Source organism: Caretta caretta, chromosome 3 (genome assembly GCF_965140235.1).
Source record: "Caretta caretta isolate rCarCar2 chromosome 3, rCarCar1.hap1, whole genome shotgun sequence".
Classification (NCBI taxonomy): Eukaryota; Metazoa; Chordata; order Testudines; family Cheloniidae; genus Caretta; species Caretta caretta.
In genome coordinates, this window is record NC_134208.1 from 31943655 (window position 1) to 32515576 (window position 571922).

General features: G+C 42.6%; 6 protein-coding genes and 2 long non-coding RNA genes across 15 annotated transcripts; 5 read left to right on the forward strand and 3 right to left on the reverse strand.

Moving 5' to 3' along the window:
• The first annotated feature begins 7302 nt into the window (after window positions 1-7302).
• Window positions 7303-54732, forward strand: YWHAQ (tyrosine 3-monooxygenase/tryptophan 5-monooxygenase activation protein theta). Of its 2 annotated transcripts, none has more exons than XM_048845472.1 (6): window positions 7303-7460; window positions 8940-9318; window positions 46350-46473; window positions 51955-52118; window positions 52550-52645; window positions 53640-54732. In XM_048845472.1, the coding sequence occupies exons 2-6, from the start codon at window positions 9025-9027 to the stop codon at window positions 53697-53699; spliced, it is 738 nt and encodes a 245-aa protein (XP_048701429.1). In that variant the 5' UTR covers window positions 7303-7460; window positions 8940-9024; the 3' UTR covers window positions 53700-54732. The 2 variants fall into 2 exon arrangements, with proteins under 2 accessions (XP_048701429.1, XP_048701430.1); XM_048845473.2 differs by having other exon boundaries at window positions 7309-7460; window positions 8968-9318.
• Window positions 54733-97634: 42902 nt separating this feature from the next.
• On the forward strand, window positions 97635-161218 carry ADAM17 (ADAM metallopeptidase domain 17). Its single transcript, XM_048845469.2, has 19 exons — window positions 97635-98127; window positions 121285-121417; window positions 122911-123044; window positions 123859-123947; window positions 127121-127289; window positions 128078-128208; window positions 136583-136672; window positions 138752-138865; window positions 140440-140584; window positions 141263-141351; window positions 147158-147310; window positions 148238-148437; window positions 149515-149618; window positions 150281-150415; window positions 151912-152042; window positions 153992-154070; window positions 155310-155398; window positions 156458-156514; window positions 159079-161218. The coding sequence occupies exons 1-19, from the start codon at window positions 97854-97856 to the stop codon at window positions 159427-159429; spliced, it is 2667 nt and encodes an 888-aa protein (XP_048701426.2). The 5' UTR covers window positions 97635-97853; the 3' UTR covers window positions 159430-161218.
• A 3038-nt stretch (window positions 161219-164256) lies between these two features.
• Window positions 164257-176688, reverse strand: IAH1 (isoamyl acetate hydrolyzing esterase 1 (putative)). Its single transcript, XM_048845470.1, has 6 exons — window positions 176551-176688; window positions 170993-171045; window positions 170353-170501; window positions 168627-168788; window positions 165517-165638; window positions 164257-164659 (listed from the first exon to the last, which is right to left on the reverse strand). Exons 1-6 carry the CDS (start codon window positions 176614-176616, stop codon window positions 164483-164485), a joined length of 729 nt encoding a protein of 242 aa, XP_048701427.1. The 5' UTR covers window positions 176617-176688; the 3' UTR covers window positions 164257-164482.
• Window positions 176689-180671: 3983 nt separating this feature from the next.
• CPSF3 (cleavage and polyadenylation specific factor 3) lies at window positions 180672-236671 on the reverse strand. Its single transcript, XM_048845462.2, has 18 exons — window positions 236518-236671; window positions 229973-230036; window positions 229174-229271; window positions 225971-226099; window positions 219136-219313; window positions 216869-216958; window positions 214940-215090; window positions 206014-206189; window positions 202675-202833; window positions 201726-201872; window positions 200470-200622; window positions 195910-196018; window positions 193823-193921; window positions 191367-191461; window positions 190272-190359; window positions 184069-184138; window positions 182400-182496; window positions 180672-180865 (listed from the first exon to the last, which is right to left on the reverse strand). The coding sequence occupies exons 1-18, from the start codon at window positions 236586-236588 to the stop codon at window positions 180764-180766; spliced, it is 2076 nt and encodes a 691-aa protein (XP_048701419.1). The 5' UTR covers window positions 236589-236671; the 3' UTR covers window positions 180672-180763.
• On the forward strand, window positions 207022-207780 carry LOC142071506 (uncharacterized). Its single transcript, XR_012667562.1, has 2 exons — window positions 207022-207175; window positions 207471-207780. It is a non-coding gene; the product is annotated as an uncharacterized LOC142071506 (long non-coding RNA).
• Window positions 236672-236749: 78 nt separating the features above from the next.
• On the forward strand, window positions 236750-256709 carry ITGB1BP1 (integrin subunit beta 1 binding protein 1). 6 transcript variants are annotated; one of them, XM_048845464.2, is made up of 8 exons: window positions 236750-236889; window positions 237188-237287; window positions 242214-242315; window positions 244681-244759; window positions 250480-250616; window positions 251657-251749; window positions 254620-254769; window positions 256223-256709. In XM_048845464.2, exons 3-8 carry the CDS (start codon window positions 242244-242246, stop codon window positions 256292-256294), a joined length of 603 nt encoding a protein of 200 aa, XP_048701421.1. In that variant the 5' UTR covers window positions 236750-236889; window positions 237188-237287; window positions 242214-242243; the 3' UTR covers window positions 256295-256709. The 6 variants fall into 6 exon arrangements, with proteins under 6 accessions (XP_048701421.1, XP_048701425.1, XP_048701424.1 ...); XM_048845468.2 differs by having other exon boundaries at window positions 237188-237278; XM_048845463.2 differs by having other exon boundaries at window positions 236751-236863.
• On the forward strand, window positions 246131-247925 carry LOC142071505 (uncharacterized). Its single transcript, XR_012667561.1, has 2 exons — window positions 246131-246438; window positions 247350-247925. It is a non-coding gene; the product is annotated as an uncharacterized LOC142071505 (long non-coding RNA).
• Window positions 256710-256966: 257 nt separating the features above from the next.
• Window positions 256967-425861, reverse strand: ASAP2 (ArfGAP with SH3 domain, ankyrin repeat and PH domain 2). Of its 2 annotated transcripts, XM_048845460.2 has the most exons (28): window positions 425532-425861; window positions 392334-392406; window positions 382853-382998; window positions 365785-365859; window positions 361534-361583; window positions 347203-347332; window positions 339725-339810; window positions 336031-336106; window positions 335425-335511; window positions 320477-320580; window positions 320296-320365; window positions 306844-306931; window positions 303157-303205; window positions 302879-303045; window positions 301276-301409; window positions 300506-300600; window positions 296669-296858; window positions 294548-294633; window positions 294230-294345; window positions 291175-291242; window positions 290512-290625; window positions 279082-279337; window positions 275442-275603; window positions 273851-274019; window positions 273032-273099; window positions 271250-271356; window positions 263041-263163; window positions 256967-259609 (listed from the first exon to the last, which is right to left on the reverse strand). In XM_048845460.2, the coding sequence occupies exons 1-28, from the start codon at window positions 425655-425657 to the stop codon at window positions 259535-259537; spliced, it is 3090 nt and encodes a 1029-aa protein (XP_048701417.1). In that variant the 5' UTR covers window positions 425658-425861; the 3' UTR covers window positions 256967-259534. The 2 variants fall into 2 exon arrangements, with proteins under 2 accessions (XP_048701417.1, XP_048701418.1); XM_048845461.2 differs by lacking the exon at window positions 275442-275603 and having other exon boundaries at window positions 425532-425859.
• Between the last annotated feature and the right edge of the window lie 146061 nt (window positions 425862-571922).

Here is a 571922-nt window from a genome sequence, read left to right on the forward strand (position 1 = left end):
ATCCCACCAAGTCTCTGTTATTCCAATCACATCATAATTCCTTGACTGTGCCAGGACTTCCAGTTCTCCCTGCTTGTTTCCCAGGCTTCTTGCATTTGTGTATAGGCACTTGAGATAACTCGCTGATCATCCCTCTTTCTCAGTATGAGGCAGGACCCCTGCCCTCTCTCGCGCTCCTGCTCATGCTTCCTCCCGGTATCCCACTTCCCCACATACTTCAGGGCTTTGGTCTCCTTCCCCCGGTGAACCTAGTTTAAAGCCCTCCTCACTAGGTTAGCCAGCCTGCTTGCGAAGATGCTCTTCCCTCTCCTCGTTAGGTGGAGCCCGTCTCTGCCTAGCACTCCTCTTTCTTGGAACACATCCCATGGTCAAAGAATCCAAAGCCTTCTCTCCAACACCACCTGAGTAGTCATTCGTTGACTTCCATGATTCGACGGTCTCTACCCAGGCCTTTTCCTTCCACGGGGAGGATGGACAAGAAGACCACCTGCGCCTCAAACTCCTTTATCCTTCTTCCCAGAGCCATGTAGTCTGCACTGATCCACTCAAGATTACCATACACACTGTAACGAGAGTGATCAGGTAAGGTGATTGCATTTGGAAAGGAAGATGATGTCTGTCTGTATCTGTACGAGTTTTTTCATTTAGTTGATAGATTTCTACTCCATACGGCTAAATTCAGTGCCTTGCATAATGACAGGTTTCAGAGTAGCAGCCGTGTTAGTCTGTATCTGCAAAAAGAAAAGGAGTACTTGTGGCACCAATTTATTTGCGCATAAGCTTTCATGAGCTACAGCTCACTTCATCGGATGCATTCAGTGGAAAATACAGTGGGGAGATTTATATACACAGGGAACATGAAACAATGGGTGTACCATACACACTGTAATGATAGAGATCAGGTAAGGTGAGCTATTACCAGCAGGAGAGTGGGGGCTTGGGGAGACCTTTTGTAGTGATAATCAAGGTGGGCCATTTCGAGCAGTTGACAAGAACGTCTGAGGTACACGGGGGGGGAGGGGGGATAAACATGGGGAAATACTTTTACTTTGTGTAATGACCCATGCACTCCCAGTCTTTATTCAAGCCTAAGTTAATTGTATCCAGTTTGCAAATTAATTCCAATTCAGCAGTCTCTCGTTGGAGTCTGTTTTTGAAACAGAAACAGATTGACAGAGCCAGAAGAGTACCCAGAAGTTATCTACTACACGACAGACCCAACAAAGAAAATAACAGAACGCCACTAGCCATCACCTTCAGCCCCCAACTAAAACCTCTCCAACGCATGATGAGGGATCTACAACCTATCCTGAAGGATGACCCATCACTCTCACAGATCTTGGGAGACAGGCCAGTCCTTGCTTACAGACAGCCCCCCAACCGGAAGCAAATACTCACCAGCAACCACACACCACACAACAAAACCACTAACCCAGGAACCTACCCTTGCAACAGAGACCATTGCCAATTGTGTCCACATATCTATTCAGGGAACACCATCATAGGGCCTAATCACATCAGCCACACTATCAGAGGCTCGTTCACCTGCACACCTACCAATGTGATATATGCCATCATGTGCCAGCAATGCCGCTCTGCCATGTACATTGGCCAAACTGGACAGTCTCTACGTAAAAGAATAAATGGACACAAATCAGACGTCAAGAATTATAACATTCAAAAACCAGTTGGAGAACACTTCAAACTCCTTGGTCACTCAATTACAGACCTAAAAGTGTCAATTCTTCAACCAAAAAGCTACAAAAACAGACTCCAACGAGAGACGGCTGAATTGGAATTAATTTGCAAACTGGATACAATTAACTTAGGCTTGAATAAAGACTGGGAGTGGATGAGTCATTACACAAAGTAAAACTATTTCCCCATGTTTATTCCCCCTCTTCCCCCCCATTCCTCAGACGTTCTTCTAAACTGCTGGAAATGGCCCACCTTGATTATCACTATAAAAGGTTCTCCCCGGCTCCCCCGCCGGTAATAGCTCACCTTACCTGATCACTCTCGTTACAGTGTGTATGGTAACACCCTTTGTTTCATGTTCTCTGTGTATATAAATCTCCCCACTGTATTTTCCAATGAATGCATCCGATGAAGTGAGCTGTAGCTCACGAAAGCTTATGCTCAAATAAATTTGTTCATCTCTAAGGTGCCACAAGTACTCCTTTTCTTTTTGTGGGAAGACAGGATTCTGGGATAGATGGACTATTGGTCTGACCCAGTATGGCGGTTCTTATGCTCTTAAAAGAGCATTATTAAGGTTGCAAAGTTAGGAAATGCCAGAATTAACATTGCTCATGTGACTTTAATTTAACCCCCTGGCGCATATGCACTATGAGACAGTTCTTAATTGTATGATCACGTACTATTTTGTCTACAGGACTCTTCTTTCATTCACTGCAAACGCTGGATCTGCTCTGGGAATTAATCATGGTTGTGTAGTGAATGAGGCTACTGACTTCACATAGGACTCTTGTTTCATTTGTTTCAGAAATTGGAACGAGTGTGCCTATTGTGGAACTGGGGGGGATGGTGGGCCTAAGCCTGCACATAGCTAAAGGCCTTCCCCCTCATCTGAGGGGAAAGGACCAGTGGACCTGGGCCACAAATGAACACTGGTGACAACAAATAAAAAAACAGGGGTGGGAGTACCTTATAGGATAAAAATCTGGTAACCAGAAGAGGATACTGAGTAGAGAGCCACCAACAGCACCCTCTGCTTCTCAAGGCATTGAGGAATTCAGTGAACACTGCTTGGGGAAAATCTGCTTGGAGGAGTGACTGTACAAGGAAACGGAAATAGGCCCTACAGTTGCAGAGCACCCCCATCCCACCTCGTCCAACTTCCTTTGGAAGATGTGTGGTGAATGAGGCAGAGAACTTCAGGAAGAGAAAGGAGGGTCTCAATGCCATCCTGAGAACTAGATCTCTGCTTCTGCCAGAGAGTTCTTATGTGATACTGAGAAATGACATGAACCAGAATGTTCATGGGTGGCCACTGTGCATTCTTCATTTTCTGGATGTTAATTTTGAGACAGCTGAGGTCTGATTTGCAGAAGTGTTGACCATTCACAATTGCAACTGAGAACAATGGGAGCTCTGCTCTGTACACAAAGTGCTATTTAATGCTAAGTACTCTGAAAAATTAGGACCTGCGTGTCTCAAATTGGGCACCCAAAATTGTTAACTTTTTTTTACTTTTATCTCCATGTCTCGTTTCCTCATCTGTAAAATGGGGACAATCAGTAAGAGCTCATGTCACAAGAGTGTTGTGAAGATAAATTCGTTAAAGTTTGTTAAGAACTAAGCTATGACAATGACAGCATCACAGAAAAGCCCATGAGGAAATAAACAATTCTTGTATTCAGTGCAGAGTTTGGGTGGCATACATTAAACAATGCATGGGACCACACACTGAATGATGGGGATAAAAAGAAATATTGAATAGCTACCCATTCTCTGAACACTGTCCCCCCAGTGCACCGAATAAGGTCAGGGTCCTGTGGAAAAACAGTATGTGATCATGTAATTAAGAAATGTACCATAATACATACACAGAAGAGGACCAAATTAAAGTTGCATGGGCAACCTTAATTCGGGCATTTCCTAACCTTTTTGAGTTGGGCCATTGAATAAAGATAGCTTGAATTAACCCAACTGTCATCATTCAAAATCCACTGAACTGCACTTTGCAGACACCATGGCTCATGTATTTGTCTGTCTCCTCCAGAGCCATGACACAAGAATTCAAAAAGCTTTTGTAGTGCACTTGGTCAGTTTCAGCCCATGACTTCTGTCACTGGTGTTCTAACAGTCTTCACTCTCACTTCATCTGTAAATCAAGGTGATCAGTGAGGACATAGCTGAAGACGAGGGCACTAGGGCCACCCCATCAATGACTGAAAATAGTAGATTAACGTAAATCCTACCAAGTCCCCAAGTCTGTTGATTTCAGAGTAGCAGCTGAGTTAAGTCTGTGTTCGCAAAAAGAAAAGGAGTACTTGTGGCACCTTAGAGACTAACAAATTTATCGATGAAGTGAGCTGTAGCTCACGAAAGCTTATGCTTAAATAAATTTGTTAGTCTGTAAGGTGCCACAAGTACGCCTTCTCTTTTTGCAAGTCTGTTGAATGTGTCATATCTTCCCTTTGGGCCTTCTGGAAGTTCCCATTCCATTAACTTTATAGAGGGTATTATCAACCAGTCCCTTGTGGAGAACAGATGCGTCCCAAACTCAAACCACAAGAGGTAGGTAATGATTAGGCAATGACAGAGATATTTGGATAATAAATATCCAAATGCCTAATCTCCAGTCCTAGCTACACACTAAATCAAGAATCTGAGCCAATAATTCCTTCATCTCCATGGTACCCATGAAATCCTGAGCTAATATAGAGAACTCATCATCTGAGTTGGATGTTTAAGTTCATAGGCGCCGACTTCTTCTGGCGCCGGTGGGTACTCAGCTCCCCAACCCCTTCCCCAAAGTCCCCACCTCAACTCCACCTCCTCCCTACCCCTATTCAACTCCTTCCCCAAATCCCCACCCCGGCCCCGCCTCCTCCCAACACTCTACATTCCCGCTCCTCCCCCCTCCCAGCACTTGCTACAGCGGTTTGGTGGCGGCAAGCGCTGGGAGGGAGGGAGGAAGGGAGGAGCGGGGACACAGCATGCTGGGAGGAGGCAAGGGTAGGGGCGGGGAGCTTGGCTGCCAGTTGGTGCAGAGCACCCACTAATTTTTCCCCATGCGTGCTCCTACAGAGTCGGTGCCTATGTTTAAGTTACTGAGTGTTGTCATCCTTGATGATTCCAAAACCACTGTGGTGAGAAACTGTATTAGCTCATGCAGGGACTTTGCAATGCAGCAGGATGATTTGCCCATTAGAGTAAGTCCCAGGACTCACACAAGAATGCATTTAATTCAGCTTTGAGGTAGGAGACCTCGTGTATTTCAGATTGACTGCAAAGAACACAACCACAGCATCTCTTCATCACTTCCTCTTAGGCTCATGCTGTACCCAATGCTTGTCTCGAATCAACTATACCAAAACTTGTCCAGCAGAATCATTCAATCAGCATTTAAGAAATGCATGCAAGACTGGTGGGGCAGGGGTCATCTTTAATTAAACCATGGACAGATGACAGTTTATTAACCACCAATCTTTATATATAACAGCATGTATGAGCATAAGATTGGAATATTTGTCCACTGATACCCCCAACCTCTAGATGAAACCAACGCAATAGAAACTAAACAATTCTTGTTTAAACTAGGATTTTTTCCTGCCTTGTCTCCCCAACCCATTACCACAGGGATCAAAGAACCATAAGTTTTATAACCAAGCCCCTCATTCCAAGCCTTTGTATCCAAAGTGCATAGCTCAGTTGTTCCACTTTCTTGGACACCCTGAAGGGACATGGATGCCAAAGCTGGTTGTCAGAATAAGGATCTCTAGGGCTGGCTGCAAAACCAATTTCTATTAATCCCCTATCTCCAGTCAGCAGAGAGAAAAAAATCCATACCTCCTTCCCTTTTTCTGCAGCTCTTTCCTTCACATTAAAGATTACCAAACATCTTCAAAATGCCATAATTAGATTAAGAAAACGGGGAGGAATTTATCCCGACCCTTTTCCTACCTTTTTTCTCCCTGGCCCCTCCTACCCCAGACCAACCCCTCCAAAAGGACACCATTATGAGTATCTAACTGTTGGCAAGAGAGGAGTTCTTGTCTGCATCATCAACCCCATGCTTCCGCCCCATGAGAGGTCAAAGATTGGTGACAAGGCCTAAAAATCAAGGAAAACTCAATCCACTATTTTTTATTTGTCCTATGGATCTTTCACTTCCACCTAAGAAAAAAGATAAACTTAACCACTCAAGTCTACACCCTTCTTGAAATACCCCCTCATCAACTATCCCCACCAAATCCACAAGAGAAAAAAAAAAAGCCTAAAAACATTGCTCAGTCACTTCTCCTGCTGATCATCATCAAAACCCAGGTCAGAAACAGACTATTGTTGAGGTGGAGGATAGAATAATTTTTGAATTTTTAAAGCTCCTTTCATTCCCTCACATCTCCCACCCATCTCCCAAACACATTCCAACCCCCATCTACCAACCAGCAGCACACACTCATTCTGCACACCTCCCACCAGCCATCTATTATTTCCCCAAGCACAACATCCCCACCAAATCTGTCTAGCATCACCCACCCATTTCCCTCACACTTACCTGTAGGGTAGACCCTATTGTCTAGCAATAACATCCACCACCCCATGCATCCCAGAAGCCACCAATGCCTACAACAACTCTTGTCTACCCCAGAACCCACCTCCAGCTGCTCACTGGCCCTTCAGTACCCATTGCCATATCCTCAGTAGCATTCTGAACCCCAGTACCTACTTCCACAGCACTCTAAACTTCCAACAGCACTGACACTTAACTAGCCTTCACATCCACCTCCCTACCCTCCAGTTCTCAGCACATTCCATCACTTCTACCCCCCACACCACCCATCCCAGCTCCCCCTCTATCCGTGCATGCTTCCCCGTCAGCACCCACCCCAGCTCCCCCTCTATCCGTGCATGCTTCCCCCCCAGCTCCCTTCAATCCGTGCATGCTTCCCCCTCAGCACCCACCCCAGCTCCCCCTCTATCCGTGCATGCTTCCCCCCCAGCTCCCTTCAATCCGTGCATGCTTCCCCCTCAGCACCCACCCCAGCTCCCCCTCTATCCGTGCATGCTTCCCCCCCAGCTCCCTTCAATCCGTGCATGCTTCCCCCTCAGCATCTACCCCCCAGCTCTCTTCAATCCGTGCACGCTTCCCCATGTAGCACCCACCCCCAGTTCCCCTCTATCAGTGTACCCTCCCCCCTCAGCAACCACCCAGTTCTCCTCTATGGGTGCACGCTCCCCAGTGCAACACCCATCCCCACGTTCCCACCCGCTCTCCGGCCTCCGAGTCTCCCTCTCCCCCTCCCAGCCGCAGCAGCACGAGCCGCCCCAGCCGCGCCTCCGCGCTGTCTCGTGCCGCGCCCAGACTTGGCTCCCAGTCCCAAGGCAAGGCGTGGGGGGGGGGGTTGTAGCAGCATCACCATGGTGACAGTGACGTTAGCTCACCCTGGATCTAATTGGAGGAAACCCCGTGGCCCCAGCCGCAGCCCACGGGCCAACCGAGCTTGCGCCCTGTCTGTGCCCGCCCCCGCGGCGGCGCGCTACGTCTGGATTGGCTAATCGCACGCGGTGGGTGGGCCCCGGTTTAGAGCAGGAGTTCGGATTGGCCGTGTGAGCGCGGGTCTGGCAGCGGGTAGGGTTGCCTGTGCCAACGCCCTTTAGCGCTGGCTCTCGCTTGAGACGGGAGCGGCTCTTTCTCCTCGCCTCAACCCCGAGCGGAGCGCACCCGATCCAGCGGCGCCAGCCGGCCCGGCCTAGCGGAGCGGACCCAGGTGAGCGGGGCCGAGGTCGGCCACGGCGATGAGAGCGGTCGCCGCGTCCTCCATTTTGTGAGAGCGGCGCGGAGTCCCCAGCCGCGTCGGGGCGCGGGAGATCCCGCCAGCGCCGCCGCCATTTCACGCCCGGCGGGACCGCGGGGACACCACGCTTTCCCCTTCGCCCGGGTCCCCGTGGGTGGCAGCTCTTCCCGCCTACCCGGGCAGGGGTCGCGCCCTGCCCCGGAAAGAGCTGCCGAGCCCCGTCCTACCCGGGAGACCGCCGGGCCGGGCCTAAGGCGTGGACGGAGTTGCCGCTCCCCCGCCCGCTTCGGCCTGAGCCTGCAGACCCCACCCACCCTGCCTGAGCGAGTCCTGCTCGCCGCGCCCCCTGGGGGATGGGACTCCCCCGTCCCCGCCCTCTCCCGAGGGACAGAGTGTCGGTGCCCCCCCCCCGGGGAGACTCGGATCGGGGCTTCCCCGCACGGGACGTGAAGCTCCCTGCTTCCCTTGCCTCGCGCTGGGGACGCGGATCCGCTTGCCGCTGTTCCGGCGCCTCATCCCCTTTCTTTGCTCAAGGGAAAGGCTCCCCGTGGTCTCCCGGCCTCGTCCCGCGCCCCCTCCTTCGCCAAGGGACAAAGGTTCCCTTATTCTGTCTTCTCATCTCAGGGGCACCCCTCCCCCCCCGTGTCTGCCCGATCCGCCCGCGACGGGCTCCCCTCCCAATGCTCCTGCTTGGCCTGTGGGAGCACGGATCGCTACCCTTATCCTCGGATTCTCTCTTTTCGGGGCTGTTGAGTCCTCAGGCACGCACTAGGTAACCGCCTTCTCCTCCCCGTGTCCTCTGGGCTTGTTCGTCCTCCTGTGTCTGCCCTGGGGCTGGTGGTTCTTTTACTGCCCCTCCCCATGGCTCCCACCTTCAAGGCAAACCACTCTGACCCCCACGCCTAGAGGGAAGGGTTTGGGCAAGGTTCCTGGGGGTGGCCCCGTTGGGTTAATGGCTTCCAGCCGTCTGTTTCTTTCCCTCCCTGCCTCTAATTTCTTGACTAACCACAGGCTGCAAGCCCTGCTAGTGCACACAGGGGTGAGAGGGAGGAAAGTGGAGGTGGAGCCAAAAGCCATGCTGAGGCGTCTGGAGTGCCTCTTTCCACCATCTGGTTTATAGATTGGTCCCCTGTGGGGAGAGATTGGGTTATGTTTTCTCCTGTCCTGGTGGTCTGGGTTATTAACCTTCCTTAGAGGCCCTGGAGATGGGTGCACTTCCCCTCTCCTGTAACCAGTTCCCTGTGAAATGGGCTGGTTGTATAGGCCTAGGGTTTTTCATTCCAGGATAGCTCTTGGGGTGGTGTAGTGGAGGAGACCCCTTTTGGCCTGTGATTCTTGGTTCCTGGGGAGATGGTTGGTTTGGTGTCTTCTGAGTTTTGGGGAGGGGCAGAGTGTGGTGTCTTGCAGCTCTTGGCTCCCAGAGACATGGCTAATCTGTTTCCTCCCTGGCAGGTTTTGAGGTGCCTTTTCCTCTTGACAGTGTGACAGCCACAGCCTCTCCTTCTGCCTTGCTGCGCTTTCCCCACTGCCAGCCACCATGGAGAAGACCGAGATGATCCAGAAAGCCAAGCTGGCTGAGCAGGCTGAGCGCTATGATGATATGGCCACCTGCATGAAGGCCGTAACCGAACAGGGTGCTGAGTTATCCAACGAGGAGCGCAACCTTCTCTCTGTGGCCTACAAGAACGTGGTGGGGGGGCGGCGCTCTGCCTGGAGGGTCATCTCTAGCATTGAGCAGAAAACAGACACCAACGACAAGAAGATGCAGCTTGTCAAGGACTATCGGGAGAAGGTGGAGTCTGAGCTCAGGTCCATCTGTACCACTGTGCTGGTGAGTTGGGGAACTGGGGATACATCTCACAACTCTCTGGAAGTGATGCACAAGATATCTATACATACGTCTGTGCTTGGGAGTGAGATCATAGGTTTGGGTGTGAGAGATCTGTGTGTGACACTATGCTGGGGTGTGGGGTAAGCCATTGCACTACTCGACTGAAGGATGCAGGGGTGTCATGGTGAAGTGTGGGAAAGAAGGATGAGGGCAAGATCAATATGCAGCACTGTCTTGTAGTTATGGGGTTATCAGAGGATTTGAGCTCAAGTCCATCTATACCATTATGCAAGTATGCTTATCTGTCTGCAGTAACTGGGTTGGAAGGGAAAACAAGAAAGCTTCTTTCTTCCTTTTGTGGTTCTTGATTAATAAAACAGTTGTAAGCATCCAGATTAACTGAGTGATATCTAAGAAGAAAAGGAGTACTTGTGGCACCTTAGAGACTAACAAATTTATTTGAGCATAAGCTTTTGTGAGCTACAGCTCACTTCATTGCATGAAGCTGTAGCTCACGAAAGCTTATGCTCAAATAAATTTGTTAGTCTGTAAAGTGCCACAAGTACTCCTTTTCTTTTTGCAAATACAGACTAACTCGGCTGCTACTCTGAAACCTGAGTGATATCTGAATTATCTGCTTTGGTGTCCTCAGTTGGGTGTTGGTCACAAACTTCTGTGTTACCTCAGATCAAGAGGAGACTTGTAAGAAGTTGAATAGTTTTAGAAGTGGTCTTAATATAAAATATACATTTTATTCATATAAAATATAAAGCCTTTTTCAGTGAAGGTGTAAATATTAAATCTGTAGAAAATTAGACTTCCTGCACTTGCAGATGTACTCTTCAGACTGCCTTGCATGGTAGAGATGCAGCCATTGTGGAATAATGCAAAACTACAAAGATTTAAGCTTGTAAGAGGTGCTGTAGATGAATACAAGAGTACAGAAATGCTGCTTTTTTTTAAGCCAGTGCCCTAGTCTTCTAGATGTTCGCAGTGGTGCAAATATGCTGCATTACAGTGGGGGCTGAATCTGTATCAGCAGTGCAGAAGGTGTAGCACCCTATTCCACGTGATCAGTGAAAGTTCTGGCTGCAGAAAGCTAGATAGATGTCTAATGCAGTTAGAAACATGTAGCAAATCTTGAATACTTTATTATCAATGTAATGATAAAATAACGTTTCAAGTGGTATCTAATATTTCAGGCATCTTAGGACAAGAAGAGGTGATAGCAAGTTCTTACAAATAAACTAGTATTGTACTCACTTGGATTAGGAGACTTGTGTTTATTGCTTTCTCTTTCAGTAGTCATTTAGAAGCAAAATCAAGCCAAGAATTCTAGCTTATCTGACAAGGGAGAACATTTTCCTGGGTTTCGTGGAAATACTTACACATTCCAATGTTTGCTGTCACCTAGAATTTTTTTTCTGAATTAAAAATATGGTCTAACAATTCTAAGCAGTTTTCTTATAAAGATTTATTTGAAGCTACGTGGTAAATCAGTCAAAACAATTACTACTTTTTCCTTAATACGCTTAAAGGGTATTTACTTTCTTTAAAAAAGTCTACTGTTTCAGGCATGGTTAAAACTTGCTAAAGCTTCATTTTTTTTAAAAAATAGTATGACTCATAAACCGCAGGTTTAGACTGATTCTTGTTTCCTGTGGCAGAATTCTAATTAGACTTACTGGTGTGCCATTATATTACAATGGGGCTCCCTCAAATCATCTCTCCTCTTCTGTGATCACTCTAGCCACCAGTGTGTTGGAATTCATACACCCAACCAGCCCTCCAGACTTTGAGACTTTTACCCCCTTGTCAAATTGAATTCTCAAGAGGTTTTGTGATTAAACCGTCTCATCCTGTTTGTTACTTCATCTTAATAGATGCTTCTCTAAGTGGTCTAGTGCAGTGCTACTCAAAGTGGTGGTCCGCGGACCGGTGCTGGTCCGTGAGCCATCGGCTGCCAGTCTGCACGCACATTGGAAAAAAAAAATTCCAGTCCCCCACATCAGATAGCTTGAGATGCACTGGTCTAGTGGCTCTGGAACTGAATGAGATGTGAGCTTTGAGCCCTTTTGGGTCTTGTCTATGCTGAAGTTACCCTAGTTTAGTCAGTTGGTCAGTAACTGGTGTAGTGGCACTAGTGCAAATGTGTAATGTTCACAAAGATGATATATATGCGTATCCCAGTAAACTTATCCTAGTTTCACTGAACATGCTCCCTCTACTCTCATCTGGGGCTTCACTGGCAACTTGCTGTTTTCATTTGCCCCTAAAGTCTGCAGGAAGTAGTGAAGACAGAAACCTACAAAGCCACATGCTTTTCCTGTTCCCTGGCATCAGCAGAAACAAAGATGCACATCTTCCTGTAGTGGGGGGAGGGAGGGGGGGAGAAGGGGGTTTATTATCAGTTTTCACTGCTAGCTATGATACTGCTGCTTTCCCTCCCAGCACCATCTTCAGTTTTATCCCATTTTCTTTTTCGTTACCTTCATTCTGCCACTACTCTGTTCCATGAGTCAGCAACTGAAAGATTGAAACTGCCTCTATAAAGAACAAATTTCCCAGTGATTGTATATGAATTAGAGAAGGAACAAAAAGTGCTCTAGTGAGCCCCCTTCAGCACATCATACCTTTTAATCAAATTTCAAAGTAACTTGAAGTTATTCCTGGTTTCCAGGAATATTAAGTTCCGACTCTGGTAAGCTACCTCTCAAAGGTTATCACTTTAGTACAAAACTTCTCTGTAGTCTAGGCTGTGGTAAATGCAATAACTGTTTGCAACCAATATGGAAGGGATCCTTGTCAGTCAGTAAACTGTTGCAATCTAAAAAGGGTGGATATTTTGGGTGCAGAAGGTGGCTGCTATTACTCAGTTATGTTACTAATAAAATATTTTGTCACTGTCTATACAGCTCAGCTTTCACAAATGTATATATGCTGTTCTAGTAATCTGCATATATAAATCTGCAGCATGTGAAATACTGCTAAGTAGAACTTCAGAGTTATGAATACCAGAGTTATGAAGTGACCAGTCAAACTGCACACATCATTTGGAATTGGAAGTATGCAGCCAGACAGCAGCAATGTGTTCCCCCCCCCCCCAAAAAGGGGGGGCAAATACAACACCATACTACAGTAACTCTTCACTTAAAGTTGTCCTGGTTAACTTTGTTATGTTGCTGATCAGTTAGGGAAGATGCTTGTTTAAAGTTGTGCAATGCTCCCTTATAATGTCGTTTGGCAGCTGCCTGCTTTGTCCACTGCTTGCAGGAAGAGCAGCCCATTGCAGCTAGCTGGTGGGGACTTAGAACCAGGGTGGACCGGCAGCCCCCCTGTCAGCTCCCCATTCCCCTAAGTTCCCCATGCGGCAGCTGCCCAGGAGGTTATCAATTGCCAGCAGTTCAGCTGTCCCTTCTCCCACTGCCATGTGCTGCTCCTACCCTCTGCCTTGGAGCTGCTCTCCAGAGCCTCCTGCTTGCTGGGGGGTGTGGGGGAGATGAAAAGGGTGGGGCTAATATCAAGATGTCCCCCTGCTCCTGCACCCCACTTACCCCATCTTCCATGGAGCGGGGGGGGGGGGGGGGGGAGAATACATGACAGGGCTCAGGACAGAGGGAGCTTCCTGGCAGCAGCTGTGTCTCAGCTTGCTGATTAACTTAAAAAGGCAGTGTACTTAAGAGTGGAGTCAGTGTACTTAAAGGAGCAATGCACATATCTCTTTCTTACACACAGGGTCTGTCTCTCTCTGTTTGCCATGCTGTCTCCCCTCCCTCCATTCGTGCTGCCTTGTAGAGTGTGAGGCTACATTAACAATGAGTTAACCCTTGAGGATTCAGCCAATTGCTAGTTCATCATTTAGCAGTAAGGCATCACCTGGGAAATATCCCACCTTCTGACTTCACCACTTCAACCAAGCTTCACAGTCATCATTTCTGTGTACCAGTATTGTTTGTTTAAAACTTATTGTGTGTGTGCGTGTGTATGTGTGTATGTATATTAGTCTTTTGTCTGGTGAAAAAAAAATTCCTTGGAACCTAACCCCCCCGTTTACATTAATTCTTATGGGGAAATTGAATTCGCTTAACATCTTTTCGCTTAAAGTCACATTTTTCAGGAACATAACTACAACCTTAAGCAAGGAGTTACTGTATGTTAGCCATAAACTACTTTAAAAAAAAAAAAGGGAAAGTTTAAAAAAGATTTGACATGGTAAGCAAACTGTTTCTCTGCTTATTTCATTTAAATTAAGATGGTTAAAAGCAGCATTTTTCTTCTGCATAGTAAAGTTTCAAAGCTGTATTTAGTCATTGTTCAGTAGTAGACATCTGAAAACAACAACAACATTTTGTTCAGAGTGACAAACAACCTCCATTCCTGAGGTGTTCATAACTGTGAGGTTCTACTGTCGTTAAATAACAAAAATGCTGTAACATTGAGCCTGACATTCCTTTTTTCCCTAAAGAGTGCTCCAGCTCTCCTGGTTTAATAATAATAATAAATCATAATTTTTAAAAAAAAATTACTATTCTTATCTCCACTGAAATACTTGTACTGCAGGCCGTTTAAAATTCTTAATTTGATTTTAAGTTACCTGCTCTCTTGCAAGCCATTCACATACAGCTCTCATCAGTGGACACAGTTGGTCACAACTGTGTGATAAGATGTTATTGGTGCTAATTGTGTCCCAAAAGCAGAAGATGGAACTTAAGATAATCTTGATGAAGTTTCACAAGTGACGGGGGATTTAATCCTTCAGGCAAGAGAATGGTCATTGAAACAAAAGCATAGCACGGTTACGGTATGGCTTTGGCAGAAAACTTGCAGTTTGAATGTCATTTGTTGCCCATATGCTGAGAAACTTTCAGTAAAGCTGGTTTAATTTCTTGATTGTTCTACTGGATACTATTGAATGACTAAAACTGTGGAATTTTCAAAAGTGCGTAAGTGATTTAGGAGCACAAGTCCCAAGTCACTGTGCTTTTGAAGATCTCACAATTCCCCACACTTGGTGGCATGGAATTTGATTTCTATATAACTGATTATAAATAACTGATTCCATATAACTGATGAATAAAGAATTTTAGAAAGATAAAGTAAACAATCCATAACTTCTACTTTTATGAGTGTGGTTAAATGTAGTGTTAAACTTGCCTGGCATGCTCAAAGCTTGAGCATATTAACATTGCTGCATTCGCAATCATCCAGTGCATCTTAATGGCTACAGCTTTCAGGTTTTTAAAAGATGGAATAGTTCGAAATGCATCATACTATCAAAAGCTGTGGTGCACCCTTCCTTTGAGAAGCAATTAAAGTGTGGTGTAGCAGAGTGTAAACAGTACAGTGGTGGCTGAGAACCTTTTGATTTGTGCAGGAAATGGCCCACCTTGATTATCATGCACATTGTGTAGAGAGTTGTCACTTTGGATGGGCTATTACCAGCAGGAGAGTGAGTTTGTGTGTGGGGGGGGGTGGAGGGTGAGAAAACCTGGATTTGTGCTGGAAATGGCCCAACTTGATGATCACTTTAGATAAGCTATTACCAGCAGGACTGTGAGGTGGGAGGAGGTATTGTTTTATGATCTCTGTGTGTATATAAAGTCTGCTGCAGTTTCCACGGTATGCATCTGATGAAGTGAGCTGTAGCTCACGAAAGCTCATGCTCAAAATAAATTGGTTAGTCTCTAAGGTGCCACAAGTACTCCTTTTCTTTTTGCGAATACAGACTAACATGGCTGTTACTCTGAAACCTGTTGTATGCTACTGATAGCAGTCTTGATTCCTAGCTTTGCTGCCTTTTGTGTGGAGAGAAGGGAATGGAGATTTTTCACAATATGGCAGGCTTCTGTGATACCGTGTACCAACTTCAAGGTCCTTAGTACTTCACCCTTCAAGGGACATAGCAGATTGCAAATGTTTCTCAAAGTTCATTATTTCATGTTTAATTTGTGTACTTTCTGTGTTAGATAACTTTGTATATCAGTTTCTATGTCCCTAGTTCGTTGGGGCTTTTAATACAACAAAGGGAAGAGATTTTTAAACTGAAAATAAATTGGTACGGTAATGTGCGGACAGTACTGAAACTAAATCTTAAAATTTAAGAATGGCTAACTTTCGAGATGCTGATGTTCCTTGTTTCATGCCTTTTCTATTTAAAAAAAAAAAAATCCCTCAAATTGTAGCCGCTTTGAGTCAATCATGCGGGTCAGGTACTTAATCAGGAAACAGCATAAAATACTGTCATCCCACCTCTCAAAGCTTGTTGTGTGATGGCTGATCAGACTTTCTTACCAGGCTAACATGGTGGCTACTAGTTTTTTAAAATGTATCAGAAATCAGTCATTTGATCAGTAAAATGATTCAAGAAGGATGTTGTTAAACTGGAGAGGGCTCTGAGGAGAGCCATGAGAGTGACAAAAGGATTAGGGAAAACATGCTGTATGTGATTTAGAGAGAGCTCCTTTTTAGCTTAAAGAGACTGTTTAAGGGGTGACTTGATCAGATTCTGTAAGTACATATATGGGGAACAAACTTGTTCTCTTCAATCTAGTATGCAAAGTTTTTAACAGGATCCAATGGCTGGAAATTGAAGCTAGACAAATTCAAACTGGAAATGAGGCATACATTTTTAAGTGAGTGTGATTTAACTATTGGAACAATTTTACCAACGTTCGTGGTAGATTCTTCATCACTTGCAGTTTTTTAAATCAACATAGGATGATTTTCTAAAAGATACTCTAGTTCATAAGAAATCATTGTGGGGAAATTCTATAGCCTGTGTTAAACAGGAGGGCAGATTAGATCAGTGGTGGGCAACCCGCGGGCTGCACATGCCCCATCAGGATAATCCGCTGGAGGGTTGCCAGACAGGTTGTTTACATTTGCACGGCCCCCCACTGCTCCCAGTGGCCGCAATTCGCCGTTCCTGGCCAATGGGAGCTGCAGGCAGTGGCAGCCAGCACGTCCCTGTGGCCCATGCCACTTCCCGCAGCTACCATTGGCCGGGAACAGTAAACCGCAGCCGCTGGGAGATGCGGGCGGCCATGCAAATGTAAACAACCTGTCTGGCGGCCCGCCAGCGGGTTACCCTGACGGGCCACAGGTTGCCCACCACTGGACTAGATGATCACAGTGTAGTCCCTTTTGGCCTTGGAATCTATTAATTTAGAAAGGCTATTGGTAACCTCACTTGAGTTGCTAACCGTAAATGCGCTGTGGCTGTTTTATTTTAGGGCAGTTTTATTTCACATTGAATAAAATGGCGTACACTACCAACTTTAGGGTTGGATCTATAGAACTACACTTTCTCCTGATGAGAGAATGCTTAGACATAATGGAACGTTAATATCAGATGACAGCTTTAATATTTGAAAGAAACTGTGCGCATTAGGACATCTTGCGTTTCCCTAAGCTGCCCAAAACATCATTAGCAAAGGCTAATGTAATAAGGAGTGCGAAGAAGCCTATTTGCAGCCTCTGCCAAGTATAGTTTACATAGGCATTGGAACTTGTGTTCACTTGATTTTTTTTTTTTTAATGTGAATGTTTCTTGTGGATACAAAACTGAACTGGTGGTTGCAGTGCTGATTAGCTCTTTAAATCCTGTTTCTCTATATTTTCCATTCTTTCCATGGGTGGGTTTTTGTAACAGTAGACTTCAAAAGTCAGATATGAGAATAGGGTTATTGTATAAACTCAATCTTGTATATTAAAACACTGAGGTTTTTGAATATACTTACATTTTCAAAAGAAGGTAATTAGCACTATTTAATAAAACTTGAGATGATTGATTGCTCTCTCAGATTCTGAGACATCTGCTGGAGCAGTTACATGGTTATCACAGACACAGAATAGGCTTTCAACCTAAGTCTCTTAGATTATGATGAAGTAAAAAAAACCAACTCCCAAATTGGCATTTTTTTATCTGAATTCTGCTGGAGAGACCCTTGTCTCTTACAAAGGCTTCAGAAATAAACTAAGGCTTTTATATTACTCATTTCACTAATTCAACAAACAGTGTTCATGTTTGATATTAACCTTGTTTTATGTTGCCCCTGGATCTTCAGTGAACTGTAAAATTTTGTACTGAAATGCATACAATTGTAAATGTAATCCATAGGGTGTGGCAGCTGAATAGAAGACAGTATGGTCTATTGACAGCTGGGATGATGTCAAAATCAGTTTGGTTGGAAAGAATAATCACATTAGCTGATTGTTGCCACTAATTTCATTGTTTATATCGGTAATGTTGATACTGAGTTTGAGTTAATTGCCTCAAAGACAACTGGGGCATATCTGAGGCAACCACTGCATGAGTTTACCCTTTGTTCACAATTTGAACCATAAAGAGTAGAAACAATTATGATAATTCAAAATTTTAGATTCTACAATGTGATTCTGTAGAGGAAGAATCATGGTGTGCATATAATGCAGAGTATTCCTATTCTCTGCTTTCAGTAAGAGGTTACTGTTTTGGAAAGTAGTATGAATGGGGTGGAAAGGATAGGCAATGCACCTTTAATATATATATGCATGTGTACAGTAGGAATCATGAAACTTCATCTTGAGAAATCTTTCCTACTTCAAATTGTACATACAGGTTTCTTACAGGGTGGATTGATTTAAATCATGATTTTAAATCAGCAAGCAGGAAACCTTGATTTAAATCTATTTTGCACTTGTACAATTTATTAAAGAGTGGCTGGTTCTCATGTCAATTTGCAACTACATTTGGTGCGTCTCTTTGCTAACCAGGAGTATCCCCTCTATGTATTCTCATTTATTTAAGAAGGTATATAGAATAACTTTTTAACTAGATTAATTTTTGGCTTGCAATTTGTGTCAAGCTCTATTTGGATGGAAATTCATAGTCAATTAGAAATGCACAAAAACAGCATTTTTATTATTTAATAGAACTACCTTTAGTGTCCTGGATACACAGTCTTTTTAATTTTTGCATTCAATGTTTTGCATATAAACCTTTTTTTAGTAAACACAGGCAGTATTATCTGTAGTTATTGAATTGAATTGATTGTATCTGATCGCTATGTCCTTCAAGACTTTAGAACTAGTAGATCTCATCCTCTCTGTTCTTCTGATTGGTAGAAGAAAACAAGCTTTCCTGCTTTTTCAACTCAGTTGGTTTCTTGACTGGTATGAGCTAGTAATTGAACTAAACTAGAGGAGTAGACTGTAACTAAGAAGGAGTCTCCATCTGCAGAAGGAAGCTACTGCTGTCAAAAGCTGGTTTAGCACTTCAGCAAATTCAGATTCCAGTTGATTAGCCAGTGACTTTTTTAAAACTCAGCAAGAACTGTGTACTTCTGAATAGTAATTATTTTTGTATTTAATTTAAATGACTTTAATAGATATCAGCTTAGTCCTCAACATAAGTTTTTTAAATTTCAAATTTAATTGTAATAAAAAAATTTAACAACTTTAGAATACTTTTAAAAAACGCCTGTATTTAATATCAATTTAAAAACATCTGATGCTTTTTTAAAAAGTCATTGATTTTAATCCACCTGATTTCTTATGGAATTCATTGAAATTTGAATCAGGAAGAACTGACTCTGGTGTTGCTCAAGATTCGATTTTTTTTTTCTCTCTTTCAATCTGACCTAATTGACATCTTATTGGTGTGATCCAATTTCAGAACATTTGAGTTCCGTGATGTCTGTTATATTAATATCTAGAGAATGTTGCCCGCTTCTTGTTTACAATGCCACCTGCAAGTGAGAACAGGTGTTCACATGGCTCTGCTGTAGCTGGTGTCGCAAGATATTTACGTGCCAGATGCACTAAAGATTAATATGTCTCTTCATGCTTCAACCATCATTCCAGAGCATGTGTGTCCATACTGATGACAGGTTCTGCTCGATAACTATCCAAAGCAATGCAGACCAACACATGTTCATTTTCATCATCTGAGTTAGATGCTACCAGCAGAAGGTTGATTTTTCTTTTTTGGTGATTCGGGTTTGTAGTTTCCATACCAGTGCGTTGCTCTTTTAAGACTTCTGAATGCACGCAGCACAACTCGTCCCTCTCAGATTTGGCAAGCCACTTCAAATTCTTAAACCTTGGGTCAAGTGGTGTAGCTGTCTTTAGAAATCTCACATTGGTACCTTCTTTGCATTTTGTCAAATCTGCGGTGAAATTGTTCTTAAAAATGAACAAAGTGCTGGGTCATCATCCAAGACTGCTATAACATGAAATATAGGGCAGAATGCAGGTAAAACAGAGCAGAAGATGTACAGTGTCTCCCCCCTGGTGCCGCCCACCCCCCTCCCCCCCGGAGTTCAGTCACAAAGGTAATTAACACATTTTTTAACGAGCGTCCTCAGTGTGGAAGCATGTCCTCTGGAATGGTGGCTGGAATGTAAGTAGGAAGCAGGCACCATTATCTCCTTTAAATGTAAACAAACTTGTTTGTCTTAGCAATTGGCTGAACAAGTAGTAGGACTGAGTGGATTTGTAGACTCTAGAGTTTTACATTTTGTTTTTGAGTGCAGTTGTGTAACAAATTATATTTGTAAGTAGCATTTTCACAATACGTATTGCACTACAGTACTTGTGTGAGGTGAATTGAAAAATACTATTTAATTTATCATTTTTACAGTGCAAATATTTGTAATACAAAGTGTACAGTGCTCACATTTTTTATTTTGTGTTGTAATTGATATCAATATATTTGAAAATGTAGAAAACATCCAAAATATTTAATAAATTTCAACTGGTATTCTTTTTAACAGTGCTATTAAAACTGCGATTAATTTTTTTAATCACAATTTTTTGAGTTAATTGCATGAGTTAACTGCGATTAATCAACAGCCCTAAAAAAACCCTCTCTAATTCTTGTGGAAATTTCTTGTTAAATTTCTGGTATAAGTACATGATTTTGGAAAGGCTACATTTAAAAAGTTAAAAGGATAAAATTTAATCCAACAAGCTATATAAAACTGAGAGATTTATGAATGTTGTTACCACTCCATAGTTGAGCTTGAGACTTCTTTGAAGTCTGCCTGTAATCCCTGACTCTAGAATCCTCTGTGGTTATTTTTTCCATTTCAGATTTTGTCACTAGATAATTTTGCCCAGATTATGATGGATTCAGCAGGCTGTCAGATACTGGATTCAGGGGAAAAGGAGGAACTGTGGTCCCATGTGTAAATGTGCATCCCATATGTATTTTTCTTCTTGGGGGAGAGAAGAAAGTAGGAGAGGTGTTTTAAAACAATCTGGATAGTGGGTTGCTGCTGTTTCGTTGAATTGAATATCTTCAGAGTATCTTCACCAATTGGCCGATAGACTTGGTGCTTTTTTTCTACAGTTGGCAACCATTCAGAAACCAGTCAAATTTCGCAGAGTTGATAATGCCAGAACCATAATTTAAAACTATATACTAATTAGGATTCTGGGTGAGATTCCAAATTGTTGAACACCAGAGCAGAAATGCAATTTACAGATGGAAGAAACTCCCCTACTAGGGGCTTCCACAATGTGGAATCAGTTCTGTCTAGCAGTCCTCAAACTAGATGGCCAAATTGAACAAGAGAAATCTTGGACTACAACATTCAGGACCCTAGAACTGAATGCTGTTTTGGAGGAGGTTGCAAAATCCACCCAGTGACATTATGTATCGTGTCATCTGGCAATTCAGCAGAGGTCGTACACTGGGGCAGATTCTTTCTGCACCCAGGAGGTGGCTATGTTATGAGAGGAATTAAGCTTAAGTACCTGTGGAATGTGTTAGGCGCTCACTCTATATGCGTTCTTAATCTTAATACTGAAACATAACCTGAAACTCATGATAAATATAAGTTGAGATCCTGAATTTATCAACTGTATGTAGGTAAAACATTGTGATCTTAGCAATGGCTAAGAAATGCAGCAACAGCTGTTCCTTTTTCAAAGGCTATTTGAGAAAGGTAAACTAATGTCCTGACTCCTGTGGAAATCTGAATTAATTTGGGGGTAAAGTTGGGAACAGAGCAAAGGGTTACTTGGTCATTGTGAAAAATAAGAAAGGAAACTAACTGACAGAGGGCAGTTGGCTCATCAACTCTTTGTGTTTAGGTAATGGCAACTAAAAGGACTACCTTTATTGTCTGGGTGACTCTTCATAGCTTCCATAGTCTTAAGGCTATTATGAACTGGTAAAACTAATTTATGAAGACTGTTGATGGGGAAAACAAGGTTCCAGCAACCAAAGTCTTGTGTACAAACATATTAAGTCAATGTTTCAAAAAAGTGATTAGTTAATCATACTCGTTTAAATCAGCATGTTGATAGACAAGGATCTTGCTGCTTAGCTATGACTCCTACCAGGTTAAACATCCTTGCATCTGACACCCTTTTGGGGGGAACTTCCTCTTATAATGTATGCATGCATAAAAATATAAGCTGCTTAGAACAACCTAAGGAAAGCAGTTTCTAGAAAGGGAAAACCTGAACCTTGCAATAATTGAAAAATTACATTTTATTAGGATTTCAGTGGGTCATTTCTTCTGCTTGCCGGACAATCATTTTATACAAGCATAAACCTCCGAAAGGAGCTGTTGGTAGATCAGATAGACTGGAGAGCTTAAGGGGACTGTCTGTGACTCTACAGTAATATTGTTACTATACAGTGATCTAGGAGTTGACATTTGTTACTGGCTTGGTGAAATGTAATTATAGAACAGACCACCAGTTTAGGTGTCTGCCCAGAGGTTGGCACTCATGGTCGAGAAACGCTCCAGACAGTGCTGAGAATATTACTAATATTAGTGAGAGTCATTCAAAAAAATGGAAATGAAAAAAGGTAACACTGTACAACAGTGTTTCCTCAACTGGGTTGTGACCACCACCACCACCACCCCCCCATGGATATTGTGAAAGGGTAAGTGGGAGTTGGGAGGGTTTGAGATGTCAAGCCAGGAGGGAGGAGGGTAAGGAGTAAGGTGTGGGAGGCCTTGGAGGGAGCACAGCTCACATCTGGATTCTGCTCTGCCTGCTTGGTGGTCCTGCTGGAACCCACAGCAGCTCCTCTCAGTGCAATAGGAAGTCCCAAGCCAGCAGGGAGGCATAAGGGGGGGGGAGGGGGAAGAGGTGCAGCATTGGCCAGGAATGCCATTTAGGAGTGCAGCTGTTCATGATTTCATCCCAGGGAAGGCATTAGAGGCACAGAGAGTTGGCTCTCAAGCGGCTGGTCCCTGGTAGCAGATTCCAAGGGTTGATGGTGCTGAGCCCCCCCAGCCTGGCAGGGAGGGGAAACCTGTGCTGCTGACACTGCTCAAGTAGGGATGCCCAGTCTGGATTGCAATGGCAACTCCCTCCTGCAGAAGGGGTTAGCAAGGCTGGATGTGGATTGGGGGATGTAGGGCTGGAAAACTTGCTCTCTTCCCTGAAATATGTGAATTGGCATCATTGCTGGCCCTGGAGGAGTCGCATTAAGAGGTGAGCCCAAAGGAGGACATGGGATGAAATTTTCGGGAGCCTAACCACTGCTCTAGAAGCTATGAAAACTGAAGATAATTAATTTGGAGTTCTGCACCAAGGCACTCATTTGGATCAATGTAAATCTTAAAATAGCATTGGTGAAACAGCAAAACGTTCCAGTTTCATACTGGATCGGAAGCTCACCTGGTCAGGTATCCTTTTTCCAATACAAGATTTTCAAATAAGGTAATAAAATCTACCATGGAAAATAGTCTATGGAACAATTCCTTCATGATCCCATGAGTGGTTAGCACATGCCCTGAAACATGAGGGTTTTATATATTTTAAACTCTATCCTGTCTATTGTAACTGCATGTTGTTTCTGCATTTGCGTTTCCTCCTTTTTGAATGTCCGCTAGGCTTTTTTCCATATACCTTTTGCTATTGCATGCATCCATCTCTGCTGAATTGTATCCAATATTTTTGTCTTTCCTAATATGGACGTTGTTCCATGTTTCTGAACGTTTCCTTCCTTCCTTTCTTCCTTCCTTCCTTTCACCTTGAGAAGGCATGATCAGAATAAAATGTTCCATTTTGGAGTATACTAATAACCTGAAATTATAATTTCAGTGAATCCTAATCCATTCTTTAGACATTTGAATGTTTGCTTTTCTGACTACCATATTCAGTGAGCAGGGGCTTTCATTAAGCTGTCAATAATGACATCAAATGGTCTACCTGAATTATTACTTATTTACTAACAATATCTGAGTTGTAAAAATTACTACTTTCTTTTTTCAATACTGAATTTCATATACCAGGGTGCTCTCCATTCACCTGTCTGTTAAGGCTCTTGAGTGCCTTGGGGCTTGTCTACATTTGAAATGCTACAGAGGTGCAGCTGTAATGCTTCATCTCCTTCAGAGGCGGTAGCTAGATCAACGGAAGAATTCTTTAGTCAACATAGCGCTGTGTATGCCGGGGGTTAGGTCAGCTTAACCTTGCCACTCAGAAGTGTGGAGTTTTCACACCCCTGACGATGTAGCTGGGCTACCTTAACTTTGAGTGTAAACCAGGCCTCAGTCTTTAGTTCTGACTTAAATTTTGTCATCTCATTCCCCCCATTTGTCCTTTCTAGGTCACTAGTGAATATTTCCAACCCTGATAATAGGAGACCACAGATAAAGTATCATGTCAAACTTACCATTTATTCTTATTTTGTCTCTTTGCCAGTTTCTGATCAATGACAGAAGTTTACCTCTGATCTAGTGATTATGTGGTTTCCTGAAGACTTTTGTATTGGCCTTTAGGGTTCTAAAGTGCCTTACAAACAATTCTGTCCATTTATAAATTGCCTATAATAATAAATCTCCATTTCAAGAATATTGTGCGTCTGTGACCATTGACTTCTGTAACTTTTTGCTACTTAATTCAGATGCCTATATTTAAACATATTGACTGGCACAAGCTTTTTTCCCTGCTAAGGGGCAGGCTATCCACTTGGTGAAGTGAAGAGCTCCTGTTTTGAGGCAACAAAAGTTCCATGGATTTAGGAAAAACTTAACTACAAGGATAGTTAAGGAGCCTAGAATAGGCTTCCAAAGAAGGTTGTGGAATCCCTGTCATTGGTAGGGTCCTACCAAATTCACGGCCATGAAAAACTCATCACAGACCCTGAAATCTGTGTGGTGTGGTGTTTTGTTTTTTTTTTAACCCTATACTGTACAGATTTCACTGGGAAGACCAGCATTTCAAATTGGGGGTCCTGACCCGAAAGGGAGTTGCAGGAGAATCAAAAGGTTATTTTCATGGAGGTCATGATATTGCCACCCTTACTTCTGTGCTGCCTTCAGAGCTGGGTGGCTGTTGGCCAGGCACCTATCTCTGACAGCAGCGCCCCGGAAGCAGCAGTGCAGAAGTAAGAGTAGCAATGCCATACCATGCCATCCTTACCTCTGCTGCTGCTAGAGGTAGCTCTGCCTTCAGAGCTGGGATCCCAGCCAGCAGCTGCTGTTCTCCAGCTGCCCAGCTCTGAAGGCAGCACAGAGGTAAGGGTAGCAGTATCGCAACCCCCTCTACAATAACCTTGTGGGAAACCACCCACCCACCCACCCCCCATCCAAAGAAACCCTCCTTTTTTGATCAGGACCCGTGCAATTACAACATTGTGAAATTTCAGATTTAGCTGACATCATGAAACTTATGATTTTTAAAATCCTGTGACCCTGAAATTGACCAAAATGGATCATGAATTTGGTAGGGCCCTAGTCATTGGGGGGTCTTTAAGAACAGTTAGACTAGGGATGGCCAACCTATGGCTCCGGAGCCACATGCGGCTCTTGAGAAGTTAATATGCAGCTCTATGTATAGGCACCAACTCCAGGGCTGGAGCTACAGGCGCCAACTTTCCAATGTGTCGGGGGTTGTTCACTGCTCCACCCCTGGCTCTGCCACAGGCCATGCCCCCACTCCACCCCTTCCCACCCCCTCCTCTGAGCCTTCCATGCCCTTGCTCCTTCCCCCTTCCCGAGCCTCCTGCATGCCACGAAACAGCTGATCTGGAGGTGCAGGGAGGTGCTGATTGGTGCGACTTGCCAGTGGGTGGGAGGTGGCGGGGGGCTGCTGATGTATTACTGTGGCTCTTTGGCAAATGTACAGTGGTAAATTCTGGCTCCTTCTCAGGCTCGGGTTGGCCATCTCTGGTTTAGACAAACACGTATCAGAGATGATCTTGGTGTACAGTTGTCCCAGTTAACAACATTGTTTCGTTGTTACATCGCTGATCTATTAGAGAACATACACATTTTAAAGTTGCGCAATGTTTGGCCTTGGGGGCTTGGAACCAGGGTGGGCCATCAGCCCCCAATCAGGTCCCTTCCACCACCCCCAGCACCTCCTGCTTGCCGTCAGCCCCACAGATCAGCAACTCCTTCCTCCCACCCCATTCCTCCCCGCGCCTCCTGCCTGCAGCAATCAGCTATTTAGCAGGGTTCAGGAGTTGGTGGGGGGAGGAGTGAGAACACAGCATGTAGCTTGTCCCTGCTCCCCCCAGAGCCTCCTGAATGCCCCGAAACAGCTGATTGCTGCAGATTGGAGGAGGGGGGAGGCTGCATGCTTCCTGAGCGCTGCAAAACAGCTGATTGCTGCGGGCGGGTGGGAAGCGCGGGGGGGGGGGGGGGGGGAGTGACGAGGTTGCTAGCCTCCTGCCTGCAGCAGTCAGCTGTTTTGCAGTGTTCAGGAGGCTGGGGGTGGGAGGAGCCTGGACGAAGCCTCTGCCCTCCCTCCACATGCCTCCTGTCCGCAGCAATCAGCTGCCCTCCGGCACTTTGGAAAGAACAACAGCCAGATGCTCCATCCTCTTTCACCCTCTGACTTCACCACTTCAACAAAGCTTCACAATCATCATTGCTGAGTACAGTATTACATTGTTTAAAATTTATGCCGTATATGTATATAATGTCTCTTGTCTGGAGAAAAAAATTTCCCTAGAAACTAATTCTCCCCCCCCCTTTACATTAATTCTTATGGGAAATTTGATTCGCTTAACATTTCGCTTAGTCGTGTTTTTCAAGAACATAACTACAGTGTTAAGTGAGGAGTTACTGCACTTGGTTTCAGGGTGGATAAAAATCAATGATTTTTCTGACAATCTAAAAGTACCTTTTTTAAAATTTAAAGCAGATTTTCTTAATTTAAATATTCCTTCTTTTAAAAAATCTGTTTGAAATCTGAATGTAATACAAAATGTGCAAAGGCCTAAATTTATAATCTCTTAAAACATTTAAATATAAATATGCTGAATCCTCGATCAAATCTTTAAAAAAAGAAAAGGAGTACTTGTGGCACCTCAGAGACTAACCAATTTATTTGAGCATGAGCTTTCGTGAGCTACAGCTCACAGCTGTAGCTCACGAAAGCTCATGCTCAAATAAATTGGTTAGTCTCTGAGGTGCCACAAGTACTCCTTTTCTTTTTGCGAATACAGACTAACACGGCTGTTCCTCTGAAACCGATCAAATCTTTGTTAGTCTGCTTTTCTATATATAGAGAGAATCGAGGGTGGAGGGGAAGGACATCTCACTTTTTTGAGCTTATGTTTTATAAATATGGCACAATAGATCTGAGTAAGTAACTCAGGAGACTCTTATTTTGCAGGAGACTTAGGCAAGTAGGAATTTAAGATCACTTTCACTTAAACATATTTGAAACTTTTCCCAGGCTGACCTGAACTAATTAGTTTAATTCACTAACTCTACAGTTCATCCCTCTGTTTAATAAATCATTTAGTTATAAATGTGAAACACGTCTTGATAAGAGAAGTTTGTGTATGCAAAATATTTTATTTAAATTACCAAGTGGAAAGCCTGGATTTAAACCAATTTTAATCAATATATTATTTAAATTAATCTACCCTGCTTGTTCCTCAGTGCATGGGCTGGACTAGATGACTTCCCTGAGGTCCCTTCCAGCTCTACATTTCTATGATTCCGTGACTTAGAACTATGCCATTAGCTATTAACACCATTTTAATCTACTTATTAAAAAACCTAACATCCTGCCTGATGTCACTGTATCTCCACTGCGATTAATTTTTATAAACTAAGATGGTGTCTTCCTGTGGACCTTTCCTATTATGGAAAAAAACACGGTTTCCTCAGGAGTTTCACTTGAATCACCACTTCTGCAAATGTCAGTGAGACCCTATTGTAGGATTCTTGTATACATAAAGAAATTAACTTAGTACTGGAGAAGTTAATATTGAAATGTGTGGAGGGGAGTCCAGTTAAGTGAACGCATGGCAACTCCTAGTAATTATGTAAATACAAATCATTGTTTCAGGTAGTTTGCAGACTGAAGTCATGACAAAATTATTTATAATTTCATAGATAACACCAAAACTCTATCTACCAAAACCAAGAGTTCCTGACATATTTATTTTTATAAAATACTGACTCAGTAATGTGCCAGTTTTTGAAAGACAGTTCAACAATATATTAGCATAATACCAAAATGACTCCTTCAAAACTATACCCAGCTCTACCCACTGCTCAAAGACAAAGGAAACAGGCCTTTGACTGTCCAGACTCTGCACTGTAGTGCTAATAGCAAGTCTCCTGCCATAACTTTCTTTTGATTTTTAAACCAGGGGGCTCCCAGTGCTTGCTGTTACATAAGATGCTTGTGAAAAATTGTAGGCCATAAAGTTGCCTGTTGGGACAGTAGTCTTTTGAGCTATAAACTTTCATCGTAACATCGGAAGTCTGTTTCTACAATTTCCTTTTGTCCTTATTTTGGTTAGTTACTAGTTGGCTCTTCTATTTATTTGTTCCTGTATCTAATACTAGATTGCTCACTATGCTAGTCCAGCCATTATTTTAGTGCTAACTGATGCAGGAGTTGTGTGGAAATCATCACACAAATAAAAATGCCGCATCAGAAATGCTGCACTCAACAAAATAATGAAAATGGGAGGCAGAGTTGGAAAGATTGCTTAGGTCTTGTGTAGACCAATTCAGTTTAAATTAGCTTTTAAACTGGTGCGAACCTTTGTGTAGACAGTTATTTTTTGCTTGAGTGTCTTAATTTGGTTTAATTTAAATTGATTGGGAATTGGCTTCAGTGGAAGTCTTCACAAAAATCTTTTGCACTAGTTTAACTAAATTGGCTTTAAACAACACCTTTAGTTAAACTGGTGCAACTTTCATGTTAATGGCTCATGTCCTTGCAAGACCCCAGGAGTTTAGGCCCCAGACGTATGTATATGGTTTAAACATGCCTTGGGATTACATCACAAAAGATATTAAATGGAAGGAGTTTTAAATGGCCAATATCTGAAGGGGGTTATTTACAACTTAATATGTAAATTGACTTTGATTACTGAAAAGGAACATGACACTTCAAGTATTTGAAGAATAGAAATACCATGAAGGGTGTGGCAAATGGTGATATAGGTAGAAGTGCTGGAATGAAGAGCAAGCTATGCTCAACATCAGGAAAACTTTCCTGAAAGATCTTCTTAACTACATGTTATAGCCTTTCAGTTGAAGTGGTGGAAGCCCGATCACTTAAGTTATCTAAAACTGGTATGAATATGTTTTAAGGAATCATTTCTGTATTTTACTGTTTAACTTGAGGCCTTTTCCATATAATTTCTATGGTTTGGTGCCTGCCAGTGCATGTTCAGTTTTTTTTCTGTGATAAATTTTGTTAGGGAGAGCTCCTACAGTAGAACCTCCGTTACAAACTGATCAGTCAACCACACACCTCATTTGGAACCAGAAGTATGCAATCAGCAGCAGCGTAGACAAAAAATAAATAATAAAAATATAGTACTGTGTTAAATGTAATCTACTAAAAAAAAGCAAAAGTTTAAAAAAATATTTGAAAAGGTAAAGAAACTGTTTTTCTGTGCTTATTTCATTGAAATGTTTAAAAGCAGCATTTTTCTTCTGCATAGTAAAGTTTCAAAGCTGTATTAAGTCAGTATTCAGTCTGTGAACTTTTGACAGAGCAACCATAACATTTTTGTTCAGTTATGAACATTTCAGAGGTACAAACAACCTTCATTCCTGAGGTATTCATAACTCTGAGGTTCTACGATATAACCAAGCAACACTAGTTTCTGGTTTACATGGATGTTCTGGAACCATAGAATTCTTTTACAAGTACAAGAAAAATTAGAAATGTAACCAGTAAATATTTAGCCTCATTAAGAATCATCTTGGCTAGCAGGAATAGTGTGGGCAGACACATTGCAACCAAAGCTTCTAGTGCATTTGCTTAAGTGCAGTTCCATATATTTAGTCCTTAGCCAATCCTAAGCATTGGCTGCCAGTTCTTAAAACTATGTAAGCAAGCATTCAGAATCAAAATGGAAAGGGCAGACTAGGTCATCTTATCCATTTCCATGCCATATAGGAGTGTCCCTGTGTTTTCTGCAGAACTTTGTCAGGTCATTTAAACTATTCTAATAAAGGCCATTCCACTATTATTGGAAAGGAATTAAATGGAAAATCACTTCACTTGATCCCTAAATTGCTTATGGAATCTGGTGATAAAAGCCTAATGTCTTAAATAGCTTGTCATCCAGCCCCTTCTTAATGTCTAAAAACGGTAAACTGATACACAAAGATTGGATCTGGAAGGATGGTCTTGCCTCTTTTGGAATTCTGTTATGAAAGGTAAAATACCCTTACTGACTAGGGCCGGGGAATTCTTTCTGCTTTACTGGAAAAGTCAGTGACCACTGAAATGCATCAGCCTGAAATAGGCAGTTGGTGTTCAGACATTTGGCAGGGGCACAGGAAAATGCAATCATCCGTGAATACAAGCATAACTACAAGTGTTCTAAATCCACACTGATCAGTGTGCTATGAAACTAAAGCAATTTAGCACCTTTTTAACTACTGTTGATAGTCATTTGAAGCTAATTTTGCGTGGGTGAGTTGGTCTAAGGCAGGGGTGGGCAAACTTCTTGCCCTGAGGGCCACATCAGGGTACAGAAATTGTATGGCCCACCGTCCATGCTCACAAAATTGGGGTTGGGGTGTGGGAGGGGCTGAGGGCTCTGGTTGAGGGTGCGGGCTCTGGGGTGGGGCTTGGAATGAGGAGTTTGGGTTGTGGGAGAGTGCTCTGGGCTGGAACTGAGGGTGCGGGAGGGGGATCAGCACTGGAGCAGGGGTTAGGGCATGGGGAGAGGTTCTGGGGTGCAGGTTCCAAGCAGCGCTTACCTCAAGAGGCTCCCAGAAGCAGTGGCATGTCCCTTCTCCAGCTCCTACGCATGGAGTGGACCCCGACCATTGGAGCGGGGCCATGCAGCTGCTTCTGGGAGCTGCATGGTGCGGCCCCCGACCCTGCGCCCCGTCTGGAGCGGGGCTTAGCCATGTGGTGCAGCCCCTGACCTAGTGCCCTAGCTGGAGCGCCGGAGCGGGGATTGGGAAACCTGCATCATGTGACCTTGTGCTTGCCCCATGAGGTATTGCAAACCGTTCCCAAAGCACCCTGTGGCCAGTTCCACAGTGGGATAGCTACCTCAATGCACTGCTGTCTTTGCCATTTCAAGAGCTGCTAATGTGGATGCGCTCCAGCATCACAAGGAGCACAGTGGACACGCAACAGCGGTTTAATTCCAGCATTTTAATAAAAGTGGTATAACTTGTGCTGCAGAAACTTGCCAGTGTCGACATACCCTAAGTAAACTACGTCAACAGCCCCTGTAGCTTCACTTTGTACTGCAAAAGGTGGAAAACCGTTCTCTGTTGTATATTTGTATATATTGTTGCTAACTACTGTTAAATACTTTCTCAGCACTATTTGTTCTGTCATAAGTGGCATCTTTTGATGACTGAATGGCAATGTTCTTAGGAACCTAGACATATTGAAATGTTCTGTATTTTTAAGTAGTTAGGAGAACATGCTGAAGAAAACAGTATTAAAACTGAAGCTACTATTTTAAGATCTGTGGGTGAAGCTGTAGAAATTAAGTTCATTTCTCCCATATACTGCAGAAAGATTAGCTTTCCTTCAAGAGTTGAATGTTGGCTCTTGTTCAGAAATCTAAGAACTTGGTTAAGTGAATGCTTGCTGGGGTTTGCAACTAAATTTGTCTTGGTTTTAACATAAGATCACTAAAATCTGTTACTTCTACTCAGGCTGGAAAAGATTGCAGAAATTGAGCTCTTGCCTTAATGCCGATACTGCTTAGACAACTGTGATCATTATCCTAATATTCTCTTGCTGACTAGGCTGATCCTGTTGAACTCTTTTTCTGAAGCTCAAATGATAAAAGACCTATCTTGTCTGCCTTGGTATAAAAAGTAGTGTTTGGGATTTACCGTATCATACTTACTGGATTTCAAGCTTTAGTAGCCTTGAAGTGCTTTCTACAAAATTTAATTGATACTGTTAAAATGCTTGTTAAGATGCTGTTCCTTACAAGTCAGTCAAACTTTGAGGAGTTGGTGGTAATGTCTGAGTCAGTGCAAGTAACTTAAATGGCACTTCAACTCAAGTGCTTAAGCAGTTTGACCTAAGAATCGAGTTTTAATATAACCTGAACTTCATTCAGTGAGTAACTTTTATTACAGCAGGAATTCTGAACACTAACACACTTATTGCTTGAAACGAAATACTGACTCAACCAGCTCATTTTTCCAAGTAGCTTTTTTTTTTTAACATGATGTTGCTTAACCATCTGTCCCTAGTTATAAAAGCAAGATTACTCAACATATTTTGGGTGGTGCAAAAATAACTTTCAGCCATTCTGAGTTGAGGAGGTAAATGCAAAATGTTAGTGTGTATCACCTAGCTTTTAACTACCTTGAAACCAAACAACTCAAGTGCTGGTAGTAGAATCCCTGTTTGGTTCAAGGTTCTACTATGTGCAATCTTCTGAAAGTTGCTGTAGCATCCAGAACTTTTCAAAATGAAACTACACTATGTGAAATTGAGATCTTCAAAGGGGCCTAAGGGAGTTAGGCACCTAATTCCCTTAGGCTGACTTGAAAATTGGAGGCTTAATGTTCTTAGATTAATGTGGTCAGCAAATAGTCAGCAAAGGTGACTTAGTTCATATTATTCCTCTTGTGGGACTCCTTGAATTAAAATAGTTTTGTTCTCAAACACTCAAAATTAGTGGCCAAGGTGAAAAGAGGGTAAACATAGAAGATGACATAGGTATACATTGAATTACTATTATAGTTGGAGAACTGCGCTTTCAGGTACAAGAATTTTGGTAGCAGAAAGCTTTACTAGACAGTTTGAGGGAGGGAAAATAAATTGCCAGAGTTTCACTATTGTATTTCTGCCTTTTGCTTACATTCTGTTCACCTAAACTCAATGTGAAGTATGAATGTGTAGTTAGTTCGTGCAGTGGTTCTCAACCAGGGGTACCTGTACTCCTGAAATACACAGAGGTGTTCCAGGGGACACATCAGTTCATCTAGATATTTGCCTAGTTTTACAACAGGCTACATAAAATGCACTAGCGAAGTCAGTACAAACTAAAATTTCATACAGACAAAATGAGAAAGTAAGCAATTTTTCAGTAATAGTGTGCTGTCACACTTCTGTATTTTTATGTCTGATTTTGTAAGCGAGTAGTTTTTAAGTGAGGTGAAACTTGGGGTACGCAAGACAAATCAGACTGCTGAAGGGGTTACAGTAGTCTGCAAAGGTTAAAAACTACTTAGCGTATGATCTGACAAAGGAGTAAAATTCAAGCATGCAGCTGTGTAGCCTTAAAATGAACTTGAGTAGTGAATGTTTTGTACAAAAAACTTTAGAAGAGGGGGCTGATTTGATCACAGTTGCTCTTACCACAGGTCCCTCAAAAGACAGATAAGTTCTTCTGCAATGACAGGGAAAGAATCCTAGAGGATAAGTCCCCAGACACACTTGGGCATGTGCAGAAACAATGAGGACAAGTAGACTTTTCAGTGGGGATGTGCTCTTTCGCAGTTGTGCTGTATAAACATAGCGTAGGTCCTCTCATCTAACCTCGACGATATTTTCTGCTTAACACTTCTAAAATGCAACTCATCCCATCTATCCACACAGCTGAAACTCTTGTCCTGTCTCTCCTATTGCATCTCGATCAACTGCAGCATCCTCTGTGACCTTGACAAATGCAACCTTGCTGTACTCATATCCATTCAAAATGCTACTGCTTAAAGTCATTTCCCTAGCCCGTTACTTTGACCACGTCATCCCTCTGTCTTCCCCTTTATGTCTCTTTGAACATAAGCTACTTGTCTTCACTTTGAAGACCCTTCAGAGCAGGGCTGGGCAAACTTCTTGGCCCGAGGGCCACATCGTGGTTGCAAAACTGTATGGAGGGCTGGGTAGGGAAGGCTGTGCCTCCCCAAACAGCCTGGCCACTGCCCCCCTCAGAAACCCTGACTCATCCAACCCCCCAATCCCCTCCCAGCTCCTTGTCCCCCTGACTGCCCCCCCCCCCCCCCGGGACCACTACCAACCATGCAAACCAGCATTCTCATTGTTTCCTTGTATACTGCCTGTCACAGCTTCCAGCTGATTGCCCCTTTGTGACCACTCACTAGGCTGCTATGAGGGAACCTAATGACTGGGTCCCTGGGTATTTTAAAGCTTCCGGAGCCTGAGGGCATACCTGCACTTATTATGCTGTAGCGGCGCAGTGGCTTGCTATAGTGCTTCAGTGAAGATGCCAGCTATTCTGACTGGAGATGTTCTCCTATCAGCGTAGGTAATCTACCTCTCTGAAAGGCAGTAGCTAGGTCAACAGGAGAATTCTCCCATCAACCTACCACTGTCTACACCAGGAGTTAGGTTGGTTTAACTGCATTGCTCAGGGTAGTGGATTTTTTCACACCCCTACGCGACGTAGTTATACCGGCCTAATTTCTTAGTGTAGACCAGCCCTGAATGAAGGCTAACCACTGCCTCAGTCATGGGATCCCTGGACACACTCTAGGCACGCACCCTCTTCTCTGTCTGCAACTGCCTCCTGAAAACTGGAACCTGCAACCTACTCTCCAGTTGCCTAGCCCATCAGCTCAGTGCTCAACCTTCAGATTTCCCCCAGAGCTTAAATACCCCCTCTCTCAGAACTCCACTTAAAGTTGTGAGCTTTCTGGGTTACCTCTTCAGGGGATGAAGTGGTAGGTGTAGACAATTAACACATACAGACCCTTCGCAAATATTCTGAGAACATTGTTCTTTGCTTTAATCATGTAAGGCACAAGAGTATGAATCCTCTAGAACACAACATCCTAACTGCAGTGCCCCTCACTAGCTCACCCTTCCCTTGAAAATCCTTGGAAATCACCTATATTCAGGAAGGTAGGCAGCACAATATGATCCTGGCCCATAATTAGGGGTCCTAGGCATTACAGTTGTCCTAATAAATCTGCATTCTGTGGAGTGGAACAAAGCTGTGCTGGGGTAACGACAGATACATGAAATGCTTTCCTATCTCCATGGCACGGCTGCTTTATATCCCCATTATTCATAGGCTTTAAGGTCAAAAGGGACTATCATGACCATCTATTCAATTCAGTATTTACATTAATTAGTTAACGGATAAGCCTGAGGAGGCAGTTGTCAGTGGCCTTGAGCTGAACAACATTCTGCTTTAAGATCTTGAATACATTGACATTGTCTTGTTGTCTCAGCTTGGTGAATTGCACTCACTGATGTTTTGAGCAAGAAGCAGTGCACGTTGGTTTGATTAGTCCAGATAAAACTAACTCCTTGGCCATTGCCATCAATTTGCATGCATCTCCAGATTACAACTGTCCTAGTATTACCATGTCAGGATGGGACGTTGAACAGATGTCATCTGCCAAATATTTGGGAAGCACTGTAAATGGTTCTGGAGGATACTCAAAAGATGTGGACACTTGTGTAGCAGCAGCTGCTGCTGCTACACTTTTTTGGGCTCTTTGGTGACCTCTATGAGGATGTTGTGACATGAAGCTCGCCACAACACTGTGGCTCTGTAGAACCAGAGTTGTACCAACCCTGTTGTATGGAAGTGAAATATGGGCGCTGAGAGAGGCTGAAACACACCAGGATTGATGTTTTCAATTCTCGTCTTCATCAGCTGCTCGTTATAAGGTGGCAGGATGAGATCAGAAATGAGGATATTTAAAGCTGAACCCAGCAATTGTCTCCATCAGCACTGGTTCAGTTTCGTTGGCTTTCTTGGTATGGACATATTGAAGACCGCAAATTCTAAAGTGTGTTTACCAAGGAATGCTGCTACACACTCAGCAATTACGTGGGTGCCAAAAGCTTCAGAGGCACAATACAATTGCCAGTGATGGACCTGATGTGAATATCCAGCCAGACTACCTTAAGGACCTAGCCAGAAATTTGATCCCGGTGGCACTTGATCTGCAAGGAGGCCACATCCCTTTGGAATTTGTCGTCATGACCATGATTCAATACAGTAAGGACCTATCTAAAGGGGAAGTAGGAAGTTCTTGGTTTGGAACGGAATATTTTTGCGCTTTAAGTTGACTCATTTTGGTGCCTTTATTGTTCTAGCACACTTGCTCCTATGTTGTTTGAGTATAGGTTTAGAAGTTGGAGACTATTCTTTCTTCTGACAGACTTCCTTGGTGATCTTGGCAAACTTCTCACTTTATAAAAATGAGACGTGTATCATGGAGGGGTATTAAAGTTTTGATTAAAACTTGTAAAGTGTGGAGGTCCTTGATAGAGCATTTGTTTTATGATTACATATTGGTGGTGATGGTAAACATGCTTTCCCACTCTTTAACTTAGTGTGTAAACTATTTCTCCTTGGCCAGTGTGTAGTCATGAATGGCATCAAATGTGTGTTTACATAAAATATTTTAACATAACACATTATACACACTGCAAATAAGTTTTCTGAACCTTTTGTCTTCATTACATAAAGTTAATTATAAATGTCACAAATTGTGATGGGAAGAGAAGGAATCTTTCATGCCACCTGTACTCTAGATTACTGCTCACTTCACAAGTGACTGTGTACATAAAATGAGTTATTTGTAAGACATTAAAGTTTTATGGAAAGGTAAGTATGTCCAAGTGGATGGAAAAGAATAGGTGTCAGACTTTTTTTCTGCTCTTGGCTCTCATCCTGACTTACTGTGTTTTTTGGAGCAAGTCACTGAACTCCTGTATCACCATCTCCACATCTGTGATCACTTCTGTATCACCATTGTGGGTGGGGAGGGGAGAGATGACACCCTTTTCTGTGAGTTGTATGGATGAAAAGTAACTATAACACCTCATATATCTTAGTTTATTTCAAATCTACAAGTCTTTCTATATTGTGTATAGTATATTAATACTAGCTAAGACCCACCATTTGTTCAACAGACCTATCTAAATTATTAGCATCAATCCATCTTCTGAGCATGCTTTAGAAAGATGCAATAAATAAATACCTTACCATATGTATTTAGTTTTGCAATGTGCCAAGAATGGTGGGGCGGGGAAATCACTTGTTGTTTGTGTAGTATTTTTAGACTAGCTAAATTCCCTAGAGGCTTCATTTACTTCATACAGTTTCAGTAGCTTCAGTGTTGCTGCTTTCTTGACACTCTTCAGTTTGCAAGTAGAATAATAGGTAAACTTCTGTCAGTGTTATGTGGTTTATCTTTCTCTTTTTGTAGATAGCTGTTCAAGTATTTCTGTAAGATTCTGTGGTACTAAAAGTTTCCAATAAATCTTCAGTTTACAGAAAGCATAAACCAGTTTAACTGATGAAATGAGGTCCTTCCCTAAACCCCTTCTACAAATATAGCTTTACTTGCTGAAATAACTAACACTTCCTAAAGTTGACATCAGTGATTTTGGAGGGGAGGGGGAATGGAAAGACTGCTATTGTTACAAACCAAAAAATGTCATGCTTTGGCAAATCTTTGGTTTTAAAGAACCTTCTGTGCGGGATTTTCACTTCTGGAGTGTTAGGTGGGATTAGACTGGCAGATCCCACCTACTTTTAAGGCTTTTTGGCAGAGGAGGGTATACCATGCAGGCCACATCCTTCCAAGCAAAATTTTTGTCCTCTGATTTGTTCTGATCAGTTCCTCCCTGACTGTTTGAAGGACCTTGGTAAAAGTTTGCATGTCAGTTGTTGGGATTCAGGAGAACTTAAGCTTCAATAGCTCATCTTGACACTACCTTCCAATCCAGTTGGTAGCTGTACTATATATACATTTCTGTAGTGTTCTGACTGCTGGTTTCCAGAGTGCTAATGGCTTTTATGCCCAGCATTGATCTGTCCTTGTCTCTTGATTTTTCTCTGCATCTTGATTCTCAGATGTTTATCTTACTACCATGTTTTGCTTTATAACCCAGTAGTATGTGTGAATAGTTCATATTCATTCCTGTGTGCATTATTTGGCACTTCTCAGGCTATGTCTACACTGCACTTTCATCAGTAACACTTTTGTCGCTCAGGGGTGTGAAAAAACACTCCCCTGACAGACAAAAGTTTTACTGATAAGAAGTGCTGTTGTGGAAAGCGCTTTTTCGGCAGGAGACGCTCTCCCACCAACAAAGCTACCACTCCTCGTTGGGGGGAGGGAGAGTGTTTTGTCGGCAGGAAAGCTCTTTCCTGCTGACAAAAAAACACTATATTGCGTGCCTTATAGCAGCAAGACTTAAGCAGCATGGCTGTGCCACTATAAACTGCACAGTATAGACATAGCCTCAATACAGAACTCAGTCTTCCATCATGCTATGCATTTGGCTACTGTGGCCTGGTCCCTGACCCTCTGAATTCCTCAGTCTTTAAATTTGAGGGTAAATCTTGTCACATTGAAATTTCGCTGCATCGCTCTGTTCTGCCTCTTTCAGATCAGGAACTGAATACAATCAATGTAGTCCTAATATGGAACCATGAGGTGCTCCACTGATAAGATTTTACTATACTGAAAATTTAACATTTTATTCCAGCTTGTTCTTGCCTCTCAGCCAGTTTCTAGTCCATTGCGGTATTTTCCCTTTTTGGTGAGAGGAAGTCCTAAGAGCTCCTGCTTTGTGGCATGTAGTAGTTTAGATTAGTGTCCTTTTTCTTTTGTAGAGAAGCAAAGTGTGTGTTTTGGTAAAGTCCAGCCACGAGGAAGTTTGTGTGGAAGGCTGTTTTTTTTATGAGAGTATCCAGTTTTGAGAGCTCATTCTAATCTTTCCCTGTTTGCTGAAGAGGATGTTGATCAGGTGGTTCCGCAGTTTCTTTGAGAGCGTGCGGCACAAGCTGTCAGCATAGTCTGTGTGGTATGTAGATTGTAATGGACATCATAATCAAAAAGGCTGACAAAGGAGGTGCTGTCGTCATCATGAATAGGTCGGAATATGAACAAGAGGTTGCTCGGCAGCTCTCCAACACCACTTTCTACAAGCCATTACCCTCTGATCCCACTGAGGGTTACCAAAAGAAACTACACCATTTGCTCAAGCAACTCCCTGAAAAAGCACAAGAACAAATCCACACAGACACACCCCTGGAACCCTGACCTGGGGTATATTTTCTGCTACCCAAGATCCATAAACCTTGAAATCCTGGACACCCCAACATCTCAGGCATTAGCACCCTGACAGCAGGATTGTCGGGCTATGTAGACTCCTGTTAGGGGGCTTATTCCTCCACCCACTTACTTCCCTGGTCCTTCTCGCATGAACAGAGAGCAACAATACCCGAAGTCCAAAGGTGCAAACAATTCGATGTTTATTGGGGTGAACTTCCAGCAAGCAGGATTCCAGTTTCCTTCCTTAGTATCCTCCTTCCCAGCTCTGACACCACAGAGCCTTACACCTGTGTCCCTGTTCCCATTCCTACCCTTAGCCAAACATGATTCCAACTTCCTTACTCCCATTCCCTGTTCCCATTTCCCCCTTTAGCAAAACATGATTCCAATTTTCTTACCCCCATTCCCTGTTCCCATCTCACACACCCACATGCCCACCCCCACCCACACCCAGTCACTTCCTCATTGACTACAGATTATGTAGTAAAACTTGAGTTCTGCTTAGCTATACCTTAACCAATCGTTTTCCTGAAATTTAACTAACCAATCCTAACATATTGTAACATGATTATGTAACCAATTATATCCCACCACCTTAATTAGTTTACACCCAGCAAAATTAATTATACAGCAGACAGGAACAATCACAGAACCAGACAGAGATTATACAGACAAACAACAGCAAAGTGGGAACTATAATGACAAGACATCACAGAAGTGAGGATTTCACATCCCAGCTATTGATAAGTGAGTTCTTGCCAGACAGGATGCTATCAAACTAAGTTTCCTTTTACATTTTCTAGGCACTTCCCTTTCTCTGGAGACGATAGGAACTATCAGGACAGGATTGTATTCCTAACAGCCGAATAGCACCTTATTTCAGTGTGACTAGTTTGGAATGTGAGGATGTGACTGTTTGCTTCCCAGCTTATGGCTGCCTCTGCTGCTTAGCCAAAGGCCTTAGCCTAAGAACAGGGCCTCAGACTGTCACAGTAAGAGAAGGCCCTTACACCAGCAGACAGTGATTTTGATTCTGTCTTTTATACCTCTATCACTAGCCAAGTGATAAGAATACACCTAAATTCTTAGAGTATAGGCCTTTACAGACAGGCCTGAATATCTATATCCTAACAACTCCCTCCTCAGGCCCTACGCTACCAGCACTCCCAGCTACCTTCGAGACACCACTGACTTCCTGAGGAAACTACAGTCCATCGGTGATCTTCTGAAAACACCATCCTGGCCACTATGGATGTAGAAGCCCTCTACACCAACATTCCACACAAAGATGGACTACAAGCCGTCAGGAACAGTATTCCCCATAATGTCACAGCAAACCTGGTGGCTGAACTTTGTGACTTTGTCCTCACCGATAACTATTTCACATTTGGGAACAATGTATACCTTCAAATCAGCGGCACTGCTGTGGGTACCCGCGTGGCCCCACAGTATACCAAAATTTTTATGGCTGACTTAGAACAACGCTTCCTCAGCTCTCGACCCCTAACGCCCCTACTCTACTTGCACTATATGGATGACATCATCATCTGGACCCATGGAAAAGAGGCCCTTGAGGAATTCCACCATGATTTCAACAATTTCCATCCCACCATCAACCTCAGCCTGGACCAATCCACACAAGAGATCCACTTCCTGGACACTACGGTGCTAATAAACGATGGTCACATAAACACCACCCTATACCGGAAACCTACTGACCATTATGCCTACCTACATGCCTCCAGCTTTCATCCAGACCACACCACACAATCCATTGTCTACAGCCAAGCTCTACGATACAACCGCATTTGCTCCAACCCCTCAGACAGAGACAAACACCTAAAAGATCTCTGTCAAGCGTTCTTACAATTACAATACCCACCTGCTGAAGTGAAGTAACAGATTGACAGAGCCAGAAGAGTACCCAGAAGTCACCTACTACAGGACAGGCCCAACAAAGAAAATAACAGAACGCCACTAGCCATCACCTTCAGCCCCCAACTAAAACCTCTCCAACGCATCATCAAGGATCTACAACCTATCCTGAAGGACGATCCATCACTCCCATACATCTTGGGAGACCGGCCAGTCCTTGCTTACAGACAGACAGCCCCCCAACCTGAAGCAAATACTCACCAGCAACCACATACCACACAACAGAACCACTAACCCAGGAACCTATCCTTGCAACAAAGCCTGTTGCCAACTGTGTCCACATCTATTCAGGGGACACCATCATAGAGCCTAATCACATCAGCCACACTATCAGAGGCTCGTTCACCTGCACATTTACCAATGTGTGATATATGCTATCATGTGCCAGCAATGCCCCTCTGCCATGTACATTGGTCAAACTGGACAGTCTCTACGTAAAAGAATAAATGGACACAAATCAGACGTCAAGAATTATAACATTCAAAAACCAGTCGGAGAACACTTCAATCTCTTTGGTCACTCAATTACAGACTTAAAAGTGGCAATTCTTCAACAAAAAAAACTTCAAAAACAGACTTCAACGAGAGACGGCTGAATTGGAATTAATTTGCAAACTGGATACAATTAACTAAGGCTTGAATACAGACTGGGAGTGGATGGGTCATTACACAAAACTATTTCCCCATGTTTATTCCCCCCCACACACACACACACTGTTCCTCAGACGTTCTTGTCAACTGCTGGAAATGGCCCACCTTGATTATCGCTACTAAAGGTTCCTCCCCCTCTCCCCACCGCCGCTCTCTGCTGGTAATCGCTCTCGTTACAGTGTGTATGGTAACATCCATTGTTTCATGTTCTCTATGTATATAAATCTCCCCACTGTGTTTTCCACTGAATGCATCCAATGAAGTGAGCAGTAGCTCACGAAAGCTTATGCTCAAATAAATTTGTTGGTCTCTAAGGTGCCACAAGTACTCCTTTTCTTTTTGCAAATACATACTAACACGGCTGCTACTCTGAAACCTGCTAAATCAGTAGTATCATTTGGGGAAGAATAACCGTATTTAATTCCACCACCATTTCTGCCCTTTAGCCATTACCTTTGCCAATTACTTAAGTTTAAATATTGCAATGAAGCATGTAAATTATTTCAGAAATAATTGAAAACTCTGTCTCTGATCTGAGTTTGTAGAGAAGGATGAAATAAAGACACCTATGATCCAGCTGCTTTGGGTGTGGTTCACAGAAAAATTCAGTGTTCATCACTGGAATGCTGTGCTGCTGTCATGTTGCTGGGGATGCTGGAATGGTGAGCCAATGGCATGGGTCTCTCTGGGGGTTGAAGGACTTTTCCAGAGTGGATTATGTATGAGGGATCTGTATGCTGCTGTGACTGGCCATAGATTCTGTGGTAAGGTCCCTAGTTTCTGCAGCCTCCAAAACAGCAGTGTCAGATCATGTAATATGTGTCAAGATAAATTATTTCAGGGGTCTTGAGTTTGGGGAACGTATGGTGGTGGTCTCGTGCAGCTAGCAATAAAGCATGAATTTCTAAAAATTATTGAAGTTTTTTCTAACACACAAGGTGCTGCACCCAATACAAGGTAAGAATATTGGAAAGGATAGTGGATCAGACCAATGGTCCATCTAGCCCGTTTTCCGATCTTCCAATAGTGGGCAATGCCAGATGCTTCAGAGGGAATAAACAGAACTGGATAATTGAGTGATCCATCCTCTGTTGTTCAGTAGCATCTGGCCGTCAGAGGCTGAGGGAAACTCAGAGCATGGGGTTGCATCCCTGACCATTTTGGCTAATAATTATTGTTGGACCTATCCTCCATTAATTTTTCTAATACTCAGTTATACTTTTGGCCTTTACAACATCCCTTAGCAATGAGGTCCACAGACTGACTGTATACTGTGTGAAGAAGTACCTCCTTCTGATGTTTTTAAACCTGCTGCCTATTAATTTCATTGGATGATCCCTGGTTCTTGTATTGTGAATGGGTAAATAACACTTCCTTATTTGCTTTTTCCACACCATTCATGATTTTATAGATCTCTATCATATTCCCCAAATTCGTATTTCAAATCACCATCACCATCCTAGTCAGGTGGTTGGTAACATATTCCTTCTGTTATGCTCTTATTATTCAAACATGAAATTTCTGTCCATTGAGATTTGATTCATTTGAGATTTTTACTATATTTGACTTTCTTTCATATATATAACAGGTAATAATTTTGGACAGTTTAAAGATTGATTAATCACTGGACTGGAAGTTTGTGGTTGTCTAGGGACTAGTGATTGTGACAGGAAAATTATGAGCAAAACGTACCGGAAGCAAAAATTTGGAAAGAAAACTGAATGAAAATTGGGAGTTCTTAAAGTTTAGTGTATGTCCAAAATGCCACAATCAAGAGAGGACAACTTGGCTTAAAAGTCCATCTGGGTTCAGTGGTAAAATGAAGGAAGCAATTAGAAATAAAAAAGCAATACCTAACACATGGAAACAGAATAGGTAACTATCGATTTATATCTCTTACTGTGAAGTGCAGAAAATTGCTTTAGCTTCCCTTCTCAATCACGGAAAATCCATGGCTGGCAGCCGTCGGGACAATAAAAAGAGTTTATGTACAGGACAAAAGACAATGGTATTGGCCAGATATTAGATCGGCGTTGGCAAACTTTTTGGCCCGAGGTCCACATCTGGGTATGGAAATTGGCGGGCCATGAATGCTCATGAAATTGGGATTGGGGGGGGGTTAGGGCTCCTGTTGGGGATGAGGGGTTTAGGGTGTAGGAGGGTGCTCCGGGCTGGGGCTATGGGGTTCGGAGGGCGGGAGAGGGATCAGGGCAGGGACGGGGGTGGGGTGAGGGCTCTAGCTGGGAGTCTGGGCTGGGGATGACGGATTTGGGGTACAGGAGGGTTCTCCGGGTTGGGACTGAGCGGTTCGGTGGGGGGTGGGAGGGTGGCTCGGGCGCCGCTCCGGGCAGCGCTTACCTCAAGCGGCTCCCGGAAGCAGTGGCATGTCCCCCCTCCGGCTCCTGCATGGCCAGGCAGCTCTGCTGCATGCTGCCCCATCCACAGATGCTGCCCCTGCAGCTCCCATTGGCCGCGGTTCCCAGCCAATGGGAGCTGCGGTGGCAGCGTGCGGAGTGGAGGCCCCTACGACTGCCCCTACGCATATGAGCTTGAAGGGGGACATGCTGCTGCTTTCTGGAGCCGCACGGAGTGGTCCCCAGCTGGAGCTTGAGGGTCGGATGCCCCCCACGGGCCTTAGTTTGCCCACCCCTGTACCAGATGGCAATAGTAAAATTATTAATAGTGATGCAGAAAAACAAGAGTTCAGTAAATAATTCTGTTCTGTATTTGGAAAGAATCAGGATGATGTATTCATATCAAGAGAATGAAGTAGTATCCAGTCTATTTGTAACAAAGGACGATGTTTAGACATCTACTAGGGATAAACATTTTAAAATCGGCAGGCTTGAATAACATTCACCCACAAGACCCAAAGGAGTTGGCTGAGGAGAATGAACAGCTTACTTTTAAATAAATCTTGGTATACCAGGGAAGTTCTAGAAGACTGGAAGAGTGCTAACGTTTCACTAATATTAAGAGGTTAAGCCAGATTACCTAGGAAGTATAAACTGGTTAACATGACATCAGTCCTGGGCAAAATAATGGGAAAGCTAATCAAGAGTTCAGATGATAGAGAATAGGAATATAATTCCAGTCAACAGAGTTTTATGGAAAATTGATTTTGTCAAATCTGATTTCATTCTTTGGAATTACAAGTTTGGTTGATTAGGCAAGTATGTAAATGTAATAAACTTAGTTTTTGTTGGTAAAGCATAACATTCTGATTTTAAAAATTAACACTATACAATGTCCGAGCACATCTTAAATGAATTAAGAGCCGGTAGCTGACAGACTTTAAAAAATAATAGGGAAATCATCAAATCAGTGAGGTTCAACAGTGCTATTCAAAATTTTCATTAGTGATCGGGAAGTAAATATGAAATCACCGTTGATCAAATTTGAGGATGACATGCAGATTTGAGTAGTAAGTGACAGTGCAAACACAGAGATCTGGATCACTTTGTAAACTGGCCTCCTACAAACTAAATGTTTTAATACAGCTAAATGTATTGGACAGACCACTCAACATGAACTCCCAATATAATGCTGTGGAAAAAAGGGCTAATATGGCCCTTGGATGTAGACAGGAGTAGTAAATAGGACTAGGGAAATGATTTTTACTTCTGTCTATGGCACTAGAGGGGCAGATATTGGAATACTGTGTACAGTGCTAGTGTCCACTTTTTTTTGTAAAAGGATTTTGGGAGCAGAAAGCCAGAAAAAAGGGTTTTGAGGGCTGGAGAAAATGCCTTCAGTTATCAAAAAGATTGAGGTGGCTTGATTATAGTGTACCTGGGGAGTGGGAAGGAGATGGGATATGGGTACTAAGGGGATCTTCAGTCTACCAGGGAAAGGTATAACAAGAACGAATGGCTGGAAGTTGAAGCTAGACCTAATGTGTGCATTGCTTTTAATTTTGACTTTAACAATGAGGGTGATTAGCCATTGGGATAGTAGTGGGTGTTCTCCATCTCTTAGTCTTCAGATCAAGACTGGATGCACTTGCTGGAAGATATGCTTTAGCCAACCATATGTTGTGTTCAGTATGGGATAGCTGGATGAAATTTATTGGCCCTTGCGTTCAAGAGGTCAGACAACCTTATGGTCCCTTCTGGCCTTAAATTATATGAATCAGTAAATACTGTCATCTACAAATGAAGTGTGCATGATGCACATGTACACTTGAATGTTTGGCCTGTAAATTGCCTCACTGTTTCCGTTAATCTCCTGTTGAGATTGCTTGGGTGGTTCATGTGTCTGAGCTGCTTCAGGTTTATACAGCATTCTCCAGGCTCAGACATATGTTCATATTTTAAGGTTATATTTATACCAATGAGGCCTAGAAACTGTTTTCTGTGGGATGCAAGCTTTCATTTGAATCTGGATGTCATGCTTGTTGGATAGCTACAACAAACTGGCAGACAAGTTTATATTCCACACCTAAGTGTTTAGTCATAATTGACTAATGAATATCACTTAAGAAAACAGTAAATAAAATCCTGCTCGCATGTCTTGGCCATAAAGTAGAAAATAAAAATTCCCTCTTTTTAAAGAGACTTGAATTTCTGATAGATTGTGTTGGTTTTTTTCCAGTGAAATGGACTGGTCTCAAACTAATCTTCAGTTGAAATTATTTTCTATTGGAATACATGGATTCTTCCTTCGTGCATAAACATATATTCAGGCTTGCCATTTGCTACTAGATTTTTTGCCCTTTTCTAACTTACTATCACTCTTTATTTCCACAATGTTTTAGACAGCTTACCGAACTGGAGACTTTAAAATGTTCTAGGCTTTAGTGTTTGTTACTGTGCAAGTAGTCTGATTCGGTAAGTGAATATACATTTGTCTAAAAGACATTGTTAAAAAAATTTCTAAATACTTTGCAGATTTTACTCTGAGCTGCTTCTTTGCATATGCGCAACGTGCTATGACCAGGATTACTTTATCTAGACCAGTATTTGGAGGGTCTTCCATTGCAGTGCATGCAACATGCTAATGTCTCCTATTCCTGCTTTAGGAGCTGCTGGACAAATTTTTAATAGCTAATGCAACTAATCCAGAGAGCAAGGTATTCTACCTGAAGATGAAGGGAGACTACTTCCGATACCTTGCTGAAGTTGCATGTGGAGATGACAGAAAACGTAAGCATATTGTGTTCAATCATGCTCAAATAGTTAACGCTTACTTCTGTTTTGAGGTGGTGGGGAGAGGAAAGAGGAGCTAGAATGCACTGCATGTGTCACTAACTTTCATAACTCCTATGCCACCCAATAAAATGGAGAGGAACTGCGTTTAGATCTGATCTCAGTGCCAATTTTCAAAATTTAGGTTGACTTTTATTGGACCTGAAGTGTTCTCTATTGAAAAACTTCAGTGTATGGTGGAATGGAATTTCGTGTAGTAGTCCCTTCCCCTACCTCCTCCCATGTGAATGGCTATTGAAGAAATGCTTACTTGAAACTTTCAAAATACTGTTTAGGTGAAAGGTCACCTAATGGCTTAAGAGATACTTAATACTATACTTGTATCTCCCCCCCCCGGGTAAGTAGGCTAGAGGTATTAGGGAAAGAGGAAGCTGCCTACAACTTTCTATCTGCATTGACCCTATCAACCCATAGTTTTAATTGGGCAAAACTTAACTGTCAAGCCATGACTCCTTGAGTCAGATGAGGCATGATGTACACTAGGAATTTACTTCAGTACAGCTATGTTTCCCAAGGGTGTAAAAATCCTTCTGTCAACGTAGCTACTCCCTCTCGGGGAGGTGGATTACCTATGCCAACGGGAGAATCCCTCCTGTCAGCGTAGGTAATGTCTACACTGAAGCGCTACAGCGGTGCAGATGTGCTGCTGTAGTGCTTTAAGTGTACACATACCCTGAATAAGATGATAAATGTAAATTACTAACTAGATGGACAAAGTGATATTAAAGTAACAGTAATCCGGTACCCTATCAAGAAACCATTTATGGTGAGCTCCAGTCTTAAGCTGTCTAATGCTGGTAGAGATAGTACACTCCTTTTGTGATTCTAGTCTGTTTACTGCTGCTGATCCTGAAGGACTGTAGTCCCTCAGAAACCTCAGCAGCCATTAGGACTTACTGCAGGAAGGGGGGAGAAACAGCCTGTTACTTGATACGGGGCCTTCTGACACTGCTAGCAGTCAACACCTGTTCTGTGGACCATAGAAAATTGTTCACCATAACAATTAAACTAGATGTTCAGAAGACACATTGGAACAAGTAAGAGAACTATCCTGTAAGGTACCCAGATGTCACAGCAAGGGCAATATAAAAGCTTGGGCAGGTATTAAGAATTAGTGATAACTTCACACAGCTCAAACCAAAAGGTAGTCCTGGAGTTCTGCCCTGATAGAGAAGGGAGTTTGCCAGTCCCTGAGGAGCTGAGCTGTCAATATTTCTGGCTGGCCATTGAACAGAATAGGTTGCTGAGAGGGTGTTAACCAGTTGCAGATGAATCCATTTAAACCAGATGTGAGCGAGGGGCATGGAGCTGATTTTTCACTTACACAAAGGCCTCATTACACTTTTTCTGGCAGTGTAAAGGGACCTCAAAATGGGTGCAAATGTAAAATGGTGTAAAGAGGCTTTGATGTAAATGAGAACTGAATCTAAAATTTTTGAATCCCTTGGCCCTAACAGGACTGTAGCAGAGTCTCAAAGCTGGTACCATAACATCAAGGGAAAAACTTCGTATAAGGCTATCATTGAATGTAATCAAGCTGTCAACACTATCTTTGTTCAGCTTCCATGATGATAGTCTTACCTCCATTTTAATCTCCAGTACCCAATATAACTCTAAGGGCTTGTCTAAGCACAGGTGTTGCAGTAATTAAAAGTTGGGTTTTAAAACCCATTTTTGTAAACTGATGCAAATCCCTGTGTGGATACTCTGTGGTATTGACATTCCCTGACATTTTCCATAATAAGACCCTGTTTTCAGTGGCTTATAACTTTGTCAAACCATTTGGGTTAAAATTTTCTGTCAGGTGTCTGCCTCAGGCTAAATTTGTTTAGAAATTTTCAGCCAAAATGGTTCAGTAGTTTCTGAAAACAACAGAGAAAAATGCTTTGCCCATGCAACAAAATTCTGATGACTTTTTCTTTGAAAAGCTTTGGCGCACACGTTTGAAATTTGGCAGGAGGTGGCTTTTGTGTCAGGGGTGTGCCTCTTCCATCCCTGTGAATATCTACCCAAATTTGGCTGTTATAAAGCCTCTGAAGAATTGTACTTCCCACATGTCCAATAGGGACTGCTTAATTTTTAACAGCTAACTTCCTTGAAGGTTCCATCTGCAATGAGTATGCTCCATCCCAGGGCTGAGCAAGACTTTACCTGTTACCGCAGCTCTGGACTGCTGCAAGCCAGCCTGGATTCACACACCTCAAATGAGAGCACTGAGACTTTGTCTCCTGTTCTCTCAGTGATCCCCCTGATGGGCCCAGGCAGCATGGAGGAGGAATCTGCCTGACTATAATGCAGATGAGACAAAAACCAGACCTTTGAGAGGAAGTAGATTGGGATGAGGAAACTGGGGCTAGAGACTGGTAGGAATTGGGGAGGGAGATTGGGACACAGAACAAGGATACAGACTGAGAGCCAGAGTTGGAGAGCAATGAGAAGCCTGAAGAATGTAGACTGAGACTGGGACAGGAGCCAGATGTGGGAAAGAGACAGGACAGGGTGAAGGAGGGTATGTGGAAAAAGGAGTTAAGTTTGGGGGGGGGGGGGGGAAGGTAGGCAGAAATGCCCATTAAGGCGCACACTTCTCCAAATTCTTGAGGGGACTAACAATATGAGCTATTCCATTGGCTCAAGTGGCAGAGGTGCATGGTGTATCTAACGGTTCCTGCTGATCTATGTGGATGTCAATATGATGCCACAGGGAAGAATTTGTTTTTAGTTTTTTAAAAAAACTAGGAAATTAAACACAAATTGTTTAAAATACAATTTTCAAGGTTGTAAAGTCAAGAACTCAAAAATTAAATACCAGAATTCAGGTTGCCTGTACATTTGCACTATAGAATCATAGAATGTTGGAAGGGACCTCAAGTGGTCATCAAATCCATCCCCCTTCACTGGGGTAGGGCCAAATAAACCTAGACCATCCCTAACAGGGGTTTGTCCAACCTGTTCTTAAAAAGCTCCAATGGAAGCCTATTCCAGAGCTTAACTATCCTTAGTTAGTTCTCCCCCCTAATATCCCACCTAAATTTCCTATACTGCAGGTTTAGCATATTACTACTTGTCCTACCTTCAATGGACATGGAGAACAATTGATCACTGTCCTCTTTATAAGAGCCCTTAACATACATTTGAAGACTTATCAGGTCCCCTCTGTCGTCGTCTTCTCAAGATTAAACATGCCCAGTTTTCAATCTCTTTTTATAGCTCAGGTTTTCTAAATCTTTTATCACTTTTTATTGCTCTCCTCGACTCTCTCCAATTTGTCCACATCTTTCCCAAAGTGTGGTGCCCAGCTGAGGCCTCACCAATGCCCAGTACAGCAAGACAACTACCTTCCATGTCTTACATACAACATTCCTCTTAATACACCTCAGAATATTAGCCTTTTTTGCAGCTGCATGTTTGTTGATTCATATTCAATTTGTGATCCACTATAGTCCCCAGATCCTTCAGCAGTACACCTGCATAGCCAGTTATTCCCCAATTTGTAGGTTTTTTTTTCCCTCCCTTCCTAAGTAAAGTCCTTTGCGCTGGTCTTTATTGGTTTTCACGTTGGGGGGTTTTTAGACTAATTTTCCAGTTTAAGGTCATTTTGAATGCTAATCCTGTCCTGTAAAGTTCTTGTAATCCCTCCCAGTTTAGTTCATCCACAGATTCTATTGGCATACTCTCTACTTCATTATCTAATTTGTTGATGAAAATATTGAATAGTACCAGACCCTGTGCAGGATCTCAATAGATATGCCCCTCCCAGTTTGACAACTACTCCTGCCCATCACAGGCCACAGAACCTCACCCGCCCACTCCTGCAGTAGGTCCATAACCTCTTGCTAAGTTACTGAAGTCCTCACATCTTGATTTAAAGACTTTCAAGTCAGAGAATTCACCATTACTTGAATTCAAATCTGTAAGTGACCCGTGCCCCATGCTCCAAGGGAAGGTATACTTTTTGAGTATGGCCTTTCAACCAGTTATGTATCCACCTTAGAGCAAATTTATCTAGACCACATTTCCCTAGTTTGCTTATGAGCATGTCATGTAGGACTGTCAAAAGCCTCATTAAAATCAAGATATCAGATCTCCCCCACATCCCCAACATTCACTAGGCCAGTAACCCTATCAAAAAACATTTTGTTTTTGGCATGATTTGTTTTTGATATATCTATGCTGGCTATTCCTTACTACCCTATTATCCTGTAGGAGGTGCTTACAGATTGTCTAATAAATTGTACCAGTATGATAGTCCTTATTTACATGATCACGTTATTTTTGCAATAGGACTTCTGCCTCATTCAGTGCATAGAATGAACTGTGCTCATTTAATGAGAAGTTGTTTAGTTTTCTCGTTGTTGCTCAGTGCATGGCCCCCTGTCTTTACTGCTTATAATTCAAGTGCTGCTCTATAGACAGTTATTTCCTTGTAGGCTTTTCTGTGGCAATCATCACAATAGTATATAGTAGAGTGCTTTACAAGTGTTACTGAATTTATTTTCACAATACGCCTGTGAGATGGGAAGAGTGGGCAAGTATTATCCCAATTTTAGAGATGGGGAACAGTCACAATGATATGGTCAAAAGTATTCACTAATTTCGTTGCCCAGTTAGATATGTCTAATACCCAATTGAGTTCTTCGTATTATATCCCACTTCATATGTTGAAAGCACAGCTCCCACTGATGTGAGTGCTCAGCAGTTTTTCAGATCAGATGCCAAGATCTCAATTTGGGCACCCAGAAAATGAGGAACACACAATTAGTGACTACCTGTGAAAAGTTTGGGCGTTTTTTTGTTTTTGTTTTTTTTAAAGTGACCTACCTACCATCATAGAAACTCTGTGGCAGGGATAGAATTCAAATTTCCAGGGCAGTATTAAATAGCCTTGACCATAAACACGTCTTTTTTTTTTTTTTGTTTCCTTCTTATCATTTGCCTCATTTACTATGTACACCTTCCAGCTTCTGCAACAAACAAAGCAGGAGTGCTATAGACACCAACTTCCTTTACTACATAACCCTGATGCATCCCTAGAGCAGCTCCACCCTGTCCATTAGGGTCCTGTGGAAAAATTGTATGTGATCATGTAATTAAAGACTCATACACGTAAGAGGGCTAAACAAAGGTTACATGGGCAACCATAGTTCTGGGATTTCCTGGGTCCTTTACTTTGCAATCTTAACATGTTTTTTTGTGTGTGTAATATCGGTTTAGTTTGAGCCTATAAATGTCAGTACACAGTTGCACCAATTTAAAAGTCCCACCCTTAATTAAGCCAATGCAATTGTTTATTTCAGCCTAAATAATGAGAGGCTAATCATTTCTCTGAGGAGGTATTTGAAGCTAGGGTGAGGGCCTCAGCTTTCACTTTTCTCTGTATCATCCCCCTTTTTGTGTTGAAATGTTCCTGTTTCTCAACAGAAACAATAGAAAATTCACAAGCAGCTTATCAGGAGGCGTTTGACATCAGCAAGAAAGAGATGCAACCTACACATCCAATTCGTTTGGGCCTAGCTCTTAACTTTTCTGTATTTTACTATGAGATCCTCAACAACCCTGAGCTTGCCTGCACGCTGGCTAAGACAGTAAGTTTCTGTATCTTTTTTGGAAGGAGGGTAATTCTAATTAATGGAAGCTAATCTGAATAATGTGAATTGATCAGTCTGTCTTGTACAATAAAATCCTATTTCATTTAATATATTTGATTTGCAGGTGTCCACTGTCAACTGACTTAAAGGGACACTGTCAACTTTAGTTTACAATATTTGTTACTGAAAGAATTTTAAACATACAAGATTTGTGCTGTTTTAAGCTATTTTTCCAATTTGGACAATGCAAATCAATGAAATTCTTTTCACTTTCTTCAATGCTGCATGCTTGTTTAATAAAGCTGTCTTCATGGAAAAAGGTTAAACTTAATTTTGAATTGTCCCTTTAATATCCACCCATAGTAACACTAATAGGAATATTCATAATCAGTACCTCAATGTAAATATGAAAAACTTAATTATTCTAGGCTTTTGATGAGGCTATCGCAGAACTTGATACGCTGAACGAAGACTCATACAAAGACAGTACTCTCATCATGCAGTTGCTTAGAGACAACCTAACAGTAAGTTGCCCTTTTGTGCTAATTGGTCCAATAGCTGTAATTGTATAATAGCTATATTTAGACCTCATTTGTGTTATAAAACCAAAACATGGTCTTTATCTAGCATGAGCATCTTGATATTTAGGCCTATTATGTATGTACTGTATTGAAGATTTACTTTCATAAGTAGGTTGATGTCTAATTTAAACTTTAGTGTGAAAAATTAATTGCATTAAACTAATCTGTGGCAGATTCAAACTTGGTTTGGACTAAAAAAATAGCATGAGTTAGTCCAGTTTCCGTTTTGCTAAATACAGCTTCACTTTCATCATAAAACTAGCAGGCTGACTTGACTTAGCAGATAGTACTATAAATCTGGTGGAAAAAATGATAATCCAGTCATTAAGACAAGAATGAAAAAAAGTTAACGGTCTTAAAGGTATTACTGGTTCCAGCAATATTCCCCGTACTTAACTGGAATGAATTTAAGGTGCACCAACTGTATACCATATTAACTGTCTAAGGGACAGCTAGCTACATACTCCCAGCAATATTCCTCACTGTAGGTTTCCATAACAATAGGAATTGTGACTTTGACTGGTGAGGTGAAAGTGCAACCAGAGAGGTTGACATTCCGGAGAACAATGTTCTTTTATGGGGGGGGGGGGGGGGGGACAGTCAAACAGACTTACGTATTTCTTAAGTGCCAATAGTATAATTGGGTACCATATATTAAACAGATGTGTATTTGTTTAGCATTATGTTCACTTTGGCTGGTTAAATCTTAAACAGTTATGTATATGGCTGTGCCCTATGGATGAGAGGGTGCTCACAGTAAGCCAGTGGAAACTCTGCAAATTAAAGCAACAGAGCTTTACACCTCCAAACCATAGCACTTAACAAATGTAGAACTCCTCCCATCTAGTCCTTGACTTTAGGAATAGGACAGTTGGTGCTAACCTGGAGGGTAGATGAGTAAGTTTTCAGGCTGATGTGGCTTTTTTCTTATTTCTAGTTATGGACATCAGACAATGCAGGAGAAGAATGTGATGCTGCAGAAGGTGCAGAAAACTAAACTGCACATGGGGTGTGTCATTCTCTCTTCCCTTCTCAAGAAACCTTTTTACACGTCTCCATTCCTTATAGCTCCACTTGGATTTCCTATAGCAAAGAGAACCCATCCATGTGTATGGAAATCAGTTTATAGTCTTTTCACACTGCAGCTTTGGGAAAACTCCATTCCTTGATTTGTGTTTGTCCTGGCCTTCCCTGTGTGCGGTTACTGCTGTAGAAAAGTATTAATAGCTTCATTTCATATAAACATAAGTAATTTCCAAACACTTATGTAGCGGACTAAAGTGTACCTGGTATTTAAAAACAAAAATCTGAACCAGTTCCTGCAAGTTGACTGTGTTTTGTATTACAGTAAAGATATTAAAATGTAGTTAATTGCAACTAAAGAGTGTTCAACATAGCTTTCTAATTCTCCACATTCCCTCTTATTCTGCAGGGTTTCCTTTCAGTAACTGATTTTCACATGCTACTGTGTATTCTTTTCATGAGGGTTATGAAAGTATTGGGCCAGATGGAAAGTTTTTGGCATTTTTAGATTGAAAATTACAAATTGAGTTGCCTTCTGTGTAATATACTGCAGGGGCTACTGTATGTGTGTGTGAAAATGAGGGTCTCTTCTTACTCAGTCTTCAGTTGCTGCTGTTTATAAGTTGATATCCCTTCCCAATAAAAGTCACTTACACTCCTGCCTTTGTAGTTTTGGTATTCACTTTACTATGTGCTAGAAGCAGCATGGAACTGCTGGAATACAGACAGTGCTTTTTGGCAGATTAAAGTGCATGTCATTTCTTAATACACTGGAATGGGAAAACCAATTCAAGTTCACATGTTCAAGTATAACATTTAGTACTTTTCCATGCAGATTTGTGCACATGTGAGAAGGTGTCAAGTTTGTCCAGTGATTGTTATTTAGAGAGTTGGACCACTATTGTGTGTTGCTAATCATTGATTGTAGTCCCAAAAAAGCCTTGTGAAAATGTTATGCCCTATGTAACAGCAAAGTAACATTAAATAAAATTACATTTTATAAACCACTTACTGTTTTTGTAACAATTCCATGCAATTACTTTAAGGGCTGAACTATAGCAAGTCATGCTAGGAGAAATGTCCTTCTCAAACATGTAACTCATTCTTAAAGTCAGTTGTTCAGGTGAATTCACTTTGTATTTACATATTAATGAATTGTATGAAAATACCTGAAAGTTATTCATATGAATAATTCATAGGCACAGATAATCCTCAAAGTTTAACCTGTGGTATGTGTCCTCCTTATTTAAGCTACTTGTACTGATAGAAATTGTTGTAAAAGACAGAAGCTAAGCAGTTAAATACCAACCAAGTAGTACTCCTTGCTCCTAAGAGTTGAAACAGCCTGATGTGTGTTCCATTGCTGCAAATCTGTTATCTCCTAATTCTTCAAGTGGCGTCCCTATGGATGCTCCAGTGTAGGTGTGCTTGCATCCCTGTGCTGCTAATCGGGTAACTTCTGTGGCTGTGTCCGTTAGGTCCTACACATTCACTGCCCCTCCTCATGCTACACCATGAGGCTAGCACGTGCAAGCTAACTCCGCTCAGTTTTTTTTCTCATCCACCCCAGCTAGTGACAGAGCTATTCACAGTACGTTAAGACTACATTACTTCAATTTGATTTCTATAGTTCTTAGTTCCCAGTTATAGTTATATTTTTTTCTTCTGAATTCATTTTTATTGAATGGATGCTGGAGTCTCATAATGACCAATTTAAGGCCATTGTCCAGGAGGGCCAGTTAGTGGTGAAGACATTGCTGCAATCTTTCCTCAGTGCAGCCGAAATGGTGACTAGGTCCATCTCCATGGTGGTGGTGATGTGACAGGTATCTTGGCTCCATCTCTCAAGCTTTCCCAGAGGAGGTACAGTCTACAGCTGAAAACCTCCCTTTTGAGGTCACGAAGCTCTTTGCGGAGAAGACTGATGCCTCCTTTCATATCCTGAAGGACTCTAGGGCCACTTGCCAGTTGCTGGGCATCAACACGCCAGGACAAAGACTGTTCAGTTCCCAATCCCAGCGTAGACCACACACGCCTCAATATATGGCTCAACACCACTATGAGCTGTAGAAAAAGGGCAAATTTCCCAAGAGCAAATCTGGCCTACAGTCTTCTTTATCCCAGCCCTCTACGTCCAAATACCAGTTTTGACAGATGGATGAAGCATGTTGTGCCATTCTCCTCCTTCCCCCTCCCCCTCTCACTGATATAGCTGACCATTGCTTTACACCCATTTGACCACCGATTAGCAGTGTTCCGCAGTGCTTGGGAATGCATAACATCGGACCAAAGAATCCTAGAGATTGTTCAAACTCTGTACTTGATCCACTGTACCTTCTTACCCCCTCCACAACACCCTTCCCCATCCTTCAGGGACCCTTCTCTCGAGAGTTTATTATGACAAAAGGTAGGTCGTCTCCTCCAGTTAGGAGCCATAGAACCAGTACCTCAAAATCTGAGGCAAAGGATTCTGTTCTATTTCCTAATATCGAAAAGAAAGGGTGTTTGGAGACCCATAGTGGACCTCAGAGCTCAAGTTTTTCATGGCTCAAAAGTTCAAGATGGTCATGTTATAAACAATCGTTTCAGCACTGGAACAGGGAGACTGGTTTTGGCCCTCGACTGTCAGGACGCCTACTTTAATGTCTCAGTCCTACCAACTCAGACAATTTCTCAGATTCACTCTGGGACAAGACCAATACAGGGTGCTCCCCTTTGGGCTATCATTGGCCCGGAGAGTGTTTTCCAAGATTCTCTCAATGGTGGCCACTCACGATCCCTTGGGAGTGTGATTTACCCGTATGTTGACAATTGGCTCCTCAGAGCCTGATCTCTCCAGGAGGCTCAAAACGTCACCAAAGCTGCAGTGCACTTATTTACAGAACGGGGCCTACAGATCAATACCAAGAAGTCAACCCTTGTCCCAGTGCAACACCTGGAATTCATAGGAGCTGATCTTGATTCATTACAGTCCAGAGCTCTGTTGCCTCAACACAGGTTTCTCTCCTTGGTCATGCTCGTGGAGTCTGTTCAGAGCAGCCCACAAATATCAGCCACACTTGGCCTCCAACTCTTGAGACATATGGCAATGGGCACAGCGGTAAGCCCACATGCCAGACTTTGCATGTGATCCTTTCAGAAGTGGTTTAGCTCAGTTTACAGACCAAGCAGCGACAGACTGGATAAACTTCTGTCACCAGCCACCACAAATTCCTTAGACTAATGGAAGGACCCAGCCAACATTTGGAAAGGAATCCCCTTCTCACAAAACCCTCCGTCACATTTATAGGGTGGGACACACATCTACATGGCCTCACAACACAAGGCAAATAGTCATCCATGAAGATATCCCTTCAAATCAATCTCCTTGAGCTAAGAGCAGTCAGAAACACCTGTGCTCATTTCCTCCTGCTGATCAAAGAGCCTAACAGACAACATAACCAGTATGTACAAAATCAGTCGTCATACGGGAGACAGGTCTCCCTCTCTCTGCATGGTGGTGACGAAGCTATGCAGTTGGTGCACACTGTTGATAGGGGACAGTCTAAATCACAAATTCCTGCATGACCATGAGTGGGGGAGAGACCTGACAGTACTCCATGACCTACCCAGACATTGGGGAACACCGTCCACAAATCTGTTTGCCACTCTCCTGACCAAGAAATGTCCCACCACTGCTCCAGAGCAGAGATGGGACAACACTCCTTGGGCAATGCTCCTCCTCCTCCTCCTCTAGGACAGGGACTATCTCTATGCCTTTCCTCCATTTCCCCTACTGTCAAAGGTCCTACTGAAAATAAAAAGGGACGGAGGTCATGTCATTCTGATTGCTCCTACTTGGCTGAGACAGATCTGGTAGCCTTACTTGTCACACCTTGTGACGTGCCCGTTGAACCTTTTCCTGCCCATTCCGCACAGTCTCTTGCAGAATGGAGGACCTCTCCTGCATCCCAACTTGGGGATTATCTACCTCAAGGCATGGTTCCTACTTGGTTCCAACATCTAAAAAAGCTACTGTTCAAGGGAGGTTCAAGAAGTTCTATTAAACAGTAGAAAATCCTTTACAAGATGTACTGGAGTGTAAAAATGGTCCAGGCTCCATATTTGGTGGATGTCCCAACAGCTCTCCCCAACAGCTGTGATTCTTCACATATCCTAGACTATGCATAGTACAGATCTCTTTAGGGATCCATCTCTAAGCTCTCTCAGGGTCCACCTAATGCTATAACAGCTTTCCGCCGACCTGTTGAGGGGTACACACCCAACTACTAACAGGTTCATCAAAGGTATAGTAAACTTCCCACAACCTCGACTTCCTACCCCCATGTGGGACCTAAATCTGGTACTGAAAAGACTGACACAGCCTCCTTTCGAACCCATGGCCACCTGTTCGCTGACATACCTATTAGTGAAAGCCTTCCTGGTAGCAGTTACCTCAGCCAGGAGAATAGGTGAGATAACCGCTCTGATGACTCATCCTCCCCCCACCCCGCTCCACAATAGTTTCCCCAGACAAGGTTACACTCGGGTTGCATCCAAAATTCATCCCTAAGGTAACCTGTTTCACATGGATTTAATTTATTTACCCCAAGCCTCACCAGGATAACAGGGAGGCTCTATTGAATACTCTAGGAGAGCCCTGGCCTTTTATCTGCTCAGGACAAAGGCCTTCAGGAAATCCCCCAGACTTTTCCTTTCTGTTGCAGACAGATTGAAGGGCTCAGCAATATCAGTCCAAAGGCTCTCCAAGTGGGTCTCAACTTGCATCAGTGTTACCAATCTTGCAACATGACCCCTCCAGACTCTATTTGTACACACTCCACTAGGTCACTTTTTTCAAGAATGTCCCTATCTCAGATCTGTAGAGCAGCAACATGGACATCCGTCCATGCTTTTGCAGAACATGGTATTGCTTGGGAGTCACCTACAGTGAGGCACCCTTAGGGACACTACTCGAAGTTACTCACCTTTGTGCAAGAACGATGATTCTTCAACATGAGTGCCCCTTTGGGTGCTCTACAACCCACCCTCCTCCCCTCTCCTTCAGAGTTTTTGTCAATGACTGCAGTAGAGAAGGAACTGAGGGGGATTAGCCCGCACGTACTGACTAGCTTCGTGGCGGGGCATGAGGAGGAACAGCAAATGTACGGGCCTAACAGACATTGCTACCGAAGTTCCCCAATCAGCAGCACAGGGACGCAAGCACACCTACAGTGGAGCACCTAGAGAGGGATACATCTCAAAGAACCATTGTTACTGCACAAGGTGAGTAACTTCATCTCAAACTATGCATGTATAATTAAAAAAAAGAAATCCCTAAAAAAATCCTCTAAATCCCTTGAATTCCTCTGATATCCCACCACAGTCTTTCAACTATGAGCACCATTTTATTGCAGTATTCCAGATGCACTCTGACCTGAGCCTCAGAGGAATAATTATTTTCCTGCTCTGGTTCACACAGACTGCAGCCTACAATTGTATTTGTCTTTTTGCTTCTCATGCTAAACTCGTCTAATTAGCCCTCTGCTATTTGACTTTTACCACTACTGCTTTACAGATTTCTTCATCCAATCTGTCTCTAGATTTTTCTCCTAATGCATTAGCTTGCATATTTTTCAAATACAGTCAAAGTTTTTTCTGTCTGTTTCTGAATTCTCTATTTCTCTCCTCCGTTTCTCTACTTCCCCATGTAGATTAACTTTTGAAATTCTTCAACTCTCTCTGCTAGATCACTGATCACAAACTGGACCTAACACCAATCCATGTGGTTATCCCATTGTCAGGTCTTTCCACACCCACTTACTTACATTGCTGATAACCATTACTGTTTTGTCTGAGCTTTCAACAGGTGTATTTGCAACTGTTTCTACCTTATCTGAATAGTCTTAACGAGCAAGAATTAATCATATTTAGTGCTTTACTGAAATCAAAGCTAACTACATCCATTTTGTTTCCTTAATGCGGTAACATTGTGATGCTGTCAAAAACCAAAAACAAACCCTGCAACTCACTAAATATTAAAAACAGTAAGGCATTGATTCAAACAGAGCCAACGATCCATTGTAATAAGAGCAAGAACAAAAGTGGTGTTGCGGTCAATGCTTATTAAATGTGCACACCACATCAGAGCAAACGGATTAACATGCAGATGGCGGCAACTTCGTATAATGCTGTGCAAACTGAACAGAAATCTCAAAATGCAAAGCACCATCTGAGGACCCGATATGTCTGGAGGAATCAGCTTTGCTAGTTATTACTTCCTGGGGGTAAAATGTGTGCAGTAACCTTTTTTCCTAAAGTGTCTCACGCCCCCACCGAGTACACTTTCTGCCCCCTTGGGGGGGCCCTGCCCACCAGTTGAGAACTCCATACTAGAGGTAGAAGTTAAACTTACACGATGGTAGCTGAGGCCATGTTTATGCTACAGCGACACAGCTACAACGCTGCAGCTGTGCCACTGTAGCACCATAGTATAGAGACTTGCTGCATCAACAGAAGGGGTTTTTGTCAATGTAGTTAATCCACCTATCTGAGCGACGGCAGCAGCTAGGTCGGCGGAGTAATTCTATCGACCTTGCCGCATCTACACCAGGGGCTAGGTCAACATAACTACTGTACTCAGGGCACACAGTTTTTCACAGCCCTGTGCAATGTAGCTGGATTGATCTAATTTTTAATTTATCTTATTCTAATGCCCCTGTCCCCAGGCTTCAAACCTTGTGGCAAGCCTATGCCAGTGAGCGACCCACACTCCAGTTGTCTGAAGTGTCTGGGAGAGGCTCACGTAAGAGCACTGTCAGATTTGTCAGGACTTTAAGCCTCGTACGAAGAAAGATGGAGAGGCTTGACTGAGGATTATCCTAATGGTAGCCACTCTTAGACCAGCATTGGAGCCAAGTTGCTCACATTCAGCACCAACCACTTTGGCCTTGGTGCAAAGTGCCCCTCCAGCACCGCACATTTCCCAGCACCGTTCTCCATCTCCACTGCCAGGGAAGAAACATAAAAACCAGCTGTCTGAGAGGGCGCTATCCAGTGCAGCAGAAAGGCAAAGAAGGGGAAGGGTAGTGGAGTGCGACCTGCATCAGGCCACTCCACCTCCAGTCTCATAGTGGCACCCTTGACTCTGCACAGAGGGATGTTGAGTGCAGGACCTGCCCTGACGCCAGAAAGTCATTGCAGCACCAGTGGAATCACACTGCCTTCTCCCCCAGAGGCCTTTGCAGTTGCCAGGGGCTTATCCATCCCGGTACCGTTGACCACAATGGGACAACCACCGGCTCTGATGAACATGAGCAGGAGAGAGCATGGTGCCCCAAACTCCTTCCTGGTACTGGGACTTTCAGTACCTTACAGGGGTAAGCCAACCCTGCTTTTTTTTCTGCAAGGTCATCCCCAGTTCAGCACCAGTCCCCGGATCTTTGGCACCCAACAGCAGAAGTGAGGGGTGCTGCTCCCCCATGATCACCTCAGGAGGACTCTCTTTGGAGTCTGAGGTGAGCCCTATGCCCATCCCAAGAACTGCCACCGGTATCCATCTCTCCCACTGGTACCTGGCCAGGTGGACAGTGGCTTATGCAATGGCCGTTCTGGAACACGTCGGGGTTTTCCCCAATACTGGGTCTGTCGTCCCACTGGTCATACTGGGTTGCTTCTGATAGGCAGGCTCCCACACCACTCTGTGCAGCACCAGACCCTGATTTCCAGTACGAGACTTCTATGGGACTTCTGCGTAACACCCTGAATCCACCTTGAGACTTTCCATCTTCCAGGAGTCCAGAATGCCCTGGCAGATCACCTCCGCAGATCTTTCTCCTCTCACCCTGAGTGGTCCCTTCACCCAGAGGTCACCAGGTTCATCTTCCAAAGGTGGGGATCTCCCCAGGTAAACCTGTTGACAACCAGGCAGAACAGGAAATGCCATCTGTTTTGCTCGCTGCACAGACACAGCCCAGTCTCTCTTTCAGATGCCTTCCTTTCAGAGGTCCTTCTGAAAATCAAACAGGACAAGGCAAGAGTTATTTTTATAGCTCTGGTATGGCGTGCCAACACTGGTTGGGACACTGCTAGACTTATCAGTAGTACCCCCACCCCCACTACAACTCCACCCAGACCTGATCTCATAATATCACGGATGTTTACTCCACCTGAATCTTGGGGCCCTTCACTTGACTGCATGGAAGCTCCATGGGTGAACCCGGAGGAGCAAGCCTGTTGGGAACAAGTTTGCCAGGTCTTGCTGGGTAGTAGGATGCAGTCTACTCGGGCTACCTACCTTGCCAAATGGAAGCATTTCTTAATATGGCCTTCCCAACAAGGTCTCTCTCCGACTCAGTCTTCAGTTTATACTGGATTACTTGCTCAGCCCAAAACAGCAAGGTCTGGCCCTCACATCTATCAAGGTACATCTAGCAGCAATTCCGGGTTTCTACCCGCCAGCGGGCAGTAGGTCAGTTTTCTCTCACATGATGTCCATCTGCTTTCTTAAAGGATTGGAGAGGCTTTACCCTGAGGTTCATGAACCGATTTCTCCATGGGATTTAAACCTGATCCTATCAAAACTTAGAGGCCCTCCTTTTGAGCCATTAGCATTGTACCATCTGCTGTTTCTCTCCTGCGATGTCTCCTTCCTGATAGCTATTACCTCAGCCAGAAGGGTCTGTGAAATCCAGGCCCTTATGTCAGAACCACTGTACATGGTGTTCTTCAAGGAACAGGGTTCAACTGTGCTCCCATCCGGCCTTCCTGCCAGAGGTGGTCTCGCAGTTCCATAGCAACCAAGCCATTTTCCTGACCATTTTCTTCTGGAACCAACACAAGAATTCAGAAGAGCAGCGGCTTCACTTATTGGATGTTAGGCGTGCCATTACCTTCTACACTCAGAGGACTAAACTGTTCTGCAGATATATGCAACTCTTTGTGGCAGTAGCAGAGAGGATGAAAGGCCTGCTGGTTTCAACCAAGCGAATCTCCTCCTGAATAACCTCTTGTATTGGGGCATGCTATGAGCAGGTGAACATTCCATCTCCAGCCATCTTGATCACTCATTCCACGAGAGCTCAGACCTCTTCAGAAGCATTTCTGGCCCAGGTCCCGATCCAAGATATCTGTGGGGCTGCACCCTGGTCGTCAGTGCATACCTTCTGGTCCCACTACACCATTACCCAATAGGCTCGAGATGACAGCAGGTTCAGGAGAGCAGTGTTGCAATTCGCATGTCCATGAACTCAGAGCCCACCTCCTTGGCTACTGCTTAAGAGCCGCCTAGTGTGGAATAGACATGAGCAAGCACTTGAATAACAGTTATGGAAAGGCTCGTAACTTTTTTCTTCTTCAGGGTGTATTCATAGAATCGTAGGACTGGAAGGAACCTCGAGAGGTCAGCTAGTCCAGTCCCCTGCACTCATGGCAGGACTAAGTATTATCTAGACCATTCCCGACAAGTGTTTGTCTAACCCGCTCTTAATCTCCAATGATGGAGATTCCACAACAGGGCAATTTCTCCCAGTGCTTAACCACCCTCACAGGAAGCTTTTCCTAATACTCGGCCTAAACCTCCCTTGCTGCAACTTAGGCCCATTGTTTCTTTTATCCTCAGAGGTTTAAAAGAACAATTCCTCCTCCTTGTAACAACCTTCTATATACCCTCTACCCCGATATAATGCGGTCCGATATAATGTGAATTTGGATATAATGCGGTAAAGCAGCACTCTGGGGGGCGGGGCTGCTTTACCTCATTATATCTGAATTAGTGTTACTACAAGCAGTTCCTCTGTGCACCTCACCCTTACTTGCTGCGGCCCCCCCCACCCCAGCTCACCTCCACCTCCTCCCACGAGCATGCCGCCACTCCACTTCTCCCCCCTCCCTCCCAGGCTTGCTGCGCCAAACAGCTGATTCACGGCAAGCCTTGGAGGGAGAGAGGGAGGGGGGAGAAGCAGAGCGGCGGCGGCATGCTCAGGGGAGGAGGCGGAGTGGAGGTGAGCTGGGGCGGGGGGGTGCAAGGAGGGCCGCAGCAAGTAACCAGGGAGGGGGAGCGTGCAGAGAGAACACCTCCGCTTCGCCTCCCCCCCCCTTCCTGCCTTTCTTCATTCCTTCCTTCACGTGCCAAACAGCTGATTAGCGTGGCAAGCCTGGAAGGGGTGTGGGGGGGGAAGCGGAGCAGCAGCAATGCGCTCAGAGGAGGAGGAGGAGGCAGAGCGGAGGTGAGCTGGGGCAGGGAGCAGTTCCTCTCCCTACCCCAATATAATGCAGTCTCACCTATAAGACGGTAAGATTTTTTGGTTCCTGAGGACTGTTATATCGGGGTAGAGGTGTACTTGAAAACTGTTATCATGTCCCCTCTGTCTTCTCTTTTCCAGACTAAACAAACCCAGTTTTTTTAATCTTCCCTCCATAGGTCATGTTTTCTAGTCCTTTAATCATTTTTGTTGCTCTTCTCTGGACTTTCTCCAATTTGTCCATATCTTTCCTGAAATGTGGCGCCCAGAATACTTCAGTTGAGGCCTAATTAGCACAGAGTAGAGCGGAAGAATTATTTCTTGTGTCTTGCTTATAACACTCCTGCTAATACATCCCAGAATGATGTTCACTTCTTTTGCAACAGTGTTACACTGTTGGCTCATATTTAGCTTGTGGTCCACTATGAACCCCCCTCTTGCTCCAATCTTTTTCCGCAGTACTCCTTCCTAGGCAGTTATTTCCCATTTTGTATGTGTGCAACTGATTGTTCCTTCCTAAGTGGAGTACTTTGCATTTGTCCTTATTTCATCCTATTTACTTCAGACCATTTCTCCAGTTTGTCCAGATCATTTTGAATTTTAATCTTATCCTCCAAAGCACTTGCAACCCCTCCCAGCTTGGTATCGTCCACAAACTTTTAGATAATGGCATAGAGTGTACACTTAATCACTGATGAAGCTATTGAACAGAACCAACCCAGAACTGATCCCTGCAGGACCCCACTCGTTATGCCCTTCCAGCATAATTGAACCACGGTTTTCCAATCAGTTTTGAACCCACCTTATAGTATAGTAGCTCCATCCAGGTTGCATTTCCCTAGTTTGTTTATGAGACTGTCATGTGAGACAGTAAGATATACCACATTTACCCCCATCCACAAGGCTTGTTGCCTGTCAAAGAAACCTATCAGGTTGGTTTGAAATTATTTGTTTTTGACAAATCTATGCTGACTGTTACTTATCACCTTATTATCTTCTAGATGTTTGCAAATTGCGTAATTATTTGCTCCATTATCTTTTTGGGTACAGAAGTTAAGCTGACTGGTCTGTAATTCTCCGGGTTGTCCTTATTTCCCTTTTTATAGATTGGCACTATATTTGCCCTTTTCTATTCCATATTTGCTCATGTCCATTCCATGATCCACTCTCCTCCCCTCTATTGGAGTTAACCATAAAGAAGGAACTTCGAGGATACAGGGCCAGCAGTGCTCCTTATACCGGTGCATAAGCATGTGGTACCAGGGGGTGCTATAGCCAGCTCGATGCATGCCACTGAGGGAAAAAATCTCTGGCAATGGTGCACATAGCATATGCACACCTAACGTGGAGTGGACATGAGCAACACATCTCGAAGAAGAATAGTTATGGAAAGGTTAGTAACAATTTTTCATGTGGTCAGTAATACGATTCAAAAACATCCTTTCTCAGTGAGTTCCCGTATAAGTGAGGGAGTATTCTTGAAACTTCATTATATAGATAGCCCAGCCCATGGGAAAAAAATGGAGTACACTAATTTTTGAGGCTTGATCTGCCCAAGTCATGTATATTATTCAAAATAATTATAGAAAGAAGATTTTGATCTATTGACTATAAAAAAGTGTGTTCTTGTATAGCAAATTCTGCATACTTAAGATGGATCTTGTATGGCATCCTGAACAGGTTTTGTCATAGCTTCCACATGAAATGCAGTGGTTCTGTTTTCACTTGTTGCTTAGTTTCTGCCGCAGTTAAGTATACTGTTGATGCGACAGGGCAAAAGTTTACTGATGTCTCATTTTGATGTAGCATTTTCAAGTAATAACTAGTATTCTGCTATCTTGGATTAATGGTGTAGTCTTGGAGGTATAAAAATGCAAGCAATGGCAACTGATCTAAATAGTTGAGTCACTTCAGTGAGATCAGGAGTGAACCATGGACTTCCAAAGCTTTGCAAATTATCTTCTAATGGGTTGCATATGAAGAGGTGACAGTTCTGCAAGTTACAGCTTAGACCTTAACTACCAACAAATAATTCAAGATTCCAGAAGGGAGTATAGCTACTATTAAGTTCATATTCGGTAGCTGTTAATACCTCCCCATAACTGTAAACAGATTAGAAGTAGGAAATATACTTCATTAAAAGCTGCAGAGCCAACAAACATGCTCCATTTCACCACACTCACTTGTAGACCATCCTTCCTCATTCATCTGAATGCTGTTTATTATATGACACTGTGCACTGATTCATAGTTTCAGAAATGGAAACAATTAGCTTTTCCTTAGGATTCTAAGAAACTTGAGCTCTTATTTTCTTACTTGGTTTTTGTGCCAAAGTAGTGACATGAGTACTATAAACAAAAGGTTAGAAAAGTTATTCTATTCTAAGCCACTGTTTTCCTCCTGGATCTATTTGGGTGTCTATTCTGTAACTCATTTCAGCAGAGAAATAAGGAAGCTTTCAATTTATTTCTTAGGAACTTGGTGAAGGAACTTTTTGTTAAAATTTAGTAACTTTTCAACAGCCACGTACTACTTTCTTTCAAAATCTTTCACTTCAAGCAAAATGTTTGCTATTCTTTTTAACTCCGTTTAATATTCCGTTCATTTTGCTGGCACGGTGGCTGGCTATTCATTACACAACCAGCTGTAGATAAAACAAGCAGGAAGCTTGCCATCTCAGAACCATCCTTTCCTTCATCAGTGTACAGTTGAAAGCAGCATATGCTGTCTAGAGCAAGCTTTGAATTAAGTGTTTATATTGACTTGTAGAAAGAAACTAAATGTAAATTAACAAAGAAATGGCTGAAACAGCCAAGAGTTCCAGGAGTACACTGAATGAATCTGCTGACTGCAACATAACACTAGTAATACCAGTACCTGAAATGGGGAAATAATAGCCATAGAAGGATCTAAAATGTTACTTGCAGGGTCCTAGACCCCACAAAATTCCTCTCCATCTAATAGACCCCTTTACTAAACCAAACCAATTTTAACAGCCCTATTTCTTGTGAGATGGAACATGAACAACTATATCTTGATTGGCAGCCAATGCTTTTCTACTGGCAAGTTTGCTAATATTTGGTGTTGGTGGAATTGGAACTTCAAGTTCATCAGTCTGCAAATGAAGTCCTAGACTTGCAACTTCAGAAATTACTTTTCCCCTCTTCCCCCCTTTGTGTGTGAATAGAAGATGTCATGATTGATGAAGGCTGCCACAATAACAGTTTGGGCTGCTGCTCAGATGAATAAGATGTCAGTGAGGGGAAGGGTGAGGTACAAGTGCCAGTTTTGGATTTTTGCCAAACTGTGTTCTACTGTGGAGACTCTAGCTTAGCAAAGATCGTCCTCCAAGGCTTTCAGTGGCAGAATCTTTAAATTGGTAACTACCAGTGTGCCTCCTCTAATCTTTGTCAGTTACAGGCAATGGTGATTAAGTATTTAAAGTTGAGGTTTCTGTACATGAAAACTTTCAGTTCTGTAAAAGAAACTCAACCAAATTGAGTTCTACTATAAATTCTGCAATTCCATGCAGATCAATGGAGGGATCAATCTGGATCAGCAGTTCTGAAAAATATGCTCCTTACAAAAAATTGTATTTTACTGACAAATACAAGTTACAGGTTTCGATCATCTCGTCTCCTTTTGCTCAGTCAATTCCTTATTGTTTTTGTTGCTCCCATGTTGAAGTCTCCGTCACAACCCTCAAACTTGTACTTTTGAGCCAAAGCTCAGTTCCCAAAACATTTGAAGCCCAGGCCTGAAAAACTATAGTCAGCTCACCGCTGCTGTGCTGGACCCTTTGGTATTATTACGAATCTGGGAGAAGCAATGAAGACAGCCTCTCATTGGGTTGTATTTGGGAAAAGTGTTTTAGCAGGGAAGCACTGCCCTACATAGCTATTTTTTCCTCTTGTTATGCACAAATGGCAATTTATCTTTAGTGTTGTCACTACTGTACACACTATGTCTATGTCTGACCCTTGCAGTGGCTGCGGCATTGGAGATGTACAAGCTGGGAAGTTTTGTCAAAACTTACAAATGTTTGGGCTGTTTGTCCCAGAAGTGCTGGTGGAGGAGGAAAAATCGAGTGTGGAAAGGGTGAATGAAAGCAGTCTCCACTGAACTGACTGCCAACGAGACCACACATGCATAACTGCGCATCTCTAGTACAATTGCTCAATTAGGAATTAAAATATTTGAAAAATCATTTTTATTTTACAAAATGTCAGTGACCTAATCTGCTGACTGTATATTCCAAGTTTATGTATTGGGAGACAATTATGGAGTTTTGGAACTCGGAAGGCTGCTTTCATCCAAGCTGTTTTATAATCCAGCTCAGTCAGGTTTGACCTGCTCTACTATCCCTTTTGAGTGTTTTTTGACTGGAACAAAACTATTCTGCTGCAATTGGGACCAATACCGACAGTCTCCAAATGTATGGTCTGAATAAATGCATTAAATTCACATTGGAGGATTTGATAGAATAGGCATTTTCAAATCTTAACAATTTTAGTACTCTATTCAAATATTTAATATTAAAGGTGTATTAAGTATGGGATATGATTCATCAGCTTAAATAGTGGACCTTATCCGTCTGACTTAATTTGTGTAGTTCAATCTGGATTTCAGTTTTGCAGGATTTTATGCTAGCGCATGAAGTAAGAAGTAATTTATTTTTAGATGAGCAATTACACATTTATATGCTTATTAGGCTTAATAGCAAACACTCTGATGTACAAGCTTTTAAAAAAGCTGAGAAAGAGTTAAGTTCCTAGTAAATACTGGTTTCAGAGTAGCAGCCGTGTTAGTCTGTATTCGCAAAAAGGAAAGGAGTACTAGTGGCACCTTAGAGACTAACAAATTTATTTGAGCATAAGCTTTTGTGAGCTACAGCTCACTTCATCGGATTTTCTAGTAAATACTATTCTTGGTGGGAGTCTGGCAGCTGATTGCCACAAATCATGCTGTGGCTAGTCAGTTTCATGCTAAGGGACAGCCCTACAGTGGCTGGGAGTGCAGTGTCAGTCAGTAGAAAGGAGTAAGGGCAGAGGGGATTCTCAGCTGATCTTTAGCATCATTAGGGTGGCTTGCAGAAGGTAATATATAGATGCTAACATAGCTCGCTCCACATCTAGAACATATTGCTGTTTTCTCCCATCCTTGTTCCCCTCCATATGTATTCCTGCTTGTGGTCTTTATTTTTCTCTCGTCCTCAGCATTACATGTATTTTAATTAATGCTGTCTCCAATAAGCCCCTACTCTCATCAGCTGAGTTCAAAATCTAGTGCTTTTTCCTCTCTACAAGCGTTCTGTCCCCATTACTCTCAGTGTTCTTGTATTCACCTTTCCCCAATCATTTTCCAGCTCTCCTTTAACCTTGCCTCCTTTTCCTCTCCACCTGTACTCTATCCTCCTGCCAGGGAGCTGGGATGGAGTCTCACAGCCCATGTAGACAAACTCACGCTAATAAGGCTTAAGCTAGCACACTGAAAACAGCAGTGTGGATATTGTGGCTTGGGCTGGAGCTCAGTGTTAACAGCCACAACACACACACACACACTGATTTGTTAACATGCTAGTTTGAGCCCCACTACCACAAGTCTGTGTACTCCGGTTGGGAGGCTCACTCCTAATTGCAGCGTAGACCAACCCTCGAAGGCCTGGACTTGCGGTTAAAGATTGTCCTGCTGGGCTGTGAGTGGGGAGAGATTGCTCATGGGCTACTGCAACTGTAATCTTTTGCATTCCCAGATGAGAGAAGGATGGTGTATAGGAAGCTGGAGAAGCCACTGAATGGTGGCTTTGAGAGACAGTGGGAAATTTCCTGCAGTTGCTAAAGTTCCTGATTTCAGTGTTAACATCCAGGATATTGGGGATTCTTCTCTCAGAAGTGGGACAATACGAGTAAAATGTATTGCCCTAAATCTGGCATGTAGAGTTGTCCTGATAAACATCTTCCTCCACAATCAGAATGTAAAAAGTCAAACAAGTGTAACTATCTTAATGTATAGCAATCCATTCTTCAAGCCTTAAAAATAAAATACTTCGCACTCTGCGGTTTATCAAGAGTGTCTCTCTCTCTGACAGCGTAGTTGATTGTGGTCCAAAAATACAGTACAGGAAGCAGCTCTGGTAAATAACACCTTTTAAAATTATTTAAACAAAGGTCATTGAAGTGGTTTCCTGGGGACCAGTCAGAAAGTACTAGAGAAGTGTCATACACACCTGAATGAAAAATGTTGCCCCTCACAAGAGCCAGAAGTGTTCCACAGGTGGGGGGGAATTAAGCCTGTCCACTGGCCTGAGCAATTTATAGGCCTGTCCCTGGTAAGCATTCTATTCTCAGGTTGGCTTGAGCAGAAAGGCATCTGTTTCCCATGAATCATTAGACTGAATGCATCCGATGAAGTGAGCTGTAGCTCACAAAAGCTTATGCTCAAATAAATTTGTTAGTCTCTAAGGTGCCACAAGTACTCCTTTTCTATTTGCGAATTCAGACTAACACGGCTGCTACTCTGAAACCTGTCATTAGACTAGAGGATTCCAGGCACCTTCTGTAGGTTCTGCAGTTCTCAAGAATGACAGGACTTGTGTATAGACTTGAGTATATTTACTTTTTCTAAAACAGTCCTAGGTTTTCATAGATGGGGCTTAATATTGCAAACCCTCTGCTTATCAACTCTTGCTGATTTCAGTGGGTGTTCTGTCTGCTGATGGCTTGCTGCATAGGTCTGTATTGTGTTGATTAGTGATTGTAGTCAACTTCGTTTTTGCAAAATCTTTACATTCAAGGAGGATGAATGAAAAGGGGGGAAAATCTTTTGTATTCTTACCGCGGTTGCCTGTTTGTTGTACCATGCATCAGTGTTGGATGGTAGATGTGATGCTCTGTAACAATGCTGTAGTTTAATCTTGCAAGGAAATTTAGCACCCATCACCGTTCTCCAGAAAAATTGGTGCCTTTTTCCTGTCTACACCCACATTTTATGTATCCTTGCAGAAGACTGCTCTGTATAAAGGTGGTCTCCTGCTTGTTGCACTGCCTTGGGAAGGGAGGAAGTTTGCTCTAGGAATTTCTTGCTTATTTGCTTCTGTCTGGGAAGGGGCCCCCTGCTGCAAAGATGGCCTCTCTTCAGTTGGGTTCCAAATAGATTAAAGTCAGCCATGCATATAAAAAATACTATACAAAAAACAACACTTGAATCCTAAAATGTAATGCAATACACAGTTTTTGAATGTAAATAAGAGAGTCTGTCAATATCCTGGACCTTGATACTCCATCATTAGCAGGTATTCTACATTCCAAACACTCACCTGAAGGGACAGCTGGGCATTATTAATTAGTAGACATTACAACCAATGAAAGAAATTAAATGACAAATTTAGAAATAAATCAAAATGAACACAGTGATTTCATATCAAGTGGTTTCACTAACCATCTTCTTCCATAAGTGTAAAGAAGAACCATAAGAGAAAAAACAGCATAATTTCATCACAAGCTATTTTTTTTCCCTGTACTAGTATTTGCCTTTGCCAGTGATGGCACCTATCTCTTTCCTTCCTTCTTTCCTTCCTGTGACTTGGCTATTAGAATTACTTCAAGAAAATCAGTTGACATTCTGTGATGGGAAGAGTATTTCCAAAGAGCTTACACTCTGAGGACCTGCTCCTACTCCCATTACTCGATGGAAAAATTTCCATTGACTTCTTTGGGAGTTGGACTGGACCACTCAGTCATGGCACAAAATATAAGATCTCGGTAATTTCATTTAAAACAATGTATAGTAGTATAATTTACAAAAAGGAGTTAAACTTTTAAGTTTATGCAGGTGCCAAGGGGGTTAAGTACTTTAATAAGAGCTATGCAATGATTTATTTGTCTGCAGAGAAGAGCCAAATTTAAATAGACTCCCATCTTGGGAATCTGAATCTATTCCACAGGAGACTGTCCTTCCCCCAGAGCCTTTGGAATCAACTGCTCCTTAACAGAAAGATTACTGTTCTACCCTGACTTCAGTGGAGTTACCCTGGAGTTGTGTAACTGAGAGCAAAATCTGATGCATAGTAGAAAATGGAACATATGAGTTGGTTCTGAGTTGTTTCTAGACCTTTCTTGAGGGAACAAATGAATTATATATTTCAGTTCCTCCTTTGTTCTATTTGCTTAGTCATTAAGGTGACTGGTGAGGGTATCCTGTCCAGTCATAACAAGAATTATATAGCCACATCTAAGAGGTGTCAGGGGGAAGCAAATTCTTTTTTCCATTAAACAGTGTAAGTGTAAACCTTATGGTCAGAATTTCAATAGGGGAAAGGTTTCTGAGTAGCAGCCGTGTTAGTCTGTATTCGCAAAAAGAAAAGGAGTACTTGTGGCACCTTAGAGACTAACAAATTTATTTGAGCATAAGCTTTCCTGAGCTACAGCTCACTTCATCGGAAAGAGTGCTCTACTCTCTCTATTGGTGAAAATAGAAAAGTGCTACCTTAGCTTCATTTGCACACACTAGTGTTAGGATATAGATATTTAGGCCTGTCTGCAAAGGCCTGTACTTTAAGAATTTAGGTGTATTCTTATCACTTGGCTAGTTCCAGAGGTATAAAAGAGAGAATCAAAACCACTGTCTGCCAGTGTAAGGGCCTTCTCTTACTGTGCCAGTTTGTGGCCCTGTGCTTAGGCTCAGGCCTTTGGCTAAGCAGCAGAGGCAGCCATAAGCTGGGAAGCGAACAGTCACATCCTCACATTCCAAACTAGTCACATTGAAATAAGGTGCTATTGGGCTGTTAGGCACTATCAGGACAGGATTGTATTCCTATCACCTCCAGAGAAAGGGAAGTGCCTAGAAAATGTAAAAGGAAACTTAGTTTGATAGCATCCTGTCTGGCAAGAACTCACTTATCAATAGCTGGGATGTGAAATCCTCACTTCTGTGTTGTCTTGTCAATGTAGTTCCCACTTTGCTGTTGTTTGTCTGTATAATCTCTGTCTGGTTCTGTGATTGTTCCTGTCTGCTGTATAATTAATTTTGCTGGGTGTAAACTAATTAAGGTGGTGGGATATAATTGGTTACATAATCATGTTACAATATGTTAGGATTGGTTAGTTAAATTTCAGGAAAATGATTGGTTAAGGTATAGCTAAGCAGGACTCAAGTTTTACTATATAATCTGTAGTCAATGAGGAAGTGGGTGGGGGTGGGCATGGGCATGTGGGTGTGGGAAATGGGAGCAGGGAATGGGGGTAAGAAAATTGGAATCATGTTTTGCTAAAGGGGGAGATGGGAACAGGGAATGGGAGTAAGGAAGTTGGAATCATGTTTGGCTAAGGGTAGGAATGGGAACAGGGACACAGGTGTAAGGCTCTGTGGTGTCAGAGCTGGGAAGGAGGATACTAAGGAAGGAAACTGGAATCCTGCTTGCTGGAAGTTCACCCCAATAAACATCGAATTGTTTGCATCTTTGGACTTCGGGTATTGTTGCTCTCTGTTCATGCGAGAAGGACCAGGGAAGGAAGTGGGTGAAGGAATAAGCCCCCTAACAACTACCTACCCACAATTCCTCTAGTGACCCCTTAGGAAGTCACCATAAGCAGACAGGAACTTGTATTTTGTAGGGAGAGGGGCAGTGGACTCCTTACAGGCTGAAAGCGGGGAAAGATTTCTGATCTTGTGGCACAAAGCTTTCATTTCTAGGCAGCTAGACTCTGCTCAAGGGTTCTAAGTGCTTTCAGTTTATTTCCTGTGAGGATTTTGCTGCAAGAGAGAGTACAGAGGACTTTGTGGCCAAGGATAACACAAACTAAGTATTTTGCAGTGAGAAATGATGGAGAGGGAGGACTTCATGCTGAAGGATGATGCAGAGGGCAATGGGAGAGCTGAGTGGACTCCAGTTAAGCCCTGCCTACTCAGAAACTTAACAAAACTGAATCACTAAGTTGGGTCAGGTTGTACCTCCACGTGAGACCAAGTAAGTGGCTCTCTTGGGACTGGTGACTGAGCTCCAAAGGGCCCCTGGGGCTGCTGCTATTTACTGACCCAACCCATGAGTGGGGTTTGGTGCACTGGTGAGATTGTCCCGCAGGCGATGGTGTGATTACGGACATTCTCACTGGTGGGTGAGAAGGGTGTTAAATGGGCTACTGTCAGTATTACTAGGAGGGGGTATTTTATTTTTTATTTGCATAGTTATGCTATTGTTGTGTTTTTTCTCAAGTTTGACTGTTCTTTCCACTAATAAAGTTTTCCTTGTTTGTACCTACTCTGAGTGGTTGTGAGAGGGAAAGCTCTGCCTGTTAGAGGCACGCAGGGAGAGAGAGAGAGAGAGTGTTGTTTTTTCCCAGTTTCTGGGTGGGGTTCAAGCCAGTTTAGTTATTTGTCAAGAGGAACATAAGCTATATTGACCTCAGCCCTTTTTTCCTGCTGTTAACCACCCTGGCAGAAGGGTTAAGCAAGCACTGAGTCTTCTGATGGGGACCTGCTAATAGCCTCACAAATGCTGGTGTCTTGCTGAACAGCATACTTACTTGCTGGGTGCTGTAGCAGGAAACCTATTGTTTGACTGGTAACACTGAGTCACAGAAACAATTTCCTGGCTCAGAGAGAGGCTGTGTCCCCCTGGTTTTCCTAAACACTGCACGAAAAAACACACACATCTCTTACTAACACAGAGTCCTGTTGCAACATTCCTCTGACCCAGGGAGGGTTAGGATTTTTTTCCTTCATGTATTTGAAATTTCAATTAGTTTTGAGGGTTTAGCTCTCTTTAAACTCTATTAACACTTTTATCAGAGTAACTTATTTGAAAAAAGTAGATGTTCTCCAAACTTCCAGTTCTGAAATTCAGTGAAAACCTGAACTTGCTTTCCATCTTGTAAAAGGCTGCTGGAAAGATAACTGAGTGGGGGAAGTGATCGACTTTAGGGAGCCTCTCATGAGTGGCACCAATCTCCTCCGGAGACCTCTGGAAAAGAGCCTATATAGGAATGTATGCACCACCTCCTTGGCAATACTGGGACCCTTAGGCAGCATATCCCCAGCCATTCTCTCTAGAGTCTCACCCACCACAGAGAGACAACCTTCTTCCCCCTCCCTCTCTAGGACACAGGAACTTCAGGAAAAAACTTTTGAGGAATAGGAGCTGAGGCTGATGAAGATGTCTCTTCACCACCCAACATCTGTTCTTCATTCCCAGATGAAGTGGTTTTACCACCTCTTCATCCCTGGCAGATGATTTCAAGCAGTTTCAGGACCTTATCAAGAGAACTGCAGATTCTTTGCAGATCCCTTTTGAGGAGGTCAAAGAATCACATTATAAGATGCTTGACATCCTTCATATGACTTCATCTGCATGCATTGCCTTGCCTGTTAATGAGGCCCTACTGGACCTTGCAAAGGTTATCCGGCAAACCCCATCCACATTTCCAACTACATGCAAGAGAGCAGATAAGAAATATTATGTTCTATCTAAGGACTCTAAGCCCTCTAGAACCTAGAGCCTACCTCCCAATGCACAGATTTGTGGCCCTCTCCAGAACAGTCAACATGATCCAGATCAGCCCTCAAACCCCAGTCAAGAACTATCTTCAGCTCTTGGGTCATATGGAAGCTGGTACTTTCATTATAGACTATGCAAGACTGCAAATGTGATGCCTTCAAGGGTTGCTCAGGACTATTTATTCACTGAATTGATAGTCTGTCTATGCTACTTTCCATACCCACCTTCATAAAGGAATCTCTCAACTGATGGAAATATCCTCACAAGGTTTGTGCAGGAGTCCCTTTCACCTGCCCTTCCACAGAGGTGGTTATAAGGACGGCTGCATCCCTGTTTGTGGGGGGAGCACATCTAGACACCCACATAGCCCAGGGCAGGTGGACATCTCAAGAAACCACTCTGCACATCAACCACCTGGAACTCAGGGCATCAGATACTACTTTCTTCAATTTCTACCACTTATTAGGGACAAACACATTAAGGTCATGACAGACATGTCCTGCATGGTGTATATGCAATCAAATTGTCATCACAGCAGCTGACCTTCCAGGAGTGCAGAATGTGACTGTGGACACACTCGGCAAACCCTTCTCTCAAGACCACAGGTGGGAAACAGATTCCATCATACTACACCACATATTTCGGTAATAGGGTACTCCTCAAATAGACCTGTTCACCTTGGTGACAAATAAGAAATGCACCCAACTCTGCTCCAGAGACAACCTGGGTCACTGATCTTTGGGAAATGCCTTTCACCTTCAGTGGTCATTGGGTCTACTCTGTGTTCCCCTGATTCCTCTCATATCCAAAGTTCTACTCAAAATAAAACAGGACAAAGCCAGAGCTTTTCTAATAGTCACCATCTGGACCAGACAAACATGGTTTCTTTACCTGATTCAGCTAGCTGTTTACTCACCAATCACTCTCCAGGCCCCTCCTAATCTCCTCTCCCAGGAAAGTAGGAAGATCATTCAGCCCAATCTTAGAATTCTTTGCCTTAAAGCATGGCTGGCTGATGGTTCACAGGATTAGAAATGACCTTTCAGAGGAAGTAAAAGCAGTGCTGTTACACAGCAGAAAATCATCTACTCATTACACTTACAAAAATGGACAAGATTAGACTGCTGATGTGACATCTTACACATTCCACCAACAACCTTATCACTGTCAGATATATTGGACTACATCCTAAAACTAAAAGACTTGGGGCTGTCACTGAGTTCCATTGGAATCCACTTGGCAGCCATCACGGCTTTCTGTTCTCCACTGGAATGCTATTTCCGTATTTGCCCATCCAACAACGATGTGGTTCTCCAGGGGGCTTGGGAATGTCTTTCTACCAATCAAGCCTTATTGAAATTCTGGGAGGCGGGCAGGCAGAAGCCTGCCCATGTCAAAAGGTCCCTCCCCCAGCCTTGAGGGAGGAACCGCTGGACCCAGGATCCAACTGAGTATGGGGACAACTAAGGAATAACAGGGACAGGAAGTCAAAGGTTCAAAACTAGGGTTCCAGAGGGCATCCTACTTCACTTTGGGCCCTCAATCTGGTTCTTAAACACCTTACAAGATCTCAGTTTGAACGAATGGGCCCTTATGGCATACCCCCCTTTCACAATATTTCTCAAAGACAAGGTCACACTGCGATCACACTCAAATTTTTACCAAAAATACCTTCCGAGTTCCATATTAACCAATCCCATTCACCTCCCAATCTTCCACTCTAAATCTCACCTGGAGAAAGAGGAGGTGCTGTTACACACCCTTGATGTCAGGAAAGCCGTGGCCTTCTGTGTTGACAGGAGTGAACCTTTCAGAAAGACTCCAAAATTATTTGTCTCTATTGCAAACAGATCGAAAATGTCTGCAGTCTCTAAACAAACACTTTCCAAGTGTATATCTAATTGCATTAGTTGTTGCTACCAATCTTGTAATCTCCAAGCACACTCGGACATACAAATTCATTCTACATGATCTATTTCTACTTCTGCAGCCTTTCTCAAAAATGTTCCTGTAACAAGGGGGGGCTTGGAGGGCCAGTCAGTCTAGTGGTTACAGTACCTGGCTTCCTGCTCCTGCTTCTGGGGTCAAGGTGCCCCAATATTTAGGGGAGGGGGAGTAGGGAGACCCAAGCCCTCCCATTCCACCAGATCCCAGCGTAAGTCACAACTGAGTAGGGGACCTCCTAGCAGAGAGTCTACATTCACTCCCCTGGACTACTTTCTACTGTTGCCCCTTTAGTTTGGGGCATGGTCCCTATAGTCCAAGTTCCTGTGGTGGCTTGCCTCTTAGTAGTGTCCTCTTGTGGACCCTGGGTAGCATCCTGCTGTGGTCCCAGTTTCCTCCAGTGGGGGCAGCTGTAAGTTTGGGTCAGAACTCCCACAAGATCTCCATGCTTCAGTCACCTGGTTTCCTCTCAGGCCAGGTGCTCCTAGGCCTCTTTCTTAGTCTCTTTTGACCAGGAAGACGCTACTTGGTCCCTGGGGGCTGCCTCAGCTGGCAGGATAGTGGTCCTTCCTTCAGGTAGGGAGGCAGCTAGCTCTTGCCTCTTTGCCAGTCAACCCTGAACAGAGGCAGGCTCCCTTATTTTTCTCTCCTTTATAGGCCTGCCATTGGCCATGGGTATAATGGGGTGGGACTAGCTAGGCCTAAAGGCTCTCCTGAGCCCCTTCTGTGCTGGTGGGTGGTTCCTCTGCTTTGCCACAGTCCCCATCACGTAGAGCTGCAACTTGGGCCTCTATACACACATTTGCTAAGCATTATGCAATAACTCACTACTCTGCTTCCAGTGCTGCATTCAACATGGCTACATTTTCTTCGAAACTGGACTCAACTTTGAAGCTCCCCCCCTCCCCTTCTTCCTTTGAGGGAACTGCTCAGTAGTCCTCTAGAGTGGAGCACACATAGGGCTACTACTCAAAATGGTTACTCACTCTGTACAGTAACTATGGTTCTTCGAGTTGTGTTCCTCTATGCATGATCCACTACTCGCTGTCCTTCCCCTCGGCTTTGGAGTTCTCTGCTATGGAGCTTTGTGGTAGAGAAGGAACTGAGCAGTTTGCCTGCACAGTGCTATATCATAGAATATCAGGGTTGGAAGGGACCTCAGGAGGTCATCTAGTCCAACCCCCTGCTCAAAGCAGGACCAATGCCCAACTAAATCATCCCAGGCAGGGATTTGTCAAGCCTGACCTTAAAAACCTCAAAGGAAGGAGATTCCACCACCTCCATAGGTAAAAGGGTATACAACAGCATGGAGCACAAGACTGAGTAACATGCATGCGCGGGTTGAATGGACACCACTATGAGAAATGTCTGATCAAAGGCACAGGAGGTGCAAGCACACCTAGAGTGGAGCACCCATGGGTGGGGGGGGAAATCTCAAAAAACCATTGTAATGGCATAGGATGAGTAACCAATTCTTCCTAAAACATACAAAATAAAACGTATAAAAAGAGATTGGATCAAAGTGATCTTCTTTATTGGATAAGAAAACCGCACTTATAGCCTTAGCAGAACCATCACTGTTGACTCTTAATGTGATCTTGAAGCCCAAAGATACTGTACTCAGGTGGTATTTCCACCCTGCTCCTCATACTGCACTCATATACTGCATATGATCCAAATTTACCTATTTTCTGGAGTTGGCTTTTATTGTTGATTTAAACAATGAGAAACATCATCCTCAGTCTAAGCTTTCCCCTGCACTTAGCTGTTTTAGGGCATTCCCCTGTAAGGCCTCTCTGTCCCTAATTCTCAGTGCCTCAGACACCTCAAATGCTTTTGTACTCTTAGGACTCACCTAGGCTGGTGCCTGTATAGCTCTGCATTTCTGGTAGGATCCTAGAACTTGATGACTCAGCAAGGTTCTTAGATCTGCCAGTGGAATTAAAAAAAGCTTGGACTAATGGATTAACAAAAAGACTGTAGTGGGAAAATGTAGGAGTAATAAGACAGATGAGGCCCATTGGTAGTTCAATTCTCGTCAGGTCTGACATACTCATTACATCTAAGACACTTGTCATAATCTGTATCTAAAAAGTGGCATGTAAGACATCTTTGGAAAACTAATAGCTCACTGGTCATTAATATTCTTGCATGATCTATGTATGGCGTTTTTGCGGAGTAATGGATATGTGCTTGAACTATGTTCTTAACATGTGTTTGGCAATCAGTCCATAAGCCCAGTCTGCCCTAGACAATGGAATGTGTATTTGCTTGGCTGGCCAGCCTGGTCATCTGGCAGAGAAAATGAAGGCTTTGTTTACCTTTTATGTAAACATGCCATCAATCTAGTAAATGGGGGGAGATTAGCCTCTTCTCTATAAAGAGAAGGAGTCTGACCCTGAAATGATAAGTAATCGAATCAACTGATTGTATACAGTATTATAAAAGAAAAGGAGTACTTGTGGCACCTCAGAGCCTAACCAATTTATTTGAGCATAAGCTTTCGTGAGCTACAGCTCACTTCATCGGATGCATACTGTGGAAAGTGTAGAAGATCTTTCTATATACACGCAAAGCATGAAAAAATACCTCCTCCCACCCCACTCTCCTGCTGGTAATAGCTTATCTAAAGTGATCACTCTCCTTACAATCTGTATGATAATCAAGTTGGGCCATTTCCAGCACAAATCCAGGTCCCTCCCCCCCCCTTCTCCCCCCCCCCCACACACACTCTCAAAGAAACTGCGGAATCACCTGATCAACATCCTCTACAGCAAACAGGGAAAGATTAAGAATGAGCTCTCAAAAATGGATACTCTCATAAAAAACCAACCTTCCACACAAACTTCCTCGTGGCTGGACTTTACTAAAACTAGACAAGCCATTTACAACACACACTTTACTTCTCTACAAAAGAAAAAGGACACTAAACTTTCTAAACTACTACATGCCACAAGGGGCCACAGTAATGGTTCCCTCAACCCACCCAGCAATATTGTTAACCTATCCAACTATACTCTCAGCCCAGCAGAAGCAGCTGTCCTATCTCAGAGCCTCTCCTTCTGCCCCTCCACCCCCACGAACATGATACAGTTCTGTGGTGACCTAGAATCCTATTTTCGACGTCTCCGACTCAAGGAATATTTCCAAAATACCTCTGAACAACATACTAATCCACAGAGACATCCCTACCGACACTACAAAAAGAAGGATTCTAGGTGGACTTCTCCTGAAGGTCGAAACAGCAGACTGGACTTCTACATAGAGTGCTTCTGCCGACGTGCACGGGCTGAAATTGTGGAAAAGCAGCATCACTTGCCCCATAACCTCAGCTGTGCGGAACACAATGCCATCCACAGCCTCAGAAACAACTCTGACATCATAATCAAAAAGGCTGACAAAGGAGGTGCTGTTGTCATCATGAATAGGTCGGAATATGAACAAGAGGCTGCTCGGCAGCTCTCCAACACCACTTTCTACAAGCCATTACCCTATGATCCCACTGAGAGTTACCAAAAGCAACTACAGCATTTGCTCAAGAAACTTCCTGAAAAAGCACAAGATCAAATCCGCACAGACACAACCCTGGAACCCTGACCGGGGATATTCTATCTACTACCCAAGATCCATAAACCTGGAAATCCTGGGCGCCCCATTATCTCAGGCATTGGCACCCTGACAGCAGGATTGTCTGGCTATGTAGACTCCTTCCTCAGGCCCTACGCTACCAGCACTCCCAGCTACCTTCGAGACACCACTGACTTCCTGAGGAAACTACAATCCATCGGTGATCTTCCTGATAACACCATCCTGGCCACTATGGATGTAGAAGCCCTCTACACCAACATTCCACACAAAGATGGACTACAAGCCGTCAAGAACACTATCCCCGATAATGTCACGGCTAACCTGGTGGCTGAACTTTGTGACTTTGTCCTTACCCATAACTATTTTACATTTGGGGACAATGTATACCTTCAGATCAGCGGCACTGCTATGGGTACCCGCATGGCCCCACAGTATGCCAACATTTTTATGGCTGACTTAGAACAACGCTTCCTCAGCTCTCGTCCCCTAACGCCCCTACTCTACTTGCGCTATATTGATGACATCTTCATCATCTGGACCCATGGAAAAGAAGCCCTTGAGGAATTCCACCATGATTTCAACAATTTCCACCCCACCATCAACCTCAGCCTGGTCCAGTCCACACAAGAGATCCACTTCCTGGACACTACAGTGCTAATAAACGATGGTCACATAAACACCACCCTATACCAGAAACCTACTGACTGCTATTCCTACCTACATGCCTCCAGCTTTCACCCTGACCACACCACACGATCCATCGTCTACAGCCAAGCTCTGCTATACAACCCCTCAGACAGAGACAAACACCTACAAGAGCTCTATCAAGCATTCTGACAACTACAATACCCACCTGCGGAAGTGAAGAAACTGATAGAGCCAGAAGAGTTCCCAAAAGTCACCTACTACAGGACAGGCCCAACAAAGAAAATGACAGAACACCACTAGCAGTCACCTTCAGCCCCCAACTAAAACCCCTTCTACGCATTATTAAGGATCTACAACCTATCCTGAAGGATGGCCCAACACTCTCACAAATCTTGGGAGACAGGCCAGTCCTTGCCTACAGACAGCCCCCCAACCTGAAGCAAATACTCACCAGCAAGCACATACCACACAACAGAACCACTAACGCAGGAACCTATCCTTGCAACAAAGCCCGTTGCCAACTGTGTCCACATATCTATTCAGGGGACACCATCACAGGGCCTAATAACATCAGCCACACTATCAGAGGCTCGTTCACCTGCACATCTACCAATGTGATATATGCCATCATGTGCCAGCAATGCCCCTCTGCCATGTACATTGGTCAAACTGGACAGTCTCTACGTAAAAGAATAAATGGACACAAATCAGATGTCAAGAATTATAACATTCATAAACCAGTCAGAGAACACTTCAATCTCTCTGGTCAAGCAATTACAGACATGAAAGTTGCTATATTACAACAAAAAAACTTCAAATCCAGACTCCAGCGAGAAACTGTTGAATTGGAATTCATTTGCAAATTGGATACAATTAATTTAGGCTTGAATAGAGACTGGGAGTGGCTAAGTCATTATGCAAGGTAACCTATTTCCCCTTGTTTCCCCCCCCCCACCCCCAGACGTTCTTGTTAAACCCTGGATTTGTGCTGGAAATGGCTCAACTTGATTATCATAGACATTGTAAGGAGAGCGATCACTTTACATAAGCTATTACCAGCAGGAGAGTGGGGTGGGAGGAGGTATTTTTTCATGCTTTGTGTGTATATAAAAAGATCATCTACACTTTCCACAGTATGCATCCGATGAAGTGAGCTGTAGCTCACGAAAGCTTATGCTCAGATAAATTGGTTAGTCTCTAAAGTGCCACAAGTACTCCTTTTCTTTTTGCGAATACAGACTAACACGGCTGTTATTCTGAAAACAGTATTATAAAAGTGTCAGTTAAGGTCTTTTATGAAAGCTAATGATGCACTGGTGATTAATATCACTGTAAAATGTATTTATTAAAACTGTGAGGCATTATGAATACTCATTGATATTATGCTTTAAAGTCAGTGACCAAACACAGGTTTTCACCCAGACAGGAAGGAAGGCAGTTATCTCCAATGAAATTAAGCAGGGTGTGACCAAAAACAATGGAAGCCTAATTGACATACAAATCAGCAGGGCATGGGAAGCCCACAAAAAGGGAAGAACAGCACACGATCACCCTGAATCTGGGGACAAAACAATGAGTTTGGGAAGATATAAGGAGAGAGAAGAAGCCATTTTGACATCCATCACTGGACAGACACAAGGGGCCAGAGCTCTTGCAAGCAGAAAAAGATGGGTTCTTCAGCTACAGGGTTTGAAGTCTCTGGGACCTGAATATATATGAGAAACCTGCTTTGACAAAGATTTTTTCACCTAGGAATACAAGGGAATCCTTACACTTGTACTTCTGTGGAAGGTCCTGACAGAGAGAGAGTCAGCCATAGCTGGAAAAGAAAAAGAGTGGTTAAAAAAAACCTAGCTTGAAGTAAGGCTGTTGCTTGTAAAGTTGGTCTTAGCCATTAGAAAGTGTATTTTACTTTTATTTGCTTGTGACCATTTTTGTCTTTATCCCTTGTGCTTGAACTCACTCACAACCTCTTTTTTTTGTTAGTAAACTTGTTTTACTTTAATTTAAACCACCCCAGTGCTGTGTTTGAATTGAAGTAATTGCTAACTCTAGGTAAAGCAACAAGCTGCTGTGCTTTTGTCTCTTTAAAAGAGCAACGGGCCTTATTACTCCTCTGAGTGCTCCAGGACAGGGCTGAACATTTCAGGGCAGACCATGTTGAAGAAATTCAGAAATAGGAGTGGATTGGGGTCACTACTGCAAGTAGTAACCAAGGCTGGTGGAAACTACGGCAGGCCTGTTACGTTGTAGGTAGGCTGACTGGGTGAGAGCACTGAACTCAGGCTGCATAGCACACGGACGCTTAGGGAACTGTATGCGTGTCCATGGCCTCTTGTTGTGTGGGCTGTGAGCTGCATCATCAGAGCATTTAAGCCACCCTGGGTTACAGAGCAGGCAGTGACACAGCCTCTCACTGGTCTGGGTTGAATCCCAGACTGTAACCCCACCCCTGCAAAATTAACTCATTAGAAGGAGTTTTAACTGACTACAAAAATAATAATAATCTAGAGGTAAGGCTCCTACTGACTTCACTGGGAACAGTGTTATTCCACCCCGAAGATATAATTAAAGGGATACAGCATGTTTGAGAGAAGCACCAATCAGTGCCAATTACAAGGGTGAATTGTTGGTGTGGGAGGTGGACCACGAGTCATTTCATTTTGGCTACCCAACAGTCAGCTGAGGGATTCAGCTACTTTCAGCTACTACTGAACTGGTTGGCTTCAAACCAGTAGTTTACAGGTGAAGGACCTCAGTCACCTGAGCCAGCCAATCCCCTGCAGGATTCAGATTTCTCTTTTTTTAAATAAAAAAAGAGAAATGTCTCTAGGACTCACTCACACATCAAATATGCCCCATAGCACAAGTAGAGCATCATTCAAAGCCACTTAGCAAAATAATCAATGGTCATGTTGCTTATAAAAATAAATTTATATATAAATACTTTAAAAATTGATACCTTAGAAACACATTAAAGCTCTTGAACTCCAAATTGTACCTTGTGGTAACTCAGAACATTTATGCTGGCTATGCTTTGTGAAATATCACTACACTTCATCCCGCTCTAGGTGGGCTCGTTTCTTGGGGTTTATGCTTTGAAGTAAATATTACTCTGATACCAATAAAGTCAAGTAATTTCTTGACAATTTTAAATGCTAAAGAGCCCTGCATTTATATCAGCTGAGGGTAATGACAGTATGTCTGATAACTATACACAGTGACTATCACATGGGGTTACTGGGTCCCCCACCTTAATTTTTTTAGTGAGGCTAGAGTTTGTGAAAGTTAAACCCTCTTTATTAGCAGAAAAGTCAGACCAAGTAAAGGGACAATGCATACTTCCTTCCACTGGCCCTACCAGTGTGCCTCCACCATGAGGCTTGGAAGGAACATCTCGATGAGTGAGAGGATAGTTTAATTTCCATGGGCCAAATTCTGCTGCCCTTATTAATTTCATTTTATGATACTACTATTAGAGTCAGGTACTACTCAACCTGTGTGTGACTAGCAGAATCTGGTCCCGTGGCCTTTCAGTGTTTCTGGTGAAGGAAGCCAATAAAAGAAAAGGAGTACTTGTGGCACCTTAGAGACTAACCAATTTATTTATTATATTATTTATTTATGAGTCTCTAAGGTGCCACAAGTACTCCTTTTCTTTTTGCGAATACAGACTAACACGGCTGTCACTCTGAAGCCAATAAAGGAGTCAATTAGTAAAGAGAATGGTGGTGGTTTTGTGACATAGACACCTGTTCACAAGAAGCTAGGCTGAGATCACCAACTCATATGCAAAAGATAAGCAAATGACCTTGGGATAGTGTCACAAAATTATCCCCCATGTCTGCTTTTTTCCTTAGTCAAATGACTCTTGGAAACTCTGAATATGCCTTTATTTCTAGTCCAGAATCTGCTGCAGGTGAAGGCTCTCTTGATTCTGTATAACTATTCTCCAGCCCCTCTTTCTGTCAGCTATGTTTGTGAGGCAGACAAATAAACCTAGTTTATGCTATACAAATAAGCCATTGTTAATAATGGGTGTCAGCAATGGGGGGATGGGTAGCTAAACCAGTGCTGAGCATAGTTTGATTACAAGTATAGACAAGGACAAACCATGTAAAAAAGTGGTTAACATGCTTGGTCTTTTTTAAGATCATAACCAGTCAAGAAGGTAAAAGGAGAAGGTTCCAGGGTGACAATAAGATTAAGAGGTTAGCTTAATAGGAAGTGACATGGCTTGACATTTTTTTTTTTTTTTTTTTTTTGTAACTGCCTTCCCTTCCTCCATAACATCCACTGTAGGAGATCCCTAAATCCTTCCATGCTCCTTCTCTACGGCAGAGCTGACCCAGGTGCCTCTGAGGCCACAAAAGAGGCAATCGGGGTTTACCCATATGGGGGTATTACTGGAGAATATCAGAAGTAACAATTGAAGATAAACAGCTGTAAAACTGGTATAAGGTCAGAATCAGGCCCCATGTTTTTGTCTAAATGTTATGAACTGAATGCAGAGACTTCTTTTGAACTTCAGTCTTGACTGCATTTGCCCCATATTTCCTCTGGAACTTCAAAAGAGTTTCTTGACTCCTTTGATTACAGCTCTGTCTGCTTAACCACAGTCTCAAATAACAGGCATTTTCTGAAAATATAAATTAAATTGAACATTACATTTTCTAAGGTAAAGCTTTTTAATTTGCTTTCAGCTAAACTAGTTTCCTGAGTCAGGCATAAGGTACTATTGTTCTGAGGTTTAGAGCCGTGACAAGAGTGCAGAAGTCCTACCCCAGATCCAATTGTTAACATCCTGCTCAAATTGCCTGTAATTCAGAGTCATCCTGAAAAGTAGGATTGTAAGAAATAAGGAAGAGTTTTTCCGGACTGGCCACTGGGGCCTTTGCAAAGTTCACACCTACAGGGTACATTTTTGGGACCCTATAAGTGTCTGTCTGTCTGTCAGTTATTTTCAGTGCAAAGGTAACCTACAAAATGAAAACATTACTAGCAGTGACATGTTGTCAATAGCTTTCAGAGTAGCAGCCGTGTTAGTCTGCATTCGCAAAAAGAAAAGGAGTACTAGTGGCACCTTAGAGACTAACCAATTTATTTGAGCGTAAGCTTTCGTGAGCCACAGCTCACTTCATCGGATGCCGATGAAGTGAGCTGTGGCTCACGAAAGCTTACGCTCAAATAAATTGGTTAGTCTCTAAGGTGTCATTAGTACTCCTTTTCTTTTTGTCAATAATTATTCAGGAACAGCACTGCAGCTACCCAGGACAGGCGTTTGAGACTTTTGAAGTCTGTAACAAAGACCTATTCTGTTCATTCTCTCTGGGGCACTTGGCATTGGCCACTGTGAGAAAACAGTATACTGGGCTAGATGGACCTTTGGTCTGACCCAGTGTGGCTGTTCTTATGTAGCGCTTTTCATCTGTAAATCTCAAAGCACTTTACAAAGGAGATCAGTATAATTATCCCCATTTCAAATATGGGGAAACTAAGGCACAGGAGGTGACTTATCTAAGGGCCATCTGATTTTCGGGCGGACCTATGCCTAGTTTGCAGTGGTGCTAGTCTGCTACCAGCAGTGTTAGAACCACCCCAACTTCCTTTTAGCTACCAGTTACCTGCAAAGCTGAGCTGGTTCATTTGCTGTGTGGCCAGTGTGGCTTCTGGCCTAAGTGCAGCCCAGTGAATGATCCAGCTCAGTTGCACGTTGCTGACACAATGGAGACATTAAAGAGGACCTAAATCTTGCACGCATACCCTCAGCTGACAAAGCAGTAGCCCTCCTGCGAGAGAAGGAAGTCAGGGAAATCCCAGTGAACAGAAAGGGAGACATCATGAGAGACCAAAGATTGAAAGGAAGCAAGGGGGAGTAGGAGAGGATGAAGAAGAGACCTGTGATGCTCCTCAGGGGCACCCAGGTTGTGAGGCTGTGACGGGTTGGATCACAGCAACCCCCTTGGGGTTGCCAACTGATGTGCCAAGACTACTTCTGCCCCTGCTTTCCCTGCCAGCTTGAGATTCCAGCACCCTGTCTTGTTGAGCCAGACACATCAATCTGCTCCAACACAGACCCAGGGTCTGAACCACAGGCCCCAAAGCTGCAGACTTAGCTGAAAGCAACTTAAGAAGTGTTCCTGCCTTTAACGCTCAGATGCCCAACTCCCAATGGGGTCCAAACCCCAAATAAATCCGTTTTACCCTGTATAAAGCTTATACCGGGTAAACTCATAAATTGTTTGCCCTCTATAACACTGATAGAGAAATATACACAACTGTTTGCCCCTCCAGGTTCTACTATATACTCTGGGTTAATTAATAAGTAAAAAGTGATTTTATTAAATACAGAAAGTAGGATTTAAATGGTTCTAAGTAGTAACAGACAGAACAAAGTGAATTACCAAGCAAAATAAAATAAAACATACAAGTCTGAGCCTAGTACAGTAATAAAATTGAATACAGATAAAATGTTTCAATAAGTTTCTTTCACAGACTGGACACCTTCCTAGTCTGGGCACAAACCTTTCCCCTGGTACAGCCCTTGTTCCAGCTCAGGTAGTAGCTAGGGGCTTTCTCATGATGGCTCCTCCTTTGTTCTGTTCCACCCATTTATATATCTTTTGCATAAGGCGGGAATTCTTTGTCCCTCTCTGGGTCCCCACCCCCCTTCTAAACGGAAAAGCACCAGGTTTAAGATGGATTTCAGTACCAGGTGACATGGTCACATGTCCTGTGAGACCCTCAAGCCTTCATTCCTTCTAGCTTGACTCACAGGAAGGTCTGCAAGCAAACAGCCATCCACAGTCAATTGTCCTGGCTGATGGGAGCCATCAAGATTCCAACCCACCATTAATGACCCACACTTTACATAATTACAATAGGCCCTCAGAGATATATTTCATATCTCTAGTTTCAGATACAAGAGTGATACATTTATGCAAATAGGATGACCACACTCAGTAGATTATAAGCTTTATAATGATACCTTACAAGAGACCTTTTGCATGAAACATTTTCCAGTTACGTTATATTCACACTCATTAGCATATTTTTATAAAATCATATAGAGTGCAACGTCACAGAGGCACCCCGTTACTACCTGCCCTTAGCATGAAGCAGCCTTGTCTGTGCCTACTGTGGATCAGCTTCCTGAAACCACCAGTCTTTGGCCCCACAGGCACTGACTTCTAGGTCTCTGCAGACCTCATCCTCTATGTGCAGACTACTGCTGGGTACGCACCAGCCACCAAGTCCTCACAGTGCTCCCTGCAGTACCTAGCCCTGTCAATGGACACTCAGTGTAATTCCCAGGTAGGCTGTCCCCAAAGAGACCGGGTACACACAGCTTGACTGGTGCAGCATAGGATCAGGTTCTTTATAACAACACAGCATTGAAATACATTTATAGTGCCAACTATCATAAGTTTATTAAGAAAGATTAAGAGATACTGACCAAGGATTATGAGTGGAAACAGAGCTGGTTATACATGTTAAAAAAAATAAACCCATAACACATAATCCTAGAATTACCCTTAGTAATGGTTACTGTCCCTATTTAATAAAGTAGATCTTCTCCCAAGCATTTAGTCTTTGATAGAACTGCTGGTTTTCAGTCAAAAGGAGGATCCACTTTTTCATGATTATCCCCAAGCCTTTCAGGGGTTTCCCCAGTAAATGGTTACCAAAATGGCTTTTTGCTTCACTTATATTTTCCAAAACTCATTGTTTTGACCCCAGAATCAGAAGGACAGCCCCCCGTCCCGTTGTTTGTTCCCGTCTGCTGGCTCCAGCTTGTCTTCACATCCTCCTGTTGACTTGAAATGCAATTGTAGCTCCCGTTGTGTTTGGCTTACAATGCTTAATCCTAGGCAGACTGTGAATAGACATCCCTTTGTTTGTCAAAAGTGGTTTTTCACCTCTGCTGGAGAGTAACAGCTTGATACAAACTATGGGGATATATTTTCAATATATTGTCATAATTTTTTTAATGTGATCAGTAGACACATTTCACACTGATATTAAGGATCATTATGATGCTGTCTTCCATTTAAGATCTTACACGACAGCTAGGTAAATCCTATGACAGCAAAATGTTAGGTGTAGCAAGTTTGTCAGGCCTGATAGGCATTGCTGTTACAGAACAGTGACCCTTTGCCAGTTGGCATAGAGGAGCTCTTAGGGTCACAAGGACAGACTTAAAGAGAGACTGGGTCCCCTGGAGCAAGGGGAATAGAGGGAGACCTGGGGAAGCAAGGAACCCTACAAATATATTTCACAAAAGTGATAAAGACAGAACATCAATAACTTTAGTGAAATAGATGTCTGAGTGGAGACTTTCTGCAGAAGGTTTACACCCAAGTTGGCCCCACTGAAGTCAAAATGGGAGTTTTGCCATTGACTTCCATAGGGTCAGGATATCACCCAAAACTATTGAGGAAGTCCTCAAAATGGACTATATCCTGTTTGCCTTACTCAGGTGCGACCCTCAATTGCAGTCCACAGGACTACTTGTGTAAGAAAGGCAAGTAGGATTTGGCCCTGAGTCCTGGTTCCCCACTTTGTGCAGTCATTTACACCATTTATTACCAGGCCAGAATAACTCTGGTTGACATTCACTTTGTTCAGATGTGAATGACTCCACAAGGTAGAAAACAGTGAAGAATCAAGGCCTCAGTGACAGATTCATCCCTGGGCCAACACAGGGTCAGAGGAGAAGTGGCTTGTGTTTCTCCAATTTTTAGGGCTACCAGGGTCTGGTTCCACCAATGCCCTGCTCCACTCCTTCCGCCCCCCTTGCCTGCTGGAGCCCTGAGTGTCCCCCCATGGCCAGAAGAGCCCTGGATGAACAGCCCCGAGCCCCAGGCTGCTGGCCAGCCTGCCCCAGCCACGTCAGCCAACCCAAGCACCAGCCCGCCCGTCTCAGCTGCCTTGGGACGCTGGCCAGGCCGTCCCAGCTGCGTCAGCCAGCCTGAGCACTGGCCCAAGCCACCCTGCCGGCCAGAGCTGCCAGCTGGCAGAGCCCCCAAGCTCCAGGCTGCCTGTTGGAGCTGAGCCCCCACCAGCTTCAGAGGAGAGGGGGAGTGAGGGTAGGGACTTGGCCCGAGCTGGGAAGGCTTAGCCTCTCCTGGACTATTATACTTGTTACCCATGTTGGATTGAGAGGCACAAATCCTACTGTGCAGCTAGCCTCTTGTGCAGGTGTATTCCCTGCAGCCTGTTCACACCAGCACAGCAGAATATTTTTTAAGCCCAAACTAAGGCCCCGATCCTGCACAGAACTCGGCACAGGTGGATCTCTTCAGCCGCTTCAAGTATACAGCATACATTTATGGAGAGACCACAGTCCATCCGAATGGAGCTGCTTGCAGGATTGGGGCATAAGTCCTTATTTAGGCAAACTCCCATGGATAGCAGTGTAAAAACTGAGGACACCATTCTGCAGTCCTTACGCTCAGTAGTTCTTTTTCACTTAAGTAGTCCTACTAATTGATAAGAACTCAGGTCTGAGCAGGGCATGCAGAATTGGGCCCTTAGCAAGGAGCATAAGGTTTTGGTTCTTGCTTCCTGCCCTACCTCAGCCAGTTAGTTGCATCTTATATCTTTCTTTTTCATATTAATTTATGTATTTCCTTCCATATTTTAAGCTTACTTTTCCCCCTTTTGTTCCCAGATTTGTTGTAATATGTTGTACTCACATTCTATTTGGTCCGTATTCCTTTTTATTTGTGTGTTCTTACAATCATTAAGAATTTATTTAACTTAAAAAGAAATCTACAACCATTAGAGTAGAATCTCAGTTATGTGGAAAAGGTAGCATGCTGACTAGCATCTTAAAACAATTGTTTTAAAGTTACTATTAAAGAATTTGTAATAGTATATTTGAGTTTACAAAATCTACTATAACTTTAACAAAGAATAACATAAAACACAGAAGTCTAAGACTGACAATCTATATTCCATATTGGAAATCTCTCCTCACTTCAGAGGTTTTTAATTCACAGCCTCAACAATTCTGGTATCTTTTCACTAGTATGTTATGAAACTTTAACATGACTCCATTCTGACAGAGCCCTTTTTTAGCTCACACTTTTCTTTTTCTTAGCAATCTAGGTTGCCTACCATTCAATAAATGATTTTTTCATGGCATTTTTAAGTCTCCATTTACACTTACATCCCATTTTGTCAGTGCATCCTGTTGGGAACAAAATTCAAGAGTTCAACCCTTCAACCCTACTCACGCAAATAAACCTCACTTCTGAAGTCTCGGGGAAGTCAATGATTAAAGATTTCAGGATTTGGCCTATAAGGTTGCATTTGCTGTTTATAAAGCTTCCATTATACTTTCAGTCATGTGCTGGAAACATAATAAATGGCAAAAACATGCTGTGTAGGGTAGATTCCTGAGCTCTTTTGATATCCTCATGTGAGCAAATCCATCGATTAAGTTCTTTGCTAATGCTTTTTGCAATTCAACAGTCCCATGTACTGATGCCTCGTTGACAGGTTTCATATGGATTGCTGGAGTGTAGTGGCTATCAGTTAATTCCCTCCTCTCCCCATACCTCAAAACAGCACAGCTGGAGCCTGGCCCACATATCTCTTTCCATAGCTCCTTGTTGGTCTTCATATCATCATCAACATCTTCTGAAGATACATTAGCCTGCTCAAAGGCTTTCATCCAGAAGAGGTATGTATGTCTTTCCTGATAATTAGATTCTGTTTCCTTCCACATTATCTCAGATGATAGGAATATTCTTCTTGCAGAGAAAATAGAACCAATCAAAACTCTGGTGATGTCACCTTGAAGGCAAGGGCATTGGTGCCAAGAGTGTAAACATTTTCCGGTGGCACTCATGTCTGTCCTAAGGGTAAAAGAAACCACTGGAATATATTCAAAAAATCATCAAAATAATTTTCAGTCCTTTTCTGTTTTAAAGCATTTGCAGCCACAAAAAGAATGACCACAAATTTGTGCTAGCAGAACCCCCCCAAAAAAACAGACAGATCCCTCTAACAGAGGAGGAAATGTTTTGGTTTACTATATTTTAATATATATAACATTTGACCTTAGGATAGTTGGAATAATAAAATTATAATTATCAGGTAAAACATGTATATTTCATCCTTGCATACTATCCCTGACCACAGAGCCTTCTAAGGCAATGTTTATTAAGGGCCCAATCCTGCTCCCATTGAAATCAATGGCGAAATGCCCTGTGGTGTTCATGACATCAGGATCAAGATCTAAACAAGGCTGGAAGGAGGACAGTCTAAACATGAACCATGTTCGAAGGGATGTCTGCAAAGAAGGTGTGAAAGGGAGTTCTAGGACAAATCTCAAGCTTTTTAAATTTACATCACTGCCAAACAGGAGAACAAGCCTGGAAAACTCAAGCCTGGACCAGTGGTGCTGGAACTAGGGGTGGTGGGGGTGCTGCTGCACCCCCTGATTTGAAGTAGTAATAACAAACACCAAATATATGACAGGTTTCAGAGTAATAGCCGTGTTAGTCTGTCTTTGCAAAAAGAAAAGGAGTACTTGTGGCACCTTAGAGACTAACCAATTTATTTGAGCATGAGCTTTCGTGAGCTACAGCTCACTTCATCGGATGCATCCGATGAAGTGAGCTGTAGCTCACGAAAGCTCATGCTCAAATAAATTGGTTAGTCTCTAAGGTGCCACAAGTACTCCTTTTCTTTTTGCCAAATATATGGTTTCCATCAGCAGCACCCCCGCTATAAAAATTGCTCCAGCACTCCTGGACTAGACCTGCCTTTAACCCCTAAATGGTAGATGTCTTTAATCCTTGATCGGCTCTAACAGCTTTGGGAAGTCAGGCTTTTTTAATAAATTCCCAGCAGCACAAAAGTCTATCGGACAGAGAGAGGCGTTGGTCCTTGCTAATTACTGTATATATTTATGGCCTTCTAAACAAAGGTGCAGTCATCTTTCTTTGGAGCAGGAAAGGAACAGACAGAATGATGGCAGCATTGTCTTCTGGTTGATGTGGAAAATAGGGACCTCCTTAGGACAACAAGTATGGACATTAAGAATTACTTTGTCCCTTGAAAAGATCCTAAGGGGACAACAACTTCACAGTAATGTACTTACTCTCCAGGCAGATTAATTCAGAAGACCTTTGAAGACGCTGTAGAGCATATGGCTATAGTTTCAGTCAAACTTCCCAGAAGCATCACTATATTTTCTTCAAGTCACAATTTCAGGCTGTTATTTTTAGTAGCCCTGTCACATCAGCCCACTTCTCTGTGCTCCTGCATGTATTATAGTAGTACTGGTGTTTCAGGCTTGCCTTGGTAGGCTAGGTAAGCCAGTTGCAATGCATCAACTTGGTCCTCGAAGATCATGGAAGTCCTCTGGGGTTAGAAAATAAGGAATAAGTAGATTTAATGGATTATGACCAAATTTCTGTCTTGCTGGTCAGAGAGGAGGAAACTGAGGGGAAAGGAGTATATATATCCTTATAGAAACAATACTACAGTAATTGCCCAAAATAGTGCAAAATCAACATTGTAAAATGTTGGACCACTTATAAAATTCAGGAAAACAGGATCGAGGGAAGTACTAGTTAACAAGAAGGTAACTCAAGTTTCCAGGTTTTACTATATCTTTGTAACTCCATTAGCTTTAGAGTCTTTACTTTCAGTAATAAGGAGAGCAGAAGAGGAAGCAGGAAAGAAACAAACACATTCTGGAAAACTTCCTTGTGTATCCTTTAGCAATTAGGGATTGCTAGTTTACAGAGACTCTAGATCTCATTAATCCATAGCAGGCCAAGTCCAGATCAATAAGAGAAGGATTGACCTTGTCTAATACAATCAAGAGATGTTGTCAAGATTCCTTCCCCAATCTGAACTCTAGGGTACAGATGTGGGGACCTGCATGAAAACTCCCTAAGCTTATTTTTACCAGCTTATGTTAAAACTTCCCCAAGGTACAAACTATTTTACCTTTTGCCCTTGGACTTTATTGCTGCCACCACCAAACATCTAACAAATATATAACAAGGAAAGAGCCCGCTTGGAAATGTCTTTCCCCCCAAAAGCCTCCCTAAACACCCCCTTCCCTGGGGAAGGCTTAATAAAAATCCTCACCAATTTGCATAGCTGAAAATAGACCCAAACCCTTGGATCTTAAGAACAATGAAGAAGCAATCAGGTTCTTAAAAGAAGAATTTTAATTGAAGAAAAAACAAAAGAATCACCTCTGTAAAGTCAGGATGGTAAATACCTTACAGGGTAATCAGATTCAAAACATAGAGAATCCCTCTAGGCAAAACCTTAAGTTACAAAAAGACATAAAAACAGGAATATCCATTCCATTCATCACAGCTTATTTTATCAGCTATTTAAACAAAACAGAATCTAATGCATATCTAGCTAGATTACTAAGTTCTAAGAATCCATTCTTTTTCTGTTCCCGGGAAAAGCATCACACAGACAGAGAGAACCTTTCTTTCTCCCCCCGTCCAGCTTTGAAAGTATCTTGTCTCCTCATTGGTCATTTTGGTCAGGTGCCAGCGAGGTTATCCTAGCATCTTAACCCTTTACCAGTAAAAGGGTATTTCCTCTGGTCAGGAGGGATTTTAAAGGTGTTTACCCTTCCCTTTATATTTATGACAGATGTGAATATACTGACCTGCTAATCTCATCATATATTTTAATTCTCTAAAATTGTTTTCAGTACTGTGTCCAATTTTCCCTTATGTTGTGCAAACGTGAAGCCTTCCCTATATGAATGATTTTGAGAAATTCCTAAATCAATGTAGGGGTAGAATACTTTGTAGAATATCACAGAAGTTAAAATGGGAAAGACCAGTGAGCAGGGGTCCTGGAACAATTTTTATAGTGGGGGTGCTGAGAGCCATTGAACCAAATTGTATACCCTGTAAATAACGGAAACCACTTCAACCCAGGGGCCCCAGCACTGCTAGTTCCAGCACCTATGCCAATGAGCTCATTCAGTACATCTTCCTGGGAGTGCGGGATTGTTCCTTACAGGACACTTCCTAATGCTTTGTCCAGTCTAGTTTCAGAAGTCATATACAATGGGAGTTCTACCACTTTCCCTTGAAGATTATTATGCAGCCTTGAGTTTTTTTACGTAGGAAAACAACTAATTTAATTGTGTTGTTTTTCCTACTATTCATCCTATATTTTCCCTTAGTTTCATTCCACTACTCCAATTTATACACTCATCATGTACTACTCAGGTACTCATGCCCTGGTCTACACTACAGAGATAGGTTGATGCAAGGGAGCTTATGACCTAACTCTGTAAGTGATTACACTAAAATGTTGCTCCCGCCGATGTAACATGCCTGCTATGCCAATTTAATAACTCCACCTCCAAGAAAGGCGTAGTGCTTAGGTCAACGCAGTGTCAGTGTAGACCCGGCATTACTTACATTGACTGTTGCTGGCTTTTGGAAGCCTTCCCACAATGCCCTACACTGGCAGTTCACTTGGTGCAAGTGCTCCTGGTGAGGACGCCAGCACAAGGAGTGTAATGTGGACATGCAGAACTGATTTAATTACTGTGGTGGCTGTACGTTGAGGTAACTTAGGTCGATATAATTTTGTAGTGTACACATGTCCTAAATCAGTGGTGGGCAACCTGCAGCCTGTCAGGGTAATCTGCTGGTGGGCCACGAGACAGTTTATTTACAATGACTGTCTGCAGGCACGGCCCCCCACAGCTCCGATTGGCTGGGAACAGCAAACTGCAGCCACTGAGAGCTGCAGGTGGCCATGCCTGCGGATAGTCAATGTAAACAGTCTCGTGGCCTGCCAGTGGATTATCCTGACGGGCCGCGTGCAAGCCGCAGGTTGCCCACCACTGCCCTAAATAATTCTTCCCTCTCTTCTATTTGCACCCTTTTAGCAAGGCAGGGCTTCTCCCCAGCTTGCTAAGGAGAGCCCACAGTCTCTTTTATTCAGTTTTATTGTCCAAACTTAGACCAAATCAATGTCCTATGATTCTACTCAGAGATTAATTACGAAGGTGATAGGAGACACACACACAAAGACTTCATGGGCACTGGGTGGGAAGCCCCCCTTCAAGGAGGCTAGCCTGCTGGCCCCGCCCCTTCTGCCTGAGGCTCCGGGCTGGCCCCCAGTGCTGGGCTGAGCTGGCCACTTCCAGGCCGCTGTCTCCCTCCCCAAGGTGAACTTGCCCCAGCGCTGCTTGCCCAATCCCATGCCCCAGCCAGCCCCAGCACCCGACCCTCCCTCACAGGGTGACCCGAGTGCCGCCCCAGCTGCCAGTGGGCCAGAACTCCAGGCCACTGGCTGGAGTCGAGTCCGCACGGCTTCAAGGCAGAGTGGGAGGGAGGTCCCAGAACGACGCGGAATCCATGACAGAATCATATCCTTAACTATCACCAATGGATCCTTCCTCATTGACTTCAGAAGTCTATCCCATGTTAGCATGACACCATGTCTTGGCTCCTGGAATGGCACGCTGTCATGTTGCCCTCCTGTCCCTTGGTTTTCATTTTTTACCCCACATCCCACCCTACTCATCACTGCTGGAGAGGTGGTACCAGACTAGCTGGACTGTTGTTCCCATCTAGTAGAGCAGGTCCTATGTCCCCAAATCCTGGTTGAGGCTTGCAGTGCAGATGACACCAACGTGTTTTAGCCACAATACTGTACCATAACTTGGGAAGAGACTTCACACATTATATATGGTTATTTATTTATATTGGGCAGCGCCTACAGGCCTCAGTCAGGGCCCCCTCGGGCTAGGCACTATATGCCCAGCAACACGCACCGCGACCCAGGCCCCGCAGAGGGCACGGCGCCGAGGCACTCGGGAGCACAACCACACTGTTGGGGTCCCTGAAACCGAGCCGCCCGCCGTGACGCCGGCAGCTCATTTTGTGCCCGGTCGGAGGTTCCCCCCCGAAAGGGGGGCGTCGGGGGCCAGCGCCCCGGCTCCGGCGCGCACGCCGAGGCACTCGGGGGTGAGGCTCCTCCCACGGGAGGAGGGACCGGATCCCCCTTGAGTCAGCCGCTCTCTCCGGGCTGGGGCCGGCAGCGGCCTGGCTCGCTCGCTGGCTGGCGGGGTGTCCCCTTCACGTCGGCGTCAGATTCCCCCGCGCGCGGCCCGGCCCTGGCCCTGGCGGGGGCTGCGACCCACTCCCCGCCCACGCCGGGCTCGCCCCGCGGCCCGACCCGGGGACAAGATGGCGGCGGCGCCGCCGCCCCCACAATGCTCCGCGAGCCGCTGGGTTTCCGGGTGTGGGCGCTGGGGGCGGCGGGTCGGGCGCACTGTAGCAGCCGGCGGAGAGCGGAGGGAGGCGCCTTGCGGCGGAGCCTGTCAGCGGGTGCAGAGGAGGCTTCCCGGACCGATGTGAGCGGGAGCCACGCTCGGACCATGAGGCTCCGGCTCTGTGCGCTGGTCCCTGCGCTCCTGCTGCTGCTGCTGCGGGCGCCCGCACTCGGGGCGCTCAGACACCCGCCGCGCCCCGCGGAGCAGCGCCTCGGTAAGGGGCGGGCAGGGCTTGGGGGAGGGGATTGACCGCTGGTTGGGGGGAGGGGAAAGTGAGGTGGGGAGACTTCTGTTGGGGGAGGGGGGAGAAGTTATCACTGCTGGGGGCGGGGGATGACGACAAGGGGAGGCGTGACCACCGCTGGGGGGGCGGGGAGAAAGGGAGGGGTGGTCACTGTATGGAGGGGGGAAGGAATGACCTAGCATGAGGGGTGGGTAAGGAGAGGAGTGATCAGTATGGGGGGGGGCGGGAGAGACCACTGCGGGGGGAGAGGGGAGGAATGGTCACACTGTGTGGGAGGGGAGACTACTGCTGGGGGAGAGGGGGAGGAGGAGTGACCATAGTTTGTGGGGAGTAAGGGGAGGAATGACCATTGTATGGGGACAGGTAAGGGGAGGAGTGACTGTAGTTTGGGGGGGAGATAAGGGGAGGAGTGATCACAGTGTGGGGTAGGGGAAGAGAAGAGTGATCACAGTGTGGGGCAGAGGATAGGAGAGATCATTGTTTGGGAGTGAGGGAGAGAAGGATTGCTCAAGAGACCACTGCTGGGGGGAAGGGGAGGAGTGATCGATGTATTTTGGGCTGGGGTGTGTGTGCTTGTGTACATATGTACGTAAACTCACCCTGTTGGGGACTGGGCAAGGAAGAACTGGACTGGTTCTCAGGATGTTTGGGGTCAGTTCCTGGCTCTGCCACAGACTTTGTGGTGTTATTAATCACGTTTATTATGGTAGCTTCGGTGGACTAGTGACGAACGCTACAATCAGAAAGCAAATTCCTGACTGTTGTTTTGATGGTGTCTCTATTCCAAATCAGATGTTTAAATTCAAAACTGAGTTTACTACATTTAAACAAAATATCAATTTTCCACCAAATTAGACATTGTGTTTGAACAAAACTTAACTTTGAGATCTATCTCCATAACACTGATTCTTTAACCAGTACTGTTAAATGGTCAGTGTTTGTAGGACTATCCATTCATAGCTGACAACTTAAGCTGCCAGGTGGGAAACTTCATCATTAATGAAACCTTCATGAAAGTGAATGTCTCCTCTGCACTGAGAGAAATCAATTCATGCATATCTCTTGCTATCACAATAGCCACTGTGCACGCTTCATATCTGTTACTAATGCCTACTTTAATGGGTGGGCACGCCATACAGAGGGTGTTTACATGGCTCTAATTGCCGTACATAAGAGCAGCCATACTGGGTCAAGACCAAAGATCCAGTATCCTGTCTTCCGACAGTGGCCAAAGCCAGGTGTCCCTGAGGGGAATGTACAGAACAGGTGGTAATAAAGTGATCCATCCCCTGTCTCCCATTCTCAGCTTCTGGCAAACGGAGGCTAGGGACACCATCCCCGCCCATCTTAACTAGTAACCATTGATGGACCTATCCTCCATGAATTTATGTGTTCTTTTCTGAACCCTGTTATAGTTTTGGCCTTCACAACATCCTCTTGCAAGGAATTCCACAGGTTGACTGTGCACTGTGTGAAAAAATACTTCCTTTTGTGTGTTTAAACCTGCTGCCTAGTAATTTTGTTTGGTGACCTTTAGTTCTTGTGTTATGAGAAGGAGTAAATAACACTTCCTTATTTACTTTCTCCACACCAGTCATTATTTTATAGACCTCTCATATCCCCCCTTAGTCGTCTCTTTTCCAAGCTGTAAAGTCCCAGTCTTATTAATCTCTCCTCATATGGCAGATGCTCAATACCTCTAATAATTTTTGTTGTCCCTTTCTGAACTTTTTCCAATTCCAGTATATCTTTTTTGAGATGGGGCGACCACATCTGCACGCAGTGTTCAAGATTTGGGTGTACCATGGATTTATATAGAGACCATATGATATTTTCTGTCTTATTATCTATCCCTTTCGTAATGATTCTCAACGTTCTGTTTCGCTTTGTAGCCTTTCAGCACCTCACAAGCAATAGTGAGTATTTCCTCACTACCCCATTGTGAGGCAGGGAAGAGCTACTATCGCCATTTTACAGAAATGCGGGGGGAACAGAAGTGCAGGGTAAATTACGTTATATGAGCAAGGCCACACACTCCTATGAAGAGAGATTGAAAAGTTGGGGATTGTTTACTGTAGAAAGGAGACCAGATAAAATTTAAAATAATGATTGGTACAGGAAAAGTAGATTAGGAATTCCTTTCTCATGATAGAATAACAAGTGGACATTCAATGAAATAAAAAGGTGGAAATTTCAAAACTGATACAAGGAAATACTTTTGCACACAACATGTGATTAGACTGCAGAACCTGTTACTACAGGAAGTCATTGTTAAGTTCTTCACTTCAGGTTGTAAAACATTTTGGATATTTGTATGAATTCAAGAATATTGAGAATTGTCTTAATTAATGACAACAGAATGTTCGTAAAGAATATTGTGCTTCAGGGCGTAAGCCAATTTCAAAGGCTATGTTTACGCTGCAGTAGATGTGCAATTGAAGCTGTGGTTGCAGCTCAGGTAGACATTACTGCACTTAATTTAGGTAGCATGGCTAAAGATATCAGTGAAGACAGGGCGGCACTGGCAGTAGTGTGGACTGTAGAAGACCACCTGGAACCCTGGGTACGTACGTACTCATGTTGGTAACCTGTCCAGTGTCGCCACATGTTCGTTACTATTTTAACTGTGCTAGCTAGAATACAGCTAATACGGGTATGCCTACCTGAGCTGTAGACATTGCCTAACTCACCAGTATGTGAGGGGCGGGGTATGTGTGGGGGGCAGTGGGGGAGAGCTTATCCCACAGCTACTCCTACTAGAGGGTTCTTACCCTACCTCTAATGCAGTGTTTCCCAAACTTGGGACGCTGTTTGTTCAGGGAAAGCCCCTGGCGGGCCGGGCCGGTTTGTTTACCTGCCGCGTCCGCAGGTTCTGCCGAACGCGGCTCCCACTGGCCGCGGTTCGCTGTGCCCGGCCAATGGGGGCTGCGGGAAGCAGTGGCCAGTACGTCCCTCGGCCTGCACCACTTCCCGCAGCCCCCATTGGCTGGACACAGTGAACTGCGGCCAGTGGGAGCCGCGATCGGCCGAACCTGCGGACGCGGCAGGTAAACAAATCGGCCCGGCCCGCCAGGGGCTTTCCCTGAACAAGCGGCTTCGGGAAACACTGCTCTAATGCATCTGGCACTGACCACTATGAGAGACAGGTTATTGGACTAGATGGGCCTTGGGTCTGATCCAAGGTGGCAATTCCTATGTTCCTATGAAAAAACTGCCTGGAAGGAGAACATTTAAAAGTCCTTTAACAAATCAGTACTCAAAAACCAGTAAACTGTTATCTAAAAACTGGCTTCATAAAAGTGTCATGGAGCAGCCAAATTCCACCTTCCTTGTGGGATTCTGAGAACATAGGGCTCATTCCTGCGACCCTTCCTCACAGAAGTAGTCCCAGTGACTTCGATGGCTCTACTTGTGTGGATAATTGTTTATGGGACTGAGACATAGTTTGTCAGTGACTGTCCTTACAGAGAACTGAAACTTTTCAAACATGTTACTCCTTCTGAGTTACCCGTCATTGTTTTTATTGCTTTGAACAGGCTCACTGATTCTGAATAATGCATACAATAGGAAGTAGTTACAAGTAGGTTTAATATTTTTCTTAAATTATATATGCTTTGTTAGTCATTACAAATTGCAAAAATCAGGCAGGTTAGCAGAAGAATAAGAGCAAGGTACTCATTCAAATTATTTTCATATGTAGCTTTTGCTTTCCTTAAGACCTGTCTGTCACCATGCCTATAAAAATAATTATGACCCGAGGAGAAGATGGTTTCATATTTGTCTGAATTTTTGTACCTATTGTTATTACAGATAGTAAGTATGAGATTGACTTAAGCTTTTTTTACAAAGGAAAGCTTTGTTTTGTTTTTTGGTATAACTTTAGTTTTTCTGACAAACTCTCTTGTGTGGACACAAGTTATTTTTTCAATTTATCTGACATATTATCCTATTTTAATTTGCTTTGGAAGTGATATAACTGTTATGAAATGAGTTACACCAGCATAAGGATTGTGTGTATGTATTTTGAGTGTACTATACTGTTTCAGGCAGTGCTCCTATTTATATCACACATTATATTGCTTCACACCTAGACCAGCTTGTCTGTTAACTGTGTGCCCTCCACTGCTCCAAGGTCATCTGGACTGGATAATGCCTCCTTATTTAAATGTTCCCCTTAGTGATTCCAGCTCATGACAAGTTCACATACCACAAGTCCATATAGCAACTATGTCCTGAGAGCTGTTGCTAGCCCAGTGAGGGCCCTAAAAAGGAATATTTTGGGGCTTCCCCTTGCTCCTCACTAAAATACAAATTGCGTTATTTCTACAAACAAACAAACACCAACACAACACATACTAATACACTTGTTAAAAGTCCATATTAAATAAGATGAATGGTATTTTGGGGGTAATACTAAAATACAAAAAACGGCACCTTGCTTTCATTGAAAGCTTTTTCTCCTACACTTTTTTGAGGCAAAGTCATTAGTTATGTCATGGTGTGTCTGGTCTCTTCCTAAATCATTATTCATGTTTATAATTGCCAATCCAGACAGACAATCCTGAGCCGTTGATGATCACAAGAATGTTTTTATCAGCTCTAACTTTGAAAAACTATTCTCAGAAGATGCTGCCATGGCTGCGAATCTTACATCAACTCTCAGTGTGATCCAAAGCTTAGGATATATCTCTTTAATTTGGCTTTCATGTATAAAGGAGAGAACTTCAAAAAGTGTCATTTTCTTTGGAAGCAAACGGCATGTTACAATTTCTTGAAAAAGAATCTGCAATCTAATTTATGAGCTCGAATTGTTGTGTAAGTTATTGCATCATTTGCTTAACAATTCCTTGGGCTTTTCAGTTGTCTATTTCAAATCCCAAAAAAGTCCAAACTCATCTTTCACACTTCTCATAGTTTGAAATATGTTTTCAACTGATGTGATGGCTGAATCCACTGCTCTGTTTAAAAAAAAATAAAAAATTGGCCTCACTGATTATGTCTTCATATAGTTTGTCAGGTGTTTCATAGGTAAAGTGGGGAGGTTTTGCAATTGTAAGATGTTTCTCTTTGAGATGTGCAGGTGTATTCATTTGCTCACAGATCTTCTTGGCTTTTATTTGAGCACCAGCAAATCCATTTTCCCTATAATACATCAGAAGTGCTTTCTAGCAAATTTGTAGCCAGATCAGTTTGCCCAGAAGAGGATTGTAGAAGCTTGCTGATATGATTGATGTTAATCAAAATGTCTTTCCACACAATTGAGCATATCAGTAAACGGTATGATCCAATTTGCTCAGCCAAGGCTCTGTTTTTGCCATGACCTCAGTACGTTTCTCTTACCTCCAACAGAGCCTCCTTGTGACTTCAGCAGCTTGTAATCTTACTGCGTTTTTAACTCTGCTTTCCCATTTTGTTTCACTTCAAGATTTCAACTTCACATTAACTTGATGGCACAAAACAGCCCAATGCTGCGTGGTAGCGGAAAATAATTGTAGAGTTTCTGAAGGTATCCCAGGAAACTAGCACCATCGTGTGATGATTTTTTAGCATCTACAATAACCAAATGCAATGTATGCGACCCACAAGGAACATAAACAGCTTGGGTATTCTTTTGTGTGTAGCAGTCAAGCTTGAATACCTTGCCTGTTTGCCCCATTATCATAGGAATGATCTCTGCAGTTGTCAAGCTTTTCTAAAATTGTGTTTGAGAAACTGAGACCAATTGTTTCATGCATGACCTAGGAATGGTTCTTTAATTTCTGGCTTTCTGTCAACTGCAACTGTTCTAATGATTACATACATTGGTTCCTGATGGATAACCTTGGGGTTGCAGTCTAAAATGATAGAGTAATATTTTGAATCCTTCACTTTACACTATTTTCTGGCGCAATTTCTTGCTGACTTATTCAATCAATTCATTCTAAATGTCTTTTCCCTAAATAGTGAGTCTGGGTCATACCCCTTTGAACTCATCCTACATGTTGTTCCATTACTTGATCCACTTCTTTCAAGAAGTTTCCACTGTTTGGCTTGTATAAATTCTCTGAGCCAGAAGAACAATGGAAAGTAAGATTTCTTTCTGCAAATGACTGATTGAAATCAGGTGCATCAAAACATTTCACCAGTACTTTTTTTAGTCTTCAGTAAGATACATTTCTGAAGGATCAATTGTTTTCCCTTTCATTAAACGAATTTCAAGCTCTTTCCAACTCTATATGTACTTTCATATGTTCTAGACTATTTTTATTACACTTCAGAAGTGCCGCAATGTTTGCCCAGTCAGAATCTTTCACGTATCAATTTCTGTTTCGTAGAAGAACTCATTTTTCAGCAGACACAAAAACAAATCTCTGTTAATGTTCCCAGTACATGTGGATAGAATGAGGAACTGGATTGGATTTTTGCAAGTAGGCTACTGTCGAATTCTGCTAAATTGTGGCAGTTTATAGGGCACCCAGCCAACTTCAGAACCCAGCAAGGAAGAGGTTCCTTCAGACAACCAAGATCTCTCTGGCATTCCTAACCCTGAGCTAGAGATTGACCCCAAGTAGAGACTGCATTGGAGATAGGCCCCGAGACCCAGGCAGGGAGCCCGCCTGATAGTATTGCAGAGGGGATCTCAGTTAGTTAGTATTATGTGTTGTATTGCAATACTGGTGAGTCACATCATATGCGCATTTAACTTACACGAATTCAACTATATGCGCTCGGCAAGAAAAATAACAAGATACCTGTAAATAGTGCGGGCGATTCTGTCCACCATTCCACTCAATGAGCGTATGCCCCGGAGTGAGCGTGAGATGGGAGATGTGAATCTGCTGTTCCCTCAGTCGGTCTCAGTTCCTGCGTATCTCTCATAGTGTAAGCATCTTGCCACGCTGAGTGTGATTCTAGTATTTAAAGATACGTTTTTTTCATACAACACGGCCCCTAAACGCAAACTAACTACTTCATCAGTACTCAACTGAAGGAACAGTGATCTATTCCAACGCTGGAGGAAAAACTGGCTGTGTTGGACTTACTGAGAGACGGTATGTCACGCGTAAATATGGCTGCAACAAATCTAGCATCCGTGCCATCAAAATTTGAGAGAGAGAAATTCGTCAAGCCTTGACATCAAGTGCTCCAATAACTGCTAAGGTGACGAGCCAGGTGCGTGATTAGACTGGTGAAGACTGAAAAGGCATTAAACTTATGGCTGGAAGACATGAACCATAAAGTCTGCCTATCGATGGCAACACGTTGCGAGAAAAGGCTCTTAGCCTCCTCACGCTGTTCAAACCTCCCGCCGAAGAGGGACAGCCTTCTGAGGAGGAAGAATTCAAAGCCAGCCAAGGTTGGCTTAACGGTTTTAGGAACCGCTTCAACCACAAAAACGTGCAGACTACTGGTGAAGCTGCATCTGCCAATGAAGAATGATTTAATTTCTGAATACGATCCCTCTATGGAATGAAGCCTCAAAATCACACGTAGTATTATGGGCAATTTGAGACTGTATCAAGAAATGTTTGAGCATCTCAAGAGACAACAGCGACAGTTGCCGATCACCATGTTTTTCAAGGAAAAACAACCAGCAGCAGATGAGCCTATGCAATCAACTTCTTGAGCTGAACCAGAGCCAACCACTTTGTCTACGACTCGCTCTCTGTCACCCAAGCTGTCCATCACCTCTGTCTCCTGGATCGACATCAAGCCCTGACGACCCTCTGTAATTACCCCCTATAATTAAAAATACAGTACTGTAAAATTATATTTTGCATATGTACTCTTTATTATATACTGTACATTATACATTTATACATTACTGTACAGGGTTGCATACACAAAACCATGTACAGTATACTTTATGGGCGATTTGAGGGATTTTCAAGGGTAATTTTGACTATTCTTGATTTTAGCCTTATGCGCTGACTTTAGAACCTAACCCCCGCCTAAGTTGCAAGTCCACTGTAAACTGTCCTGGTACTAGCTGAATACGGAAATGTAAACAACTTTGTTCTGGGTACTAGCTGGGCACTGCAACGCTGGGCAGATGTGAGCTATATATGAATGGACAGATGTGCCTTTCTGCCTACTTAGCTTTTATTGTCCCATCTTCCCCCCCCTCCCCCCCCACCTCCCGTGTGTTCAAAATAGCAACAGCCTCAGAAGTGCAAGAGTTTATTTCACTGAAATACCAAATCCCACAACCATGGACCAAACGTGCTTCTTCTCCCTCCCAGTCAACTTTGGGCCCCCCTCCCTGCTCAAGGTAGTGGCACCGCAGCAGTTAAAAAACCATACACATTTCATGGTAGGAACAGTGGCAACAGATACAGAAAGAGAAAAAACAATTAAAAAAAACAAAGTACTTTGGGTTACAGTTTGATCAGTGCCCTGAGCTGCTAGTCACCTTTACATTATCAAACACGCATTAGAATATGATGTGAATTGTCCAAATGAGGCTACATAATGTGCAGAGATAAGGCATTTGTGGATACACAAGTTACAGAAGATCATGGTTATTTTCAGTCAGCCCCTCAGCGCTGTTAACCCCTTTCCAGAAAAAAGGGTTCATACCCTTGACTGAAAAAAATCTTACAGTGTACTTTGTACTGATCGGCAAGCATTATAAAATAGAATTAAAGAGAGAGATCTTGCTCTGTGTTGAATACACGTTGCAAGGCAATGAAGCTTACTTGGGTGTCCCCTATAGATGGTGTTTTTCTTCTACCCCTGTTCCAGATGTGGGCATCATCCTTGTTAATAGAAGTGCTGCATATCTTTCAGGTTTGCCCATTGCTTTTTTGAACAGGACCCTCCTCTTGAGAACATGCCTTAGGGCAGGGGTAGTCAATTATTTTTTGTCAGGGTCCAAATTTCTTGGTCAAGGTATAGTCAAGATCCAGACTCCATAGAAAATAACACACATCAACTCCGTAGAAAACAAGAATGATAATAAGTAAATAAGATTTTGGGGGTCTGTTCAAAAGCATCTGGTGGTCCAGATTTGGCCTGCGGGCTGCCTGTTGACTACCCCAACCTTAGGATAACATCCTCCAATGTAAGGACAGCCTGGAGATGTGCACATAGAGTTAATAACCAGCCCTTTGGGACGCCCTCCTGCCAGTACTGGTCCTGTGTAAGGGAGAAATAAGGTGGAAAACATCTTGCCATCCCCAAAAGCACCCCAGACTAGTAAAAGTAGAAGAAGAGTATGCTAAAATTGAGGAGGGAAGAAAAGCCACATTTTATCACCATTGACATGAAACTAGTAATAGGACAATAAATACTTGCATGGTATTGTAGTGTGTGAATGTGAGGCACTCATCAGGTGCTAGACACTGTACATGTCAGAACCCTAATGGAGAGGGGCATTATCAGTGGCCGAAGGCTTGGCAGATGAGAAGGGAGAGAGGATGATGGAGGATATGTTTGCTGACCTCATGACAGCATCCGAGCAGAAGGGCATAAAGACAGAAAAACGGAGAGACTATTTCATGCTCTAGTATCGGAATGAGAGAGAACGTCAGTGAGCAGTCAAGGGAATACATTGACAGAGAAAGGGACCTTCGTGAAAAGATACTGGATGTGATACAGAAACAGACCAACTTTCTGGAGAATGGTGTTGCTCTTTCCCCATGCTCAGGACACCAACATAACCATGTCCTGCAACCTGTCAAAAACATAGGAGATTAGGACACCCTTTACTCCACCAAGTACACAAGAGAGGCCCTTCCCACAGTTCCGTTCCATTCCATGTGTACCCCAAAAAGCAAACACCCCCAAAACAAGGAGATCAGCTACACATTCACCTACATATTTTTGTTACCTCATCTGCACAATGATGTGTGCATCAGTATTTTGGGCCTGAGTGCCTCATTTCCATTAGCTTTAACTTTGTGCTATGTTGTTAAATCAAATGTTTTTTTATTAATTACAATTTTGCTGAAAGATTTTGTTGAGATACAGTTCCATAAAAGCGTCACACAAAGTGTATTCACTTTATTTATTTCCTTGGTTACATTACATTCCTTTTCCTCTACTGCATCCTGACATCAAAGTACGAGCACAGTGTTTCCCTGACGAGTTAGGTCATTTTGCAGATGCATCCTTTTTGGCTGTTTATAAAGTTCAGCAAGTCTCTTCACCTCTGCCTCTCAGACTTTGGTGTGAGACACTCTCCCTTGCTCCCACAGATGTTCTGCACAACAGCAAGCAGCTATAACATGAGGCAGGTGCTTCTCAGAATCATCTGGCCTTGTTATGAACCTCCTCCCCCTTCCCTTTAGTCATCCAAATGTGCACAATCCACTGTTCTGCAGCTATTCAGGATATAGTTAAACCACTTCTTTCTCCTATCCAACTGCCCAGTAAAGGGCTTCATAAGCCAGGGAAACAGAAAGTAAGCTGAGACTTCCAGAATGATAGGAGGAGTTGCAACACCATTCAAATCCACAGTGGTCTTGGGAGCAAAAGTTCCATTTTTTCATTGCATAAAATGAGTGAGTTTTTAAAGATCCTGGTGTCATCAAGCTTTCCAGATCACCCCCACATTAATGTTGGTGAACCTACCACAGTGATCAGCCAGACCTCGTAGCACTATGGAACAGCACTGTGGTTGATAAATTCTGAGGCCTGGTGCAGTGGGGGCAAATAATAGACATGGGTCCCATCAGTGGCCCTTTATATAATTCAGAAACCCCCAACATGCAAATCCATCCATAACCTCCTGTGTGTTGCCCAGCTTTATAACCCAACGCAGCAGCACCCTCTTAATAGCAGCACAAACCTCTGTGACAACAGCCCTGACAGCTGATCTACCACCATTAAACTGGTCAAGTGCTGACTGTTAGCAGTTGGGGATGGTGAGCTTCCAGATGGTTCCACATGCTTCTCCATGCTGAAGGGAACACTCATGTGGGTGTTCTGCCACTGAAGCTCTAGGGTGAGCTTTGCGTTGGTCTTGAGGAAAGCAGCCTTTTATATTCAGAAGTTGTCAGTACTGCTGGTCAGCCCATTTCTGTAGCACCTGTTCCATCAGTCGGTGCTGGCTGAACTTCACTGAGTGAAACTGCTTCAGGCAGAAGTAACTGTTTGACGACCTCCTCCTCTAGCAGTATCTGCACGGCATCATGGCAGCTGTGCTGATGGCTGTCTCCCAACTCAAACAAAGCCATCCATCCGCGTGATTGCGAATGCATCTGTGTCACCCTGTTCATATTAATTACTCTCAGGTTGTGGTACTAACCATGCTGCCTGACAGCAGTTTGAAAATGTCACTGAATCACTAAAACCAGATGAATTATCAGCCGTCATGGGAGTTTGTTAATATGACCCAAAGTCCCAGAATTCTACTATTCCAAAAATGTATCCACACAGCTCTGTGCTATGATTTGCATTGGAAGTAGCTTAATTTGACATAAGCCAAGTGGTGTGGATGCACTCTTTTGGTATAGGTCTAGCAGAAAAACATACTGAAAAACTTTCCCATGTAGGTAAGGTCTTAGTAATTCAATAACTTTGTGGATTTTGTTGTTGGTTGTTTGGTGTGTTTTACTGTTTGGCCAGATGTTTGTTTGTTTGACTGTGTGTCTCTCACAATGTTGGGTGGAAGGGATTTTCAAAAGTAAGTAAATGTTTGTAAAATCACAATAGTTGATTGAAAAAAGAAAAGGAGTACTTGTGGCACCTTAGAGACTAACCAATTTATTTGAGCATAAAATTGGTTAGTCTCTAAGGTGCCACAAGTACTCCTTTTCTCTTTGCGAATACAGACTAACACGGCTGTTACTCTGAAACCAATAGTTGATTGGGGACTCGGAGTCAGAGTACTTAAAATTACTTCTGACACTTAAAAAAAAAAAAGTTGATTAGGTTTCAAGTTGAGTGTGTTCCCCTATGGCAATACTTTCTTTCCTCTGTTACAACTCCAGCCTGAGTTGTGAGCAATCCAAAACAAATCTGAGATTTTATTCTCCATGATGGTTTGTTTCTCTCCTCTTTCCTGCTCCACTCCTCATACAGTAGTAGCAGCAGAGGACTGATGCTGCTGCTGCCGTTAATAGCTCACAGAAACGGCTTTACTTTGCTGCTGCTGTGGAATTTATCTTGTGTATGCAGGAAGCCCAACAAATATGACCCACCTTTGGGGGAAGGTTGGGATGGGTGGGGGTTAGACAAATGTAAACTTCTGTCCCAAATGTGAACCTCTATTAAACATTAAGATCCAGATTCATTCTTGGTGTAACTTTAATGCAGTTTATCAGGTATGACTGTGGCCCAAAGAACTTAACATCAAACATTTAATTTCAGTAGGATATTGATGTAAAGGAGTTGTATAGCCTTGGTTGTCTGGAAAAGTCTTTATTGATTTACAGATTGTGTATCTAAGTTTATCACAACTTTCTTTTTCAAGAAAGTCTTCGAAGCATCAACCAATGAAATCTCAAGGAACTCCTCTGTCATACAGAGCTTGGTTCTTGACTAACTTTTGACTTGGGGGTCCCACACCTTATTGCTTCTGTAAAACACACTCACTGCACACATCAGGGGTTCATTGTGTCCATCTCTTCAGTCTCCCCCACAACCTCCCTTTGGGCCTTTCCTATCCCCTTATGTTTCAGGGATTCCATTGCCCCTCCCAGCATGTTAGGAGTGATATGTGTTCCTCCATTGAACCCCCACCATTCTTATTCTCTCTCACCCCGTCCCCCCGTTTACAGGCTTCCGATGGCATAGTGTTGGTCAGGGATGTGAAGAGATGTGATCCCTGACCCACAAAACTGCTGATAGATGCCCCTAATGTTAATGTAGTTATACCAAAACTGAGATATTGCTATAGCTTATTTTGTTCCGGGGGGGAAGAGGGGCTGGAATAAAGTATACTGCCAAAAGCCCAGTTTTGCTGGTATAGTTACTCCTCACGTAAACATGACCTTTGTCTCATTCTCTTTCAGGTTGTCAGTGTTTTTAAACTGTATTGGAAAGATGGGTAGAGCTAAAACGAGGGGTATTATGCTGAAATATGTTAATGGCTGCTATCAACCATTTCTTTGATCTGTAGACAATTACTAAGGTGGCTAAAGCTGAGAGCTCTGCTCAGCAAATTCAAGGGTTTCTGTGTATCCACCATTTCTAACTATCACCTTTTTCACCAAATATCAATAGGGTTCTGTCCATTGATGCCTAGAACATTCCCTGAAATTTTGGAATTGACTGGATGCAGTGTTCAGAAATTACTGTGTTGTATCATAGCCTACTGATAACAGGCAGACTGATTTCTGACACCTACTGTATTAAACTGAATATACGTTGCTCAACAGTGCTGACTGTTTGGGACATTATTGGTGTTCTGAATGGGGGAGAAAAGTTGAAGGATGTTGTGAGTGAGGTAATACTTACACTTCTTACAAAACCTCTGAATGATTTCTGGCTATTTTTAATTAATTAAACTGCTACTGGGGAAGTTTATGCTTTCAGAGTAACATTCACAGTGTCCAGAGAGCAGACCAGTGTTTTCTGCAGTCTGTAGCAGGAACCCCATCAAGAAAAGATCCCTATAGTATTTCCTGTTAGCAAAATCAATAAAAATAACCTCCGGAGGTGGAATTTTATAGTAATGTGAAGCCCTGTCTACACTGGTCTGGGATCTAATTGAAAGTTTAGGAACTTTTGTTTGCGTCTTTGAGTGATTACACATGTGCATTCAACTCCAGGTGTGTGCATGCCTTGAGCACAGGTGCTGGAAATTTCCCACTGCATGCATCCGAGGAAGTGGGTTTTAGCCCACGAAAGCTTATGCCCAAATAAATTTGTTAGTCTCTAAAGTGCCACAAGTACTCCTTGTCCATTCTCCCCCTCCCCCCGCCCCGCCAGTGTTACCTGTCAGGTGGCTTGAGAGCCCTCTACTGCCCCAAGCCAACAGTGCTGGTATGAAGCGCCCAGCGGACCCCACAAACCCCTCAGTTCCTTCTTACAACCTGTGATGGTCACTGGAACTGCTATCCATGCTTTTGCAAGCTCTCTCTGGTTGTCATCTTCTTCTTTCTGTACATAGTTAGTTGTAGTCAGTTTTAGTTAATTGTAGTGAAGTTCTGTCACTTTATGTTTTAGGAGAGTTTTTGTCCATTCCCCGTGCCAAAGCATGCCTTGGTCACCAGGCTTTAAGCCCTGCGCCTCCTGCAACAAAGCTATGACTCTGAGCGACCCTTTGCTCTTTTTAGAACAGACTGATGCAAAGCTTCGTGGTCTAAAAGACTCCACGGCAACCCTTAAGTCCATTGGGTTGTACACACCAGCTCCTTCAAAGAAGCACTACAGACCTCAGCAGCCCATCTGATACTCTGCCCCAACTCCCCGTCAGGATCTGCAGAGAAAGAGCAGCAGGGGTTTTAGGCATAGGCCATCACTTCCTTCTATCTCAGCATCAATGCCTGCCCTACACAGACATCCAGGGGTTTCTATAAGCAGGCATTTTGATGGGACACTCGAGGACGCTATACCAATTCCTGTGATGCCAGACCCTGTGTCTCCTTTATTTGCAAACTGCCTTTCCCATTTCCTCAGTATTTGGTCCCATATCACTGTGGACAGATGGATATTGAGCATGATGGAAGTGGGATACACCCTCCAGTTTATTTCTTCCCCTCCTTCTGATCCTCCCTCTTCAGGGACCCATCTCATGAAGAACTTCTGCCCCAGGAGGTTCAATCTCTCCTTTGGTGGGAGCCATGGAAGAGGTTCTGCAGAATTTAAGAGGGAAGGGATTCTACTCATGTTATTTCATAATCCCCAAAGCCAAAGGAGGTCTCAGAACGATTTTAGAGCTGCGTCAGCTCAATAACTATCTCAACAAAATAAAGTTCAGCATGGTCACCCTGGCATCTATTATCCCCTCCCTGGATCCCATGGATTGGTACAATGGCCTCGATTTAAGAGATGTTGTTTTCATATATCACTATAAGGACACAGAAGGTTCTTCAGATTCATGGTGAACCACTTACACTGCCAATTCATGGACCTCCCATTTGGTCTGTCTGCAGCTCCACGGGTGTTCACAAAATGTATGGCAGTAGTTATAGCTTTCTTGAGGAGGTTCGGGGTGCAGGTCTACCCTTATCTAAATGACTGGCTAGTCAAGGGCTGGTCCAGGGCTCAGGTAGTGTCCAACATTCGACCTATCCAGTCGATGTTCAAGGCCCTAGGCCTTCTGATAAATGCAGAAAAGTCTACTTTTGCTCCAGTGCAGAGGATAGAGTTAATTGGAGTGATGTTTGACTTTACTAGGGCTAGGGCCTATCTCCCAGAGGTACAATTCCAGTCAGATGCCTGATAACATACCTCAGAGATCATCCAATTACAACAGCCTGAAATTATATGAGGCTTTTGGGTCACGTGGCGTTGTGCACATACACAGTACAACATACAAGGCTATACTTCAGACCCCTCCAGACGTGGTTAGCCTCATGTACTTGCCAAGCTGCCATCATCTGGGCTCCACAGGTTCTCATTGGCCTCAATTGGTGGTTGGATCTGCTCACTGTTTGTGTGGGCTTTCCCTTTATACGCCCTCAGCTGTCAATGACCCTGGTCTCAGACATATCAGCGCTAGGGTGGTGCCCCTCCAGACTCAAGGCCTTTTGTCTTTGGCAGAACTTTCACTCCATATCAACGTTAGGGAACTCAGAGCAGTTCGCCTGGCCTGTCTGGCCTTCCTGCCCCACATTTCAGGCAAAAATCTGTTCGTTCTCACAGACAATACTGCAGCCATGTTTTATCTCAACAGACAAGGAGGAGCTCACTCTTCCTCCTTTATCAAAAAGCAATACAGCTTTGGGAGTTTTGGATAGTTCACTCAATCAACCTTGAGGCCTCTTACCTTCCAGGAATGCAAAATGAGCTGGCAGATTGCCTCAGCAGGTCTTTCTCCAGTCACCACGAGTGGTCCCTTCATTCAGATGTGGTAAGAGACATTTTCCAGCAGTGGGGAGCTCCCTGGATAGACCTATTTGAGAACAGGTAGAAGAGAAAGTGTCACCAATTCTACTCCCTACGAGGCCACAGTCCAGGTATCACAGATGCCTTCCTACTACCTTTGATGGGATATCTTAATTATGCTTTTCCCCCCTTTTCTGCTCATGCACAGAGCAGTGCGAAAGATCAAGAGGGACCGGATTATTCTGATAGCTTGAGCATGGGCCCACCAAAAACTGGTTCTCCACTCTACTAGATCTCTGTGGCGACTGCAATCTTGCTGTGGTTGCACCCAGAGCTGATTTCCTGGGACCATGGTTGGCTGCTTTACCTGAACCTGAGCTCCCTTCATCTAGCAGCCTGGAAGCTCCATGGCTAACTGCCAGGGAACAGACTTGCTTAGCGCAAGTTCATTAGATCCTCCTAAGTTGTAGAAAGCCCTCCACTAGTGCTACTTACTTCTCAGAATGGAGGTGGGTTTTCTCTATGGGTGTCCCAACACGAAGTTTCGCCCATGCGTACATCCACACAAAACATACTTGAATATCTATTGCACTGAAACAAGAAGGCTTAGCAATCTCCTCTATCAAGTTTCAGAGTAGCAGCCGTGTTAGTCTGTATCCGTAAAAAGAAAAGGAGTACTTGTGGCACCTTAGAGACTAACAAATTTATTAGAGTATCAGCTTTCGTGAGCTACAGCTCACTTCATCGGATGGCTTACACTCTAATAAATTTGTTAGTCTCTAAGGTGCCACAAGTACTCCTTTCCTTTATCAAGGTTCGCTTTGCAGCAATATCAGCTTTCATTCTCTGGTGAAGAATTGGTCCATTTTTTCAAATGACATGTCTGTCCAATTCCTCAAAGGCCTAGAAAGGTTATAGCCTCAAGTAATAGAGTCTGTTCCCGCTGGGAACTGAAGTTGGTCTTTTCAAAAACTTATGGGACCAACATCTGAACTTTGGCAACTTGCTCCTTATTATACCCCTCTCAGAAAATGGTTTTCTTAGTGGCCATCACTTTGGCCAGAAGGATCTTCAAGCTCTGTGCCCTCACATCAGAGCCTCCTTTAAAGAGTTTTCTTTAAAGATAAGGTATATTTACATCCTCACCCCGGTTTCCTACCAAAAGTGGTTTTCTAATTTCATAGCAATCAGGCAATGTACCTACCTGTCTTCTACCTGAAGCCACACACAAATAGGAATGAATGTCTTCACTCATTGGATGTTAGGCAAGCCCTAGCTTTCTACATAGAGAAAACTAAATAATTCCAAAGGTCCACCCAACTGTTGTTAGCTGTATCTGACAGGATTAAGGGTCTCCCAGTCTCTTCACAAACAATTTCGTCCTGGATCACTTTATGTATTTTCATGTATACGGCCTTGTTATAATTAGGCATGTGTTTTGCCACCAGCTATCTTGACTGCTCATTGCACAAGGTCTCAAGCATCCTCAGCAGCATTAGTGCAGATCCCTGTTCTGGACATTTGTAAAGCAGTGACCTGGTCATTGATGCACATGTTCTCCTCCCATTACGCCATCATTCAGCATGCCACAGACGATGCAAATTTGGTCGAGCTGTTCTGCAGTCTGTATGTCTGTGAATACATCCAACCGAAACTGGCAACCCTAGATAAGACCATTGGTCTGTCTAGCCTGGTGTCCCCTTTCTAACAGAGGTCAGCACCAGATGTACCAGAGGAGGGCGCGAGAGCACCTGTAATGAACAATTATGAAACAACCCACAAGGGAGCTTTTTTTCCAAACCTGTTTAGGGTATGTCTACACTGCAGCTTGGAGGTGTGGTTCCCAGTGCACTATTTCAGCTTGAGCTAGCATACTAAAAATAGCGGTGTGGACATTGTGACCCTGGAGCTAGCCTGTGCTGTCGCCCGTGCTATAGTGTCTATACTGCTGTTTTTAGCACGATAGCTTAAGGGGACCTAGTGTGAGTCTGATAATCACACCTCTCAGCTGTGTTGTATGACTTATCCCTAGTTAATGGCTTTCTAATAACAGTATACTCTGTTATGAATGTTCATGAGTATGCTTCTCAAAGGCCTCGCTATGTTACCACCTCATCTGTGAAATCCATTTGTATATCTAACTGGACGACTTATTAATGGGTTGTTACCGTTCTCAATATAAGACCAGGTGAAGTGGTGTTGTGATGCAGTGCTGTTTTGTGTCACCTATACAGTCACTTAACTTGTATCAAAGACTTTCATTTGTGTTTCCTGGATTGGATTCAGATTTCAGATCATGAATTATATTTGGAATGAAATTAGGTCTTTTATCAAAACATTGCTACTGTTTAAAGGTGGAACTAAAGAGTATCTGGTGGTTTTTATCCTAGGAGAATATACTCAGGGTTCAGGTAGAATAATCAATTAAATTGAGGCACTGAAAAAATTAGAAATTATAGTAATTTAGTCCTAGAGGCTCTCATTTGATACTCTTGTGTGTTTAGGATTTTTCAAAAATTACTTGAAAGTACATATTTTAATACTGACAGACCTTGTGATTTGACTAGAGTTTATGTACTATTAGATAACCCTAGGCGGGATTTTAAAAATGTTAATTACATCTAGGTTAAAATTCTCTTTTTCAACAAGTTTGACCTTTATGTATAAGTGATAGAATTCAAAAGCATGTTTATAAAATGGCTGACATGATTTTTTTTTTTTTTTTTTGCTACATTTTATTTATTGCTTTCGGGGCTATAAATTGGATATGGGAACTTATTTTGTTAATCATAGAAATTAAGGGAGTTCAAAGATGTTAGTAGCACTAACTAGCTAACTAACTAACTAGCTTCACTAACTAGCTAGCTAACTAACTAGCTAACTAACTAGCTTCAGTTAGTAGCTGAACATTGGACATCCTTCTCTTTCCTAAAAATATATAGTTACCTCCACTTCTGATTAAGGATGTGTGGCCCCTGCAATAATAAAGACCATAGTTCTATGATCACATATTAGATCTGATGCAGTGCTTGTTAACATGTAACTTTTTTTAAAAAGAAAATGTTTGTCTGTGCTCAAGTGGGATCTGCAAAGTCTTAACCCCATTGAAATAAAAATATTTTAACCTGCCTAATGTCCCACATGGCGTGGATATTAAAGAGGAGAGAGAGGGCAGAATCAAAGGTGACTCGAAGTGATGAACATGGGAGACAAGTGTGGTGGTGGTTTCAGTTTTGGGGAGAGGGCCTTGGGGATTGTAGTCATCTTTGTGGCAGCAAAATATCAAAGGAAAGAGAGAGTGAGTTATAGATGTGGAACTATATAGAGGGAGAGAGTCTGGGGGTTGGAATATAGATTTGGGACTCATCAGTATAAATGTGTTCATAGCTGAAACCAGGGGAGTGTATGACACTTCCCAAGGAGAGATTACAGAGGAAGAATAGAAGAGGGCCGCGGATTGAGCCAAGCTGGACTCTGTCAGAAAGAGAAGGTAGAGCCTTGGAAAGAAACTACAAGGGAGCAGAAAGGGAAGATGCCAGCACAGTTCATGGAAGCCCAGAGGAGAGAAGCTGAGGATGGAGGAGTTGGAAGGGCTGACCGTGTCAAAGGCAGTGGAAGGCTAGTGGAGAATGAAGGCGGAAGAGATGGTTAAACTTGGCCAAAATACATTTGCTTACTGTGGCCTCAATCCTTTTATTGAGTTCTGTACAGTTGGACCCTGGTGCAGGATTTGAGTTTATTTTGTTGAACTGCTTACAGTTCATCTTTAACAAAGGTTGGATAAACAAGTAACTGGAGTTTCTCTTGTCTGTAGATTTTTAAACATATTTTACACATAAGGATTCTGGCACCAGTGTTTAGCAGATACTGTTGGATTCTTTTTTTCCCTTTTGATATCTGAGCTAATTGACTGAATAATACCTGGCAGCAGCATGTCTTGTATATTGCAAGAAATATATTTTTTTTATCCATTGTAAATGTGTTTGCATTTAAGTTAACAAATGCCTTCTTGTTCATGTAGTACTATAACTAGGAGTGTCAGAGTAGCAGGTTGTGTCATTTGTTACTTTACATATCTCTAAGTCTTATTATTCAACTACTATTTCAACTCTACAGTCCTAGTTTCTTTTCATATTTCCTTGTGTGTCAATAAGGTGACTCCAGAGATGCTACCAGAGAAGATGGGGGCTGGCCTCTTGAAGCCATTTGCCTAACAAAAGAGACTATTCTCCTTAGCTGAGATCATTGAAAGAGGCTGAGATTTACTGCACAGAATCTAGAGATGGAAAAGACTCATTGGGTGATCTAATTGCTCCCTCTGCTAGTTTTTAATTTTCCCCAAACTGCTGCATATGAGAAGCTGACATAGGGCAACGAGTGTCAAAAGGAAGGCAGAATCCCATACCTCTCAGCCTTCAGTGAGTTCAGTGTGTGACAGGAGCCATCTAGATGTGTGACAAATGACTGAATTGTGGAACACCTATGTTTTATTGCTTACTGCACCCTAAGCAACCGATTAAAATGGTTTTGAAGTATGAAATTTGACTTTAAGGATTTTTTTCTCATTGTGTGAATCAAACCAGTTTTGCATTTGGAAATAAGTTAACTATGGCCATGTGAATCACCTAAACCAGTTTTGCACAGGTGAGAAAACATCCTTAACAGGTTTTTCTACTTGAAAACCATTATAATCTGTTGTGGGTTCTTTAAATCTGCGAATCGCAAACAGTTGTTAGGAGGATGCAACCACATGGCCTTTCTCATATTGCTAAATGGGAACGTGGGATGGTGTTGGGGGTCTAAGTATGGAATTGCTTGAGAATCACTGATCTGTTCATGATGCAACAAAACACACGCATTCCATATTTCAGTTGGGTTTGAGGGTGGAGGTGTCTGTGCCCCTGCCAGGGTTTCTTGTGCAGTGCTGGAAGGGGGGAGTGGTCCCTGCCCTAATTTCCCCCATATTAGATTCCTGAAGCTCCCCCCGACCCAATACACACAGAGATTGGTTCACCCTGCTTGACAATTAAATCTGAGTGTCCCCCCTTCTTTCCAGTTACAAAGCTACAGTGTAGTTGTTGCTCTGCATCTGCGGCCCTGGGACATATGTTGATGGAGGGCAGGGGAGAAGACACTGAGGTTCAAGTGTGGTTCCTGAAGCTGCTCCTAATTCATTTTTTTCAAGCTGACATTCTTAACTGATTACCTAAGAGCTCAGGAAAAATCAGGTGGCTAGCAGTGTTGCCTGTTTAACTAACAGGCCTGTAAAATTAGAAATCTTAGGATCTTTAGATAAGCAATTTCTTAAGACTGTGGTTTTGTGGTTGGGCCATTAGTGTGGCTATCAGAGTTCTACTGTAAAATAAATAAATATTACAGTAGCACTTAGAGACTCCAGCTTGGGTGGGGGGAAGAGAAGGGGTCCCACTGTGCCTAGGCGTTGAACGTATCCATATTGAGGTATGTAGGAACTGCCACACTGGTTCAGACCCAAGGTCCATCTAGCCTGTCTCTGACAAGTACCAACACCAGGTGTTTGAGAGGAAGGTGTAAGAACACCAGGATAGTAGATGTCGGATAATCTACCCCCTGATGGGTCTCCTCCTGATCTCTGTTAGAGGTTAGGATAAGCCCTGAAGCATGGGGTTTAATATCCCTTCAAAATTATCATTAATTATAGCTCTGGATATTATTGATCTCTGTATAAATATCCAATCGCTTTTGAAATCTTAACTTCTTGATCTCAGCAACATTCTTTGGCAGTAAGTTCCACAACTTAATCAATCACGTGTTCTGTGAAAAAGTATTTCCTTTTATCGGTTTTGAATTTCCCATCTTTTAATTTCATTGAACATCCCCTTGTTCTGTGCTATGAGACAGGAAGAACAGAATTTCCTATTCTTCCTTCTCTAGATCATTATTTTATATACTTTTATTGTGTACCCTGTTGTTTGTCCACTTGAAGAGCTTATCGTATAAATAGAGAAATCAAAGGAAGTATTTTCTACATTTTGCATATGGGGAGCAGAGGTACAGAGAGACTAAAGCCACATTTCTAAAGGTACCTAGGCACCTGAAAATGCAGATAGAACCTAATGGGTTTTTCAAAAGCACCTAACTCCCAATGGGCCCTAAGTGATTTGCCCAAGGTTACACTGGAAGTCTGTGGCAGAGCTTGGATTTCCTCTCAAATTTCTGGAGTCCCAGTGCAGGGCCATCCATTCTCTAACTATTGCAGGAAGTTGTGGGGGGAAGGGGAATGCCTGAAGAAAACACATTCATTTGAGAAAATTTTCTCCCCTCTACCGAAAGGAGGAGGAGAACAGAAGACTGGTTGGCATGTATTAGATCAGTGGTTCTCAACCTTTCCAGACTACTGTACCCCTTTTAGGAGTCTGATTTGTCTTCCATACCCCAAGTTTCACCTCGCTTAAAAACTATTTGCTAACAAATCAGACATACAACTACAAAAGTGTCACAACCCACTATTACTGAAAAATTGCTTACTTTATCATTTTTACCATATAATTATAAATTAAATCAATTGGAATATAAATATTTTACTTACATTTCAGTGTGATACTTGAGCGTCTTTTTCACTTGTGAGGCTTGTCTGAAGCCGAAGCCTTGCCACCCCCTAATGCCGGCCGTGCACTTGCAACCCTGCCTAAACCCATCCTGTAAACACCCCCTCCACCCCCCCACTCACTGAGGGCTGCAGCTCCCAGGTTGAGAAACACTGATCTAGATGAGTACCCTCTGGAAGACTTGAGTACCACCAGGGGTACATGTACCCCTGGTTGATAACCACTGTATTAGATGACACAGGGACCTGATAAATTATTCTGGCCCACTCCAGAGAAGAGTAGAAGCTATTGAACTGATCCAATGGATGGGAGAGTGCATATGCAACGCAACAGCAATTTAAAAAATTATTGCTTGACACTAGCTGTGGGCTAAAAAGTTTCCCACTAGAACACATTTCATTAACTGAGAATTTATCTGTGCCTGTCACATACTGTAACATCTCACTGACTGTATAAAAACCACCTTTACAGGAATGCCCTATAATTATTCTAAAATTAAAGTGGATTGCAGAATTTGGAACATCTGTAATGTATGTTACAGCTGGATGCTATAATATTTGTTTAATTTTAATGTGTATTTTCCTCTTGAAACTCTTATAAACTGTCTCCATATCTATTTCAGAGAGGCTTGAATCCGTGCTCTCAGATTATGACATCCTCTCTCTGTCGAATATCCAGCAACACTCATTAAGGAAACGGGACCTCCAGCCAGAATCTCATATAGAGAGACTCTTAAGTTTTTCAGCCTTGCGAAGGTAATGAAATCATCACTGGCAAATACTGGTTTAATATTATTCTTCTATTCTATGTGATTTTTTTAAATCTTTTGAAATGAATACTGTATAAGTGCCAAAACAGAAATGCCTGTTGCATTTGCTGTCATGATTGGCTAATTCTTATGGGTCAGTGGTATGCATGGTTATGTGATTTGCTTCACAGAGACAAAGAGAATGGAAGACTGTCTAACTATATTGTATTTCTCTGTTGTTAAAGAAGCAGTGATTGAGATTGCCTTCATTTTATTGTTTACCTTAGTTTTTCATTAATTGGGTTGGATCCTGCTTTTTCTTCAAATTCTGGCTTGCCTCCCTTACATTTCTTGAAAGACTCCTTGTGTATTTTGGTCTGTGGCTACCATGTTGTGCTGCCTCAGAGTTGGTGTTTATGGGGACTTAGTCCACTTGCTCACATTGTGTGTAGACGTCCCCATTCCACAAAGCATTTCTCAGTTTGTTACAGAACTGTTGGGAAGACATTCTGGGCTCTGGTGGGGACTGGAGCTTGATCAAAAGATGGGGTGGAGAGAGGTGGCATGAGGCCAGGAACAAGGGTGCTGGGGACAGTAATTTGACCATCCGACGAAAAATCCCTCATAGCTTTCTAAACACTGAAATTCTGAACTTGAAATGCAGCGAGAATCATCTCCTGCTAAAATGTATAGACTGGTCATATTCAGTCAGGCAGTCTCATCTCACCTCTTTCCAAGTGCCTTTCCCTCCCCCAGCCCCTCCAGAAATAGAGAACTACTACTTATCATGATATAAAGCATCACATAAGTTGGTATGCATGTTTTTTACCTCCATCTGAGGTGGGAGGTACAGAACATGAATGAGAGCAAAATAATAGAATAAATAGATACAAATCTCCCATTTCCTGTTTTATATTGCTTGATACCTTGTCCCTTTTCCACTTCCATTGTAACAAACACTTCAAAATACTGCCAGTTCTATCCCAAGGATAATTGCTGATATGTGCCCCAAAATCTGTTACACCGGTGGCAGACAAGATAAGACTCCATGTGCTGTAGATTTTCCATTAAGGGCTACAGATGCCAAGTTTTGTCAAGGTTTTCTGGACATATTTCAGGAAATGAGATCATTGGGGTATATCTTATTACTTACCATTGACCTGTTTTGTTAAATCTTCTGGTCTGGCTTTTGCCAAAGTCCGGCAATGCAGAAGAAATTAGCCTTGTTTGAATACCTTTTGGCAAGATTAACTTTAAAAAAAAAAAAAGAAAAAGTTTTTTCATGTTACTAAACATTCTGACTACTTTACAAAGGTTATAAATGGCTTTTAAAAAGTACTGTCGTAAGTAATTCTGAGAAATAACACATATTTTTGTATCTTATTAATTGAAGAGTCATCCTCGTCTAACATAAAAGAGGTTTCAGTAGAACAAGAAGCTGATGTCTGTTTCCTTCTGTGTGGTTCACTTAAAACTAAACGGAAGTAAATTATTTTACAGGCACTTTAAATTATACCTAACGTCAACGGCTGAACACTTTTCTGAAAACTTTCAAGCACTAATAGTGGATGGTAAAGGCAAGGAAAAGGAGTATCATGTACAATGGCAAGAATTCTTCACTGGACATGTAGTTGGTTAGTATGGGCTAGACTACACATCATTGTTGGGGAGTAGCACAGCGTCAAAATCTGCTGGCCCATGGTGAATCGTGTGTCATTGCTTTTTCATTTTCCTCAAGCGTGGTCAGCATGGTAGATTTTGTTCCTGCGCTGGTCAATTTTCTCGACAATTTTGTGAGGCTGGTGCTGCATGTACTGAGATAAGTAAGGGTTTACAATCTGGCTTTGAAAATCATCAAGGTGTATTTTACAAAAATACACACTATGGCCACGGTGGCATCTGCTCTTTTAAAAATGAGTGTTGACTTTAATTCCCATTGAGATCCTGGATTTTACAGTACTAGGAACTGAAGTCCTCTTTACAAAACAGGAGCAGCCCAGCTAGTGGCAATGCAGCCTCGCTATTATGATAAAATGCCTCAAATCAGGTCTGGATAGACACCTCTTCTGGGTGAGAGTGTTGCCCAGTCTCCAAACCTTGGCACCTCCATTGAATATGGTGATTGATAATTGTTTATGTTGGTAAAAGGCTCCATATCCTATTACTAATCCCCTGGGCCAAGCTGGACCACCTTTGCAAAAAAATAAAAAAAAATAAATAGCATCCTAGTGCATATAACTTTTACACAATTGGAGACTGTGTTTTAACATGTCTCCCTGGAATTCCTGATAGCATAGCACAGGGAAATAGTCTGGCTTTAGAATGAAAACTACTCTCTGGTATTTACAGAGAAAGCAGTGTTGATTTAAGAAGAGGGGATGCCATTTGCTAAATGGATCAGTCAGTTGTCACATCAGTTAACTTACCTTTTCTTTTCTACGTTTAAAGGTGAACGTAATTCCAAGGTTATAGCGCATATAGCTGATGAAGACTTTACTGTAAGAATCAACACTGATGGCGAAGAATACAATGTAGAGGTACTGTTTGCTGTTGAAAACAAGATTGAGACAATAGGAACATCTTTGATGAAAAACAATACTATTTCCCTGTTGCCACCCCAGCCCCCTACACGTCTGTAGCTGAAAAAACATTTTTGGAGGGATTGGGTCTGACTGATTTTTGTAAGTGTTACTTTTCCACACAGTTGTATCGAAAACATGCATGGTTCTAAGCACTGGCAGAAGCAACAGATTGTTGTTCCATACTGAAAGCGGCATGTTTATGTAAATAAATGTACAGTGAGAAAAATTGCTTCTAGGAGAGCAGAATGTTCCTTATTAAAATTTGTGAGCCATTAAATGTGTAGACTACACCACAGGAATACTGAAAATATGGCAATACAGGCATCTTGGCAATCTGATGGTGTAACAAACAACTTGTCATTACAGTAGAACCTCAGAGTTATGAACACCTTAGGAATGGAGGTTGTTCGTAACTCTGAACAAAACGTTATGGTGGTTCTTTCAAAATTTTACAACTGAACACTGACTTAATACAGCTTTGAAACTTAACTATGATGAAGAAAAATGCTGCTTTCCTTTTCTTTTAGTAGTTTACATTTAACAGTATTATACTGTATTTGCATTATATTTTATTTTATTTTTTTTGGTCGCTGCTGCTGCTGCCTGATTGCGTACTTCCGGTTCCAAATGAGGAGTGTGGTTGACTGGTCAGTTTGTAACTCTGAGGTTCTACTGTACTTCAAACCACTTGAACATAGTTTGGAAGTAGGGAAAGAAAGAGAGGGTTTAAGTGCAGCCATTTAAGTGTCAGAGACAGAACAACTGTTGAGCTAAGTCTTAGCCTAATATCGCGAGACCTGTAGAAGCAGGGCTCACGTCAGAAGCGAGTGGGAAATAGCAGAATAGTCAGCGTGACCCAGCCTTGAGATAGCGATGTTTTGAGAATAAAAGTGAGAAAATACAGGAATGGGCAGGACATAACATAAACAAATTGCAGATGTTTTTAATTAATGCACGCCACTAAAATGTATAAATGCTTGTGCGATATTGCTTGTACTTCGAAGAAACTGAGGCAGAGATGTTCTCTGCCAGTTGTATTCTTCCCTTGCAATTGCTCGAATAAAGCTGTCTCTGATTTTGTTGCTTCCAACCTGAGAATGGAGTTCGTTTTCTTCCACAATAATCAATAAACCCTATCCTCAGTGGAATCCTTTGATGTGCATGAATTCCTTCTAGCTCTCTGTTTGCTCAGTGTGTGTAATGCTAGCACTTTAAAAGTGTGGGGTAGCTACAAGGTCCAGGGCATCTGGTAAAACCACTTTAGGAATTACTATCTTGGATTAATTTATGCAGAAGAGTGAGTACCTACTTTAAAGTTTTGTTTTTTGTATTGGGGAAGCATTTTTGAACAATGAATGTTTTCTAATATGCTGTTTGCTTTGTTCACTAATGCAGAAGTAGGAGGTGTCAAAATTAAGTACATTCTTTTTATACTCTTTATGCTCCTAGTGCCCTCTTAAGATATGTCAGTTAAAATGACATTTGTGTCAACCAAAGAAAAGTGATTGAAGAGCAGCAATGTAACCCGTCATCTATGTAATATGGACTGACTAAATTTACTTCAGAATACTAAATTTTAATTTTATTCTTTTAATATAAACTTATTCCTTATATAGACTTTTCTGCATCTATATATATTTCCGGTGTCATTCCAGTTACACCTTACAATAAAAGTTTGTCAGATTCTTAGAGATGAGCCTTGATAAGTTATTTCTGCATCTAAATGTAAAAGAACATTTGCTAAAGCTCTGAGGCTTTTCACCTCCATGGTAAAGATTTATATCTGACAAACAAACAAGAAAAAGCTTTTAAAAAGTAAGATGGGTAACATTTGTAACATTAGCGACATACCAATGTCTTCTAGAGTAACATACTGTGCCTGTCTCCTACATAAGAAGGAACTAGGGGAGCTTTTTACATTTTGGATTTGGCACTTCTTAAACTTTTTTTTTTTCCAGGGTTAGTTTGAAAACCTAGTATTTCATTCTTGTTGTTTATCATTCTTGTACTGTTTTGAGCGTCTGACAGAAAGCTGGCAATATCTATAAATATCTCACAAATAGACTATTAAATACTACCATAAAGAATTGTTTCTATGCAGTATATTTCCAGACAAAAACTATGTTAAGAGTGGAGGTTGACCATACATATTAGTAAATTGGGGTAAAACACATTCTAAGGATATTGCCGTTATCTCAAAACCAAGAGTTTATAAACCCATGAATTCACTGTTAAAGTTAAACTTGAAAGAAATCCTATCATGTTAAGGTAGAGAAGTGCACAGTTAGGGCAGCCAAACAACCTTAACATTGCCCTGCAGTGACACCATGTGATTATGATTAGGACATTTTAGTGTTTGTGGTCCCAAATTAGATTACTGATTTTTTAACACATTTTTCTTTTTTCCTCAATATGTCCTGTGAAAATTTGGGATTAATTTGGCTGAGTTATGAGGGTTTAAAAAACTATACTTTATGCAGGCTCAGTAATGTATTGTTACTAAAAGGGGTTTTAATAACTATCTCCCAGTGCGCTACTGGGAAGGGGGGCTGAACTTGCTCATGAAGTAGCTGCAGAGTCATGAAATATGCAAATATAAACTGATGTATTCCATATTATCTGTTATGGCTTGTACTGAATGAGGCAGGGTTCTAAGTAGTAAATTTCCTACCTGTACCCAACCCTGCACTTCTTAGGACCATCATGGGGGAAGAGACCTCTCAGCTTTCTTTTCTTCCAAATAAACTTTTTTGAAAGTGCTGTTTTAAGGCTTCAAAAGTAGCTGCGTAGTCCCACTCCTTTTGATGAAAATGTAGATGGCTGCTGCTGCTTTGCCCATGGAGCAGTTAAGGAGGTCTAAGAATTCTTGATGTCTATTTTATCTGTTGACCATTTCTCAATATAAGGGGTTGAATCCCGCTTGTTCTGTTCATGCAAATAGTCCTCCTGAAATCAGTAGAACTATTTGTGAGAGTAAAGTAGGTGGGATGTGTCCCTAAGTTCTATGTACACAGCTGTGGCTATTTTTAGTGGGACTTTTTGGCCATATTTATTAAATATGTATAATCCTAGAAGCCCTTGCATGCACACTATACCTAAATCACTTGCATTTCTTGTATTACTTTTAGCCACTTTGGAGGTATATAGAGAATACTCAAGACGAAAGACTGTTGGTCTACAAATCTGAAGATATTAAGGATTTCTCACGGTTACAGTCCCCCAAAGTATGTGGCTATTTAAAACATGAGGAGGAAGAATTACTGCCTGAAGGTCTAGAGGGCAGCCATTTAAATGAAGGTGAGCATCCTACTATTTAGAGTGAAATGTTTGAAACCTATTCATATAGCTACGTAGTAATGTAAGACTAGTATCTGGCCATGAGGCTTTCATGTCTGGAAAACTGTCTACTTTGCTGTCTCTCTCTTATCACTTTATAACTTTTAAAACTCATCGTGGCAGGGGAGGGCAAACACACCACCAAAGGTCTTTACCAATTTGGGGGAAGGAGGATGCTCAGAAAGGACATTGTGCTCCTCCAAAGCACAGAACTGACCAATACAAGTCCCTCACCTTTACAATGACTTAATAGTTAACCTGTTTTGCTTTAAAGGTGACCTGAAAATGGTTTTATGGGATTGTGCCTTGCTTTTGTCTCTCTATGATGTACAAAGAGAGGCTGTATGGCATCTAGTGCTCTTCTCTAGAGAGTCTTTTGAGCCATGATTGACTCTGTGTAGAGTTGGATCTAGCCCTTCTCTGTCAGAAGGGGGATTGGTAGAACACAGGGGATGTAGATGAGAGGTTTGGTTAAGGGGGAAGTGATGTGAAAGGCTTAGTTGACTGGCTGGAGAAATAAAGCTAGTTTTACTTGCTCTTTCCCTGTACAGTTTCACTGTTCTCCACTACTTTCCTAGAACAAATAGATTGGAGGAGTATTAGGAGGACTTTTTATGCTTTCAGAGGGGTTACTCAAAAAACCCCCCCGAAAACCTAATCACGTTATCAAATTGAAACTAAAGATGTTATAAATTGTCAAGGAATGTGTGTGTCTCATGTATTTGATTTCACTTAAACATTCAAATCAGTGAACATCCTTCGGGAGAAAAGAGCCATTGCAGACCATTCCAAGAACACATGCAAGATATTAGTGGTGGCAGATCATCGCTTCTTCAAATATATGGGCCGTGGGGAGGAAAGCACAACTATTAATTACCTAGTAAGTACATGACAGTCTGTTATTGTTTGCTAGAAGAAGTCACGCAAGCAGATGCACTGCAGCTGGAAGCTGGTGCTATAGTAGTTAGAAAGCTATCATGACCTATATGTTATCCAATGCTGTATTTAATGGTGAACTCTGAGTGCTGTTTACCTGAAGGGGTGTTAAATTAAGGTTTTTTTTAAAAGAAATTATTTTGCACTGGTGGCTAATGCTGCAATTAAATAAATCTTTGAGCAGAATATTTTTAATCAGCTCTTCTAACTTCTTTCATCCCCGTCCCCCCAATTAGGTTACATATTAAGATTTTCTCGAAGAATTGTCTTTTTTAACTTTAAGTTTCTAGAATCATATAGATACATTAATTTATGTTGTTGTTTGGCTTGTTTAGTGTGAAGCTCTTCATTTAAAATCTACTAACAGTGACTATTTGAGTACAGGATATTTTTCCAATTGTGTAACTTATCCAAAAGGATAAGTAGTTCACAGCCAGCCTACTGCATAGTTATTTATAGCAAATCTAGAACATCTCTCCCTTCTAACCAGCCAGAAATATCAGGAAGAACCCGATAAACTTCTGTGATAAGAAAAATGTGCAGTTCTTAAAGAAATATCAAAATAAGATCACCCACGTTCATTGTATGAATAAACATGAGTGCAACAGATGATTCTTCTTCGAGTAGTGTCGAGCTTGCGTCTCTGTGCTGTTGACCGGAGAACTTCGGTAGCAGTGTCTGTTAGACCCGCACGTGTGCTGTCTCCCTTCATGTCCTGTCACAAAGCTAGTGAATGTGCACTGGCTAACCCCCCTCAGTTCCTTCTCAACCGCCCCTGGCTAGAGACGGAGCTATTCGCAGTCTATTGGGACCATTACTTTCGATTTGCATCTCTGTAGTTAGCCCCCTAGTTCTGAGTTGTAGTTGTAGCCTTTTCCCTTTTTCTTATCTTTTTCCCCTGAAAATTTAAAAAATAAAATAAAAAAAGACTACCATATATATGCAATCATAAGCCAGTTCATTTATAAGCCGACCCCGCAAGATGGCTAAGTAAAAATGGTAAAAACTTTCATAAGCCGACCCTATATTTCAGGGGTTGGCAAACTTTGGCTTCCAGCCCCATCAAGGTAAGCCGCTGGCGGGTCGGGACGTTTTGTTTACCTGGAGCGTTCGCAGGCATGGAGCCCCTCAGCTCCCAGTGGCCATGGTTTGCCGTTCCCAGCCAATGGGAGCTGCGGGAAGTGGCGCCACTTCCTGCAGTTCCCATTGGCTGGGAACGGCAAACCGCAGGCAGAGGGAACTGAGGGGCTCCATGCCTGCAGAAGCTCCAGGTAAACAAAACGAAAATGTATTAGATATTCAATTCAATGAGTTCATTGAGTTTAAAATCATCAAATTTTGGTGTAGACCCGTTTGTAAGCCGACCCCCGCTCTTTGATGCGTCCATTTTTTTTACCAAAAATATTCGGCTTATGAAGGAGTATATATGGTATTTTTTTCCCCACTTTTCCCCCCCTCGTTGGGGACCCTTCCCCCAATGGGGTATGTCTGGTTCATCGGGCTTCAAGAAGTTCCTCTCTTGCAAAGAGGCTATCCCTGTCCCAGACAAGCACTGCCTGTGCATTTGCTGCCTTGGGGAAGGCCACATTCGACAAAAGTGTGATCTCTGCCAGCTTGTAGACCCTGGTCTCATAAAGACAGAGAGCTCAGACAGAAGATTATTTTCATGGAGGCGGCTCTCCAGACCCACACCACGAGTCACCTGGCAGACGTGAGTCTTCCACACAGCCCTCAATATCTAAAAGCTATGGGTTGAAGAAATAAGCCCCACTGACCCCTCTTACTTATCCTTGAAAAAGAGAGCGGGAAGTCCCTACATTGAGCCCCGAGATAGCCACAAACACTTTTCAGAGTGCTCTGTATCCTTGGTACTCTCTGCAAGACCTTCTCAGACCAGTACCCATGACTCATGAAAGTCCTCTGTGGCGTGTACTGTTGACAAGTCCATGTACCCAATGGGCATGGGCATCGAGTCAACGGCACCAAGGGATAAGGATAGGAGTAAGCACTCCTTTAAAAAGATACTGCCGGTATGCAATACTACATCAGTACCACCATCGATGCCTCGTTCAGCACGAGAGTGACTGATATGGACAAGATCTCCATTCCCCCCAGCATCAAGTCAGTTGGTACCGCCAGTATTCTGAGACTTTAGGGATCTCCATGTATCGGATGTACTGGAGTGCCATCTCATCAGTGCTGGAACCTCTGTAGCGAGTCTTCAACCGCCATGGGAGTCTTCCCCACTGCCCTGACATGCTCTCCCGCTCTTCGGTCAGGGCTTGCATAGCAAACCTGATGAGCTGGCACGACAGTACTCCCAGGCTCCTTTACAGTAGCTGGTAACAACAGGGTCCTTGAGCATACCCTCATGGCCTCACCACCCTTGGGAACTATCATTGACCTCTATGCCACCAGCACTCCAGTGACCATACTAGGACCCTTGGGCTGCATATTGCCACCATGCCTCTCAAGCTTCCAGTCCCATCCAAGAACCCTTGAGGCACATCCCTTCAGCCGCAGCTTCCAGAGCTTTGGAACCTCCGGAAGAAATCATGAAGGAACATAAGAGAACTGTTGAGCAAGAAGTGACCCCAAGGATCATATCCTCCTCTTCCCTGGATGAGGCCGTCATGCATTCTCCTCCATCTTTGGCAAATTACTTTTGCCTCTTCCAAGACCTGGCCAAAGAGTGGCAGACAATCTCCAGATATCACTAGAAGAAGTCAGGGACACCCACCATTGTCGTCTTGACACACTCCACTCATCCTTTTCCTCAGAGATCACCCTGTCCATTAACAAAGCCATTCTGGACCCAGCAAGAACCATCTGGCAGACCCCAACATCGGTGGCACTGACCTGCTGGTGAGCAGACAGAAAATATTATGTCCCAGCATGGGAGACTGAGTTCCTCTTCTCCCACCATCCACCCAACTTCATCGTGGTGGACGCTGTTAATTCCCACTGATGAGCGGGAATCCCCCACTCTCTACGATAGGGACTGGAAGTGTTTTGGACTTTTTTTGGGATGAAGATGTACTCCTCTGCCACACTTCAGTTTCAAATCACCAACTACCAAGTCCTGACAGCGAAATAAGACTACATAAATTATTTGAAACCAAACAATTTTATTGAGCAGCTGTGATCAATTCAAATCCGTTATTCAGGAGGGACAGTTAGTAGCAAAAACAATGCTACAATCTGCCCTCGATGCAGCCAACACAGTGGTGAGGTCCATCTCCATGGTAGTAATGATGCGACGTGCATCATGGCTCTGTCTCTTGGGCTTCCCGAAGGAGGTACAGTCAACCATCTAGTGCCTTCAAAGGGAAGGTCTTAACTCTTCGCGGAAAAGACTGATGCTTCTCTTCACATCCTGAAAGATTCTTGAGCCACTCTCCATTTGCTGGGCATCTACATGCCAGGGCAAAAGAGGAAGTTTAGTCCACTGCCCCAGCACAAACCACACACCTCCCAATATCTAGATCAATACTACTATGAGCTGTAGAAGAAAAAGGATACATTTTCGAGGTGTAAACTATTTGGCCCGCAACCTTCCTCATCCTAGCCATCTATGTCCAATAACAAATTTTACCATGTTGGTCGAGGCGTCAATAGACCACTTCCCACGACTGCTACAACCAACCACCGCGATCCATCCATTTGGCCACCAGTTGGCAGTGTTCAACAGCACCTGGAAACGTGCAACGTCGGACCAATGGGTCCTTGAGATCATTCACAAAGGGTACTCTATCCATTTTACCTCTTTGGCCCCTCCACAACAACCTTCCCTGTCCCGCTTCAGGAACCCTTCTCACAAGAGTTTACTACAACCAGAGGTAGATAGTCTCCTTCAGCTAGGAGCCGTAGAACTACGTCTACGGAGTAAAGAATTTTACTCTTGCTATTTCCCAATACCCAAGAGGAAAGGAGGTTGGAGACCTATACTAGACCTCAGAGCTCTCAATAAATTTGTCAAAGCTCAAAAATTCAAGATGGTCACTCTAGCAACGATCATTCCAGTGTTGGAACAGGGAGACTGGTTTTTGGCTCTTAACCTTCAGGACCCCTATTTTCATATTTCAATTCTACTGTCTCACAGATGATTTCTCAGATTCATTCTAGGACAAGACCATTACCAGTACAGAGTACTCCGCTTCAGTCTATTATCGGCCCTGAGAATATTTTCCAAGGTTCTCTCAGTAGTGGCTGCACACTTACACTCCCTATGGATCATAATTTACTTTTATCTGGGCAACTGCCTCCTCAGAGCCTGGTCTCTCCAAGAGGTTCACCAAATCACCAAACCTGTAAACAAATGCATTGTAGAACTGGGTTTACAGATCAATGCCCAAAAATCCAGTACAACACCTGGAATTCATAGGGGCTGACCTCAACTTGCTACAGACCAGAGCTGTCCTACCTCAAAACAGATTTCTCTCCCTGGCCACACTCGTAGAGACCATTCCAAACAGCCTACAAATATCAGCCAAACGCTGCCTCCAACTCCATGACTCTTCCTCATATCTTAGGCTATGCACTGACCCTAAAAAGATCAGGGCTCTGTGAGCGCACCTAGTGGCTATAACAGCCTTCAACCAACCAGTAGAGGGATATTCAGTGCAGTCACACCCAACCATCAAAAGATTCCTCAAGGGTATAGTTAACCTCATCCCCTAACCTCAACTTCCTACTCCCACATGGGACCTCAACCTGGTATTTGAAAGGACTGACTTCTAGGCCTCCCTTTGAACCCACGGCCACCTGTTCGCTTACATAGCTCTCAGTGAAAACAGCCTTCCTGATGGCAATCACCTCGGCTAGGAGAATTAGTGGCTCTGATGGCACATCCCCCCCACATGGTATTCTTTTGTGACAAGCTCGTATTCAGACCACACGTGAAATTCACTCCCAAGGTAACCTCCCTATTTCACATGAATCAATACTTTACCTTCCAGCCTTTTATCCCAAGCCTCACTGACACAACAGGGAGGCTATACTACATACTCTAGGTGTCAGGAGAGTCCGAGCCTTCTATCTGGACAGGATGAAGATTTTTCAGGAAGTCCCCAAGACTTTTCCTCTCTATTGCGGAAAGATTGAAGGGCTCAGCAGTATCAGCCCAAAGACTCTTCAAGTGGGTCTCCAGCTGCATCAGACAATGTTACCAAGTTAGCAGTATGACCCCTCCAGATACTATTTTTATACACTCCACAAGGTCGATCTCCTCATCCATTGCCTTTTCCAAGAATGTCCCTGTCTCCGAGATCTGTAGAGTGGTGACATGGGCGTCAGTCGACACTTTCACAGAACATTATGTGATCACTGGGGACTCCGCCTCCAGTGCCATCTTCGGCTCGACTGTGCTGTCATCTGTAACTGACCCGACTCCAAAGTCCCAGCTCTCCTGTGGGGATGCTGCTTGGGAGTCACCTGCAGTAGAGCACCCAGAAGGACACTACTTGAAGAAGTTACTCACCTTGTGTAGTAACAATGGGTCTTTGAGATGTGTGCCTCTATGGGTGCTCCACAACCCACCCACCTCCCCTCTACTTCGGAGTTCTTGTCAATGATTCTGCAGTAGAGAAGGAACTGAGGGGGGGTTAGCCAGTGCACATTGACTAGCCTCGTGGCGGGGCACAAGGGGAGACAGCGCATCTGCGAGCCTAATAGACATTGCAACCAAAGTTCTCTGAGCAGCAGTACAGGGACACAAGCCCACCTAGAGTGGAGCACCCATAGGGACACCCATCTCAAAGAACTATCATTACTGTACATCAACATCTGATGAAGTGAGCTGTAGCTCACGAAAGTTCATGCTCAAATAAATTGGTTAGTCTCTAAGGTGCCACAAGTACTCCTTTTCTTTTTACTGTACAAAGTGTGCAACTTCTAACATTTCTTACCTGCTTAACTGACTGGCTGGCTGGCTGCTAGTATATTACAGAATGTACCATATTCTCCCCTCAGTCTTAGTGCACAATTAGCACATTCTTTCAGATAATATCACAGTAGCTTAGTATGGAGTTGCCATTTGCGACTTTGTAGTTAAGGTAAGTAGAACAGACAAATGTCACTTTTAGGCTGAACTGTTGTAACTTGCTCTACCTGAGACTAACGATGCTGTGAGATGAGAGAGAACATGTTAGTGTCCAGGCTTTGCAACCTAGACTGGCTCCTTATTACTAACGGATCCACTCAAGTTCCATGTATTGACCTTCTGGACAGTCCTCACTGTTTTTACAATCCATGAATGGTGCCTAGATAAAATAATAGAAATGGGAGGGCCCTAAGGAACCTCGAGAGGTCATCTAATCCATTCTCCTGTGCTGAAGCAGCACCAAATGTACTTAGATCACCCCTGACAATTGCTTGTCTAACCTGTTGTTAAAAACTTCCAGTGACAGGAATTCCCCAATGCCCCTTGGAAGCCTATTCTAGTGCTTAACTATCCTTATTAGGAAAAGCTTGCTAACTATAATCTAACCTAAATCTTCCTTGCTGCACATTAAGCCTATTATTACTGGTCCTACCTTCAGTGGACATGAAGAGAAACTGATTACCATGCAAAACTCCTATTAATACACCCCCGAATTATATTAGCCTTTTTCACAATTGCATCACATTGTTGGCTCATATTTAATTTTCTGATCCACTGTAACATCCAGATCTGCAGTACTGCTCCCCATTTTGTTTAGTCTTTATTGATTTTTGTTGATTTTCAGGATGAAATAGAATCAAGTTTCTATTTCTCCAGTTTGTCAAGGTCATTTTGAATTCTAATCCTATCCTCCAAAGTTCTTGCCACCACATCTAGCTTGGTGTCATCCACAAATTTTATAAGCAAACTCTCCATTCCGTTACCCAAGTCATTAATGAAAATATTGAATAGTATGGAACCCAGTACAGCCCCCTGCAGAACTCCACTTGATATGTAATCCCAGTATGACAGTGAACCATGGATAATTACTCTCTGAGTAAAGTTTTTCAACTAGTTGTGCACCCACTTCATAGTAGTTTCATCTAGACCACGTTTTCCTAGTTTGCTTATGAGAGTGTCAAAAGCTTTACTGAAGATAAATCACATCTATGGCTTCCCCCTATCTGCTAGGCCAGTAACCCTGTCAGAGAAGGAAATGAGGTTGGTTTGACATGATTTGCTCTTGATAAATTCATGCTGGCCATTCCTTATAACTCTGCTCTCCTCTAAGTGCTTACAAATATTAGTTATGATATCTTTTCCAGTTAGGCTGACTGTTCTATAATTCCCCAGATCCTCTTTGTTCTTTTTAAAGATCGGTGCTGTAGAAATGCTTAGATAATGTGTGCAGGAGAAAAGGTCTGCTCCTGTTAGCTTCTTTGATTCCTTCTGTGGCCAAAATAAATGACACATGCGATTACAAATGGGCTGGCCTTATGTGTGGGGAAGGAGTCTATTTCTCTAGAAGAAACCCGGTTGGAACAGTCTCTGTGAATAGGGAAACATCTGCTTCTAATATGCCAGCAAAATTTGGTTAAATGGATCTTAAAGAATGACATTATAACTGTTTATAAACAAAATGCGTTAAAATCTAAACTCGGCTAGGAGGAAGAGAGGGACATTTCAAGTATCACTATCGCTAGGTGTTTCTTTTATCAGTTTTACTGTTAGAAGAACTTGAATCCCCCTTGATTCTATTCTTCCCCTACCCTCCTAATCCCAAAACCAGCCAACAACCCTACTATTCATCCTGAGTGAATTTGGAGGTGCTGTTCAATATAAACAGACATGCAAATTTCTGGATGGAGGATGTTGCTTGGAAGGGGTGGCCTGGGCTATAAAAAACAAAAGAGCCAGGAGAGAGAAGCAGATGCTCTGGAGCCCCAGCACCAAATGTAGTGAGGAGGACAGCAATAGCTTATTGGACAGCAGAGAGAGCCTGAACACCAGGATCGCTCAGTACTGTACTTACTAGTTTTTTTAAAAAGGCGATAGTGGAATGCTACCATATGCATAAAGTATTTACCAAGATGATTTATTCTTAACCTTTTTGTTGCTTTTCTACTGCACTGTACAAAATAATGGTAAATGGCAGAGTCTGCTATAGTTTGACGATGGAAAACTTTCAGGAAAACATTGTAAAACACCTTGTACCACACTGCTCTGATGTTTTTGGAACAATACATTTGTCCATTGTGTTTTGTGAGGTGCAGTTTTGACTTGAAATGAGTGTTCAGAGATACATATGCTACAACTTTTTTTTTTGGATATTTTGGACTATGTTACATGATAAGAATTTGGATCTAAATAATGGTTTATTTTCCCCTTCCATGCATAGATTGAATTAATAGACAGAGTGGATGACATCTATCGAAATACCTCTTGGGACAATGGAAACTTGAAAGGATACGGCATACAAATAGAGCAGGTATTCATGGATTCAATGCAAAGGGTTGTGAATCTTGGGCATTAGAGCATGTTCTGGATGTTATAAGTTCTGATTTTTTAAAAAAGACATATATAATACATTTGGAGGGTGGGGTCTGGAATCAGAATACAAATAATCAGAATACCAATAATCAAAACTTATTAAATTGTTTACTTCCATCATATAAGTAACCCCTTAAAAGCATCATGCTAGGGATTTTCATAGCTAGGTTTGTTTTGGCCCATCTTTTATCAGACACTTACAGCTGTTGGAGAAGATTTCAGGCTGAGACTTGGCACATTTGATCTCTGTTGGAGAACTTTTTTTTTTGTTTCTGCTAAATTTGAAAAATGTATGGTTCTTTCATAAACATACTATTGTGCAAATATTGTCACATATCCCAGTGGTGTTGGTGTTTATCTGACAGAGCCCAGTGTTCAAAGTGACCCACATTACAGATAAAAAGCCACAATTCCTCCTCTGAAGAGCAGCAATTAATTTCAGACATGATGTAATGAATGGTGCTGGGGGTAACAAGCAACTGTGGGGGTTGGAGGAGATGGGTGACATCAATAAGTTTATGTAGTAACTCTTGAAAATTAGAGCTCCGAGTGGTGGAATAATGTATTTAAAATAAATGGAAATCTTAGTGGGCTAATTTCTTGTAGGCATGATAAAAGTGGGTTTTACAGAGGGCATGCATGCTGTGTTGTGTACACTGAAGCAGAGGATTTTTCATAAGGAGTCATGACATCTGGCTCACTTTTTTTGACCTGGTTACTTGTGGTCTTGCCTAACTTAGACAAATCTGGTCTCAGAGTGCCGCTTTAAGCATAACCTAACTAGATGTTCAAACCTGGGGGGGGAAGGGCTGCTTTGACACAGTTCTCTGTTTGCTAATCTCAAAGTACCGGGCCTGAAATTTCAAAGCCTGAAAATGTCGGGTGTGGAAACGGGCCACAATTGGGAAGGTCAATGCAATCAGGTAGTCAGCACGTTGTTTCCTTCAGCCAACCAGGCAATGTTGTTTTAGGTGGCTGCAGTTTTCTCTAAGGGCGGAAACAGAGTTGGGGGGGTCCCCCATGTTTTCCCCCTTCCATGACTTTGTGGAAAATTACTTGTGACCTCAGCAGCCTTAGTAATCATGTGACAAAAGATGAGGCAAAAATGCTATAAAGTAGGTTTTGTGTTGTTGCTGGAACCTTAATTCTGAATTCCTGGAATCTTTTGGGACTTATCTCAAATGTAAAATGCATTTTTATTTGGAAAAGTGACTGTAAAAATGGTTCTCTGGGGCCCGGCTTTGTGTGTTGATGATTTCCATATCAAATGCAATTTACAAGCTATTTCCATCGACCAGCTCTTAAAGTTCATTTTGGGAGCTGAGAGTCAAGCTATGTTCTTTTCTTGTCGTCATCTTGAGAAATAAAAGTTCTGATGGCCATTATTTACAGCATAAACTCTAAAAGCCCAGTGTTACTCCCGTTTACTATAACATAACTAAACATATGCCACACTGCAAGCTAACTACCTCTTTAGTCAGAAAAGCCTAAATATGACAAATGTGCTTTTAGTCATAAAACTTGTCAGTTTTTCTTTTTTCGCATCGAGATTCCTAAAAGATAGGTATCCTTGTAAATTTGCTTTGGTTAAATAAAATCAGAGGTGCACTGGGGATCTTTTCTACCAGATTTGAACCCTGAATTTTTATGACTGAGTTATGAATATCTTAGTGGGAAACGAATATCTTAATGGAAAGTTGTGATGTGCAACTTAACATCCTTAAGTGTAAGGATGCTAGTATGTTTAGGTGTAATTATATTTGTATGGGTCAAAGTGTATGGCGTCATCTTAATTCAGAGGTCAAGAGTTCACCATTAAGAATTTGTAAGTTTAAATCTAAGAATAGGATGGCATTTTAATGAGGCGCTTTGGCCGTCGTTTAGGAGGGTGAAAAATTTCCATTGACTAAACATTTTAATTTAAAATTGCAGCACTTGGCGTTTCACTGCCTATTTCTTCAGCTTGTTGAATTGTTTACAGTTCCTTATTCTAATTATATTATACCCTTGAATATAGATTATTGTCCACAATGAATCAAGTCTTGTGAAGCCTGGGGAAAAACATTATAACATGGCAAAAAATCAGCCAAATGAAGAGAAGGATGCTTGGGAGGTGAAGACACTGCTGGAGGTAAAGCTGTGTTTCTCAAACAAAATGTCCCATCTAAAAAGAAAATACAAGAATTACTTATTTGCCATCCAAGATCAGTCTCTGATTGCAAATGAAACTGCTTTTCTTCCTCTTCACAATGTGTAGTTATCACAAGAATACAAAACTAGGATATTTCTACCCAGGCTCACGGCAAGAGGCTTCATTATAAAAAGTATCTACTTCCAGAATACAATTATTAAGTGCAAAACAAATAGAAATGATCGTATGTTTATTGAGATAGGAAGGCAGCCCTGTGATTAAAGCACTGGCATGAGACCCAGGAGGCCTGGGTTCATTCCTGGCTCTGCCACAGACTCCCTGCATGACCTGGCTCAAAACATTTGATCTTTGTGTCTCATTTTCTTACCTGTAAAATTGGGCTAACAATACTTTCCTACCTCACAACAAAGGAAAACTGATATTTGTGAAGTGCTCAGATACTAATTTAATGTGTGGCTGTATAGTTGAACTTGGTTCTTTCATACATGTTGAAATTCTCCATGCTATTTCATCTTCTAAGTTGCCATCCAGTTGACCAGATTTACCAAATGTCTTAGCCTTTCTGGATAGCATACAGGTTTTATTTGTTTTAGTAAAGTTAAAATGTGTAATATTTGGAGTTCCCCCAGAATGCACTAGTCATCTTGCAAAAGTATAAAGACCTGTCCCCTTCCCAGAAGATCACACAACTTTATTGACATGACTCCATCAGAAGGGGGTTATAAATGGGAAAGACGGGAGGTAGAGCAGGGCTAGCAGTAAGATTATGAAGCTACTTGTTAGGCATGTGCATTGTTGACTCATTCACATCCCTCTTAAAACCTGCTTCTGCAATGATGCTTACAAGGTTCTTCTAGGGGAAGAAAGAGAATCAACAGAAAACACCAACCATCGAGAAGTGGACATGCCTTACTGAGGATCCATGTGATCTTATCCTCACCTATCTGTTGTCCTCGTTGGTAGTGCCATTTCAACACAAGATTGTGCACTCCTCCCCATACTTGTTCTTCTGAAGTATAATCTAGCATGTTTTGGGACGCCAGAAAAATGATTCAATAAATTGCTGAAACACAAGTGAAAGTGTGCCCTGGGTCACCACCTACATTGAACAGAGAAGCTAAGGAGAACGTTGGAGTATGGATTCAGCTCTGCTCCTTTTCAGCAGCATGAATGGGAGCAGCAAATTCCTACTGTCATTAAAGGCATTCTGTAGTGAAATCTTGTAATGCTGGCTGTTACCAAGCATTTGCTGTTTTGAAAGGTGGGCCTTATAATAGTTTTTTCTTTCCTTGAGATGTTGCTGATGAATGAGAATCTTAACACTGTAGATTATACTCTGGCAGGAGGTGATATTTAAAACTAGGCCAGACTAAGTGCTAGAATATATGAAGGGACTGTCCTACTCTGATCTGGGGATGGAGCAGATTTCTTCATTTAGTGTAATAGAAACTGGAGCTGGAAAATACCTGGCTTGTTAAATGATTTTTTCATCTTTGAATTTTGTCACCGTACATATTACAGATTTTTCTAACACTTGCTTTTTTTCCTTTTAGCAATTTAGCTTTGATATAGCTGAGAAAGCAGCTCACGTGTGCCTTGCTCATCTCTTTACATACCAAGATTTCGATATGGGAACACTTGGACTAGCTTATGTTGGATCTCCCAGGCCTAACACCCATGGTGGCATTTGCCCAAAGGGTAAGATTCCCCCCCCCCCCCCCCCACACACACACTGTCTGACCTCTAGTTGTGGGTTGAATATCTGTTCTTTGTTACGAAAATTGTAGAAGGATTGAAGGGGGCACAGTGTGTGTCACTTAAATATTCCCTAGTGACTGAGTTAGGAATGGAACTGAAGGCTGCGTCCTAGGCTGCATACAAAAGAGGAATAGGATAGGGTAAAACAATTTGGTTTCTTGAATTCATAGGTTGAGTGAAAGCCATCATGGTCCCATTTGGAGCAGCAAAAATCTTCATGTGCTGCTCTGGAAAGATGCAGCTCTGAACAGGTGTGGCCTGCCAAGTTGGGCAATGGGAGGGGGAATCCAACATCTATCTCTTAAGTACTTATATGGTCCTCATTACTTGAGTATCTGAATGCCTCGCAGTCTTTAATGCATGCATTTATTTAAGTTCTGACTGCAGATTCCCCACTGCAAAAATTGGGGAAAGGGGACTCATTTATAAGCCTGTGAGTGCTGTAATGTTATAGTCCTTTATTTACAAGGTCAAAGAAAAAGACTGGGGAGAATCTTCAGTTTTCCTAAACATGGTTTTCTCTTTAAAAAAACAAACAAACAAAAGTCTGTAGAAAGCCCGGTTACTTTTCTTGTGCTATATGAGGAATTTCACTTTCTTTCATCTTCCTTTCTATAGCTTATTATAGTCAAGTTGCCAAAAAAAACATCTATTTGAACAGCGGCTTAACCAGCACAAAGAACTATGGCAAAACTATCCTCACAAAGGTACTGTAAGGTGAATGTGGATATACAGAACATATTTGTTAAACATGTACTTTGCTGTTAGTCTTCAGTGCGAAAACTACTGTGAGATGAATGGCTCTTAGATGCCTCTCTGAAAAGAACCGTTTGCTCTCAGTCCAGGTCCCTACAGACAGGTATCTGTGGTGCAAAAAATGCCATCGTAATTGTCATCCTTGTTGACAGAGAAAGCCAGGACTGAATGGCTCTGGAGATGGAGCTAATCAGACACACTGGTGGAGCAGTGAGAAGGAAACATTCTGCCTCTGATTGTGCTGACCTCTTCTATTGATAAATAAGACTATATGTCTCCAAAGATCTGAGCACTAAATTCGTACCAAATGTGTGCTTAGAACCACCCCCAAAATCAGAATAACCCTGAAGACTAAACTAATAGATTGGCAGTGGAATAAAGTTGAACTGCTGATTGTTGTAAGAAAAACTATGCATCTCTGGCCTTTTATACTTCTGCAACAGTGGTCTCCAACCTTTTTATGCCCAAAATCACTTTTTGAATTTAAGGGCAACCCAGGATCTACCCCGCCCCTTCCCTGAGGCCCCTCTCCTTCCCCGAAGTCCCACCCCACTCACTCCATTTCCCTCCCCCACCCTCACTCACTTTCACTTGGCTGGGGCAGGGGGTTGGGGCTCAGAAGGGGGTACAGGCTCTGGGCTGGGGCTGAGGGGTTCGGAGTGTGGGAGGGGGCTCCAGGCTGAGCCTGGGACAGGGGATGAGGGTGCAGGAGGGGGTGAGGAGTGTAAGCTCTGGGAGGGAGTTTGGGTGCAGAAGGGGGCTCCGGGCTGGGGCAGTGTTGGGGTGCAGAAGGAGGTACGGGATGCTGGCTCTGGGAGCGGGGGTCAGCTCTGGGGCAGGGGGTACATGGTGCAGGAGGAGGTATGGGGTGCTGGCTTTGAGGGGGGTCAGGGATGGTGTTTGGTGTGCAGGAGGGGTTATGGGGTGCAGGAGGGGTTATGGGGTGCGGGCTCCCGCCGGGTGGCACTTACCTCGAGTGGCTCCCGGTTGGTGGTGCAACAGGGCTAAGTCAGGTTGCCTGCCTGACCCAGCCCCATGCCTCTCCCAGAAGGCTCTGCGCGCTGCCCCTCTCTGTAGGCACTGCCCTCATAGCTCCCACTGGCCACAGTTCCTTGTTCCTGGCCAATGGGAGCTGGGGGGCGGTGCTTGCAGGCAGGAGCTGCGTGCAGACTGCCCCCTGCAGAGGCCTACTGGCTGGTTCTGGGAGCGGCGTGGGGCCAGGCAGGCAGGGAGCCTACCTCAGTGGTAGCCCCGCTACACCACCACAGATCGTGATTGACTGGGAGAGTCTCCAGGATCGACCACTGTTCTACAACGTGCTTCGTTTTGTGGCTTGAGCATCCCAAATCTATTTTTACCTGCAGGGCTACACAGTGCAGGCGTATCACCAGACTTGAGTTGGATCCTAAATCCAAGTCCCCTGTCTTGTTTTTGCTCTTCAGAAAATGGATGGGTACAGAATAGCTTCAAACTGCACTGGCATATGGGCCAATCATGCAAACAACTGAGTTTGGTGGCATTACATGAAGGAATAACTATTTGTAGAACTGGGCTGTTTAGTTGTTAGCCTTACCCTTAATGTAAGCTATCTGGGCTTTTTTCAGTCTTACATCTTTTGTTCATCATCTGTTTGGTGGTAAATATTGAGAGGCTCGGATGCAGAATTCATCAAATTTTGAAAGCATTAGGAGTTTGTCGGGGTGCTGGAACAATTTTTATAGTAGGGGTGCTGATGATGGAAACCATGTAGCTGGTGTTTGTTATTACAATACTACTTCAAGCCAGGGGGTGTGGCAGAACCCCCAACACCCCTAGTTCCAGCACCGCCAGTCTCAGTATTATAATGTGTATAGTAATGGCTAAACTTTTGCATTTGGATAAAAATATTTTCTTATGTTGACTTTAATACTGATTAGTTAAACCCTGATTTTAAAGGATGTTTATAATTGGTATCAGAATTACTCTGGGCTGAAACTTGACAGATGCTCTCAAGAAGAATTAAACTTCTAAGAGGTTAAAAAGAAAAGTAGTCATGGAACCTCTAACTTAGAGGAGTGCTTTAATAGGGCTTTAGCTGTCACTACTGTCTAGCGCATTAGCCTTTCGCCTCTGAATTAGAGTTCTGTCTTTGTTACAAGTGAAATTGAGTTTGGCCTCTTCCTATCTCAGTCACCAAACCACCAGACTGGTTGGCACAGTTCATGCAGATGAGTCCAGGGCTTGGCACAGCAGGACATTACAGATCAGCGTTATGTGGAGCATCTTGCACGGTGTCTGCTCAGACTATCCCTTGCTTCCAAGAGCACTAAAACTCACACAGTAAATACCACCAAGCACACAAATGGTCTCTAAGGAGTGCTCAGATCTTTCACTCCATATGTGCTGTAATGCATAGGCATGTGTGCCAGTGTTCCAGCTCCAGTTTGGCTTGTCATTGCACTGTTCAAAACTTCCTATGTCTGTGGAGTAGCACAAGTTAAGGCTATTCTGCCAAACTTCTCTCTCCTGCCCACTTCCTAGCTTCCCCTTCCCTGGCGTGCTGTGTCCAGCCCATCTTCCCTGCACTTAACTATTGTTTCTTTGTTGGTATCCTTGTCAGTCTGAGTTTCTGACTTGCCCTGCTGGTCAAGTGAGGGGAGGTCACATCGGAAGCACAGGCTGGGGGGAGGGAGGTGGAAAGGGAGGGTTTCCAGTAGCAGGTTTGGAGACTTATATTGAGTGAGTCCTGCCTTGCTTCTTGGCTTTTGGAAATCCACCCTATGTTAGGGCTGTGGATTAATTGCAGTTAACTTACGTGATTAACTGAAAAAAAGTAATCACAATTAAAAAAAATTAATCACAATTTTAATCACACAGTTAAACAAGAGAATACCAATTGAAATGTATTAAATATTTTTGGATGTTTTTCTTCATTTTCAAATATATGGATTTCAATTACAACACAGAATACAAAGAGTGCAGTGGGCACTTTATATTATTTTTTATTACCAATATTTGCACTGTAAAAATGATGAATAAAAGAAATAGCATTTTTCAATTCATGTCATACAAGTACTGTAATTCAGTCTCTATCATGAAAGTGCAACTCACAAATGTAGGTTTTTTTGTTACGTAACTGCACTAAAAAAAATAACAGCAACCCAATGTAAAACTTGAGCCTACAAGTCCACCCAGTCCTACTCTTGTTCAGCCAATCACTCAGACAAACAAGTCTGTTTATATTTTACGGGAGATAATGCTGCCCCACTTCTTATTTACAACATCACCTGAAAGTGAGAACAGGCATTTGCATGGCACTCTTATAGCAGCATTGCAAGGTATTTACGTGCCAGGTATGCTAAACATTCATATGCCCCTTCATGCTTCAGCCACCATTCCAGCTGACACGCGTTAAAAAAATAATGCATTAACTAAATTTGTGACTGAACTCCTTGGGGGAGAATTGTATGTCTCCTGCTCTGTTTTACCCGCATTCTGCCATATATTTCATGTTACACCAGTCTCGAATGACGACCTAGCACATGTTGTTCATTTCAAGAACACTTTCACTGCACATTTGACAAAATGCAAAGACGGTACCAATGTGAGATTTCTAAAGATAACTACAGCACTCGACCCAAGGTTTAAGAGTCTGAAGTGCCTTCCAAAGTCTGAGAGGGACGAGGTGTGGACAATGTTTTCAGAAGTCTTAAAAGAGCAAGACTCTGATACGGAAACTACAGAACCCAAACCATCAAAAAAGAGAACTGACCACCAGCCGATGGCATTTGACTCAGATGATAAAAATGAATTGGTGTCAGTCTGCACTGCTTTGGATCATTATCTAGCAGAACCTGTCATCAGCATGTCCTCTGGAATGGTGGTTGAAGCATGAAGGGACATGTGAATCTTTAGCGCATCTTGTGAGGCTAGCTACAGCAGTGCCATGTGAATGCCTGTTTTCACTTTCAGGTTACATTGTAAACAAGAAGCGGACAGCATTATCTCCTGTAAATGTAAACAAATTTGTTCAGTCAATCTGAGCGATTGGCTGAACAAGAGGTAGGACTGAGTGGACTTATAGGCTCTAAAGTTTTACATTGTTTTATTTTGGATGCAGTTTTTTATATACATAATTCTACATTTGTAAATTCAACTTTAATGATAAAGAGATTGCACTATAGTACTTGTAATGGGGAATTGAAAAATATTATTTCTTTTGTTTTTTACAATGCAAATATTTGTAATAAAAAGAAATATAAAGTGATCACTGTACACTTTCTATTCTGGGTTGTAATTGAAATCAATATATTTGAAAATGTAGAAAATATCCAAAAATATTTAAATGGTATTCTATTATTGTTTAACAGCGCAATTAATTGGGATTAATTATTTTAATCGCTTGACAGCCCTACCCTATATTATTTCTAGGCTTTTTTCTAGCACCAAACCAGTCGAATGTGAGTTTAGTTAATTAAGGCTCTTAATGGCTGCTGTCTATTCAATAAAAATAAGGCAAATTGCCAGGGGAATTAAATGAAAATGTGACACGCGTAATTTTTGTGGCATGAGGTTTCTTTAGAAAATATTTTGTTAATCTTAGACTTAAATGCCTTCACCGTGTCAAATGTTGAGCTCTTATATGCCCTTGTGTCATAAATATAAAGGGAAGGGTAAACCCCTTTAAAATCCCTCCTGGCCAGAGGAAAAATCCTCTCACCTGTAAAGGGTTAAGAAGCTAAAGGTAACCTCGCTGGCACCTGACCAAAATGACCAATGAGGAGACAAGATACTTTCAAAAGCTGGGAGGAGGGAGAGAAACAAAGGGTCTGTCTATACGCTGCTTTTGTCGGGGATAGACCAGGAATGGAGTCTTAGAACTTTTAGTAAGTAATCTAGCTAGTTATGTGTTAGATTATGATTTCTTTAAATGGCTGAGAAAAGAATTGTGCTGAATAGAATAACTATTTCTGTCTGTGTATCTTTTTTGTAACTTAAAGTTTTGCCTAGAGGGAGTCTCTGTGTTTTGAATCTAATTACCCTGTAAGGTATCTACCATCCTGATTTTACAGAGGGGATTTCTTTACTTCTATTTACTCCTATTTCTATTAAAAGTCTTCTTGTAAGAAAACTGAATGCTTTTTCATTGTTCTCAGATCCAAGGGTTTGGGTCTGTGGTCACCTATGCAAATTGGTGAGGCTTTTCATCCAACATTTCCCAGGAAAAGGGGGGGTGCAAGTGTTGGGAGGATTGTTCATTGTTCTTAAGATCCAAGGGTCTGGGTCTGTAGTCACCTAGGCAAATTGGTGAGGCTTTTTACCAAACCTTGTCCCGGAAGTGGGGTGCAAGGTTTTGGGAAGTATTTGGGGGGAAAGACGTTTCCAAACAGCTCTTCCCCAGTAACCAGTATTTGTTTGGTGGTGGTAGCGGCCAATCCAAGGACAAAGGGTGGAATATTTTGTACCTTGGGGAAGTTTTGACCTAAGCTGGTAAAGATAAGCTTAGGAGGTTTTTCATGCAGGTCCCCACATCTGTACCCTAGAGTTCAGAGTGGGGGAGGAACCTTGACACCTTGCAACATCTGAACCCTGCTCTAGCAGTTGCCTCTCAAGAGTTTGGCAATTTTACAGGCCCTGACTTCAGTTTAGCACTTATGTTTAACCAAAGAACTGTTTCCTAATTAAGGGTATCTCTAAAGATCTAATGATTTGGAATTACTTAGACCCCCACTGCATGTTGATATTGACTTTAGATGTGTTTTTTTGATATCGAACAAGGAAGCAGACTTGGTTACTACTCATGAACTGGGACACAACTTTGGAGCAGAGCATGATCCTGACAGTCTGCCGGAATGTGCCCCCACTGAAGACCAAGGAGGGAAATATGTTATGTATCCAATTGCTGTGAGTGGCGATCATGAAAACAATAAGGTAAATTTACTTTAACTTCCACTATCCCACCACAGACACCAGTACAATCAACAAAGACTGACCCAGAGCCTTCCACCCCAAAAGCACAAGTCCCTGTCTGCTTAGCTAAAGTGCACTGTATTTAATAGGTGGTTAATTGCTGGAACAGCCACTAGAGGGAGACATACTCATTAACTGTTATTAGTCCCAGTGTTAAATAAGTTCCTCCCAAATCCCTGAGATCTACAGGCATTCAAGCTGTACTAGGGTGATATTTTGTAACAGACTGTGGCTACCTACACTTACTGATATCGCTGTTGTCAGAAGGAATCCAATTTGGATCTTTAGCACCAGAACACAGGCTTCTAAATAGTAAGCTGTTCACTGCCGTCATGTCTCTCTCTAGTGGTTAGCCCAATCACTACGTTAATACATACTCATCTCCATTCATCTTATAAACGTCATAACACCCTTGAGGACTTGGTATTATCCCTATTTTACAGATGAAGAAACTGAGATATCAAGTGAATGATTAGCCTAAGGTTACTAGCAGCTCTGCAGAAGCTTACAACCAGGATCAGAAAAGTCTATCCCCATTTTTGCAACTTCATGACTATTTCTTGTGATGTATTGCTCCACCTGAACCCCCTATGCTGGCAGAAGGGTTGGGTTTGGGTTTGGCACCCCTCCCAAGAGTTGGTCATGCAGCGCTGTGCATATGTGTTCAGATATGTGTTAATAACAATGCAACAAAGCAGTTTTTCAACACAAGCTACTATTTTCTGTGTTACGTTTTCCCAAGATATCACAGTGGCATTGTAAATGGAATAAATGTTTCTTAAAACATCAGAATTGGGGGTTAGGTGGGTGGTGGTGTCAGTCTTGGATGTATTCTGGTGAATGATGCATTCCTTCTCAGTGCTGCACTTTCCGCTCATGATTCTTTAGATGTTCTCAAGTTGCAGTAAACAATCCATCTGTAAGACCATTCAGAGCAAGGCCCAGGAATGTTTCAAAGAGCGCAACAACCAAGTATGTGGGAACTCGAGAGTGGATGAAGGTGAGGAATGCGATCCTGGCCTTTTGCACAGGCATGCTGATCCCTGCTGCTCTGCTGACTGTAAACTGAAACAAAATGCCAGGTGCAGGTAAGAGATGTTAAAGCCACAGCCTTGGTTGGGAGGGGAAGGGAATATGGGGCTGGGTCAAAAACTTGTTTGCAGTGCAGCAAAATGCACTCTTCTGGACCCTGGCTTCAGTACTTTGAGACTTTCTCTACTGAGCACATGAGCCTTGGGAAAGTTAAGGACTCCAGGAAAGAGCTTTGGTGCATGCCATTATTTGGTAGTCTTGGTGTTAGTTCATGCAGTAGTGTTGAGACTACTTAGTTCCATTGCTTTGCTAGGAGCTGCACATCAATGCAGTGTAATGGTCAATTCTATACCAAAAAAAAGAAGTCAATTGCAGCACTCAAAAGTCAGAAAGTGCCAGTATTAAGGTTCCCTGTGCAACCTTAACACTGCCCCTTCTGCATGTGCATTGCAAGGCAGTCTAAATCCATGGTCATATGTTATCCAGGACCCTAGCAACACCTAGTGTGCAAGCTGGACAGTGACTGTGGTAACTGAGGTCTGTCTTTACTGTCCAATCTGCACACAGAGTCCAGATCTGCTCCCATTTATACTGGAGGAATTGTGCTTTAGTCATTTTTGGTTTTGGATGAGACATGAATATTTAGTCCTTTCCTAGCATGGAGTTACGAATGTGGATTTTTAAACATTTGCATTGCAGTAGTGCTTAGGGTGCCTTGTATTACATGCTGTACACACACCGTAAGAAATGGTCCTTGTCCTGAAAAGCATAGTCCATCTAGACAAGACTGACAAAGGGTGGGAAGGGAAACAGGCACAGAGAGATGTGAAGGGACTTGACCAGGGTCACCCAGCAAGTCAGTGGCAGAGGCAGGAAAAGAACCCATATGTCCTGAGTCTGTCCAATGCCTTGTCGAGGGGCCCACTCTCCCTCTCCATGTGTAATATAGTACATGTGCTTATGTAACCCATTCTTCAGCACACTTCAGAAAATGGGGGACAAGTATATCTGATAGGCAGAGCTCTATAGGAGAAGTATATGTGCTTCCATGGGTTTGCCACGCTCTTAATGTTTTCAGTCATTTATTTCTTGAGTAGCTTAATATTCATCCTCTCCCTCCACTCTTCTCACAGTGATCGGAACAGCCCCTGTTGTAAAGGTTGCCAGTTCGAAAGCGCTCAGAAGAAATGCCAGGAAGCCATAAATGCTACTTGCAAAGGAGAGTCCTATTGCACTGGTATGCCATTGTTACATTTCCCTTACATGTGCAACTGAATGCTGCAGAGTCAGGGTCCATTTTACTAGCTTTTGCTACCTTTTATGCAACTTGTATGTTCACTTTTAAAGTTCAATTAAAATTAAAAAAGAAAAGAAAAGAAAAAAGTGTCATTGTGAGGCATGAAGTGTGCTCCTGAATCTTGCTATGGCGGGGTGACTTTGCTTTAACCTTTGCTTCCCCACTAGCTGCTCGCTTCCCTTTTCTGCCTCTTCCAGCATCTGATAGCAACTCTGCTTCAAGATGAGGAATCAGCCCAGACAGTCGCCTTTCCTAGCTGAAGGCTGGCTAATCCTGACAAGGCTGCCCACCATTTTGTGCATTTTGTCTAATTAAGAATTATCGCAGTATCTGAATGCTGTGAGACAGTTCTTTCATTCCCCTTCCCTCTATGGTCCCCTTCCTTCTAGACATCTGCCAGATGTACTGCTGCTCCTCAGGGTGCTTGGCAGCAGCCCACTGAGGGTGACCAGAGTCTCGCTCCAAGAATCGGCTATTGGGAGTCACAATATAATGAGCATCTGTGGCTCAGTCTCCTCTCCAGCACAAGGAGAATGATGTGTGCCTTTACCAACCCTGTGTGTAGTAATACAGTCATCCTTTCTAAATGCCTGTGCCTGTAGGGAACAGCAGTGATTGTCCGCCCCCTGGGAATGCGCCAGATGACACAGTCTGCGTGGATTTGGGCAAGTGTAAAGATGGAGAATGTGTTCCATTCTGCATGAGGGAGAAGAGCCTGCAATCGTGTGCCTGTAACGGTGAGCAAAACGGGATTGCCAGCTTCCCCAAGCGACATCTCTTGTTAAGGCCCCGCTGATCACAGTTAGCACAGCTCTCCTCTAGGTTACAGGTTATCAGTGGATGGGTCCTTGGACCCCAGATCAGGATTTCAGACAAACAAACAAACACACACCTCAAAAAGTCACAGGCTGAAGTTTTTGTCTTTCAGCCCTTGATTTCGTTTCCTGTTTGGGGAGGGGCTGAGGAAGCTGCTCTGACATCTGTGCTGGAGCCATCAGAGCAGCAAACAGACAGGGTTATAGATAAAGCTGATACGCTGGGGCTCTCTGGGCGGTAGAAATGTCTACACTTCCTCTCGGCCTCAGCAAGGCAGGCTGGGGAAGGAAAGTCTGACAGGCAGCTGGGAGGCTGCTTCTCCAACTGCACTGAGAACAGAATTGCCAGTGCAGATCCAGCCAAGGGCTGTAGCAGAAGCCATATCCTGTGCCAGCTACACCAGTTGCCTACACAGAAAGAGCACTTGAGGAAAGTAACTAAGGGTATGTCTACACTGCAGTAAATGACCCCATGGCCCAGCAGTGGCTGGCCCAGGTCAGCTGACATGGGCTCGGTTGCGGGGCTATAAAATTACAGTATAGACATTCAGGCTAGGGCTGGAGTCTGAGCTCCCGTGAGAGGGGTGGGGTCTCAGATTCTGGGCTCCAGCCCAAGACTGGACATCTACACTGCTGTTTTAAACCCTGCAACCTGAATCTTGTGAGTTGACCTGGGCTCTGAGAATCAATGCTGCGGGGTTTTTTTGCAAGAAGGAAAGGTAGCACCATGTGACCAGCCAGCTCTTCCCAGCCCATCAGCAACTGCCACATGTGCCTCTGTTCTAGACAAAGGGGCTAGTGACAGGAGGAATTCCCTCATGCATGTGTCTGTTATAGACTCTTAGAAATACATTTCCCCCCCACACACCCACGCCCACTTTCTTCTCCCTCTTTCCAGGCTCTGTACAATCCAGGGGCAAAGATCAAAGAATCACTGTAGCTCAGACCCCTCCACCTCTTCCCTCATTGTTCAGGCTGTGGCTGCTCTTCCTATCTCCAGATGCCTGCTCAGAAGTTTGACAAGGCCAGTAGGAAGCTTTTAAAATGTCATTTGCACATCGATGTGAACCAGGGCTCAGATGCCTTTGAAACCCTTCACCTGCCCTTGACAGCTGAAGGCTGCAGTAATTTAACTTCCAGAGCTGAACAGAAAAAGGCTAGAGCTTCCTGTGTTTCCCCCACTCTGCTGCATGGAGCATCTTGCCAAGCTTCAGGCTATGTGTATTCTGAGCAGCTCAAGAAGCTTCTTTGTGTGGCTAGAGACTACACAATCCTCCATTGCACACAATGTTTGTTGGGAAGAGGCATGGTCAGCAAGGGGACCAGGAATCAATCCCCTCCGTGCTCAGAAATTCTTGTTATGGATTGAAAATAACCACAAGAGTCGGGGGGAAAATAGTTTGCTGCTTTTATTTTAGAAACGGACAATTCCTGCAAGGTTTGCTGCCGGGACGAGTATGGCAAGTGCAGTCCGTATGTTGATGCTACCCAGCAGTTCCTGTACTTAAGGAAAGGAAAGCCCTGCACTGTGGGATTCTGTGACATGAATGTGAGTGTTCCTGGGAGCCAGATGCCCCACGCGTTCTATTTACGGAATAGGCTTTCTAGCTAAAACACCAGGAGCCTTTCCCCTTCATATAACCATTTTCCTCTTGCTTGTTCATACATTAGAGTAGCCCTAGACCCGTTCTGCTGAACAGCCCTTTCGCCACTGAAATGAAATCTCATTTTTTCAGGGGCAGTGGAGGGGGAAATCCCTTGTACAGGGCACCATGCATCTCCATAAATGTCCTTCTTACTCGTACTGGATTGACTTTCTCTTGTGCACTGCTCTGATGTAATGGTGCCACTGACCGTGTAACACTACCAAAAGCCAGCCCTGGTTTTTCCCTAAGCATTGCATGTTGTGGGATTGATTCTGCAGATGTTGCACAAACTCCCCTGTGACATCCGTGAAAGCAGTCCCTGTGCAAGGGGTTTCTGCATTCTTGGACCCTGCCATATAGACGGGTAACACTGGAGTTTTGATTTTTATTTATTTATTTTTTAATTCGAAGCCCATTTTAATGACCCTTGTATTTCAAGAGCAGAGCTTCTTTATCAGTGGACGGGTTTCAGAGGAACAGCCGTGTTAGTCTGTATTCGCAAAAAGAAAAGGAGTACTTGTGGCACCTTAGAGACTAACCAATTTATTTGAGCATGAGCTTTCGTGAGCTACAGCTCACTTCATCAGATGAATTGAGCTGTAGCTCACGAAAGCTCATGCTCAAATAAATTGGTTAGTCTCTAAGGTGCCACAAGTACTCATTTTCTTTTATCAGTGGAGCTGATGAGATAAGATTCACCATGCCTGTGGTTTGAATAGAAAGAAAATAAGTGACTTTGTGAGTGAGCTCTGTGTGTAGAGGGGATCAGGGTTGGTAACACAGAAAAACTATGGAAAGCGAAGAAACCAACATAGGAGTAACAGTCAGGAGTAATATACAACACCTGAAGGGGCCCCAGGGAATCCCATTTAAAGTTTGTGAAGCAGTCGTTCAAAAAGTTAGTCATTGGACTTCTGGAGTACTTTTATTTGTTTTGTTTTTTTTTCAATATTTTGAAACTATTTTTTTGCTTAAGCTCCTGATCTGAAAAAAAAAAACAAAAAACAAAGCTGAGTGCCCTCATTTCCCGAGGGCATTAGGAAAGCTGGGTGCTCAGCATCAGGTCCCCCTTTTTTTTGTTTTGTTTTTGTTTTCTAAATAGTTTCACAAACATGCCCTAGCTTTTCCTCAAAAGACCAACAACATGAGTATTTCATTCCCCTCTAAGGATGGCAATGGCTTGATGCTTCAGTGGAGGGGATTGATAAACAGATGAGCAAACGATGAATTTGTCACCACCCATTTCCTCTCCCAAGTCAGTTGCAACAACAGAATAGCCCAAGACCTAACTTGCTGCTGAACAGTGAAATCTCCCTATACATATGTAGTAGCTGTTTTTGGAGAGGAAATGGGTGGAGATGCATATGATACAAAGATCTGAGTATATAAATACTACATATTGTTCTAGAATTCAAGGGGTAACGTTTTCCAAGGAGACTTAGGTGCCTAAGCTCCTTAGACCCATTGACTTTCAGTGAGAATTAGGCTGTCTAGTGCCAAAGTCACTTTTGAAAATTTAACCCTCCTAGGCCTCCTAAGCTTTGTACAGGCACTAACAAACCTCAATCAAACATTGCTCTGCTTTAATGGATTTAAGTTACAATTAGATTCTAAGAGCTCTTTTTAGACAAGCAAATCAAAACAGAGACTTTCCTCAGAGCAGTCACTGTAGCTAGTCAGAAATGGACCACGGTCATTGAAAAATGGTGTAAATACATGTCCATAAACTATGCAAAATACATTTTGACTGTGTAGTTGTTTCATATTACATCCTTTCCATGCCCTGCAACCAGGATGGTTAAGGCTTAAGTAATATAAGGTCATTCTTTGAAATAAATGTTTGCTTTTGCAGGGCAAATGTGAGAAGCAAGTGCAGGATGTGATTGAACGATTTTGGGATTTCATCGATCAGCTTAGCATCAATACTTTTGGTAAGTTAAGTAATCCAACTGTTTATTTTTAATTTGCTGAGGCACCTACATTCCCAGTTACTTCTACCCTGAAGGCACTGTGCAAAGAATCAGATTGGCGGCTGACTGTTCTTACTGTGTGCGGGCCAGGTAGGGACTCATAGATGGCTTGACCTCCCACAAATCACTGTTCATATCTCGGAAGGTGGGACTGGGTAGAAGTTGTCTTTCTAATGTAACTTAGTGCATCGTGTTAGAACTGAAAATATTGATGTCACCTTCTAAATCTTTAAAGCTACAGTTAGTATTCTTGCATTTCCTGCTCTATTGTTATTATTTGCTAGGCACTTTCCAAGCATTTAAGAAGGATGGTTCTGCTCCAAGAAGCCTTTAATTTAAAGACCAATCAGTAGACAGAAGTCAGAGGAAAAGGAGTAACAATAGGTGACTTGCTTTAGGCAGCACAGTTAAATGGATCTTTAAAGAGGGATTTCAAGGCAGACATGCGGAATTTTCAGTTAATAAATATCACAGTATAAAGTAATGCACTGCAAGGTGGGGGTAATACTGAATCCACACACTCCTCAGGTGGTTGAATGTATGTTGTTACTAATCTTGCACCTTACAACACAAAGCATGGAGTTATGTCCTGGTATAACAGCTCTCCTCACTGTGTTGTAACCATATCAAAAGATATCAATTACAGGATTCTGTAATGATAGGGTAACAGACAGTGTAAATTCAAAGTAAATGCCATATTATCTGCAGGGTAATTAAATGGCTTTCAGTCTTCTCGACTAAAGTCTTATGAGATCTAAGAACTGTGCAGTTTTCCAGATGATAATATTAAAACTACTTGGTAACTTCAAACAGAAGTATTGTGTGTCTCTTGATATTTGGGAGTAGGCATGTGAATTGTTGTTTGCCCCATGAGGTCAGAGTTGTGAATTGGCATGAGAGGGGGCTCACAGTAATGAAAGATTTGCCTTGGAGAACTAAGCGCACCTGGATCCCAGCCTGCTAATGTGAAATATTGTGCAACATCTAGTACTAAAGAGTTAAAGGAGGCAGAGAAAAGGATTTGTGACTTTAAGCATCTTTGAGATTTAAGTTTCTGAACAGATATTTTATATGGGCCCAATCCTTTAGTAGGGTTAGTCACGAGTAAAGATGGCAGAATCAGGACCTATATTTATGTACATAAGCAGGGTTTGTATGTTGTCTTTGGCATATAACTAATTGGTTTGGACTTGTTTACAGGGAAATTCCTTGCAGACAATATAGTGGGCTCCGTACTTGTGTTTTCCTTGCTATTTTGGATTCCTCTCAGTATTCTTGTCCATTTTGTGGTGAGTAAACCTGCTTTAAGGTGACTGAACAGTTTGATCATATTGTAGACAGAACTTATTCGTACATGTAATGGCAAAGATACAGGGGGTAAGTTTTTAGCAGATAAGAGCCCATGAAGGTAAAACTGTTACTATTTGGGACTTAACATCCCATGAACTTCTGTAGGGCCCTTTGTAATGAACCCTAATGTTACCAAAACACTTCCTATTAACATTAGAAGATTGCATCAGTGGATAAACGTTAATTTGGGGTTGTTTATTTTGGCTAGCTAGTGCTGCTTAGAATTACATAATAGATGATGATGATCCTGGCACTGTGCTTGGAGTCAGGCTCTATCCTCAGGAGAGAAGCGGAAGTTGCCTGTTGTAGCAAACAGAATAATTTAACCCTGAGTCTGTCAGATCACATCAGGTGTGGCAAAGTCTGCCCTCAGTCGCCAAAACAACGGTTTCCTAAGAATCCTTTAGCTTACATTAGAGAGCAGAACCGCTGAAAGTCAGCCCACTCTGGGAGAAATAACTTGGCCGTCAGCAGGGAATTAATTAAACAACCCCCAGAAATGGGCATTTGCACTTATTATGAGGAAGCAGCAGTGAATACTGTAGAAGTATATGTTCTGCTGCAAGCCTTTCTAGTATTTCAGATACATTTACAGGTTTAATTGACCACTCGAGGAACCAACAAAAATCAGTTGCTTAAACAGTACTGGGAACTCAACTCGGTCGTGTTGGGGAGGAGGAGGAGGATGATGATATTTGTATTCTTGTGGTGCCTAAGAGCCCTACTCATGGATACTTTGACACAGTCTCTCCAGGTGGGAGGTTCTCTAATAAGGATGGTTTCTTGTACAGGAGTCACTGCATGTGTTAATTGCAAAGGAGCCTCTCTCTACTACTTTTTCTCTTCCCTGCTGAGGTAATATTGGCTATCTAGGGAAGGGGACTCAACTGGCTGCAGTTCAAGGCTGGGAGTTTAATGGGCTGTGAGGGGAAAAGAATGTGTCTTCATCTGGTCCGCAAACAATATAGGACTGACTGTTCGGTTTGTTTCCTTTATAGGACAAGAAATTGGATAAGCAGTATGAAGAGAACACAAAATCTCTATTTTGTCCCAGTGTAAGTTTGCTGCTTTCAAGGAGCAGTAATTGTTTTAACTGTATGTTAGCAGCTTTGAAATGTAATGTTTATTAGAAAGAATGATCTTGATAGACATTTGTGGAATAATCCTCAAAGAAATGAAAGCCAGCCATGGTGTCTTCTGCACAGAAACTCTGCCAGATGAAACAGAAGTTGGGTGTTTTGTGGTTGAGTTTTTTTCTTCTAGAGGGAATGTTAGTTTTGCTTAAATGAAATATTGTGGCTTTTGCTTTTTGCGTCTGTGAGTGCTGACGTCTTTAACTCGCTGAAAGTGCACTTGCTCCCGAGCACTGGCCAGAGCATCTTATGCAGGAAGCTGCTTTGTTCTGCAAAGCTGTGTGTCCTGTGACAAGTGTCTGCATTCAAGTTCCTGTCTGGGTGTGTGCTCAGCAAGTTTCAACCACTGAACACTTGTCCCTAGGCCAAGTGATGCAAATAAAACTGATTTCAGAGTAACAGCCGTGTTAGTCTGTATTCGCAAAAAGAAAAGGAGTACTTGTGGCACCTTAGAGACTAACCAATTTATTTGAGCATGAGCTTTCGTGAGCTCATGAAAGCTTATGCTCAAATAAATTGGTTAGTCTCTAAGGTGCCACAAGTACTCCTTTTCTTTTTGCAAATAAAACTGAGTTTCCAGAGGCAGAAGTATTAATCTGATGACTTCAGCAGTAGCAGAAAAGTCTCTACCTAGTGAATTAGTTATTCCTTGCAAAGTGGCCTTTTAGTAACAGAATATCCTTTTAGCAGCTGGATATTCCAGCTGAAACTGTAGATTCTCACACTGTGATCCTTGGGCTGCTTCCAGTTGGTCACTGGAATTTCTGTCACAGGGCTGAAGGATCTGTCACTTTTCAGGCAGTGACACTTCCTGCTAGATCATACTGTGGTGAAGCAGGCCATATAAGTAACTATATAGTTGTAGCCCATTCCAAGACTCTTTCATTTTTATTTCAGTGTAATTAAATGTACATGTCCAGTGCTTTGGGCGTATGTACAATCTTCATTAATAAAATGAACAGACAACCTGATCTGTTAACATTAGAACCCTCCCAGATGCAACAAAAACCCTCCTCACCACTCATTTAACCTGCAGAAGAGGCCTTGAAGAATGATCCTGAGGGTGAATAAATGTGAGATCTTGTAAACCAGTGGGGGAAGCATATGGCAGAATCAAGGACTCCGTACTGAGGAATCCCTGCCTCCAGCCCCACTCATACGTAAACCAAGGTGCTATTAGCTTGAGCATCTCAACTGCCAAAGTATCATATAGTGAAAGCGGCAGGTCTCAGACAACGTGGCCAAAATCGTCTCATCTTTGTACCTTAACCTCTTTCTGGAGACACTTTAGAAGCTGGTACAATGGCATAGCAGAGGTGTAATGTGCCCCCTGCAAGAAACACTGCCTAACCAGTGATACATTCTGCAGCAGCTGCCATTGGAGTGGTCTTAACTTGCAGCCCCAGTAGCACACACATTGTGACCTTGCACTCTCAAGACTGCAAGGGCGCGATCTTCTGTCTAAACCAAAGTAAATCAAAAGCACTCATGGCCGGTGCATAGGGTACTGGACAAGGACTCGGATATCTGGGTTCTCTTCCTGACTCTACTGCTGATCTGCAGTGTGACCTTGGGCAAATCTCTTCACCTCTCTGTGCCCCCTCCCTCTTTATTAACCATTGGAACAGTTTACCAGGGGTTGTGATAGCGTCTCCGTAACTGGAAATCTTTAAATTAGGATTGCATATTTTTTCTAAAAGATATGCTGCTGTTCCTGCTACAGCTATTGGACTTGAAGCAGGATTTAATTCAGGGAGGTCCTGTGGCCTGTGTTATGCAGGAGGTCAATCTAGATAATCATAATGGTTCATTCTGGCCTTCAAAATCTATAAATCTACAGCCACAGCTCGCCCCTGGACACACCAGAACAGTTAAGATACAAAGATAACCCCCTAGATTGTAAACTTGACTAACAAAAGGTGGGGCATATTCTATCAACTGAGGGCATTTGGCATCACTTCTGTCAGTCTTTGTAGTTGCATCAATTGGCTCCAGTGAAATAGGCATAAACTGCATATTGGAGAGACACCAGCTCACACCACCGCCCTGAACTGCCTCACATTGAACAGGAGTGGCAGCAGACTAGAACCTGCACAAACCACGACACCCTAGCTGTAAGGATGTTTAACTTAGCCAGGCTTCTAAAAGTCAGTGCCAGCACATAATAATTCATACATACGAGAATGATCAGCTGAACTAGACAAAAGGCCAGCTGTTTGGGTTTAGACTTGACAAGTGTAAGGTCACATCAGAATGTCTTGCCTTGAACTTTAAAGCTTCTCTTCTTTCTGGAAGGCTCCCCAAAGCCATCAGGTGACAACTTTTATTTATGAATTACTGTAACTTTCTCCTCCCCAAGTAGCCAAACCCCAAAAGGAATGTGGTGTTTGGTCTACTCTCCTTGTGAAAGGACAGCGAACAAAAGTTGAATTCCAAATTAGAAAAAAATCCCCCCCCCCACCTGACTGAGCTGTTGTGTCTTGCAGAATGTTGAGATGCTCAGCAGTATGGACTCAGCGTCTGTTCGAATTGTCAAGCCCTTTCCAACCGCGCAGTCGACAAGCCGACACCAGCCCCTGCAGCCCACCACAGCAGTGCCCGTAGTAGCTGCAGCACCAAAACTGGACCACCAAAGGATGGACACTATTCAGGAGGACCCAAGTACTGACTCTCATGTTGATGAAGATTGTTTTGAGAAGGACCCTTTCCCAAATAGCAGTTCAGCTGCTAAATCTTTTGAGGATCTTACAGATCATCCTATCACTAGGAGTGAGAAAGCATCATCTTTTAAACTACAGCGCCAAAATCGAGTGGACAGCAAAGAAACCGAATGCTAGCATCTCGCTGCCTTCCAACCTCATGACTGTGTGCAAAATAAATGTTCATCGATTTGATCTAAAACCATTTTGTTTATATAAATACAGATAGATAGATAGAGATATATTTTGTGATGGGATGGGAGACTGGGGAAATAAGGAAGTGACCTACTGCAGATGCTGGTCATGTGTATGACCTTCCTTAGCTTGTTTGACAATTACATCTTTTTAAAACAAAGAAAAACATCCAGACTAAAACTAGCTTGTTTTGAAGCTTTTGGATTTGGTTTTTCTAGTTTCTTAACCTTTACTATTTCCTTCAACCTATGGTGTAAAGTGGTACATCCTGCTGAATATTAGGTTGTGTATATTAGCATTTTTATAACTCAACTTTTTGTAGTTGGAACAACACAGATAGACAAAATCATGGGTTTGGGTGTTTTTAAAAAAACAAACTAGTGAGTTTTCTGCATAGACTAGAGCATGTAGCAGTTTAGGTATCCTAAACAGTATAAAATTATTTTATTTGCAAACAAAGATCAGAGCAGTGAGATAGGTACAAATTGTATTTTAAACAGTCTGATAAATACAATGAAGTGATACGCGTTGAGAGTTACTCTGGGTTTCAGTTCTAAAACTTCCTTTAAAATCAATGGAAGCCACACCGTATAGTTCATTGAAAATGGTCCCCGATGCTGAGATCTGAATTTAATCGCACAATTATTTTTTTCCCTACATTTTATAACCCACATTGCTGAAAAATAGCTTTTGTATAAGTCTTCCCATTCTGAATGAAGCATTTCTTGAAAGAACACCTTATAATTACAGACCTCTGCCTGGGGGAGTGGAAAGAAAAGAACAGCTGCTTATGTTGAAAGGACACTCAGTTTAGATTTTGACCTAATTAGTTTAGGTTTTGACCTTTTACAATGGCTGTTTCAGTCTGAAGTGGTTTCTGTGATTCAACTTTTTTATATACATAACACTGTTGCCAAGAAATTTTAAAAAGAAAAGCCACTCATAGGACCACAACGTATAGTTTATGAGCTCTTGCTAGAGTAGCAGTTTGTGTGAAAAATACTACTCTGAGTTGCACAGATACCGATGAATAACCATGATTAATTTCAGCTCATTTCTAAATACTGATAAAAATCAAGGTTTGCCAAATATGAAAGGACAAAATTAATAAGGAAACCTTTTTAATTGTACGGTTTCCAAGAGGGTATTATAGTAGTGTAATATAAAAAGCCTATAACTTAATGGAGTGGTGCCCCTTTAAGTTGATAAGCTTATTTCCAAAGGCAGAGATGTGAATAGTGTAATCTGTTTGCTATGAGTGTTACATGAAAGTTATTTTCGTATGTATTAACAGATGGACTGTCACAGTAGAATCATAGGGCAACTATTTACTGCTTGGGTCCTATAGAAAGATCTTCGCTCTTCATCTATCTTACCCCATAATCATATCATAATGTAACTTTAATTTATATAAACTTTGTTTAGAATGGTTTTGCAGCTGTTTTAAATGTCCACTGGAAAGCAGATGTGTTCATCAGCCAGGAAAGCTTAACTATGGAAAACTTGTATTTTTAATATTTGATGGCAGTTAACCAAACCTGTGACAAAAGAATTGTGTGTTTCCCAGGATACTTGTTACACTAATACTTGAACTTGTGCCTTATGGTATTCAAATCTAACTAATCATTATTTTAGTTACACTGGTTTTTGGATTTGATTTGTGTAGCCATAAAATTTGTTTGAGTTAAATTTAACTTTCAGTACAACGGAATAATAAAAGCTTTTTATAGGATGATGACTGTTTCATTGAAACTAAGACTTGCCAGTTCTCACAGATAGGATTTTTACCTAAGACACTAGTCTCCTCGATCAAAATCTTTAGTAAGCAGCAAAATGTCATGCTCCAATCTTGATACACTTTGCTCCATTCCTTCAGCACAAAACCAGTGATCGTTCTTATTTTTGAGTATGTTTCTTACTACCTTCACTTGTGTGTGAAAAATTCCATAACTTCTGCGACTAATGCATTTGTGCTTATAAATAGCAGCAGGACTGAATCCCTGTGCATGTGGAAACTGAAGAAGTTTTTTTTGTTTTTTTTTAAATACTAATAGCAATGATGACAAACCCAAGGCTTGTTTAGGCCTCAGGTGTCTTCCAGATAGCAATCAGTTGCATTCTAGCCAAGCCCCTTTTGACCCAAAGGGAACAATAATTGAGGTATCTGATCTGAGTTGATAATGGAATGGATCTCTCAATTTTGCTGTGATTTTGGGGTTGTTGCTTGAATTCTAGAGACACATAAGCAAATAGAATATTTTCACCCTTGACTACGCAAATTAAAGCAGCTCATTTCCAGCAAGGAACTAGCTAGTTTGAGTAAGGGTTCTTGAGTGGGCATTTGTTCCTGTTTATCTAAACCCTCTAAGCCAGAGGTTCTCAAACTGTGGTTGGTGGACCACCACTGCTCCGTGAGCGCCATTCAAGTGGTCCACAGATAGTTCCTTCTAAGGTGCGCGCCTGGTCAGCTGCATGAGAGAATGAAGGGCCTCCCACCTAATTAGTGGAGCCACACAAGCATGGCTCAACTAATTAGGTGCCTGGACCCTGGAGAAGATGCATGTGTAAGGTGAGGTAGCCTTGCAGGGGAATAGGGGGTAGGTAGGAGGGGGCAGTGGGGTGAGAAAAGGGGGTGGGAGGAATTGGGATGTGCAGGGCTGCAGTGGCCAGAGAAAGAGGCAACTTTTCCCAACTCCAAGGCTGCAGCTGCCGGGGAGAGATGGTCCTGCTTCGCAGCCCCACTTCGGGGGCTACCACGGTGGGGGAGAGAGGGCACGTCCATCGCATTAGAGAGGTAAGACAACTGATATTAACATAGGAGTTGTGTGCTTTTATTTGTAGAATTTATCTATTTATTGTTTTTTTAATGTAGCGCTTTTATCCCAAGCGCTTTACAATAGTTAGCTAATGGTACAAACACCATTTGGAAAGATCATTAAGTGATCCGCTGAGACCCTCAGCAATTTTCAAGTGGTCCGCAAAAAAAAAAGTGAGAACCACTGCTCTATGCACTTCCAAGAGCAAGTCTTTAACCCCCGTTTTGTGTCTGCCATACCTCAGGGTGCATGACTGAAGGAATTACATTCTGACTAGGACAGGCTGGGCTACTTCTGGAGGATGCAGAGCTGACCATTCATTCAGTGATTACTGGTGGTTTTGAAATCCCTTCATTAGGATGTGGAATCACCTTAAGCCAGGAGTTCCTGGGCTGTGGCCCAAAAATGGGGTGTGACACAGTCCTGGGTGGTCTGCCATGGGCAGAGCTGAGGAGAGGGTATGGGGGAGGGGTTTGCCACCCCAAACTATGTTGGCAGACTGGCAGCCAGCAATGGCCCCCGCCGAGGGCCGGAGGAGCACAGTGCCCCTGGCGGGTGGCAGAGGGTGAAGCAGAGCTGCCAGGCAGTGGGTGAGGAGACAAGGCCAAGCCTAGAAGTGGCAGCTCCCAGGATGGCTGGAGGTTTCATGGCCATTCCCACTGCCTGCTGCTGCACCCCATGAGCCGTGGCTATTTGGGGGGGTGAGCCTGAGGCTGGAGCCCCTGGCTATCTTGGGGGGCCAAGGCTGCCAGCCTGGCAGGGAGGCACATGCAGCAGGGCTTTCCCCTGCGGAACTCACAGGTGCCCCCTAGGTTCCCCCCCTTCCCATAGAGGTGTATGGCCAAGGGGTGTCCCTAGACTGCAGTCTCACCCACTCTGAAAGCAGTGCCAACACCAGTAACAGCATAGAAGTAAGTGCGGCATATAAATACGTAGCATGCCATCCGTATTGCTGCGCTGCTGCCGTCAGCGGCACTGCCTTCAGCACTGGTGCCCATACAGCAGGCTCCACTCTCCGGACAAGGTGGTTAAGAGGCAAGGAGCGGGACGGGCCTGGGGTGCAAGGCCCTGGAAGGGAGCTCAGGGCAAAGGGGAGGAGAGACAGCAAGGTGCTTGGGCAATGGGGGGCAGCTAGGGATGGGCGATGGGTGGGGAGCCCAGGGAGGCAGCAGGGGGCCAGAGTGCCTATTGCAGCTACACAGGTGGGCCTCAAGGAAAAAAGTTTGGAAACCCTGCCTTAAGCAATGACAATCTTTTTTGTTGAGTAGTAGTTCAAGCAAGCAATTGTGATTAGGATCTAACATTAACTAACACTAGGGTGTACTGATTGATAGAACACCCAAGGTATAAAAAAGGATGCATAGAGCACAGGAAGTAATTTCTGACCTAAATCCCTTCAATTACACTGGAGGTCTAAAACAATCCTGCTAAAGAAGTAGCCAGGTAAAGTACTTTTTATGTTCAAACTACTGAAAGTGTGTCTTTGCTATGAGCCAAATCCTGAAGTCCTTAAGTTCCCATTACAGCTGTATTATTTTCAGCTTCCTAAATCCTGGCTTGCAGCACCACATGTTTAAAATTCTTTGACACTAGGAGCTGGGATTATTTTGTATTAATGACACACTTAGCCGTGCTGAATGCTGCTTAACTTCACAACCTCAATTAAGAAGTGACAGAGCTTGTGGAAAACTCTGGCAGGTAGTAGATGCTGGTGCTTTATGATTTGAAATATTTAGAATCTCTCATGACTGGGAGGTTCCTAACCAAGGGAACAAAGAATTCAAAATTTGAAATTTGCCCATTCAAAGCTGAGTGAGGTTTTTGACAGTCCTTGAGCACATGTCCTGTACTCCACATTAGTGAAAGTTTTAAAAACCTTTGTCAGTAATAATGACAATATTGAAGCCGCGTGTTGGTTTGTGTTGGCAAAGGTCAGAAATTTACACTTGAAATCAACTGTCCAACAGAGCTTTAATACGTTCAGTCATTGAGAAAATTGTATTAACCTATTTAAAACATACCATGGAATGTCTAAAGGTAACTTTATTTTTCCATAAACCATAACATTTGAGAGAGAACTTGCATCAATACTATCTTTTCTCTAAGAAAAACACTAGGAGTATTTTGCTGAATGCACATTTTCTCCTGTCCATCAACAGACTTGGTCAATATGTTACTGATCAGGATTTCCCACGAAGGCTAACTTCAGGATTCTGATTATCTACATCACGCCAGTAAGGAAACAGCATAGGTAATGTGGAAATCTTCTTTTCCAGCAGAGACCAAAGCTGAGCTGCTAAAAAATTATTTCCCACTACTGATAAATGAAGTCCATCCGATAGATAGGAAGAAAAGTCCTATGGGGGGAGGGGGGGAGTTAATTTAAATAAATCTTTAAGAAACAAAAAATATAAGATCATAACTAATTTCATAATACCATGCGATAAACTGTAGTCACAAAATGTAGTTTTTAATCAATCTCACTTCTAAGAAACTTTTCCAAGATTATGAAAGGATAGAAAGACAGGTAAATGTACTGTATTTCTTATGTCACTGATACCCATAAGAAAATTATCAATTGATGAACCGGGGCAACCAAAATATTGAATCTACTCTATTTGTCTCAAAAGATCCACTTTGCCAAACTTGAATTACCTGCTAGGGTCAAGTTTTTCAAAAGAGCTCAAATGTGATCAAAGTAAATGATCAGACTTTCAAAAAAGCTCAGCAGATGGAAAACTGAGTTCTTGAAAATCTGCCTCTAAGTGTCAGAATAAGAGCTGCTGGGTGCACTGCACTTCTGAAAATCTGGCCTAAATTCAGCTTCTGGTGATGGTCAGCCAGTTGCACTTCAGGAAGGCTACTTATGCAAATATTCTTACAAAGTATATTGCGATGCAACTGCTGACTGCCTTTAGAAAGGAAGTTCCAGCAAAGTGGGATACCACTTATATTTAGAGCAGTCATATATTATTGTCTGATAACCAAACACAATATTCAGTTGTATTTAAACAAATCACCTTAAGTGTTTTCCTAGCCCAGCATGAAGTATTCTGGATTCATGTTTCCTCCCAAATAGGGTAAACTATAACCCATGATTTCTTGTTTTATTTTTCAAGATTGACAATTCAGTTCCTCCCCAAGCTCTGTACTAACTATTGCTTTACACAAGACACTTCAGCATTTTCACAAACTTCTTTTCTGAACCTCATACCTGATTATTCTTTTGCATAAGTGTCCACAGATCAAGAGCCTCAGTCCCACAATCTCTAGCTACTTGAACACATGCCTTGGCATATTCTCCGGTGGTAGAATTGAAGCGGTTTAATTTGTCACCTATTGAAAGTTAAGAAAATACTAAATGAACTAGAACACAGGAATTAAATCAGACTATGTCACTATCTACTGTATGTGATTTTTATTTAATGTTAAACCATTTCAAACTAAAATTTGAATCTTGTAAATTTTAAAGCAAGTGGGAGCTAAATCCGTCTCCTTAAAAGCCTTCTGTTGTAGCCTGCTGTTTTTTGAGATTAATTTGAAAACAAACTTTGGTTCAGAAGAAGTGTGGCTGGTGAGAATTAAGAGGCAGTGGCAGAGCTGTGTAAGAACATAGCATAGCACCTCTGTTCTGTGTTAGGCTTGCCTTTAGCCATTGCTTTTTGTCCAACACCTATGTACATCTTATCCGCATAACTTATTTACAACCTCCAATGCTCCTATGCCCCCAGCAGATAGAAGAGAGTTAAGAGAGGTGATGTCTAATCACAAGCCTGTCCATCCGTGTTCTGGGTGATACGGGACTTCTCTTAGCCTTATTTTACAGAGGAGAAACTAAAGCAAACTACTTATCTGTCTAGGTAAAATGTTTTGAGATCCTGGGATAAGAGTAAAAAAAACCCGAGGAGTCCTTGTGGCACCTTAGAGACTAACAAATTTATTTGGGCATAAGTTTTCGTGGGCTAGAACCCACTTCATCAGATGTATGAAGTAAAAGATACAGGAGCAGGTACAAATACGTGAAAGGATGGGGGTTGCTTTATCAAGTGTTAGGTCAGTCTAACAAGATAAATCAATTAACAGACCTCAAAGTGGCAATTCTTCAACAAAAAAACTTCAAAAACAGACTTCAATGTGAAGCTGCAGAACTGGAATTAATTTGCAAACTAGATGCCATCAGATTAGGCCTGAATAAAGACTGGGAGTGGTTGGGTCACTACAAAACCTAAACTTAATTTCCCCAATACTAATTTCTCCCTACTGTTACTCACACCTTCTTGTCAACTGTCTGTAAAGGGCCACTCTCTTACCACTTCAAAAGTTATTTCTCCTCCCTTGGTATCCTGCTGTTAATTGATTTATCTCATTAGACCGATCTAACACTTGGTAAAGCAATCCATGTCCTTTCATGTATTTATACCTGCTTCTGTATTTTTTACTTCATACATCTGATGAAGTGGGTTCTAGTCCACGAAAGTTTATGCCCAAATAAATTTGTTAGCCTCTAAGGTGCCACAAGGACTCCTCGGTTTATTTTATTTTTTTGCTGATACAGACTAACACGGCTACCACTGAAACCTGGGATAAGAGTATATATAAAGTGCAAATTTATTAGAAATCAGTTGCCCCATGTCAGATGCAATTGTACAGAAACTGATGCTCCATGTGCCTTGAGCACCAATTAACCTATAGTCGAGCTCCTGTTTCAATGCAATGAAACTTCCCTCTAACAATCTAACCCCCAATTGCCCCCTGCATTTCAAGTGACCACCTCCAAGATGTTACCCCTTCCACTTAACAATCTGAATCAGTGAAATCTATCAGTTTAATGTGTGCCATGTCATTTTTTATCATTCTAGTTTTTTAACCAAAATGTCATGCAGTACTACGTCAAATGCCTTTCAGGTGTCTAAGTATATTATGTCATCACTATTACCTTTATCAACCAAACTATAATCTAATACCAAGTTAGTCTGACAGGATCTATTCTCCATAAACCCATTTGCATTAATTACATTACCCTCCTTTAATTCTTTATTGACTCCTATATCTGTTGCTCCACTATTTTGCTTGGTATCAATGTCGGGCTGACAGGCCTAAAATTACTTGGGTCATTCTATTTATTCTTTTTAAAAACTGGCACAACATTAGCTTTCTTCCCGTCTTCTGAAACTTCCCCATTGCTCCAAGACTTATTGAAAATCAATATTACTGGTCCACAACATTATTGGTCCTTAACTTGCATCCAAGAATTTTAAAAGAGCCAGCTATCTGGCCCTTCTAATTTAAAACTGTCTAACTTTAATGGATTCTAACATCTTCTAGAGACACTAGTGGACTGGAAAAAGTGTTATCACCCTATATGAGACTATATCATCTGTTTTTTTCCCAAATACAGAACAAATATTTATTGAACACTTCTGTCTTTTTTGCATTATGATGGATAATTCTACCATTGCCATCAAGGAATGGACTAATAACATTGTCAGGATTATTTTTGAAGTGCAAATACCTTGACACTGCACAGGCTGTCCAAACACATATGAGCACCTGGGGGCAGCCGTTCAGCTGGTGCAAACTGTAAAAGCTGATGTCAGTGAAGCTATGACAATTGACACCAGCTGAGGTCAGGAAGGCTCCCCACTAGGAACTAGGCAGGGTTACCTCTCCATTGTAAGAGTGACTTGAACAGTACAGGGAGAAGCTGATAAGGCATTAAACTTTTTTTTTTGTTTTTTCCTCAGACAGAGACACATTTTCTTGATCTCAGAACTGTACTTTTCAGAAATAAAGCATGAGGTGGGATATTGCTGCTTAACCTGATAAATGAGGAATATGTTGTAACAGCAAGAAAATGATCCCAGGTGTACCGTGCTGCATTGCTACCCACTTTGGAGGCAGCTTTGCAAAGGGTGTTAAGGCACAGCATGGTCAGACTACACCATCTATAATGTAATAATACAGGAGCCCAGAGCGTAAATATTATCCAGTCAACATCTTTTATATAAATAAAAAATGTTCTGAGACAAACCCTAAGTTTTTAAAGTGCAGCTTTTTCTACCAATTACATTAATGAATAGCCCAATGAAAACTGCAGTTTTAAAAGAATGTTATTAATTAGCTTTCGGCTTGTCCACATGGATATTCCACAGATGTTTAGCAGACCTACCAGCAGCCTCTTTCCATTGGCTCAGAGAATAAATGTGCAGTTTGGCACAAATACCGAGCAAATCCTTTGTCAGTCTGGAGGTCAGCAACTTGGACACCCACACTGACAACCTTTCTACTTGTTTTTAATCCCCAAACTGGGAGAATTCCTTTTACCTTTGGCAATGCACTCTTTTTCCCAAGCTGGTTCATAGAGAGGGGGTGGTGTTATCAAAATAATTTTGTCCTCAGTAATATCTATGGACTTCAGATATTGTATCATGCTTTTTAAATTATCAGCATATTCCTTCAGTGGAATGTGTTGGTCGGAATTCACATCTGTTTAGGGAAGAAACAATTGTTCATATAAAACCAAGATGCCCATTGTAAATTATACACAATACTTATTTACACAGCATACAAATGTGGATACTTTGCTTCTTTTCAATATAAAGTTCTACATGATTCATGAATTCATCAGATGTGGTGGGAAAATGATATACAGCAAAATCCAAGGTATAAGAGCCAGACAGAGGAAAAACTGCAAGTACTGTAAATAATTTCCTATCCACTTAAAATATATGAAGAGAAGGTGACTTGAACAGTACAGGGAGAAGCTGATAAGGCATTAAACTTTTTTTTTGTTTTTTCCTCAGACAGAGACACATTTTCTTGATCTCAGAACTGTACTTTTCAGAAATAAAGCATGAGGTGGGATATTGCTGCTTAACGTGATAAATGAGGAATATGTTGTAAAGAAAATGATCCAAGGTCACTAACAGATTAATTAATTCTTTTTTTTTTTTTTGTATACTTCCCTAATAGAAAATCAAATGATTACAAAGATTTAGCAGATTTATCTTCTTAGGGCTTGTCTACATGGTGCAGCAATGCACACAACAAGATGTGATTTGTAAAGTGGACAAATGTATTACACACCAATTTGTCCCTGTAGACCCTGTTGGTGTGCACTAAAAGTTCCCTAGTGTGTTTTAACATAATACTGTATAGTCCAATTAGTGCACAACACATTAGTGTGCTTTAGAAATCACATTCCCATAGCATGCATTTCTGCTCCATATAGACAAGCCCTGAGTGTAGCCTGAAAAAACAACGGATTTTTCAATATTAACAGAAAAAGACATCACAAAATATGTCCAAAAACATTTAAAACAAAAATTTCAAGTCATACACACAGTGCCAATTCAGTACAAGTAAACAAGAAATGTTGAGAAGTTTAGGACTGAGATTAACCACGCCCTATAAGTGTCATCATGGAACAATGGGTTACAAAATAAAGTAAGCAAACACACTAAAATTAGAGAGAAAACAGACGAATGCTATGTGTGGATAGAATACAATAGTCCACAATAATTTATTGCTGCAAAAAGTTCATGGACCCTACAGAGGGCTGGTCCCAACTGTTGACTTTATAATTATCCTCAGAATATTTATATTTGTTAGTATACATACCTTTAACAGAGGCTGAAAGGCATTCCGTTGTCTTTTCTCACATTCTGACTACAATTTCCATCAGCCAGTGGATTACAAGGCTATTTCCAAAGGCACAAATGGGAGTTAGGCACCTAACTCCACCTGAAAGTCCCAAGGGAGTTAGACACTTAGAGCCATTTGTGCCTTTTTGAAAATTTCCTCCATAGTCTCACACATGAATATTTGGCCAGAGAAAGAGCAACAAAAACCAAAAGTACACATGAGATTTAAATGATTAACGGTACAGTAATGTAGTACACTCATTTAAAAAAAAAAACTGATAGAGCAGGACCAGGAGAAATGTTAACCCTTTTGTGTTCCACTCTGTTTGGTAATCTCTGACATATTACACTTTTTAAAACTTGTTTTAAGAGAACAATTGAGAGAGAAAAAATGAAAATTAACCTACCTTTTAAAGTACTGTCATTAGCGCCAAAGAAGATGGTAATTGCGATAATATTTTCAACATTAGAACTTTTGCTGATCAATCTGGGAAGAACTATGTTAGCCCATCTGGTATTGTAACCTGACAGTCCTCGATTTAAAACATCACATTTTCTGAAAGAAACACATACAACAAGAAGAAAATCCCCCTTACAGAGCAAAATTTTAGAAATTTCAAAACATTCCATCTGGATACCTGCCTTAAGGCTCTCTACCCCTCTAAAATCAACTAGATTACACAGTAGACAAGTGGGATAATTAAATATATATGTAGTGTTTGTATAAAGTATATGTGTAGAGTTTGTCTAAATATATAGGTGCCAATCCTGCAATCTGATTCACATGGCCACAAAGATCCATATGCATGGCTCTGACTGCAGAATCAGAGAGTATTTACTCAACCTTTGCAATAGCCTTTAATAAGGATTTACAGAAATTGAAAGAAAAAGTACTGAGGCATTCCATATGATCCTTTTACAATTCCAAATATAAGTAAGTAAATGCTGATTTTTAAAAAAAACTAAAACAATTTACTACAGAAAAGCTGCTTGGCCTTCTTTCATCCTAAACATTACATTTAAAATACAAACTTCGACAAGTCTCACCTGACCAATTTCTGAGCAAGCAACACTCCCCAACCATTGTCCTGAAAGGAAAACTAAATGAAAGGGACACAGTTTAGATATTAACTAAAACATATCTAGGATTACAATTTAGCATGTCACTCTACTTCCTGCATTTTTTATTGTCCTTTCTCCTCACCCACCAAATTTAACGGCCCTTTATTTTTATGTGGCCTCTCTTGTCTTCTGAAAGGTAGGCCATTAATGTGTCCCTGAGGCTGCTGTTGGCCCTGCCCAATCCCCACACATTTTGTTACCGCATTAGGGAACAGTACAGGAGAAGTGCACATCGCACTGTCCTTCCACAGTCAAAACTATCACTGATTTCAGACTGTGGGCCAAAGAACTGTGTAGGATCAAGCCATACATAAGTAAATCAACTAGGTGTGTAACAAGTGACTGATGCCAAGGACTTTTTCTGATCGTTTCTAAATGTGGACCTGTAGCTTTAATTTCAGTTTGCAGAGCAGCTCGTATAAATGAACTATGCATCTGTTACCTCATACTTCAGGGGTGGCAGACCTAAGCAGGAGCCAAAATTTACCAATGTACATTGCCAAAGAGCCACGGTAATATGTAATGATTATATATGTGTGTGTGTGTGTGTGTATGTTTATATATATATATATGCACACACATAATCATTATATAAGTTGATAATGCATATTTATTATACATTTATAATGTATAGTTAACGATAATAACTTAATCTTTTACTTAGAGGGACTTCTGGCAATCTTTGCTTTCAACAATTCCCTTGAAGTTGGTTTGTGTTCAGTTGTGCTCACACATAACAATTCTCTTAAGTGGCTGTCTGTCAAAATGGATTGGTGCTTGGATTTCACATGTTTGAGTGTCGAGAAAACAGGCTCACAAAGATAGGTCAAGGCAAACATTGAGATTAATTTTAGGGCTGCACTTCTGATGTTGCGGTATTTATCCTTTGGTACAGATTTCCAGAAAGTAAGGGTCCCCTCTGTCTTCTGAACAGATTTTAATCTCTCATCTTCCAAAAGTTCTATTATTTCCATCTGGGATGTTGCTTCGTCAGTGACTAAAGGGGGGTTCAGACAATTGGCTTCAGCACTAAAAGGTTCAGTCAGAAATCTGATTTGAGGTCTTTTCTGCTGCAAATCTTGGAATCTTTCCTCAAAACTGTCCTTAATCTATATATCTAGTTGTGCTCCGTTTTAGGGGTTCTGCTGCATTCTCTTTTGATCTGGTTTGATGTTGTGACGTTGAGGGAAAGTGTGTCAGTTCTCCCTCAAGTGTTTGTCTGTGAAACAACTGCAGTACTGTACTGGTTCCAGGAGTTCGAAAAAATGGGAAATAACTTTACCTCTCAAGAGCCATCGAACTGTGCAGTGAAATGGGAAATTGGCAGGGGAGTCGTCTTCATCCAGTTCTTCAATTAGATTTTGAATCTGTCTGTGATTGAGTGCATTTGAGAGAATGAAATTCACAATATGCAAGACAGGTTTCATGATGTGATCAAATTTGAGATTTTTAGATACCAGTTGCTCCTGATGAATAATAAAGTGAAATGTCCAAAATTCGGGAAAGCTCTTGTCAATCTTACAGAGCCCTACTAATCCATTCACAGATCCCCACATGGATGGAGACCCATCTGTTGCAATGGCAGTGAGCTTCTGTAAAGGCAAATGGCTTTTCACAACTACCAACATCAACTACCAACCTCCTTTAGATCTCATCCATGAGTTCTGTCCTTTAGTGACATCATATCGAGGAGTTCTTCCCTTACAACACAGTCGTCAGACACAGTGCGGACAAATACCGATAACTGAGGTTTATCCTGTGTATGGAACGACTCATTGAGAGTGATAATCAAATACTCATACTGCTGAAGTTGCAAGTGCAGTTGCGATTTGATGTCACTGTTCAGGTTGGAGATTCTGCGTTCTATTGTGTGGCGTGAAAGCTGCAGGCCAGAAATTTTCTTCTGTAGATTCTCGTTCTCTGGTGACAGGATTGAAATCACATCAGTGAGGCAAGTTTTTACAACCTCGTCTTCAGAGTAGGGCTTTTTCGCCCAGGCTATGTGCCAGGCCACATAATAGGAGGCTAACATTACAGTCTGCGATTGGTTGGCAAATCTGGTGCAGAACTGGGCTTCTACATCTGTTTGTTTTTTCAAAGTTTTCAGTTTTAAAGTGCGGTGTTCAGCACCTTGTGGGACTTCTTGATCCATATGTGCATGGCTCGAAGCAAAATGACGCTGCAAGTTTGAAGATTTGAACTGAGAGATACATGTCTGGCAAAGAAGACACATGGCCTTACCATTATGTTCAACAAAAAAGTATTTATTCTCCCACTCCTCTTGGAAGCATCGATTTTCATCAGTGTATTTTCTTTTCTGTTTGCACTTGCCTTCCATTGTTAGATGGTGTAAGAAAAATTTTGATTAAAAATTTCCACACCAGCTAGTCACTGTGTGCTTTATTCAAGGAGACACTTGTGCCAGCCAGGGGGTGCTGGACCCCTGGCTCTGTCCCAGGCCCCGCCCCCTCACTCTACCCCTTTCCCCAGTCCCCGCCCCCCACTCCACCGCTTTCCCCAGTCCCCACCTCCACCCCACCTCTTCAGGTGCTGGGGGAGGGAGGGGTGAGGCTGCAAACCACATCCTCTCTCATCCCCTTCCAGCGCCGCCTCAATGCCGTGAAACAGCTGCTCGAAGTGGGCAGGAGACATGGGGGAGAGAGGAGGAGGTGCTGATTGCGGGGTTGCGAGCGGGCAGGAAGGAGGCACTGAGGGGAGAGGGGGGACTAATAGGGCTGCCAGTGGGTGCTGAGCATCCACCATTTTCCCCCCGAGTCGGCTCCTAGCAGGAGCCGCATATTATCTTCTGAAGACTCGCATGTGGCTCTGGAGCCACAGGTTGGCCACCCCTGCTCATAATTAAAGAGACACTCGCAACTGTTAACTGTATTTTTAAAAGATTCTTTAACTGCTCCCAAACCTCTATACCTTTTATTGATGACTTCTTAGATGATTAAAACCAAAAGAATCACCTTTAGTTTTTATTATTTGTCATTTGTTTACTTTTTACCGCTCAATTTGACAAGTGTTCACTGGCATTTCCGTTTATGGCCTTTCACTTTGATTCTCACATCATAGTTTGCCTTTCAAAATTTGCATGGAAATAAACAACAAACTTTAAATTTAAAAAAATGAAAACATCTCTTTGCATTAGGCTGTAAAATCCTTGTATATATTAATCTAATTTTAATTAGCTTTAATTTACAGCCAAACAGTAATTACCAGATGATAACACAGGCAAATTGGACACAAGTAGACAATCATTACTAATTAGGATAGTGATTCATTCATTATCAGTTTTGAGTACACAGTAGGTTGTTACATGTATGTTCGGTTCAGCTTATATGTAAGGAGCCAGGTTGCCACTTATGCCTTTATTGATCAGGCAGTTAGGTCAATTAGAATGTATTGTTTTGTGGCTCTCTTTCTGGTCCCAATCATATTTTTCCTGACTGCGACATTGTCAGTTAACTACTTCCAGCATGTGAACTTACAGAATTGCTGCAAGGCGGGACTAAATCCACTCATAATGTACCACCATGCATACAGATTCTAAAATGCTTTCTCTAATGAACAGAAACTCAATGGGTAGGTAAGGATCAGGAACTGAATTCTGACCTCAGATAAATGTACCCTCACCCTGTGTGAGGGTAGAAAGCAGCTGTGATTTCCTGTTTTTCCTGTTAGAACCTAGCTCTCGATATTGGTTTTAACTATGAAGCAGTGCTCATAACAGAATCCTGGATGGAAAGTTATATAATTGAAGACTGAACCAGAAATAAACACTGAGGACACACACCATCAATGGCCACATCTACTGCAGCCCCAACATGTGAACTATAGTGATTCTTACGGTAAAACAGAATTCTCCCTGCACATTCTACCAGCAGTTAAAATACTTTGCCCACGGCCCCCTAGAGGGCCATGTTCAGGGAGCCATAACTACAACTGTTCAGTAGCCAGGCTGATTTGTGATCAGAACATAACTCCCTCTCAATTACATATGTATAAATTTTTTTCTTTTAAAGTAAAAAATAACCTTAACCAATGGCAGGTGTTCAATCTAACACACAGCCCAGGCCAATGCTTCACTGAAAATTCCGACCCGAATGAAAACATATTCGCCTCGCACCTAGGTGAGAAGCAATTCTAATCTGACAAACCACTGACAGTAGCTACCAGTGATGCTGTGGATAAAATTACAGTTTTACATTGGCGCTACAAGTGCTTAATCTTGTGGTTAATATAGACAGAACCCAAAAGGCAAATAATTTGCTTGGTCTAGTCTATAGTGGTATTCAGTAATGCTGTATTTGCTAGTTAAGGCCAACAGCGATACAGAGAGCTTGTAGCCTCTGAAAATGCTACCAGGCAGCATGGACATGGGCACGAGCACATTGGTTATAGACTACATACTCAAGGCCAGGGGTGGCCAACCTGAGCCTGAGAAGGAACCAGAATTTACCAATGTACATTGCTGAAGAGCCACAGTAATACGTCAGCAGCCCCCTATCAGCTTCCTCCAACCCACCGGCAGCCCTCCCCACACCTCCTGATCAGCTGTTTTGCGGTGTGCAGGAGACTCGGGGAGGGGGCATGTGGGGTCCAAGGAAGCCTGGAGGGTTAGCAGGGCACCTGGCACTGGCAGGAGCAAGCAAGCTGGCCCCAGCCTGCCCTGCCTCTTCCTCCCCCTCACCCACTCCCCACCCACCCCTTTCCCCAAGCCCCTCTTTCCATCCCTGCTGTGCCCCCTCTCTGCACCCAGGCCACCCCTTCCCCCAAGCCCCTGCCCTGCCTCATTCCAGCTTCTGCCTCCCCCCTGCAATGATGCCAGGAGTCAGCGGGGTGGGATGGGCTGCTCACTGGTGCCAGCCCCCCCCCCCCCCCGGCCGTCCTGGACCCCACATCCCCCTAAAGCACAGCCACCCCCCCCCAAATCGTGGGGTGGTTGCCTGGTATGTCTGACGGCTGGGCTGGCTCTGCTGGACCCATTCTGGGCACCAACAAAAATAATACAAACCTGGCACCCATGGAGCCAGTAGGTGTATGGGGGCCAGGGTCATATTGTGTGTGTGGGGACATCTATGGGACACGAATATGAGGTGTATGGGCCATTAGATGTGTGTGTGGGGGGTGTATGGGACATGGACAAGAGGTGCACAGGTCCACTGGGTGGGTGGGGGGGTTGTATGGGACACGGGGCACCAGGTGTATGGGGCCATTGCGTGCGTGGGAGGGTGTATCGGGCCAGTGTGGGTGTGTGTGTGGGCGGTGTGGCCAAGGATGTGTAAAGGCGCGTACGGATTACAGGACACGGCCATGGGGCCACGGGCACAGGCTTCCTTGGGGCTGCGGCTGGTCAGTGCCACGGGGAACCCCACAGCGGAGCGGGCCCGGCAGCCTCCGAGCTCCGCCCTGCGCCAGGCCCGGCCCCCTCGCCCGGCGTGGCGGGAACGGGCGGGGGAGGCCGCCAGCCCTGGTACCTCGGTGATGGAGTCCCCGAAGAGCACGATGCGGGGCCAGGACACCAGCGGGCTGCGCAGCGCCATCCCCGCCGCCGACGCCTCGCCCCGGCCACAGGCGGGAGCCCGCCGGACTTCCGCCCCCGGGCCCGCCCTCCGCTGCGTCCCGCCGGCCCCTCACCGCCCTCCCAGGGCCGCGCCCGTCCCGCCCCAACCGCCCGCCTTGGCGGCACCCGTTCCTCTCACGGGGGGGACCCGCGAGGCGGCGCCACAGGGGTCAGCGTCCCGCTCCCCAAGGGGTAGCCGCTGTGGCGCGCAGCTAGGCCCGGGCCCCAGCCCCCCAGGTGAGCCCAGGCATCGCCCCTGCCTCCCCCTCCCAGGGCTGGGTGCATTGCCAGGGATTCCTGCTGCCAGCCGCCCCGTGCTTGGCGTTTGCACCCACAGGGGAAACAATGCTCATGAGCCCTTTTCACGGCCTATTGCACTGCCGATGGCTTCCCAGTCAAAGATGCTCTTTCTACCTGCGACAGGGTTGGGGGGGGGGGGGGTAGATTAGAAACCCTTCAGGGAAGAGTTTGCATTACACAGACTGACAGACATGTAGGATTGGAAGGGACCTTGCACGGTCATCCAGTCTAGCCCCCTGCACTGAAGGAGTACCACGTAAACCTAGACTAGGGTGAGCAGATGTCTCTGGCAGCTGTTCCTCTAACTTGTTCTTAAAAGTCCTCCAATAAAGGAGATTCCACAACCTCCCTTGGAAACCTATTGCAGAGCTTAACTACCCTTATAGTTAGCAAGTTTTTCCTAATAGCCCACCTAAATCTCTGTTCCTGTAGGTTAAGCCCCTTACTTCTTGTCCTACCTTCTGTAAGCATGGAGAACAACTGATCACTGGCCTCTTTATAACAGCCTTTAACATGCTTGAAGACACGGTGGTCCAGATGAGACCTCACCAGTGCTGCGTAGTGCAGGACAGTTACCTGCAGAATCTTACATACAACAATCCTATTAATGCACTCACCGCACATGGTATAGCCTTTTTTGCAACTTCATCATATTGTTGACTAGTGTTCAATTTGTGATCCACTATAACCCCCTCATCCTTTTCAACAGTACTGCTGCTTAGCCGGTTAGTCTCCATTTTTTAATGTGCATTTGATTTTTTCCCCCTAAATGTAGTACTTTGCACTTGTCTTTATTGAATTTCATCTTGTTGAATTCAGAGCAATTCTCTAATTTGTCAAAGTCTTTTGAATTCTAATCCTGTCCTGCAACATGCTTTCAACCCTTTCCAGCTTGGTGTCCTCTGCCACTTTTATAAGTATATTCACCACCCCATTATCAAAGTCATTAGTGAAAATATTGAACAGGACTTTGGGCATGCAGCCCAATTCTGATAGCAAAAATACACACATTAACACATTTTTGAATAGCAGTTACATTGAGGCCATGCAGCCACCCTGTGCCTCCTTATGCGTCCGTGCAAAGGCTCAGCCATGACCCTGCTTCAGTTCCTTATTAGTACCCATACCAGCAACATTGAATCTCGTACCTGTAGAATCAGCTATCTTTCTCTTGGCTGTAAACTCATCTTTTATAAACAGTTTGAGATATACTTCTTTGCTTTTACCCTTTTATCTTTGATTAATTCTGTAATTTGGCTGTTTCAGAAAAAAACCAGGAGATTCTCCACCCTGCACATCAGAGTGCGGCACCAGCCACCATTGCAGACTCTAAATCTGAAAGGTTTAAGCCCTGCGCAAGCTGTGATGGACTCATCCTCCAGCTGATAGCCGTCGCAGATACCTTTTCCTGCTGGGGGAGAACCACATCCCTGATGAGTGCTTGTGCAAATCCTTCTTGTTGAGGGCTCACAAATTTAGGGATGCACAGCTGAAACAACACGTACTCACCTATACAGAAGAGGTTCTTCATATTCAGATTCCAAGGCCTGAAGGGACAATTGTGATCATCTACTTTGATGTCCTGTATTATACAGGTTATAGAATGACCTCAGAATTTGCCAGATTCGTACAGTGACTCAAACTCAGGCAAAGTATCACTTAACCTTTCCCTGCCTACCACTAAAAATAACCTATTTAATGCAATGAGTTGGTAGGAAGTTGCTTAGTTACATCCCCAGACCATTTTGGATCTCAGCTGTTTATTTTTATTTAAAGTCCTTTGCTATGGGAGAGGAAATACAGCCTCTCTTCTCGGGAAATCCTAAGGGAGTCTTAGACATGACCACAATTTGCAGGAAATGTTACTGCTTGAAGATTGAGAAATGTTTTTCCAATGCGGCAGAAGCAACTGTGCTAAGCACCAGGAAGCATTCCATGAACCAGTTTGAAAACCAATATCCTGAAATACTTAAATGATTAAATACAAAAGGACAATTTCAGATTCTTTAGACCATTTTAATTTCTTTTGGTCATGAAAACAGCATTCTACTCAGAGATGATTCTCCTCTTTTCAACTGAATAAACTGTGATTTCCTCTTGAAGTTTTTATGAAACAAACCAGCATGACAAACTCTTGTATTTGCTGCTTAAGATAGAAGTGTTATTCATGCAGTCAACACAGCTCTTGGGAATAATTAACTTTTTCCTCACTTTGCAGTAGCCAAACAATATTAACACTGTCACAGAGGCTATATTAAAAAAAATTCTCTATGACTTTAATACTACAGTGATGGGCACCATAGAAAAATTATAGATAGTAAAAGAGAGTGTAAAAATAGATTAGAGGATATTTCCCACCAGATTATAAACATTTAATGCAAAACAGATGTTGCATCTGAAATCCTTGACAGTATCATTTTAAAAACAAGAACATTTCACAGAGAGGTTTTCTTTTTTGAAAAAAATGCTAACTGCATTTATCAGTATTTCTTTATGAATAGTTTTTTATCCTTACATAATTGGTTGGGGACAACCAATTATTTTGAGAGAGAGATGCTAACACATAAATGTTCTTCATTGATATTACTACTGAGAATTATCTGATGCCACTTTAACCAACTCTGGAAAAAAAAAAAGAAGCACATTTCTTGTGAATGATGCAAAGATACCTTTATATTCTTCTGTTAGGAACCCCACACTTTCCCTGAACATTTTTTAGTGTGATTTAAAAATGCAGACTTAAAAATCACATTTCTATAGAAATTTTGTTCCCCCACTTTAGGCCTCCAGTCCCACAACTCACTATGTGTAGCTGCCACTCTGCAACTACAGTTATATTGACTTGAATGGGGCTTTGTGCCGGCACACTGGTGTGCCTACATGCAGTGAACTGCAGAACTGGGCCAATATTAACACCTGAGACTATTGTAATGGATGGTGATAGGCTAAAATGATCTCTCTCATAGTTTATTTTGTGTATTTGACAGCCTGTTCCTTATGGTCAGTTTCATTGCTTCCACCATGTAGTCTTCTAGGCTTTAATTCTGCTAAGAACTTAAGCATGGACTTAACCCACTTATCTTCCCTCAGACTCAAGTGCTTTACTGAATTGGGGCCTAAAAGCCTGACTTGTAGAAGTTCCAGGTAACCACACAACTCCAGCTGAAATCAACAGGGGCTGTGGATGTTCAACACTTAGTTATCCTTGGTTTGTGTGGAATCTATTGTGATTTCTCATTTTAGTTGAAAAAGCCTTTACTATTCAGATCTTCACCTTACTTTCTCATTTTAAGGGTAAATGATAATTTAGTACAGATAACTGCAAGAGGTGTGTTTATTAGTCACTATACTATTACCATAAAAAACAGCAAGAAAAAATAAAAAGACAACTCTCTGTATAAAATATATAGGGGAGCAGAAAACCCTATATTATATATATATAGGGGAGCAGAAAACCCAACTCCTCCTCCAACAGGTCAGCACACCTTGAAAATATAAGATTCCTCCCATTTTTTATCATCATTTTAGGTTGTCTACTACAGCATATCAGGGTAAGAAATTTCTCCTCTTATGTGCGTAAGTCCTATTAATGGGTTCATTTGTACATATATTCACTCATTATGTACATTACACATAAATTGAGTTGCTATAACAGATTGTCTATCTGTTACTTGTAATGAGAACTAAGCAGTTTTGTGGTCAGGGAATAAGTACATATGGCTTACTAAAGGCAAGTTTTGTTTTGTTTTTTAATGAAAATTGAGAAATTGAATCAAGTATTAAAAAGATTGTTCTTGTGTTTCCTAGATATATACTGGTCAGTCAGGTCAATGTACTGGGCTGAGGGCATCATAGAGTCTCTGGGCAGCCAACTCCACCATTTCCCGAAGGGATTCATCATCTTCATTTCCTGGCTCACATTCAGCAGTCTGGAAGGAGAGATGTGTATAATCAAGGAGTCAGAATAAAAAAGCCCTGTAAATTTACCTTTTTTAAAAAAAATTGTAAGTAAAGTCAATTAGGAGAAGGCATAGTAGATAACAGTCTAAGCAGCAATAAAACATTTCCTACAGTGTAACCTTGAGCCAAAACCCATCAGCCGAGCAACATCCCTGTGCTCCACTAAGCCAAGATGCAAAAACCAAATGCTATGATTCATTGTGCACAAATCTGAACCAACCGTACTTAACATTTAGTGTGTTTTTTTAAAAAATCCCTGCTTTTTAAAATAGAACCTTTTGGCAATTATCCATTTCTTTATGGTTTCTTAGTGTCTTAGTGTTGATTAAGGTGAATTACTCAGGCACTTTTAGTTCAGGCACAAAGGAGAGACTATGGAGAGTATATAACTATACTGGCAAATCCTTCTAGTGTAGACGTAACTTATACATGCTTTTTAAGAGTGCTTTGGCTGGCATAGTTTATACTGGTTCAGTGCGTGAAATAAGATATACTGTCAAAAGCACTTTTTTGCCAACATAACTGTGTCAACACTAGGGCTTTTGACAGTATAGAAATGGGGAGGGAGGGAGGGAAATCACACCTCTCACCAACATTACTGTACTGGCACAAGTTTCCAGAGTACACCTGGCCTGATAACATGCCGCTGAAGTCAGTAGTGTGTACACCAGTATAAATGATATAAAATATAATACTAAAATATATTTTGATTAAGCAGTACAAGTTTCTCTTTAGGCTTCTGGTACTTTTCTCTCTTCTACATGGTCTAAATAATCTGGGGCAGGGACCATCTTTTTGTTCTGTGTTTGTACAGCATCTAGTACAATGGGGTCCTAATCCATGTCGGGGGACCACTAGATTAGAACACTGGAGGATATTAACCATTTATGTCATCACCGCATTGTTCTAATCATCAGACGTACATCATCTTCCTAAAACCAAGTTTCAATACATTTCAGCTTTACTCCTTAATCTAACTGATAGATAAGATACTTCACTCTCTCTGTGGGCATTGCAGATTTTGGATTGAGTTACTCAGGATCAAGATAGGCAAATCTGATTTGCTTGGCACATTTGCCTACTAGATGATTGTTTGCCTTTATTCAGACCTGTCTAAATTTTAAGAGTCTAAAATTTCTAAATCAGTAAGTTATATCAGTTATTCTATCTCTACCATCCCTACTCTGTTTTTATAAATTTTTATTTAATTGCAATTTTACTTATAGAAAGTACAGTTGCTACAAAGGAAAATATTGAAAGTTTCTCTTTCAAAAGCAGAAGAATCGATGTTAGTTTTTTCTCTGAAAGATTTCTGAATAGGATTAATCTGTTGTGATGCTGTGTACCAAAATATGTCCCCTAGCAAGTGATGCACAATATTCCAGGGATCATCACCATTATACATCAGACTTTAGAGCCCATGAGACAGATATTTTGTCTTATTTTGCCTATTTGCTCCTAGAGCACAATTCAAATAATATCAGTGAATTTAACTATACATACCCGTGTGTCCAATGAAATATTTGCAGTCTTTCCATCCACTGTGACACTTAGAACAAAGCCATCTTTTGCACTAACACAGTCCTCTCCAAACATGTCCCTAAAACAAAGGCCTATAATTGTAAAAACATAGCCAAATGGCAAACTAGTTTTTCTCTCTTTTTTTAAATTATCTTTGGATTCCAGACAGATTCTGTTAGCACAGTATCTGGTTTCAGTCACTGACTGGGTTAATTTAACTTTAAAATTATAGATGACAAATACTGACCTCAGTTATTATTAAAGTGGATTTTTAAACAACTTTAAGGATTTTACTGAAAAAAATCTGTTAGTAAGTCAGGGCCAAAAGTCACACTGACTTCAGCAACTGCAGCTTCCTTCCCCCCGCCCCAAGCTTCTATGGAACAGAGAGACCAAATGTCAAGGCAAGTCTACGAAAAATATAGATATTACAGGATTTCAAAATACAGTATGTTAGTAAGAAGTGATTGTGATGGATATTGCAATTCCATGCAATATCTTTGGGACCATATTGCATTAAGTTGATATATCACTGTGGGCCAAGTATTGTATGCAACTCCAGTGGGAGGGTTATCACAGCTCCTTCAGGAACCAAAACCAGTGGGGAGGGGTGGGGTTAAGGTGAATTACTCAGGTTGTAAATACCCCCCAAATCGACCCTCCCCCTGGGGAGTCTTGCATATACTGGTTCACAATGGGTTTCCCAGAGACCAACGGGCAAAGAAAGAGCTTTTCACAGAAAAAGGCTGCATTTAAAAACTGACCAAGGCGTTCTTTCTGATCCAGCAAACAGACAGGACCTTCTGTCCAAAGGGGTCCCAACCCTTGCAAAAGGGTTGGAAAGACCGATGGTTGACTTCTGGTAAGATTTTAGCCTGTGTATAGGAACTTTTATTGTTTTTATGTTTTCTCTGTAATGTTTTTAGCTTAAGAATAAACATGCTAACTCAGAAAGAACTGTGTATTACTTTGTAAATGCTGGCAATACACTGTTCATAGTCCTCAGAGAGGGAGCCCAGGAGCTAGCCTTTAGGCATACTGGCTTGCTGGGATATCAGTGTCAAGCAGAGCACTGTGCAGCCTTAAACCCCAGGCAGAAGGGAGTAGGACAAGTGTCCCCCTCCCCAGACACAGGCAACAGCGGGAGACCTGCCTGGGCAGTTCTGAAATGGACCACCGATGGGGAATACAGGGGGAATGCAGTTACCCTAAAACTGTGACAGTGATGGCTTGATTTTCAGGGGTGCTGAGTACCTACAGCTCTCATTGAAGTCAATGGGAAGTACAGATTCTCAGCATCTCTAGAACAAAAAAAATCACGCCCTTGGTTCAAAAAATTTAAATGATCAGAAAAAAATATCCTGAAACAGTCTCTCAAGATATTGCAGGATTTATTACCTTTTATCCTTTGGTTTACTTAATTACTGAGTTTCACAGAAATGAAACTGATATAAATCTCTGCAGCCTTTTCTGAATTACTATACATGCAAACAACGAAATGGGCAAAATGTAGGCGAGAACTGTGTTTCTTTATAGGCCATATATTTAGTGGCCATATAAATTATGCTAAAATCACCAAATTTGCATGACAAACAAATAATGTTTCTAACTGACCAGTTTTGCTTCTGAATAATATGACAAGCCAACTTACTGAAGCATGATCTCCATCCTTTTGCTAAATACATCCATATCTACTTTTTTTGAAATCTTATGCACTGCAGCTGAAAAAAATTAAGAAGTCAGCATTAGGTTTTCATTGACATTTGCTTGTGTTGTATTTTCCTCTTGCAAATGTTTACTATTACAATATAGTTAATTTACAAGTCATAGTTGCTAAAAGTCTGCATAGTTTTCTTTATGGAAATTTATAATTGAAAACAAAAATGTTTCATGAAATACTAAGAAAAAAGTTGCATTTTAAAGGAAGAGCTTAAAGACCATATTTGAAACAAGTTCCTTCACTTCTGTTACTAAATTCACCAGGCTATTCAAACAGGAAGAGTTTTACAAGTCTAATTTTTACTTATTTCTATTTATTTTTCACAATTTATGGTGTTTGTTTAATTTTTACATTTTATTCAGTTGGGTAATGACAACAGTTTCACTTCTGTTTATAATCTGCTTTGCTTTCTGGTTTCATAAATTCGGACAATACTTCACTCTCTTAAATGGCAAAAACTTCTTTAGCTCAGTTTAGATTGCCCTTCCAGTATCTTATTAAGCGCAACAAAACTGAAACTTTTTTTTTTCCTGTGAAAACCAGGAAATACAGAGTTAACCACTAGGAATTATCTGCATGTAATCTAGCTGCATTCACTGTGTTAGGTGTAGTTACATTGAATGAGAGAGGAATTAGTTGGAACAACTTGAAAAGAGTTGTGATTGTGGTCCTAAGCAATCTGTGGGACTGTGCCCTGCTGCGAGTATATATGAGCTCCTTTCTCTCCTTGACCCCTGTGTGTGTGTGTGATTAAAGGAAAGAAGTGAGTGTATCCCTGGACAGATCCAGTATGTATATTTCAGCAGTGTTGCGTAGGCTGTCACTACAAGGCACAGGAGTCTTCTTGCCATGGGGATTGTCAACAGTTAAGTGGGAGATGAGTGCTGTCTGTGAGTTTAATGAAGAGTAAGTGAAAGTGTAGTGTTAGATGACATTGGTGCATAAGGTGATAGGTTTGTAAAAGGAGCTGTAGGGTTTGTAAAAGTTAGCAGATGGGATTTCCTTTCTGGGGCGTAGGCTGCAGTGGGTGTAGGAAGCTCCTGTTCAGTACAGTGCAAATGCAGAGTGCAAGTATGTTTTAAGGTTGTACTGGGGCATTGCTCAAAGAGGGCAGTGTTAGGAGTGTGGGCTTTTAGTTTGTCTGTATTTCCTGGTTTTCACAAGTTTGGGTTTTGCTGAACTTGACGTTCTGGAAGACCCTGAGCTACCATGGGGCAACCTTCACTGTGCGCTGATGAAGCTTTTGAAAGTATCTTGTCTCCTCATTGGTCATTTTGGTCAGGTGCCAGCAAGGTTACCTTTAGGTTCTTAACCCTTTACAGGTGAGAGGATTTTTTCTCTGGCCAGGAGGGATTTTAAAGGGGTTTACCCTTCCCTTTATATTTATGACAAACAGAAAGAGAAATGTTGTTGGTAGGACTTAATGGTGATTTAGGCAGTTGTAATTATCATGGACATTTGCAGTTCAGAGGCTACTGGGGCCAGGAAATAATACCACCACCTAACTTTAATACAGCACTTTTCCTTGGTAGATTTTCAGAAGGGAAATATTATTATCTGCATTGTATGGATAGGGAAAGTGAGGCAAAGTGACTTGGCCAACGTAATCCCACAGGCCAATGGCAGAGCCAAAAACAGAGTCTAGGTTTTTTGAGTCCCAGTCCACTGTTGTTTCCACCAGGGTGCATGGTTGCTTTGTGATTCCTACATGTCCCTCCCCCTCCCCACTTTGTTGTAGTGGAATGGGGATAATGGTTGTTGAAATGTTGGGAGTGCGTAGTTGCTAGCACAGCTGGTGAGAGAAATCTCAGACATGGTCTATATCCCAAGTACTTGGCAGTTTTATTACATGGTGATTATAGGAACTTTAGCCATGTGAGGGAAGACTGGTGTGTGTGTGTGTGTGTGTGTGTGTCTCCTCTCACCCATAGTCCCCCGCAATATATAGCAAGTTCCCCACCTCCACCGTGTGTGTGTGTGTGTCTCCTCTCACCCATAATCCCCTGCAATATATAACAAGTTCCCCACCTCCACCATTTCCAGCTCACCCTCCCCTTCCTGTCTCTAGACTAACGTCTAGAGGTAGATCAGCAAGAAGGTGAGCAATGCCAGTCATAGCGTGGGAAGCGTCGTCCCCATGCCGGAGAGTAGCGCCGAGGAGACTGGGAGGAGGGTCTGGGTGATCGACAATGAGATTGGGACACCAACGGACGAGATTGGGACCTGCCTCGGGATCACTGTTTCTTGTCTGGTAACTGGTGGTGCTCCCCCGCCTCCTCAGGGGCCTAACGGCGGGCTTGCCCTCTTGGGGAGCCTTAGCTTGTTCCTGCGGCACCGAAGACATCATAGGGGCAGGTGAAGACATGCTCTCTCTGCGCCTGGGCTTGGGATGACAACGGTGCAGGCAGAGTTGCGGGCCCCAAACTGCTCCCTGGAATCAGTGGCGGACCTTTAAAGGGGCTAAGAGCCCCAGCCATGGAGGCATGCTTTTATAGCTCTGGCGAAAACTTGCAGGCAGGCACAGGTCCTTTGCTGGTTGACCCTGGGCCTTCTTGCTTGGTGCCAGAGAGTGCTTCTTAGCCCGCATTTTCGGTACCGGTGATGGTGAACTGTGTCGGGAAGAGGCTGGTGCCGGTGACGCACTGCGCACGGAGGCAGAGGTGCTCAGTGCAGCCTGCGTAGACGGCTCGGAAGCCAGGTGGAGGGCGGACGCCATCAGGAGAGCCCTGAGGTGAATATCCCTCTCCCTTTTGGGTACAGGGCCAAAAGTTCCTGCAGATCTGGCAACGCTCCTTAATGTGTGACTCCTCCAAGCACTTAAGGCAGCTGTTATGGCAGTCATTCACAGGCATAGGCCAGCTGCAGTCCGAGTAGGGCTTAAACCTGGGAGCCTGGGGCATGCCCTGCTCTGGGGCAAAGTCCCCACTGGGACCCTAACTATTAACTAACTAACTAACATTTAAGAACTACTTAACAACTTCTTAACACTATCAATCATGTACAAGAGGCTGAAAGGCACAAAGTCCAAGGGAAGAAAACTGCTAGCTCTTGTCAAGCAAGAGAGGCGCTCCGACTGACCACCCCGGGGGGTAAGAAGGAACTGAGGGGACATGGGCCAGCAGCGCCTGTTATACCCGGCATGAGCGTGGCACGCTAGAGGATGCCAGAGCCGGCCCTACGGGTACCGCTAAGACAAAAATCTCTGATGGCAGCGCCCGTGGGTGTGCGCACACCTAGAATGGAATCGATATGAACAAGCACTCAAAAAAAAACCTGGCCTTGCACATCCGAAAGTTCTGCAGTCACTGCTCATCATCCCAAGCCTGCATTAGGAGACAATCCCACCAGTCAGTGCTTGTTTCTTGGGCCCAGAAGTGGCATTTCACCATCTGCAGCTGCTTTACAAATGCCATCAACAACCTGGAATTGGTTCTTGCTATGTCCCACAGCAATCATCATCTTCCAGAAAATCATCATATTCCCGGGTGATACAGTTCTTATGGCTCTGCAATCATGCATCCTGTGCTTGCAATGCTCAGGACAATAGTGTAGAGCTGTGCAGGTTCCATGCTTCTGCCAGAGTAGGCAGACAGCAAAGACTGCATGGGTTTGTGGGATTTTTAAACAAGGCGATGAAATTATGGGATGGAGACACTTGAACTCTGGGAAGTTTCCCCCTTGCTCTTAGTCACCTCTGTGTGATTTGTTTCTGCCCCACCATGCATTGCCAAAACTTCCCAAAAGACAGTGCACTGGATGGTGGTGGGTTGCACAGTGGGATACCTATCCACTGGCACACAGCATCAACACAAGGAGCTAAGTGTGCACGTGCACAAGCAATATACTAACCACGGCAGCTTTCTGCAGACATAACTTGTGTCGACCAAAGCGTGTAGTGTAGATATGGCTTACAAGTGCTTGTGAATACCTAACTGGAGAACCAAACTCTTTGACTAATGAGGTTGTAATTTGAATTCCTCTAAGGGGCTAGTAGGTGGCATGCCCTCTGTTGAGGTAACTCTTAAGTGTCTGAGATCCCAGTGTGATGACTGCAACCCTACCTGTGCGAAAAAAAACACTGATAAGAAAAAAGAAAGCTCGTTTTAACCTTAACTAGACCAGTGCTGGCACCTCACTATAATAGGCTGCAAATACAGCAGGAAATGCTTGCGGTAAAACAGAATAGCATCTATTCATTTAAAAAACAAACCAAAAACCTACACATAGGAATGTTGTAAATATTACATTCTGTACATTTCCTCCTTCCCCAAGGACCAAAATTTTGGTCCGAATTACGTGACCATGTCCAAAATTGGGAACCAGATCCTGCTCTCAGATACACACACAGCTCTCATCAATTTTCATAGATGAGCAAAAGCATATGAAGGCAGAATTTGATTTGGCCCTTAACGTGAAGAAGACTGTATGTGTTCCAAGCATAAAGGTATGTATTGGCAAAGAGTATACGGTACAGACCACAGAGGATATGAGAACTTTTAGACTATTTTTGCCAATGTGCATTATTGTTATTTATCCACCTTTTAATTTCTACTGCCATCATGCTGCACAGTCTCCCTAAATGTTCATCCTCTTGGAGTGTCACACCATTCTTCATACTTTCTACTAACTGAAAACAACTTCACCAGTACATTTCAATCCATCATGCAGCCCCTGTTCCAGTTCATTAATACAGTAAAATACATGAATTAGTCATAAGACACCACCACTATTAGTCCCAGCAAAGTTGCTTTGTTACTTGAACTAGTCAGCAACTTCACATCCAGCATCTGATAAATAATTTTGTTATGACCTAGTAATGCTATTTGATTACTGATGTCAATGGGTATATATCTAAAACTCGGCAAAATACAAATATTGCATTATTAACATATGTAGATTTCTTCATATTGACAGAAAAATGCTACTCGTGATGCCGTCCACTTCTAAACAGGCCTTTCAAATGAGAGGCTAAAATAAATATTTAGATGTGGTATCGTGAATCACTTACAATGTAAAATTTTACTTTCTTTTAGCTTTGTAGGTGTGTCATAAATGTAAAGGGAAGGGTAAACCCCTTTAAAATCCTTCCTGGCCAGAGGAAAAATCCTCTCACCTGTAAAGGGTTAAGAAGCTAAAGGTAACCTCGCTGGCACCTGACCAAAATGACCAATGAGGAGACAAGATACTTTCAAAAGCTGGGAGGAGGGAGAGAAACAAAGGGTCTGTGTCTCTCTGTCGGTATGCTGCTTTGCCGGGGATAGAACAGGAATGGAGTCTTAGAACTTTTAGTAAGTAATCTAGCTAGGTATGCGTTAGATTATGATTTCTTTAAATGGCTGAGAAAAGAATTGTGCTGAATAGAATGACTATTTCTGTCTGTGTGTCTTTTTTGTAACTTAAGGCTTTGCCTAGAGGGATTCTCTATGTTTTGAATCTAATTACCCCGTAAGGTACCTACCATCCTGATTTTACAGGGGTGATTCCTTTACTCCTATTTACTTCTATTTCTATTAAAAGTCTTCTTGTAAGAAAACAATGTTTTTTCATTGTTCTCAGATCCAAGGGCTTGGGTCTGTGGTCACCTATGCAAATTGGTGAGGATTTTTACCAAACCTTTCCCAGGAAGTGGGGTGCAAGGGTTGGGAGGATTTTGTGGGGAAAGACGTGTCCAAACTACGTTTCCCAGTAAACCCAGTTAGAGTTTGGTGGTGGCAGTGGTTATTCCAAGGACAAAAGATAAAATTAATTTGTACCTTGGGGAAGTTTTAACCTAAGCTGGTAAAAGTAAGCTTAGGAGGTTTTCATGCAGGTCCCCACATCTGTACCCTAGAGTTCAGAGTGGGGGAGGAACCTTGACAACGTGTAAACCACTTCATCTGTTCTGTAATAATATGGCTGTAATTTTTCCATACATTAATGCACAAGTTGCCATTTACATATAAAAGAATCCAATTAACCAACAATACAAATCAAATCAGTTTTGTTTTTAAACAGCAAGTCTGTTTGCCCATTAATAAGCATTTTGCTTCATAATGAAAATAAATTTATCATAATGTAAAAAGTCTGCTAAGAGTCTCAACAGCAGAGATGCTAAGGAGTATGCTACAATTAAATATACAAATTAAATTTAATACCTTTCTGTATTTTGGGATTTGACTGAACTTCCAGGATCACTGTTGTTACAGTGTCTGCATACATATCATTAGCAGGATTTGCCACCCACTGAAAAAAAAATTAATAATAATACTCTGGCAACAGCATAATCTGGACCGAATGAATAATAGAACATAAAAATGTCATAACAGCCATGAAATTCTCTTGACTCTATACTCTGATTTGCGCTGAAGAGACTAACTTCAATAGCTTTGGATACATTTTGCACTATATTAATTTTAAAACAAATATGACTTTGTGAATTGAAAATGGAGTCACCTAGAAGTTCTCCATTCCCCACCATGACACATTCTCAGATTCCAGAGGCTTCTTCTCCTTTGTTTTTCATTCTCTTTGGACACACTAGAGGGATTACTATCAAACGATCTGAGACGCTTCTTCAGCAAATGAACATAGTCTTGGCATTATTTTCAACTACTATTTGCCAGGGAGAAAATGGCACAGGGCCTGAAATTTGGACCACTACAGAATTGCTCTATTACTTTTAAAGCATTTCTACAGTGCCAGTTAATGACTAGCACTGATAGGCAATTGCCTCCTCAGAAAGGTGTTAGTAAAGTTTCTCTCTAATACTAAAAAAGAAAAGGAGTACTAGTGGCACCTTAGAAAATAGAGTCCACTGAATGCATCCGATGAAGTGAGCTGTAGTTTACAAAAGCTTATGCTCAAATAAATTGGTTAGTCTCTAAGGTGCCACAAGTACTCCTTTTCTTTTTGCGAATACAGACTAACACGGCTGCTACTCTGAAACATCTCTAATACTAGTGGCATGAACAGTGATGCTTACACATCAAACCTCCTGGGGTATCTAACTGCAGTGAAGAAGTTTTAAAGAATGTTTTAAAATAAACATTTTAAAAGGTTAAATAAAATGACACATATCAGAGTAAGATGACCACTCAAGGAAACTTTACCAGTGACCTTACACCTTTAACTCGATACTCAGCATAAATAACTTAATGATCTCTCATTTAACTCAGCGCAAAAGCCACTGTCCATTACATTGGTTTCTACAAAACAAGGAATGGAATATTTCTCCCCATTTTCACACTTACCTCAAGTACCACCATGCCAGGTTCCTGGATCACAGTAATATTTTTGAAAACCTTCAAGGCTGGCTTTTGCTGGATTTCAATTTCCTCTACATCACCTACAATGTAGCAAAAATTGGTTAATGAGAGCAAATTACATAGCAAAAAAAATTATTATAAAACAGAATACCTATATTGGCACAGGAAAATATATCTGGTTTAAACAAACGCTGAAGGATTGAAAACCCTTTTATTTCAGTGGGGTTCTCTGTTTTAGAGTGTGTGGGCCATATATATGCAATCCATTTCTTTCCCCTCAAACATATACTCCTCCACATACTCAGTGACACTTTTTTGGCTTTTTAGTGTGTAACACTGGCCATATTAGCTGTTCTATTTGATATGTTTTAATAGTGCAGTGCATTAACTAAAGCACATCAGTAGAAAAAAGCAGCTTAGGGCTAAATTCACAAAGAAAGTAGGTATGGTGATGCCACCTCCCTCATAACTGGTTCAAAGTCCCTCCTTCACCTGAAGAGGAGAAGAGATTTGAACTCTGATCTCCCACCTCTCAGGTGTGTGCCCTATCCACTGGGCTACAGGATATTCTGATGTGGAGCTACCTCTCCCAGCACTCAAAAAAACCCCACCTCCACGAGGGGTGTAGCTATTACTAGGGAGGGAGCACTAGGGAGGGAGCACTATTACTTGTCTTATCCTCTAGGTCTGAACTAACTGATTGTTCAATAATTTCTTCCAGTATTTTTCCACGTATCAAAGCTAGGCTGACTGGTCTGTGATTCTCTGGGTCTTCCTTTTTCAATATAGCTACTGTTTTCTCCAGTCCTCTGAGACTTCACCCATCCTCCATGAGTTTTCAAAGAAAATCACTAATGGTTCTTAGATTGGGCTGGCTAGTTCTTCACTATTGGATGAATTTCATCAAGCCTTGCCAACCTGAATACATCTAACTTGTCTGAGTATTCTATAACCTGTTCTTTTCCTATTCTGGCCTGAGGCACTTCTCCCTTCTTATTAATATTAATTGTGTTAAGTATCTGGTCACAATTAACCTTGTTAGTGAAGACTGCTAGAAAGATGCCAGATTTCACAAATACCAAGTCTTATAACCTGTGTAGAAAACAACAAGTATGAATATTTTCTTGTGTAAAAAGTAATGTATGGAATTGTAAAGTAGCCAAGCAAATAGTAAAGTGGCCTCAGAATTCAATGAATGTAAATCATGCAGTGAGATACAACAAACAAAGGTTGAGATTGTCCAAGAAGTCTAGGAGATTTAGACACATCTTCCATGATTTTAACCCAAATATTTACAATTAAATGAACAACCTGCTTCTATCTTTGTCTTCTATAAAAAAAATTAGACTTGAAGGTTGACTGATTCTTTTTCAAGAGGAAACTAAGTAATTGGTGAAGTATACGACTATCATTTTTACCCTATCCCAGTGGATGAACAATACACTTACTAAGATACCCAGGAAGAAAATAATTTGATTTTCTTTGCTCTTGTTTTATACCCATTTCTTATTCTGGAGTAAGTGTCTCAGCAAACAGTGTCCAAAAGCAGGACTTCAAATTCGCTCACTATTTCACTGACAATTTGGGAAGGTGTGCTTCCAATCACTTCTTTCCCAAATACTTATGAACCCCCGGATCAAATTCCTTAAGCTTTTATATATATGTTGCCTACAAAGTTAAAGAAAAAAAGCACTAGAAATACAGACACACACATCAGAAGGAGGCTCCATACAGTAGGATGGTGGGTCAGTGCTTGTCTGAAGCCGGGAGAGGGAGAGTTGTGGCAACTGGGAGGCAGGGCAAGGTTGCCACCAGTTTCAGGCAGGTTTGTACTCAACATGGCTCAGTTGTGGTTCTGCTGCCGTTACCTGTGCCACTGTGGTTACATTACTATTTATACTCACTGCACACTAGTAGGGGATATCACACTACTGGGTTGCAGTGTAGAGACAGCCTCGGAGACAACTTCTAGCAGCGAGAGGAGAATACTTCAGTCAGCATGTCTAAGCCTCTGCTAAAACTACTAACGGGATGATAATTGTGGTGGCACTTTTTGCGACAGAGACATTTAACTACTAGAAAACAACTGAAGACCAGAATAATTTTAACACAGGTAACTGAATACCAGTTGGATATTTTTCAGTTACTGAAATATGGGATTTTGGGAATCCCATATTTTCCCATGCTCATTGTTTTACATTATATATACACAGGAGAATCCCACAAAGATCCCCCACTTGTGCTCCTATGGTAGCTCTGGCAAGGCCAGTGAGAATCTAATGAAACTTGTGAAAATTTGCAACAAATTATTAATAGCTTAGTTAGTAAAAGGGCAGCAGAATTTACCACTCAGATTTCCCCAAGGAATAGCATTAAAACAAAACAAAAACCCTTAAAGAAATGACAACAGATCTTGAACATCTCTTTTCAAATACACACACCTGTCAGTTTCTGTAGCTGGTAATAAAGCAGATTGAAAGGGCCAGAATACGGAATGGCTTGTGTCTGTGTTACAGTGCTCATAGCCAAATCAGTGTAATCTGAAGGAATTAAAAAAAGAAAAGGAAGTTAGTTCTTTTAAAGTTACTTTCTAAAAAAATAGATTTTTCAGTGCTGAGGAATGGTGGCTATTGTTGATTCCAAAAGTTTTCATACAGTTGGCAGAAAACAGAAAAACAAAACAAAAAACCCAGTTGCAGCTTACAAGAAGATTGGGTCTGTGATTAAGGCATGGGCAAGGCCCTGTATTTTATGTGGCACATTAGATGTAAATTATTCAGCAGGGACCCACTGTCTCCCACAAGTCCCCTTGTCTCATTGTCCCATTCAAGAAACATATTGTTCCTTGTATTATTTATTTTGAGAATAAATGTAATTCAAATCATGCTCCCTGCACATTTTAAGTTTTCAATTTGCTGCAGATTTTTGTACTGAAAACTAATAAATGCATTTTAGAAGCTGTCATGGGAAAGCTTGCTTCGACAACTGGCCAGGGCCCACCCCCACCCCATCTATGGTATTTTTGGCACCCATACAGGAATGGGAGGAGGTTTTGGTTTTTGATACCAGGGAGGGAATGCATTTTTTTCTCTCCCCCTTTTTGGGCCGGGACAGAGGAAGGGTTTCAATTCCTTGTTTCTTACCCCAGCAACCAACGTTAGGAATTAGTTGCCCAACTGCCCCACCTTAATATCTGCCTTCAAATCCAACAATGACAAGTAAGCATATTAGTTGGATGTTTCCGATAACGCGATCAGCTGTGAAATTGTTGAAGGTGACAGACTTCACCCACTGAACAGAGCAATTAGCTTCCTAGGTCTCAACCTTGTTTCAGACTTTCTGCTAATTCAGGTTTGAGAAGTTGTTCTGAAAGCTATTTATGCACCATTCCTTGCATCGTACCAAGCCCAAACTTCACAACATTGTCTAGTTATACACAATGAAAACACAGATGTGTAGCTTACCAAGTGATGCATAGGTTAAGGCCTTACAAAAAATAAATAAATGCTTGTCTTCAATACATAGATTCAGTCCAAGAGTTAAGGCAGAGGTGGCCAACCTGTGGCTCCGGAGCCACATGCGACTCGTCAGAAGTTAATATGCAGCTCCTTGTATAGGCACCGACTCCAGGGCTGGAGCTACAGGCGCCAACTTTCCAATGTGCTGGGGGTGCTCACTGCTCAACCCCTGGCTCTGCCACAGGCCCTGCCCCTACTCCACCCTTTCCTGCCCCCTTCCTTGAGCCTGCCATGCCCTTGCTCCTCTCCCTCCCCCCTCAGCCTCCTGCACACCATGAAACAACTGATCGCGATGTGTGGGGAGGGAGGGAGAGGCCTGGCTGGCAGGTCTGCCGGTGGGTGGGAGGCGCTGGGAGCGGGGTGGGGGCAAGCTGATGAGGGGCTGCTGATGTATTATTGTGGCTCCTTGGCAATGTATATTGGTAAATTCTGGTTTCAGAGTAACAGCCGTGTTAGTCTGTCTTTGCAAAAAGAAAAGGAGTACTTGTGGCACCTTAGAGACTAACCAATTTATTTGAGCATGAGCTTTCGTGAGCTAAAGTGAGCTGTAGCTCACGAAAGCTAGCTCACGAAAGCTCATGCTCAAATAAATTGGTTAGTCTCTAAGGTGCCACAAGTACTCCTTTTCTTATTGGTAAATTCTGGCTCCTTCTCAGGCTCAGATTGGCCACCCCTGGCTTAAGGTTACCATCTGCCATTGCAGGAGGGTGGCAGAAAGCTTGCAGATGTGTGTTCTTTACGCATAAGCCTTCTCTATCAGTTTGAATTGTCTCTGACAGGTATTTCATATTACAAACATTCCTGTACTGCTGTAATTAACCCATATCAAGCAACTTTTCCCCACATTAAGCCTAAATAAAAGTTTAAAAATCTATGTCAGCCAAGTACTGATCATACAGAAATTGTAGAAACATAATGCATCAAATATAAGGTCCTCTATATCTTTTGCCTTTAAACCAGGAAACTCAGAATAGTTACTGAGCACATGACAGTATGTCATCTTGACTTACTTGACAGGTCACATGGAGAAAGGATGTGATAGTTAAAGTTTCTTTTAACCAGGATCCCTGAAACGCGCTGTCCTTGCTCTGGCTTCTTATCTGCTAAAAACCCCATCACCTGTTGAAAAGAGAAAAATCAAAATTGTTACAGGGAAAGCTGAAGCTGTGGAGGATGGAGGTTAACTCTGCAGATTTGAAATGGAGGCTCTTTTTTAAACAACTGAAGATGATGTCACCACTGGAAGCTCACAACACGGCCAAAGGATACATATAGAGTAATCTTTGATAGCAAGCACATTTCAAAGGCACAACACAACAGAGAGATCTGGATGATAACAGAATGATATTCAAATCTTGTGACATAGATACTCAATGATATTCAAATCTTGTCTCCCTTCATTTGCAAGAGCTGTCATATAGAACATACGTGCATGGTCTACTTAACACAAAAGTGATGAGAAGTATATATATGGTCAACTGATCCCATACAGGTTTCAGAGTAACAGCCGTGTTAGTCTGTATTCGCAAAAAGAAAAGGAGTACTTGTGGCACCTTAGAGACTAACCAATTTAGTCCCAGACTGCTGCGCTGGGCATCACAAAATGGGGAAGAGATGGCCAGCCCTCTGTGGAGATAGAGGTGGTTAGGGACTATTTAGAAAAGCTGGATGTGCACAAGTCCATGGGGCCGGACGAGTTGCATCCGAGAGTGCTGAAGGAATTGGCGGCTGTGATTGCAGAGCCATTGGCCATTATCTTTGAAAACTCGTGGCGAACCGGGGAAGTCCCGGATGACTGGAAAAAGGCTAATGTAGTGCCAATCTTTAAAAAAGGGAAGAAGGAGGATCCTGGGAACTACAGGCCAGTCAGCCTCACCTCAGTCCCTGGAAAAATCATGGAGCAGGTCCTCAAAGAATCAATCCTGAAGCACTTGCATGAGAGGAAGGTGATCAGGAACAGCCAGCATGGATTCACCAAGGGAAGGTCATGCCTGACTAATCTAATCGCCTTTTACGATGAGATTACTGGTTCTGTGGATGAAGGGAAAGCAGTGGATGTATTGTTTCTTGACTTTAGCAAAGCTTTTGACACGGTCTCCCACAGTATTCTTGTCAGCAAGTTAAGGAAGTATGGGCTGGATGAATGCACTATAAGGTGGGTAGAAAGCTGGCTAGATTGTCGGGCTCAACGGGTAGTGATCAATGGCTCCATGTCTAGTTGGCAGCCGGTATCAAGTGGAGTGCCCCAAGGGTCGGTCCTGGGGCCGGTTTTGTTCAATATCTTCATAAATGATCTGGAGGATGGTGTGGATTGCACTCTCAGCAAATTTGCGGATGATACTAAACTGGGAGGAGTGGTAGATACGCTGGAGGGGAGGGATAGGATACAGAAGGACCTAGACAAATTGGAGGATTGGGCCAAAAGAAATCTGATGAGGTTCAATAAGGATAAGTGCAGGGTCCTGCACTTAGGACGGAAGAACCCAATGCACCGCTACAGACTAGGGACCGAATGGCTAGGCAGCAGTTCTGCGGAAAAGGACCTAGGGGTGACAGTGGACGAGAAGCTGGATATGAGTCAGCAGTGTGCCCTTGTTGCCAAGAAGGCCAATGGCATTTTGGGATGTATAAGTAGGGGCATAGCGAGCAGATCGAGGGACGTGATCGTTCCCCTCTATTCGACATTGGTGAGGCCTCATCTGGAGTACTGTGTCCAGTTTTGGGCCCCACACTACAAGAAGGATGTGGATAAATTGGAGAGAGTCCAGCGAAGGGCAACAAAAATGATTAGGGGTCTAGAACACATGAGTTATGAGGAGAGGCTGAGGGAGCTGGGATTGTTTAGCCTGCAGAAGAGAAGAATGAGGGGGGATTTGATAGCTGCTTTCAACTACCTGGAAGGGGGTTCCAAAGAGGATGGCTCTAGACTGTTCTCAATGGTAGCAGATGACAGAACGAGGAGTAATGGTCTCAAGTTGCAGTGGGGGAGGTTTAGATTGGATATTAGGAAAAACTTTTTCACTAAGAGGGTGGTGAAACACTGGAATGCGTTACCTAGGGAGGTGGTAGAATCTCCTTCCTTAGAGGTTTTTAAGGTCAGGCTTGACAAAGCCCTGCCTGGGATGATTTAACTGGGAATTGGTCCTACTTCGAGCAGGGGGTTGGACTAGATGACCTTCAGGGGTCCCTTCCAACCCTGATATTCTATGATTCTATGATTCAATTTATTTGAGCATAAGCTTTCGTGAGCTACAGCTCACTTCATCGGATGCATGCTGTGGAAACTGCAGAAGACATTATATACACAGAGACCATGAAACAATACCTCCTACCATCCCACTCTCCTGCTGGTAATAGCTTATCTAAAGTGATCACTCTCCTTACAATGTGTATGATAATCAAGTTGGGCCATTTCCAGCACAAATCCAGGTTTTCTCACCCTCCGTCGCGCCCCCCCTCCCCCACACACACACACAAACTCACTCTCCTGCTGGTAATAGGCTATTGGTATATGCTATATGCTATATGGTAATGGGCTATTACCAGCAGGAGAGTGAGTTTGGGGGCGGGGGGGTGAGAAAACCTGGATTTGTGCTGGAAATGGCCCAACTTGATTATCATACACATTTTAAGGAGAGTGATCACTTTAGATAAACTATTACCAGCAGGAGAGTGGGATGGGAGGAGGTATTGTTTCATGGTCTCTGTGTATGTAATGTCTTCTGCAGTTTCCACAGTATGCATCCGATGAAGTGAGCTGTAGCTCACGAAAGCTTATGCTCAAATAAATTGGTTAGTCTCTAAGGAGCCACAAGTACTCCTTTTCTTGATCCCATACAGAATCAGAGCTGCAGACTTTCTAGTTTCTCAGCCAAAGCAAGTGACATCATAAGTACTATCAACACATTTTTCATCTCCTCCGTTTATGGTGTTTGGTGTCACTAACCGGCAGAACAACAAGGAAGCCTGTGGATCAGATTTCTCAGGATCTGGCTATGGTATTTTTATTACAATTCAACACCAATTACATCTTAAACAGCAGCCATATATGCTTTTCCACTTCTGAATTCTTACAAAACAAGCTTCTTACTTTTAGCATAACCCTTGCAGGTAACTATTATGTCCTTCAAGAACTGCACAATGTATATTATGATGCAAGTTTTAGGACTGCACCTGCTAAAAAGGGATGCTGGGAATTCATAGATACAGAAGTCCAGAGATTACCTTCACTATTATAGATTCTCTGTACAAACTAAGGTACATTATATGTCATTACCTTCATTTTCTTTCTATATTTTCCTAATTTAGATTGCAAGCTCTTCAAAGACAAGGATCTCACCTTTCAAAAAAAAAACATCTCTAAAGTGCTGTGTGAGTGCAGAGGTTCTGTATAAATACCCACTACCAAAAAATAATAATATACCTAGAACGATACAGATAATCTTTAAGTAGACATACGCTATGGGGATTATTTCCAGATGAGCATGCATACAAAGAATGTAAGTATACATGTTGAGTATACGCTATATACTCCACCCACCTCTGAGTCTACAAATACTTGGTCAACCAGGCTGGAAGAGGTCAATTAGGGCTTGATCCTGCCCCATGGAAGTCTATGTGATTTTTGTCATTGATTTTGTTGGGAGTAGTATCAGATGATTAATGAATACCATTTACTCATTTTTCAAAAACTCCTTTAAATCTTGATGTAACATTTAAAAAAAATTAAAGGCTATATTCAGCAGAGAGAAAGTTGATTATATGACAATTTCGGACAAACTATCAAAACAGTGTCTAGAACAGATTTTTGGGGGGGAATAAATTAAAAATGCTGATTGATGAATACATTTTTCTATATGTACCACTGTAAGGTCACTTGTGCACAGTTGCTCTCAGCTAGTCCAACATTCACAGCTTTTATTGCAAGATTTAACATTGCATCAAATCAAGTTGTCTTTGTCATAACTCCCTTCATTCTGCAAGAGAGAGTCTGGAACACTGGAGATTCATTAACTGTCAAGAATACCTACTGTATCCAAATTTAAATCTTTGTTTTTAAAGAAAGATCTTTAGGTAAAATATATTATCTTTGGATTCCCTTTGTAGTTTCACTATCATGTTCCAAAAAGCAGAAAAAGTATCTGCTGGATAATCCCATTTTTATATTACACACACACAGTCTTTTTGAGGTGTGTGGGACTTACTAATGGTTTCCTAAATTGCAAATGAAATCTGTTACATCATTCCATAAACGTCAGTGACCTGACACTACAGAGATTAGTGTACTATTTCTTTGTTAAGAAATTATCTAGGGCTGCTGTCCTGGAACAAGTTCCATATAGAACGAGATCAAGAGACTGAAAGCATTGGCAGACTTGTCTGTATCAGCACAGACCTTGGCAGACTGAAAAAAAATAGTGTTTACATTATGTCCCTCTCATAGTATACTGAAGTTGTCCAGAAGCACAATCTGAAATTGATTAAAAGCAGGCATATTCTTGAAGGAAAAACATAACCCTCATCAAAGAGGAAAATGCTGTGCTATGGTTAAGAAAACATGAATGATACACCTTGGCAAGTTTTTCTCCTCTGAAGTTTAATGTCACAGCCTCAGTATTCCTAGGATTGTGCACTTCGATGTGAACTTCATCGTTATCCTCATATTCTCGTATTAATGCTGCTTTCAATCTGGCCATTTCATTCTGCTCACCATGCACTAAAATCTACAAGAAAGAGACAGTTTCACACTTAACACAGGGTATGTTCTCAAAACAGAGGTGCACTTTATTAAATAAATCACCCAAGAAAGTTGCTGCTTTCCTGTGCATCATATTTAAAATATATATAATTGTCTTGGGCCACCACTATAGGCAACGTCAACTATACTACACTGTGGTCAGTTCCACACTTGCCTGTGTAATCTATCCATTATAGTTTGCATTATAAAAGTGCTCAGATACCATGAGGAGTGTAGGTACAAAAATCTACATAGATTTTCACTTATTTTAATACATGGACTAACTGCTAGTATTTTGTTATGAAAAAGGAATTTATAAGTTCTTAAGTTTAACTAGAAAAGTCACAGTTAGCCATATGTTTTTATACGTTTGCATGCAACGGACATGTATGCATATATATTTGTGAACTGCTCATGTATTTAAACTTAAAACTTCATGAACATTAATAAGTTTATAAATATCTCTGCCAAGGTCAGCTTCCTTTTCCTCTGCTTCTCCCTTTCTCGAAAGGAGCTGCTGGCACAGATATTCCTTTTCTTCCTATTTTAGGTCCACATTCTACTTCTCACTTTCAAAGCAACCTATAACTCTGTCCCTGCTCTCATCTCCTCCTGCTCAAGCTTCTCCTCGACTGTTCCCCTTGTCTTCATTGGCATCTCTACACCTCCTTTTGCATTGCCCTGGTCACTTGGAACAAACTCCACTGCAAATAATTTTTACTAAATAACCTCCTCCTTATTCTTCCAAAATACCTGGAAACCCACCTATCCCATGATTCACTTGGAAACAGTAACCATATGCCACATTGTATTTGTTCTGTAGTATATTTTATAAGTACCCACATACATAGAACTTTACTGCCGCAACAGGGTACAGAGTAATCTCATCATAGGGAAGTCACCACAACACATCCACAGCAGTGCTGCAAATCAACCAGGTATTTAAATTTTGCTGGTGTAGCATGGTGAGGATTATTCTGCCTATCTTTGAAGCAGCAAGGACTGGGCACTGCCAGTGGCACTATACTGGATTGGATAAACCAATGACACAACCTATATTCCTAAGAAATAATTAACATGCATACTAACCACATGTGGAGGTTTGAGTGCCCTGATAAACTCGCTGGTTTGTTGGTAATCCGTGTGAGCAGAGAAAGAAATGTAGTCTACAGACATCTTCAGTGGGAGCTTCTGCCCTGACATAGTTGTGATCTCTTCAGGTTCAGACATTATGTGCTGTCACAGAAGAAAAGTACGTCTTTCAATAAACAAGGTATTTGAAAAATCTTCTGCAATATATCCAGTTTTTCACTTTTCAGAACCAGAAAAATAACTATCTGCAGTTGGTTTAAGTGATAAATATTTGAACAAATATACATTATAAAAATTAGAAACACCTGGGATCAGTCATAAAAAAATTAAACACATACTTGCATCCTGTCCCTTGCACGGAACACTTAGGACTTAACTCGGCCCTAATACATATGACCATAACTCTCACTGAAATCAATATAAAGGTGTGTGTATCTATCCCTGATTGCAGAATTGGATTCTGTGGTCCTTTCTTGATTGCAGAAATTTAGATAGTGTTCTACTATCTGCAACTTCCCAACTTCAAAGCAAGTGAAAGTGCTACATATCTCAGTCTGATCTCTGATGTAAGTGGGAGTTCAGTCATTGATTCCAGTGAGATCAAGATAAGGGCAAAAAAATTGAAAGGCCACGTGGGAGGAGTGAAGGGGGAGAAGAGAAGTATGTTAATCACACTTTCTTGGGACAAGCTACCTGCTAATTTTTTAATAGTATATAGAAAGATTTTTTCATTTAAGAATAGACTGTTACTGGAAATTGTCATCTGCAATTTTACTGGACATTTCATTTGTTTTTGCATGGTACAATTGGCTTTGGTTGTATTCAGTCATCCATACATGACAACAACCTTATTGTTTAACAACTTCAAATAAATAATCCAACCAGAGATTGCTCCTTTTAACGTAACATGTAAACTAAATATGGCAGTCAAATGGTAATAACTCACCTTGGCAAGTGTTCCTTCAACACAGTACCCTGCTATTATTACTCCATTTCTCTTATCAGTACACCAGCTCTCAAACAATTCTCTGGATAAGCCACTCTGCATCATACCTGGGGAAGCCATAACAACACTGGGGCCAATGTCATCAAAGTGATCCATACTCTATAAAACAAAAAGCAAGAACATCAGTTCGTACAGTTGGTTAAAATAAGTAGAGCCTGACTGCATCCCCTGGTCCGCAAAAGTGGACCTATGCGGGAAGATCACACTTCATCCTCATGGAAGTAAACTCTTTGGCAGCGTTTCTCCCACTTTTGCCCACGAAGGACATTTTGTGGATCTCTGGAAGAAGAAAGAATTAGGGAACGCTCCCCACCCCACCAAACCTAAGCATATGAGGTGGATAGATGAGATAGTCTCAGTATAACTACTGCTATAACTGTATGAAATAACTAATTTAAATACTGGACTACTTTAAATTACAGAAGTATGGTCAGCACTGCCTTATTTATTTATTTATTTATTTATGATATGCTCCAAAGAAAGCCTTATATTAGACAAGAGTATGATTTTGTGTTTGTACCAGAAACTAAAATTAAATCCTCCATAAACTTTCAGTTAAAGTACCTGTTCTAAGGTCAGACAAGTATAGCAGTGGCCCCAGCACCCAAATAGTAGTCCTGGGGGAATTCATGTCCCCCGCAGATTTCTTTGCTTCCCTGCAGAAAAATGACTTGCTGATGGGGAAGAAAAAGGAAGCCACAAGAGCACTCATGCAACCCTCCCCAGCAATATGTTTCAGGTGCCCAGGGCAGCCGTCAGAGAGGTAAACTACTGTGAGGCAAAGGACAGGACTAGGGAAGACCCGGCTGGTGGCTCCTACCCTGCACCACGCTCAGCTCTAGTCCTGGCTGGGCTCGGGAGAGTGGGACTTCCTCCTCTGTACAGCATCTGGGGCTGTATCAGACCCACCCCCACATTTCTCCCCTGGCTGTAGGAAGCTCTGCAAACTCAGCCCCCTCCCCCACCCTGTGCTTCCTGAACCCATTGCTCCTCAGCTGCCAGGGGAGGGATCACTGTACAGGGAGCTGCTCCCCCATCCACCCAACCCCCGTACATCCAGACCCACTGTGACGCATGGCCAGAAAGGGTTAAACATCATGCAAAATAAATGACTCAAATTCAATGCTTAAAGACGTGGGGAAATAATGTTTGTGTTTTTGTGTATTTACATATATATGGGTAATGGTCAACAATGTAATCAACAGTCCCTGTTTATGCTGTATTCTGATAATTCAGAGCTCAGAAGAATATCCTAGCATTTAAATTAACTGTAAACATGAGATATCTCTGTATTCATCTCTCTTTTAAATGTATAGCAAATCATTGGTGAATAGTGGAGGCATTTGTCTTAAGACAGGCAATTGTCTTATGTTAATTTGTATAGCTAAATACAGGTGATAGACTGCCTAATTGATAAATTGCCTTATGTTAATCTGTGTGAATAATTAACAAGGATGCTCAGGAAATAAGGGCCTATTGTTCCCCGAGGGACTCCAACATGTCAAAGACGACCTGAAATTGCATAAAAGATCCTTGGGTCCTGATCCTTTTTATCTCAGATCTGCTTAAGCTTCATCAGGGGAAGTTTGAGCCGCAGGATGAGATCCCAGTTAAGCTGGTACACCCTGGATATGATATTGAACATTGGACTATAACCTATGAACTGAATTCTAAAAGAACTCTTTGCAAATACAAAGCTCACAATCTCTGCTATGAATCTGAACCTCAAGAATTGAACTCATGTCTGTATGTATATTGATCTTTTAACCATTCTCTCTCTCTCTCTCTCTCTCTTGTTTTTTAATAAATTTTAATTTAGTTAATAAAAAATGGCTGTAGTGTGTATTTGGGTAAAACCTGAAATATTCATTAACCTGGAAAGTAATGTATCTGATCCTTTGGGATTGGTAGAACCTTTTATTTTATATGATGAAATAAGACTTTAGAAATCTTCATCATATTTGACTTGGGTACCTGGATGGAGGCCTGAGGCTGGGTTACTTCCAGGGAACTGTGTTGTTGGCTTCTGGGCTACCAATAAGGTAATAAAGAAGCTGTTTTATGCTGGCTTGGTAAATCTGAGTCTTGGAATATCCACCAGCTTTTGGGGGACTGTCTGCCCCATTCTTTGCAGTTCACCCTAATTGAGTGACCTCAGCTGGCTCCCACTGGGACCCCAGTCACACCCCTTTATACCCAGATCCTCCTGACAAGCCACACTCCACCTTCACCTGGACCACCCCGACTAGCCACACGCACCTGGATCCCAACCATACTGAGCCCCACTCCCCCAGCATCTGGACCCCACCACTGAGCCCCGCACAGACAGACCTCTCTAGTGAGCTCTATCCCCCCCCTACACCCAGACACCCCTCCTGCTGAGCCCCAACTACCCTCACTTGGACCCCCCTGCAGAGTCCCATTACTGTTGCACCCAAAACCCCAGAACAAGCCCCTGTGCATCCAGATTCCCCCACACACACCTGGATCCCCAACTGAGCTGCCTGCACCCAGATTGCCCCACCCATAACCCTCTCAACCTACACCTGGATACCCCCACACTAACCCCCTCCACACTTGGATCCTGCCTTGCTGAGCCTGCCTGCCCACACCAGGCGCACCTGGCATGGAGGGGCAGGGCCCTGGGGCGTTTCTGGGGCAGGCCCAGTCCTTGCACTGTGTAAGGATTGGGTGCAGCCTCACCACTGAGTCTGTGTCCTGGGGGGAAGCTGCACAGTGATCTACCACCTCTGTGCAGCTCTGTGCTCCAACGCCATGCTGAAGCCTCCACATTTATTTGACAAATAAAATTTGCAAAATTTTGCAGAATTTTAAAATATTATGAGCAGAATTTTTATTTTTTTGGCGCAGAATGTCCTCAGGAGTAAAATAGGAGGCAGAAACACACAAATATCCTTCTGTCCAAACTATAAAATGAAAGAGATCACAGTGAAATGTAATGTTAGGCAGTGGGTATGCACTCAAGCGGTTAGCCAGAAAACCCTATAGGGAAGCTATACTTGGGATTTCTGTGGAAATTAAGCAGCATAGATTGGATGTGCATAACCCATTCAGCATTACAGAATGGAGTTTAAAATAAAAAAGATATCATTACTAGGAGAGCAGATTTATACTGAAAGATTCAGTTATAAACCTCTAAATCAATCAATGGCTTAAATTTCTAGGATAGTACACTTACACACTAGTTAAACCTCATGTAAATGCAAAGTATTTGATACATCTTACTTCTGTCATGAAACACCCTTTATTTACACTCACCTTCAGATTACTAATGTGTTTGAAAACAAATGGATTGTTGATGTTGATTTGCTTGCGGATTTTGTCATTCATAGCATTAACATATGTCTGATACACGGCCATGCATTTCTTTGCCAAAGAGGAAGCATAGTATATTGGGATGTCATGGAGTTCAGGGTGATTCTGCCAGTATTCATCTAGAGGAACATTTTACAAGGCATAAATATATTAGCAGCTTCCAAACATGCATTTTTCAGAATCAACGTTGTTTTATAAAGCCAGGTTTAAAAACATTTTCACTGCCATTAGAGACAGGAAATCAAAGTAATAAAAAATGTCGACATGCCTCTTTTGACCTTGGATATGGGGGGGGGGGGGGGGGGGGGGGGGGGGAGGAAGGAACCTGAAAAAGAGTAAAGATAAAACAAATCACTAGACAAAAAAGTCAAATCTCAGTTTTTCTCAGTAGAAGACCAGTCAGACTCCATATAACCACCAATTTTCAACCATCGCCTGTAAATATGCATGCAGAATCACAGAGCACTCAATTCACTTTTATAACAACTCTGTTTACAGAGAAATTAGTTTTAGTGCATTACTGCTAATCAACAGGCTGACGTATCTATGTTAAATGTTAATTATAAAAAACTTACAGCTAGCAACAAAATCTGTAGAGTCTTGTTAGTGAGACATTAAAAGTTCTGCAAGCCAAATTCACAGATGCATAGAGTTTAAGGTCAGAAGGGACATTAGACCATCTAGCCTGACCTCCTGTATGCCACAGGCCATTAAAATGTCATCCACTTTCCCTGAGCCACAATTCTGCCCTCAGTTTCACCTGTGCAACTCTAATCCAAGAGCCTAAGAGGGAGATCTCTCTTTAAGAGATATATGGGGGGGAGGGAAGGGAAGGGGAGGGGGAGGAGTGGATAGGAGTGAGTTGTGTGTGGGTCACTATTGCTAGGCAGAGTTGCACTCCACATCCAGAAGTTTCTGGAATTGGGTGTGGTAGTTTCTGGGTATGCTCCAATATGTTCCCTGTTGCTGGGGTTAGACTTGATGAGGGCAAGCCGTCAGGGCTGCTGCTTTGCAAAAGGCCACGTGAACTGTGTGGGTTGGGAGAAGCTGAGCCCAGGAGCAGAAAACAGCCTGTTTTCCCTAACTCTGAAGCATTTTGCAGCAGGTTAGTGAGTGATATTGTTCCCCAACAGGGAACCATGGGCAGGGTTAATTATAGAAAGGGAAAATTGGGAGGAAAAATTAATTTATTTTAATTGTATACTTTGAATGTTGTTTGATTTTAACCAAACTGTTTTAGTTAAATTGTCTCAACTAGTCTGAGTCACCAACTTTTCTTTAAATGTGGGGAAAGAGTAATTTATACTTTGCTATTCTTAGTTTTACATTTTGTATAACAGTTTTTTCTTTTTTTTTTTTTAAATCTATACACTTAACTGCGTGACTGGTTAATGAGTTAGCTGACTGGCTAAAAGTGATTTCAGAAGAGGAAGAGTCTGCCTGGATTCCAAGTGAAATTCCTATAAGCAAGTGGAGGGAAGATGTTGCTTTGGACTCAGCAGACTATAGATTTGGTGATCAAAGCCTCTGAGACTCACGTGAACTCAACCTAAGCTTTTGGGAACTCCGAGTTCCTTCTCACTGTGTTTCTGTGGGGATTGACCTGTTTAGTTTTAATTTGTTTTCTTTATGTTTATGTATAACTGTGAAGATAATGTATGTGAATTCTATAATAGCAATGCTATGTAGTAAACATTAAGTTATTTATTATTAATTATGTTTCTTTAAATTAAGATTTATAAAGTTGGTACTTAATTATGTTAATCCCTTTTGTTCTTTTGGGGACTTGAATGTTGGGAGGTTGATCCTGGGCAATCCTTCCTGAAGCTCCTTAGAGACTGAATTCTGGGTCTCCAGCTGCTTTTCTATTGGAGTTGAGTTTTTTTAGGCACTGAAGAAGGGCAATGAAGTGAGCTCTAGCCCACACAAAGGTTACATAACTATTGCCTTCAATAGGTTTGAACAGGCATAAATATTGGAACTTATTGAACAGTTCTATTCGATGTACAATAGATTTCAGCTCACTATCTCTTAGCTGTTTCTTCTGGAAGACTAACAGAAGTAGTAAAAACCCAACCTACCAAAAAACAAAAAGACAATAAACGCCCACTCATTTGGTTACTTGATAGCAGCAGCCACGACCCCCGCAAAGACGTACAAGAAGCTGGTCTGTTGAGTAATAGGTGTCACTTAATCACTTTTAAGAGTGGAACCCTACTTTAAATGTTAGGATTCCAAGAAAAGCATTGATTGTAGTGTAGAACATTTTCTGCATAATTAGGCACCCCCTTGTGTGTCTAGTTTTAGTTGAAAGAAAAGGAGTACTTGTGGCACCTTAGAGACTAACCAATTTATTTGAGCATGAGCTTTCGTGAGCTACAGCTCACTTCAACATCTGATGAAGTGAGCTGTAGCTCACGAAAGCTCATGCTCAAATAAATTGGTTAGTCTCTAAGGTGCCACAAGTACTCCTTTTCTTTTTGCGAATACAGACTAACACGGCTGTTCCTCTGAAACCTAGTTTTAGTTGATGTATTTTCTTTTTTTCTTTCTCTCTTTTTTAAGAGGCATACTAATGTCGTGTCAGGTTACAGAGGGACCTGGACAAATTGGAGGATTGGGCCAAAAGAAATCTGATGAGGTTCAATAAGGATAAGTGCAGGGTCCTGCACTTAGGACGGAAGAACCCAGTGCACAGCTACAGACTAGGGACCGAATGGCTCGGCAGCAGTTCTGCGGAAAAGGACCTATGGGTGACAGTGGACGAGAAGCTGGATATGAGTCAGCAGTGTGCCCTTGTTGCCAAGAAGGCCAATGGCATTTTGGGATGTATAAGTAGGGGCATAGCGAGCAGATCGAGGGACATGATCGTCCCCCTCTATTCGACATTGGTGAGGCCTCATCTGGAGTACTGTGTCCAGTTTTGGGCCCCACACTACAAGAAGGATGTGGATAAATTGGAAAGAGTCCAACGAAGGGCAACAAAAATGATTAGGGGTCTGGAACACATGAGTTATGAGGAGAGGCTGAGGGAACTGGGATTGTTTAGTCTGCAGAAGAGAAGAATGAGGGGGGATTTGATAGCTGCTTTCAACTACCTGAGAGGTGGTTCCAGAGAGGATGGTTCTAGACTATTCTCAGTGGTAGAAGAGGACAGGACAAGGAGTAATGGTCTCAAGTTGCAGTGGGGGAGGTTTAGCTTGGATATTAGGAAAAACTTTTTCACTAGGAGGGTGATGAAACACTGGAATGCGTTGCCTAGGGAGGTGGTGGAATCTCCTTCCTTAGAAGTTTTTAAGGTCAGGCTTGACAAAGCCCTGGCTGGGATGATTTAATTGGGGATTGGTCCTGCTTTTGAGCAGGGGGTTGGACTAGATGACCTCCTGAGGTCCCTTCCAACCCTGATATTCTATGATTCTATGTATAGGAAATAGAGAACAAAGAACTACAAATTAATTATTACATTAGATTTTTAAAATTTATATTTTAAATATCCTTTGTTATAACTCCCCCCCCCGGACCCGTGACCAACTGTAACAAAATATTTAAATAATGGAATTGTAGAATATAGAAAACTATAACTCATACCTAATGTACACCCATAGGCCTGAACTTCCAGTCTGCACTTACGCAGATCAATAACTTATTCTGAGAATAAGCACCAGATTTAAATGCTGAGCTGAGTTAAAATGGAAACTGGAGAGAACTGTCAGTATTTCAAGAACATTCTTGTTTTGAAATCAGCATGCCTAAATACAAGTATTTGCCTTTGAAGGGTTTTGTGAGGGGACCCTCAGAAAAGTTTGTATGAGAGGCGAAAAAAAAAGTTGTCAAAAATCATTCACATAGTGCAAGTAAGGGCACAAAAGGAAATGAAAGAGCCCTGCAGTATTTTCCTTTATACTTAACTTAATGATTACAGTTTGATTAAATAAGTGTTTATGTTTACCACTGCTTTTAATTTTCATTTTAAAGGTGAACTGTAAAGGATTTATAACAATTGTGTTTTTGACAATTATTTAAGCTTCTTTATGATATGTAAAACAGGCCTGACACGTTTAAAAAAGGCAGAAAAAAATCTTAGTGATATCAGACGTCCAGTCTGGTCTTTCCAGTTTTCTCAGATGTATTTCTGAATTACTGAGCCTTAACTGAAGGGAAGAGGCACTGAATCTTTTCAACATGAACAACTTCCTTTTAGTTGCTTAGTTTTAAGTCACTTATAATTTCATAATTTTACTGTTCTCTTAATGCCAGTCTTCTCAAGTACAGAAGACCCCAATATCAAATTTAAACCACCTGCTCTCCAAAATCCCACCCCCACCCAAAACCACTTTTTTTGGGGGCGGGAGGGAGGTTGTTTTTTTTTTTTTTTTTTTACAGAGGGGGACAAAAATCTTCCAGGTATTCTTTTTACATCACTAAGCAGCAAAAAAAGGGCACAAGCTCAATTTTTTTTCTATTTTTCTGAAGGTAAAGGAATGTTGGGTTAAACAAACTCATTTTATGTGAACTTGGATAAAAATCATTTTTTAAAAAAATTAAAAAAACAGGTGTTTTTAATTTAAATCGGATTTTTCATTTTGTTATTAAAAGAATATTTTTCTTTTAAAAAATAAACCTGTTTAAAATTAAATCTGAATTTTATACAAAATATATTAAGGCCTAAATTTATAATCTCTTAAAACATTTAAATAAAAAAATAAACATGCTTAATCCATGAGGCTCTATCAAAATCTTTTGAGTTAAAAGCTGTTTATCTATGTAAAGAAAGGATCGGGGGGGAAATCTAACTTCTGAGGTCAATCTTTATAAAAGTGGCACAATAGGTGATGTACCATATTAAGGGCTTGATTCTGTGGGGGACTCAGGGGCTGTGCTACTGGGTGCAAGAAATTTGCAGTCATCACAGGTGTTGGGACCCAGCCTCTGACTCCAAGAGACACCATCACGTATATCAGCAGGATTATCCACTCGTCTTAGCGTATGCGCAATATGCCTCAGGTGGCACATGACCAGGATTCATCACTGAATTTGGTCCAGTGGTTGGGTCATTAGCTTTCCTGGCTTGGGCGAGGTACTGACGGGAAATGAGATGTGAACGTTGATCCATGCCTCCCCGAATCATCCACTATGTGAGCTCATACTCCTATTTTATAGCTTCTCCCTACGTGAGCTCTGACTGGCTCAGTTTGCAAATTATGAATATTTATGACTCCAGTCTCCATGGAAACTTACTCTCCTACTCATGCAAAATCACTGATCTGCCCAGTAACTACCAGCCCTTACTTCTGGACGGTTCTTGGCACTTTAACTAAATGGCCTTGCTGTCTCCTTGCATATGTACACAGACAGAGATACAAACAGAAATCAGTTAATGGCTGAACTGCCTCCCCCTCACTCTCTGAATAACTAAAACAGTGCAGTGCAAAAGGCATGTGGGTAACCTGACCAGAAGTCTTGGATTGTTGTTAGTGCTTTTGTTTTTCTGGGAATGGGTGGGAGAATTATGTAACAAGGGAGAAGGAGAAGAAAGTGCAACCAGAAAGGAGCAACACTGGTTTCAAAGCAGGTCTCTGAGAAGAAGGGGTAGTATTCTTCAGACTGTAGCCTCTAGTGTTTCAACATCTGAGAACTGGAGAAAAAAAAACTTGCCATGGTTGCAGGTTATAGAAGACTATTTGGGGATAGTTTCAAGAAATTCCTGTACCTCTAGGTAAAAAAGGACCACGTGCCAAATGGAAATAGCGTAACGAGGAGACGCAAGGCCTGGCTGTCAGAATGAAACATGAAAAATGCTCCTCAGAAGGCCATGACTTTGAAGATGATATGGACACGTCTGAACAATTTGGATCAACTGGTTATTAGACTTATTTTTGCACCATTCTTATGGATTGTATATCAAGTCTTACTATGTTAGCAACTGATGACAGATTATGATCATACATTTGTGTTTTGGTTGAATACCCTGACAAATTTCAAAATATTTCTGTTCAAAATATTAATTGGTATGTTATTTTGTTGTGGGTGCATTTATCAGTTACATTTTTACAGTTACGGCCAGTTTTCTGAAATGATTTTTTATTGCTTAATATCATCAAATCTCCTAGGTGAAGATTTCCTGATTAAAAGTGAAGTTTCATTATGCATTTAATGAATGTTAATATTTTAAAAAGTTTTTTTCAAGCTGTTTTGTATACTGTTAGATATAAGTGATTTATTTGGTATATTGCTAGATATAAGCGTTTAAACAGATTTAGATAATCCTTATAATTTATTAATTATATTCCCTATAAAACGGGGTTTAGAATAAATCATATAATTTAAATAGCGTGCAAACAGCTGCAGTAGAAGGACTCTTTCACTTAATCTCATATTCTTTAAAGCACTACACACTGAGTAAAGCTCAGTGAGAGAGACTTTTTTTACCATTTTGTTTCAGGCTGCAGCTTAGACATAAGGGGTTATGAACATCCATCATCTGCAATGTTCACTACTTCAGAGTCATGTGCTGCAACCACCAGCAGTGCCACAACTGAACATACTTCAGACAGTATTACCTGTATCAAAAGAAAGACTTTCCTCATCATCCAGCAAAACGATGGATGAGTTTGTAATCAGGACCAGCAGATTTCAGCAAGACTCCATCGATGAAAAGACTGCTCAGTTAATTTACTCAACAAATTCAACCTTTCATCTTGTTCAGAACAAATATTTCAGTTGCACGGTTCAATCATTATGATAGGCTACACTTCATCTGGCAGAGCAGACATCACTGGAAGGTTGCTGGATATAGTGTGTGAGAGGGAAACTGAATAATGTGCAAAAAACATTAGGGAAAAAATTCATTGTTTTTAGTCTTGATGGGTGAAGCAATGTATATAATGATCCAGTAGTATGTGCTTGTGTGACAACAGAAGGTGGAGCGGAATAAAAGAAGTCTGTCTTACAGAAACAACTGATACAAAAGGAAATGCCCATACAGGAGAATACATGCAAAGAAATAGCAGTAAAAGCTAAAACAAACTGAACAAAAATTCAGGTGTCAATAAATGTGTAGCTTTATCACTGCACATGTAGCAAAGATGAGAAGAAACCTAGAAGATAATGAAGGGAACATGAAATTTATAACATATGGTGCAGCGTTCATTTGACTCATCTTTTAGCCAAAGACTTAAGTACAACTCCAGGAATAAAGGAGAATGCTATTGAAATTGGAAAATACTTCCATAACAACCACTTTGCTTCAGCTTCACTAGGAGAACTGGAGGAGCCAAATTAATTGTCCCCCAAGATGTACAATGGAATTCAGTGGTTGACTGTTTTGAGCTATTTATTATGAACTGGCTTACTCTGATGATAATTTGTGAAGAATATTGTGACAGAATTGATGGAACAGCCAAGTAGTCACCATTGGACTAAAGAAAAATATGTTGAATATATGTAAACCGATTTCCATAGCCTTGGACAAATTGTAGAACGATTGCTAAAATATTGCCGACGCTGTTGAAATTTGGAAAGAACTTCAAGAGGCAATAAGGAAAGAAATACCAACCACAAAATTAAACTGCAGGCAGCAAAGAAGCAGATAGATCAAGCATTTACTCCTCATTTTCTTGCAAATATTCTCAACCCAGCGTACCACGGTATAAGATGTTGCTGCTATGACATGGGCATCTAATAATCAGCCATCAATCATGCCACCCATAATAAATTTCAGAACTGGAGGTGAATCATTCAAGCAGAAAATGTTTGCTGATGATGTTTGTAAGAAAGTCACAGCACTGAATTGGTGGAAGTCACTAGCTAAGCTCCTGGAACCAGAATTTGTTGAAGTGCTAAACCAGTTTTTGACAGCAGTAGTCGCTTCTGCAGGCACAAAAATAATATTTTCTTAATTTGAATTAATTCATTCAAAGTTGAGAAATTGATTGGGAGTTAAAAAAAGCAGGAAAAGTTGGCTCTCCCTTCTAGTCTATGAATACAAACAAGGGATAGGATGGGATGAGATCTACCAATTTTAAAAGTCTGAAGGAAAGCCTAAGTAACTTAGGAGACTTGTTTCATTTTTAAGAGACTTAGACGAGTAGGAAATTAAGCTCCAGCCACTTGCATTTAGGCATATTTGAAAAATTTCCCAGGCTGTTCTGAAATAATCAGTTTAGTTCATTGGCTATAGAATGCCTCTGTTTCTTAAATAAATCATTAGTTGTAAATGTGAAATGTATTTTGATAAGAGAAGTTTATGTATCCAAAACATTAAAGGTTGTTTTGTTTAATACAAATACATTTTATATGCTGTTTTGTGTGTTTAATTAAATTCTAATTACAATCCTAATGCAGTTTGACACAAATCATGACCAAAAGGCTAGTTATCTAGTAAATAAGCTATACATCATTCACAATTTTCTAACATACTAAAAATATACAATTAATAAGAATCGGAAAATATTAAACTATATATTTGCTTAAGTAATGATATAGTATACAGTCTTTTGTAGGAAAAAGATGTCCCAAATCTTGTGTAAAGGATCTATTTAGTTGTAAATTAACATGCTTTAATGGTTACGTCAACAAATGAGAATGCACCTTTCTTTAGACACTAACTGAAGTACAAATGGAAAAGTTGATTAAAATCAGTTATTTAAATCCAGGCTTTCCACTTGGTGATTTAAGTCATCTTGATTTAAATCAAGTCACCCTGGAATTTTTAAGTCATTAGCTCACTGCAAAGGTGGTGAAAGATTTGTTTAAATACATAAATAAATAAATAAATTAAATAAAAACTTATTGTACATAAAAGGACAGCCATTAAAAAATTTCCACTGTATTTTGCTCATTCAGTGTTAAATGATGTGAAGATACATACCTAAGATCAAAAGCAGCTCTTGAGCTCGACCCAAGGCAAAGACGGGAATAAGACCTCTACCTCCTCTGTTTACAATATCATGAACAGTGTTACAGAATCTTGCTTCTCGCTCTTCCCTTTTTTCATGAATATGGGTACCATAGGTGGATTCCTAAGTAGTAAAGTACATAAAGAGCTATTATTAAAACAATGGTATAGACCTTCATCCCAATTTTGTTATACCAGTGGTGGGCAACCTGTGGCCCATCAGGATAATCTGATTGTGGGCTGCGAGACATTTTGCTGATGTTGACCGTCTGCAGGCATGGCCCCCCACACCTCCCAGTGGCCACAGTTCGCCGTTCCTGGCCAATGGGAGCTGTGGGAAGCAGCGGCCAGCATATCCCTGTGAGTCAAAACTACAACAGCAGAAGAACCTGACTTGGTAGCCAGAGCTGTACTTTGGTGCACTGAGCTGTCCCACGCTCCCTCCCTTTCTTTAAAGCCTTGTCTGCATCGGAGATTTGCCCTTATTTCCGCCATTGGTGGCCAGCCACCAATGCAGCTTCACCAGTGCAAATCCCTAGTGTAGACAGGCAAAGCTGCTCTTTACCCTGCCCGAAACTAAGATAAGCTCCACCAGTACAAACTAGGGGTTGTAAGAGTGCAGCTATGCCAGTGGCTGAAATCAGGGCAAATCCATGGTCTAGAAAAGCTCTCAGTCTGGAGCCTTAAGGAATTTCTTTAGGAGAAAAGCAGCACAAAACACTATAAATAGGGCCCCTAACAAATCTGTGGTCCATTTTGATCAATTTCACAGCCAGAGGGTTTTAAAATTGGTCAATTTCACATTTTCAGCTGTTTACATCTGAAATTTCAGTGTTATAATTGTGAGGGTCCCAACCCAAAAGGTACCTGGAAGTGGGTCTGATCTTCCCCTTTCTTCTCTCCCCCCACCCCCCGCCCCCCCCCCCCCGAGCTGCCACGCAATTGAAGGACAAGTCCTGTCCCTCCCCAGCCCAGCAGGTACTCACAGCTAGTAGCCCTCTGGTTGGGGCGCTTCCAGGAGCAGGGGGAGATTGTACCCACCTCGACAAGCCTCCTCCAGCTGCAGGAACCTCCAGGGCTAGAGCTTCCTGCACAAAGGGGAGGCACTCCGACATGGGTCTGATCTCCCCAAGAGCAGGGGAAGGACAATCCCAAGTCCTCTCCCTCCCCTGCTCAGCTGGGACTTGCAGCTAGGAACCCGCTGGCTGGGGCGCTCCCAGCAGCAAGGGGGAGATCAGATTTCATGGGGAAGGGCATATTTCACAGTCCATGACACATTTTTCACGGCTGTGAAATTGGTAGGGCCTAACTATAAACTGTTCACAGAATCTAAAAGTAACCCCAAAGATGAAGTACCAGGTTCCACTCTTTTCTTTGAGTCAATACTGAACCAATGCTACATTATGCTGGTAGGAGGCACTATAATGCTGGAGATGCTCTCTTGCAGAGATGTAAAAACAAGGTCTTGACTCTGTGTATTTGCTAAAAGTCCCTCAACACTTCTTGCAAGAAAAGGGGCATTAACCTGTGTCCTGCCCATATTCCCTGATGTAGCTTCAACCATTGTGACTGGAATTACTTCCTTCTTGTCCTACTCCTGTTCTAGCAGGTTTCTGGACACACCTCTGGGACAAAATTGGGGCTTACACAGGTTAGAGAAGTGACATAGAGCTTTGGACAATGTTTTGAGACTGGCCTGAAACACACTATACAGAAGTTATTATATGCTAAATACTGTACTGATTTCCCCTTTAGCCTGGCTGTAAGGGACATAATGCACATTGCTAAAGTTACATGTCACCATCAAGCTTCTACCTTTATTCTGACACGCACTTCAGATCTTAGTAATTCCTTCTAGACACTCCCAACTACTAATTTAAAAAAAATCAGTGTGAAACTTACAATGATAAGAATATCAGGTTTAATATTAGGAATCTCAGCTGCCATCAAGTGTCTGTCTTCCTGTCTTGAGAAATCACCTGTATATAAAAGCTGTGATAGAGGAAGAAAAATATTTGACCTGTAATTAGACAGAATGACTAAGTCAGCAAAAAGATATTAACAACATGTTTTGTAGAGGAAAAGTTTAATATTTTAGCAAAGCTAATGTTCATGGATTTATAATAAAAGGTTCAAATGTACCTGTATTGAAGACTGCTTTGATAAATACATTGTGCTTATGTTTCATTAGGTTTCATTATGAATACAATAAACAAATCCTAATTGCAAGGACTGAAAGATTTCAAGCAGTATATATAAGCAGCTATAAACATAAGTATCAATATTTTTGTAGTTCCTCCTTTCTGTTACAAAAGTGACATTTTTAGAGTTTTGCACGAGTACACAAGCCATTAAGATCGTTTAAAAAAATACACTATTTGATGGATGCAAGAAAGTAAACTCAAGAGCTTCCATTTGAGAATATCAGCACAATGAACAACCATCAAATGGAACTATTTTAAATTAGATTATGTTGTACTAAAGACTCTGATATTTCCACATTATTACTTTAAACTGAGAAAACTGCACACTTATTTTTAAAGGAAAACCCATAATTTAAAATGCTTTCTGTAAGGTCTTTATCCTGCTTTCCAACACATTGGTCACTCTCAGATCAATTCTTAAGTGCATAGTGAAGGGCAAATTGAGCCCCAAACAGAGTGAATTACAGGATTTGCACTTCAAAATTTCAACATGCTGTATCCTACAATCACTCATTTGAAGAGAGTCTACATATAAATCATGCTCAAAATCTGAATAAGAACACAGATGACCAGCAGTGGAACAGATAAATGGTCTGTGTAGCTTGCTATCCTGTAGCCGATACCACATGCTTCAAGAGAAAGCACAGAACATAATGCACATAAAAAAATAATAATTTGAGCAATACACACAACAGAGAAGAAAGGCTGTTTCTTCCCACTACCAACTGATGATCAGCAAGAAGACCAATACCTGTTCTAATTTTTATTCTAGCTATTTAACTAGAGCAGTGGTTCGCAAACTTGTTCTGCCACTTGTGCAGGGAAAGCCCCGGCGGGCAGCACCTGTTTGTTTACCTGCTGCGTCCGCAGGTTCGGCCGATCACGGCTCCCAGTGGTCACGGTTCGCTGCTCCAGGCCAATGGGAGCTGCTGGAAGCGGCGGCGGCCCGTGCTGCTTCCAGCAGCTCCCATTGGCCTGGAGCAGTGAATGGCGGCCACTGGGAGCCGCGATCGGCCGAACCTGCAGACGCGGCAGGTAAACAAACAGGCGCTGCCCGCCAGGGGCTTTCCCTACACAAGCGGCGGAACAAGCTTGGGAACCACTGAACTAGAGACTTCTCAATATATGTTCTTAACCCTTTCTGAATCTTGCTAAGCCAGAGGTTTTCAAACTTTCATAATGTAAACGATATCTTAATAGAGAAATTATCTTGTGGATCACCACCTTCCCATTTGCAACTACACAAAACATTTTGTCTCCGATTTGTGATCACCTCTTAGTGTGCCTGTGGACATTTTAGAAATTGCTTATAGGGAGGAAGACTGGTTTTCCTGTCCAGGTACTGAACTGGAATTCACAAATCTGTGTCTGACACCTGATTCTTCCACAGACTTGTTGTATAAGCTTGGACAAATTATTAAATTTTTCTGTGCTTCAGCTCCCTGTACATAAAAATGGGAAAAAGAATATTTCCCTACCTCACAAGGGTGTTGTGAAGATTAATTAATTAATGTGAGGCACTATAATGATGGAGGCTAGTTAATTTCCTAGATAGACAGACAGACATAGGAAAGTAAAGTATTTATGGATTAAGTTGCCTTTTAATGCAATTTAACTACTGGATGCAAGGACAGCTAGCAACAGGTTACCAGCCAGCTCTCAGCAGACCACATTTTGGTAATCTCTGTGCTAAGTAATTCCAAGCTTAGATCATATACTTAAAATTCACCTCTTCCATAAAGCCCACATATACTATCTCACTTAAATAAAACTGCTGTCACTCACCCGCTATAACTGATTAAAAATAATATTTCAAGACAAAGCCTCCTACTGGGTCTTCCAGGGTGTTTGATTTGGGGTTCCTTGCCTGTTTTCAAATTTTCAGCTCTGAACACATTGCCAATGCTTAAAAACTAATAATAAATTTATTTGACAAGGTGTTACTGCTCTATACTAAAAAAATACCTTCACACCAGCTATTTCAATCATAAACATGGCTGCTCCCAGGACATGGCCCGCATGGTAACACCAGAACTTGATTCCTGCCACCTCTTTTACTTCATGAAAGTTGATGGTTTCAATTTTGTCCATGCTTTCTTCCAGATCTGTCTCCGTATACAGCATGTCATCTGCTGAAATATTGCTGTATAAAAATGAAATGGCTAAGTATCAGCGAGTTTCACTGGTTTATGTTACAGAATAATTACAGATGTGCTCCTTTGATAGATTTTGTAACTCCACCTAAGATCCCCGTTCAAAACTGCAGATTCCTTTCAAATTAAATATTGAACCAGCTAGAGCCATGGTTTCTAACACAATTTCCCTAACCAGTATGAACAGGTAATATTTTCAGAAAGGCCACCTTAGACTTTCTTTTTCATGCAAGGCAGTGTCTTGTACTACCAACACAATGGGTTCCCAATGGGCACTACTTTAATACAAATAATAAAAAAATAATTTATAGCCTGCTTTAGTAACCAGATCATAACACAGTTCTCACACAAAAAAGCCTGCCTATGCCTGTTAGCAAAAACTACACTTATTGATAGCTATATCTATCATACATCTGATCCCAGTGTGGAATCATAGAATCATAGAACCATAGAATATCAGGGTTGGAAGGGACCCCAGAAGGTCATCTAGTCCAACCCCCTGCTCAAAGCAGGACCAATTCCCAGCCCTGGAGAGGGATACCACATACTGATGAGCTATATCTATGTGGAGGATAGTTAGCATACGTTAATTATGACGTATTTCCCAGATTCAGATTCTGTCATTCATGTAAAAACAAATGTATACTATTACTCTTATGATTCATAATACACTGTATGCAACATAGTTGTAGCTGTGTCAGTCCCAGGATATTGGAGACCATGGGTGAGGAAATATCTTTTATTGGACCAACCTCTGTTGGAGAGGAAGACAAGCTTTTGAGCCACACAGAGCTCTTCATACAGGGCTAGAAAAGGTTCTCCAAGCTTCACAGCAAAATGCAAGGTGGAACCGATTGTTTAGCATCAGTGGTTAGTGTTTTAGGCTCTCTTCCTACTACAGTTAGCCTTAGAATGGTGCCTTGGAATGTGAGCTATGTCTGCCTTACCGCGGTAAGTCGACGGCAGAGAAACTCCCATCGACTTACCTTACTCTTCGTGTTGGGGTAGAGTACAGGGGTCGACTGGAGAGGTCTTTACTAGACCTGCGAAATGGACTGCCGGTGGATCGATCTCAGAGTGTCGATCCCGCTGTAGTGTAGACCTGCCCTAAGGTAGAGTGGCTCAAAGCTATTTTCGTTAGTACCCCTGCAGTCATAAGATAAAGAGGAAGGGACTAGTGGGTTACAGATTGTTGCAATAAGCCATAAATCCAGAGTCTCTATTCAGGCCATGATTTCTAGTGTCTAGCAGAGTTATGAATTTAAGCTCCCAGCCTAGTCTTCCGAAAGTGTTGTGCAGGTTTCCTTTGAGGATTAGGAGCGATAGAGACACTGTATCTGACCTCTCACCAACAGAAGATAAAAGATATTACCTCACACACCTTCTCTCTAATAATACACTGGTCCATTAACCTTTTTTCCTTTTAACTGACCTTTTGTGTTTTAAAATTAAACTATCTGGTGAAATTGTAAAATGTACAATTAATATTTGTGGAACTCCCAAATTATGCTCAGGGCTCAAACGTCGTACAAAAAGGATGGCCCCTCTCCCAAAATACAGAAGAATAATGAAGAAAGGAGGAACAAATATAGGCATGTAACCAAGCAGCCCAGTGTTCTCCCACAATCCTGGACATCAGGGCTGCTCTCCTCTGTCTGCAACTTCATGAAGGCAGACCAGCAGTTTGGCACCACGCTTTGGCCACACTCTCTTTGCTCTCACTTGCCACCAGTTTCTCTGCCTCTATGGCAGCAGACAGTAGTGATTGCTATTGCTCCCGCTCTTTTTCAATTTGAGCTGTTTCTGCTCAGTTTTTGAGCAGAGGGGAGCAATGTTTTCCCTCTCCGACATTGGTCCTCCTCTCTCAGGATTTAATTCTCTCTAAGCCTCTGCTGTGGCATTGCCCTGCTCAGCTCCTCTGCCCCTTGAAGGCATGGCAGAGCAGCTAAGAAAACACCAGATTAGATCCAAGCAGTGTTCTATTTGTGAATCTCCTAGTTTTGGCAGATAGTGAGTTGTGCACAACTTGCACACAGCCAACCAGTCCTGGGGCTGCAAGTCAAACAGGCAGGTGGGGTCCCCAACCCACCTAGGCAGTCGCAACTCCAATGGGGGAAGAATGGACCAGGAACCCCCGTGCAGAGGAGGGAGAGGCTTCAAAAACCGATGAGGACGTTGACAACTTGACTAAGGGAACCGAACTGTCTCGCTCTGAATGTGAACAGGATTGGTGGAAAATGCAGCCAAGTTTTTTCTCCCCTGAGAAATTTCAAGCTATGTGCAACAAGGTTGTTTCCATGATTCAAATCCAACCTGAGCAGGCTCTTGAGAGTAAACCTCAGAGTAAATAGGTTCCCACCAAATCCACTCCTGAGGTGGTGATACCCCTTCACTCCTCCTTCAAGAAAGTGATTAGGGATGAGTGGAAAAAGCCTTATAAGGCAAGCGCATTAACAAGAGCAACTTCAGGCTCCATAACATTCAAGAACCAAAAGGGATCTATTCCCGATACCAAACGCTGACCCGCCACAGGGTCCCTCACCAGGGACATGGTTATTCCCTAAGGGTACGTCTTCACTATCCTTCGGATCGGCGCGTAGTGATCGGTCTATCGGGGATTGATTTATCGCGTCTCATCTAGACACGGTAAATCAATCCCTGAATCGATACCTGTACTCCACCTTGGCAGAAGGACTAAGCAGAGTCGACGGGGGAGCCACTGAGGTCAATTCACCGCCGTGAGGACGGCCAGATACTTCCAGATACGAACTAAGATACTTCGACTTCAGCTACGCAAATAGGATAGCTGAAGTTGCGTATTTAGTTCGAAAACCCCACCCCCCACCCCAGTGTAGCCCAGGCCTTAGAGAGGGTGTTCTATACTAAGGACACCACAGACAGAAAGATGGAGGCTACTCTCAAAAATGACTTTGAGGACTCCCCCACCACCGTCCGAGTGTCTCTGGCAGTTCTCTGCTTTGTAGGAGCATCTCTTTCCTAGCTGGAAGATCTCAAAACACTTAAAGGAAGAGATCACCCTGACTTTGGTTCAATTTTAAAGAAAGTCTCCCTAGCAACAGCTTTTGTAGCTGATGCCTCAACAGATGCAATGAGGATCTCAGTCCGAGCCATGGCTTTCAGTGTATCTAGATGCCACCTAGGGCTCTGTGCCAGGAAGGTGGACACTCACTCTAGGCAGTTCTGTGCGTGGCCAAGTTGACAGACTCCCTCATTTTTGGAGAAAGGCTGGAGAAGGTGGTGGCTCACAGTGTGGCAAAATCTCACCCTGCCCCACTAAGTGCCCTAAGGAGAGAGTACATTAATTGGCTTTCAGACACATGCACTCCTTTTGCTCTTTGTAACAGTGAAGGGACAACCACACCAGTACCACCAAGGAGACAACAGATTCTCCAAGGGAAAAAAAGGAGAATTGAGATCCAGGGGGAAGCCCAGAGGGACCTTGGCCCCTCACCCATCCAACTTACTTTATGACCGAGATTGTGTAGGCCTCCGTCCAGAACTGAAGCTAGGGGACAGAATTTCACATTTCCTAGAGGAATGGCTCATCAACCACAGAAAAATGAGTGAGGAAGATAGTGAGCCAGGGATATTCCCTCAAACTGTGGGCTCCAGTCCAATGGTTCTTCATCCAATCACCTAATTCCAACAATGCAGTAAAACACAATCTGATCCAGAATGAAATGTCTCATCTTCTGGATATAGCCGTGTTAAAGGGGGTTTCCCAAAATAAATGTTCTTCTGGTTCTACTTGGGACATAGAGGCCCACCGGTGCCAACATACACCGCTCTTTATAAGCAACTCCCATCTCAGACCTAACAAACTCACTACACCTAACATATCATTTCCATGGTATTTATCTATGAAAAGTAGCATGTCAGATCTCTCCTAAAAGCCTGTAACTTATCAATTCTCATAATCACTGCAAAATTTGTGCAAGTGTAATATTTAAGGAATAATGTAACTATACTGAAAATTATACCTTATCATCTTGGAATAAAAGTTAGTCACCAGGAATCATATATCCCAGTGCTGGCCCATTCAAGTTTGAGGGAGTTTTCACCTCTCCCTGATCAGCTAGTGATGAACTACAAGGTTTAATTGTCTACCCTTACTGCATCTCAGAATACTCAATGGAAAACTATCAAAGACAACTTCAAACAATCAAAACCACTTGGAAGTAAAAAGGAACTTTATAAACAGCCAAGGGATCTCCCTGTCTGTGAATAAAGACTGTATATTCAGCTAATCAGGTCTCCTCCAGGTGCATGGCTTACTCATCAAGGCCAAGAAAAGTTCCCTAGTTCCGTCCACCAGAATAAACGACCTAGCAGCAGAAATAGCTACCTCGATAGCAAGAATCTACCCATCATTAGAAAGGTTTCAGGAAATCCAGGAATTATCATCTTCCTCCAGAGCCACAGGAGACCCACCATAGAATTATACTGCCAACTGCTAGGACTCTAGGTCTCGTGCATAGGGATCACTTCCTGGGCACAGTCACAGTTCAGACATCTTTTCAAGCCTTTATACTAAGGGTCTGGAACAAATGAAAGATCAAGTACAGGTACCGACACAGGTGTACAACGCCTTACACGGGTGGTGAGTCCAAGACGATATGTCCATCTGCTGTCCAGATCCTTCAGTCCTCACAACAGATGCCAGCCTGGAGGGCTTGGGAGCTCACCTAGAGACCCAACATCCAAGGGCCTTGGAAACCAGGAGGGAAAGGCTCATAGGTTAAACCTCCTAGAACTGAGAGTGGTCAGGCTAGCTCTGCGAAGGTTCCAGCTCACCCTAAGGGGGACCCAGGTCCTGGTTCAGTCAGATAGCCTGACAACAGACACATATCTAAAGGGGGAATCAGAATCCTTTCTAAGGTAAATTCCTCCTTCCACACTTTAAGAGCTCATACTTCCTTTGTTTCGTCCAAAACCAGAACAGCCAACTGAAAAGGCCTGGCACTCCTTATATGTTAGAAGACCATAGAAAAAAATCTCTCAAGCATATAGACTTTACAAGAAGATCAGGCTCCCTTTTCATGTCCTTCCACTCAAAGTGCTAGGGACTCAGAGCTTCCAAATCCTCCATCATTAGGTTGATTAGACTTTGTATTCTGGAAGCCTACAAATCATCAGAGGTTCCCACCCTGGAACAGATCAAGGAGCAGGCTACAAAACCCTTAGTGGCCTCTTCGGCAGAAGAAATTGTTACATACAGTAACTGTAGTTCTTTGAGATGTTGTGCAGACTTGTATTCCACTTCACTGTGCGTGCACCCAGGGTACTGGAGTCAGAGAATTTTACTTAGCAGTACCTGCAGGGGTGGCGTTCATGCCTTGTGGCCATAGCCCGTTCCCTGGCTACATGAAGTGGTGCCTGTCCTGACACCACCCCCACCCCTGAGTTCCTTTGTACTGAATATCCAGAGACTAAACTCCAGTGCAGAAGGGACAGAGGGTGGTTTTGTGGAATACATGTCAGCATCACCTCTCAAAGAACTACAGTTACAATAAATAGGAGTTTTGTCTTCGAGTCGATGCAGACATGTATTCCACTTAGGTGACTCACAAGCTGTACCTACAGGAGGTGGGGCTCAGAGTGTATTAGACAAGGATTGCAGGACCACTCTCCCAAAGTTTGTAACTCTTTCCCATCTTTTCTTGCCACCAAGAGATAAATCCAAATTTTTTAAAACTGCTATATTACCTCCTTCAGGCAAGAAGGTGCTTAAGGTTTTCTGCAAACAAATACTTTGCTTCCACAAACTCCCCTACTACATCCACTTAACATGTTTATGCATGCAAAGCATCCTAAAATTTTGCATACTGGTCGGGGACACAACCTCATCTCTATTAATGTTTACATTTGACATTATATAATAACTATTACAATAATGCAAACGGACAATTACTGTTTGACCTTTCAGGTAATGGATGCCTCTGGAAGAGAGCAAAAATAAACTATAGACTTACCTACTAATAAACTCACCCAACACACAGTTCAGGCAATATATGTTTGGGAAATGGGAGTTAGACCAAAAGGAACTATCCTATATACTTGAACACAGTACCAATATAGTTAACATTTGAAATATATAATTTAATATAATAAATATAATGCCATGCTCACTGTTAATCTCAAACCATGAAAGGAGCCTAAAGGTTCAAATTTGGACCAAAAAAAGTTGAGGTTCGATACAAACCATCTTATAAGACCAAAGGAAATGTTTCCAAAAACTTGTGTTTCCACAATTTGATCTTCCTGGGTTTTTAAAACAAAACAAACAAACAAAATTCCCAAAAAGTGAAATTGACCTGTCTACTTCCATTATCAGAGCTTCAGGAAAAGCAAAAAGTAAACATGACAAATGAAAGTAAATTAGATGTATTTTTCTTCATTTTTAATGCTCTAAATGAAATGTTATTAGTAACCTAAGTATGTGAACTTTTAAAGAAATTTACATATGATTGTTAAACTGACAGTGGTCTTTTAAAAATATAAGATATAAGAAAGTGCATTCAAAGCCCCCCAAGTCATTGCATCATTTCCCACACTCTTCCCCCACTGGACAGACAGGAGCAATAATTCAGGAGGGAGTTATAAAAACAATCAGTGTGTCAACTTACCTAACCTTGACGTAATCTGAAAGAAGCCACCTGTAAATAGCTTTTGTAGCATGAGTCATAAATGTTCTTCCTTTAAAACTGGTCTTCTGCAGAAACCATGGTAAAGCCCCACAGTGATCCAAATGGAAACTTAAAATAGACAAATGAATACAGTTAATACATTAATATCACATAATACAAATCATAGAACCATAGAAATGTAGGTTTGGGAGAGACCTTGGGAGGTCATCAAGTCCAGCCCCCTACACTGAGGCAGGACTAAGTAAAGCTAGACCATCCCTGAGAGTCGTTTGTCTAACCTGTTCTAAAAAGCCTCCAATAATGGGGATTCCACAACCTTACTTGGAAGCCTATTCCAGAATTTAACTACCCATACAGTTAGAATTTTTTCCCTACTATCTAACCTAACTCTCCCTTGATGCAGATTAAACTGGTTACTTTTTGTCCTACCTTCATAGGCATGGAGAACAATTGATCACATTTCTTTCTATAACAGCACTTAATATATTCGAAGACTATTATCAGATTCCCCCCTCCCACAGTCTTCTTTTCTCAAGACTACAGATGTCTGTTTTTTCCTCATATCTCAGGTTTGCTAAATTTTTTATCATTTTTGTTGCTCTCCTCTGGACTCTTTCCAGTTTGTCTACATCTTTCCTAAAGTATGATGTCAGGAATTGGACATAGTGCTCCAGCTGAGGCCTCACCAGTGCCTAGTACAGCAGGACAATTACCTTCCATCTCTAACATGCAACACTCCTATTAAATATACCCCATGAATAATATTAGTCTTTTTCATACTTGAATCACTCCTGTTAAATTTCTGATCCCCTGTAATCCCCAAGACCCTTTTCAGCAGTACTACTGCCTAGCCAGTTATTCCCAATTTGGGATTTTGCATTTGATTTTTCTTTCCTAAGTGTAGTACTTTGCACTTGTCTTTATTGAATTTCCATCTTGTTGCTTTCGGACCAATCCTCCATTTTGTCATGGTCGTTTTCAATTCTAATCCTGTCCTCCAGAGTGCTTGCGACCCCTCCCAGCTTGGTGTCATCTGCAAATTTTATAAGCATACTCTCCAATTCATTATCCAAGTCATGAGATATTGACTAGTACTGGACCCAGGACTGACCCCTGCAGGACCCCATTAGATGCAACATCTCAGTTTGACAGTGAACCATTGATACCTACTCTGAGTAGGATTTCAATAGTCTTTTTTAAATGCCAAACCATTCACTAATTTACCACATTAATGCTATGTTACAAAAAATCAGGAAATTAGGTTTTAATCATCAATGTTAACTGGGCTGAATTATGCATTCTGTATATTCCAAGATATTAAGATTGATATATTAAAATGGAATAGAGAAAAGTTAACTTTTGCATTTTAATGTCTGCATTTATTGATGAAATTTTATTATAGAACCTTACAATTACGGGTTTTTTGCATCTAAAGAAAAAGGACTGATAATGGCAGGTAAGAGAATGAATCTCTCTCTCTCTCTCTCTCTCTCACTCACACACACACACACACAACGGATGACAGAATAAAGCTAATAGCAGTAGCCCCAAAGTTGGCACAGGGGCCACCACAGATTAGACGTGAACCACTAAAATATGTTTTTAGTAGCATACTAGATAACAAATTGGTCACTCCTACTAATGATACTAATTTTAAAACAGTGGTTTTGAAATAAAGGTGCAACAAGTGAATCTTAATAACATAAAGTATCTGAGTGAATGCCTCTGTAACCCCTGTATCAGCATTTCTCAGACTCTGGTCTGTGGGGCACTGGTGGTCCATGGAGAACTAACTGGTCATACAGGGCTGGCTCTCCTTGTTTCCAGCTGCTAAGTCATATTATCAGCCCAATCCAAGACCCATTTAAGTCAACCGGTGCCTTTTCAACTCCTGATCCAACACCCATTAAAGACAGCTACAAATACAATAAATACTTTCCTAATATTTCTTTTCCACATAAACAATTGCTGAAGTTGACATTATGCATCTGATGAAGTGGGCTGTAGCCCACGAAAGCTTATGTTCTAATAAATTTGTTAGTCTCTAAGGTGCCACAAGTACTCCTGTTCTTTTTACAGTGATTTATGTGATCACAAAAGGAAGGGGGGTGTGGCCACGAGGTCAAAATGGGCATGGAGGAGGGCTATGACATTAAGAAATAGTTTTGTAGCCTATAGGTATTTGCTAGGTTAGCCACAGGTATAAATTAAGGCAATAAACCAATAAGCCTGCAGGCCTCAAGGCCTGTAAGACAAAAATTTAGCTAAATCAATTCAGGCATAAGGCCCAAAAGGCCTTAGCATAAGTAGCTAACCAAGAGTAACCCTAGATCATAAAATATCATAAGATGGAATGCTGTAATGACTAAACTGCTGATAGGTAATCACAAGATGCTAGTTTATACCAGCTTGGAATATTTTTAGTTGGGGACATCAGCAGATGTCTGATCACAAGAATGCCATGGTAACTAATTGACATATGCTAACAAGCTTGATGTAAAAAGATTAATAACCTATGAGAGAAGGGCACCCCAATATCAGTAGGGAGAGGAACTACAAATAAGGAAAAGGGACTGAAACCCCTATTGAACACGCATTAAGCATAGGGGTCTCAATAGAACATATTATAAAAGCTGTATCCTGGCTTCTGTACCTGGGGAGATGTCAGGATGGCAACCACTGACGATGGTGAGGGGAAAGATGAGAAAGATAACTAACACTTCAGGTTGTTTGCAAGAGATGGTGTAAGCCTATGGATGCTCAGCTCATTCTGTATTATCTCTAACTGCTTTGTTGGGTTGGAGTGTTTGTGAAGTTGCTAACTGTATTAATAAAACTATTATAAATATAGTGTGATTTCCTAAGTGAGAGTATTGCAACTGTGCATGTCAAGGCTCCCAACTGAACACTAATTCTGATAATACTGAGCCTGATTTTGGGACAAGAACCAGCCAAATTTCAGACTGCTAGTTGGGGAAACTAAATCAGTAATATAATCAATATGCAATCAACAGATTATGCAACAGTTCACACTACAAAAATATTGGGAACTACTGTCTTTTCATCACACCAATAGTATCTGGATGACATCTGCCCCCATCTTTTCTTAAAAGTTGGAAGTCAACACTGCTTAGAGCAAGAACTCAAAGCAAGCATTAATTCTTGTTCTAAATGCAACTTACTGACTGATTAAGAGGAGATCAATCTCAGCAGGATCTATCAAGTCAATGTAAGGAAGGGCATCCATTCCTTCTAGGCCAGGGTGAATTCCACAATCAAGCTGAAAAGTGATGAAAAACCATTAAAACTCCTACTAAAAACCTATAAAAAACCACACAAAAATTTATGGCACAGTTACAAGTCAGTGGGAAAAATTCATTTTGCTTATTCACAGTTTTTGACACACTGTGATATATTAGACTCCAAGCTAGCCTCTACGGTATCTGTGTAGGTGACTTATCTTCAGTGGAAAACTGAACGCCTTTTGAAAGCATATTTTTCAGACATAAGCCTTTGCATGTGCAATTTTGTACCTACACGAGCCTCCAGCCATACTTTTCCAATAGTAACAGTTGAGAGCCTGGGTAAACAGCCTTTCACGTGTGGATTCTGTCACCTGAGCACACAGGCATTAATGCTGGAAAAGCAAACAGAGCATCTGTGCATACACACACAACTGTGTGAACAAAGTAAAGGTTAGGCTTGGACACCACTGAAAAGTAGATTGTGAGCGTATCACCTACACTTACACATAAATAGATACCTGAATTTTCTCTCAGGATTTATATACATCTTTTGTTACTAAATTAAAATCTCATATAATAGCACATCCTCTAGGTAACATTGCTCTTGAGAACCAGAGACTTTGCCTGTTTAGGGAAAGACAGTCATTGATACCAGACTTTTGTGAGGAACTTGGATTTAACACACAATAGCTTTTTACAACAGATCCTGGTAATTCAGGTGTATACAAATAATTACCATTATTTTTCTTCCTTTAAACTCCAGAATAATGCATGATCTTCCTACTTCTTGCCCAGCACCTCTGTGAAAGGAAATCCATGACAAAGTTAGCAAAAACAAAAAACCACTCACCCTATCTAAATACAGTTAACTACAACCCTGTTTTAAATGCATTTAGATGCATTTATTTGCAGAACTCACCATTCTACTGTTTAACAATCCAAATGTAGAATGATAGGCCAATCGCTATTTAAACTGAACAGTGACATTTCATTCAATGAAACTGAGATCCTGTCCATGACTAAAGCACAGAAGACATAAATTTGGGAAAGGACTAGTATCTTTTCTCTAGGATGGCAAGTGAATGCTTGTTGCAGACATGGGCTAAAGCAATCTACATGCTTAAAGCAAACTGACCCCTGAAATATTTTGATAACTTGACAGTGCTTTCTATTTACAATATAACAACTGTTTCCTAGGTTGAATGAACTTAAGGTATCAGATACTATTAGTCCAGCACAGAATTATTTCAGAGTTAACAGGAAATGCCCGCAAGTTATTATACTGATTTTTTTTATTAGACACAAAATTTTCAGTGAAAGGAGAAAAAACACAAAAAGCAAAACCAATTCTCAAACCACCCTAAGGTACATTGTTTTCAAATAATTAAGCTCTTTTTGCTTTTCCTTTTACTATCTCTTTTCCGCACTGCCATTCAGTTTCTTCCCTACAGATAAGTAAGGTGCTTGTCCTCAGTAACTGCAATAGGTTTTTATGTCTGGGAAGGAAAGACAGGATTCCCCTAACATAAAAAAGCCAATGAACACTCATATGCATGGCCATTATTATAGAAACACGAGTCTCAGTGATCTGTATAAAAGAAAGGGGATAAAAATCAGAGGAAGGAGGAAAATGAATCCAGGGATTTAAACCATGTTTTAAAGCCACTCTCCCTTTCAGTGGAGTATCAGCCCTCATCTCCTTGCTTTTGGTATGCTGTTCTTCCCCACGCTCCCCCTTCAGATTCACATGTACAGGGAGATTTTCTGTTTCTGTCAGAAAAGTGAAGAACAGAGGTCGTATATTTGTTGATGACAAGCAACCTGAAAATTCTGAATAGGAAGCCAACCCAAAGACAGGAATTACAACAGCCCAAGCAGATTCACGTTTTGCATATTCACAGCAAGGAAAATAAGAAAGAACTTGTGCAATTATGCAAATACCAGTACTCTGATTGGCTAATGGTGGTCAGTCAAAGATTTTCATACTGTATGGGGAAGAAATAACCATTCAGTCATTCTACAAATCTCACACCCAAAACAAAATCTTGGCCTTAATATAGAGGTATCTGGCTAAAAATTAGTGATCTGTGATATCCAGGCCACACTAGATGATCTCCTCTGGCCTTAAACTCTATGAAACAACATAGTGCAGTGAACTGCATAATGTGGTGGGAATTAAACATTAAGTATCCACAGCTATACAGCCTCCCTGCATTCTGATGGGCTGAAACATTTCTATTTCAGTATAATTTGTACTAATATATCAGCCCTTGACACAGGCTTACTCTAGTAAAAAGCAATTTAAAATTTTGAAACGCTTGATATTGTGGCGAGAGGTGCCTTTGAAAATTCCAAGATAAAGGGCTCTGTGTGTTAGTAATACTTCCTCTTTTCCTGCACAGCTACGATTTTACTTCCCTAACGATGTGCAATGCTTTCATCTGTGACAAAAAAGGACTGGGCTGAGAACATCTGTTTTGAAAGCTAACTCATTTCCAAAAGATTTTGTTCACCACACTGGTAAACACACATGCTTTAATAATTCATATGCTTTGTTCTGATAAATGAGTAAATATAGTTTGGGTCATTTAGCAGTGACCTAACTTATCTACTCTCAAGTTCATCTTTGCAATTTGGTGGCATAGGTCAAGCCTCCAGAGCATAAAAATTGATAGATGCCAAGTAAGAAGAAAGAAACTGATAAAGAAAGATGTTAGCATCAAGCTTCTCAGAGGGTGATGCAACAGAGAGCACAGCTCCTTATGCTCCACTAAATTCAGTACAATCAGGTGACAACAGTACCATGTAGGGGTGAGGAACCTATCCCTCTGCTCCTTCTCTACTGTTACCTCAGCCCTAACTCCCTTACTACGAAAGGCCATTTAAATTACGGTATTTTGAAGCTTTCAGCATGCAATGCTAGGAGACAGAATAAAAGTTTTGAATTATTTATCTAACATTTTTTCTGTTTCTTCATTTATTACTAAAGAAACTAAAGTGTCAATATTAATGTAGTCATTACAAAGGGGGAGCCTAAACAAAGTATACACTGGTTTCCTGATGTATCTAAAGTCATCCAGTTACACCACTGTAGAAATCACTTATCCAAAGGCAAGATTAAAGGGATCAGATGTTTATATGGATAACAGGAATACCCAACTGGGAAGGGTTTGCAGTGCCTCATGGAGGCAGGTGCAGCATCACATGATAAGGGGTTTCACAATCCAATCGTTCCATGGGTATCCTACTAGATTGCTAGCTGCTTTTCAACTGCTCTGGTAACCTGCAACCCAGCCATCTCTGTCAGAAAGTACGGATCCTTCATTATGAAGACAAGGCTATAAGAGGAGCCCAATGGGGGTGCTATTTGGCTGAGGGATGCTTTGAAGCAGCATGTTAACACTAAGCTACAGTAATGTGTGTTGCTGCAGTGTGTTGAGCCTCACATTGTTTGTTTGCACCATGCTATGAACCTTTTAATGATTGCTGTGTGTGCCTGAAAAGTAACACATTTTAAACACTTATTAAAGTCGCACTTGGTAATATGACCAAAATGACATTGCTGAACACTAACACAAGCCCACAGAAGGTCGGGGGGGGGGGGAGAGTATGAGAGAGCAATAGACAGTCAGACAGAGTGTGTGTTAGGGGAGTGTGTCAGAGAGTGCATGGGGAGGAGTGTGTATATGTGAGAGAGACAGACTGTGCTGGGGAGAGTGAGTGTCTGCACGCTGACTCTAAAGCTATGTCAACACTACGCACCTTTTAGTGACACAGCTGTGCCGCTAAAAGGCATGCAGTGTAGCTGCTGTTTGTTGGCAAGAGAGAGCTCTCCCACCGACAAAAAACTTCCACCCCCAACGAGCGGCAGTAGCTTTGTCGGTAGTAGAGCTCTCCTGTGACAAAACACTGTTCACATCAGCGCTTTTCGTTGGCAAAACTTTTGTCGTTCAGGGGTGTGGTTTTTTTACACCTCTGAATGACAAAAGTTTTGTCATTCAGGTTCCAGTGTAGACAAAGCCCAAGTTCAGACAGCAACCAGAAGCAACCAGTCCTGAGGCAGAAGCTGGTGCACAGACAGCTGGCATCCCCCTATCTCCCCACCCCAGAGGAGAACAGTACACTGGTGGGGGGAGAGGGACACCCCAACATCAGCCCGCTTCTCCCTCCCCGACTCTCCACAGCACAGCAGTCTTTCCCCCATTGCCCCCTGCCTGCTGCTCTGGTTCTAGTCCTGGGGAGAGCAGGATTCTGCATTAATGTTTTGATTCTGTGACTTCCTCAGAGTTCTCCCACAGAGGAAGGAGATCCACCCCCACCCCTATAGTCCAAGCAGGAATGTGTTTGCTGTGGGAAGCCAGCAATGCTCAGCTGGGCAGTAGCTATGTGAGCTCTCCAGGCTGAGGAATTTCAAAACTTCCTAGGGCTTTGAAAGGGATGGGGCACATACGTGTGCAGCTGGATGCAGGGAAGCGAAGTTCAAAACAGTGCGCAGAGCGGTCACGGTGAGCATTGTGGGATATCTCCTGGAGGCCACTTAGGGCGACATAACAAATGCAGTGTCTACACTAATGCTCTGTTGCTCTAACTTTGCAGCAAAAAGCACTACACCTTTCATCGAGGTGGTTTTATTTTGTTGACAAAGCAGGAGAGTTTTGTCAGCAGGAGGAGCATTATAGCGTATACACCTCCACGGTTTTGTCGACAAAAACTGCCTTTTGTCAACAAAACTTTGTAGTGTAAAAAAGGCTTTAGAGTATACACAGTTGGTGTTCAATTGCCCATCTTCAAATATTCTGGCATTGCTCAAAGCAAAATGTATAAAGCATAAAGAAAGAAAGCTGTGCTTTATAAAAGTTTAAAAAAATACCTCACAAAGGGCTATATCAAATCTAATCCATACTTGAATCTTATTACAAATCCATTGCACAGACCTATTACACTTAAATGGACAAGAATCTCACCAAGCTGATATTGCAGCCTTTTCCTTTAGTTATATCATTTCTATTTTTATTCTCATATTTAATTTTATAATATATTGAAAACATTTTATTTGCATAATAAAAAATATTATACTGACTAAATTATATGCAGGGGATGTCTTCTAAGTCTAAGCAACCAGTGCAAAACCCTTAGGACTCCTTGCCACCAGTTTAAAATCCTGACACTATGCACACAAGTCTTTTATCTGAAACAGAAAGGATCCAATGTGAGGAAGACAATGGCACCTGAAGGTGCAAGAGTCTCCAAGGAAGCACTCAGGATCAGCCTCAAAAGTGAATCCCATACAAGTTCACAGACTCAGACCATAAGGCCAGAAGGGACCATCATGATCAGAAGTTAGTGTGTGGGCTTTTTACAGGAGACCTTAAAAACAGTGGTGCTGTCTCCTCTACATGGACTTTAAAAAGAGTCATGGATTCTTTAAACTTGTGTCTGATACAACAGTCTTACCTCAGTCTCTCTTTTCCCCAGTCCCCAACCGCTGGACAGCATGCTATTTGCGTAGCTGCTGCGCTCACACACCAGTGATAGTTAAGGCTATGTTTTAGTCATGAGTATTTTTAGTCAAAGTCATAGACAGCTCCCTACCCAGCTCTTAGCTCCACGTGCTGCCTCTGCTCCACCCCAAGCCCCAGTTCTGCAGCTCCCATTGGCTGGGAACTGCAGCCAATGGGAGCTGTGGGGGTGGTGCCTGCAGGCAGAGGCAGCACGCAGAGCTAGGAAGGGGTTCCTATCCCCCTTCCAGGGAGCACCCCCCAGATAAGCACCACCCCACACCCCAATCCCCAGCCCTGAGACCCCCCCACAGACACCCAAACTGCTGCTGCTGGGGGGGTGGGGTGACCCAAGACTGCCCCAGCAGCAGCTAGTGTGACAGGCCCAGGGGCTGCCTGAGCTGCTCAGGCAGCTCCTGGGCCAGCCGCACCAGGCTGCTGCAGAAGTCACAGAGGCCGTAGAATCTGTGACTTCCGTGACAAACACAGAGCCTTAGCGATGGTTACATTTCAGTGGATCTGTGCAGTGAAACACCTGGGAGTCTAGATTATGAAGGAGACACTGTGACACTGACAAACCAGGTGCCAGCTCATGCCAGAGCCCCAAGCCAATTCACTTGTGTATTAATATAGCTCAGAGTGATTTTGTTAAAGAATGTACTTGGTGTTTAAACTTCATAAAAACTAATGGAATGTTATGTGCGTTGTTTTCACTTAGCTGTATCATGCTATAGTGTAGTAGCAATCATTTACAGTGCGTATACCCCTGTAACTAAATAACCCATCAAACGAGAAAGAAGCCTTGTGGAACACAAATGAAGAATTTTATCAGAAAAGTGTTAATTTCAAAGCAAGTGGTCATTGTGTGTGATGACTGGAGCTTAAAGACCAAAACGCATTCCTTACTCTCTGTGATCAAAGGAAAAGCCCACGGGGGTAGTGACCTTGTCAGCTTGTTTTCTGTGAGAAGAAGCTTTAAGTATGTACTCAAGGAAAGAACCTATATCTCTGGACTGTCTGGACTCTTCCAGGGAAGTATACCAGACGCAAACCAGAGATCCCCAGAGACAATATGGGAACCCTGAAAAGACTTTTGGTAAACTGGCAGTTTATTACATCACTGCCACCATTTGGAATTACAAACTGTGACTCATCTGTTAATATATTTTACCTATTTTAACCTCTTAATAACTCTCATTTCCTTTTCTTAACTAATAAACCTTTAGTTAGTTCACTATAGAATGGGCTACCAACCTAGTCCTTTGTGTAAGGTCTAGGATACTAAGTGACCTGGAGGAAGTGACTGGTCTCTTGGGACTGGAAGCAACCGAGATGTGATGTGATGTTTGGCATAAGAAACCATTTTCTCACTAAGTCCAGTTTGTCTGGGTGGCAAGATAGACTGGAGAGTTTAAGGGGAATGTCTGTGATGCTACTACGGTAAGACCGGTAGAGTGATCCAGGACTTCACATTTGTCCCTGGCTTGGAGAAAACTAATTGGAGAACACACCGCCAATGGGGGCGGGGGGGGGGGGGGAGAGGAAGGGGTCTGCCCCCTTTTCTGACAGTCACTCCACACAGAGTGACAGACACATTAACGTGACACTAATGCGGTGCCACAAACTTAAGGCCTGCCACACCATCTTGGTGCAGGTTATGTGTGAAAGGACTTCAGTGCCCCAGCTTCCCACTGGCCCCCAAGCGCCCCAGCTCCCTCCTGCCGCTGCCCCTCCCCCGCCGGCCCCCCAGCCCCCTGCTGCTCCGCCGCCCGCCGTCACTCACAGGGGCCGGATGAGCAGCTGGTCGCTCTCCTCGGCCGGGATCATGGCCTCGGCTTTTCTCTTCGCCGACATCCCGGAAAGGGAGGAGCGAGCGCAGCGATGCCGAACAACCGGCGACTCCGGGGCTCCCTCGCCCCCCCCCCACCCGGCCTCGACTTCCGGTCCTCCCGCAAACACCTTCCTCCCTCCGCTTCCGGGGAGCCGGGCCGCGCACGCTCCCTGTCACGGCGCCTGCGCGCGGGCCGGGGCCGGCGGACGCGCGTTCCCGGGGCAGCGAGCGTTGGGGAGGCGGGCCGGGTGCGGGGCGGAAGGCGAGTCCCCGGCGGGTACCGAGCGCGGCCGCTGCGGTGAGGAGCGCGAGCCCTGCCTTCCGGTGCGGCCCCATCCTCGTTCCGGGTGGGGCCGGGGATGAGGGGACTTCAGCGCTGGGAGGCGTCTGGGGTGGAGGGGGCCGTGGCAGGCCGGGGGTAGGACGTATCTGGGGTGGAGGGGTCCAGGGGAGGGGAGATCCCAGCACTGGGAGGAGGGGTCCATGGCAGGACCGGGGTAGAGCTGGGAGCGGGGTGTGGGGCTGGGAGGGGGGAGAGAAGCCGAGAGCTGGGACGTGCCTGGGGTGGAGGGCTCCATGGCAGGATGGGGGTGTGAGTTCCCCATCTTTCTTGTTTCTTAAGGAGCCAGTCTGGAGTCAGATATCTTGGCGGTGCGCACCCTGAAAAATACCTAGACAGACAGAAGTGCCTGAAGCCCCGCATAGGCTCCCAGGTGCAGCTGGTAACCGCTTTTTGTGCTACTCATGAGCAGGGCCTGAGGTTTGGCCTCTTTGTGCCAAATTTCAGCCACTCATATCTAGGCTTGGCAAAATTAGATTTTTGTTTATAATTTAGAGGGATAGTGTTGATATTTATTGTGAGCATTTTAAAGATTTTTGTCAATTAAAATTTTTCACAAAATTGTATTTTTTGCTCCCCCCCCCCCCCGTATTTTTATTTGAATGTTCACATTTGGGGTGAAACCAGAGATGGGGGTCAGATAATAGAGGTGTCAGTCAGTAATTAATGACAGTAGACATTGAGATTTAGAAAGTTAAAGCTTTACAACTATTAATACAAATTGTTGGCATCACATGTCAAAATATACAAAGTAAATATCCTTAAATCAACCTGTAATAAATTCAAGTAGTATTTGTCTTACTTTGTAAATTTCAATTATTGATGGAAATATTTTTGTCCATTTCTGTGTGTGCATGGTGAAATTGACATTTATCAACATTTACCAGTAAAAATCTAATCTTTCCATGCCTACTCATATCCTTCACTGTGGCTAATAAAATATCACGTAAGCAGTGTTTTTGCCATTCCAGGAACTGCTGCATGAAGTTATTTATTTCAGTTCGTTTTAAGAGGTTCTCCTTTAAATTATATTTCTCACTGAAAAGGATACTCTATCATAATGTATCTACTGTAGAAGAAATTGGCAGAGTTTATTTTTTCCCCTTCAACTGACCTTATTAAACCTGTGGTAGAAAATATGTATATGAATAATTTTTCTTCTTCTATCACTCAGCTAATATCTATAGTGTTGAGAAGCACTCAAACTCGAATTCTGTTTTCAGGTGCCTAAAATTTTGAGAAAAACTCTTTGATTGAAATATCTCCTGCTTCTAAGCTAAAAGTGTATCTGTGTTTGTGGAGGCAGAAGGAGTGGGGCTTGATAAAATTTTATTCATTTTTAGATCAGTGCGAGGAACTGGATTACTGCTTAAGACCTATTTTTAGATGAAATTTTGCACTCTTACCCAAATGGCTGCTTCTTAAACTTTGGAATGGTCATAGACTTTGTCCTCATAGAGGAAAATGTGCCTTTGACAGGTCATCAATCAGTTTACAAGAACAAAAGACGTTCTGCATATAACAAACTGCATATAACAAATGAGTTTTTCACTGAAATTTTAACAATATGGCAAAAGACGATGTTGCTCTGAACTCTGGTGTACAATGTTAATAGACTAAGGCTTTGTCTACAATGGCAAGTGAATGACAAAACTTTTGTCGTTTAGAGGTGTTAACCCCCCCAAGATAAGTTTTGTCAAGGAAAAGCACTGGTGTGGACAGTGATTTGTTGACAGGACTGCTCTCCTGCCGACAACGCTACCACCACTCATTGTGGGTGGAAGTTTTTTGTCCGCAGGAGAGCTGTCTTCTGCTGACAAACAGTAGCTACACTGCACGCCTTTTAGCAGCACGGCTGTAGGGGCACAGCCATGTGTCGCTAAAAGCTGCGTAGTGTAGACATAGCCTAAAGATAGTTTAGTCTCAATCAGTCTAAATCCTTCTAAAACTCTATGCCCCTCTTTAACATTTTGGACTGTGATTGTGTGTTCATTGCAAATTGCACATGCTTTCAAGAGCATAGCACCAGAGTTCACTGAATCCTAAAGCGTAAGACACTCTGTGTGTGCTGAATTTGACTTTCCTGAGAAACAGTGTATTAGAGGGTGGAAGCTGGGTTATGGTATTCTGGAGGGACCTTGCACAGATACTGCCCCAAATGACACTACTTTCTAATTAAGTTGCCTCCTCCAGCATAAGGCTAAGGCCAGTTGTTTAGAATTTTAGTACAGGAATGTTTGTTCCTGCTGGTAAACTTTTCTTGCACTGTAAACTTTTAGATGGGCAGGGGGGAGAGATAGCTCAGTGGTTTGAGCATTGGCCTGCTAAACCCAGGGTTGTGAGTTCAATCCTTGAGGGGGCCATTTAGGGATCTGGGGCAAAAATTGGGGATTGGTCCTGCTTTGAGCAGGGGGTTGGACTAGATGACCTCCTGAGGTTCCTTCCAACCCTGATGTTATATGATCATCAAATTGGGTTGGATGTGCCAAGAACAAAAATGGTGCATGAGATGCAGAGCTTTCTCTTTCCTGAACACTATGGTTTTTCACTAAGTAAGGCCACTTAGATACATTTATAGTGAAAACAAGAATAAGTTTATTATCAAAGATCAGAGATTCAATGACAGTGAATAAGAATATTGGAAACAAATGGTTACATGTAAAAAAATCATAGTTAAGTTTAGTCTCCAGAAAACCTAACAAGTTAACCTCCTGTCTAAAGAAATTTCTCATACAGAGTTCTTTCCATTGTTTTCAGTCAAGCCTCATTGAGACCCCTCTTTCATGAAGTAAAATTCACTGTCCATTTACTTCCTAGGTGAAGGATGACAGGGTGTCTTCTTTGTCCCCCAAATATATTAGAGCAAACCTTTAATATGCACCTCAAGATAGGGTTCTTACCTCCTCTTTGCTTCTTCCTGTTACTTTTCTCTTTGAAGTTTTTACAGTCCTCATTAGCGTTCAGTTCAAACTGGTGAGAAGAGATCTATTGTCAATTATACAAAAGTAAATTTATATATAAGCAGCCAGCTAGATAAACATTTTTTGTCTAAGGCCAGGTTTACACTAAAAAGTTAAGTAGAACCTTACCTTGCTCAGGGGTGTGAAAAATGCATATCCTTTAACGATGTAGTTAAGCCATCCTAACATCTGGTGTAGACAGCACTAGATTTATGGAAAAATTGATCTGTTGATTTAGCTACTGCCCGTGGTCTGTAGCGAGTGGCTACACTGAGGCCTGGTCTACACTGGAAAATTACATTGGCATATCTATGGCTCTCAGAAGTATGAAAATTCCACACCCCTGAATGGCAGGGTTAAGCTGTCGTTAAGTTCCCATATAGACAGCACTAGGTCGATGGAAGAGTTCATCCATCAATCTACCTACTGCCTCTTGGGGAGGGGGACCACCTACACCCATGGAAGAATCCCTGTAATCAGCATCGGCAGTGTTTACAGTAAAGCGCTAAGCAGCGTAGATGTAGCCTTTCAACTGTAGACAGGCCATGGAGTGCTACAGCTGTGCAACTGTAGCAGGGGTGGCCAAACTTACTGACCCTCCAAGCTGCACATGACAATCTTCAGAAGTTCGAGATTTGGGGCTTTAGCCCCGTGCGAGGCGTCTGCTGGGGCTGAGGGCTTCAGCTCCACTGCTGCTGAAGCCCCAAGACCCCCCTCCCTGCTGGACAGAAGCCCCTACTGCACCACCTCTCTGCAAGGCAGAGGTCCCAAACTCTGCCCCCACCCCCCATCTGGTAGGTGGAGAACGGGGAGTGCGGGTCTCCACGAGCCACGCTTTAACTGTAAAAGAGCTGCATGTGGCTCGCAAGCCACAGTTTGTCCATTCCTGCACTATACGGTTTGAGGGTACACATAGCCTGAGAGAAAACCTGTTTTTCAGCTTTGTTGGTGGTCAGTCCCTAGCCATCTTGTAATTTTCAGTGTATATATAAAATTCCTTATGTAACATCCACACATGACTTTTGCAATATAGATGACTGTTGTGACACCACCTTGTATTTGAGACCTCACGTGATGCTCCTTGGTGAACTAGCATGTGTAAGCCAGACCCAGGAGATCCCTGTAACCCCTCTGCACCCCTTGTTTGTCCTTTGCCTGTTGGCACTAAGAGGTTCCCAGGTCACAGTCATTCTAAACTTACAATTTTAGCCTAGTGATTCAGTTAGTTACAATCACTAAAGGGCATGGACCTGTCATTTTTAGTTGTGGTAGAGTGCCCTGTTCCCTTCTCGTGCTATATAAATGATGACACTCGTGTGCTTATATTAGTAGGACTGCATCCAAGTTTTCACCTTTTTAAATTTTGTTGCTCACAAACAAAGTGCAGTACAGGCTCAATATCAAATATACTGGGCTGTTTATTTAGAGGCCCACTGGGAAATCAAATGGGGTTGCCTAAGCTTACTTAATGAAACCTAAAATTTATCTTCCCTGATGATGATTTTATTGGCAAACTGATTTTGATCTCTTTCCTACTCTTGATGACTTTGGAGAGGTCTAGTCCTCATCTGCCCGTTACTGCTTGCAAGTTCCTTCAATTTACCACAATAAAGCCTAATTATATAGCATGGGAAGTAGGCCGTTTTTCTGGTTCATGTAACGTGATGCTCTTTGGGGCCTATAATCAGTTCAGAGTGTGCTTTTCCCTAATTGTGTCCAAAGAAACAAGGTTTAACAACCCTGTACAGTACAGATTAACTTCTCCTGCCGCCCAGAATGAGATATAGTTGGTGTTAGGTCAGAGATAGACAACAGTTCTGCTTCATAAGTTCTTAGTCAGCCTCATGTCTCTTTATAAAGTAATTCCTTTGGTTCTCAAGCCTCAGGAGAAGCTTAAGTGGTTGAATATGAAAATATAATAGTGAAGACTGCCTCTGATTTTATGCTGCTCTATGGCTTCAGGCAAATCACTTAACCTCTCTTCATGAATTTCCGTAAGGATTTTAATTTTGCTACTTTACATGTTCTGTTAATTAGTTACCTCACAAGGCTGTTGTAAGAATCAATTTTCTAATGTGGGTAAAGTAGCAAAGTTAAAATCCTTCCTATTCTTATAGATAGGGAAATTCAGGAAGAGAGGTTAAGTGATTTGCCTGAAGCCATACACAAGTGGCACAGTCGTAAGAAATAGATTCATACTCCCAATCCCATGCTCAGAATCATTAGTCTAGTGGTCCCCCAACCATTTTCCACTTTGGACACAAAACCCACCATGGTTTTTTGCAGGAATTCCTCCTCTTAATGATGTAATATGACACAGATTTTTTTTTTAATTCTCCTTCCTTTAGCATTTTCTTTGATCCAATTATGGTGAAAAAATGTTCAGAAAAGGGAAAAAACGACACAGCAGCAGCAGCTCCCAAAGCAGTGAAATCAGTACTAAAAGCAAGGTAAGCTGAATTGGGGGTATAGTAAGTTTTTGGGACAGTTTCATTTGCTGTGAACTAATAGTTTGCAGAGAGCTTGGGAACTGGGACTCCTAGCGCTTCCAGTCTCCTTGGCAGCTAACCAGGCGTACAGGATTGTTTCTGGTGGAATGTTATCAAAATCAAACCATCTCCGTAAAATGTTTTAATTTCAATAAATTGACGAATTGACAAAAATTTACATTTTTCTGACCAGCTCTAATCAGAAACCCTTACTGGAACTAAAGCGTTATCAGGTACAGGTTACAGTACATTATTCCTTAAGAACTCAATCCCTCCCCTTTTTTTTTCTTCTGGCTTTCAAGAGGGACGTTTATACTCCTTAACAGAAACTAAATCCTACTATTCTTTAAAAGAAGAGATGCCAATGTAGAAATATTACTGTTTCAGAATTAGAATGGATCTGCACAAAGACAAATCATTGTTTTAATTAGAGATGACAGGTCAGTCAGCTGACTGATACAATATTTATACATGTTGAATTTATTTTGCCTTTTTAATAATAGTTGTAAATTTGGGCGATAGATTAAATTATCAGAGTCTTAGGGAGATTTGCATTCTAAAGAAGAAAAGTCACTTTGCTTGTCAGAGTTAATCTGAATTTCTTTTATGAAATATTTAACCTTTTTTGACCAATAAAGTAACATTTCAAGTCAAATGACTAATTAAGGGGTTTTAGATTGCAAGTCCCTCAGAGTTTGGACTGCATCTTTATTTGTCATGTAGCATCAAGCACACTGATGCTTAATAAATAGTAAATGTTGATAGTTGACTGCCTTGCTATTGGAGTCTTTAATATGATGATGATGATGTTTGCTGAAATAAACATCTTGTTTGCTTTTTTTTTTTTTTGGTCTGTGAAATCAAATAATATCAGAATTAGTTTTTGGTTGTAAGTAGCATGCTGTCCTTCCAACATACAAGCACAAATCCCATTGATGTTGTTAGGAGTCTACTTGGAGACTACTTCAACACCAACAGAACATGAGAGAGGATTTGTACAAAAAAAATATAACTTACTGCTTTTTGTAATGTTGAAGTATTAGTTACTTAGGTTCAGAGGAGAGCCATGAGAGTAACTAAGGATTGGAAAACATGTCATAGTGAAAGACTCAAGGAGCTCAGTCCAGTTAGCTAACAAAGAGAGAAAGTTAAGGGTTGATCTGATCACTGTTTGTATCTTTTGTTTTTGTGAACAAAAATTTGATAATGAGCTCTTTAATCTAGTATACCAAGATATAACAAGATACAGTGGCTGGAAGTTGAAACTAGATAAAGTCAGACTGGGAAAAATGTGCAAATTCTTAATAGTGAGGGTAATTAGCTATTGGAACAATTTACCAGGGTTGTTGTAGATTTTCAGGCACTGGCAGTTTTTAAATCAAGATTGGATATTTTTGTAAAAGAAACACTTTAGTTCTAACAGGAATTATTTGGGAGAATTTCCATAGCCTATGTTACACAGGTGGTCATTTTAGATGATCACAGTGGTTCCTTCTGGCCTTATAATCTATGAATCTTTCAAGAACCTCTAAAATAGCCGTTAAAAGTGAGAATGAGCTTGATTCTTCAGAAGAAGCTAGCCAAATCAAAAACCTTCTCTTTATTTTATACAACAATATTTCTAAAATATTTCTTTCCTATCTTAAAGCGTAAGTCCTCTGATAGCTAATAAATACATTCTGTCTGATAGCCAGTGAATGATGACGTAAATCTTGTAGGGTTTCTGACATGGTTGGCATTTTTTAATATAAATCTCATTGCTAAAGGTCAAGTTATATCAAATATTAGTGACAAACATGCACTTGTCAGTTTCTTAAAGGTTAAGATATTCAGTGTAAGGAAAGGTTTCAGAGTAGCAGCCGTGTTAGTCTGTATCCGCAAAAAGAAAAGGAGGACTTGTGGCACCTTAGAGACTAATACATTTATTTGAGTATAAGCTTTGGTGAGCTACAGCTCACTTCATCAGATGCATGAAAAGAAAGACCATGGACATGAACTTTAAAAAGTTCATTTTCTCTGCTCTTTCTTCCACCTCTCCTCCTTTCCCTGTTTCAAAAACATTTGAAAGCTTTTGAGAGATCCTTGTACAGTTTACATTGGTGTAAATAAGTCAGACTGATACTCTTTCAAGTTTTATTATATTAATCCTTTGGAGAAGTAGGACTTTTTTGGTCATGTTTCACTGTGTTGATTTAATTTCTTTTAAATAGCTCAAGACCATAAAAGTTAGAAGATTATAATGAAGAATGTAGGGGCAGAAAATCTGAAGATAAATTAACATTTTCAATAATTAATTGGCATTTTTATATTTTTTCCCTTTAACAAGTCTGTTGACTCCAGTCTTGGTGGACTTTCCAGATCTAGTACTGTGGCTAGTCTAGATACAGACTCCACTAAAAGTTCAGGTATGTAACCAGTGCTGAGACAGACATGCTTGAAGATGGATTAATTTTATAAAATGTGTGATTGTGTAAGAGTTGGGAGAAGGGAAGAGGTGAGAAAATGTAAATTCACATTGTGTGAATGATGCTTTACACATTTACATGTAGTCAGCTGAGGGCAAACCTATTGGATGGCCCACTTAGTAGCACATGAGCAGCTGCAGTCTAAAACAGAAAGTGATCTTTGGGACTAGAAATGCTGAGAAGGTATACGGAAGTTCAGCGGGAGGTGGAGCAGGACTGTGGAAGGCAAAGGAGGGGAAGAAAACAGGTGCAACAGTAGGGATTGGTTTGAAATAACGGGGTACTGTAGCAGAGCCTCGTGGTTCCTGCCTCTGTTCTGGTCTACAAAACTACTCAGAGACCCTTATGCTGGTCCAACACCTTGTGCAGTTTATTTATAAATGGAGTCCCACCATCTTCATAACATATACAGTTCCTATAACAAGCAGAGGAGAGCAATCTCTCTCTCCCCTTACCGCCTGTTTTCCCCCTTTCCATTTCTATCCTGTACCTATTTGTGGGCTCTGGCTAATGGCTTAATTAGCCTTTCTGCCCTTCCCCACCCACAAATAGAGACAGCTCTGTTTAGTCAGTTCCATTCTGCGTTGCTTGATTGGAGCTGCTGTGAACAAAGTGCTGACTCATCCTTTCTGGCCTAGCACTTTGTCACAGGTATGTATGCTACAGGGATGTGTTGCTGAGAGGAAAGAAGTTTCAGGCTTAGATCCAAAACCCTATGAGGTCTAAAGAGTATTTCTATAGACTTAAGCCTGGTCTACACTATGAATTTATGTTGGATTTAGCAGCGTTAAATCGAATTAACCCTGCACCCTTCCACACAACGAAGCCATTTTTTTCCGACATAAAGGGCTCTTAAAACCGATTTCTGTACTCCTCCCCAACGAGGGAATTAGTGCTGAAATCATCATCACCATTTTGAATTTGGGGTTAGTGTGGACGCAATTCAAAGGTATTGGCCTCCAGGAGCTATCCCACAGTGCACCATTGTGACTGCTCTGGACAGCACTTTGAACTTGGATGAACTGGCCAAGCGTACAGGAAAAGCCCTGGGAACTTTTGAATCTCATTTCCTGTTTGGTCAGGCGAGCTCATCAGCACAGGTGACCATGCAGTCCCCGAATTGAATAAGAGCTCCAGCATGGACCAGATGGGAGGTACTGGATCTGATCACTGTATGGGGAGAGGAATCTGTGCTATCAGAACTATGTTCCAAAAGACGAAATGCCAAAACATTTCAAAAAATCTCCAAGGCCATGAGGGACAGAGGCTACGACAGGGACGCAACACAGTGCCGCGTGAAACTTAAGGAGCTCAGACAAGCATACCAGAAAACCAAAGAATCAAACAGACACTCCGGGACAGAGCCCCAAACATGCTGCTTCTACACTGAGCTGCATGCAATTCTAGGGGGGGCCGCCACCACTACCCCACCCCTGTCCATGGACTCTGATGATGGGGTACTCTCCACCATGCCTGAGGATTTTGCGGACAGGGAAGATGAGGAGGAGGATGACGACAAGCTTGAGGAGAGCACACAGTTCTCCCCAACAGCCAGGATCTTTTTATCACACTGACTGAAATACCCTCCCAACCCAACCAAGCCGGAGAAGGGACCTCTGGTGAGTGTACATTTTTAAATATAATACATGTTTAAAAAACACTTGCTTTTATATGATTAAGTAGCCCTGAGGACTTAGGATGCATTCGTGGTCGGTACAGCTACTGGAAAAGTCTGTTAACATGTCTGGGGATGGAGCGGAAATCCTCCAGAGACATTTCCATGAAGGTCTCCTGGAGGTACTCTAAAAGCCTTTGCAGAAGGTTTCTGGGGAGAGCAGCCTTATTCCGTCCTCCATGGTAGGACACTTTACCACGCCATGCTAGTAGCAAGTAATCTGGTATCACTGCATGACAAAGCCTGGCAGTGTATGGTCCCAGTGTTTGCTGGCATTCAAGCAACATCCATTCTTTATCTCTGTGTTATCCTCAGGAGCGTGATATCGTTCATGGTAACCTGGTTGAAATAGGGGAATTTAATTAAGGGGACATCTAGAGGCGGCCGTTCCTACTGGGCTGTTTGCCTGTGGCTGAAAAGAAATCCTCCCTGCAGTTAGCCGGGCAGGGGGGGATTGGCGCTGAGCTGTTCACGTTTGGCTCGCAGGGATCTTCCCTGATACCAGCCATGCAGTAGGGGGAGGGGTAAAGCGATCATCCCAGAGAATTGGATAGAGGGGGGGTTAGTTTGGTTTCTGATGCTGCACGTTAAACAGGAACACTGCAGCACTAAATGGCCAACTCAACATGCTTTGGTTGGTATGGGAGAGGAGGGCGCTGCTGTTATGAAGGTTGGAGAAGCCGAAAGACTATGCCTTACCAAAGCCGCAGGCACTCAATATACGATGCAAAATGCGACCTTGTACCAAAATCACGTGCTATGTAATGTGAATAGTGTTGTTCACCATGAAAGAGTATAGCTATTGTTCTGTAAAATGTATCTTTTTAAATACTTCACTCCCTTTTTTTCCTCCAGCAGCTGCAAATGTTTCAAGCCTCCCTCCTCCGTCCCAGAGGCTATCTCAGATAAGGCAGCGAAAAAAAACGCACGTGCAATGAAATGTTCTCTGACCTCATGCAGTTGTCCAGCACTGACAGAGCTCAGCAGAATGCGTGGAGGGACACAATTGCAGAGTACAGGAAGGTGGCCAATGAATGTGAGGAGAGGTGGTGGCAGGAATATCAGAGGAGGCATGAGGCAACGCTGGGGCTACTGCGGGATCAAATGGATATGCTCTGGCGTCTGGTGGAGGTTCATGAACGGCAGCAGGATCAAAGACTGCCGCTGCAGCCCCTGTTTAACCGCCCTCCCTCCTCCCCAAGTTCTATCCTCTCCTCACCCAGATGCTCAAGAACGTGGGCGGGGGAGGCTCCAGGCACCCAACCACTCCACCCCAGTGGACAGCCCAAGCAACAGAAGGCTGTCATTCAACAAGTTTTAAAGTGGCCTTTTCCTTCCCTCCTACCCTCCTCCCACACCCCACCTAGGCTACCTTGTGAGTTATCTCCCTATTTTTATAATCAATTTAATAAACACATGTTTTTTAAACGATAGTGACTTTATTTCCTTTGTAAGCCACCCACCCTCCCCCCTTCGATCACAGCTTGCTTGCAGAGAATTTACAGGCAACCAAGGGGGTGGATTTTCATCAAGAAGAAACAAACACCCTGGCCAGTCATGAAACGGGTTTTCAAAGCTTCTCTGATGCGCCATGCTTCCTGCTGTGCTCTTCTAACTGCCCTTGTGTCTGGCTGCATGTATTCAGCAGCCAGGCAATTTGCCTCAAACTCCCACCACGCCATAAACGTCTTCCCCCTTACTCTCACAGAGATTGTGGAGCACACAGCAAGCAGCAATAACAATGGGAATATTGGTTTCGCTGAGGTCTGAGCGAGTCAGTTAACTGTGCCAGCAATCCTTTAAACATCCAAATGCACATTCTACTACCATTCTGCACTTGCTCAGCCTATAGTTGAACAGCTCCTTACTACTGTCCAAGGTGCCTGTGTACGGCTTCATGAGCCAGGGCATTCAGGCGTAGGCTGGGTTCCCAAGGATAACTATAGGCATTTCAAGATTCCCAATAGTTATTTTCTGGTCTGGGAAGTAAATCCCTTCCTGCAGCTGTTTAAACAGATGGGAGTTCTTGAAGACGCGAGCGTTATGAACCTTTCCCGGCCATCCCACGTTGACGTTGGTGAAATGTCCCTTGTGATCCACCAGTGCTTGCAGCACCTTGAAAAGTACCCCTTGTGGTTTATGTACTGGATGCCGTGGTGCTCCGGTGCCAAGATAGGGATATGCGTTCCATCTATAGCCCCACCACAGTTAGGGAATCACATTGCAGCAAAGTATGACCTGCACATTTCCCACTACCTTTGATAGCAGCAGCTCAATGATTGCGTTGGCTCCTTGTATCACAGCAAGGATGTGCCCAGTCCAAATTGATTCCCGACTGACCGGTAGCTGTCTGGTATTGCAAGCTTCCACAGGGCTATTGCCACATGCTTGTGAACTGTGAGGGCTGCTCATCTGATATTCTTGCACTTCAGGGCAGGGGAAAGCAAGTCACAAAGTTCCATGAAAGTGCCCTTACGCATGCAAAAGTTTCAGAGCCACTGGGAATCATCCCAAACCTGCAACACTATGCCGTCCCACCACTCTGTGCTTGTTTCCCGTGCCCAGAATTGCGTTCCACAGCATGAGCCTGCCGCAGTAACACCATGATCTCCAAATTGCCGGGGACCGTGGTTTTAGAGAAATCAGTGTTCCTGTCTTCATCACCGCGCTGCCGTCGCCTTCTCGCCTGCTTTTTCAGGTGGTGGTTCTGCATAAACTGCACGATAATGCAGGAGGTGTTTACAATCGTCATAACTGCTGCGGTGAGCTGAACGGGATCCTTGCTTGCCATGCTATGGCATCTGCTCGGGCAATCTAGGGAAAAGGGTGCAAAATGATTGTCTGCTGTTGCTTTCACGGAGGGAGGGAGGGTTGACTGACGACATTTACCCATAACCACCCAGGACAAATTTTTGGCCCCATCAGGCATTGGGAGCTCAGCCCAGAATTCCAATGGGCAGCGGGGACTGTGGGAACTGTGGAATAGCTACCCACAGTGCACTGCTCGGAATGTCGACGCTTGCCACGGTACTGTGGACGCACACCGCCGAATTAATGTGCTTAGTGTGGACGCATGCACTCGACTTTATACAATCTGTGCCCAAAAATCGACTTCTGTAAAATCAGAGTGTAGACATGGCCTTACTGGGCTTTGGATAAAGCCCTCAGCCCAGGGAACTGGCTTCTCATTGTGCTTCTTCATTAGATACATAATCACTGAAAGAGGAAATACTTAATGCTCGTATTCACAAAATGTTTAACAGGATACTACAATACCAAAAAGAACATTCACTTCTCTGAAGGCAAAACGATAGTTCAGTGTCAAATGTGTTCCCCAGAGTCTGTGTCTCTATATGCCACAGTAAAAAGCGGGCTGTGTCCACACTGCAGTGTGTAGCTCCATCTGTCAGAGAAAGGCTCTGGCAGAGAAGAGGTAGCAGGGAAAGGCTTCTGCAGCTCCCTGCTACCAGAGACTTTCACTGCAATTGGTTTCACTTTTCAGTTCTTATGTACCAGCTAAATGCTCCACTCTTGGGTCTCAACATGGCTGCGGGTGGGGAAGAGATGTATAAATCCAATTGAAAATTCTTGTTTTGTAAGCTATGGTTAGCTCTTGTACATTAAAAAAATAAATAAATCTTGGGTTTAAGTTACCCAACTTTTTTGTTCAAGTAGACCATACTTTATGGTAGACTCTCACGTCATCACATTTTGCTCTGTACCAAAGACCATTCTGTGATAGCACACTAAAGAATCAGCCCATCAGACAAAGACAAATAACACAAAAGCGTTAGGTGTCTTTGCTACCCTTCTTGTTTTATAAATTGTTTCAGTGGGGAGATCGAGTGTTTGAGCCAAGGGAGCAAAAGATTATTCAAAATTAATAGATTAAAAAAGACCAAAGGGACTTTCCATTATCAAAAGAACAATAGACGTTACTACTTAAGTAGAACAGTTCTTTGAATTTACAATTCTTTTCTTATAGGACAAAGCAACAGTAATTCAGATACCTGTGCAGAATTTAGAGTTAAATATGTTGGTGCCATTGAAAAACTGAAACTTGATGAGAGCAAGAGTCTGGAGGGGCCATTGGACTTGATAAATTACATAGATGTGGCACAGGTAAGAGAAAAAACATACAAATAAGTCAAAACATTTTAAACCAGTATGTTTCTTCCTACTGTGTATTTATCATATGATCAAATGTCCTTCTTCTGAAGTGCCTTGAACTGTACAAATAATTTACTGTATTAAAGCGTTCACCCTGCATGCTCAGAGTTCAACAACTGCCAAGCTACCTCCTGGTTAGTAGTTGAAGGGTATACCTCAGAAAAACAAATGGCTACTGCAGGAAGCAGTGTTGTTGACACAAAAGCCTGAGGCATGACTGAACAAATATCATCAGGGGTTTGCTGGTGGCAGAAAGCTACAGTTCCAAAGAGTCAGTCTCCAGCCCTTGTGGCAGTATCCATGAAAGAAGACTACTTATGCCAACCTTTCTCAACAGAGAGGAAATTTTCAGCTGAGGAATAAAAGCGAGAGCCTGACCACTCATGGCCATTTATAATTCCATTGTGTTAAGAGAGCTGTGATGATCTTTGTAGTGTCAAAAAGAATAAAAACAAGCTTTTATTTAAAAAAAAAATGGTCAGGGTTCCTTTACAAGGTCAATACTTGAATTCCTAAATGCCAGTTTATATTCTAGAAATTAGATATTGCAAGTATAGCATATGTGCTGGTAGCACTCAGCCATGTACAAAAGTGTTCCTAATGTTGCACAAGCTTTGCCAATATGAGCATCAGTGCACTAGGATGGAGCAACTATCAACATTCCTCTGCCTGCACTGTTTGTCCCTGAAACAGTACGCTGCTAGTGTAGCTGGGCCATAGAACAAACACAAAGGAAGGGACTGTAGAAAACCTCATTCTCCATAAAAAGTTCCCTTCTCAATCCTGAATAACTAAAAGAAACGTAGTGTTCTCCATCATATCCAGGAGTGTTTAAAGAGGAAAACCCTTTGTGGTGAACAGCCCCATTAATGGTAATATTCCAGTAGTCTGAAATATAATTAAAACAGAGAAAATGCAGGTTTTGTAATGAATATCTTCATTATTTATGTCCTTCTCTATACACTTAACACTTTTTTTGTTTCTCTCCAAAGCAAGATGGAAAGTTACCTTTTGTTCCAGTTGAAGAAGAGTTCATTATGGGAGTTTCTAAGTACGGTATTAAAGTCTCAACATCTGATCAGTATGTAAGTGTGTCTCTTCATAAAGGGCTTTATTTGGTGGAAGATGAATTGTGGGCAACTCTGGGAAAGGCAACTCTGGGAAAGACATTTATCAGTGCCCTGATGAGTTTGCAGTTAAAGGACACTGGATGACCCAGTAATTCTTTTCCATTTCAAAACTTCCGATTTTCTGATTTCAGAGTAAGACTCCAATTTTTGTTTTGAAGCTAAAACAGAGGGACAGGATATTCTTGCCTTTCTAGCAAAACTGCCTCAGATCTTCTCTTCAGAACATAGTCTGTACTCTCCTTCTCGTGCATGAGTGACTTGGGGTTCTTGGCTTCTCCTTCAGGGGCAAGTGAGAATTCCAAACAAAAAACAAAACAGTCTTTCACCCTCCCTGTTTTTAGTAATTTTTATCCTGCTGGTGGTTCTCTTGCCCTCCTTTGGTAAAAGTCTCTAACCATGATGACCAAGGCTGATCCAGCAGATTCAATATTTTCTGGGTTATAAGTTCAATTCCTTCCCTCCCCCCACACTAGGGTCTGTCTTGGTCTTTGCTGGATGAGGTGGTTATGGAAGGGGGTGGTCTTCCACCCTCATAAATCCCATCTTTCAGCCCCTAAACAAGAGCACATGTCCACTCCAGGCCTCAAGCCTCACACTGCCTCTTCATTGTCTCGATGTTCCTTATGCATGCTGTCTCCCCTCTTCTTGTTCTAGCCTTAGTCCCATCTGTACGAAGTCAGCTCTTTGAGTGCTTCTGTTCCATTCTAGTCTGTCTTGAAGCAATTCCTCAGAAACGCCACAGCTAACCCCATCCTTTTGTATGACATCCATCCATCTAGTTTTGGGTCTTCCAACCCTTCTCTTACCCTCCCCTTCTGAGTTTAATACCCTATTTCCTATATATTCTTCCCATCTTCTTTTCACATGCCCAAGCCATGTAAGCCTGGATTCCTTCAGTTTTTCTATCATTGATACCAACTTCGTACTTCCCCTAATGTGCTCTGTCCAAACATGGTCCACCCTTGCAATTCCAAGTCTCCATCTTCACATTTACATTTCCACTGTATTTAAGATCTGCTCCTGTTTCTTCCTCAGTGCCCAGTATTCAGAGCCATACAAAAGCACAGGCCTAATTACCATCTTGTAGCTTTTACTTTTCATTTTGATAGGCATTCTCCTATTGCAGATCACTCTGCTCACTTCTCTCTGTTTAGTCCATGCCTTTCCTGCTCTGTTTATAAGTTCATTGTTGAGTTCATCAATATCCTGTAGTATCAAACCTAGGTACGCTATAACTTTGGTAGTTCTGGCCCCCCAGACATAGTCTGTTTCTTCCTCCGAGATATCTTCAAATCTGCAGACCAAATGCGGTTTTATTTCTGCTGATTTTCATGCCATTTGTTTCAAATACGCATCTCCATCTCTCTAAATCTTCTTCCAATTCCTCTTGCTCTCCCCCATAAGCACATCATCTGCAAAACGCATGCACTAGGGTGTCACTCTCTGGATGGTTATTGTAAGTGCATTGAGCATTTGCTTGTTCCCCTACAGAGAGTACCCTTTAGTACTCACCATTTCTGCCAAAAAACCCAGACCCTTTTCCAGGGTTCTTCTGCTGCCCGCCTTTAGGTTTCCCCAGCTTCCCCAAAGTATCTCCCCAGATCCCTTCATGAAAGTTCCTACTCCAGGTCTTTTCTCAGCCTGGTCTCCTAACTGAGCATACCTTGCCGTATGCATAGTCCTAAATTCGAGTCACATGGTTCCCTTTAGGCTCCTCTGGGAACCACAGCCATTCTAAATGCCTGGCCTTAGAAGGTCAAGCCCTAATAACAATCACATTGGCAGGTAACAACCTTGTTACAAGAACAATAAGTATTACTGCTACAGTTAGCTACTTTTAAAGAAAACCAGAAAGCTTCCTTCACTCTTTTCAAAGAATCATTTGTTTCTGTTGTCTAGGCGGAAATGCAGTATTTGTGACCTAAACATATAATCTCACTGCAGTCATTCTACATTCATACCTCTCACTGAAGTCAGTAGGTATTTCACATGCAGGAGTATGTTTATTTGGTCACGTTTGTTGAAAGTACTTAGAGATAAGGATCTCTAACTTTAAAGCCTTTTATCCATCCCTCTGCTGGCTTCAGCCTGAAAGCATGAGACAAGATGACAGACATCCATGATTAAGCCAGCTTGCGCTGGCTCCTTTCTGTGATATTGCATTACATACTCTTTAGACAAATTCTGGCCCCTGAATGTCACCCATTGACATCAATTTGTATTTTATTTAGACCACTTAGCAGCTATCACTCCTTCATAAAGATCCAGCTACAATGTAGACTGTATTAATGCAGATATAGTTTGTAGAATAAATTAAGACTCTTTTATTTTAATAGTCTGAGTCTAAAGCTTCATCACGATTTATAGCAACCAAAAATGTTCTTAGATATGTAAGAATGGGATAGACAGGGACATGTTCCCTATCCTGAACAGCTTCAAATCTAATTAAAAATACTGACAAACAGCAGCGGGATAACAAGATATTTCCCCCCTCCCCCCAATGTATTTGGTCCTGCCAAATTTGTGTGTTGTATCTTGGTCGTGTGCTAAACTGCTACTAGTTTGGTTATTTGTTGTTTTTAAATCTTTTCCTATTGCCCTCATTTGAAGATTCAAAATGTTACGGGGGTAATCTAAGGAAATGTTACCAGGGACAGTGGGAGTGTTTGTCTTCTGTAAACAAGTGCACAGAGCGAGAGAGTATTCTTTAGAAAGAAATGTTCAAAGGATTTGGTAAAAAGCAGCTTATGCAGTAGTGAAAGCATGCAGAAAATTTCAGTGTCTGTGCACTGTTTTAGAATAACTAATTTGCCATATTGTTGTAGGATGTTTTACATAGACATGCTCTGTATTTAATTGTGCGGATGGTCTGCTACGATGATGGTCTGGGAGCAGGAAAGAGTTTATTGGCTTTGAAGACGACAGATGCAAGTTATGAAGAATACAGTCTCTGGGTGTATCAGTGTAATAGTTTGGTAAGAATTCATGTTTATGGTTCTTAATTTAGGTACCAATACATTTTGAGGTCTAACTTCATTACCTCCAAGCTTCATACTTAAAAATACCATGTTCTAACAGCACAGAAACCCAGTGGTAACATTCTGCTCTGTTGTATGGGACAGCCTAGATGTAGCTCCTCTTGCATAATCACAGCCTTCTGGCAGTTGAAGGGTTAACTGGTTTCACAGGGAATAAATGGCTCCACATTTAAGGAGAAAAATCATAGACTGCACTGGATTAACTTTGTTTGAGACTTACTACCTTTACTGCTCTAAAATTACAAAGGAATCATATGATCAGCCTTTTCCTTAGTTCTTTAGGTAGTATCCCTTGGAGTATGCTATTCTCCCATCCGTATGGCTAATAGTTGTACTCCCTAAAAATCAGTAAAAAAGGATGTATTGGCAACAAAGGGAGTTGTGTTCAGTTGTCTTCAACTGGTAAGATGTTGACTATAACATGAGAAACTTCTAGGCAAAAGCCTATTTAAATCAGTGAAGCAATTACAGCAATCTGGTGTGCATTGCCTGACCGCTGGTAAAGACTGTGGTTAGAGAGCACTTCAATTTGTATACATTCAAATACAACAGCCTCTTTCCCTCTTCATGTTAGCTCTGCTGGAGGAACACAGCAACCATTTCAGTGGCACTTTGCATTCAGTCCACAGTTAGGCATTATATTACCATAGGAGGAGTTTGGGCTCCTCCTTTGGTATATTAAGGAAAGCAGGAGATGAGATAGTGCCAGAGTATCATGGTAGTATATGCTTTCTAGTCTCCATGCAACCAACTCTTCAGATGGTTTGGCAAAGGCATAAGGAAGCAAGTGGAGTAGCTTTAGGACGATGGTTACATAAACATAGGGTATGTCTATACTACCCGCCGGCTTGGCGGGCAGCGATCGATTTATCGTGTCTAGTCTGGACATGATAAATCAACCCTTGAGCGCTCTCCCGTCGACTCCTGTAAGCCAGCGCTGCGAGAGGCGCAGGTGGAGTCGATGGGGCAGCAGCAGCAGTCGACTCACCGTAGTGAAGACACCGCGGTGAGTAGGTTCAAGTACGTCGACTTCAGCTACATTATTCACATAGCTGAAGTTGCTTAACTTCGATCAATTCCCCTAGACCAGGGCACAGATAAGACTAAAAATTGTCTTTCTTCACGCCAAAGTTAATTTAAAACAGATGTCTGCAGGCATAACTGCAAACAATAGAATTTCACACACAGCCCTCCTGTTTCATTCTGTATAAGCACTGAAAAATTTTTGTAGATCATATTCTGCTTGAAGTTTAACAGATGGGAGTTTTTGCTGAAGTACTACATCATGTAATAGGCAGAGCACTTAGGTAAATGCTAGTGAAAATGTAACTATCAATACTTTATGCTTTTGAGCACAATTAACTGATTTTTATTGTATTATACACTGTAGGAACAAGCACAAGCTATTTGCAAAGTGTTATCAACAGCCTTTGACTCAGTTTTAACCTCAGAGAAGTCTTGAATTTCTGCAGCTGTGTGTCATGGTACAGTACAAGAAGCCTTCATGCTGGGAGGAAGTTCTGCTCCCTTTTGGGACTATAAGCACTGACCAAGCATTTCAGAGTGGAATAGAGGTGAGCCTTTAACTGCCTGAAGAAGGATCATTAACACTGTGCAAAGGAGAACAGTAGAACTTTGTAAATAGGACAGAAGTTATTTTGATATGTGCCCTGGTGAGTGACAATTGGAAACCCACAGCCCAACTAAGATTTACCTGAAGAAGTCATTGCAGGGTATCGCTGATCTTACATTTCAGTTAATATAAAACCATGAACAGTTAATTTTATACTGCACATGAAGTTTGTACCGAATAGCGTTTTGTACATGAATGTAAATATTGCAGGACTGCAAAATAAAAGTTGGACACTTGCCTCAAATACAGTCTAGGAAACCGTCAAAGCATTGAGGGCATCTTTGTTTACATAGCATTGTTTAGAACACACAACAGCAGTAGTCAAATGGGAATTCATTTCACTTAAAGTCGGATTTTTCAGGAACATAACTACAACGTTAAACGAGGAGTTACTGTACAAAGAAACCTCAAATGAGCAAACAATTCTGGAGCTGCAATCTTTTACATTTTTGAAACACACATTCCTTAAATTGCACAAAATCAAGTAAGGAAAACAGTCCATTGATTTTAAAAGTAGTTTTATTTTTCCAGTCATTTGACTGGTTAACGAGAGTAAATTTATTAATCATGCTCTAATTATAAATCACTGCATCCAGGACATTGAAAATAAGCGTTGATTTAGGTTATACAATATATACAGTTGCTCTGCAACCAAACAAAATCAAACAACTGAATTGAATATTATACATCTCAAATACCATTCTAAGCTGCATTTTAAATGTCAACTGCTCCTTTTAAAAACAATTAACAGCAACCTACTAATCTGCCTAGTAACAGATTTTTGAATCACGATCTCTTGAAGTCAGCTTTGATGAAAAATGGCATGAAACATGCCAAAATCTTGGAGCTAAAAGTAAGTAACTTTTTAATTATAAATATATATCTACAGTCTGTTCAGAATCTCTTCTGCAATTTTCTTCTCCCAGAGGAGCAAATATTGAGAGAGCATACTGTTGAAACCTGGGGCAAATTTCTTCATTGGACAGTAAGATCTTAGTTACCAGCACCACAGTGCTATTAACTTGTATCTGAAAAATTACTTGTTTCCCATCAAATGTACCCATTAACATGATTAAGTTCTGAAAGTTTGCACACTTTCTAGTGTAGCTGAAGTTAAATTTGCATCAATGTTTATATATGAAGTAATTGATGTCAGATAATCAAGACTGATTGCAGGCTGTTATAGATGCTACAAGATTCTGTGTTTAAAAATACTGTACATAGAAGTGAACTGTGCAAAATAATATGCCCATTTACTGTCTAAACTCTACCAGGAATAGAAACATACAAAATAGTGTCTCAAAAAACAAACTGAACAGATCAGTAAGTGAATAAAACTGTAGTGCTAAACTATTACTAATATCACATATATTTTACTGGGAACTTTGAAAATGCAGACTAATTAGCTTCAAAACTTGCAACAAAGTATCCTGAAACATTCCAGTTTGTTCCATTTATAATGCAGCAACAGCTTCTTGAAGAAATGACAGGTTGTCTATCAACTGTACCATTCTAAGAAAGGTGAGATCAACAGCTTTACTGTTCCAGAATTAATGCCACATAATTTTTCTCAGTATAAACACTGCATTGGCCTTTTTCATTCCTGTTACAACACTGAGGCCAACAGACACCATTTGTGAGAAATTCAAAGTTCTCTTGATAAATCTAGAGATACAATCGTCACAAAACATGTGATCAAAGCCAATGTGACCTAGACATTGATTTCTAATCCTATGCTATCAGTTTTTTCCTGTAGCATAAACAAAAGAACCAGTACGATATCACAATATACAAACATCAAAATGGCGTTATATCTCTATTGATGTTTTGTAATATTCCATCAATCAACTGGGAATTATGAATGGTCTAGTCTTTTGTTCACAAAATAGTAAACAAGTTTAACAGTGTAGCTACCATAGGTGTGGGTATATTATATAAATACAGAGTGAGTTAGCAAACTAATATTTAATTATTTGCAAGGTAGTGGCACACTTTTTTAAAAAAATTTGTATGAAATAGGACATAACTGATGCATACTTGTGAGTTTTCAGATATTTATCCTTATCCAGTAATTTAAATGTTCCACTACAGATATTCTTTGTGTATGAACATGTCACTGTGATCAAGAAAATTCAAGAATACAAAAAGTCTAAACACCATAACGAAACAGTTTTAAGAAATGCTCTGCAATCCATCATCCTTACAGAGTTTTAAGTAAACTTCAGGAAGTGCAGTTTTCATATCCTTGAGTTAATTTAGTAACTCGGTAATATTGCTAGGAGGTTTAATTAACTAGCAGTAGTTACATTAAATATGACTGAAAATGGATGTAACATACAGAAATGACATTTCAAAACAAGTGACATATACATGTAGCATAAAAGAAAGTCTCAAACACAGAAGATTAGCTAGCCAATTTCAGACAGCTTTAAGCAAATATCTAAGATAAATTTGAAAGAAAGAAGTCTCCTTCAGTAGTGAACTGAAAAGCTTTTTAGCTTTACCTGTCAAGGCACCCAAGTTCAGAGGTCAAGATTTCTTCTGCTGCAAGTGTTGATGTCCTTGGTTAGAACCTGATATTGCAAAGTGCTGAATACTTGCAATTCAGAAGTACTCTGCTTGTAGGATTGGGCTCTAAAACTTAAAACAACAGAGGGAGATAGCAGAATTTGCTGCCTTTTTCTAAATGTTCGGGATTTCCTTGACTCTGGGGACATAGAATCCTTAACTATGCCAGGTTGAAAGAAGAGAACTGAATTTTCAACTAATTTATTGTAAGTTATTTGTAATATTTTAATGGGCACATTCACATAGTTTGACTCCTGGATTTTTTAATGCTTTTCACTTCACCTTGAAAAAGATAATATAATTGGAATGATATTTTTAAAACTAATTATTGATGAAGTGTTACACAGAAAAAAAATCTGTTTAAATTCCAAAGTGAGAACTGTGGCAAATAATAGGTCAGCTAAAGTACATAGGACTCAGGAAATGTTCTGGCTGGAACAAAGCAAAACAGATTTCTACAACAGCTGGAAATTAGAAATTTCTCCACTGGTCAGTAGCAATTTAGTCAACAATAAAGTGCACAAATGATACTGGGAAAGCTCCTTTACGATTAGGTTCCCCATCAATGTGGCCAATCTGGAAAAGACATGCAATAGGTTTTCTCAAGTTAATAAAAATAAGTTAAGTCTCAAAAGGGCATTACAGTATTCACATCAAAGTTACTCACTAGTAATAGTCATGTTCCTCTCTTCCCCAGTTTAAGCACTTACACTAGCAGGAAGAACCTATTTTCTAGTGGAAGGTGAATGCTGATGACTGCCGTGGTCTGGAGGACCCTATATATAGATCAGGACAAACCACTATATCCCTCAGTTCTGGAGCCTTCCATTTTATTTTGAATAAAGGAAAGAAAAGAAATAGTACAAATGGGTTTGTTGCCCTGAGACAGGAAAATTTTAATCACAGTTTTTCAGGTAAGTGTGTAAGGTTCCCAAATCTGGATGGTGTCACCACTGTATTAGACACTATACAAACATACACTTAGAGATGGGTGAATAATGAATATTTTTTTGATTGCTGGCAATTCTGAAAAATCAAAAATCTCAGGCTGAACTGAAAATGACATTTTTCAGCAAATCAGAAAGTTAGAAAACTTTCAGGCTGAGTCCAAACACAATGTTTAGTTTGAACCTGACTCAAATTATTTCATTTTGATTTCAGGCATTTTTACAAGAGCAAAGGCCTAGATTCACAAGACACTGAGTGGAGGGGGACAACACTCTCCATCAGGGGTCAGCAACCTTTGGCCGAGGGACATGCTAGCCACTGCTCCCCACAGCTCTCATTGGCCGGGAACAGAGAACTGTGGCCAGTGGGAGCTGCGGGGCTCCGTGCCTGCGGACGCTCCAGATAAACAAACTGGCCCAGCCCGCCAGCGGCTTTACTCTGACGTGCCAGGTGCCAAAGGTTGCTGACCCCTGCTCTCCATTATAACCCTGAGCCTAGCGGTTAGGGCACCCACCCAGAATGTGGGAGACCCAGGTTCAATTACCCCTCTGCATGATGTGGGGCAGTTATTTGAACAGGGGTCTCCCAAATTGCTGGAGACCCTAGCCACAAGGTTAGTTTATAGGATATTCTGGTGTGAGTGTTTTTCAGTCTGTCCTGTTTAAACTGTTCCACTGTGTATAAATAAACAGTCATTGGAGCAAGGACTTCAATGAGGGTCTCCCACCAACTAAGCGAGTGCCTTAATCACCAGACTAGAGAGTCATTCTCACTCTCCTATGCACTTGAAGTGCCTCACTGGGAGAACTTGTGAGAAATAAACAGGTGAAGAATCGAAAAGAAATAGCCTGTTCTTGAAAATTAGCACCCTTCTACTGAATGTGGTGCCCCCATGCTGCAGGAAGTGTTTTTGGGAATGTGAGGCCTCTGCTCTCCATATATTCAGTAGACTAGCTCTTCCTCAGACAATCAGAAAGGTGTAAGGAAGGACTGAGCATTCATAAAAACTGCATTTTGGTCTTACACGAGGCTTTTTGAGCGTACAGAGCATTACTATCAGTTTTGCTATGGAGATTTTGACATCTAACAATATAAATAGAAGTAAGGTGAATGCTTTCATGGGTAACTGTCCTATTTAAAAAAAAACTGACTTAGCTCAGCAGATTCTGGAAAATACATAGCTAAGATAGTTTTCTAGCTGATAGGACATACAAGCACTAGTTTTGAGAGGAAATCCAAAAATGGATGGAGTTATTTTAACTGCAGCTCTCAGTGGTGGAAGTGAACAGCGCAAGTTCTCCTAACCTTACTGATGTTAGTCACTCAGGAATAAAAGCAACCCAGAGCATTAAGGGGCTGTTTAATTTCGGTACAGACTTTTGAGGAAAGGGTAGCAGATGGCTCCAACCTGAACCCAAATGTCTACGCTGCAATTAAACAGTCCCTTAACCTGAGTCCTGCAAACCCAAGTCAGCTGACAAAGGCCAGCCAGGGTTCTTTAATTGTAGTGTAGACATGCCCTTGGGATCCGAAGCACAAGGTGTAGCAGAGTACCACTTGCTCTCTCCTTCACATCTTTTAGAAAATAATGAATGAGCAGATTTCCAAATACCTCCAACACTCCCTAGGATTAGCCAGATCCTAAACAGCACCTCCCCCTCACATCACATATTCTCAAACTGAAGCCGAGTCATCCAGAGTTTTTGGTCTGTGAGGGAGGCTAAAAACTAAGTTGGGGTAGAATTTGCCCTAGATTTATTTATTTATTTAAAGATACAGGATCCTCCAGAGTCAGGCCTAGCATGCATTTACTTGCCACCGGAAGAGAAGAGGTTGTTCCCCACCCGGACATGAGGAGAAATGAGAAGTACATATACGTTTGTTTACACATGTTCTTTCATCTCACTAACTAATGGAAGAATTGTTTTTCATAATCATTGTTAAACATACTTTTGTGATTAACAGGACCTAACGAAGAATAGTGCATTACAAACCTGGTTATAGGGGAGAATGATGCCACACTGGAGATGTGTTTGAACAGCCTCCAGAGCCTTGTAGGTAATGTAGTGCACTTGTGTTTAGTGAGAGATATAGACGAACAAATAGGTCTTTCAGTAATTTACACTGACATACTACTTGTAGCCTGTGAAGAGGTCATGTGCCCAGCCAGAGGATTAGTGTACTAATAGTGACTCTTTATGAGAAGAAAATTAGTTCAAGACTGTATGGAAACAGCATCCCCAGAATAAAAAGGGGATAGTGGAGAATAGTGAGATATTCAGAAAAGTCCATTAGATAATACAGGTAAAGAAAACTATATTTGAATGCCTGTAAAGGACAGAGGGAGTCCTCCAGGTTACATTCATTCTAAAAAGGACAGGTAGGTAGGTTATATAATCTTTCATATGCATGTATATCAAGTACAGATTTTATACACATGAAAGATGTTACATCAACTGATGGTACTTTTCAGAGACAGCCTTTCATGGCACCTTATAAAATACTCCATAACACTGTCCTCTTAGGTCAAACTGACAGGGAGGATCAAGAAACCCCTGTAGGATCAAATTGGCCATGCACCATGTTGGCTAAAGCATAGGCAATCCATGTCCGAAAAATGCAAATAGATCGCTATGAAAAAAGACACCCTCTTCCATTCTTTAAAAATACAGAGAACTTTTTAGGAGCTGTTGTCTTAGCCCTAGACCTTTTCCTCTCAATCAGATCAGTAGATCTGGAGGCAGAGGGAGGGGATGACAGAAGAAGTGGTGTATGTGTGTGTGCGGGTCATGTGGGGAGGGAGCAGTGTAATTCATCCAAGCGAGAAGTCTGTAAAACCAGACCTCACAAGATAGGCAACAAGCAGCTGGCCAGCCAAAAGATGGAAAACTATATGCCAACTTCTCTAGGGGATTCTTCACTCAGTCAGTCAGTCTGGGCAGAGCTGCGGGTATTTCAATTCCTACCAGCTCTATGTTATACTTGCATTTTCTGTCACTAATGTACTTTGAAAGTGTGGGCATACTTTGAATTCAAGATGCGTAAGTGAAAATACTCACCCACCACTCCTGATCTTCCTCCCCATCTACCACAATGATATCTCCCTCTGAAAAGGTTAGTTCATCTGGATTATCTGCTACACAGTTGTAAATGGCTTTTACTCTCTTGGGTTTAGTTTTTGACTGCAATACAAAAATATATATGTACAAGAAATGAAACATGGCAAAAGATAAGCAATGCAGTTGTAGCCATGTTGGTACCAGGATATGAGAGAGACAAAGTGTGTGAGGTAGTATATTTTATTGGACCAGCTTCTGTTGGTGACATACGCAGCTTTCGAGCCACACAGAGTTCTTCTTCAGGTCAGGTCTCCTAGACCTGAAGAAGAGCTCTGTCTGGCTCAAAAGCTTGTCTCTCTCACCAACAGAAGCTGGTTCAATAGAAGATATTACCGCACCAATCTTGTCTCTCTAAAAGATAAGCAACACCAACTGGGAACTATATTCATTCAGAGAGAAAAACTAAGTTACCGTTAATTGTTACCCTTTGCAAGAAGCAGCTCAGATAACCCCTTGCATTACATATACTCTTTCCTGGGTTAATACTCCACAATGCAGTTCAGAGCCATTATGCAATCTCACCATCAGGTGGCACACTCCTACACATTAGTGATACTTAGCAGCAGAGCTTAATTAATCCTTTATATCTTAAAAGCATTGTATAAACATGAAAACTAACTCTTCAACCTCCCAAGAGGCAAGGACATTTGTATTCTGGGGTGTGACCGGGGTCCTTGTGGGGAGCCAGCTGTGGTCACTCAATTAGGGTGAACTGCAAAGAACGGGGCAGCCAAACCCCTAAAAGCTGGTGGATATTCCAATACTTAGATTTATCAAGCCAGCATAAAACAGCTTACTGGTTACTTAGAAGTTCAAACAACGCAGTTCCCCTAAAGTGATCCAGCCTCAGGCCTCCTTCCTGGTACCCACGTAAAATACGATGATTTCTGAAAATCTCATTTCACCATATAAAAGAAAAATCCCAAAGGATCAGACACATTACCTCCCAGGTTAATGAATGTTTCACATCTTACCCAAGTACACATACAGCCAATTCTTACTAACTAAACTAAAATTTATTAAAAAACAAGAGAGAAAGTATGGTTAAAAGATCAATATATATACAGACTGGAGTTCAATCCATTGAGGTTCAGATTCACAGCAGAGATGGTGAGCTTTGTAGTTGCAAAGAGTTCCTTTAGCATTCAGTTCATTGGTCATAGTCCAACGTCCAAATTTCATATTCAGGGCGTACCAGCATAACTGGGACCTCAGTCTTGTGACTCAAACTTAGCCCTGATGAAGCTTAAGCAGATCTGAGATGACAGAATCAGGTCCCAAGGATCTTTTATACAATTTCATGTCCTCTTTGACAAGTCGGGACTTCCTCGCGGAACAAAAGGTAATTAGGATGACTTTGAAGGAGGTCCATCGCCAGTACTTAGCTATACGAATTAACATAAGGCCATTTGCTTGTTCCTCCACTATTCACAGTACATTTCAAAGAGAGATGAATACCGAGATATCCCGTGTTTACAATTCATTTAAAGGTTAGGCTGTTCTTTTGATCTCGGAATTATCAGAATACAGCATAGACAGGGACTGTTGATTACATTCCCCTACTCATACATATGTAAATACACAAAAAACACAAACATTATCTCCCCACGTGTCTTTTGCAGGTTATTTATTTTGCAGAATGTTTAACCCTTTCTAGCCATGCAACACATGGGGCAATCAAACCCAAGGTTAAAGTCCCGCCCTTTACAGTGACTCTGGCACTGCCAGAAAGAAAAGACTGGACACAGCCTGATGTCACTTCCTTGCTCATCCCACTAGACCAGGTCTCACTCTTTTTGGATCATGACCCATAAAATGTCTGAGAAGTCCCCTGCATGCCACCATAACCACAGAGGGAGACAAGGTGGGTGAGGTAGTAACTTTTACTGGTTCGACTTCTGCTGGTGGAAGGAACAAGCTTTTGATCTGCACAGAGCTTTTATTCTGGTCTGGGGAAGGTAACCAAAGTGTCTGAGCTAGTTGGGACAGATTGTTAAGCATATGGGGTTGACACAGGATACCACTTAAAATGAAAAAAGAAAAGGAGGACTTGTGGCACCTTAGAAACTAACCAATTTATTTGAGCATAAGCTTTCGTGAGCTACAGCTCACTTCATCGGAGTCTCTAAGGTGCCACAAGTACTCCTTTTCTTTTTGCGGATACAGACTAACAAGGCTGTTACTCTGAAACCTGTCACTTAAAATGAAGTTGTCAACAACAACACTGTAAACAACCATAAGCACAATGGTCTGAGGACTGTGGGATGTGGCTCATGGGATGGTTTATCAGGGCTTGGGAGCTGGGAAGGGAGCACCAGTGCTGCTTTGCCGTGGAGTTTTTCTGTGGAAAGTGCTTTTCCTCATCGGCAAAGCACCACTTTCCTGACTTGGACCTGAGCTCCTAGCAGGTGATGGAGAGCTCTGGGATTGAGTGCTTGATGGGAGGGGAAGAAGCAGGGAGATAGTAATATGAGGAGGAGAGGGAGGGAGCAGGCTGCAGTCCCCCCTACCTCTCCAAAGCTCTCCTTACATTCCAGAGACATGTATTTTGCTGCACTCCCAGCTGACAGGGTGAAAGCCAATGGGTACCCGCCTGTGATCCATTTCATACTCCTGGGGGGATTCTACACCAAAAATTTAAAAATTATGCAAAATTCTGTAAATTTTATTTGTCAAAATAATGCAATAAAACACACCAGTTTCAATTGCTTTGGTAAGTTATTTAAACTACAATAAAGAAAAAAAGTCACAATAACTATTCAGCATTTCCTAAACACATGTATGTTAAGTTACAAATACTTGGTAATTAAAACCCAGCATTTCCAGTTATAAATGATTACATTACAGAACACCAAACAGCCAAAAAACAAAAAGGGGGGAGGGGAAATGTAGGGCTGTCAAACGATTAAAAAATTTAATCACGATTAATCATGCAATTAATTGCACTGTTAATAATAGAATACCATTTATTTTTGGATTTTTTCTACATTTTAAAATATATTGTTTTCAATTACCAATATTTGCACTGTAAAAAAATACTTTCAGTTCACCTAATACAAGTACTGTAGTGAAATCTCTTTATCATGAAAGTTGAACTTACAATGTAGAATTATTTACAAAAAACGGTATTCAAAAAGCATGAATGTTTAGCAGATCTGACACGTAAATACCTTGCAATGCCGGCTACAAAAGTCCCATGCAAATGTGTTTTCTCACTTTCTGGTGACATTGTAAATAAAAAGGGGGCAGCATTATCTTCCATAAATGTAAACAAACTTGTGCAGCCAATCGCTAAGACAAACAAGAAGTAGGACTGAGTGGACTTGTAGGCTCTAAAGTTTTGCATTGTTTTGTTTTTGAGTTCAGTTATGTAAAAAAAATTTTTTTTTTAAATCTACATTTGTAAGTTGCACTTTCACGATAAAGAGATTGTACTACAGTACTTGTATGAGGTGACCTGAAAAATACTATTTCTTTTGTTTATCGTTTTTTACAGTGGAAATATTTGTAATAAAAATAATAATATAAAGTGAGAAGTGTACACTTTATATTCTGTGTTGTAACTGAAATCAATATATTTGAAAAGGTAGAAAAACATCCAAAAATATTAATACATTTCAATTGGCATTCTATTGTTTAACAGTGCAATTAAAACAGCGATTAATCACGATTAATTTTTTTTGAGTTAATCGCATTAGTTAACTGCGATTAATCGACAACCTTAGTAGAATGTCATTTTAAATTGCACACATGAAAGTCATACAGTTTTGCTAATCATTGTCCTGGACCTGACTGGGTATTTTGGGAAGTGCTTGGTTCTGATTGTCCTGACATTTTATTGACTGCTTGGTAAATGTTCTATTTGCCCTCAAAGTTTTTTTTTTTTAAATGGGTAACTAAAAATCTAACCCCCTTGTGCCACTTTGGTATAGAAAAAAAGTGAGAAAGCACATAGCTGATTTCCTTACGGTCATTTATAAGGCTTTACATCACTCTGGCAATGTAGGGGCCTTAAAACTTTTACAGCTTTTATGTTCCTCAGGGAATTGACTGAGAATGGGAACAGTTAACTAACAATAGGATCATTAACAATGTTACTTGGCAGACAGGCTGCTTCATTTCTGCCTCAGAGAATGAGATCAATTAACCATCAATCAGCAGCATTAACAAAATGGGGTGTTTTTTGTTTGTTTGTTTTACAAAAGCTATTTTCTTTAACTTAAAAAGAAACAATTTTCAGTAATGTGATACTAATATTTAATTAAGTGTTTTTTCAATTCTCAAGTAGTTATAGACATTTTACCAGGCCGGCAGGCTGCTACATTTCTCCCTCAGGGACAGAGCGTTCCCCCTGCATAAGAAAAAGACCTACCCTCCTCCAGGCCCCTCCAGCCGCAGTATCAAGCGAGAGGGACAGAATCTCTCTAGCTTGTTGGCCAGCCCCGCCCCCTGAAGGTAATGAACATCTCCCCCTCAGGCAAACATGCCTGCGCCCCCGCCCCCGCCCTTCCCCCACCCACAGTGATTTGCATCTCTGAGGCTGCTCCAGGCACACTGGAACAGACATGCTGCCTGGACTGCCAGGGAAGAGACACATGTCTCCCCCCACAGATTTCTTTTGCGTTTTTCTGTGTGGGGGCACTGAAATATGTGGGCCGTATGAATTCTGCATCCCAGGGGCGCAGAATTCTGTCAGGTGTAAAATTTCACAGTCACGCCTCACTCAATGAGCAGCATTTCTACAATGAATCTAGCCATATCACTCTGTTTGTTCTTTCCCAGCCAAATTAGTCATAAATACAATTATCCTCCATCTCAGAAAAGAGGATGAATGGGTGCATATATGCACTACCAGCAATATAATTACTACCTTCAGAGAACAGCAATTACAGGTATTTTCTTTTCTCTAAAAGGTAAATAGAATATAACAGATCCCCATTCCTGGCAAACTAAGAAACTTCAGGAAAAAGTTCATATACCTGAAGTAAATATACCTAAAGTATACTTTTAAGTGTATAAAACACATGTAGAAAAAAACGTTTAAAAAAAAAAAAAAAAAAAAAGCTTTCTACCCAAAATCAGAAAGTTATAGGACATAGAAATCTTTGGCTATTTGTGTGTACTCTAGAAGCTTGATTATCTAATCAGGAGAGGTGCCCCAAGCATGTGCCCTACCTGCTGGCTGATCTCCATGATCTTTTGGCAGGGAGGACACACAGCAGAGAAGGCTTGGGAGCAAAGGTGGATGGAGCGATTTAGGAAAAGTGCTTTAGCTAAACTGATCTCGCTAATGCTTCAATTAAGGTACTTTTAGCTCAATCAACTTAGCTAAAGCATGTTAGCAAAATCACTCCTTTCTCTGGGTCCCTTTCTATTGCCCAGTTTTCCCTTTCCACTCTGTCCTGGATCATCAGAGAAATACCCTGCCAGCTTCTCCAGGTATGCAAACTTCACTTTGCTGAAGTTATCTGGAAATTCTGATATTTTATTCAGATATGTACAATTAAAAATAAACCCTGGGTGCAAAACAGATTGTTCCCTAGTACCTACTTGGCTAAATAAATTAATTTATATTGAAAGTAATTATGTTTTATAACATAACAAGGAAGGAACAAGATAGAAGACTGCAACAACCTTATTTTACATGGAAAGCCCAGGGTAATCAGCTGTTTGAACATGACAAAAGAATGTTGAATTAATGGCACCAGTGGTTTCACACCTGAACCATACGTACACCTCACGGGCATGTTGTTATGGTCCAGCAGCTCAACAGAGCAAAGATTAGGAGAATGAAACCAATCAGAACAGTTATTCCATCTCAAATTACCCAGAAAAGTCCAAAATATCCAATATTATATATTCAGAGAGACAGTGTGGCCTAGTGAACAGAGCAATAGGCTGTGTATCCAGAGACTCACACATTCTATTCCTGGCTCTGCTATTGGCCTGTTGGGTGACCTTGGGCAAGTCACTTCACTTCTCTGTACCTCAGCTTCCCCATCTGCAAAGTGGGGCTAATGATACTGACCTTCTTTGTAAAGTGCTTTGAGACCCAATGATGGGCAACACTATCTCACAGCTAGGTATTGCTAATTTGTCAGACAGAAGGGATGGAAAGAGAAGAGGGACATTACAAATTGCGGTATGTGAAAAATACCAGAGGTCTCTATTATTGCAGCAGGCCTGCATGCTTGCCAGAGACAGAAAGATACAGATCCCACCCTAAAACTCCTCTCTAAGTCTGATTAAAATAGATTACATATATTTTTAACTTATTATTGCTGTTAGTTGTTTGTATTACAGGAGGGCCTAGGGGCCGTACCAGAGAGCAGGGTTCCCTTTTGTCAGGTGTGCTCTGCACACACATGCACAGGGTGAGAAACATCCCTTGCCTGGAGAGCTCACAATCTAAACAGACAAGACTGACAAAGGGTGGCAGGGGAAAGACAGGCACAGAGAGAGGATGCAGCTTGCCAAGGTCACACAGCAGGACAGTAGCCAAAATTAGGAACAGCCCAGGTCTCCTGACTCCCAGCCCAGTGTCCTATCCAATGGACCATGCTGTCTCCACAACTAAGGCCATGTCTACACTTACAAGCTTACAGCAGCACAGCTGTATAGATACAGTGCCGCTGTAAGAGCACTTGTGTAGCCGCATTATGCCATGGGAGAGAGCTCTACTGACATAATAAAAACAGCTCAACGAGTGGTGGTAACTATGTCAGTGGGAAAGCATCTCCCACTGACGGCGCTGTGCACATGAGCGCTTATGCCAGCAAAACTTATGTCAGTCAAGGTGTGTTTTTCCCCAAGGGACACAACTTTTGTTGATATAAGTGCTAGTGTAGACATGGCCTAAGTTTCAACAGAATTAAATGAGACACAGATCTAAATGTAAATGTTTCCATTTACTTCCCCCTTGGAGCCCCTATATTTTTTAGCTCAGCTAGAAGTATTGCTTTCTGAAAGGTACAGTCAGGGTAGTAGGTGTTGCTGATATAATGGAAGGTATAACAAGACATCTTTTACTAAATGATTCCAAATTATTCAAATGAGGATACTGATGAAGCAAAACCACCAAATCATTATGGCTTCTTCATGGTTTTCTTACTCAGCAAAAAAGAAACCTTCAACTTTTTCTATTCTTATACCCTGCACCTTACTACAGCATTAGTATTAGTCAAACCTGAGAAACAGAAAGAATGAAGAAAGAAAATCTTTGCTCATGATAATATCTCTAGCAATGCAGTCTGTCTATTTAGAGAATATACCGACAGTGGAAACTGTTGGTGACAATTATACAGCACATACTGATGAAATAGATTAATAGGTCAAAACTTCAACAATGGAGAATTCCAGACCCAGTCACACACATGAATAAGGACTCAAGAGTGGGGATCTTCTGTATAGTAATTTACTTACCTTTGAAGAGATATACAGTAACTGAGCAATGTGTGGGTTAAATAAGGTGATGTAACACTTTGTAAGTAAGGATCAATAGATATACAATTATGACAGTAGCTCAGCTGATCTGCAGAGGGAAGTACCACCCTTTTTATACCCATCCTAATATATGAATAAAATAAATCAACACTAATACATATGTTAAAATCAAATGTTCCAGGGCTGCAAAATGGTACCATTTGACTGACCTATGTCAGATGTTATTAATCTGCTTGCCAATGTAAAAAAAATGCAGCACCCATTTTTTGATGTTGCTTACTTCACTATCTACTTTATTGAGGATTAAGAACTTAATGATGTATGTGATAACAGTGATACTGCTGTTCAATTATCAGGCTCACCAACGTTTAAGTTATCAGTTCACTGTGCTTTATAGATTTTGCACGCATCATGTGTCAGATACTGGCAAATAATTTCTACTTCTGTGTCTGTGGTTATGCACTCATTCCTGTACAATTTCAGGAAATGCAGGGTATTTTAAAAGTCTCTATTACGAAATGTATGAGTGTTTAATAAAATACAATGGCCTAGTCTTATTCATGGTTCAGTTTTACACCTTGTTTTTTGACAAAATACTTGGGAGGGGGCGAGAAAGAACTGTTACACCAAACTATCACCACACTGTCAAATGCAATTTTTAAAATTATTTTTTTAAAAGACTCACCTAGATCTTTTTCCTACTTACCATTTGTGACTTCCTTGGCATTGGTGCTGGTGGTTGAATCTGTGCTGATGTGCTTGCTGTAGGACCAGTTTGTGTTACAGAAGCCTCAGATACAGAGGAGGATTCTCCTTTTGTTAAAAGTAAGTAAAACAATTTAAAGTGGGGACATGTTTTAAAAAAGTAAGTTATGAATATATGATGATAGCTATACACTTAAAACCAGTTCATTCTTGTTACTGCAGTATGCAAATTATACTTTTTCCTTCAGGTTTTCTACTCCTGATGGTTCTCCCTAAATTCCTAAACTGATTGTCTTTCTACTCTTCCCAACCACAAACAGCTCCCTAGTGTTGAAGACAGTTGTTTAAGAGCTTCAATACTCCCATGATGGAAACTAGAGAAAACCCTAAGACAGGGGAGAGAGATAATCGGGCTGAGCTAGATGCTTCTCCATTTCCTTACATTGAGTTATAGGACTGGAAGGGACCTCAATAGGTCAGCTAATCCAGTCCCCTGCACTCAAGACAGGACTACGTGACAACTAAACCATTCCTGACAGGTGTTTGTCTCACCCATTCTTAAAAACATCCAATGACGCAGATTTCACAGCCTTCTGAGGCAATTTGTTCCAGTGTTTAAACTATGCTGGAAGTTAGGAAGTTTTTCCTAATGCCCAACCTAAACCTCCCTTGCTGCAATTGAAGCCCATTGCTTCTTGTCCTATCCTCAGAGGTTAACAAGAACAATTTTTCACCCTCCTTGTAACAACCTTTATGTACTTGAAAACAGTTATCATGTCCCCCCTTCAGTCTTCTCTTCTCCAGACTAAACAAACCTGGAGAAGAGAAGACTAAGGGAGGGTGCATGGGTGGGTGGGGTAGCAGTGGCAACACACGGGGGGATGGACACAACAAGATAACAGTTTTCAAGTACATCACTCATTTCAGATTGTCATCTTGTTATAACTCTTCTACACCGGAAAAAAAAACCAACACATTAAAAAGTGTTCACTTCACTGGTTGCAAGCTTTAACCAGATGCTGCATCCCTTTATGTGACCAGGGACCAGACTCCAGACCTCAACATAGGGCCAAGAGAAGAACTCCTATGGCCTCCTGTGAGACACATGAATAGAGAGTAGAAGGCCATCAGAGAACTTTCCTTAGCTCTGCAGAGAGGTCAAGGACAAGTACAGAGTAGTCACAGTGAAAACCAATGCATGGACGTATAGATTTATAAAAATGATAGAAAGGGAAATTGAGAAGCGAGAAATTCCATGATTACCACACAAAGAAAATCATGCAAACTTTGGGGCATATTATTAACATACAACCGGGGAAATTGACAAAAGCCTTGATTCTGCAAGGTACCATGGAGGGACCCACCCCAGTAGAGCCTGACTTACATCAATAGGACCCAGAGATCTGTTCATGCACGGCAGCTCCCAGGATCAGAGGCTAAATGACTTTAAAAGGGAAACAGTAAAAATCCTCTTCCTTGGAGGAGGATTAAGTTACTGCAAACTAAGGCTACTTTACTCTTATGTGAGAGCATCTACACAGGGGTTAACATGCTTTAGCCTATGCACGTTGACATCATAACTTCAGATGATTTTACTTTCCGAGTGTCCCCCCCAGCTAGTGTTGTCAAATACGAACAGCAGCACCGAACTAAAAAAAACACTTTCTCCCAACTCTAACCTATTTCAGTTACAGTGATCTTAGAAGTTTTAACAGTAGGTTTACAAATAATTCAAAAATAAATGTAGCTTTTAAATCATGAGGCCTCTTTATACTATAATTACCAGACTGTTGCAGAGATCCTGGTCCTCTAGGCTGCCCTTTGTTAGTTATACCAGAAGATTTATCAATCCTGTTCAGAAGAATATTAAGATTCATCTATTTAGAAAATAAACCAGAACTTTCAAGTGTGCAGATATCTAATACAATAAATTTAAACTATTTTCAAAGGGTAGGTAACGTATAACTCTTACCAGGGCTTTAATGTGTTGGTAGAAATGCAACTACGTATATTGTTGTGAAAGCTACTTTACCTACTTATTTGCAAATAAGCGACTAACCCATTCCGATCCCATTTGATAAATAAACGTAGTGCAAAAGAGCAATACATATTTTGCTGTAATTTTTGTAAATGAGGTTATTGTCCTTTCATAAGTTCTGAGGTTTCCTCTAATGTTACTTTTAAAGTTCTTGGGCAACAAATTGCAAGAGATAACATTAGGGGAGCTATTTTTTTTTATTATTATTATTATATCAGAATTAGAACCAACTGGAACCTTGTTGCTTCCAACTGCCACCAAGACTAAACATTATGTAAATATCAAGTCTATCATATGAGTTGACTAAGTCTTGGTAATTAGAATTCCTACATTGTTTCAGTCTTGATGCTGACATTCTTGCTATCTGCTCCATAAATATTTCTTCTCATTTTAGTATCCTATAAGACAGTGAATGGCATTAAGTTCCTGCTGTCATTGGCAAAAAATGGGTCTGCCTGTTTTATAGCTTTCATGGTACATACAAGTGCAATTCCTTTAAAATCTAAGATCATTAAATAGGCTGAAGTGTTTTATGAATTCAATATGAAAAACAGCATCTATTACCCAGTAGCAGGCTTCTTTTGAGAGATTCTACTAGGAGGTTGTGGAGGCAGAGGAGGTGGTATAGGCTTAGATTGCGGAACAGCTGGTGGTTGTTTTGACTGCTGGTTTAAAGCTTCTATAATACTGGCTGTCTTTGCAACTGGAGGTGGCGGTGCTGGAAAGAGGATATCTACAAAAAAGGCAAAGAGAATGCAATGGAATTAAACTTTTACTGAATGTGTTATTCTTAGAATCTCATTCACCAATTTCTATGTTACATGATTTGTTTTCAAGGGGAAGAAAAATGCTTTACTAATTATAATTATAGTTTACTAATGGTAAAAATACTCCCTCTGCACCAAAATGAAAATGAAAACATCGGGGGGAGAGGGAGCGCACATGATGAGGGAGGGAGCACCACCTCCATCCCCGACTCACCTCAGTGGGCCATCCACCCTTGCACATGTATTTTTATGTCTGGGATGGGACGGGGGGGGGGGGGGGGGGAACGACACAACCAAAAATTGTAACTCAAGGGGGGTGGGGAGGACCTAACTTCAAAAAGTTTGAAAAACGCTGGTTTAAAGCGAACAGAAGGCAAACATTGACAGTGCCCCAGTCTTTTCTCAAAACTTTTGGTCTTTGGTGATCCCAATAAATGTTTTAGTTCTGGATTTTTCTTTGTCAAGCCCCACTTAGGCCCCAATTCAGCTAACCAATTAAGCACATGCAAAGGATGTGCTTAAGCCTCACTGAAGTCACTGAGTCTTAAATGTGCTTTGCTAGCTAGTGATGGATTTAAACATATGCTTAAATGCTTTGCTGAATCAGAGCTTTAGAATTAATGTTTTATGGAATTTTGTTGAGTAATATTTTGTGAGAAGTTCTATAAAGAGGAATTTCTCCTTGACTGGACATTAATCATGACTTTAGAAGAAATGTTTAGAATTAGGTAGGTAATTAAAAATCTTCCTCGTCAGAGAGACAAGATGGGTGAGGTAATATCTTTGGACCAGCTTCTGTTGGTGAGAGAGACAAGCTCTTCTTCAGCTCTGGCTAAGCTTGAAAGTTTGTCTCTCTCACCAACAGAAGCTGATCCAATAAAAGATATTACCTTATCCACCCTGTCTCTCTAATATACAGGGGCTGACACATCTACAACACTGCATTTTTCTCTTCAGGTCAGTTCAATCACAGCATGGCAGAGTATTACACCCTCAGACCTAAGTTTTCCAGTTGTCATTTGTATTCCTAAAGCTAGCAAAAATTAAGAACATCATGCAGGTAACACACTATAGGTACTGCCTTTGTGTAACACTTCTGTTATACAACTCATTAATATTAAAGAGAAATAAAATTAAAACCCTACATAAAAAAATTGAGAAATCTCTTAGACACCGATAATAGAAGGAATTCCCTGGTAAACCACACTACAGCAACCAATCCCCACTGATCTATTGGAGGAGACTATTCATACGAATCGCTGGAGGGGGGACAACAGGCCAAAACTACAATTGTCAAAAGAGGAAGCATGAGTTGTGAAAATGGAAAAATAAGACCAACCATGATTAGATGTAGCAGAAGAGAAAAACAGGGGAAAGTGAAAACATACTTGTAGATGTTACACGCAATGGCGGCACAGGGGGATGAATAGCTGGTGGATCTGATGAAGATCTCTGTCTGCTTATATTTTCCACTCCTAATGAATTTGTTTTCCACATTGTATTAAATGAAGAAGTTGTCTGAACACCACTCCCAAGAACTGAAGGCTGAACTAAAAAAACAGGAAAATACTGTATAAAAATTATTTGCTGACTATATGTATGGAAAAAGTGCTAACAGTCACACCTGTGTTATATTTTAAATGGTGTGCCTGTATACTGTATAAATTGAAAGAAACCACCATCATCTTGTAAGAGTACAAGAGAATAAATCATGTATTCTTAACATATCAGCTCCATAAGTGCTTGTCTCAGGTCAACATTTCAAAATGTGTCAGGTTTATAATCCATTTCACAGCTTATGAATTTGAGGCTGGTTAAGCCTTGGCAAAGGCAAAAACTTCGCAACAAGAAATTAAAAGGTGAGTCCTATGAAAAATCACTAACCCCTGACTGCTGCCTCCAGACACTACAAGAAAGGGACATAACGAACATGTAAGGGTCTGTGAACATGCTGACTCAACAGGTAATGTCAGTTCTGACCTGGAACTTCCACAAAACTGCATTTCAGGGCTTCATCCAAACTTAGACCAACAGCTGTAGCACTTACATGGCATTGCTTTTGTATTTATAAGTGGTTCCTAATTTACTCCATTATAAGGCTAAAATGCAGTCTCCCTGTTTCACCAGAGCACACTGTAAGCAATCCTTTACAGCAAACATTTTGCTAGTACCATATAATTATATGCCTACACAGAGAGCATGATCACCATATTAAGGAAAGATGAAAAACACAAAAAGAAAAGGCGTACTTGTGGCACCTTAGAGACTAACAAATTTATTAGAGCATAAGCTTTCATGAGCTACAGCTCACTTCATCGGATGAAACACACAGTTAATGTGAAATAGAAATAAGCATTAATTTGCATGGAGAGAAGATACAAAGGGATCAGAAGATTTAAAGAGCGTTCTAAAATTAAGAGGATAATAATAATAAAGGCAGCTAACAGGAGTAAGATCAGTGATGTCATCATAATGTTCAATTGGGAAAATGAAAGAGGCTAATGAAACAAACTGCTAGAGTAAAATATACCAACAAATAAATCTTTTTAAGCCAGGAGGCATATTTTCCTGGCATGAGCTGCACTGTATGGGTGCCAAGTTGTAAAGGGCGGGTGGGAGAACAACGATAAATGTGTGTTTTGGAAGTCTGCCATTTAATGAGAGGGCAATGGGTGAAATAGTACATTTGCTCAGGAGTAAAATTTAGTCAAAGGGCAAAACCACCATTTTAGTTATTCAGTCAAGGAGTAGAATAATATCCTCAGCTGGGTTCCGCCTTCCCAAAATGTCTTCACAGCCTTTTTAAAAAAAAACATATGAAATCACGCTAACCATTTTGTATTCTCACTTAATTTCCACCCAAAAATAATACTTTATGCACTTTTTATGCTTGCACCCATATCACGTGAGCTAGCTCATCATATTGTAGACTTGTGATTTGCCATCCAAAAACAGAAATGGTGCATCAAGTCCTATATCCTAACTTCAGCCATGATGTGATGCTTCCAAGGAGGATGAAAAAACCATTCACATATCTGGTCAGTTGTGCAATGCTGTACTTTATGCTGTCTTATTGTTCATTCAGTAGTCAATAAAAAGTCATACCTGAAGACGAGTATTCACTCTACACAAGGTGCGTGGACTATGTTACAGGGCAGGTAAGAAAGTCATGCATACACAAAGTCTGAGATATTTTAGTATAAAAGACCGTATGTATATGAATAATACTTTCTTGCATTACTATAGTTTTAAATACTTTTGGCATGCAGAAAAGATGCCAGACTGCTGAAGGCATTAGAGACTGAAATCCTTATCCAGGAAACTATCACAGTATAAGGACTGGCTGTGCAAGTTTCTCCATGCTTTTCCACCTGCTTGGCCTGGAGGGATTATATCTAGAGGTAAGAGTCTTGATTGTAATGGAAGTGAGCATTTTGTTATGTGAGCATTTGGCCCTTATGAACAGAAGTGAGACCTACTGATTTCATATAGGCCTTTGAACAGAGGATAATTAGCAGAGATCCTAGTTTTCCGTGATTTAAAAAAAAACAACATTTCTCCAATAAAAAACCCCATAAAAATCCACCTTTTTCCACAATTAAAATGAAATGCTGAACTTCAATTTCCCTAGCCACAATATATATAGATATCCATTAAACACAATGTTTTATTGATATATTTACAACTTTTAAGCAAGTTCGAAGCCTCCAGTGCCATCAATTATTACACTAAAATAAATAAATAGAATTGCAATTTGTATTGCTTACATATTCTAAATACTTCTATGTCTATATTCTAGATTTTCAGAAAATTGTGTGTGTTTTTTAATGCACAAGAATGCTGGAATGATCCAGTCACATTGCATTGTTTCTTTACTGTTATCGATGGCCCTGCTGTCTCAGTCTCATGTTTTTGTTTCTTTTCAGTCAGTTTATGTTTAGCGTTTTCTATGTGTTCTTCAACTGTTTGCCTCCAAATGTAATCTATAGCCTTGCTGCATACAGTACAGAATAGCACATTACCATCAATGTGAAATTTGTCCTTGCGAAACTCAGTGACACAGTCTTTAGAGGTGATTTTTAAAGTTTTCGGCATCTTTTCATAACTTTAATTACTCACATCTGGAGGCTGAAGTGAAATTTGAGATGCATTAAAACATGAACCTCTCCATATGCTACTGTGTAAACTCTATATGCCGGAAGCAGTTGATTGGAGTATGTTTAGGTATGTAAATTTAAAGCACATTCAAAAATCAACCACAAAAAGGGGAGGTTGTGCACACTGAATAAGTGACACTAGTACTATCAGTAAAATTTAATTAATAGTTAATATATGTTTTTATTTTTTCACAAAATGTAAAAACACAAATTCTGTGTTTTCCCATGGCAAACTGATTTCTAGGATCCCTGATAATGAGTAATGGGAGTTATGTTTTGGTCAGTTACCAATCCCATAAAACTCCTAGTTCTCCAAATTGTGTATGTATCTTATATTTCACTCTTTATTTCCACACTTTCTAGCACAGATTTAAGAAGAGTGTCTGTAATGTTATCGTTGCCTATCTTTCTTCATACTCTCTTTGGCCCCTTTTAAAGAGAAGCATTTCCACAACAGCTAGATGGTTATGGAAGTTCAGTACAAATCAGACTGAGACATCTTTAGGAAATAAAAGTTTTAAAAGTTGGAGCTCTAGCAAGAAGCAATTGATGAAGTCGATCATCTGGGCTGTTACTCATTTCTTATAACGAGCTTGAGCTTTATTGATTTTATTTATACATCTATTATTTTTACACAAATTGTATACCTGAAGTAGAATTCAGAATATATTTTCCTTCACTAGCCCATACAATGTAAATCAAATTCAGAATATGTTGTGCAGATTCACTTCAAGTTAAAAAAAAAAATCATCAGTAAATAGTTCCAATACCTACCTGTGCAAAGTAACTGTAAAACAAATCTTCAAAATGTAAGAAAAAAAATGTTATGATCCCATTTCTTCTAAAACACTATATTTTCCAGCGTTAGTACCTTTGCCAATATTCCTTGGAGGTAGGGGAGGTGCACTTGTAGTAACAGGTACTGCAGGTTGAATGGGAGGTGGACTGCCACTAAGTATTGCTCCATAGGTTTCATTCTGTAATATACTAGGCATAAAACTTCTTTGTTTATCCTTAGCAATATTTGCTGCATCTCTTGCCAAAGATGCTACATTAGGCTGAAGTTGGTTTGATCCCAGCTGATAGAAACTGACAGGCCTGTCCTCTCTCCGATTCGGACTGGGTTGCTAAAACCAAACCAAAACAAAAATACACATGGATATTACATTAGTTAGGTTAAGAAATTCAGCAAGGTTTGAAATATATACACAACACTCGCTAGCCAGAGGACTATGCCTACTAACTCTTCAAATGTATCAGACCTATGTTGCTGCCACTACCACTCCTGACCACACCTCCCCTTAAAGCCACATTTCCCTCATATACTTTAAAAGAAAAAAAAATGGTTGTGCACCATTTATTGGATATGTATTTAATTGTAACAAATGGTCTCAATCAATTTGCTGTTTTATTATATTTTTAGATGTAGCTTACTACTTCTCTCTTGCGCCTTCTTTCCTTTCTTGGCTTCAATAACTTTTTCCCCTCATTTCTATAATAGATCGTGGTGCATCTTTCACTATATTTTCCCTAGTGTCTATTCATTATCATCATAATCACCACCACCGCCACCACCTATGAGTTGTACTATTGCAGCACTGAGAGGTCCCAAATGAAAGTTGGGCCCCACTGTGCTAAGCACTACACAAATAAATAATAAAAGACAGTTCCTGTCCCAAAGCACTTACAATCTAAACAGACAAGACAAAGAAAGGATAGGGAGAGAAACCCACACATTGAGGGAAGAAAAGACTACCCAAGATCATACAGCAGGTTATTGTAGAGCCAGTAAAAAAAAAAAGTCTCCTAAGTTCCAGTCCAATGTCCTGACCGTGCCATGTCTAACGTTTCTTTCCCTTTTTTCATTCTTTCACCCTGCAGCCCCTTGTCGTCTCTCTTTCTTTCCCTACATTGTTCTCTCTAACCTCTTTCCTTTCTTCTCCCCACTTCTCCCACCAAAATCCTTCTCCCTTCCTCTCTCCCCTTCCCTCAATACCTTCTTGTCTTTTCTAATGTATTTCATCAATCTCTCTCTTGCCCAGATCCATCAACTCTCACATGTGGTTTAGAAATTTTACCCAACACCTAACAGCTACTTGCCAGAGACTGTTATGTTAGATGAGGGGCCTCACCGACCAGGGGCAACACCTAGATGAAAAGCTATCTCCTAACTCTATAAGCTGCTGGGATATGGGAGAGTGCTGGGATTCCTACCAGTGTGCTCTCCCTCTGCCCTATCTTTTATATCAGGCCTGTTGTATTAATTTAGATAGAATATATGGGCTAACGGTGTTACCATAATCCAGTTACTATACAACACTGAACAGTTTTAAACACAATCCACGGTTTGGTATATAGAAACCTCAGCCTACTTAGTACCATGTTAAACACACCATTAAAATCCTTTTAACCTTTCATTAAAGATACAGAAGGAAAAGAAAAAACAGTAAAACATTTTGAAACATAACGTATTAAATAAGGCTTTCATTTTAACAAAATCCCTTGTTCCCTTTCCCTTTAGCTGGTAAGAGTATTTAGAAGGGAAAAAACCCTCATTAGGATAGCATTAAAGATGGTCTTAACTGTCCTTTTGGGGAAAAGAGAAGAAGTTAGTAGAGATGGACTGGAGCTGTTGTCACTGTTGTTAAAGTCTGATCCTGTTTCCTAGAAGACCAAACAAAACGAATACCCATAAGAAGGGAGAGAAAAGAACAGCAAAGATAGAAAATGTCTCTCTGGGGTTGACTTTCATTTGCAGCCTCACTACTAGAAAGATACAGGCAGAGCCCACAGTTTTATCAGAAACTCCAAGACCTGGCAAACTTCTACCAACTTCTGGCTGTTTGGGACATTGTTTTTAGTTGCCTCTTTCTAGTCACAGGCTTACAGCAGTGTTGCAAAGTATTCAGTCTTGGCCAGCAAAGTCAGACACTTATTAGACAGAAAGAAAAGAGAAGAAATAAGGTAGGACAGGAAAAGGACACATTGGTGGGGTGGCTGGGTGGATAAAAGAGACAAAGTCTCACATCCCAGGTGGTGGTTGGGATTCAGACGGAGCTGGTGGAGATAGTGATGTTATCTGCCTCCCTCTCTGGTCAGGACAGCTTTCAGGATTGAGATGAAGCAGGTCTGGGATCCAAGGAGATGGTAGGGGAGGCAGCCATGATGGTGAAGCTTGCTCCAGTAGCCAATTTTTTCCTAAAGTATCTTTCCTTAAGGACCCCAAAAGGGAGTTATATGTGGAATAGCCCAATCCTCTTAATTATTTTATCCATCAATTAGGCCTCATTCCTGACACATCAGTTTCATTTCTGATTCCACACTTTTCTTGTTTACCAAATATGATCATAACACAGTACTTGATCTTGATCTTGGCTTTTTAATTTGGACTAATTCAGTCTCTTGGTCTCCCATATGTACCTTTTCCCACCAACATATGTTGTTATAGGTTACTGTGATCTTTTATAAACTTATACTCGCTTTTCACAGTTGAACTCACAATTAGAGTAAATTTGTAGGCCCAAATATCACCACAGGCCCATGTAGTAATTATCCAGTAAGTTTAATGCTCCCCAGCCCCTAAGGGCTACAGAAAAAGCAAAGGGACATTTTGTCTCCCGCTGTGAGGGTGCGAGAGGAGAAACTACCCTTCATCTAACCTTTGTTTTCAAGGCCTCCTTACCAGCGAACAGGTCCAGTATTTACCTCAGTTGCTATTCATTTTTACCCAGCATCTTCAGAGTAAAATTGAGCAGGATTCTGCATAGACACAGTGATATTTACAAGAGTTTGTAAACACTTTCCATTCTGCTACCTCTCAGGGAGAGCTATGAGGAGACTAAGTAGAAGCAATTAATTGGTCTGCTGCAGAATCAGTGAAAGTATTGCACTGGTTTACAGACTTTCCACATGTGGAAAGTTGTCTTTCCAATCGTACGAGCCAGAAAATTACCTTTTTAAAAAGAAAGCTTATATAATAGCTAATGATACTTCTTCAAGAAAACTAAGTACTCTCTCTGAGTGGATCTTTCAAGCCCTGCCTATCAGAACTTTTATTTAAAAAACCTCATTTCAATTCATAAGAATTCTGCCTGAAAACAGAAGTTGATTTCAGGCTGCTATAATTTATTTGTCACAATACAAGACAGCTGTGTATATCAAGTCTTAAATTTAAATAAAAGTTTATCATCATGCTAATGAACTTGCTAAAGGCCACAAAAGATTCTTGATTTGCAGATATTTGTACCTATGTGATCAAATGTTGTACTAGACATGATGGAATGTTCAGATGTCTATGCTGCTCTGGGACAACCACTATTCTAATAATTATAAGATATTGTTGTGAGCCGTTCGGACAAAAGACTAAAGATTTACAAACTGGAGCAGGGTAGTTCCTTACTTATGTTTACATGCACAAGGTTTCTTCCACTTCAAACAAAGGTGAAACTCAAAAGTTAGAAACTCCTTTGTTAAAAAATGCTTCTAGAATACAAATACTCTTTAAAAACTACTCCCCATATTCTTATGCAAAATATCACTCAGGCCTATGTAAAAACCTTACTTTACCTTTTAATCTTACAGTTATTAAAGATGAACAAGCATAACCACGACAGCATTAATAACCAAACTCTCAAAAAGGAAGAAAAATACTTCGCCCAATAGTCCATGAATGTACCTAGCAGGGTAACTCCCTTCAATAATACAAATCCTCCGATTTAGACCAGTAAAGCATTCTGGTCCATAAGAATATAGGATAACATTTTCAAAAGTGCCTAAATGACTTAGAACGCAAGTTCCATTTTCAGAAGTGCCTAAGTCCCATTGAAACTCAGTGAGACTTAGGCTCTTATGCAACTAACACACTTTTGAAAATGTTACCCATAAGCAAGAATGGCACAGGAGTCCAAGCCTCTCGCCAGCTCTCTTCAGCTTACTAAAGAGGAAGCAGGTCCAATTCATAGAAGATTCATTAAAGAGAGATGGGTGAGTTTGACAGGAGGGAGGGAGGGACTGCTGATCAGCCTGTGCACACTATCAATATGTGCCCTAATTAGTTCACTTTGAGTTTTGCCGCAAGTCATCTGTTTGCTATGTGTATTTCAGACTTATTTTTTCTGTTGTAACAGCAGTCATTGGTAATTACTGTTCTCTAATAATAACTGTAATAGACGGAGTCATGGGTTCATATGTTTAGCACAGGACTGAGTTGTAACATTCCAGAGATCAACAAGAGTATAAATATGCCTTTAAAAATAAGGTTAGATAAACACACAGCTGCATAGATTGTTGGAATAAATAAAATGAGCCATTTAGCAACTGCATTCAGGCCAAGTAGGTATTTATACCCACAGTCTAGTGAACACATATGCTATTGTCCCTATATCCATGATTCAAAGCACAGCATCCCAACTGGTTAAAAAAAATGTTATCAAAATGACATGAATGACAGCCAATTGTACTAATTCACACCTTCATTTAGAATATGAAAGCCTCTCCCCTTCTGTTACTTTAGAATCACTTGATATAACAAACTTCTAGCCTTCAAAATAATTAAGCAATCAATGGATGGACACAACAGACAAGAAGATCTAAAGTGTTTAACAACCATAATGGAGCTGGCTGAAAGAAAGGTTTATAGCAGGAAAAGGATATTCTACACAGCAATATGGCTATTATACCTAATGCCACATAATAAGGACAAAACCTTATCAGGATCCAATGAAGACTTGCAGCAAATGGCCTATGAACCCCAATCTATTGCAAAGGACTCCATCACTGAAGACAGTCAAGGAGAAACTGAAGGGAAGGAAGTAGCATTTATACTTTGCAGGAGCTGGCACACAACAGTCAGTAAGGGGCCTGGTTCATTCTTTATGACATTAATGTTGCTGTCAAAGGTCAAAAAAATCACAAGCACTAGAGAAGTTTCATCTCTCCTGCACCAAGGAGATAAGACCCAAGAATAAGAATTCTGCACAGACAGTATTCCCAACAGAAGTGATATTCCAGTGAAGGAGACATTTGTTTCAGAATGACAGGGCAAGAACTATTCAGCTAATCCAACAATCTGATTGCCGAGACATTCCTTAAAGGTGACCAGCAAAGGAAAACAATAGGCTTATACCCTTTTCCCTTTCTTTATGATGTATAAAGGTGGTGTGAAAAGTTTTGGTTTAGGGTTGTTTTTTAAATTTATTTTTAACTTTGGAAATATAGGTCCTATTTAAGCTGGAAGACTATACAATGACTGGAAAACTAATGAAATGGTGATACTGGAAGAGCTAAACTAATGAAAGTTTAGCTACCAAATTTCTAGTCAGGATTTCTAGTCAGAAACTTCTAAGGTAAAACATAGCAGGGAGAAAGAAAGAAAAAAAAAGAAAAAAGAATTTAAAAAGTTACCTAACTTAACAAAAGTTTTTCAACAAAATAACGAGGAATCCTTGTGGCACCTTAGAGACTAACACATTTATTTGGGCATAAACTTTCATGGGTTAGAACCCACTTCATCAGATGCATGGAGTGGAAAATACAGTAGCAGGTATATTTATACATAGTACATGAAAAGATGGGAATTGCCTTACCAGGTGGGAGGTCAGTCTAACGAGACAATTCAATTAACCGTAGAATATCAAGGGAGGAAAAATCACTTTTGTAGTGGTAATGACGGTGGCCCATTTCAAACAGTTGACAAGAAGGTGTGAGTAACAGTAGGGGGAAACTAGTATGGTAAAATTAGGTTTTGAAATGACTCATCCACTCCCAGTCTTTATTCAGGCTTAATTTGATGGTGTCAAGTTTGCAAATTAATTCCAGTTCTGTAGTTTCACATTGTAGTCTGTTTCTGAAGTTTTTTTGTTGAAGCATTGCCACTTTTAAGTCTGTTATTGAGTGACCAGGGAAGTTGAAGTGTTCTCCGATTGGTTTTTGAATGTTGTAAATCCTGATGATATCAGATTTGTGTCCATTAATTCTTTTGCATAGAGACTGTCCGGTTTAGCCAATGCACATGGCAAATGGGCACTGCTGGCACATGATAGCATATATCACATTGGTAGATGTGCAGGTGAACAAACCCCTGCTGGTGTGGCTGATGTGAATAGGCCCTATGATGGTGTCCCCTGAATAGATATGTGGACAGAGTTGGCGCCAGGGTTTGTTGCAGGGTTTGGTTCCTGGGTTAGTGTTTTTGTTGTGTGGTGTGTAGTTCCTGATGAGTATTTGCTTTAGGTTGGGTGACTGACTTTAAGTGAGGACTGGCCTGTCTCCCAAGATCTGTGAGATTAAGGGTTTCTCCTTCAGGATAGGTTGTAGATCCTTGATGACGCACTACAGAGGTTTTAGTTGGGGGCTGAAGGTGACGTTCTGTTACTTTCTTTGTTGAGGTGACGTTCTGTTACTAGTGGCGTTCTGTTACTTTCTTTGTTGAGCCTGTCCTGTAGTAGGTGACTTCTGGGTACTCTTCTGGCTCTGTCAGTCTGTTTCTTCACTTCACCAGGTGGGTATTGTAGTTGTAAGAATGCTTAATAGAGATCCTGCAAGTATTTGTTTCTGTCTGAGGGACTGGAGCAAATGCGGTTGTATCTTAGAGCTTGGCTGTAGACAACGGACCGTGTGATGTGGTCTGGATGAAAGCTGGAGGCATGCAGGTAAATATAGCGGTCAGTAGGTTTCTGGTATAGGGTGGTGTTTATGGGACCATCGCTTATAAGCACTGTAGTGTCTAGGAACTGGATCTCTTGTGTGGACTGGTCCAGGCTGAGGTTGATGGTGGGGTGGAAACTGTTGAAATCCTGGTGGAATTCCTCAAGGGCCTCCTTCCTATGGGTCCAGATGATGAAGATGTCATCAATGTAGCACAAGCAGAGTAAGGGTGTTAGGGGATGAGAGCTGAGGAAGCATTGTTCTAAGTCACGCATAAAAATGTTGGCATACTGTGGGGGCCATGCGGGTACTCATAGCAGTGCCGCTGATTTGAAGGTATACATTGTCCCCAAATGTGAAATAGTTATGGGTGAGGACAAAGTCACAAAGTTCAGCCACCAGGTTTGCTGTGACATTATTGAGGATACTGTTCCTGACGGCTTGTAGTCCATCTTTGTGTGGAATGTTGGTGTAGAGGGCTTCTACATCCATAGTGGCCAGGATGGTGTTTTCTGAAAGATCATCAAAAGGATTGTAGTTTCCTTAGGAAATCAGTGGTGTCTCGAAGATAGCTGGAAGTGCTGGTAGCATAGGGCCTAAGGAGGAGTCCACATAGCCAGACAATCCTGCTATCAGGGTGCCAGTGCCTGAGATGATGGGGCGTCCAGGATTCCCAGGTTTACGGATTTTGGGTAGCAGATAGAATAATCCTGGATGGGGCTCTAGAGGTGTTCAGTGTAGATTTGTTCCTGTCCATCTTTAGGGAGTTTCTTGAGCAGATGATGTAGTTTCTTTTGGTAATCCTCAGTGGGCTCAGAGGGTAATGGCCTGTAGAATGTGGTCACAGGCTGAAATTGTGGAAAAGCAGCATCACTTGCCCCATAACCTCGGCCGTGCAGAACACAATGCCATCCACAGCCTCAGAAACTCCTCTGACATCATAATAAAAAAGGATAACAAAGGAGGTGCTGTAGTTGTCATGAATAGGTCGGAATATGAACGAGAGGCTGCTAGACAACTCTCTGACCCCACATTCTACAGGCCACCCTCAATGACTTCTTGTCAACTGTTTGAAATGGGCCACACTCATTACCACTACAAAAGTGATTTTTCCTCCCCTGATATTCTACAGTTAATTTAATTGTCTTGTTAGACTGACCCCACACCTGGTAAGGTAACTCCCATCTTTTCATGTACTCTGTATAAATATACCTGCTACTGTATTTTCCACTCCATGCATCTGATGAAGTGGGTTCTAGACCACGAAAGCTTATGCCCAAATAAATGAGTTAGCCTCTAAGGTGCCACAAAGACTCCTCATTGTTTTTGCTGATACAGACTAACACGGCTACCACTCTGAAACCCAAAAGCCTTTCAGGCCTTCTTTATACAGCATAAAGAAGCAAAAGAGGGCATAAACCCATTTTTAAAAAATCCTTTGCAGATCACCTTTAATAGTTCTTAATTAATTTTTTTTTTAAATAAAATGAGGGTGGGCCACTCTTTTCAATGTTGTGGGTTGGATGCTAATTTTGGGGCAACTGCATGGGCCACATACAGAAATATAATTCCAGTTTCTAGAATCAGATCATTTATTTAGGTTTCAGATTTAGCCATTAAGACATTAATGGTGTTAAGTAGTAATAAAATTAAATACATGTCAGAGAATAGCTCACTCTTAGCGAAAACATTGAGGAAAATGTTTTTCTTGCACTAATGTCTCAATGTCAAGTCAGAAACAGCAGCAGAGGAAGTCGCTCTCCAGCTTGTTGCAGAGTTTTGATTTGACATTTCATTATTGAGAATGCCCTTTTGCAGATGTATGTGCTTCCAAACATTGAACACAACTTCAACACAAAGTCTAATTTTAACAGATTTTCCACCAAGTGCCTCGTGGTATATGATGCAGTGAAGAGTAAGTAAGACATTCAACTCCATTTTGTCTCAGCAAACCTACTAATCCACCTTTACTGATGGTCACTGCTTTGGCTCCATCTGTGACTATGCACAAGGACACTTGGGAACTGCCAATTTTCTCACAGCAGAAGCAAGTGCATTGTAAATATCCACCCCCTTTCTACTACACTTGAGTCAAACTAGTTCCAGTATCTTCTCATGCACAGAGAAATCCTCATCAATAGTTCAGATGAAAATTAATAGTGGGCTGAGGTCACTGGCATCAATGCTTCATCTAGAGCTAAGTACGTATATTTTGCAGCAACTGTCTTGAGTTTTGAGGACATATTATCGTTCAGGTCATTTATCCTCCTTGCTACAGTTTGGTGAGACAACAACACGCAAAATCCTTTCTATTTTTCCATCCTCAAATGCACGAGCCATCTGGATTGCACACCCTTTTTTAACCACATCACCATCCCTAAAAGGCTTTTTACATCTTACTAGCTCGAGGCAGACCTCATAAAATGTAGTCAGACTTGCAAGTCATGCAGTTGAAGATTTCATCAATGTGTGTCTCTGCTTTGAAGTTTTTTTTTTCCTCCAAGGCCTTAATAGGAGTGATACATGACTCTTCAGGGTACCTCTCGTATTTGGCTTTGTACAGCATGCTGTGATGTTGGCTGATATACTCCTTCCACACAACTATCACTAGCAAGTACACAAGGCACTGTGGTTATCCATTACTTTCAATGAACAAGTCATCATGTTGTTTCATCCACTTGGTGTGAAATGCTTTATTCTCTGCATCAACTCTTCTTTTCTTAATTGCAGCAATTGCCAGGGTGCCACCAGAGCTCTTTCAAATGGTTTGCACACCCCTCCCACTCCTGACTCAAGATGTGTGTCAGGGTGTTCTATGGCTGTGGGCACCTGAATCTAGCCATAGCTCAGGCAGGAGCAAAAACTCCACGTAGCCTGTGAGAGCATCCTAGCATCACCAGCCCTTGGCAGAGAAGGCCCTGTCTGTCCTTTCAAGGTTACACACACACACACACACACACCCTCCCTCCCCTTCCTATTCTCTCTCCCATTTCACCTTGCACATGACCTCTCAGGCTGGACAAACTTATGCTCAATGAGAGAGCTGGGAATTACTCAGGGCACATCAGGATCAGTCTGTTATGTAGCTCATTCAGCTGTTTCATTTGTGTCCATTGGGAAGGAAGAAACTCAAGAATATGGCAGCTGCAGTAGAGAGAAAAACCAAGCAGTCCACCACTGAGTGCTGTCAGATACACAGGACCCAGGGCTTTAAGTGTGGGGATTGGAGGAAGAGCAGAGTGCAGGGCTGGTTATGGTTGTTCTGGTTAATAAAGACTACTCCACCCCACACTGATTGCAAGAGATGGCACTGACCTTCAATGGCCTGCTACATTCCCTCTCTTGCAGTGACATGCTTGCACATGCCTGAGACCCACTCTACAAAATGGCATCCTCCATGCAGCATGACCTCACACTTATGGGCTGTGATGCGCAGAGGACACCATTTTGTAGAGCAGGTCTCAGGCATATGCAACATTTCACTGCAATGCTCTACATCTGTCACACATTCTAGGCAGCTGCTGCTGGGGGCTGCCAGACACATTTTGGGGGCTAGACTGAATAATCCCACAAGGCTGAATCCAGCTCACACGCTGCCATCTGGACCATCCATATAAGTGACTATGGCACTTTTGAAAATGTTACTCTAAGTGGCTTGAGAGCCTAAGTCTCATTTTCTAATGTGACAGATACTTTAGGAGCTTCAGTCCCAATAACTCCTAAGGGTCAGATTTGAAAAGGCATTTAGGCATCTAAAGCTGCAGATCAGAACTTAGAGGAATTTTCAAAAGCACATGGGTGCTTAACTCCCATTGAAATCAATGGATGCTAGGCACCTAGGTGCTTCTGAAACCAATGGATGTTTGGACTTGTTTTGAAAAATCTCATTAGGCAACAATCTGCATTTTTTAGCATCTAAATACCCTTAACATTTTGGCCCCAAGTTCCATTTTGAAATGAGACTTAGTCACTTCCCTTAGTCACTCAGATACTTCTGAAAATTTTACCCTAAAACCATCAATAACACCAGCTCAGAATATGGAAAGGAAAATATGCATTTTATGGAGAGGATTCAGAGCTAAGGCCCCAATCCTGCAAAAACCAATGGACATGCTTAACTTAATGCACAGGATTAATCACACTGAAGTGAAGCCCATGCGTAACTCTTTGCAAGACCAGAGCCACTGACCTCAGACATTTCACACATATGTGAAGATTCTATAATGAATCACTATCTTTTGAAAGCACCTTTCCTATCTTTGATGTTGGCTTCTGCTATGCGTCACATAAATACAAAAACTCTTGATTTACTGAAACAAATTGTATTGTATTCTGCACTAGCTGACTATCACTAAAATGCCAGCTTTGGGAAGAGGAGGAGTCACCACATGCCTCAATTTCCCTCCTTTACAACACAAAGGCACCATCTGATCATGACAGACTAAACTGTTTTGTAATTAAAACCAACAGGAAAAAGGCAGACAAACTATAATTCAGGAAATTATCTAGAAACAAAACCACTGATTTTCATTAAGAAATTTCATTTGCATTATTCTGCACCCTTACCTATAGAAACACTGTAACATTTTATCTAAAGCATACAAATATTTTTAAAAGATACGTTTGTAAAGTTAAATGTATAGTATCAGGCACAAACCTGCAGCTTTTCATCCACATCATCATCACTTTCATCCAGATCTTCATGGAGTAACCGCCATTCATATTCTACATGAACATGAGAATTAAATCTTCCAGATAATGCTTGAGTAAGCTAAGGAAACACAGTAGTCTGTTAGTAACAGTGCCATGTGCAGTAGTTATGAACAGTTAAAATATAACTTCCTTGAACAGACGTAAAAATCAGTATTTTTTTTCTTTTAAAGTGCAAATTATGTCTTTTAAAACAGAGAGTTTAGTGCTTCAGAAAGTTATTGGACAGGCAAGTCTGAAGACTAAAATCTTCTGTTTATCCACAGAGCAAATAAACCAGATGCAGCTTGGCCTTGCACTACCCAACAATGCTCCTTAATCATGTGTTGGAGTGAGAGGGTAACTCAGGTCTTATTTGCTTCAATTACTGGCTTCTCGGTTGAGACTGCCAAACAAAGAAGTTAACTATTATGGCAGTTTTTGATAGGTGGACACCAGTCAAGGAGATACTGGATTGATTTCATCAATTCATTTCTTACAGGACACTGAACAGATGCTGATGGTATTTCTGTGCTGCAAATACTCACTGAATACCCACTATGAACTACTAAATGTTCAGAAATAATTCTATTTATAAAAACAAAATGATAATGGAAGATGCAAAACTTACCAATTCTTCACAGTGTGTATGTTTTAAACGTTTAGCTATATCAAGCGGCGTCTCTCCAGCTTCATTGGCTACAATTCAGTGAGAAGAGAAAGTCACACTGCTATGTGTAATAGGTGACATGAGCACATTATTAAACATGAGGTAAACCTATAGTTATGTGATCACAGAATCATAGAAACGTAGGGCTGGAAGGGACCTCGAGGCAGGACCAAGTATACCTAGAATATCTCTGGCAGATGGTTTGTCTAACCTAGTCTTAAAAACCTCCAGTGATGGGGACTCCACAACCTCCCTGGAAGCCTATTCCAGTAATGTATTTAACAATCTTTATCATTAGAAAGATTTTCGTAGTATCTAACCTAAATCTTCCTTGATGCAGAGTAAGACCATTACGGCTTATCCTACCTTCAATGAAATGGACAGCAATTGATCTCTGTCCTCTCCATAATTGCCCTTAACATATTTGAACAGTATTATGAGGTCTCCCCCTCAGTCTTCTTTCCTCAAGGCTAACCATTTCCCAGTGTTTTTAACCTTTCCTCATAGGTCAGGTTTTCTAAACCTTTTATTGCTCTCCTCTGAACTCGCTCTAGTTTGTCCACATCTTTCTTAAAGTGTGGCACCCAGAACTGGACACAGTACTCCAGCTGCAGCCTCACTAGTGCCAAGCAGAGTAGGAAAATAAGCTCCTATATCTTACGTATGATGCTCCTGTTAATTGATCCCAGAACGATATTAGATTTTTTCACAAGAAATGAACCGAACTAAGTTGAGTAAGTGAGCCAAACTAAGTTATTCTAAAGCTGATCTTCTTCCCTCATGTTAAGTTCACCATCGCAGCATTTAGCTTGCTGCTGCTCATTGTGATAACTTACTGTGCTTCATATAGTAAGTTATTACAGCTCCCAGAAAACCCCACTATGTAGCCTGCTTACAGGCCAATTAAACAAAGAGATTTTTAGCTATATAGTGTGGTTTCAAAAATAGTTTAAAAACACTAGTTTATGCCCTTTGTTTCAGGGAGGATAAATTTTTTTAAATTAAAAATTGGATTTTTAAATTCAAATTGTATTTTTTAGTTCTGGTATTTAAATTATAATAAATGTACAGTAAACTTGTTTAAAATGAAATCTGCATTTTATACAAAATATGTTAAGGCCTAAATTTATTATAATTTAGTTATAAATGTGAAATGTGGTTTGATACAAGAAGTTTATGTATACAAAACATTTAAGGTTGTTTTAATACAAATATATTTTATATGCTTTTTTGTGTGTTTAATTAAATTCCAGTTACCATCCAAATGCAGCTTGACACCCATCATGAGCAAAAAGTTCATCTAGTAAATAAGCGATATTTCATTCACCATTTTCTAACATACTAAAAATGTACATTTAATAAGAATCTGAAATATTAAGCTATTATGACACAGAGGCCCAGTGATGGTTCACTACTCTGTCAACAGCTCGTCAGGCCTGACATACTCACTACACTTAACACATACTAAAAGGTAGCATGTAAGACATCGTTGGAAAACTAATAATTCACTCATCATTAATATTCCTGTATAATGTATGTATGGGGTGTGTTCAAAGAGTTATGGATAATGTGTCTGACAATCAGTGCATAAGCCCAGTCTGCCCTAGACAATGGAATGTGTATTTGTTTGGCTGGCCAGCCTGGTCAGCAGGCAGAGACAAGGAAGGTGCATTTACATAAAAAGTAAATAAAACTATCACGCTAAACCAGCGAGGTTATCCTGAGAGTGAACTCAACAGACAGAGAATTAACATGGCTCCTGCACCTCAGAAAGACACAGGAGACTAAATTCCCAGGAGGCCTTCCTGACTTGTAAGACAAAGAAAATTCCTTTGGGAATATAAGGGGGAGAGAGAGAGACTCCATCTTTATCCTACACCTAAGAAGACAAAGGAACCAAGCATTTTGTGCTCTGAATTGAGGCCTGGCCACTGGGTCTGGTCAGCCATGCTAGACAAAGAATGGTGAGAAAACTACATTGGGCAAAATCTATATTGTGTTAAGTTAGGTTTTAGCCATTAGAAAATGTATTTTTATTTTGGTTTGTTTGTAATCTGTTCAATCCTTTCTACTCGGCATCTCTTAACTTATTGTCCTTTTATTAATACTCTTGTTTTATTTTTACTATAATCCAATTCAGTGCTGTGTTTGAATAAAAAGGATTGTTGAAGTTAAAGTAATACGCTGTACTTTTGTCTCTTTAAAGGCGCAACAAACCTTATTACTTCCCTCAGTGTTCCAGGAGAGGGCTGGATACTTCATGACAGATGGTTTTGGGGAAATTTGGGACTGGCGTGCGTTGTGGTCACCCTGCAAGTATTACTACCAAGGCTGGTGGAGACCAGGGTAGAGCTGGAGTGTTTTAGAAAGGCTGCTGGGATTAGACCACTGAATCAAGGCTGCTCAGGACACAGACACTTAGAGAACTACATGCTTGTCGACTGGATGCTGGTGTCTGGGCTGTGAGCCGCAGCAGAGCATTTTAGGCACCCAGGGTTACAGGGCAGGTGGCAACACAACCTCTCACTGGTCTGGGTTGAACCTCAAAATGTTATAGCTGTACAATTGCTTAAATAAATATATATAGTTATAGTGTACCATCCTAGGTAGCAAAAAGGTGTACCAAAATTAGAGTAAAGGCTCTATTTAGTTGCAAAACAACATGTTTTAACGGTTATATCAGCCAGTGAGAATGCATCTTTCTTTAGATAATAATGGAAATAGAAATGGGAAAATTGATTAAAATCGATGCTCTACCTCAAGTATTTCCACTTGATGATTTAAATTGCTAATTTTAATCAATTCACCCTGCTTTGTTTAAACTTGAATTTAAAAAAAATATCAATATTTTAAACATTTCTTAAAAAATTGAGATATTATACAGTGGAACACGTTACACAACGGAAGGGGGAAATGCACACACATTACTAATCTTCGTTTATCATTGCTACACTTTTCTCAGACACCATTTGCAACGGTAGCAAATATTAAAATGAAGTACACATTATCCTTTTACCTATTTCAATAGAAGCCTTCCCTCTCAGCAGCAGTTTGAGGCACTCAACATTGTCAGTCCAACAGCAGTAATGCAAAGCTGTGCTACCCTTATATGTTTGCTTGTCAAGGTTGCCACTGTTGGGGGAAAAAGTTGGTTCAAATTAATTTCCTAGCCACATGCTAATAAAGTTCTCTTCCCACAAACACTTGGGGAACTAGATTTTCAAAAGACAGAATTAAAGTTTTTGCATCAAATTCACCCCCACTGTAACTCCATGTGGAGTACTATTTCATAGAGCTCAAACAGTTGCATTTTAATAATTAATTATACACTTACCTATTCTGCACTAAAAAGTCAACTATGTGAAGGGAAGTTCGATCAACTGATCTAACTGCAAGGTGAAGTGCTGTTTCGTCTTGCTCCTAAATTTAAAAAAACAAATGTTTCTTTTGACTATCTGCTAAGAATATTTAGAGAAAATGTCTCACATTTTACACTGTACACATTTTACACAGTAACAGTGCAACTCCTGAATATGATTTCTGCCTGCCTCATAAAGAAAAAAATAAATCACATTTTCCCTACAAGTCTGAACGTAATACTCTTCTCCGGACCTTTACAGTTTAGAATATCTCAGAAAATATTGGGCTCAATTCTCCTTTCACACCAGTTTTACACTGATGTAACTCCATAAGCATCAACAGAATTAGTCTTGGTTTATGCCTGGATCAGTGAGTTGGAAATCTGAACCATTGTCTCTAATTCCTGGTCTTGCTTACGAGTGCTTTTTTCTACAGCAAACTTTACAAGCAGTCCAAAATAGTACAAAGAATCCTTTTTCTTACATGTCTGGCTGATGCATCTTGCTCACATGCTCAGTGTTAAACTGACTGCCGAATTTTGGGCCAGGAAGGAATTTTCCCAAAGGTCACATTGACAGGGACCTTGGGAGGTTTTTTGCCTTCCTAGGCAGCCTGGATCACTTGCTAGGATCATCTGGGCATACCCCATCTAATCAATTCTCTGCCATTGCAGAAACCTTGGGCATTAGTAGCATCTTGGTCTCTCCTGTTCTCTGGCCATGACACATAACAGTTTAGTCTCCTGAAGACTGAAATGCTTTAGTCCAACTAAACTTACTGAGCTTAATAAAAAGAGTTATTGGAGTGAAATTTAATGCTCTGTGATATACAGAGGGTCAGACTAGATGATCTAATGGTACATTCTGGCATTCAAATTAAATCTATTAAAAGAATCTAAAATCAAGTGAAAATGGCAAAAGGCAGCATTTACTACTTCTGGCCTTCATACCACTGTGTATGTGTTTCTTTTAACTCTATAACCAGGCTTAGTTACACTACTCCAAGCTGCCAACTCCATAAACCTAAAAGAGTTAATGTACATACAGGAGAGCCAACCTGCCGTGGGAAAATCCAGCTGTAGTTTTAAAAGCTATGGCCCCCGTTCATCCACCCTCTCTTCAGCAAGGCACTTAAAGTCTCATTGAAGTTACTGGGACTTAAGAATGTGCATAAATGCTTTGCTGAATTGAGTCCTAAAGGGTGAATTAATTCTGGATATGGGCTTTTACAAAGGGGGATACTTGCTGTGTTTAATATCCAGAAAGGCTGTCCAGCTAACTGTTCAGATTTAAAACTTAACTAAAACAAAACTAAGAACACAAACAAACAAAAGTCCCTCACAGCTGTATAAAATACTTGGAGAGTTCTTTCTAGTAACAATAAAGGAATCTATTTTTGAGCCTGAAGTCTAGTTATCTCTTTCTTCTTATCAAACTGGAAAGCTCTGATTTAAACCCCCACCCCGCAACCAGAATTACAAATGTGTTTTGAGAAAAGCTTGAAGTTATCAAGCACAAAAAATGAGTTGTTTTTTTTTTTTTTAATGTTCCAATTCTTCTATGTGGCTTTTCAGTCAATTAATGTTGCTTTTAGCAACATTAGCACTACAGGCTACTTTCTGAACAGTCCAATTATCAGATCTCTTCCTAAGAAGATTACAAGAACAACAAATGTGGAAGACCAAATAATCCCAGAAAAACTGATTTTCAATTCTAATAATGAAACTCTACTAGCACGTCAGTCAGATGAATCCAAATGTTAAATTTTCAATATCCTTACACATGCTATATTGAAAGATATTCGTGTGTAGAAACTCCCCCTCCCGCCCCGCAAAAGACAAATAAAACTGGTTAAAATAAAACAGAAAACAGACTTGAGTTGTTTTTAAATAGTGTATTTTAAATCATGAAAATAAATTAAGAATGATTTCAATTTTGGTTAAATTCATTTGCTCTCTTCTTTTGCTATTACAAAACATCTTACAACAACAAGGACTTATGTGAGTTACTCAAAAATTATTTGTTGTCACTTTCGTTAATAAAAACATGCTGCATCTCTTACTAAAATGCTGGATAGGAAAATTTGCCACTCTTACATGTCCATTGGCAAGTGGAATTTTTTCAGTCAGATCCACACCATCAGCATATACTTGAACCAATCCAAAAATGTCTCTTGCTTTGACTGCTTCGCAGAGACTATGCAGTTTAGCTGCATTGTCAACATGTTTCTTCCTTGAATATTTTCTCTCAATATACTTGGCCGTAATATAATCTTTTCTTGCATTCCTGAAATTGAATATAATTTACTTTTAAAACTTTTAACAGGATCTCTACAGACACACATACATAAACAGGCAAAAATATTTTAAACACAATCTCTACTCTGGGGAAGGGTTGTTTCACATACATTGTGATACTTCCCTATTCTCACATACATATATATGACATGCAGTTTGTTTTATACGTCCAGTGTAAAATACAAATACAGTAGAACCTCAAAGATACGACCACCAGACTGACCGGTCAACCGGACACCATGTGAAACCGGAAGTAACCAATCAGGTAGCAGCAAAGACACCCCCCCCCTTGCAAAAAGCAAATATGATACTGTTCCTGTATTGCATCTTAAAGGTAGGCACATCTGGGCTGCCTGTCCCCACCCCAACAGCAGGGCAGCCCCTTACCGTTAGCTAGGGGGTGCAGAGCAGGAGACTGGGAGGGGGATGTGCTTTTACCCCCGGGAGGGGGACACACTATTTTCTCTCACACACACACACACACACCCCTCTGCCGGGAAGGGGACAAGTTTGCAAACTCATGCCAGTGCTGAGTAGGATGCTCAGCTGCTGCTGAAGCCTGGCCTGGAGTGTCAGCTGCTGGAGCCTGAACTGAGCTTTGTTCAGAGTTATGAATATTTCAGAGTTACAGACAACCTCCATTCCCGAAGAGTCCGTAACTCTGAGGTTCTACTGTATTAAAGCTATGATGAACTGAACATCTAATATCCTCAGTGATATAGAAAAACACTGACATTTGGCAACAATTTTGTCTCTTCTAAAACCCTGATGTGAAACTGCACTCATGATTATACCAGATTTATGCTTGAGAGTCACCTCAAAGCTTCATATTTTGGTTTGCTGACACTAACACTATGTAACATGCACCAAGCTAGCTTGTTTATACTAGTTGCTCGTGCAGGGGTACAAGAAACCTTCCTTACACCCCTGCACATACTACCCAGACCTTGGATCCAGATTCATAACAGTAAGCAGGTTCTGTATGCCCTCTACTTCCCTTATCCAGAACATATAGGCAGGGAATGGGTGGCGCCTTGGAGCTATTGGTATGCATGCTGACCAATATTGTCACACTGGTTACTTGTACTTCCCTAACTGTCACTTCTTGTCTTATACTTAGATTGTAAGCAGGGACCATCTTTTTGTTCTAGGTTTGTACGGAGCTTATGAACTAAACTAGTTACCTGTGTATACATAGGAAATAAGTAATTCTACTTCAAAGATACTGTTCTTCACCCAAGGAACTCTTGCTGTCAAGAGACTATCATAGCTTGCCAGAAAACTATAAAAACAACTCTTGGGACCCGATCCTTTCAACTCAGATCTGCTTAAGCTTTATCAGGGGAAGTTTGAGCCGAAAGACAGAGGTCTCCAGCTCCATTCTGGATCACCTTGATACTGCACGTTGGACTGAACCTATGGACTGATTCTGAAAGAACTCTCTGCAATGCTAAAGCTCACCATCTCTACTATGAAACTGACCTAAGAACTCCGAATATGTCTGTATGTATAATGATCTTTTAACCAATACTCTCTCTCTTTTATTTTTTAATAAATTTTAGTTTAGTTGATAAGAATTGGGTAAGATCTGAAATATTCATTAATACGGATGGTAATGTGTCTGATCCTTTGGGATTGATAAAATTATTTATATAATGAACCAGATTTCAGTAATCTTCATCATATTTGAGTTGGCTGTCTGGGAGGAAGCCCGTAGGCTGGGTTGCTTTAAGGGAACTGTGTTTTTGGCTTCTGGGTAACCAGTAAGGTATTGTGGAAGCTGTTTTGTTGCTGGCTTGGTGAATCTAAGTATTGGAAATAACCACCAGTTTTGGTGACTGTCTGTCCCACTCTTTGCAGTTTGCCCTAACTGAGCAATCTCAGCGTGGACCACCTGGGACCTTGGGCACATTGAATGAACTGTATCTCTTGGAGGTATAATTCCTTACCTGTTGTGGTCTTGAGGTGGTGCAGATATATACTACCCTATACACAGGGAGCTTGTGGCAAAGCCACAATTTAAGCCTTAGATAGTATACTAATGGGTGTATCAAAAATTGATAGATTAGACAAATCAGAGTAGATATACAGGATGGAGTCACTGAAAATGAAGGTAATTATTCTTTCAATGTTTGGAAACTGTCTACTCTTTCTTTTTCTTCCACTTTAAGTTAGTCTATGAATATATTGTATAAATTAAAATCTAAATGAAGCGGTCAGTATTACAACATTACCAGCTCCTGAGAAGACATCTAAAGAACAGGGAATGTGATATTCAAATACTTACTCAAATACAAATGAAAACTGCACCAAATGTAAGCACTTCTATGCTTTTACTCTATTGTTTTACATTATTAAGTTTGAATTGTTTTTAAAATCTGCTGTCATGAAACATTTAATATATGCTCTGTTACAGATTACTGAAAGAGCGATGGCAATCAGAGCAAGTATGCTTTGTTCAAAGCTTGTTCTCCTGGTTTTAATTTTTTCATTGTCTATCCGGCTGTCAAAGGAGCAGGAAGCTTGTATCCTTCAAAATCTTTAGGCCTTCTTAGACAGAATTTCATTTTGTTTAACCCTTCCCCTTTCTTTCACAGTGCTTAGCCTCTCCGATTCATTTTAAAGTTCCTCACAATGTTATTTTTAGTACAACTGTTGAATCCACATTCTTAACTGTTGGTGGGTAACAATTTCAATTAGAATTCACATGTAAAGTCAGATTCATATGAAGTGTTTTGTTAAAAGTTTCTTTTAATTCAACACATCTTTTTATTTGTGCCACCCATCTAAAAAGACTATGTGGTATTTTTGCAGACTGTTATTTTGTACATATCCCAGGAGATTTAGTTGGGCAGATGAGCTATATCACACAGATTTATTTCCTATCCTTTAAACAGATGACAGTGCAAATGATTTTCATAGCTATGAGTCATTAATATGAAAAAACAGCTTTGTTTTTGGATTTGTTTTCTGTTAAGTTGAACCTTCCTCACAGGACCAAACTAAAGAAATGGTGGGCAACAGAGAAGAGCCAGGTGGGTAGCACTCCCTGATATCATACTGCTGAGCCAGGGCAGTTTCTGACTCTCCGGGAGCTCACTTCACCTGGGGACCATTTTTCTCTCTCTGAGTTCATGCAGTAGGGAAGGGGATGGGGGAGCAGCTGGGACTTTAGGAGCCTGATTCTGCGAGGTACTGAGCCCTTCAGTTGAAGTGATTGGGTACTGAGGATGCTCAGTGACTCTCAGCAGGCTGTTCTTCATTTTAGTTTCTTTTTGTCTTTAACAGTGTAGGAGAGGACATGGACTTCAATCCTTGGTCTCCTACTATAGCCGTGCCCGGGGACTTCAACATCCACATCAGTCAGTGTGAGTTTGTCCATAACTCGTAAGGTAAAATGGAGGGACTTACTAACACATAACCTTCCCTACTGAAGAATCAGAGGTAGGGGGGAAATGACGTGAACATATACTTTACTTATCATTAAGGCACCAAAAAAAGGGTTTTGCACATTTATGATGAAAATCAAACAGTCACCCAACATGGAGTGGAGAAACACATTAAGCAGCAAAAAAGACATTTCTGATGCCAATTTAAATACTTCCTGTTTTCAACAAGTAATGGATCTATACTTACATATCACTGCTTGGATTAGGTTTGACTGTCTCATCGGCTGGCAGACAAAATTCCATAATTTCATTGAAACCAGCATTCCCAATATTCTTGGCAAGCTGTTAAAAATAAATACCTATGTTTCAAACAGATATGTTCAGTAGCTAGCCATAAGCACTGTGCAGTCAGGAACAAGATAAACGGAAATCAGGATTTTGGGGTTTTAGTCCTAGTTTTGTGACTGCCTATGTGACCTTGAACAAGTTACACAACATCTTTGGGTCTCATTTTACCCATCTCTAAAATTGAGACAATACCGTTCCTTCCCTCAAGAGCTGTCTTCACAATTAAGTTCCTGATCCAATGCCCACTGAAGTTAACTTCAATGGGTTTTCTTGAACTTTGAAAAACACTTTGAAATTCTCTGCTGAAAGATGTAACGTAAGGTAAGAGGTAAACAGTGAAGAAGTACTTGAATTCCTCACATGAAAGGCACTATTTAACCGCCATATAGTTGTATTCTTTTTAAAAGGAACTTACTGTAAAGACAACCCCCTTAAACACCAAATATAATCACTCTTATTAATACAAATTCTAATACCAGACAAACAGTTTCTTCAGTAATACAATGTTTTCCAGTGAACTTTAATTTGAGAAAGGAAGATTTCTTGCTTGTATTTATCCAGAGGTATTTTCAAAGCCTGAAAGAATATAATTCAAATGATGAAAATATGTATGGAGTGGAACTCGCTCACTATCTTCCTCAGATTTTATAAATTAATAAAAACATTTACCAAAAGTTCAGATGTTCCCAGCACATCTAACGTGAGTGACTGCATTCTGGAGTAGTGAACACCAAGTTCTCTATGGATTCCTGAACATTCAATACAAGTCAGAATTCCCAGATTTGTTGAAAGCCAGGTAGGATCTGAAGCAAAGAAAAAAAGCATAGAACTAAAGTTTTGTTAGGTAATGATTGCCCTGTAAAGATTAATAATATGGAAATGAAGTTCTACGAACATAAGATTCCTGTGTGTACATTTAAGGATTTCAATATTTATGCCTTTAAATTTAATCTGCTGGCAAATCTGAACCAGATCTTTTATGATGAAAGAAGTCAAAATGTGAGCTTTAGATGTTAAATTCCTTAGGAAGGGAACTCTGTCTATCTCTATGGCCCCTTAATGGGATGGCTCTTTTGTATACAGTTACTCATGTGCCTCAGTCTTTGCAGGATTGAGGACTGTATTTGTACAGTACCAATATTATGTAAGAAAACTCCAGATTAGGGCCTGTGGTTGTGTATAAATATAATATAAATATATTATAAATATATATATAAATAATAATGTTACCTATTTTTGTTTTCTGAGTATATATTTTAGTCTAAGGGCAACAGCAGTAACATGAAAAGTATATACTCCATCATGACACAAAGGATCCTCAAGAAAACATTTCAGAGATATTAAGGAGTCTCTCTCTACCTACTACTCATTATCTCTCCACAACATTCTCCCTTTCTTCTATTCCCCACCCTTCAAATGAAAATCATCCATTTTTAAGATCTAAACAGTTGTGTAACTTTTTAAAACAATGTTTGACCCCAGCTCCACTGAACTATTCCTTTCAGTAGGACTGACTCTTCTCATACCAGTTATACACCAAACTAACAAATTACTTAACCGAGTTACTACTGATTCAGAGCAGTGAAACCAAGAGAAAAACAAGGTCTAGTGTTTTCAGCTGAAGTGACAGCTCAGAAGCACTACTTCCTTTAGTGATTTTGTCATATAGGAGAAAGGATTTTGTCATATATTTTGTCATATAGGCAACAGCAGGAATTAAAAACTAATTTTAAAAGGATTAGAACAGAATTTCACTGATCAACAATACGAACCAAGAGTGAAAATTACACACTGCAAAGCACAGTCAAGCAGCTGCACTGTTTTCAAATGAGTGTATAGTATCAGAATCAGCCAGTTCTCAAAGTCAAGCAAAACAATTAAAAAATAAATAGTAACAAAAATTATTCACAGAACATTTGTAATATCCTAGTATGACTTCCACTTTTACTGAATTTACAGTAAAGTTTAAATTATATAATGGAGGGCTCAATGATAATATCTGATATTGCAATTACTGCATCAAAAGTAACATAAGCCTGGCTAATTACCAAAATCTGTAGGAGAAAGGCAAAAAGCTTACTGATACTTTTTTTTAAAATGGACAATAGGATATAGCAAATCTATCTTAATGAATTTCTGCAATCACGCTGTTAGCATATTCTGCTAGATAGTTAATTGCATTTAAGAGAAAAAGGAACAATATAAATCAACAGTTTAAACACTCTTAATAGAAATATAATTTTACCAATTAGAAATACTTTAATTTAGTCACCTTGCGCTCCACAGTCACAACACACATCATTTCCTGTCATCCTCTGAACCTCCGATATAATTTCTTTTGTCAGCTCTTGGACAATATTATTTTCTCCTGTGTTATCATCACCTTTGAATGCATTATTTAAAGCTTCTTCTTTGCTGTTCTGTAGCACAGATGTCCATCTAAAACCAATAGCAATATTTTGCTGTTTAAAATTTTATAAGCATCTAAAGTTTAACGAAAAGTAACAGTAGAATATCAACACCAGAAACAAAAGTAGTGAAGTAACTCACATTTGACACTCTTGTTCATCTTCTGCTTGAAAGTGATAGGTTCTGTCATCTGCATAACAATATAGATTGACCCAATATTGAATATTGAATATATAGATATGGTCTCAGAAATTGTATAATTTGCTTAGTAATTGACTATTAAACTCTCTTTTCTCACCGTTGGAAAGGCAGTAATTGGATGGGGGGAAAAAAATCACATTTAGGTGACATTCACCGCTGTGTGGAGGTCTTAAGTGGTTCAACAGACCTTCTAGATAGGGGTGAATTTCTCCCATATTATGTACATTACACATTTACATCTTTGTTTAGAAGCCATCCTCACTAAACCTTCATATTGCAGTTTTAAAAATAGCAGCTGTCTTTCTTTAGAAGCTGACTTCATTATTTAGTTGTGCCTTTACCATACAAGCCACAGGATAAAATAATAACTTTTTCAAAGATATATACACTACACGTCCTCAGGGAAGACAAGTCCAATCAATTTTTCCATGGGAAACAAATAAAAAAACAAATTTATGTTTTTGAGTCATCTGAGCACATAAAAAGGATCTGCAAATTTTATAAGTGAGTTCTCTTACCTTGGTAACTCAAAAATGGCCCAATGAACATTTATTAAAGTTTTCAGGCACACACACAAAAGTTTACCTCTGCTCTAAGAGCAAATATTAGGAATTTCAACCTAACGGCAAATATTTTTAAAAATCAGATATGAAGGACTTCCCTCTGCTTCAATAACTATAACATCGTTACCATAATTCTATAATAACAAATTTACAATAGATTAAGTCTCTGGAAAAGAAATACAAGTAATATAGAATTAATGCAAACAAAAAAAACAGCTAAAGGAGAAGACGAATTATGTAAAATAAAGCAAGAAACAGGAAAAAGAGGGTTTCATCTGTCATTTACATGAGTTGCAAAGTCATCAAGGCAGAGAGATAAGGAAAAAGCTGTTCCAGAGGAGAGAAACTGTAGAGAAGGCTCTCATGCCAAGAATGGAGAGATTGTGTGAAGGAACAGAAAGGAAGCCAGAACCTAGTGAGAAACAGGGTAGAAAGAGAGGTGCTAGATTTGAAAAGTAGGCTGGAGCAAGTCTGCAGAGGGTTTTAACAACAAAGAGGGCATTTTTTGTAACTGGATCCTAATATAAAAAGAAACAGTGGAATGACTGGAGGAAACTGTGAGGTGATTACTCTTCTCTGTACACGTGAGAAGGTCCGCAGCAATAGTCTGCATATGCTGAGAGCAGATGAAGTGGGACTTGAGAATCCCAGCGAAGGGAGTTGCAACAGATATGGTGAGAGGAGATTAAAATATAAATGATGACATCAATAGTTGAGTCGAGGCAGTGGCATGATTGGGCTGTGGTGAAGAAGTGGTGATACGCAGTTTTGCAAGCAAATGATATGGAGACAAAGTTCAGGGTCAAGGATGTTGCTAAAGTTATGGAGAGTGGATACCAAGTGAAGGAGGGAAAAAGGAGATGGAATCATGTTTGAGGCTATGCCTCTGCCCCAAGATAAGCACTTCGGCACATTTGGTTTTTTACTTAAAAAGCCAAATAAGAAAGATTGAATTTAAAATTCCAAATCTTTTGTGTGTGTGGTTTTTTTTTAAATTGAAAGAAAAGAAACCAAGCCAGTGCTATGTTCAGTAAGTGCTGTTGAAACCCACTGCCAACCAGCAAATACAGCTTTGGAAAGAGAGTGAAAAATAAAGAGACTCTAAAAGGCAGAGTAGAAGGAAAGAAAAGAGAAAGACATAGGAGCATAGGTGTAGAAGGGTGCAGTGTTTATTGAAGAGTGAAGCAAATTATCATTATAATTCATAAATTGTACATCAAAACAAATAACAGTACAAGGTAGAATTTTCTGAAGTCCTTGCATGATTTAGGAAATTAAGCCCCACTGAAAGTCAATGGGACTTAGGCTCCTATATGCTAAAGTCACTTTTGAAAGTGGGACTAGGCTGCAAAATCGCATAGGCACTTCTGGAAATTTTACCCACTGATGCCAGAATTTAGTTAAATATTAAGGTAAAAAAAAAAAGCGTGTGTGACTTTTTTGATAAAATTTTTAATGTTAGCAAACAAAGTCCCTTATCTTGCAATTAATTCTGTGTGAGCAGAACTCTGAGTGCCTGCAAAGCCCCACTGACTTGAAATCAATGGAGCTCTGCAGGGAAACAGGAATCTACTCACATGACTAAATTGCAGAATCAGACCCTACCCCATGTATGTAGCTACGTCTAGACTGATTATTTGTAAAGTAGTTAAACATGACTCTTTTATTCAAAATCTTAAAAATAGGAGTAGAGGACACACATTGGTGTAAAATAATCCACAGGTTTCCAAAAGCAAAAAATATAATTGCACGATTAGGGTTTCTAGCGGGTAACAACTGGGTTTAAAAATAAAATAAAAACACCTTATTTTTATTATTAAGTTATTAAGGTGCACCTACTTGTGGAGAGGTTAATAGCTTTTGTTACTGGTAGACAGGATAGTTATTCAAATAAACAAGACCCTGGCCTTGAATTATTCAAGTGTAACACCGTACAGATTACAGTATATTTTTATTTTGAGGAAGGCAACAGAGATACTGGCCTACAAGATTTAGTCTTAATATATCTGAAAAGTTACATCCATTCTAGGCATAAAAGTTGAAACTCTACAGTGGATCATTCCATTATGTCAGCCATTCCATTTGGAACATGTGCGTCTGTTTTAGGTTCCCCCTCCTTCCCGTCCTGGAAAAAGGTTTTACTATGTTATGGTTCGTTCTTTGTTATGTTTATATAAAAACAGAAAATGAACATTTCAATGGGATAAAGCTGAATATGAAAGCCATATTTTTGCTGGTGTAAATAGATACAGGTACATTGACTTCAATAGCATTTCACCCACTTAAACATGCAGAAAATTTGGTCCACTGTGTATATTTACGACATTAATGATAGGTAACAAAGGAAAAAATTATAAGTGTCTCCTGTTTATTTTATAGTGTACATGTACACATTCTTGTAATATGTACTGCATGCATTTATTAACTTTATAAAAACAATATAAAAATGTTCAGGACACTCAAATAAAAGAAAAAACTCCACTATTCAATTACATTTCATCCTAATAAAAGTTTTATAACACAAATCTTTAACGTTCATATTTTTTATCTTTAATTTGGGCATTTCACAATTAAGAAAATCAATCAAAATCAAATCAATTTTTAGAAAGTATTTTTCATTGCTTCCTCTGTGATTATTAAAGACACTAATACACTTGTAATTTAATAAAAAAAATTTCTGCACAGCTTTAAATCTTTTGTTTGAGTCTGTATGGAAGTAATTACTCTGCAATTAGGACATCATAACTGATCTTGGAAACACTGTAGTTGTTACTGCTTCAGCACTGTGACCCCACTGAAGGATGATGTAAGATCATGTGAAAGGAAGGAACAAGCCCATGTTTAAACATGAATAGTTTTGCGAATGAACAAGTTTGGTAAGAAACATTATGAGAAACAGATGAAAGGCAAAGAGTTTTAAAGAGGGAATGTCATAATGGTAACATATTGCACATATATTAAACTAATATTTTAAATCTGATTATTAATACATTTTCTGAAACAATCTTTGAACCTTGGACGTTTACTAGAGGTAAAGACCTAAGGAACTAAACAACAAACCTACGTGATATGAGGTCAAAACATTTTTTCTCCTCTGGGTTTGTTTTCACTTGGCAAGTTAACAGATTGAGTTTTGCAGGAGGTCGGTTAGCCTATTTAAAGATAAAAAACACACAAAGTAATATCCCTTAGTAAGGTGCATACTGATTAAGAATTTGCTTGTCTGTAGGTAGAATCTGACTGCAGCTAAGCATACTATTCTATTACAAAACATCTGAGTATGACCACAAAGTTTCCAAAACTGGCTAGCACCCATATTTTTTGGGTATCAGACAAGAGTAGGGCAAGCAATACTTTAATTTATACTTTTTCTGGTTCCCAAGTATGTAACCTAGACTCCCTTTCCTATTGACAGAATGGGAGTAATTAGGGTGAAAGTGAGGGGAGTCTAGTTGTAAAGGATGGGTCTAGTACCATTTTATAAATCACCTCTTTGGTTAACTTACCGTAATAATTGTCTGAAGGAAACAGATACAACGAAAGCAATAACTGCCTTGATCATTCAAATATTTCTAATCAAATGAAATCATTTCCATTCTAGTAATATTTCCATTACTACTTCTAGTAGGACAGGAGGGAGGGAAAGTGTGGCTCAATTATTATTACTATAGTTCCTTTTGAAAAACAAGTAATTGTCTCCTCTCCCATATATTATAGAGCCACACTGCTGGAGAACAAACAGTTCACTACAGAACTCTCTAAAAATAAGCATATACTTGGGGGAACGGGGACGCTGGGGAGAGGTAAAAATGAGCTACCAAAGACATCCTAAAAGCAAGGCAACCAACATACTATGTGCTCCCAAGGTTCAGCACTTTCAGACAGGGATCCTCTTTCCTACATCAATTTCTCTTTGAATAGAAATGGCATGTTTCATTAAAAGTAAAATCCAACAATAGGTCTTCCTAAAAAAAAAAAGTTAAAGGGCAATGGAGATGTTAAAAAATAAATATCTCAACTTTCTCCCTAAAATAGCTGCCCCTTCCTCCAGCATATGAGGACACCATCTTGGTGGCTGAAATCCAGGAATCACATACATCACTACAAACAAAAACTAGCTATACACTTTCCTAGAGCAATTAAATCAGAAACCAAATTAAATGAGGGCAGTTTTGCTTCTGTGGACAAAAATTAGTCACCTGTTTAAATAATCTGGTAAATAAAATAGCAAGGACAGAATAATGCATAACATAGATCAAAAAGAACTTAAGAGGTCACAACAATAAGCATGGTCATTAGTTTAACCTGCCAATCTGATAAAAGAAACTAAGGCTTTACAATATATTAACTGAAATTTTTGTAAAACCAAGCTAGTATGAGGACGTTATTTACTTGTAACTGGAGGTTCTTCAAGATGTGTGGTCCCTATCTGCATTCCACCATGGGTTATGCATGCATACAGCATCAGAGAAATATGCGAACAGAGCTGCTTTACAGATGTGTGGCTGCTTTACAGATGTCCAGGAGCAGTACCTCCTGAAGAGATGCCACAGTTGTTGCTTACACTCTCGTGGAATGAGCTCTTACCCCATGGGGGATAGTGGGGGTGAGGGAGGTTCGATAGCTGATAGAATAGAATGCAGCCAGAGATTCATTTGGAAATTCTCTGGGTGGAGATGACATGCCCTCTGACGCTGCTATAACAATGAATAGTCTCAGGGACTTCCCAACTGATTTTTTTCTCTGCAGGTAAAAAGAATGCAGTTTTGGGAAAAACACAGAAAAGTGAATCGATTGGTTAAGGTGAAATTCCGAAAAGACTCTGAGGTGAATTTGGGGGGTAGACGCAAAGAAACCATATTCTTATGGAATATAGCATACAGAGGATCTGCCATCATTGTTCCAAATTCACCAACCCTTCTAGCAACCCTTTCATGAAGAAAACCTTCATGAAAAGGAGACACATGAAGCAAGAAACTAAAGGTTCAAAGTGGGGACATGTGAGTACTGAAAGAACAGTGTTTAGTTCCCACTGGGGAGTAAGCTTCTGAATAGGTGGGAAAGTTCTTATTAATCTTTCCAGAATCTATTTGTCTGTGGATATGCGAAGATCGAGTAGTCCCAAGAAAATGGATGATATGCACTGATCGCAGCTCCTCGGAAGGAGCTAATGGACAAACCCGATGTCCTCAAAGATAGGATATAGTATAAGATGAGAGGAATACCTGCAATTTCTGGGAGAATGCCATTTTGATGGGCCCAAGAAGAAAAGTACTTTCATTTAATTAGGTTACATTTTCTAGTAGAGTCCTTTTTACTATTAGAGAGGATGTCTCGTATGGCTGTGGAGCATGAACGTTCTAAGAATGATGCCCATCCAAATGCCAAGACCCAAGGTGGAGTGGACGCGGATCGGGTTGCCTCATCTTGCCATTCCACTGGGTCAGGGGCTCGAGAAATGTCGGGAGGATGATTGGTGGTTGAGATGACATGCCTAGTAGGTTGGGAAACCAAAATTGTCTGAGCCAGAAGGGCCCAGGATCAGGATGACCCCTTCTCTGTCCTGACAGATTTTGCGTAGAACTCATGGCAGGAGCAGTAGGTAGAGCGAAAGCATAATTGAAGTGGTTTGACCAAGGAAGAAACAGAGCATCACCCTGGGAGTGGTGACCAAGGGCTCCTCCGGAGCAATATGTGGTGTATTTTCTGTTTTCTTGAGAGGCGAACAGATCCGTGGTTGGGGTTCCCCATAGAGTGAAAATATCGCACAGTACCAAGCCGTGGACCTCTCACTCATGGTTGACTGTAAAATGTCTGCTATGGGAATCTGCAAGCAGATTTTGCTTTCCCGGAAGGTAGGCTGCCGACAGGGTAATTTGATTGCTGATGCACCAATTCCAGAGGCTGACTGCTTCTGCACACAGGGTGGTGGATCTCACTCCACCCAGCTTGCTGATGTAGAAGACAATCATTATGTTGTCTGACATTTATAAGGACATGCTAAGTGTAGATGAATGGAAGAAAGGACTCACATGCCTTCTGGAGTGCACACAACTCCAGAATACTGATGTGCATCCTGAACTCTCGAAACATCCAGGTATCTTGTGCGGTTTGGCTGTTCATGTGGTCTCCCCAATCTCATAGGGATGCACCTGTAATAATGGTCCTGTCTGGAGAGGAAGGGTGAAAGGGGACACCCACGCATACCTGATAAGGATTTGTCAGCCACAGCAAAGGAGAAATGACTCTGACTACAGCCACGTCTGAAGGCAACAAAGGTGGAGTCTTGAAAATGGGGTGACGTAGGTGCAAGAGGCCATATGACCTAGGAGAGACAGACATGATTGACCTGTATTTCAGCGTTGTTTGTGATTTGTTCATGGCCTGGAACCTGTCCTGGGCAGGTACTCTCTTGCAGTGACAGAATTAAAGTTTTCCCTGATGAAATCCAAAGATTTGGCAGGGACGGAGGGGGACGACACATTTTTCTGTGTTTATGCTGACTCCCAGTGAGTTGATACACAGACTTCCTGGTGGGACTTGGTGCTAATTGCTGAGGCAGGGGAAGACAATGAGACCACGATGTCTCACATGGGCTGCTACTACCGAGAATATCTTGGTAAAGACTCTGGGGAGAGTCTATTCTGAAAAGGAGTACTCTGAACTGAAAATAGTCGGAACTCACCATGAACCTGAGGAAGCGTCTGTGGACAGGATGAATGTCTATGTGAAAGTAAGCGTCCTTCATATCAAGAGCTGTAAATCACATGCTCTTTCCTAAAGATGGGATTATAGCTGCCAATGTGACTATGCAAAATCTGAGTTTGTGAATGAAGTGGTTGAGATGGTGGAGGTCAAGGATTGGTCTCCAACCGCCCTTCTTTTTGGGTACTAGGAAGTAAATCAAGTAAAACCTTCTCCCTTGGTACTGAGGAGGGATGTATTCTATTGCTCCTCGCTGCAGTAAGGAGTTCACCTCTTGTTTGAAAATACTCTCATGACAGTGGTCCCTGAAGTGGGCAAAGAGGGTTTTTTTGGAGGAGGTAGGGATGCAAACTCCATCATATAGCCAGAATGAATGACATTCAGCACCCATTTGTCCATTGTTTTTCAACACCTGGAGTGCAATAAGAGGGCTAGCCAACCCACACATGTTGCGTGGGGTTCATGAAGTGTTAGGCTTAGTGTTTCGTGGCTCCTGAGTTCCCATAAAAAAAAATGTAGAGCCGGAGGCTGAGAATGATATGCAGAGCCTGTTGCAGAGAGTATAGGGAAGCAGGATTTTTGAACCCTCTGCGTCTTATGTAGTGGCCCATAGGGTCTCTGATAGAAAAACTGCTGAGCCATATGTCTAGATCTAGACCGACAGGCAGTGAAACTTCCTTTTATGGGGAAGTGTGTATATACCAAACAAATGGAAAGTAGCCCTGGAATCCTTCATGGTATGGAGGGACTCATCTGTCTTCTGGTTGAAGAGGTGTGATTCATCAAAGGGGAGGTCCTCAATGGTATTCTGGACCTCCTTAGGCAACCCTGATGCATGGAGCCGTGATTCCCTGTGGATAATGGCAGTAGATACAGCTCTAGAGGAAATATCAGCAGCATCAATTACAGATTGGGGAGTGGTGCTGGCTATGAGTTTGCCTTCATCTATCAGAAAACGAGCTCTGTCCTGCTGTGGAAGGCTGTCAAAAAACTTCTCAAACTTGGCATAGTTCAGGAAATTGTATTTAGCTATTAGCGCCTGGTAATTGGCTATCCTGAACTGGAGACTGGATGATGAGAAGACTTTTCTTTCCAGCAGATCCAGGAGTTTGCTCTCTTTATCAGCAGAAGTAGACCAAAGATGTTACTGTCTAGCTCTTTCAGAAGAGAACAGAACCACCAGTGAGTTGGGAGTGGGGTGAGAAAAAAAACGCAGATGTTTGCATGCCACGGGCACAGTTGCCAGCATTTTTCCCTTAGTGGTATCCATCAAATCGTGTCTAGCACCCCCAGGTGCCGCCTGCTCATAGCGCTGGTATAAGGGGCCCTGCCAAGCCAACACCTCTTCAGTTTCTTCTTACCATCATCATCTCTGGCTTGTTGGGAAATGGCATAGTGCACCGAGAATGTGTGCACGGAGGACCAGGTTGCTACCCTGTAGACATCCTAAATAGGAACTTGAGCAAGGAAAGCGGCCTAACAGGCCTGCGATCTTGTGGAGTGAGCAGTCAGGTTAGGTGGAAGAGGGACCCCTGCAAGATTGTAACATGCTGAGATACACAAAGTGATCCAAGACAAAATCCTCTGAGCAGAGATGGGGAGCCCCTTCATTCTCTCAGCTACTGCTATGAACAGCTGAGTCGATCTGCCAAATGATTTGGTCCTTCAGGGCCCTTCTAACATCCGTGCAAACATTGTTTTTCCCTATCTGCATGTGGCTTACGATAGAATACTGGTAGAAACATTGATTGGCTGCAGTGGAACTGTGAAACCACTTATGGGAGGAACTTTGGAATTGAGCGTAACTGCACTTTATCCTTGAAGAAGACTGTACATGGGGGTTCGAAGGTGAGGGCTCGGATCTCCAAAACTCTTCTAGCCAAAGTGATGGCCACTAAAAAGGCCACCTTCGGAAGAAGTGCAACAGTGAGCATGTTACTAGCAGCTCAAAGAGCAGGCCCATCAACTTTGACGGGACAAGGTTTAAGTCCCAAGGAGGAATTGGTTCCTTTATCTGAGGGAACTCCCTCTCCAGGCCTTTGAGGAAACGAATTTCCACTCTGTGCAAAATAATTGACCAGGCCGCCAGATGGACCTTGATTGAAGAATGGGCCAGACCTTGTTTCAAGAGTAGAAGGGACTCCAAAACAAGCTGCAATAAGGACTGTGTAGGCAGAACCCCACATTCGGAAGACCAGATGGAGAATCATTTCCAATTTGCCAGGTAAATTGCCCTGCTGGAGAATTTTCTATTGCCTGGTGGGGCTCTACTCTGCACAAGCTTGCTCTTCAGGATTCAGCCATGAAGGTTCTAGGCTGTCAGACAAAGAGAGCTGAGGTTCAGGTGCCGCAGCTGACCATGATCCTAAGTGATCAGGGCCAGGTGCAGTGCAAGTCTGATATGGGGCTCCAACGAAAGGCTTAAGAGAGTGGTGACCCAGTGCTGTCTGGGCCACGCCGGGGCTATAAGGATGACCCGTGCTCGGTCCTGTTTGATCTTCAACAGAACCTTGTGAATTAGTGGAATGAGGGGAAAGATGTAGTATATATAAGTTGTCCATGTCAACAGGAAGGCATCCGTAAGAGACTGGGGGCTGTGCCTCCTCAGAGAGCAAAACTGATGGCATTTCCTGTTGTCACGGGTAGCAAACGGGTCTATAAAGGGAGTCCCCCACCTCTGGAAGATGTCCCTTGTGATGTCCGGAATAAGGGACCACCCGTGGTGAGTGGAGAAGGACCTGCTGAGGTGATCCGCGAGCTATTCTGTTGAATCCATATGTGTGGAGGATGCCTAAGAGTTAGTGCTGAGAGTCCTGGATCTCCTCAAAAGGAATCTGAAGCTCTTCAGCAACTCTGTGGAGAAAGTCATGGAACTGCCTGAAGTCATTGGGGAGCTGAAGGGGGAAGGGACATAGGAATCACTGCTTCATCCAGAGCGGAATATTCCTCCTCCTCTGTTGGATCCAGGAGCAAATCTGACTCCCTAGAAGATCAGATTGACTCTTCAGGGGAGTACTGGTCCCAAGGCCCCCCAGTATGTCCTTTAGGAGGGTTAATAAGTCGACAGAGGGGCCCTCATAGCATGGGGTACCAGCAGCTTTCTTGTCGTGCCTCTGGGATTTAGGATGTCCTAAGTCCACATGGGCCAAGCTGATGGGCTTGCTTACAGCTGAATCCAACTTCTTTGAAGTGGATTTCCAGGAAGACTTAGTCTCATGCTTATGAGAGTGCTTCCCAATTTCCTGAAAAGACCGCACTGTGGGATCTGTGGGGGTAGATTCTCCTACAGCAGTCGGACTTCACAGCAGGAGGCGCACTCCTTGCAGAATCAGGCTGATGTCCTTGGGGGAGGGTGGTCCCCAGGCTGTGTCCGATTAAGGCCTCATGACCTTCTCCATGATGTATTTGTGGAGATGAAGTTCATGCCCTTCTTGGGTATGGCTGGGGAATGACTGGCAGATACCGCACCTTGCCATGATATGGGCTTCCCCAAAGCAGTAGAGACAGTGCTGGTGGTCATCGCTCACTGAGAAGGATCACAGACAGAAAACCCAGAGTTTGAAGCCCAGTGTCCTAAGCATAGCCCAGCATCCAAACAGGATACATATGGGGGGCGGAGCGGGGGGGAGGAGGAGGTTCCCTGTGGGAGTCTAATCTAACACAAATAGGTCTATAAAACACTAAACTGTAAAAACTATTAAAACTGTTATAACTATTTGCAAACTAGACCATTCTTATTTTATAGAATGAAGCCAAAGTTGTGGACACTGACGGTTCCAACCTGGACCATGTGGCAGTGAGAAAGAACTGGAGAGGCGGTCAGTACACCCACTCTTCATTCCCTTGGGCAGAATCACAAAGTGAGCCAGGGCACATGCGTGGACCAATGGACACTACTTTCAAATGCTTTGGCTCCAGATGCATGGTGCGCATGCATAACCCCCAGTGGAATACAACAGGGACTATCACGCAAAGGAGAAATAGCGTTAGGTTACTGGATTACATGAGAATCCCTAAAAAAGTAGACCTCACTTGACTTCTTGAAAACTGATTGGTGACAATAATACACTTAAACAAGGAGGAAGAACAAATCAATAGAGAAAGAGCATATACATTCTCTTGCAATAAAATAAATAAAATGATGGAGCTGGCAGAAAAGTGATACTGACATCATCGGAGCTGAGGAGGGATAAAAATAAAATAGTGAAAGGAGCACAAGAACAAGGAAAATAAGAGTTTTCAGAGAATTATTTTCTTTCCAGATTTAAGTTCCTCTACACAAGCCTGGTATCCATGAAGAGTACTATATATTAAAAAGAAGGGGTAGAATCTGCACTTTTCTATTCAATAAACCTGAGAGCCTCGCACAATGGAAAGTCGTATGTGTTTTGGGACAATGAAGCTACAGAATGCTTACAGGACCAAGTAAAGCAAACTGTACGCAGAGAAGTTTTGGATGCAAACAAATAAGCAGGCTGAATTCCCCTCATTTCTGAAGGGATTTTTGTTTGGAAGGCAATGAAAACTTATATATTACGCAGTGATTTCAATTTTCATTATTTTAGTTTACTAGAGACAAACATTCTTTCAAGCTAGAATTAAGCAACACAATAACTTCTTGCAAACATGAACTTGGGTCTATTTTCTTGGCACTCTCTCCATAATGTTCATAACATTAACATTTCTTGATTTTGGCTTGTTAAACATTTTGATGTAACAAACTCTCTCCCAACAAGATGACTAACTGGAATGGAAGCTTGAAATAGAGAAACTAGTTTGCTAAATGTTCTATGTTTTGATGTCTAAGTCACCAGCCAGAACTATTTTATACCATGCTAGTTATATAGCTTGCTATATTTACCAACAATTTAAAATTAAGAAGTACTTTAAAATATTCCAAAATGTGTTGGAATCACAAGATATGTATTGGACTCAGAGCATAAAGCATATTCAGGATTAATCTCATTTCCGGTGGGATGCGAAACCTGAAGTCGTAGATGTCTTCTGCACAGATTTTCCAACTTAGTTTGAAGATATCTGGGCCTGGCCTCTTCTGGTCTTTATACCCAGTTGGGAGTCCTCTCCCTATCCTTTCTATCAGCATTTGGGTATCTAGAAAAGTAGCTGCAACCACTTTTTAAACACTTCAAGATGCGAGCATCCTAATTTTGGAAACACTAACATCTCAAAGCATCTTTAAATTGAGATTAGTCCATTCCACTGAATAAATCAACATTAATATTGATACCAAAACCATATCATCATTTAAGTGCACACCCACCATTTCAGTGCCTAAAAGTGATTTCTAACCAATCTGATGCCTCATATCACGGACCTTTCACACCACAAAATGGTTTGTCTAAGTTTCTTACAGTTACTACCACCAGCTCACCTCCACCACTGCAACAATAATGGTAACTTTGGTTTAGACAAGATTCAACCACCTGTTGGTGTTTCAATCATGTTATCTAAATCTACTCTGAGGAGAGTTGGATGACATTCTGGTTAGAACACAAGTAGCTGCCTGGATTTCATGTGTAACTGTACAGTAATAGCACTAGTTTGGGATTTCGGAACCTCTTCATAGTATCATATTTTTTTAAGGTCAGGCTTGACAAAGCCCTGGCTGGGATGATTTAACTGGGAATTGGTCCTGCTTTGAGCAGGGGGTTGGACTAGATGACCTTCTGGGGTCCCTTCCAACCCTTATATTCTATGATTCTATGATCTGTTTCTCTCCTCAGATATTTTAAGGTGTCAGGTTTCCTTCCCCACTCTGAACTCTGGGGTACAGATGTGGGTACCTGCATGAAAGACCCCCTATGCTTATTTTTACCAGCTTAGGTTAAAAACTTTCCCAAGGCACAAATTCCGCCTTGTCCTTGAACAGTGTGCTGCCACCACCAAGTGATTTAGACAAAGATCCAGGGAAAGGACCACTCAGAGTCCTATTCCCCCAAGTCCTACACCCCCTTTCCTGGGGAAGGCTTGAGAATATATCCTCACCAATTGGTACAGATGAACACAAACCCAAACCCCTGGAACTTAAGAACAATGGAAAATCAATCAGGTTCTTAAAAGAAGAATTTTATTTAAAGAAAAGGTAAAAGAATCACCTCTGTAAAATCAGGATGGTAAATACTTTACAGGGTAATCAGATTCAAAACACAGAGGATTCCCCTGTAGGCAAAACTTTAAAGTTACAGAAAACTGGGATAAACCTCCCTCTAGCAAAGGGAAAATTCACAAGTTGAAAACAAAAGGTAATCTAACGTGCCTTGCCTTATTTACTTACTTTTTTTGTAGTATCAGAGACTTGTACAGGATGGTTTATAGGAGAAGGAGTTTTTTGACCCGATGCTTCTCTGCTTTCCCCAGAGAATGCACAAACAAAGTCCTCCCCCCCCAGATTTGAAAGTATCTTCTTTCCCCATTGGTCTTTTTGGACAGGTGCCAACCAGGTTATTTGAGCTTCTTAACCCCTTACAGATAAGGAAGAATTCTAGGCTACCCTTAGCTGTATGGTTATGACATAAGGTTACTATTGTACTCTCCTGACAGCTAATTAATCCAATCCAATTCATCATTCAATAAGATGAAAGTTGAAAACTCCCACTCCTTCAGCATTAATTAATGCTGCCACTTAGACAACTATAGCCTTCTCTCCCTATCCCTTAAAGGAATAAATTGTATTCACGACACTTTAACCCTTGGCAGACTCAGGCAGCAAAAAGGGTGATTTCTGGAATGAAACATCCAGATCTCTCACATAACACTGAACACTGAAGAATTCTAGGTTGGTTCATGTAGAAACTATGTAAATAATTTTTAAATGGGGCAAGAGCAGAAGGCCATTAACTAAGCTATCATTAATTAGCTGATTTTATCATTTAGTACATTGCTATAGCAATAAGAAGGGCCTGAGAGCCAAACTATTAAATCTTCTCTTCCACTTTAAGAGGCATGCTGTTAGGGACTGAAGGGATTTCTAGGTTCTAAGGGTAGAACTGGCAAATCTGGATGTCTGCTGGGATGACTTATTGCCATCTCAAACAGAAAGAAACAAAATCAGTTGTTAATCCTGAGTCAGCCATGGGAAACATGAACCCACTATCTCTTTTGGCTATTAACTGTGTTGCTAGAGAAGGCAAAGTTACTTTAACAATCTACAAAAATAAAGGAAGAAAGCATTCATTACTAAAGCATCTCTCTTTGTTTTCTTTTGCAAAAGTCTGGCAGGTTCCGGCTTAGGTTTTTTGTACACAAATCAACTTCAAGTTTCTTGAAAACAGAAAGGTCTCATTCATAACTCTTTGATCCAAGAACCACTCAAATTGCTAGGCTCAATCTGTTTCTGTCATTGGGTTTTTCATCCCTGCATGTTGCAATCAGGCAAACATTGCAATCAGGAAGGTGTCACCAGACAATCTCCAGTTGCTGATATAATACAAGAGAGATGTCTCTGTTCTTCTTCAGCACTGAATTAGTAAATCGTTATCTTGCAACCTGCCTGTATGATTGCTAATTTCCTGAGACTTCAGATTGTCCTAAATGTACTAGATTATTATCAATGAAAGTCTGTGCATATGTATCCGTGCGCATACACACACCCCATCACACAAGAAAATATTTACTCTTACAGGTAAATGATTGATAGAGCGAAAGATCCTCCATCACTGTCAGAGAACACCTGACAAGCAATAACGTATAAAGTATACAGAGTCATATCATGGCATCAGCTACTGCCTCAAGATGGTTGCTTCTGAAACTGAGAAAAGCTTAGAAAGCACGCCCCACTTAAATCCATGAGAGGCCACATGACTAAAAAGAATGGAGATCCCTGAACAATGGAATCATAGGGTTAGAAGGGACCACAAGTGTCATCTAGTCTAACCCCTTGCCAAAATGCAGGATTTGTCATGTCTAAACCATTCAAGACAGAGGCTACACAGGCTCCTGTTGAAAACCTCCAGTGAAGAAGCTTCACAACCTCCCGAGGCAGCTGTTCCATTGTCCAACTGTTCTTACAATTAAGAAGTTTTTCCTGAGATTTAATCTAAATCTGTTATGCTGTAGTTTGAACCCACTGCCTTTTATCCTGCCCTTTGTGACAAAAAAGAGAACAACTTTTCTCCATCTTTTTTATGGTTACCTTTCATTATCTGAAGACTGCTACCAATCTCCTCTTTTCCAAACTAAACATACCCAGTTCCTTCAGCCTTTGCTCAGATGGCTTGCATTCCATCCCATTGATCATCTGTCACTTACCTCTGGATCCTTTCCAGTTTCTCTACATCCTTTCTATACACTGGTGACCAAAACTGGACACAGTACTTCAGCTGAACCCTAACCAGCGCCAAGTAGAGTGGTACTATCACCTCCCGAGACTTGCATGCTATGCCTCTATTAATGCAACCTAAAATTGCTTTTCCTTTTTTTTTTTTTTGGCCACAACAGAATTGCATTGCTGGCTCATGTTGAGGTTGTGATCTATCACAACTCCCAGATCCTTCTCAGCAGTACTGCCTCCAAGCCAGTTTTCCCCCATTCTGTATTTGTTTTGGTTTTTCTTCGCTAAGTGTAGCACCTTATATTTTTCTTTGCTGAACTTCATTTTGTTGTCTATAGCCAGGTTCTCCAATTTATCAAAATCCCTCTGAATTTTAGCTCTATCCTCCAAAATATTGGCAAGTCCCCCTAGCTTTGCGTATTCTGCAAACTCGATCAGTATGCTCTCTGTACCTACATCCAAGTCATAACAGCGGATCCCCACTTGAGACCTCCCTCTAATCCAACATCATTCCATTTATAGTTACTCTTTGTTTATGGTTGTTCAATCAATTATGTACCCACTTAACGATAGTTCTATGGAGCCCATGCTTCTCCAGCTTACTTAGCAGAATGTCATGTTGGACTGTGTCAAAAGCCTTGCTGAAGTCCAGGTATATTATGTCCACCACCACATTCCCCCTATCCACCAAATCAGCTACCCTGTCAAAGAAGGAAATCAAGCTGGTTTGGCATGATTTGTTCTTGGTAAATCCATGCTGGCTGCTAGTGATTATCCCTTCAGCCTCCAGGTATTCGCAAATTCAATGTTTTATACATTGTTCTAGTAGTTTTCCAGGTATCAAAGTCAGGCTGACTGGTATTGTTCTCCGGCTCCTCCTTTCCCCACCTTTTTAAAGACAGGCACTACGTTATCCCTTCTCCAGGCTTCCGAGACCTCTCCTGTCATCCACAAGTTTGTAGCTATTATTGAACATTATTATAGGAGAAAAAGTACTTACAACTTGCATATTTAATAAAGACAAGCATATCTAAGAGCTAAATTTTCTGGGAGATGGTTCATTTTTATGAATAGCTAGAAATTGAGATCATAATCAAATTTGAAACAAAGATACATCAACCCTAAGAAGCATTTATCCTTTCAAAACAACAATATTGATTATAAGAGATATACTGGATAATCTAAAAAGTGATCCTCAATATGCCTTTTCACTGTATATTTACAGCACCCTTGCAAAATTCTACTTGCCCATTTACCCAAGAACAAAAAAACAGGAAAGTAAAATACATGTTGTTTCATTATCAGCAATCAGCATAATAAAGGGTAAATGATAAGAGTTTGTAGTTGGGTTCTTAAATTCTCATGGCAATTTTGCAAGGCTGCCATAAAAAGATAGGGCCATCTAATTCAAGACGCTGCATGAGGAATCTAACAAATTCCAAACTATAACTATACAACAACATAGTTTGTCTTGTATTAGCAACCAAATACATGCATAAAATACTGTAAACAAATACTTACTGTACCATGGGAAATTGTAAGGAAACCATTTTTAACTGAGCATTTCCTTTTCTGCCATACTTTTCTGATTCTGGTTTTAAAAAAAAAACAAAGTGACTCAAGTTTATGTATAATTAGTATTAAAATTACATAGGATCACAGGACTGCAGTTTTTTTCCAGTAATTGTCTAATGGTACATACCCATCACTTTTCTTATATAGACTACCATTTCTTTCAGTGCCATGCTCTTTGTTTCCCTGAGGCTGATGTAAACTGTAAGCTGTACTCTGACGGATTTGAGAATCCTAAAGGACAGGAAAAAAAGCATGAAAGTTTGCTAATCGAAGACAGTCCAAATGAAGTAAATACTTTTGCCCAAATTAGAGAACAGCATGAGAGGGTTCATTTTTCCTGCCAGATGGAACAAAGGGAGTTTAAAAAGCAGCCAGTATCACTACCCATTTCTGCCACAGCGCAGAAGGGATTCCACTGAAAAAAGAATGCAGCCTTAGCCTCAGGCTTCAGCTGCATTAACTTTTCAGTGGATTCCCTACCAGATTGGTAAGGCAACAGCATGTGTTGCACAACCCCAGGCTGTCAATGTGCACATTCCCAACTCCGTAGAAAGCTCTCTGCAGGTGACTTCTTACTTATTTTTTATTTGGCTTCAGCACCACCACTTAGGTTCCTTTTAATCTAAATCATAATCAAACAACAGGCTTTCCAACCTATGCAAAAATTCTTGTGTGTAAACCATCAAAGAACACGGTTATCTGTAGGCCCAACTGCACCTTCTCATGGAAAAGCTCATAGGAGAAAAACGGTTCCCCCGTGGAGTCTGTTCCACATTGCCCAGCTTGGGTGCCCAGACAGCACAGATCCACAGAAACCTTGACATTCCACTGGAAACGTGTTTCAAGAGGCTTCCCCCCCAACTACTGTTAGAGCTCAGAAGGGACTCCACTGGGGGTGTGGCCCTTTCACAAATCAGGAACTTCTGGACTTAAAAAGCACAACCTGCATGATTCCAAAGAGGCACTGCTTTTTAGAAGTTTCAGTAGCAACTCAATTTCAGTAGCACCAGGGCATGTATCCCAATTAGTAGAAATATGCAAAACTAATTCTTAAAATAATTGTTTTAACCAAACCACAGTGAATTTTTAGTTGATTCTGGACCTTCGGCCCTGAACGAAGTAGAATCCTGGCATTGTAAATGGCAAGGAGCATACTTTTTTTTTTTTAAATCCCCTTAGGAAAAAATATGTGGCAATGAGGTTGGCTCATGCCATATCAACAATAGTCCTACAGCATGGATTTGCCTATCCATTAAAAAAAGCCCTCCTGTTTACCATTACAGTAATCAATACACACCCAGTTATATATGGTAGAGGATTAAAGCATGGGGGGGAAAATAGAGAAGTGAAGCTCACCTAAATCAATCTCTGAGAATACTTAAGCATAAACCTGTTAAAAAGAATAAACTGAACATCTAAGAAATAAGCCTGTTAATTTAATAAACCCCTCATTTGCCAAAGAGGTGACATAGCATGTCTCAAATGTATTAAATGTGTATTACATTAAATACAGTGCTCCAAAGATTATGAATTTAGGAGGAGATCACAGTTTAATTCTTTTTAATTAGGACTATTTTTGTATAGATGGGTTTATGTCAGACTATTTTATGCAGGGAACTATTTGTCTTGGCATATCCAACTGCCAAGCATAAAAGTGGAGCAGGGTTATGGGTTTTTCCCACACCTATAATTTTTTTTTCCACCAGTGATCAAAGACTAGTATACATATCTAGCTATATCTAGCTACCCAGGTATCCCAGCTGTCAAATGACGGCAGACGTGTCTGTCCCTGTGTGTCTCTGAGCTATCTGAGCTGTACCTTAGACATTAGCTCTTCAGTCTGGCACTGCTTTTTTGATACTTGACCAGGAACAAATACATCAACTGTCAGACTTATCGGCAATTTTTTTTAAAGGATCTCTTGTGTATTTTAAAAATAATAATCCAAAGTCATCCACGTACTGGTATTTATCTTTAGATGTTTAACACTGAATGTGCCATAATGCACTCTGAGTGGTGGCGTTAATATATCCCATGCTACTTCTCTTAAACTAAGAATCTATTATTTAAGTGTCATCTTTGTACTCAACTATTGTATATAAAAAGAGAAAGGCACTGACTTTAACCAGCTCTGTGGGCAGCTCTACATTCTTTGCCTTGCTCAGGACTCATTCATTGTTCCTCCTACCTGTCTTGCAACTTCCCTCCCATCGCTCTGCCCCGTCCTGAGTGTGGAAATGCTACTCCTGAAAAGTTTAGAGGCACTGAAGGAGCTTAGAGTAGCAGCCGTGTTAGTCTGTATTCGCAAAAAGGAGTACTTGTGGCACCTTGGAGACTAACAAATTTATCTGAGCATAAGCTTTCGTGAGCTACAGCTCACTTCATCGGACAGATGCATTCAGTGGAAAATACAGTGGGGAGATTTATATATACAGAGAACATGAAACAATGGGTGTTACCATACACACTGTAACGAGAGTGATCACTTAAGGTAAGATATTACGAGCAGGAGAGTGGGGGGGGGGGGGAGAGGGACGACCTTTTGTAGTGATAATCAAGGTGGGCCATTTCCAGCAGTTGACAAGAACGTCTGAGGAACAGTGGGGGGGGGTGGAATAAACAGGGGGAAATTGTTTTCCTTTGTAATGACCCATCCACTCCCAGTCTCTATTCAAGCCTAAGTTAATTGTATCCTGTTTGCAAATTAATTCCAATTCAGCAGTCTCTCACTGGAGTCTGTTTTTGAAGTCTTTTTGTTGAAGAATTGCAACTTTTTGGTCTGTAATCAAGTGACCAAAGTGACTGAAGTGTTCTCTGACTGGTTTTTTAATGTTATAATTCTTGACGTCTGATTTGGGTCCATTTATTCTTTTGCTCAGAGCCTGTCCGGATTGGCCAATGTACTTGGCAGAGGGACATTGCTGGCACATGATGGCATATATCACATTGATAGATGTGCAGGTGAACGAGCCTCTGATAGTGTGGCTGATGTAATTAGGCCCTATTACATCAGCCACACTGATGGGACTTAGGTGTCCCCTGAATAGATATGTGGACACAGTTGGCAATAGGCTTTGTTACAAGGATAGGTTCCTGGGTTAGTGGTTCTGTTGTGTGGTTGCTGGTGAGTATTTGCTTCAGGTTGGGGGGCTGTCTGTAAGCAAGGACTGGCCTGTCTCCCAAGACGTGTGAGAGTGATGGGTCATCCTTCAGGATAGGTTGTAGATCCTTGATGATGCGTTGGAGAGGTTTTAGTTGGGGGCTGAAGGTGATGGCTAGTGGTGTTCTGTTATTTTCTTTGTTGGGTCTGTCCTATAGTAGGTGACTTCTGGGTACAATTTCCTGGCGCAAGTGCTAGAGGAGCCAACTAGGGGGGGCGCTTTTCTTGACCTGCTGCTCACAAACCGGGTAGAATTAGTGGGGGAAGCAAAAGTGGATGGGAATCTGGGAGGCAGTGACCATGAGTTGGTTGAGTTCAGGATCCTGACGCAGGGAAGAAAGGTAAGCAGCAGGATACGGACCCTGGACTTCAGGAAAGCAGACTTCGACTCCCTCAGGAAACGGATGGCCAGGATCCCCTGGGGGACTAACTTGAAGGGGAAAGGAGTCCAGGAGAGCTGGCTGTATTTCAAGGAATCCCTGTTGAGGTTACAGGGACAAACCATCCCGATGAGTCGAAAGAATAGTAAATATGGCAGGCGACCAGCTTGGCTTAATGGTGAAATCCTAGCGGATCTTAAACATAAAAAAGAAGCTTACAAGAAGTGGAAGGTTGGACATATGACCAGGGAAGAGTATAAAAATATTGCTCGGGCATGTAGGAATGATATCAGGAGGGCCAAATCGCACCTGGAGCTGCAGCTAGCAAGAGATGTCAAGAGTAACAAGAAGGGCTTCTTCAGGTATGTTGGCAACAAGAAGAAAGCCAAGGAAAGTGTGGGCCCCTTACTGAATGAGGGAGGCAACCTAGTGACAGAGGATGTGGAAAAAGCTAATGTACTCAATGCTTTTTTTGCCTCTGTTTTCACTAACAAGGTCAGCTCCCAGACTGCTGCGCTGGGCATCACAAAATGGGGAAGAGATGGCCAGCCCTCTGTGGAGATAGAGGTGGTTAGGGACTATTTAGAAAAGCTGGACGTGCACAAGTCCATGGGGCCGGACGAGTTGCATCCGAGAGTGCTGAAGGAATTGGCGGCTGTGATTACAGAGCCATTGGCCATTATCTTTGAAAACTCATTGCGAACGGGGGAAGTCCCGGATGACTGGAAAAAGGCTAATGTAGTGCCAATCTTTAAAAAAGGGAAGAAGGAGGATCCAGGGAACTACAGGCCAGTCAGCCTCACCTCTGTCCCTGGAAAAATCATGGAGCAGGTCCTCAAAGAATCAATCCTGAAGCACTTGCATGAGAGGAAAGTGATCAGGAACAGCCAGCATGGATTCACCAAGGGAAGGTCATGCCTGACTAATCTAATTGCCTTTTATGATGAGATTACTGGTTCTGTGGATGAAGGGAAAGCAGTGGATGTATTGTTTCTTGACTTTAGCAAAGCTTTTGATACGGTCTCCCACAGTATTCTTGTCAGCAAGTTAAGGAAGTATGGGCTGGATGAATGCACTATAAGGTGGGTAGAAAGCTGGCTAGATTGTCGGGCTCAACGGGTAGTGATCAATGGCTCCATGTCTAGTTGGCAGCCGGTATCAAGTGGAGTGCCCCAAGGGTCGGTCCTAGGGCCGGTTTTGTTCAATATCTTCATAAATGATCTGGAGGATGGTGTGGATTGCACTCTCAGCAAATTTGCGGATGATACTAAACTGGGAGGAGTGGTAGATACGCTGGAGGGGAGGGATAGGATACAGAAGGACCTAGACAAATTGGAGGATTGGGCCAAAAGAAATCTGATGAGGTTCAATAAGGATAAGTGCAGGGTCCTGCACTTAGGATGGAAGAATCCAATGCACCGCTACAGACTAGGGACCGAATGGCTAGGCAGCAGTTCTGCGGAAAAGGACCTAGGGGTGACAGTGGACGAGAAGCTGGATATGAGTCAGCAGTGTGCCCTTGTTGCAAAGAAGGCCAATGGCATTTTGGGATGTATAAGTAGGGGCATAGCGAGCAGATCGAGGGACGTGATCGTTCCCCTCTATTCGACATTGGTGAGGCCTCATCTGGAGTACTGTGTCCAGTTTTGGGCCCCACACTACAAGAAGGATGTGGAAAAATTGGAGAGAGTCCAGCTAAGGGCAACAAAAATGATTAGGGGTCTAGAACACATGACTTATGAGGAGAGGCTGAGGGAGCTGGGATTGTTTAGCCTGCAGAAGAGAAGAAGGAGGGGGAATTTGATAGCTGCTTTCAACTACCTGAAAGGGGGTTCCAAAGAGGATGGATCTAGACTGTTCTCAGTGGTAGCAGATGACAGAACGAGGAGTAATGGTCTCAAGTTGCAGTGGGGGAGGTTTAGATTGGATATTAGGAAAAACTTTTTCACTAAGAGGGTGGTGAAACACTGGAATGCGTTACCTAGGGAGGTGGTGGAATCTCCTTCCTTAGAGGTTTTTAAGGTCAGGCTTGACAAAGCCCTGGCTGGGATGATTTAACTGGGAATTGGTCCTGCTTCAAGCAGGGGGTTGGACTAGATGACCTTCAGGGGTCCCTTCCAACCCTGATATTCTATGATTCTATGATTCTACTCTTCTGGCTCTGTCAATCTGTTACTTCACTTCAGCAGGTGGGTACTGTAGTTGTAAGAATGCTTGATAGAGATCTTGTAGGTGTTTGTCTCTGTCTGAGGGGTTGGAGCAAATGCAGTTGTATCGTAGGGCTTGGCTGTAGACAATGGATCGTGTGGTGTGGTCTGGATGAAGGCTGGAGGCATGTAGGTAGGAATAGTGGTTAGTAGGTTTCCGGTATGGGGTGGTATTTGTGTGACCATCGCTTATTAGCACTGTAGTGTCCAGGAAGTGAATCTCTTGTGTGGACTGGTCCAGGCTGAGGTTGATGGTGGGATGGAAACTGTTGAAATAATGATGGAATTCCTCAAGGGCTTCTTGTTCATGGATCCAGGTGATGAAGATGTCATCAATGTAGTGCAAGCAGAGTAGGGGTATTAGGGGACGAGAGCTGAGGAAGCGTTGTTCTAAGTCAGCCATAAAAATGTTGGCATACTGTGGGGCCATGCGGGTACCCATAGCAGTGCCGCTGATTTGAAGGTATATATTGTCCCCAAATGTGAAATAGTTATGGGTTAGGACAAAGTCACAAAGTTCAGCCACCAGGTTTGCCGTGATATTATCGGGGATACTGTTCCTGACGGCTTGTAGTCCATCTTTGTGTGGAATGTTGGTGTAGAGGGCTTCTACATCCACAGTGGCCAGGATGGTGTTTTCAGGAAGATCACCGATGGATTGTAGTTTCCTCAGGAAGTCAGTAGTGTCTCGAAGATAGCTGGGAGTGCTGGTAGCGTAGGGCCTGAGGAGGGAGTCTACATAGCCAGACAATCCTGCTGTCAGGGTGCCAATGCCTGAGATGATGGGGCGTCCAGGATTTCCAGGTTTATGGATCTTGGGTAGCAGACAGAATACCCCAGGTTGGGGTTCCAGGGGTGTGTCTGTGCAGATTTGTTCTTGTGCTTTTTCAGGGAGTTTCTTGAGCAAATAAATGGTGTAGTTTCTTTTGGTAACCCTCAGTGGGATCAGACGGTAATGGCTTGTAGAGAGTAGTGTTTGAGTGCGTAGCAGCCTCTTGTTCATATTCCGACCTATTCATGATGACGACAGCACCTTCTTTGTCAGCCTTTTTAATTATGATGTCAGAGTTGTTTCTGAGGCTGTGGATGGCATTGTGTTCTGCACAGCTGAGGTTATGGGGCAAGTGATGCTGCTTTTCCACAATTTCAGCCCGTGCACGTCGGTGGAAGCACTCTATGTAGAAGTCCAGTCTGTTGTTTCAACCTTCAGGAGGAGTCCACCCAGAATCCTTCTTTTTGTAGTCTTGGCAGAAAAGTCTCTGTGGGTTCATATGTTGTTCAGAGGTGTGTTGGAAATATTCCTTGAGTCGGAGACGTCGAAAATAGGATTCTAGGTCACTACAGAACTGTATCATGTTCGTGGGGGTGGAGGGGCAGAAGGAGTGGATGGGTCATCACACAAAGTAAAACTATTTCCCCATGTTTATTCCACCCCCCACTGTTCCTCAGACGTTCTTGTCAACGGCTGGAAATGGCCCACCTTGATTATCACTATAAAAGGTTCCCCACCCCCGCTCTCCTGCTGGTAATAGCTCACCTTAAGTGATCACTCTCATTACAGTGTGTACGGTAACACCCATTGTTTCATGTTCTCTCTCTCTCTCTGCGTATATAAATCTCCTCACTGTATTTTCCACTGAATGCATCTGATGAAGTGAGCTGTAGCTCACAAAAGCTTATGCTCAAATAAATTTGTTAGTCTCTAAGGTGTTACAAGTACTCCTTTTCTTTCTGAAGGAGTTTATTTTCATCATTGAAGAGGTTTAGCTCTCCCAGAAGCTAAAGCTCTCAGTTGTCCAACCTCCCCTTCCCCCAATTATCAAAAGGTTTCAGATGACCTCCAAGACCAACAGGTAACTGAGGTTTCCACATACTTAGTATTTTGCTGCTTCTTTTTGTGGAGTACTGTCTATTCCTTTCATCTGTTTACACCCAGTTTAATGTTTTGCCAAATTGGGAACCCAATGACACAACTTTACTGCTTTCCTCAGCTGAAGAAGCCACTTTAGATCATGTATATTTCTACATGTGCATTAGTACTAACAGACTATTTTAAAAACATTAGGAAAGTAGGACTAGGGGATGGGACACAGAGCTTGTTAGAATAGGTTAAAATGTGGTCCAAGTCATAGTGCCCAAAATTGTTACCATCTGATGGTTGTTCAGAGGCCTGTGAAACTAAGTTCATGGTCTCAGTCTAGTTCCTACTGGACTAGATTCCATATGACAAATCACCAATATAATTAGCATCTTTCTGGCCAGTTTCACAATGCTTTCTCCATATGCAGAACCCCAACAGGATCTACTCTTTTAGCTCTGCTTTGCATATTCAGATGTACAGGGATACTGATCACAGATGGCACTACAGGACCTGACCCAGTGACCTCATCAGAAGGGCATAATGTAGACCACCACTGGGAGGAACAGGGAGTTCACTAGAGGATACAAGCCATATCTAAAAAGGGGATATGGTCTTTTTTAAAGAGATGGCCTTTATCACAAAAAAGATCAGGACCTTTTAAAACATTCACGACTCTGAAATTGTACCTTGTTCCCTTCAGCTCTGAAGAGCAGATATGTGCAGAAATAAGTGAGTCATTTTATTACCACACATTTACAGTGAATCACTTCTCTGACCATAACCACACTTTACAGGAAGTAATTTATAGTGTTACAAAGACTTTCTTCGAAACCAAGCTGAACAGCATAGCAAACAAGTGACAGGCATTTTATTTGTAAGTGGAACAGTAAAAACACTGTCCTGTAGGACTGTTCTGTGCCAACGAGAGAAACATGCTAGGATAATCCCACCTTCAATTTAAGAAGTCTACTAGCACCTCTGCTGTCTGAATGCAATACCACCAGAAAATAATCTGTGGAGAACACAAATTACAACTAGCCTGCTATGCATCGTGAGTGCAGAGTTTTATTTTTAACTTATATCTATATTTCAAGAGACCTGAGAAGGGATTATTTTTTAAAGCACAAAGCAATGCTGTGTTAATATGAAAGAGATGATTAACTGCATTTATATTATCAATCCATCTCCATGCACCAAAAAAACCCAAGAAAGGTCATTGTTATCTCAAGCAAACTGACCCTTCTACAGCAGTGACTGACAGTGGGGTTTCAGCCAGTTTTGTCAATATATACACATTGCCTGTGAATCAAATATGTCAATCAATTTAGACTCTTCCATTCACTTCTGACTACAACACAAAGGTCTGCTCTTCTCTCCCCCACAGCTTTCCAAAAGCCCTATGTTTTCCATGTTTCCTAGCATCACTCCCACTGGAGCCTTTGAGAGTCCACACCCTCTTTTCTATAATTCCCTATATTCTCCAAGGAATCCCTCAAGCTTCCCTGCCTGCAGGAACCTCTTACAGCCAGCCCCTCTGAATTTTCATATGGCATGGCTACCATAATCAATGAAGATTAACAATTTATCCTACCTAGCACTGGCCTAGATAGGCCAGATTCCAGGAGAACTAGAGAGGGGTCTTTAGCTTACTGAACTCAATAAATACGGTATTACAGTTACCTTCAAACCAAACCTTTTAAAAGTGAATGAATATATAGTAATAAATTCATAGATTCCAAGGCCAGAAGGGACCATTGTGACCATCTAGTCTGACCTCCTCTATAACACAGAGAGAACTTCCCCCACAATAATTCCTAGAACATAACTTTTAGAAAACCACCCAATCTTGATTTTAAAATTGTCAATGATGGAGAATCCACCACAACCCTTAGTAAATTGTTCCAATGGTTACTCTTACCATTAAGAATTTACACCTTATTTCCCATCTGAATTTGTCTATTCTTGTGGCCACTGGATCATACTAAACCTCTCTCTGCTATACAGAAGAGCCCATTATTGAACATTTATTCCCTTTGCAGATACTTTATGGTCTGTAATCAATTCACTCCCTTAACCCTCTCTATGTTATGCTAAATAGACTGAGCTCCTTGAGTCTATAAGGCAAGTTTTCTAATCCTTTAATCTTTCTCATGGCTCTTCTCTGAACCCTCTCCTATTTATCAACATCCTTCTTGAATTGTGTGCACCAGAACTGGACAGAGTATTTTAGCAGTGGTTACACCAGTGCCAAATGTAAAGTAACCTCTCTACTCCAACTCAAGATTCCTATTTATACATCCCAGGATTGCATTAATTGTTTTGGCCACAGCATCACACTGGGAGCTCATGTTCAGCTGATTAACCACAAGGACCCCCAAATTTTTTTCAGAATCACTGCTTCCCAGGATAGAGTCTCCCATCCTGTAAGTATGGCCTACATTCTTTGTTCCCAGATATATACAATTAGCCATATTAAAACACATAACACAAGAACGAGAAGTTCTCAAATGAAATTAATAGGCAGCAAGTTTAAAACAAACAAAAGGAAGGATTTCTTCATACAATGCACAGACAACATGCGGAACTCTTTCCCAGAGGATGCTGTGAAGGCCAAGACAAGGCTCAAAAAAACAAAACAAAACAAAAAAAAAAACACACTAGATAAATGCATGGAGGATAGGTCCATCAATGGCTATTAGCCAGGATGGTCAGGAATGGTGACCCTACCCTCTGTTTGCCAGAAGTGAGGAATAGGCAACAGGGGATGGATCACTTGATGATTACCAGTTCTGTTCATTCCCTCTGCAGCACCTGGCCACCACTGGAAGACAGGATACTGGGCTACATGGACCTTTGGTCTGACCCAGGATGGCTGTTCTTACATTCCACTGTATGTTCTTAGATATTGTTTGCTTGCACCCAGTTCACCAAACACTCTAAATTGCTCTGTACCATCGATCTGCCCTCTTCATTATTTACCGTTCCCTCACTTTTTGTGTCATGGGCAAAATTTATCAGTGATGATTTTATGTTTCTTTCCAGGTCACTGATAAAGATCTTAATTAGAGAGGGCCAAGTACTAATACCATTGGGACCTCACTGGAAACACACCCACTTGATTATTCCCCATGTACAACTACATTTTGAGACTTATCAGTTAGCCTAACTGATTTAATGTGTGCCATGTTAATTTTATATCAGTCTAGTACATGAATTACTGGTTTCCATGCACTAGAATCCTATAGTTGTTTTGTAGTCTTGTTGTAAGCTAGTTTTATTGTTAACCCCTTAGAAGCAGAGGAGTCAACAAGGTCAAGAGAAATCAAGAAGTCATTGTGCCTCAAGGTTAATATCTGAACTTATATGTATTCTACAATTTGAAAACACATTTAACATTTAAAAAAAAAAAAAAAAACTACCAAGCAAAGTGAGCACATACAAGCTGAATTCATTTTCAGTGACTAATTGAAAGGAAGTTGTGCTGCAGATCAAGTTTTGGGAAGTTGCATGTAAGGGAAAATGATGCATCCAGTCACAACAACAGATGTTCACTGTGAGTGTACGTAAAAACATAATAGGGACAATATACAACATTTCCATTAGTTCATTCATGAAATGGGTTAAAAACAAACACACACACACACACACAGCCCACTACCCCTCTTATGTAGGCCAAATCAAGCAACCGGATTTGATTTCCAACAAAAAGAAAGAATAGTCAGTTTTAAAATCTGATTTGCACTAATACATTTTCTTTCCCCATTAAAAACCTAATATCTTTTTGTGCAATTCAAAGAACACAAGGAAAAGGGAAACAACTTTTGCATACAGACAAAACAAATACTTTTCAAGGAAAAATGCAGTTTCTTGAAATCCATATGGAAATCATGCAACGTACTATTTATAAAAAACTGAAACACTTACTCTCCTAGACTTCGGTCACAAAAGGTAAATGCATTTTAGGAGGGAAAAAAAAATCGGTTACAGGATAAGAAATTACATTGTAATGAACAAGACTGAACAACAGTTTGTTGTACAGTAAGTTATTATCAAAACGGACTGGTTTTCCAGTTCTTAATGTTTTTCAAATAATTATATCACTTTTAATATTCTACAGGAAAGTGGGCATGTCTATGCATAACACAAATTTGCAAAATAAAAGAATCATGCATTGTGAAATTAGCAGAACATTTTGTTTTAAAGCTATTTTTACACGTGTACTTTTAAACCTGACAAAATACTTAACAACACAGTCCCAAAAAATCTGTATTGGTATCACTGCCTTATTATTACTAAGCACATACAAGTTTGTATTACTTTTTTTCAGTTTGTAACAATGTGCTCCATCACATGCTCTGGGCACATTAATACAAATGCTAACAAGCACAAAAAGACACAAACTCAGAGAAACCACCTCCCGAATAGCACTGAAACTCAACCTGGCTCAGGCCATCTTCCTCAAGCAACAGCCTGAGTTAAAACTGAAGTCTTTTCAATTCGTAGTAAAGGGCAAAAGTCTCTGATCAAGAGGAGAAGCAAATTCCAGAGCCCAGGTACTCTGTCTCCACTAACGGACTACTTGCTCTCAGCTCCCCAGAACTTAAATCTGAGGACTGTTAGCAAGACTCTTCCAGTAGGTCACAAATATCAGGCTAGTATAGGGACCCAAACCATGTAGAATTTTATACATTCAGGTCGACATCTGAAATTGCACCTGGAAACAAACCTGTCTATGGAACACAGGTATAATGGACACCACGCAAGTAGAACAGACACCACATAGTAAAGGAAGCAGGTACATTACGCATTAGCTGAGGTTTTCAAAGTGGTCTTAAAGAACAGCACAATGCATAGCACACATAGTGGTGGATTTGGAAGTAAAAATGGCTATGCTTGACTCATGAGGAAGGCCTTTCAGACAGATGTTGAAAAAAAGCATTCAACTACTACAGCCACGTTGGAGCCCGGCCATAGTGCAAGGATCCAGAAGGACCTCAGAACAAAAGGCAGACATAGCCCCTTCAAAGAGTTAATAAATATCTTTCTTGTTTGGACTGAGCTTCAGTGAACTCTTAGCCAAGAGAGTTCTACCTTGGCCAAGGGTGGAAAGTAGAGTTACCCAGCCCATCTGTGTCTAATGAAAAAGAAGCTTACATCTATGAGACACTACAGCATCATAAAGTGTCTTACCTTTTTCACCAATGGCAGCCTCAGATATACTTTAAATGAGAGATGATTGCATAAAACTGTAGAACCCCAAATAGGAAAGCCCTCTAGAGAAATGAGAAACTGCCCAAAACTTCTTTCTTCGAGCTCTCCAAGGAGCTGAGCAATACAAACAACACCATCTACCCTTGCATATCAGTAGTATCTCACAGACAACAGTATCCAAGACTGCTGAATGGTTTATAAGCATGACTCATAGATTCTAAGGCCAAAAGGGACCATTTTGATCATCTAGTCCGACTTCCTGCATAACACAGGCCATACAACTTCCCCAAATCAATTCCTGTTTTAACTAGAGCATATCTTTTCGGAAAATGTCCAATCTTGATTTTAAAAATTGCCAGTGATGGAACATCTACTACAATCTTTGGCAAACTGTTCCAATGATTAATTAATAGTCATTCAGCCATGACTAGAACCAGAAGCAGCACAGCATCTGTACTAAGCCCAAATGTAAAGCCAGACTGAAAGAGGTCAAGGAAGATACTAGTTATTTCACAACAACCTCCTCAATAATCTCTCCCCAAAAGAGAAGCTGAGACAGGCAAAAGTGCTATACTTGTCATTTTATTTATGGACCCTGTGACAGATAGGGTAATTTTCTGCATATCCTTGGGAGACATTATTGAATTAAGTTTAAGTATCCTTGGGGTCCATTGTTTTAAATGAATGGTTTATGTATGATCGTGTTGTATTCCATGGGGAAGGACTGCTACAGCTCCTTCAGGAACTAAAAACAGTAGGTGCTGATTAAGGCAAATCAGCCAGGTTGTACGCACTCTCCTGGGTGCGCTTGCATACACTAGTTCAAACTGAATCCTCCAGAGACCAACAGACAAAAGAAAGAACTCTGGGATAAATAGGTGGAGTTTAAATGGATTTAGGGCCTCCTTTCTGATCCAGCAAATGTACAAGACTGTCCAGCCAAGGGAGCCCCAATTCTTCAGGGACGACACCTTCCAGAGCCTGGAACTGGGGTGATCTTTGCTCAGCTTTTTAGCATATGTGTAGGTTCCTTTATTGTTTTTAATTTTCTCTGTAATGTTTTCACTTAAAGAATGAATGTGCTTGCTTAGAAAGAGCTGCATGGTAACTTATAATTGGGGGCAATTATGCCTGGCATACCAAAGTACAGACACTGGCCTGCTTAGGCAGTCTGGCTTGCAGGGAATATCACAGTGCAGGGAGGGAGGTGTGCAGCCTGGAAAAACCTTGGTCAGGAGGGGGAGAGACCCAGGACTCTGCCCATGAGAGGTGATGGCTGAGGAGCCAGGAGCCTACAGTGGGTGCCTTTGGTGGACCATGGAGAGGGGACACAGGTGCAGTTGCCCTGAACTGTGACAGATCCAACAACTATTTGAAAGAAGAAAAGGCCACTTTGCCTAAACAAGGGAAAGCAATGATGATCTCAGCCAGTGGTAAACAGGCTGACCAGATAGCAAGTGTGAAAAATGAGGACAGAGGGTGGGGGGGGGTAATAGGAGCCTACATAAGAAAAAGCCCCAAATATCGGGACTGTCCCTATAAAATCGGGACATCTGGTCATCCTAGTGGTAAACCCAATATTCCAGGATAGATTATAATCAGAGGCATGGGTCCAAACCATAGGTTGCAGGCTGAAGCTCCCTCAATATGTTTAGAGCCTAACTGAGAAATCCTGGTTGAAACTCAGAGGACTGAATTTGTACTAATCATATGAATAATTTAATTGATTGAACAGTTTAAGTGACTCAACATACTGACATCTTTGAGAGGTGAGGTAGTGCAGCAGAACTTCCAGCTCCATTGTTACTGTTGTAGATGAGGCATTTGGGGGGTTGGATTTATGTTAGTTAAAAATAATCTTACTGGTATTTGAGACTACATTTACCAGATAAGCTCTTTACTGCCTGGGTCTTATTGATATCAAAGTACTTTTGTTCCCAGTTTGAGAAAGAACTACTCATCTACAGTTCACGGCACTGCCCAAACTACTCAAGCATTTTACAATACTAGAAAGAGACAAGAAGGGAAGTCCTTTTGCAAAAACCCTCACTAAAAGTCTGCAAGGATTCCTTCCTTTAAAAAAAGATGTCAGAAGCACTTAACATCAGCATCAAGACAAAGATAATAACTTAACCAAAGACAAAGAATAGATTTATATTGCTGGTATAAATAATTGTTTGTACTTCAAATATTAACATTAAATTAGAATTGTATTTACAATGGGTATTTCAAAGTTAAATCACCTTATATGCTCACCTCTTTCTGCTCAACCTGTAGTGCTGATTTTAAAATATCTCTAAGCTGTATTAGTTGTTTCCTTTCCTCATCCTGTGCTTGTTTAATCTAGAATACAGATGCAGACACGACAGAGGTTAAAAGTTAATGTGTTACTATCTATATTAACACAGTTCTTTACAGCTTGTTACTTAACTGGTTCAGATTTCCTGACAAATGATCAACAAAATACAAAAGAGAAATGATAAGTTCCTTTACCCATATGCCTACAAAAAACTTGACAACAATTTGGCTGCTGGTGTGCTGAAACCACTGCCTACCATGCTGTCTCACACTGTCTCATTGTTTACTTGTACTCCCCTGTGTGTCTGTCTCCATCTACTTTTGTCTTGTACTTAGAGCTGTAACTTCTTTGTGACAGAGACTGTCTTTTTGTTCTATGTTCGTACTGTACCTACCACAATATGGTCCTGGTCCGTGACTAGCACTTCTACACACTACAGCAATACAAACAACAATAGTTTTATAATCTACTCAAAGCTCTACTCAATAAGTCTGAATCAAAAAGATTAGATTTCTTTAATAAACACAAAATTTGAAGACGCAATATAGCAGACTGCTACTTACTGTGTGAAGATCAGTTGAGAGTGTTTCAATTGAAGGCTTCAGACTTTCAACTGCTTTCAGTCCATCCTGGAAGAAACTTAAAAAAAAAAAATTATTTTTTTTTCAGAAAGGAAATAGTATTGTTGGAATTAATTTCAAATGCTCAAGCTATTTTATTCTTTTCTGTTAAAAACGCTTTACTGAAGAAAGAGACACAGTAGAAGCTGGTAAATGTATATACACACAGACTCCATATACACAGAGGTGATAGCCATGCAACAAATTATGAAAATGCAACAAATTGCAAGACCACAAGATACATTAATTTCATGCACTTTCGACCAATTCACCTATCTGCCCACTAATCCATCTTCTTGCAAACTCATTCTAACATTCCAGCTCTCTGAACAGCTTAATAAAAAACCTGACATCAATTTAAAATCAACCTGCCCAAAAAGTTTTCCTTTTTCTCACTAAAAATATGCAGTCTCTTCCCCGGCACCCCACCGCCCACACACCCCAGTTTTAGAACACTGATGGTTCTTCTGCATATAAAAACATCATGACTTTTAAAGTCCAATGTCTCAGGATCTAATGGGAGCTTTCCATAAAAAGGAAGATTCCTCAGCTTCTCAAAGGGACCCGCGCAATCACTTATGGCCAAGCATTTGATAACTATGTTTGGCCTGAATATGCAGGTGCGTAGATAATTCAAATAACTATGATCGTGTTCCCTTATCCTATCTATTCCAGTACTTTTTAAATTAAATAAAAACACTCTTAACATTTTCAACATTTTCATGATTAAAAAATACAGCAAACACACACAGTTTGTTTACGTTAAATATTACTCTGCAGTGTTTGCAACACAAATATAGCAGCATTGTGAACCACATGGGAAAATAATTATTTTCATTGCCCAAGCTCAATGAAATGCATAAAATAGATGAATGATAAAGATTATCAACAATGAAAGTGATTTTTTGAGTATTACTAGTAGTACAGCAAAGAAAATTTACTTTTATACAACCTGATGGTATTCTTTTAAGATGGATGTTTATGGATCTAAACAGGTTGATAATGTCATTCACACTTCAGAATAATGAGTTTATTGCTATATTATCAATCTGTCAAAACAAATAGAGTAAAACAAGTCCCAGTATCCTGCAGTCTAATGAGGGCTTCTGCGTTTCTCATTATTGAAGTTCTCCATTCAGCTAGAAATAAAGTAAAGCCATTCTCTAAACACACTTTTATGCTATTGCTTACCCAATGTATTTTTAGAGAGAACAGAACTGACTTTGCTCATTGATAAATACACTCAGAAAGATTTCAAAGCCAGCAGGCCAATCTGTCTCGCTCCGTTCCATGGACAAAAAGAAAAGGAGTACTTGTGGCACCTTAGAGACTAACAAATTTATTTGAGCATAAGCTTTCGTGAGCTACAGCTCATTTCATTGGATGTGAGCTCATGCTCAAATAAATTTGTTAGTCTCTAAGGTGCCACAAGTACTCCTTTTCTTTTTGCGAATACAGAATAACACAGCTGCTACTCTGAAACCTGTCATTATGCAAGGCACTGAATTTAGCCATATGGAGTGGAAATCTATCAACTTCATGAAAAAACTCGTACAGATACAGACAGACACCTTCTTCCTTTCCAAATGCAAACAGATGGACATCATACCGAAAGGACTGAAGGTAAAAAATCCATTACAATCTACATACCACACAGACTATGCTGACAGCTTGTGCCACACGCTCTCAAAGAAACTGCGGAACCACCTGATCAACATCCTCCACAGCAAACAGGGAAAGATTAAGAATGAGCTCTCAAAACTGGATACTCTCATAAAAAACCAACCTTCCACACAAACTTCCTCGTGGCTGGACTTTACAAAAACTAGACAAGCCATTTACAACACACACTTTGCTTCTCTACAAAAGAAAAAGGATACCAAACTATCTAAACTACTACATGCCACAAGGGGCCACAACACCTTAATCCACCCAGCAATATTGTTAATCTATCCAACTATACTCTTTGCCCAGCAGAAGAATCTGTCCTATCTCGGGGCCTCTCCTTCTGCCCCTCCACCCCCACGAACATGATACAGTTCTGTGGTGACCTAGAATCTTATTTTCGACGTCTCCGACACAAGGAATATTTCCAACACACCTCTAAACAACATACTAACCCACAGAGACCTTCCTACCAAGACTACAAAAAGAAGGATTCTGGGTGGACGCCTCCTGAAGGTCGAAACAACAGACTGGACTTCTACATAGAGTGCTTCCACCGACGTGCATGAGCTGAAATTGTGGAAAAGCAGCATCACTTGCCCCATAACCTCAGCTGTGCAGAACACAATGCCATCCACAGCCTCAGAAACAACTCTGACATCATAATTAAAAAGGCTGACAAAGAAGGTGCTGTCGTCATCATGAATAGGTCGGAATATGAACAAGAGGCTGCTCGGCAGCTCTCCAACACCACTTTCTACAAGCCATTACCCTCTAATCCCACAGAGGGTTACCAAAAGAAACTACAGCATTTGCTCAAAAAACTCCCTGAAAAAGCACAAGATCAAATCCACACAGACACACCCCTGGAACCCCGACCTGGGGTATTCTGTCTGCTACCCAAGATCCATAAACCTGGAAATCCTGGACGCCCCATCATCTCAGGCATTGGCACCCTGACAGCAGGATTGTCTGGCTATGTAGATTCCCTCCTCAGGCCCTACGCTACCAGCACTCCCAGCTATCTTCGAGACACTACTGACTTCCTGAGGAAACTACAATCCATCGGTGATCTTCTTAAAAACACCATCCTGGCCACTATGGATGTAGAAGCTCTCTACACCAACATTCCACACAAAGATGGACTACAAGCCGTCAGGAACAGTATCCCCGATAATATCACGGCAAACCTGGTGGCTGAACTTTGTGACTTTGTCCTCACCCATAACTATTTCACATTTGGAGACAATGTATACCTTCAAATCAGCGGCACTGCTCTGGGTACTCGCATGGCCCCACAATATGCCAACATTTTTATGGCTGACTTAGAACAACGCTTCCTCAGCTCTCGTCCCCTAATTACCCTACTCTGCTTGCGCTACATTGATGACATCTTCATCATCTAGATCCATGGAAAAGAAGCCCTTGAGGAATTCCACCATGATTTCAACAATTTCCATCCCACCATCAACCTCAGCCTGGACCAGTCCACACAAGAGATCCACTTCCTGGACATTATGGTGCTAAGGAATGCATCTGATGAAGTGAGCTGTAGCTCACGAAAGCTTATGCTCAAATAAATTTGTTAGTCTCTAAGGTGCCACAAGTACTCCTTTTCTTTTTGTGAATATAGACTAACACGGCTGCTACTGTGAAACCTTCCCTGGACAGATTACTAAACACGACAAATGATCGTGTGGTGATTACGTGGTGCAGATGACAACATGCCACAGTATTAGCTCAATCTAACACCTCATTTCATATTAAGTAATATAGCAACAAACGAGCAACTGATCTATTAGAGCAAATCAGTATGTCAAAAGCCTGCAGTGAAATGTGTTCAGCTGAGTCTTAAATCTATTTTAAAGACAGAAAAATATTTTTGGAAACATTATTGCCGCTACCAGTTTCCATGAAAATGCAAAATATTGTAACTATAGAATCTTTTGAAACAAAGAAACATAGAACTTACTTGCACTGTGCATGAAAATACTTGATCAGATTCTGAAGCAAGTCAACTCCTTTTTTAATCTTGATTTCATTGACTTTCAGAAGGTACTGTTAAAACAGTAGTTAACAGAAGTAAAAATAATGAAATATCAATTACTTTTTCATATTTTGTGATTTATAGGAATGGTAATTTTAATATTGTTTTCAATTATATTTCAACAAGCTTTAACAACCACAGCAGATTTCGAAAAGTTGAAAAAACTTTGACCATGTGGAAGAGACACCTCAGGGCATCAACCAAACCTCAAACAACTGGTATCAATGCCAAGTCTTGATATCCAGTTAGGATACATGTCTGTAGTTAACTCAAATCCTTGCCCTTTAACTCCTGAGGCCTACTAAAAGAGGATCACAAGAAGCATGAGGGAGGCCTAGAGTGCCTTCAGGAAATCATCCTGTAACCAAACAGTGGCATCTAGATTCGCATTCACAGTCAAGCCAGCCATGGTGCAAGCCCAAGACAGATGTATCTGGCAATAAACATGTTCGAATGCCAGAAGGGATTTTCAGTATTGCCAACCCCAATCACAACTCATGAAATCAGGGGCAAGGGGGAACGCGGTTTTTGGTCCGTCTTCTGATTTTTGCATTCCCCTGTCCAGCTGCAGAGAGAGAGAGAGAGAGAGAGAGTGTGTGTGTGTGACAATTTCAGCATTGCCAACTCTCACAAAGTTATAGTGAGCATGGTGATGTTGGAGCCTGTGGGAGGAGCACTTACTAGAGACTCAACCAAAATCAGGGCCCATTGTGCTGGGCAGAATACAAACACATAATAAGAGATGTCCCCTGCCCTGAAGAGCTTACAGTTTAGTGCAAAGGATGGTGGTGAGTCTGATGTGGGAGCTGAAACTATGACTCCCTAAAGCAGGGGTTCTCAAATAGGGGTTCAGGACCCCTCAGGGGGTCCCAAGGTTATTACATGGGGGGTCGTGACCTGTCAGCCTCCACTTCAAACCCTGCTTTGCCACCAGCATTTATAATGGTGTTAAATATATAAAAAAAAATTTAAATTTATTGTGGGGGGGAGGGTCACACTCAGAGGCTTGCTATGTGAAAGGGATCACTGGTACAAAAGTTTGAGAACCACTGCCCTAAAGTCACCTCATAGAGGGGCCACCAAACATCCATTAAATGAAAATAACTTTTAATCTCTGCTAAGTAGGGAAGGATTTAAACTGGTGACCTACAGGTGAAAGGTTCTATCACATTAACAATACCCCAGGGCATGCTTATTGGAAAGATACATTTAACTAATCAAATTCTAACTTTCTGAAGGCAGGGTCTTCCACTCTCTGGACACAAAGGCAAAATCTCCCACACTTTGCTTAGTTTCAAACACACTAAGTCTGTAGTACCTATTCTTAACTGGACAATTCTCATTAACCAAATACAAATAAAAATGCAATAGTAAAATGAATATTCAAAAGTGAATTTAGATGTTGTGCTAGTATGTTTTGTAACATAAAATCATTCTAGTGATTATTCCAGGATCCTTATGTTAAAATTAATATATATGTATTTTTCCTCAACCCCCATGTTATCAGCATGGTTTGACCCCATAGCCTTTAAATCCACCTCAGCTACAGGATTAACTAGTAGGGGAAAGCACACTGTTTTCCTTTATATAGATCAGCTCCTCCAGGGAAGCACAACATATACTTTGACAGTGGGTACACAAGTGTTTGAGAGAGAACAGAAAAACACTGGTCACCATCAGAATTCTTGGTTTCTATTCCTGGCTCTGGGAGCAGATTGTGGTCTAGTGGTTACAGACAGCATAGCCAAATATAAAAATAACCCTGTTTGGGTCATCTGTGGGGGTGAAACACAGGATCTTTGGATGTTAAAACATGAGCTACCTCTTGAGCTAAAGAATCACAAGTGAAATCCTGGCCCCACTGAAGTCAAGATCCTAGATCTCTTAACATGAAAATAGTAGGAACATAGGACTAGTAGGGACCGCCTGAGTCACTGAGCCCAATCCTCTCCGACCACAGGCAACCCCATTCGTAAACGTATCAGTAGTAGTCATAAATCTTTATGTGTAATCTAGCAGCTACAGTATAACACAGATCTACACGGTTAAACACAAACACCTAAACTGACATGTTCCTTCTGAAAGTGTGTGGCAGAGGGGATGACAAAACTCTATTATAGCAGAATGCTACGTTCTATTCCTAGCTCTGACTGAAGTGACCTTTTGCAAGCTCTTAGTTATCTTCTCTGAGAAACTGGCAAATGATAGTTATTCCCACAAGTTATGAAACCTTGACTCAAAATAAGGGTTAAGAAGGGCACAGAAATATCAACTGCATTCAGTGGACGAGCTAGGACCAAAAACTCATGGTCTCTGGGCTTGCAATTTAATGCACCTTCCTGTAAGCCGTAAGAAATTTTAGGAAGGGGAAGGGGTTATCTCTTTCATTTTGCTTCTCCAAAATCATGCGACAGCTGCAGCTTTTCAAATCATCATGAGCTTCTGTAAAGTAGGGGTCAAATTAGGTCACCCATAATAAATTTGTGAGAACTGGCAATGCTGAACGTTTTACAACCACACAGAGCACTTCTTCTAACAGCTGAGCTGCTTCTTCTCTCTCTTTTTTTTTTTTTTTTTTTAAGAAAACACCACAGACTGGGAAGAAAGGAACTCAAGAGAAGCAAGAGATGCACACACACAAAATGCAGTACTTCACTTCAGAAAAAAAATAAGGATTTTATTGCACAGCGAAGAAAACAAGCTACAATAAGGGCTGCAGAAATTCTGTAGGAATTTTTGAAGTATCACTAAAATTCAACTGAAATACCAAAATTGGAGAATATGTTTTATCTTGCAAAATGAAAGTTTCAAAGTGGTATAGGTTTATTTAATTTATTTCTTCTTCCTTAACTATTCAAGATCATGAACAATGGAACATTATTGTCTGCAGGATATGGTTATGGAATATATTTAATCCTTTCTGTATAACTGAATACTCAAGCACAGCCTTCAGTGGTTCATTTTATTGTGCTCGTTCAAATGAAGCACTGAACGAATGAAAGCATCCAACCAGCTTCATACAAAATATGTTCAGCTTTTTTGATGTGAAGAGATTCAACAAAGCTCAAAAGCCCCAAGCTTGACCTCATCTACACTATCCTTTTTTCGTAAATTTTTCCTTGTTGTAGCAACACCAGGAACATTATCCTATACAGCAGGTTCTTATGCTGTGCTCATCTTCACAGTATTTGAGCCTCTCCTACACAGAACTGGTGAGAGCCTGAGGAAAGTAGCAAATTTTTCAAGTGGGATTTTCAAAATTGTCCAGAGGATTTGGATACCCATTTCCCTTTTTAAATGAATGGAGGTCCAAATCCCTTTGCCAGCTATGAAAAACTCAGTCTGAGGATATGTCTACACTGGAAAGTTTTTGAGCCACAAGTTATATCACTTTTATTAAAATGCTGGAATTAAACTGCTGTTACATGTCAACACAAGCAGCCTTGTGACGCTGGATCGCATCTACATTAGCACTTCTTGCAAGGGCAAAGACAGCAGTGCATTGTGGTAGCTATACCACTGTGCAACTGGCTGCAGGCTGCTTTGGGAAGGGTTTGCAATGCCTCATGGGACAGGCACAGCATCACATGATGCAGGTTTCCCAATCCCATTGTTCCATGGACATCCTAACTACATTGCCAGCTGCTTTTCAACTGAAGTGGTGGATAGAGGGGAGAGTGTGTGTGACAGGGTGTGTGTGTATATGGAGGGGGAGAGAATGTGTGTTTTGGGGGACAGAGAGTATGTCAGCATGCCATCTTTTAAGTTCAGACAGCAGCAGGAAGCAACCAGTTCTGAGGCAGGGGGAGGAAGAAACCCCGAAATCAGCCCCCACCTCCCTCCCTGGGCTCTCCGCACAGCACTCTCTCTCACACACATACACACACACACACACACCCCTCTGCCTCGGTGTTCAGCGGCAAGAGCATTCCACAATAATGGTTTCCTTTGTTTTCCCGGAGCAGATCAGCAAAGCACGCAATGGCTGTCAGAAGCGGTGCTTTGAAAGGGGAGGTGCGCACATCTCCAGGGCAGCCAAGTTCCAAACAATGAGCTGAGTGATCACTTGAGGCATTATGGGACAGCTCCAGAGGCCAATTACAGCACAGAAAGTAATCGTCTACACTGGCAACAGAGCCCTGGCACCTCTGCACAAATAGCCTTACGTCAAGGTGGCTTTTTTGCAGCGCAGCAACGGAGGAGTTTCTGCGCCCAAAGTGGCTTGGCCGTGCATACATGTCTGCAGTTTGAGCGCAAAAAGCTGCTTTACTATGCAGAAATTTGCCACAAGCCCTTAGACTTTGTGTAGGAATACAGGGCTTTTCTAATGAATCACCACAGGCTCAGGTATTAAAACCTTACGTTAGCAATTCAGTGCAGTGGCTACTGAGTTACACCAGCATGTGAAATCAATTAGCTCCAACCAACACTAGAATCTCGAGCATCGGTGGCCAAACTGTGGCTCACAAGCTGCATGCAGTTCTTTTACAGTTAAAGTGTGGCTCGCAGAGTCCCCCATGTCCCCTCCTTCTCCACCTACCAGACTGGGGGAGGGGGAGCTCAGGACCTCTGCCTTACAGCAGGTTGGTGAGATAGGGGCTTCTGACTAGTGGGGAAGGGAGTCTCAGAACTTCAGACCCACGAGGCACACCTGCCAGGGCTTATGGCTTCAGTAGGAGTAGTGCTGAAGCCCCAAGCCACGGCTGAAGCGGCAAGCCCCGGCAGATGCCTCGCGTGGGGCAGAAGCCTCGAGCCATGGCTGGTGCACCCAGGCTCTCAAACTTCTGAAGATTGTCATATGCAGCTCGGAGGGTCGGTTTTGGCCACCCGATCTAGAGTGTCTCAATAGAAGAGGATCAGTTTTCTAAGCAGGTCTTAAAAAGTCTGGCTCCCTGTAACATGAAACTAAAAAGGTTTAATATCCTGAGTCCAATAATAAACTTCAAGTTTCCTTTGAATGCAACAGTTGTCATAACACAGAAACTATCTTTTCTCAAATTCCCTTTTTAAGAATAGGAGTACTTGTGGCACCTTAGAGACGAACCAATTTATTTGAGCATAAGCTTTCGTGAGCTACAGCTCACTTCATCGGATGCATACTGTGGAAAGTGTAGAAGATCTTTTTATACACACAAAGCATGAAAACGTACCTCCCCCAACCCCACTCTCCTGCTGGTAATAGCTTATCTAAAGTGATCACTCTCCTTACAATGTGTATGATAATCAAGTTGGGCCATTTCCAGCACAAATCCAGGGTTCAACAAGAACGTCGGGGGAGCGGGGGAGGAAAAAAAAAGGGGAAATAGGTTACCTTGCATAATGACTTAGCCACTCCCAGTCTCTATTCAAGCCTAAGTTAATTGTATCCAATTTGCAAATGAATTCCAATTCAACAGTCTCACGCTGGAGTCTGGTTTTGAAGCTTTTTTGTTGTAATATCGCAACTTTAATGTCTGTAATTGCTTGACCAGAGAGAATGAAGTGGCACAGTTGGCAACGGGCTTTGTTGCAAGGATAGGTTCCTGGATTAGTGGTTCTGTTGTGTGGTATGTGGTTGCTGGTGAGTCTTCGCTTCAGGTTGAGGGGCTGTCTGTAGGCAAGGACTGGCCTGTCTCCCAAGATTTGTGAGAGTGTTGGGCCATCTTTCAGAATAGGTTGTAGATCCTTAATAATGCGTTGGAGAGGTTTTAGTTGGGGGCTGAAGGTGACGGCTAGTGGCGTTCTGTTATTTTCTTTGTTAGGCCTGTCCTGTAGTAGGTGACTTCTGGGAACTCTTCTGGCTCTATCAATGTGTATACCTTCAAATCAGCGGCACTGCTATGGGTACCCGCATGGCTCCACAGTATGCCAACATTTTTATGGCTGACTTAGAACAATGCTTCCTCAGCTCTCGTCCCCTAACGCCCCTACTCTACTTGCGCTATATTGATGATATCTTCATCATCTGGACCCATGGAAAAGAAGCCCTTGAGGAATTCCACCATGATTTCAACAATTTCCATCCCACCATCAACCTCAGCCTGGTCCAGTCCACACAAGAGATCCACTTCCTGGACACTACAGTGCTAATAAACGATGGTTACATAAACACCACCCTATACCAGAAACCTACTAACCGCTATTCCTACCTACATGCCTCCAGCTTTCACCCTGACCACACCACACGATCCATTGTTTACAGCCAAGCTCTGCGATACAACCGCATTTGCTCCAACCCCTCAGACAGAGACAAACACCTACAAGATCTCTATCAAGCATTCTTACAACTACAATACCCACCTGCGGAAGTGAAGAAACAGATTGATAGAGCCAGAAGAGTTCCAAGAAGTCACCTACTACAGGACAGGCCTAACAAAGAAAATAACAGAAGGCCACTAGCCGTCACCTTCAGCCCCCAACTAAAACCTCTCCAACGCATTATTAAGGATCTACAACCTATCCTGAAGGATGACCCAACACTCTCACAAATCTTGGGAGACAGGCCAGTCCTTGCCTACAGACAGCCCCCCAACCTGAAGCGAAGACTCACCAGCAACCACATACCACACAACAGAACCACTAATCCAGGAACCTATCTTTGCAACAAAGCCCGTTGCCAACTGTGCCCACATATCTATTCAGGGGACACCATCACAGGGCCTAATAACATCAGCCACATTATCAGAGGCTCGTTCACCTGCACATCCACCAATGTGATATATGCCATCATGTGCCAGCAATGCCCCTCTGCCATGTACATTGGTCAAACTGGACAGTCTCTACGTAAAAGAATAAATGGACACAAATCAGATGTCAAGAATTATAACATTCATAAACCAGTCGGAGAACACTTCAATCTCTCTGGTCACGCGATTACAGACATTAAAGTTGCGATATTACAACAAAAAAGCTTCAAAACCAGACTCCAGCGTGAGACTGTTGAATTGGAATTCATTTGCAAATTGGATACAATTAACTTAGGCTTGAATAGAGACTGGGAGTGGCTAAGTCATTATGCAAGGTAACCTATTTCCCCTTGTTTTTTCCTCCCCCACCCCCCCGACTTTCTTGTTAAACCCTGGATGTTAAACCCTGGATTTGTGCTGGAAATGGCCCACCTTGATTATCATACACATTGTAAGGAGAGTGATCACTTTAGATAAGCTATTACCAGCAGGAGAGTGGGGTGGGGGGAGGTATTTTTTCATGCTTTGTGTGTATAAAAAGATCTTCTACACTTTCCACAGTATGCATCCGATGAAGTGAGCTGTAGCTCACAAAAGCTTATGCTCAAATAAATTGGTTAGTCTCTAAGATGCCACAAGTACTCCTTTTCTTTTTGCGAATACAGACTAACACGGCTGTTACTCTGAAACCTTTTTAAGAATATTAATGGAACAATTGTATTCTATGTTAAATCTTACCTCACACATCTGAAGCTGGAAGAATCGTCTTTCTTTCTCCATCTCTTCTGCAATTTCAGCTCCACTTATTTCTGTACGGATCATTCCATGTAGCTTAGCATGCTCCTTTTTCTCTTTCTCTATTTTCGTACTATGTGGGAAAGAAAAGCTAAATCAAGTACACTACATGGACTCTTGTAGTTCTGCAAGTTTTAGATTATTTCCAATTTCTATTTCATTTGAAATTTGATGGTGACCAAGAAACAGCCAATGACTTGCTGTGATAGAAGTCTAATCCAACTGCACTACCATGAGTGACTGACACAGGAACTCAAAAAGAGTGGTAGGAAGATACAGTGTTATCTCATTGAGAGAAAAGACACATTTGTGATTCAAATTAATGCTGAATCCCAACTGACTAATCTTGGTTAACAGAGCTTAATTATGTCACTAGATTTTCAAAGCTTCCCCTGTCATCATGGCTTCCTTTCTGTGTGTAGGGTTCCCAAAGCCCAAAGCACAGCTGCCATCTCTTCTGCTGCTGAGCCAGCTGGCACTGGGGTCGCGGCCAGCTGGCTGTGTTGCAAATTTTAAAGTCTGCTAAACCAGGTGCCTTGATCCTCTGAAGGTTTCTGCCAGTTTTCTGAAACCTATGTGTAATATGGGTTCTACTATACTGGAGCAAGAATTATAGTATTTTCTCATGACATGGTTTTAAGATTACTCTAAATGGAGAACCTGAATTTAGTGTAAAATGACTTGCATATGTTTAGAATTTCCAGTCATCAATAAGCTCTGTACTTGCATCTTCTCTCAAGAGAATGATTAAGTGTCTCATCCTGAGCCCCAAGCAGCCAGGGGATATACCAGAATTAATCTTTCCATCAACCTTGCAACTGAGAAATGTTCTGGAACACAAACATTTAATCCCCACTACACCCTCATTGGTAAATCAAATAAAACAAATTCCTTGCAATTTTTCAGTATCCCTGGACATATCCAGCTAGCATTTGCAGACTTTCAGCCTATGACGTTTTCCATGAATGAAGGGATATCCTAAGAAAAACTCCTCCCTCTTTCACAGAGATTCATAGATTTCAAGGTCAGAAGGTATCATTGTAAAATATAATGGCACAGCAATTTTTACTCCTCCCACTGCAACCACATTTGAATGCATGACTTCTAGCTTCAGAAGGGGGAGCCATTCCCCTAAGCCACCAGGCCATCTAACCTCTCCAGGGGATATACATCCTACACAATCGTTTACATGAATCAAAAGCTAACTCCAGAACTTTTCTGGAGCCAGACAGAGCCTTGATGCTAAATGCATAGGTGAAAAGCTCCATGAAATTTCAAGGAGACACAAGCACACAGGTCAAGGTCATGGATAGGAATGATCCCATACAGGCATCAGGGGAAGAAATCAGAGGGGTGCCAAGGAAAAGTCTGCATTCCTGTCCCATTATGGCTACATAGCAGTAACAGAGCTTATCTCTAGGCCCAGTGCTTTTAAGCTTTTTGTGGATGATCCTTTATATATTCAGAGTAAATACCAGGACCAGATGATGTGGAAGTAAACCAACAAAATGAAAAAAGAAAAGGAGGACTTGTGGCACCTTAGAGACTAACAAATTTATTTGAGCATAAGCTTTCGTGAGCTACAGCTCATGTGAGCTTGTGCTCAAATAAATTTGTTAGTCTCTAAGGTGCCACAAGTCCTCCTTTTCTTTTTGCGGATACAGACTAACATGGCTGCTACTCTGCAACAAAATGAAGACTCCATTATTTTAAGTGCTAAAAATATCAGCATCACGAATGGTGATGGCCTATGTTAATAAGAAAAAGCGAGTAATATCAGCAATGGTACAAATAGATCTACCCAAAGAAACCTGATGCCAGGCACAAAGGATTAACCAGGCACCAGTTATGAAAAACAAGGGGAAAGGATTGATGCAAAGAATTTACAGAAAATAGTGAAATTAGCTCTCCTTTCTTTTTTGGCACTGTAGGCAGAGTAGCCTGTGCATATGCAAGCTCCTGCCAACCAGGGAAACTAGATGGGTGGGTTTCAGAACTTCAAACATGAGAGAAAGTACCCAAAAATGTTTTTAAATCTCTCAATTTCAACAGTAGCCCATGGGAAATAATGAGAGAACTGAATTAACTGAAATGTGATCAGGTCTACATCAACAACTACTGGCATCTGGTTTGCTCACACAGCACAAAACTTGAACCTAGGTTTTCCAAGAAGATCAATTGTGTGAAACTATCCAGTCAATGAAGCAGTTACATTTTAGAAAGAAATACAAGGGTAATAACCCCCAAAACACAACAGAAAAATTGTTTAATGCCATAACAAAATATTTTGTAGTTCATTCTAGCTTATCAGATGGAAGGAGGGGAAACATTATACAAACAAAAAACCCAAACTTTACACACACTGTCACAATCAACTGACCACAACAAAAAGAGGCAGGTGTTTGCACAGCTACCATGCTTGCACCAGTGGTGAGCTGGAGCTGGTTCGCTGGAACTGGTTGTTACATTTAGAAGCCCGGGACAACCGGTTCTAAAAGGACTTCTAAATTTAACAACCGGCCAAAAGTGGCACCTTAGGCGCCGACTCTGTGGGTGCTCTGGGGCTGGAGCACCCACGGGGAAAATTTGGTGGGTGCAGCTCCCTGCCCTGCTCCAGCTCACCTTCACCCCTGAGTTACGTCTGCCCCGCTCTGCTTCTCCGCCCCCGCCCGGCTTCCCACGAATCTGTCCGCGTGGGAAGCCTGGGAGGGCTGAGAAGCAAGTGGCAGCTTCGTGCTCAGGCCCAAGGAGGCGGAGTGGAGGTGAGCTGGGGCGGGGGGGCACGAGGAGGGCCGCCCACGCCGCAGCAGGTAACCGGGCAGGGTGCGGGCGTACAGGGGAACTGCTCCCTGCCCCAGCTCACCTCTGCCTCCCTGGGCCTGAGTGCAAAGCCGCCGCTTGCTTCTCAGCCCCTCCAGGCTTCCCACGCGAACAGCTGATTTGCAGGAAGACGGTGGGAGGTGGTGGGGGGGAGAAGCAAAGCAGTGTGGTGCTTTCAGGGGTGGGGGTGGAGCGGAGGGGAGGGGAGCTGGGGCCGGGGGCAGGGCGGGGAGCTGCCGGTGGGTGCTCTGCAGCCACCAAATTTTCCCCGTGGGTGCTCCAGCCCCGGAGCACCCACGGAGTCGGCACCTAAGGCGCCACTTTTGATGTGATTAATGGGGGGTGCAGCCGCTTCCCCTGCTACCCACCTGCTACGCTACCCCGCCCCAGGAGCCAGAGGGACCTGCCAGATGCTTTCTGGGAGCCGCCCCAGGTAAGCACCGCCAGGACTCCCCACCTTGCCCCCCAGCAGGTCCCTCTGGCTCTTGGGGCGGGGCAGGGTGGGCACCCACTACGGTGGCCCACGAGACCCTCCTGTCCGGATCCGGAGGAAGTCAGGAGACAGGGGTGGCCACGACCCCCTCGTGGGGTGAGAAGGGAACCGGTTGTTAAGATTTTGGCAGCTCATCACTGCTTGCATCCTCTGAACATGCACATGCAGACATTTGCACTTAGTTTAAAATCAACACACTGCAACCCATTCAGGGAGCAGCGGGGTAAGACTAATCTAAAATGAGAGCAGATCTGTGTAGCAAACAAGAAAAGAACCACTCTGTGTGAAAGGGCAAGATGAAGGCCTATAATGAAAAAGTAGCTATGTAGGTATGTCTTATCCAGTTTTCACAGTATGTCACTATTTTTGCATTTGTTTTCCTAGCTTCAGACTCAAAGTTATATAATTAGATAACCAGGACTTATTTTTCAAGAGTATTAGTATTAATTCTAATACTCTTGAAAAGCTTATTTTGCCTTTTAGAACTCAAATATGAGAAGCAGCAGGTCACTACTTAAAGGCTTTTACATAAAAAAATCACTATTTCAAAGGAGTGAATTGTTCCTTCATTCTGACACTGACGTGGATATGAATTTATGAAAAACTAGAGGAGATAAGCTATTGCAACAAAAATGGACATCAATTCTAACCTCTAAAGACCACATTTTAAAAGGTAGATTATTTTTGTAATAGAGTTGAAGATACACCATCACTTGTATTTAAAGGCTATTTCCTTTTATAAAACTCATGTTATACCTTTCCATCACTGACAGGTTCCCATCAATCCAGTCTCACATTTCAGTCTGACTCTCCAACATATCCTCTTGTATGACTTGCTCTCTAATTAAAAGTTCAAAACGTTTCTTCCTCTCCTTGTATTGTCTATCACTATTGACACCACCACTATCCAAACCCACAATCTAGAAGTCATCTTCAGCCTGTCCTTATCTTGTCCTGCACATATAAGTGGTCATGTCCAAATCTTTCCCCTTCTTCCTCCATAATATTCAAAGATCTATGCAGTGGTATTTCCCATTTTAGGAACAGAGAATCTTGCTCAAAATGGAAGAAATGTTTTAAGTGTGACCACTGTACAATTTTGGAAACAGAAACCTTTAACTAACCTTTTACCGTAACTGTTGTTCTTCAGGATGCGTTACACATGTTCCTCTGTAGCTGCACGTGTGCCCAGTTGTCAGATTTTTCCCTCAGTGGTACCCGACGGAGCAACCCAAGTGCCCTCTGCTACCCCAAGCTACTACATGCAGGTGTAAATGGCAGAGCTGGCCCTAGAACCCATCAGTTCCTTCCTACTGGACACACTCCAGTAGAGAGGGGAAGGATGACGGATCATGAAATGAACATGCGCAACACTGCTAGAAGAACAACAATCATGGAAAAAGATTAGTAACCTTTTCTTTGAGTGATGGCACATGTCCATTCCACTGTAGGCCTCACAAGCAGTACAAACTGGAGGTTGGCTTGGAGTCTACTTGAATAGGGAACAGAGGATTACTCATCCAAACCAGGCATCATCTCTGAATTGCTGAGAGATGGCATAATGAGAGGCAAATGTATGGCATAATGACCAGGTTGCCACCTTGTAAATGTCCAAGATGAGAGAGGCCACAGAAGCTACCTGAGACCTGTTTGACTGTGCCAAGACTCTTCTCCGGGGTGTCACATCTGTCAGCTGGTAGCATAATCAAAAACAAGTGGATATCCACGAAGAGACTGTTTGGGTGGACGCTGGACAGCCTTTCATTCTGTCTGCAATTGCGATGAACAGTTCCACCAAAGACCTTAATGGTAAGTCTGGTTCAGATAAAAAGCCACAGCTCTTCTACCACCTAGAGTGTAGAGCTTTTCCTCATCTTTATGGGCATGAGGCTTTGGAAAGAAGATCAGTAAATAGATTGCTTGGTTAATGTGAAAACTGGAAACCTCTTCAGTAAGAAACTTCAGGTGAGGGCAAAAGTAAAACTTTCTCTCTATAGAAGACCATACAGGGAGATTATGATACTAGAGCTCGCAATTCCCCACTCTCCTGGCTGAGGTAATGGCAACTAAATAGCCACTTTCATTGAAAGGCATAGCAGAGAACCTGTCACCAGTGGCTCAAAGGGAGGACCCATCAGCTTTGCTAAACCTAGATTCAAGTTCCACACAGAGACAGGGTCCTGTACCTGTGGATATAATCTGTCCAGACCTTTCAAAAATCAGACACACATAGGATGCGAGAAGAGTGAGCAGTTGTCAACACAAGGATGGAAAGCCAACACAGCCACCAGGTGTACTTTGATGGAATTAATAGTTAACCATTGTTGTTTCAGGAACAAGAGATTGTTCAATATATGCTGGATAACAGTCCGGGCCATGGAAATGTCTTTTTGCTAGGAGCAGATGGAGAATCTTTTTCATTTAATCAGGTAAATACCCCTCGTCAAAGGCTTTCTACTATTCAGAAGCACTTCCTGTGCTCCCTTAAAAATAAACCACTTCCAACTACATCAGCCATGAAGCATCCAGACAATCAGGTGAAGGGCCTTCAGGTTGGGATATAGAAGGTGGCCATGGTCCTGAGAGACCATGTCTGTTTCGAGCAGGAGTGACAGTGGAGATCTGATCAATAAGGCTACTGAAGCTGAAAATCAGTACTGATGGGGCCATGCTGGAGCTATGAGTATAAGGTGAGACTGGTCTTGTTTGATTTTGAGCAGGAGCAGAAACAGAGGGGAGGCATACAGCAGGCCATTTGATCATGGTAATAGGAGGGCATTTGTCAAAGAATCCAGGCTAGGGAACAAAACTGATGACATGTTCTGTTGGCCTCTTGCTTCTGTGGGAGTTCCCCAGAGCTGGAAAATTTATCTGGAAATATCTGGACAAAGGGATCACTTATGGTGAATGATAAACCTGCTTAGGTGACCTGCCAGAACATTCTGCATCCCTGAAAGGTGGATCCAAGTGGGGATGTGGAAATCACCAAGGAGAATTGCTTCTTGGCACAACTGCATTGATCAGGCTTCTCATTGCTTATTCACATAAAACCTGGCTGCTCTTTTGTCTGTTAGCACCAACAAATTCTTTTGCTCAGTGTGTGGAAGAAACACTATACAAGCCAAATGGACGGCTCACAATTTCCTTACATTTATATGTAGCTTTAGATCCTAGGCAGACCAAAGAGCTTGTGCCAGCAGGACACCCAAGTGATTTCCCCCCAATCTAGTTCCAGTGCATCTGTAACGAAGGTAAGCGTCTGTTTTGGAGCAGCAAAGTGAAGTCCAACACAAACACTGGAGGGTTGTGTCCATGAGTCCAGACAGGACAAGACCTGATTTGGTACTTGGACCACCATGTCCCTATGATGAAACATTGGTGAATACACCAATACTAACCAACCTTGTAACTTTCTGAAGTGCAGTCTGGCATACTGCACTAGGTAAGTACATGCTGTCTTGTGTCCTAGACGCTTTAGGGAGTTCTGTTCTGTAGTGCCACAATGTGCCTTTAAGTCTAGAGCAATGGCATACAATGTTTGAAATTGCGAACATAGCTGGAAGCTTGTGCCAGCAGGACACAAAGGCCTTCCTAAAATCCAGGACTACTCCAATAAATTGGAATTTCTATACAGGTGACAGGATTGACTTCTCTGGAGAATGGCTGTGCTGGACAGACCTGAGACCAGGACCAGCTTCTCACCAGCCAGTCATCTAGGCAAGTGAACATGTGAACTCTTAACCTCCGTAGGAACACTGCTACCACCACCAAACTCTTTGTGAACATAAGGGGCTACAGAAAAGGCAAAGAGCAGCACTAAACATTATCACAGAATCACTGGACTGGAAGGGACCTAGAGAGGTCATCTAAGTATTATCTAGATCAGTGCTTCTCAAGCTATCTGATGTGAGGGACTGGCAATTTTTTTTTCCAGTGTGTGCGCAGACTGGCAGCCAATGGCTCACGGACCGGCACCAGTCCGTGGATCACCACTTTGAGTAGCACTGATCTAGACCATTCCTGACAGGTGTTTGTCTAACTTACTCTACCAGCGCAGTTACCCCGCTCCTAAGCGGCAAGCCCAGGCTGATTGGGGAAGCAGCCACAGCTGGGCCACGCCCCAATTAGGCCACAGCTGGCCCTGATGAAAGAGCTATGAGCCAGGAGCTAGTCACTCTCCCTCCAGCTTCAGAGGGAGATGGACCTAGCTGCCTGGGAGCTGAGGGTGCAGGCAACAGAGCAGGGCTGGGGAGCTCCCACCTGGCAACTCCCCAGGCTGCAGGCCTTGTGCAAGGCCAAACCAGGTACTGGGGTTGCAGAGGCTGCAGCCCAGAGGGTAGGCAAAGGCAGCAGGTCCAAACCCCCTTTGGCCAATGATGAAGGGCTTTTACGCTGCAGTCTGCCCCAGTGAGCGGGGTCTAGATGGTGACTGGCAGTAGCCATAGACTGAGGTGAGGTGGGGATAGAGGGTTGGGGCTTCCCCTGGGTGGGGAGACTCAGAGAGAGGGTGTACTGCTGGGGGAAGCACCCAAGATGAAGGGGCACCGGGAGGGACACGGGGGCCTGAGGCAAGTGGGACACCGGCCTGCAGAGGGCACTCCGGAGGCTGGAGAGCTAATTCCCAGGACTACCAGCAGGAGGCATCGCACTGGTGAGTCCCACCTTGCTACACTTACTCTTAAAAATCTCTAATGATGGAGATTCCACAACCTCCCTAGGCAATTTATTCCCGTGCTTAACCACCTTAACAGTTAAGAAGTCCAATCTACACCTCCCTTGATGCAATTTAAGCCCATTCCTTCTTGTCCTATCCTCCAGTGATTAACAAAAACAATTCTTCTTCCTCTTCCTTTTAACAACCTTTTTTGTACTTGAAAACTTATCAAGTACATAAAATGAAGTAGGTGTAGATTGGACATTATGAAAAACTTCTCAACAGTCAGGGTGGTTCTATCATGTCCCCTCAGTCTTCTTTTCCAGACTAAACAAACCCAATTTTTTCCAATCTTCACTCATAGGTCATGTTTTCTAGACCTTTAACCTTTCTTTTTTGCTCTTCTCTGGACTTTCTCCAATTTGTCCACATCTTTCCTGAAATGTGGTGCCCAGAATTGGACACAATACTCCAGTAGAGGCCTAATCAGCGCAGAGCAGAGCGAAAGAATTACTTCTTGTGTCTTGCTTACAATACTCCTAATACATCCCAGAATGATGTTTAGTTTTTTTGCAACAGCGTTACACTATTGACTCATATTTAGCTTGTGGTCCACTATGACCCCCCCAGATCTTTTTCCACAGTGCTCCTTCCTAGGCAGTCATTTCCCATTTGTGTGCAACTGATTGTTCCTTCCTAAGTGGAGTACTTTGCATTTGTCCTTATTCAATTTCATCCTATTTACTTCAGACCATTTCTCCAGTTTGTCCAGATCATTTTGAATTTTAATCCTATCCTCCAAAACACTTGCAATCCCTCCCAGCTTAGTGTCGCCCGCAAACTTTATATGTAGTCTCTATGACATTATCTAAATCATTGATGATGATATTGAACAGAACCGATCCCTGCAGGACCCCACTCGCTATGCCCTTCCAGCATGATTGTGAACCACTGATAACTACTCTCTGGGAATGATTTTCCAACCAGTTATGCACCTAACTTATAGTAGCTCCATCTAGGTTGTATTTACCTAGTTTGTTTATGAAAAGGTCCTGTGAGACAGTATCAAAAGCCTTACTAAAGTCAAGATATACCACATCTACTGCTTCACCCCTATCCACAAAGCTTGTTATTCTGTCAAAGAAAGCTATCAGGTTAGTTTGACACAACTTGTTCTTGATAAATACATGCTGACTGTTACTTATCACTTGTGCTGGCTGCCTGTGCCAGGAAGCTTAGACTACAGCCTGCTACCAGCCCACCACAAAGGCTGGGGCCCTAGACTATTACTTGCTGTAAGCCCTATTGCGTTGCTGTGTGTTTGTCAGATGGGCCCAGAGCTCTAGACTGCTTATAGCTCAGACCCACTGGTGCGACCCGAGGCAGACGACTAAACCCCAAGACAATGAGGCAGAGTGGCCTCCCTCTACACTGGAGAGCAAGAGAGCACTATATCCTGAAATTTACTATGCTATACTTGGCCAAAAGGAATACTATACTGCAATATGGAAAAAATAGTTTAACTATCTACTGAGTCCAAGCGTGGGGGTATGGATGAGGACTCGGGCTTTTACAAGAAAATTTCAGACCCGGAGGCCTTGTCTACTCTACCGCAGTAAGTCGACTTAAGTTAAGCTACTCCAGCTACATAAATAACAGTCAGCATAGCTTAGGTCGACTTACTGCAGTGCCTACGCTACACTGTGTCAACAGGAGAAGCCCTCCTGTCGTCTTACCTTAATCTTCTCATTCCGGTTGAGTACCGGAGTTGACCAGAGAGCACTCTGCAGTCAATTTAGCGGGTCTTCATTAGACATGCTAAATCGACCCCCCCACTGCATCAATCACACAGCATCGATCCCTAGTAAGCATAGACATGGCCTTTTACATTCCAAAAACTCAAATGGTCTTAACAGTTTGAGCTTTGCCATTTTGGGGGGAGAGGAATAATTAAGTGAATTCACCCAAGTGAAAAAAGCATTTATATTTATATATATGTATACACACACACACGCACGCAACATTTATATACACACTCAAATAACAGTCTGTTTATTTGCAAGAGTATTTCATACGTGTAGTGAAGAGTGTAATGAATTCATTTGTAGCTTTCAAAATTGAATGGGAGGGATAGCAGATGAGAGAAGAAGGGCACCAGCCATAGTCAAAACAGACCATCTACTTTCATTGTTTTTACTTTCGTAGCAGTAGAGCTCCTAGCACAAAACTGACAGACATATTCACTGCCTTACAAAGTAATAAATAAATGCTCTTTAAAAACTAAAAATAATTTAAAATCAATTTCTTAGGCACAGCACTCTTTGGGGGACAGGAACTGTGTTTTATGTGATGTCTGGAATGTGCCTATGACATTGGAGGCACTACCATAATACAAATCAATGAGTAAATAACACCACACTACAGCAAGGCTACAGTGCAAGAGCTGATATCACATCATAAACATCTAATACACCACAATAGGGCTGATAAAACTGACATGTGTGGGTGAGATTTGGCTCATCACTTTGTTAAATATGGTCTGCCTGCTGGAAGACTGAGCAGGTTTTCTGACACACATGCTCCTTCCTAGGAGCTTCTCCATATGCTCCATATGCTTCCTTCTCCATATGCTCCCTCTGCATGTCTGCTGTCAGCGTATAAGCACATGGGAGAAGTAATGAGAGTGCAAGGAGAGAAAACAACAAAAAAATAAGTCTATGCACCACACTAACCAGGTCTAGCCAAACAGCCATGATCTGACCAGTTCCACTGTCATGTATTAGAGGTATCATCAGACCATAAGAACACTGAACGCAGGGCGTGGCAGGTAAGAAAAAAGAACTGGTTTTAAATAATTTACACTTAAAAAAAATATCTGCAATTTATAAGGCTACATCAGAAGTTCCTAATGACACAGTCTGAAGATAGAGGGATCTTTTTACCAGTAACTATGGTCTTCAAGAGTGTAATCTAGACATATTAAAATTGGTAGGAATGGCACCTCCTGGATATAAAATCTTCTAGAAAGCAGCGTCTATTGGGGCCACTTGCCCATCCTTCACGCTCCCCTTGTGAAGAATACAAGGGTATAAAATGGAGGAGTTCCAACTGCCTTTCAGTTCCTTCCCCAGTTTTGGAATTCTTTATCCGAGGCTTCAAAAAAAAGTGGGAAAAGGTGTGTAGACACGTGAAGAATATGTAGAGGTGACACACTTGAACAACCTCCTTCTTCTTTTACATGTGTTTTCTCACTTGTGGGAGATTAATGAGTAGCACAGCACACGGGGAAGGTAGGCTGAGGATTTATAGGCGAACAAAAAGAACTGCAAAACTGCTCAAACAGGCATTACCTCTGGATGGCAAATCAAGAAAGTATTAGAAGAGGCCACAATTTTGCGCTCTCCCAGATCAGACCTCACTGAGGGACAAATCTTTGCTTCAAGTAGCAGCTTTGTAAATGCTATGAAAACTGCTGCCTTTGGATTGGCTGAATACCTACCAATATAGTCAGAAGAATGAACACCTGGGAAGACAAAAGGGTGTATGAGCTAGCTAAGATATTTGCACAGTTGTACAAGAACACAGTTCAAAGAATTTGCCTGTACATAAATTTCCCTTCCCCCTTCAGCAAATCAGTCTAAGGGAGAGAATCTACCAAACACATAGTTTTCAACTCCAGAATCCTACAGAATTTACAAGCCTGGAAATGGCTGGAGAACTTGATGCAGATCCCAAGCCACCACCTGGAAATATTACCGTAGATGCAAAGGGAGAAGAGAGAGGAATTCCCTGACAAGCACGTGTTATCTTCACCTTCTGTTTCTTGAATGACCTGAGACATAAGTGGTTCAGGTATAAGTAGTGCGAAGACGGGATAGTTCCTTTGCAATCAGTCTTAAGGAGAACACAGATGTAACCGGGATAAAGGTATCTCACAGTTACAGTGTAAACGGAACCTGTCTGTGAACCAAAGTCTAGATACAGACATGAATACCCTGATGTCTGAAACAATCATGTCAGGATAGCAAAACACTGTGCTGCTTAAATAGAAAAGAATCTTGTGGATACCCGATTAGTTGGACTAGTAATACAGGATTGGAATTAGTCCTGTAGAAAGAGGCAATATGATACCAATGTCACCATGTAGATAACAATTTTCAGTGCTGAGTGACCAAGGAATAGCACTTCAAAACCAACAATTCCGAGCAACCAGTGTTTTCAATCTCAGTTAAGAATCCCAAATTTATAAGTTGAAGTGCTTTCGCACTGGGCATTGTCACTACCTGCAGATTCAAGCTTAGGTAAATTTAAAACATCATGAAAACACTTCTGAGCTGCACCTGAATCAAATAACCTGTAGTGTTCAAACTGAGGAGGAAAATCCAAAGACTTTCCGGCACTGCTGTAGAATAGGCTCCAGGAATAAAGCATCAGAAATATAGCATCAGAAGGCCAAATTCAACTTGAATTGAGTCCTGTGCTACCAAGGCAGTGTGGTCCCAGCAGTGGCTACCGAAATTTCTTTTTTTTTATAATTGATGTATTTGTTTGTTTTAAACTGTTGCTCCTTGAAGCTTGGGGGATATCAATATATAATTGATTGTACCTGGATTTGTGCTGGAAATGGCCCATCTTGATTATCATGCACATTGTAGGGAGAGTGGTCACTTTGGATGAGCTATTACCAGCAGGAGAGTGAGTTTGTGTGTGTATGGGGGTAGGGGGGTGAGAAAACCTGGATTTGTACATGCATAGGACAAGCATTCAGATAGTGATCCACCATCACGTTAGAGTGGACTTTAGGGAAGCTCGTTATAGCCTGTCTTCCAAAACAAAGCATTGAGACTAGAATTTGAAACCTAGATGTCTTTAGGCGGTAACAACCTTGGACAGTTTCAAAGTCAGGCCATCAGCACCATCTTTGAGGTCTTAGTCACCTTCAGAACCAATAAGTAGTGTGACACTGAAGGAGACATCATAGGCACTGGAGCTACCTCAGTCTCAGCATGGGTAAAGTTCTTTCAAGATTTCAGAACCCAGGATGTTTTGGCACTCAAGAACACCTTGTTTAGGGGACCCAGTTGAAGAATTCTGTAGCTACTAAGGCCATTCTGGGTCCTCCTCAGAATTGTCAGCCTGAAAATGTCAGTTCTACTGATTTTCATCTGGAGGGACTCCCACAAAAGGAATGCCTAGAGCCTCAGTCAACTATGACTGAGGATTCTGGGAGTAAACCACCATCTCTGAACAGAGTTTACATGTAACTAAGCATCTGACCACTGGAGAAACTCTGGGGCACAATGAGAACATTTAGGGGTGCCAACTCAGACTCCAAATGATCAAGAGACTATGATCCCACCTATAAAAACCAAAATCAATGGTGCCAGGTTCTCAGAACCAGACTCAGTCCATCTGTGAACCACTGATGTAAGACAGTGTCACAGCATCAGATTCTCCTGATCCTGTGTTGCTGGATACTCACTACTGGACTACTCAGTATAGTGCCAGAAAATCAAGTATGGTGCCAGAAAATCAAGGGTGCTGGATACACCTCTACCTCGATATAACGCTGTCCTCCGGAGCCAAAAAAATCTTACCGCGTTACAGGTGAAACCGCATTATATCGAACTTGCTTTGATCTACCAGAGCGTGCAGCCCCTCCCCCCAGGAGCACTGCTTTACCACGTTATATCCAAATTCGTGTTATATCAGATCGTGTTATATCGGGGTAGAAGTGTATTTGGACTCAAACTCAGCTACCCATGACAAATCAGGCAACTCTGTCGATTGCTAAAATAAGGTATAACACCCTTTAGTAAGTGGCACATCAGAGAAGTCAGTTGTTGTGCTGGCACTGGACCCAATGACTTGGGCAAATCCACCAACCTGGTTATCATTGATACTAGGCACTAAATCACTAACAAATGATTTACCCAAGATAACAGACCTGGAGCCTAGGCACTGAGTTATATTGACTCAGAGGGATCTTATGGCCGTTTCAGTTGGATACACAATGTCAACTAAGGTCGACTTTAGTGCCACTTATACTCAGCACCACATCAAGAAAGTGACTCACTGGAGTAAATTGTGCCAGATCCACAGTATTTGACTCCGTTGACCCAAAAGGATCTGGGGACCTAACTCCAGTTATACTGATACTGATCCACTTCAAGCACATGGTATACCTGCCATCAGTATCAAAATCTTGGCACCAGGTGGGGCCTCGAGGTGTTACAATAATATAAACCACCACCACCTCTACATTTCAAATTATGCTCTACACTTTTATTAAAAGGGAAATACTTACACTTTTGTTTCGTAGTCCTTCCAAGCCTTATCAAAAGGCTTTTTCAGATCCTGTCAACATAGGAAAAACACATTAAACATGGCTAAATATTTGCTACAAAAACACAGCAGATCTAATCTTCCAGGCCCAGGCGCTGTTGTGGGTGCTCAGTACAGGATTGACAGGGAACAAGGAGCCCTTCCTCTCTCTGCCCCACTTTGTGCAGCTCACATACGAACTGGGCAAAAAGACCTTAGGTGTGTGTAAGGACTGTTTCCTAACTACTACTCCAGGAGTGCACAGCTGCATGCAAGTATGCATGGGGAACAGATTACGGTGCATCCTTCAAAAATCATGTGGCAGTGTACATGCTCCCCCTATATGCTGCATAGCTCAGAAAGGCATTTGGCCTCTAGAACAGCCCTTGAGGCAATTCAGCTCTGCACTACCTGAAAATCTTTGCCTAAATGGTACAATCAAGTCTTTAGTAAAGATTTAGTCATTTGACTTCAGTGGGAATAGGATTGGGTCCTACTGGCTGAAATCCTGCATCCTAACTCAGATGCAGAATTTCCCTGGACTTCAAAAAAAGCAAACTAGAGGATTTGGCTCTGAGCACAAGATAACTTGGATAAGTGCTTATTTTTACACGGCATTCAATTGTTTTATTACATGATTAGAGAGATCAGCCCATTATAGATCAAACAACATTATTAACTATCAAAATTAGGAAACAAACTGATAATACATAACAGGAACCACACACTTCCTTAAATTTATTTATGAAATCCATATTCATAATTATTCACATCAACCACAGACCAAGGCAACAGCATTGTAAAGACTGAGGGCCCACTCTTCCAAATCCTTAGCATCAGTGACACTACTCATGACATGTTTCAGAGTGGTAGCCATGTTAGAGTGTATCAGCAAAAAAACGAGGAGTACTTGTGGCACCTTAGAGACTAACATTTATTTGAGCATAAGCTTTCGTGGGCTAAAGCCCACTTCATCAGATGCATGCAGTGGAAAATACAGTAGGAAGACACACACACACACAACATGAAAAAATGGGTGTTGCCATACCAACTCTAACAAAACTCATCGATTAAGGTGGGCTAGTATCACCAGAAAGGGGGGGGGGGGACACTTTAGTTTGTGTAATGACTCATCCACTCCCAGTCTTTATTCAAACCTAATTTAATTGTGTCCAGTTTGCAAATTAATTCCAGTTCTGCAGTTTCTTGTTGGAGTCTGGTTTTGAAGTTTTTTTTGTTGACTAATTGCCACTTTTAAGTCTGTAATCGAGTGACCAAAGAGATTGAAGTGTTCTCCGACTGGTTTTTGAATGTTATAATTCTTGATGTCTGATTTGTGTCCATTTATTCTTTTGCATTGAGACTGTCCAGTCTGACCAATGTACAGGGCAGAGGGGCATTGCTGGCACATGATAGCATATCACACTGGTAGTAGATGTGCAGGTGAACGAGCCCCAGTGGCGTGGCTGATGTGATTAGGTCTTATGATGGTGTCCCTTGAATAGATATGTGGACACAGTTGGCAACAGGCTTTGTTGCAAAGATAGGTTCCTGTGTTTTTGTTGTGTGGTTGCTGGTGAGTATTTGCTTCAAGTTGAGGGGCTGTCTGTAAGCGAGGACTGGCCTGTCTCCCAAGATGTCTGAGAGTGAGGGATCGTCCTTCAGGATAGGTTGTAGATCCTTGATGATGCGCTGGGGAGGTTTTAGTTGGGGGCTGAAGGTGACAGCTAGTGGCGTTCTGTTATTTTCTTTGTTGAGTCTGTCCTGTAGTAGGTGCCTTCTGGGTACTCTTCTGGCTCTGTCAATCTGTTTCTTCGTTTCAGCAGGTGGGTATTGTAGTTGTAAGAATGCTTGACAGAGATCTTGTAGGTGTTTGTCTCTGTTTGAGGGGTTAGAGAAAATGTGGTTGTGCCAGCAATGCCCCTCTGCCATTATACAAAGTAAAAACTATTTCCCCATTCTAATTTTTTCCCTACTGTTACTCACACCTTCTTGTCAACTGTTTCAAATGGGCCATCCTGATTATCACTACAAAAGTTTTTTTTCTCCTGCTGATAATAGCCCACCTTTATCGATGAGTCTCGTTAGAGTTGGTATGGCAACACCATTTTCTTCATGTTCTCTGGATATATAATCTTCCTACTGTATTTTCCACTACATGCATCTGATGAAGTGGGCTTTAGCCCACGAAAAGCTTATGCTCAAATAAATGTGTTAGTCTCTAAGGTGCCACAAGTACTCCTTGTTCATTTTACTACTCATATGAGTAATGCTACTCCCTTGCATAAATGTTTGGAGGACTGCTTAGGAAATCGTCAGCATAGCACTTTCAAACCATTATAGAACAAAGACAGTATTTTCTTTTTTACTCTGCTGCATTTCTACTCCCTCCTTTTTTTACATTTATAACTAACAGAATCAACGTATACAGCAGAGTGCACTGTAATAAACTGCTTTTGCATTTGAACACACACCAAATCAAAGGTGACAGAGGAACAGCCGTGTTAGTCTGTATTCGCAAAAATAAAAGGAGTACTTTTTTAATTTATTAATAAATTGGTTAGTCTCTAAGGTGCCACAAGTACTCCTTTTCTTTTTGCAAATCAAAGGTGAGGCATCCGAAACCTGAAAAAGCAATGTGCTGCTTTGTACAGTGTGCTGCCATGCACAGTTCCCTGAGCTATATGAATCCTGTGTTTCATTTGTTTGTGCAGGTTATTTGTGAAAATAAAAATCAAATGAATTATCTTATTAAACATACCCCAATATTACACTGAAATGGAATGGTCTCAGGCAGTCCAGAATACAGGGATACTGTACTATTACCAAAACATAACTGTGCTGTTTTTTACCCCAGTTATAGTTTCCTGTATTTGGTTTGTTAGTATCACAATTTGTATAATTTAATATAATTGCACTGAGACTACTCAAACTCCCTCACTCCGACTGGCTCTTGTACTTTGAATACGCAAGCTTTCTGCTAGCAATAAAAATCCTTCTCCGCTTCTCTCCTCCTTCAGCAGAAGCAGAAAATCTCAATTTTACATGAAGAAAAAAATCCCACAAAGCAAACAAAAAAAGTGTTTGTTAACACAAGGAAAAAGAGGAAAAGTTTTAAAAAAAAAATCCTGAGTCCCTTTGACTTATTTTCCTCTTCTCCTTCCCATCACTTTCCTACCCTCCCCTACAGGCAAGAAAGTCTCTTGTCCCCACGCTAATGCCCTGATTCTGTGGACTCATGCACATTCCTGACTTTATGTACTGTGAGTAGTTTCATTGTCAGTTGGAGGGACTATATACAATGTGTAAGGTTAAAACACTTGCTAAGACTTTGCAGGATTGGGACCTTGGATCTCTCTCCCAATTCAGTTATGAAAGAAGGAAAACAAAAATATGCAGCAGTTATTGACCTGTAGTGCAGGAACAAGTTAGAAAATAAAAGAGGGAGGAAAAATTGAGGTAACTAGAAGGAGGATAAAGGGTCTGAACATTTTTGTCTATTTTTTTTGAAGAAGCATTTTACCTTGCTGCAGTTTACAGCCTATTTTGTAGGATTTTTATTCTTTTTTCCCCCTTTAATTTAAAAATTTCAGAACAATTGCTTCCAGTTGCTTCCTCATTGCTCAGTAATAACCCAGACCCTAAGCTAAAAAAACTCCCAGGCCATTGACTTAGAATTCGTTACAAAAGTACATCAACATTAGGGTTCTAAGTTTATTCAACTCAGGCCACAGTTATTACCTCAGGCAGGACGCATCCAAAAGAGGATACTGTAACATTTTTCAGCTACTGGTTTAAATTCTATATTTATTCATGCTAAACAAAAAGTTTCATCCACTCATGTGTAAAGCTCCAGATAAGTTTATAATGCTATATAATGTTAATAGTAATCCTTTTAAATTAAATACAAGTTCTTAAGCATCTTTCTCCACATATTTTATCTGAGCTCTGTACAATTCTTGCAGTCTTCTACCATAGCTTCAAGATTATTACACCTTCTGAAGGAACTTTGTCCTTTGGTTTCGTAGTTAACTACACACTGTACTATAACTAAGCCACAAAGGCAAAGAAGTAACTCAGTTCACAGCTGATGTCAAGGGCATTCCTTAGTTACTTGGTAGTGAAGTAGCATACTAGCATATGTATTTTCTTAACTAAAATTAAATTGGTACATTAGCCACATGTATTTGTACCAAAAATAACTTAAAAAAACAGAAATAAATGATTATCATACCCCTTTTACTCCTTTTAGGTCTCCCTTAAGTAAACTGTCCAATGGGAAAGTGATTATGTTGTTCATATTCTGAATCTGTAATAAAAATTAAAATTACATTTTAGTTAAAGATTTTTTAACAGACTATAATGAAAAATTTACATTCTCTGGCTTCACTCAAATACTTGAAAAGTTTTAATTTCTCCTACTAATACTGTTTAGTAAGTAATTTTAGTACAACCAGTAATCGAAGATGCATGCAATATGACTGAACCCACGTCTGCAAACACTACCAAACATACAAAGTGTCTGTAGCTGGGATGGCAGTAAGCACAACATCCAGTAGTGATTGCAAAAATGAGTCCATTAATTTCTGCACTATCTGCTTTTTGTCTTTTTAAAATTATAATATTAATATAGTTTTTTCTATATTTAATATATTTCAGCCTACTATTGCTGATCATTTATTTTCCAATCTCTTAAACCACATCAGTATATACTTATGTGTATGCTTAACTTTAAGTACATGAGCAGTCCCACTGAACTCAATGGAAACTACTTAACACATATAATTAAACATACATATCAAATCTTTGCAGGATCAAGACCTTACAGATTATCAGTTTAATCTCAAACACTGTTGCCCTTACTCATGTTGATTAGTGCCTTATTCTGCAGTAAGTCCTGTTTATATTGCTGGGAATACTAACGGAGTAAGGTACTATTCAACATAAAGGAGGCAGAATCTAGCCCTTTGAAGACTGCTGTTTGGATATATAATATACGTAACATGCATTCTTAAAGGGGTAGGTTTTCAAAGAAGTATGCAAGAACAATTTATTTTTAAATAGAAAAATATTAATTTTGGAAAAGATACTAAAGATTTTATGATGACATAACGCTTAAGAATAAGCAAAATATCACAGGGGAAAAAAAATCATTTCATTTAGAAAGAAAGGAGAAAAGACAGCACAATTTTGGATTTAAGTGCCATACCTTTAGCCACATTCACATAACATTTTGATTAAACAAAATAACTAAAGCAAGAAATAATGCTGTACGACCATGCATAGCAGATACCTGTAAACCTCTATAAAGAGTTTTATCTTATCTCATCATATGATTCAGGCACAGTGTTCAAGCTGTGGGCACTATGTTAAATTCTGACTTAGTACAAATATACACGTTGCATTGAGAGTAATAGATGGTGTAACAGAACTGCATCAATGAAAGATTAATTTATGTTAACATATGAAGACTATTTTAAGGGAAGATTTCCCCACCCCATCCTCCACCCACAGAAACCAGGCAATGCACAGAATGTGTACAATGGGTGGGATTTTCAAAAATACTCAGTGTATACAAAGAACTTTATATCACCTAATATCAAATCCTACAGTCATTTAAGCAGTGCTAACAGTCTCTCAAGAGAGTCTGAAGCAGTATAATTGCAGAGAAGGGATTCATTTCCAGCCTAGAACACAACATATCAAGAATTACCACCTAATGGCTCTTTGACGGCTTAAGTAAAATGATCTCAGTGGTCCCAATACTGTCCTCAGAGGGTAACTATGCATGTTAAAAAAAAACAAACAAACACCTCCATCATCAACGCACTTGGCACTTATTGATATAAGCCTCAGAAGAGAGGCCAAAGAGTAATTAGGCCTGGAGATCTGACTATACACTAGTCTAAAGATGGGTTCTTCACAGGGGGGATGAGGTACATTGATGGCAGAACATACATTTTCACATGACCAATCACATTGCACCTTTTCTGTGGCTAGAGGTCATTTTGACTCAATGGCTCAAAAGAAGTCTCTTTTTATGTGAATTAATTTCACATGAAAAATAAAAATTGGTAGCACTAATGTTTTAACATGATTAGGGACACAGTACTGAAAGTGATCTGTCTGCTCCACACTGACTGCTAAGTCATGGTTAGCATTCCATCATCTAAACATCAACATAAATGTGTTCAAACATGAAGAAAGGGGAGGCTACTTACCTGTAAACTGGATGTTCTTGAAGATGTGTGGTCCTTATTTATGTTCCACTGAGAGTTATACATGCACACCATGTGTCTGGAGCCGGAGAATTTGAAAGTTGTGTCCGTTGGTCCAACTGCCTCTCCAGTTCCTTCTCCACCGTGAGTCAGATAAGATCAAAAGCAGAGTGGAAGGGAGAGCAGGAACTGGAATACAGAAAGGGATCACACATATTGAAGAACCTCCAGTTACAGGTAAGTAACCTCCCAGTCTTCTTTGAGAGACGGTCCCTGCTGTATTCCACTTCAGGTGATTGACAAAAAGTACCTAAGTAGGATGAGGGTGCGAGCATATAGATGGTAGCAATATGTGGTGCATTTTCTGTTTGCTTGAGAGGCAAACAGACCCTGATTGGGGCTCCCCATAGATTGAAAATATTGCACAGTACCAAGTTGTCGAGCTCCCACTCATGGTTGAATGCAAAATGTCTGCTGAGGGAATCTGCAAGCAGATTTTGCTTCTCCAAAAGGTAGGCTGCTGATAGGGTGATTCGACTACTGATGCACCTGTTCTAGAGGCTGACTGCTTCTGAACACAGGGAACTGGATTTCACTCCTCCCAACTTGCTAATGTAGAAGACTGCTTGCAACTCCAGAATACTGATGTGGATCTGAACCCTCAAGATGTCCGGGTATCTGATGCAGTGTGTATGTTCATGTGGGCTCCTCAGTATAATAGGTATGTGTCCTAATAATGGTCCTGTCCAGAGAGGAAGGGTGAAAGGAGATTCCCATGCATACCTGATGAGGATTTGTCCACCACAGCAGAGGAGACACGACATTAACCAACTGCAGCCATGTTTGAAGGCAACAAAGGTGGAGTATTGGAAACTGGGTGACGCAGGTGCATGAGGCCATATGACCTAAGAGAGAGACATTACTTGACTGGTACTCAAGGGTTGTTTGTAATGCAAGCTAGGATACTGTTCATGGCCTAGAACCTGTCCTGAGGCCAGTACTCTCTTGCCCAGATGAAGCTAGAGACTGTGCGAGGCATGAGAACACATTTTTTCATGTTTATGCTGACTCCCAGCAAGGAGAGGAGATGCAGCATCATGGAAGTTGATGCACAAGCTTCCTGGCGGGACTTGCAGACAAGGTGTCAGTTGTTGAGGTAGGGGAAGACAATGAGACCGCAATGTCTGACATGATCTGCTACTATCTTGGTAATATCTTTGAAAATACTCTGGGGGCAATTGCTATTCTGAAGGGAGTACTCTGTACTGAAAATGGTCGGAGCCCACTATGAATCTGAGGAAGTGTCTGTGGGCAGGATGAACGTCCTTCATATCAAGAGCCGTAAACCACATGCCCTCTTCTAAAGATGGGTTTCTAGTTGTGACCACATGATACCTGAGTTTGCAAATGAAGCAGCTGAGAAGGCAAAGGCTGAGGTTGGTCTCCAATCGCCTTTCTTTTTGGGGAAGTAAATCCTGTAAGTCTCCCTTGGTACTGAGGAGGGACATGTTCTATGGATCCTTGCTGCAGTAAGGCGTTCACCTCTTGTTCGAGTATACTCTCATGACAGTGGTCCCCCAAGGGGGGGAAGAGGGGCAGTTTTCAAGGAGGTAGGGATGCAAACTACCATATAGCCACAGTGGATGACATTCAGCACCCACTTGTCCATTGTTACTGCAGTCAAGGTGCTGAAAGAGTGCTAGATGACCCCTCAAATGGCATGTCAGGGTCAAGAGGTGCTGGGCTTAGTGTTTCATGGCTCTCAAGCTGCCATCAAAAACAACAATGAGCCAGGTACTAAGGCTGACACACAGAGCCTGTTGCAGAGGGTGTAGGGAAGCGGGACTTCTGAACCCTTTGTCTCTCATGTGGTGGTTCGTAGGGCCTCTGATGGAAAAACTGCTGAACCACATGTCTAGATCTGATCAATGAGCGGCGGAACTTCCTCCTGGGGCAGACATGTATATCCCAGCAAGCAGAGGATAGCCCTGGAGTTCTTCAGGGTATAGAGGAATCCATCTTCTGGCTGAAGAGGTGATTCACAAAGTTCTGTTATATTCCTAGGGAACCCTGACACATGAAGCCATGATCCCATGCTCATGATGTTGGCAGTAGCCATAGCTCTAGAGAAAGTATCAGCAGCACCGATTGGAGAGTGGTCCTAGCTATCAGTTTGTCTTAGTCTATCAGAGCTTGAAAATGAACTTTATTCTGTTGCAGAAAGCTGTAAACTCCACAAACTTGGCTAAATATGGTTTTTTGAACTATGCCATAAAGATCTGGCTATTGACTATCATGAACTGGAGGCTGGATGTTAAGACCATTCTTCCCAGCAGATCCATGTGTATGCCATTTTTATCAGCAGGAATAGACCAGGGATGTTGATGCCTAGCCCTTTCAGAAGCAGCATGGACTACCAGTGAGTTGGGAGCTGCGTGAGAGAACAAAAATTCTGCTCCTTTGACTGACACGTAATAACACTTCTCTGGTCTTTGGGGGGCAGGAGCGCAAGTGGGCCAAACTGTCCTAGCTGGCTCCAGTATGGCTTCTTTAATGGGAAGAGTTATACTGTTGGGTCCGGATAAATGGAGGATGTCTAAGAGTGTGTGTTGGGAGTCCTGGATCTCCTCAAGAGGAATCTGAAGCTCCCCAGCAAGTCTGTGCAAAAAGTCCTGGAACTGCCTGAAGTCATCAGCAGGGGAGAGGGGAGGAGAAGAGAGGAGATGTAGGAGTCACCGCTTTGTCCAGGGAGGATAACAGTCTTGCTGGCCACAGTGGAACTGCCAGATCCATAGCATCATGTTCCAGATCCATAGCATCTGCCGGATCTGGGGGAAGATCTGAGTCTCCCCCTAGAGGGGAGGCAAAAGGTGACTTAGTGGCATATTGGATAAACTCTGCAGCAAGGTATTGTCTCAAGGCCCACAGTAGAGCCAAAGGGGGAGTCAACAGCTGGTCACGGGTGCCCCCATGGCATGGGGTACCAGTAGCTCTGAGTCAGAGGAGGTGCAGGTTGGTGCAGGTCTTTTGGGTGGAGGAGGACACACAGAGTAGGGGAAGAAAGATTCACCATGTGGTTCACAATCTCCCGATGAAAAGAAGGCTAATTCTGGTTCCAGTGGCGGTACCAAATGTGCTGTTAGAGGGGAGATGTATTCTTCAGCTGCGACAAGTGATTCCCTTGGAGGTGATATTATCTCCTTGGAGACAGACAGAGGAGGTGATTCCAGATCTGGGAAAGCAAAAATGTCCCATAGGATGGCAACGGATTCAGATCTCTCTGGTGTAAGAGGAGTTCTGCTTGTTCAAGCCATCAGACCCAGCGAGGAGGACGGTATTTGAAAGTTGACAGTGATTGGACTTAGTGCTGATGGATCCTGAGGTTTGGGAGGAGTCAGGGATGATGGTACCAACAGAACTCGGCCCAGTACCAATGGAACTCATTTATGGGCTTTCTAGTTGGGCCTCTGGGATTCAGGACAGTCTAAGTCTTCATGGGCCGAGCTGATGGGCTTGCTTACAGTCTAAACCAGCCTCATTGAAGTAGATTTACAAGAAGACTTAGTCTCATGCTTACGAGAGTGCATTCTGATGAGACACACCCCCGCCCCGTGAGGGCTGTGAAGGTAGATTCTCTCACACCAGAGTTAGACTTCATAAACAGGAAGCGCACTGCTTGCTGAATCATGTAGATGTAATGGGGGAGGCGGGGGTGACCCTGGCCTGCGTCCAATTGGAGCCTCATGGCTTTCTTCATGAGGTATTTGTGGAGACAGAGTTCCTGCCCTTATCGGGTACGCTGGGGAACAATCAACAGATACCACACCTCACTGAGATGTGGGCTTCCCCAAGGCAGTACAGACAGAGCAGATGGGCATCACTGATTGAGAAGGATCGCGGGCAGGAAGCATAGAGTTTGAAGCCTAGTGTCCTGGGTATAGTTTGGTACCCAAACAGGATACGGGGCGTATGGGGGGGGGGGGAGAAAAAGGGGGGAGAAGTCGCCTTGGGAGCCTAATCTAACAGTAATAGATATATAAATCACTAAAGTCTAAAAGCTATTAAAACTGTTAAAACTATTTACAGATTAGACAATTCTTATTTTGTAGAATGAAGCCAAAGCTGTGGACCCTGAAAGTTCTGACCCAGACCATGTGGCAGTGAGAAGGCACCGGAGAAGCCATCGGTCCACTCCTCCCTTTCTCTCCTTAGAGGGAGGCACGAGGTAAACCAGGGTGTACGTGTGTACCAATGGACAATACTTGCAAATTCTCCAGCTCCAGACATATAGTGTGCATGCATAACTCACAGGGGAATGATGAGATTTTATGATGAGATTATTGGTTCTGTGGATGAAGGGAAAGCAGTGGATGTATTGTTTCTTGACTTTAGCAAAGCTTTTGACACGGTCTCCCACAGTATTCTTGTCAGCAAGTTAAGGAAGTATGGGCTGGAAGAATGCACTATAAGGTGGGTAGAAAGCTGGCTAGATTGTCGGGCTCAACGGGTAGTGATCAATGGCTCCATGTCTAGTTGGCAGCCGGTATCAAGTGGAGTGCCCCAAGGGTCGGTCCTGGGGCCGGTTTTGTTCAATATCTTCATAAATGATCTGGAGGATGGTGTGGATTGCACTCTCAGCAAATTTGCGGATGATACTAAACTGGGAGGAGTGGTAGATACGCTGGAGGGGAGGGATAGGATACAGAAGGACCTAGACAAATTGGAGGATTGGGCCAAAAGAAATCTGATGAGGTTCAATAAGGATAAGTGCAGGGTCCTGCACTTAGGACGGAAGAACCCAATGCACAGCTACAGACTAGGGACCGAATGGCTAGGCAGCAGTTCTGCGGAAAAGGACCTAGGGGTGACAGTGGACGAGAAGCTGGATATGAGTCAGCAGTGTGCCCTTGTTGCCAAGAAGGCCAATGGCATTTTGGGATGTATAAGTAGGGGCATAGCGAGCAGATCGAGGGACGTGATCGTTCCCCTCTATTCGACATTGGTGAGGCCTCATCTGGAGTACTGTGTCCAGTTTTGGGCCCCACACTTCAAGAAGGATGTGGATAAATTGGAGAGAGTCCAGCGAAGGGCAACAAAAATGATTAGGGGTCTGGAACACATGAGTTATGAGGAGAGGCTGAGGGAGCTGGGATTGTTTAGTCTGCAGAAGAGAAGAATGAAGGGGGATTTGATAGCTGCTTTCAACTACCTGAAAGGGGGTTCCAAAGAGGATGGCTCTAGACTGTTCTCAATGGTGGCAGATGACAGAACGAGGAGTAATGGTCTCAAGTTGCAGTGGGGGAGGTTTAGACTGGATATTAGGAAAAACTTTTTCACTAAGAGGGTGGTGAAACACTGGAATGCGTTACCTAGGGAGGTGGTAGAATCTCCTTCCTTAGAGGTTTTTAAGGTCAGGCTTGACAAAGCCCTGGCTGGGATGATTTAACTGGGATTTGGTCCTGCTTCGAGCAGGGGGTTGGACTAGATGACCTTCTGGGGTCCCTTCCAACCCTTATATTCTATGATTCTATGAATACAATAGGGACAATTACTTGAACAATTCTGCAACCCAGACAAACCCTTAAGGTATAAAGGGAGAAACGTGATGAAGATGAACCCTGGATACAGCTGAAGACTTCACAAGGAAAAAAGAGACACAGAGAGGCTACCAGAGAAATCACGTATCTTTGTTAGGATTTTATCCGACGAAATATCATCATCCTACATCCAACCTAGCAAGCTACGCTTTCGTAGTCTAAACCAGTGATCACCAACTAGTTGATCCTGATCGACTGGACGATCCTGGAGGATCTCCCAGCTGTGCAGCGGGGCTGCCACTAAGATAGGCTCCCTGCCTGCCCCAGCTCCTGTCTGTAAGCACCACCCCCACAGCTCCCATTGGCCGGGAATGGGGAGCTGTGGCCAATAGGAGCTGTGGGGGCGGTGGTTGCTGAGAGGGGCAGCACACAGAGCCACATTCTGCCTGCTCCTTCTCCCTCCACCCCCCCAGGGGCCGCAGAAACTTTCCAGGAGTGGCGTGGGGCTAAGGTAGACAGGGAGCCTGCCTTAGTGGCAGCCATGCTGCACCTCCAACCACGAGCCGCTGGAGGTAAGTACTGCTTGGTGGGAGGCCACACCCCAATCCCCAGCCTTGAGCCCCCTCCCAGAGCCAGCACCCCAAACCCCAGCCTTGAGCCCCCTCCCAGAGCCAGCACCCATACCCCCCCTGCACCCCAAGCCCCAGCTCTGACCCCCCTGAGCCAGCTCCTGCACCCCAACCCCTGCCCCAGCCCCTCTCCCAGAGCCAGAACCCTCTACCCTCTCCTGCACTCCAACTCCCTCCCAGAGCTTGCACCACAACCCCCTGCCCCAGGCTCAGCCCAGAGCCCCCTACAAGATTCACCCTCTCACCAGTGCATTCTTCAGTGAATCAGAACAGAAAAAACTGGTAGCAGAAGCCAACATTTAAACAAAGAGCAAAACAGAACACTGACTGCCCTTCAGGACAGTTCTGACTGCTTTCATGAGCAGTGCTTAGGTACAATGGATGTAGACACTTTAGAAGAGAATATATATGCACGTATTTCTAGTTCAAGACTTTCAAATGAATTAAAAACTATAAAATAGGGTTTCTTTTTGAAAGTATTAACGTTTGACTTAATTGTATTCCTCCAATATTTTGTTTCTTAACTTGTTATATTTATATTATTTACTACCTGTTATATCCCTTACATTTCTCTTTTACTTATTTTTGTAAAATAAATTTAAATGTATATTGGCTGGTAGATGTGCAGTATTAAATGCATGCACTGTTTAGACCTCAAACAGATAGATAATGTTTGTTCATATCCATAAATCAAGAGGTGGAATGCAGGAGAAAATCTTAAATTTTCTTTACTGTTTCTGTTATAATAGCTTTTTTAAACATTTTATGTAAATGTCTCCCCGTTTTAGCACAGTAAAGAAGCATTGCTTTGCTGCTTCTCCCATTCTAGATAATCCTAAAATGTACACAAAAGTATATAAATCACCCAACAAATGTCAGTATGTTACCTCTACATTTTGATCTCTAACTTCTTAAAAGTTGTTGGGAAAGGAGACACACTCTGAGGTCTGGGAGTGCTTCAGGGATGTTGCAAGATCAGTTGCCCCTGGTGCCAAAGAACTGGCAACTTCCACGTTAAAAAAAAAAAAAAAAAAAAAACACACCACACAACTGACCTGGTTTCCACTTCTAAAACTGCTGCTTTGGCAGCCACACAGTTTTTCCTGTGACAGCTTCCAACCAGATAAGATGACAGAGATAGGGTAGTAAGTTAACGTTCACAAATTGGAAAAGGCTGGGAGGGAGGAGAAAAGGTGGCAGGCAGGAGAATGTTTATTTTCACTCAGCTGCCAGAAGCCATACTAGATGTAATAGCCAAGCTAACATTTGCACAGGGAAAAAGGACTAAGCTAATTTAAAATCATAGGGCCAAATCCTGATGTCCTTACTTGGGTAACGCATCTATTTAGTTAAAGTAGAGGTTTACTCAAGACAGGACTGCAAAACCTTAAAGCCTGCACTACTTTCAATAGTTTTTGTTTAATAAAACACACATCCTAATCAAAAATGTCTATTACTTTTCACTGACAAACCATTTGGATACACAAATAGGGATACGCCAAATGTGCTTTTAAATGTTTTATAACTGGAATCAGCCGAAGAAGGCAAAGGGAAGAATCTCGAACGAAACAAAGCTTGTTGGAGAAGCGGAGAAACATGAAAAGGGAGCTCGGATAACAACCTTGAGTACTCCATTCTGTGCAAGCTTATACGGCGAAAACTGAAGGACAACTTTGAGAACTTCCAGAAAGAAAAGCTCCTCAAAACAGCTGAATCACACAAGAATCTCAGGACATGGAAGCGGGAATTGATGCAGTATAGACTAAGCGTAACAGCACTAAAGAACAAGGATGGAGAGACAGTAATCGACAGAGCAGGGATGGAGGAGGTCTGCAGGGATTTTTATACAGAACTGTTCAAATCAAGAACCAATGTCCCTCTCCCAGTGCTCCAACAGTGAGAAGAACGCATCCCCCCAATAACGGTCAGCGAAGTCCGAAGCGCACTACACCAGATGAAGGAGGAAAAAGCTTCAGGCAAAGATGGAATAAGGTCAGAAATTATTTCTGCAGGAGGCAATGAACTTTGGAAGGCCCTCGCTTTAAGATTCAGTCGACATGTTGAAGGAAGAATATCATCAAGCTGGAAGGAGTTGAATACCATCTTGCTGCACAAGAAGGGGGATCAAGAAAAGCTTAAGAACTACCGCCCTATATGCCTGCTCTCTCACATCTACAAGCTCTTTACAAAGGTGACAACGAACTGACTTTCGCAGAGTCTGGATGAACAACAGCCAAGAGAGCAGGCAGGATTCCGAAGAAATTTCAGCACGACCAACCATATATTTACCCTTAGCCAGCTCCTAGAAAGAGCAAGGGAATACAAATTCCCGCTGTGCATTGCTTTCGTCAACTATGAAAAAGCCTTTGATCGCGTCCAGTTTAACGCAATTTTAAAGGCACTCACAGAGCAGGGCATTAACACGCAATACATCAGTTTGTTGAAGGAAGCAAATACTGGATGCACAACAGATATTACTCTCCTCGAAATTCACCTCTGCATGCCTATCAAGAAAGGCGTGAAGCAAGGAGATACAATTTCACCGAAACTATTCACTGCCTGCCTCGAAATGCTTATAAACAAGATCAATTGGAGTGGTATCAACATAAACGGAGAACGATTATCTCATCTCAGATTCGCAGACGACATCATGCTAATTGCCGAAAGCATCAACCAACTGCTGAGCATGCTATGAAGGCAAGAAAAGCAGTCAGGTCAGCCTGAAAATGAACCTCTGTAAAACAAAATACATGCGACCAGACGTCTTACGAAAAGCAAGAATAATGGTAGCAGGAGAAGAAATTGAAGAAGTGGAAAGGTACGTATATTTGTGCCAAGAAGTCAATATGCGCCAAGACCTGAACGGAGAACTCTCGCGAAGGATTCAGGCAGGATGGTGTGCGTTCGATTCCATCAAGTACGTCCTCAAAGGAAAAATCAACAAAATCACACGCACAAATATCTTTAATTCAACAGTGCTGCCAGCCATCTTGTACGGCAGTGAAACGTGTGCACTGACAAAGAGAGAAGAGCAGCGGCTGTCGGTAGCTGAAAGGGCAATGGAACGAGCTATGTTGGGAAATCTCCCTTCTGGATCGCATCCCAAATGAAATGATCCGAGAACACAGGGGTGTGAAAGATATCGTTGTGGAAAGCAGACATAATATGCGATGGGCGGGCCACACAGCATGGCTCATGGACAATAGGTGGACCGCAATCATAGCTGAGTGGTACCCAAGAGAACAGAAAAGACCACCCGGCTGGCCTCCAAGAAGATGGGAAGATGACATTGTTAAACGTTTCGGATGAACATGGAGAAAAAAGGCAAGAGTGCAAAAAGAATGGCAGATGTGTTGTGATCGGCACAGTCTTAAAGACATCTGAAGACCAATTGATCCAGGTGAATTGAAATCAAGCACTCTAAGTGTGTGCATTTTATGGTTATTAACCACTTCTCTACTCTTGGTGTGTTGATAGCACTCAGCCATTGGCCTCACACACACCAAAGCACACTGGTGTTCATTAATAACTGCTAGTATAGCTTAATGCATTACACTGCTTAAGTAACTTCCCTTTCTCTAAAGATAAGCACTATTTATTTGAAAAATTTAAAACAGGTTTCCTAGTGTTGCAGGTTTTTAGCAGCACAAAACCAATTAACATCAACAGGAAATGAACAACAATGAAATATTACACCACTGTCAAGATATAATTTGTGTGCCTGACCTTGGAATTTTTAAAAATTAATTATATAGTAAAAGAAAAAGCATTGAAGAAAATCAACCAAGATGAAAGTATTTTATTTAAAAAAATAAATCACACAGTACATTTTAGAAAATGCAAACCCCCCCATGCACCTAAGCGAAATACTACGACAGAAAATTTCTTCCTGACGAGAGCTATCAATTTGTGCTCAAAAATATGAGGATTACAATTCTAGATGTTAAGAGAAGAAAAAGCACCTTTAAGTAATCTAATCCATCACCCTAGCCAATGGCCAATAGTTCCCTACAGTATATTTTCTAACTTTTTGTCCAGTCAAAGTTTAAATGTCTAAATGATGGGCTTCCACCACTTTCCTTGGGATTCTTTTGCTTAGCCTAAGAAATTTTAGCATGAGCAAGTTTTGCTTCTACTTGGATCCCAATTTCCTCTCCTTAGTTGAATTATGTTAATGACAAGGATCTGGTAACTACTGTATTTTTTCCTCCACATCTCTTAGTTATGTTTTAGACAAAGTATACATGTTTAACTCTTTTAATCTTTCTTCATAAATCCCAGATTCAAAGCCTGATTTGTAATTCTCTTCTGAACTCCTTCCAGTTTGTCAATTTCTTCCTGGTAAAGATATTAATATAATATTCCAGATGCAGTTGCAGCCATATGAACAGGGATTACTACCTCTCTGCATAGGCAGCCCACAACTGCACTCACCTTTTTGTCATCATATCCCATTGCAAGACCATGTCTTACCTTGCTCTCTATTATAAACTTCCTCCCCCAGAACACTCATCATTACTCATCAATTTCCAAGTTGAACTGCATGTTAATTTCTGATTTCTCTAGGACCTTTTGTGTCATTTCTCTGTTTTCACTAGTGTTTGCAACTTCAGTAAATTTTGTTGAGATGCTGAAAATCAAGATCAGTCATCATATTCACATACCTCACTTGACTCAATGACATGCTGCTCTTTCAAATAAAGAATGATGCACATTTTAAAAACAGCCATCAGTGCAGTGTCATATGATCCTTTAGCAAGTTCTCTGTCCGCATATACCAATGAGATCAGGAGTAACTCCATTAAAGTAAGGAAATTATGATTTTTTAACAAGGTGGAGAATCAGAACCAATCCTGCAAAGACTTACACATATGCTTAACTTTACATATGTGAGCAGTCCCACTGACATTAAGCAGACTACTCATACCTGTAAAGCTATGCACATTTGCAAGTACAGGACCTGAACTTTAAAAAACCAAAACAAAACAAAAAAAATCACCACAAAAAAAATCTTAAAGCTCTTTGTTTCAATATCTTGCAGGGGAGCAAGTGTCATAGGTTAATTGTATACACTGTACAACTGCATTTCCTTTGATCAGTTTTAAACATGTTACCTTTTAAGTTCAATGAGTGCTCTCTTGCTTTTGTATTATGGAAAAAGTAAATAGGAGCACCTGGTAGGCCTAAATATGTAGCAAAAACATTGACCCTTACTTTTCTCCTTTGTATATTAATAATACTAGTATTTTTAATTTACTCCTCATATGGAAGCTTTTCCTCCCGTCCTCAGCACTTTCTGTAAAGTGAAGATTTCAGATTCTAGTGGTTACAATCCAGTACTTTTTATGAGCACTGAATTTACAAAAAACACGAAATTAATAAACAACAGACTAAGCCTAAAAAGGCCACTGGATACTTAGGAGGAGGGAAAGTATATTGAGGACCAAACCACACCATTGATGCTACTATTCTAACTGAATGAATGCCAAACAAGCCATCAAAGAAAAATACCACCAAGGAACAACATTGTGTATGCCAAGAAAGATATATTTTTTGGAAAGGAACACTGACCCACCTAGGTTATCAGAATCAAAAGAAACATCAAGTGGACTTCTTAAAGACTATTTCTGACCTAGAGAAAGCTCAAGGAAATTTTATAGCAGTATACTGGAGTTACAATACAGAAGCCAGTAGACAGAGCTCTACTATGGATTATCTGGGTTCTGTACTGGAGAAAAAGGTGCACATCTATAAGTAACTGATAAAAACCAATGTAGCAGAGAATGTAAAAAACTGATAATTTTAAGGGAATAATACATATTAATGTGCAATTCAGTCCCCCTCTAGAAATGCCACCACAGCTTTTACAGCTAGTCTCCAAACATGAAGAATCAAAGCACTGGAAAATTGAGTTGTCCAAAAAATATAATCTTATAGCTTCAGTAGCTATTTTAAAATGCACATACAAAAGGAATCCAGCCAAATATACACATAATTCATTTGCTCCCAATCAAAGCTATACCAAGGCCTGAACTTCAACTTGGCCACTGTATAGTTGAGTCACAAGATACCAGAAACAGAGTTTCTGATGTAAGGAAGCGAAAAGTTTAAAAATCCAGATGCCTGGATACGACCATGAAAAGATTAAAGTCATAATGGCAAAGCATGTACTTTGGGAAACCTTCTCCAACAAGTATCAGAGGGGTAGCCGTGTTAGTCTGTATCCACAAAAACAATGAGGAGTCCAGTGGCACTTTAAAGACTAACAGATTTATTTGGGCATAAGCTTTCGCGGGTTAAAAAAAAATTCTTCATGTGCATCTGAAGAAGTGGGTTTTTTACCCACAAAAGCTTATGCCCAAATAAATCTGTTAGTCTTTAAGGTGCCACTGGTCTTCTCCATCAGAAGAGAAAAAGAATTAAAAGCTGTGAAAGCAGACCATCTTTAAACTAGATTCATACGACATGAAGGAACGATTTAAAGGAAATCTCTTCCTTTTTAATTGAAACATTTTAGAACTGCAGCCCCCAAAATGCAACCCAGATGTTAAGCTGACAGAACACAATAGCTCTCCAATCAAAAATCAAGAAAATTCAAAATAAATGACAAGGTAAAGCTTAACACTAGGCCTCAAGTTACACTAGTGTAAATAGTTTTGTCATCTGTTCCAGTCTGGGCACGTCCTCTCTCTCCCCTGAATATTGCTACTCATTCTGTTAGCATCTTTTTAGAAATCTTTTAAAAGTGCCTTATGGAACTAAAGAACACAAGTGATTAAAATAATGGCTTGCAGCAGCAGTTTGTATGGCATAAAACAAACTCTTTACAACTGAAACACAGTGCGTGCCAAGTTAATGTCAATACATTCATTTTTGATGCAGAATGCTTCAAAATCTCTTTGTACTGTACGTAATTCAGTGAGTGAGGAGAGACTAAAAGGGTATTTTTCAGGGGGGGCGGGGGGAGGGGAAGCATGGATGGGGGAAGGAGGTACTGAAAGGACTTCAATCTGACATTCCAGGTGTGTAAAACATTCAGGTCAGTATAGTTTACAGCAGACTAAAGAAACATGAAATGTGCATTATGCAGAGCTACGATGTTGTATTGTACAAATAAAACAGATACCAATAATTAAATAATAAAGAAGAATCCAAAGTCTCTTCAGAATACTATAGCACTCCTTAGAGACAGTCCCTTGTAATGTCCACTTAGAAAACGACTTGTATCCAAGCTCTTTTGAAGATGATTTTCAAAGTAGGATACTTCCAGAAGCATGAACAATTTATTCAAGTGGTATGAATTTCTGGCTGGAAAAATTAAAGAAATACTGTCCAAGAAATTCATGTTTATAAATAAGTGATTTTCAAAAAACCTTAGTTTGTGTTTTTTCTTGCTTGGACATTTAACAGTTTTTTGGGGGGAGAGTTTAAACTTTCCCTGCTGGTATCTGAAACTCAGATAACAATGGGTGTCTGTCTTCAGTTCTCATTTTGAAATCAACAGGAAGCAAACAACTTCAAACCTCAGAAGGGTGGAGCACATCAGGAGAAAGAAAGGAGCTGTCCATTGGGATGCATCCCTCACCAACCTGCTGTAGAGGAAGAGGGGAGAGCAGGCCTACCTGCTGGAATCCGATGAGTCTCCCCTGACGTAAGATAACATAATTATAATGAGACAAGAGAAGGAGCCACCAAGTTTCTGCACAAGAAAAAATGTGGCACTCAGCCAGTAGGGAAAATTAGAACCATAAAACGAGAAGAATGAAAGACTTTGCTACTGACTCATCACATGTGCATTTCTGATTTATATAAATTGAAGCAAGAAAAATAGACTGCTGACAGCGAGAAGCCAGAACAGAGCAACAAGGTTTAGAAACACTGCTTTTCGTTTTGCTTAGAGAAAGATGAATCTGTTGATGAAATTACTCTCCTACAACCAAGTCTCATAATGACCTTAAAATAGTCTGATCAGGTCACGCACAGGGAGCCAGTTATGGCCTGGAGGCTCCTCTAAATAACATCAGCTGGCAACTGTCCCCAGAAGACCACTGCCCGCTGAGCACAGCTGAAGCACATCACACACTGGCCATTCCTCCTTTCTGGCCCCTGAGGAGGGTAGCATCAAAGTTAGCTCTACCTGGCTCTATGAGGGTTTGGGACTCACCCATCCTAGGGGAATGCAGCCAGCTTTCATTCCCTGATTGTGCCCTCTGAGCAACACAAAGCATCAGAGTGGGCAAAGAATCTGCCTCTTGCAATCTAAGTTTTTATATTCCCATGTTCGCTCTGTGCATGCAGAACACATACAATATGGCCCTGATCTTGCAAGGCACAGAGTGCCCTCAACTACTATTGACTTCAGTAACACTTGATGTGCTCAGCACTTGCAGAACTGAACCCTATATATTATTATTTATAATCTGCAGAGTGCCAAGAATGGGTAGGCTTTTTACATGCAAGTAAGAAAACCATCTGTTCTCCAAAAGCTTACAGTCCAATTACATAATGCAAAATCAATATATAAAAGGAAGGTAAAAACAGAATGAACAAGCAGTGGAACATAAGTAATATTTTGTTAGTTTAACAGTTTTAATATTTTTTTTGCTGCTGTTGTTTAATAATAGAGATTATGTCCACTTCCATGAGAAAAGCACTAAGATTCATAGGCTTCAAAGCAGAATATTTCAATTATGGATTTGAAGGAGGCGAAGGTGGAGCTGTGGCATACTGGTTCAAGTAAAAGATTACAGACATTTTCAGGGAGGTCAGAAATACTGGTCTCCAAAACACTGAATTTTCTTCAACAGGAACAATTGTTGTGGTTTTATTCGTGAACTAGATATACCTGAATCTTCTATACGTATAATTCTTCCTAACATAGTTCCAATCATAACGTTTTATTCTAGACCATTTCTTACCAAATTTTTGAAGAGAGCAGTCAACTCCTTTGTAAACACAGAAAATTTTAAAAACGCTGTTCCCAAATCTGGATCATCCCTACAGACACAGTTGCCTCCAAATTTCTCCAATGCTTGAGTGTACTGTTCTTCATTTTCCACATGAGCTTCAAAAGAGCAAATGCAAAATTAACTCCAATAGCTACATGAACAAATTACTGAAAGTTACAACTGGCTAAAACAAAGTTCCAGAACTTTCAGATGACAATCTCTTTATTAACTTACTTTATATGTCAACTTGATACATTCAAATTAATACTTCTTAAAAAAATAAAGTTTGTTAGATTATGCACTAAAATAATTCTTCAGTAGTAAATTTAGTTTATGATCTTTGATTAAAAACACTGGCACGTGTCTTACTGTAGATCTGTAAAAAGCGCAATGATTTTCCCCACCCGAGAAATCCCACTGTTTCCTGGGAGATAAAAACTCTGTAAATAAAATTAGTCAGAAAGTTCACAAAGGGATAGTGAAATGAAGAACAAAACACATATTATGTGATTCACTTCACAAAAGCATGTTCATTCCTCAAACATTGAAGGCATACATGTTATCCAAAACAGAAAGCTTGACATTCTTTAAATGAAACACAAGAATACACTAATTTCGTATCCAGTCTACTAACTGGTTAGGTCTACCACTTATCTGTGTCTAACCTTAGACACCAAAACACACACTTACTGGCCTTTTCAGTATTTAGCCTTTTACAAAGTTTGAGCCTAACCTACCTGAATGTGTTAAACATATTTAATTGATGCTAAGCTAACTGGACAGAAGTGCACAACTTTTAAAAACTGAAAAGATTCTGAGCTGAACTATCTGGTCACCTCCTTTTAAAATGATGAAGCTTGTACTTTATATTTTATACATACAAAATAAAGTATGTTAAAGAACATTTAGCTTGCCAAGTTAAGCACTCTAAAACTAGGAAGCACCTGATTTACAGTCGCCATTGCAGCCTTAATTTTGCCCGCTTGTGCTTCTATCCTGTATATTGAATGAGGTACAGGTCCTTTGGGAAAAAATAGTATGCAATCATGTAATTGATGTGTGCAGCCTAATGCATACACACAAGAGGGCTGGTTTAAGGTCGCACAGACAACATTCATTTGGGCATTTCCTAACTTTCCAGTGCTGGAATTTGCAACCTTATTAACAAAACTACATTATTTTGTATGTAATTTCCTTGTTTTTTTTAAAAAGAGAGAAAAATAAATTCTATGATGTGTAACTGTACATATCCACCCAACATGCAACATCAGCAAGGTTTGAATCTTGTGCTGCAGTGCTGAAGATTCAAACTTCGAACACTTAAGCAAAGTACATTAGCTGGCAGCACGAGGAGGTCACCATCCAAGGGAGGGAGGAGAACGAGGCGCTGGCATGATGGATGGATCCAGATGTACGGTTGGTTTTCTTTCTTCTCCTTCCCCATTCCCCTGGAAGGTGAGGGGCTTCTGCCCCATGGAGCGCCCCAGAATTAGGGATGCCAGGTCCAAAGAGCGGTGTGGTTTGGAGGGGAGGCTTCCCTCCTCTCTCCCCGCTACAGATGCTCCCCGGTGTTCGGAGTACAGAGTGTGGTGGGGGTGAGTGTAACAGTAGCATGAGCCTGGCCTTAGAAAAGAAGGTTCATGATCAATTATTATTTGGGCACATTCCCAAAATTACCCTAAGGAACACAAGCCACATTAGGGAAATAGCAATTTGAGTAGTTTATCTTGTAGCCAAACCCGAACAGAATTTCAGGGACAAAGAAAAGACATCTCTAGCCGAGGGCTTTCTCCCTGATGATTTCAAAGGCCCACTGCAAACAATGGAGGTGTTAAAACTTCTCAAAAAATGCAAAAGAATCTCATAATGAAAGTATGATACAATTTTTAAAAATTCCCCCCCAAAACATTTATCTGGAAGCAGACACCCAGCATAGAAAATTTCACCCCAGACTGTTAAAATGTGGCCATTACAAGCAATTGAAAATGGAGTCTAATGAGGGGAAGTGCTGGGCAACCTTAACAACAGGCAGTGCTACTGGCCCCGGCTATAATAAATATTTTTTTCCTTGGACCGTATTCCTCTTCCATCACCATTCATAAATCATTCCTGATGAACTGTGAGGTCTTCACATCAGGGCTGTTTCTTTATAGATGTCTGTACATTGCCTAGCATAACAGGGCCCAGATCATGATGGGGCCTATGGTAATTTAAGTACTAAATAACATTACCCCCCCCGAGTCTCAAATCAGGACCTTCATGGTCCAAACGTGGCAACTCTGGTAGTTGACGCAAGAGGGAGTCTCCTCCTGCCTGAGTGAGTATGAGTTATACTAAGCATATTATCAATTTCAAGTTACTCTTTACTTCTTACAGCCAACACACCACCCAGTGCACAGGTCACAGCTTTCCAGCCATATCTAGTGTGCATGTATATTAAGATAGGGTTTTTCCAGCTCAAGTTGCTGTGAACTTCAGGATGAGAACAAATAGATTATTGAAACAATCAATTTGCACCTAGAAGAAAATAAGGTGATAAGTAATAGCCAGCAAGGATTTGTCAAGAAAAAAATCATGCCAAACCAAACAAATTTCCTTCTGACAGGGTAACTGGCCTAGTGCACAGGGAGGAAGCAGTAGACATGACACTGTGACGGAGTGGGAATTTTTTATAAATATTTTGTATAAATATTGTGTGTGCCTCAGTTTCCCTCATATGCGGTATTGTCACCTAGTGGATGGGAAAGGGTTGTTTATTCTCCGGCAGGTTACCACACAGGTGAGACTGATGCCTGACTGTCTGCGGTCTGCCCCACCATTGGAGAGTCCATGAAGACAGGAGAGCTGGCTGTATTTTAAAGAATCCTTATTGAGGTTGCAGGCACAAACCATCCCGATGTGTAGAAAGAATAGTAAATATGGCAGGTGACCAGCTTGGCTTAACAGTGAAATCCTTGCTTATCTTAAACACAAAAAAGAAGCTTACAAGAAGTAGAAGATTGGACAAATGACCAGGGAGGGGTATAAAAATATTGCTCACACATGCAGAAGTGAAATCAGGAAGGCCTAATCACACTTGGAGTTGCAGCTAGCAAGAGATGTTAAGAGTAACAAGAAAGGTTTCTTCAGGCAACCTTTCTTGTTAGCAACAAGGTGGTGGTCAGGGAAAGTGTGGGCCCCTTACTGAATGAGGGAGGCAACTTAGTGACAGAGGATATGGAAAAAGCTAATGTACTCAGTGCTTTTCTTGGCTCTGTCTTCACAAACAAGGTCAGCTCCCAGACTACTGCACTGGGCAGCACAGCATGGGGAGGAGGTGACCAGCCCTCTGTGGAGAAAGAAGTGGTTCGGGACTATTTAGAAAAGCTGGACGAGCACAAGTCCATGGGGCCAGATGCGCCTCATCCGAGAGTGCTAAAGGAGTTGGTGGCTGTGATTGCAGAGCCATTGGCCATTATCTTTGAAAACTCATGGCGATCACAGGAGGTCCAGGATGACTGGAAAAGGGCTAATGTAGTGCCCATCTTTAAAAAAGGGACGGAGGAGTATCCTGGGAACTACAGGCCAGTCAGCCTCACCTCAGGCCCTGAAAAAATCATGGAGCAGGTCCTCAAGGAATCCATTCTGAAGCACTTAGAGGAGAGGAAAGTGATCAGGAACAGTCAGCATGGATTCACCAAGGGAAAGTCATCTAATTGCGTTCTATGATGAGATAACTGGCTCTGTGGATGAGGGGAAAGCAGTGGACATGTTATCTCCTGACTTTAGCAAAGCTTTTGATACTGTCTCCCATAGTATTCTTGCCAGCAAGTTGAAGTATGGGCTGGATGAATGGACTATAAGGTGGATAGAAAGCTGGCTAGATTGTCGGGCTCAACGGGTAGTGATCCATGGCTCCATGTCTAGTTGGCAGCCGGTATCAAGTGGAGTGCCCCAAGGGTTGGTCCTCAGGCCGGTTTTGTTCAATATCTTCATTAATGATCTGGAGGATGGCATGGATTGCACCCTCAGCAAGTTTGCAGAGGATGAGCTGTAGCTCACGAAAGCTCATGCTCAAATAAATTGGTTAGTCTCTAAGGTGCCACAAGTACTCCTTTTCTTTTTGCGAATACAGACTAACACGGCTGTTCCTCTGTAAACTGGGAGGAGGAGAGATAGATACGCTGGAGAGTAGGGATAGGATACAGAGGGATCTAGACAAATTAGAGGATTGGGCCAAAAGAAATCTGATGAGGTTCAACAAGGACAAGTGCAGAGTCCTGCACTTAGGACAGAAGAATCCCATGCACTGCTACAGACTAGGGACTGAATGGCTAGGCAGCAGTTCTGCAGAAAAGGACCTAGGGGTTACAGTGGAAGAGAAGCTGGATATGAGTCAACAGCGTGCCCTTGTTGCCAAGAAGGCCAATGCCATTTTGAGCTGTGTAAGATGGGGCATTGCCAGCAGATTGAGGGACGTGATCGTTCCCCTCTATTCAACATTGGTGAGGCCTCATCTGGAGTACTGTGTCCAGTTTTGGCCCCACACTACAAGAAGGATGTGGAAAAATTGGAAAGCGTCCAATGGAGGGCAACAAAAATGATTAGGGGACTGGAACACATGAGTTATGAGGAGAGGCTGGGGGAACTGGGATTGTTTAGTCTGCAGAAGAGAAGAATGAGGGGGGATTTGACAGCTGCTTTCAACTACCTGAAAGGGGGTTCCAAAGAGGATGGATCTAGACTGTTCTCAGTGGTAGCAGACGACAGAACGAGGAGTAATGGTCTCAAGTTGCAGTGGGGGAGGTTTAGGTTGGATATTAGGAAAAACTTTTTCACTAGGAGGGTGGTGAAAAACTGGAATGGGTTACCTTGGGAGGTGGTGGAATCTCCTTCCTTAGAAGTTTTTAAGGTCAGGCTTGACAAAGCTCTGGCTGGGATGATTTAGTTGGGGATTGGTCTTGCTTTGAGCAGGGGGTTGGACTAGATGACCTCCTGTGGTCCTGTCTAACCCTGATATTCTATGATTCTATGAAAGGAACATGTCTGAACATGCAGGGTCCTCAAGTGAGTAAACTTTTTATTTCATACTTTTTTCTTAAGGACTGCCTGTCTTCCTGCTGGACTATTCTTGAACTCTCATGTTTGAGCAAAAAATATAGTTGTTACTTTACGGTACTATCATTTTAGATGCAGTTGTGATAAAAAATAAATAGCTGAAATAGGCAGATCTTCCTTTTACAATTTCACCTTTAAAGTAGTACTGAGCGTCAGTGAATGTAATGAGCAATACAAATATGCAGTAGGTGAATCCTAATTAAATAACTGCATTGACTTATTTTGTTTAGGAGAATCGATCCTCAACATACAGGATTCTGAAGACTATACACCTTCAAAATCACCATCACTTTCTATAGTTTCAGAGTTATCTGCCAATGATAGTGTTTCAGTCACATCACGTATGTCACATAGCCACAGTATATCACCTGTAGCAAAAAGAAAATAAAAATCTCCATCATCCAGAAACAACCATACATAAGTTTGTGATAAGAACCAGCAGATTACAAAAAAGAGGGAACTGATGAAAAAATTGCCCAGTTTGTTTATGCAACAAACTCTCCTTTCTGTATGATTGAGAACCCACACTTCATTATCATGGTTCAGTCATTACGACCAGGATACAGTCCACTCAGCAGAGCAGATGTCGCAGGCAAATTGCTAGATAAAGTGTATGAAAGAGAAATTGAGCAATGTGCAAAAAGTCTAGAGGGTAAAATTGTTAATTTGAGTCTTGAGGGGTGAAGCAAAGATCACAATGATCCTGTTGTGTGAGCTTGTATGACAACAGAAGAAGGGAATGTCTTCCTTACAGAAACAATTTGGTACATCAAGAAACGCACACACAGCAGAATACTTACAAGAAGTAGTAGTAAAAGCTATAACAAACTGTGGAAAAAAATTCAAATGTCTAGTACGCAGCTTGGTCACAGACAATGCTGCAAATGTATCCAAGATGGAAGATATTATTTAGAAGAGAGTCCCAAGCTAGCAACATACAGTTGCAGTGCTCATTTGATGCATCTCCTAGCCAAAAATTTCAGTGTTCCAGAAATAAAGGCTAATGTTGAAATTGCAAAATACTTCCGTAACAACCACTTTGCAGCAGCTGCTCTGAAAAAAAGTGGGAGGACCCAAGCTAACTCTCCCACAAAACGTGCGATGGAACTCAGTAGTGGACTGTTTTGAGCACTGTATCAAGAACTGGCCTAATCGGATGACAGTTTGTGAACAAAATCGAGAAAAAATAGATGGCACTGTCACAGCCAAAGTTCTCAACAGTGGGCTTAAGAGAAACGTTGAACACATGCTGAGTACCCTGAAGCCTATTTCTGTAGCCTTGAACAAAATGCAGGGAAATTGAGAAGGAACTGAGTGAGATCTTAAAAAGAGAAATTGCAATGACAGAGTTAAATTATAAGCATTAAAAAAAGAATGGGACAAGCACAAGCTCATTTTCTTGCAAATATTCTCAATACTCAGTATCGGGGTCAAACCTTAACTGCTGAAGAAGAGGAGTTGGCTGTGACATGACATCCGGCAATCATCCCTCCATAATGCCAACTATAATAAACTTCAGAGCTAAGGGTGAACCATTTAAGAAATATATGTTTGCTGATGATGATTTAAAGAAAGTCCCACCAGTGAACTGGTGGAAGTCATGTAAGCACTTGGATTCAGAGACTGTTGAAGTGATAATCTCACTTTTAACAGCAGTAGCTTCTTCTGTGAGTATAAAAAGAATATTTTCTTCCTTTGGACTAATTCATTCCAAATTGAGAAATTGTTTGGGACCTGAAAAAGCAGGAAAGCTTGTTTTTCTTTTCCAGATGATGAACAAACAGGAAAATGAAGGTGAAAACAACAGAGTTAGTTGCAGAAGCCAATATTTTTACGTTTCTCATGTTGACCTGGCTGACATAGTTGATTTAATTTAATATATATTTATTTATTTAACTATTTTAGTTAAACTATTTTAATAAAAACAAACCTGATTTTAAAAAACTTGAATGTTTAACTAAATTCAAAAATTAATATGCTTGTTTTGTTAAAATATTATATATTTGCTGATGAAGAAAAAAATCCAGAATACATAACATTGTTGTTTTAATTAAATAAAACAACGTAAATGTCTGTCTGGTGATGTTCTCCTAGTAATAAAGCATGGCAAGAAAATCCTCCAAATATTATTGATTAACCTGTTGAGTTGGAGATAGTTCACCTCCCAATGACTTCATAAATATCTGCTTCAATTACCTTTGGTAAATGAAATAACCAAACAATCGTTCATTTTCATATATATCTGTAAAACTAATCTGAAAAGTTTTCAAAATAAATCACTTCAAAGATGTATAGTGTGTACCTTCTAAAAATGAAACCTACATCTATCTCTGAGTTGTGAAGAATATGTATTAAGGTTATAACAACCAACAAGAATGCACTTTTATGTAGAAATCCATGATTAAATCGAGTCTTCCTGACTAGTGATTTAAATCAAATCCACCGTGTCATAAACACTACTGCTTTTACAATGCTGGCTGAGAGTCACTGCAGATGCTGAGAGTGGGGGTGCATTGCTCACTTTCTTTGGGTGTACAAGTCTCTTTTGGGTGGACTCGTTGAAGAGAGCTCATGGTGTGAAGCAGGGCTGTGAAGGCTCTGAGGCTGGGTCCAAGGAGATGGTGAAGCCAAGTGGCTTACTCCAGTGAAAGAGCGATACCTTAAGGGTCTGGCACACTAAAGAGGTACTCCCAGGGACTGTTCCAGAACACTGGAGCTGTGGATCCATAACAGATGCATCTTAATTTTCAGAGGGCTAAATGTCCCACATGACATTTAGATGAGCAAACTAGGGAAACATAGTCTAGATGAAGTTACTATAAGGTGGGTACAAAATTGATTTTAAAAACCACACTCGAAGAGTAGGTTTCAGAATAACGCCATCAAACGGGGAGGGCCTATCCAGTGGGGTCCCACAGGGGTCTGTCTTGGACTGGTACTATTCAATATTTTCATTAATGACTTGGATAACACAGTGGAGAGTATGCTTATTGGATGACATTTAGCTGGCAGGGGTCACAAGCACTTTGGAGGATGAACTAGAATTCAAAAGGACCTTGACAAACTGGAGAATTGGTTGGAAATCAACAAGACTTAAAAATTCAATAAAGGTAAGTGCAAATTACTACATTTAGAAAGAAGAAAAATAAAATGGGGACTAACTGGCTAGGCAGTAATACTGCAGAAAAGGAACTGGGGGTTATAGCGGAGCAAAAATTGAATAAGAGCCAACAGTGGGATGCAGTTGCAAAAAAAGTCGAATACTCTGGAGCGTATTAACAGAAGTGTTGTAAGTAAGACACACCAAGTACTGTCCTGCCCTACTCAGCACGGCTGAGCAGGAGTACTGTGTCCCGTTCTAGGCATCACATTTTAGGAAAGGTGTGGAAAAATTTGAGGGAGTCCAGAGGAGAGCAACAAAAAGGATAAAAGACTTAGAAAAACCTGACCTATAAGGAAGGTTAAGAAAAACTGTGCATGTTTAGTCATGAGAAATGAAGACTGAGGGAGACTTCAAATATATTAAGGGCTGCTACAAAGAGGGTGGTGATAATTGTTTTCCATGTCCTCTAAAGGCAGGACAAGAAGTACTTATGGCCTGAATCTGGAGCAAGGAAGATTTAGGTTACATATTAGGTAAAATATTCTTTTAATACAAGGATTGGTAAGTACTAAAATAGATTACCAAGGAGGTTGTGGAATCCCCGTCTTTAAAGGTTTTTAAGAACAGGTTAGACTAACACTTATCAGGGATGGTCTATGGATAGACTTGGTACTGCCTCAGCACGAGGTCTGGACTTGAGGTCCCTTCCAGACCTATGTTTCTATGATTATATTATAAAGCTTTTTTTTTTTTTTTTTATGGCTGGCCACCCACCAAAAAACAGAAAATTCTCATCATCTGTCAAGGAAGATAAAAATACCAGTAAATATCTGTATGTGCATTTTTAAAATAAATATATTAATATGTCAAAATTATTTTTATAAATATGTATATACAATGTGTACACAGAAATATTTCTTTGTATTTTTATCTTCCTTGACAGGTGAAAAGATTTTTGTTTCATAGGTCACCAGCAATAGAAGACTGTAGTTCATTGGCTTTGTTCTCATTCTGCAATTCACAGCAATTAAGAGTTGAGGAGGGAAAAAAAATCCCAAACATTAAATAATCTAGTTCTCTCACTGCCAGGGCAGGATCACTGTCTAGAATATATTTGTTAGTGAGCCTCACTTCAACACTGCTTGTATTAGAAGCTCCCAATTCAGCAAACAGATCAAGTTTAAGTCTTCTTGCTTCAAATGCAAAGCAGTTGTCAGAGAAATTAACCGTACAGAATTATAATGTACTTACCCAGCCCAGATACATTTATAGCTTTCACCGATTTCTTCATTTTATAAAGAACTGTTCGGTCAACATCGAGAGCCTAAAACAAAAAATATGAATAAACATTAAATGCAAATTACAAAACAGCCGTTGGCTGAGTTATATATTGGGGAAAATGTTAATGTCCTACTCATTACCATCTTGGCCAACTCTATTTTGTAATGATTAAATAAAAACATTTTTTTAAAAATCCATCAGCATGCTGTTCTGCTGCTTCTTGCCACAGAAACTTTCCTTCCTTCCCTCTTCCGTTGGTGATCAACACCACAGTTAAGCCAGTTTTCTTCTAGTGTTACTATAAGTTTAATATTCCAAAAGAACTGAAAACTTTCACACAGTAAAGCTATTCTTCCTATGTTAAATCATTATTAAAGATGATGGAAACATTTTCAATACTCCCTATACTTTGATGCTGATGAAGAACCAAACAATGTCACTTCTCTAGCAACAAGATTAAAAATGACAATTAATTTTGGTTTTCCAAGATAATTTAGTTTATTAATTGTACTTCTGACCACAGGAACTTTCTGACTGCAGTGCTGAACAAAAGAGATAGCAGATATTTCAACCATACAATGACTTGGTCTTTCACTGTTTATTACTATACAAGGCTTTCACAATGACAACATAAAATTCACATTAAAATCATATTCACGATTCTCCAATATCCATAACAAATGTCTTTCAAAGGAAGAAACGAAGACAGCAAACCTATTGCCTGCAAAACTGAAGGTGAAATATCCTGAAATAAAGTGAAGCCTACAGTTTTTCTGGGATGCAGAAGAACCTGTGCTCATCAAAACGAAGCAAAACATATTGAAAGTGCAGTGACTTGGAGTCTGGGTTTCATAAGTGGTTAAGAACCCGCAGATATCACTGAAGAACAGTATTACAAACCACCGGTTTTATTATATATACTGTGACAGGGTCGGGCCAGATGGTTACAGGAGAGTGACAGAAGGAAGATATATTAGCCCCAGGTTAAGTAGGTCTATTTTCCCTGGATAAGGTAACAGGGAAGGTTCCAGAACAATCAGGAACTTTCTGGAAACAATAAGGTAGACAGGCTGATTAGAACACCTGCAACCAATCAAGAAGCTGCTAGAATCAATTAAGGCAGGCTAATCAGGGCACCTGGGTTTTAAAAAGGAGCTCACTTCAGTTTGTGGTACGTGCGAGGAGCTGGGAACAAGAGGTGCAAGAAACTGAGAATGAGTACTACTGGAAGTCTGAGAAGAACAAGCATTATCAGACATCAGGAGGAAGGGCCTGTGGTGAGAATAAAGAAGGTGTTGGGAGGAGGCCAGGGGGAAGTAGCCCAGGGAGTTGTAGCTGTCAAGCAGCTGTTGCAGGAACCACTGTAGACAGCTGCAATCCAGAGGGCCCTGGGCTGGAACCCGGAGTGGAGGGCGGGCCCGGGTTCCCCCCACACCGCCAACTCCCTACTTGATACCGGAGGAGTTGAACTGGACTGTGGGTTCTACCAGAGTGGAAGGTCTGTGGCCTGTTCCCCAATCCACTAGGTGGATCCTAGTGGATCTGCAGACACTGCGGGGATTGTTCTTCCTTTCCCCATGCTGGCCAGTGATGAGGCTAACTGAATGAACGGCAGATTTGAGCCACGAAAGTAGCCAAACTGAGGGCTGCCGTGAACCTCTGAGGTGAGAAAATCCGCCAATAAGCACAGGACCCACCAAGGCAGAGGAGGAACTTTGTCACAATACTCTTAAACCAAGGTCAGGCTACCATGAGATTTTCTACAAAAATACTGTGCCAAATTCATCCTGGCTTAAGTCAATCGACTAATGAAACTGCATCAATGAATATGACCCCCTGTTTACAGTTATCCTACTGTTAATCATTTTTATGTAATTCATAAACCAAACACCACATACCAATCAGTCTCCGGGATCATTTCTAATTATTTAAAAATACTGAGTATAGGAATAAAAATTAACAGTGATGTTCAAAAGGGAAGTCTTATGTGGGTCTCATTCAGCTCGTGAAGTAGGGAAAAGTCTTTGAAGCATGCTTTGAAGGTCAACAAACTTAGATTTTGACCAAAGACTAGTCAAAGTGAATTCTTAACAGCAGACTGCTTGCTTAGTGCACGCTCACTAGTCATAATGAGTATAAGCCCATTTTGCAGGTTCTATACATGTAGGTATTTGTATCATTCTCCTTACAGTGGTAAATAAACACGGAGGTTGCAGACTGCCTATCTCCATGTGCCTAGAGAACTCCAATGAGTGAAACAAGTTAAAATCATTCTGAGAAGACATTGTATTTGTTGATGTGGCTCTGCTACCACTCTCTTGGATAATTGAGTCCAAATCTATGCAACAGAATGAAAAATGTGAATGCAGCCTGGATTCAGTATCCCATTTTTATTCCTCACCATCAAAAAATAAGTAGCTGGAATATGGAATTGAAAGGATTTATGGTGGTGCTATATGTTTGTGTTTATATTACACACTTGAAATAAAAATACTGTTTTTAACAAGATGCATGCCAAAATGTCATGATGATAACATATACATGTTGTGTTTTGTTCTTTGAGGTATATGTAAAATGTTTAGATTATGCTGAAACTCTGCTGGTTATGTATGCCTAAAGACTGATTAATACTGACTGCAAAAAAAACAAAACAGAAGCCACCATGTGCATCAAACACAGTAATTCAGTCACTTTTACAATACTTTCCTTACTATTTTTGATCTTTTGTTTGTTTAACTACTGCCCCTAGGCCTGATTCACCACTACTTTACTCCAGTGATCTCAGAGGAATTATTCTAATGTAAAACTGGAACAACATGTTGATGAATCAGACCCTTTATCATTTTAAATGGGAGCTTGTATTTATGTTTCTCTTTTCTTGTGTTAAGAATATTAGCTCTCTTTATTTAGTATGGTTCTTCCTATTCTCTTCTTCCTCCTATTTGCACAGTTTTCAGCACCTGCTAATCATTTTACAGAAAGCTCCAGCTTTTTTGTACATTTCAACTTCAATTCTGTATTTCTATTTTTAAAAATATGCACATGCTACATCTACACTCACCAACATGCTCTCAATTTTCCTTTCATTCAGTTTCTCTCTTTGGATTCTTCCAAACACCCTGTCAGAAGCAATGAAACTTAAAATGGCTTCTGATGTTACATCCTCTGGCATTCACGTTCACTAATTTGAAATGCTAAATCAATTCTTTGAACTGGAAGAAAAGTAGCTATATAGTTTTTATGACAGGGTCCTTTTATCCTCATAACTGATGTCTAATTTTGAATCATGTGCTAAAATTTCACTATTGCAAGGTTGTTTATTTTACAATCTATTTATTTTAGCACAAATTTTCTAGGGTGGCCAAATAATTTATTTTCTTTCTCCCAGCCAGCTTCTGTACATGAGTACTTCTACTTGCCTCTTACTAGAAACAACTGCAGTAAATACAACTCTATTTTCTAAAAATCAGTAAATATACTGCATGTTAATTTACAGCAAATATTGCCAGTTCTACAGTAATATAACTACAAATCACAGAAATTCCAGGTTAAAAAGAGACCTTCTTGCTCATCCTCCTGCCAGTGCAGAAGATTTCCGTATACTTAAGAAATAAAGTCTTGAGCCCAATCTAGATTTATATGACGAAGAATGGAGTTTCCACTACTAATAATGGGAGGCTACTTGCCAAGCTAATTTATTGTTATTTCTGAACTTATTTGATGCTTCTTTAGTACATCTAGAGATCAGTTTTGAGAAACTTGTTGTCTAGAATCAGCATGTTTATTTCAGCACGTGGTCATTCTGGTTTTATTTCTGTTCTTTTGAAATTCAACTTTTTCATACTTAAATGCTATATTGAAGCAACAATGTACAAAAAAATAAATCAGGGAATTAATTATCTTCACACACATCAATTTACCTGATCAAAGTGCTTTATTAATTTCAGTTAAGGGGACATCAATCTTTAAAAAAAAATTACACTTCTATGTGAAAATTGTTTTATTTACTATTTGTATAAGAAACATCGAAGATTCCTGTAGCTGAAGGAGATTGGAAATTTTTTCAGTTTGTTTACTTTGTGCATTTGACAGTTCTCTGTCTACTGAAGCTTTAATATTACTGCATGTTCAATTGGCCAGTTTCCCCCTTTGTTTGTGTGGGTCCTTCACACAGCAACAGGAGACAAAGGCCATTTAAAGAAAGAAAATGATTGTAAAACCACACACAACTGGTATGAGGGAGGTTTAATATGTGAAACTATTTTTACTCTTTTTTAAACTGACTAGAATTCAAATTGGTTATTGTTAGCTAGCCACACCTAAAAGCTATAGTTCCAAGAGCAACCATAGATCAGACACATGGCAAATATATTTTAGGACATAAATGTAACAGGCTATTCAGAAAGATAAGGTGTTACATATATGCAAGGGGTGCCATGGGAACAATAAATTGAGAATTTTAAACTGACAACTTACGAAACTCAAAACTGTAACATTTCATTGATGTAGCTTATGTGCTTTGAATATAAAACAACCGATTCAGATTACTGTCACCAGCTTTAACAAGTCCAGCTTTACTGAATATGATTTAACAAAAGGAATTTCACCAATGAGTATATCAGAGAAAGTAACAAAATAGGAGTTTCTTTTTGTTAACCTAACTTATTTCAAAACATACAGCCCTGTAAAAATAGTTGGAGTCACTAAGAGACCATTGACTAGCGGTCAGGCCTTTTATCCTCACATTGGCAAACTAAATGGACTTGGTTCCATAAGCCAATTTCCACTGTTAACCACTGCAATGCTTTCCAACTCTGAACAATAAGATGCACCATACTGTTCAGAGTCAAACCTATCTTCCCATAGAGAAATCAGTCCCAGTTTTACTGATGCTGGCTGCAATGTTGCTCCACATCTGTTTTATAGATCATGGTCTATTAGGACATTTACTCATAAAAAAAGCCTGTATGGGTCTATTTCCTATTGTGCAGAAGGAGTCAAAGCTGTTGGGAAACACAACACTCACAAATCAATTGATGTTTCACAACTAAAGAAACTTGAAACTACCAACAATCTATAGTTCTAACGATCCTAAGGAAGCAATGGCAATTTAGCAATTTAAGTCTAAATCACCTGAACTGAAATCCCCAAGCTGGGATCCCAATTGTGCAGTATACAAGAGTATCCATTTCAAATACATTAACAGATTCACAGATTCCAAAGCCACAGGGGACCATTGTGATAATCTAGTGTGACCTCCTGAATAACACAGGCCCCAAAAATAATTCCTAAAAAATATATTTTTTAAAAAGCATCAAATCTTGATTTAATAAATGTCATGGATGGAGAATCCACCATGACTCTAGGTTAATTATGCTCATCGTGAGGGATTTATGCCTTATTTCCAGTCCATATTTGTTTAGCTTCAACTTCCAGTCACTGGGTTATGTTACACCTTTCTCTGCAAGATTGAAGGGCCCATTATTAAATATTTGTTTCCCATGTAGATACTTTAGACTAATCAAGTCATCCCCTAACCTTCTCTTTGTTAAACTAATTAGATAGACTCATGGAACTCAATCGCTATAAGGCAGGGATCGGCAACCTTTGGCATGCGGCCCATCAGGAAAATCCACTGCCCCCATTGGCCTGGAACGGTGAACTGCGGCCAGTCAGAGCTGCCATCGGCCAAACCCGAGGGTAAACAAACCATTCTGGCCCGCCACTGTATTTCCCTGACTGGCCGCGTGCCAAAGGTTGCCGATCCCTGCTATAAGACATGCTTTCTAAACCTTTAATCATTCCCATGTTCTTCTCTGAACCCTCTCCAATTTATCAACATCCTTCTTGAATTATGGACACCAGAATTGGACACAATATTGCAGCAGCACTCGCACCAGTGTCAAATATAGAGGTAAAATAACGTCTCTACTCCACTCAAGGATTCTCCTATTTATACATCCCAGGTCACGTTAGCTCTTTTGGCCACAGCGTCACATTAGGAGCTCATGTTCAGCTGATTATCCACCGCGACCTCCAAATCTTTTTCAAAGTCACAGCTTCCCAGAACAGCATCCTCTATCCTTAAGTGTGGCCAACATTTTTTGTTCCTAGATGTATACATTTGCATTTAGCTGTATTAAAAAACACATATTGTTAGCTTGCATCCATCTTACCAAGCATTCAAAATCGCTCTGAATCAATCACCTGTCTTCTTCATTGTTTACCACTCCCCCAGTTTTTGTTATCTACAAAGTTTATCAGCGATGATTTCATGTTTCCTTCCAGGTCGTTCATAAAGATGTTAAATAGCATAGAGCCAAGAACTGATCCACGTGGGGCCCCACTTGAAATACATCTGTTTGATGATTCCCTGTTTACAATTACATTTTGAGACCTATCAATTAGCCAGTTTTTAATCCATTCAATGTGTCATGTTAATTTTATATTGTTCTAGTTTTTTAAAATAAAATATAGTGCAGTACCAAATCAGAAGAATTACAGAAGACTAAGTATTTTATCAGCCAAACGTGTAATCTCATTAAAAAGTATCAAATTAGCTTGACAGGATCTGTTTTCCATAAACCCATGCTGATTTCCATTACATTATCTTCCTTTAATTCTTCATTAATCAAGTCCCATATCAGCTGCTCCATTATCTTGCCTGGGATCAATGTGAGGCTGACAGGCTTATATTTACCCAAGTCAGCCCATTTACCCTTTTTTTAAAACTGGCACAACATTAGCTTTCTTCCACTCTTCTGGAACTTCCCAGCGTTCCAACATTACCAGTCAAGCAAGCCTCTCAACCAGCTCTTTTAAAACTCTTGGAGGCAAGTTATCTGGACCCTCTGATTTAAAGATTTTAAAGACCCTTTGATCTAACTTTAGTAGCTTCTGTTTAACATCCTGCAGAGGGACTAGTGGAATGGAAAGAGTTATCACCACCAAATGATGAGATGATATTTTTTCCTCAAATGCAGAACAGAAACATTTATTGAACACTACTGCCCTATTATTGATGATTTTACCATTTCCATCGAACAATGGACCAATAATATTATCAGGACTTTCTTCTTCCTACTATATTTTAAAAATATTCACAAATAAAACATATATCTACTCTAGGCCTCATACAGGCACAGATCCAAACAGTTACATCTTAAAAAAAAATCCTACTCTCATTCTGAATTTTAATAATTGCCAGAAAAATATCTGACCATTTTGATAACTGTAGATCCTTTACAAATTTGACAGGTTCCAAGATATTTGGGTAAGTAAGGAACACACTGTCTGCTGCATATGGCTGAGCAAGAAAGGGGCAACCTTCCAGAAGGCAAATGGACACTGGCAAGGTAATAGGTGATTAGTGGGAAGAATGAGCAGAATTAAATCTCTATAATTAGGACTGGTCTTCTTTATAAAAAGGTCACTCAGAAAATAACTACTACTAAATAATAACAGAGACTAAGTATTGAATATTCTTCAATACTCCTTCCAGGAAAACAAAATCTTCTTGCCCTTTTGATAAATACCTCTATGAGATAATGTAAACTCGCTGCTGAATAGAAAATCTGTACACTTTTGTCTACCAATACTACTATTTATTATCTGTATTATCGTAGCATGTAGGGGCCCTATTCATAAACCAGGACCCTATTGTGCTAGGCACTGTACAAACACAGAACAAAGAGATGTCCCTTTCCCCTAATGGCTTAAAATCCAAGTATAAGACAAGGGACAACAGATGGTTACAGCCAGATGGTGGAGTACAAGTAAACCAGGCAGCAGAAGCAGCTGTTAGGGAAAGGAATTTTGCCAACTATAGTCAAAACACAGACAACCCAAATTCTTCGCAATGTTGCAACTACTATAATTTCCACAAAAAGAAAAGGAGTACTTGTGGCACCTTAGAGACTAACCAATTTATTTGAGCATGAGCTTTCATGAGCTACAGCTCAGCTTATGCTCAAATAAATTGGTTAGTCTCTAAGGTGCCACAAGTACTCCTTTTCTTTTTGCGAATACAGACTAACACGGCTGTTACTCTGAAATCTATAATTTCCACAGAACACATGATAATGGAACATAGAAAACCCCAGAGTGAAAGATTGGCAATTACTATTTGTCCAAGGAGGAATGTACTTTTTTAGTGTCGGGATCATAGGAAATCTACTTGGTAAAAGAGGCAGTCACCAACTTCTGGTGTGCGCGGCCCCCGCCGCCCCCAGTGCCGGCTCCGCAGCTCCCATTAGCTGTGAACCACAGCCAATGGGAGCTGCGGGAGCAGCACCTGTGGGCACAGGCACCATGCACCACACAGAGCCACCTGGCTATGCCTCCTTCTGAGGGAAGCGCCGACCGGCCGGAGCCTGCACCCCAACTCCCTGCCCCAGGTCAGAACCCACTCCCGCACCTGAACTCCCTCCCAGACCCTGCATCCCCACCCCAACTCCCTGCCCCAGCCCTGAGCACCCTCCTGCACCCAGAATCCCTCCCAGGGCCCACACCCTAAGCCCCCCTGCACCCCAGCCCAGAGCACCCTCCTGCACTCCAAACCCCTCATCCCCAGCCCCAGCCTGCAGCCGGAGCCCTCACTTCCTCCCACACCCCAACCCCTGCCCCAGCCCAAAGCCCCTCATTTCTGGCCCCAACCCAGAGCCTGCACCCCCTCTCTCACTCCAACCCCCAGCCCACCGAAAGTGAGAAAGGGAGGGGGGCTGGAATGAGGGACAGGGCCTCAGAGAAGGGATGGGGCAGGGACTCGGGGAAAGGGTGGGGTAGAGTGTTTAGTTTTGTGCAATTAGAAAGTTGGCAACCCTAACTTCAAGCCTAAAACTGAATGTTCCCCATCAACAACAGATCAGGGTTTACAAAAAACATATCCAACATCCACTACACCAAGGTGGCCTACAAGCCAAGGTAAAAAATATCTATGATTACCTCCCTTGCCTGCCCCCCTCCCATCTCCACACAAACCTCAAGACCATGCTCCACAAAGTCACATCCCTTTAAAACAGATGTGGACTTCATTTAGTTGAAATATATTGTCAATCAATTCTGTATTAAAATTCATTAAAAATTAAACTGATTGTTATGAATAGTCAAAAATATAGCATATATTCAACAATTTTTATTGTTTTTTAATAACAGTTGCTGACTTGTATTTGACAAGCTACCGGGCTGGTCAATTATTACAATGTATTTATCAAGTCAGTCATCAAATGTTCAGATTGATCAAATAATTCACCTAGCAATTTTCAAAAAGTCCTATGTACTACATTTCTCTTGCTTTTGTTATATTTTCTTTCCCTTCCTGGTTTTACTACACTCTCTTATCCATCAAAGAGCATGGGGTATATTTTCCTGAGTTACCCTCCCTGTCCGATTCCAGTATCCCCTTCTCTCTCTCCTGAGTTTTCCCCCTATACTGTGTTCTATTCTTCCTCTTAGGTACAGGCTCCCCTTTCTACTCCCAAAATCTCCCCCAGCACTTGCCCACTGACCAACTGCTATGTACAAACAGGGATAAGCACCAAGGACAATGTTCTGTAACCCTTACTCACTCATTCAAGTAAAGCCTTGTTTACATGGTGAAATTCACAGGCATAGCTATTGGGGAATAAGCTATTCTGCAATAGCTACTCTAGAATACGTACTTCACTAGGATAAATTATTCTAAAATAAAAATAACTTTTATTTCAGAGCAGAATGTCAAACAGGGAGCTATTCTGGAATAGGTATGATGGTCAATTTCCATGTGTAAGCAATGTTTAAACCTCAGATCTGCATGTTTGAGACTCTCTCTCTACTGCCTCAGTTGCAGTCAGGAGAGAGAGAGACCGTGAAGCTTCATCCCGCTTATAATAAAAAGGGATGGAGCTGATGGCAGAGCTCTCTTATGCAAGGGCACTTTCCTCACAAATGTTCTCTCCCCAAGGTATAAAATTGTCTGTGTTTGTTGACCTTGTGGGCAAAACGCAAAGGCAATCTATTTTTGTGGCCCTGGTCTATCTGGCAAAAAATCGTGGTGGGGGTTTAAACGTTCTACTGGTCACATTAATAGTGACTATATCACACATGGTAAGAAGGCGTAATGCTGTTGCTCTAGAAAATTTGTTTTGTAACTCCTGTTATTTATGTTTTTGAAGTTATGTCAAGGATGTACAGAGCTTTGGAGGGGCACCCTTTGGTCTAAACCAGGGGTTCCCAAACTTAGTTCAAGGCTTGTTCAGGGTAAGTCCCTGGCGGGCCGCGAGACGCTTTCTTTACCTGAGCGTCCGCAGATATGGCCGCTCACAGCTCCCAGTGGCTGCGGTTCACTGTACCCAGCCAATGGGTGCTGCGGGAAGCTGTGGCCCAGCCCACCCTGCTTCCTGCAGCTCCCATTGGCCAGGAATGGCGAACCGCACCCCCTGGGAGCTGCAAGCAGCCGTAGCTGTGGATGCTCAGGTAAAGAAAGCATCTCGCGGCCCGCCAGGGGCTTACCCTGAACAAGCTGTGAACTAAGTTTGGGAACCCCTGGTCTAAACTAAAGGTCCTATTATCCTGGAATCTAAATAATTAAACAGATTTGCTTACTAAGTATTCAACTATCTGCTCCTTGCACCACCACCCCCTCCCAAAAATCCTTAGAAAATATAACTGGTCATGAGATCACAATGATCCCAAAAAGCATTCTCCCACATAGCTTTTCATCCCAATTTCAACCTCAGAAGTCTTATACACAGGGTTAAATTGAAGCAATATAAAAGATGAATGATTCTACATGTACAGTTTAGGAACCCACTGAGCTACATATTTGGAAAGTTTCACATCCCTATTTCGATTATTTTCTACACATGTGAGACCTCATGAAGCAACAAAACACCTGTGTAATTATTGTAATTATTATTGCATGCACACACCCACACCTAAGCATAAGTACATTATTGGCTCTTCTTAACAAATTAATCACTCAGCATACACCTTTTAGAAAACCACTTGCATCAAGAAAAGCAAATCAAGAGCCAGCGGTTTAAAGGTTACGAAGTCTTAGTCATTCCATGCAAGTCACTACATGATGCTATTGTATCCTGAATGGAAAAGTAATGCATAAACATTACTTGTTAAGCTTCCATCTTTCTCCCTTACAGAAAAAAGTGAGAAATGCAACGGATATATTTATGTAAGGTAAAATAATAAACCTTTTTGACAATTAAAACTTCTGAATATCTAAAAGAGAGACAGATAGAAAGTTGAGGCAGCTCATGTCAAAGCAATTTTTCCCCCAAACATGCCAACTTATTTCTATTACTCAGTTCTCATACAGACAGGATACAATCCATATTTTTCTCCTTTTTTCATAACTTCACCATCAAAATTACAGCAACCTATTTCAAGATATGAGATGAGCCGATTTTAAGTATGGTTGTCATCAGCAACATAATAATTCTGGTGCATCTTACATTGTATAGTCTTCAAAAAGAGTTTATTTTTCCATGAAGCATTTATATGCCAATAAAATAAAACAATACATTTGTTACCTTATGTTTCATTAGTTACTAAATTGTGCTAACAAATGCCAGAGAATATCAACATCAAGGTATGTTCACACACACAGATATACTTAATTATTGAAGAAAATAATGTTCATAAAAACAAAATCCTTATCAAGCACAGAAAGATAGTGACTGTATGAGACTTAGGTCACTGTGGCAATAAAGAACAGTCTCAAATATCCAAGTAAAAATCATCATCTTGTCCACTCAGATTCTTTCCAGTCATCAATACGAAGCCTTTCCTCTTCACTGACTTTCTGTTCACTTCTGGCTGCTGGGGATCACTTTTAAAGCCTTGCACCAGTTCTATGAAACACCAACTCTCATCTTATATTTCGGCAGAGAAGTTAAGATTGGCTAACATGCTCTTGCTTTTACTTCCTAAACGTGAATCCCGTGACTGATAGCAGGGCATTCTCAGTTCAGCGCTCTTTTTTTTTTTTTTTTTTTTTAGGATTTAGTCCCTTTAGCACCCCATCTTAGCCCAAGACAACCAACCTATATGGAAGAACATAGGGTCCATTTATTGTTTAGGATTTCACTGACTTTTGTTTTGGGAATTATTAGTTAATATTTATTTGTCTATATAGCACCCAGGAAGTCAGTCACTTCGCAGACATTCACAGTTCTTGAAATACACTAGAGGACTCATACTCCTTTACCCTAATCTTTGTATTCAAACAAACATTTTATTTTGAGTAAGAATTAATTCAGTGGTGCTTTTTAGTTACTCTCTACAAAAGACAAGCCACCAAAATGTCCTTGCTGCCATCTGCTTTGGAGTCTGCCAGAGACAGTGTTGACAGACCATACAACATTTGTGTTTATCCTGTATTGCATTGTTCTTTATTACATCTGTTGTGCTTCTTGAAGCCTGATGCAAAGCCCAATGAAGTCAACAGGAGTCTTTCCTTTGACTTCACTGGACTTTTGACATCATTTGGGTCAAACATTGCTGTAACTGCACTGAAGTCAATTAAGCCAGTGAAGATTTTACCCTACCATGGAAGAAACTCATTCCAGGACGCATCTTTTAGAGACTGCCTGAAGTTTTTTGGGAGAAAATAAGTTGTCTATTTAAATATGATTTTATGATAAAGCTAATCGCAGTCTATGTAACAAACTTTATTTATTTCTTTGTAATTTGGAAGATATGTATGGGATTTAGACAGTAAAACTGACTGGAGCTAATTCCTTCATCTTATTAAGTGTGGAAAAACAAAACATATGTCACTTGTGGAATAGTTAAACACCGTCTGCATTGTGAGAGAGTTAGCTGTATTCAGCTCAACAAACACCGTGAACATTTTTTACTGTAATACACTCAGTTCTTCAAAAGGGCACAGAGTGTAGGTTGTTACTTCATTTGTTTATACGTCAACTTTTGTCTACAAACAATAGAAGTACAGTTACAAACTGATTTTACATAAATCAGCTCCTGATATTTGACCATATCTACAGCTTATTTCTCATGGTTCAAATCAGCAGGACATAACATCAATATGACTAACCATATAAGTCAATCAAATCAAGCTATTCTGTGCAGCCACATGTTCCTATTGCTGTTACCGTCTAACTTTCTTCCCATTCTCTTCATTTCTTTGTTAAATCCACCTTACATCTGGGCTTAAAAGTAGATAGCAAGAGATGTGTTTTTACAGCCCCCAACACAATTGGGTCTTGCACTCGACTGAGGTCTCTGGGAGCTATTTTAACAGAAGTAAGTAATAGTAATCTGCACTAAGAGACATCTTCATCATGCATACATGAAGCTACCACACTGAAGGAAGACAACAAAAAACAGAAATTCCTCCATCATTGGATTTATGCTAACCATGGTATTTTTATCCTCCAGGCAAATAGGAGGCATTTCAGGAAGTGAGGAAAAGAACAAAAAAAGGAGACATTCTGCCAAACAGAACACCTCTAACAAGTATTACTTAGAGAAAAGCTGAATCATCTGTCAGAAACTAGTATAAGCAGAGGTAAAGTAATGATTTAGATTTTACCTTTCTTTTAAAAAGTATATCATCATCAGGTTAAACTGCTGGGATGGGGAGCTGGTGGTGGGTTAAGAAACCGGTGTCCCTACTTATTTTACCAGTAATAGATTAGATTTTTACAATTGAAAAAACTAAAAACCTCATTTTCCACCCAATGACGTGTTTGTTTACTTTTTCAATTTGATTCATCTTACAAAATAAAATGAATCTGTCAGTTTCACTTGCGAGGCCTCCTACTAGCTAAATCATGAATGTTTAAAAACAATTTTGGTCCAATGCTGTCAAATTTTACAACCTACTTCTATCATATATGGCAGCTACCAGACAGTATGCTATAGTTTTGATTCTATTTTCCCCGCCATCATTAGTAGGACAGTGTTCCACTTCTGAAAAATTCTGAAACAGGCTTTCAATATTAATACAAACACTTTTATATCAAATCATTAAATCCTTACATTACAGCATAGTTAATGGAAGATAAACAATGTAGTCAGTATAAATTTAAGATTAGCTCAGCTTCTGGCAAATAAGTGTTTGATATATTTTAAAATCCTCCTCCTCCCTTGGCTACTATACAGGAAGATGAACCTTGTTAATTTCACTCTGCTGATGCTTGGCCAAGCCAGGACAGGTAGAAAAAGCACTGGAGCTCCCTGTGTGCAAACCCAGGAAAATAACACCACATTAATTCCTATTTGGAACAGGGGAGTGTTTTTTAAATGAAACCATACAGAAAATTTTTCATACATGGCCACTGATTTTGGGTGCCAAACTAGAGACTTTTTATGGCATATTCTCTCTAGGTGAGCACCCAAAAACAGAAGCAATCAAAATCAGAGGCCACCCCTGAAAATGCTGGCCTTAAATTCTTGTGGAATGAACAGCTTTAACTACAGTGGAATTAACGGTTTAAGGCAACCATGCTCCCCCTGGAAAGCTTCCCACAGGCCATTACAGAACGGGCAAATGATTTTTTTAACCCCTCTAATTATTTGTTTATTCTACAGCAACTCTGAAACCAGGCTGTTCATCTGCCATCCACTTGAGGGGTAATTAATATAGACTGCTATTAGAAAATCAAATCCGTTTTTCCTGCAGTGCGACCTCAGGCAAGTCACTTCTAGCCTCTCTGTGCCTCAGTTTCCTATGAATAAAAAGGGAATAAACTACTTCCACACCTCATAGGAATGCTGTGAGGATAAATACATTATAGATTGTGTGATGCTCATATGATGCCCATCAGTGCAGACTCTTAAGTACCTAAAACAGATATCTAAGATAGATAGAAGGCACTGAACTACTTACACATTTAATATTAAAGCAATTGAGAATATAGATGAGGGAAGCATGTTGTCCACATGATGATATAATCAAGAACAATAGTTAAACGTTACAGTGACCCAAGCAAAACAAAATGCAGCTTACAGAATATTTAACAATTTCATTGCTTCTTTGATTCTAAACCAATCCCTTCGGCATTGCTAGTATCAAGTCTACACAGAGCTCAAGGCATGGGAAAACTTCATTTTCAATTTTTATTGTTTTGTAACATACACCTACAGTACTGTAAAGGAAAAATGAATTGATAAAATATATATTTCATACATGAATTGCAAAATTCTACATTGCACGCCTTGTAGCTGACAACGGAACAGGTTCTATGTAGCATGTGCTAAGGAAATTTCCACTCCTACGCCTTTGTTCAAAAGGTAATTCTGTTTGCTTAAAATGATTAGCAAATGCATTTGTTTCCTAAATAGCCTCCCTTAAAATAGATTAGAAATTTCACTAGATCTGTATTTTGTCAGAAAGTCTTCACTATAAACAGACACGAATTTATAGCACCAGAAAACAAGCCATATGAAAGTTCACTTAGCTTCAGGACTTCCTTATTTCACTCTATACCATCTGAATGTACAACAAAGCTTTCAGGAACATAAAATTGATTAGTTCAATTACAATCATGTCTCCTGCTTTGAGGTATTCAAATACACACAACACAATGCTAGACAGAATTATAGACTTAAGGCTGAAATTATACTGATAATCTGATCTTTACTCAGGGGTAAAAGAAGGGCCTGTGAACACGAAGTGGTTTTATATAAAATATGCAATTCCACCCCTAGACAACATTGTGGCTAAAAATCAGAGTTTCAGCCTTCACTCTTAACTCCTGGCTTCAAACGTAGATGTTACAATTGATAACATAACTGTGAAAGGTTTCAGAGTAACAGCCGTGTTAGTCTGTATTCGCAAAAAGAAAAGGAGTACTTGTGGCACCTTAGAGACTAACCAATTTATTTGAGCATAAGCTTTCGTGAGCTACAGCTCACTTCATAGTGAGCTGTAGCTCACGAAAGCTTATGCTCAAATAAATTGGTTAGTCTCTAAGGTGCCACAAGTACTCCTCTTCTTATAACTGTGAAAGTTTAAGTGAAAAACTGTAACAGCTAAGACATAGATTTGTAAGATTTGGCCACATATCACAAATATTCCATGGTAAATATTTTTGTGTAACTGAAAGAATCAATAAGTATGCACAAAGACACAGAATTTGAAAAATTTCCTCAGCACCTACTCAGTTGAGGAGTGAGGGCCTCTCTACACTACAAAAGTAGGTTACCACATTAAGTCGACCTATAGCCACCTCAGTAATTACATCGGCTGTTGGTCTCCACACTAACCTCCTTCAGCCAGTGGTGCACATCCTCACCAGGAGCGCTTTCACTTACTAAAGTGAGGCACTGTCAGCCACACAGGGCTCATAGCAGAGCCCACCTGCCCCGGGACTGACATCAGAGCTGTGACCCCAGCAAGTGGCTCAATTTCACAGCAGGGAGACTACCAGACGTGAAATTGACATTCTTGGTCAGTTTCACAGCTGCTATTATTTCACATTTCCTCTCTGGCTCTGGCTGGCAGGACTCTCACAGCTGGAGACTCCCACCCCCCACACCAGATCTGTCAGCCCCATTTAGGGCTCACAGCTGGCGTCTCTGGAGCGGACAGCTGGAGCCAGAGACCAAATGTGAAATAATAGCAGCCGTGAAACTGACAAAAAAATGCTGGTGCGGGAGTGGCACTATATGTGAAAGAAAACAGAGTCAGATGAAGTAAAAACCTTAAATGAACCAAACTGTACCATAGAATCTCTATGGATAATAATTCCATGCCTGAATAATAAGAATATAGCAGTAGAGATATACACCGGACCCTCGCTAGAATGCACGTCTATATAGCACGAATTCGCATATAACGCGGTCATGGATCCCAAATTTAATTACTTTAATTTCAACTCATTTTAACACGGTCCCAGCGTTAATGCAGTACTGCACATGGATCCCAAATCCCGCGTTCAAGAGAGGGTCCGGTGTACTACCGACCACCAGACTAGGATGGTGATAATGACTGTGAAATGCTCAGGGAGATGAGAGAGGCTATAAAAATAAAAAATGCAATAATAATGGAGGATTTCAACTATCCCCATACTGACTGGGTACATGTCACCTCAGGATGGGATGCAGAGATGAAGCTGACTTACAAGGAGAGGCTGAGAGAACTGAGGTTATTTAGTCTGCAGAAGAGAAGAGTTGAGGGGGGATTTGATAGCAGCCTTCAACTACTTGAAGCGGGGTTCCAAAGAGGTTGGAGCTAGGCTGTTCTCAGTGGTGGCAGATGACAGAACAAGAAACCGAATGGTCTCAGGTTGCAGTGGGGGAACTCTAGGTTGAATATGAGGAAACACTATTTCACTAAGAGGGTGGTGAATGGGTTACCTAGGGAGGTGGTGGAATCTCCATCCTTTGAGGTTTTTAAGCCCCGGCTTGACAAAGCTCTGGCTGGGATGATGTAGTTGGCCTTGGTCCTGCTTTGAACAGGGGATTGAACTAGATGGCCTCCTGAGGACTCTTCCAACCCTAATATTCTATGATTCTTGACACCTTAAATGACTGCTTTTTGGAGTAGCTACTCCTGGAACTCACAAGAGGAGAGGCAATTCTTGATTTAGTCCTAAGTGGAGCACAGGATCAGGACCAAGAAGTGAATACAACTGGACCGCTTGGTAATAGTGATCATAATATAATTAAATTTAACATCCCTGTGCCAGGGAAAACACTACAGCAGCCCACCACGGTAGCATTTAATTTCAGAAAAGGGAACTACACAAAAATAAGGAAGTTAGTAAAACAGAAATTAAAAAGGTACAGTGCAAAAAGTAAAATCCCTTTTAAAGAGCCATAATAGAGATTCAACTCAAATGTATACCCCAAATTAAAAAACATAGTAAGGGAACCAAAAAAGCACCACCGTGGCTAAACAACAAAGTAAAAGAAGCAGTGAGGCACAAAAAGGCATCCTTTAAAAAGTAGAAGTTAAATCCTAGTGAGGAAAACAGAAAGGAGCATAAATCCTGGCAAATGAAGTGTAAAAATATAATTGGGAAGGCCAAAAAAGACTTTGAAACACAGCTAGCCAGAGACTCAAAAAGTAATAGCAAAAAAAATTTTAAGTACATCAGAAGCAGAAAGCCTGCTAACGAGCCAGTGGGGCCACTGCATGATCAAAATGCTACAAGAGCACTCCAGGATGATAAGACCATTGCAGAGAAACTAAATGTATTCTTTGCATTGGTCTTCACAGCTGAGGATATGAGGGAGATTCCCAAACCTAAGCCGTTCTTTTTAGGTGATAAATCTGAGAAACTGTCCCAGACTGAGGTGTCATTAGAGCAGGTTTTAGAAGAAACTGATAAAACTAAACAGTAAAAAGTCACCAGCACGAGATGGCATTCACCCAGTAGTTCTAAAGGAATTCAAATGTGAAATTGCAGAACTACTAACTGTGGTATGTAACCTACCATTTAAATCAGCTTCTGTACCAGATGACTGGAGGATAGCGATTTTTTAAAAAGGCTTCAGAGGTGATCCTGGCAATTACAGGCCGGTAAGCCTAACTTCAACACCGGGCAAATTGGCTGAAACTATAGTAAAGAACAGAATTATCAGATACATAGATGAACAAGATTTGTTGGGGAAGAGTCAACGTGCTTTTTTTTTTTTTTTTAAAAAAGGAAATCATGGCTCACCAATCTACTAGAATTCTTTGGGGGAGGGTGTCAACAAGCAAGTGGACAAGGCAGATCCAGTGGGTATAGTGTACTTAGATTTTCAGAAAGCCTTTGACAAGGTCCCTCACCAAAGGCTCTCAAGCAAAGTAGCCTCTCAAAGTAGGTAGGGATAAGAAGGAATGTCCTCTCCGGGATCACTAACTGGTTAAAAGATAGGAAACAAAGGGTAGGAATAAAAGGTCAGTTTTCAGAAAGGAGAGAGGTAAATAGTGGTGTCCCCCAGGGGTCTGTACTGGGACCAGTCCTATTCAACATATTCATAAATGATCTGGAAAAAGGGGTAAACAGTGAGGTGGCAAAATTTGCAGATGATACAAAACTACTCAAGATAGTTAAGGCAGACTGCAAAGAGCTACAGAAGGATCTCTCAAAACTGGGTGACTGAATTTAATCTGCCATTTTGTTGGTCAATGTTGATAAATGCAAAGTAATGCACACTGGAAAACATAATCCCCACTATACATATAAAATGATGGGGTCTAAATTAGCTGTTACCACTCAAGAAAGAGATCTTGGAGTCATTATGGATAGTTCTCTGAAAACATCCACTCAATGTGCAGTGACAGCCAAAAAAGCTAATCGAATGTCGGGAATCATTAATGACAGGTTTCAGAGTAACAGCCGTGTTAGTCTGTATTCGCAAAAAGAAAAGGAGTACTTGTGGCACCTTAGAAACTAACCAATTTATTTGAGCATAAGCTTTCGTGAGCTACAGCTCACTTCATCGCATCCATACTGTGGAAACTGCAGAAGACATTATATACACAGAGACCATGAAACAATACCTCCTCCCACCCCACTCTCCCGCTGGTAATAGCTTATCCAAAGTGACCACTCTCCCTACAATGTGCATGATAATCAAGGTGGGCCATTTCCAGCACAAATCCAGGTTTTCTCACCCCCCCCCCCCCCCACACACACACACACAAACTCACTCTCCTGCTGGCAATAGCTCATCCAAACTGACCACTCTCCTTACAATGTGTATGATAATCAAGGTGGGCCGTTTCCAGCATAAATCCAAGTTTAACCAGAAAGTCGGGGGGGGGGGGGGGAGGCGTAGGAAAAGACAAGGGGAAATAGGCTACCTTGCACAATGACTTAGCCACTCCCAGTCTCTATTTAAGCCTAAAATAATAGTATCCAATTTGCAAATGAATTCCAATTCAGCAATTTCTCGCTGGAGTCTGGATTTGAAGTTTTTTTGTTGTAAGATAGCGACCTTCATGTCTGTAATTGCGTGACCAGAGAGATTGAAGTGTTCTCCAACTGGTTTATGAATGTTATAATTCTTGACATCTGATTTGTGTCCATTTATTCTTTTACGTAGAGACTGTCCAGTTTGACCAATGTACATGGCAGAGGGGCATTGCTGGCACATGATGGCATACATCACATTGGTGGATGTGCAGGTGAACGAGCCTCTGATAGTGTGGCTGATGTTATTAGGCCCTGTGATGGTGTCCCCTGAATAGATCTGTGGGCACAGTTGGCAACGGGCTTTGTTGCAAGAATAGGTTCCTGGGTTAGTGGTTCTGTTGTGTGGTATGTGGTTGTTGGTGAGTATTTGCTTCAGGTTGGGGGGCTGTCTGTAGGCAAGGACTGGCCCGTCTCCCAAGATTTGTGAGTGTTGGGTCACCCTATTGCCAGCAGGAGAGTGAGTGGGGGGGGAGGGGTGAGAAAACCTGGATTTGTGCTGGAAATGGCCCACCTTGATTATCATACACATTGTAAAGAGATTGGTCACTTTGGATGGGCTATTACCAGCAGGAGAGTGAGTTGGGGGGGGGGCGGCGAGGGTGAGAAAACCTGGATTTGTGCTGGAAATGGCCCAACTTGATTATCATACACATTGTAAGGAGAGTGTCACTTTAGATAAGCTATTACCAGCAGGAGAGTGGGGTGGGAGGAGGTATTGTTTCATGGTCTTTGTGTATATAATGTCTTCTGCAGTTTCCACAGTATGGATGCGATGAAGTGAGCTGTAGCTCACGAAAGCTTATGCTCAAATAAATTGGTTAGTCTCTAAGGTACCACAAGTACTCCTTTTCTTTTTGGGAATCATTAAGAAAAGGATAGATAAGAAGACAGAAAAATATCATATTGCCGCTATATAAATCCATGGTACATTCACATCTTGAACACTGCATGCAGATGTGGTCGCCCCATCTCAAAAAAGATATACTGGAATTAGAAAAGGCTCAGAAAAGGGAAACTAAAATGATCAGGGCTATGGAACAGGTTCCGTATGAAGAGAGATTAATAAAACTGGGACTTTTCAGCTTGGAAAAGAGACAACTAAGAGGGGATATGATAGAGGTCTATAAAATCATGACTCGTGTGAAGAAAGTAAATAGGAGTGTTATTTACTCCTTCTCATAACACAAGATCTAGAAGTCACCAAATGAAATTATAGGCAGCAGGTTTAAAACAAACAAAAGGAAGTATTTCTTCACACAACGCACAGTCAACCTGTGGAACTCATTGCCAGAGGATGTGGTGAAGACCAAAACTATAACTGGGTTCCAAAAAGAACGAGATAAATTCATGGAGGACAGGTCCATCAATGGCTATTAGCCAGGATGGGCAGGGATGGTGTCCCTAGCTTATTTGCCAGAAACTGGGAATGAGCGATAGGGGATGGATCACTTGATGATTATCTGCTGTTCATTCCCTCTGAAGCACCTGGCATGGGCCACTGTCAGAAGACAGGATACTGGGCTAGATGGACCTTTGGTCTGACCCAGTATGGCCATTCTTATGAAAAATCAATTTCACAGCTTGTAGGCTCCCTGCTGTGAAACTGAGTCTCTAAGGCTCAAGCAGTCAGCCCCAGGGCAGGGGGAGAGCTCCTGCTGTGAGCTCCACTGCCAGGGCTGACAGCCAGGAGCCTTGCTGATGCCTCCCAGTGAGGAATTGGGGCAGGGAAAAGGAGAGCCCGAGCCCAGCCATCTCCTGATGCGGGGGAAGAGAGCCCAAGCCCCGACAACTGCCAGGCTTGGGCTCTCCTTCCTCCCCAATCCCTCACCAGGAATCAGCAGAAGGGATCCGAGCTATCAGTCCCGGTGGCAGTGATCTGGGCTGTCAGCCAACAGGTGATGTAAGTAATGCAGTGTCCACACAGACACTGCATCACCCCTAAATACATCAACCTAAGTACTACGCCTCTCACAGAGAAGGAGTTATTATGTCGATGTAGTTGGCAACTTACATCAGCAGGAGCACCATTCTATTGTAGACACATATATTTAGATCAACATAAGCTGCCTTATGTCGACCTACCTCTATAGTGTAGACCAGGCCAAAGTCTACTAGTCTGGATAAGAGGACCAGCACCACCTATTTAATTTATATTGCCACATCTCCAAGGCCACACACCTACTTAATTTATATTGCCACATCTCCACTCCTCTGCCAATAAGTTAACTTCTGTCCCCCCAAATAAATAATTTTGAAATATACACACCAGTTAAAGTCTGGCCAATTCCCTCCTCTACCTCCCACTCTGAATAAATGAAATATAGCCTCCTCGCTGGTTCTCACTGCCCTCTCCTATATCTTGGGGATGAGGAGTTGCTATATCCCTTTTCATCTCCTTCCCCTATCACTACACTTTCTCTCTCCTTTCCCTATCTCCCTCTCCCGCACACTGAGTCTCCGCACCCACTCACCTTTTCCCTCCATGTTCCACCATGGTCTCCTGGCCCCTGCACAACTCCCAAATTTTCCCTCCCTTTCCAGTACAGTTTCCTTTGCATTTTCCCTATGCCACCTATTACCCCGTACTCCCTCAGCCTCCCTTCTGCATCTGAAATTTAACTCCTTTTAGCACTCTCCCTGAATCCTGATTCCCTTGCATGCCCCTCAATCCCTCCTGCAACTCATACTCCCCTGACCCCCTTATTCTCCTACTTCTGAGATCAGGAAGTACAATTAAAAAATAATTCATCTTAAGGACCCTTGCCACTGACTCCTAAAAACTAATTTTTAAATATCCAGAATTAATCTGCAATATACAAATATAATAAAAGGTGAACTCTGAGGGCAGGGCCATCTAATTTCCTCACATTTTTGTGGAAGGCCAAGCAGAGTCAGCTCCCAGCAAACAGATTTAAAAAAAGAACAACAGTTCCATAAACTGGTTTATGTTCAGTCATAAAACATTAAAGCAAAGCTTGCATATGATATCAGACATTAGACATAAAACAATTACAATACAAAATATCGTGATGCAGATTATGATATCTGTTACAGTGGTCTGGACACAAAATTGTATTACATTCAGCACAATGACACTAGTACTTAAGGTTGAAGGATACTTCCCATTATAAGTCCCTGTTTTCACTTACTTATAACTTTGCCAAATTTAAGCCATTTGGGCTGAAGTTTTCCATGCTTGGTTTCTGCCTCAGATTCAATTTTTGAGAAAATGTCAGCAAAAATGGGTAATTTATGTCCAAGAAAAGGTATGGGGAAAATACATTGTTTTGCCCATGTTAAGTCTGGCATTTCTTTAACTTTTAGTTCCAAAGTCAAGCACAGTGTACTTTTAATGTAATTTTTGGATGGTCATTTAATTTGGGGCCTTGTTTCACAGTGCTACATTGCTCCCATTCCAAACCTTACACTGAATGGTTTTTACTATCTGACAGCAGTAGAGAAGTATGTTGTGCTGGCCCTGCGTAGCTTACTACACGAGTACCCACATTAATCATGATAATTAATACTGCTAATGTTTCTAGCATTTGGCACTCGGAGAAGATCAAAACAGGTGCAACATCAATGACCTCAAAGGAATGGCACCCACTAATTCTGAGGCGGAATTTGGTCTCTTGTATCTATCCCCAAAAAGGCAAACGGGGAAAACTAGCAAATGAAGAACATCTAGCTGCGTAGTAGGGGAAGCTGTTGTAAGTGCACCTTCACAGCACTTTTCATATTCTGTTTATCTTTTTTGTAACCCTGTCCATCTGCCACTCACATATGGCTCCATCCACACCCCATCTTTGCATCCTAGCATCTGTCCTCCTTTCGCTCCATTTCTCCATCCTTATTACCAACCTCCACATTTCCCACCAACTCTGTTTCTCTTTCTCCCCCATCTTCCCACTAGCCCAAATCCAGATGCCACATCCACACCCTCCTCTGCCTACTTCTCCTCACCTCTGCTGACATGTGGCCCACTCGTGGCCCTCCCTCTGTCCCCACTCTCCACCTCCCACACCTGTTCCTGCCACTGCCACCACCACCACCCCTCTCATATCACCATTCCGAACCTCATGCCCATCTTCCTCCTTCCCTGCTCCCTCCTCCCCTTCTCTTGCTGTCTCTGGAATGCCCTCTCCATCTCTAAAAGATCACAGCCATCCACGAGTCATACCTTGCTCCCTCCAGCTCTTGGCTTTCACAGAGATCTGGGTCCCTTTATCTGACACTGCTCCTATAACTGCCCCCTCTCACATTCCTCAAACTGGATCACACTGTGGTGTGGATATTGAACTTCTCTGCTGTTCCTGAAGCTTCCAACCCCTCTCTCCCCCTGTGACAGAGTGCAGGGAGTGAGTACTTATTGAAAAGCCGGGAGGCGGGCAGGCGCAAGGCTCCCGACATCTGAAAGCCTCCTCCCCCAGCCCAAGGGGAAGAGCTACTGGACCTGGGAATCAAACAATTACGGGGGACAACTAAGGAATTAACAGTCAGGAGTGCGGGTCATAAGTACAAAATCAGGGATCCAGAGCAGGACACGGAACAGAGAACCCCGGACAGCACCTACTGCTTCTGAAAGGTGTCTAGGGAGCCAGTGGAAGCCACCCAGAGGAACTCTGCCCAGATACGTGAGCCAAGGGAAGAACAGCAATAGGCCCCACAGTCGCAGAACATTCCCTCATTCAGCATCCTCCTCCTGGTGTTAAAGATGCTTACTTTGGCCAATGCCAGGAGGAGGTTGATGAGGTCTCATGACTTTATGGGGTCATGGACGGGGTGTGCATAGATAAAAAGGTGTGGGGGAAGTGCAGCCAGAGCCTTAAGAGAAGGTTCTGGAGGATCCGGAATTGAGCATGCAATCGGGTCACTTAGTGCCCCAGGAGAAGCTGATTGCAGGTAATTATATGATCAGGTTGGTGGGCTGGGTGGAATAAGAATTCAATTGGCCCCATCAGCCGAGGGCTGATAAAAGAGGCACAGGAAGGAAGTGCAGGGGGAGAAGAGAAATGGAGGAACAGGGCTAGCTGAGTCTAGTCATACAGCGGCCTCAGAGTAGGGAGACCTCTGTTCCCCTCAGGTTCTGCTAGGAGGGCCTAAAGCTCAGTAAATATTGTAAATAGGTGGGAGCCTGGAGGAATGTGGGGATATTGGTGAAGGGGAATTGAAATAAAGTTTCACTGAGAGCACACTTGGTGAAGTCTGTGCCATTTCTGCAGGGAAGAGGATGGGGCAGAGATGGACTCCTGCTACACCCCCTCTTCCTCCTCTTCTGAACAGCACTGCTTCAAATTTGTCTCTCCTCCTCCATGTTGCTGTCATCCACTGTCCATCCAACTCCATCCCATCAGCCTCTCTCTTTGATTTCAGTCTTGGCCCTCTCTTCTCACATTCTCCCACACTCATCCACAGAGACTTCCATTTCCATGCTGGTGACCCACTGGACTCCTTAGCTGCAAGTTTCCTCACTCTCATCTCTTCATTTCACCTGCACCCTTGGTTCAACTCTCCCACTCACTAAAAGAGCAAATCTCTTAACTTCGGTCACCAAGCATTGCTCTCTCTATTTTCTCTCTGTGGCAAGTTTCCCTTATCTGACAACTACTTGGTCTCTTTCAGCATCACCTATCAGCTCCCCACTCCATCCCCACTCTCATACATCAGCACTCTGCTTTTCCATGACTTCCAGTCCATCAGTGTTGCTGACTTCTCATGCTCACAGCTCACTCCTCTCTTAATGTGGTTGCTGATTCTCTCCATGCTTCAGTCTCCTCCACCTTTGTCTCTTTTGCCCCTCTCTTCCAGTGCAAGTTTTGCCCTACCAACCCTCTGCCCTGACTCATCCCCAACATCTGCTTCAGCTGCTCCTACTCTAGTGCTACGGAGTCTCTGGCAGAAGTCTTGTGACCAGGCTGCCTTCCTCTTCTACAAATTCATTCTCTCCTCCTCCAGTTCTGCCATCTTGCTAGCTAAACAACTCTACGACTCCAAATTAACTGAATCGCACATTCAAAATCCCAGTCCCCTTTCCACTGCCTTTGACTCACTCCTCAAACCTGACCCACCTCCTGCTTCCATTTCTCTCTCTGCCAAGGATCTCACCAATTACTTCCAAGATAAAACTGATATATTATATGACTTTTCCCCCTCAGCTTGCCTTCCTTCTCCCCTTGCCATCCTACAACTCTCTTCTTCTCTCCTCTCACCCCCCACCACCACTTTCCCAGTGATCCCACCCCATCTCCTGCTTTCTCTCTCTCTCTCTCACACACACACTCTCTCATCCACTTCTTTTCTCTTTTTTTTAAACCTCTCACTCCCCCACAACTTGCCTCTTCAACCACTGCTCCATCTCTAAGATCAATGAACATGCTGTCTACAATCGCTGTCTGGAGTCTCTCTCCCCCAGTTCCATCCTAGAACTCCAATCCAGTTTTTGACCCTTAAACGCCACTGAAACGATTCTCACCACGGTCTCTAATGGCCTCTTCCTAGCCAAAGGTCAGAATCAGTCCTCCATCTTAACCTCCTTTACCTGTCAACCACCTCTGAAACAGTCAATTACTATCTTCTTCTGTTCTTACTTGGCTTCTGTGACTCTGTCCTCTCCTAGTTCTCCCTACCTCCCTAACTGCTTCTTCAGCCATGTCCTCCAGAGGATCCTCCTAATCCCATTCAAGTTTCTGTGGCGGTTCCTCGAGGGCTCGGTCCTTGACCTCCATCTCTTCTCCCTTGACAACCTCATCTGTGGACAACCTCATGTGAAAATAGATTCAGCTACCATCTCTATACTGAAAACTCACAGGTCTACCTCACTACTCCAGACTAGTCTCCTGTACAAATTAATATCTCAGCTTGTCTCTCTGACATCTCCCTGTAAGTGAGCTGATGGTTAGACAAGTGCAACCTAGATTAAAAACTGTATTTTAGCTTTCCCAATCCCTCCTCACTACCGCCTTTCTCAATTACTCAAGACAACACCATCAGCCTGTCTGTCACTGTGACCTGCAACCTCGGCATCATCTTCAACTCAAACTTCTTTTTAGGTCCTCACATCCAGGCCAAATCTTGCAGTTTTTTTGGCCTAGCATCTCTAAAATGTGGCCTTTCCTATCTATCTAAACAACTAAAACTCTCATCCAGGCTCTCCTCATCTTGATTCTCAACTACAAAATCCTTTTCTCCAGCCTTGACAAATGCAATCTTGCCCTGCTCACATCTATTCAGAGTGCTGCTACAAAGATCATTTTTCTAGCCCATCACTTTGACCATGTCACCCCTCTCTTCACATCCCCTGACTGGCTCCCCCTTCTCTATCAGATCAAACAGAAGCTATTTGCCTTCACTTTCAACTCTCACTTTCTTTTGAGATGTCAACTCTTGTTGACTTATTATTTCCTTGGATTCCCCCATCTGTTTGTATCTATCTGCTGTCTCCTGTCTTACACAGACTGTAAGTTCTTTGGGGCAGCAAATGACTTTTTGTTCTGTGTTTATACAATGCATAGCACAATGGAGTCCTTGTCCATGACTAGGGCTCCCATTAATACATAAAACAACATGGTAGGAAGAGAAAGAAGAGAAAAATGAAGAGGAAGAATTAGACATCTGCTCATGTTAGCTGAAAGCAAAAAAATATACTGAGTCTAGAAAAGCTAATTCTGCCATTGAGAAGTAGCAAGAGAGATGGGAAAGGGCTGAATCACGCTGCAGCATGGTTCTCTGGAAATTACACACCTCCCTAGTTTTGGGGGAGTGGGGGAGACAGAGAGGGTAAGGTTGATGGTGGAGAGTTTAGTATCACTGGTGGGACAATGTCCCACTAAAACCAGTTTCATAGTGAACCTAGATGACTTATTAAGTTTAACTGCCTAAACATCCTCTACACTACAGAAGGTTTTCAGTCCATATTTAAGGGCTAAATTCTGTCCTCTGACACAGCTCCAGCTGAAGTCCTATTATTTAGCCAGAAGACTTCATACACTACTCCAGCTTATTCCTTCATGACCCCCTCTACTCCCAAAATAAACGCTGCTATTTGAAGACATATTCCTGTTTGTACCATGATGATTTTCCCCAGCAACATCAGATGACAATGTCAGAGGTTTATAACTCCAGAAGAGAAGCATTTAAAAATATGATGACTTTATGAAGCTATATCCAGTAATAAGGGGAGAAAATGCACAAATATGTTTTGAAAGGAATAGCATAGTGTGCGCAAATACATTTTTATTAAAAACTAAATATAAATTAAGGTTTTAAAATTTTCCAGAATGCATCAAGAGATGCAAGTATTCTTATACTCTGGAAAATAGCAGGAAATGGCTCCTTCTCACTCAGATTATTTATACAGCTCCCAAAAGCATGCTAGGCACTTCACAGAGACATAAAAAGACAGGTTTCTGAAGGTCCCTGCCCCAAAGAGCTTACAAATTTAAATAGACATCATAAAGATACTGCATGTGTATTCAGAGCCATGTCTCTTTATTGACATCAATTTTTACTGCTTTTTACTCATTAGTCGTCCAAAGCTTCAACAGCTAAGAGAGAGCAAGCTGAATTCTATTCCTTTTTGTGCATTACTGTTATTTACTGAGTTTCAGTCAATCGGTTACACCTCTCCAAACCCACTGAAGGCAGTGGGGTTGCTGTAGATCATTCATTTCAGACACTAAATTCAATTTTGGTCTCCAAAACCTTTATTATGGGGGATAATGAGGAAAAAAACATATTGTGACTGAGAGTACCCAGGGTGAGTTGCGGGGCTGGCAGTTATGGAATCACTGAGACACAATAATCATGGAATCTCCACAAAGCCATTTGCAGACTAGAACCAAACTTTAAGAGGAAATGGTGGAGATGAGAAAAAAAATCAATACCCACACCACTATTTAAATTTAGTTCTGAGGCTAAACTAGACGTAGGGGCTTGATAAAACCAGCCTCCCCTAAAACTCATTTCTTTAATTCACATAGTCCATCAGCAATAATCCAACAAGAAATTTAAAGAAACAAAAATAAAATTAATTAAAATATTCTACACTTTATGAAATAGGACACACATATGTAGATAAATCATGGCTTGTAATTCTGCCTTTTATGTAGTGTTTACCACACTAATTTTTCAGATTTTAAACTCCACAATCCAGGAATTTGTGTATCCATGCACACACAACTATAAGTTTTATTTTTTAAATAAAAATCCATGCAACTAACGTAACATTTGCTACATCACATTGTTCACTGCTCATGTGTTATGCTCCTTTTCTCTACCCTTAGTTTGTTCTGTCTACTTGGTTTCTATATTTTTTTTTACTATGCTCATCACACAGTATCTGAGCATCTTCCAGTTGCACATTAAATGACATAATTAACATCTGCCACGTGTGGACTATTCTCTCATCCTCTCCCCAGGAGGAGACTTGTATGTGCAGTAGAGTATTTTGTTTTGGTAGGGTTTTGTTTGTTCGTTAGTGATATGCATGTTGCTACATGTTTATAAATTAGAGAAAGCAAGTTTGAAGAAGTACGCCTTGCACTTGGAGCACTTACTGCACGCATTTAGATTGAAAGCTTTCTGGAGCAGGGACTATCTACAGTTCTGTGTGTACAGCAGCTAGCACAATGGGGCCCTGTTCTCACTTGGTCCTTAGGCACGACCATAATAAATATAATAAATAATAAAAAATTAGTATTTGGTTCTTACAGATTTCAGTACCAGCCTTTGCTATACAACTTTTTCTTAAAACCATTCACAAAACACATACATGGATTCCAGCCATCACTAAATGAGTTTATGGAATAACAATTTCTAAAATTTTTCATGACCCCATGATTAGTGGCATCTCACAAAATTCACTACAGTTGATGGGTCTTTTTTATTATTATTAAAGTCACAATTTAAAAAAAAGAGAGAAAAATGACCTTAGCAATAGCAGTGGTAAAGTCAGGCTTTTGTTACTGAATGTGCACAGCATTAAAAAGTCATTTCACATTTGTAGGCCCTGCTACAATATGGGCATCTGGAACCTATACTAGAAATAGAAAGCTTACAAATGTTAATCTTTTTTTAATCTAGATTACTGATTTTGAACATCCCCTCCCCCAAACATATGACCCTGAGCAGAGCTATCAGACACTAATTTAAAACTTTTTAAAACTTACTTATTACTACATATGCAAAGATTAGAAAGTATGATATAAAGTGCCTGATCTTCAGCACTGCTGCACACTTGCAAATTGATTTCAGTGGAAGCTGCAGATGCTCAGCACCTCTCAGGACAGCATCCTAAGAATGAAAAAATTGCAGGAATGGTGGAATCACATATCTTGTACAACAATACTGACATTTTTGTCTGTTCCAAGAACAGACCTTTCCTAACTCTCTTTCTTCTAGCAGCAGCAAACACTGATCAGATTCTGGTACTCAAATAACACAGTACAAATAGTCCGGAAGGGAAGTAAAAAGGGGAGCAGGGTTACAATTTAATGATTTCTGCAAACTGTCCATCATTTGTTCTGATCTACTCACTGGCAGAAGCTAGAAAACTGCTTCTACCCCACCTTCAAAAGAAACTTTTAAAGGGGAGGCTCAGTCATTAATGAAGTTTAAAATCAGATAATTAGCAGATAAGAGTAAGATGGAACCACAACTATTCTACAATCCACCAGTTTTGTAAGTGTTCAGTTAGCAAACTAGTTCTTTCGTGTCCGTTGATTAGAAATCCAAACACTACCCAGTCGTCTGAACAGTATTCCTTTTACCATCCCCCATTTCAAACACTACATTCTTAAACTTTACACAGTTACATAACCAGATTTCCTAGATTTTAGTACCATACTGTATGCTGTAGTTTAGTTAGCACACTGAAAACATATATACTAAGGTTTCAAATCTGTGTTAGTGAAATCAGAACACATTTGTCACATTTACTTTACCTTTTCAACCACAAGCTTCACTAAGTGTTGTTTTTCATCAAGCTGATATACTAGCTTCTATCAAACCGCTAGAAAAAAAGTGTTGTTTTCTCTATTTGGCAACATATAGACAGCTTTTTACCAGAGCAACATCTTTAACCTGAAAAACCAGACAGACCACCAAACATGAAGGACGTGAATGTCAAAAAATTGAATATGAACCTAGATTTGATAGATTTAAACCTATGAATATTGTCCTTTAATTCTTGAGACTTTAATTCCATTTAATTTTGTAAAAGCAGTACTCCATTTCATTAAATAATTTCAGGATCTCAGTAGGAACAACCTATTGCTGATGTTTTGCCAAAACTGCTAAAGAAATCAATGACAGTGAATAAGCAGAGTGACTGCCAATACAACCTCTAATGCAGACTTGTAAAATTCTGCGCACCCTGGGTAAGTATTTTTGACAGACCTGTAAAATACTGGTTGTATTCATTATCGTACAGAATAGATGAGCAGATTTTTTCCTGAGCTAGTAAGTTTTCATGGCCATTTTGCCAGGCTTCTCTAAAGAAGATTTGTCACATACCTGCAACCTCTAAAGATGCAAATTGAGATATAACATACTGATTGTGTTTCTTTGAAACCAACCAGCAATGTAACATTGGTCTGACCTGAAAACAAACAGCTGATAGCCAGATTAAAAAAGACAGGAACCAAACATGTTCAAGTTTATATGTACAGCATTCTCCTGATTGTAAAGAACAGTGGAGTTTTCAAGAACGTTGTTAGTTCATTCTCTTCAGACCCCCCAAAAAATGAGTACATCAGTTCAGCCAACTACACGTATTAATGTCATGAACTTGGGGTGCCCAACACCTGAGATTGTCTTAAAAATAATGACCTTTTTAAAAATAATATGTCGGATTCTTTTTCTTGCCTTCTTATCTTTAAGGGTTCACATTTTCAGGTTTTTTCTCAACAATTGGGAAGCCTAGAAACTCACTCTTTAAAAAATTTACAGTTGAGATTCTCACATAATCATATAGTTCCAAGAGAAACGGCTTTTAAAAATATATAAATAAAATATCCTGAGACTTGTGATAAAACCAGGAGATCTGACAACACTACTTACAGTTACTTGCTTTAGACCGAAATAATTTCAGTAACTGTTCATTTAAGTTTAGTAAATTTTAGGCAGAAAAAAAGACTTTCACATTTATAAATATTCTCTAAAAAACACTGCCATTGATATTTAATTGCTGACCTTAAAATCTGCTTTAAAAAGGTATAATTAAATACAGGCGTTTAAGAATAAGTTTCTGTGGAGGGAAAAATTACTTCAGGAGCAAAACAGTAATTCCTTCCATACAGATTATTTTGAATTCAAAGTCAAGGGTTTAGGGGCTGGCAAAACAGGAAAATCTTGAAAAAGGCATTTAAACAACAAATGCTCTGTTTTGTTCACATATTTAAGATACTTATATAATTGATAGCTTGTGGCATTTTTTTGTGGAGAGGGACACTTCAAACCTAGCGATTCTCAAGATTTTTGTTTAAAAGTTTAATTGATTTTTTAACATGAACATACTGCAAAATAAGCAAAACCAAACAGACACACAGTACATCAATTGATGGAACAAATTACACAGCAAACAAGATTATTTTGTTTACAAGTTAGTTCAGAGAGGCTGCTACTACAATCAAAATAGGCAGAAACCTTTATTTTGTTACACACAGGACAAGAGACAGGATGGGTTGTACCAGACCTGTCCCAACTCTCCTTTGCATGGGGAGGGAAAAGACTCCCTCCTCAGTTTTTACCGTCTCCCTCAGGTGAGGGAGGATGTTGCCAGAGAAATTTCAAATTTCTTTAACAAAAAACCTCCCTCCATGAGACAGACACAGCTCCCCTCCCCAGGGGTGTTGCAAACCGCTGGGGTGCAGCCAGACACTGCCCGGGGGGCGGGGGGAAGAGAGGTAAAAGGCCCTGTATGGCAGGCTGAGGGGGGCACGGCCCCCCGGGGGTGGGGGAAGACAGCCACAGCCACCCTGCCAAGGAAGGGGGCTGAGCCTCTGGGGGCCGGGGAAGAGGGAGCCACAGCCCCCCTCCCCGCGCCGGCGGAGGGGATCGAGCCTTGGGAGCTGGGGGGAGGCAGCCACAGCGCCCCACGCCGGCGAGGGAGGCCCAGGGAGGAGGTTAAGCCCCGGGCCAGCCCGGCGAGCCCCGCTCCGAGCGGCCGAAGGGCGCTTTCCCAGGCAGTCGGAGCAGGCGGCGGCGAGCGCCTGGTTCCCCGCCGCGGCGGACAGAGCGCGGCGCCAGGCCGGAGGGGGCTGCGCAGCCCCTCCCCGCCCGAGCTGCCCCCGGCTCTCACCTCCTCGATGGCCGCCACCGTGTTCCTGCACTGAGCCATCCGCGTGGTGAAGTTGGAGGCGGTGGGCGACTTGTAATCCTCATTGGTCTCGGACACGAATTCCGACACGGAGATCTGGTCCGGCATGGCGGGGCGGGGACGGGGGGCGGGCGGCTCCGAGGGAGGAAAGGGGGGGGCACCCCGCTTACATCGCTCAGCAACCGGCGGCGGCGGCAGCGCCCTGCTCACACCCCACCGCCGTCTGGCGTGTGTTGTTCTCTCCTGCGTCCGCACAAGGAAATTCCCCGCAGCCGCTCCCCTCCCTCTCGGTCACCCACGCGGGGGGGGCGGGGGGTGCTGCACGCCCCTCCCCCTGGCAGCACACAGACTGGGGAGGCCACCGCACACCCCTCCCCCCGGCAGCACAGACAGTGGGGAGGCCACCACACAGACCTCTCTCCCATCGTACAGGCTGGGGGAGGCCACCACACACCCACCACACACCCCTCCTCTCCCTTGCCACCGCACAGGCTGCGGGAGAACTGCTACACACCCCTTTGTAATCGCACACTGAGGGAGGTCACCACAAACCCATCCCCTCCCTATGACACAGTGGGGGGAAGCCACTACACACCTGTCCTCTCCCCCACATCACACTGGGGAAATTGCCACCCCCCACCCCCTATAACACAGGAGGAAAGGCCACTACACACTCCTGTCCTCCTTCATCACACACTAGTGGAGGCCACTAAACACCCCGCCCTAGTCACTGTTGTGGGAGGCCACGACACAACTCTCCCCTCTGGCATCATCCACTGGCAGAGGCCACCATGCAACACTGCTCTTCCCCATCACACACTGGGAGGATTGGGGCCACCACACACCCATGCCTTCCCGACTATAGGCTATGGGGAGCTGCCAGACATTTCTCCCACAGTATATACTGGATCATGCAATAAATTATATCTGTAAATCAGATAAAAATATCTATGTTAAAATGAAATCAGGCTGAGAGTACATGCACACAGTACATCAATAATGTAATGGTTAAATACATTACAACAATTTTGTAAATATCCCAGAAACAAGCACTACAAATCCAAGAAATTCACAGTTCAGGTTAAAGAAAGCTAAACATTAAGGTATGGAAATACAATTAAGACACCCACAGACCCTTAACTCGGCCTTGTATTGTTACCATGAGGAAACTGCTAAGTGAAAACTATTCTATCTTTAACAATCAGTTTAATCTAATCTAAGATCATGAAGGTTAAAATGCCTTAATCATAATTGTATGTTTATTGCATGGTGTCAATAGGGTCAAAGAAAACAATATATGCTAAATTTCTTAAGGGGCCCATTTAAAAAAATAATTTTAACTCATAAACATTTATTTGTAAATTCTTAGAAATGTAATTCTGTACTCAAAGAGTACATGTTGTAAATTGTGCAGAACAACTCACCTTTAACTATGGAGTCACAAACAGCACTTCTATAATACACTCAACTAGTTAGACGGTTGCAAAAGGGCAGTTAGATGGGCATAAAGCTTGTGTGATAAAGTATGGAAATACCTACAGCATAAATTAACTAAATTTCTTTCAGTCCAAAGGCTCTCAGGGCTTTTCCCAGCCTATTAGCCCAGGGTTTCGGATATGTCTCTGGAAGTCTGTGTTTTGTCCTACAATCTTCTCGCTCTTCCATTCATTTTTGTCATTATTACCGATTATTTATTAGTGTATTTTTAAACGTCATCACAGGTGTCCAGAACATTAGACGGGCACTATCGTAGTTTGTAAAAAATCCAAGTAAATAAATGTGAGGCCATTTGGGTATTACCTCTTTCTGAACCCATACCAGCTTTTGTTAGCAAAGGAGACAATAGAACTTATACTAATTTTTCCTTTAACATAACGAGAAAGAGTCTTCAACAGCATATCCTAGGCTGATGGTGGCAAATCAGGTGATGGACTGTCACCATCCCTCTACCAATCTTTTTCTTTTTCCCTTCTCCCTGACTCTTACTTATAACTCCTTTACTCTTACTAACTTCCCCAAGCCAGCCATGCTTCGCCCTACCTTTACCCCTCATTTAAAACCAAAAAACAATTCTTCACCATATTCATTTGCTCGTAAGTTCTATCCCCAAACATCTTCACTGGTTTTGTGTCTTATAGGCCTTTGCAGCAAAGCGGTTATGATAGGGTACCCAGAGTATTGTAGGATGGAGCCAGGATCCATGCATCCCTTATTTCCTGTTTCAGTCAGTGGGAGTTTCCCCCCATTTTTGTTGTGATGCAGTTAAATAACCGCAGCAAGTTCCCAACCTGTGAGTAGACTTATTTTGTTGCACTGAGCTGTGCCTTTACAAAAGCCCCAATCCTGCAAAGACTTATGCACATAGTTAATTTTACTCACTGTGGGTAGTCCTGGGACAAGTCAGTGTATAAAGTTAAGAATGCATGTAAATCTTTACAGGACTGGGGCATTAGATTGTAAATCCTGTGGTCATGGATTGGATCTTATCTATATTTATAGAATACCCAGAACAACAGAGACTCAGTCATACCTGAGGTCTTTTGCACTGTACCATAATAAATGTTTGCTACTTGTACTAAAAATAATGATAATATGACATCTTTGTTTTTAAGTCAATTCATAGTAATACTAGTGGAGTTATCCTTACACCCACAGTATTATTAAAACTCAGTAGGCACACTGCGATTTTTAAACTATCATGTCATATTCCACAAGATGGGTGTCACAGAATGGAAGGTCCCTGTGAATCGACTAAGCCCATTGCCCTGAACCAGATAAGGTGAGCCCAATTCAGCCAATTAAAGAGGGTTGGAAGCAGCTCTGGATCTGTTGCTCCAAGAAGAGAGGACAGCCTCAGCTAACTGAGGCTGGGAAGCTGCCAGGAGCTGGAGTCCCAGAGGCACCTGGGATGGATGGCCCTGAAGCCTGGAGCCAAGGATTAAGTTAAAAGACTGTTTTCTGTGTGTTTGCTAACTAACCTCTGTTAAAAAATGAACCTTTGTGCAAAAGACTGGGCGTGGCAACACGTTTTGGGGCTGGAGGGAAGCTTGGCCTGGGGACAGTGGCACATTTATTGGAGAAAATATGAGAAGGAAAAAGAACTTGGAATGTGGACAGTAATTAACAAAACAATTTTTTAACGTATTGCAACTTCCCTCATAGAATCATAGAATAACCCTCCCACCCTATGTAGTCCAAGTTCATAGACCACTAGGGTTACCAGGTGTCTGGTTTTTGATGGTTGAAAAGGGACCCTGGTGGCTCCAGTCAGCACCACTGACAGGTCCGTTAAAAGTCCGGTTGGCAGCGCAGCAGGGCTGGCAGTCTCCCTGCCCAGTTCCGCATGTCTCCCGGGAGGCATGTCTGGCTCCTAGGTGAAGGGGAGGGCAAGAGCCAGCTCTGCAGCTCCCATTGGCCTGGAACTGGAGCCCACACCCCCCTTCCCTGTCCCAACCTCCTACCCAGCCGTGAGCCCCCTCCCACACTCCAACCCCCTGCCCCTTCTGGCCTTGAAAACTATTAATTAATTTTAATAGATCTTGTGGCTGGGGGGACCACTGGGTCATCTGGTCTGACCTGCACAGCACAAGCCATCACATTCCCCTCAGTTACCCCGGTATGGAGCCCAATAACTGGTCTGACTAAAGCTTATATTTCAAAAAGGCATCTGGCCTTGATTTGAAGATATTAAGTGATGGAGAATCCACCATTTCCCTTGGTACTGTGTTCCAATGGTTAATAATCATCATGTTCCTATTGTGCCTATTAAGCTCCTCCACTCCTGTCTGTTTCTGGCAAGTCTTTCAATGGTTCCCGAGCTCTGCCCCAGGTTTCTCATCTCAGCTTCCACAGCTCTTCGCCATGTTGTTTTCGGGTGGCCTCATTTTCAATTGCCTTCAGGAGTCCATCTTATTGCTACTCTGGTGATGGAATCAGTTTCCATCTGAAGCACATGACCAATCCATCTCCAGCGCCTCCTGGCAATGATGATGCTCAGATCCTCTTGGGTGCACTGTGTCAATAGATCTTGGTTTAAGATTGTTCTGGGCCAAAAGATATGGAGGATTTTTCTGAGGCAGGTTGTATGGAATGAAGACAGTTTGGCCATGTCATACTTTCTCATTCCCCAGCATTCTGCACTATAAAGTAGTGTTGAAAGTACGCAGCTCTGATAAATCTTGAGTTTGATTTTGGTATTGTATTTTGATGATTTCCAGACTGTATTTAAGCTTGTTCCACCATCCTGGCTGGTGGTGCTGTCCAAGCATGTGAATGTTTCTACACTGGTGAGAACATAATCCTCTATCTGTACTGGTGATGGAAAGGGCGTGGATGCACAGACCAGATTTTCACTCTACGAAATGTAATACAACAGTACTTAGAATGGCCATGGCAACTCTACATACATTTCATAGACTTTGAGAAAGCTTTTGATAGCATTCACAGGACCAGTCTACAGTGCATTCTGCGGGCATATGGAAGTTAAAGAGTCCTTTTAACTCAGTATTTTCTCCTCAATAAGGTATTTATATACTGTAATAAAGTCACCTCCTAATCTTCATTTTGATTTAACCTTTTAAGTCCCTCACTCTAAGGCATTTTTTCCAGCCCTTGAATCATTTTTATGGCTCATATACAGAGATCAAATCTCTTTCCTAGTCCTACTCACTACTCCCCTCTGTATACATTCAAGGATCACATTAGCTCTTTCTGCTAGAGCGTCACACTGGGAGCTCATGTTCACTTGTTTGTCTACTATAACCCCTACATCCTTTTCAGAATCGCTGCTTTCCAGGATAGAGTCCCCATTCTCTGAATCTATGAATAAAGGCTGCAGCACAGTGGCATCTGCAATCGGGCAGCGGTGAGCAAGGCCTGTTGGCACTTGAGCTTGGCACAACATTGTTTTTAGCTCCGGGTTCCCCTTAGCAGTCTCTCTTTCATTGTCACTGTGCCTACCAGTCCCAAACCATCTTCTTGTTCTCTCTTTCCAAGATGAAGGTCCGGAATGCCATCAGATCTATTTTTTTATTATTTTTACCCCATCCCTCCCTGCCACGGACCCTATAGTAAAAAGAGAATCAATCATAGAATATCAGGGTTGGAAGGGACCTCAGGAGGTCATCTAGTCCAACCCCCTGCTCAAAGCAGGACCGATCCCCAATTAAATCATCCCAGCCAACGCTTTGTCAAGCCTGACCTTAAAAACTTCTAAGGAAGGCGATTCCACCACCTCCCTAGGTAACACATTCCAGTGTTTCACCACCCTTCTAGTGAAAAATTTTTTCCTAATATCCAACCTAAACCTCCCATTCTACAACTTGAGACCATTACTCCTTGTTCCGTCATCTGCTACCACTGAGAACAGTCTAGAGCCATCCTCTTTAGAACCCCCTTTCAGGTAGTTGAAAGCAGCTATCAAATTCCCCCTCATTCTTCTCTTCCGTAGACTAAACATCCCCAGTTCCCTCAGCCTCTCCTCATAAGTCATGTGTTCCAGTCCCCTAATCATTTTTTTTGCCCTCCGCTGGACTCTTTCCAATTTTTCCACATCCTTCTTGTAGTGTGGGGCCCAAAACTGAAAACAGTACTCCAGATGAGGCCTCACCAGTGTCGAATAGAGGGGAACGATCACGTCCCTCGATTTGCTGGCAATGCCCCTACTTGTATATCCCAAAATGCCATTGGCCTTCTTGGCAACAAAGGCACACTGTTGACTCATATCCAGCTTCTCGTCCACTGTAACCCCTAGGTCCTTTTCTGCAGAACTGCTGCCGAGCCATTCGGTCCCCAGTCTGTAGCGGTGCATTGGATTCTTCCGTCCTAAGTGCAGGACTCTGCACTTGTCCTTGTTGAACCTCATCAGATTTCTTTTGGCCCAAACCTCCAATTTGTCTAGGTCCCTCCGTATCCTATCCCTATCCTCCAGCATATCTACCTGGTAACATAAGAGCATCTCCCTAAAGGGCCTAATCTTGAAAATTGTTCTGTCCCTTTGTGGAGATGTGGCTCAGCAGTGGTGCAGGTATCCATCCATGCAAAGCAATTTGCCCAGTCAAACCTTATGTCTCCTTCCCTACAGGCACCACCCAGAGGTGGGGGAGGAGGAGATTATGAAAATCAGAAAAATCCAGGTTACACAAACATTTCTTCCTATGAGTAACCATGGTTGACTTTTAACCACTTTTCTCTCACTTCAGTTCTTTACTAGCATGATCACTATAGAAATGTTACCAATATGTAAAGGTCTGTCAGAGGCAAATATAATAATATTTGGACAAATATTTGATTTTTTTTTTTACTGTAGCACCTAGGAGCTGTTGTCAAGGACCAGAGCTCTATTGTGCTAGGCACTGTACAAACACAAAACAAAAAGACAGCCACTTCCCGAACCAACTTACAATCTAAGTATAAAACAAGTGACAAAAAATGGATACAAACAAATAGATGGAGGAGCGGGGGGCAAGAAAACAATGAGACAGGACTGGTCAGCATGATAGGTCTTAGCACACCAGCAGCCTATTATCAAGTTTTTTATAGGCATCCTGGAAAAGAAGAGTTTTGAGGGAGGATAATGAGTTAGTTTTGCAGTTGTTTATGGGTTGCTCCTCTCCAGAGTAAGGGACAGCATGAGAGAAAGCATGGTGGGGCTAGGCTCTGAAGGGCCTTGAAAGTGAAGCTGAGTAGCTTATGTTTGATGTGATAGAAAAAGGGGAGACAGTGGAGGGATGCAAAGAGTGGGGTAACAGGGTCCAAGTAACCTGCTAGGAAAATTATCTTTGCAGCAGCATTCTGAATGGATATGAGCTGGGTAAGACTGTATTTGTCAAGGCCAGAGAGAAGGATGTTGTAGTAATTGAGACATGAGAGGAGAAAGCCTGGACAAAAGTTTTAGCTGTGTGGATGCATAGGAAAGGCCATATCTTAGCAATTTTAGGCAGAAAGAATTTGTAAGGTTTAGACATTGCTTAGATGCAAGGACCTAGAGACAGATCCAAGTCAAAGATGACATCAAGGTAACAGGCCCGCATAGTATGCAAGATGGTGGTAGTGCTACAGTGATCAAGAAAGGAGAAAATGGGGAAAGCTTGGGGGAATATTAAGAGCTCTGTTTTATCCATATTGTGCTTGGCTGATGGTTAGACATCTACGAGGAAATGTCCAAGAGACAGGCCAAGATTTTCATTTGGATAGGAGACAGGTCTGGAGAGAAGGTATGGAGAAGGAGAAGAGACAGGGACCAAAGACAGATCCCCCACAGAAAATTTGAAAGGGTAAGAGGAGGATCTTCTGAAGCAGTATTTCCCAAACTTGGGACGCCGCTTGTTCAGGGAAAGCCCCGGCAGGCCGGGCCGGTTTGTTTACCTGCCGCGTCTGCAGGTTTGGCCGATCGCGGCTCCCACTGGCTGCGGTTCGCCGCTGCAGGCCAATGGGGGCTGCGGGAAGCGGCACTGAGGGACGTCCCGGCCGCCGCTTCCCACAGCCCCCATTGGCTTGCAGCGGCGAACCGCGGCCAGTGGGAGCCGCGATAGGCCAAACCTGCAGATGCGGCAGGTAAACAAACCGGCCCGGCCTGCCGGGGCTTTCCCTGAACAAGCGGCGTCCCATGTTTGGGAAACACTGTTCTGAAGCATATGCTGAAGGAGAAATTAGAGAGGAAGGAGGAGAACTTGGTGAGTTACTTGGTATGCTTGGGGTTTCATCCCCGATACATCAAGCAGTTGCCCAGGATTGCTCAGTAGTATATACAATAAAAGGTTTTTTTCCTGTAGTCATTTATCATTATTGTCCATTGCTGATTTGGTACCAGATTGCCTCAGTGCATTGCTCTCTCTGGTGCCTCATTCTTTGGTCTCAAGGTTATGCACAGCTTTTCCTCATTACTTTTTTCTTATTTTTGATAGTTTGAAGAAATATTGTTGTTTTTTGGCCCACCCTTGTATTTATTCTGTTTTAGCTTATGTCTTGGGCTCCCCACCACCTTCTTTGCAGTATTTACAGCAATCCTGATGTGCATTTAATAAAATGTTTTCCCTATTTCTGTCAAAGACATGTGATCTAACGGAATGCAAATAGCAGGTGATTCACAGAAAATCTCATTAGCCTCATTGATTGCCTTTCAGCATGTTTTTTTTTTTTTCTGTTTTTGAGAGAGAGAATATTTACTAGGATGCTAATAAAGCTAGCCCATTCAACGGCTAATGTTTAGGTGGAAAAATGTACAGTTCAATATATGTTAAACTCAAAGGTTTATATAGCACATACAGTTTATATCAGAGGCAAGACACTGTTCATTACACTGTGTTGCCAACTCTTGCAATTTTATCACGAGTCTTGTGATATGCAGTGTTTTGCTTAAAGCCGCAGGTCCTAGAATCCAATGATTTATATGAGACTCTCAGCTTTCATTTTTTAAAAGTAAGTTTCTAGCCTTCATGGTTCGGGAGAAAAGCTTGAAAACTTGAATCCTAAGACTCAAAATCCAAAAGGAACCCAAATTTTATTATGTTTAAGGCTATCTCATGATTTTTGAGGGCCTGACTGATGGTTTCTGAATGCTTGGGGTTGGCAGTGCTGTAATAGCAAGGAGGCATGCTGTTTAAGGATGAAGTTACAGGGATTCTGTTGGCTTGAAAAATAACATTCCTGTAAAATGCTGTACCTTCAATAATTCTATATTTAAATATGATTATACAAATAAATGTAATTGCTTCTAAGATTCCTGTAAATGAAAGAAATTAGCTAAAAAGTCTGTTCCATTTGCTTATTTTGTGCATTGGCAACATTTTATCAGTTTCATTTTTTACAATTTTTTTTAAAGATCCGTTGAATTGATCTCACCCACAGCTCTGGGAAGAGTTCACATATATGCCTTTTCTCATGCTCTTCAGTAGGGTGTTTACTTGTAAAAGTAGCAACAAACCTGAAACTGAAGAGGCAGCAATCAGGCACATGAACAAAAAGAAGTGCAGGAGGGTTGGGCCCGAGAATTTTTTGCATGGTTTAATCTCTCAAAATCCAAACGTTTCTTCTAAACAAGAACTGGGGAGAATGCTATTGGAAGGCTGAATTGATGGGTCTTGATCTTGTGAGCCCTCCAGTCTAATGGGAGTTTTCCACATGAAGGACCACACCCTATTTTACTGTACACTCTGTGTTAATATATTAACATTAATTTTTGTGACAGAATTTAAGATTGTCTCAATTTGGATGAATTGCAATAATGTGTCAATTTTAGCAGGATTCTGAGATGCACGAAGAAAGATGTCAAATTAAGAATAGGGTATAAAAAAAACCCCAGTAGATATGGGAGCAACTCCTGCAGTAGAGGTAGTTTTAGGACTGCTGCAGCAGTAAAAATAAAAGCAGGAGAGACTTACTAGCTAACTGCCTGGGGATGAAAAAGAAGTCCAGTACACAGTGTCTCCCGACTCTAAAAAAAAAAAAAAAAAAAAAAAAGCAGCACTGATTGCTTTCACTACTCAGTGCAGACACAGTCTCTAAAGTCTAGAGACTGTCTGCACTGAGTAGTGAAAGCACATGCATTTACTACTGACATTAGTGGGAGTTACATATGTATGCCAGTAACTGAAGGCAGACTTTGGCTCCATGTAAACACCTTTCTGAAGAACTTAAACAGCATCTTTGATAAAACTAGTAGATTCTTGGAGATTAGAGGGAAATGCAATTCACCGCCAAACTACTATGCTTCACAAGATCAGCAGATGTATTCTTTCTTTAAAATATACATATCTGTTGGAGGTGAACCCAACATAAGGTCAAAAAGTAGACCAGGTCAGACTACTAATTTTGTCGGAGGAGTTACATTTGAAAAGTGTTATGGTTACCAACCATCTAGGAATCAAGCCTCCTTCAGAAGTAAAGCCAATGAGTTTTTAAGGCAGCTCCCCCTCACATGTTGTCAAGGTTCCTCCCCCACTCTGAACTCTAGGGTACAGATGTGGGGACCTGCATGAAAATCTCCTAAGCTTACTTTTACCAGCTTAGGTTAAAACTTCCCCAAGGTACAAATTAATTTTATCCTTTGTCCTTGGAATGACCACTGCCACCACCAAACTCTAACTGGGTTTACTGGGAAATGTAGTTTGGACACATCTTTCCCCCCAAAATCCTCCCAACCCTTGCACCCCACTTCCTCGGAAAGGTTTGGTAAAAACCCTCACCAATTTGCATAGGTGACCACAGACCCAAACCCTTGGATCTGAGAACAATGAAAAAGCATTCAGTTTTCTTACAAGAAGACTTTTAATAGAAATAGAAGTAAATAGGAGTAAAGGAATCACCCCTGTAAAATCAGGATGGTAGATACCTTACAGGGTAATTAGATTCAAAACATAGAGAATCCCTCTAGGCAAAACCTTAAGTTACAAAAAAGACACACAGACAGAAATAGTCATTCTATTCAGCACAATTCTTTTCTCAGCCATTTAAAGAAATCATAATCTAACGCATACCTAGCTAGATTACTTACTAAAAGTTCTAAGACTCCATTCCTGGTCTATCCCCGGCAAAGACAGCATAAAGACAGACAGAGACCCTTTGTTTCTCTCCCTCCTCCCAGCTTTTGAAAGTATCTTGTCTCCTCATTGGTCATTTTGGTCAGGTGCCAGCGAGGTTACCTTTAGCTTCTTAACCCTTTACAGGTGAGAGGATTTTTCCTCTGGCCAGGAGGGATTTTAAAGGGGTTTACCCTTCCCTTTATATTTATGACACATGTCAACGGGGGGAGGGGAGTCCAACCCTGTAATGTGAATGGTACAGCCCAGTGGTACTATCAACTACCAATTATTTGTTTGCCACAGATGGTCTAGGAGCTCCCTCTGGTTGAAGCCATTGTTTGAAGCACACTATTAAAGTGAGGCTAAGCCAGAGCTATCCCTTGGGTAGGGCGAACCAGGGCAACCGCTCCGGGCCCTGCACTTTTTGGGACCCCACAGGCCAGTGCGATTGGCTGGCACGGTCTGTCCCTGAAGAGACGAATCTGTCACTTCCACCCTGGGCCCCATACCCTCCTAGGGACGGTCCTGGGCTAAGCACACTGTAAGCGTTGGCTCTTCAGGCAGGGTCTTAGAGTGATCTTTGGCAACTCCGAAACAGGCCTCCACATCTCATAGTGTACTCACATTGTAGTTAACCTGATGCTTCTATTTAGGGCTGGGGTTACTGAGTGGTCCAATACTTTGCCTTGGTTGGTGCTGCAGTATCTTGAAAATGATGATAGCACACATACCTTAAAAAATGAGTTACCCTGTCAGGGATTGGTGCAGCATGGCTTCGGAATGACTGACATCCATGGACCCTGTTGCATTGACATCTCAGCATGATTAGGGTGCTGTGGCACCTCCCTAGAAACAGGTGATTCATGCTTTAAGATAAAACTGGTGCTTCACTACCTACTCTGGAACATGGCTCTTTGCCAGTGTTTCCCAAACTTGGGATGCCGCTTGTTCAGGGAAAGCCCCTGGTGAGCTGGGCCAGTTTGTTTACCTGCTGCATCTGCAGGTTCGGCCAATCGCGGCTCCCACTGGCTGCGGTTCACTGCTGCAGGCCAATGGGGGCTGCGGGAAGTGGCAGCTGTAACGTCTCTTGGCCCGCGCCGCTTCCTGCAGCCCCCATTGGCTTCCTTTGCAGACTGGCTTCTCTGCTTCTAACAGTTGGAAAGGAGAACAGGTCCATGTGTAGCTTTCATGATGTTTGGTGCACTGCTATGGCCATACTTTTGCCCGAACCCTGTCTGGCCAATGCTTGATGGTTAATGCAGTCTGGCCAAGCCCTGCAATCATTATTTCCAGTACCAAGATAAATGAGGTATTGCCTTATAGAGCTTGATCTTTCAGCATTCTTTTTCTGGACTTTGTGCCTCAGAGCCTGCTGTAGGGTCTCTGCCTATGTGTAGCTCTCTGAACACGTGGCCTCCCACTGGGTATATCTATTGATGCCATAGCTGGGTCCTGGCTTTGAAAAATCTACGGGGCTTCAGTTTCAGTGAGCCCGCATGCTGTCAGCATTGGTTGAGTGCAGTGCTTAATTTGTAACAAAAGAAGTGCCAGGGCTCAAGAAATTATGTGCTGGGGCTCAAGGAAGTTTTTTACATTCATAACTGATGCAGCAAACCCAGAGATGTCAGGGCTTTGAACTGCCAAGCCTAGAGATGCTGGGGCTTAGCCCTGGAACAAATTAAGCACTGGTTGTGGATTTTAAATATGCTATAGTATTATCTGTTACTGCTGATATCTATGGTGCAGTCTGCTCTGACTGTTTTAGCACTGCAACTTAAGTCTGTCTGCTGCCTTTCTACACAGCCCCCCCTTTACCAGATTGTTTTCCTACAAAATTGGTGTATTACTTGGTTGGGGTGGGAGAGGATAATTTGGTAAAGGGGTGTGTGCAGCAAGGCAGTTAAGAGGGTGATAGAAAGTCTACATCTCTAAGGGTGTAGAGTAACGTTGCAGTGTAGGGTAGTTGTATAATAGTAAGGCATATGCTTGTGGGAGGAGGAATAGAGTGCACACACTCTTAGGTGGCTTAACTTTTCATTTCCTTGCCTTTGTGGGTTTCTGTCAGGTATGTTTTGTGTGCAGCAATCCTAATTACTTGCCACCAAAGTTTGTGTTTTATAATGTTTAATTGGGGGATCAGTTGGGGACAAAAGTGTAGCTGATGATGGAAAATATTTTACTTTTCAGAAGCTGCACATGAATCTTAAAATGTCAGCATCTGTGCAGAAGCCCTCCTCTTTTGTTGGATAAAATCTGAAAGAAAGATGGAGAAGGTATTACATTCACCCAGCCCCATCAATCAGTTTTGTATGTGCCTAGCCCAATTGATCAGATTTGTGTGCCCACAAAGTAAACACTCAGTTATAATACAAATGACAACAAACAGGGGCCTGAAATCCAAAGGGTCTTTTTTTTAAAAAAAAAAACATATTTGTTGCACCAGATCTACTCAGGATCCACTTCCCTACTAAGTTCTATGTAGATAAACAATTGAGATCTCATCATTCAACAGTAAGAAGTAGGACTGCCATGGATAAATTTCAGCCAGATCCCAAATTCACACTGTCAGCATTCAATAAGTGGTAATTAATGTTGGAAAAGCTCATAATGACATGAACATGTACATAAAAATAAGAGAATCATTCCAGAATCCCCTTTAATTTGCTATCAGTGATATCTGACCTCTTGCAAACTTTGTAAGATTTATGGAAAAATCAATTAGTGAATGGGGTGAGTCTTCCATCTGTGATGAGGATGCCATGAAATCCAACCATTCTGGATCAGAGCAGTAGCTGTATTAACTCTCCCATAGGCTCTGACAGTCTTCTGGGATTACCAGTCAAGTTGGTAAACTGTGTCAAAAGGAGGTAAACTGATTGGGTGACTGCATAATAGACGATAGATTCCTAGTGGAAAAAAAGAGAGAACAACCCAATGTTAAAGCCTGGATAACCAGGACAAGTGACACATTAGTCATGGAAAAAATGACATACTAGTAATGGAAAAAATGACAGTAAGAGAGAGGTTCTCTCAAAACTTGGCTCCAATATTCTCCACAATACTTATAATCCAAAAAGATGTAATAAATATTTCATCCCTTAATATACAAGAATACCATCTTTTCTAGGTTCCCTTATAATTGTATTGTTAAAGAAGAGAAGCAAAGCACAGCACAGCACGTTGCTTGAAGGCATGATAGCTAGTAAGTTTATGCCTTTGGTTGATTTGATCTGAATATTAACATGTGTTTTATGTTTGGAAATTTTAAAAACTGTTAACTACTGAATGCCCATTGGGGGCCAAATTGTGGCCTGGCTTGCACAGTGCACAAGTGAGTAAGGTGCATAAAATGCCCTTTACTCCCTTGCTTTGGTGACTGCATGATGAGTAGCAGTACAAGAGGGGAAGTAGGTTCTTTGGAACCACTATACTTCATTCCCCAACACAAGTGGGTGGAAATGGGTTGAAAGTGGGTGAAGACTTCACTCTAAGTCCCCAGCATGCCCTCAATCTACTGGCATGTCAGAAAATGAATCTTGTGCTGGGTATAGACCTGTGCAGTTTACTCTCTCACTGGAGGAGCAGAGAGACCAGGAGGGAGATTGTGACACTCTAAGCCCAGTTTATTTACTCATTGTTAACTTTTCCTAAAATAAATTAATAAAACCCTTAACCTTTTTGGTACTAAGCTGCTGGTGTACACCAGTGAGGAGCCAGCACAAAACATTTGTCCAAATCTAACTTGCTTTAGTCACACAAGTAGTCCCACTTTTTTGAATTGGAGTATGAATGGGTGAATAAGGTGAGCAAGATTTGACCATTATTTTTCTGTGATCCATAAAAACTTAGGGTAATGGTTTCAAACACAGGCACACAACATTAGGCATCTAAATTTAAATATAGACTCCTTAATATGTAGGATTATTTTCAAAGGAACTGAGTCCCTACAGCTCCCAAAGTAGTAAATGAGTGTTGTAGTTCCTTAGCCACTTACTTAGGAGCCAGCTTCAGGCATCTTAATATGAAATTGTTGGTCTTACTGTCTATTTTTTTTCCCTGCAGTAATGGAGAAATAGATTTTTTTTAATAAAAAATGAGACTCTAGAAAATGTTTCAATCCACATGATAACATTTAAAAGTAGCTCTGATTTGCACCTAAAACATTGAAAACATTCTTTTAAGTGTCAGGAAACTAGTAGACTAAATTCAAGATACTGGATGACTTCATCTTTATAACCCATCAACAAGAATTAGCTCAATAATCATGTTACAGCAAGTCAATCTCTGGATTTAATTTACTATCCCAAGGAAATCACAACTTTTTAAAAAAAATTTCTTTATTCACATCTTAATATTTTCTTACATTTGCATGGTAATATTTTTATTTCATTTGCACTGCATTTGGCCTTTTATTTGCAAAGCTATCGTTTTATGATAATGCCCTTCACAATTTGCAATTGTTGTTGGGCAATGATAGACATGTTGCACCTTGTTACTGGCCTTGTTGCAAGAATTAGAACAGATGATCATAATGATCCCTTCTGACTTAATATCTATGGATTTATATTTCAAACAGTGGAAGTTAGTGGAGAATCAGGCCTCTTAATTTCTGCTCTTTTCAAAGAAAGTAAGATTACTACTAATCAAATAGGAAAAGGACATAAAAGGTAGGTGCAAATTATTTCCCAGCTTCTAAGAGGACAGTCAAAATGGAAAATGAAAAAAAAAATCCTTAAAAATTAGTCTTGTAACCTAGTCCAGTGGAACAAATTTGAGAATGCAGAAAGCAGGGTTATAATTTATATTCCTAGACAATAAAATGTGAAATATGTTCCACAGGAAGTAGAGAAAATGTTATTCCTTCACAATATAAATGAATTTTAAAGTGCACATATGTTAAATATGCATCACATTGATAAATTCTTTATAAATGCATAATATATTTATATTGCTCCAGTACTGTGCTAGGTTTTTTTTGCAGGAAAACTCATGATGGTGGGATTCCTGCCTACAAAGTATAAAAGCATAATTTAAACAAATAGATTAGCTACTGTACCTTTAAGATACTTAAAGGGGTCAGGATGGTGTGGAAAATGAAATGTAGCCATAATTGTTAAGGTGTGTGACATACTTTATATGGTTTATGCTGTTATACCTATACCAAGATGCATTCAATTAAAGAACTCATCTCTGATATGTATTCTAGCATGCTCCTGGGAACTAATCCAATGTCTTTAGCTATCTGTTTTACATGAAACCAATTACTGTAATGTCTTTAATGTCTAAGTGTTATTGTTGTAAGTGCCATTTTACCATTGCCCTGAGTATTTATTTCTAGGATATCTATCTACTATTCAAATTTATTAGGCTTTCAAGAATACTTTCTCCACAGGGTCACATTAGCATTTATGTATCCCTCAGACAGATAGTCAAGTGAAGTTTAATAAGATAAATAATCAGCTTACTTAACTCAGGTTTCAGAGTAACAGCCGTGTTAGTCTGTATTCACAAAAAGAAAAGGAGTACTTGTGGCACCTTAGAGACTAACCAATTTATTTGAGCATGAGCTTTCGTGAGCTACAGCTCACTTCATCAGATGCATACCGTGGAAACTGCAGCAGACTTTATATATACACAGAGAATATGAAACAATACCTCCTCCCACCCCACTGTCCTGCTGGTAATAGCTTACAGATGGGTGTAATCCGCCCCTCTGAAAGTGCATGGGCATCTCCAGTGGTTCTAGTTCCCAAATCAGATGGGGAAATACGTTTTTGCGTGGACTACCGTAAGCTAAATGCTGTAACTCGCCCAGACAACTATCCAATGCCACGCACAGATGAACTATTAGAGAAACTGGGACGGGCCCAGTTCATCTCTACCTTGGACTTAACCAAGGGGTACTGGCAGGTACCGCTAGATGAATCTGCCAAGGAAAGGTCAGCCTTCATCACACATCTCGGGCTGTATGAATTTAATGTACTCCCTTTCGGGCTGCGAAATGCACCCGCCACTTTCCAAAGACTTGTAGATGGTCTCCTAGCGGGATTAGGAGAATATGCAGTCGCCTACCTTGACGATGTGGCCATATTTTCGGATTCCTGGGCAGACCACCTGGAACATCTACAAAAAGTCCTTGAGCGCATAAGGGAGGCAGGACTAACTGTTAAGGCTAAGAAGTGTCAAATAGGCCTAAACAGAGTGACTTACCTTGGACACCAGGTGGGTCAAGGAACTATCAGCCCCCTACAGGCCAAAGTGGATGCTATCCAAAAGTGGCCTGTCCCAAAGTCAAAGAAACAGGTTCAATCCTTCTTAGGCTTGGCTGGTTATTACAGACGATTTGTACCGCACTACAGCCAAATCGCTGCCCCACTGACAGACCTAACCAAAAAGAAACAGCCAAATGCTGTTCAGTGGACCGGAAAGTGTCAGAAGGCCTTTAACAAGCTTAAAGCGACAGACAGTGGGGTGGGAGGAGGTATTGTTTCATATTCTCTGTGTATATATAAAGTCTGCTGCAGTTTCCACGGTATGCATCTGATGAAGTGAGCTGTAGCTCACGAAAGCTCATGCTCAAATAAATTGGTTAGTCTCTAAGGTGCCACAAGTACTCCTTTTCTTTTTACTTAACTCAGTGCTTTCCACTTTCATTTACATACAATGACCTCTTACCGGTGCTTAACCTTCCACTGTCCTCATCTTAAGTTTTCAATGAAAGCCTATATGAATTTTTGCTTATAATCTTCCAGTCTCCCCTTCTGATGTGTGGGCCATGTTAATTCATCCCTTCTGAAGAACCACACTCTGGCAAACTTTGAGAGTGAGTATGATCTAATGGTTAAAGCACAGCAGTGGGAGTCCACATATATGAGTTCTGTTCCTGGTTACTATAATTTATTACTTCTTTGCAGTAGTACTCAAATGCCCCTACCTGAATTAGAGCCTCAGTTCTGCTACTGTCAGACCAAGTGTCTTTGCTTAAGATATTTCTCCTCTCTGTGCTTTAGTTTCTCCAGCAGTACAATGGGAATAATTATCAACTACACACAGGTGTTGAGAGACTTCATTCATTAATATATTTATCTCTTAGAGCAGGTATAGAGCAGTTCCAAATGGAAGCGGGGGAATGGTCCTGCTGTTGTGGGGAACTTTTCTGGCTTATACACTACCCCGGTGAAATGGGCTAGCGAAAGGATCTGAGTCCTCGCTCCCACTTCCTTTACCCAGAGGCTGCCTGACCTCAGAGGCTCCCCTTCCACTCTTGTGTGGCAGAGTCCTCATAACCCCAACAAGGCTGGGCCCAGGATTCCTCGGGGACTCGACCCACAAGCTGTCATGGTCACTTAGGGTAGGGGTTAGGGTGTTCCCACTCCAGGGTGCTCTCTCTGCACTGGATGCTTCCCTGACCCACTGATCATTACATACAGTTCAAAGCAAATATTTTTTTTAATTGATTGCTGTTTAATAAATTGTAAGAAAAAATGGGAAAGGTTAAAGGAAAACACATAACCCTACTCTGTGGCATGAGGACATCACAACCAGCAGTCTCTGGATTGTAAGGGAAGTTCAGTCTTTTTCCTCACAAGTCCCAGATCTCCTTCTCAGGCCCTGGCTGTGCTTCAGAGATGCTGCGGGTTGGACACTTGCTCTGGCGGCAGCCACATGCCCTCAGACTTCAGGTGGCAGGACCCTTCTTCCCAGCGTCACCCCTGCCCCGTCAAGGTTACAATCCCCCTCCAAGTCTGGCCTGCCAGGTGTCTTGGCTGGGGGCATCTCTCTGTGCTGGGCCTGCTGCCCAGGGTTCCCCTCGCTCACTGCACTTGGCTCGGGACTGCTCCAGCTCCAGTTCCACTCTGCCTCAGCACGGCTGCTGCTGCTGCTCTGCCTCCAGATCCCTGGGCTGCTTCTCTGGCCTCTCTGGCTCTGGTTGCTACAGCTCTCCTCCCAGGACAGGTCTGCTCTCCAGGCTGCTTCTGTGACTCTGCTCCCAACACAGCTTGGGCCCCTGCTCCACAGTTGCCAACTTTCACGCAGTAAATAAGCACCCTGACTTTCACAATAAGCCAAAAATCAAGCTAATCCCATTTCAATAAAAGGCTAAAACAAGCCAATCCCTAAGAATCCAAACACTCTATGTGACTAGATCCCCCCAGTATGCAGTCTGCGACTGTGGTGGGCCCACTGTGCACCCCTGACTCCCCCCCCTTGCTCCTGCTTGCCCCCCCTTGCCAAGAGCTGATAAAAAAATGCAACAAGCCAAAAACTAGCCAACAAGCAACTCACAAACCAATTAAGCCAAGACCAACCCCAATTTCTGCATTTTTTCCCCAGGTTTGACATGTCTGCCCTGCTCTCTCCTTAGCTCAGCCCCACTCTGTCTGACCCAGGCAATTCCAGCTCACATGGAGGACAGGACCCCCTGGCTTCCTGACTCCCTGATTAGTTTGCCTGCCCTGTCAATGAGGCTGACCTGGAGCATTGGCCTCTCCCCATTGTTCCTGGGGACTTTCAGTCTCAGTGTCCTGATTTCCTATCGACCCTGACCCTTCCCCTTCCTTTTGGTACTGGGAGCTAGCCAACCAAAACACCGCCACTGAGTTTTCGTAAGGGGACAACAGTCCTTACACAAATCAAAATTCTCCACTCAAATGCAGTGATGGCAGAGTTTTACATGTATTTTGCATAGATGTAAATGACTACACAAGGGAAAGAACCTTAGAATCAACTGATTGGAGCACTGGGTAACTTGAGGGAGGTCTGCAAAGGTGGCTTACTGTCACTTTTGCATGCCCCAAACCTGTATAACACAGTTCAAGGCAACTGGGATATACAGGTGGTCCTTCAAGGGCACCCACTTTAGGCTCCTGGCTCCTCAGCCATCACCTCTCTTGGGTGGAGATCTCTCTCTCCTGACCAGGGTATTTCCACACTGCACTCGTTCCCTGCCTAATATCCCTGACATCCCTAATATCCCCAGCAAGCCAGACTGCCTAAACAGGCCAGCGTCTGCACTTTGCTTTCTCTTTGAAGGCTATGAATAGCTGTAATTTCCAGCAGTTATGAGTTACCACAGAGCTCTTCCTAAGTAGACGCATTTGCCCCCTCCGGTATTTGTTTCCATACTTTGGGAAAGTAACTTGATTCCTCTTGTATACTGACATGGGGGGATCCACACCCCTCCTCCCTGTCATCTATACTATTTGCATTTTGGCTACAACAGTCTCTCACAGGTTTGAAGCTAACTGAGGTCTGATTTATCCCTTCTGCTTACAGCACCCCTGACCAATCTGGGCCTGCATAGAAATCTTTGCTGTAGGTAGAGCGAAGGCTTTTCCATGAGGAACTTTAACTGAGATTTCACATTCGAGGGACATTTGGTGGGGTTTCATGACATGGGGCTTAACTTAATTTTAGCAGTCCCAGTGTCTCTCCATCTAATGAATGTCTTTCCACTGACTACCACCTTTCGCTCCCACTGCGGGGTACAGCATGACATGTGGGTGGTGGTTTGGGGTGTGAATGGCTTAGCATGAACAGTATGTGTAATTGGCAGACTGGATGTGTGACTCCCTGTCTCCAGACAGTTAGTCACACAATTAACTATGAGGTTGGGGTATAGCTGCCCCTTCCAGCACTGCATTGTGTCTCAGTGAGCAGAGAGGAAAATCATGGGCAAAGTGACCCTGCTGGCCACATATGGAACACTGCTATTCCAATCTCAGGGCTTCTTGGAAGTGGTTTCCCTCCCCACTGGATGTGGGTTTCTGCTTGGGCCTGATCCTTGTGCTCTGATCCCATTTCATTCCTGTCAGGTTTTCTATCAAACCCAGGCTCAATCCCCACAAAATGGTCAGCCCACTTCCCAGCTATAGTTACATATCTGGGATTTTACCTATTAACTGAGATTTCAAGTTGGGGTAGCAGAGTGTACAGAATTGTTCAGAACCCATTAATTTGTAGGCCTCATTGACTGTAGTAATCCCTCCTTCCCCCCCTCCCAGTTCCCCATTTTCATACATAACCCTTAATTTGAATTTAAAAAACCTCACCATTGGTCATTTCTCCTTTTTTTTTGAACCCCCCAAACCCTCTCATAAACCTTTCATAGGTCAGCTTAAACTTTTGCAGAAAAGCTTGTTTACATCACTCATAATTTTTATAGTTCTCTCTGTCCATTAGAGGGGAAATGTCCAAAGCCTTTGTCCCTCACAATAGTAGAGGCACATGCCATACTATGTCCATCAGCTTGTTCAATTCACGCCCTGTTTCTAAGGCAGTGGTTTTCAACCTGTGATCCATGGACCCCTGGGGGTCTGCAGACTCTGAATGGATATGCAGCCCCTTTGGAAATCTTGGACAAAGTTTTTTTTTTTTTTTAGGGGACTGCAAATTAAAAAAAGGGTTGAAAACCACTGTTCTAAGGTATTTAAAAACACATCCATGTCATCACCCGCTCTAAAGTGGGGAAGCATTTTAGAATCTGTGCTACCCACCGAGATGGGTTTTTGCTTCACCTATGGTTCTGTGGGTGCAGTTTCTCCATCTGGAGCTGTTGATGTTGCTCCTTGTCCTTCTCCCTTTCTCCTGAAGCTGGTACTTGTCTTCTCTCTTGTACTGATGCTGCCTCTCCCGATTCGCTCTGTTGCTCCCTGTCTGCAAGCAGGTGGGTTTCTACTCACACTCTGTCTCTCTCCCATCAGAGCCTCTCTAGCTCTAACTTTCAATCTGTCCACAATTCCTGTTGCAGAGGTGCCTTTGATCCCAATGGAATACGGTTGCTGCCTCTATCAGCTTCTCTCAGGGCTCCCTTCAAGGAGTCAGTTACAAGATTTCCCCTGCTTGATGGACCCTCTGCCAGTAGGCTGGATGCTTCTTAGGAGCATGGACCATCATTCCTTTTCTGTACAGCAGATCTACTAGCTCAATAGTTCTCAACCTATTTACCATTGTGGGCCACATATGCAGCTCTTTGTGTGTTATGTGGGCCACACCCACACAATATATATACTACCTGTATGGCCCTGAGGATGTCATATGGGCTGCAGCAGTGTGCCGATAAGGCCGCAAGTGGGCCGCGGACTGAGAACCACTGTACTAGCTGCACTCTGTTCTGTTCCCCGGTATTGAGCTGCCTTTTTTTTTTTTCCCATAGCTCAAGCAGCTGACCTTTCTTCAGCTGTTCATAATTCGTTTTTCTCTGTCTCTTTTAATGATTTGTTTCCCAAAAAAACTATGAGACTTCTCTATGGTTTTCCCTTCTATAGTACTTGCTTATACACTGCTGGTACTATGGCAATTCACATTGTCATAGATCACAGTACCCTGTACTTCCCCTCTGGGATTTGCCAACGGCACCCACTCTAGACTCCTGGCTCCTCAGCTGTCACCTCTCTTGGGCAGAGACCTGCCTTTCTCTCTCTCCTGACTGGGGGTTTTGCAGGCTGCGTAGTTCCTGCCTCCACGGTAATATCCCCAGAAAGCCAGGTGGCATAAACAGGCCAGTGTCTGCACTTTGCTTTCTTTCAAAGGTTATGAACAGCTGTAGTTGCCAGCAGTGAAAGGTTACCACACAGCCCTTATAAGCAAACACATTTATTCTTAAGATCGAAGTATTACAAAGAAAATGTAAAAAAAAATCAATAAAAGTTCCTGTACACATGCTCAAGACTTACCAGAGGTCACCCATCAGTTTTGTGGGGCTTCAGTTGGCCAAAGTCCTTCCAACCCTTCCAAGGGAGGATTCAGGCTACCTGGGATGGAAGGTCCTAACCTTTCTGGATCAGAAAGAAGGCCCTTTTAAGTCAGTTTAAACTCAGGTTATTTATCCAAAAGTCTTTTCTTGGTCTTAGATGCTGAAAAATCCAGTTTGAACCAGTATATATGAGTAGGTGGTGGTGCCACCCTGGAGATATTACAATCTTAGGGAATTTGCTTAATCACCCTGACTGTTCTTAATTCTTGGAGCAGCTGTGGTTACCCTCCCCCATAGAATTACACACAATCCTTGGGCCACGATATACACTTAATGTGATAAAATCACCCAAAAATATTGCAGGAAATTGCCATATCTGTCACACCTGAATGTAGCGTAATGTCAGAAAAATGATGCTATAAACATGTGTTTTGATTTTATATGAAACATATATAACGCAAGATAAATAACACAGGAAATCCCCTGACTTCTGCTTTATGCAGGGTTGGGTCAACTATGTGCAACACAGCTGAGCTACAATATAATTACAGATGGTTTGATTTCCTGATTTAGGAGTTTAAATTCTCAACTACCACTTTGCATTACCGTAGTTTTTTGCATTGAATTTCTTAACGCTGATGGTGAGATAGGAGTTTTAGGGAAAACAATAGTAAAACATGCATTGAAATAAACACATTGTGCAAAGGAAAATTCCAGTGAACAGAAAATGATTATTTATTAAGTAATTGTTCCGCACTGTGCAGGAGGCACTGGGGGGAGAGGGAGGCGCAGTGTCAGGGTGTGCTTGGGGGAGGGGGCAGAACTGGACGGGAAGAGACGGAGCGGGGGAGGAGCTTGGGGGAAATGGTGGAGTGGGGTTAGGGCCTGGAGTGGAGCGGGGGCGGGGGCTTGGAGGAAGGGGTGGAGTAGGGGTGGGGCCTGGAGCAGAGCAAGGGTTGAGCACCCCCAGGGCAAGGAGGAAGCCAGCGCCTGTGAGGGAAGTAGTGAAGAGGTGTCCTATAAAACAGCATGAGAGTGGAATCAATAGAGGGAAGATGTCAGACCCTCAAGGGGTTCATCTTATTTATCACCATAGAGCTGTGACTCAGCATGAAGCTGCTTGTGCTCTGCACCACATGGCACTGGAGCATGAGCAATAAGCATCACACTTTCAGTTTTTCAATCTGTCCCTTTTGGGGCGAGCCCTGGCTGACTCAGGGCCTCCTGCAGCTGCAGCTCTGGTAGAATTGCCTGAACAAGCCTTGGCAATCTCAATCAACCAATGAAGTTTATACACATCATACTCGAGCTCAAAGTCCAGATATCTTTGGGGCAGAAGGCAGGGGAGAAACTTGGCATAACAAGTATGTTTCAAAGGAAAGATTTGAATGCCGAGAGGGATGTTAATGCACAAGGAGCTGGTGCTTTTATTGGATTGTTATTGCCTAAGAAACTAAACTAAGAAAATAAGAGAGTCAAAGCAAGTACTGCAAGCAGCTCTAAATTTGGGACCTATTTAGAAAGCCCTTTCTGTTGTTATCTTAAAGGAACACGGAATTTAAAGACTGATAGGAAGGACGTAAGTCTCCCCCTTATCCTTAAGATGTCATCAGTAGGAACCCCTGATAGTATTTCTCCTGAGACTCTCTGGAGTGAATAGAGTTTTCTAGATCCCAAGCGCCCGCCCCCCCGTGGATGGATTTTAAACTGAGTGTTCTATAATGGCTCCAGAAAACTCTGTCCTAATGAATGAGGAATATAAGTTATTTATAGACATTTTGAAGCAGACCCTACTGCTGAAATAACTGCCTGAGAAAAAAGGCGCTGAACAGGCTCTGCATTTATTATGACCTGCTAACATTTCTGCTGTCTAAAGTAATTAATATTTACTTGAATGCGTATATATTTTCAGAGAGATCCTGGAATCCATGATCTTTCATTATTTCATGCATAAAGGTGAACTGCCAAAGCAGTAATATAAACAGGGAGAAAGCCTGATTTCTGGTCTAACTTCCCTTCAAACTAGGTTGCATGGGGCATTCAACACAGACATAATTTAAAACTAACTTTTTTTAAGTCCTCTCCACCTGCTGGTGATTCCTTCTTCTTACTTTGTGGTTGCTTGGACTCCTGTCATGGTGATAGATGCAGTACATGTCCAGGAGTGTTTGGATCTGAAGTCTGCTCTCAGCGATCTCTGCTTTGAATACAACTTATTTGTACATATATCAGATTCTTACTCTAATTGTAGGAAACTAATATAGTCACTTCATAGCAGAACTAAAAAAAATGATACTACACTGACTACATTTTCAGTTACAATATTTATTACTTGGGTGTTTAACCCCCTCCCTCCCTTCCATCTTTATAAAGAAAAAAAGCTACTAATTTAGTGATATACGAGTAAAAATTAGAAACCCCATCATTAATAAATGTTTTCTAACCTCCTATTGTCAGCAACACCAGTGCTTTTGCTTCTAAGGAAGGAGAATGTTCCTGTGTGTCCCCTACAATAGTTAATTTCACGTGTTTTTTAAAGTGACAGCCACAGTGAATTTTTTGATATGCAGCTCAATGATGTTAAAGTAATAAGGGTTCCAGATAGGTCTTTGTATCATATCCAATCATTTACATGCTACTTAAGCGCAAACACTGATGTCAATGTTTCTTTAAAATAACATTTATCATCCTACTGTATACTAAAAGTTCCTAATTTAGGGCCTGCCACTTAGTACCTGTAATTCTCATTTAAGTCAAGGAGAGCTGCACAACTGCCCCACTGACTATGCCGGCTACACATAGCTCTGTGGATGAAGGGAAAGCAGTGGATGTATTGTTTCTTGACTTCAGCAAAGCTTTTGACACGGTCTCCCACAGTATTCTTGTCAGCAAGTTAAAGAAGTACGGGCTGGATGAATGCACTATAAGGTGGGTAGAAAGTTGGCTAGATTGTCGGGCTCAACGGGTAGTGATCAATGGCTCCATGTCTAGTTGGCAGCCGGTGTCAAGTGGAGTGCCCCAGGGGTCGGTCCTGGGGCCGGTTTTGTTCAATATCTTCATAAATGATCTGGAGGATGGTGTGGATTGCACTCTCAGCAAATTTGTGGATGATACTAAACTAGGAGGAGTGGTAGATAAGCTGGAGGGCAGGGACAGGATACAGAGGGACCTAGACAAATTGGAGGATTGGGCCAAAAGAAATCTGATGAGGTTCAATAAGGATAAGTGCAGGGTCCTGCACTTAGGACGGAAGAACCCAATGCACAGCTACAGACTAGGGACCGAATGGCTAGGCAGCAGTTCTGCGGAAAAGGACCTAGGGGTGACAGTGGAAGAGAAGCTGGATATGAGTCAGCAGCGTGCCCTTGTTGCCAAGAAGGCCAATGGCATTTTGGGATGTATAAGTAGGGGCATAGCGAGCAGATCGAGGGACGTGATCATCCCCCTCTATTCGACATTGGTGAGGCCACATCTGGAGTACTGTGTCCAGTTTTGGGCCCCACACTACAAGAAGGATGTGGATAAATTGGAGAGCGTCCAGCGAAGGGCAACAAAAATGATTAGGGGTCTGGAACACATGAGTTATGAGGAGAGGCTGAGGGAGCTGGGATTGTTTAGCCTGCAGAAGAGAAGAATGAGGGGGGATTTGATAGCTGCTTTCAACTACCTGAGAGGTGGTTCCAGAGAGGATGGTTCTAGACTATTCTCAGTGGTAGAAGAGGACAGGACAAGGAGTAATGGTCTCAAGTTGCAGTGGGGGAGGTTTAGGTTGGATATTAGGAAAAACTTTTTCACTAGGAGGGTGGTGAAACACTGGAATGCGTTACCTAGGGAGGTGGTAGAATCTCCTTCCTTCGAAGTTTTTAAGGTCAGGCTTGACAAAGCCCTGGCTGGGATGATTTAATTGGGGATTGGTCTTGCTTTGAGCAGGGGGTTGGACTAGATGACCTCCTGAGGTCCCTTCCAACCCTGATATTCTATGATTCTATGATACACATTCCAGCCATGGTGCTCTGGCTTGGAGTAGACAGGAGATACGGGATCTCCTGGGCCTGCAAAGAGAAGAAACTGCAAGAACAGCCATGGACCAGCTGTAGAAATGTTGACATTTATGAGCAGATTGCATGGGGGAATGCTTTTCTTATGCCCCATCACATGAACTTATGAATTTACATATACAGTTTAGCATATACAATGCTACATGGTCATTTACATTCTAGCCAAATACTGTATGGTCATTGATAGGTTGAGCTAACTTTTATATAGTCCTGTCTTGATGGGCAAAAAGGTTGTGTTTTTTAGTCATATTAGCTTAACAGGATAGAAAATCCCTGTCAAGACGCAGGCTAACTCATTTGAACTCACTGTGTTTAGCCAAGACTCTCTGAAACAGGGCTTGGGTGGCCAGACAGCCTAGTGGTTAGACTGCCTGGCTCTCAGCCCCCTGCTGGCTGAGTGGCCTCAGCCTTAAAGGCTGAAGAGGGGTAGGGACCTCCCTTTCCACCAGGGCCTCTCTTTCCACCAGGGCCCAGCCCAGGACCCTGAGCAGGGGGGTTGGTGTCCCTCCCAAAGGGGAGTCAGAATTCATTGCCCTGGGCTACTTCCTACCAGTCCATTCATCTTGGGGCATGGCCCCTCTAGTTCAATCTATCAGGTGACTTGCTTCCTTTAAGGATCCCTCTTGTGTCCAGGACAGCACCTTGCTGGGCTCCCAGGTTCCTTTGAGCAGGGCAGCCACAAGCTGGTTAGGGCAAGCCTCACAATGTCTCTGGGGAGCACTCAGTCAGTTATCTCTGGTGCCAGGAGTTTTTTCCACAGTCTCCTCTTGGCTAAGGAACCAGCACTTGCTTGTAAATAGCTGCCCTGGCTAGCAGGCCAGGGCTCAGTCCCTTCAGGCAGGGAGACAGCTAGGTACTGCCTACCTAGGTACTGCCACCAGTCAGCCCTAAACCCCGCTCCAGGCCTGACACGGGCTGGTATAATGAGGCGTGGCTAGCTGGGCCCAAAGGTTCTGCTTAACCCCTTCTGTGCTGGTGGTTAGTTCCCCTGCTTCACCATACTCCTCACTAGGTTAAAACACAGCCAGCAAACATGGCAGCAGGCATGTTAGTCTTCATCTTGATGGGACTTTTCAATTATGTTAAAGTAACTCACTGAGCAAACATCACGGAAGAACACGCTCTTTTTGTCCACCAAGACAGAGCCTACATATATTAAATCCAACGGAAATCATGCCCTATGGGTATCTCTCCTATTTGGAAGGCTCGGTGTTAGTCCTGGCTCTGTTATAGACCTCCGTTATTATCCCAGCTTGGTATTGTCCGCAAACTTTATAAGTGTACTATCTATGCAGAAAGCTGCAGTGAAGGGGGTTATGAGCGTGGTTGAGACTGTCAGAGGTAGGATGCCTGGCAGTAAGCTATGGATGAGAGACTCCTGAGGCAAGAGTTCAAGAGCAGCAGGGTTAATCTCCGAGTTGTCATTTTCAGATTTGGTTTGCTATATTGGGAAAATGAAAAAAGAATAAAAGCCTGGTCAGAAGGACCTGAGAAACTGTTTGTTTAGTGTGAATGTAAAGAGAACACCCTAAAAAGGGGATGAATTGTTAGCTGGGCACACTGGCCATAAGGGGGTGCACGGGCAATAAATGGTGTTTGTGGCTGACCCACCATGGGAAGTTGTCTAATATTATTTGGTTACAGGGATTCCAGAGACCTTGTTCTGAATTAGAGTAACAAAGACTATTAACTGTGTCTGGGTTTATACTACACAGTGAACGTGAGAAAGAATACGCCACTCAAGATATGTTCCCCTTCTCAGAGTCCTCCATTACACACACCAGAGCCAGAACAAAACTGTATTTTTCCCCAGAATCCTGTATGGTTGCAGAGAAGCAGGCTTGATTTGTGGAATAATAGCTTAGTCATCTCATGCTTTTAAGTCAACTAATGCCAATCCCACACTCATACTTTCTTACTCAGCAATACTGTTAGAGGGGAGTGGTTGATAACTTCTGCAGGAAGTTAGACATATCTGTCCTTTTCCCTCTTTTGCAGGATCAGGACTCTGATACTTGGTGAAGCACAAAAGGATTTGCACAATCCTTTGGCACATCTAATCGAATGCCCTCAAAAATGCAATTGGTGGTGCATTTAAAATAAAATTCTGGTGCACAGCATAAGTTCCATGTGACTCCAAATGTAATATTGTCCAAAATGCCTGAAATATATTAAACACAGATTTCTTAACAATACCAAGCATTTTTTTTTTTTACGCTTCACCCTTTATTGGCTTTGTGATTTCATTGCTCTTTCTGGAACATTACTCACAATGCTTTGGAATTTTTGATTCTATAAATCTATACATTTCCATGACTATTGAGAGTTTTGCTCTCATATACACAGTACTGCTGAACCACATACACATGCAAAGAGTAGTTTTATTATGGATAGGGAGGGACACAGATTACCACAGGAATATGGAAAAACTTGTTCTACCCAGAAAACTGCTAGTGCAGTCAAAGTTCAGGCCTGGTCTACACTTAAAGCTTAAGTCAATATAGCTATGTTGGTCACAGGTGTGAAAAATCCACCGTCTTGACCAGGAGTGCTAGAACAATTTTTATAGTGGGGGTGCTGAGAGTCATTGAACAACTTTAAACACTGTATAAACACCCCCAGTACCCTTAGTTCCAGCACCCATGCTCCTCACCAACATAGCTATGCCAACCTAACTCCCAGTGTAGATGCAGCAAGGTTCGCAGAAAAATGCTTCCATCAACCTAGGTACTATCACTTGGGGAGTTGGAGTTCCTACAGAGATGGAAAAAACCCTTCTACCACTGTAGTCTGCATCTACACTATGGGGATACAGTAGCATAGCTATGGTGCCATAGTTATGCCTCTGTAGTGCCCGTAGTATAGATATGGTCCTACCTACTGTCATACAGCGAAGTGCTGTTTCTACACTAATAGAAAAAACCCTTCTGTAGAGAGGTTAGCTCATCTCTCTCTGGGGCAGCGGGAACCCCCACCGCCTCACTAAGTTTGGGAGGAGGACTAGCAGGGAATTAGTCCAGCCACAGAAGTCTTCCTCCACGGCCTTTGGGAGGGCAGAAATAAACACAGTCATAAGCCCAGGCCCTAGGTCAGGGTGGGGCAATGGCGAGTCAGGTGCTCAGGCCCTCAGGCAGGGGCTGAGCAATAACAGTATAGAAACAGTGAGCCCTGGCCCTAGGTCCAAAGGCCTGGGAGAGGGGGAGACTGCACCCGCAAGTTGTGTGGCAGGGGGGATGCAGGCCCTCCCACACCACTGCATCCCAGCCCGGGGCCCTAGCAGCGGCAGAGGACAGGCTGCTGCGTTAGTGGGAATCCTGGCCGCAACATACTGACATGGGTTCTGGCAGTGGCGCAGCCAGACTAGGGTCAGCTGCCCCCAGGCTACTTCTGGACTCCCCTTCTTGAGGTACCTGGGTCAGGGTGGTATCCTCACAGTAGTCCAACACCATGGGTTCCTCGGGATAGCTGGTGCAGGGCAAGCTCAGCAGCTCCTCTAGGTAGCTGGCCTGGGACAGGCTTAGCAACTCCTCCGGGTAGCTGGCCTGGGGCAGGCCTGGCCAGCTCTTGGGTCTGCCACAGGTCGTTGGGGTTTCCCAATTGGGAAGTAGGCCGGAGGCATCTGGCCTCCCCGGCAGCTGCCCTCCCAGTGAGCTCTGGGGTCAGGCCTTTATACTTCCTGTGCCATGCCTGACCCTCTGGGGGGCGGGCTCAGAGCTTCCTGGCTTCGCCCACTCTGGTGTCTGGAGGGGCTCGTCTCTCTCTGGGGCAGTGCTTCTTTTACTTTTTTTTTTTTCTTATAATAAAGTTCTTCTTTTAAGAACCTGATTGGTTTTTAGTGTCCTAAAAACCCAAGGGTCTGGTCTCTTCTCACCTAGTTAACCTATTTGGTTGGTATATTATTCTCAAGCCTCTCCAGGAAAGGGGGTGAAGGGCCTTGGGGGGATATTTGCTGGGGGACAGGGCTCCAAGTGGCCCCTCCCTCAATGTTTGTTTAAATCAATTGGTGGTGGCAGCAATACTGTCCAAGGACAAAGAAAGGAATTTGTGCCTTGCAGAAATTTTTAACCTAAAGATGGTGGAATATAAGCCTAAGGGGGTCTTTCATGCGGGTCCCCACATCTGTACCCCAGAGTTCAGAGTGGGGAGGGAACCCTGACAGAAGTGAACTGGGGAATGAATTGTTGATAGTAGCCGGTGAGCCCCAGGAATTGTCGCACTTGACGTTTCATGGTGGGTGATGGGCATGCTGCCAGTGCTTGAACCTTCCCAATGAGGGGCTTCACCCATCCTCCCCCTATGGTGTATCCGAGGTACATTGCCTCTTGCCATTCAATGAAAAATTTTTTGGATTGGCCATTAGTCCCACCTTTTGCAGGGATCTCAAGACCACAGCTACCTGCTCAAGGTGGTCCTCCCACTGGCGGCTGTAGACTATGACGTCATATAAGTATGCCACTGCATAGTCTCAATGGGGCCGTAGGAGGTGGTCCATCAGTCATTGGAATGTCACCGGGAGCTCATGGAGGCTGAAGGGCATCTGGGTAAATTGGTAAAGTCCCATTGGGGTGGCGAATGCCGTCTTCTCCTTAGAGATGGGGTTGAGCAGGATCTGCCAGTACCCCTTACTAAGGTCGAGGGTTGTGACGAAATGGGCCTCCCCTAGGTGGCTGAGCAGTTCATCCACGAGGGGCATAGGATACGCATCAAACCTCGAGATGGCGTTGACCCATCAGAAGTCTATACAGAAGTGCTGTGTTCTGTCAGGCTTGGATACCAATACCACCGGACTGCGCCGCTCACTCTGCTACAGTTCAATGACTCCTAGGGCTAGCATGGCCTGTACCTCCTTCTCGACCTCCTGCTGTATTTGGTGCGGCAGGGGCCTGGTTGTCTCCCGGATTATCCTTCCCGGCTCAGTCTAGATGACATGATGGACCAGGGTTGTGTAACCATGCAGGACTGTAAAGGTTACACTGAAAGCCTGCAGGAGACACTGGGTCTGCTTTCGCTGCTCCTCGCTGCTAGGGTCCTGTCGGGTCCTCTGTCAGGGGCACGCAGGGACCGAACTCTGGTTCTGGCAGGTAAGGTTTAATTAATAGGCCCTCCCACTCCTGCCGTGGTTTCAAGAGATTCACGTGATATTGCTGGGTCTTCTTATGTTGGTCAGACTGGTGGACCTCATAGGTGACTGGCCCGACCTTCCGGGCCACCTCATAGGGTCTCTGCCACCGTGCTAGCAGCTTCGATTTGCTTGACAACAGGAGGAGCAGGACCCAATCACCTGGCTCAAAGACATGGACCTGCACTTCCTGCGTATAGGTTCGCACCTAGGCTTCCTGCGCAGCTTTTAAATTTTTGTGCGCTAGGACTCCGGCCTGAGCGAGGTGCTCCTGGAGCTGGAGAACATACTTCAGGAGGCCCTGGGTCAGAGACAGAGACTGCTTCCATGTCTCTCGCATTAAGTCTAATAGGCCCCGTGGGCAGCGGCCATATATTAGGTCAAACGGGGAAAATTTTGTTGATGACTGGGGTACCTCACAGATGGCCAGCAATAAAGGCAGGAGTAGCTGGTCCCACTGGCATAGCTCCTCTGGGTAGAACTTGCACAGCATCTCCTTCAGGGTCCGATTGAATCGTTCCACCAACTCGTCAGTCTGTGAGTGTTAGACGGAGGTGCATAACTGTTTAACTCCCAGAAGCTCGCATACCTGTTGCAACAGCCGAGAGGTAAAATTGGTGCCCTGGTTTGTTAGGATCTCCCGGGGCAGCCCCACTCGAACGAAAACCTTCACTAATTCAACCAAAATGGTTTGGGTGGTGGTGCTCCGCAATGGCACGGCCTTGGGAAAACAGGTGGCCTAATCAACGATGACGAACAAGTACAGCAATCCCGCAGCACTTCTCGGGAGCGGGCCCACCAGGACCATGGCCACCCACTCCTATGGCATCTCTACTATGGGCATGGGAACCAAAGTGGCCTTGGGTACCTGTGGGGGGAACCGCTAATTGGTACTCCGGGCAGGAGCTACAATAGTTCCTCACCTCCTGGTGATCACCGGGTCAGAAGAACTGTATCAAAATCCGGACGAGGGTCTTTTCATGGCCCAAGTGCCCTGTGGCAGGGATGTCATGTGCGAGCTTCATCCCTGCTCATCGGTGGCATCGGGGCACCAGCAGCTGGGTCCATGGTTCCTTTGTCTACCGATCCTGTTCCACCCTGTAAAGACGGTCATGGTGTAGCTCAAAATGTGGCCAATGATTTGTGCGACATAGGTCGATCTTGGCCCCATCAAGGGCGGCTAGTTGCCCGGAGGCCCAACTAAGGGTGGGGTCTGCTTTTTGATTGCGGCAAAAGTCAGTGTTAATTAGGGGTTCGACAGCCCATCCAGGCGGGAGTCCTCAGGTTCCTCGGTTCCTTGCTCGGGGTCCAGAGCCTCCTCCTCCTCCAGCTGGGCCTCAGGGGTTTCCAGTGCAGGGGTTGAGCAGAGGACCTCCTCGAACGTTGGTCAGTCACGCCCCAGAATCATTGGGTATGCTAGTCAAGGAACCAGGCCGACGATAATTCAATGCGTGTCTCCGGCCATGGTGAGCGGTACCCGGGTACTGGGGTATGGCCACACATCACCAGGTATGCATTGCAGCCGATTGTCCAGGTGGATGTCGGCCCAGGGCCCCAGGGTCTGATGGACTAGTGTCTGGCCACAGCTCAAATCAACCAGGGCCAGGGTTGGGTGGTCCCCAACAACTACAGGAACTGTGATCTTAGGGACCTGTGGCAACCGGGCCCGGGTCTCTTCCACACAGACATGGCAAAAGCTGCAGTCCACCTCCATGCAATCACACCGCAAGTGTCCGTATTTCCCGCATGAAAAACAGGGCCCAAGTTCCGGGTGACCACCCTGGGTTGGGGCTTCCGTCGGGCCACTGGGGAGACTCTGATTGCTCCTTGGGACACTGCATGGGGGGTGCAGATCCTTGTTGATGTGGGAGTTTGGGGTGTCTGTCCCAGAACCCTGAGTGAGCCTCTTGCCCACGTGGGAGGCTCCACACTTTGGTCTGGGCACCCCATTTTCTTTCAGGGTTAGGGCGCTCTAGCTGTGGGGGGGGGTGGGCTCGGGTAGCTGGTCCCACTGGCACTTCAGCTGTGAGGAACTCTTCCCTCAGTGTGACAGCAACAGCTAGCATCACTGACGGATGGCGAAGCACCCAGGCCCTTCCCCTCAATGGGAGGATGTGGATGAACTGTTCTAAAATAATTTGCTCAGTGACCTCATCTGCAGTCCGCCCCTCCGGCTCTAGCCACCCATTTGCACTCTTCCCTCAGCTCTTGGGCCACCAACCGGTGTCTGGCACCTGTGGGGTAGGTCTGGCTCCGGAACCGCTGCTTAAAGGTTTCTGGGCTGATGTCCAAGGCATCCAGGATCGCTGCCTTCACCTGGCTATAGTCCTTTGCATCCTCCATCGACAGCCCTCTGTATGCCGTTTGGTCTGTCCTGGTCAAGCACAAGGCCAAGAGGGTGGCCCATTGGTCAGGGGCCCATCCTGCAAACAGCGCCACCCTTTCAAATGTTACCAAAAAGGCTTTGGGGTCATCGTTGGGTCCCATCTTTGACAGCTGCACCAGCGCCGTTGTGCGGGATGACCTGGCCGCGTCTCCTGGCTGAGACTCAGCAGGACGAGGCAGTATTGTCACCAGTTGCTGCAAGCATTGCCTCTGATGTTCCTGGTTCTGAACTCCCAGGTCCAGTGCTCCTAGCTGCTGGATGAGCTGCTGCTGGAGCTGGGCAGCCTGCTGCTGCTCCTGGTTCTTGGTCAGGAGCTTGATAAGTTTGTCCACATGCATGGCTCTTTCTGGGGTATGGTCCCCCCCGACCCCTTTTCAGAGTGGTCGAGGGGTCGTGCCCACATTCTCCACCACATGTAGGGACACCCACCGCCTCACTAAGTTTGGGAGGAGGCCTAGCAGGGAATTAGTCCAGCCACAGAAGTCTTCCTCCGCGGCCTTTGGGAGGGCAGAAATAAACACTGTCATAAGCCCAGGCCCTAGGTCGGGGTGGGGCAATGGCGAGTCAGGTGCTCAGGCCCTCAGGCAGGGGCTGAGCAATAACAGTATAGAAACAGTGAGCCTAGGCCTGAAGGCCTGGGAGAGGGGGAGACTGCCACCCGCATGTTGTGTGGCAGGGGGGACGCAGGCCCTCCCACTCCATTGTGTCCCAGCCCGGGACCCTAGCAGCGGCAGAGGACCCGCTGCTGCGTCAGAGAGAATCCTGGCTGCAACACACTGACATGGGTTCTGGCAGCAGTGCAGCCAGACTTGGGTCAGCTGCCCCCGGGCTACTTCCGTACTCCTCCTCTTGAGGTACCTGGGTCAGGGTAATGTACTCAAGGGGGTCCAGCACCATGGGTTCCTTGGGATAGCTGGCGCAGGGCAAGCTCAGCAACTCCTCCAGGTAGCTGGCCTGGGACACCCTGGCAACTCCTCCAGGTAGCAGGCCTGGGGCAGGCCTGGCCAGCCCTTGGGTCCACCACAGGTCACTGAGGTTTCCCAACTGGGAGGTAGGCTGGAGGTGTCTGGCCTCCCCGACTGCTGCCCTCCCAGTGAGCTCTTGTGGGCCTTTATAGTTCCTGTGCCATGCCTCACCTCCCTAGGGGGTGGGCTCAGGGCTTCCTGGCTCCACCCACTCTGGTGTCCAGAGGGGCTCGTCTTTCTCTGGGATGGTGGGGACCCGCACCACCTCACAACAACATTGTAGGCTGCACCTACACTAAGCCCTGGTCTACACTAGGACTTTAGGTCGAATTTAGCAGCGTTAAATCGATTTAAACCTGCACCCGTCCACACAATGAAGCCCTTTATTTCGACTTAAAGGGCTCTTAAAATCGATTTCCTTACTCCACCCCTGACAAGTGGATTAGCGCTTAAATCGACGTTGCCGGCTCGAATTTGGGGTACTGTGGACACAATTCGATGGTATTGGCCTCCGGGAGCTATCCCAGAGTGCTCCATTCTGACCGCTCTGGACAGCGCTCTCAACTCAGATGCACTGGCCAGGTAGACAGGAAAAGAACCGCGAACTTTTGAATCTCATTTCCTGTTTGGCCAGCGTGGCAAGCTGCAGGTGACCATGCAGAGCTCATCAGCACAGGTGACCATGATGGAGTCCCAGAATCGCAAAAGAGCTCCAGCATGGACCGAACGGGAGGTACGGGATCTGATCGCTGTTTGGGGAGAGGAATCCGTGCTATCAGATCTCCGTTCCAGTTTTCGAAATGCCAAAACCTTTGTGAAAATCTCCCAGGGCATGAAGGACAGAGGCCATAACAGGGACCCGAAGCAGTGCCGCGTGAAACTGAAGGAGCTGAGGCAAGCCTACCAGAAAACCAGAGAGGCGAACAGCCGCTCTGGGTCAGAGCCCCAAACATGCCGCTTCTATGATGAGCTGCATGCCATTTTAGGGGGTTCAGCCACCACTACCCCAGCCGTGTTGTTTGACTCCTTCAATGGAGATGGAGGCAATACGGAAGCAGGTTTTGGGGACGAAGAAGGTGATGATGAGGAGGAGGTTGTAGATAGCTCACAGCAAGCAAGCGGAGAAACCGGTTTTCCCGACAGCCAGGAACTGTTTCTCACCCTAGACCTGGAGCCAGTACCCCCCGAACCCACCCAAGGCTGCCTCCTGGACTCAGCAGGCGGAGAAGGGACCTCTGGTGAGTGTACCTTTTAAAATGCTATACATGGTTTAAAAGCAAGCATGTGAAAGGATTACTTTGCCCTGGCATTTGCGGTTCTGCCTTTGCAAAAGGTTTCTGGGGAGGGCAGCCTTATTTCGTCCTTCATGGTAGGACACTTTACCACTCCAGGCCAGCAACACGTACTGGGGAATCACTGTAGAACAAAGCATTGCAGTGTATGTTTGCTGGCATTCAACCAAAATCCGTTCACGCGGTGGGAGGAGGCAAAATGCGACCTTGTAACGAAAGCACATGTGCTATGTATGTAATGTTAACAGCAAGGTTTACCCTGAAAGAGTGTAGCGACTGTTTTATAAAATGTGTCTTTTTAAATACCGCTGTCCCTTTTTTTTTCTCCACCAGCTGCATGTGTTTCAATGATCACAGGATCTTCTCCTTCCCAGAGGCTAGTGAAGCTTAGAAAGAAAAAAAAACGCACTCGCGATGAAATGTTCTCCGAGCTCATGCTGTCCTCCCACACTGACAGAGCACAGACGAATGCGTGGAGGCAAATAATGTCAGAGTGCAGGAAAGCACAAAATGACCGGGAGGAGAGGTGGAGGGCTGAAGAGAGTAAGTGGCGGGCTGAAGACAGGGCTGAAGCTCAAAGGTGGCGGCAGCGTGATGAGAGGAGGCAGGATTCAATGCTGAGGCTGCTGCAGGACCAAACCAGTATACTCCAGTGTATGGTTGAGCTGCAGCAAAGGCAGCTGGAGCACAGACTGCCACTGCAGCCCCTCTGTAACCAACCGCCCTCCTCCCCAAGTTCCATAGCCTCCACACCCAGACGCCCAAGAACGCGGTGGGGGGGCCTCCGGCCAACCAGCCACTCCACCACAGAGGATTGCCCAAAAAAAAGAAGGCTGTCATTCGATAAATTTTAAAGTTGTAAACTTTTAAAGTGCTGTGCTTAAAGTGCTGTGTGGCATTTTCCTTCCCTCCTCCACCACCCCTCCTGGGATACCTTGGTAGTCATCCCCCTATTTGTGTGATGAATGAATAACGAATGCATGAATGTGAAGCAACAATGACTTTATTGGCTCTGCAAGCAATGATTAAAGGGAGGAGGGGAGGGTGGTTAGCTTACAGGGAAGTAGAGTGAACCAAGGGGCGGGGGGGGTTCATCAAGGAGAAACAAACAGAACTTTCACACCGTAGCCTGGCCAGTCATGAAACTGTTTTTTAAAGCTTCTCTGATGCGTACCGCGCCCTCCTGTGCTCTTCTAACCGCCCTGGTGTCTGGCTGCGCGTAACCAGCAGCCAGGCGATTTGCCTCAACCTCCCACCCCGCCATAAACGTCTCCCCCTTACTCTCACAGATATTGTGGAGCACACAGCAAGCAGTAATAACAGTGGGAATATTGGTTTCGCTGAGGTCTAAGCGAGTCAGTAAACTGCGCCAGCGCGCCTTTAAACGTCCAAATGCACATTCTACCACCATTCTGCACTTGCTCAGCCTGTAGTTGAACAGCTCCTGACCACTGTCCAGGCTGCCTGTGTATGGCTTCATGAGCCATGGCATTAAGGGGTAGGCTGGGTCCCCAAGGATACATATAGGCATTTCAACATCCCCAACAGTTATTTTCTGGTCTGGGAATAAAGTCCCTTCCTGCAGCTTTTGAAACAGACCAGAGTTCCTGAAGATGCGAGCATCATGCACCTTTCCTGGCCATCCCACGTTGATGTTGGTGAAACGTCCCTTGTGATCCACCAGAGCTTGCAGCACTATCGAAAAGTACCCCTTGCGGTTTATGTACTCGGCGGCTTGGTGCTCCGGTGCCAAGATAGGGATATGGGTTCCGTCTATAGCCCCACCACAGTTAGGGAATCCCATTGCAGCAAAGCCATCCACTATGACCTGCACATTTCCCAGGGTCACTACCCTTGATATCAGCAGATCTTTGATTGCGTGGGCTACTTGCATCACAGCAGCCCCCACAGTAGATTTGCCCACTCCAAATTGATTCCCAACTGACCGGTAGCTGTCTGGCGTTGCAAGCTTCCACAGGGCTATCGCCACTCGCTTCTCAACTGTGAGGGCTGCTCTCATCTTGGTATTCATGCGCTTCAGGGCAGGGGAAAGCAAGTCACAAAGTTCCATGAAAGTGCCCTTACGCATGCGAAAGTTTCGTAGCCACTGGGAATCGTCCCAGACCTGCAACACTATGCGGTCCCACCAGTCTGTGCTTGTTTCCCGAGCCCAGAATCGGCGTTCCACAGCATGAACCTGCCCCATTAGCACCATGATGCATGCATTGGCAGGGCCCATGCTTTCAGAGAAATCTGTGTCCATGTCCTGATCACTCACGGGACCGCGCTGACGTCGCCTCCTCGCCCGGTATCGCGTTGCCATGTTCTGGTGCTGCATATACTGCTGGATAATGCGTGTGGTGGTTAATGTGCTCCTAATTGCCAAAGTGAGCTGAGCGGGCTCCATGCTTGCCGTGGTATGGCGTCCGCACAGAAAAAAGGCGCGGAACAATTGTCTGCCGTTGCTCTGACGGTGGGAGGGGCGACTGACGACACGGCTTACAGGGTTGGCTTCAGGGAGCTAAAATCAACAAAGGGGGTGCCTGTACATCAAGGAGTATTTCAGGCAGGACTGCACGGAGGGTTCCAATAAGAAATGGTGCACCTAAGTTATCGTTGTTATTGGAACAAGGAGGTTAGCCTGGCCTCTGATTGATACATGGCTAGATTTACCTCGCTGCACCTTCTCTGTGAGTGACTGCAGTGTGACCTAGAGGAATGAGTCCCCTAGACAGGGGAGGAGGCAAATGAGTACAAAACAAATCTGGTCTATTTCTTGTTTTGACCCACTCCATCTATCTTTTACATCTTTGGCTGGCAGCAGACGGTGCAGAAGGACTGCATGCCATCCACATCTCATGGCTGCTCGGCAGAAGATGGTACAGTACGACTGCTAGCAGTCCGTATCGCCTGCCCGCTCACCATAAGACGGTTCAATAGGACTGACTGCAGGACTAAAGAGAATGACCTGGTCAAGTCACTCCAAATTTAGTCCCTGTGCCCATGTCTGCCAGGCGCTCCTGATCGACCTCACAGAGGCGACCAGGAGCACCTCAGACATGACGATGACGGCTACCAGTCGTACTGTACCGTCTGCTGCCACAAGGCAAGGGGTTGCTGCTACTGTGTAGCAATGCCGTACCGCGTCTGCCAGCACCCAGGAGACATAGGGTGAGACATAGCCTGAGCGGGCTCCATGCTTGCCATGGTATGGCATCTGCACAGGTAACTCAGGAAAAAAGGCGCGAAATGATTGTCTGCCCTTGCTTTCACGGGGGGAGGGAGGGAACGGGGGGCTGACGATATGTACCCAGAACCACCCGCGACAATGTTTTAGCCCCATCAGGCATTGGGATCTCAACCCAGAATTCCAATGGGCAGCGGAGACTGCAGGAACTGTGGGATAGCTACCCACAGTGCAACGCTCCGGAAGTCAACGCTTGCCTCGGTACTGTGGAAGCGCTCCGCCGAGTTAATGCACTTAATGCACTTAGAGCATTTTCTGTGGGGACACACACACTCGAATTTATAAAACCGATTTCTAAAAAAACGACTTCTATAAATTCGACCTTATTCCATAGTGTAGACATACCCTAAGCAATGCAGCTAGACAGGCATAGTTCCCCTAGCATAGGCATACCTTCACCTCAGTGAGTTTTAATTAACCTGGCAACACCACCTTTAAATTATGCTATAATCACAAGATTAAGTGTAAAAGTACCTCATTCTCTATTTCCACGAGTCACCTCAACCCTCTCCCAGACACACATTTTCAAAATTTCAAAACAGGTATATGTCCACATTTCTTACATGAAGTGGAAGGTTGGACATATGAACAGGGAGGAGTATAAAAATATTGCTCGGGCATGTAGGAATGAAATTAGGAGGGCCAAATCGCACCTGGAGCTGCAGCTAGCAAGAGATGTTAAGAGTAACAAGAAGGGTTTCTTCAGGTATGTTGGCAACAAGAAGAAAGCCAAGGAAAGTGTGGGCCCCTTAATGAATGAGGGAGGCAACCTAGTGACAGAGGATGTGGAAAAAGCTAATGTACTCAATGCTTTTTTTGCCTCTGTCTTCACTAACAAGGTCAGCTCCCAGACTGCTGCACTGGGCATCACAACATGGGGAATAGATGGCCAGCCCTCTGTGGAGAAAGAGGTGGTTAGGGACTATTTAGAAAAACTGGACGTGCACAAGTCCATGGGACCGGACAAGTTGCATCCGAGAGTGCTAAAGGAACTGGCGGCTGTGATTGCAGAGCCATTGGCCATTATCTTTGAAAACTCGTGGCGAACGGGGTAAGTCCCGGATGACTGGAAAAAGGCTAATGTAGTGCCAATCTTTAAAAAAGGGAAGAAGGAGGATCCTGGGAACTACAGGCCAGTCAGCCTCACCTCAGTCCCTGGAAAAATCATGGAGCAGGTCCTCAAAGAATCAATCCTGAAGCACTTACATAAGAGGAAAGTGATCAGGAACAGTCAGCATGGATTCACCAAGGGAAGGTCATGCCTGACTAATCTAGTCGCCTTCTATGATGAGATTACTGGTTCTGTGGATGAAGGAAAAGCAATGGATGTATTGTATCTTGACTTTAGCAAAGCTTTTGACACTGTCTCCCACAGTATTCTTGTCAGTAAGTTAAAGAAGTACGGGCTGGATGAATGCACTATAAGGTGGGTAGAAAGTTGGCTAGATTGTCGGGCTCAACGGGTAGTGATCAATGGCTCCATGTCTAGTTGGCAGCCGGTGTCAAGTGGAGTGCCCCAGGGGTCGGTCCTGGGGCCGGTTTTGTTCAATATCTTCATAAATGATCTGGAGGATGGTGTGGATTGCACTCTCAGCAAATTTGCGGATGATACTAAACTGGGAGGAGTGGTAGATACGCTGGAGGGCAGGGATAGGATACAGAGGGACCTAGACAAATTGGAGGATTGGGCCAAAAGAAATCTGATGAGGTTCAATAAGGATAAGTGCAGGGTCCTGCACTTAGGACGGAAGAACCCAATGCACAGCTACAGACTAGGGACCGAATGGCTAGGCAGCAGTTCTGCGGAAAAGGACCTAGGGGTGACAGTGGACGAGAAGCTGGATATGAGTCAGCAGTGTGCCCTTGTTGCCAAGAAGGCCAATGGCATTTTGGGATGTATAAATAGGGGCATAGCGAGCAGATCGAGGGACGTGATCGTCCCCCTCTATTCGACATTGGTGAGGCCACATCTGGAGTACTGTGTCCAGTTTTGAGCCCCACACTACACGAAAAATGTGGATAAATTGGAGAGCGTCCAGCGAAGGGCAACAAAAATGGTTAGGGGTCTGGAACACATGAGTTATGAGGAGAGGCTGAGGGAACTGGGATTGTTTAGTCTGCAGAAGAGAAGAATGAGGGGGGATTTGATAGCTGCTTTCAACTACCTGAGAGGTGATTCCAGAGAGGATGGTTCTAGACTATTCTCAGTGGTAGAAGAGGACAGGACAAGGAGTAATGGTCTCAAGTTGCAGTGGGGGAGGTTTAGGTTGGATATTAGGAAAAACTTTTTCACTAGGAGGGTGGTGAAACACTGGAATGCGTTGCCTAGGGAGGTGGTGGAATCTCCTTCCTTAGAAGTTTTTAAGGTCAGGCTTGACAAAGCCCTGGCTGGGATGATTTAATTGGGGATGGGTCCTGCTTTTGAGCAGGGGGTTGGACTAGATGACCTCCTGAGGTCCCTTCCAACCCTGATATTCTATGATTCTATGATTCCTAGTCTTGAGACTTTAATCAGGTCAACAAGGTGAATTTGCTCTGTGATCTTTATTTTAGCTTGTTTTGGTGCCCCAGATTTAGAGAGTGAGGTCACTTCTGGTGCTATTTGGCTGTCCAGGTGGATGTTAAGAAGCCTTTATCACTTTTTCAAGAAGCGTAGAAGAAAACCACATCATCCTTTCCAAAAAATGATTAGGTAAATAAGGTTGCTTTTATTTTATCAACTGCAGGGAGAAGCAGACATGATGTGCTCTGGGGATGAATCACTATGGACACATAAAGCTGCCTGTTGCCAAAATCTGTTTAAATTTGAACTGATTAGATTGCCAGATTTTGTGGTGGAGTCATGTTGAATGATGGCTTAAAGAGAGGGAGGGATAGCTCAGTGGTTTGAGCATTAGCCTGCTAAACCTAGGGTTGTGAGTTTCATCCTTGAGGGGGCCATTTAGGGATCTGGGACAAAAACTGGGGATTGGTCCTGCTTTGAGCAGGGGGTTGGACTAGATGACCTCCTTTGGTCCCTTCCAACCCTGATATTCTATGATTCTAACTGTCCACATCCAAGTTCAATAAAATACTATTAATAATATGTTTCACTGATGCCAACTCTTGAGATTTTTATCTTGAGACTCATGACAGGTGTTCTTCTTGACTGGAGGTAAGTGATTAAGAAAAAAAAGATGGCTGAGATTTAAAAAAAAGCTACTAGCCTTTCTGCTTATGAAGAAATCTTGAAAACATGACCAGAGTGTACCCAAAGTTTCAAAATCCAGAAGGCAAATTAAAGTAACCCCCATCACCACCAGCTAAAGAAACAGATCTTAAGATGATTAAAGAAAACTTAGTTTGATAGCATCCTGTCTGGCAAGAAATCACTTATCATGGTAGTGGTTGTAAAACCCTCATTTCTGTATTGTTTTATCTTTATGGTCCTCACTTTTCTATTGTTAATCTGTCTGGTTCTCTAATTGTTTCGGTCTGCTGTATAATTAATTTTGCTAGGTGTAAGTTAATTAGGGTAGTGGGATACAATTGGTTAGAGAATTATGTTACAATATGCTAGGATTGGTTAGCTAAATTTCTGTAAAATAATTGGTTAAGGTATACCTAAGAATATTACTATATAAACTGAGGTCAAACAGGAAGTGGAATGGAAATTGGAATCATGCTTGCTAAGGGGGGGGAACAGGAATAGGGAAAGGGGAACAGGGACACAGGCAAGGCTCTGCGACATCAGAGCTGGGAAGGGGGACACGGAGTAAACGGTCTGTGGTGTCAGAGCTGGGAAGGGAGACACGGGGTAAATGCTCTGCCATGCCAGAGCTGGGAACGGAACACTGGGGAACAGACTCTATTGGCGTATAGACATAAGCTTGACTGGTGTAAAGGGCTTCAAAATATGCTTGGTTAAAAACTAACCCCAATAAACATTGCATTGTTTGCACTTCGGACTTCTGGTCTTTTGCTGCTTGCTGTGTGCGTGACAAGAACCAGAGGAGAGGGTGAAGGGAAAGCCCCCACGATTTTGGGGGCCTGATTCATGATTTTTGAATGCTTAGGGTTGGTAATATTGCTTGTTTGTCCTGCATTCCCCCAAAACCTAAAGCTCCTGCTGAAGTTAAATAGGAGTTCTGGATGAGCCAGGAATAAAGGATTAGACCCTTAATCCTCACAACATCCTGTACAAGTTGTTATCTCAAGCAGAGAGGATAAGTGATTTGCTCAAGGCCAAACAAGAAAGTGGCATAAAGAAGATGAAAAGTCAGCTCCCAGCTCAGCTCCCAATTGACTAGACCAGTAGATCTCTAACTCTGATCCATGGACCATTGTGAGTCTGTGGAAAAGGGGGCTGCTGACCTGGTGTTGGCTACCCTACTTGTTTCTTATTGCTAAATCATGTTAAAAACAGCTAGAATACATCAAGCATTTTCTTAATATTACTTTTTCCATTTAAAACTACTTCTATAATTGCCACACTGATGTTATGCACTTGGTACTGGGAGGGGAGATAGTGCAATTGTAAATGGAAGGGGAATTATCTACAATACCATCTCTGTAGTAGGATAAAATTGAAAAAATTGAGACCTGCTAAAGAAGGCCTTGCTGCTTCTCCACCAAGTTTTTTGATTGAATTATTTTAATTGTGCCCCAAATCATCCTTTGATTGCAAAGTCACCAAATAGTCTTGGACATATTCATCAATTTCAATAAATACCATACAATGAATGTTGGGAGGGAGAGGGGAGTTGGTTTTTTGTTTTGGGTTTTTTTGTGGATTTTATTACAATTCCATTTCCTGTTCAGGGTTTAATCTGCAGATGAATATCAGGGGCATTTTCAATTTCTGATTGTGAACCTCTGCAGGATTCTGTCCAATGGGGGATTCTGGACAGGACATTGCTTTGAGATGGAATTGGATTGCCAGAAGGGCCACTATCAGCTGCTGGGCATTAAGCTCTTGCTGACTCTTAAATAGCTTTTTAAATTTATCATAGTTTTCTCAGTGGAATAGTAAAATTGGATGCAGTGTTGTGGGACGTATGCCACAATTCATCATTTTATTGCAGAGATGCAATGGACTTAAATATATCTTTAAAAATTCTACACAATGTGGGTGCACAATCCTGCAGCCCTTACTCACTATTGTTTTAAATTAAAGGTTTTATCCTGTTAAGAGGTTAGTTATGTGAATAGGACAATAGGATCAGACACATACTTTTCGGTAGTTTCATGACCTCTGGATTTAAGTGGAGGAGGAGGGCATAACAGGCACTTCAGGGTGGCGATGTTCCTTCACATCACTGGTTTACTCAGGTTGACATTCAGCTCTGTTAAAATGCTCTTTTGAGAAGAAGTCCCTCAGCAGGGATCCAGTTCTGGAAGTGCTAAGCACTTTCAATTCTTATTGACCTCAGTGGCAGTTAAGAGCCCTCATCATAAGCCAAAACACTCCTTGAAACTTTTTAGGATTACACCACGAAATAGCACAGAACAGCGATTGGACCGGGGAGGGGTAGGGGTGGAGAGTTTAGGGGACGTATCTCTTCAAATTGGCTTTTATTGAGAGTACAGAACCTGCAAGGCCTATGGCAGCAGGACCAATATTGCTCCAAATAAATAAGAGGATATTGATTTTCTATCAGATAGTAAACTTTAAGGTCCATAAGTATTATAAAAAACATCATCCACAGATTTCAGAGCAGCAGCCGTGTTAATCTGTATTCGCAAAAAAGAAAAGGAGTACTTGTGGCACCTTAGAGACTAACAAATTTATTTGAGCATAAGCTTTCGTGAGCTGCAGCTCACTTCATTGGATGCATTCAGTGGAAAATACAGTGGGGAGATTTATATACATAGAGAACATGAAACAATGGGTGTTACCATACACACTGTAACGAGTCGGAGAACACTTCAGTCTCTCTGGTCACTCGATTACAGACCTAAAAGTGGTAATTCTTCAACAAAAAAAACTTCAAAAACAGACTCCAATGAGAGACTGCTGAATTGGAATTAATTTGCAAACTGGATACAATTAACTTAGGCTTGAATAGAGACTGGGAGTGGATGGGTCATTAAACAAAGTAAAACTATTTCCCCATGTTTATTCCACCCCCCCACTCCCCACTGTTCCTCAGACTTTCTTGTCAACTGCTGGAAATGGCCCACCTTGATTATCACTACAAAAGGTTTTTTCCTCCCCCGCTCTCCTGCTGGTAATAGCTCACCTTAGGTGATCACTCTCGTTACAGTGTGTATGGTAACACCCATTGTTTCATGTTCTCTATGTACATAAATCTCCCCACTGTATTTTCCACTGAATGCATCCGATGAAGTGAGCTGTAGCTGATGAAAGCTTATGCTCAAATAAATTTGTTAGTCTGTAAGGTGCCACAAGTACTCCTTTTCATCATCCACAGAGTAACCCTATTGATTTCAGACGAGTTACATCTGAGAAGAGTTTTGCCTTGCCTAACCATGGTTCACACACTGTTACTGTCTTAGTGCTGCATTAAACACTGGCTGAAATATCATTTTCCTCACTACATTCTGTATTCAAATTGGCTTCGGAGCAGATAAGTTCCTTGTTTTCTCCTTTTTACCATTCCTTTAGATCACTTATTATGTAGCTGCTGGCTTGCAGCACTTGGAATTTAAAGGGATGTTTTCATCATTTAGGACTAAAATATGTGTAATCATTTGAAATATTGCCGGCTATTGATGGATTTATTTTAATGTGTGCAGCACAAGTAGTTCCGTTAACTAATGCAAAAAGCTGTCTTTATTGTTTCTTTAAATAGAACTGTTTAATTCTGAATTCCATGATAGCTACAGAAATGGAAAGAGTGACTGAACTTGGACAATAAACCAAAAGATGAACATGGTTAATGTTACTGCTGGGATGCACTTAAAGCCAAAGCTCATGGGAAAGCAGAGTGGTTGCACAAATACAATCTTCAAGTCATCAATTAATTATCATTGGAAAACCTTTTTACCAAACTCTTTATATTGATGAATGCATAAACATTCTTAAGCTGGCAGTGATGGTGATGCACTGGCAGGCTTTTCCCTTATCAAGGATTCAACTCCTGTATGGGAGAGCAGGTTTATCTGAACTTCTTTAAAACAGAAATCTTGAAAGCATTAAATTTGGTGCCCCCTTAACAACATAATTTTCTGTGGTGGAAAATATGTATACAAATGCAGAGAAAACACATTTCAAAGAAAATCTGGAGATTTTATTCATTTTATTTCATTAAGAGTTCCTGAAATAAAACAAAAGCTAAAGTGCCCCAGGAAACAAATAACTATTTTTGGTGAGATTCCTACATAGAAATTGCACGGAAAAATAATTGGCAATTCTAATTGTCCTTGTAATGACTAAGGCCCCAAAATTATGAATTATTACTTTTTAAGAATTGTCCTGGCATCAAGGCTTTCTAGAACAGATATGGGACAGGGAGCAGAGAGAATAAAAAACTCAAAATCTAGCAACAAGCTTTCGTCAGACTTTCCAAATAGTCTGAGGGAAACTCATAGTTTCTGAAGCCTTTCACAAGAGTGCAGCTGCATGTGAATGAATGAATTGAAATGGAGGTTTCAAATATTAAGATACCATATTATGTTGCCAGATACAGTAGTGGGAAAAATAGGGAACCACATTGTATCAACCACTGTGATTAAATAAAGTTATATGTATAAAAGGAAAGTCAATTATAAGTTATACAGCATTGGGCAAAATATTGTAAACCTTAATGACAGATTTGACCTAATGGGAAATCCTTAGGGAAAGAAAGGGGTCGCATTCATATTGATTTATTTTACTTTACTGATAAAGGTAAGAAATGAGGCTAATGTTTGCAATCTAGCTTGCTTATGTTATCAACTTAGTGAAATACATCTGTGCTGAAAGAGGCAATAAATAAAAGGGATTGAAAGCAAATAATATGTTATAAGGACACTAGATCCCAGAGTACAATAATCAGAAATGCAACTATTTGATCAAGAAGGCGCAGACTCAGCTCAGCCATACATACAAAAGCCCCACCATTGTTGCTGAAACAAGGAGGCAGTAATGGAAGATTTATACTGCTATTCCAACCTGCTGGAGAACAACAGTTTTTGAAGTGACTTTTCATTGTATAATGGACTGTTATAACAAGTTTAAAGAGCATCAAAGAACACGGAGGGACTTTGTATAAACTGTATGAACTTTAAACGGGACATTTCAGCAACTACTAGTGTGCTGATGGAGAAACTGCAACTTAAGCAAGCATAGCATGCAAAGTTGTCCAAGGGATCCACCACACTGGAGCCCATGGAAACCATTAGAGGAGGTAAGTTACTGACTGGAGAAAACCAGCCAGAGTTCAATGTATATCCCAAGATGGCTGTACCAACAGATAGGCCTAAATTGTCTTACATAAGCTGGTATGACAATATATTTTGTACAGAGACTGGAAAATTCCAGTTCTAGTTGCAAGAACTCAAAGGGGATGCCTTGTTCCTTAGTGAATAGTGAGAGCAGATGACTCTCATTTTGGTTGGACATTACAAATCTTTAGCAGAAGTATGGGTTGCCATCTGATTGGTCCATGCCATTAACTCCAAGAAGAGGAACTAAGTTGGACCAACCGGTAGAAACAACTTGTTTCCTTCAGCACATCGCTTCCCAAAAGCTGAAGACACCTGGAAGGGAGAAGACTGAGGTCCTGGGCTGGCCATCTGGGAGTCCTCCTGGTGACATCAAGCACCTATCTTGGATAGACACCTCTAAATGTCTTTTTCTATTTTCCAGCAATTTGGGTTGCCCACTAGTGCAAAAGGAAAAGTCTATAGTTGTGTCCATCCTTTGCTCCACCTGTGTTTGTAGTGTCAACTCCTGCTCAGAATGATAATTGAATTGAAAGCTGATGGCCGAGCAAAGATCTGGTGATAAGTAACACACCAACTTCCTCTTGGGTGATGACCCAAATAAGACAATCGACTACCTGAAACTGGTGCCTGAGTAGTAAGGAAGTATTCATGCTTGTGTATGTGTTTTAAAGATTGTCACAGAGTTATTGTGAGTCCCTGCTTTGTAACAGGTTCCAATCAAGATTGTTGTAAAGTAGCTTTGAAGCTGAATAAGTTCCTGCTGTTAACTAAGATTGCTGAACGCTGTTCATATGTCTATCATAGCTAGTGGTTTCATACTGCCTTTCAATTTCTAGGTATATACTGTACAGACATAAAACAAGACCAAGTGTGCAAGCCTCTTAAACAGCACTCAGGCTATACAATTTGTCATAAATGTAGGAGTTTATGTTAGATAGATAGGAGTGTTAATCAGATCCTCAGGCTAATATAATTTTGTTGGGAAGCAGGTTACGAGGGTTGACTGCTATAGATCAACTGGGAAGGAGTCCCTGGCAAATTGGTGTGTATGCTTAGAATCTTGTGAAATTCTTTTATCTTTTACAATATTTCGATTTTTTCAGGATTTTGTGTGTATTATTTTGTCTTATTCATTTCCCCTCATATGCTAATGTTCTGTCTTCTGCGTGTGGGGGGGAGGGGCGGGACGGGGAATGCAGATGTTGCAGAGCAAGTCTACTCTACAGTCAGCCAGCAATGGCGGCTCCTTTCCTATGAGTCTGTGCCTGGCTCCCCACTCTGGGCATTGTGACCTGGCACACAGGGTCACAGCATCACTTAGGTTTGGCCCAGCCACCCTCCAGTCATGATGACTGAGTGGTAGCCAAGCCACAACTGAGTGAGCAGCGCTGTGACCCTGAGTGCCAGGTTGCAATACCATTCACTCCAATTTGACCCAGCTACCCCTCCCACCACCCCAGTCATGATGTTGGAGGGGTGGCTGGACCAAAACTGAGTGGTGCTGCAACCCCATCAGAGAGCCAGGCTCAGTCCCACAGGATAGGAGCTGCTGCTGCAGAATGACTTTTTCATTTTTGTTCATTTTATACATTGTTTTTCATGTTATTTTGTATTTGCAAAAAACACGGTTCTACTTATGCTTTAGCTTTGGATTGTTTTTCCTCTGTGTTAGCAACCCTGGAGTTGATAACCATGTGGCATAAATGAGGTCCTATTCTGAGAGATCCAGGTCAAAAATCTAAACAAAATTACCTTCCAAGAATAGTGATTGAATAGAAATGTAGTTTTCTATTATGGCTGTGTTTTTTGATTCTGAAAACCTGGTTGGTTATCAAATCATTTTTGGTTTGTTAGCAAATTCATAGTTAATACTATTTTTTCTTTCTTGTATCTTATGCTATTAGTTGCTGTAAAAGAGAGTTAATAAAACTATAAAATTAAATTCAACTCTTGAGTCTATTTTCTTTAGCTAATCAATCAAAATTCAAAGAACCCTAAGAAAGGTGGTACATGTAATCAGTTTGCTTAACTAAGTTTTGTTTTATGCCCTATCTTTTTTACATCCTCTGGCCATTACTTTTCACTTATTCTCCAAATAACTTTTCACCAAACTGTCACTTTGATTCTCTCCTTTTCCAAACTGCCCTGGAAGTAGCCCCTTGAACATAAGTCATTCCCTACATAGGTACAGTTACTATTGCATCATTATTATTAAACTGATAAAAGGACATATTTTGTACACAATACATAATTAACTTGTGGCAGTGAGTTCCACAGGTTATCATTGGGGCCAGATGCCTAGTAGGATTCAAAAAAGGATTAGATTTTTATATGGATAAGGAGAGCTTCTACTGCCACGATAAATCAGATAAAACTTATAAAGTGATGTAAACCCTCAGACTGACTGACAAGAAGCTGGAGGAAGAGAAAATGTCCATATATATGTTTAGTTCAAGGTTTTCAAAGTTCTGTACCACACAGAGCAGAGGCCGAAGCACAAACAGCAGATAGATATTGAAGGAAGAATTTGCTCTTCATTCCTTTTTTACTTTAAATCCTGCTGCTGCATCACAAGTATGCAGAGTTCATGTCTTGTGCCTTGCTGACCTTTGGTCATGATGGTCTTAACCTCCTCTGACAGCTGTTCATGGAAAAGAAACCATTTGTTCCAGATCAGGAAGTCTTTTTTGGCCAGCACATGTTAGTTATCTGCTAGATAAATCTGGAGAGTAGTTGAAGAGGGTAGCCAGGAGATCCAGGCACTTCCTTCTCCTAACCTCTTGTGAACTGCTGGTACAGTAAGAGGACCTTGAACAAGATGTGTGTAAAGATACTCAAAGCCCTTCTGGGGGACCCTTTTTTCCCCTTGGATTATTTATAGTCTCAGTTTCACTGACAGCCCAGCACCAGATGCCTTCCACAGAATTCAGCTGGAGGAGAAACTACTGTGAAGACACAACGTTCAAAGAGGTTGGAAGAGACAATCAGATGGGCACAGCCAGGCACCATAATGCTCAATTACTATATATATTTTTGTTGGTTCTTCAGAAGGGCTAATTTCCCAAAGATGAGCAAATTTAATGTTAAATGAAATTTAAATTTAAATGAAATTCATTTAGCAGGGAAAATTTAGATGGAAAAATATGAATGTAAATGGAAAGTTCTTTAAGAAGAGTTTATTAGGTAGCCAAAAAGACACTATTCTACAATCAAGAAAGAAAACATCCTGTTTCAGTGGCAACATGAAAGCAGCAATTAGAAATAAAAAAGCAACATGTAACAAATGGAAAAGGGGAAATAAATAGCAATCAAAATAAATTAGAAATTATGAAGTGTAGAAATTTTTTAAGGGAAGCTAAAGACATCAGGCGTGATCCATGGCTGGTAGGACTAAGGACACTATCTAGGAGCTTTTACACTATATTACGAAAAAAGAAATCTTGATAATTGTATGGGTTCATTAGATGAAGATGGTAAAACTGTTAATGATGCAGAAAAGGCAGACATGTTCAATAAATATTTCTGTATTTGGAAAGAAGGAGGCTGATGTGCTTGCATCACATGAGGCTTATGAAGCATTTTCCAGTCCATTAATAACTAAAGAGGATGTTAAATAATGTCTACTAAAGAGAAACATTTTTTAAATCAGCAGACCAGTATAACTTGCACCCAAGAGTCCTAAAAGAACTGGCTGAGGAGATATGTGGCCCACTGGTGTTAATTTACAATAAATCTTAGAATATTAAAGAAATTCCAGAAGCCTGTGATGATCTTCGAAAAATGCAAGTGGGACGACCTCAGTAACTATAGGTTACTGACATCAATCTGAGGCAAAATAATGGAAAACCTGATACAGGATTCAACTGATAAAGAATTAAAGGACTGGAATATAATTAATGCCTGTCAACAAGACTTTATGGAAAATAGGTCTTGTCAAACAAATCTTATTTCGCTCTTTGAGACTACAAGTTTGGTTGACAAAGGTAAATGTAATAGACTTTTGTTAGTCATTTGACTTAGTATCACACAACATTCTGGTTTTTAAAAAATCAGCACTGGAATTTATGTTTTAGTGAAATACAGATTATTGGGCTCAATACAGGGACAACTGAGTGAAATTCTAAGGTCTGTGATATATAGACTGGATGAATGGTCCTTTCTGGTCTTAAACTTTATGAATATTGTAATAAGCCATCAGATGGCACCTAAGTGTGAGCAGCCAAGTCCTGGAGGATCAACAGCCAAAAAAGGCAAGAAGCCAGAGGATTTCAGGGCAGTTGGGAGGAGCCAGGAAAGGCATGAGTGCCACATTGGCAGGAATGTGTGTGTGTGTGGGGGGGTTCTCAGTGCAAAGGAGGACTATGTTGCTCTGGATGTGGGGCTACCTGAGCCTGGGGAACAGGACTCTGATGGACACTGCTAGAATGGGGCTGATGGTGAACACTTTGGTTTCAGACTCATGTGTGTCCCAAGGGAAGGTGAAGGCTGAGAAGCAATGTACCCCACTAGGCTAGAAGTCTATACTGAGCAGCTACCACATCAGGCTAGGGCATCCCCATTCTCTTTGCAACACTGGTGGGATTAGAGGCTTCCGGTAGTGAGAAGGGTTTGGGCCACCTCCGGAGGTGGGGGAAGGGAATGTGCTATTGTTTCATTGTTCTTGAGTTCCCTTAAGACCCCATCCCCTTTCAGCCTGTTGGTTGGTACCATTCCCTTGCCTACAGTTCTTTTATATAAATGGTCTCAGAACTCCTCTGTGTGGGTCTTTGCGTCAGGGGCTTCTGGATCCATGTAAGCAAAGGGGGTCTATGCCAGATCTGAAGAAAAATAGCTGTAGGCTCACTACCTTAAGACATCTACCAGCACCTGTGTCCAGCGCAGAGGTGGTGGTGGTGATGGGAGGTTGGTATGATATCTTTACAATGTGTTTATAACATTGTTTGCTGCAGGATGAATGGAAATTGGGCCCCTTAGGGCACTCATTAGTAACACTGGTTTTCTTTGCTTCACAATACACACAGATGTTATGCTGTTCTATAGGAGGTGTTTTGCTTTATAGCTCCAGTGACATTGATCACAGAAGTAGCAGTAGCCTCCCCACTAATTTAACTGTTAAATAATCTAGAGAGTAGGTGGAAATGGTAAACACTGAAGTGGGTGTGGCCATTGCCTCCTCCTTTGTTATTTTACATTTGAAAGGTTTCTTACTGCCTTAGGCAGCTGGCTAAGAAGAGCTGTAACTACGGAGCTGTTGCACAGACAAATCTCACCCACCTTTGCTTGCTTACAGTTTACAAATATGTTAGAAATAAAGAATTACCTTCACAATGTCCTTTTTAAAAGGGTTAATTTGGATTTTGAATAGGAAAAATGCATGGGGAGTGATTGTAACAAACTCCCAAACTTCAATCCAACTTCATTTAATCCAGAGAGTTTCATATGTGTACATAGGATGGATCACTAGAGTTCTACAATTCCTTGCTTAGCTCCAAGTTTAAACCCATAAAGTTTACCCTGAATTCTTCAGGGGAAGTAGCTTGCTGAGGGTTTGTCCCTCTTAGTCTCTGGATTCCCCCTCCCCAACATGAGTCTGGATCTTGGGAGATCCACAGGAGGTAAAAGACATTAATGCCTCTTGTGTCTGTTCTGCCAACTGTCTCTATAGGTTCCTGTCAGTCTCTGTAGAACTGGTGCATCTAAGATCTCCTCCCATCATGACTGCCCCTTTACTCCCCTGTTAAGTGGGATTTTACATAGCATGAACAAGCCCCCATAAATCTCCCCTGAAGAGGAATGGAAAGGTCCACACTGTAAAATCCATGATCACACAGACCAGCTCCATCGATGATAAAACACATCCCTGAGACAACTAGAGTGACTGCTTACATGAAAAAGTAATATTAGGAACCCATTATGTATTTTCATTTTCTTCTTTTAATGCAATTTGTTGCTGGAAACAAGGAGGAAAGCACTGTGTCCAGCAGCTTTCTGTAGACCAGCAACAAATGCTCCATCGATGTCAGATTGGAAACCACTGACCTAACCAATCTATCCTGCATTCAGCACCATGGTATCTATGAACTTAAAAACAATTACATAAGGTCAGGTAGGCTAAACACTTTTGATGGCTGGGGCTCTCTCCCTCTATTCTCTCACACATCTTCCGCTCACTTAATTACTCTTTCTGGGAAGTAGTTATTATGGTAAAGCTATGGTGAAAAGATGGGTCCTACATTTTTGTCTGAAGATAATGAGATTTACAGTTGTTCTAATCTGTTATGAAAATACGTTCCATAACAGTGGCCCAGCCACCAAGAGAGATTTGTCCCCTGCGCCTACAAATTTTACCTTGGTAACTGAGATTGTCTAGACCCTGCCCAATGACAGCAAAACCTTGAATACAATCTAGTATTTGATGGGGAGCCTGGGGTTGTCAGATATAGAATAGTAATAACCAAAACTTTGTGATACCTATATTTATTTCTTTTTAAACAGCATCTGAACACTTTTCTGACCAAACTGGGTCCCTTTCTAGAACTTTTTAGAAATATAGGAGTTAAGAGGATCTGGAGTTAAGAACTTTTAAAAAATATGGCCAAGTTCTACCATTACTCAGCTAACCCTTAGTACAATCAGGACAATTGCATTGAAGAATCTGATCAGACGCTGGGGTGTGATGGGATCATTGGTGTGTAGCTCCATGCTCTACTTTCATATGTACTACAAGTGTATTAAATCAAAACAAACTCAATTACTAGAATTTACTGTTAATCATCTTGCATATCATAATGGGATGGCCTTGGCCTTTAAAGAATAAGGACGCTCAGGGCCAGCCAACCCTTTCCCAAGGGCATGGCCAGTTTAAGGAAGACATGTTAAGGGAGCAGCTGACATACCGATGAATGAAGATCAGGTGCTCATCAGAGAAAAGTCTAAAAACCCAGCTGTTAGCTGACTTTGAAGGACAGACAAGGCTCTATGAAGCAGGGCTGTTATGAACGACTGCACAGCCCCAGAAAGAAAGGTTGTGTAATCCCTTAGCTAGGGGGAAGGGTTTGGGCCTGAGGGGCCAAAAGAAAAAGACAGTATCATATTGTATCGTATCGTACTGTTGTTCTTCGAGATGTGGGTGCAGACGTACATTCCACTCAGATGGGCACGTGTCCAGTGCACCAAAGTCGGAGAACTCTGCTTAGCAGTACCTTTTGGGGTGGTACTTCTGCCCTCTGGCCCTCGTATTCCTTCCCATGGCTATATAGGGTTAGCACCATCCAAGTCCTCCCCCATTTCTTTGCACCAGAATCCACGTCTAGAGCCTCAGATGCAGAGGGTACAGAGGGTAGGTTGTGGAATACATGTCTGCACCCACATCTTGAAGAACAACAGTTACAATACAAGTAAGTAACCACCTTTTCTTCTTTGAGTGGTGCAGAAGTATATTTCACTCAGGTGACTCACAAGCAGTATTCCTAGGAGGTGGGGCTCGGAGTCTACTTAAACAGTGACTGCAGAAGTGCCTTCCCACAGTTAGCATCCAACCTAGATGCTGCAGTAATCACATAATGTTTGGCAAAAGTATATATGAAAGACCAGATAGCAGTCCTACAAATGTCCACTCTTGAAACATCACTGAGAAATGTGATGGATATTGCTTTGATTCTCATGTAATGAGCCCACAATGACTGTGGGAATATAGCCTGAGCAACTCCATAAGCCATGGTAATTCAGGAAGTTATCCATGTGTAAATGGTCTGCGTGGAGACCAAATGACCTTTCATCCAATCCACATAGAAAACAAAAAGCCGAAGTGATGAATGAAATGGTTTAGCCTTTTCCAGACAGAATGCAAGCACTGCCTCACATATAACATATGGAGATGCTGCTCATCTGGATTTCAGTGCGGTTTAGGGAAGTGTAAAAGCAAATAAATAACTTGCTTAAATCAAAACTACAAAACCACCTTACACAAAAGCTTTGGATGTGGTCTTCAGGACACTTTGTCTTTGAGGAACTGAGTATATGGAATTCTGCCATTAAGTCTTGGAACGTGCTGACTCTTCTTGCGGACACTATAGCCACAAGAAAGGCTGTCTTCTGGGAGTGTAGAGACAGCTTGCTATTGGCTCAAACAGAGGACCCACAAGGGCAGCTGGTACAGTGTTAAGGTCCCACAATGGAACCATTTCCACTACAGGAGAAAACAAGTGGACGATGCCCTTTAGAAATCTCACTACCATGGTGTTTGAGAAAATCAACTTTCCTTGTATGGGAGAATGGAGTGCTGAGACCACCACCAACTGAACCCCCAATAGTTAGACCAGAAGATTTCAAATGTAGCAGGTCATCCAAAATGTCCTGAACACAAGCCAAAATGGGTTGAATTCCCTTCAATGTTGACCAAAGAAAAAACCATCTCCACTTAGGACCTCATAGATGGCTTTCTACTATTAAGCAGGGTCTTCTAAGCTGATTCCAATCATTGCCCTTTCTCCTCATCTAGCCTTGTACCATCCATGCTGTGAGGTGTTGGCTGTTCAACGCCGGATGAACAACCTGGCTGGGGTGCTGAGTCAGCAAGTTGGGAAGGAGAGGAAGAGGTTTGGGAGACTGGGGAGAGAGACTGAGAAGGTGAGAGAGCTGATGTTGTCTCAGCCAGACTGGTGCAATATGTATCAGTTTGGCAGGGTCCAACTTCAGTTTGAGGATAACCTGACAGATGAGAGAGATGGAGGAAGGTATACGTTAGGTCCCCTCCCCAGTTCAGGTGGAAGGCATCAGTTAGGGATGCTCAACTCAGTCCCGCTCAGGAACAAAATTGATGACCTTTCCTGTTGTCCTTTGTTGCAAATAAGTCAACTCACTAGATGCCCCATTCCCTGAAAGTGGACTTCACCAAGCTGCTCTTTACAGATCTTTCATAATTGTTCAAGAAAGTTCTGCGGAGACCGTTGGCCAACTGGTTTTGAGAGCCAGTAAGTATGCCGCTGTGGGCATGTCTTCCTCAGTGCAGAAGTACCAAAACTTTGTGTCCTGGCAAAGCTGGTTGGAGCTGGCTCCTCCCTGCTTGTTCATATCATACACTGTAGTGGTATTGTCAGTGAGTATGTGAACCGCTGCTCCCCTGAACTGATCTTGGAAGGCTGACACACATTGCAAATGGCCCAAAGTGTCAGTACATTGATATGACAGGATACCTCCTGCTCCAACCATAAACCCTGAATGCATCCGATGAAGTGAGCTGTAGCTCACGAAAGCTTATGCTCAAATAAATTTGTTAGGCTCTAAGGTGCCACAAGTACTCCTCTTCTTTTTGTGGATACAGACTAACACGGCTGCTACTCTGAAACCTGAATCTTTAGCATCCCTTTATACACTCCCCAACCTATTGTGGAGGAATTGGTGACTACCATTCTAGTTGGCGGACGACAGACATAGGGGACTTCCTGGCACACATTGATCTGTTCTCTCCACCATAGTAACAAGTCCAGTAATTCTGGAGGCACCTAGCATTGGCCACTGTTGGAAGACAAGATATTGGGCTAGATGGACCTTTGGTCTGACCCAGTATGGCCGTTCTTATGGCACTTGGGCAAGCTTGTCCAATGACTGGCAACTTGGGCAACAGACCAACTACAAACATGACTGAAGAGGATGAGGTTACAACCTCGCATGCTGAACCACATAAGTGCATGCAGCCATATAGCCCAGTAACTTCAAGTATACATGGATGGTGGTTGAAGGATGCAACTAGAAAGCTAAACAAAGGCACCAAACTGTCTGGAATCACTCATATGGGAGAAACCTCCACAAAATTATAAAGTCCAGTATGGTCCCAATTAATTTGATTTAGTGGGATTCAAGTCAATTTTGCTTTGTTCAAAACCAGCCTCAGTCAGTAAGGACCCAGGGACTAGAACCCAGGTTTGCAGGGTCTGGGGCAACTGATAGTCCTACAGTGCCACAAGGAGGCCATGCAGAGGTACAGCCAGGGTGCACTGTGGAGAGTAGGTGCTGCAGGAAGTATTGCCTAAGAGACACAGAGTGACAGGACCCTGTGACCCTCTGATTGGCTAAGTGCTCCTAATTAACCCCAGGGGTTGCCTCAGGAAGTTGTCTGGGCAACCACACAGACTTTGGCCTGCTGCAATGCAAGATTTTCCCTTGTCTCATTTCTGGTCTCTGAATCTGTCCTGACTCTGAACCTGGTATTACCTCTGCTCTCCAGTCTCTGACCCTGGCCTGACTCTGAACCTGACTCTTGTTTATGGGACCTGGCCTTGTGATTCCTCCAACTCCAGCGCGGCAACTCCCATCCCTGGTGGGCAGACCTCAGCCCAGCTGTGACTGCCAGACTGCCTATGCCCCAGTCCTTTACACAGTCAATTGAAGAGGTCCAGTGTAAACTGGACATGACTGAGGACATGTTCCTTGGATCTATGTCTGAGTAATCAGTCATCTAGGAACAAGAATACATGAATTTCCCACCTTTTGAGATAGGGTGCTACCACTATCATACATTTAATAAAGACATGTGGGGCTGATGATGGGCCAAAGGGAAGAGTTGTTTAACTCTCTGGAGGATTCTGGTAATTTATTTGTAAACTTGTCCCAATTTACAAAGTCATATTTAGCTAATAATGCTTGCAGGTTGGCAATGTGCATTTATAATGAGGAGGTTGAATAAAGTTTCCTCCCCATCAAATCTAATATTTTAGACTTTTTGCCTTTGGGTTCATGTGACGGGGTGAACTAGGCCCAGAGGTCCCCCGTCGGAGGCCTCAGTGTCGTATCACACCCGATCCCAGAGAGGAGCAGAACAGAAGTCCTCCAAGCAGCCAACGAGGGAGGCTGCAGGGAAGCGGCCAATAAGGGAGGCTGCAGGGAGTAGCCAATCAGGGTCCAGCAGGCTCATGTAAAAGGAGTTGCAGGGGCAGAGTCAATCAGCTGCTGCCTGGAGCTGGAGGAGTGAGTGAGACCTGTGTTCCTGGCTGGATGTAGAACCACAGAGCCCAGCTGGCAGGGACTGGGGGAGCCAGAGAGAGCACCTGGCTTGCTGCTAGGACTTAGCCCAAACAGGTGCTGGCAGGGACTGGGGGAACAAAGAGGAGCTCCTGGCTGGCTGCTGGGACTGAGTAAGGACTGAGCCCAGGGAGGGCTGCAGTAAGACAGTGTGTCCAGAAAGGAACTCTTGGAGGTATGGCCTGATACCAGGGCCAGGACTGATTAAAGACCACAGACAAACCCAGGGCCGTCCCTAGCTATTTTGGTGCCCTAGCGGGGGCTGTGTGGAACCCCAGGCCTCCACAGGGAGGAGCCAGGGGGCTGGCTCCAGTCCTTCATCGGGGAAGGGGGCTGGCCGCTTCCTGCGGGAAGTGGAGTGACCTGGCCCCAGCCTGTCCCGCTCCCCTGGCTCCCAGCCACACCCCCACCCCGCCAAGCCTGGGAGCCAGGAGAGCAGAGCAGGCTGGGGCCAGGTCTCTCCACTTACCATGCAGTGAGTGCAGGGTCAGGCCTGGCTGCAATCTTTAGGGGAGTGGGGGCGGGATTAGGGTGGAGCAGGGGTGGGAAGAGGCGGGGCTGGGGCATGGAAGGGACAGGGTAGAGCAGGGGCAGGGGCCCTGGGCAAGAGCCGGAGCAGGGGCTAGAGCAGCACGCAGCTGCACAGGGCATCAGGAAATTTGGTGCCCCAAATTTCCTGGTGCCCTACGGAGCTGTGTGCTTTGTGTATGGGTAAGGACGGCTCTGGACACACCCAACCAGAAGGGGCGCTTGCGAGAGGTGGGTGCAACGCTGTTATATGTAGATTTATACCTCCCCTGCTGCATTCTCTCATTTGCTACTGCCAGGGCATTAGGCAGTGGATGTGAACAAAAACACTCCAAACCATGCATGGGGACATAATATTTCTTGTCAGTATGCTTAGATATGGGGCATTATAATCACTGGGGTATTCCACAGAGATTTAGCAGGCTCTAATATTGCTTCATTTATAAGGAGAGTGACTCTCCAGGGAGTTGAGGATTGAGAATATTCACTAATTTAGGGGTGTTCTCCTGAACAAATTCAGCTTGAATACCCAACAATGATGCGATTTGTCTCAGGAAGTCTTAATATTATTTAAAATACTCAGGTATTGAAGATAAAGACTCAGGCACCGCAGCATTTTCTGGTGAAGAGGAAGAAGAGGGAAGTGGAATAACCAGAACCTCTTGTAGTGACATCTGACCACATCAAGGGTTCAGGTGGTACCAGGTCAAAGGAGCCTTCCCCCCCTGTTCCCCCCACCCCCGTTCCCTGTCTCTGTCTGTAGCACAGGTGGCTCAGGCAGAGAGACTACCAGAGGAACAGATGATCTACCCCCAAAGTGTATGATCGGGACCTTGCCAACCGAGGAGCCGCCCAGGAATTCCAAAGAGGCCACTGTGTGTAAGGGTATGACACTAGTGGCCAGTAGGAGCTAGGCCAGGAAGCATTGTCCCTACTGCAGGAGCAGTACTGATCCTGGTACCTGATGATCCCAAGACAGCCATGACAACCTCCGAGAGTGATACTACCAAAGTGAAAGGAGCGGGAGACATCTCTGCACCTGAAGATCCTTCTAAGTAGCCCAGTGGTAGAGGAGGAGCCGTACTAGGCAAAGCTAACAAACGGCTTTGCATCATCCACAGTCCAACATGATGGGCTCATAGGTACCAACAATGGAACCGTAGAAGGCACCATAATCACATATGATACCAAAGCAGGCATTGGTGCCTAAGATGAAGTTTGGTACCAGATCTACATATGTAGACTGTGCTGGAATTATCATTGGTATGAAGATAGCATCTGTGAGAGCAGGAGGCCGATGAAAACCCAGGCCCTGGGTATAAGGCAGCACAGATGATAGCAACCACACTGAAAAGTGCAGAGGATGCCAACGGCACTGAAGATGAGACCATCTGTAGCAGGGCTCTCGCCCCGCTCTGGCTCAGAAGGGGTTAAAGCCAGCCTTGGCGAGGGCTGGAGCTGAGGGAAAAGCTAGGCTGATTGGGGGAAGCAGCCACAGCTGGGGCCACACCACAATCAGGCCACAGATGGCTCTATAAGAGGGCTGTGAGCCAGGAGCTCAGACACAGAGACTTTCTCTTTAGCTTCTGAGAGAGAAGGACTGGCTGCCTGGGAGAAAAGGGTACCTGGAGCGGAGCAGGGCTGGGGAAGGCCTAGAGGAGCTGGGGAGCTCCAACCTGGAAAACCCCCAGGCTGCAGACCTTGCTAACGGCCAGGAAAGGTACTGGGGCTACAGAGGTGTAGCCTGGGAATAGGCAGAGGCAGCTGGTCCAACCCCCTTGCCAATGATGAGTGGTTTACAGACCGCAGTCTGCCCCAGCGAATGGGGGCTAGATGGTGACTGGCTGTAGCCACTGAGGCAAGGTGGGGATAGAGGGTTGGGGGTTCCCCTGGGTGGGGAGACCCAGATTATGGGTTACTGCTAGGGGCAGCACCCAAGGCAAAGGGGCACTGGGGTCCAGGAGGGACATGGGGGCCAGCAGTAGGCAACACTAGCCTGCAGAGGGCCGTCCGGGCTGGAAGAGCTAATTCCCAAGGCAACCAGCAGGAGGCGCCGCACCAGTGCGGCGTTGCCTCGCTACACCACCACAGACAAATCCTCTTGAATGAGTGGCAAGTCAGGAACAGACTGGAACAGCAAGTCCACTGCTGCCTGATATATCAGCAGTGTGGAGACTGTCAGTACCAACATCATTATTGTCGATACCAGATTCAATGGTCACTCAAGGGGTGGAACCAGCATTGACGGTATGGAGTCTAATTGATCAGGCCTCAGTACCAGCAAGATGGTTGACAGCCTGGCTCTATCCTCTGTACTGAAAGAATCATGGTGCCAGTCCACACACCTCCTAGATGGGGAGGAGGAATCTGTTCAGACGCTGGAGCTGCCCTGGTCTGTCTTACAGGTTCTTTCCCCCAAGGGACCAGAAGAAGGGGAACAATCCCTCTTTCTCTTGGGTGATCAGTCTGAGTCCAGATGTAGAGCTGCAGTCTACATTGTTCAGGCACTCTTTGAGGGGCGGGGCTGTGATCAGCAGCAGTCCCTGGTGGCGATGAAGTGAGCCCCATAGCCTGCTCCACAAAGTGCTGCTTCAAATGCAAGTCCCATGCCACCTGCATTCTGTTCTTAAAAGACTTGCAAATAGAGCACCTAACCTTAATGTTCCCTTCCCAAAGGCACAGTAAACATTGCATGTGGGGGTTACTAACAGGTATAGCAACCCTGATGGACGATGTTTGAAATCCAGAGAAGTCATTACCCCAGGCTAAACTCTAATAACTACACTAAACTAACCCTTAAGGTATTACTAAATTATTTATAGAACAAACCTCAGAAACGTTGTGATAATGAACATGAGGTTAAGACCACACTGAACGCTCCCACTCAAGCCACAAGTGGTGGGAAGGAAGTGAGAGGGTAGGGATCGGTGCAGTGCTGCTCTTATATAGCCACGAGAAGAGCTACAAGGGCCAGAGGCTGTGAGGCTGCAGGTACTGCTAAGCGAAGTTCTCTGGCTTTGGTGTGCTGGGTATGCATACACCCAACTGGAATACATCTTTGCCACCACTCAAACTATATTTATACAGATCTAATAAACTGGACCCTTGGAAGGGGAATATTATTTTAAGTATTTTCAGCTGTGAACAAGTTACTTGTGAGAAACAAGAGGGACTGATGGTGGTGTGTCTGCAAAGCCATGAAGGTTTGTGCTCTGGGATGGCACCCTGTCACACACATTTTTAAAATAATTTCTTAGAATACTAATCTATTACGTAACCTTCTGTAACCACTCCGATGGATGTGTAGAACATCTCACAAAGACAACGCAACAGCCACTTTATACAATATATTTTGAAGTTTCATTTGAAAAAAAAACAGGTTTCAGAGTAACAGCCGTGTTAGTCTGTATTCGCAAAAAGAAAAGGAGTACTTGTGGCACCTTAGAGACTAACCAATTTATTTGAGCACTTTGGATGGGCTATCGCCAGCAGGAGAGTGAATTTGTGTGGGGAGGTGGAGGGTGAGAAAACCTGGATTTGTGCTGGAAATGGCCCAACCTGATGATCACTTTAGATAAGCTATTACCAGCAGGACAGTGGGGTGGGAGGAGGTATTGTTTCATATTCTCTGTGTGTATATAAAGTCTGCTGCAGTTTCCACGGTATGCATCCGATGAAGTGAGCTGTAGCTCACGAAAGCTCATGCTCAAATAAATTGGTTAGTCTCTAAGGTGCCACAAGTACTCCTTTTCTTTTTGAAAAAAACGGTTACTCACCTTCTCATAACTGTTGTTCTTCAAGATGTGTTGTTCATGTCCATTCCAATCAGGTGTGTGCGCGTGCACGTGCATGATGGCCAGAAGATTTTTCCCTTAGCAGCATCTGTCAGGTTGGCCTGGGCACCCCCTGGAGTTGCGCCCTTTTGGCGCCTAATATATAGCCCTGACGACCCGCCACCCCTTCAGTTCCTTCTTGCTGGCTATTCCAACAGAGGGATAGGAGGGTGGGTATTGGAATGGACATGAACAACATATCTCGAAGAACAACAATTATGAGAAGGTGAGTAACTGTTTTTTCTTCTTCGAGTGTTTGTTCATGTCTATTCCGATCAGGTGACTCCGAAGCAAAATTAGGAGGTGGGGTCAGAGCTGTCCTGTGACTGGAGTACTGCTCTACCAAAGGCTGTATCATCTCTGGCCTGTCTAGCAATTGCATAGTATGCGGCGAAAGTGTATATCGATGACCATGTCGCCGCCCTACAGATTTTCTGGGTGGGGATTTGAGCCAGGAAAGCTGTTGATGAAGCTTGTGATCTTGTAGCGTGCGCCATTATTGGGGGCGCTGGGATCCCTGCTAGATTGTAGCACTTGGTAATGCAGGCCACAATCCATGATGAAATGCGCTGTGTCAAAACAGGCTTGCCCTTCAATCTGTCACTACTGAGACAAAGAGCTGTACTGACTTCCTGAACAGTTTCGTCCTTTGTATGTTAAAGGCCAGTGCTCTGTGGACTTAGAGTGTGGAGTCTCTGCTCTCTGCTACTTGCATGAGGCTTGGGGTAGAACACCATGAGGAAAACGTCCTGGTTGATGTGGAACTGCGATACCACCTTTGGGAGGAAGGCCGGCTGGGGTCTGAGCTGAACCTTTTCCTTAAAAAACACGGTGTAGGGCGGCTCGGATGTTAGAGCCCTAAGCCCCATCACTCTTCAGGCTGAAGTTATCGCCACCAGGAACGCAATCTTGTAGGAAAGGTAGAGCAGGGAGCATGTTGCTAGAAGCTCAAAGGGATGCCCCATGAGCCTAAAGAGGACCAAGTTAAGGTCCCAAGCAGGAACCAGTTGGCGGATGTGCGGATACAACCAGTCAAGGCTCTTCAGGAAGCAACTGACCAGGGGGTTAGTGAAAGCCGAGCAGCCCCGTACCCCCGGATGGAAAGCTGAGATTGCAGCCAGGTGTACTCTTATAGAAGACAAGGAGAGACCTTCCTGCTTTAGGTGGAAAAGATAATCCAAAATCTGGGGCAATAAAGCTAGTGCCAGGAGAAAGTTGGGCTGAGCTGACCAGATTGAAAATCTCTTCCACTTGGTCAGGTACGTGGCCCTAGTGGAGGGTTTCCTCCTACCCAAGAGAACCTGTCTGACTTGTTCTGAACAGGAGAGCTCGGACGGGTTCAGCCATGGAGCCTCCAGGCTGTGAGATGAAGTGACTCCAGGTTTGGGTGCTAGAACTGCCCGTGATCCTGCGTGAGAAGGTCTGAGAAAAATGGCAGGGTAATCGGGGCTCCCACTGACATATCTAGGAGAGGCGTGTACCAATGCTGGCAGGGCCAGGCTGGTGCTATGAGAATGACCCGAGCCCGGTCTCTGCGGATCTTGAGCAGGACCTTGTGGACGAGCGGTATGGGTGGGAAGGCATATATAAACGGTCCCCCCCAGTGGAGGATGACTGTGGAGCCCAGACTGTGATTCTGGAAGGAGCAAACTGCTGACACTTCCTGTTGCATTGCATGGCAAAGAGGTCGATCAGGGGACAGCCCCCCCTCTGGAAGAGCGAAGATGCGACATCCGGGCGAAGAGACCACTCGTGACTGTGAAAAGACCTGCTGAGGCTGTCCACCAGCTTGCTTTGGACCCCTGGAAGGTACAATGCCTGTAGATCAACTGAGTGCTTTATACAAAAGTCCCACAACCTGAGGGCTTTCTGGCATAGGGGAGAGGAAAGTGCACCCCTGTTTTTTGATATAGAATATTGTGGTTGTATAGTCTGTCATGACCAATACGCATCGACCTGCTAGATACGGGCAGAATGACTGACACACTAGGTGTACCGCCCTGAGCTCCCTGACACTGATATGAAGACAGATCTGTCTGTGACCAGAGGCCTGTCTGTGACCAGAGGCCCTGAGTCCTGTGGTCCCCCAGATGAGCCCCCCCCCCCAAATCTGACGTGTCTGTTACTAGCGCCAGGGATGGTTGTGGGGCAGCGAAGGGGACTCCTGAGCACACCTGTTGAGCGTCCATCCACCACAGGAGTCAAGGATGGGGTGAGGCAGGGTCACAATCCTGTCCAAGCTGTCCCTGGCAGGTCTGTACACTGACGTAAGTCACGACTGAAGCAGCCGAAGCCTGAGTCTGGCATGTCAAGCCACGTTCATACAGGCTGCCATGTGGTAAGCAGTTTGAGACAATTTCTCACAGTGGTGGTGGGGAACTGCCTGAGTCCCTGGATCATGGCATCGAGGGCCTGGAACCTCGCCTGCGGGAGGAATGCTTTGGCTTCAGTTGAGTCCAGAACCGCTCCTATGAACTCTATCCTCTGGACCGGGGACAGAGTTGATTTTGCCTCGTTTAGTAGGAGGCCCAGATTCTCGAAGGTGGCTCTGATGAAGGCCACCTGAGTCTCCACCTGAGCCCTGGATTGGCCTTTGATCAGCCAGTCATCGAGGTATGGGAACATCTGTACCTGATTTTTCAGCAGAAAGGTGGCAACAACTGCCATGCAGTTGGTAAAGACTCAAGGTGCCGCTGACAGGCAGAAAGGGAGAACCGTAAATAGGTAATGGGAACCGTTGACCACAAACCTGAGGTACTATCTGTGGTTTTGCGCTATTGCTATGTGAAAGTACGTGTCCTTCAAGTTGAGGGCAGCCTACCAGTCTGCTGGATCCAATGAGGGGATAATGGAGGTCAAGGAGACCTCAGAAGGTCATCTAGTCCAAACCCCTGCTCAAAAGCAGGACCCATCCCCAATTAAATCATCTCAGCCAGGGCTTTGTCAAGCCTGACCTTAAAAACTTCTCAGGAAGGAGATTCCACCACCTCCCTAGGCAACGCATTCCAGTGTTTCACCACCCTCCTAGTGAAAAAGTTTTTCCTAATATCCAACCTAAACCTCCCCCACTGCAACTTGAGACCATTACTCCTTGTCCTGTCCTCTTCCACCACTGAGAATAGTCTAGAACCATCCTCTCTGGAATCACCTCTCAGGTAGTTGAAAGCAGCTATCAAATCCTCCCTCATTCTTCTCTTCTGCAGACTAAACAATCCCAGTTCCCTCAGCCTCTCCTCATAACTCATGTGTTCCAGACCCCTAATCATTTTTGTTGCCCTTCGCTGGACTCTCTCCAATTTATCCACATCCTTCTTGTAGTGTGGGGCCCAAAACTGGACACAGTACTCCAGATGAGGAATCACCAATGTCGAATAGAGGGGGACGATCACGTCCCTCGATCTGCTCGCTATGCCCCTATTTATACATCCCAAAATGCCATTGGCCTTCTTGGCAACAAGGGCACACTGCTGACTCATATCCAGCTTCTCGTCCACTGTCACCCCTAGGTCCTTTTCCGCAGAACTGCTGCCTAGCCATTCGGTCCCTAGTCTGTAGCTGTGCATTGGGTTCTTCCGTCCTAAGTGCAGGACCCTGCACGTATCCTTATTGAACCTAATCAGATTTCTTTTGGCCCAATCCTCCAATTTGTCTAGGTCCCTCTGTATCCTATCCCTGCCCTCCAGCGTATCTACCACTCCTCCCAGTTTAGTATCATCCGCAAATTTGCTGAGAGTGCAATCCACACCATCCTCCAGATCATTTATGAAGATATTGAACAAAACTGGCCCCAGGACCGACCCCTGGGGCCCTCCACTTGACAGCGGCTGCCAACTAGACATGGAGCCATTGATAATTACCCGTTCAGCCTGACAATCTAGCCAACTCTGTACCCACCTTATAGTGCATTCATCCAGCCCATACTTCTTTAACTTGCTGACAAGAATACTGTGGGAGAGAGTGTCAAAAGCTTTGCTAAAGTCAAGAAACAATACATCCACTGCTTTCCCTTCATCCACAGAACCAATAATCTCATCATAGAAGGCGACTAGATTAGTCAGGCATGACCTTCCCTTGGTGAATCCATGCTGACTGTTCCTGATCACTTTCCTCTCATGTAAGTGCTTCAGGATTGATTCTTTGAGGACCTGCGCCATGATTTTTCCGGGGACTGAGGTGAGGCTGACTGGCCTGTAGTTCCCAGGATCCTCCTTCTTCCCTTTTTTAAAGATTGGCACTACATTAGCCTTTTTCCAGTCATCCAGGACTTCCCCCGTTCGCCACGAGTTTTCAAAGATAATGGCCAATGGCTTTGCAATCACAGCCGCCAATTCCTTTAGCACTCTCGGATGCAACTTGTCCGGCCCCATGGACTTGTGCACGTCCAGTTTTTCTAAATAGTCCCTAACCACCTCTTTCTCCACAGAGGGCTGGCCATCTATTCCCCATGTTGTGATGCCCAGTGCAGCAGTCTGGGAGCTGACCTTGTTAGTGAAGACAGAGGCAAAAAAAGCATTGAGTACATTAGCTTTTTCCACATCCTCTGTCACTAGGTTGCCTCCCTCATTCATTAAGGGGCCCACACTTTCCTTGGCTTTCTTCTTGTTGCCAACATACCTGAAGAAACCCTTCTTGTTACTCTTGACATCTCTCGCTAGCTGCAGCTCCAGGTGCGATTTGGCCCTTCTGATTTCATTCCTACATGCCTGAGCAATATTTTTATACTCTTCCCTGGTCATATGTCCAACCTTCCACTTCTTGTAAGCTTCTATTTTATGCTTAAGATCCGCTAGTATTTCACCGTTAAGCCAAGCTGGTCGCCTGCCATATTTACTATTCTTTCGACACCTCGGGATGGTTTGTCCCTGTAACCTCAATAGGGATTCTTTGAAATACAGCCAGCTCTCCTGGACTCCTTTCCCCCTCATGTTATTGCCCCAGGGGATCCTACCCATCCGTTCCCTGAGGGAGTCGAAGTCTGCTTTCCTGAAGTCCAGGGTCCGTATCCTGCTGCTTACCTTTCTTCCCTGTGTCAGGATCCTGAACTCGACCAACTCATGGTCACTGCCTCCCAGATTCCCATCCACTTTTGCTTCCCCTACTAATTCTTCCCGGTTTGTGAGCAGCAGGTCAAGAAAAGCTCCCCCCCTAGTTGGCTCCTCTAGCACTTGCACCAGGAAATTGTCCCCTACGCTTTCTAAAAACTTCCTGGATTGTCTATGCACCGCTGTATTGCTCTCCCAGCAGATATCAGGAAAATTAAAGTCACCCATGAGAATCAGGGCATGCGATCTAGTAGCTTCTGCGAGCTGCCGGAAGAAAGTCTCATCCACCTCATCCCCCTGGTCCAGTGGTCTATAGCAGACTCCCACCACTACATCACTCTTGTTGCTCACACTTCTAAACTTAATCCAGAGACACTCAGGTTTTTCTCAAAAAGAAAAGGAGTACTTGTGGCACCTTAGAGACTAACCAATTTATTTGAGCATGAGCTTTCGTGAGCTACAGCTCCCTTCATCGGATGCATACCGTGGAAACTGCAGCAGACTTTATATATACACAGAGAATATAAAACAATACCTCCTCCCACCCCACTGTCCTGCTGGTAATAGCTTATCTAAAGTGATCATCAGGTTGGGCCATTTCCAGCACAAATCCAGGTTTTCTCACCCTCCACCCCCCCACACAAATTCACTCTCCTGCTGGTGATAGCCCATCCAAAGTGACAACTCTTTACACAATGTGCATGATAATCAAGTTGGGCTATTTCCTGCACAAATCCAGGTTTTCTCACATCCCCCCACCCCCATACACACACAAACTCACTCTCCTGCTGGTAATAGCTCATCCAAACTGACCACTCTCCAAGTTTAAATCCAAGTTAAACCAGAACATCTGGGGGGGGGGGTAGGAAAAAACAAGAGGAAATAGGCTACCTTGCATAATGACTTAGCCACTCCCAGTCTCTATTTCAGCCTAAATTAATAGTATCCAATTTGCAAATGAATTCCAATTCAGCAGTTTCTCGCTGGAGTCTGGATTTGAAGTTTTTTTGTTTTAAGATAGCGACCTTCATGTCTGTGATTGCGTGACCAGAGAGATTGAAGTGTTCTCCGACTGGTTTATGAATGTTATAATTCTTGACATCTGATTTGTGTCCATTTATTCTTTTACGTAGAGACTGTCCAGTTTGACCAATGTACATGGCAGAGGGGCATTGCTGGCACATGATGGCATATATCACATTGGTGGATGTGCAGGTGAACGAGCCTCTGATAGTGTGGCTGATGTTATTAGGCCCTGTGATGGTGTCCCCTGAATAGATATGTGGGCATAATTGGCAATGGGCTTTGTTGCAAGGATAAGTTTCTGGGTTAGTGGTTTTCTGCAGTTTCGTACCGGAGCTCTGAGCAGTCATACTGCTCCCTTACATAGAGTGCTACTCCCCCACCTTTTCTGCCCTGCCTGTCCTTCCTGAACAGTTTATAACCATCCATGACAGTACTCCAGTCATGTGAGTTATCCCACCAAGTCTCTGTTATTCCAATCACGTCATAATTCCTTGACATCACCAGGACCTCCAGTTCTCCCTGCTTGTTTCCAAGGCTTTGTGCATTCGTATATAAGCACTTGAGATAACCTGCTGATCGCCCCTCATTCTCAGTATGAGGCAGGAGCCCTCCCCTCACAGACATTCCTGCCTGTGCTTCCTCCCGGTATCCCGCTTTCCCACTTACCTCAGGGCTTTGGTCTCCTTCCCTCGGTGAACCTAGTTTAAAGCCCTCCTCACTAGGTTAGCCAGCCTGCTTGCAAAGATGCTCTTCCCTCTCTTCGTAAGGTGGAGCCCGTCTCTGCCCAGCACTCCTCCTTCATGGAACACCATCCCATGGTCAAAGAATCCAAAGCCTTCTCTCCGACACCACCTGCGTAGCCATTCGTTGACTTCCACGATTCGACGGTCCCTACCCAGGCCTTTTCCTTCCACGGGGAGGATGGACGAGAACACCACTTGCGTCTCAAACTCCTTTATCCTTCTTCCCAGAGCCACGTAGTCCGCAGTGATCTGCTCAAGGTCATTCTTGGCAGTATCATTGGTGCCCACGTGGAGAAGCAGGAAGGGGTAGCGATCCGAGGGCTTGATGAGTCTCGGCAGTCGCTCTGTCACATCGCGAATCTTAGCCCCCGGCAAGCAGCAGACTTCTCGGTTTTCCCGGTCAGGGCAGCAGATAGATGACTCAGTCCCCCGGAGGAGAGAGTCCCCGACCACCACCACCCGCCTCCTTCTCTTGGGAGTGGTGGTCGTGGAATCTCCCATCTCAGGACGGTGCATCTCATGCCTTTAAACCAGCGGAGTCTCCTTCTGCTTTCTCCCCCCAGACATATCATCTGGTCCACTCTCCGCAATGGTACCCGTGGAGAGAACATGAAAGCGGTTAGTTACCTGTGTCCGCATTGCTGGAACCCGGACATTCCCCCTTCTTCTTCTGGAGGTCACATGTTGCCAAGCTTCTTCACTGGCCTCTTGGCTCCACTGTGCAACCTACTCTAAATCTTTAGAGCTTTGTGCCCGTAGAACCATATCCTGACTTTTGTCCAGAAAATCCTCCGTTTCTTGTATGCAACGCAGGGTCGTTATCTGTTGCTCCAGACCTTCAATCTTCTCTTCCAATATGGAGACCAGCTTGCACTTTGTACAGGCAAAGTCGCTTCTGTCCTGTGGAAGAAAGACAAACATGGCACATCCAGTGCAGGTCACAACAGCTGAACCCCCCCCCCCCCTTCCATATCACCTTCCTACTATGAGCTTTCTCAGAGAAGTTGGAAAGATGTACGCATCACTGGGCTCACTCCAGGCGAATTCCCAGGCAAACTCCTGCTGTGTGCTGCTCTGCTGTTCCCCGCTGCTCAGCTGGTTCGCCACCGCTCAGCTGGTTTGCGAAGCTCTGGCTATTTTTAAACAGCCAGGCTTCCCTGAAACAAACAGACAGCCCCAGTGCCCGCCCCCTGCAGGCTACCAGCCAATCAGGCACTCGCTCAGGCTCTCACACTGCCCTCCCAGCAAACACACACTCTGATACTTACTCAGCAAACACGCACTCGGATACCAATCCCAGGCAAACTCCTGCTGTGTGCTGCTCTGCTGTTCCCCACTGCTCAGCTGGTTCGCCGCCGCTCATTGCGTTTGGCAAAATATCAGCGCTCATTGCGTTTGGCAGAGGGTGGCAGAGATACCAGCATCTGCCATAGAGTTTTGGTGGTGTCCACCACTGTCTTAATGAGGGGTAACGCTACCCGTGAGGGCCAGGGATGTCCACCATGGGATCCGTGTCCTCAATCACCTCCTCAGCCTTGACGCCCAAGCCCTCTGGAGCAACTGCTCTAAAACTCTGTTGTCCTCTAATGCAGGGGCTACGGACATCCCTGCCAACGCTTCATCCAGCGACGAGGAGAAGTCGTGTGCTGGTGGTGGAAGCTCCCTGCAGTCTGCCTTGGATGGGCCACGTGACTCCTGGGGCAGCATTGGAGGAGGTGGTGCCAATGACGGTGCCAGGGCCATAGGCATCAGCATCAGTCTCACAGGAGGGAACTGCATCGGCATGCTCACAGGAGCCGCCAGGGTCAGGGGTCCTGGTGCTGACATTGGCACCTGGGCCGTAGGTGCCTGCATCGAGGTAGATGTCGACAACAGTGCAGGTGTGGGAGACAGGTGTGTCGACGTCATGAAGGCCAGTGCTGAAGTCGGAGCCAAGCACGGTGCCAGAGTTGACGATGGTGCCAGAGTAAAAGGCGTCGGGATCATAGGCGCCGGGTGAGGATGCACAGCATAAGGTGGTACGTAAATGGCAGATGCGACTGAAGACGTCACTGAGTGTGGGCCCTGGGCTCCTCTCTGGCCCTGGTGATAAGCCCAGGGAGTCCAGAAGGGCCACTGAGGCGGGTTCTGCCACTGCGGAGGCCATGCCTGATGCTCCCTTCTGTCTCTGCCCAACCTTGCTCTACGACTTCGGCTCCTACTTGAGCGATCGGAGTCAGGCTCTGACTCCAAGGTCTCAGACACTGAAGACCATGGAGGAGCTGATCCTCTGTGTCTCGAACGGCGAGAGCTTGGGGATTGGGAGGGCTCTCTGTCGGAGTATGTAGATGCCGATGGACAAAGCAAAGGAGAGTGCCTTGACATAGCTGGCTTTTCCTTAGAATGCAGAGTAGGATGGGGCTCTATCGGCGCTGCGGGTTCCTCCCTGGCAGATGAAAACGGTGCTGTCAGGTGGAGGAGATCTCTGGTGGCCTGGTACACTTCCGGCATGGACGGGAGCTGAAGCTTCTGTCTAGGTGCCAGAGATTGAGGTGGGGCTGGACTCAACTGCCTCACCTGGACAAGAGTTGACATAGCCCTGGAAGGAGATGCTGAGGAGTGGCTCACCTGGGGTCGCACTTCTCGAGGCTTAGCCAGAGAACAGTCGTCCGGCTTTTTCTTCTTTTGAAGCACTGGCGAATGGGAGCGGTGCCTACTATCAGAAGGGCCCTGTGAGGAGCCGTGGCAGTGCCGAGTGTCCCTGGAGGAGTCCTTCCTCTACGTCAAAGTTGCCGGGGCACTCCGCATAGAGGAAGAAGCCGTCGGGCTGGGTCTCTCGAGCCCGGATCGGAATGGGGGCACAAGGCTGCCTCCATGGGGATCACCTTCAGCCGCTGTTCCTGTTCTTTAAGTGTTCTCTGGCAGAACTCGTGGCAGACCTTGCAATGATCTTTCTGATGAGTCTCCCGCAGGCACCGAAGACCCGACGAGTGCAGTTCACTCTTAGCCCTGGTCTACACTAGGACTTTAGGTCGAATTTAGCAGCGTTAAATCGATGTAAACCTGCACCCGTCCACACAATGAAGCCCTTTATTTCGACTTAAAGGGCTCTTAAAATCGATTTCCTTACTCCACCCCTGACAAGTGGATTAGCGCTTAAATCGACGTTGCCGGCTCGAATTTGGGGTACTGTGGACACAATTCGATGGTATTGGCCTCCGGGAGCTATCCCAGAGTGCTCCATTATGACCGCTCTGGACAGGACTCTCAACTCAGATGCACTGGCCAGGTAGACAGGAAAAGAACCGCGAACTTTTGAATCTCATTTCCTGTTTGGCCAGCGTGGCAAGCTGCAGGTGACCATGCAGAGCTCATCAGCACAGGTGACCATGATGGAGTCCCAGAATCGCAAAAGAGCTCCAGCATGGACCGAACGGGAGGTACGGGATCTGATCGCTGTTTGGGGAGAGGAATCCGTGCTATCAGAACTCCGTTCCAGTTTTCGAAATGCCAAAACCTTTGTCAAAATCTCCCAGGGCATGAAGGACAGAGGCCATAACAGGGACCCGAAGCAGTGCCGCGTGAAACTGAAGGAGCTGAGGCAAGCCTACCAGAAAACCAGAGAGGCGAACAGCCGCTCTGGGTCAGAGCCCCAAACATGCCGCTTCTATGATGAGCTGCATGCCATTTTAGGGGGTTCAGCCACCACTACCCCAGCCATGTTGTTTGACTCCTTCAATGGAGATGGAGGCAATACGGAAGCAGGTTTTGGGGACGAAGATGATGATGATGAGGAGGTTGTAGATAGCTCACAGCAAGCAAGCGGAGAAACCGGTTTTCCCGACAGCCAGGAACTGTTTCTCACCCTGGACCTGGAGCCAGTACCCCCCGAACCCACCCAAGGCTGCCTCCTGGACCCAGCAGGCGGAGAAGGGACCTCTGGTGAGTGTACCTTTTAAAATACTATACATGGTTTAAAAGCAAGCATGTGAAAGGATTACTTTGCCCTGGCATTTGCGGTTCTCCTAGATGTAGTCCTAAAGCCTTTGCAAAAGGTTTCTGGGGAGGGCAGCCTTATTGCGTCCTTCATGGTAGGACACTTTACCACTCCAGGCCAGTAACACGTACTCGGGAATCATTGTAGAACAAAGCATTGCAGTGTATGTTTGCTGGCATTCAAACAACATCCGTTTTTTATCTCTCTGTGTTATCCTCAGGAGAGTGAGATATAATTCATGGTCACCTGGTTGAAATAGAGTGCTTTTCTTCAGGGGACACTCAGAGGAGCCCATTCCTGCTGGGCTGTTTGCCTGTGGCTAAACAGAAATGTTCCCCGCTGTTAGCCACAGGGAGGGGGGAAGGTTGAGGGGGTAGTCACGCGGTGGGAGGAGGCAAAATGCGACCTTGTAACGAAAGCACATGTGCTATGTATGTAATGTTAACAGCCAGGTTTACCCTGAAAGAGTGTAGCCACTGTTTTATAAAATGTGTCTTTTTAAATACCGCTGTCCCTTTTTTTTTTCTCCACCAGCTGCATGTGTTTCAATGATCACAGGATCTTCTCCTTCCCAGAGGCTAGTGAAGCTTAGAAAGAAAAAAAAACGCACTCGCGATGAAATGTTCTCCGAGCTCATGCTGTCCTCCCACACTGACAGAGCACAGACGAATGCGTGGAGGCAAATAATGTCAGAGTGCAGGAAAGCACAAAATGACCAGGAGGAGAGGTGGCGGGCTGAAGAGAGTAAGTGGCGGGCTGAAGAGAGTAAGTGGCGGGCTGAAAACAGGGCTGAAGCTCAAATGTGGCGGCAGCGTGATGAGAGGAGGCAGGATTCAATGCTGAGGCTGCTGCAGGACCAAACCAGTATGCTCCAGTGTATGGCTGAGCTGCAGCAAAGGCAGCTGGAGCACAGACTGCCACTGCTGCCCCTCTGTAACCAACCGCCCTCCTCCCCAAGTACCATAGCCTCCACACCCAGACGCCCAAGAACGCGGTGAGGGGGCCTCCGGCCAACCAGCCACTCCACCACAGAGGATTGCCCAAAAAAAAGAAGGCTGTCATTCAATAAATTTTAAAGTTGTAAACTTTTAAAGTGCTGTGCTTAAAGTGCTGTGTGGCATTTTCCTTCCCTCCTCCACCACCCCTCCTGGGCTACCTTGGTAGTCATCCCCCTATTTGTGTGATGAATGAATAAAGAATGCATGAATGTGAAGCAACAATGACTTTATTGCCTCTGCAAGCGGTGATTGAAGGGAGGAGGGGCGGGTGGTTAGCTTACAGGGAAGTAGAGTGAACCAAGGGGCGGGGGGTTTCATCAAGGAGAAACAAACAGAACTTTCACACCGTAGCCTGGCCAGTCATGAAACTGGTTTTCAAAGCTTCTCTGATGCGTACCGCGCCCTGCTGTGCTCTTCTAACCGCCCTGGTGTCTGGCTGCGTGTAACCAGCAGCCAGGCGATTTGCCTCAACCTCCCACCCCGCCATAAACGTCTCCCCCTTACTCTCACAGATATTGTGAGGCACACAGCAAGCAGTAATAACAGTGGGAATATTGGTTTCGCTGAGGTCTAAGCGAGTCAGTAAACTGCGCCAGCGCGCCTTTAAACGTCCAAATGCACATTCTACCACCATTCTGCACTTGCTCAGCCTGTAGTTGAACAGCTCCTGACTACTGTCCAGGCTGCCTGTGTACGGCTTCATGAGCCATGGCATTAAGGGATAGGCTGGGTCCCCAAGGATAACTATAGGCATTTCAACATCCCCAACAGTTATTTTCTGGTCTGGGAATAAAGTCCCTTCCTGCAGCTTTTGAAACAGACCAGAGTTCCTGAAGATGCGAGCATCATGCACCTTTCCCGGCCATCCCACGTTGATGTTGATGAAACGTCCCTTGTGATCCACCAGAGCGTGCAGCACTATCGAAAAGTACCCCTTGCGGTTTATGTACTCGGCGGCTTGGTGCTCCGGTGCCAAGATAGCGATATGGGTTCCGTCTATGGCCCCACCACAGTTAGGGAATCCCATTGCAGCAAAGCCATCCACTATGACCTGCACATTTCCCAGGGTCACTACCCTTGATATCAGCAGATCTTTGATTGGGTGGGCTACTTGCATCACAGCAGCCCCAACAGTAGATTTGCCCACTCCAAATTGATTCCCAACTGACCAGTAGCTGTCTGGCGTTGCAAGCTTCCACAGGGCTATCGCCACTCGCTTCTCAACTGTGAGGGCTGCTCTCATCTTGGTATTTATGCGCCTCAGGGCAGGGGAAAGCAAGTCACAAAGTTCCATGAAAGTGCCCTTACGCATGCAAAAGTTTCGCAGCCACTGGGAATCGTCCCAAACCTGCAACACTATGCGGTCCCACCAGTCTGTGCTCATTTCCCGAGCCCAGAATTGGCGTTCCACAGCATGAACCTGCCCCATTAGCACCATGATGCATGCATTGGCAGGGCCCATGCTTTCAGAGAAATCTGTGTCCATGTCCTGATCACTCACGTGACCGCGCTGACGTCGCCTCCTCGCCCGGTATCGCTTTGCCAGGTTCTGGTGCTGCATATACTGCTGGATAATGCGTGTGGTGTTTAATGTGCTCCTAATTGCCAAAGTGAGCTGAGCGGCCTCCATGCTTGCCTGGGTATGGCGTCCGCACAGAAAAAAGGCGCGGAACGATTGTTTGCCGTTGCTCTGACGGAGGGAGGGGCGACTGACGACACGGCTTACAGGGTTGGCTTCAGGGAGCTAAAATCAACAAAGGGGGTGCCTGTACATCAAGGAGTATTTCAGGCAGGACTTACGGAGGGTTCCTATAAGAAATGGTGCACCTAAGTTATCGTTCTTATTGGAACAAGGAGGTTAGCCTGGCCTCTGATTGATACATGGCTAGATTTACCTCGCTGCACCTTCTCTGTGAGTGACTGCAGTGTGACCTAGAGGAATGAGTCCCCTAGACAGGGGAGGAGGCAAATGAGTACAAAACAAATCTGGTCTATTTCTTGTTTTGACCCACTCCATCTATCTTTTACATCTTTGGCTGGCAGCAGACGGTGCAGAAGGACTGCATGCCATCCACATCTCATGGCTGCTCGGCAGAAGATGGTACAGTACGACTGCTAGCCATCCTCATCTCTTGCCTGCCTGGCAGAAGATGGTACAATACGACTGCTAGCAGTCCGTATCGCCTGCCCGCTCACCATAAGATGGTTCAATAGGACTGACTGCAGGACTAAAGAGAATGACCTGGTCAAGTCACTCCAAATTTAGTCCCTGCGCCCATGTCTGCCCAGGCGCTCCCAGCCGATGTGGTCAGGAGCACCTCGGACACGACAAGGACGACTACCAGTCGTATTGCACCATCTGCTGCCAGAAGGCAATGGGTTGCTGCTTCTGTGTAGCAAAGCCGTACCGCGTCTGCCGGCACCCAGGAGACATAGGGTGACGGTTACCTGAGCGGGCTCCATGCTTGCCGTGGTATGGCGTCTGCACAGGTAACTCAGGAAAAAAGGTGCGAAATGATTGTCTGCCCTTGCTTTCACGGAGGGAGGGAGGGAACGGGGGCCTGACGATACGTACCCAGAACCACCCGCGACAATGTTTTAGCCCCATCAGGCATTGGGATCTCAACCCAGAATTCCAATGGGCAGCGGAGACTGCGGGAACTGTGGGATAGCTACCCACAGTGCAACGCTCCGGAAGTCGACTCTAGCCTCGGTACTGTGGAAGCGCTCCGCCGAGTTAATGCACTTAGAGCATTTTCTGTGGGGACACACACACTCGAATATATAAAACCGATTTCTAAAAAACCGACTTCTATAAATTCGACCTTATTCCGTAGTGTAGACATACCCTTAGGCATGCGCTTGGCACAAGCCACGCAGTTCTTAAATCCCAGGGACCGCAGCATGCCACGGCGCCGGAGTGTGGGGGGAAACCGCCAACTACTATACTATACTAAACTTCAAACTGGTACTACTAACAACTAACTAACTATATACACAGAATAATGAAGAAAACTTGCTGAGCAAGAGCCAAGGGAAGTTCCAGCCACCGTCAGTGGCGGTAAGAAGGAACTGAAGGGGTGGCTGGTCAGCAGGGCTATATATTAGGCGCCATAAGGGCGTGACTCCAGGGAGCACCCAGGCCGACTCGACAGATGCTGCATAGGGAAAAATCTTCTGGCCATTTTGCACGTGCACGCACACACACCTGATTGGAAGCGACATGAACAAACACTTGAAGAAGAACTGATATTTCTTTCTTTTAAAATAGTGTGGCTCTAAATCAATCAGATCCACTAAAGATGATAACCCATACATTTACCAGCACAAAAATTATACATCTGCTTTGTTGCTATTCTATCTCGCTAAACTGAATGGTGATGTCACAATGAAGTTATACAGCAGTGCCTCTTTGTGGCAAAAATAAATTCTGCAGCTATTTAATTATTACTCGTACAGTAGATTTTATTGGTTGCCTATTTAAGGGTCAAGTTAAATATTTTCTTCTCTGATTCTAAAATCAGCCCCACAATATATATACAGTGCTATCGTCTAATAATTTATAATTCAAGTTTATTCTTCTCATAGCAACTGCTCTGGTAGCTCCTTCCGTATTTAAAATTATGCCAGGGCTTTAATTACTGTCCCTGAGTGACATTCTGAAAATTTCACATTCTGGCCTGAAATTTTTTCCTACTTGTTCTTAGCTTAGAGAGAACTTTTAAAAATTTGATCAAAATCTGCTCCTCCACTTTTGATTTATGAAAAGATGAGACACTCTTCCCACATTAAGTACATTAAGGATGCTTTTTGCTTACACGTAACTCAAATAGATGACTTACAGAATTTGAAAAGATATTGTAATCTGAAGTTCTGTTGCCACCACCAGAAATTCAAGCCAGCCAGATTGGCTGAAACTCAAGCAGAAGCCTTTCAATGGTTGAATTTCAAGTCTGTTGGCACCATAGTATAAATAAAATGTATATGTTTGATTCTAGTCTCATATATGTGGGTACACTAGGGTGACCAGATGTCCCGATTTTATAGGGACAGTCCTGATTTTTGGGGGCTTTTTCTTATATAGGCACCTTTTACCACCCACCCCCATCCTGATTTTTTACACTTGCTATCTGGTCACCCTAGGGTACACGCTGCCATGTATTAGCATCACCTGCTATTGTGATTTTTCAAGGTGTGAGCTGCAGCAATATACGCTCGAAACAATGATGAGAAGAACCATACTGGAGATATTTAATGAAGTGAAGCAAGGTTGCATTTTTTCACTTAATGCAAATTTCACTTGAGGTTAATTTAACAATTTAACAATTAATGCTTGACAACTAAAAAACAAACTAAATATAGTGAGGTTGTTTTAATCATATTTCTGTCTGAAAACGTCTTATCAACTGTCGTCTAACATCTAAGATTACTATAATTAAACACAATTAGAGCAAAAAGAAAAATCTTGTTTCAGTTTTACTTTGTGGTTTTGACAACTTTTTGGGTTGTCAGTTTCACTTTCCTATGTATTATCAATCAGTTCCTACTTTGTTTGTGTAGATCTTTCACACAGAGTGAGTAAGGAGAGAAAAATATTTTAAGAAAATAGGAAAATGTGATTCTAACATACAACAATTAGCAGGGGCATTTAGTGACCTGTGCAGAACCTGAAAATACTTTTAATTCATATTTTTAAACTGACTAGATTTCAGCCTGACAGTGTCCCTTAAAAGTAATAGAGATCAGCTAAAAACAACAGGAACTGGCATGACTTACCAAGCAGAAATGCAAATGAATTTGAGAGAAATTAGTTATTTTGATGTGAAACCCAAAAATGGAGTCCAGACAGAATGGAAGGTGGTGAATGAAACTTTTTTCATCAAGTCATTACAGCTGCAGCAAAGGTGCTTCCAGGTTTTTGCTACAGAATACTGTCCTTTCCAGAAAAGAATAGCATATTTACTATTTTTTATCACAAAAATATGCGTGTTTAAAACCCAGAATCACTTTCTGGGGCAAAAATGCCACTCCAGGACAGGATAAGAAGGTATCTTTCTTACTATGTTCATATTACTTGTCCAGAAATAATACTTTTGTACAAAAGTATTAATGAATATGCTTAAAGGTACTGTCTTTCAAGATTCTTTTGTCAGTGAATATTTTATGGTTCCAAGGTGGCAAGATATGTAATAATATCTGTATATAATCTTGTAATGTACATTGCACTATTTCTTGTACATTTAACTAACGCTAGCTCTTTCGAGTGCCTTTCCCCCATTTTGGTGAAAAGCTCCATATTTGGTTTATGGAGATCTCTGTAAGTGTTTCCTGTGTGATCCTCTTTTGCTCTATATGAAAAAAGTTTTTCTAGAACAGTTGTCTGAGTATATCACCTCTGTTTATTTCTCAGGAGTATCATGGTAGAATTGGTAATATAAAAAAGTAGGAACCTCTGAAGCTGGGGTTTGGGCCCTCATAATATCGGGGATTGTTATGGTCTGGAGTCAGGTGAGGTGAACAGTACTTGCTAGAGGGTTCATTTCTTTACCAGAGACAGGCTTTGGCCCACATGATACCTCCAGCCATACTAGAAACAGATACCTGATACAGGAAGAAAATAGGACAGATATAAATTTACTTAGATAGATAATACCTTGGCAAGCTGTCTATTGCCCACTGAAAAGTTCAGACATGAACACAATCTGCTTACTTCTAAACACTTCCAACAAATATATGCACATCTTCCCTTGAAAAAATGTTTGTAATCCCTTATTAAAAAAAGAACTGGATAAGTTCATGGAGGACAAGTCCGTCAATCAGTGTTTCCTCTAATTTTTCCAACGGATGTGTGGAATGAATTTTGTCCACCAATATGGAGGTAATGTGTCACCCCTGGGCTGGGGTGGGGAGAAGCTCTTCTCCCCACCACAGGAGCTCCATGGCTGGGGCTGTGGGATAGCTCCTGTCCCCTGGCCACAGCAGGTCAGGGCCGGGCTGGGTTCGGGCAGGGGAGGGACGCCTGTCTCCCAACTGTGGCAGGTTAGGGGCTGGACACCTGTCCCCCAGCTGCAGCAGGTCGGGAGCCAGGCTACATTCAGGCTGGGGGAGGGGCGCCTGTCCCCCAGACACAGCAGGTTGGGGGCCGGGCTAGGTGGGGGCCAGCGGAGGGGTGCCTGTCCCCGGCCATGGCAGGTCCGGCCAGGGGCTGGATTCGGGTCGGAGTGCCTACGCAGCACTTAATAGGTTGCTGCGCAGCCAAGCTTACAGGGAACTTAGCCATCAATGGCTATTAGCCAGGATAGGCAGGGATGCAAAACCATGCTCTGAAATGTCCCTAGCCTCTGTTTGCCAGAACCTGGGAATGGGCGACAGGGGATGGATCACTTGATGATTACTGTTCATTCCCTGTGAAGCACCTGGAATTGGCCATTGTCAGAAGACAGGATACTGGGCTAGAGGGACCCAATATGACTGTTCTTATGTTATGTTAGGTTTCAGAGGAACAGCCGTGTTAGTCTGTATTCGCGAAAAGAAAAGGAGTACTTGTGGCACCTTAGAGACTAACCAATTTATTTGAGCATGAGCTTTCGTGAGCTACAGCTCACTTCATCAGATGCATACCGTGGAAAGTTAACTTGCCCAATCTCACACAGCAAATCAGCTGCAGAACCAGAAACTCATGACTACTGATTCTCAGTGCTGATCTACATTCACAAGACTGAGGGGTGCTGGGCTCAGAGTGCTGTTTTTGTTGTTAGTGACAAAAAGGGAAACAAAATGTTTCAGGTATTCCATATGTGGATTCATTTTTCACTAACCTCCTAGAATGTTCTGGACCTTTGTAGAATCTTCCAGACCTTCTGAGAACTACATTTTCTTTGAACTTCTTAGAATGTTGTCAGCCATGCCCTCGTGGGTATATGTGGGGCGGGACGTCACCAGTCAGTGAGATATAAGAATGAAGTGAAGTGAAGTGAGACCCCAGCTGCAATATTGTGAACCTTGTTTTATTGTATAATTGTGAAAGTGTACTTGTGTTCTAAGATTAGAAGAGTACAAGTAGCAACTAATAAAGGACATATTTAATGATTTGCCAGAAATATCTATCAAACTCTATCTACCCAACAATATAAAAGAAATACTGTTACTTCTTTTGCCATGCTTAACACATAATGTTTGATGACTTTCTAAGACTGCAGAACATAGACTTTTGCTCTCCCTAATATGGTCTGTCTTCTCCCATAGAAAAGAAAAGATGCCCCCAAAGAAGCCTTCAGGAGCTCAATTTAGGAAGTGAAAAGCTCAACTGCAATCTAGTTTGCACCAAGGGGCAAATTACATGGGAAAATATCTGAAACAGAATAACAGAGCCCAGGCTTTAGGCAGTAGCGATTGTCCCAGTGCAGAAGAAATTGAGGAGCAAAGTGTAAATGATGGAAGTCCTATTACTAAGGAATTAGTAGATTCACCTGAAGATAAGGAATGGAAATGTGAGTAATGTGATGGAGAATCATCCGGTTTTCCTGGTGGCAGAAAGGAGAGTGATAATAAAGAAGAATGTGGCTCACATGAAAAGGAGAGTAATGACAAAGAAAAATCTGGTTTACATGAAAAGGAGAGAAACAATAAAGAAGTATCAGCCTCACATAATGACACAAACAGCAGTGAGAAAAATTGCACACTACAAATTGATATATCTCGTCCTGCTTTATGGTGATCCTCAACTCTGCTGATATTGATTGTACAATTTTGAATGGGCCGGGCAAAATCGAGGATATGACATATCCAGTAAACGAGCAGAACTGACACTTTTCAAAGTCACACTGCAAAAGAGTGCTCAAAAATGGTGAGAAATTGAATCGATGTTGGCTACTTTACTTGAAATCAACTGACAAAGTATTCTGGTTTTGTTCCAAAATATTTGACAAAAATGTGAAATCATTGCTTTTCTGGGTACAATTACTGGCATAATTTAGCTGATGCTCTGAAGCAACATGAAAATTCACCTGACTATTTTATGGCCTACTCAGCACATTATTAATGTAGAAACCCAGCATTGGCGGAACGTGCTTAAGCATCTGATCTTAATTACTCTCTTCTTTGCAACGAATAATTTGGCTTTCCAGGGCTCATCAGATAAGTTGTTCACTGAACGTATGTTAATTTTCTTGGTTTGGTAGAGCTCCTTGGGAAATACAACGATGTCATGTGTGAACACCTACATCGAGTAGTTCGAAAAGAAGCTATAGACCATTACTGCAGTAAAACAATGCAAAATGAATTGATTGACCTTATGGCAAGGAAGGTGCTTGATAACATATTGATTCAGCTTGGCAAAGTACTACAAGCAAGTACTACACTGTAATAATGGACTGCACTCCCAACAGTAGTCGCAGTGAAAAGATGTCATTTACAATAAGATTTGATGACGATGAGGATGGCTGTATCCAAGTAAAGGAACACTTTATCTGTTTCCAGTCTGTGAACGACTCTGCTGGAAAAGGCCTAACAGAACTGTTTATGAACGCTCTGAATGAGAATAAAACAAAGCTTCAGGACTGCCGCTTCAGGCTACGACAACAGTGCAAACATGAAGGGAAGAAACAGTGGTGTCCAGGCAAGGATGCTTGTGCTGAATCCAAGAGCTTTCTTCATGCCTTATGGTTGCCATTCTCTCAACCTGGTTGTGTCAGATGCAACCTTATCTTTTTTAGATTCAGTATCTCTCTTCAGAGTACTGCAAAGGATATACGTCCTGTTTCCAGCATCAACTATCAGACAGTGTTACAAATCTGACCATGAAGCCACTAAATGACACTTGCTTGGAGAGCAGCATTGAACACATAAGGCCAGTGAGGTACCAAGTGACTGAAGTTTACGATGCCCTGATAGAATTGGTGCAGTTGAGTAAAGCCGAGACTGGAATCTGACATGAGGTATAAAACCTGGCAAACCAGATCACTGACTTCAAATTTCTGGTCTCAATTGTGGTTTGGTGAGAAAAAATATGGAACGATGTCCTTTTCCAAGTAAATGCTGGAAGCAAGGCATTACAATCTAAGTGGACGGACATCGCGACCACTACTACTTTGATGAGAAGCTGCCTTGGTTTTGTTGTGATCTAGAGAGACAATGGATTTGAAGATGCCATCACTGCTGCCAAAGAAATGGCAGAAAACTTAGGAGTTGAGCCTGTCTTAAAGGAAACCTGTATTAATCAGAAAAAGAGACAATTTGGTTACAAGGACAGAGATGAGGCGATGGGAAGCTCACAAGAAAAATTCAAGAGGGAGTTTTTTGCTCACTAGTTGACACTGCTTGAGTGTCCATTGATGAAAGGTTTGGACAAATGAAGCACCACGAAAAGACCTGGGGCTTTTTGTATGACCTTAGTAAGCTGCCGGCTGACAGGAAAACACTCTTGAACAATTGTATGGACCTTCACCGGATGCTGCCACATGGGAAATGTTTGGACATCAGTGATAAAGACCTCTATGTTGAATTGGACAACATCCATCACATTTTGCAACACAGGAAGCACTCTCCACTCCAAGTTCTCCAATTCATTCAAGATGCAGAGCTGAAGGACACTTTTCCTAATGTCTGGATAGCTTTGAGGATTCTGTTCACGCTGCCAATCACAGTCATGAGTGGTGAGCACAGCTTTTCAAAGTTGAGACTCATTAAAACATACCTTTGATCGATGATGGCCGACGAGAGACTGACATGGTTTGCTGTTTTATTGCCTGAAAAGGCCATTGGCCAGTCTTTGAATCTCTCGGATGCTGTGCTTCAGTTTGTGAAGGCAAAGGTGAGAAAAGCGATCTTTTGAACTAAAGGACTAGGGTTAACTTTCTAAGACTGTTACCTACTGTAACACTATTTAATACTGGTCTACCCAGTGTTGGTGCACAGTTCCATTTCTTGATGTTAGTGTATTTCAGTTATTCTTAACATTAAAAAATTTCTATAAACTTAGAGAAAAATGCATTTTTATTTGCCTATATATGGCATGAATAAATACAGATTTACAGATCCTAGTATGCAAATTTATCATCTTATATGACAGGGATAAATCATGCATCAAAGTCATGAAATGGGCTGCATATGCAATAAAATAAGGTATTCAAAAGTTTAACAAATGGAGACACTCTTCGTCTGAGGGGCCATTTGATGTAAGGTTGACCCTGTTCATTGTGATATTATATATCAAACCAAGAGACGTTACTTTTTCTGTCTATATGGGGTCTGGTCTCCCCAGTGGTTCATCCAACCATATTGTCAATCCACTGAGCAGCAATGAATTTTTGTAATTAGCATATTTCCAAAAATGTAATGCTGAAAAAGAATAAGACCGATTTAGAGATTTATATGAGAAAATATGTAGGCATAGAGAAGTGAAATGGGGCGGGGGTGAAGGGGGGAAGAAGATAACTTTATTAAATGAGAGAATAGTTACACAAGAAAAAGGTGCATTTTGACCCTCACTGTGGGGCACATCTTTGATACTACTCTGAAGAATGATATGCTAACGTGAGGGCCACCTTAACATGCAGACCAAAACAAATCGGTCTTGGCTTCTTTCAGGCAACGACCCTGATGACAGACTGGAGTGAAACCATAGAAGAGAGGGACAGAGTGGTCCCTCATAGAATACTTAATCAAAACCCTCCTCAGCACGGGTTCAACAGCATTGGCTGACCTGGTTTTGAAGAGCAGGAAGTGCCTAGCTGGTCCAAGTGCTGTCAGTTTCAAATGCAGCTGTTTCTTCTGACCAGTTGCCAGCTCTGGTCACCAATCAAGGAGTACATCTGAGGAGCTCTCCTTGGTAAAGGGTCAAAGACAACCCATTGATTTGGATTAGTTTATAGGAATAGACAGCCTTCATCTGTCCCTGTCCTCACAGGCCCAATCTCAGCTAATTGGTCTTCCTCCCAATTTGCTTCAGACCTCACCGTGGGGCTGTGTTTTTGGGGTTGGTTTGGCAACAATCTGCTGATCTGGGGCACACCATCCCATGGCAGATTGAACAAAATGGTCTTGGCTTCTTCAGGCACTGGTCCTCAGACATCAGATTTCCAGGAGCTGGGATAGATCTACCCAAAGGACTTCTCCTTGATAGTCCCTCTGATGCAATGGGTGCTTGAAGTTGGCATAGATATTGTTTTATAAGACCATGAGATGGTTGAGTTCAGGATCTGAACACAAGGAAGAAAGGGAAGCAGCAGAATACGGACCCTGGACTTCAGAAAAGCAGACTTTGATTCCCTCAGGGAGCTGATGGGCAGGATCCCCTGGGAGAATAACATGAGGGGGAAAGGAGTCCAGGACAGCTGGCTGTATTTTAAAGATTTCTTATTGAGGTTGTAGGAACAAACGTTCTGATGTGTAGAAAGAATAGTAAATATGGCAGGTGACCAGCTTGGCTTAACAGTGAAATCCTTGCTGATCTTAAACACAAAAAAGAATCTTATAAGAAGTGGAAGATTGGACAAATGACCAGGGAGGAGTACAAAAAATATTGCTCAGGCATACAGGAGTGAAATCAAGAAGGCCTCATCACACTTGAAGTTGCAGCTAGCAAGGGATGTGAAGAGTAACAAGCAGGGTTTCTTCAGGTATGTTAGCAACAAGAAGGTGGTCAGGGAAAGTGTGGGCCCCTTCCTGAATGGGGGAGGCAACCTAGTGATAGAGGATGTGGAAAAAGCAAATGTACTCAAAGCTTTTTTGCATCTGTCTTCACGAACAAGGTCAGCTCCCAGACTACTGCACTAGATAGCACAGTATGGGGAGGAGGTGACCAGCCCTCTGTGGAGAAAGAAGTGGTTTAGGACTATTTAGAAAAGCTGGACGAGCACAAATCCATGGGGCCGGATGCACTGCATCCAAGGGTGCTAAAGGAGTTGGCGGATGTGATTGCAGAGCCATTGGCCATTATCTTTGAAAACTCATGGCGATCACAGGAGGTCCTGGATGATTGGAAAAAGGTTAATGTAGTGCCCATCTTTAAAAAGGGAAGGAGGAGGATCTGGGGAACTACAGGCCAGTCAGCCTCACCTCAGTCCCTGAAAAAATGATGGAGCGGGTCCTCAAAAAATCAATTTTGAAGCACTTAGAGGAGAGGAAAGCGATCAGGAACAGTCAGCATGGATTCACCAAGGGCAAGTCATGCCTGACTAACCTAATTGCCTTCTATGACGAGATAACTGGCTCTGTGGATGAGGGAAAAGCAGTGGACATGTTATTCCTTGACTTTAGCAAAGCTTTTGATACGGTCTCCCATAGTATTCTTGCCAGCAAGTTAAAGTATGGATTGGATGAATGGACTATAAGGTGGACAGAAAGCTGGCTAGATCATCAGGCTCAATGGGTAGTGATCAATGGCTCCATGGCAGCCCGTATCAAGCGGAGTGCTCCAAGGGTCAGTCTTGTGGCCGGTTTTGTTCAATATCTTCATTAATGATCTGGAGGATGGTGTGGATTGCACCCTCAGCAAGTTTGCAGATGACACTAAACTGAGAGGAGTGGTAGATATGTTGGAGGGTAGGGATAGGATACAGAGGGACCTACAGAAATTAGAGGATGGGGCCAAAAGAAATTTGATGAGGTTCAACAAGGACAAGTGCAGGGTCCTGCACTTAGGACGGAAGAATCCCATGCATGCACTGCTACAGACTAGGGACCGAATGGCTAGGCAGCAGTTCTGCAGAAAAGGACTTAGGGGTTACAATGGACAGCTGGATATGAGTCAACAGTGTGCCCTTGTTGCTAAGAAGGCTAACGGCATTTTGGGCTGTGTGAGGAGGAGCATTGCCAGCAGATCGATGGATGTGATCATTCCCCTCTATTTGGCATTGGTATTGGCCTCATCTGGAGTACTGTGTCCACTTTTGGGCCCTACACTACAAGGAGGATGTGGAAAAATTGGAAAGAGTCCAGCGGAGGGCAAAAAAAAATGATTAGGGGGCTGGAGCACATGATTTATGAGGACAGGCTGAGGGAACTGAGATTATTTAGTCTGTGGAAGAGAAGAATGAGGGAGGATTTGATAGCTGCTTTCAACTACCTGAAAGGGCGTTCCAAAGAAGATGGCTCTAGACTGTTCTCAGTGGTACCAGATGACAGAAGAAGGAGTAATGGTCTCAAGTTGCAGTGGAGGAGGTTTAGGTTGGATATTAGGAAAAACTTTTTCACTAGGGGGGTGGTAAAGCACTGGAATGGGTTACCTAGGGAGGTGGTGGAATCTCCTTCCTTAGAGGTTTTTAAGGTGAGGCTTGACAAAGCCCCGGCTGGGATGATTTAGTTGGGGATTGGTCCTGCTTTGAGCAGGGGGTTGGACTAGATGACCTCCTGAGGTCCCTTCCAACCCTGATATTTTAAGATTCTATGAACCCCTAGCAGTTCTTCTAATGCAATGTTATGGTTTTGGCCTTCTAGCTTATTGTATAGCCATGTTGTCTCACTTATTGTTGGCTATACAGTAAGCTAGAACATATATGCAGTATATCTAGTAGAAGGCGGTGAGGGACATACACATCTAGCAGGGATTCGAACATCTGAGCCTCTGCTGGCCTCCTCCATGAAGAAAGCATTATCAACAGGAACCCCAGGAAGGTCAATATCTCATTGTTGCTGACCATTTAACTAGATTCCCCCAAGAGAATCAGCAAACATCAAGAAGAGGCATGCTCAATCCTGTTAGAAGGGGTGACCATATTATATATCTGCCCTTCACAAGTTACTTAATGGTGCTAGGACTTCACCTGGTGTAAGGAGAACTTATTGTATATTAAAGTGCTTAAGTTCTACTTCATTTTTAAACTCTGCATAACCTTTTTACTCTTTGTTTTTATTGGCATTCACTAACCTGACAGATTTTTAGTCTTTTATTCTCTTGGCAGCTCGATTCTGTCGGCTGAGAGCTTCCTTCACACATTGCAGGATAGTTTCAAGTATTCTATATTCTTACTTTGAAATTTCTTTTACTCTGAGCATCTAATCCCTTACTCAGACTGACAGTTGAGACTTTTTTGAGTCACATTGCTGCAAGAATATTTCCTGAAGGATTTTAGTCCTAATAAGGAACTGTCAGCAAAGTATCACATACTGGTTTGGAAACCACATTCCCAAAACGAAAGCTCTGATCCTGCAAACACTTACACACATGTATTCCCATACAACTTAATGGGACTACTCACATTCTTAAGTTACTTGCATGAGTACTTGTTTGCAGGGTCTTAAAAACCAAGGCAGAAATCTGAGCCTTGATGATCATAAGTAAACAGAGCAGCACAATCAGGACATGGTATAGTAGATGGGTGAAAACTAAAATGTAAACTCAATTCTTTATTTATGATATATTGATACAGAATGTTCATAGGTAAAATCAGTGTAGTAATAGGATCTGGTCTGAGTATTCTAGTTTTTGCATATGAAGTAAAAAGCAAAAAAACTGGGCATGAAAAGCCTCAGAGAAAATGTTGCCCAAGGCTCCTTCTGTGAAAGCATTTTTTAGCTGAAACAATTGCCTTCACCTTTTAGTGTTTGGCAAAATGTAAGTAGAATTTGTATGTTACACTCTTACAGATCTTGGTATCATATTCTTCTCTTTATTCTATGAAAAGTGCAGTCAGTCTCAGTGAACAGCTACAACATCCAAAGAGTTGGGATAAGATTTTGTCATGGAGGTCACGGATTCTGTGACTTTCAGAGACCTCTGTGACATTTTCCCTTCAGCTTCAGACCTGTGCCTCGGGCTCTCATCCCCCTACCCTCAGCGGGGCTCAGGCTTCAGTCATCCCCCCATCAACCCTCTCCCATTATTTTTAGTAAAAGTCACAAACAGGTTGCAGGCTTCCATGAACTTTTGTTTATTTCCTGCAACCTGTCAATGGCTTTTATTAAAAATAACCATGACAAAATCTTAACCTTGCCAATGAGCAAAGGCTTGAAGAAGAGTAGGACTGGGGAATTTATGTAGACTCTTATTGGCCTTACACAGGCTTAAAAACAAATACATTGATTTAAGATGGGTTTTTGTTTTGCATTAAAAAATATTTAATGCAGCACTCAACAATACTTTGCAAAATAAATAGCATTCTCACTGCATGACATTTATTTTGTTATAGAAACAAGATGGCTGAAGTAATATCTTTTATTGGACCAACTTCTGTTGGCGAAAGGTACAAGCTTTTGACCCACACAGAGCTCTGACCTAAAGAAGATCTCTGTAAGCTTGAAAGCTTGTCTCTTGGCTTTCACCATCAGAGTCCAATACAAGATAGTACATCACCCACCTTGTCTCTCTAATATCGTGGGTCTAACACAGCTACAGCAACACAGCCCACATTTATTTGGTTGGCAATGTCAAGTGTGGGTTGCTGGCTACCCTTTAGGAGAGTTGGGCTCAGCCTTGCCTTTGATGGATCATTAATTTTCCTTCTAGTACAGAATCACCATTGTCAATATCAAGTGGCAATGTTCAATATTTTCGATTAATGGTCTTTTGTATTTTAAGCTTATATAAATGATCAGTGTTATAAAGTGCTGTACTGTATCCTTAGGATAAGATGGAATGTTTGGCAATTTGAAGCCATTTATTACTATGTTGAGCATAACCAACAGGCTGGGTCCAGACATGCCTTGGACTTTGCATCTTGGGTCTAAATAGATGTGGGTTTTCACACAGTAATAAGTGAGAAAAGACTTTACCTCTCTGTTCTAGAATACCATGAAATCACATTGACTTCAATGGGATTGTACTGGAATGATATTAAACAGCAGGGCCTGATTCTCTCTCACACCTGTGAAATCACTGACATCAATGGAATTACTCTGGAGTTACGCCACTGAAAAAGAGGAATCAGGCCCTAGTGTCTAGTGAAACAGACAGAGTATGTAAAGTACAGAAAGTAAAATCAGAGCATAGGAAGACATGAAACCGAGAACCTAACAGTTGTAAAGTAGCAGTTTTGGTAAATCAAACTTTAATTAGTTGTAGCCAATGACCAAGCTCCTGGAGCTTGTCTTGGCAGACTTCATGCACTTGCCTAGCAGGATGGAAAAACATGATTCCTCTGTGGATTAAACTAGTGTTGCACTGCAGGGTGCTGATGTTTTGCTCATAAGAAACACTGTACTGTGCCCTTTTCTCAAGCAGGGCATTATGCTAACACAGAAGCTGATTATGCTGAATTATGCGTGTTCCTTTCTGATGCAAGCTACCATCTCCTAGCAATTCTGCAGACCCCATCCAGTTGCAAGGGGACACACACAGACAGGAGTCTGAAAAACTCTGTTTTGTATCTACTTGATCACTCCATGCCTCAATGAAGCTGTTTTATACAGAAATATAACTATCACAGAGACAAGATGGGTGAGGTAATGTCTTTTATGGGACCAACTTCTGTTGGTGAAAGAGAAGCTCGAGAAGCTCTTAAGCTACATAGTGATCTTCTTCATCTACCAACATGGCTACAACAGCAAGGCAAACAAACATAGCTAGCATGGCCATTTCACTCACAGATTTGTTTGGAAGGTCATAGCCTAAGCCTTCCATTTTCGTCCTGCTTTTGTACTTTTCACCTCTCTCACCCTCACGGCCATCGTCCTTTCAGAAGCTGTCAAGGCTACACTCAATCTCAGTCAGCCAGAGGGGTTCCCATCAAGTGACACTATTAGGTTGACCATGTTTCCTAAAGTAAAAATGAGAGGGCCGGGGCTCACCCGAACCACACACCAACTCCTTCTCCCGCATGTGCGGTGCTTGCCACAGCTGCCTTCCAACCCTCTGCCTGGGGCTGAGTGCCCGAGCCCCGTGCTGCCCACGGCTGGGGCTGAGCTCTAGGAATGTAAAATGTTACCGGTTAACTGGTAAGCATTAGTCTTACCGGTTAACCCGCCTTAACTGCCTTAACTGTTAACCCCCAACCCCAGTGGCCCCAGCCGCGCTGCCCGACTGGAGTGAGCCCAGCCTCAGCTGCGCGGGCTGGAGAGCCCCAGCTGCGCTGGCCCTGGCCGGAGTAGCCCCAGCCACGCTGGCTGGATCGGCTCCAGTTGTGCCAACCGGCTGGCCCTTTAATTGGTTAACTGTTTAAACAAAATATTTTAATTGTTTAAACGGTTAATATTTCAAATGATATTTACATCCCTACTGAGCGCCCGAGCTCTGCGCTGCCTGAGGCTGGGGTTGACCCCCAAACCCTGTGCCGCCCATGGCTGGAGCCGAGTGCCCACTGAAGCCCTGTGCCACCTGGGGCTGGGGCTGACCCCGAGCTCCATGCCACTCAGGGCTGGGGCTGACCCTCCTGAACCCCACACTGTCTGGGGCTGACCTCACACCCCAAAGCTCCATGCCACCTGAGGCTGACCTCTTGAGCCCCACTGCCTGGCACCTCACGTCACACCCCCTCCAACAATCCTCCATGCTCTGAGCCCCCCTCGGGGGTGCACCCAACTTTTTTGGTAAACTGGGCATTTGTTCATTTGCTCTTGCCAACTGATCAGTTAGCAAGAGCAAACGGGACAAATGCACATTTTTGTAAAAAAACTTGGCATGTCTGGGACAGGGCTTAAAAAGGGTACTGTCCTGGGCAAAATGGAACATATAGTCACCCTAGACATTATGTACCATACTCCAATCCCCACCCACCCTTCCTCTCGCCAATCCAGGAAAACTGTGACCAGTCCAGTACTTTGATTAATTGGTGTAGTTTCCATGTGGTATAACAAAACAAATTAAAACCTCCCATTCCTATTCGCTACTCTATTTTAATGTGCATCTACACTATCAGTTCTCTTTAGAAAGTAAGCTTTCCCAGTTTGTTGGATCCTGCCCCGTCTCAAATGGGCAACACTGCATCTCTGACTCTTGATTGGTTTCCCTTTCCTCCCAACCTCAGAGCCCCAGTCTCTTCAGTAGAAAGGTGTTGTTTCTGTTAATTTTTAGACTAGTTTATTGTATTAATGAAAAATGTTTATTTTTGTTTCTTAACTTAAGGAGGTGAGGTGGTGATGATGTGGGACATAGTAACAGTACAAGCATTATGAAAGGTGTAAACATAAGAACTAGGGCTATCAAGCGATTAAAACAATCGCACGATTAAAAAAATTATTGACTGAGCACTAATGACTGAGCATTCTCTGAACAAGCAGAGAACGAGCAAAGGGTTCTCACCAGCTAGATTTCCCAAATGCTGACAGAGAAAGCCACACAGAACCCATTCACACTCTTGCCTGCAGCGTAATGAAGTGGATAGGGCATTGAAGTGGGATTCAAGAGACTGGAGTTCTATCCTTGGCTCTGTCACTGATTCAAGAATTGCTGTATTTGATCAGACAAATATTCCATCTAGTTCCTTATTCTGTCTCAGGCAATAGCTAACTCTGGATGCTTCAGAGGAAAGCAGAAAACCCCCTGTAGTGAACAATAATGGAATAACCTGCCCACAAGGTCATTTTTCCCCTAACTTTCAATAAGTATTGGTTGGTGTTTGGCCTGCGCTAGAGCACTAGGGTTTACAACCCTTTTTAAACAATTTTTAATCCTACCTAATGAAACTGTGGATGTCCTCATTATTCATACAGATGTATAAGCCTGAACTTGAGAAATGTAAACAAATACTTTATAGAGTGCATAGTTAACCTGTGGAACTCTCTGCCAAAAGATATCACTGAGCCCAAGCATTAGTAGGATTAAAAAAGAATTAGACATTTATGACCTAGCATGTGAGCTTGAAAAAAATCACTTCACCTTTCTATAACTCACTTTCTAAATGGGGATAATGATACTTACCCTCCCCTGTAAAGTGTTTTGAAATCTAAACACAGAAAGTACAATATATGACTTACACATTATTCTCAGCTCAAGCACGGAAGTGTATTCTAAGGGTATTCTACAGGAAGTCTCCAGTCCTAGCTGGGGAAATAGGAACATGTGGTCTTTCTTCTCTTACCACATTTCTTGAATGTTGTGACAGGAATGTTTCAGACCTTCACTATCACCAGATGGCTCACTTTGTCCAGCACAACTGCTACTCAAATATCAGCTAAGGAAACAGAACTGACTTCTCCTTCAATTGGCCCCTTAGTTTGTTCCAGTATCAGGCAGAAGACTTGATTTTCTAATGTGCTGTCTTGGGTTTCAATGATCAAAACACATTATTGTGCAAAGCTTAAAATTAGTAACCTAGCATTGGAATATAACACAGTGCAACAAACCTACCCCTTTACTCAGGTGAGGTTTGTCATGTTCTTCTGTACCTGATATGGGCTGGCTATAGAGCACCAGATGTGGTCATCATAAGATCCTTTAATGCTCTGCCAGGCATGGAGGAGGTTCATTTAAATAAGTTATTTTACACACAGTGATATATAGTAGCTGAACAATATGATACAGTAATTACATCTCCCCCTTTAAGTTCTACATTCATACCATTAACAATATTTACACTATCACACTGTCTTTGAAGTTAAGTACAGATCAGTCTGTTATGTGTCTCTGAATTGTACTGGTTTTCTAGTTACATGACTCGAATGCATAACAACTTGGTCATCTGGCTGTCCGTTAATTGCAACAACTGGCTGTGATTGGTTTGGAATCCCTGAGTTGTCATCTTCTTGTTCTGCATCTGACATCTGTAGAGAGTTTGCTACATTGATTGTTCTGAGGAAGAAACTGTAGATGTTGATGGTTTCTGTTGAACTCTCTCCACTGTTGGTCTCAATCACAAATGATCTGGGTGCTGATTTTTTTTTTTTATACGGGAACTGGAGTTGTTCACCCTTTTTCTCCATCCAGTTTGACATGAACAGAGTCACCAGGTTCTAGACCTGGCAGTTCTATGAATGATGTTTGTTGTAAAAGTGTTCCTGAGCTCTTTTAGCTGTTTCATCCAATTTGGCTCTCTCTTCATGTCTGGCCACTTTGGAAATAGGCTCTTTTCCAAAGTTGGAACAGTAGTTATGAATTCTTCCCATAAGGAGTTGTGCTGGACTATATCCAGTAGCTGCTATTGGTGTTGATCTGTAACTCAGAAGAGCAAGGACAGGATCTTCCTGCTCTAGCATTTTCTTGATTGTCTAAACAGCTCTCTCAGCCTCTCAGTTGGCTTGTGGATAATGATGGCTTATTGTTTGGATGACTTAAATTCTGCTGCAGTGAATTGTGGTTCATTGCTCATCACTAGTTGTTCTGAAATACTGACGTGAGCAAAAATGCACTTCAGTTTCTCGATTACACAGAGACGTTATGTCTTTCAAGTACATTATTTCTATTACCTGGAAAAACAGTTCACGACGACCAGGTAATGATGTCTTCTGAATTCACATAAATCTGCAACTAGTCTCTTCTAAGATTTGTATGATAGAAGTGTTGTTATTAAAGATTCTTTGTATTATGTTGGTCTGTTAGTTCTGCAATTTCCACATGCAGATACTTTATTCTTTATGTCTTTACTGATGCCCGGCCACCACACGGACTGGTTGCCTCATTCGCAGCATTTAGTTAATCCACGATGTCCTTCATGGATGAGGTTTATGATTTCTCCTTTCATTTTGTTTGGAATTATGATCAATTGCCTTTAATCATGAGTCTATTTGGTTCATTACCTTGTCCACGCACTGCAAAAAAGTCTCTTGTCCCTTCCTTAGTGACCTTTAGATACTTGGGCCAAACGTCCCAATGTAACTTAGAACTTCCTGAAGTTGAATGTCTCTTGAGGTTGCTTTTTGTAGTTGGAGTAGTCTCTTTTTGGACACTGGTCTGTACATGTCCACAGCATCCACGTGCACCTTTATGTCATCTTGACCACACAGGTAGTTGAATGCAATGCTGGGTTCTGTGATAGAATGTCTGCTACTACCAGATTTTTCCAAAGAACATATATTTGGCAATTGGGTTTAATCACATTAACCTTATCAATAGATGTTGGCCTCTCAGTGGTGCTGGATCCAGGTCTTTTCTGTTGATGAGGGTTAAAAGCAGTTTATGGTCTGTTATTAGTGTAAACAAATCCGGTCCACACAGATATCTGTAACAGTTCTCTCATGCTCGTACACTTGCCAGGCACTCCTTTTCAATCTGTGCATATTGTTTTTCTGCTTCTGTAAGTGTGAGATAAAAAAATGCAACTGGCCTCCACTCAGAGCCATAGTCTTGCAACATTACACCACCTAGGCTACAGCTGCTTGCATTCACACTGACAGTTATGAGTTTGTTCACATCATAGTACTTGAAAACTGGAGCTATTGAGATAATTTCTTTTAGCTTTTCGAAGGCAGTTTCTTGATTTGGCCCACATAGCGAATATGTGTTGAACTTTAACAGTTAATTCAGTGGTTTTATCACTGTAAAAAGGTCTTGTAGGTATCAACCAAGGTAATTTACCATTCCCAGGATATATTTCAGTTCTGGGACATTAGTTGGTGCATTCAATCCTCAAATTGCTTCTACGTTCCCAGGGCTAGGACTGATTCCCTCTTTGTTTATTGTCTGTCCCAAAAACACGATTTGGGGGAGGCAGAAAACACATTTTTCCTTGTTTAGCTTCAGTCCAGACAGATTAGGCTTAGGACTTTGCTGAGGGTTTTGTTGTGTTCTTCCATTGAAGATCCATATATCAGAATATCATCCATGAAAACTACAACAACATTTGTGTTATTTAACAATTCTGTCATCTTTCTTTGGAAAATTTCAAGTGCACTGGCAATTCCAAAAGGTAATCTTTGAAAGCAAAATCTCCCAAAGGGCGTGGTAAATGTTGTCACTTTAGCACTTTATTTGGCTACAGGAATTTGGCAGAATCTGCTTGAGGCATCTAGCCTGGAGAATTCTGTAGCTGAGGGGTCGACAATCTTTCAGAAGTGGTGTGCCGAGTCTTCATTTATTCACTCTAATTTAAGGTTTCATGTGCCAGTAATACATTTTAACATTTTTAGAAGGTCTCTTTCTATAAGTTTATAATATATAATGAAACAATTGTTGTATGTAAAGTAAAAAAGGTTTTTAAAATGTTAAGAAGCTTCATTTAAAATTAAATTAAAATGCAGAGCCCCCCAGACCAGCGGCCAGAGTCCAGGCAGCGTGAGTGCCACTGAAAATCAGCTTGCCGCCTTCAGCATGCATGCCATAGGTTGTCTACCCCTGCTGTAGCTCCTTTCACTTTGGGGAGGAAGTCATCCAGTTTTGGGAGGATATATTTTTCTCTCACAACTGTTTCATTAAGTCTCTTAAGGGACATACAGATAAATATTTTCCCATTTTATTTTGTAATTGGTACCATTGGGGCAAACCATGCTGTTGGCTCAGATTTTATCAATTATGACAATCTGTTCCATTCTCTTCAACTCAATTTCCACTTTATGGAATAATGGGACAGGAATCCTGAGAGGTGTGTATTCACTATATAGATCAGCATTTGTACTGGATCTCCTTTCAAAAGTCCAATATCACCAAATGTTCCAAGTTTTTCACTAGGCCCATGACGGCTGCCACGCAGTGGCTGAAAAGGCTGTTGGTCTGTGGTCCTTTGATCACAAAGACAAAAGCTATGCATTCAGAGCGTAAGCTGTTTCTGTGGTGAGCTGGCCCATGCAGTTCAGAATACCTCCAGGGCTAATCAGAGCTGTGTCAAGTGACCTCAGCTCTGGGAGGGGTTGAAGGTGATTGTAAAGCCACTTCTGAGATGACTGTGATGTTTGTTGGGGTATCCTATGTCTTCAGACAAGACCAATGGACACACATAGGAATACACTGAGACTGGAGTCTTCAGTTATGGCTTGGTTTACTGTAGCAGAAGCTCAACTACACCCTGCAGCAGCATAGCTGTACCACCCGTTCACCTCCCCCACATCCTGAGGAGTAAGCACTGAGATCCTTTTGTGTTTCCCCTTTACTGTAATCATCAGCCCTCCCTCTCTCCAGGTGGGCAGTTCTGGTCTCAGCCCAATAATTGCCCTCTAATTTCCCTGCTAAATTCCCTGCCCCTGTCTATGTCTACCCTTGCTCATGACCATTGTTGCCATATAAGGGGTTGTTATTGAGCATTTGGCTGTCTCTGTCAGTGAACACTTGCAAGCTTGTGGTTTTGGGGTTTTCCGTGTGTGTCTCTGCTGGCACCTACCAGGCAGACTTGACATAACTCCCCACAATGTTAGCTCCTGAGTCAATTTTAAAATCAACAGTCTTGCAATTAATATTCAGTTTTACTCTCTTCGCAGGCTCCAGATCACCACAAGTGATAGATCTCAGAAACAATGGCTCTTGTTGTCAGTAATATGAGTCAACTCCCTGACTGATTTGGTGAGGCAAACAACTGCAAAATGTCCACATTTCATACATGTATTATACCATGTGCCTCTGGCAGGACATGCACCATCTCTTGGGATATGCCTTTTTCCCACAACTTGTGCATGTAGGCGGGAATTTGTCCCTTTTAGCCTGGGATTTCTCTCTCCTTGCTTCAGGGGTTTCAGTTTGCTCCTGCCTTTTGTTCTGTTGTTTGACTAATTCTGACGGTTATAGCTGCTGTAAAGGATTTTTATCTGTTAACCCAATAATCAGCCTGTCTCTGATATTTTCATATTTTGCCTTCCCAAAAATCAGTTTTCAGCCAATGTATGCAGAACTCTTATAAAACATTCAACATTTTCCCCGGTTCTTGAATTCTCTGGTGAAAACATGCTCTTTCATAAAAAATATTTCTCTGAGATATAAAGTATATATCAAACATAATCCCAGAACCATTTCAAAGGCATCTTTGCGACTGTCTTCAATAAAGTGAAAGGATTTAAAGATATGCTCTGCCTGTTTCCCCGTAGCATAAATTAGAGAAGATACCTACATATTTCCAGCTTCTTGTGGAGTTTGTTTGTAATTCATCCATTTTGTCCATTGGGAAGATTTGTCAAAGCTGAAGTTGTCTGGGGCACTGAAGAGTGGCATGTCGATGAGCTCCTGTAACATTTGTTGCTGTTCCTTTTGTCTGCAACCTTTCCTGCTGTTTTCCTTCTGTTTCTGTTCTTAGTTGACTCCTGATACCATGTTCTTCTGTACCAGATACGGAATGGCTACAGAGCTTGATTATACACACTGGATGTGTTCATCATAAGATTCTTTAATGCTTTGTCAGGTACAGTTGAGGTTCATTTAAATAAGGTATTTTACACAAAGTGTGATCTAATGGCTGAACAGTGTAATGAAGTGTGACTGGAGTCCCAGGGAACCTCACTGAGATTACTCAATTTGGGTGAACTGCGAAGAATGGGGCAGACAATTCCCAAAGCTGGTGGATATTCCAATATTTAGCCCTTGTCTACACTAGGACTTTAGGTCGAATTTAGCAGCATTAAATCGATGTAAACCTGCACCCGTCCACATGATGAAGCCCTTTATTTCGACTTAAAGGGCTCTTAAAATCCATTTCCTTACTCCACCCCTGACAAGTGGATTAGCGCTTAAATCGGCCTTGCCGGCTCGAATTTGGGGTACTGTGGACACAATTTGACAGTATTGGCCTCCGGGAGCTATCCCAGAGTGCTCCATTGTGACCGCTCTGGACAGCACTCTCAACTCAGATGCACTGGCCAGGTAGAAAAAAGAACCGCGAACTTTTGAATCTCATTTCCTGTTTGACCAGTGTGGCAAGCTGCAGGTGACCATGCAGAGCTCATCAGCAGAGGTGACCATGATGGAGTCCCAGAATTGCAAAAGAGCTCCAGCATGGACCGAACGGGAGGTACGGGATCTGATTGCTGTTTGGGGAGAGGAATCCGTGCTATCAGATCTCCGTTCCAGTTTTCGAAATGCCAAAACCTTTGTCAAAATCTCCCAGGGCATGAAGGACAGAGGCCATAACAGGGACCCGAAGCAGTGCCGCATGAAACTGAAGGAGCTGAGGCAAGCCTACCAGAAAACCAGAGAGGCGAACGGCCGCTCCGGGTCAGAGTCCCAAACATGCCGCTTCTATGATGAGCTGCATGCCATTTTAGGGGGTTCAGCCACCACTACCCCAGCCGTGTTGTTTGACTCCTTCAATGGAGATGGAGGCAATACGGAAGCAGGTTTTGGGGATGAAGAAGATGATGATGATGATGAGGTTGTAGATAGCTCACAGCAAGCAAGCGGAGAAACCGGTTTTCCCGACAGCCAGGAACTGTTTCTCACCCTGGACCTTGAGCCAGTACCCCCCGAACCCACCCAAGGCTGCCTCCTGGACCCAGCAGGCGGAGAAGGGACCTCTGGTGAGTGTACCTTTTAAAATACTATACATGGTTTAAAAGCAAGCATGTGAAAGGATTACTTTGCCCTGGCATTCGTGGTTCTCCTGGATGTACTCCCAAAGCCTTTGCAAAAGGTTTCTGGGGAGGGCAGCCTTATTGCATCCTTCATGGTTGTAGCCAGCCAGCCAGCCCCCCCCCCCCTCCTCAGACCAGCATTGCTGGGAACACAAGGGAGCCAAAACAACAGGGCACTTAACATAAATTCCAGCACAGCCTTTGAAGCTGTGAGAAGCACAGGTGTGCTGCTACAATGTGCCTCTGGGAACATATACAATGATTAGGCTCACAGCAGACAGAGAAGCTGTGACAGACATGGCTCTTAGCCCCTACTAAATAGCGTGATGCACACACCCCAACATCCTAGGTGGGAAAATATTTACCCTAATAAAAGGAATGTCCAGTAGTCGAAACTTATTGTTTCTCTCCCTTGCAAGTGTAAACTACTCTTGCGAGAGCTGGCGTCGCCCAGACAGACCAGCCCCAATTTGGCATAAGAAAGAAGAAAGAGAATAAAGGAGTACAGAGGTATAAGTATGGGACCTACAGCACCATGATTTTTGAATGCTTTTCACTATCTATCTGCTGGTCAGATAAGTGACAGCCTCCCAAGGCTTCTGCAGCTAAGAGGGTCCCTAAGCCTTGTCCCTTATTCGTCTTTCCGCGGAATTGAGTGACCGATCCTGGCTTGGCACCGCTGGAATCGAGAGATGCAAGGAGGGTAAGAAGCACCCACACCTGATCTCCTATCTTTAGTGTACACATATGTTGAAATAGAGCTCTATACTTTGTTTTCTTTCTTTGGGATTGTGGCTTCAGTTTTGTAACTTGTTTGTGTGTGTAACATCTCTACATTTAAATAAGTAGGCACTAGCAATTTTGTAACCACATGATTAGAAACTAGTTTAATAAATTTTGGTAACCATTTGTGCATAAGCCTGACTTGTTTCTCTGGTTTACTGTAAAGCAGCCAACACAATTAAAGAACCTCAGCTGTTTTGGCTATAAAGCCTGGCCATTAGGTGAGAGTACTAAGAGCCTAGCGTTGAGTTGTGCCGCCTCCACGAGGCAAACTCTTGGGGCGCCTGTCAGTCAATCCTGACTGCCCACTGCAAAGGAGCTCTGAGCTCTAGCAGTTAAAGTCACGGGTGTGGAGAGGCTCTTAGTGCTGCCATTGGGGCACTTGTCAGTCAGTGTTGACTGCCCACTGCGAAGGAGCTCTGAGCTCTAGCAGTTAAAGTCACGGGTGTTTAGGACCTTGGGGCATCCGTCAGCCTAGCCTGGGCTGCCCGCTGCGAAGGGACAGTGCGTCCTAGCGGTTAAAGTCACGGATGGTATAAAACGGGCATAGCTGGCACCTCACCAAACATCCTTGGCCATCGGCTAACAATGGTAGGACACTTTACCACTCCAGGCCAGTAACACGTACTCGGGAATCATTGTAGAACAAAGCATTGCAGTGTATGTTTGCTGGCATTCAAACAACATCCGTTTTTTATCTCTCTGTGTTATCCTCAGGAGAGTGAGATATAATTCATGGTCACCTGGTTGAAATAGAGTGCTTTTCTTCAGGGGACACTCAGAGGAGCCCATTCCTGCTGGGCTGTTTGCCTGTGGCTAAACAGAAATGTTCCGCGCTGTTAGCCACGGGCAGGGTTGAGGGGGTAGCCACGCGGTGGGGGGGAGGCAAAATGCGACCTTGTAACGAAAGCACATGTACTATGTATGTAATGTTAACAGCAAGGTTTACCCTGAAAGAGTGTAGCCACTGTTTTATAAAATGTGTCTTTTTAAATACCGCTGTCCCTTTTTTTTCTCCACCAGCTGCATGTGTTTCAATGATCACAGGATCTTCTCCTTCCCAGAGGCTAGTGAAGCTTAGAAAGAAAAAAAAATGCACTCGCTTTGAAATGTTCTCCGAGCTCATGCTGTCCTCCAACACTGACAGAGCACAGACGAATGCGTGGAGGCAAATAATGTCAGAGTGCAGGAAAGCACAAAATGACCGGGAGGAGAGGTGGCAAGCTGAAGAGAGTAAGTGGCGGGCTGAAGAGAGGGCTGAAGCTCAAATGTGGCGGCAGCGTGATGAGAGGAGGCAGGATTCAATGCTGAGGCTGCTGGAGGACCAAACCAGTATGCTCCAGTGTATGGTTGAGCTGCAGCAAAGGCAGCTGGAGCACAGACTGCCACTGCAGCCCCTCTGTAACCAACCGCCCTCCTCCCCAAGTACCATAGCCTCCACACCCAGACGCCCAAGAACGCGGTGGGGGGGCCTCCGGCCAACCAGCCACTCCACCACAGAGGATTGCCCAAAAAAAAGAAGGCTGTCATTCAATAAATTTTAAAGTTGTAAACTTTTAAAGTGCTGTGCTTAAAGTGCTGTGTGGCATTTTCCTTCCCTCCTCCACCACCCCTCCTGGGCTACCTTGGTAGTCATCCCCCTATTTGTGTGATGAATGAATAAAGAATGCATGAATGTGAAGCAACAATGACTTTATTGCCTCTGCAAGCGGTGATTGAAGAGAGGAGGGGCGGGTGGTTAGCTTACAGGAAACTAGAGTGAACCAAGAGGCGGGGGGTTTCATCAAGGAGAAACAAACAGAACTTTCACACCGTAGCCTGGCCAGTCATGAAACTGGTTTTCAAAGCTTCTCTGATGCGTACCGCGCCCTCCTGTGCTCTTCTAACCGCCCTAGTGTCTGGCTGCGCGTAACCAGCAGCCAGGCAATTTGCCTCAACCTCCCACCCCGCCATAAACGTCTCCCCCTTACTCTCACAGATATTGTGGAGCACACAGCAAGCAGTAATAACAGTGGGAATATTGGTTTCGCTGAGGTCTAAGCAAGTCAGTAAACTGCGCCAGCGCGCCTTTAAACGTCCAAATGCACATTCTACCACCATTCTGCACTTGCTCAGCCTGAAGTTGAACAGCTCCTGACTACTGTCCAGGCTGCCTGTGTACGGCTTCATGAGCCATGGCATTAAGGGGTAGGCTGGGTCCCCAAGGATACATATAGGCATTTCAACATCCCCAACAGTTATTTTCTGGTCTGGGAATAAAGTCCCTTCCTGCAGCTTTTGAAACAGACCAGAGTTCCTGAAGATGCGAGCGTCACGTACCTTTCCCGGCCATCCCACGTTGATGTTGATGAAACGTCCCTTGTGATCCACCAGAGCGTGCAGCACTATCGAAAAGTACCGCTTGCGGTTTATGTACTCAGCGGCTTGGTGCTCCGGTGCCAAGATAGGGATATGGGTTCCGTCTATGGCCCCACCACGGTTAGGGAATCCCATTGCAGCAAAACCATCCACTATGACCTGCACATTTCCCAGGGTCACTACCCTTGATATCAGCAGATCCTTGATTACGTGGGCTACTTGCATCACAGCAGCCCCAACAGTAGATTTGCCCACTCCAAATTGATTCCCAACTGACCGGTAGCTGTCTGGCGTTGCAAGCTTCCACAGGGCTATCGCCACTCGCTTCTCAACTGTGAGGGCTGCTCTCATCTTGGTATTCATGCGCCTCAGGGCAAGGGAAAGCAAGTCACAAAGTTCCATGAAAGTGCCCTTACGCATGCAAAAGTTTCGCAGCCACTGGGAATTGTCCCAGACCTGCAACACTATGGGGTCCCACCAGTCTGTGCTTGTTTCCCGAGCCCAGAATCGGCGTTCCACAGCATGAACCTGCCCCATTAGCACCATGATGCATGCATTGGCAGGGCCCATGCTTTCAGAGAAATCTGTGTCCATGTCCTGATCACTCACGTGACCGCGCTGACGTCGCCTCCTCGCCCGGTATCGCTTTGCCAGGTTCTGGTGCTGCATATACTGCTGGATAATGCGTGTGGTGTTTAATGTGCTCCTAATTGCCAAAGTGAGCTGAGCGGCCTCCATGCTTGCCTGGGTATGGCGTCCGCACAGAAAAAAGGCGCGGAATGATTGTCTGCCGTTGCTCTGACGGAGGGAGGGGCAACTGATGACACGGCTTACAGGGTTGGCTTCAGGGAGCTAAAATCAACAAAGGGGGTGTCTTTACATCAAGGAGTATTTCAGGCAGGACTTCACGGAGGGTTCCAATAAGAAATGGTGCACCTAAGTTATTGTTCTTATTGGAACAAGGAGGTTAGCCTGGCCTCTGATTGATACATGGCTAGATTTACCTCGCTGCACCTTCTCTGTGAGTGACTGCAGTGTGACCTAGAAGAATGAGTCCCCTAGACGGGGGAGAGGGGGGAAGCAAATGAGTACAAAACAAATCTGGTCTATTTCTTGTTTTGATCCATTCTATCTATCTTTTACATCTTTGGCTGGCAGCAGACGGTGCAGAAGGACTGCATGCCATCCACATCTCATGGCTGCTCGGCAGAAGATGATACAGTACGACTGCTAGCCATCCTCATCTCTTGCCTGCCCGGCAGAAGATGGTACAGTACGACTGCTAGCCATCCTCATCTCTTGCCTGCCCGGCAGAAGATGGTACAGTACGACTGCTAGCCATTCTCATCTCTTGCCTGCCCGGCAGAAGATGGTACAGTACGACTGCTAGCAATCCGTATCGCCTGCCTGCTCACCATAAGACGGTTCAATAGGACTGACTGCAGGACTAAAGAGAATGACCTGGTCAAGTCACTCCAAATTTAGTCCCTGCGCCCATGTCTGTCCAGGCGCTCCCAGCCGACGTGGCCAGGAGCACCTCGGACATGACGATGACGGCTACCAGTCGTACTGTACCGTCTGCTGCCACAAGGCAAGGGGTTGCTGCTACTGTGTAGCAGTGCCGTACCGCGTCTGCCAGCACCCAGGACACATAGGGTGACGGTTACCTGAGCGGGCTCCATGCTTGCCGTGGTATGGCGCCTGCACAGGTGACTCAGGAAAAAAGGTGTGAAACAATTGTCTGCCCTTGCTTTCACGGAGGGAGGGAGGGAACGGGGGCCTGACGATATGTACCCAGAACCACCCGCAACAATGTTTTAGCCCCATCAAGCATTGGGATCTCAACCCAGAATTCCAATGGGCAGCGGAGACTACAGGAACCGTGGGATAGCTATCCAAAGTGCAATGCTCCGGAAGTCGACTCTAGCCTCGGTACTGTGGAAGCACTCCGCCGAGTTAATGCACTTAATGCACTTAGAGCATTTTCTGTGGGGACACACACACTCGAATATATAAAACCGATTTCTAAAAAACCGACTTCTATAAATTCGACCTTATTCCATAGTGTAGACATACCCTTAGATTTACCAAGCCAGCACACTGTAGCTCACGAAAGCTTATGCTCAAATAAATTTGTTAGTCTCTAAGGTGCCACAAGTACTCCCTTTCTTTTTGCAAATACAGACTAACACGACTGCTACTCTGAAACCTGAATTAACAAAATACAGCATAGACAGGGACTGATCAATTACATTGTTAACCTCTAACAATATATATGTAAACACACAAAAACACAAACATTATCTACCAATATGTCCTTTAAGGTTGACTCTGGGTCAATCAGCCTGCAAGCTGCTTAACCCTTTCTGGTCATGCGTCACATAAAGTTTAGCATTCCATTTCAAGGTTAGAATCAGAGCCAGTCCTCCCAGGTCATCTGATCCTAACAAAAGTATAAGAGGGCAGCTAAGATGCAGGGCTCTTCTTTTGATCAACCATGTTAACAGGCATGGGAATCTTGAGTAAAGCTGCACAGTAACTCTGAGCATTCCCTGTGGCAGGTACAATTTAACTCCACCAGGATATAATGGTGTGAGTCTCTCATCAGAGGATTACTAGAAATAGGTAGACTTGGAGATAAAGTTAGGGATGAGTTTTATGATCTATTGTTAATGACCAACAAATCCAAACTCTAGGAAGGGGGTAAGTTTGGACCTTAGATTTTTATAGGCCACAGACAGTAGGCTTTCCTACTATTTTCTATACACTGTGGAGAGACTGCACACATAAGGTCTATTGTCACTTTATTATATATTCATTCACTACAACTTGCCATCATACAGGTTCTGCCCTTGGTTACTTACATTTCCACTATGTCAATATATTTGGAACTAGTCCCTGGAAGAGGCTGTGCTGAGTGGGCATGGTCTGTAAACATAGCACTGTCCCTTATGACTCACGCAGCTGCCACCAAATCTTCCACCTTTGACATCGATTAATTGGGGACTAGCTGAGGCACAGTAGTATAGTTTAAATACTGAAGACTGAGTATGGCCTAATGAGACTTAAATGCTTGTAGTAGGGCTGAAGAGAGAAATTCACTAGAGGGTCAAGTGAGCCATCTGTAGGCTGGGGTTTTATTGCCAAGGTTTTGGTTTAAAACCCAGACTGACACCAGTTTGGCAAAAATCTCTAGCTATATTTCTTCCATACAGTGTAGGAAGTAGTAAGCTCAAAAATATAAAAGTAAAGTAGTTTCTGTTTTTCCCCAGAGCTCTCTATCTTTGGCCAGCACAACCTTTGTATTTGTCTCTCTTCTGAAAGCAACACAACCTTCTCTGAAGAGATTGAGGCTAAAGTCAGGCCTACACTTGGAAGGCTTTGTCAGTATAGCTATACAGGTATACTATACCGGCAAAGCACTCCTAGCGTGGACACAGCTTATACAGGCAAAACTCCATTTTTTCTGGCACAGCTTATTCCATCCTCACCCAGTGATATAAGTTAGTACATTAGGAGCTTTTGTCGGCACAGCTATGTCCATCATGAATTACACCTCATCACACCCTTGACCGACATAGCTAGATCTTCCGAAGTTTGTAATATAGACCTGGCCTAAACAGGCTGAGATCCACCTAATTTACCTCTAGCTGGAAGTACACTCTGCATGGCCTCTCCAACCAGGCTGGACATTAACTCCTGAAATTCCAGGCTATTGTCTAACACAGGGATCTCAAACTCAAATTACCATGAGGGCCACATGAAGACTAGTACATTGGTCTGAGGGCCGCATCACTGACACCTTTACATATAAAAATACAAAAGCCCACCCCCACCTCTGCCTCCATTCCAAACCCTTCCCCAAAGTCCCCACCCCAACTCCACCTCCTCCCTGCCCCTATTCCAATCCCTTCCCCAAATCCCTGCCCCTGCCCGCCTCTTCTCCGCCTCCTCCCCTGAGTCCATGGCTCCCCGCTCCTCCCGCCTCCCTCTTGGAAAGTCCTAAGTGCCACCAAACAGCTGTTTTGCAGCAGGAAGCACCTGGAGGTAGGCAGAGGAGTGGGAACACGGCGTGCTGTGGGGGAGGGAGGGCAGGTGAGGGGAGCTTGGCGGCAGCAGGAAATAACTCCAGGGGGTGGGGAGCTTGGTGGGCCGCAGCAAATAACTCCATGGGCTGCATGCAGCCCTGGGGGCCGTGTGTTTGAGACCCGTGGTCTAACCCAACAGAGCCTCTTCATAGGACCAGAAGCTTCAGAGTCCCTACTGGGGGTACCCAAAGATCTGTCTTTTCTGTCACAGTGCTTTGAATGGCTACTGTAAAGTTTAATTCATGTTTGCCAAGTAGTGATTCTGGGGTGAAAAGAATCACACAACTGTCGTTAATAGGAAACAGGTTCAGAATTCTGGACAGAAATGTAGATTTGAGGGGCAATAAAAACAAACACATAAGCATTAGCAATCCCCACTACATCCGGGACTCTGTTTTTCCCCAGCCCCATCTTCCTTGCTTCTTAAAACAAATTCCATTACTTTCTTAAGTACCAATAAGACATGACAGGCAGTGTATTTCTGGGGGATTATTGCACTTCTTGTATAGTTGAAAGCCTTCGGTTTTGTTTTACAGTTTACCAAAGGCATGCAATAATCCCCCAACAATGCATTGCCGGTCATGTTTTATTGCTTAATTAAGTGAACAGGGTGAGCTCACTAGCACTATAATTAAAATTCATTACCCGTGGCCTGCTCAACTTTAGCAATAAATCCTTTAGTATATTATTTTGATTTCAGTGTCCCAACTGTCTGCTTTTCAAACGTTAACTCTTACGGTTGCAGGTCAACAACAACATATTACAGAACATATAATTGTAAATCTTAGTGCTATTTCACAGCCAATAGTCACTATACAGAGCCCACCAGTGTGGTATCTGAAAAAACATCTATGCTCTTACTTATACGCATAAAAGAGCCATGACTCCATACTGGTGATTTCTGATCCATCATGACCTGACAGCATCTTGGTGATTGGCATGTCTCTAGGCCAATCAGAAAGGTCAGACCTGGTTTCAGCATTTGATATTGCTAACACCACACTTTATGGTAACCCTAAAGCTGCAATTTGGACTGAGGAAACTCACTGTTCAAGAATGAGAAATGAACACATGCAAGGACAAACCCCAGCAAAACCCCAAACCTTTAAAATATGTTCACGGATGTATTATTGACCAGATACATATAACTAAAATATGTGTGAACAGTGTCAAGAGCTGTTGAGACTCCTAGATGAGAAAATCTTAGCAAGATCCTAACAACTTTGCCACTAAGCTTCCCTCTTTTAGCTCGCCTGTTGGGCCTGCTGTCTAAAGCCACAAAGTACCTAGCTGTTGTCTCCAGTGGTGATTGTATCACACCTACTGCAAGGTCATTTGAAGGGCAGAGGACTCTCAAGCTGAAGGTCTTGGCTGGTGAGTACAGTGGCTCTAGAGAAGAGAGAAAATGTTCAGTGTCTGAATGCAGTTTATATATATTATTTAAAACCAAAAGATTTTTATTTAAAATTCAGCATAAGGGATACCATAACATCATGAAAAGATAGAAGCTCTAATTAATTAGCCATCATTACTCTGTTAGTTAGATGATAGTGTTATCTGCATCTTATTTTTGTTTAAGTACTATACACTCCTATTACCAGGGACCATAACATATTAACATTTTCACTACTGTTAGAGCATCCATTTGAGTAGGCAGCACAATATATCTATTAGAATTAATCAATGCATTTCCTTAATGTACTGGAGCAGCATAAAAGCTGTTCGAGAACATTCAACTTTGCGCAAAATCTTTCTTGGGCACTATTCTTTCTGATGATCTATATTTTACTCCGATTTTATTTGCACAATAATAAACCTTCCCATAATTGAAAGATTTTTCACAAGTTATTTACATTTTAATGAAACATGATTATTGATCACATATTTGTTAATTGACTTTGAAAATATTACATGGAACAATGACAGGTTTCAGAGGAACAGCCGTGTTAGTCTGTATTCGCAAAAAGAAAAGGAGTACTTGTGGCACCTTAGAGACTAACCAATTTATTTGAGCATGAGCTTTCGTGAGCTACAGCTCACTTCATCAGATGTTTACCGTGGAAACTGCAGCAGACTTTATATACACACAGAGAATATGAAACAATACCTCCTCCCACCCCACTGCAGGACAAGTGGGCCGGTACAGGTCAGCACAGCATACCGGTAAGAAGTGGCTGCCCGTACTGGCCCGTACACAGCCAATGTTAAAGCGCTGCCATGGGGGGTGGGGTAAAAGGGGCAGCTGCACCAGAGCCCAGTGATTGAAAAGGGCCTGGGGCTCCCGGCTGCCGTTGCTACCGCAGCAGCAGCCAGAGCCCCGGGCCCTTTAAATTGCCGTCGCAGCCCTGGGTGGTGCAGGTCAGGCAGTGCTGAAGGGCTGCCTGGGGGAGGCTGACACCCAGCCCTGTCCATTCCACCCAAGCACCTGCCCCTTCTGCCCGAGTCCCTACCCCTTCCGCTTAACATTGTTTCGCTTAAAGTCGCATTTTTCAGGAACATAATGTTAAGCAAGGAGTTACTGTAGAAAAAATCCAAGTTAGAAAAATAACAGTTCAGTCATAAGTCAAAAAAGCCATGTGAAAAAGGTTAATTGGTCAAGTCAGACAATTCAGAACTGCCATGTGTCAGCTTAATCCTTGGGAAGCTTATGTGCATAACTTCTAATGTTGTTTGAAGTTAGTAACTTTTATAAATATTTTGTGCACTAATGGAAGGGTTAATCCCAAACTTTATATCTTTGTATAGTTTCATATCGTGTATATAGCTTTAGCCATAGGTGACTCAAAGAAACACTAATTTCAGACTGTCCTTATCTCTGTTCCAAATCTGTTGCAATTTCACTTTGTACACCAATGTCTTGATTACATTATTTCAGTTAATTACAACAACATTATTTAGACTGACAATCTTTGTATCACTTGACAAGTGCTTGGAGTACACAAAGAATCTACTATAAAATATTAGTTTTAGGTCCTGAGCAACACAAACTCAAAGAATGTGCTTGGAAAACTACCAAGATATGACTGAGATACAAAAAAATAATTTTATATCTTTGTCCACTGGATTTTATCATGTTAGAACATAAGAATGGCCATACTGGGTCAGACCAAAGGTCCATCTAGCCCAGTATCCTGTCTTCTGATAGTGGCCAATGCCAGGTGCCTGAGAGGGAATGAACAGAACAGGTCATCATCAAGTGATCCATCCCCTGTTGCCCATTCTCAGCTTCTGGCAAACAGAGACTAGGGACACCATCCCTGCCCATCCTAACTAATAGCCATTGATGGACCTATCCTCCATGAACTTATCTAGTTCTTTTTTTTAACCCTGTTATAGTCTTGGCCTTCACAACATCCTCTGGCAAGGAGTTCCACAGGTTGACTGTGCGTTGTGTGAAAAAATACTTCCTTTTGTTTGTTTTAAACCTGCTCCCTATTAATTTCATTTGGTTGCCCCTAGTTTTTATGTTATGAGAAGGAGTAAATAACACTTCCTTATTTACTTTCTCCACACCAGTCATGATTTTATAGACCTCTATCATATCCCCCCTTAGTCGTCTCTTTCCCAAGCTGAGAAGTCCCAGTCTTATTAATCTCTCCTCATAGGGCAGCCATTCCATATTTCTGGAAAAGAATTAATTTAATCAATCGCTTAATTTAATTAATCGATTGATTTAATTATATATAATTAAATTAATCAGTTAACACCAATTACCCCCTGTAGAGAACATCAGTTGTCATAACATAGAACACTCACAATCTTGGGCCTTATCTATCTACACAGATGTATCATAATGACTGGAATTGGAGGGGCTGTTAGTGAGGGGACACCAAGGGAACAGGAATGTGGGGAGTCAGGCTGGAGGCAACTCAGTGACATGGACAGAGCAATGCACAGGGTTTAATAAAGTTTCATTTGTTCAACTTGACCTGCATTTTAGCTTCACTCTTTGCAAATGAGCTGTGGTGGCAGCATGTGAGCTGTAAATTCTCTGTAGTGCAGCAGCTGGCAGCATGAGCCATGGAACTTGGTCTGAAGCCCCTTGGAACTCTGGATTTTTACAGACACAAACCTAGCCCAGTGATAGACCCAGTGGAAGGAGGAGCTGGAGCTGTACATAGACCTGGCCATGCAGGAGAACGATAACAGCTGGAAAGTAAAAATATTATTTTACCTTACTGGGGACAAGGCAGAGAGATCTGCACTACTCTGAAGCGCACTGCTGCCTCAAGCCTTACTGCAGTCCTAGGAGCCCTGGGAACCTATTGCTCCCCAAACCAGAAGAAAACTGCAATTCTGAGGACTTGACAGATCCCCAAATTTGGGACAGGGCAACACTGGGGATAGCCCCTGTGGGAGCAACTGATCCAGGAAGGTGATCTCACGTTAAATAGATGCTTAGACATGTGTATGCAGTAGAAACCTTAAGAGAAAGGATGAAAGCCAGAGGAGGCACAACACACCCAGAAGTGCACAACAAAGGAGAACAAACGGAGAAAACGTGACCAAGGTTCCATATCCCTAGTGAGAGGCATTTACTGTGGGAAACAGTTTGGGGGGTGGGGGAGGGAAGTGTCCTGCAGTAGGACAGCACTGCAAGGAATGTGGCACTTTGAACCTTTCTGGGACCTTCTTCAGCTCTTGCACACACTGCTAAAATGGTTCAGTCAGGCTTGTATAAAAGGGGGAAGGCTCATCAGACAGCTGCGATGACATCACAACTCCCACCTTGAGTCTGTGAGCATATCAGGTCCAGGCTGTTGAGACAGGAGACAATATAAGGGACAATATCTCTGTGTATGCAACAACGTTAATGGGGAAATGCCCTGTGTTATTTCAGGTGGATCCTTCTGCAAAATGATTCCTCAGGGTGAATTGGACTCTAACATGCCCATTACAAACAGCAGGTGCAATGTACAATGAAAGCATAATGCAGCCCATAGGAAAATGTGACCTCATAGAAACTAACACAAAAAATAACAGATGGCACAAACTGAAGTTTGTTGTGGTGGATGGTAAGCACAATCCCCTTATGAGGAATACAGCCACACAAGCCATGGATCTGATCAGTGTGCAGTGTCAGAATTTAATAGCTGCAGTACAAGTAGTAAAAGGGGGGAAGTCCCATGGACAATAAAGACAACTTTAAAAGAGTGTGGGGATATTTTCAAAGGTGATAGGTGCCTTGAAGGAAAGGCTGGAAATGAAAGTCGACCCCCACAGTGGAACCTATGTGCTTATCATGACGAAAAATTCCCATGGCACTACATAATCCAGTATACAAGGAGCTTGAAAATCTGCAGACCAGAGGTATCATAGCACTTCTAGAGGCCAGTATAGCTTTGGTAAGCAGCATGGGGTGATACAGAAGACATCAGGCAAATTACACATCTACATAGACCCAAAGCCACTGAACTGGGCATTGAAAAGATGCTACTATCCACTGCCCACAATTTCTTATGTTATCAGAATCTTTAAGATCTGTGAGGTGAGGAATGAGTTTTGGCACATAAGCCTGGACAAAGACCATCACGTTGACAACCTGAGCAACACCATTTGGTCACTACAGATGGCTGCACATGCTGATGGGCATAAACCCAGCACCAGAGATGTTCCAAAGAAGACTCACCCAAGTGCTGGAAGGACTGCCTAATTGCAGTTTCAACAGTGAAGCTGATGGATATAAAAGGAAAGGACATCCAAATGTAGGCAAGGACAGCAATATTAGTAGGATGGTCAGAAGACAAAAACCAGTTACAGTAGGGGCAGAACCATATTTTCAAATTAAAGATGAGCTGATCATTAAGGATGGAATCATATTTCAAGGACAGAAAGCTGTTGCCCCCGACTCATTATGTAAGGATGTCATACAAAAAATACATGCCTCACACTTGGACATTGACAGATGTCTTAGATGTGCTCAAGATTGTGTTTAGTGGCCAGGAAAGAATACACAACTCTGCTCCTTGATATAGGGGTGTGACTCCTGCTGGTCATGTGTTAACTCCCACCAAAAAAAAGACTCTGTTGCCACATGAGCTGCTCATCCAATCATGGGAAAAGGTAGGCATGGACTTATTTACCTTTGAGAAAGAGCAGTATTTGATTACAGTGGATTACTATTTAAATTTCTTGGAGGTCGATACCCTGCCTGAAACAACAAGCAAATACGTAAGGCCCTACCAAATTCCCAGCCATGAAGAACATGTCGTGGACCATGAAGTCTGGTCTTTTGTGTGCTATTACCTGTACTATACAGATTTCATGGCAGGGTATGACCAGCATTTCTCAAACTGGGAGTCCTGACCCCAAAGAGGGTTGTTGAGAGTTTGAAAGGTTATTGGGGGAGGGGGGGGGACGGTCATGGTATTGCTACCCTTATTTCTGCGCTGCCTTCAGAGCTGGGTGGCCAGAGAGCGGCGGCTGTTGGCTGGATACCCAGCTCTGAAGGCAGCGCCACCACCAGCAGCAGCACAGAAGTAAGGGTAGCAGTAGTGCAACCCCCCCTCCCCCCTCCGCAATAACCTTGAGGCCCCCCAACTCGTTTTTGGGACCCCTTATAATTACAATACTGTGAAATTTCAGACTTAAATTTCTGAAATCATGAAATGTATGATTTAAAAAATCCTATGACTGTGAAATTGACCAAAATGGACCATGAATTTGGTAGGGCCCTACAAATCAGTGATTGGCAAACTGAAGGCCCACTTTGTGAGAGATGGCACTCTGGACACTGTATTCATTAACAACAGACCCCAATTTGCCTTGTGGGAATTCAAGAAATTTGTTTGTAAATGGGAATTTGACAAACACATTTCATCCCCATCATACCCACAGAGTAATGGTAAGGTGGAATCAGCCGTGAAAACAACTAAGACTGTTTCACAAGGCTGTTTCTTCTGGTTCAGACTCCTTGTGAGCAGTTTTGGCAAACTGGCACACCACATCACACGGGTGCCAAAACAGTCCGGCATAGACACTGATGGGACAAAGGACCAAAATCTTGCTACCAATGAGGGGGAGACCTATTGCAGCCTGAAGAATAGTAACACTGCTGAGAGGAGACTGCCAACAATCAATAAGAGAGGTAGGCACTAGAGTACAACAGGTCAACCAGGGACCCAATGGCCCTGGAGACAAACACTCCTGTGAGGATCCAGCTGTTAGAGAGAGACCAGAAGGAGTGGACTAAAGGAATAGTGAGGGGTACAGTGGCAACCATGTAATATGCAGTGATTATGCAAGAGGGACTAGTGATCCAAAAGAACAGTAGACATTACATTTACAAACCAGCAGACGCAACACCCAGCGAGAGCCTACAGAGATCATCACAGAACAGAGAGACAGCACTATCTGGACACCAACTGCACAGGGAAGGAGGAGACTCCACAGAGAGATCATTTGCTAGAGTGGAGACAGATAGGTCACTTGCAATGTGGTCAACTGTTGAGGCTATGTGCTACCAACCTCTGGCTGAGGGAACATGGAATAGGGGTCTGGGAATCAATTATTTGTTTTTAATGTTTATATTAAAAAATGTGTTTATTAACTAAGGAAGATGTACATGATCAGTGGAACTGGACTCAGAGGGCAGATGTTCCCTGGAACGGCTGTTATTGATAGGACACCAGGAAAACAGGGAATGTGGGGAGATAGGCTCAAAGCATCTCATCTGCATGGATAGAACAGTGTACAGGGTTTAATAAAGTTTAACTTGTTCAACTTAATCTGCATTCAGCTTCACTCTTTGCAAATGAAACAGGGAAGTTTTTTCAGTGTATCTTTCTAGCCATCGGATCTTAATGTGCACGACACTACTATTGCTAGTACTAAAAGACCTCATAGGTCTTAGAAAATTTGCCTCCTCACACAAAGTCTCTGATAAGCACTGTTCATGAGACCTTTGGTGAACATACTACATACAAATTTTAGTATTTTCCCTGGCTGCCAATAATTCATACAGACTTGGACCCCAATTTTTGAAAGCCTTACACATATCCTTAATTTCAAGCCCGTAAATAGTTCCTTTAAGCTCAATGGGACTGCTTACATGCTAGAGTTAAGCATATGAATAAATCTTTGTAGAATCAGAGCCTTGATTTGTTAACATATAAGGTTTAACTGGACTGAGAGCCAATGATCTGAAGCACCTGAATTCATTTGATTGTCCTTCCAAGTAGGTATCCAAGTGCTTCTTCAAACTGAACTTGATGGTAACATCAGGACATCTTAAGCTAGAAAACAACCATGCTTTTCCAGTAGCAGCCTCAAGGATACCACTGGAGGTAAATATACTACCAATAGAGATCCACCTTCATCATGTCTTCCCAGTCTTAAAAAAAAAACATTACAGACTACTGTTTAATGTAGGTGCTATGGTGATACAGGAATGACCGGTATTTTCTAGGGCTGTCGATTAATCGCAGTTAACTCACGCAATTAACTCAAAAAAATTAATCACGATTAAAAAAATTAATCACAGTTTTAATTGCTCTGTTAAGTAGCAGAATACCAATTGAAATTTATTAAATATTTTGGATGTTTTTATACATTTTCATATATATTGTATTCTGTGTTGTAATTGAAATCAAAGTATATATTATTTTTGATTACCAATATTTGCACTGTAAAAATGATAAAAGTGAGAAATACTATTTTTCAATTCACCTCATACAAGTACTGTAGTGCAATCTCTTTTTCGTGAAAGTGCAACTCACAGATGTAGATTTTTTTTTGTTACATAACTGCACTCAAAAACAAAACAATGTAAAACTTCAGCGCCTACAAGTCCTCTCAATCCTACTTCTTGTTCAGCCAATCGCTAAGACAAAGAAGTTTGTTTAAATTTACAGGAGATAATACTGCCCTCTTCTTATTTACCAGAAAGTGAGAACAGGCATTTGCATGGCACTTTTGTAGCCGGCACTGCAAGGTATTTACATGCTAGATATGCTAAACATTCGTATGCCCCTTCATGCTTCGGTCACCATTCCAGAGGACATGCTTCCATGCTGATGACGCTCTTTAAAAAATAATGCATTAATTAAAATTTTGATTGAACACCTTGGGGGAGACTTGTATGTTCCCTGCTCTGTTTTACCTGCATTCTGCCATATATTTCATGTTATAGCAGTCTTGGATGATGACCCAGCACACGTTGTTCATTTTAAGAACACTTTCATTGCAGATTTCAGAAACGCAAAGAAGGTACAAATGTGATATTTCTAAAGATACAGCACTCGACCCAAGGTTTAAGAATCTGGAGTCCCTTCCAAAATCTGAGAGGGATGAAGTGTGGAGCATGCTTTCAGAAGTCTTAAAAGAGCAACACTCTGATGCAGAAACTACAGAACCCGAACCACCAAAAAAGAAAAATCAACCTTTTGCTGGTGGCATCTGACTCAAATAATGAAAAGGAACATGTGTCAGTCCACACCACTTTGGATTGTTATCGAGCAGAATCCGTCATCAGAATGGATGCATGTCCCCTGGAATGGTGGTTCTCACTTTCTGGGGATGTAAACAAATGTTTGTTCTCACTTTCTGGTGATGTAAACAAGAAGCGGGCAGCATTATCTCCTGCAAATGTAACTAAACTTGTTTATCCGAGTGATTGCCTGAACAAGAAGAAGGATTGAGTGGACTGGCAGGCTCTAAAATTTTACATTGTTTTATTTTTGAATGCAGTTTTTTGTACATAATTCTACATTTGTAAGTTCAACTTTCATGATGAAGAGACTGTACTACAGTACTGGTATTAGGTGAATTACTGTGCAAATACTTGTAATCAAAAATAAATATAAAATGAGTACTGTATACTTTGTATTCTGTGTTGTAATTGAAATCAATATATTTGAAAATGTAGAAAGCATCCAAAATATTTAAATAAATGGTATTCTATTATTAACAGCGTGATTAATCACACTATTAATTTTTTTAATCTCACGATTCATTTTTTTAATCGCTTGACAGCCCTTGTATTTTCATTCTGTTCATTTTTAGGGTCTCTTATCTGTATCCTACTCAGCAAGTCCCCAGAAAATGTGAATGCTTCATAGGAAGGTTTCAATCCTGCTTCTATTGAAGCCAATGGTAATTCTCCTATTCATTTTGATGGGACCACGATCAAGATTTAAATATTATTAAAGAAAGTTCTAAGTAACTAGAACTACAAATTAGCTACATGACTAGAAATGGTTTTAATAGAAATTACTGGTAACAGAAACAAATTACAGTGTGAAAAATTACTATGAAGTATGGCACCTAAGTTATTTTTCAACATTAGCTAACTTGTTTAATACCACTGGAGGACATAATTATATTAAGACAATTAATTTGAAAAAGCTGATGTCTAAGAATGCTTGAATGATCAGTATTTAATACTCTCTGCTTGTCTCTATTATTCCATTGATTATCCTCTGGATATTTTTGATGATTCAAGCATTTAACATCTTCACCCTTAATAATGTATTTTATAATAATTGTACCCTTCTAAGAAGTATTTTCTCCTCTCAGTGACAGCATATATTATAGTTCGCATTAAGCCTCCCCCCTCACCCCCCAAGAGGAGTATACACACTAACAATGTGCTTAACTTTATGTTTGAATAATCCCATTAAAATCAAAAAGTTAGGTCCTAATCCTACAAACACACAAATGTTTAAAAGTGAATTAAGGTGCCTGCTGGTCATATTATAATATTAATTGCAGTTATATAACACTTGCATAACACCTCTAAGATATGGCCTTTCCTATCCATCCACACAGCTAAAACCCATTCAAGCTTTAATCATCTCCTGGTTGGATTACTGCAACATTCTTCCTTCTGGCCTTGACAAATGCCATCTTGTCTCACTCACATCCATTCTGAATACTTCTTCTGCTAAGATAATTTTCCCAACCTGTTACTTTCCACGTTACCCCCTCTTTGAATCCCTCCACTGAATCCCCCTGCTCTATTGCATCAAACACAAGCTGCTTGCCTTCCCTTTCATGGCCCTTCATACCCAATTCCCATCCTACCGATCATCTCTCATTCACTATCGAGCTGATTGGCTCACGATGCCGGACTCTACCACCCACTCGTTAAATTTTCAGACACTTTCATGCTTTCTCCCATGCTGCCCACATGTTCAGTAGCGGCTCCTTGTAAACATCCACAAAGCGACCTCATTATAGTCCTCCAAATAGCTCCTCAAAGCTCTTCTTTGCCATGTTGCCTACACAAGCTTGACAATAGTTAGGCTGCTTATGTGCAGAGATGCTGCCTGGCATGCTGACCAATACTGTCTCATTGTTTACTTGTACTCCCCCATCTGTTGTCTCTTGTTTTTTACTTAGATTGTATGCCCCTTGGGGCAGGGACTATCTTTTTGCTTTGTGTTTGTACAGCAGAATCAGGTCCAACCTGTGTTCCATGACTAATGCCCCTAGGTGCTACAGAAATACAAATAATAAATGATAATATCTGTCACCTAAGAATCTCCAAGCACTTTATAAATATTAACTATCTAAATCAGGGGTCTCAAACATGCAGCCAGCGGAGCTATTTGCTGCATCCCACCAAGCTCCCCATGCTCCTCGCCCCGTTATTTCCTATGGCCGCCAAGCTCCCCTCCCCCACCGTCCCCCTGAGCGCCTTGTCCCCGCTCCTCTACCTACCTCCAGGCGCTTCCCGCTGCCAAACAGCTGCTTGGCGGCACTTAGCAGTTTCCAGGAGGGAGGGGGGAGGAGGGGAAGCCACGTGCTCAGGGGAGGAGGCAGAGAAGAGGCGGGGCAGGAGCGGGGATTTGGGGAAGAGGTTGGAATGGGGGCAGGAAAGGGGTGGGAAAAGGCAGGGCACGGGCGGGGCTTCATGGAAGGGGTGGTGTGGGGGCACGGCCAGAGGCAGCGCGGTGGGGCAGTGTCAGTGATGCGGCCCTCAGGCCAATGTATTAGTCTTCATGCGGCCCTCCTGGTAATTTGAGTTTGAGATCCCTGATCTAAATGGTCATTCATGCTCCTATTGAAGTCTCCAACTGACTTCAATGAGAGCAGGAACAAGCCCTAAGCTTTGTAATACCTTTAAAGTAGGTAAGGAAGTTGTATTCATTTTAGAGACTGACTTGTTCAAGGTCACACCATGAATAGGAAGCAAAGCTATGAACAGAACCCAGCAGTTCTGACTGAGTGCCTTCCCTGAACCCCAAGACTATATTTCTATGGAAGTAAGTGTAACTTAACATTAGGGCCATGAAATAAACCAGAAAGAAGCAGCTGCTCAGAAAGACATACACTAGCACTGCACCAGTATGTGACTTTTTCCATCTCTCCAAAAATAACAAACAAAACTGGCTGGCCTTCTTGGGATACTCTTCTCAACTGGCTACAATTGTCCTTCAAGTAGCACTCACAGTGAGGGTGCTATATCTCCCTTTCTCTCTGAAATCTATTTTATTTATTGGCTTTTTCACTTATCGCTTTTAAACTTGCAAACATGTTTTTATGATTCATTTTGAGAGTTGGAAAGAGCTTGTGTATGTGTGTTGTGTAGGGGAAGATATTAGAATCCAGTATTAGAATAGTCTCTAGTAAAGGTATCTGGCTGCTTTTTAAAAGGAAACTCTTAATGGAACTAATCCATTGACTAAGCTTTGTAATTTCATAGTGGCCTTCTCCTCTTCCTCACACTGGAGTGGTTAAATTGTGGCATTAATTATTGCTGCTGCTGCTGGTGGTGGTGATGGTGAGGTAGCTATGAATTATTATTTAAAACCCCATGAATCATGCTTATAATGGAATAATGTTTTAATCAGTCCAGGGGACAACTGCAGGGCATTGGCAACGAAAGAGGAAAACACAATAATAAGGATAATTTAAAAGGATAAAATGTAGAAATAGCTTTGTGAGAGCATGCTGGAAGCTCTGTTGTGCTACTCCATGCAAAGTTAACAACACAATTCGAATATGTACTTTTAACTCAAGAAATCTCAAGATAGAAATCTAGAAAGAAGAAGTATAGTCTCATGATTAGGGATTCACATATTATTAAGATTCCTATTCCCAGCTCTAGCACTCACTTGCTACGTAACGCTTTCTGTGCTTCAGTTTCCTAATCTTTAAAACAGAGACAATATTACTTTGAGCAGGTGCCTATCCCACCCTGCTCTACAGCATAGTCCAATCAATATAACTCACTCCTTCTTGATCTTTTACTTTATTAACAATAAAATGAATTACAATTAAATAAAACAGTAGAGGTAAGGTAAAGGTCAGCTCAGACATTCTACACAGTATTTATACGTTTCCTACCTCTCAATTTAGTCACTCTTAATGCACACCTCAATCACTCCTAGCCCCAGAGTGTCACTCCCCTCTTCTTTAATCCTAGGTAGGGTAATGAGCCAACTGCCTTGGCAAATAAACATAAATCACTTAACTATTTCACTAGGAATCAACACCTGCCAATGGGGCTATTTCATGCAAACAGTGCCAGCCTAAACAGTACTGTAACTCCTCACTTAAAGTCGTCCTGGTTAAAGTTGTTTCATTGATCTATTAGAGAACATGCTTGTTTAAAGTTGTGCAATGCTCCCTTATAACATTGTTTGGCAGCCGCCTGCTTTGTCCACTGGTTGCAGAAAGAGCAGCCATTGGAGGGAGCTGGTGGGGACTTAGAACCAGGGTGGATCGGCAGTCTCCCTTATCAGCTACCTGCTCCCCTAAGTTTTCTGTGCGGCAGTCACCCAGCAGGCTATCAATTGTCAGCAGTTCAGCTGTCCCTCCCCCACTGCCATTTGCTGCTCCTGCCCCTCTGCCTTGGAGCTGCTCCCGGGAGCCTCCTGTGCGGGGTGTGGAAGGGTAAGAGGGGGGCTAATGTCAGGGTGTTCCCCTCCCCCCTGCTCCTGTCCCCCGCTTACTCCATCTCCATAGAGCCTGGGGGGGGACACACACGACAGGGCTCAGGATGGAGGGAGCTTGCTGGCAGCAGTTGCTGTCTCAACTTGCTGATCTACTTAAAAAGGCAATGTACTTAGAGTGGAGTCAGCATACTTAAAGGGGCAATGCGCATTTCTCTCTCACACATAGGGTGTGTGTCTCCGTCTGCCCATGCTATCTCCCCTCCCTCCATTCGTAATGCCTTGTAGAGTGTGAGGCTACATGAACAACGTGTTAATCTTTGAGGGCTCAGCTGAGTGCTAGTTCATCATTTAGCAGCAAGGCATTCCCTGGGAAATATCCCACTCTCTTCCACCCTCTGACTCCACCACCTCAACGAAGCTTCACAATCATCATTGCTGTGTACAGTATTAAATTGTTTGTTTAAAACTTATACTGTGTGTGTATATATATAGTCTTTTGTCTGGTGAAAAAAATTTCCCTGGAACCTAATCCACCCTATTTACATTTATTATTATGGGGAAATTGGATTTGCTTAACATCGTTTCGCTTAAAGACACATTTTTCAGGCACATAACTACAACGTTTAGCAAGGAGTTACTGTACATTCACTTACTTAATTTTTTTTTGGTGTTGGGAGGCTTTGTTCGCCGATGTTTGTAAAGTGTTCTGAGATCCTAGGGTAGAAGGAGCTGTATAAATGCAATGAATAATAATTATTATATATTTAAAGTTCAGATTAGAACCGACAAATATTTCCCATCTCACTAAATGTGAGATGAGTGACTTTTTCCCCTCTTACATCTCTTCTCACATACATGACCTATACTTGATACCTTCTGAATATATCTTTCTTATTTTCACAGCTTTTTATACAAGTATTGATAATTTGCCCTCCGACAGAATATGGACAGAAAAAAGACTGAATACATTATATGTAATGTAAGTAGACTATTTTATAAAATGGTTGTAACTGACCATAAATATAATAGCTGAATCCCTCTGTATCTTTATGTATTCGTAACATATTTACTTATGCACAATTAAAAGAGAGATTGAGATTAATATGAAATATTAATAGTCTAAAGCAATCATCATCTAATGGTCCAGTGGGAAAGTTAAGTAAATTATAAAGGCAAATATAAAAAATGAGAATAATAATGCAAGAGATAGCCTAAAAATACAAAATATGGGAACTCCACTATCAGAGAAGTAGAAAGAATATCAGGATCTGACTATGTTACACTCTCAGACCAAGTTACTGTTTAGAACTGGAGCATTTATTAAACTTTTACCATAATCCAACACCAAACATAGCTTGCACAAGCCCACTGCTGGAAAATATTCCATAACACTGAACAAACTTTTATGACCACACCCCGTTCACCAGAGCTGTGTCCCTTTGATCTCTTTAGCACAGTTCCAGATCTTAACAGGACAAGAAGGAAAATATAGCTCTGCCATTCCTTTCAGTTCTTACACAAAAAATATTTACACTTACATTAGAATTTATATATGGGGGAGTAGTAATTTATTAATGCTACAATTACAATGCATACAACATTCTGTGGATCAAATCCTGTGCATCTTTTTCAATTTTTACCCAGTTAAATGCCCCAAAAGTCAAAACCTCAGGATGTGGCCCAACGTGTGTAAAATTCTAAATGTAGATTAGCTACTGTTCACTTAAGCAAAATCCTTAGGACACTGACCACGTCTCTTTATATATGCCTACACTGTCTAGAACACTGGGTTCTCTGGGTACTGCTGTGATCTAAATATTGCATAATAGTAATAATAACATAAAACAAAAACAGAATTAAAGCTAATATACAAACAAGTGGTGCTGGAAGGTGGGATTCACCACAACTCAAAGAATGGGGTAAATTTCTGGGGAGAGAAGAAATTAATTATGACCTATAACCACCTAAAAAGGACAAAGGAAATAATGAGAGCAATAAGTTGGAAAAAGGACATAATAGGAGGGAAAGAGGCAAAAATAAGGGAGGAAAATGTGATCTGAAGTGGATACAGGACAGGGATTATCTTGCTTCCCAAGTGTCAGCCCAATGAGTGGTTTCCCTGGCCATCACCTATAGAATTCTCTAATAAGAACCGGACGTTAGCCTAGATAGCCCCAAAGGTGTTGAATTGTGAATGAGCTAGTAAACAAGCATCTCCAAAAGAGCATGGGAGAAGATTTCTTACTGGTTCTCTCTGTCACTTAGTAATAGCGGTTTATATGCAAAAGAGACATAATTAGTTACTTCTTGGAGTTGATAGTTTAATCAAGTTCTTTTTACATATTTTGAAGACATAAGGCCATGCATATTTAGTTCACAATATGTTTCCCAGCAGGAATATCAGGAGTTAGTGTGGTTTCTTGAATCACTGATCAACACAAATTAAAAAGGAATATGACTCTTTCAGTCAATGGCCTCTTTGACATTGGAAATTCCAGTTCAAAGCAGATGGAATCAAAAAGGCAGTAATAGAAATCCAATTACTCTTCTTTTGAGTGCTTGTCCGTATTTCACTTCTGGTGCACATGGACCTCATACACTCAAGATCAGGATTGTAAGGATCTGAGGGCGCAGGTCCTCAGTTTTTGTGAATCTAGAACCCAGGGCAGTAGGACTATAAGCTTATGACACTGCCTCATTGCCACCAAGGAACGAGGGGCTGCTTTGTCTGTCTTTATCTTGGAAGGTCGGGACCCACAGGAAGTTCTATTGGGATGACCCAGAGTCTGGGGCATGTGATTGGCTCAAACCCACTACTTAAGCCAGGTCACTTAAGTGACCCAGGTGGCTTGTCTGAGCAACAGTGCAGACTCCCTGTTTCTGCTACATTGGAACCCGCTCTTTGCCTGCCTCCTGCAATCTGCATGCAACCCTATTCCCGTTTTGCTCCTGTTGCTAGTTTCTGTTTTGGTCCTGCTCTGTGCCTGATCCTTGCCTTGTCTCTGGTTCCTGCCACTACAGCTTGCTCCTACCCATTGGCTCAGACTCCTGACTCTGATCTTTGGCTCAAGTGCTGACTCTGACTTTCACTCTGACCATTAGGCCAGATCACCTACGTCCTGGTTCCTGACAAGAATCTTTTGGCCATTGGTATATATTGGGACCATGCCTGCGACCTTTCTATCCTCATGCTTCCCACCCTAGGCCATAAAAGGCAGAATGGGGGTGACCATCCTTTAGTTCCTTCTTAACACCCTTCTTAACACTGCGAGATGGAACTGCTAGCAATATTCACTTTCTCTTGTGCCTTTTGCGACTCAATCCATCTAATTGTATATACTTTTAGTATTTAGTTGTCAGGGGTTGTCTGGTTGTCCCAGGCCCAAGCGTGTTCCATGGGTCACTTCCTACCCTAGTCCCAGTTGCTCTGGCATCATCTCTAGGGTTGGATGTGAGGTCTCTCGTGTCCTTTCTGCTTTGTTTCCAGCAGCTCCACAGCTGACAACAGCAAGCCATCCCACCTGGCTCCTGCATTCGGCTGGCTCCCTGGTGTGCAGTTAAGAGGCTTGACCCCCAGCGGTTTAGAGTCCTGGTGGCTTCCTGGCGAGAGGCCGTGGCACACAACCGCTCATCTCCTCAGTCAGCCCAGACGGAGCTGAGCTGCTCCCTTGTAAATGCTCCCTCCACTGGAAGCATACCCGGCATGGGTTAGGGAGCATGGCCTCTTGGGCCAAGAACTGTTTTTTAACCCTTGCTTTTCCCATGCACGGATGGTATACCCCCTCACAATAGTACAGGTGTAGCGTGAGGATTAGTTTTTGTTAGTTTAAAAACATTGTTAGTACCTAGTACTGGATTCTAGCCCATACAGTGAGTCCAAATCTCTGTGTTTTAAATACTGCCCTTTTGTAAGGCAGCTATGCCTCTTAACGATCGCTACTCGAGATGCCTGTTTTACTTGGGTAGAGGCATATTCTGGAAAAGTGCTCCATCTGTGCTTCATTTTCCAAACAAATTCAGATGGTGAGAGAGGTTTGCCTGAAGTTTTTCTGCTGAACATATCAATGAGATATGCTTCTGATTGGGTAAACCTGATCATCCTGGATCTGAGCAATCTACATCTAAAAGTGCTCTGGTGAGCTCTGGCTTGACTGCCAGCTCCCAGGGCCCTGCTTCTAAAACGTCCTCCTTGGTTGTGACTTCTAACAAATCCTCTTCATTATCTGCTGAGAAGTAGGAAACAGCACCCATCTTCTAAAGAGCATAGACAAAGGTTGCCTTCTCAGGAACCTAGTAAGAAGATGCAGATGTCTCTCCATTCTGCCTTCTTGAAGGGTAGATCAACGTCTGGAATAGGACTGTGAAGGAGTCCAGTCCCTGAGTTGTGGTGCCATCTAAGGAGCAGGTTGCCTCCAGTGCTGACTCTGCAGGACCATCTCTGGGACTGTTGGTACAGGCATCAGCGGTACCAGTGCTGATATACTCAGCACCCTCTAGTACACCAGTGCTGAGGGTCTCCAATACACTGCTTATTGTAAGGCCTATGGGTCTAGTACTGAGGCCTGTAGAGCTACCAGACAGCTAACATCTCCAGGCTGCCACTCAGTGGCAGCTGTAACCAAGTTGCATTCCACTTCCCATGACTCTCTGGCGACACAGACCATGGGAAATTCTGCTTCAACTTCAAGAGTTTGACAGACAGCAGCCCCACGGCTTCTGATTGGCAAACTGCCCTATATAAATTTAAGGGGCATTCCAAGAAGTGTCCAGGCAATAGTGTGGATCTTCTATAGCTGCCATGATCATTCCTGCTCCTTGCTCTTGAATTCTTGGTTTGATCTTGGCTTTATTTGGACTTCACTTCCTGACTCGGACCCTGATCCTCGGTATTGACCCTGGCCTGGACCTGACTATGAATTCCTCTGATACTCCTTGCTTCAGGTTTGCCCCTGCTCTGACCCTTGGCCCAGAATGCCCTTGTCAGGATCCTGACACTTACAGTGCCAAACTTCTCAGCCCTGATTTAACCTCATGGTATCAACGAGAGACTGCTGAATTGGAATTAATTTGCAAACTGGACACCATTAAATTAGGCTTGAATAAAGACTGGGAGTGGATGTGTCATTACACAAAGTAAAACTATTTCCTCATGTTTATTTCCCCCCCCTACTGTTCCTCACATGTTCTTGCCAACTGCTGGAAATGGCCCATCTTGATTATCAGTACAAAAGGTTTTTTTTCTTTCCTGCTGGTAATAGCTCACGTTAACTGATCACTCTCGTTATAGTGTGTATGATAACACCCACTGTTTCATGTTCTCTGTGTGTGTGTATATATCTTCCTACTGTATTTTCCACTGCATGCATCCGATGAAGTGGGTTTTAGCCCACGAAAGCTTATGCTCAAATAAATTTGTTAGTCTCTAAGGTGCCACAAGTACTCCTCGTTCTTTCTGCGGATACAGACTAACACAGCTGCTATTCTGAAACCTCTCATGGTATCAGTTCTGCATGAGCCACCACTACTGGGCACTTCCTCAGCTGTAGTACTGAGTACTTCTATGGCATTAACTCCCTGTGGTGCATCCCAGGACCCCTCTTAAATCGGCTCTGCCCCCTGAGAAGGAATAGTCCTTCTCTCTCTCAGCCTTGGAGCAAAGTATGTTTCAGACAGGGAGTCCAAGTCCTATTACTACCCTCATGGACATAAGGGATCTAGAGAAGGGCACTGTCTGATATCCACCCCCACGGTTCCCTGCTACCTTTCCTTAGGGCACTCACTCTTGGCCCTATGGGTTTCCAACCTGCAAGGAAGCTAACCTCAAATGCCTCCTCCAGGGTTAGTTCTCCTTCCCCCGTAAGATCTCTTAGGGTGCAACAACCACCATTCCAGATGATACACACTGAGTTGCATCAGGAACAGGTACATCACAAAAAACACAAGGGCAGCAACGCTTATTGCAGTAGCTATCTCCTTATCTTCCCCAGTTGAGTCTGGAGTCCCTGCCTCACAATCCCATCCTGATGACTACAAAGCATTCCAGTATCAACTCTGTTGTATGGTAGACGTGCTAGAGGTACTGGTCGAGGTAGTGCAGGAGAAATCCCCAAAACTATTAAACATTCTCCTCAGTGCCAGAGTGATTGTCTATGCCAATCAACAAAGGACTTTTGTTGCACAGGCTCCATCTATGACAGACACCAGCTTCTATTCCACCTACACCTAAAACAGCTGACAGGTGGTAGCAGGTGCCTTCATCTGAATTTGAATATTTCTATACATATCTGGTCTCTAGTTTTTTAGTTCTGAGAGGTGCCTGGGAGATATCTAGGCATCAAGGATCTAAGATGACAGCCAAGGAAAAAGAATCAAAATGTTTGGACTTATTTTGGAAGAAGAGATACTCCTCTGCAAGCCTCCAACTTCGGATTCCCAATTACACCTCTACCCCGATATAACACTGTCCTCGGGAGCCAAAAAATCTTACCGTGTTATATTGAACTTGCTTTGATCCACCGGAGTGCGCAGCCCCGTCCCCCCAGAGTGCTGCTTTACCACATTATATCCGAATTCGTGTTATATCGGATCGTGTTATATCGGGGTAGAGAAGTATTAGGCATTATTTTCTAAATATTACTATCTAAATTCACATGGTGTCTGATTTTTAAGTTAAGCTTCAGATACCTGAGAAGAGCTTAGGTCTTTAATTTTGGAGGGTCAATTAGTGGGACGAATTTCTCAAGGAACCTGAACTTTCATATCAGTGTGGTGCCTGTTTGGAAGGTAGATGAATTTCAACAATTATTTTATGCCCTGAATGTGAAGATGCTGTGTGATGAACATGAAAGAGGCTAAGTGACTGAGAAGTCTCAGACACATTCTTACAGATATTTGAGGATCATTTTGTAATTGATTGACTGAGATCTACCATGATGTTGAATCTGTCTTGATACAGGTTTGCTCTTGCTGTTGACGAGCCTAGAACTGCCCTTAAGAATTCTATTCCCTGCCTGGCACTGTCATAAATATAAAGGGAAGGGTAAACCCCTTTGAAATCCCTCCTGGCCAGGGGAAAACTCCTCTCACCTGTAAAGGGTTAAGAAGCTAAAGGTAACCTCGCTGGCACCTGACCAAAATAACCAATGAGGAGACAAGCTACTTTCAAAAGCTGGGAGGAGGGAGAGAAACAAAGGGTCTCTGTCTGTCTTTATGCTGTCTTTGCCGGGGATAGACCAGGAATGGAGTCTTAGAACTTTTAGTAAGTAATCTAGCTAGGTATGCGTTAGATTATGATTTCTTTAAATGGCTGAGAAAAGAATTGTGCTGAATAGAATAACTATTTCTGTCTGTGTATCTTTTTTGTAACTTAAGGTTTTGCCTAGAGGGGTTCTCTATGTTTTGAATCTAATTACCCTGTAAGGTATCTACTATCCTGATTTTACAGACGTGATTTCTTTACTTCTATTTACTCCTATTTCTATTAAAAGTCTTCTTGTAAGAATACTGAATGCTTTTTCATTGTTCTCAGATCCAAGGGTTTGGGTCTGTGGTCACCGATGCAAACTGGTGAGGCTTTTTATCCAACATTTCCCAGGAAAGGGGAGGTGCAAGTGTTGGGAGAATTGTTCATTGTTCTTAAGATCCAAGGGTCTGGGTCTGTAGTCACCTAGGCAAATTGGTGAGGCTTTTTACCAAACCTTGTCCAGGAAGTGGGGTGCAAGGTTTTGGGAAGTATTTTGGGGGGGAAAGACGCTTCCAAACAGCTCTTCCCCAGTAACCAGTATTAGTTTGGTGGTGGTAGCGGCCAGTCCAAGGACAACGGGTGGAATATTTTGTACCTTGGGGAAGTTTTGACCTAAGCTGGTAAAGATAAGCTTAGGAGGTTTTTCATGCAGGTCCCCACATCTGTACCCTAGAGTTCAGAGTGGGGGAGGAACCTTGACAGGCACTAAGAATGATTTTTTTTTTAATCTTTCCCTGCTGTTATAGCATCCTGTAATACCTGGACTCTATCGTCAAAGAAATTAAGGGGCGACTGACCCTGCTCTGCCATTTATGTCCTCAGGTAGGGAGAATGGGGGCACTCAGGGTGCAGGTGCAGGTGAAGTCCCAACACTGCTGGCCAAAAGATTCCGATCTTGAGTGCATTTTGGTCAATATAGTGAGGCTGTGAAGCCAAATGTGAGGTAGGAAAATTTCTAATTTACTCCATAATGGGAGTACCAATATGTCAAATATAATTCAAGGCGCCTTTTTATCTAGCCTCAAAAACTATCTTCAGATAAATCGGAGAAAAAGATGTATCTCTTCCTCAGATCAAGTCATATTCCATCTGCTAGGCAAAGAGGTCTTCCATCATCCCCATAATCAATGGAATTTACATTGCTGACACTTTTCTTTTCTGTGTAAATTTATTTTAAATAAACCTAGAGGATTTGAACATACCAAACAGGAGACCAAAAACAGATGTAAACTGCTTCTTAGGTCATAAGATACAAAGAATCCTATTTGAACCATGAATATTAACTTTCCTAATTATTAATATTACCATAGTTATTTTTCAGGCACTCACTTATCGATTTTGAAAATCTTGAATTTGTGAAAGTAGTTTTCAAGGCAGAATATTAGCTACGTACGCTGTTATCAAACAGACTTGACATTTCCAGGATAAGATAAATACTTACATTCAAATCCTCTTAGATTGTAAAAAAATCTGTTGGCCATCTAGGATGTCAGTTGTCACTGCACCATATCATGACATTTGAAACTTCATAGTAACAGTGGGGACAGAACTATGAATCTCCTTTTTCTACAGCAACAAAAAATAATCTTGAATAGCTGCTAGCAGTATAGGGGCTAAAACACAATCAAGTCGTGCTGATTCCATTCAACAGAGGACAGTGGTACCCACACAAACTAGCTCAGCCCAATACTAACCAGCAGATTACCCTGATGGGCCGCATATGGCCCGCGGGCAGCAGGTTGCCCACCACTGCCTTAAGGATTAGAAAATGTTTAAATTAGATTTAGCTCCATCAGACAATTACAAGATAATTAGTTGTAACAAATAGATATGTACATTTTTCTGCAGAACTACAGAGCGATACTGACAACATGAAGCTAGTCCAGAAAAAGGAAATGAATGAACAAATCTCTCAGAAGATTGGAAGGATACAGCACTAGCTGCTACAAATACTGTGCAGAAATTAGCAAAGAAAAATTAGGATTTGATTATTTTCCCATGAGTTTTACAAAATAAATTAGACACAACATTTGCAGCAAAATGTTGGATAACATGCCATAGTATCAGAAAACATCTTCATACTGAGACTGTCCCCAACTGAAAAGTTTCTGATCTGGTGTTAGAAAATTGATATATTATGTAGGCAGCGGCAGATTAGCCACTGGGCCAACAGGGCCTGTGCCCAAGGGCCCCGGCCAATTGTGATGCCCCCACGCCCTGACCTGTTCTGCCTGGCACTCCTGCTGGGGGGCGGGGGCGGGGAAGAGGCAGGTCGGGGCGTGGGGGTTTGCTCTGCTCTGCCCGGCGCTCCTGCCAGGGAGCGGGGTCGGGGTGTGGGAAGTTGCCCCACTCCTCCCACCCAGTGCGCCTGCCGGGGAGTGGGGTAAGCCCCCACACTCTGACCCTGCTCCCTGGCAGAAGCACTGGGGTGGGCACCGGGGGACTGTAGGCAGAAGGGGTGGGGAGGGGCTCCCATTTGCTCTAGTCCTGGGCCCCACAAAATTGTAATCTGCCTCTGTATACAGGACTCAAATTCCTGTTACTGTGGTGTTAAGGAAGTGTCCTGATTTACTGAAATGAAATGACATGAAGATAGCAGGATTCTAAACAGGAATCTGTTCTGACTGCAGCCAGGCAGACCCAAATAGTTTATGGGAGGCCTGCTGCAGAATGGAGCTCCACATAGGCACAGGAGTCCACCAGCATGCTATCAGTTGCAGAATCCAGGTCTCAAAGTATTTCAGCATTATGGATGCAAAACCAAATACCTACTATAGAAATATGGTTGAATAAAATATTTAAAAGAGAAATTGTGCCTAATGGGAAAATAGATCAATGGTTCATCTAATTCGGTATCCTCTCTCAAACGATCGTTAATATCAGATGTTTCAAAGAAAGGTGCAATTAACCTTATAATGGTTAATCACATAATAACAGAGCCAGGGGAGAAATTTCTCCCAAATCTCATTGTTAGTGTTTATCTTATTAAGACTAATTATTAAGCCCTGGAGAATAGGGATTTATATCCCTTATAACTGTATATCATGTATAATGTAATTATGTTCTTATTATTCCTATACATGTCTAACTCTTTTCTTTCAATCTTGCTAAGCTCTGAGCCTCTATCTTGTGGCAGTGGGTGCCACAGATTAATTACATATTGTGTAAAAAAAATACTGTTTTATATTTCCTTACTTAATTTCATTGGGTGTGCCCTTAAACTATTTTTGAGAATAAAGGTATACAGTAACTCTTTACTAACTTTTCCCACAGCAATAATTATATACCTCCCTCACAGTTAAAATCAAAACAGAAAATATAGTCCAAGGTAATGTTGCTATAGGAGCTTTAATTTTTACATTTCATTATTTTAGAAAAAAAACCCTTTGTAACCATATTATGGTATTGCCATAATTTTTAAAATGTCAGTGCAAAATAAAGCAAAACCCAGACACAGTTAAATAAAATAATAACGAAGCAGTAAGGTGTCAGAGTGGTTTGCTCACTACAACTATGCATGTCGAATGTTATCCACCGGAGTTGAATGTGGAGGGTGGAGTTGATTGTCATTATGAATTGTTTTTGTTGTAGGCAGATACATATATTTAATTTTTTTGTTAGGAAAAAAAATGAAGCTGCTGCCAATTTAGAGTGAGAGATGGAATGATGCCAACTGACTCATGCTATTTAATCTTTCAATGCACCATTTAGAATGCTCTCCTTTTATTATACTATTTAGAAACAAGCAGATAAAGAATTCCAGATAAAGAGAGCATTATGAACATTAATAAGGAAAATGGTGGAGCCAAATTCTGTTCTCATACACTGTGTATGAGGGCAGAAACTCACATTTAATGTAGTACTTGCAGAAGAAAAAAATCTCATAATGATAATTTAATTGAACTGCCAAGACAAACAAGTTTAACTTGCCTTTATGCATAAATTTGTACATTTGTTGATTTATCAAACTGCATCCCCTTCTTTCTTAAATACTTAATTTTTTTGTATACTGTACATCTAGAGACAGACAAGACTTATTGGATTACTGGGGCCAGGATAACAAGCTACTTTAGCACATGTCTAGCTTTAAGCATGAGTAGTCCCATTGACTTCAATGGAATGTCTACCTAAGTCTATATGCAGCCTTTCTGAGAGATGTGCACTCTCCTATTCCTCTTAGGCCTTGTCTACACACAAATGTTGGTATAACATTCTCATAAGGGAAGGGGAATATGCTATACCCGCATTTCTCAAACTGAGGTCCGTGGACCCCTGGGGTTCCCTGATCAACTCCTCCCCCTCCCTCCCAGTGCCTTCTGCATGCTAAAAGTCTGGTGGCTCAACTTCCTACCTGCCACAGCTCTGTGCCGCTCTCGGAAGCAACTGGCACGTCCCCGCGGCCCCTGTGGGGTGAGGGTGGTCTCTGTGTGCTGACCCCACCCTGAGCAGCAGCTCCATAGCTCGCATTGGCCAGGAACTGGCAGGGGCAGCGTGCACAGACCCCCTGGCCGTCCCATCTAGGAGACACTGCCAGAGGGATGTGCCAGTAGCTTTCCGGAGCCTCCTGAGGTAAGCACCGCCCAGCCGGAGCCCACACCCCTCACCCCCTCATGCACCCCAACCCCCTCCACCAGACCAGAGCCTGCACCCCACACCCAAATACCCTCCCAGACCTTGCACCCCTCACCCACTCCTGCACCCAAAATCCCTGGCAGAGCCCGCACTCCTCACCCCCTCCTGCATCCATCCTCCCTCGCGGAGCCCGCACCCCGTTCTGCACCCAAACTCCTTCCCAAAGCCCGCACCCCTCACCCCCTTCTGCACCTAAACTCCCCCCCCAGAGTCCGCACCCCGCACCTTCTCCAGCGACCAAACTCCCTCCCAGAGCCCACACCCTGCACTTCCTCCTGCAACCAAACTCCCTCCAAGAGCCCACATCCCTCGTACCCCAACCCCGTGGCCAGCCCAGAGCCCGCACCCCCTCCTACAACTAAACTCCTTCCCAGAGCCTGCACTCTGCCCCTCCTCTGCAACCAAACTCCCTCCTAGAGCTCGTCCCCCTAGCCCGCTCCTGCACCCAAACTCCCTCCCAGAGCCCGCACCCCTCATCCCTTCCTGCACCCCAAACCCCAGCCCAGCCCAGAGCCTGTACCCCCCTGCACCCAAACTCCCACCCAGAGCCTGCACCTCGCAACTCCTCCTGCACCCAAACTCCCTCCCAGAGCCTGCACCCTGCACCCCATCCTGCACCCAACCCCCTGCCCCAGTCTGGTGAAAGTGAGAGTGGGGGAGAGCGAGTGATGAAAGGAGTGGGGAATGGAGTGAGCGGGGGCAGAGCCTTGGAGAAGGGGTGGGGCCTTGGGAAGGGGGCAAGGCAAGGGCTGAGCAGGGGACGACTTGGGGGTCCCTGAGAAATTTTAAAACAAAATGGGGGTCCTTAGGTTGCTAAAGTTTGAGAACCGCTGATCTATACCATCATAAGGATATTTATACCAGTATGACATATTAGTAAAAATCATAACTGCCATAATTATCCTGGCACAAAAACTATATGTAGGCCAGGCTTAAATGTGCTGCTAGCCCACTATTCTTGGGAGCAGGGGATTATGACACCACCCCTAAGGAGGATTCCATCTATGTGGGTGCCTTGATTGTTTCCACCGCAACATGGCTATGCTGGTGCGGTGTTGGCAAGGGACCCTATGCATGCAGTCCTCTCGTCAGGTGGGTGGGGACTAGTCTTCCCTTGAGTGAGATAGACCTCAGGTTGTCTGAAGATGGAGTGATGATCCATGGAGGGAGGGAGGTCTCAGCCTGCTCAAAGCGTGGTGATGGTGTTGGAATCCCACCACACAGCTCATATGTGGGTGGCTCCTGTCACTACCACCCCAATCTGGAGTGGTACCACACTGCTAGGGGCAAGATTTGTGAGGGACCTCCCTGGGGAGGTTTGCCTAGGGGCACAGACAGACTTAATTCAAAGTCCTCCCGCCTCGAGAAAAATAAATGCAAACAGACAATAGGGGCCAAGGTGCTTAGACACACACACATCTCAACTTGATTCTGCTACCACTGAAGACTGACAAACAATTTCTATTGGCATCGGGGGAGAAGGTTTGGGCCCCAAACTGTCCATGACAACAATCAACTCTAATTACAGCCTATATTATCTCAGAAATAGCTGGCACCCACATTTTGAAGGAGACTTTATTATATGGAATGTTTCAAGTGGGGATAGTTACAAGTAGCTTTTGAGCTAGACAGTGATGAAGACATCAGACAAAAGTCAACATTTCAAATCAGGGTATTATTTTACTGCTCTATAACTCAGTTTAATTTTCTTCAGACTTTGCAAAAACCTCTCTCTTTACTTAACAGTAGATCTGACAATTTCCAGGCCAAATTAATTTTCCAAACCAAACAGGTATAAGGGGGCTAAGTTAGGACTTTATAATGAAGACTTGCAACCACCTTTTTATATTAATCTATATAGCTACTCTTGAAAGGATTTTTTCCCTCCTCTTTATGCACTGGGCCCCCTCAAACTATATTATTACAATTAGGGCTGTGAATTAATCGCAGTTAACTTATGCAATTAACTCAAAAAATTAATCACGATTAATCACACTGTTAAACAATAGAATACCAACTGAACTTTATTAAATATTTTTGGATGTTTTTCTACATTTTCAAATATGTTGATTTCAATTACAACACAGTCTACAGTGCTCACTTTATATTATTTTGATTTCAAATATTTGCACTGTAAAAATGATAAAACAATAGTATTTTTCAATTTATCTCATACAAGTACCGTAGTGCAATCTCTTTACTGTGAAAGTGTAACTTCCAACTGTAGATTTTTTGTTACATAACTGCACTTAAAAACAAAACAATGTAAAACTTCAGAGTCTACAAGGCCGCTCAGTCCTACTTCTTGTTCAGCCAATCGCCTGCTTCTTATTTACAATGTCACCGGAAAGTGAGAACAGGCATTTGCATGGCACTTTTATAGCCAGCACTGCAAGGTATTTACGTGCCAGACATGCTAAACATTTGTATGCCCCTTCATTCTTCGGCCAGCATTCCAGAGGACATGCTTCCATACTGATGATGCTTGTTAAAAAAAAAAAGTGTTAATTAAATTTGTGACTGAACTCCTTGGGGGGAGAATTGTATGTCTCCTGTTTTATTGTACCATTCTGCCATATATTTCATGTTATAGCAGTCTCGGATGATGACCCAGCACACGTTCGTTTTAAGATCACTTTCACAGTAGATTTGAAAAAACGCAAAGAAGGTACCAACATGCGATTTCTAAAAATAGCTACAGCACTCAACCCAAGGTTTAAGAATCTGAAGTGCTTCCAAAATCTGAGATGGACAAGGTGTGGAGCATGTTTTCAAAATTCTTAAAAGAGCAACACTCAAATGCCGAAACTACAGAACCTGAACCACCAAAAAAGAAAAATCAACCTTCTGCTGGTGGCATCTGACTCAGATGCTTAAAATGAACATGTGTCAGTCCGCTCTGCTTTAGATCGTTATTGAGCAGAACCCATCATCAGCATGGACGCATGTCCTCTGGAATGGGACATATGAAACTTTAGCATATCTAGCATGTAAATATCTTGTGACGCCGGCTACAACAGTGCAGTGTGAATGCCTGTTCTCACTTTCAGGTGACACTGTAAACAAGTTTCAGAGTAGCAGCCGTGTTAGTCTGTATTTGCAAAAAGAAAAGGAGTACTTGTGGCACCTTAGAGACTAACCAATTTATTTGAGCATAAGCTTTCGTAAGCTACAGCTCACTTCATCGGATGCATTCAGTGAAAAATACAGTGAGGAGATTTATATACACACAGAACATGAAAAACGGTTGTTATCATACACACTGTAAGGAAAGTGATCACTTAAGATGAGCTATTACCAGCAGGAGAGCGGGGGGGGAGGGGAATGTTGGTGTAGAGGGCTTCTACATCCATAGGGGCCAACAAGCCATTACCCTCTGATCCCACTGAGGGTTACCAAAAGAAACTACACCATTTGCTCAAAAAACTCTCTGAAAAAGCACAAGAACAAATCCGCACAGACACACCCCTGGAACCCTGACCTGGGGTATTCTATCTACTACACAAGATCCATAAACCTGGAAATCCTGGACGCCCCATCATCTCAGGCATTGGCACCCTGACAGCAGGATTGTCGGGCTATGTAGACTCCCTCCTCAGGCCCGATGCTACCAGCACTCCCAGCTATCTTCGAGATACCACTGACTTCCTGAGGAAACTACAATCCATCGGTGATCTTCCTGAAAACACCATCCTGGCCACTATGGATGTAGAAGCCCTCTACACCAACATTCCAGACAAAGATGGACTACAAGGCATCAGGAACAGTATCCCCGATAATGTCACGGCAAACATAGTGGCTGAACTTTGTGACTTTGTCCTCACCCATAACTATTTCACATTTGGGGACAATGTATAACTTCAAATCAGCGGCACTGCTATGGGTACCCACATGGCCCCACAGTATGCCAACATTTTTATGGCTGACTTAGAACAACGCTTCCTCAGCTCTCGTCCCCTAATGCCCCTACTCTACTTGCGCTATATTGATGACATCTTCATCATCTGGACCCATGGCAAAGAAGCCCTTGAGGAATTCCACCATGATTTCAACAATTTCCATCCCACAATCAACCTCAGCCTGGACCAGTCCACACAAGAGATCCACTTCCTGGACACTACAGTGCTAATAAACAATGGTCACATAAACACCACCCTATACCGGAAGCCTACTGACTGCTATTCCTACCATGCCTCCAGCTTTCACCAGACCACACCACATGATCCATCGTCTACGGCCAAGCTCTACGATACAACCGCATTTACTCCAACCCCTCAGACAGAGACAAACACCTACAAGATCTCTATCAAGCATTCTTACAACTACAATACCCACCTGCGGAAGTGAAGAAACAAATTGACAGAGCCAGAAGAGTACCCAGAAGTCACCTACTACAGGACAAAGAAAATAACCGAATGCCACTAGCCATCACCTTCAGCCCCCAACTAAAACCTCTCCAACGCATCATCAAGGATCTACAACCTATCCTGAAGGATGACCCATCACTCTCACAAATCTTGGGAGACAGGCCAGTCCTTGCCTACAGACAGCCCCCCAACCTGAAGCAAATACTCACCAACAACCACATACCACACAACAGAACCACTAACCCAGGAACCTATCCTTGCAACAAAGCCCGTTGCCAACTGTGTCCTCATATCTATTCAGGGGACCCCATCATAGGGCCTAATCACATCAGCCACACTATCAGAGGCTCGTTCACCTGCACATCTACCAATGTGATATATGCCATCATGTGCTAGCAATGTCCCTCTGCCTTGTACATTGGTCAAACTGGACAGTCTCTACGTAAAAGAATAAATGGACACAAATCAGATGTCAAGAATTATAACATTCATAAACCATTCGGAGAACACTTCAATCTCTCTGGTCACTCGATTACAGACCTTAAAGTTGCAATATTACAACAAAAAGACTTCAAAAACAGACTCCAGTGAGAGACTGCTGAATTGGAATTAATTTGCAAACTGGATACAATTAACTTAGGCTTGAATAGAGACTGGTAGTGGATGGGTCATTACACAAAGTAAAACTATTTCCCCATGTTTATTTCCCCCCCACCGTTCCTCAGACGTTCCTGTTAACTGCTGGAAACGGCCCACCTTGATTATCACTACAAAAGGTTTTCTTCCCCCCCCCCCGCTTTCCTGCTGGTAATAACTCATCTTAAGTGATCACTCTCCTTACAGTGTGTATGATAACACCCATTTTTTCATGTTCTGTGTCCATATAAATCTCCTCACTGTATTTTCCACTGAATGCATCCGATGAAGTGAGCTGTAGCGCATGAAAGCTTATGCTCAAATAAACTGGTTAGTCTCTAAAGTGCCACAAGTACTCCTTTTCTTATTGTAAACAAGAAGCGGGCAGCATTATCTGCTGCAAATTGTAACCAAACTTATTTGTCTGAGCGATTGGCTGAAGTAGGACTGAGTGGACTTGTGGGCTCTAAAGTTTTACATTGTTTTATTTTTGAATGCAGGTTTTTTTTGTACATAATTCTTCATTTGAGTTCAACTTTCATGATAAAGAGATTGCACTACAGTACTTGTATTAGGTGAATTAAAAATACTATTTCTTTTGTTTTTTACAGTGCAAATATTTGTAATCAAAAATAAATATAAAGTGAGCACTGTACACTTTGTAGTCTCTGTTGTAATTGAAATAAATATATTTGAAAATGTAGAAAAAACCCACAAATATTTAAATAAATGGTATTTATTATTGTTTAACAGCATGATTAATCGCACGATTAATTGCAATTCATTTTTTTAATCGCTTGACAGCCCTGATTAAAATATGTGCATGTAATATAAACAGAGGAACAAGATGTGTATATGATAAAGCATGTCATAATCTTTCAATGTTGTAACCCTTGTCCTCACCACATCCTTTCCTTGTTATCCTATCCTGTCTAATTTAAGGATTGTTCCTGCAAAGTGACGAGCATCCTCAACTGTCACTGAACTATATGCAATTTTCAGGAAGCACTCAAAACCTTCTTGGATTGGGCCCACAGGGTGATTGTAATCTCTTTAGGGTTGGTACTTGCTGTTAGGGGTTGGATCACAGAAACCCCCTGGGAGCTGCCAACTGATGTGCCAAGACTACTTCTGCCCCTGCTTTCCTGCCCAGTCAGCTTAGGACTTCGGTGCCCTGCCTGGTTTGAGCCTGCTGCAAACCCAGACCCAGGTCTGAACCTAACAGCTGTAGGCTTAACTGAAAGCAGCTCACAGAAGTGTTCCTGTCCTTGACACTCAGATACCCAACTCCCATGGGGCCCAAACCCTGAATAAATCCATTTTATACAGGGTAAACTCATAAATTGTTCGCCCTCTGTAACACTGATAGAGAGATATGCACAGCTGTTTGCCCCCCCTCCCCCGCCCCAGGTATTAATACATACTCTGGGTTAATTAATAAGTAAAAAGTGATTTTATTAAATACAGAAAGTAGGATTTAAGTGTTTCCAAGTACTAATAGACAGAAGAAAGTGAATTATCAAGCAAAATAAAATAAAACCCGCAAGTCTATGTCTAATAAAACTGAATACAGACAAAATCTCACCAGTTCCAGTAAGCTTCCTTTTACAGACTGATCTCCTTCTAGTCCGGGTCCAGCAATCATTCACACCCTCTGTAGTTATTGCCCTTTGTTCCAGTTTCTTTCTTGGGGGTGGAGAGGCTCTGTCTTTAGCCAGCTGAAGACAAAATGGAGGGGTCTCCCATGGGCTTAAATAGACTTTCTCTTGTGGGTGGAGACCCCCTCCTCTCTTCTGTGCGAAGTCCAGCTCCAAAATGGAGTTCTGGAGTCACTTGGGCAAGTCACATGTCCATGCATGACTCACAGTTTTTGCAGGCAGAAGCCATTGCCCACATGGTATGTTGAATGTCTCCAGGAAGACTTCTTATGTGGATTGGAGCATTCCAAGATGAATTGTTCCTCAAGTGCTTCTTGATTGGGCACTTAACTTTGCCAATTCCTTTCTCCAGGAACTGACCAAATACTCTACTAAGGTTATTCAGAAATCAAGCCAGTACACGGCCAATATTCATAACTTTGCATACAAAAATGCTACATGCATACAAATAGGATCAATAGATTCAGTAGATCATAACCTTTACATAGATATGTTACATGGCATATGTAGCATAGAAGATATTCCAGTTATGTCATATATATTCATAAGCATATTTCGACAAAGCCTTATGGGGAACACCGTCACACTTGCCTTTATATTTTTCTGTAAAATGCTAATAAACACCTATGGCATGGTAGAAAGTTAAATAATAATAGTAGCACACTGGCAGAGGTTTGTGTTATACATAGTTATTTTCCTGGAATTAATCAATCAGCATAAATCTCTCTATGCACAACACAGCTTTTTATCAAAGAGGGCTTTTGGTGCACAGATCTTTTCCCTAACTGGATATGTAACTGTTATAAACAATTAAATAAAATATACCCTTTTCCCCAATTTGAGAGTGAATGTAATGCTTGTGGAATTGATTGAAAGCAAAAGCCAAATTTCCCAGACTTCCCTTATCACTCTGACCACATCAGTCCGCTCTTTTCAGGAGTCCACTGGTTTCCCCTGGTTCCCTAAATCAAACGCACAATTTGTTTATGTCTTTAAGTCCCTTCAGGATTTAGCCTTGCCATACCTACTTGCTCTACTGATTTTTTGTGATGTCAACTGCCACCTTTGCTCTACCAAGGTTCTCAGCTTCTCCCTCAGATACATTGCTGCCCCCTCCCCCCCGGAAACTCCTCAAAAACATCCTAAAGCCATCTTCTTTCAAATCCCACCTTAAGACTCATTTCTGCTGTGATGTCTGCAAAAACTCTGTCCACTGATAATGGGTAGACAAGGAGAAAATTGTTACTTCTCTTTCTCATTCAAAATGTGCTTGTTTCGCTGTAAACCTTGTGGGCCACTCACACCTGGTGTGTCTTATTATGAACCTAGAATGTAAGTTATTTGGGGAAGGGATTATCTTTTTACTTCACGTAAACAGAACAACCAGTTTCTCTGGTTAGGTGCAAGGCACTATTGTTCTGAGACTTGTAATACACATTCCTGTAACTCCTGTCGTAAGATCCCAGCCCAATTTGGTGCTGAAACATACTTTTCATACTTTCTGAGTACAGATAGAGCACATATACTGACAGAAGAGTATAAACTTATTTTTATATTAAAATTACAGGCTATTAAGGTATCTCTCAAATGGCACTTTTTGCTGTGGCATGGTGAGTTTTCTCAAAGAAAATTTGAGAATAAGAAATAAGGGCTACATTCATTGGGTAAATTATTTGCTATGAATAGTTTATGCATCATGTAATAACTATCAACACCTCTGTAGGTTTTCAGGTACTGGAATAAACACTGACTGCCACTAGACAATGACTCAGAGTTAGCGAAAGCTGTCTCTAAAACAGTTCTTCTGAAACTTTACCCCAAAATCTAACTAAATATTTCTAAAGAGTTGTGTTTTAAATAGCTGGATCCCAGTAAAAAATAGAAACTAAGTTCTCAATCCTGTAGACACTTACACCTGTGCTCCCTTTGACTTTAATGGGATAATTCATATTTATAAAGTTTAGGTGGGATTAGAATGTAGGTATTCTTGGCTTCTAAATCTGTACTCATTTCTGTAAACCACACTGCATCTGCCTCACACTTTATGTAACTTGTTTCAAAGTTCAGAATTTTTATCATCACTAATTTATAGCAGTAATAAGCAGGCACCAGACCAAGTTTGTGTGACATAGGTACATTTGGGTCTACAATGAGTGATTGTACTTTGTTACCTGACACAGTTGAAAGCTATGAGTTTAAAACCAAATGAATTTCTCAGTAGAATCTGCCTTAGGCTGCAGGAGAAATTAAGTAAAATATAAGAAAAGGAGTACTTGTGGCACCTTAGAGACTAACCAATTTATTTGAGCATGAGCTTTCGTGAGCTACAGCTCACTTCATCGGATGCATACCGTGGAAACTGCAGCAGACTTTATATATACACAGAGAATATGAAACAATACCTCCTCCCACCCCACTGTCCTGCTGGTAATAGCTTATCTAAAGTGATCATCAGGTGGGCCATTTCCAGCACAAATCCAGGTTGTCTCAAGAAATGGCCCACCTGATGATCACTTTAGATAAGCTATTACCAGCAGGACAGTGGGGTGGGAGGAGGTATTGTTTCATATTCTCTGTGTATATATAAAGTCTGCTGCAGTTTCCACGGTATGCATCCGATGAAGTGAGCTGTAGCTCACGAAAGCTCATGCTCAAATAAATTGGTTAGTCTCTAAGGTGCCACAAGTACTCCTTTTCTTTTTGCGAATACAGACTAACACGGCTGTTACTCTGAAATAAGTAAAATATGAATGCAAAACCCAGGGAGGCATGTTGGGTCAATTCATCCTTGGTATAACTCCAATAAAATTCATGGAGTTACATCAGGGATTAAGTTTTACAAATTTTTCCCTAAGTGTTAAAGGTTAGCAGTAGGCACTTTTGTCCATATGGTATGTGTGTCAGTGAATATTATGATGCTTAAACAGTCTCATTACTTGTTAATACTTTTTAGAAGAACTAATCTCTGTGCAATATGATGTCATGGAGTATATTTTTGCAGTAATTGTGCGTGTGTCCTGAAGTCACATTTCCAGATATACAACCAGCAGCACAAAATACAAAGGAACATGCTTGAAAGAGCAAAGTATTCTGGTACTAGCAAAATTATACACCTTTTAAAAAGTCTTGTTGCTACTCTAAAAAACGTGTAATTTGGCTCTGAAATTAGATACTCAGATACTATATTGATGAGTGGTATAGAAATAAATGGATTCTCTTATTATGGATCAAATTATGCTCATCCTACTAATGCATGTACTCCCAAAGACTTCAGACTAACTACTTTTATGAATATGGTAAACATAATTATAGTATTTTTTGAATAACATGCAACCATCACTAGCTTACTTGATTATAGCTCCCAGAAGGAGAGATAGTACCTCCGAAAATCAGGACAATCACACTTTTTGAGTGGTTCTTTTTCACTGGTCCTCACTTCTTATCCAGCTTTTACCCATGGCTCCAAGTAGTTGCTAGTATGCAGTAGTGGCCACATATTGGGACACTGGTGAGTTAAACCAGGTAGACATGAGAGGAAATGCCTATTCCCAGCATACTACGTCTGCTTTGGCAGATGAAGTGAGGGATACCTCTTGGACCAACAGATGGAAAGGTATTGCAACACCATACTGTAGAATAAATAATGCCTGACAAGGCACAAAAGATATCAACAGCTATCCACTGCAGCTAATGATGTTCTCAGTCATTGTGACCTTACATGCCACTGGCCTTTGACTCCAGCAGGTAAGAGAGTGAGATTGTCCTTGTGCAATAAGAAAAGGAGTACTTGTGGCACCTTAGAGACTAACCAATTTATCTGAGCATAAGCTTTCGTGAGCTACAGCTCACTTCATCGGATGCATACTGTGGAAAGTGTGGAAGATCTTTTTATATACACACAAAACATGAAAAGATACCTCCTCCCACCCCACTCTCCTGCTGGTAATAGCTTATCTAAAGTGACCACTCCCCTTACAATGGTGGTCTTACTTAAAACAAACCCCTCACACCCAGGCATTCATGCATCATTAAGAAAGTCCTGCAGCAATGGTTGAGTGGTGTACATCAGGGGTTCTCAACCTTTTTCCTTCTGAGGCCCCCCTAACATGCTGTAAAAACTCCATGGCCTGGTTGTGCCATATGGTTTTCTGCATACAAAAGCTGGCATTAGGGGGTAGCAAACAGGGCAATTGCCTTGGGCCCCATGCCACAGGGCCCCCCACAATTGCTACATTACTCAGGGCCCCAGGCTTCAGTCCCATGCGGTGGGGCTTGGGCTTTCTACCCTGGACCCTAGTGAGTCTAACACTGACCCTGCTTGGCAGACCCCTTGAAACCCACTCACACCCCCCAGACCTCTGGCTGAGAACCACTGGTGTAGATCAACACTGGGGGTCACACTCACAAACCTGCACATAGGTAACCTGGAACTCTGGTTGCTCACCTTTGAATCATGGGCAGCAAGGATGCCTGACAACAGCCCAGGTGACTGAGTAGCTATTTTTCAACGTTTTTAGAAAGGAAAGGGGATAGAAAAGGTGCCCTAAATATTGCCAATTTTAATCAGCCATATTCACTATGACTCATGTGCAGTCAGGTGGTGACATCAGTTGCCACTGCAAACCATTAGCTGATGGAGTAAGGCACAAGGTGTTACACCCCATAATTGTTTGCATTGGTCATTGACTATGTCATGAGGAACATAATTGCAGAGGACAACTGAGGAATTGTATGGACAAATGATAAAGCACAACTAGATTACTTCTGTCATAAATATAAAGCAAAGGGTAACCGCCTTTCTGTATACAGTGCTATAAAATCCCTCCTGGCCAGAGGCAAGACCTTAAGACACAAAAACAGGAATATACATTCCACGCAGCACAGCTTATTTTACCAGCCATTGAACAAAAGGAAATCTAGTGCATTTCTAGCTAGATTACTTACTAACTTAACAGGAGTTGTAAGGCTGCATTCCTGATCTGTTCCAGGCAAAAACATCACACAGACAGACAAACCCTTTGTTCCACGTCCCCCTTCAGGTTTGAAAGTATCTTGTCTCCTCATTGGTCATTTTGGGTCAGGCACCAGCGAGGTTATCTTAGCTTCTTAACCCTTTACAGGTGAAAGGGTTTTGCCTCTGGCCAGGAGGGATTTTATAGCACTGTATACAGAAAGGTGGTTACGCTTCCCTTTATATTTATGACAACCTCATTTTTGCTGATGACACTGTCCTGCTTAGTTCTACATATTGCTGGGGGGGTGGGGGGTGGGAGAGACCAAGCATTTGGCAGATGCACCCAGAACAAGTTGGTTTGTTTTCAAAAAGGGAAAGACAAAATATATGGCTATCAATGTCCCAAACGCAACCACCAGAGTAGATGGAGAAATACTAGAAGAATCAAGTCATGTTACCAATCTAAGGAAATGAGATGTGCAATGATGGTGACACCATACTATATGTCAAGCAACAAATATCAAAAGCAGCAAACAACTTTTATAAACTTGAAAAAAGATTTAGAAAAGTAGTATGATTGGCACCAATACAAAAATATGAATTTCAAACATCAGCATCATGTCTGTACTCCTTTATGTAAACCTACAACAGAAATTCCACTAGGCTCTGGGGTGGGGCTGGGGCCAAGGGGTTTGAAGTGTGGGAATATCAGTGTTGTTCAATGGGAACAGAGTCCCCTTTGCCATCTTTTTACAAGTCTTTTTTTGAAAATTCTGTTACAGTGCACTTTGCTTGTATAACATGTAAACGTCCAAAATCTTACCACAATGATCCACTAATGTCTGCATAACCATCGAGTAATATTCCTTCCTGTGGAGTGCATAAACTCTTGGGTGTTTGAGAGAAGTTAGGAGAAGAATAGGCACATTGCTCCTGCACTGTTAGAAAAAGCCAATTGTTTATATTCCTTAATTATCTCTGGTACCTTGTCCACCTTTATCACATCCACATGCTCCTACAACAAAGAGTTTTGTAAACCTCCACCATAGTAGCACCCACTGTGATTTTCCTAGCTCAAACTAGGCCAATAGCTATCAGGGTAGCAGTTAGGTTCCTCAGGCAACTGCCATTCCCCTTTCAGTGGGGACCAATACTCTCAACCTTTCTAATTCTGTGGCTCCCCAGCTTTTCCCATCCCATTTTGTCAAGGTGCCAACTCCTGGCAAGTGCTGATACCAATGTAATCTTTAGGGTAGGTACTACCCTCTATCTAGTGCTGCTGCCCCAGCACTCCCAGACTTGAACCCCTCAATTGGCCCCATCAAGTGCCGATATCCTCCACACTTCAACACTACCAAGCACTCTGCTTAATCTACTGTCCCTTCCACTCAGTGCTGGTGACCCTCATTAACTTTGCTATTGCTGGTAGAGGCCCATTAACCCCACCATTGCCAGTACCACTCCCAATGCACAGGCTTCCCCATAACCAGCCCTCCCCATTACCGGTACCCCCCTCCAATGCTCAGGCATCCTCATTAACCCCTCCACCCATAGTCAGCAACCCCCCAAATGCTGGTGTCTCCTCATTACCTCCCCATCGTCAGTGCCCCCTCTCCAGTGCTGGGGTGAGGCCACCATTAACCCCCCATTGCCACGCCCCCTCCCAATGCTGGGGTCTCCTCATTACCCTTCCCCAGGCATTG

What these genes read in the sequence shown, in the direction of transcription:
- YWHAQ (XM_048845472.1), top strand. Translation starts at nt 9,025, where the DNA reads ATGGAGAAGACCGAGATGATCCAGAAAGCCAAGCTGGCTGAGCAGGCT. An exon ending in CCATCTGTACCACTGTGCTG is followed by an intron (nt 9,319 to 46,349) that starts GTGAGTTGGGGA and finishes TTCCTGCTTTAG; the next exon opens with GAGCTGCTGGACAAATTTTT. An exon ending in TGCTTAGAGACAACCTAACA is followed by an intron (nt 52,646 to 53,639) that starts GTAAGTTGCCCT and finishes TCTTATTTCTAG; the next exon opens with TTATGGACATCAGACAATGC.
- ADAM17 (XM_048845469.2), top strand. Translation starts at nt 97,854, where the DNA reads ATGCTCCGCGAGCCGCTGGGTTTCCGGGTGTGGGCGCTGGGGGCGGCG. An exon ending in AGTTTTTCAGCCTTGCGAAG is followed by an intron (nt 121,418 to 122,910) that starts GTAATGAAATCA and finishes ATTATTTTACAG; the next exon opens with GCACTTTAAATTATACCTAA. An exon ending in AAACAAAATGCCAGGTGCAG is followed by an intron (nt 148,438 to 149,514) that starts GTAAGAGATGTT and finishes CTCTTCTCACAG; the next exon opens with TGATCGGAACAGCCCCTGTT.
- IAH1 (XM_048845470.1), bottom strand. Translation starts at nt 176,616, where the DNA reads ATGGCGCTGCGCAGCCCGCTGGTGTCCTGGCCCCGCATCGTGCTCTTC. An exon ending in TAATGACAGTACTTTAAAAG is followed by an intron (nt 168,789 to 170,352) that starts GTAGGTTAATTT and finishes TTCCCTAAACAG; the next exon opens with ATGTGAATTCCGACCAACAC. An exon ending in AAAAGAGTGCATTGCCAAAG is followed by an intron (nt 165,639 to 168,626) that starts GTAAAAGGAATT and finishes AACTTTCAATAG; the next exon opens with GTGACAAATTAAACCGCTTC.
- CPSF3 (XM_048845462.2), bottom strand. Translation starts at nt 236,588, where the DNA reads ATGTCGGCGAAGAGAAAAGCCGAGGCCATGATCCCGGCCGAGGAGAGC. An exon ending in GATCTCCTCTTAATCAGTCA is followed by an intron (nt 226,100 to 229,173) that starts GTAAGTTGCATT and finishes GTCTATTTTAAG; the next exon opens with TTTCCATTTGGATCACTGTG. An exon ending in TTCTCCATGTGACCTGTCAA is followed by an intron (nt 193,922 to 195,909) that starts GTAAGTCAAGAT and finishes TAATTCCTTCAG; the next exon opens with ATTACACTGATTTGGCTATG.
- ITGB1BP1 (XM_048845464.2), top strand. Translation starts at nt 242,244, where the DNA reads ATGTTCAGAAAAGGGAAAAAACGACACAGCAGCAGCAGCTCCCAAAGC. An exon ending in ATTACATAGATGTGGCACAG is followed by an intron (nt 250,617 to 251,656) that starts GTAAGAGAAAAA and finishes TTCTCTCCAAAG; the next exon opens with CAAGATGGAAAGTTACCTTT. An exon ending in TGTATCAGTGTAATAGTTTG is followed by an intron (nt 254,770 to 256,222) that starts GTAAGAATTCAT and finishes TATACACTGTAG; the next exon opens with GAACAAGCACAAGCTATTTG.
- ASAP2 (XM_048845460.2), bottom strand. Translation starts at nt 425,657, where the DNA reads ATGCCGGACCAGATCTCCGTGTCGGAATTCGTGTCCGAGACCAATGAG. An exon ending in TATAAATGTATCTGGGCTGG is followed by an intron (nt 382,999 to 392,333) that starts GTAAGTACATTA and finishes GCTCTTTTGAAG; the next exon opens with CTCATGTGGAAAATGAAGAA. An exon ending in TCTCAACTGATCTTCACACA is followed by an intron (nt 335,512 to 336,030) that starts GTAAGTAGCAGT and finishes TCTGTATTCTAG; the next exon opens with ATTAAACAAGCACAGGATGA.